Genomic DNA, 539,528 nt, shown 5'->3' with positions numbered 1-539,528 from the left:
TTCTCTGTCACCGACACGGGACGTGGATTCTCCAAGGAAGAAGCCGACTTGATTTTCAAACCATTTAGTCAGATTGACGGAAGCAGCACCCGCCAGCACGGTGGCAGTGGTCTTGGTCTCGTTATTTCACGGCAACTGGCCGAGTTGCACGGTGGTAACATGACGGGCCGAGCTACACCTGGCAAAGGATCGACTTTCACCTTTACAGCACGATTCGGTCTTCCTACAGCTGAAGACCACCCCAACTTGCCTGACAGCCCTCCGCCTACTGGCGCTTACACGCCAAGACCTGAGGTGGTGGATAATGTTCCGAATAGCATCAAACCCCTGCCGCCACCGAAGCATTTGCGCAGCGTCGAGATTGCCAGCCCTGGAGGGACTACCTCCGAATTTACGTCACCTGGAGGTCTTTCGGTTGGCAGCTCTAACCCATCTGTTCGCTCAACAAAGTCGCAAGTTACCGACCGGTCGTCTGCAACATCTGTCACCGGAGGTCTGGCCCGCTTTAGTGAAGCAGCCAAGGCTAGTGGACAAGATTTATCCCAGATGAAGCTGGAGATGCCCTCAGGACGCAGCTCTCCTGGCACTCACCTTCTACCTAGTGTTGGATCACCCGAGGACTTCCGCCCTCCCATGTACTCAATCCTCATCATCTGTCCCCAGTTTCACAGCCGCGAAGCTACTACTCAGCACATCGAGATGACTCTACCGAAGGATGTCCCCCACCAGATCACAGCTTTGGCAAGTGTAAAGGAGGCGCAGACATTGATCAGTGGAGAAGACCCTATCAAGTTTACACACATTGTTATCAATCTCCCGTCGCCCGAGGCCATCATTGGATTAATGGACGATATCACAAAGACGCAGAGCATCGACAAGACGACTATTCTCGTCTTGTCGGATTCTGTGCAACGGCAGGCAGTTATCAAACTGGCTGCCGGCACCAAGTATGCCCAGCTCCTTTCGGACAACCTGGTGACATTTATCTATAAGCCTGTGAAACCATCCAGATTTGCTGTCATTTTCGACCCGAACAAGATGCGCGACCTCAGCATAGATCGCAACCGGTCTACAGCTCAACAAATGGTCGAGAATCAGAAGGCTAGCTACCAGGAGATTGAACGGCGTATGGGCAACAAGGGCTACCAAGTGCTATTGGTTGAGGACAACCCTGTTAACCAAAAGGTTTTGATGAAGTTCCTCAAGAAGATCGGCGTGGATGTCGAGATCGCCGTTGACGGCGCCGAGTGTACCACCATGGTTTTGTCAAAGCCTCACAAGCACTATTCCCTTATCCTGGTATGTGGATTCATTATAAACTCACAACCTCTAGCGACTGCTAACATGTACTTCTCTAGTGTGATCTCCATATGCCCCGAAAGGATGGTTACCAGGCGTGTCGTGAGATTCGTCAGTGGGAAGCTGCCAACCGTTATTCCCCAATGCCAATCATCGCCTTATCGGCCAATGTCATGTCAGACGTTCAGGAAAAATGCGCTGCGGCAGGATTCAGTGATTATGTCGCGAAACCTGTTGACTTTATCGATCTCAGCAGAGCCATGTCCACGTTCTTCTGATTACGACGGAACCCGCTCGGACTATTCTTCCCCGACCGCACATGATGGAAGGCTGTAGTATCTACCGGCTGCTTTGCTTCTTCACACTACTATACGACGGTCCACAACTTCTCCGACAATATTTAATGATATTGGTTGGAAATATGCAACGAACACTTGTCTCAAGTGTCCTTAATCGAGTACGATTCTTGCGGTGGCATTGCAGAGTTAGAAGTGACTCTAGGCTCTGTATATGACTTGATCGCGGTGCTGTTATTCGATCCAGTTTATATGATTCTTTACATCAAAAACGAGTTTCCCGCTTTGGTCGGAAAACTGTTTTCTGCATACTACGGGACATTTTTCTTCTTCAAGGCGTTGGCGACTCTACATGGTTTTCTGTAGGGCTCAAGGCAGTTCAATTAATCGGTGCCCGTGGTCTTTTTTGAGCCTTTTTGTTTATTTTTACTTTTTTCTTTTCGATTCTTTTTCTTCTTGGTCTTCTCTCATCCGAGTTGAAGGGCTTGTGAAGGTCTGGGAGGGGATTCAGAAGACTGGGTGCGGTGTTATGGTGTTTGTTTAATGTGCATTATATTGGTTATCTTGCCACCACCTTCGTGTGTGTGTGTGTTGGGTTGAGGGTAAAGGGACGGGATGAGTCGTAAGGGTATAAACTTGACTTCTTTCTGTTGATATTGTTGACAAAGAAGAGGTGGTTCTTATAGACGTGCACGAGGATGAACTGGATAGACCAAGATTTAAATCTATCCGACCTTGTTTGACAGTTACATGTCAGCTAGACTCTTACACTTTAGCTACTAGCTTTTCGATCGAAAGCCAACATTTGAAATATAAAAAAAAGCTCAAAATTCACCAATCATCTCGATAAACTCGACTTCTTCATTGCCGCTAATAAAGAATACATCCTTCTGGCAAGTAGTGTAAGAACCGCCTACCTCTGTAACACTGCAATCCTCAGCAGACGTAGTGGCCGTGATACCTGAGACGTTACACCCTGTTTGTGTCCTCGTACAAGCTGCGGTGCATTCTGCTTTACCGTTAGAGTCCTGCGTGGGACAATACACAAGACAATCGTTAGCAGTGATGATATCAGTGCACGCCATCTTGGAGCTCTTATCTTCATTTTCGCCATCAGGTTCTTTATCCTCACGAGTCTCAGGGGAAGAACAAGAACGACGGCCTGGTGAAACACTTGGAATAAAACGGAAAGAGAACTTGGGAAGCTCATGAGGCTCAGCAACTTTAGGGTTTTGATATCCAGTCGCTGGGGTAGCAACAGAGGCTGTGCTATATATCTCATATTTAGAAGCTGCAGAGGCATAACCGGCTTGGTCTGTAGATGAAGATGGAGGTGATGGCTTACATGGTCCAGCTATGACAGCTGATCTAGCACCACCAAGTAAGAAAAGAAAAAGAGAATCTCAAAATCAAAGAGTAAATAGAATGTTTTCAACGAAAGACGGTGCCTGTGAAGATATGAATAGAATGAACATGACTATTCTCCTTCTGTTATATATACGAATATCATCAATCAATCATCCATCTGAAATCATTGACTATGCAAAGTTGGAATAAAATTTTGTTCACTAAACATAGAGCCACAGCCATGAGATATCTTCAGCTGTGTAACGATATATCCTCAAGAATGGGAGAGAGAAACGAACCGTTCAACGTCTTACACGACTATGTCGTATCACTGACGAACCAGTCATAAGACTGAGTTTCAACTCATAATATCCACATTTGGAAATAAGGGCATGTTTCATTTCAACGCTGACTGTGCTGCATGATCACTCACAATCTTTGAGCCTTCACCAAATTCACATCATAGAGTCCTACATATTTTGGTGATACAACTCTGACTCTAGCCTTGCTCTCAGCGTAGTCTGTGATGACGGGAAGAACCCTTGACAAAGAGTCTTTTGTTTTCGTGTCAGTAAGGAAAACAAGCCTAATAGTAACTAAGCAATTCTAGTCACATTCGAGATATTCAGGGTCCAAAGCTAATCAAGTCATAGCTTCAAGTGAGGGGCCATTACCCAAGCTCGCATTTGCGGTTGAGTAGAAGAAAAGAGAAATCATTTCTAAAACTTCCTTTTATCTTGTCATCCACTGTTTTCTCTTAGTTAAAACAAATCATCAATATGGCCCAAGTCGCAGAAGGCGTCTGCATGATCTGCGCCATTCAACTATGGGAACACTCTCCTTCCTACTCACCTACAGATACAAATAAAAATACGCTCCCAGATTGTAACCCTTTCAAATGGAGAGAAGACCATATCCTCCTTTCAGGTCCGACCTAGCCAGCGGAGGGAAAGGGCCCACGTCTACCGCCATTCCTGAAGAAAACGCCAATGTCCAGAAGGCTCGTGTATACAGCCGTGGCCAAGCCGCCATCTCTTCAACTGGCCTCAAAGTCAATATTCAGATCGAGAATATTCCTGAGTAGCATCCAGGCTATGATCTAGATGATGGACCACGCTGGTATCTTTGCCTCCACGCTGCCTGCGAGACCCTGGCGAGGAAAGCTACGAATACGCCTGCGAGCGAGATTAAAACTGTGGCCGATCTATGGATGACGCTTGATCGACGATGTGTCAAGGCTCCTGACGAGGGGACTCTTGTCCCGTTGTGTCTTCCTCATGTTCCTAATAACAAACCAGGTGAGCCCATCGAGTTGGGGGCCGAAAGGTATCATATCCCCTGGCAAGCTATTTGTACCGAGGAGTCTGTCCTTGATGATTGGTCACAGGAATGGGTAAGTCTTGAACACAAGATGAACCGCACCACTACTAACACAGAGAACAGTGGAATTATAACCCTCTCGACATACCTCACTTGACAGAAGCACTTGTGTCAAATCTTGAGCGGGTAGAACCCTCGTCAACTCACAAACAATTTAACACCAGTCTCAACAACCTACCTCCCAAGATCAAAGAAACCATCACTTCTTTTCTGATAGAGGGCTGCACATCTCTAGAGTGCACCTATCTCATGCCCCAATCCCGTTGGAAAGACATTATGTTTCAAATTCCCTTCCTACGAGATCTCGAGAAAGACATTATCGAGGCAAAAGAACAAGAAGCCGTATCCGGTTCATTTGAGTGGAATTGGGAAAAGCTTGCCAAGCAAGTCCTGTCCGAGGTTCCCATCTTTGTCTCCGATGACGATGACGATGACGATGACGAGCTGGAGAATCCATGGAGCTACCAAACAGTTGGCTTAACTGTTCCGCTGGGTTTCACCAATAGAAGACGAATATGGCAGATCTTAGTTGACATGTATCCCAACGATGTGAGAATGGTACATTGTTTGAATGAGGAAGACGAAGATCAATATTATGATCAAGACGAAGAGACTTAAAGCGAGAGCTAGCTATAGGACTGGGATCAGCCAGATCTAACTAAGGGGCCTACGTATATGACCATCCAAGTATACGAGAAAAAAACAAAGGTTAGGACAAATCTTAACATGTACAAAAGTAGCTCTATGTCACGCCTGTACAACAGTTAGGCTGAATTCGGCATGTACAAAGCCACAAAGTAGAAACTGGGCACAGCGTTTTTTGCCTCGTGCTCAGCGGCAGTGCCTTTCACAACATTAATTACACAATATTTCGCCAAGATGTGACACCAAACGTCCTGCGCCTCACAAAGTCATGCCAAATCATATCACGGTCCATTTAAAAAGGAATAAAGATGAGGAACAAAAGTGTTATTATGTGATACCATAATAAATGCCATCAAGTCCTCCAGAGATAGCAAAACTTCAATTTCCACAAAAAAAAAAAAAAAAAACCATGCCAGCACAGTCAGTCATTCTATCCATTGCTTTTCCGTAATCCGTTCCAATAAAATAAAATAAAGTCATGCGTCATTAGAGTAAAGTTATGAATATCATCAAAACAATTTGCCCCGCGAGGCGGGCTGGTATCCGCTGTTTTTCGTGAAATCCAAATCATAAGAGAGTGAGGTCATCCGGGTAAGATTATAATCAATACACGCTTCCACGAATGCTGCGATCCTCTTTCTCTGCATGGTCCAAATCATCAAGATGATCGGCGTCGCCATCAAGGGAAGTGTCAGTAGAGGCATCACCAAGTCGGTTGGATCGAACATATGAATCATCCGTGCAGTCTTTATCGCTCGTGTAGGTCAAACGCTCGGGGCCAGCTTTGAGGAGAGGTTTCTGGTGGTTGCATATGGGCGTGTCGTTTTGGTCGCCGGCATTCTTGTTTTGGTGGGCGTTCAAGGAGGCGATTCGGTGTAAGCTGATGTTCTCATCCTCCGACGAGTCGTTGTCCGTCTCGGCAGCGGAGGTGTGGCCCGAGTAGCTACCGCCCCCATCGCGACCGATATGCAGGTAGGGAGACTGGATGTATTCGCTGGAGGAAATGACTGAAGGAGTGTCGTTGATGTCAGAAACAGATTTGCCTTCATGGTTTGAGGAGATGTCGATCTCAGGACCATCATCATCATCATCGGGGATCACAGGGGTGTCACTCTCACCCTTGCTTTCGACGCGGTCGCCTCGAGACTTTTGCTTCCGGTTAATGATTGTTGTGACGATCTCATCCGCACATGCGGACTCTCCATAAGGTGCGGGACCACCATTCTCATGGTCCTTTTTTCGCATCACCTCTAGATCCTCGCGCTTGGCATAGCCACGGCCGTGATCACAGCCATTGGGACATCCACCCCAACGACGTGTCACGACAAAAGTCTTGGTACGTGGCAGCTTGGAGCAATCTTTGTCATCATCTTTTTCTTTCTTGTCTTTTCGCTCTCGTCGTAGATCAGACCATGTTCGTAGTTTGTTCTCAAGAAGGTATTTCTGGTTCTCCTGTTTGCGCATAATAAGGAACTCGCAGTGATTTATATTGCGGAGGTCTTCAAAATATTCAACGGTGAAATGATACCACTTCATGAGAAAGACACGGGACATGAGACCATGAGTGACTGAATAACCTTGTTAGCAAAATGGGCAAAGCAAACAATACATGACCACGCACCTAAAACGCAAACACTGGGGAAATCATCTTCACCGAACTGCCGCCACAAGCTCTCGTTGAAGCCACTAACACGGTCGTAAGCATCAGCAGCACTCTCGCCATTGGGTATGCGGTAGAAAAAGTGGCCGTAGTCAGCCCTCTCCTGCCACATACGCTCCATCTCCGCACTGCATGGCTGGAAGTTGCCAAAGTCCTGCTCGCGTAGTCGAGGTTCTTCGTACACCTTGATGTTATTTCGGCGGAAAGGTGATGGAGAGTCTTCGTCAGAGGTCAGGGTTTCCAGGATTCCCTCTGTGGTCTCTCGAGTTCGGCGGTAGGGAGAGGTGAAGAATTGAAGAGTATCATCAGGTCGAAGAAGGCTTCGGAGTCGGCGTCCGGCATCGTGGGCTTGGCTCCAGCCTTCTGATGTGAGTTTGACTCGGTGATCGGGGACGGTCTGATGGATTTCGCGGTTCTCTGGGTATTGATAAGTATGTTTGTTTGTGGAACAGAAAAGAAAGGGACTGGTGTTGGGAATAACGTACTGTTGCCTTCAGACTGGCCGTGGCGAACCAAGATGATCAACCGTGGTTTTGTCATGATGTTTCAGATATGATGTCAAAATATCGAGGTTGATTGATTTAGTGTGGTAATTATGATGGAAGTCCAAGTTGGTATCTTGAAAGGTCAAAAATATTCGAACGAGGCGTTGGAAGACTTGGTTGTTGAGTATGTCAAGTCTAGGTTTCAAGGTTGTGTCGGTTTAACGGGTGAAGGTCCGAGATAGGACGGGATAGAATGTAGCGGAGTAAGTTAGGCAGTACCTATCTATGTGCTGTTGGTAGGCTTGTAATTGGTAAGCTAGGTGCAGCGGGCAAGAGTCAGTGATTATGAGAAGAAAGAAGAGGATGGAAAGTGTAGAGAAGCAAAGTAGCTCCCTATTAAAAAGAAAGGAACATACGACGTCTTTTTTACTTGATAGATTTCCTTAATGAGGCTTGCTTGTCTAAAGTACAAGGCAAAGAAAGGTATGGTAATCATTGCCCCTCGTTGGCTCACGAGACAAGTCTAGACCGGGAGTGAGGGCAAGTGCAACACAACGCAACCATCAGCCATGTTTCCGACAAAAAACCGCCCCGCCAAAAAGACACTAAGAATATACAGTGCCGGGATATCCCCACCACCGCCTCAGCCCAGAAGACAAAAGATACTTGACTCAGGCAGGGTGTTCTACATCTGAAGCAGGTACCACCCCTCCTTGGGGCCGGAGCCGCCCCGCCATCTGTCGAGACAAGCACAAAAACAGCTTCTCAGTCGCCCTCCAAGCGCAGGCGAATTGTCCAATAGCAATTGGTCTCTCAATGAAACTGATGATCACACAGAATAGCCAAAAACAATCTTAAAAAAGACAACAGCCCATGACGGTCCCTGAGAGAAGAGCTAGTCTCAAACAAATCTCCTTGAATCCCTGCTACCATCAGGGTTTCCAAGGGTGAAGCTCCCCCCATGACACGATCTAGTCCCGCAAACGGGTTTGCTACCTAATCATGGTTAATGCACCTTAAGGTTAAACACGATCTTGTTGAATTGACTCACAAAATCATATGGCGGTCCAAGTCCGCTGATACGATTCAGTGTTTTGATGTGTTGGCCCGTTGGGTTTGCAGACGGCAGAGAATATCCGTTGGTTCGTTCCTTATCTCAAAATCATATGATTTCTACATGTCCCCTTGTCAAGATGTCAAGAATCTGACAATCTGGGAGGGGACTGTCTGTTGGTTCGACCAATCCTAAAGATCTGCAGAGCCAGATACAGTAATTCTGGCCGTTTTGAGCAGACAACGTCAGGACATTCCAGTTCACATCCTTCTCATTCTTATGCATCCATTTTAACCCGTTCTTGTTTTTTCAACTTGTTTATTATCGGGCCTCCCGTCTCGGTAGTTATCATTGCATCTCGTGGTGTTTTTATTCATAATCCTACCTACGGTTAATTACCCTTGCCTATGCACTTTGTCGTGACTGTTGGATCTACAGCTTCACCATGTCAAATCTGTATGCATCTGATCACTTGACAATGACACCAACAGCGTATCTCTACGGCAAGGTGATATGATCTGCAACGGGAAGCGCCATCAATCACCGATTGCGACTCACATACTGTGCTTTGTCTTTGGCTAAATCCATAAACGACCGAGACCCTTTTGAGCTTTGTCTAGCATTTTCCTCTTCTCCATCATGCTTGCAGTGATGATCTTTGTCTTTCGATAACAACCAACAGATGATTCAATTGCCTGTTTGGCACTAAATACAATCACATGTTCATCAGCAGGTTTCCTAATTCCGCCTAACTGGCGCGGCTTACCTTTCAACTGTGCTCTTTTGATGCGCCTGACTGAAAGCTTGATGGAAATTGACTACCGCGCGCTTAACCAATGATACACCCATCACAGGGCTACTGCCGACCAAGGTACCAAGGCAGTACCTTTACGGTATATTCATGTGAATTGTTTTACTAATTCTTACCTCAAAGAACATTCTAAATTCAATTAACTCAGCCTACACGATATTCAACGGCGTCACATATCCGTCCCACAGGTCGTTATAAAGAAAATTAACTTTGTTTCTTGAAGGGTCTTCGTTCCTTCAGGCTAATTCGTGGCAACCCTGCACGCCACCTTCATCTCGTACCTGGAACCGTCCACCACCATCTTTTAATCCTTACAAAACTACCGGATATCAAGTTCCTTCTATCTCTTTTTCACGTGTCAAATCAACTTACCAACACTTACCCATCTGACCGCCCGCGTCATTCTCAACAGATCTCAACGCATTTTCTTATTCTCATCCGACTATCCTTGGTCTACTGCGCTCAACGCCCGTCGACATCTCGTTTTCGCGCGTCCCATCAGCCCATTTCCCCCACGAGCCAACAACCTCATCCCTACCCTCCGCATCTTGGAAGAAAAGAGACGCAAAAATGTCTGCTCTCGGTCCCGAATCCGTGCCAACTTCGGCCGACCCCCGCTCCCAACGTCCAACAAAGAAGCGCGCTCTGACGCCCGTCTCAGCGCAAGCAGCCTCCGTAGAAGCCCTTTTCGCAAAGCCCGACCAAAACATCCGTATCCCCGACCCCTCAACCCCCGGCAGCGGCTCCGCCGTCCTGCGTTCCGCACCTCCGGAAATCGTTACTAACGTTCAGGGCTCCAGTGCTGGAGCCGGCTCGGGCGAGTTCCACGTCTACAAGGCCAGTCGCCGACGCGAGTACGAGCGTCTGCGCGGCATGGATGAGGATCTTCGTCGCGAGAAGGACATCGAAGAGTTTACCAAGGACAAGAGTGACCGCGATCGCAAGGATGAGGAGCGCACACGCAAAAACCGCGAGAAGAGAGATAGGATGAAAGCTCGCAAGGGCAAAAAGGGCAAAGGTCCCGCTGGTGCGACCGACAAGAAACCTAACACGACGCTGTCAAAAGGCGACTCCTCATTCGAGGACAATGATGCTATTATAACCGATGCTGCTGATGTTGATTCTAAGACCCATGCTGGCAAGGATGGCTCGGCATCAGCATCGTCCATGCAACCTGCAGGCCTGGTCATTCACGACGAAGACGACTGATCAGGCTGGAAACAGTCCTGTACCAACAAAACAAGCAAAATGGGGTTGTACATAAATCGGTAAACACGGCTGTGGTAGAGGAGGATAATGCTAAAAACAGTGTCTGGGTCTGTGTCGCTGGAGGAAGATCGCTCTGTGAGAGCCTCGCAAGTAGAAACGGCAACTTTGTATGCCAGGTAATTTATATGATACCCTTTTCTTTCATCTCAGAGTCTCCCAGGCTTTATCATGCTCGGCCCTGGCACTCCTCTTTGTCTTATCTTTCTTGTGTCTATTTTGCTTTTTCGGCTAGTACAGAGGGGGGGTATGGCCGGTCTATTCACAGACATTCATATGAAGCAGCCCGAATTGCACACTTGCCTCCGGACTTTATTCCCACTATCACTCCCGCGTTATATCACATCGTTGACATCCTCCTCATGTACGTCATCTATTTCTTTACTCATCGCCACCGCCGCCGCCGCCAATCTGCGCTGCCTTCTTGGCACTGCAGATATCGTCGACTCGGAGCAGTAGACAGGCAGCCTAGTTAATGTGTTAGTGCGTGTTCCAATACAGAAGCAGGTCGACATGTCATGTAAAACTTACCTCAATAGCGGTCTTGATGCTTTGGAGCTTGATAGCCTGAGGCTCCCAAACTCCGTACTCCTTCATATCAGCAATGGCACCTGTGTCGCCGTTGACACCGTAAGTGCTCTTGCCCTCGGCTTGCTTGGCTCGGAGATCCGTCAACACACGGACGGGGCTCTTGCCGGCGTTTTGGACCAGAGTTCGGGGGATAACCTCGAGAGCATCTGCCACGGCCTTGTAAGGCCACTGCTGAACACCCTCAATGCTCTTGGCGAGCTGACCCAGCCTCACGGAGACGGCCATCTCTGTGGCACCACCACCTGGCGATAACTTGGGGGAGAACATGACGTTTCGTGCGACACCCATGGCGTCCTGGAGGTTTCGCTCGATCTCGTTGAGAACATCCTTGGAGGGACCACGGAGGAGGACAGTGCAGGCCTTGGGGTCCTGGCACTTGGTAAGGAATGTGAAGTACTCGTCGCCAATCTTCTCGATCTCGAAGAGACCGCATCGGGTGCCGACATCGGAATCTTGGAGGTCCTCTACTCGGTTGACAATAGTAGCACCGGTGGCGCGGGCTATTCTGTTGTTATCGGTCTTTCGGACTCGGCGGAGAGCTGTGATGTTGGCCTTCATGAAGTAGTGCTGGGCAAGATCTATGACCAAATTAATAAGCCATCGTGAAGACGTAGGAGAGCATCAAGAATACGTACCAGACACTCCCTTCTCAGTAATGACAAGGTCGGGCTTGACAGCGACAATAGCCTCGCACAGAGCCTTGATCTGTTCCTCCTCAATCTGCAGAATTCGGTTCCAGTCGTCCTCCTTGGTAATCTCAATGTTGGTTTGGGACTCGCCCTTCTTGTACTCCAAGGGGCAGTCGAGGAGGACAATTCGGGGGTTCTCAATGCGCCGGCGCATCTTGGGATGTGTAATATCCTTGTTGAGCATAAGACCATCGAGAACCCTGCTGTCCTCAATCTCGCCGCCGGGAACCTTTTCCACACGGGCATATCGCTTGATGTCAACCTCGGTCTTGCCATTGCCGGCCTCCCACGTCACAGTGCGGACAGCCTTGAGGGCAAGATCACACATCTGGTCCATCCATCGCGAAACGAACTTGGTGCCAATTGAAGAAGAGATGAGCTGGTACATGGCCTTGTCGTCGTTAACGTCGATCGGCAGGGAGATCTCCTCAATAATCTCGAGGGCGTCCTTGAGGGCTCGCTTAAAGGCGGAAATGATGACGACAGGGTGGATGTTGCGGTCGAGCTGGGGAAGAGCTTGGGCGAGGATCTCACCAGCTGTTGAATGTCAGTGATGTGCCCGGTCAGACATTACAGTATCCGTGTCGTCTTACCCAAAATAATGACAGTTGTGGTTCCGTCGCCAACTTCCTCGTCTTGCGTCCGGCTGAGCTCAATCATACTCTTCGCGGCAGGGTGGGAGACCTCGATTTCTCGAAGGATGGCGTGGCCATCGTTTGTGAGGACAATACCGCCCATGGGGTCGAGCAGCATCTTGAGCATGGCCTTGGGACCGAGGCATGATCGAATAATATCAGCAACACTGGCATCGTTGGTTAGGGTCGGACACGCGACTCGAGGAAGGGGACAATGGCATACGTTTTGGCAGCAGCGATGTTGGAGAGCTGAGCCTTGCGGCCAGTTTGCCTCTCACCGCTGTTGGTGTCTGCAACGCAATATCTCGGTCAGCTTTGGATAACATTTTGTTTTGGAAGCTCCCCTCTCCTCTCCCTCTCTTTTTAGGCAGAGGACCCAGGGGTTCGCTCTCGAGGAAGGGAAGTGGGGGTTTTATATTTCAGGATTACTTACTCATAACCACCACCGGAGCCTGCATGATGGGCGATTTTTGATCTGTTTAATTCTCTTTTAACGTCGTAACGTCTGGCCAACTCTGAAGCGGAGAAAAATCGTAGGGTACCGGAATTTTGGAGGTGAGAAGATGCCAGGGATTGGATGTCGGTGTCGGAGGGGCAAGGCAAAAGGCTAAGGTGAAAGAACAGTTGTTGAGGGGCGCACACAGAGACACTGGACCAGAAAAGTTCAGTACGGATGTGGATACCTATCACCGTGTGGTCCTGAGGATTTTTGGCGGGGAGGTAGGAACGAGGCGGCTCCAATCTCCAATCTGCACTCCCCTCGGCCTTGATATTAACCCGCCCCGCCTTCAACAGGCAAGCTACCTCCAAGCTCATACAGTATTGAGGTTTAGGCAGGTACCCTTCAATTTTGAGCAGCTTTTGACCTTTAAAGAATCCTCCGGATTTCAAAGTGGCCAATCACAAGCGCCAGGAGCCTCAGAGCTTCCCCTCTATCACCCATTAAAGCCTGGTACAGTACTCGATTCGTCCACTATAATTGTGGCTGCCTTTGAGTACCTACCTACCTAGGTAACTACCTACACTTACCAACGAGACAATCAAGATAAGACATCGAGTCAAAACATTAGAGCACCATTCAGTATTCACGTCTTTATTAAATGTTCATGTCTTGGCTAAGCACACTATAAAAAGTCATGGCAACAAAAAGAGCAGTACAATCTATTCTGCCTAAATCACAGCCCCCGTCCTGGACGCCTTCAAAGCGCATCTCAGAATTCATAGCACACGTTTCCCCCGTAACATGTCCCTCGCAGGCCTCATCGTACGTCGATTCTCTGCTCGAATCAGATAAACGTATACGCAATGCAACACACAATATTACAGCGTGGCGTATCAGAGGTGACGGTGCTGGCCATCAGCAGTTTAATGACGATGGTGAGACGGGAGCCGGATCCCGTCTTCTGCAGCTTATGCAGTCGATGGATCTCTGGGATTCGATGGTGGTGGTTACACGATGGTATGGCGGTGCCCATCTGGGGTCCAAAAGATTCAGGTTTATCACTGCTGCGGCAAGTGATGCTTTTGCAAGGGCCGGTATGGATGGGGACAAGAAGGAGGAAAAGTCCAAAGGAAAGAAAAAGAAGTAATTCAAAGCAAAAGGTTTAAATTGGCCCAATCGTCAAATCCATTGCTACTGATCCTAGCAATACCGCGTGACTACAATTTGCTGGATCAGCTATAATCTACCTGAATTCTAGCCTCACTACTAACAATAAAGCTCCTATATCACAGGTCGCTACAATGCTCAATCAAGCAGAATCGACCGCTTACATCCTTCCTGTGGCTATCCACTCGGCGAGCTTCGTCTGCATCCCTTTTCCTTGGGGCACCAAAAATTTTTCTGGCTGCTGATAGCATAGGGCAGCCACAAAACTTGACAGAAGGCATGTGACGACAGATATTTGCCCCTTGATCACTCTCATTCGCTCTAAACTTCGTTGCGTAGCCGAGATGCCCCTCGGGCTACAGGTCGACGGACTTCAGGCCCTAGGTTTAGCATCAGGTTTCGTCCCTCGTTCTTCTGCTGCGGTTCAGGGTTGAATCGGACCCATCCTGCCCCTTTCTTGGACGTGGCCTCGACGAGGCAGACATTGCAACCCATGAGCTTCTGCACCCAGTACCAGAATTTATGGTCGTCGATTGCCTGTTGTCGGACATGGTGCCACCAGAGTTCACGACTCTGCGTCTTGTCTACAGCTCTGACCTCTTCCCTTGTCGGCACCGCTTCAATCCAGAGAAAGTCTGGAGGGAATTTCCTTTCAGCCATAACCTGTGGATGGGGTGAGATGGTAAAGGTAGGGATGCCATCTTTGCTGAACCTCCATTCTTGAATGAGCTGGCGTTCTCTTGCATCGGCGTATGCATCCATTTTCAGTCGCCCAAAATCCCCAAGTCTCGTAGGTAGACCCATCTTAGCCTGCTCTTGGCCTTTGGCCTGATGAAAAGTCATGGGTGGGTTCTACTCTTCCTTGATCTTCTCAATACTGACCGCGGGGATGGCGAAAGTGAGGACAGAAGTAGGTGCGGCTCCGAAGTATTCCATTCTGTCGCCTTGGCTAGTTATGAGCGGTTTGGCGATCTTGAACCAAATCCACTTCTGCAGTGAAGGGGGATTTCCGAAAGGGCTTTCAGACGTACATCAGTTTCCTGGACTGACAAATCTGCAAAGGGAACTTACATGTTCGCCTCATACATAGTGATGCTGCCTTCCTCGGTATCAATCTTTGTGGGCTGGGAATACTTGCCGTTGGGCGAAATCCATAGACCATCATCAAGCTCCAGCTTGGTCAACTTGTTATGCTTGTGGTCGTGTCTGAATGAGAGCGAATCGATTTCAAGTGATTTGTATCCGAAACGGCGGCAAGCGGATTCGAGCCAAGACACCAGCCCTTCCCGCTGTTCAGCCCCAGAAGGCTCAACAATCATGGCCCGACCTGGAGTAAGCCTTGGAAACGAAAAGTCGGGTCTGAATGGGTTGAAGTTGGCGCTTCCAGCAATAACTTGAAGTCGCTGGCTAGCTGCTACCCTGAATTTATGTCAACAAGGGCAGTCCAGGCTTTGTAAGAAAAATTGACAAGCTCACACATTAGGCATTCTGTCTTTCTTATGTTTCATTCTCCCCTTTTTGGCGTCCTGTGGTCCAGGAGCTTCAGATCCCTCGACCATCAGTCCGTGGTTAACCATTTCTGTTGGCTGAGCTGGCCCATTCCAATGGTGGTAGAGTCTCGAGTCCATACGACGCTGACGAGCCGTGGTTTTCATTATGCGAGCGACAGTCATCGGATCGTCAGATAGTGTACAAGGAGTACGCTGAAAATTCGACTGGATCATACCATCGGTGGCATTTCCATATGCTACGTTGTTGGCAAAGCCCATGGCGATACCTTTTCGAAGCTTCTCACGAACAGAAAGTGTGCTGAGATGCTCTTCGGAGAGATCATAGTTGGTTTTCTTGGTACGATCGCCTTGTTTTAGGCCTTTCGCGCTCTCTGTATTCTCAAAGTTGTCAACAGGAGGCATGGTGAAGGCGCCGAGCTGATGGACAGCAGAAGGTTGAGTTTCTGACAGAGTTCCTCCAGGGGACTCGACGAGATATATATCTCTGCTCTTCTTTGTGATTGCTAGATCTGGTTGAGGACTCATAGCATGCTTCACCACTTTCTTTCGACGCGCCATATTGAACGAAATTGAATGCAGTTTCTATTGATTGTTCTTTGTTCTTTGAAACCGGTGCGCGAGCTGGTTTCTTCAATAGATGTGCATATGTTATATAAAGAATGTTTATGCAGTAGAACAATGGAGCGGAGACAGGGTTAATGGGGAGAATGTGTTAGGCGGTAGGTGAATGAATTGATGAATAGACCACACAATGGGAAATATCTTGCCTTTACAATAGAGAAGATGCTGCTGCACTGTCACGCCGTTCAGGAATATCCAACAATAAATTTAATTGCTGACTCGATTATTTCCTTAATCCAATATCAAGTGCCAGATAAGTGATTTGCTGTATAGACTTCTCCCTGTTGTTACTGTCATTTTCTCTCTTGGTTTTCGATCCTTTTGTTATCAAACTTTTGGGTAAAACGCAGAAAGCAAACATTTTTTTAGAGAAGAGGCAACGACGCAAATGAATAGGAACCATTACGCATGTTGATTTTATGTTCATAGAGTTTCTGCAACCACGTAGGTGCTACGTCCTTCTTCAAGGGGATTATGAAAACTCGAGATAGTTGACACGGGCGTAACTAATATACATACTGATCACAATCATCAATATTGGTTACAAACGCCAAATATTTAATCCTCATGGCCTATAATTAGTCCTCATTTCACCAAATGCCATGCTATCTACATAAAACGTCGGACTCAGCATAAAGGTAGCCTTTTCCTTCTATTGACTTAGTATTAATGTTACTTTCGTGCAAAATATGTGAGGCTTCAGAAGATTCTCGCATGAGTTTCTTCTTGCCTGTTACCTTCTAGGAGGTAAATGATAACCAAGAGTCCACACAGCACGTAATGCATCATGGGTTCATATCTTGGCATCAAATCTCCGTCGTCGGAAAAAATATCTTTTGTCTCTGTAGCAACAAGTTCATAGAACTGTTAGAATCATTAACAATGTGCTTCAAACACAAAGGCAAAACTATCTATACAAGGGTTGCTATAAGAAAACTGTTATTCTATCTACCTCGTGTATGTTGCACAAGATACTGTACCGGTAGAATGTTTATCAGAATCTTATCTGATGGAACTAGTATGAAGCATCACAGGGTCAGGGTCTTAAGGTCAACGGAGGAGAAAACACTGCCTCTGCAAGGACCAACATGACGTATAGTTTAAATTAATTCCACCTATAGTGCTCTTCTCTCAAAAGTCTGTGGCCAGAGAAGTACGTACAGTGAAAGGTATGGTGAGTTGAAATATGCACGGGTATAGTTGAACTTCTCTACCACGGTATTCACACTTTATCCCACTCTGATCACATAGATTTGAATAAACTGAATAACTCTCCCTCACTATCATCAGTGAGGCATTTATGAATCAAATTTTCTTGTTGCACTTGGGTCTCTGGGTCTTAATGCTTGTCGATCACCATCTTTCTACGTCCAGAGCAAGGTTAATACTACCATTATCCACAGCTTGTCCACTTTATACCGTATCCAGCAATAAACTTATGGGGTATTTTATCAATCGCATCTAATCTCTTACAAGGCCCTTTGTTGATTCCGCCAAGCATGGAAACAATAAAAGGGCTGTGCTAGGTCCCGAAAATCTGGTTATCCCACTCCCTTCATCTCTGTCTTCTTGGTCGGTTTCTAAAATGAAGTTCACTGCATTGGTTGGTTCAGCTCTGCTGGGCTTTGCCTCGGCTGCCAGCAACACTGCTACTCGAAACATCACCTATGATTACATAGTAGCTGGTGCTGGAGCTTCAGGTCTTGTCGTTGCTGAGAAACTCGCTGCTGCTGGTCATAAAGTGCTTTTGGTCGAGAGGGGCGGTCCTTCATACTACTCGACCGGCAACCGGGATGACTTGATGAAGTGGAACGAGACCGTCACCGCATACGACGTCCCCGGCATGGCTTACTACACTGACATTTCGCCAACCATTCAGTGGTGTACAGATATCGCTGCTTCGGCCGGCTGCTTGTTGGGAGGTTCCACCATGCTTAACGCTCTCATGTTTATCAAGCCCCGTGCTGCTGACTTTGAGGCATGGCCTAAGGGGTGGCAGTGGGAGGATGGTGTTTCCGAGGCCGCCAAGAGTGTTTTTGAGCGTATGCCTGGAAGCATTCTCCCCTCTGCTGATGGCAAGCGCTATGATGATGGTGCTTTTGAAGTCATGTCCAAGTTCCTCGAGAACAACGGCTGGGGTGAAGTCAATGCTCTCGACAATGTTGAGGCGAAGGACAAGATCTTCACGCATCCTCCTTGGCTGGTAAGTTTCATCTGCATTTGCTGTCCCTTGGTTTTTTCCATGATTGAAGCTCACACTGTTTAGATCAGCAACGGGCTTCGTGGTGGTCCCGTTCGGGATATTCTCCCTGATGCAGAGGCTCTCGACAACTTCAGCCTTCAGCTTCACGCCAAGGTTCTCCGTGTCGTTCGTAAGGGACCTATCATCACTGGTGTCGAAGTCGAGCATGAGGATGGCTCTCGCGAGATTATCAAGCTGAGCAAGGGTGGTTCTGTCATCCTCTCTTCTGGCACACACTCTACGCCGCGCATTCTCTTCAATTCAGGTATTGGACCCAAGGACCAAATTCGTATTGTTAAGTCCGGCTCTACCAAGATTGAGCTCCCACCTGCTTCTCAGTGGATCGATCTCCCCGTTGGTCAGCGTCTGAGAGATCATCCCATCGTTGTCGTGGATTTCGAAACCAAGGAGAAGCTCCAAGCTCTGTCTCGCACCGCTTTCACTGAACCAAATAATGAGACAGTCGATCTGTTTGCTGAAGGAAGCGGACTTCTCTCTCAATCCGCGCAACGTCTTAACTTTTGGAAGAGCGTTGAAGGCAGTGATGGCATCACTCGTTATGTCCAAGGCACCGTCAACGCCCCCGAAAATAACACAATTTCTGCCAAGGTTTACCTCACTCACGGCATTACATCTCACGGTACCCTCGAGATCACACCCGACGGCAAGACCAACATTACTCAGAAGCCGTTCCTCAACACCAAGGGTGATCGTGATGCTCTCAAGACTTTTATCGATGAACTTTTGAGCTACGCACGCAAGCCCAATAGCAACCTGAGCGTGCCGAGCAATGTTACTGCAGACTCCATCATGGAGGTTTCCTACAGCGGCAACCATCACCTTGGCTCGGCTCACATGGGAGCCAAGAACGACGGTAAGAGCGTCGTTGGCCCTGATACACGGGTCTGGGGGACCAAGAACCTTTTTGTTGTTGATGGAGCCATGCACCCTGAAGTCCCGACAGGGAATACCCAGGCCTCCATCATGGTTGCTGCTGCGCACGCTGCCAACAAGATTTTGGCCGTAACATCTGGAAAACACTAAATGGGGTTTTCTCTCAGTTTTGTGTGAAAGTACAAGGAGTCGGAGGTTTCTTGAATATAATATAGCTCCTCAAGAGAAGCAGTGGTATTCTTCTATTACTCCGATATGACAACTCTTTTGCATTTGGCAATCCAAATGCCTGTAAGTGAAGTGCTCAGGTATTATTTGACCATATGACAAGGAAAAGAAAAAGAAAAAAGTTCGCTGAAGCACGAGTTATCTCATAGCGACTGCCAAGATATGGATGACCCTGTGCTTGTTGATCATGATTCGTAAACATCCACACTGAATGGCTCATTTCAGCTCCATTCCGCCAAAGGCTCTGTCCAATTCTGCACCCTGATCCGTGGTCGCATCCCCGCCCTGGGCATTCTGGTTATCATGACTTTGGGGCACACTTACAGTGCCTTGTTGCTGCACAGGTGTACTCTTTTCAGGCTCAAGGATATGCATCTCGCTGTCTAGCCAGCCTGGCGCGACTCTCCTCTTCTCGGCGAGTTCGCGCGCCTTGATCCTCTCATCAAACTCTCTGAGTTCACGGTCCGCGTCTTCCTGCATCTTGGTCACATAAGCTGAGAGCGCACGGCACGAAGCGATTATGTCCTCAGGATGCGCTGCGTGACCTGAGCCGGAAACCACATATTTGGGTTTGACTTGGCCTGCGGGGTTGTCTGATGCGGCTTCCACACCTAGTGATGAGGGAGGAATGTTGGAAGGCATTGTCTTGTAGTTATATGATAATGTTGTTGCTGTTGGAAGAGACACAAATGGTGATACTGTGAGGGGCACTTGTTCCAACAGGGGATGAGTTCCTAATTGCGTTATTAGCTGAATTCATTGTGAGTTGTCTTGGGTAGGTATACGCTTGTTGTCGTGCATAATTGCCGTCTGTATGTTTCGAATGGTACCGGTCTTATTTGGACACGGTCACAGAGTCCCGATGAGAGCCGCGTTCTTTCAATGAGGTTTCCCCAAGATTTCTTTGGCAAAGTAAATGGAAAAGTCGGTATTGATGAGATGGATAGATGTAAGTGCAAGTGCAAGTCTAACTTGACGTGTGACGCGAGCCTACCACACCACTAAGCTAAGCCAATCAGTGGACTCAGTGGATTTTATATAGAGCTAGCTGTGGCGCGCGATAAGGTCTCTATCGATAAGCCTCGAGTCCGATAAAGCTCTCTCATCTCATAGTGGACATTTTCTTGCGCTGCCTGATGAACCCCTCCAAACAACCCCAAGCTCTTTCTTATATACCAGGAATACTTCACAAAATGCTCCCCACGACAATTCGTACACCCCCTCAGACCGGCGATTATACGCCCCTCGCTGAGTATCAGACTACAACACCAGAAAGTTTCATCGGCGGAACACCTGTTCTTCACTACCACCTCGAGGGCGCAAAGGCATGGATTCCCAAGTCGCAATGCGGTATTCTAGCTTTATTTCCTGCGGATTCGAGTGAGAAGCCAAGTGCCCCCGAAGGCGACAGCATCAACGGTGATGTCGAGGAGCTCGTGGAGCAGACTATAGATGTCTTTGTAAACTCTGAGTAAGTTAATTACATTCTTCACGGCATCTTTCACTAACGTCACTAGGGCCTTGACTTTATTCAGCAACAAAGTTGGAGCTGGCGTCTCAATTCCTTACCCCTCGATATCTATTCACGCGATCAAGCAAATCGGCCCCGAAACAGACGCTGAGCGCACCCAGGCGGTATGGATGCAACTTGAGTTCTCCGATGGCGGCGCCGAGGACGACGATTTCAACACTGTAGATCTCACCATCATTCCTCCCAAATCCGACTCTGAGTCCAGCGCTGCCAAGCAACTGTACGAAGCCATGGCCACCTGCTCCGACCTTCACCCTGACCCCAACGACGATGAGGACGACGAGGACGACTATGATCGCATTGTCTTCGAGGGCAGCGAGGAGCATCAAGCCATTGAAGGTTTCACGGGTGTTATGCGCGGTGCTAGCAATGGCGGACTGCCGCCTCCTATGCCCGGCAGCGGCGGCTGGATCACAGCTGATAACTTGCATGAGTATTTTGATGAGAACGGTAACTGGATCGGTCAGGGCGCCGAGGACCAAGAAGAGGAGTTGGGCGTGGGTGCAGGAAGAGTGCGAGATCGCGATGAGGCTGAGGGAGCCGGCTCAGCTGAGAACCAAGCAGCTGATGATCCTGAGAACAAGCGACCGCGGGTGGAGTAATAAAATACCAGATTGTGGCAGGGCGTTTAGGTATAAAAGGACAAGAATAAATGCGTTATGAGTTACAGTACGACAGCCTCATTCTACCAAAGACGCATCTTCTGAAGAAATGATCACTATAAAACCACGATCTCTTTTTATTATGATTACGTCCGAAGGGTATATATCCAACGAGTTTCTGGACTAAGCTAGGTACCTAATATCAACTAATCCAAGATATTCCATTCAAATCCAATCTAACCCCGAAAAAGCCCTTCGTTCAAATTCGGGAAACCAAATAAAATCATTGACTTACTGATCTTACAAGGCCTGAACCGATCCGACAAAAAAAACCAAACAAAATAAAAAAGGGGCAAAGAAGGCTGCCATCTACATGCGTAGGCATCGCCCCTTTGTCTCTCGCCCTGATGCATCAGGCGAGCTATTAAGAAATCCATCTTTGTCGTACAATCCCACTGACTCAACGCTCTTGCGTTTGCTTTCCCGCTTATTGTCAGCGATCAGCTCGCTCACAGTTCCAAGCTTGGATTTGCTTGACCCTCGGCTCAAATCCCGACTATCTCGTCCCATATTCACATTCACATTCCTGCGCGTCTCTCGAAGTCCACTCGACACAGGCGTCGGTTCCTGATTCTCTTTTCCGTCTTCGATGTCATCTTCTCGAATCTCGACACCCAAGTTGGAACGAGCACTGCGGCTGGCCGGGAGTGGACGGATAGGCATGGGCGTCGCAACTGATCCTGAAGAGTTCTTGTTAGGACTTCCGAGGTTGAGATAGTTCTGGCGACCTGATGTGCTTCCCCTAGGTGTAGCGGGACTTGTGTGCCTTCTCGAGAAGCTGCTTGTCAAGTTCAACACGGGCAGCGTTGGCGAGTCGGGTTCGTTGGTGGATGACCCTAGCGATTGGCCGCTGTACGAACTAACCATGCTGTTCATCCTTCTGAGTTCCATTATGGAGTTGCCGAGTGATCCCATACTTGATACATTTGGCGGAGGGGGAAGAGTCGGCATGTCCTTCTTTGAACGCGAGGTTGAGCGACGAAGTGGCGATCCTGTAGATATGGCACTGGGATCATCCAAGGGTAACTCGTCGCGGTATATAGTGTTCGCCGTCGAAGACATCTGTCGCAAGTGCTGCGAGAACTCCTGTCTGGGCATCGGCGAGACCGGTTTGGGCATCATGATGTGATCAACCTGGGCAATGTGCCTCGGCGGTTCAGGGAGAGATCTTTTCGGGCCTGTTCCCATCAATAGCGACAGCATATCTTTTTCATCAAAGGGTGATGAGTTCATGGTCGATGGGCTCGGCACTGTTGCCACGCTGTGTCTGTTCTCCTGCAACACTGGTCTTACACGCTCAGGGACTTCAGGCTTGGGGCTCTCACTCATTCTGTTACCAAAAGACAAAGTGCTGTCTCCCTCGGTGGTCACAGAAGGTGTGAGAATGCTGGTAAATGAGTTGCTAGCTGGGAACGCCAGAGCTATGCCCTCTTGATCACGGGCGTGGAAGCTATCGCTGCGCTGGAATCGTTCCGGTGGTGGTTGTAGGTATGAGGAAATTGGAGGCCCACCGACAGCTTGTGTGCTCACAAATGAAGGTCGAAGTTGTCCTTGTCCTTGTCCGCGACTCTGAGTATTGAATATGGTTTGCCCACCTGGGATTGAGATGCTCAGATTCCTGCCCCTTCTGTGCGACACCCGCGGTCCAAACAGTGACCCTCTACTGTCCGAGCTGAGCCCTCCTGGAGCTTTCCTCTCTATGAACGGGTCACGCTGATCCTTCTCTTCGGACTCGTTGGCGCTGTATAGTGTTGATAGGGAACTAGATACTTCACTCTCTTGCGAGGCCCGTCTATCAGGGCTATCATCCTTCACAATTTCTTTCGGGGAATCATTGTTTGGAGCAAATGCGTTCTCTTGAGGTTCCCACTGACGTCCCCTGAAGCGGCTTGGACTCGAGAGTCCTCCTGGAAGAACGAGCTCTTGCGCTGCCTCTGCTAATAAGCTGTTGGCGGCACTACCAATGGAGCTAACAGAAACCTGTCGACTCTGCGCATCCATTGGTATTGTGTGGGTGGTAGCTCTTTTACTCGGACTTGGCGGTACTCGACAGATGCGTACTGTTCCAGTTGTGTTGGTGGAGTCGAGAGACGATGCAGTCCTGTGGCTATGAGGAGTCTTTGTAGGTGAGTTCTTGCGAGGTGTGCTTCTCAGTGACGAGATCTTTTGTGGTGACCGTTTTGTCGGTGAGCTCCGGGAGTTCTTGCTGGGTGATCGGCTCGTCCCATCCTTAAGTCGTAGTTCTGTGCTCCGAAGAATGTCTCGGAGATCGGTATCCGTCACCGATGCTCTCACGCGGGCTCTTGACGGAGCTCGCACTGGACTGATCTGTATGTATTCCTCCTGAAGAGGCAAATCTGGTGCTGTCTTGCTCGGCTTCAGAGTCTCGATGCTGTGTCTCTTTTGCACATGGATACCTTCTTCCATCTCCTGCGCTTCTTGTGCCTTTTCCAAATCATCATCTGTCATAAGAGTCGGAATGGTTGGTGCTCTTCCAAGCCATCCATCTCTGCTAAGCAGACTATCTCTGCGACTTCTGCTAACTCTCGGTCCATGAAACTTGTCCTCCTCTATCCAACTACTCGATCGGCCTCGTTTGTTGTTTCCGCCGAAGAAGGTAAAGCTGTTATATGTCGGAAGAGGTGGTAGCACTGGCGGTAGTGAGAGGGATAGACGGCTAAGAGATCTCGAACCATTGTACTTTCGCTTGACGAGGCGCTTGCTGAAGATGGATCGCCGGTGATCCTCGACACTCTCGGATACTTGATATACCGTAGTCACGTCAGTTTGCTCTCGAGCCTTGATACGCCAGGTAAGAAGGAACCCGATGGCAGCAAAAAGGAGGATTGCGCCGCCGATAGAAAAGGCGAGGATCCATCCCAGACCAAGTCCGCCTGCACCGCGCACTTCTCTGTGTAAGAGAGTTGAAGATTCCATGATTGCTTACACTGCCGTAGCTGAGTATCAAAATATCTTCAGCTAACAGCAGTGTTCTGTAAAGTTTCGAGAGTGAAGAATTTTAATCCACGAGGCTTCAAGAGGACAGACAGCGTGAGATATGGTAGAGACCGAATGAAGGAAATAAGACCCTTCATTCGGATTACGCCCACTTTCATCTTAATTAATGAGTTCATACTTGATAATTGTGCTGAGCTTATTTCAAGAGTCTCAGTTCAATATCGCAAGGAATGTGTTGCTGGGCGTTACCCATTCCAACCACTCCAAACCAAGAGACCAGCTTCACAGTTTTGATATATCAGCTTCAATGATCTGGCTTGAGGAGATACGAGAAACTCGCCATCAACCCCGTTTCAATCAGTTATTATCCGATAGATGGACACGAGTATCTCCTACTTGTATAGTTGATCCATACGTCGTCTTGGCTTGAAACCAACCTTCATCTTGTAACTGAGACTATGGGAAATGCGCAATCACTAGGGAGACTTGCTCTCCGGCACAGACGGTGTTACTCATTTATGGTCATTCGTCATTCCTTTATTTGTATCAGGTAGTTTCTCCTTAAGCTCACATGTGCCCAAAGTCTTGTGTGATCATCGTCCCCTTACGAAGTAAAAAACCCTTGCACCCAAATGCTCCTCTTCCAACAATGCATACCATGCGAACACCTGGAACCAGCCAGACAATAGAACGAAATTTTTTTTTTGTCATTTATCTTGTACAACTCCTTAACCTCCTACTCCAGATGACTAAAAATGAGGGCGTCTATGGCCGTGCAGATGAGCACCACGACGTCTTCGTCTTGCCGGAGCCGCTGCTGGAGGAGCTGCAGCTGGGGGTGCAGCAACTGGAGGAGCCGCCGCTGGGACCGGTCCTACTGAAGGTGTAGCAATGGCAGTTGATGTGACGGTGACAACAACTACCTCCTCTTGGACGTCGGTCACATAAACCACTTCCTCTTCCCAGAGAATCTTGCTTACGAGGTTACCGTTGGTGATATACTGTGTGCTATAAAAGCTCTTGGTGTCCGTAACTGGCAGGAGCTCAGGCGCAGGAGTGGTCGTAGGAGCCTGAGCCTCCACAGATGTGGTAGCTTCGATGGCAACCACACCAACGTCTGCAACAGCCTCAATGGTGGGTATCGGTAGGAGGGCAGGGGCAGAGGGAATAGAGATCTCGGAGAAGATGGGGGAAGGTTTCTCTGTGTTGACGGAGCTGGGTCCAGGAGCAGGGGCTTCATAAGCCGACGACACCTTGAAGATCTGACCTGGCAGAGGCGAAGCAGAGTTCTCTGGCCTTTCACCAGGAGCGTATGTCAGAGTGGGTGCAGGGTTGAGACCGGAAGGATCAGGCTTCGCGCCAGAAGAGTGTCCGTTGCTGCCAGGGAGTGCCTTTAGGGGGCCCTTGCAGTCTTCGTTTTCCAAAATGCTAGGGATCTTCATTTCACAGGTCTTGGCCTTCTCTTCACTGACAACGTTGAAGAGAGGGCAATCCTCAATCCTTCCAGTTTCACTGGTACAGGTATTGACAGCCTCCTGAAGGAAGTCTTCCTCCCAACCCATGACAAAATCTCCGTGGTATCCGTAACCTGTGAATGGGTCAGTATGGTACTACTGTGAAACATGGGCTTTCACATACCAGTAGTGTCGCCATTGGCAAAGACAAATCGGCCGTTTCGGTCGGTGAAAGCGGCGGTGTTCCAGATCACCTCATACATGAGGCTAGGTAGTCGAACAGGGTAATCCTTAGGGCATGTGCCAGTCATGACAAGATCAGGGAATGCGACATGGTCCTTGTGGTTTTCACTGTCGACAGCATCGCCACCCTTCCAGCAAGACGGGAACATGAGCTCGAGACGGATTCCATCCTTACAGTTCGCATCGAGGTAGTTCTTGTCGGGCATATAGTGGCGGTACAGAGTGCCTTCGGGGGTCTTGTCGTAGTTAAGGCAGTTGAATCCAAGGGCACGCTCGGCCAAATCACTTTGCGAAGTCTGGCCAAGAGCCTGCCACGATGACTTCTCAGGATCCGGTTTGCTTGGATCGCCAAATGAGTATGTTCGTCGTTCGTTTGAGCCAGACAGCATTCTAAAGTCGGGTGGGAAAGCGGTGATATTGTCTCCAAAAAGGAGATAGTATCTTGATGGTGTCAGCTTCGACTGAGTACAACACGAAAACTTCCAGCAGGGTTACACTTACGCAAGCATACCGCCTACTTGAGGAACAAGTTCGAACTTTCCAGTATCGGAATCTTCGAAGTATAGCGCAGGATGCCAGTAAGAAGACTTGTCCTGTGACACTCGGCATGAAGTACAATCAGCATCAAGGAGCTGTTCAGTAGTAACAGTATCGGCGAATCCTATGCAGTTGTTAGATATGCCATGGTAATGTATTTAATTTCCTGGTGTTATCAAGGCAGTAAAACTCACCAGATGAACCATGAATTGAATGGACATGCTTCGAAACTGTGCCAGGGTCGATGATAGGATCGAGACGTGCAAGTCCAACACGGCCAGGGCACTCCATGCGCCAGAAGGCATGAGCGCTTCCGACGAGGCCCGCGGAAACTGTGATGAGAGATTTGAGCATCATGATGCTTTTGCCTATTCAGGCTTGGAATTCGACCTTGGGAAGGCGTTAATTTAAAGGAGTGGACGATGCGACAAGGCGATCTGTACGATGTTAGAACCCAAATGCAACAATGATGCTAAAAGAATTTGATCGAATAAGGAGAAGTCTGTATCGAGGGAAGGAATTTCCAAGGAAGGTGCCAGTGTTTGTTATTCACAAGCAGAAGGAGTAAGTGGGTGGTTGACGCATCAGACGGAAGGAGGGGCTTAGCCAGTTGGCGACGGGTAGCTGCTGGACATGACGGTTGCCAACACATGAAATTGAGGAATTGTATTTCCGGAAACTCATCGTTTGATAGAAGATTGAGTTGCAGAAAGATTTTTGTTCGCTTCAGAAACCCAAGTCTCAAGTTCAGATGGTGGTCGTCGAGTTCCATCCAAGTGATGGCAGGGTATAAGTGTGCAAGTGTAAGTAGACATACTATTAAACTTACCGTCGTAATAGTAGTAGACTTTCAATCAAGTCAAGGATTGAGTTTCTGTAACCCTTGAAACCTTTTCGATCGATAATTGATCCGAAAAAAGAAACGAAGAAGGGATCAGAGAGAAAATATTGAAACCAAAAGCTGCAATGGCTGGGGATGCCTTTATTGCTCGTTGACAGTCGCACACTCTGGCCAACCCCGCTAAGAATCTGAGACCCTTGGATTCCAACGCGTGGTTTAGATCTTCCAACGTCGAGCGTCACTGGCACGATTCCGGATTAAGCCACGGGTCTTTTTTAAATAAAAGGGGACCTTTTAGAAGTGAGAAAAAGGAAGAATGCCTTGTCCAATAGTGCCGCTTCCGGTTTACCGAGCGCCCAACAACCGTACAGTCGGTCGATGTGTCTCAGCGTGTTAAGTGGTTGACGCTTCGGGAAGTTTCCTGACAGAAATTCAATTTAACTGAACCAGATCGAGTCTCGGTAGTGGCGATAAATGAGGTTGACAATTTAGATGAAAAGCCGTTTTCGATGCAACGCGGTTGGCAAGCCTCGTTGATAAAGTTCCGGAAACCGTTGGAGTCTATATCGACGATCAACGGTCGCAAGCCTCTTGGATCGTGAGGTTTCGGGTTATCGAGTTCGACGGCCTTTAAAATAGAAAACAAAATAGCAGGTTTGAATGATAGAATGAAAGAATGTCGAACGGGCGGGTTCGCAAGGAACTTTGTTGGTGGTTTTGTCAATAATGAGTGTAAGTACAGCAGAACTAGTACGTCAAAACAAGGTACGAATAGTTATAGAAGGCGAGAAAAATGAAGGTGAAGCAGAGCCAGCCCGAACTTCAGAAAAGAATGGATCAATCAGCAATAAAAGCAATCGAAAAGGAATGATGATAGACAGACGAGATGTGGAAAAGATGGAGAATAGGGAATGAACAGAAAGGGTCATCGGGATGTCCATGCCACTAGTAGATCGTGTTAGGCTCGCATTGACAGACAAAAAAGCAGAGACCAATCCTCGTACTGACCTGGCCTACTGGGGCAGTTCATCTTGGCAGTCGAACGTGGTCCGGACCAATTACTCTCCAAGAGGGGAACGTTTTGCTATGTCGCAGCCAAAATTGCATCGGTTCCAAGGGTCAAGCTCCAACCCTCAGGGGTGTTAAAGTGGTGATACTGAGCCAGGAACCCAGAATATTCCGAGTTCCATTGGATGACATGGAAGACTCCAGGCGCCTGTAGGGGCGACTAGTGTGTTGCGAATACCTTGGCTGTGGGACAAGGAACGTGCTGTATGCAGGTACCAGGCACATAGCTTTTTGTCGAGAGAGTTGAGTTGAATAAAGATCTTCAATGTCATCCTGGACGATGCTGGCTTGTGGACTACCGAATCAACATTCGTATGCGCCTTGCAAACGGCGCCAGAAGGTCTGGGCTTCCATCATTTCTCCTGTCAATCACTTTCGGAAACCCAGTTCTCCAGATTGGCATCTACAGATCTGCACTATTAGTTATGAAATTGGTTGACATGCAGTCAAACAATGATTGGATTCCTGCGCCTTTCATAGTCGCGCAAACTCCACCAGCCCGGCTTTGCATAACTTGACATGGTCCCAAATCTCCTTTGTATGGCATTCTACCACAGCTACACTATAAACAGAAGGCTAGGGATTGTTAGTAGATAAATGGGCATTCTCAATGTCTGTGCGGCTGGGCAATGACGCATTTTTCTTTGACCTGCCTTTCAAGGCCCCATGTCTGAGTGGCTGGTCTTTTCTGGTGTCTTGTGTTGAGCAAGGGTCGGGCCAAGCCTCCTTAGACACAACACAAAGGGATAGACAAAGGGGCGCTGTTTGTGACCTTTTTCAAAGGGGTATTGAACGAAACCTCATGACTTTTCTTCACTAGCGGTCGACATGATCGTCAGGAACCGGCTGCACATCTTCATCTTTCTGTTTCGTTAAAGTGTTTCCGGAAAGGTTTCAACTTGATTATCCCCAGACGTTTATTTACAACGCATAAACCGATTAATCATGAGATCCAATAATTCAGGGGTTGCCAAAAGCGGGATGCCTGAAACGGGTTTCACTTCGATTCTGGTCCAATCAGAAATCGTTTGTCCCTCACTGTCACTTGGATCCCCCCTATCAAAGTTCAGTGGCGTTGATGACTTAAACAGTATAGGCACGTAAAAAGAGCTCTATATCAAACAGTTAAGAACTAAGTAAGTAAACAAGGTTTCTCTTGTTCCAAAGCGATACTCTTGGCTTCTTTACTTCCGTATACAAAATGGGAGATTTCGATCATTGCTGTTGAAACCCTGAGAGTTCATGTTTCTCCACGCTCCAGTGCAGATCCAACTCTCAATAATCTCCCTTGCCATGAACTAAGTGCTGACTGACGCAACCAATATCTGTCTAACATTACGATGACGTTGATAACGTTGTATCGAATTCTTTATCTTGTCTTTTCAAGTTAAGACTGAAGCTTGTCATAATGGCCCGTTTCTCCCACAAACCGCACATGCGACAAAACTAAACGGCGGTCCGAACCTGATCCAGACTGGTGTCTCGGACCTTATTGTTTGCTTCTATACTCTGTATTACTCTGTAATTACTGCTATAATACCGGTGACACTCCAATTTAAAAATTGGATCATGAGTACCCTACAGAGTATAGGCACAGCGTTTATATGTTTGAAGAGCACGCGATCCGTTTCATCACGAAACATTGAGACACAATCAAAAGCCGATGCAGTTAGTGACATCTTTTTCCAGTGATACACTTTTCTCAAAAATAATAATGGCCGATTTGTGTACAAGTCAAACGCCAGGCGCACGCTCACTCATCTGATATTGGAGTGGAGTAATCAGGATGGATACAAACACGGAAGTCCACGTTATTTGTTTCTATGTCTACTAAGGTGAAGAAATCTGTGCGCAGTTTCAAATGAGTATAGGGTATGCTCACAGGCAGGATGTAAGTCATTGCTCAGGACATCACATCCTATTCAACGTGATCTAAGGACCTGACTTGTGACTACAAAGAGTCAGAAGTAAACCAGGAAATTTAGTTGGTAAGCTCATCTTTTTCGTGCTCTAAGAACGATACTATTGTTTTAACCAGTCAGAAGAACGTAAATATGATGCAAGGTTATAAAATTTGTCTGCTGCCTAGGTACCCTGTACTCTGTAAAAGAACCAGAACCGAAATTACTAAGCCATGTTGTTAATATCGCTTTAGAAGAGTCGTTTAATCTCGTATATAAAAAGCTCAGAGGTGGCAGCAATAGCAATTTGAACTCATGGAGCTAACGCTGATGTCTTCGATGACAGACATGGCTGATATGTGTACAACATGGGGTCGTCTTTCCACCATGTCTTATCCCCTTTATCGAGTGCCAGTACTACTTCATCAACCCACATAGGAACTTAATTGCCTACAATTTCTATGTAAATTCAAACAGGTCCAATTCATGAATACCTAGAGTATGCAGACATGATTCGAAGTTGAACATATGTTATAATCATGTGATAGAAGAGCCACAGGCCTCTAAAGTACCAAATTTACCTAGCATTACACAGCCACAACCCCACACCCGAATGCGGCCCCTGATGGGGTAGTAGCTCACACTTGCGATGGCAGACAACTCACAACTCACCTTATCATACTATGGTTGACTATCTACAATAACATACCAGCTCTCTTCACGATGGACGACCTCTCAGGCCTCGATTGGTCTTCAAAGCCAACTGGCGGCCAGCCGAAGCCGCCTATAATGAACCCATCCTTTGCTTCAATGCGACCAACACCCTCTCCTTTGGGTTCTGGACGCAACACGCCTCTGTCCACACAGGGTTCTGGTTCCTTGGCTTCCAAGGCAGCACCTGCATCAGCGAAGCCATCGCAGGACAGTTTTAGCAATTTGATGAATTTTGGACCGGCAAAGGCGAAACAGAACCTAACTTTGGCTGAGCGACAGGCGCAACTCGAAGCTGAGAAGCGCCAGAAAGAGGAGGAGAGGAGGAAGCAACAGGAGGCCCAGTTTGGTAATGGTCAATTTTGGGACGCGCTTGGAAGCAGAGGCGCATCGACAAGTCCTGCATTACAACCACCACCTGTATCGAACACAACAAAGTCCGACGACGACGACCTCTTTGCTGCCTTTAACAAGGACACCAAGGTTGACAATGCGAGCCACTACCCACCCCCCGAATCGCATCGATCGACCCCAGCAAACGCAGCTCCATCTGCGCCGCCGATCAACTTGAACGATCCGAACGCGTGGAAGACTAGTGGGGGTGGCTCAAATGGAGGTGGATTTAGAGTCGAAGACGACGATCCATTCGGGTTAAAAGAGTTGAAGCCCGCTGCTGCTCCTGCGGTGCCTACCCAGCAGGCTGATGATGACGACTTCCTGGGCGATCTTGGCCGCCCTGTTGACGAAGTGCGACGCATGCAGGAAGCAAGTCGACCTCGCGCCGAACCTGGAAAGCCCATCGAGGATGAAGATTCAAGCTCATCCGATGACGAGGCTCCGCCAGCACGAGAGCAGTTTGCTGAGCGAAAACCCAGAGTCAATAAGGATCCCTTTGACAGAGCGGTGGCCCAGCTTGTGGACTACGGATTCTCTGCAGATGATGCCCGACGTGCCCTGGTTGAAAGTGGTGATGGCTATAACGCACAAGCCGCAGTCAACTGGCTTTTAGATGAAGCGCACCGAAAATCAAAGGAACAGGCGCAAGGAAAGACCTCTTCGGCCAGCTCTAGTAGGCCAGGAAGCCGACCCCCTAGAAGTGATAGCAGGTCGCCAGCGGCTGGAGAACAGGACCTGGCCAAGACAGCGGCTGCTATGGGCAACAGTCTGTTCAAGACTGCCAACTCACTTTGGAAGACGGGACAGAAGAAGATGCAGCAAGCTGTTGCTGATTTACAGCAAGAAGGCGGCGATCCAAACCAACCTAAGTGGATGCGAGAAGCGCAACAGCAGCAATCCTCAAAGTCGCAAGGAAAGGCTCGCGCAGATGCTACAGACGAAGCCATGATGCTTGAAGCCGGTGGTCGCCCTCAACCTCGCCGCACTAATAGTCGACCTACCGAGCAGCGGGAGACTCCTCAGCCATCAAGGGGGCAATCACCTGCTCATTCTGTCGGCAGCCGTTCGAGCCCTGCTCCTCGATGGCAACAACAAGCACCACCTCCGACATCGGCTTTTGATTCGAAGTCTCGACTTAATCGCCTGGCCGCAGATGATGATAGCCTTTCGACTTATAGAAGTCCTAACAGACGGAACAAGACACCCTCACAAGCCCCTTCACCAGTGCCAACACCAAAGCCAGCTGAACCGGAGCCAGACCTGTTCTTCAACTCACAGGAATTCAAAGCAACCCAGCCTCTACCTACAAGATCAGCCCAGCCATCCCCTCGACCAACGACACAGGCCAAGCGACCTTCCCCTCCTGCCCCAAGACCTACGCCACGACCAGCTCGAGAGATACCCTCCATCAGCCCTGTTGCGTTGCAAACGTCAACACAGCACCGACTCCAAGGCACAGCTCACTTTAAGCGAGGTGACTATGCATCTGCTCACTCATCGTATTCGTCTTCACTATCGGCTGTTCTACCAACACACCCTCTCGCCATCCTCCTTCTGTGCAATCGCGCCTTGACTGCGTTGAAGACCGGAGAACCAAAACAGGCTGTCGAGGATGCTGATACGGCGCTCAAACTTATCGGACCTGGTAATGGCCAAGGAGAAGTGGTGGCTGTCAAGAATGAGAGTGGCGCTGACGAGAACCGAGACTTGAAAGACCTCTATGGTAAGGCGTTGAGCAGGAAAGCTGAGGCCCTCGAGCAGATGGAGAAGTGGGCCGACGCCAGCGCGGTCTGGCAATTGTGTGTCGAGAGCGGTGTTGGCGGATCGAATGCTATCAAGGGTCGACAGCGATGCCAAAACACTTTGGCGCCCAAGCCTAAACCCACACCCAAGCCGGCAGCTGCCAAGCCTCGACCAAGACCTACGGCTACAGCTAGCCTTGCATCTCAAAAGAGCTCTGAAGCTGTTACTCGCCTTCGTGAGGCAAACCAGGCTGCAGCCAAGGAGGACGACGAGAAGTTTGTTCTTTCAGAAAAGGTTGATGCCAAGGTAGCTGCCTGGCGCGATGGAAAGCGAGACAATATACGTGCTCTCATCGCCAGTCTCGACAGCGTGTTGTGGGAGAACAGTGGATGGAAGAAGGTTGGCTTGCATGAGCTGGTCATGGCCAACAAGGTCAAGATTTCTTACATGAAGGCGATTGCAAAGACCCATCCTGACAAGGTAAGCCCCTATATCAATTTTGTAATGATCTATGCTAATATTTGACAGCTTCCTCAAGACGCAAGCACTGAGGTGAGGTTAATTGCGGGACTGGTGTTTAGCACTCTCAACGAGAGCTGGGATAAGTTCAAGGCGGATAACGGGCTATGAGAGATTATGCATGAGATGGAGTTTGTAGAGCGTTCACGATAGAAGCGTTTCTCCATGGGATGAGTATATGAACAGTTTATTTAGGCGGCCATACCGCTGCCGAACACCATGCTATGCCATAACGATGCTAAAATGATGTGCGCTGATACTCCCTTGCCACTTTGAGTTGTTTACTTTTGCCCTGTAACGGTGGGCATCTTATAGACCTAGCATTCTCCTGACGCCCTCTCGGACCTTATTCTCGTATTCCGTGCGGCGCTCTCGCCACATTTTAGCGGCCTCGACATTTGCGGGGGATTCGTCGTTGGGCTCGGCAAGCATGCTCATGACAGAGATGAGGATCTTCTCAACAGATTGAATAGGTGACCATCGCTCCGAAGCGTGCTCGTAGTGGTTGGGATCGTCGCCGGGGGGATGTAGGATGGAAATGCAGACCAGACCACTAGGGTACACTATCAAGAAGTCAGTAAGCGTTGCGTGAGAAGAGTAGTAGAGCCAACGGACCATTTGGGTGCCACACATCGGCAAGGAAGCGCATAGATGGCGGGGCAAGAGGATAGTCCTTGGGGAACTTGAGCTCAGCAGGGAAGACTCCGCCTTCAAAGGGAGTGCCCTCGGGGCCTTGGATGAGGCATTCCCAGTGAAGAAGATCATCTTCTGAGATGGGGCCTGCGGTGATGCCCTCTGGTGGATTATTGGTGAGAGCGCGGTACTCTTGGAGAAGGCGGCGGTGGGCGGTGGACTGCGCCATGATAGAGTAAGGAAGAAATGGTGTGAGAAGATGCCGCGATTTTCGTAAGTTGTTTGTAGGCTTCGTTGGCAGTGCAGAAATGTATTGATGATGTTTAAGCTCCAAGCTCAGTGTTGGGTGTTGACGTTTCGGACAAGGTGGAGGGAAGCTGGGAAGGACGGGTGGGGGGGACCCCGGGATTCCGGGCTGCCCCATGCTTTTGTGCCGGAGGCTTCTTGCCCTTTTAGGAATATCAATAGCAGAGTAGTTTCCAGTTTTTAAGCCTGATCATTAAAAAGAAGTATGTCTGATTATTGGTGGCGATACTGTATATTAGTCTTTAATAGCTATGACTCTAAAAGAGAAGGGGTAAGAGAGATATTTATTTTACCTCATAAGAGAGGCTGGCCACTTTCATTAGATCCTAACAGTCGGTATTATCAACGACAAGGTTACATGCCTTCTCGGGTTGTAACAGCAGGACATGTGAACTGACATAGTATACGTAGTTGCTAATAATAACTGACTTTTTCCTCATAATTGAAAAAAAAAAAAGACAAAACAAAAACAACGACAGCTTATGAAAGCTTCTTGATGGTATCTCCGGTGCGGGGAATCGAACCCCGCTCGCCGCGGATTTCTCAAGATGAAAACGCGGTATGCTAACCGATACACCACACCGGATGCGATTGTTGAAGAGCTTGTGCTTATTTGGCTTTGTATAGTTGCACAGATTTACGCCAACATGACTCTTTGTGCAGTCTGATCGATGATCCATCCACTTTCAGTTGCTTTCGTATAAGTCAACAACTCAAGCGCTGACGAATTCCATTCGAACACCAGCTAATATCTTCTCTTTTAACCTACTGGCCAATGTGACTATTACACAACTGTTTATGTGACGCTACGAAGGATCATAGTTTGTATTGGAGATCCTGTTTCCTCTTCCCAAGGGGTTCTGTTGTTTCTGAACTGACAACTCGACCATCATGTAACTATAAAAAGCGACTCATTGTTGTTATTTTTAAACAAGCTACAGATATCTCAGACAGTCCATTTGGAAACTACGTTACAGACTGACGCAAATTACGATTTCTTTGAACTTGGCTTAGGATAAACAACACAGAAAAACAGAACAGTTAGCTAAGAAGCTAGATTCTTGCCTTGGACGTGGACTATAAATGGTCAAGACACCAAGCCGAAGCTAGTAAAATAACATCCATTGTTGGATTTGTTGTTCAATCGTACAAGAGCTAATTTGTTAGTAATATTCAACTGTCCCAATCTCTCAATCCAATCTCACCAACAACCACACTCAACAACAAAGTAACAACTTAAACAGAAATTCAACTCACAGAAACTCTAGCCAGTCACCATGGGTGCCTTTACTTCTAAACCCCAGAAACCTGACCAGGTCGGTGGTAAGCGAAAACGTTCAGTTGACGATCATACTGATTGCCCTCCTGCCAAGAGAACTCGTCCCGCTCACATTCCAGACGACCAACACATCATGTCCTTTACAAAAAAACGCCGCTCTATAAGCCGAATGGATCATTAGGTATCTACGAGTCACTAAAACTGACTCCCAAGGCAAGACCGGAATGACTGAATGTCGCTGCAACAACCCCAGCGCTGACATCCCCGAGCAGCTCCAGAAGCTTAGATCTGATGCAAAACTCACAGGCGGCAAACTACATGAGATCATCAAGTGCTTTGACAAGCATGTAGATGTTGACAATGAAGGGCGGATTGCTGATGCTGACCATGGTTTTTGGCTTAAAATCGCGCTTAGTTCTGTCAAGGCCGATCTTTTCTTGATGGCTGATCAAATTGACGACGTCGTCGAGCAGTTTTGCTCGACTGTGGCAGAATTAATGACCAGCGGCGAACTAACATGTCACTGAAAGGTATGGATCGAGCTCGGTTCATGAGAAAATACTAGAAAATGGACGGGTAGGCCCGAGTTCTCATGGTAATTTGATCATCAAGTTTTCTATCGAGGATATGTATTCCCAATTAACTCCCCCATTTCCACATTCAAACTGGACATTAAACAATGTGCTTCGCTATATGATCGCTGTAAAAAAGAAGTGAAACCATGTGTACAATATTCAATTATTAATAGTCCCAATCATCATCGTCTCCCCAATCTCCACCAGAATAATCCACCACCGGTTTCTTCGCCCATTTGTCTTCCACCACAGGAGCAGGTTTGGCAGGAGCATGCTGCACCTCGTTTGTTTTGACTTCGACAACACGATTGCCCTGTGCGATCGGGACGATATTGTTATTATTGTAAGCAGACGAAGGCTGTTCAGACTTCGATGGCGCTGCTGGCTGTTTGTTCATTTGTTTATCCTGAGTATCAAGTTGAGCAGTCTTTAGAGCACTGAAATTAGAGGACAAGGGTGTCGTAGTGTTGTTGCACTGGGGAATGCCCATTTCATGATCAGGCTCAGGTCGTGCAACGGTTTGCTGATGCTGAAGACTTGAGTGTGACAAAGCTGGCTCCGTCCCAGCACGAGGTGTCTCTGCAGAGATCCTTGGAGTGACATCCGAGCTCGACTGGGAAGCATTGTGTTGCTGGATCTCTTGAGATTGGCGCCACATGTCTGTCGATTTTCGTTTCACTTGGACGATAGAAGGCTTCAGCACAGCCTGTGGCTGGGCTTGTGCCACTTCGATTGTTGTGATCGAACCGGCGTCAGAGAAATAGCTTTTCTGAGAAGACATGCGACTCAAAGGAGTGGTGGCTGTATCGGAATGGCCTGGACTCGCTGCCAGTGCATGTGGCGACAGACTATCATTAACAGTCGAATCGGGCTGGAGATAATTGGATACAGAGGTCTGGAGCGGCTGAGTGGTTTCAGGTGTTTTGGACCGAGGCACAGGAGCTTGTTGCAAAGGTCGAACTGCACCAGGAGAAGGCTGACGGGGCGGTGCTACTTGTTGATGAGCGACGCTATCAGGCTGGCTCCTCACTGGCGCTTCCTGGACAGGCCGTGAGAAATTTGCCGATAAAGCTGCTGGCTTCTCCACTGGAGGCCCTGTTGTAGGCTGTGTGATTGCGGGATATGCTAGAGGTTCAGGCTGAGGATGCACTGGTGCTGGGCTCGGGGGCGGACCTTGGCTAGGCGCCATAGCCATGTCGTTAAAATGCGCTGGCATTGGCGTCTGTTGAAGCGACAGTCTCTTCTGAAATGATAGCTGTCCTGGTTGGGAAGGCATTTGATTCTGAGGATATGCTATTTGTTCCTGTCGAACAGGCGTCTGGACCTGCTGGGGAGGCGAGCATTTCCTTTGAGGCGGCAAGGGTTCTGCTTGAGGAGTCATCTGCATAGGGTGAAGAGGCATTTGACCAGGTTTAAAGCCCATCTTGTCTGACTCATGAACCGTCTGAAAAGAATGGGATTGTCTTTGAACAGGTCGAGATTGTACCGGCGCCTGCTGAGGGGCCATTTGCACAGGTTGAGGGGGCACCTGGGTCTGCATCTGCACCAGCTGAGGCGGCGGCATGTTTCCCTGAAAACCTGACTGCGGTCCAGTAGAGATAGCTTGCCCAGGTTGCCACACAGCCTGTTGCGAATATTCTCCCCCGCCCCAGCCTGGGCGTCCAACAACTGGTGATATAGGCGAAGAGATGACTGGTGTAGTCGGGCTATGCGAAACAGACTTGGAACCACCTTTCAACCATTTCAACCATTTCTTCCCCTCCTTGCCTTCTTTCGAACCAGCACTCTGTGTTGACTGAGGTTGCATAGACACTGGCCGTGTATTTTGAGGCATTGCAGGATGCGGGCTGGGCTGCCAGCTTCCTTGGTCTTGAGGGATTTGAACATGAGGCTGCACTCGGCCAGGATGAGCCTTTTGGAGAAGGGTTGGCTGCCCTGCGGGAGGCATATGGCCTGTGACGGGACCTTGCTGTGGCATTTGGTTCTGTCCTTTCAGGCTAGGAGGTAAAGGTCCCTGAGAAAGTTGATTTTGAGGAACCGTCTGCCCTACTGGGCTTGATGGACCGTAGGTAGATCGTTTTTGTAGCCTCATTGGTACAGGTTTGGGAGGCAACACAGATGGTGCAGGTTCCTGAGGAGCATTTTGAACCTGAGTGTTTATTTGGCCAGGTTGGGGCGCTCTGCCCTGAGCTTGTGGTGGAAACATTTGTCCCTGAACAAGCTGCCTCTGTGGTACAACACCTTGATGCTGCGGCATCCCCTGAGGTACTCTCGGATTATGCATAGGAACCTGTTGACCCTGAAGATGATGCGCATTCCCCTGAGAAGGCTTCCTTTGCAGTTGTTTCGGATTCTGTGGTGGCATGGGAGCAGCTTGAGGAACTTGACCCTGAGGCATGGGCTGTCCCATATGACTCTGGGGTGCTTGGATTTGCTGCCCTTGGAATTGACCAGGTGGGACATTCCTCGGACCTTCTGCTTGCCAACTAGCTCTTCGACTTCCCATTGGACTCGGCTGTGTCGACGAAGAAAGCGAACCTTTCCTTGTTTCGGACGTTATACTGGCTGTAGATGATCGACTAATAGTTCCGACTGGAACTTCTTCATATTCTTCGATGCGTCCTAGGCCCTGCTGGCCTTGCGGAGGTGGCGTAGGAGCAACGGGACGCTGGCTCTGTAGGGCAGTACTGACCTGAGATGCCTGTGGTAAGGACTGAGAATGCGGTAGTCCCTGCGGCGCTGCGTTGTAACCTTGTACTGTCTGCTGTGCCAGAGGCGATCCGCGCTGGGCACTGACAGGATCTGTACCAACAGAGTTGCGTCTTGGGTCTACACCACGGCCCAGAGACTGCCTACGCAGCACATCTCGGGCAGCAGGATTATAACCCTGGCCCTCGGCATCTTGCACGTTGAAGTAAGACCCCTGAGGATACTGATTTCCTGTAGCAGGAGGGGGTGTTGGCGAGAAGCCCTGCGTAGATGGCGGCGTATTTGACACGGGTGAAGGTGTGTAGTTGGGAATAGAACTAGAGGTCGTAGATGCACGGCGACTGTGTTCCATTGGGGAAGGTGTTTGAGTAGGAAAAGACATGCTGCCATGTCGCGAGTCCGGCGAGACGATGGCAGAGCTGTATGATGAATGCCGTCGATTATCATGAGGCGGAGGCGACGGGTTAACGGGGCCTCGATCTGGCATGAACGTTTTTTGCACGAATGGCTCTTCAGGATATGGAGGATCCTCTCTGCGAAATGTTGGTCGATCGTCAGGATAAGGCAGATTGTCGACTGGATATGGAGGAAATTGAGTTCCAGGTCCTGCTGTTGCAGATCGGGGCAGGCCTTTCGGTGGAACGCCCTCGATCGGGCTCCGATATTGAGCCTGTGTTTGCGTTCCCATCATGTCAGGCATCACACTAGCAGGTCGTTTTGGCATATGCGACCGATTCGCTGTAATAGGTGGCAGTCCTTGATGCCCATTCTGCATCGCAGATTGTGGCCTCTGAGAAGGCAGTGAATCAGGGACAGTGTTGATCCTCTGGACACCCATTCGCGGTTCCTCAAGGTGATGTTGCTGAGCCATAGTCGCTGGAGTCATGGATGGCGGATGTTTTCCTTGTATGGGTGGTACATAAACATGGCCCTGTGATGGTCTCGTAGGACCAGGCTCAGGCTGCCCAGGACCTTTCCCACGTGCAGGCTTCAACACAGAGGGCATGTGAGACAACTCTGGCTCTTGCCCTGGGATATATGGTGCATTGTTCGCGGCCACTGGTGGTAAATTCGCCCGAGAAGACTGATCGAAAGCTGGCTTAAAAGGTATTTGAGGTTGAGATGGTTCATCCAATGGACGCTTAGGCGGCACTTGAGGCGGCGAAAGCACGTTGGGCGTACCAGCGTGGCCTCTATCGGGCGGTCGAATAGGACTCGAATAAGCCATTGGGTCGCCAGGTTGAAAAGTCGATCGTCGCAAAGGCGCCGGATTCGGTGGTATCTCTACACGAGTTTCTGGCTTGTATGATTGGATCATGGGAGGTGCCTCCCCAGCCGGCTTTTTATCAATCTTCAACGGCCGCATGGGTATGCTATAGTTCCTCAGCGATCCAGGCGCAAGTTGTGGTTCATCTTTCTTTTTTTGTGTCGGACTTGCTCGCTCTGGTAACTCAGCTATCGGGATTGCAGTTTCTATAGGCGCCAGAACTGTATTATCTGCCATCTCGATCGGCGGAGGGTGTTTTTCGATGTGTGCTTGAGCTGTATCGCATGTCGGCATCTCAGCAATGATGCCCACAGGATCAGGAGCTGGTGGAGGCTCGTGGCTCGGCATCTCGTGAATTTCTTCAACGACTGTAGGCGGTACCAATACTGGTTTTCCTGCGATAGGGCCTGTGTTTGCAGTACTTTGAGACGGCGTTGTCCTTTCGCTATTCAACGGACTCACACCCTTTGAAGGGCTCTTGTCGACTCTCCCTTCGATGCCCCCCGCAAGAACTCTCCTCGCAGCCTCCTCTTCCTCTTCCGCTAGTGGACTCACATCGGTATACGTCCCTGGCCCGAGGTACATAAAGTTTTCTGGCTGAAAGACCGTGCTCTCCTCTTCGAGAGCTCCGTCCCAGGTCATACTCACCGGTCGCGCCGTAGCCGACATACCATACCCTCCACCGTCCTTCTTGGGGCTCAGCCTGGCTGGCGCCGTGGTGGTACTCCCATGGCGCCGAACCTGTTGCTGCGACTCGAGCCGTTCTTCGGGCGCAAGATCCGGTGCGGGCGAAAAACTATCGATAAAGTCCGGAAACTCATCGCCTTCCTTGGGGAAGTGGTACTGAATGTGTCCCGTAGGTTTGTACTTGTAGAACCAGCGACGGCCATCGTAGTCGGCTTCCCAGCCTTCTGGAAGGCCAGACATTTAGTTCTATTGTTGCTTTTCTTATAAAGAGGTCGGTATTATTGCACCGCGACGGTGGGCATGATTGCTTGGGGCGAGACTCGACTCGGCTCGTCCTCAAAAGTGAGGCTTTGGAAGATGCGATGTGTCCGGGGATGGTTGAGGGCGAGGTTCAGCTGAACAAGACAGCGACCAACCATTGGATACAAATGACCTCAGGCAATGGTGGGTGGCTGTTGGGAGCACAAAGGAGGCGCAACGGGAACAGATCCGCAACAGTATATTTCACAATGAATGGTTCTAGAAGCAGATGAGAAAAAGACACTGGAAACTAATGAATATATAAACATTTCAGGCTCAAGCTCTCATCCCTTGTTCTACAGCCTAACCTGAAAGTTGGTTTCAACTACAGAAGGCCTGATCCTGATGCGCGGAAGCTGAACATTGGTCTCTCCACTTTAGCCGACAAGCTATCGAATCGCTCTGTATTTATTGGACATAGAGCTTGTAGGGCGGACTTGATGGACCCTTTAATTACGCTAACAGCTCTAATTACCACCATGGTTTTGGTTCCCTTTGACCAGGGTGTCAGCCTTGATTGAGGGGTTCTCATCTTCTCTTGGAAGGATTGTAGCATGTTGATCTGAATGAAGCTACACAAGCAAGACGCATTGATATTTAGTTGTACGGCTAATACAACTGCTAGAGTTTCCGAGACGAGAACAACCGATTGAGTTCTAAGATATTCAGATCTTATGCTCGAAAGATTACATCATTGCAGGTACCCCAGGATTACCCCTGTAACGTCCCGCCGAGTCCGTAGATAGGTAGTGATGGGCCATCATGACAATTCTATGTATGCCACGACTTAAGTATCATGACCATGAGCAAAAAACACTTGTTCTATCACGACTTGTCAAGTTTTATGAATTAATGATAAAATTGTGTAAACTTTTCTCGCTCTCTATCTGCTGAGTCGATTTGTTTAACCAACGTCCTGTATGGATTGCTGCAATCTATGCGCAAGAAAATGAAAATTATACACCACTCCAGATGTGCCAATCTGAATATCTATATGCTAAGAGAAGATTTGGATTTTCGTAAGTATCGTAAGAAGCCCTTCTAGACAATATTGCCGGGAGTTTTGCTGCTCCTAGACCCCGTCCTCACTCGGTTGAACACGTGTCGTCGGCTTTCTGTCGAGGTGCGACGGTCAACGCCCGAAGAGCTGGCCAACGATCGTCGTTCTGACTCCTCTTCAGCTCGAGCTCCACGCTCCTTTTCTCGGATTGATGCCAGACGATGCGCTTGGACGTTATCTCGTCGATTGTCGAAAACATCCTGGAAGTCAAAGCTCTGGTCAATGTTACGCATGCGCTCAGCTCCTCCTCGGCGGGTGCTGTAGTTCGAGGGGACATGACTCAGGGGAGGGCCTTCAGAGTGAAGGGGCCGATCGTGGGGAACGGGTTTGTCGTGAAGGTCAACGCCACGACCATGTTCACTACCATGATCAGGCTCCTTGCCATATGGAGGAGGCTGCATACCAGACCAGTACATGGGGTGCTCGCGGCTGCCACCAGGCTCGATGCGGAATGGTGACTGGATTCCGACGTTGACCATCTGTGTCATCAGTTCTGTCACAAATTTGTTGTGACGGTTGAGACGCAACAGTTCGTTCTGGAAGTTTGTCTTGTGGAAGAAGATCATGTTCATCAAGCACGATCGAACGTCGTCGACCTTGACCATCTCGGTAATGATACGAGGTGCATAGTCACGCTTGTTGGCAAGGCAAAACTCGGTCATTCGTTCCTTGAGATCATCAATCATGTGCTGAGGTGTACCGAAACGCATCACCAGAGGAACAACATCGGCGAGACCGTTGGATCGTCGTTGGTTAAGAATGAAGAGGCTGTTGAGAAGCGAGTTGGGGGCCTGCACGATGTGACCCTGCATCTTCTTAAACTCGGTGTAGAGCAGAGAAATCTCAGTCACGTAGAAATCGTCACCCATCATGTTGTCACCGGTAGATCCGTAGACAGTTACACGATCACCAACATCAAAGGGGTGCTTGACGAAGACGAAGATGATGGACTGGAGGAACTCTTGGGCTGTGGCCTGGAGAACCCAAGCCAGACCCAGAACAACGGTACCCGCAGAGCCAAGAGCAGCAGCAGCCGATCCAGAAAGAATCGAGATGAAGACAATGATGGTAATGATGATGATGATGAACACGAAGACCTTGTCGAGTTTCTTAATCACCGAGTCAAGATCCTTGAGCGAAGCAGCAATGGCCTTCTTTTCGAGATGAATTTCGTTGCACACAGCCTCGAATTCGTCAATCGAGATATCACCATTCATATCCTTGTCAAACATCATGAAAGCAGCCTCGGCCTCCTCTTCGCTGCCAAAGATTCGTTCCATATCTTCTTGGTAAACCAGGTCGTTGCCCTCCTTGGCAGCGCAGCGGTAGATGAGCCGAGCGAGGGTATGTGCCGTTTGGGAGGTTCGGAGAAGCTCGTTGACAACTCGGCGAGGGTGGTTGCTATCGATTTTACGACCGATCAAGTCGTTTCCGACTCGGCCAGCTACGTATCCAACCTTGTCAAAGATCTGACGAGCGTTGTCCTGGAGTGTCTGCATGGGAGTCTGCGCACCACTAGCGGAGCCACTGCCGCGCTGAAAGAAGTAGTCAGTCTTTTCGTTGTGAGCTTTGGCATGTTCGTAGAGGTGAACCAGTTGGCCAACATCCGCCTTGTTATTGTCAATTCGAGTCGCATACGTTCGCTGATGGAAAGTGAAAGCAATCCACTGGATGAGGATCTTCTCAACAAAGTTGAGAGCTGCCAATGTAAATAAGGCAATGATGACCTTATTCATAATGCTGACCCAATGAGGCTTCTGGTCTCGGAAGTTATGGTTCATCATGGTCGGCTCAAATGAGATGAGGATGGCGAGGAACCAGAGAAAGACAGCCGTGTGCAAGTCAAGCTGGTATCCGATATCTTTCCACTTGTTGGCGTTGGTAGATCCGAAGAGCTTAGCAATAAGTTTGAGAGTCGGGGGCAAAATACTGCTAATCATACGAGAAACCCAGAGAACTCCCCAGACAATCTCTAGCCAGATACCGAACCACATGAGGTCGACACCATTGACATCCCGTCGCTTACCATTATCTTTGAGAGCGAATTTACCCAGCAAGACAGGAATGAGAAGCAAAGCAGCTCCAGGGACCAGGTATAAACAATATCGGACAAATCGAGGAAACTTTCGGAGGAACATCCAAAATTTGAGCAGAGTAGCATCAGCATCCGGCTGCTTCTCCCTTTGCATGGTCTCAGAGGGTATGGGCGCATTGAAGGCATCTTCGGGCTCAAAGTTATGAGCTCGCTGTTTCAAATGACTGGAATCATCGCGAGCGTCGGCGGAAACAGCACGCTCAATTCGCAAAAGCTCAATGTTGTCGTCCAGTCGGCAGGCATCTGCGCGCTGGCTTATTGGAGACCGGATTGAATTCGAGTCATTGGTGATGACAGGAGCTTGTAGTGTAGGAAATGTGTCGAGTGCTGTTGGAGGAGCCGAATTTCTTTTGTCGGCAGGTGATTTGGGCGAGGTCGTTGGCGCTGGTTCTGATTGCTGAGCGCTGAATTGTGAAGGATTTCTCGAGGGAGGCGGTTGTCTGAGATTGAAGTCTTTCAACTCCTTCTCCTCCCAACCGTTTGGGGGCGGATCTGAACTCATGATGGTCCCTGTTGATGATATTCACTACACGAGGTTGTATCCGAGGGATCAGACAAGGTAGTGAGATAGGAGAGAATTTCAATGCCCAGCAGAGATTATTAGAGAAGCTTTGTTCAACTTGTGGTGGAGAGCGAGTGGTTCATACCCACACTGGGGGTTTGGTGATGTGATAAAACGAGAGACGAGACAATTGGGAAACAGAAATAGTAAGGAAGTGGATCAATCAGATGATGATCCTCGATGACATCGATCTCGCAGATAAAATGGGGTTTCTCGTTTGGTGAGGCGACGCGTGGTCGTTCAGATACACACACAAGGTTGGTTTCCTTGGTGTTTTTGTTGTTTGCCTGTAAAGGAAGAGGTGATATGATGTCGTCACTCACTCTGATCCCAACCTTTGTTTTTACTCTCGCTTGCAACAAAAGAAGGAGAGGTGAAATCTTTACAAAGGTAAAAAAGGAAAAGAAAGAGAAACGAAATAAAGTAGGAGAGAATCTGGGGGGGATTGTTGGAAACCCTGCGGGTGACGGGGATGCTGTCGAGCTTTTAACAGATCGGCCAGAGGTTCAACACTTTCAGTTCAGTAGGCGTGGAGCAATGGAGACAGCCAAGAGGGAGGAGAATGGGTCAGTACAGATAAGGTAGCCTGGGTTGATTTCTTGGCCAAACCAGGTCAGGGAGAGATATGGAATAGTAAATGGCATTTCCATGTGAAGCGGAATTAACTTATCCACTGTTCTTTATGCTGTGTGGTGCTTCGTCGTCTTGTAGTTAACTTTGACCTATGCTCCATCATGGATAGACCTTTTCTTTCCCTCTTTATTATTGCCATCAAACGTTAAAACTGCCCACACCTCCATTACAGAATTCACCGGGCAGCGATAGAAGAAAAGACAATTGCACTGTTCAGCCATTAACTGGGAGTGACAAGTTCGGGTGTGGTTAGCAAGTGGAGCCACCGGAGTCAGAGTCAAGACCTAGCGACCGGCCGCCAAGTGTCGAGTAATGAGTAGGTCCCCCGAAGCCCCCGTATTACCGGAGGGCGTTTAGTGGCGGATACTCTAGGCACTGTTCCATGGATGGTGTCACCATGGAACACCCAAATGGGAAACCCCGAGGGTGCCGCCGATAGAATGGATGGGAATTTAGTCTAATAGAGCACGCCCCAAGCCAAGGCCATAGCACAACTATCACCCCTAAAAAAGAAAACGATGGGATCTCAACTCAACTTACTTCAACTCATCATTAATCTAGACTTGTTCCCGGTTGAGGAGGGTCTTTTCTTTCACAAGCCGATGTAGATCATGATTGCGTTGTCACAATTTATCCGCAAGAACAACAAGTTCTTCCATCTGCAGGGGAACGAAATGGTTGATCTGATCTGACCCCCCCAAACAGGCGCATTGAATTCAACAGGCCAGGGGAAGCTAAAAACATTTGATCGCAAGGAATAAACACGCTGACGTCACGGGCCAAGAAAACGACCGAGATATGCTCATATCCACTTTTGTGAGGCAATCTGTCGTTAGGTAGGTTGTAGATTCGTTCATTCGATCATGGAATCTTGATCAAACTTCGCCCGTCTCGCCCTCGTATTCTCCATGCAAATGTGACAACCATCATGACGACGATTATGATGCTATTTCTTAGTGGCGGCGGAAGAGGGGGAAAAAAAAGACCATTTTTTTATCCGTCTCTTCCCGTTGAGAGAAATTCTTGTCGAGCTTCGATTGGAAGCTTTTCAATAGAAAGGGTGTGCTCCCCTGCATTCCTTGTACCACACCAAAAATGATGGCTTTTCCACCAGGCACAGACAGCACCATCCCGTCTTTTCTTCATCAGCTGTGTGTGTGTGTGTGTGTAGTCTCTTGGCTTGCAGCGTGGGGGCACCCTCACAGTACGGGCATACCGTACAATTACAGAGTATTAGTAGCAGTTAGCACAAAAAACCTTTAGTTTCAGCACAAAAGAGCCTCACTTTAATGCATCATGAAACGAAAGAAAACTGCATCCAGGACCCCTAAAATGTCACCTAAAAATCCTTTGCCCAGGCTTTAGACGAATCATGCTACTTCCGTTTTTACCGAATTTCAGCTGAACAGCCAAGAAATATTATGGAAACCTATGCCCAGCTCAAGGAATTCACTATTATCCGCACACAGCGAAGAGTGTACAGAGACAGTAGCAACAGCCTCGCACAGAAAGCAAAGACCTCAACTCGTTAATCAGAGTGATCAATGCTCAAGCTCAGGGGGTTTTCGTGCTAAGACCAATCCCCCAGTTCGTCTGAACGCCCGCAGCCCAGTTTCTAAGACCGTGACAACATCCCTGTCCTACCGCACGTAGATAAGGACGATGCTAGAACCTCAGAATATCTATCCTACGGGGTTAAAAGACCTGGATTTAAAGCTATAAAATGGTAAAGAGACTGATTCGCGTCTAGGCCACTATAAAGTTATTGGGTTCTCTTAGCCAATTCGCTACTGGAGTCAAGTCTTCAACCATCTCGATGCAATGCACTATCTCTACCCAGGAGTTCCAACTCCTGACACACTAAGCCAGGGGTCAATGTCGTTTCAATTTAGGACGCTTTGCACATTGGTACGATATCTAAAGGGAAAAGGCGGCAGGTAAGATAAGTGCGTACTTGCTGCTGTTCTATTTGGCCTCCAACTCAACAGCCATGTTACTTGGGTGCTACCTCTTTCCCCTATCCATCAGGAATTAAGGGTTTCTAGAATCGCTTGGCGTAGTGTTGGAGGTATGCTTTTGTCATGTTGCAATTTATGGGGTGTTTCTTATCGTCTTCACGATTCCCAAAGGGTCGTGCCGTTGTTTATTTAATGTCATTCAGGTAGTAAGTCCGCTGGCTTATCCCGGATACTGCTGATCAACTGCTTTGACGTGCAGAGTATCTGATATCTCCATTGGTTTGCCCTCATTTTCATCCAAAGTCGGCTGGCCGTCTTCCTAATAATGGCTCCTCCAAGGTCAACACTATCCCTACTATTTTACCCAAATAAAGGGAAGCCACTCGAGCAATCATGAATCTTTAGGATAGGTATCATTGAGAAAGCTAAGAATATTATGCTGGAAAGCAAACGTAACAACACGATAGAGAATCGTCAATATAGACTTCCTCGAGACTTGCCAGCCTGTACAAGACGAAACCACCTCGCGAGGTCTATTGTGTAGCAGGGAACAAGCGCAGGTAGAATTTTTTTTTCATAGAGAAAACGATGAAGTATAGCAGGCGAAGAAAAGCGGTCATCGCTATAGTAATTTGCTTTTACAAAATATTGACTTTGTATTAGTAACTCGAACTCAGCTCTGTTGAGAAGTCACAAATTGCTTTCCATCCATGTCTGTTCATGGCGGATATTGGGTTTCTAATCAAGAAGCTTAATTTCACCAAGGACGTTACATTGCTCCATTCTATATATCACAACTCACTTACCGAGTATCTCGACGCGAGCAAATCTTCGGTGGAGAACTTTCATGCATAATATGTATCAGGCCTTGTTTGCATAGATCTTGTCGATTCGCGCATATGCCGGTTAATAAGCTTGGAGTGTTTTGCCTTCACCATGTTATAAACTTTTGGCCGATAAAATACCCAAGTCTATCTGCATAGTTTTAGACCCAATTTTCAGTTATAGCACGTAGATATTTATTTCTTACTGTCAGTAGGTAGGTCGATTCATTTGTCCTTACCTGTCCAAAATATTCATGGCTCCATGGAATTTCGAATTGCACAGACACCACCGTGGTGATATACTCAACTTTCCAAGGTCCTTTCTCACAATCATGCTTAATTTTCACCCTGGGTTTGTACTCGTTACACTCCCCACTCGGCCAATGTATCCATATTTCCGTTACGCGGCATATATGTTGATACTTGCCTTATTGGTAGTTCCATGATGCTCGCAGCTTCTTTTCATAGTCACGGTTAAGTTACACTTCTCACGGGTGCTGCCGCCAACCGTTAATTCATGGACCAATTCACGATCCAGAAATGTGTCTATTCTTAGCTTCTCCCCACCTCTAATTAAACTAATCATCTGTCATTAAGCAAGCTTAATGCTCCAGTCTTCACCGATTTTAACCCCAACTCGGCCCACGACTGCAAAGGCTGCACGGCTGCCCTGAGCTGCGTGATATTGAATCTTGACTGTCCATGTTCGTCCCTCTGACTCAATTTGAGCCTCCTTCTGGTCCCAGGTCTTGGGTGCGCCGACAATGACGATTCTGTCGACGTGGACGTTTTCCATAGCCTTTAGCCATGAGCTAGCCTTGACTGACTTGGTGTCACGTCCCTCGGCATCAAGAGAAGTCAATGTGTTACCACCAAGGGTGAACTTACGGTGGATGTATTGACCTTGCTCGTAATCAAACGAATCACCGTCATCAACGTAAAGCTCACCCTCTGCGGCGCCAACCTTGGAAGCTGAGACAACAAGCGTGTAGTCGTCGAATCGCATGAGTGCACTTGATCGTCGAGGAGTGTCGCGTCGAGGGATGATGTGTCCACCTCGGAGTAGAATGGGAATCTTCTCTAGTGGTGCGCTCACTGTAAGATGCTTGCCTTTGCTTGTCTTCTGAACATCGTAGGTAAAGTAGTCATAGTAGATTTCATCATCAGGAATCCAAATGTCAACTGATTCCTTGCCCTGCTCCGTGACCGGCTTCACTAGAAGACCGGTTGAACCAACGAAGAACTGATCCTCAACAGCAAAGCCAGCCTCTTCAGTGGGATGCGTCCAGAACATGGGCCGAATAATGGGGCTTCCGTCCTGTGCCGCGCTGTGGAACGCAGTGTACCAAGCGGGCAGGAGAGTGTATCGGAGCCGGATAGCGGCGGTCGAGATCTGAGTGTAAGGCGAGCCTAGGAGATAAGGCTCTCGACGTCGGGCATCGAGGTGCGCATGGGCCCGGAAGAAGGGATACCACACACCAGTCTGGTACCAACGGACAAGTAGGTCTTTCTCAGGGTTGCCGAAGAAGCCTCCAACATCAGCACCGGCGAAAGGGAAACCAGAGATTCCCTGGTTCAAAGTCATGGGGATAGAAGCCGCCAAATGCCCCCAGTCAGCCTGGTTGTCTCCTGTCCACATGGCGCCAAGCTTTTGTGATCCAGCGTAAAAGGCTCGTGTCAGGATGAAAGGTCGTCGAAGCTCTCCCTTCTCACGGTGAAGAAGAGCTTGGAAAGTGGCATTTTGGAAGGTCAGGCCGTTCAGGTTGTGAACATCACGGTGTTCCCATCCTCCATGGTGGATGTTGTCTTTGGGCATGGTCACTTCGGGTCCGTTGAAAACTGAAGGCTCACTCATGTCGTTCCACATCCAGGTGTTACTCATGGTGCCCTTGAACTTGTCGAACTTGAGCATGGTCTTCCACCATTCAATTGCCTTGGGGTTGAAGCAGTCAATCCAGTTGGAAGCTCCAGGCCAGCACCATCCTTCGTACGGCTTTTCCTCCTTGTTGTGGACAGCAAGGTCTTGAGCAAGCATTTCCTCAGAGGCGGCGTAATTGTCAGTCTTCTTGATATGGGGGTCAAGAAGGACAACAAGCTGACGGCCATGGGCATCCAAATGCTCACCCATGTCAATGGGGTCAGGGAACGAGTGAGGTTCCCAGGTAAAGTACTTTCGGTCGTCGGTGTACTCAAGATCCAACCAGATGACGTCGTATGGAATCTTATGCTTGTCCATGTTGCGATCAACGTTCCTGACATCATCACTGGAGATGTAGTTCCATCGGCATTGGTGGTAACCGATAGCAAACTCTTGAGGCATCGCAGTGTAGCCAGTCAACTCTCCGTATGTCTTGGTGAGTTCAGAGGGAGTGGGACCGAGAAGTACGAAGACGTCGAGGAGACCACTCTCGGAAATCCAATGGGTATGAGTGCTTGTCTTTCCACCAGCACCGAGACTCAGCGGGTTCATGCTGCTCTTGTCCTTGGTGATATCGACCCAAGTCTCAGCAACATTGAGCCAGAAAACACCAACAGACGAACCCTTGCGATGAGCCTGCATGAAAGGGATAGCACCGTAGAGTGTCATTGGGCTGTCGAGGATGTATTCGAACACATCGGCGTTGTACATGCGGTAGGGCTCAGCGTAGTTGCCATCTCCACCACGAGTTTGCTTCAATGACAGGGGGCCTGTGTGCTCGGGAATTCCAAATACATGCTCGTATCCATGGAAAGTGATGTCCATGGCCACACTCTCAGGTCCACGAGGCTTAGTATCGGTGTTTCCACCAAAAGACTCGTCCCACCATGTACTCTCATCCTCAGCGGCCTCCTCGCCCTCCTTGTTCTCAATCTTGGGTCGCCAATGCTCCATGTTTAACCAACCGCGGTCGTTGAACTTGACATGCGAGTTACCATCGCGTTGGAAGTCGATCTCAAAAGGCGAGAACTTGATGATAGCCTCTTGCTTGGCATCAGGTCCGTACTTGACGTTGATTTGGGTCTTGTCTTGATGTGCAAGTTGTGCCCCCTTGTCGAGATCCAGACCAGCAACAAGAACCCATTTATCGGCCTCGTTGTATCGTTCTTTGCGAACTGGACTGTCGTCTCGGAGTACAACGTCCTTGTTGCGTCGCTTCTCCTCGTCCATCGTAACTCGGGCGGCACCAGATTTGAGGAAGGAAATTGTAAGGGGGAGGCGGACGGTGTCTCCGTTGGCATTGATGGTCTTGACAACCATGGCCTCCAGCTTTCCATCTTCGAAAGATGTCGAATCGGCCGAAATTTCGTAAGGTGCCTTCCAGTTAGAACCTTGGGCAATAGCGTCGTCGGCATAAGCGCGGTTTCGTTTACAGAAGCCGGATTGGTTGCACTTCTTGAAGTCCTTCTCTTTGACAGCAACTAGAGCGATTGTGAGCTGGGAATCGATCAATCTTTATTATAAAGTCTTACCAGCCGACTGTATGAGGCAGCTCAGAATGCCAAACAGCAGCAACAGCGTCGTCCAGCGAAAGGACGACGCCATATTTGACCTCATGATGTTTAGACGGTCAAGGATCAGACCGCGATCAGAAAGTTAAACAAAGAAACCGAATATATCGTGGGTATATCAAGCAAGAATTCAAATTTGTCTCCTGCCCTATATCGACCGTGAAATCCTCTGTCTAGCAGAAGTGAGTGTTGTTATTGCTGGGGATAGCCTCAGCTTTGATGATGTCGAAGTCAAGCTGTCCCTTAGCTCCCTGGCTCCCAGTGAAACTTCAATCCGAAACGGGATTAGTGTGAGACGCAGGGGAGCGGGTACCAAGATGGCGGGGCAAGCTTCAGTAGAAGACTAGACCTGATAATGAACCAGTTTCTAGGTTTCATTCTTGCTTTCTTTGCCATTGAGTTAGACGTTATTACACTGTACTTGCTGATCGGAAGTTTGTAGTTGTTGTGTTTTGTTGACATATGAGCTTTGTAAGTCATTTTCTAATCGTCCCTTTTGCACTAAAGCTGATTGAGATTGGTTGAAGTTCATTTACATCCATCTATATCTTTATTTGGATATTGATTGACCGTCTGATTTGTCTCTACTTCTTTCTTGGATCAATGTGTCAACATCGACCAATTATCAGTCACGTGTCCGTGTGAATTCCCCAGATCTCGCACCTACCAAGACCCCTCAACGCCAGCTCATCATGGCTGCTGAAGAGCCCCGCCAGCGAAAAGACCCCGCCGTGAGCGGCAACGAGAATAGCAAGCAACAGAGACGGAGGACTGCGGAAAATCTTGCCCCGCCATTTTTTGCTCTGCTCTTCGCCCTCCTCGCCTTTTATATCCTCTTTTCACCGCCTTCTTCAAGCCTTTCTCCTCCAGTCCCCGTTTGCCATTCTACTGTTTCCTCCTCTGTTCCTACATCTCAAGTCATACCAGACAAGAATATCGCCAAAATGTCCTCCTCCGAGCAGACGTAAGCTACCCCGCCACCAAGCTATACACCCATCAAGGTTGATGCTCCTCTATTATGAATTCGTGCTAATATTGCTGTAGCTTCATTGCTATCAAGCCTGACGGTGTCCAGGTAAACATGCCTTGGTGTTGATACGTGGTTGTTCGAACAGAGCTAACTTCATCTACCACAGCGTGGACTCGTTGGCCCCATCATCTCTCGTTTCGAGAACCGAGGGTAAGCATTTGTATCTGCATAAACGTTACTACAGAAACTAACTTTCGGATAGCTTCAAGCTTGCTGCTATCAAGCTTGTCACCCCCGGCAAGGAGCACCTCGAGAAGCACTGTTCGTCACCAAAACTATCTACCTGGCATGTCAATCAACTCTAACATACTCGCAGACGCTGATCTCGCTGGCAAGCCTTTCTTCGCTGGTCTGATTGAGTACATGAACTCTGGCCCCATCTGCGCCATGGTCTGGGAGGGCCGTGACGCCGTCAAGACTGGCCGTTGTATGTTTGACTGTTTCAACAATTTATACGAATACTAATCATATCCCTAGCCATCCTCGGTGCCACCAACCCCCTTGCCTCTTCTCCCGGTACCATCCGTGGTGACTACGCCATCGACGTCGGCCGCAACGTCTGCCACGGTTCCGACTCCGTCGAGAACGCCCAGAAGGAGATTGCTCTCTGGTTCAAGGACGGCGAGGTTGTCTCCTGGAAGTCCGCCCAGTTCAACTGGGTCTACGAGAAGGCTTAAATCTGTCATTGGTATGACACCCTAAATGACGGAATGGAAAAGCACATATAAGTGGGATGACTTCATCTCTGTGGGTATATCAAAATCAAGACAAAATCTTCTCAACCTTGATGGTCTCATTACCATGAGTGACTAAGGCTTGCGCGTGAATACCCCTTTGGCTCTCATGAGCACTCCGGCAAACCATGGCGTAGCCCAGACGCTTCCAATAATTCGGACTGGCAGTAAAGCCTTGGTAATTGCATATGCCAGAGCAACCTCTACTAGGACCTTGTAACGTCCATCTCCACTATGCCAGCGCTCAATTGCTTTTGCAGATTTCGAGTCAGGGTGTGTCGTAGATGTGCTCGATGTTGCCTCACCCTCTTCGTTCTGCCCAAAGCCAAACCAGCCCTTGCGTTTGAAGTACCGCTCAAATCGAGCAACTCCGTCATCCACGTGGCCGTGAAAATAGCCCGTTACGTAGTCGACAGGCACGTAGTTCGTGTAATGAAAAAGTCCGAATAGTCCTAGAACAGGCACAATGGCTGTGATTTCGTGTAGGATCAGAAAAGAGACAATATGCGAAACTGGCGCGTTCCGTAAACCGCCTGTGTATTTCTGCAAACGCCGAGGCAGCTTTGATGTGATGCGGTCAATACGGGAAGCTTGGGTTGACTCGGCGCGGATCGTTGAGTTGAATTGGCGTGGAAGAGCACGAGCCCTGAGGCTGGAACGACAATTGAAGGCTACCAGGTTGCGGCGCATGTTAAGACTAGAATTATTAAGCCTGAAGATGGTAGTGCAGTATTAGAATGGTGAAAATAGAGCCATCATTGTTGATATTTTGCTACGCTTGAGTGGAGCTGCTGACAGATCGAGAAGACTTCGTTCCTCACACTGAAGCTTCAGGGTAGCCCGCTTTAGTAATTTCAGCATGCTCTTTTCCATGGATTTGAATTGTTAGGAATTGAATACGTTCTGAATTATCATCCCATATATTAAGTCAGTGAGTGGTGGTGCCATACCTTTGCTGCCTTTTTGGAACCTGGTTGTATCTCATTGTTACAAGTCAAGTTTGTGCGTACTATTTGACTCACTGCAATCCACGGCCAACTATCACTTCTCTCCCAATAAAGATTATATCATTCGGCAATGGTAATAAAAATCAAGTGTAATATTAAAACTCCTAGACGAAGGATTTGCATGAATATTCGAGAGATAGGAGGCTCTGCTTGAAACAAGAACGTGTGCCTTCAGTAAAATGTTTATCTACGTAACCACGGCCTCTTCGCAAAACATCATCTAAAGTTCAAATGTGAAATTGAACTGCAGCGCACTATCAAATCCGTCAAGAAAATCGAATTGGTGCGTTACAGACTGTTAATCTACTAGCAACTGAATCCTTACCTTCCTATTGACGTACCCGCCGATGTTTTCACAGGTAAACTGAAGGCATCGTGGTCTGTACAAATGAACCATCGAGCTCCAACCACTCCTTCCTCTTAAGAAATTCTTCTGCGTTAACTGACTCTCAACAGTTTCAAGATGGTACGATTTGAGACGTTTGATGACATAATGTGCCGGCTTTGGTAGCTGATGGCATCATCTCTATCTCGTTCCTGCCCTCTTTATTGATCATTAGGTGCGAGGCGCGCAAGCTCTTTCCTAAGACATGGTTGGAGTATTCAACAACCCCAACGAAATGACTAGAATAAGAGCAGAGGGAAGGTGCTTGACCTTTGACTGCCTCAATGTAGAATTTCTAGGCCTCTATAACCTTTCTTGCCCCTCCTCTTGTTTCCATCTTCTCTTCTTCTTCATCTCCTCTCACCACCAACTTCATCTCAACTCAAACTGATCTCTCACTCCACTGTCACAGAGAACCATCAGTGGTCCTACAGATCTTGCACTCATTCCCAACACTACATCCCCTGAACTCACTACATCACCAACATGATCTGTATCAAGTTGGCTGCCGTCGGCGCCCTTCTGGCGACTGCCCAAGCCCAGATTCGTCATCCCGACGAAGATCTCATCCTTGCCGACTGTGGCATTGGTGACAACAAGGATCATCCCAAATGGTCAACATCTCGCCAGGTCAACTGGTACAAAGACATCAAGTGGCCCGAAGATGCCTCCACATTCCCTGCTGCCCCTGATCTGTCCGTCGAAGTCCCCTATGCAAGTGGAAAGTACCCATGGAATCCCAAGGGAACCACAGTCAAGCTTTCCAATGGTGTTGTTTGGACAGCCTACATCAACCCTGCCGTCGCTGATGGAATGCCTGCTGGATCTGCCGTAACTACCAAAGAGGGTGGCCAGGAGCTCAACTGCTATGCCTACCGTGGCCGTCCTGTCAGCGCCGCTCTCAACACGACAGTCACCGACGATGCTGTTTGTCTGTCTGCTTTCGTCTGCAACCGTGATGACAAGGCCCCCCCTCGTCCTAGCGACATGAGCTCTCCCACCTCTACCCTGCAAACATCACCCGCTCCTCCTGCTACCACCTTCATTTCGCAGCCGCCTGCAACACCAAGCCCTACTGATGGTGCTGATCCAGCCCCTCCCACAGATCCCAACACTGGCAAGCTATTTGTGTCCGCTCTCGTCAGTCCTCGTTTCGTCAACTGGCCCAACACCTGGCAAGCCTTCATCGAAAAGTTCTCCTGGGATCGACAGACCGGCAAATGCGTCGCCCAGCCAGTAAAAGGAGACGGATACACCATCAACATTGATTGTGCAGGAATCCAGATCGATTCTGATTCTCATTTGACTCTCCTCATGATCAAAGCCCTTCATGACATTGGCATGAATAGCACCCTTTTCAACCAGAACCCCATTGTGCCAGGAAAGCGCAACTCTACTTCGGATCACTGGGTTGTCATGCCAGAGGCTTTCAGACTTCAGGCCATTGATGTTTCTCATCAAAATGTTGTTGGCTACCTCAGTTACAACACGAGCTATGACAACTTCCTGAGCGGACCGTGTTCATCTTGCGATACCAAGCGGTTCAACGAGCAATTCTTCAACCCCATTCTGGCTGCCATGAAGGGCACTTACCCTCGCTATAACAGCTACAACGTCGAGGCCCAATGCAGCCCCTGGATGGCATGCTTTTAGGGGTGGGGGTTATGACACGTGTTATCGTTCGGCGTGTTTTGCGTTACATGAATTATGAAGGCTAATGTGGTCCACGGTGGACATGGGGGGGTGTAATTTTTGGTGGCTCATGTGGTATTGCCTTTGCCTCGACATGTATTTCAATGGTTCACTGTATTCTACGAGGAGTCAAGCTATTTCATTTGTTAGTTGACCAGTTTCCTGCACAGTTATCCCCTCGCAATGATGGAACAACCGTTATTAAATCAGAAGAATGACTCGCCATGTGAAGCCACCTGTGACATCTCCTCAAATACCTATGATACTATGATGATAGTGATCCCGGCAGCCCTACTTAACTTGTATATTAGAGTGTTGGGTCATTGATAGCGCCTGTGGATACAATTCCATAGACACCTCAGCAGGGCTTTGTCTCAGGGTTTCTGGTGGGATCTGAGCCAGCAAAATGTACTGGGACCGATTCCTATCCATTGTGGTAGATAACTATGGTTCGGGCGGAGCGTTGTGAAGTTAATGGATCTGTGGGCTGAAGATGCGATACGTCGCAGTGACCACAGGTCTCGGAGACCTCTTTGTGGATTCTGACAAACATAACATCTATGCATCAGAACCATCCGTGTAGTAGTCAAACTGCTTCGGTAGTGGTACGTCTTTTCCACCTGGGGTATCTGGATCGACCTCCTTGTTCTTTTTAGCGGCGCCCTCCACTGCGAGTGGTTGCTCTTGTTGGGCCGGTTGTGTCACCTGTGCTGGCCTCGAAAGAATATGCCCCCTCAATAACTTGGTCATCTCTCTCGCCCACTCCCAAGGCCTCTCCTTTCCTCCAGGCAAACTGTTGAAGTACTCCCATCCCATTACACCCCCGAACTTTCCATACCGTCCCCGTAATGTGGTAAGCACCATACTGAGAGGGTTGAACGGCACATAACCGTGGCCATTCTCTGAGTTGGTGAGGAGTCCAATGACGATCTTCTCCGGTGGCCAGCCCTTTTGGACCATGAGATCGTACATGAGTGGGTTGCTGCAGTCTCCCCAGCCGCAGTAGAATTGGGTGTTGTACCAGGCAATGTCGCGACCACGCATAACTTCCAGAGCCTCGTAGTCAAATCCGCTGAGGTTCCTTCTGAAGTCAATCAGAGACATGGCGACGGGGGCGAGAGTGATGATGAAAGCTGGACCAAAGTCGTTGCGAAGGCGATCAATCAACCGCACGATTCCACCCAGTGACATCTCCTCTTCAACATCCAGATCCAAACCATCGAGGGCCCTTTCTCGAATCATGTCTCTCACAGGACCATAGAACCGATCAAACGTGTCCTGGTCAGCATCTAGACGTGCGTAACTACCCTGGCAAGCACCGCCCAACATGCCCATGACCTTGACGCCCGAAGCTTGCAAAACACGCAGCTCTGCCCACATTGTCTGGAAGATAGGATGAGACGGGTGATAATCGTTCAGCGTGATCTTCTCAGGATCCTCGTTTATGTGGATGGCGGCGACAATGACGTGAGTGATGGCGATACCCGGTTGTGTGATGAGGGGCAATGGAGAGATGAGGTTTCCTGAGGAGTCATGATGGGTTTGGTAGTATGTGACTAACCGGGGGAGGGGATTTGCCGAGGGTGGAAGAGGAGGCATGGTGTGTTTCTTTTGCCGGTTGAGGTTGTTAATGAGTGAGGTTGAGCTGGGAGCTTGGGGATTGCGGTGGTTTGAAGTACAGCTGTAAGCTTTGGTGGAGCTGCTGAAGCCTAACCTTCAGTACCTTCTAAGATACAATGGATATCAGCCAGTAAACTGGGCAGCTACAAGACACTTGAACCTGGGGATAAAGATTCCAAATCAATACATTTGGATTACTGATTATAGAAGATAATTATCTAGCTTGATCTGGGTATCATTCTTTGATTGTATTAAAAGTTTTGAACTCGAGCCTGTTCCTTTTCCAAGTCCTTCACCCGCACCTTTTTACCAACACATCGACCAGGATGCCATATAGCAAAGAGCATCACAGCCAATGCAATAGGGGCAAACTCAAGACATGCAAAGTAAATCTCGTTCGAGTATAAATGACCTCCAAGTCCTTCGGCCGTTTCTGCGAGACGAAAGATTGTTCGCAGGTAAACCAAGATGGTAGCCACTGAAAAAGCGGCGCAGAATATACTTAGCTTCTTGCCGCGAGCGCTAATCTCCCTCCGAGCACGGAATAAAAAGGTTGCTGTGAGGATAACAAAGACACTGATGGAGAAGACCTGATAGGCCAGACCTCCAAGAAGAATGTTATTGGCAACGGTGGGATCTTCACGGTTCGACTGTCTCACTCCGATGAGGGCAGCACCTGTAACCTGAACAACCGTAGCAATAACATCAGACGTGATAAAGAACCAAAGAATAAACTTTGGCGGCGCAAGAGAGTATCGACGTCCAAGACGAGGGATCAATGCCGAGAGGATGGTGTAAACGCCTGCAGCGAGGAAAACAGGTGCCGTGACGATGAAGAAGTAGTTGAGGATAAAGTACAGAAGATGGTACGGGTCTTTCTTTGCTGAGAGCGAACGAGCAATATACCCAACGATTTCGAAGAGGAGACCAACGGGGAAAGTGATAAAGTACCAACTTCTAAATCGAATGGTCTGGAAGAGATGGATGATCATGAATAGAGCGAACCAAGCTGCTGCGAAGACGGCAAGGGAGAAAGCAGGCGTGTAGCCATAGATGATGATGGGTGTATCCCACTCGCCATTGGGATTTGGGAAGTTGGGGTCAACGTAGCCATTAATAGGTGGCCGATCTGATGTTGTTAGTGCATATAAAATAAATATTTAATACCAAACATACCCCCTGAGCTGCTCATATTGAAGACAGTGACAAGTCAAAGCTAATACTTGATGATCACAAAAGGGTCTAGTATAGTAATACAACATCAACCAAGCATTAGCAAGGCAGGCAGGGTTGGATCTTTAAATCCTTTGCGAGACCCTTAAAGCAAGGAACGCGACTTGGTTCAATTTACCTTGTGTTTAAGCTTGAATAGGTATTCAGTCCATGGGAGAAACCCCTGATGCTAGTGAAAGTCATGAATCATCATTCTTTGCTCGGACTCGCTAAATGGTATGAAATAGGTTGGCTATTGGGTCAATCTTCAAGGGTCTTTGCGAACTACCCAAACGGCTTTTTGATAATCGTTTAAGATTTAACGAAAAACGGTTTCCACGACGAGTTGGTTTCCCAATTCGGAACACTTCAATTTGTTAAATCAGAAGCGTGATTTGTTTTGCTTGCATCTTCACATGAGAATGTCCAACTAACGCTAACTAAACAATCCAGTGCGCTTTGACCGCTGTCAGAATTCCTTGGCATGTCAAGAATTAAGCGACCGTTGCCGAAAAGACGAATCATATTTAGTTTCTAACGACGACAGTGAAGATTTGAAGATGCTTAGCAAGTCTAATAATGGGCTTCAAGACCCTCTATGAACCGAGACCCGAGCTGTATCTTAGGTAGTCTACGTACCATCTATGATCCCTTCACCAAATCAGCGCCTACAACTTCCTCAAAAATACCCTTCCGAATCTTCTGTAACTCTGTCCTCGCTGTCTCCATCTCTTCCTCTTTCCGCTTCAAATCCTTGGACAGGCAATGTCTCCTCTCCTTCGCCTGACCTAGACAATTATTCAAAGCTGCTGTGCATCGCGCTACTTCTTGACGACCACCTGTGATATCAACCTTTCCCCAGACTTCGCCCAGATTGGATGTGACCTCCATGGTGCGCGGGTTAGCCTCGGGAGGTAGCTCGATCACGTCCGGACCGAGCTGCACCAGCTGATCGACGGCTGTTTTGCTCTGCTGAACGAGGTCCCTTCCTTGATTCAGATATCGTATGTGGTTCATGTCTCCTGATTGAAGAGCCTTGTCTATCTGTTGCAGTCCAGCCGTCATGGTTGCTGTCGCTTGCTCAAGAAGATCCACTGCTTTGTGGTCTAGTTCCAGTGCTGTCTTTGTAGTAACATAAGTAGATAATGCAGCGTCGCTTCGTCGTTCCTTTTCGTCCTCTTCCGGGAACTCAGGCGTCGGGCCTGAAAAGATATCGTCGTAAATATCGTCGAGCTGCTTCTGAAGGTCGAGGTAACCCTGCATACTCTGGTCAAGCTCTCTCTTTTTCTCGAGTTCCTGTTCCAGTTTCGCTTTGACACTGGAGTTGTGCTCCGCTGCGTGATGCGCCTGCTGAAGTGTGTTGTGGTAATTCTGTTCTTCCCTCTCAGCTTGACCCGTAAACGAGGTTTCCTTACCGCTAGCCTTGTATAAAAACTTCATGACATGGCCATCGCGGTATTTTTTATGCGACTCAAGGTCAGCCAGGCGTCTGCGATCTAATCCGTCGAGCTCCCGGTTTGAGTCTGCTAACTGCGACTCAAGGTCTGAGACGATCTTTTGCTGTAGGGCAACATCGGAGCGAATATGTTTTGTCTGCTCCAGTAAATTTAATAGCTCTGATGTTTTTGGAAATGCCTTTCGTATTGACTCCTTGATATCCGCCATTGGAAAGCGAGATCCATTTTGATCACAAGAGTCAAATGCAGGCGGCGGTTGATTGTATTCCATAACTGCTGTCATGGTGGAGTAAAGTGAAGTTGAAATTGAATTGGAGTAGATGAATGAGTTGCTCGGCAAGTCTAGACAACCGTACCATGTGAAGCACTACTAAGTCAGATGGTACTTTGAAGAGTCAGATGATGCCCAACTCAAAGGATATATATAACCAACTGAATGTTGAATAGGTAGGTGTAATGATATAGGCAATCACTTGGGATGGTTGCTTCGGTTTGAGAAATACGAAGCAAGTTTTTAAAATACGGAAACAAGTTGTATATAAATGGGAGCAAGTCCTACATACATAAGCAGCGGCGGCTACAGCGCAATCACAAGTATCAGACGATACAAGGTAAAACATGACATGAATCGAACAGTGCAGAAGGATTCCCTATCACATTCACAAGCAGAACAGGCATAACATAAAAAAAAAACTCAATAAAATTGGAGCAACATCGTCACTTTTTCCTATCCAAGGCAAGCAAAGGTTCAAGAGAACCACAAGTGATCGACAACAACTTTCCAAGCTTGTAAGGCTGATGCTTGTTTGGTTGGTAGCGAATGAGTCGAGGAACAAGAGAAAGAGGGTGTGAAGGCGAACCGTTACTTACGTTGAGCTGCCTTCCGTAATTTGCCGGTCCTTTGCCGCGAAAACGGAGCTCACCTTGCCTGTTTGAGGAGCTCCATCTCCGAAAACGATCACTGACTGAATTGAATTGAACCTCGTCATCGCCAATCATTTTGGTTCAAGGGGAAATAAATGGCTTCGTCAAGAGCCCGTTTGCCTCGTGCAGGCAGACTAGGCGCCTTGTTGCAGCCTTCTAAGCCCCAAGGTACCTCGATATGTCCCTTTTGCTCCATCACATCATCTGCCCGCCCAAGGATACGGACCCGTCGCGATGCCCTCGTAAAACGCTTCGCTTCGACCTCTACGGACTCGACGAATGCACGCCATGAGCTACAACAGCACCTCCTCGATATTCAAAAACTCGCACCTTCGCTGGTAAATATTTCAAGACTACAATTGGCACTTCAAGGTCTGCGACAAATACCAGGTCAGGAAGCTGTGAGGGTTGCAATTTTAGGACTGGGACCCGGTTCCGAGGCGGGACAAAGGGCGAAGGATGTGTTGAGAGTTCTCATGACGGATCCGTTGCAGGACGAGCAGGAATGGGAGCGGCAATTAAAGGACCACAATCCGGAGAACCCTCTAATCGTTCGAATCCGGTCTACCGAAGAGCAACAGAGCACCTTGACAGTTACCAAATCGAGTCTTTTCAGTGAAATCAACGTCTCATCCGCCGAATGGAACAGCCTCAATCTGGAGTTACTGTTAATGGAGACCCATCTTCCTGAATTTGCCAGAGATGAGCAAGCGAGAACTGTCGAAGTGGAGGAATCTGTTCTCGTTCCCAAGGTTGGCATTCCCTCAGCCGAGGATCGAGTAACCCCAGTGACCACCCCCGTGCATCGGGCGATCGTGGTAGGCGATGGCTTCAGGGGAGCTGTCAATGCTACAGCAGTACCGGTTACCCAGGGGGAGGAGTCTGTGTTAAAAGTGGTTGACCTTAAAGGCGTTGACCCAAAGCAGGTCGATGTCCCCTTTGAGATGGTTGACGTCTCTGCTGCTGACAAGGGCGTGTCACTTTTCCGCAAGAGCTCCGGTAACGCCATAGAGTATGAGCGACTCTGGTTCAGAAGCAATCTCCCCGCTTTGACAACATGGCTCAAGTCAAGCATCAGCTCTTCCGACGAAACCACAAAACCCGCGGTTCGAGAATTGATATCCTCTCTACTAAACAACGTATTAGCGAGATGCGAGCTTGAGAACCGCCTTGAAATTAGGCACATTTACCAGGAGACTCCTGTTGGCCAGGAGCCTACCTTTTCTCATACTCTGAACCGGGCAGTAGGCGAATGGTCACAAAAAGCACATGCGGAACTACAAGAAGAGCTTGACCTGGCGTTTACAGGCAGAAGATGGCGTAAGCTAGGATGGTGGCAACTGTTCTTGAGAGTGGATGATGTTGCTATGCTCACAAATGAGATGTTGAACCAACGGTTTCTACCCACAACAGAGCGAGAACTCGTCTATCTCACCGGACAGATCGCCCAAGCCGCAAAGGCCGACCAGAGATACCCTCAACCACACTCGTCCAGTGGCGTCAACCCCGACCTGAAGCAACTTGGCTCGGGAGAGTTGGAACCATTCGTGTCAGTTGACACTCGCCCAGCGTTACCCAAATGGCCTGGCCACATCGCTTTCACACGACGATATCTACAAAATGAGACTGTCCCTGCGCTGCAGGCACTAGCTCAAAGACTTGTTGTGCAATCTCTTGGTACTTCAGGTCTCACCACCTCCCTCGGTGCCCTCCTCTACGTTTCTTCCTTCTCCATTTTCGAAGCTGGGGCTGTCGCAGCACTGGGAGTAGTATGGAGTGCCAGCCGTCTGCAGAAAAAATGGGATGCCGCGCGATCATTTTGGGAGGGCGAAGTCCGTGAAGAGGGACGCAAAGCTTTACGAGGCGTCGAAGAGAGTGTTGCAGCTGTTACCAATGTTAAAAAACCACAAGAGCGGGTGGTTGTTGACCACAAGGGCGATGAGATCAACGAGGTTCGAGAACTCGTGGCTAAGGCTCAAGAAGCTCTTGGACGAATGAAATAAAAAGGGGGACATGTACATTAAAAATGAAGTGAAAGCACCTGAGACGATATAATAGATGGTGACGAGATACCAGGCGTGACAGACAGACGCCTCTTTTTTGTAATCTAGTCAATCTGAAAGAACCCACACTCTGCTACGAGGTCATGCATTCCTCGTCGAGCCTCACAATAAATGCAGCATCTCGTCCTCCATGTCTAGACTGGTATCATACCTGAGCCTGATGCATCACTTCCCCCTCTCCTCATGATTCACTTTTACCAAAAAAACGAAGATGATAAACCCCTCGTTTGAAGCTCATGAAAAATCCAAATAAGCCTGAACGCCAAAACACGCATTTGTCTCTCTATTATTCGCCTCTCCTCTTCCCTTTTCTAGGTTTATCGTCCTCCTCGACCGCCTGCGCGCGCTCGGCTGACAGTTGCGCGACCTCTAGCGAGACCAACACCACGGCCACGAACGTTGCGGCTGCGGAACATGGGCGCGTTGCGGAGCATGTCGGGAACGATGAAGAAACGCACGTGGGAGCCGCGGATGTAGACCTGGTCGAGATGGGAGACGCGGCCGTCGCGGGCGGTGACGGTGATATCCTTGAGTTGGACGTTCATGTTGTCCTCAGCTGCACCATATTAGCGAGTATTCCAACAAACGCCATCCTATAGAGAATACGGCGTAGGAAGGGAGAAGAAGCATACCATCGAGGAGTTTGCCGCGGTAGGTCTGACCAGAGGTGATTTCGAGGGTAACAATGTGGCCCTGCATACTAAAGTTAGCTCTCTCCACAAATGGAATAAAAGTTAACAAGGGGCATACAGACCTGTGCCTCGTTCAGGAGCTTGATGGGAATACCGATTGTGGAAGTCATGATTGCGGCTGCGTTGATATCGAATTTGTCGCGTGTACGAGGCCGAGGCTGAGCTGGAGCTTGGAATATACTGAAAATTGGCGAGGCTTTGGTGGTTGACGAACGAATGGGCGGGTTGAGGTGGAGAAGAGTTGATCCGGCCGGTAGTTAAAGACTGAGAGTAGCACTGTGTTAATGTGCGGCTGGGCGGTTCTTCATTGTTTAAAAGTAGAATCTCTAATTATTCCAATCTCTTGCTCCATAAATACAATAAGAGAATCTTCAATGGCACTTTAAGTTCAAAGTTTATTAGTAAAAAAACCACTATTGATTTACTTTCCCGAGACAAATTAGCAGACCAATAATGACTTTATTTGGAGGTGCACAGTGCATTCGTTATCTACAACCTACCTAGGTATTCTAGAGATATCTTGAGCTTCGCTCCATGAAGTTGTATCCTTCAACTCATACGAGTACTATTCCAAACTCCATGAAAATCACGATACCGCCAGTCGTCTGATATGTAAGCTAACCATATCATCATAGAGCATCCAGCCATTTATTAACCTTCGTCTTATTGCTAACCTGCTTTCGTTTATCCACTTCCGTCTTCTTTCCGTGCTTCTTCTCTTTCTGCTTTTTTGATGTCGTTGATGTCCACCTGAGTTGACCGGGACTTGATATAACCACCACTGCTTCTGTCATACCTGCTTCTGTCTGCAAAGCGCCGCTCATCAACATGCTGTCTTCCGGCAACGGCTTGGCAGCAACGGCCTCATCGTTCGTTTGACCCGATGCGACTGGTAAAGGAGCAGGCGGGCCACTTGTTGTTGGTGTTGGTGTTGCGGTAGAGCATGTTGATAGCTCCGGGACTTGACTGGAATAATTCTGGGCTGCGGCCTCATTGGCGGCCTTGGACTCATAGTGAATGTATCCGCCTCGGACATTGGGAACAAACCAGTCCCTACCAGTAGGTCGTATGGATGATATGTCTTCTAATGATATGTATCGAGCTCGATAGTAGTATAGCCCTGAGTTATGCAGGGACCATTGTGACCACCGCGAACCTTTGTATGATGGCTCAATCTGTTTCATGGTGACCTTTGCGTGCTGCATCTGTTACGCAGGTTACTCAGGATAACGGAATGTGAAATTTGTCGGTCTGTTACCAATTTTGAACAGAATCAAGCACACGATCGACCGGATGCGTCCAACAGATATAAGTCAGGGATAACCCTCCAAGCAGAAGCATGTCGCCAACGATCTGGAAACTCAAAGTTCGCATATCGTCCTGTCCCAACATGTTTCCCTGCCCGACAGCCTCACTCTCGTCGTTAGGTGCCGAGAGGAAAACCGCATGCAGCGGAAACACAAAATTCGACCTCTTGTGTCGCTAGGAACCCGTGGGCCGTCGAGGCAAGCTTGGTGTACACCTGATTGGGTGCTGCATGAGCAAATAATTCATGTAGTTGGTCAAAATATCAAAGGCTTATTTGTGGAAGCTATAAGCGTTGGACAGGTGTCACTGCATCTGCCAATTGAAGAGCTGCACTTTGGCTAGAGCTGCGAGGTTCCTGATCTGGTAAAAAGAGCATGGCCTCAGCCAAGGCCGCCTTGTCAGCTGCCTATCGCGTGCGGCGCGGCTTCAAACCACGAATGGAAAACTGAAAGTATGACGGTAGTAATGAAGTTCTTTGGGCACCAGAGGTTTGTGGTTGAGAGAACTGATATCACGATTTAGAAGTAGAAGGGATCACAATGCTGGTTGGATAGAATGTAACCATCCAATTGATCGCCCGAGGCGCAGATTGGCTTGGAGAAATTGATATGTTTGAACTTACAACCCGCTTATCAGCCGGTCACATTATTATTGCGCTTCGACCGTCTCTTCGGCCGGTCCCTCTTTCTGGGTATCTTTCTCCTGCTTCTGCCTCTTCCTTGCCTCAAGCTTCTCCCGTGTCTGCTGTTTGCGAGCCTGCCTGTTGAGGCTTCCAATCACTCCACCCTCTTTCCCGCATGGCCACTTCGCAAAAGCAGCTGCTTCATCCTCCTCCGTCCATTCTCTAGGCAGGACAGCAAATGTGAGGTATGACGTGTGGGTCTTGAGATCGGTCTCGGGTCTGTGATAGAGATTTCCGTTCATCCAAGGCTTGAAATCATCTTCGGTGACCTTTCCGTTGGGCTTGGATGAGTTTGACTTTGGTGTATCGATGTCCATTGCTGAAGAGTCATCTTCAGTATTTGTTGACTTAAAAGCGACCTTGTGAAATTCCTTGGTCTTTTGGTTGATTTCCTTTAGTCTTTGCATAGCTTCTTTCACGTCTGCTGGTGCCTGAATGTTTCCTCTTTCAGCAGGGAGATTCGCGCCCACTCGCTCACGGACAGTGTTGATTCGTCGGGCAGATATTTCGACCATATCGATATCTGTCCAGCCTAGGAGTCGGAGCTCTTCAATGGTCCGGGTAACCTGCTCTATACATGGTGAGAAGGTGCAGATGTGAACGCTCTTCTTAGGATCAAGGGGCGAGACCCAGTTCTCTTCGTCCTTCAGCTTTTCGGGTCTTTGTCGGGACAAATGGTGAAGGGCTTCCCATGGCGCTGGTAGATCGAGGAAGACTGCCGTAGCCAAGGGAGATTTCCCGTCCACGTTGAAACCCTCTCCATAAACATCGCGGTGTGACAGCTTAACAACACCGTCCAGTCTATGCTCGTGGATCTCTTCTTGCATCTTCTGATATCGCGGCTCATGGTATTCGAAACTGAAGACCTTTCCTTTTCGGTCGTTGCCATCCTTGGGGTACCCGTTGTATACAGCTCGCGCAGAAGCGTGCGTAAAACTACCACTACCGGCGCCTGCTTCGATAATGCGAGTACCGGGAACTGCTCGTATCCTCTGTAGGATGTAGCTGTAATCGGGTGTATAAACAACCTGGGTTCGATGGGGGAGACTGCTCGTCCAAAGTTCGGGGGTCGGTCGAAGAATATGAATAAAGCCACTTGCTGCTACGACAGCCTTTTTCGCAGGCTTAGATTTGACACTAGTAACCTCTTCATCAGGGCCAGTCGTTGTTGGTGTGTCGTCGTCAGTCACTTCACGGCGGCGCTTTCGTCCTCTTGAGCCAGTATCAACATTTGATGCGCGGACTTGAGATCCCCAAGGGATATTGAGTAGCGTCGAGTGAGGAAAAGATCCGAATCGTGTGTTGAGGGTCGCGCCTTCGAGGTAGCCATCAACTGCGCCAGTCGACTCCTCGAGGGTAACGGGTTCAAGGTTGTCGCGTGAGAGAAGAACGATCGCCAGGTCACCAGAAGAAGTGGTGGAACCTGGCTCGAGGAAAGGCGACGGTTGAGCCATTGATGCGATTGCACGTCGGGACGTGTCTATTGAGATCGAGTTGGGTTTTTGGAAGAAATAGGATTTTTAGACGAGGCAGGAAAATATTTCCAAAGATACGGCGCGAGGCTGAACGATTAGCGTTTGCCCCACTGAAAACTTAGTGAGGGGCATCCAGCACCACGCTAAAAAGGATCTATTGACAAGGCCATTGGAGGGTTATCGCGGGGACGTTGGGACTGCTCCCCCTGTAGCTTCCCTGTAGCTCAGGCCCTTGCTTGGAAAACTGATTGATGGCGTCTTTCTCTCCCTTTGACTCGACTGTGACTCAAAGCCTCGTTCTTGTAGACATTTGTCTTGTTCCAAGGTCCCCTTCCTTACAGTACCTTGCATATACACCTCCTTTCCTCCCTCTTACGATACCCTTCTTCTCCTTCTTTTTCTCTCACCTTCTCAATCTTCTCCATTCGTCTTTATCTTTGGCGTCTGGATGAATTTCTTGCGACAACGTCTTCCAATTCGATCTAAAATCTCCACTCCATTATTCTCAGCTCGACAACGACCCCTCCATCGACTGTATTCGTATCTAACCAGCTCCAACACGAGCACAATGGAGTCGCTAAAGCTCTACAACTCGCTCAAGCCCGGCGCCCCGGTACCATTTGTCCCTATTGAGAAGGGCAAGGTCTCGTGGTATGCCTGCGGTCCTACTGTATACGACAAGAGTCACTTGGGTCATGCTCGCAACTATGTCTCGACAGACATTATTCGTCGTATCCTGATGCACTACTTTGGCTTCGAGGTCAATTTTGTCATGAACATTACCGATATTGACGACAAGGTATGATAGAGAGCAAGCTAGGCATCATGCGACTTGTCTAAACCTCGACAGATCATCATCAAGGCCCGACGACAACGGTTGCTCGAACTTGAGAAGAATAAGAGCTACTCCAAGGACGAACTCCGAGACCTTGCTCTAGCTGCTTTCCGAGCTTACGCCAAGAGCAACCTGCCTCTTTTGCTCAAGGACGGGGAGGACATTGATGCGACCAACTACGCCCAGCGAAGGGAAGCAGGATACGGACATGTGCTCGCAGGTAGTACCATTTCTGGTGAGGGAAAGCCTGGAGACGACGAGGCCAAGGTCAAGATGCATCTTAGCAACATGACTTCCGCCGCCGAAGCCATTGCCTCGGGTGAGATCTTCCCTGGCACCGATGAGATTCTCCTTCCCTACCTCGATTCCCTTTACAAAGAGACGATCGACACCAGGGATCAGACCATGTTTACAGATCTGACTCAGAGCATGGAGAAGCTATTTATGGACGACATGGATGCGCTGAACGTCCTCCGACCTGATGTCATCACTCGCGTCACCGAGTACGTTCCTCAGATTGCCGATTTTGTCAAGACAATCGTCGATAAGGGATTTGCGTATGAGGCGGAGGGATCCGTGTACTTCGATATCACTGCTTTCGAGAAGGCCGGAAACACTTATGCACGACTGCGCCCTGACAACCGGAACGACAAGTCCCTTCAAGAAGAGGGTGAAGGATCCCTTTCCAAGGGCCTTAGTGGAAAGAAGAACCCCGGTGACTTTGCTCTGTGGAAAAAGTCCAAGGCTGGTGAGCCCTTCTGGCCCAGCCCTTGGGGAGACGGCCGTCCTGGATGGCACATCGAGTATGTTCAAATCGCCCAATCTTGGTTGAGGAATGAGCTAACTGGTATTTAAAGGTGCTCCGTGATGGCAGGGTCCGTTCTGGGACCCAACATGGATATTCATTCCGGTGGTATTGACCTTGCATTCCCTCATCATGACAATGAGCTGGCACAGAGTGAGGCTTATTTCTGTGAGCACGGCAAGGGCGAACACACGTGGGTAAACTACTTCCTTCACATGGGCCACTTGTCTATCTCTGGCTCCAAGATGTCCAAGTCCCTCAAGAATTTCCAAACCATCCAGGATGCGCTTGCTACAACTTACTCGTCGCGAGGCATGCGAATTGTTTTCCTGATGGGTCGATGGAACGATGGCGTTGAAATCTCACCCGACATGAGATTGCAAGCTGACAACTGGGAGTCAACTATCAGCGTAAGTATGACTCATCCTGCATTTGACAATGACTAACATGGGAAAGAACTTCTTTATCAATGTCAAGGCATTACTTGCCGAGGCTGGTATCACATACGGAGTCAAGTCTCTGTCTCTGAGTGCTGATGGCAAAGCAAGCGAGGGGCTTTTGGGTGAGTTGGAGCAAGCCAAGCAGGAGTTCGAGGGTGCCATGACCAACTCATTCGACACACCAAGGGCCATGTCTGTTATCCTCAAGCTGGTAAACACTGCCAATGTTCACTTGAGAGACAACAAGGACGCCGACCTCGCCACTCTTGAGTCGATTGCTCGATGGATCACCAAGATTGTTGGCATCTTTGGTCTCGACTCAAGTGCTTCACCCCCGTATGAGGGTCTCGGTTGGGCAACAACCATCGCTTCTGATGTCGATCCCAAGACGGCTGTGCAGCCCTACGCTGATGCTTTTACCAAGGTCAAGTCGGACGTTTCTGGCTTATCTCTTGAAAGTGGGGAGATCTCTTCATTGGTTGAGCAAAGTCCTACAACCGAGTTTGAGTCAATCGCAGCCGGCGGCTCACGCGACCCCGAGCAATTGGCCATGCCTTACCTTCGTGCCGTGTCCAAAATTCGAGATGAGCTTCGCCGCATCGTTGGCAGCCAAACTCCCGACACTAAGAAGGCTATCCTCGCCTTGACCGACCGCATTCGTGACGATGACCTTACCAACCTGGGAGTGTACCTTGATGACAGACCCGATGGCCAAGCCTCTTTGATCAAGTTCATCCCAGCCGCTGAACTGATTGCTGCTCGTGAGGAAAAGGTTGCTCAGGCTGCCGAGAAGGCGCGAAAGAAGGAAGAGGCTCGTCTTGCACGTGAGAAGGCAGACCAAGAAGCCCGCGAAAAGGCTAAGGTCAGACCGGAAGGTATGTTCAAGGGCGACGAGAGATACAGCGCCTGGGATGAGCAGGGTATGCCTACAAAGATGAAGGACGGAAGTGATGTGCCCAAGAGTCAACTCAAGGGCTTGAAGAAGCAGTGGGACCGACAGAAGAAAGCGCACGATGATCTGAAGGCCAAGGGATTGTTGTAGAGGCGGTGTCCGTTCGGGTAGGTTATCTAAAAAGAGGAATTTGGAGATGAGAACAAAAGCGTTTCGAGAATTGAGCATTGTGTTGGCTACTTGTGCTTGGGAGTCTCTTGTTATCAATTGGGTGACTCGCAAATTTGAATGCCATGACTGTGAAAGATGAAGGACTGTGTATGTTACGATGAGGATGATCAAAAGGACGCAATACGGCTTGTCTATAGTACATTGTATAGAGTGTTCACGACTAAGTTGAATTCTTCACGTTTGGCTAGGTGGAATCTTTGTAGTTGATCAACTTTTGATCAAGTATTAGGATATCATTAGGGAATTCATAGACTAAAGAACAATTCTGTGCCTTTATTTGGCCTCCTTCTTAGCATCCTTCTTGGCCTCGCCAGCAATCTCCTGGGCCTTTTCGGACTTTTTCTCCAACACCTGTCGCAGCTCATCGATGGTCTCCTTGAAGAGCTTCTCGCCCTCCTCCTTGTGCTTGTCAGCAACCTCGCTCAGCTGCTGGAGCTTCTCCATAACCTCTCCACCGTTGGGGATCTCCTTGATGTACTTCTCAATGTCAACCCAGCCGCCGGTGAGCTCATTGCCCTTGGACTTGGTCTTCTCTGTGGCGTCCTTGACGTACTTCTCCAGATCGCCTAAGTCACCAGAGTCGACAGCGGACTTGGCGCGCTTGAAGAGCTCGGCGGCGTTGCCCTGCTTCAGAGCATCGGCGTTCTTCTCGATGAGCTCCTTGACCTTGGGGTTCTTGTCAAGGTAGGGCTTGGCCTCCTCCAGACCCTTCTTCCAGGCCTTGTCGCCGAGCTTCTTGATCTCCTCGACCTTCTCCTCAATGAGCTTGCGAGCCTTGGATATGGTGCTGGCACTAAAGCCACCAGCAAAGATGTCTTTGACCTGCTTCCAGGTCTCGTCAACCTGCTTCTTGGCCTCGGGGCCATACGTGTCGCCGAGCTCCTTCAGCTGGTCAACGTTGCCGCCAAGCTTCTCCTTGACTTGAGGGTGGTTGTCAATAATGTCGCTGATGGCGTCACCGGCGAGGTTAGCGACCTTCTTTCCGAGATCAGCGATGACATCGAAAGCCTTGGAAGCAGTTTCCATGCTGAGGCCGGACTTGGACAAGTCCTGGAATTGCTTGTAGGCATCCTTGACAAGCTTGTCAGCCTCGTCCTTGTTGTTCTCGCGGACCTTCTCCCAGTCCTGGAAAGCAGCATCGACGTAGGCCCGGCCACCAGGAACCCAGCCGACGTATGAGTAGGCGTACTCCTTGATGTAGTTGACGGCCTGGTCGGCATCGGGTGTCTTTTCTTGGAGCTTCTTGGCGGCGGCATCATACTTCTTTTGAGCCTCGAGGGCGACCTTGTTCACACTTGAAACAGCGCGTCCAGCAGGTGTGTAAGAGTAGATACCGAAGAAGAGAGCTGAGCCGACGAAACCACCAGCAATACCGGATGCGAGATGCACGCTGCTCGATGATGATGATGAGGTGGAGGATGTGGACTGGAAGCGAACTTGGCGACGAGGAGCGCGAGCTGCTCGTGCGGCACGAGGCACGCTTGATCGGATGAGAGGACGAGCAGGAAGCATTTTGTCGGATTGTGTGAGTGTGAATTAGATTAGATGGTTGAGGAGAGTAGAGGAGAGAAGATGATTATTATAGGGAGGGGAAAAGAAATACTCGGGAGCAAAGTAAATAATGTTTGCGGTTAGCTAATAAAATACCTTAGGAATGACGTATTTACACGGTCACGTATCATCACGATGGAAACAAAATGACAGTAGCTAATAGTAGAGCTCAATGGAAGCTCAGCTCTGGAACAAAGCTCCGGAATGTGACGTCAATGACGCTCATATGCGCACACTGCGGGGGGAGACATTCCAGAATTGGCTTTTCCCTTGAATTGTCCAACCACCGTCTTTTATTCTTAAAAAGTCAACGCTAGCAAAATCGAGATGAGATCAAATCCTTGTTGTAGTTCCTTTGAAGATCAGGGGAGAGCTTTCAACGTTTTGACGGGTTTAGCCGTCCCCATGTTATGTCACTATTAATTGACAATACCAAGTTCAATCCCGTTGTCTTGGTTCTAGACCTTTCTACACTTAGTAGTGGCGTTGATTGTTGCTAACTCAATGATCAACGACTCTCGTTACTCTGGTTTCATATTAATCCATAAAACACGGCTACCCTAAAGTTTCACGATACTTATTTTCATACGTACTGAGTGAGTGAATGCACTTTGGTAAAGATCTTAGCGTCGTAATAGTTGATATTGTTTTTATCAGCTAGCCATTTATGTATGTAAACTGAGAACAACACTTGTTTTAAAATATTACCAACCCCTCGTAATTGTAATGGGTAACAGTTAATATGTAACAAAAAACCCCGACAAATAACGCCACAAATCTTCCTTTCTCTCTCAACATTAATCAGATAACTTTTTAGCGACCCTCACAGAACTTCGCCATGCTTTTTCCGGCCTCGAGTACAGCAGCTTGAAGTGGGGCAATCTGGGCCTTTGTCTCGTCCCGAATTGCTTTGACTTTATTCAAGTCTTCTTGGTCTCCAAGAACCGTGCAAAGATCCACAGCATGGTCCAGATATATTGCCAGACGACTAATTTCCACTCTGTTGCGGTGTACAGCATCGTGACGAATATTTTTTACTGAATGCATCACGCTAGCCCAAGAATGCAGCTTTGAATCGTGTATCGACAAGTGATGCATCCACACGTTGAGTTCTCCGGCTTCTGGGCAGTCCCAACCGTTTTCTTCGAGTAGTTTTGGAAGACACTTCTCAGCATAAGTGAAACAGGCATGCTCCAAGAGAGTTTGGATCTTCGAGAGGAGTCGGGTCTGGGGCCCCAGAGGCAGATACACCTCACCCCCCTGAACCTTGGCACGTTTTTGATATACTCTTTTGTGTGTGTTTCTGAGGAGCCTGGTTGGGGGTGAAGAATGACCATAGCTTTCTTGACTGGTACCAAAGGACGAAGGAGGTGAAGAATGGCCATAGCTCCCTTGACTGTTACCCCAGGACGAAGGAGGTGAAGAATGGCCATAGCTCCCTTGACTGGTACCCCAGGACAAAGCTGTAAAAGGAGGCGAAGAAGGACGAGAAGAATAGGGTGAAGGTGATGGAGTGTAGTGCTGACTTTCTGTACGCCAGGACGAATTTGAAAAGGAAGACGGAGAAGGAGGTGAGGTTGAATAAAAGGGGCTCAAGACTCCAGAACAGGAAGATCCGGTTGAAGGTGCATAGTCGTATACAGGACTTGGCATTACATATTGACCAGAAGGGCTTGGTTGGCGACTCTTGGGAGAACGAGGAGCCCTGATTGTGTCTCTAATATCCTGAGGAGAGAAGATGTATGTAAGGGTGCTTTGACCAGGTGTTGTTGTAAGAGAGCCACGGTTGCTTTTGGCATAAAGCTTTAGAAACTCGTCCCATTCCATCCTGGAACCCGTGTTGGCTGTTGTCGTAGGCATATTTTGTGTAGCTTGCCACAGGAGCTTGGGAAAGAAGCTGATAATCTGAATGACTTGTAGGTGATGATGACCGTATAGCTCGGGATAGGAGCGAGAAAAAAGTCGATATCCTGAATGACTTGTGGCTGAATAACTAGTTGTATGGCTTGTGGCAGGAACTCAAGGAGAAGGTCGATAGCCTGAATGACTTGTTGCCAAATGACTGGTAGTTGATGGCTGTGCAGCTCGTGATAGAATCTTGAGCAAGGTGTCGATGATAGAGGTTTGATATGATGTCTAGCAGTAAAAGATGGCTAGGTACGAAGACTGAAGAAATCAGATAATGAGCTTTACCGAAACGTGGTTTGTAAGAAAGATGGTCTAGTTTGAGAAGAACAGGGGACGGCGTCTTCTTTTATAGACGAGAAGAATAGGCTTTGATCAAAAATGTCCCCTTGGCACTAATTAACTTACATTCTATCCATGGTTATTATGTTAAGGTTGACACTCGCCTGCCTGAAGCCTGTACCAACTCACATTAAGTTAGTTACTTGCTTAACGTAGGTAAAATACATGCCGCAATGTATAAACGAAGAGGTAATTACGCGGCTTCTTATATATGTATTGCTCCTAAAAGCTAAACTTTCTATTGGGGTGCGCCAATGAACTCAATAGTGCAGCAACTTTGACTTTATATTGAGGCTCTGCTACATCTATTGGCAAAGTTTGAGAAAAGGACCAGACAACACTGTCGAGGCGTCTTTGAGCATGTAAAGGAGCGAGTCACTTCAAATGTTTTATGTCTAAAATGTTCTGCTTTTAGCCTTTCCACTTTTCGTAAGACTGAGCAAAGCTTACATACTTCAGTCATAAACCAATACTGAGAACAACACATTAAACTTTCCCGAAACTTATACTACTACTCTTCTCTGCATAACGACACGTATGTCGTTAACTGGCTTCTTGACTCCAGTCCCGGGAATCATGGCAGGTAACTTCCAGTTTCCACCAACCGGAGCAATGTTCCAAAGACTCACGACAGCCGAACCCAAAGAGATGATCTCCTTCTCTGCGAATGTACGTCCCTTACACATGGCAACGCCGACACCCCACGGCTTCAACTTTCCATATCGGGCTGTCGACTTTCCTGACTCGGGGTCCGTGTCGAGGAACCGATCAGGGATAAAAGAGTCTGGGTCTTGGTACAGGTCAGGATCCTTGTTCCTGAGAGCCAGGGGCACAGAGATGTATGTGCCTTCGTTCAGGTTGTGCTGAAGATTGCCATCGTTGACACTGACTGATTGAGACACGTGGCGGATCGATGTTGGCTCATTGACTAGGCGATACGTCTCAAAAATACAAGCTTTGAAGAGAGGACAGTTTCTGAACAGACTCTGAAAATCCATAGAAGTAATTTCTGGTCGCTCCCCTCCAGATAGAGTGACATAAGGCGAAATCTCTTGTCTGATTCGCTCAAGCAATCCAGGAGTAGAATAAGCGTAAAGTAAAACCCAGAACAAGACAGGCTGAGTATTGGCATTCAGGCCCCAGAAAGTACCGAGATCAGCAGCAGCACGCTCTTGAAGGGTCCAACCATCTCGGTTATAAACCTTGTTTCGTTCGCGCAGCATTGTGCTGACATCTGAGATATCGGCGCCAAAATCAATCGGTTCTCCTCGTCGTTCTTGCTCAACACGTTTATAAACACCCTCCAGACTATCGATAATTCTAGCTCTCGCTTTGAGACCATCCTGCATCATTTTAAAGGGAGCCCATTTGGGAATTCCAACCATAAGCAGAGGAAACAGCTCATTATCAAAAGCCCAAAAGTCGTCGAGGAGTTGTGGATGGCGGTCGAGAAGATCTTGGCCGTAGATGAGAGGGATGGACATGCAGGCCCCAAAGTCACGGGTCAAGCTTTGCAAGTTCGCTTCGACTTTTCCTGGAACACCTGATTGCTCCGACTGTAGAACCTTTATTCCTGCTGATAGTTCCCAGCGTGCCATATGTTGTGGGTCAGAGGAGAAGGTAATGAGTGATGCACCGCGCTCAGCAACACTAGATCTCTCAACAGCAGCAGTAGATGCAGCATCGTTGAGAAAGGTTCTTTCCAGAGGAGGGACAAGATCTTTCAGAGAAGTATGTAACTTTTCCCTCAACTGAGGAGAATCAGTACTTCCAAAAACAAGCGTACAGAGTGAATACTGGGCTGGCGTGGAGTCGAAAATGTGGTGAGACTGCGTCAAGAGACGCTCTATGCCTGGAAGATCGGCCACAATCTGATGCCCTGAAGTGATACCAAAGAGCGAGCCTCCGTAGCGGCTTACAGCTGAACTGTTTGTCTGGATTAGCAGGCGCGAATGATGAGAGAGTAAGCATTGAGAATAAGTGTCCATTACAAGATTCGTCGGCTAATGCCATCTCCACTGAGGATATAACTGGCAATAGCAAGTTCAATTGGTGCATAGGCTGGTAAATTCTTATACCCCTTGTTTCGGCCACCGTAGGCTTTATTCAGAACAAGAATAATAACAATTGCAAAAAGAATTTTATAGACAAGGGACAAAGACACGAAAGTCGCCGAAACATTCTGGTAAAGTGAAGACAGATCCATCGTAGAATCACAATCCCTGGGCAACAAGGCTGGGATAGAAACTGTTGGGTTGAAAGGTGGGAAAAGAAGATGTCAGCTTTGTCTTTTCTCTGGCGAGATTAATTGGATTGCAATTTACATGATTGGCTCCCGGAAGACGTAATATCCCTACAAATACCAGACGAGTTATGTACGTACTGTCATTTTAGCGTGATGAGAAGCGATCCTTTGGCGTCATGATCGTCACCCCAGGTTCTGAGCGCGTCCCAATGATCACCTGATTTCTGCTGTTACTATCAAATGTGCTCTAGGATGATTTAAACAAATACTCCAGAAACACACATATAAGACCAAATAGATAGACAGTAAATAGCGTGTGATATCTGAGGAGTCCTAGTGCTGTGGTCCTTGGATAACGGAGAGTATAAACACGAATACGAGTCTACCCATGTTTCAGTCATTTTCAGTCTCACATCATGACAAACAGATGCATACATACAATACAATACAGTAGATAGTTGGCGTATTATACAAAACAGAGTTATCAACCTGGCCCTGTCCATATTGCAGCAAACATCTAAACATGCAAACATCATCAACACGAACAATGGCTGGAATATGTCTATCTGTCTTGATGAAGAGCTTGAGAAAAGCCACATGCGTCTAACGAGGTATCTTATCTTCACATGTCTCATACTAACCAATAACTAACAAACTTTGGGTGTCTACCTCCTCACTTGACGTCTCCCTCCTCACTTGACGTCTCTATCCTCACTTATCATCGTCATCAAACAATTCTCACCTTTACAGAAATATTCATATAATCAATTCATTATGGACTCTACTGTACGCACATTCCAAGTCTTCGGCCTGACGTCAAGCCTTGTCCTGGCCGGTGTGAATCTCGGTTCCTCACACCTCACCGTTCCTTTCCTGTACAATCAACCTACATCTATCAACACGCTCTTCTTCAAAGACTTCTACACTCGCGGTGCTCTGACCCTTGTTCCCCTCGCCATATTCTCGGGTGCGTCGTCAGGCATCGTTGCCTATCTCGTTCCCGCTCAACGTACGCTCTGGACTGTTGCAGCTGTAACCACGCTGTCTCAGCTACCGTGGACTGGACTTGGGATGATGGCTACCAACAATCGCCTCAACGACATTGCGGCTAGTAGTGTCGAACAGGAGAAGGCGAGTCAAGAGGAAGTTGTGGATTTGCTGAAGAAGTGGCGATGGATGAACATTGTTAGGGGACTTTTGGCCTTGACTGGAGGCCTGACTGCTGTTTTGGCTCTTCAGAGCGAGTAAGGACAGCCGGATTCTCATAAAACGTGTTGATTATTATCATCATCTATGTGAAACACTTTATTCAAAAACATTATGATTGGGAGCCATATTTAGCTCTCAAATGCTGGTATAAAGCAAATGTCCAATACTCCATGTCCTGTACCTGTAGTCAAATTACGTCCGTGGCAATCATGTAATCTCACCCTATTAAATTCGTCAGCACACCTCAAAGAGGACAACCTCCCCGAGTCTTCACTGCGATTTTAACCTCGTCGGTCAATCATACGCATTCGGTCAAGGCGCAAAATTGAAAGCCTCTGCCGAATCAAGAGACAAGAACGCATCCATGTTCATTGACCCGAAATCAATATCCCAACCAACATCAGCAGCTGTAAAATCTGCCATATCTTCTGGTCTAGCACCCGCCGGTGATGCACCATTCAGCTGACCCGTCGTGTCGAAGCCAAATGGCATAGAAGGAAAGGTAAATGCTGGCTCGCTCCCCATGCCTGCCACATTAGTAGGAGCCGGCGAGCCGGGGAGTGTCGACCTTGGAAGTTGTTGCTGATACTGCTGGGTCTGGTTGACGGGGTCTTTCATTTCAAAGCCGGCAGAGCGAACCATCTGCTCGATTGAGGCAATCGTAATTGGCAGTTGGCCTGCGTTGATTCCGGCTGATCCCATCATAGAACGTAAGCATCTAAGACCTGAATGAATCCAGGGCAAGTTGCGATGTGCGGTTTTCTTCTCCTGGAGCATGTCAAAAGCCAAAGCGTAGCAAGCTCCCTCTATAAAGAAGCCATGGTATTTAATGTCCTGCACTTTGTTAGTCCGGTCACAACTAATCAGAAGGAGTAAACATACACGGCAAAGAATGTTTGTGGCACAAGAGCCTGTCAGGAATCCAACTGAGTTTCTCGCCGCTTCTAAACAGTATTCGCAGGCGCTGTCGAGCCAAGGTGGAGGTAATTGCAACTTATCGGCAGATGTAGCAGACGCTCGATCACGGTTGAGCTTGGCCCTTAATATCAGGAATGGGCGGAATGTCAGTAGTAGGGTGTGATGGTACACTACTTCGGGTCAGCCACAAAGTCAACCAACATCCAAAATGACTTACTGGTTGACACCATAGCTTGACACACGCCAAGCTCTCCAGTGCTAGGATCGCCAACGAGGCCAAACTTCATATCCTTGAGTTGCTGCTCTGCAAACTGATGTAATTCACGACGAATCTCGACAGCTGCATTCCACACAGGCAATAACGAGTCATGCCGTGGACTGTATATACGCTTGACACACTTATCCATGATGCGTGATAACGTAACCAAGGATCTAAGTAGTTTTTGATCTTTCGGCAACGGAATGACTGGGCCAGGGTCAGGAATCGAGCTATGACGACCGAGAACAAGACATTGCCATCTGTGTATCGTCAGATATTGCCTAGATTATGCTGCTGATATTGAGCTTACGTTTCCCAAAAGAATACACTCCAAAAGGTGATGCTTCTTTGATTTGTGTCATCCTCTGTATATCCAGGGCGCATGCACCCATCTTTGTGTAGGCCAGCAGCTACAGCCTTTCTACAGGCAGTGCCAACATGCAAGAAACTTGAGTTTGGTCTTGCTCTCTCTGATTGAAAATGGGCGTTTGCGGTTGTAAGCTTAACTGAACCCAGGGTTTGGGGAAGGGTGACTTATCATCAAAAGGTGTATTTGGACGACTTGCATGTTGACAACTTCGTCCAATTTCGCGGCGCCCTGCTTTGTTTTTTGGAAAATAAATTCTGCAATGGCTTCTTCACCCGTCATAGAGGCCCCTAGGCCAACTGCAAGCATAATAATGATTGTCTCGGGCGCATCATAATCAAAGATTCCCGGCGGCTGAAACAACGCGTCTAAACGACGACGATAATCGTCTTTACTCATGACGGGCAGGCCATGCCAGTAGGTCAAAAGATATCTCTCGAGTAACCGATGGGCTGTCTCGGGATCAATAAGTAGGGCTGAGCCGTCATCGGGGAGTAATGATGGTCGTTGGTTATCTGCCAAATCCCCAAAGAACAATCTTCGGTGGCTGAAAAGGTCTAGACCTGGACCACCCTCCTCGACAATACCAGAGCGCGACGAAGGATCGTTCGGAGATGTTCCTGCTATTTGGTGGTAGATAGAATTGAGGAGAGCGAAATTGGATGAAGGTCCATAATAAAGCTGGAGGAAACATGACGGGGATGCGCGATGTGTTGCAGCAACGGCGTTGTGAGTTATGCCGGTACTGCGCTCACTGTCCATTACTGAGCCAGATGGTCCGATAGAAGCATCATCAGCGCTCGGCGTAGGCGGGACTGTCCCCTCGTCGGATGCTTCTAGTGAAGTGCTTTCCATGGCATCGTGAGACATGATTGTCTCATAGGCGGCAGTTCGCGGTTTGACCTTTCGCGTCCGATTACGGGCCTTTTCGCGATAGACGCAACTGAGATTTCTCATTCGGCAGTTCTGGCAGGGCGTCTCGCCATTGCATTTGATCTTCTTGGCGCGACATTCTTGGCAAGCCTTTGAGATTCTCCATTTTGTCGCGTTCATCGTTTTCGTCGTTAACAAAGAAGCCCAATGAATATAGTTAAAATTAGATACCGAATTTCAGCCTTCATCAGCTGCATGGCATGGATGCATGGATTTTGGTTTGGTTAAACTTGGGAGTTAATTAGGTCAAATTTCGCTTTCATTAGCTGCATAAACCTTAATCCTTTTGGTGCATATACATATCGCGGACGACCCGTTTCGGGAATGCCGACTACTAATTCCCTGCACGTACTGGCAGGGGATAGGAAATGGAGTGATCCGGTTTCAAATCGATGTACACATTATTACTTCATGGAGATGATTTATTATTAGTACCTAGTTCCAGTTATTCTTGATGACGTCTGCAATAACTCCATGATCCTCATCCTGCTTCAGCCCGCTCACAACGACAACAGCTACAATTCCCTCAACGCCACGAACATGAATAGGAATAGCTCCACCGTGGATAGCGTAGTCGCCCTTGTTGAAGTCGGCGATAGCATACTTTTCAGCAAAGGCAGCCTCATCGCCTTTGAGTTTGTTGTGCATAAACCAGGTGCTGCAACCGAATCTGAGGACTGTGTTTCTCTTGCGGCGGACCCATTGCTCGTTGTCAGGCACTGTACCAGGTCCAGTCACAGTTTGAAAGACAACCTGAGAAGTGTTTGCGAGAGCAATTGAAATCACTGTTGGCTTGCCCTCAAGAGCGAAAGGGTAGAGGCGGGCGTATAGAAGATTGCCAAGGTCGAAAGCATCCTCTGTGGTGAATGAAGCCAAAGTGAATGAATCGCTATCAGCCTTGATCTCATCAAGCTGTGAAGCATTATCATCAGTCATTCATTGTCTCATGATACAAGGGAGTCGCTTACGTCAGAAGGCGGCTTTGGAATTAATGTTGCTGTAGGGTTTCGAATGGCTTCTTGGACTTTCTCCAGAGCAGCACTGGTTTGTGTGTTTCGGCTCCAAACTTTTGTCGTCATGTTGAATTGCGTTGTTGATATGTTGGTGTTTGTAAACAGCAAAAAAGCATAGAAACGTGATGGGTCAGCAAGTTTGTTATATATGGCTTAGCTATCTGCATAATTCGGCTGGACCTTCGTATCTTGTGGGGACACCACAACACCGAAATCCCGATGACATACCAACATGCATTGTACTCCACAGAGAAATGATGTCTTCATATTGGATGTTTCTCGTACTCCGTAGTCTACTATGAATAAGGTAGTTCCGGATTGACTCACCTTTTCTTGGCATAAGCTAACCATGTCTACAAACAAAACAGTACTATCCTTGGCATTTTGAAGCATCATGATATAAAGCTACCTTGATGATATTATCTCAACCCGTATGAACGCATTTGGAACAGGTTTCTGCTTCTTAACAAATATTTAAATCAAAACTGCAAACATAGGTTAACAGGACTATATATCAAACACTAACCACCCTTGGAACAGTTGCCGACACTAACAACACTTGCAAGATCCAGGAAAGTCACTATAAAGGAATCCAATAGGAAATGGCAAAGGGTATCGATATTAGGTATATGGCTAAACATTTCTTTCCTAGGTACTTCAATAGTACCTAGGCTGCTAGGCAACATGCAGGTATGTATGCTGTTTGCCAGCTGGTACAGTGATTCCGGCAGTGACAAACCGTGTGTGACAGTGACACCTGCAAATTCAATATGGGGCAGGCATCAGCAATGCCATCACTCAATCATTATTTCCAGCTCATTCTTCAACTACAAATACATTGTTTCCTCTTCTTTCAACACAGCATTTTTCTCATCCAAGACACCCAGCTTATCCACGGCTTTCCCATTCTACATTCGGAACATCGCCACTTCTCAAGTTACCGACCGGCAGGATGGACGACAGATTCGCGGATCCTCCTACTCCTACTCTGGAACAAGGGACTATTTTTCAAAATCCCGCCACCAACACTGGTACTTCTGGCACGACTGGCACGACTGGCACGACTGGCACGACTGGTCGCCCTCAACGTCCAGCCCCTATCCCGAGCGGGCCCGGGTGGCCTGTAGATGAGAACAGCCAAGATGCCAAGTACCTCACACTCATATCAAAGCTTGAAAATGTGAGTCCTTTTTTTGTAATCTAGGTATGTCGGCATAACACACGCTAAGAAATGTCTAGCTGGAGGCTGGGCATCGTCTGATTCTGGACGACATCGCCACGCTATCCCATCGGGTCTCGAAGATTACCGAGATTATCAGCATGTCATACGAGTCCAGACCATCTACTATCGAAAGCCCTAAAGCGAGCTTCTCAAAGAGCCTGAATACGCCCAAAGTACCTAGTGTTAAAGTCGAGAAACTGGAGGCGGAGCCCTCACCTGCTAAGATTATCATCCCCCGAACGACCAAAGTTGCTCACTTCGAGATCCGGTTCGGATCTCCAGATCAAGTTGTCAAAGAGCGTGACCCCAAGTCATCTGACAAACCATCGGCCAACGTCGGGATGACTCTTCCTGAGGAGACTCCTACTAAATCTGCCCCTATACCTCTGTCCGTAGCTAGTGCACGCACTACGTCTCTAGAAGGATCTGAAGAGCAGAACTTGGAGATACTTTCTCAACCAGACTACCAGATTGAAGAGGGTGTCCCTGAACAATCGGGCGAAAGCAATTCATCCTCCCTGTCGTCCGAGGAATCCGGGCTACTCAGGCAAGGGCAAGATGAAGAGGACGAAGCATCCAGGCTAGTTGTCCAGCGATTGGCGAACAATCATACTCTCTTCGGCTACTTTGTCCGCTATCTGAGAACCCCAAACACCAGCTTCACCCGACAGATCGCCACCGAGCCCGACGAAACTGCCCATCTCCTGGCACGTAGCTTCCAAGACGCTGTTAGACTCCCTAACCAAAAGGCACACATCGCTCGTCCTGAGTTCTGTAAGTCAGTCCTAAGAACTGAGAGTGATCGTTTACTGAATAAGATTGCTCAAGTTGAAATCCGTGCAACTGTCAGTAAGATGGGGAGCAGCGCTCGTGTCAACTTGTATATTGAACTCAGTCAGCGGTATCGCAGGACGTATGGCATGGGAAACTAGAGGTAGAGTCGTGCCCCGAGAAGTGAGTACCGGGTCATCGAGACCATGAGAGACGATACAAAGAGGCTACTTGATGTCATCTTAGGTTGGCTTTTAGATAATGTATTCTTATGCCCCCAGGCCAAGAGATCACATTCTCTTAGAGCCCTAATACAGACGCAAGGCCTGTCCATCATTGATGTTACTGAATAGCAACAGAGTTTTTTTACGATCAAGTCTTGCCTTCGCAGTCAATTTTCTTTCAAAATCATGACAGTCGATAGCCGTCTTGGCTGCCTAGGTACCATACAGTAAGACTGTGAACTAACAGGGAGACTCGTCGTTCAAGACAATAAATAGTGGAACCGTTCATGCGTCAACGGCCAATTTCTGCTGTGCAAAAAGACAAGATGCTCCGCTGTCTGTCAACCTGACTTTGTCATCATATAGAAGAGAAGTTAAGCGTATAGATAGGTACACTGCCTTGCCTGATCTGACGCATCAATGTCGTGGCATCGCTATAGTGGGTATAATCATTGATCATTGTAGGTCTATCATGCTTCGTTTATAATTTTACTTTTACCAAACTCCTCTAAAAGAAGACACCTCCAATCAGTCGTCTCCAGATTCAATCGCTCTTCTCAGTGTATACAAAAGCGTCCAGCTCCTGGTATGTCTTCTCTAAATCGTCATTGACGAGGATCTTATCAAACTCGGCTGATCGCGCCCAGGCAAGCTCGTCCTGCGCACGGGTAAGACGCTGTTGAATGCTCTCCTCGGTCTCTGTACCACGGCCTCGGAGTCTCTTCTCAAGCTCCTCGGTGTCAGGGGGGGAGACGAAGACGTAGCGGGCGTCAATGGTGGAGGCCTTGACTTGCTTGACACCCTCCATTTCGATGTCAAGGACGACGACTTTGCCCTTGGCTGTTTGCTCCTCGATGGTCGCCTTGCTCGTTCCGTAAAGGTTGCTACCGAATTGGGCGCTGCGAATCGAGTTGTTAGTGTATGCGCAAGTCTGCATGCGATTGATGAACGTACTGCTCAACGAAGCCATCCTTGGCGATCAAGTCCCGGAAAGCATCCTTGGTGACAAAGTGATAGTGGACACCATCACTCTCGCCCTCACGAGGGTTACGGGTAGTATGCGACACGGACAGAGTAAACTGATCGGGGTGACGGTTGAAGAGCATGTTGATCAGCGTGCCCTTTCCGACACCGCTAGGTCCCGAGATAACGATGGGTCGACGGTCCGAAGGAGAAGCCATTGTGAAGGAGCGTCTAGAGAGGCGAGAGATGAGAACTGCTTATTTGGAAATTGAGCTGCGGAGACTTACTTTGAGACTTGAAAGGCTGGGATTTGCTTGAAAGAAAGGTTTGAGTTGCGCTTCGCAATACCCAAAAACCACCGCATCGTAGGAAAATGCTTAACAATGGCGGGGTTCTAATCTAATGCTGGAGCTGGCGCGCACAGTGGGGGAATTCGTCCAATCACGTGCTGGCATGTGATGGCTGTAGGATAATGCCTGGGGGTGAAGACGATGATGTTGTTCCCTGTTGAGTAGTTCATTGAGTTGTTCATTGAGTTGTTCATTGGGTTGTTCATTGAGTTGTTCATTGAGTTGTTCATTGAGTTGATAAAGCGTGCCAATAGATTGAGTACATAAAGTGTCGTGTTTCATGTAACTCAAATTGCAGACTGCAGTAGTTCACAGATTGGGTGTCTGGGCTACTTAAAGGACGCAAAACAATTCAAGAAATCAAGCATGTTTGTTTAACCATTAGTATATGTATCGACTATTCTATATATCATTCCGACTTCATGCCATAAGCTGTCGTAACACGTCACCCGTTGCCTCAAGCCCGGGGTATTATCCATATTCTGCTTCATCCTCATTAACCTAAATACGCCCACCTCATACATGTCGTAATATCAGCTCCCACGCCTCATCAATCCACGCGATGCTTGTTGTACGAATGTCCTCTTTCAAGCTCAGGTGTCCTCACTTCGCGAATTCGTTCATCTCGAGGCTCAACAGCGTCGACTGTGGTGTCCCAGTGAATGTAGAATAGTCGTCCGCGCCAGTTGACCGTGTTGCCAAAAATAACTGCATAAGCCCAGACAGGAAAGGCAAGACCCTCGCGTCCGATCCAAGCAGCCAAGAATTCCAGAAACGGGCGGCTCTTGATTCCGCCTGTGTTTTTGAAGCCCTTGGCAAAATAAGGGGTGTGTTCGTCAACCTCCATGGTGACACCGGAATGCAGACGTAAGTAACCGATATAGTCTATAAGCATCCACAGAGTAGTTATCGCAAACCAGGCAATTGACATGGTGTTCCAAGTTTTAGGAATGCCGCAGATGTGGCTGAAGAATGGGATAGTTGTCATCGCAAAGGAAATGTAGGTAGCGAACAGAAAGCACTCCGTGAACGGTTCAAGGATTGTTGCCGAAAGGACTGTGTACTTCCTAGCCCTGAGCCAGCGAGATCGTCGTGCTGTGTAGGCCTTGACAGACATGCCTGATACTGGTTGGACGGCAATATCACCCCAGACAAGTCCGTGGCTTCTATACCCGGGGAAATCAGTCGTCCATAGCGCATCGCCGATCAAATGATCTTCGCAGATATTGTGCGAGAAATAATCAACACCTGTTGGAAGGTTTTTGTTTTGATCTAGTTTTGGGTTCAAGATGGCATCCGTCGCTTGATCAAGCTGTGATTTGCGGAACATGTTGCTTTTGCCAACAGCGCATGGCGCTGCACGAAGGGTGTTGATGGCGCAGTAGAACTTGGCATGCGAAGTTGTCATAAACATCTCATCGATGCGCCCACCGCCCTGAGACATGATTTTGGGAAATTCCTCGGCGTCCAAATCACCAGTATGGTGGTCTTCCTCCGATGAAGCATCCAAAAGAGACTGGCCTTCTGCCACTAGTGGCGTGGAAAAGTCCATCAAGTCCACAACAATGGGAAGCTGGTGGACAAATTTGTAGGGTTTTGCAGCGCCGCCGACCCTGTAACCCATGAGCTTGTCGACCATACGTCCCAAAACTCCCTTTGCCATCCAGATATTGCAGTCAATAATCCATACAATGTCACCCTTGGCCTCTCGGTACGCTCGACTGAGATTACGGATCTTGGGGTTGGGACCCATGTTGACAGTTTCGCTTAGTACATGGTCTTCCTTCTCGAGCATGATACGCGCATCGATTGTGGGAAAATCGTCGATGACCTTCTGGAGGATAGGGTACGCGGGATCGGTATCATCTTCGAGGCAGAGGCGGATCGAGAACTTGTCCTGTGGGTAGTCCTGTCGAAAGGACGCAGCGATACAGTCGTACAGTCTAGGTTCTACGCCCTTTACGGGCCGAATAATTGTGACGTGCGGCGCATTCTGGCCAAGCTGAGAGGACAGCGGAGGAGCAGGGCGATTCTTAAAGTTGCAGAGGCTTGGGTCGCGCGTCAGGGTGAGTTTGGACGTAGATGTGTGGTGAATGGAAAACTTACAGCGCACGCACACCAATGATGACAATGGCAACAACAACGCAGCCGAGTAAAAGGAGAGCTCCAGCGAGACACTCTACAAAAGAATACATTGTCATGTTGACGGTGGAGGAGCAAGATTAAACCTTCGAATGGAAAGGAAGGTTTCCTCTGAAAGGGTACTCCTACTCCGTACCTAGGGTTGGAGGTAGGAGTAATTAAACAGAGATCTACCAAGTCTTGTGGAGGTTGGACGGGTATGGAGCCCCGCTAGCATTACATATTAGGTGAGTGACACATTGAACAACTTATTGACTGTGCAAAGCGAGTTTATCGCTACCAGAAGATGGCGAATGGAAGCTTGAAAGTGATGGTTTTTCCTGTTCGTGAAACTGCTCCTGATTTGATGTCAGTTCTCGAACTACCATTGAGGTTTCCATGGTGTTTTTAGAAGGCCACCTGTCTGGAGCTGGCCTCCGCTGGTTATATTTCATGCATCAACTAGTCTAGGTACGAAGATTAATGAGCAACCATTTCGGCAATAATGCTCTGAATATGGCTGATCCGAGCAAAGGAGTTTTACAGCTGCTGAACTCCTGCCCCCGAGGCCTATCCAAAGTGACTGAAAAGAAGAGAAGAATAAAAAAATGGGCTGTTGTGCTGTAGGGTAATCGAGTGACGACAGCGTTTATGGCGCACCTGGGAACCAAGCTCTGTAGCACAAGTTAATGGTCAAGAAGTGCCAGGGCTCTAATATTAGCTTGGCAGTACCTAGCCACACATAACGATTTGATCCAGTCAAAGCTCCAAACCCTGCTTCTGTTTACTTGTAGCTTGTTTCTGGAGAGATAGTGTATGATTTAACTGAACCAATGAGGAACATTTATTTTCAACATCTCCATGCGGCTTAAAAAGGTTCAAGTCCTGATGAAGCTTGTCGCCTACAAGTGGAGAGATTGGTCAGTGAAATCTCCTTGGTGGAGAGCCTGGGTGTTGGCCTTGCGCACGAGGCATCAAAGTGGGGAGCTCCAATTTCAGAAAACCTCGATTTTCTTCCCCCATCAACCTTTCTCTATCATCATCCTCACAAAAAACCAACAAAATCTCTCACAGCTCGTGGAAGCTTCGCACCTCAGGTCGAGCTTCACACTTGAGCAATCAACATTGTTCACCCTTCGAGGTTGAGCATTGTGTTGCTGTGAATGGCCACGAGGATTAATTCCCAGCCAGCATCGTGCCTGGGTCACGTCCTAGATAGGTAGGTTTTCTTGACTTCTTCTTCTTCTTCATTTCCAAGCCTTTTCTTCTATTCGAATGCACGGAGTTCATGGCTTTGTGCTCCGAGTTCCTCAAAGCTTATCATTTAAGTTTTGTTCTGTTGCGGTGATGACACCATGTCAAAATGCTTAGAGAATCCATTCATTTGGTCTCCCATGAAGCTCTGATATTATAGACTACAACGGTATCTGAGCAACGCAACAAATTTGGCTTCTGTTTATCTCTTCCAACTTGAGATCTTAGCTAACATCTGTCGCAAGACCAAGATGACCCCGAGAAATGGCTGAGATACAATTATCAAATACAGAGCCCGTTGGTATCGTGCCGACCACGGATTCCGCCGGCCAACGGCAATCCCAGCAGCGAGGGCCATCATTGCACCAGATCTACGCCCTTCCGGCACCGATCCGCACGTTTCCTCTGCCGGCCTTTTACCCGAACAACCCCATATCCTTCTTCCATGTTGCGTATGTGTGGTTAGGCCAACTGTGGTCTCCACCAAAGGCGGAACCTTCGGTTGTGCACATTGGAACCTGGTCTGCCGCTACATCGTCTGTCCACATTACGGATGATGTCTCTACCCGAGCCTTGTGGGAGCAAGGCTTCTATGGAAAGGGTACTCTAAGTCGTAGTGAGCCAAATTGGCTTAAGCGTGAGCAGGTCCGACAAGGACTTGCTGATGCACATGTCAGCGAAATCATGACAATGCAGAGACGTCAAGAGCGTATGCGCGCCAAGTGGGAGCGAGCACGCCTAGAGCAGGAAGTGATTAGAGAGACTAGACTGAAGGAAGCCGAAGAAGCGAAAGCGAGGGAAATTAAGGCACAAGAAACCAAAACCCAAAAGGCCGAGCAAAAGAAGCTGCGAGCCCAAGAGTCGAAAGACATTGCATCGCTTGGATCTGACAAGCCAACTTCACCCTTCGCCGCCGCTCTTCCAACCTACGAGTCACCTGTCAGCCCTGCCGCACTTCTGTCTTTACCAAACTCATTGGCAGACCTGGTTCAGCCCAAGCCCATCCAGCCTGTCGCACCTGTCATTCCTGTACCAACATTTGCCTCGCCAGTGTGCCCCGAGACCATTCTATCTCTACCAAACTCGGCGTCAGATATCGTCAGTGAGCCTGCTGTTGACAGGGCTGCCGATGAGCTCAATATTCTTGGGATGTCTGGATCCCATATGGCTGGACTTGGTTTGTCTGTGGATACTGTGCGTTCCAACTCGGTCAACGGAGCCGTTACCAATGGCACAGCTTCTGTTATAAGCTCCGCATCTGATGATGAAGACGTCACGAGACCGAAAAACCGCCGCAAGAGCGTCCGGTTTTCTCCTACTGTGGAGTCAACTACGTTTCATTTCGCAGACCCTCCAAGCCCCAAACGTGTAGAGTCCAACGGCAAGCTGAATGGGCTGGGTGATGCCCGCCCTATCTCCCCTGTAGCTCTTAACGGACGAAAAGAAGACGCCCAAACGGATATTGCAAGCAAGCCTATTCTGAAGAATATGGAACACCTCCAGCTTATGCCCGAGGAGGCTTTCTTCCTAAGCTTCGGCTTGGGGGCCTTGCAAGTTACCGACCCTGCTTCTGGCTCTGAGTTGTCATCGTTGGATTTGTTGAGACTCTTCCGACAGCACTCATACTTTCCCCCTCTTGTTGAGGCTGAAGACCCTGCCCTTCAGCCCGACGACAACTTTTTGGTTCACTACGCCGTCTATCACCACTTCAGATCCCTTGGTTGGGTTCCTCGTGGCGGTATCAAGTTTGGTGTTGACTGGATGTTGTACACTCGAGGACCTGTTTTTGACCATGCCGAGTTTGGATTGATAGTCATTCCATCCTACTCTGATGCCCTTTGGAAGGAAAGCGGAAAGCAGAACCCGCAAAAGACCTGGCAATGGCTTCATGGGACTGTGCGCGTCCTTTCACACGTCACCAAGAGTCTTGTGCTCGTTTATGTCGATGTGCCACCTCCATCCAAATTCGAGCAGGCTCTTGAGCAAGGTGTCGCCGAAGCCCTGAAGCTATACAAGGTCAGAGAAGTGATGGTCAAGCGATGGTCAAGCAATCGCAACAGAGGATGATGAGTTTACGCCTAATGAGAAAACGTTGAATGGATGGAAATATGTGCTTGTATCATATCAGTGGATATTGTGATATTTGATGTACAGTAGGCGACCAGGCGTTTATAATTCATTGCACAGCACGATATTATATATCAAGACATTAAAAAACATGATCTTTATCAAATAATCGCAACATACTCGTGATTAAATTTGTGTAAATACCCAAGCTACCTACGAAAACATGCTGTGATCTATCTTGGATAGTTGTCCCGTAGTAACAACTGTACATCATATCATGTCAACCCATTGTTTGTTTTTGATAGAAGTTGTCCTCAGCTCCAAAACGCGGGGCTTTAGCCGACAACCCCACATGAAGCTACTAGACTAGATATAAGGTACCTCGTTCCCTTTTGGCCGAGGTACATAGAGGCAGCCAGGTGCATATCTATGTCATTTGATCTGAACTTGACCTTTTCGTTTCCTGCAATTTTTGCTTTTCTGTCCTCCCCCTAAGTCTCTTGATCGTCGGCGCCTTAAGAATAAGCGATAGAAGGTAGTTGAGAGCACTCACCATGTTCTCTCGTCGACTGGTAACTCAGAGCTGTAAAGCGATCCCCCGTGGATTCTCATTAACTCGAGTACGTGCTCAAAGAGCTAGTAGCTACAGAAAGTTGGCCAACCCGCCTCCCGTCTTCGAAGCCCGAGACTCTTTTGAAGCCAAAGATGGATCTCTTACCATTTCCAGCGCCGACCGCTCTATCTACGTGGTAGAGAAAAAGAAGAAGGGCGGCTGGACAAGTTTAGACGCCATCCTCCTCCGCGACAGTTGTACTTGTGCAGCGTGCGTTGACACAGCCTCGGGTCAAAAGACCTTTGCCACAACATCTATACCATCGGATATTGCCATTGACAAGATTCGCTCGACGGAAGATGGTATCAGCATCTCATTTAAGAATGACATGTACCCAGACCACGAGATGGTACTGCCCTGGCTATCGGTTGATAAAGCAATGGGTTACAAAAGGGTAGAGAAGATGCCTGCTCCAAGGCATGAACTTGTGTATCCAAAGACAGGCCGGACGTTTTGGAACAAGGCCATCATCCAGGAACGTGTTCGCAAGATCGACTATCACGAATTCATGAAAGGCTCCGACGCGTTCTGGCACACCATTCTAGACCTCGCAAATCTTGGTCTCGTGTTCCTCAAAAACGTACCGAAAGATGAGAATTCCATCGTTGACATCACCACGCGCATCGCCAACATCAAGGAGACCTTCTACGGCCGCACGTTTGACGTTCGCGCCAAGCCAGATGCTGAAAACGTAGCCTACACAAGTGGTTACTTGGGCCTTCACCAGGATCTGCTGTACCTTGAGAGCCCGCCTGCTATCCAACTGCTTCATTGTATGGAGAACTCGTGTGAAGGTGGCGAATCGCTTTTCAGTGATGGCCTTTTCGCAGGCAAACTCCTTTACCTACAATCTTCCCCGACGATCAAGAATCTCTCACGCGTGATGATTCCGTATCACTACGAGAAACACGGATACTTTTACCGACAGAGGCGACCGATTTTTGATCTCGGCCCAAATGAAAACCTTGCTAGTGTATACTGGAGCCCGCCTTTCCAGAACCAACACCAGAACGTCTCTGTCGATATGCGACTGTGGCTGGAGCCAGCGAAGCTATTCGATCGACTGATCAATGATCCTGATGCCATGTACGAGATGAAGATGGAACCCGGAGAGTGTGTACTTTTCGATAATACACGGATTATGCATGGACGTAATCAGTTCGATGCCGGTGGTGGATCAAGATGGTTGAGGGGAGCGTATATTTCGAGAGAGGACTTTGTGAGCCGCGCGCTGCATGTGCCCAAGGAACTGGCGACGAAGTATCGAGCCGGTAAGGAGTGGACCCGAGATAATGAAGATGCAGAAGTGAGGGCGTCAGAGCGGTTTGGCAAGGTCTTGGAACAGGTCGATGAAATGGTCGAAGGATTGAAGAAAGACAAGAGCATCGATAGAATGGGACCCCGAGAATTTGAGATGTTGAGAAACTAAAACGAGGATATAGAGCACGCACAGTATAGTGAGACTGTAGACTACGAATTGCTTGAATTAAAATAAAAGCTTAGATGTTCAGAACTAATTTTCTGACTCCCATTCCGAGACGCCTAACCGATTCAAATGCAGGCCATGAATTATGTTTCGTCGATCATCGTTACTCCTCCCCATAAGATGTTTACCACTTCTTGGCTTCAACACCCTCAGGGGGGACGGTCTCGACCTTTCGGTCCTTGACATCATCCCAATCGGTACTGAGACTGGTACCGTTGCTCTCAGTAAAACTCTTCATCATGGCTCGCTGCTGCTCAGGAGTAGCACCCTTGAAAAGCTTCTTGAAGAAGACGTTAACGTCCTTCTCTTCATCGGAGTCAATATCGGCGCCAATACTGTCCCAGTTTTTGTTTTCGGTCTTGGAAGACGCAGGATATTTCGAGGAGGATTCTGGTGAAGCGGGGGCCTTTCCCTTTCCATTGTTATCGATGATTGTTGCTTCACCCTCCTGAACGGCAGAAGTCGCCTCGCCTGAGGCAGCAGCGGTGTCCATAGCTTTCTTGCGAGCTTCTTTGAGGAGCTTGAGCTTTCTGGGATTGAGGTTAGTACATGCTATTGGGGGAGAGAGGTACGGAACATACTCGGTTTCCTCATTGAGTGCGCTGGAGGAGGCTGTATTGTTGTCCCCGTCCTTCTTCAGTTGCTTCCACATCCCAGGACTTTTCTTTTTGAGTGTTAGCTCAACCTTGTTGGGAGTGACTCTGTAGGTTGAAGTATCGGTGTTGATAGGACCCCATGTGTGGAAGCTTAGACATCTCTCGGTGCCATCGGGCCAAACGACAGAATCAAGAGAAACAAAGTCGTCCTTGAATACAACTTGAAGTTTGTCTTTGTTGACTTTCTTGGAGAAAATGGACACTGACATGGTGTCATTGTTCTGGAATTCCTGAATTCGCGGAGGAGAATCATCGACCACGGCAGGATTAGCAGTATTTTGAGTAGCAGAAGGGGTTTTGTTGTCGGTTATTCCCAAATCCGCCAAGCCTGCCAACTCCTTCAACTCAGGCTTGACGCTTGTGGTGAGCTTGCGGGCAGGGTCATCCTCGGGGAGCTTCTCCATAGCAAATAGGATTTGCATACGCAGAGTGCTAGCTATACGCCAGTCTTTCCAATTAGCTGGCTCCGCTGGTTGGAGTGAGGGACCCTTGTTCCTGTTTATTTCATCTGTCGTCGACTCGTCTTGTGCATCTTTCAAGGTCACCTGGTAGAAACCATTCTCGTCACATTTGGCCTTGGCTGGGTCTTCTTTTTCGATAGCAGGGAAGTTTTTGATAAGGCGCATAGCGTAAACACAGCATGCATCGGCGTTGGCATATTGTCCAAGACGGAAGTAGGCAACAGCACGTCGATAGTGGGCTTCGACAAGCAGCGGTCGCTTATTACGGTCATACGCTGAGTGCCAAGCGAGATTGGCGTCGTTGAGTGCTTCATGGAACTTTTTATGGTGAATGAGGGCTTTCGATCGAGCTACGAGCCACTGGGGATTCTTGGAGGTTTCGAGAGCGGCTGTGAGCTTGTCGATGGCTTCGTCCCAGTTGCGCGCTTCGGCGGCGGCGAGACCCTGCTGGGCCAATGTGGTATAAGACATGGTGAGTGCTGGAGGTACACAGGGGTGTATGGGGTTGGAAAAAAGGAAATGGCAGTGCCTTTAAATAAAGAACAAAAACTTTGTAGACATTTGTGTTTAATGTTGCAGCAAGGCAGAAGTCAGAGTAAACCTAAGTTAAACAAAGGCTGAAGCTAGATGGTGGGTTCTGGAAGCTTTGGTGGGGCAAACGGGCGGATGATGCGCTCCTCATATAGCATTTGATTGTAACTGTATATGACTGTAGCTTGTTGTCTGCACTAAAAAGAAGTCCAGAAAATATCCTAAGTTTATGATAAAGACACTAATGCTAATATAACTATTTTATTCTTTGCGTCTCTTGTGATTTCAAAGTCCTGAATGTATTTTGCCACTACAGACATATTCTTACTCGGGTACTGGCGTTTATGCACAAAAACGGAAGTGGCTGCACTACACCAGCTCTATTCAATGTCTGTATACTATTTTACAGTCGGTATTAGACTTTAGAAATCGTGTAAAACCATCAAGTGTAATAATTTACATCCACGTCATCCTCAACACGATGACCTTTATTGACAGAGAGAAACCCGATGCCAACATATCTCGACTCCAAGGTTGACGCATCAAACCGCCTTCTTGCAATACCAACCAGCGACCTTATCCATTGCTCGTGTGTCGACTTCTCGGGCTAGTGGGTAGCAGAAGAATTGACCTTTAAGCTTTAGACTATAAAAAATAAATAGCCTAAGAAGTATAATCTAATTAGCACAAAGTGGCCTAGCTATTTCGTCTCTTATGCTCCTGGCGGCCAACTGTTCTGATACCCTGATATCGAACCACACCACACCACAAACACCACAACCGAACCGTCAAAAAGAAATACCAAGGCTCGCGATGTCCTCTATTGCGTAATCTGGGAATCGAACCCAGGGCTCCCCGAGCTATGCTTCATGGCAACGGAGAATTTTACCACTAAACCAATTACGCGGTTGCTTTCTTGGTTTGCAACGCTTGTATCAACTCTCAAACACCGAGGCCGAGATAAGCCAAATAATAGAGCAAGCAGATGAGAATAGTAGGAAGGAACAGGATCAAACTCGGCAATACTCTCAGGGTATGACGGAGGACGATGTCGCTTTGCCTGATCGTATAGGGTTCGTTGTATCTGTAGGGAAGTAGATGGCCCACCTGGTTCCAGGCGATGGTCCGGTGACTTTCGAACTTGTCGTGCGCTTCCTGGATAATCTTCTGCTCAAGGATATCTAGCTCTGCTCGGCGCACAGCTATCCCCTCGAGAGTAGTGTCAAGTTTGCTGTAAATGTCATGTTTCGAATGAGAAAGTTCTGCAAGGCGAGTCTTGACAGAATCTCGCACCGTCTGAAGTGTGCTCAGAGCATCTGTGTCTGGGACCTCAAGAATAGTACAGAATACAACGGCGTGACTCGACAATAATGCGAGATGGTCGCCATTAATTGGCTGGCGATGAACAGCGAAGTGGCGGATGTCTGAGATTGAATCTAAAAGAGAATTTAGAGAAACCTCGACACCTTTCGAGCAGGCACGACGTTTTAGACCTTCCAACCTCTTTCTTAGTTGCCACACCCAGATATTCAACTCGCCTGCTGCAGGGCAGTCCCACTGCCTGGTAGTCAATATATCAGGCATGTTCTCCTTGGCGAAGTCGAAACATGCGTGTTCCAAGATGGCTTGCATCCGCTTGAGGATAAGGTGTTGTGTGTTGAAAGGTGGATCGGCCTGGTTTACTGCAAGCACTTCTTTGTTCTTCTGGGGATTGACAGGCGATTGAGGAGCTGGGCAATTTATGTGAGTATAAAGCTTCAGAAACTGGATCCATTCGATCTTTCACTCACGCGAAGTGTCTTTGAGTGTCTCCGATTCCCGTTCGTGCAGGTGCGATGTCGATGAGAGCCTCTCGTCAACCCCCGCTGAAGATACATCGCAGACCTTCGATACTTGAACATCTTCCTCTGGCTCAACCGGCTCTTCTGTTTGGGGATCTGGCGATATACCCAGTAAGAAATCGATATTGGTGAAGGCAACGCCCTTTTGTCCCATGTCTAAGGGGTCTTGAAGTAGCTCTTCGACTACTTCAGGATTGTGCTTTTGGCCAGCTACTCTCGGTCTATAGTTATCGGGCTCAGGAGTTGGAGGCGGCGATGGTTCCCCCTTGGAGAAACGAGTTTCCGCCATTTTCTCGGATTCGAAAACTTGGGCTTCCAGTAGCACGCGAACATTCTTCACAACCTCGTCTTTCCCGTACTTTCTAATCACAGTTTGTACGACGGATTGATTTAGTGTGTCATTGATGCGCAGCTGGACCCCTTTGAGCTTTCGAAGTTGTGAGTATTGCTTGCTGAAGATGCCCTTGTAGGCCAAGTAGATTTCTTTTTCTTGGTTTTTGGTAAGAGCCATTTGGGAGGTTGATCTGGGCCCAGGAAGCAAGAGTAAAAAAGAAAGAAGAAAAAACCTGGCTGAATCTGGCCTAAAAAGCTCAAAATGTCTGACCTAAAGTTGGGTAAGGAGAATGGATGGAAGAATAGAGAGGAAATGATGATCTATGAGTGCAGAAGGTACATAAATACTGTCGCAAGGACGAAAGGCTGTTACATGCAGCAACCAGACACTCGATACCAGTGCCAGAACCCCACAGCGAATACCTTCAAGAAAATGTATAAATTATGTAGGTTAGTAGGCAGTGGCCAGCCAGTGTTGGCCAGCTGTGGTCGGTCGGTATATGGCCGCAGGATGCTGCGCCCCAACAGCCCAGCCTTTGATCTGAAACCAACATACCCCAAAGGCTTTAGCACTGATAGAAGCGGCTGCAAAAGGCCAAGAGTTTGAGTTGATTAAGTAAAATTGTATAATAATCTAGGTCGTGAATGTATACCTTGTCATGCTTTATGTATTAGTTAGTCTATGACTTCTCAATACCATTTTCCTCCATGGTCCAGCTAGGCACCAGCTTCTCCTCCGGGAACCTCTTGGCAAACATGCCCAGCGCCTTGATGGTAAAAGTAAACTTGTAGTTGGGATACGAGATCATGCATGATTTATTAAAGACACCCTCGATGGCCTCCTGCAGCCACTCTCCGTTGGGTTGTTGACGATCCATGATCAACTGGATGCCTCTCCTCAGGGGCTCCACATGGGGGTACTCAGCCTCCATCAGGCCGACCAGAGCCCAGGCTGTCTGAACCACAAGGGACCCCGAGGGATGTTCAACATATTTCATAGTTTCGCAGGCCTATGCGTGTTAGTAAAGATCTTCAAAATAATTCTGGCTCGCATACCTTGTAGCTTTCTGACCAGCCGCCATCGGCCCTCTGCTTGGAGATCAAAAAGTCGCAGCCTCGTCTTGAGTTCTCGCCTGTAGCGTATGTCTGACCGATATGCTTCATACTCTCGAGCGCAAACATGCCAGCGTATGTAAAGCAAATACCCCAGCTTCCGTACCAACCACCGTCGGGACGCTGGTTAGACTTGATCCACTCAGCGGCTGTTCGAATTAGAGTCTTGACTTCCTTGGTGCGGTAGTCAGGCCAGTACTTGTTGAATAAAGACAAAGCCGTCACGCAAGCTGTTGTGCATTCGGGGTAGTCGTATTCGATCATAATGCGACCAAAAACCTCGGCGGCATTGAGCATTTCCAGCCACTCTCCTCCTCGTCGCTTTTCATAAGACGACATACCACCGTTGCCATTCTGATATAGCAGCAGGGTATCAACGGCATCGAATAGCCTTCGTTCTTCAAGGACTTCGGGGAGGCCGCCCACTTTTTGCAAAAGGATGATGGCCTTCATTGCTTCGGAGATACAATCACTGACACCATAGCCCTGATCCTTGTTGCTGAATGGCCAGCCACCCTTTCTAGGTTGACGGTAGCAAACATCCTGGTCAACACAGTCCTCTCGGATCTGTTGTCTCTCCAGATAATGCAGCGACTTCATCAACATTGGCTTCCACTTCTCGTCCTTGTGGAGGCCGGCTTCAAAGACGGCTTGGATCAAAAAGGCTGTATCCCAACACTGGACACCGTTAGTGCCGTTGACCAGCATACCCTCATCCTTGACCCAGAGAAACTCTTCAAGTCGCTCAATGTGCCTTTGAACGCCGTAATTGTCCGGGCCGTCACGAGCGTAGCACATGACTGTGTTCATGGTGGCGTTGACAGGCGCTAAGCATGCATAGTCAGTGTTGGCATCCTCCATGTCAACCTGCTTGCTCGACCAGGCCTCGGCCTTTTCTTTCAGAACATTGGGCCGAAGATAAGGGTTCCAGATATTGACAATCAGCCAGTTGGCTGTGTTGAGTAGCCATGACTTGGGGTGATAGTTGTCGACGACACCAATGTCGTTGCGGTGGTTTGTCCACTTGATCTTGGCGTAGTCTTCGACAAAGACCTCCTTCCTTAATGATCGGGTAACATCTGTCTCTTCGCAACTCCATCGCTTGGAGTATAGCCAACCCATCGGGAGAAACACCATTCGAATGTGAATCCACCATCGCCATGGCGCAAAAGGAACCCAATCAGGAAGTAGCCATATTTCTGGTGGCACAGGATTGACAACATCCCAGTCCATCACTCCCAGAACAGCCATCCAGAACTTTGCCCAGTGCGGCGCATACAACGCTCCTCCCATCTTATGGAGAGTGCCTCTGGCCTTGACTAATACAGGATCGTCGGCATCGACTCCAACAAGACGAAGGGCTACATAGTTCATCAAGGTTCCAAAAACGCTGCTTTCGCCTTCGATATGTAAACCCCAACCGCCATCCTCGGGATGCGCTCGCGCAGCTATGTAGTTGTAGATCGCTGTCGCTTTAGAAGAGGGAATCGGTGTCCTGGTGACATACCAGGTGATGACAACGCTGGGCAAGAGAAACATAGGACCGCCATATTCGCAACCCCAGTGACCGCTGGGTAGTTGAAGTTTTTCGAAGAAGTCGAGGCCATTCGTAGCGGCTGTCAAAGGACTATCGGGTTTTGGAAGATCGGGAAGATCCTACAATGACCATATTAGCTTCGGCTTGACAAGAGATCCCAGACAATGAGCACACACCAGGGACTGGTTCAAGTACCACTTCTCAGCATAACTCTGGGGCCATTCTTTTGCAGCATCATCGTCCTCAAGGTAGTGCCAAGTGTGGCGGCTGTCGTCGTCCTTGAGCCTCCATCGTGTCTTGTCCAACTCTGAACCGATGCGCGGCTGCTTGGGGAATGGCTGACCCTGTTTCAACAGTGGTTCGGACTCAGAGTCAGCAGCGCGCTTACGTGACTTTAGCGCGCTAGTGTCATGACCACTAGAGTTGGCGACCATGTTTGGAGAAGGTACAGAGGTTCTCAATGGAACACAAGAGTCAAGTCAATCGATAGAGTAGTGGTGGAGTGATGTTGAAATAAACCCCTTGTCAAAGCCAAATCATGCCAGAAGCACATGCTTTAAACTAAACTGACACGGAACCGGAATTAAACAGTTTGGGTTAGAGGAAAGGGCCGCGGACTGCCGGTAGCACTTGCCCGGTACGGGGCCAGGGACATTAAAATGCCCCGACCTTAGCGGTCAAGCCCCTGAAAGTCAATTCGGGTCCGCGCGGGATTGGTTGCATCTACACAAGACAACCATCCACAAAAGACATCATCTGCGTATTCGGACAATACTTTGTATCTCTTGGAGAGATTCACAGCATTGTTATCACCGATTTTGATCTTTCTGACGTTTAGTGGACATGGACGAAGAACCAGACGTTACTCAAACAATAGGTTGCTATAGCAGAATTTACCCAAAGGCGCCAGACTAACCTCCCATCATCACTGACAGTCAATGACAGTGATACGAATACGATACTTCACAATACGAATGTCGGATCAATCGTGGCTCGTATCGAAGGCATTCTCGAGCAAATCATCGACGCTTTAGCTGCAGGCCAAGAGCTGTCGATTGCATTCTCTACTAGAAAACCTACTCGTCGGGCTTCCAATGCGACTCCGGAGCAAGTTCACTTCCCCGGTCGTAACAAGCAAGAGGCCATCAAGTTTGGTAATATTCTGCAGCACCTCATATTTCTTGACTGACATGAGAAGCGCGCATACTTCTCATCCTTCAGCTTTCACATGATGCTCTTGTATCTGGCACAGTCCTGACCAAGCGGTTAGTTGACTCTGTCCGAACACAGGAGGATACTTACTAATGGCTTAGCCATATCTTCTACCAACACCAAGACCTCTTCGAGAAGCAAAGAGAGGTAGACGAACTTGTTGACGATATCGCGTTCACTCTTGGTATTAGTCGTGGAGACTTGAACATTGTGTGCCCCCTCGGTTGAGTCCTACTAAGCATGACTGCTTACTATAGCAGGTTGCAGCTTCAAAAGGTGTACTAGCTGGGCCGCTGACAATTGGTCTTCATGACGGCAGCACGCTGAACCCTTGTTTAGGAGACCTGGTAGGTCAAACCTGATGTGCTATCATTTACAACAGTCTGATTGGAGTAGGGAGTAGCCATCCCAACTGTGCAGTCAATTTCTGGCGTTGACATCCACAATACCAGATAGATTCTGGTAGTGGAGAAGGATGTAAGACTGCATTTCATTTCTCCAAATGTTTCAAAGCTTATTTTCTGTCAAGGCCGTCTTCAGATCACTCTGCTCCTCTCAATTCTGGAGGATGTCTCTGTCTGGCCCCGGCGTACTTGTCACTGTACGTATTTGTCAGACCTCTTAAGACGTGGACTTATTGGAGCAGGCAAAAGGGTATCCAGACCTGACCACTCGTTCTTTCTTGAACTTTGTAAGCACCAGATATCCACAGCTCCCAATCTTGGGATTGTTCGACTACGACCCCGACGGAGTCAAGATTCGGCGGTGTTACCAATACGGATCCGACAGACTCAGCCATGAAGCCGATCTCGGCACCGAAACACTAGAATGGCTTGGTATCAAGTCAACACATCTCTTTCGGGATTATACTGGTGATTCGGTTGCCGCCACACTCAGTCAGTCTTCGCAGTCGTCCATCACCTCTACCTCATGTCGCAACCCTGTTTCTTATATGAGTACGAGAGAAAGAAACGCAGCAATCTCGACGCTAAAGAAGATCTTCAATCCATCGTACAATGAGACTGAAGTGTCAGAAACGAAGCACGAACTGCAATTGATGTTGGTTCTTGGAGTCAAAGCTGAGATCGAGTGGCTAGATGAGTCTGGGGATCTATTTCCATGGCTCGATGGTGAGATTGGCGAGGCATTGATTAGTGATACATTATGATTTGGGCGCAAGATTGATGAGGCTACCTTTCAGACACGGAAAATGAGTCAACAGATCCGATTTCTGTAATAACTTTAGTTGCAGTAGCATGCCATACTCATGTAAAATGGCCATCAAAACTTGCCTACCCTGCGTCTCGGCCCACCCCCACACTGTGCGAAAATAGCGGGGTATCTGCCCACACAGTCCCCTCATCTTTACAAAATTTTATATTCTCGACATTAAATCATTCAATCGCATCATCATGGCCCCCAAACTCACAGAAGACGAGATCGATGATATCATTTATTTTTCCCGATCTGGAGAGCAGGAGGACCTGACAGATTCTATCAAGACTCTGGCTGAGCGAGAGAACTCCAGCCCTGCTGAGATTGTTGCAGCTGCTCAAGATGCTTCCAACAAGTCTACATGCTTGCATATGGCAACAGGGAACGGTCATCTAGGTATGAGATGAAAATCCACGGGATCTGGAAACTTTAAAGATTACAGAGTCTTAAGTCCAAATCCCCAATAGTAGTGCAAAATCAAACTAACAGTTCCCAGAAATCGTCCGCCAGCTCATCCAATACTTCGAAAACCGACCAAAGGAGCAGAAGCAAGCCTTTTTAGATGAGGCAAATGAAGCTGGAAACACTGGTCTACACTGGGCGGCTCTAGGCGGTCATCTCGACGTCATCAAGTTGCTCCTCGAGCAGGGTGCTTCTCCCGCGCTTGCAAACGAGCAGAACTACGTTCCTCTTGACTTGGCCTACTTCAACCACAAGAACGACGTGGCTGAGTACTTCTTGTCAACTGCTAAGAAGCTCGAGGACGAGAATCAAGAAGAAGGTGGCCTGGAAGCTGCCGTCGGATCTGTCGAGATTGAGGAGGACGGTGACAAGAGTGAGGAGAAGAAGGAGACTTCGTAGAAAGTTCCAAGGAATGATATAGGTTGGAAAAATGGATATGGGTGGGTAGGGTAGGACTCAGACCTCAAGGCTGGGAAAAGAAAAAGGAATTGGGAGTTTAGGACATCTATGAGAACAACGAAAACACTTTCATATTACTTATGACTACAACCCTTGACCAGGACATATGTGGCGGTATACTATCAATCTTTGAAAATAGAAGGGTATTGGCCATAACAATATATCCACAGCAGTACAATAGTAACCGGCCAGGATATACCGTTCTCAGGTAGAAGAGTGGAAAAGTCCTGAATATCAGTACTTGATTAGGTTATGGAAGAGGTTTGGAAAGCGTCTAAAAGACGTTTTGCTCTCACAAGGACATAAGTAACAACAGTAAATCGCTAAAGACAGGGCATATTTCGAACGAAAGACAGGACCGGCTTGTTTCTTTTACTACCTACTTTTTTACCCATATCCAGATCTCGATCCTTGACAAGATTCAAACCATGCTCAACCCAATCCCAAAGTCCTAGCTCTGCATTTACTGACGAGAGGCAAGCTTCAAATAGATCTCTGCTTGGTGCCTAGTACAGTAAAGAGTTGAGAGATCTGCGATGCGAAGACCGCAGCGAAGTCTGTTGCAAGTGTGCGCAGGACAGTAAATTGAACACTGGGGATTCATACGAGTAGTCGAGATATCTAAGAGACAGTCCCATTCCGTAGCACTACAGGTATGTCTCTTGCAGAACATGCCTTGTTGGCCATTAGGGGAAACCATAGCGACACCTTGACAAGGTCCAGAGGCACAGATGGCGTCATGCTGATTGTCAATTTTGTTTTGGCGGATTTGATTTAGGGTTTCGACATCTCCGAATTTCTCCTTACTCCCCTTCTTGGGAACTTCTGGAAGCCTGTCCCTGTCTTTTGACTCTTTTTTGCGTGCTAGGAAGATTCTTTCTTCGTTTTGTATGAGCGTGGTCTTTCGCTCAGCGCACTTCTGGCAATCACCGTCGATTTTGATGACATCGTAGTGTCGCACTAATACTTGTGAGCTTAGTCCAGTCTCTGGATCTGGCTTTTTGAGGGCGACCAGTTCAACTCCGCAACTCTGGAAATCGTCACAAGGGAGCAACCCCGGAGTTTCCAGTCGATGCGGGTTGTCTGCAGTAGAGCAGGAGAACTCAAGTTCCATGAATTTGCACATGATTGCAGAGTCTCTAGTGGTAGGGGATTGAATGATGGTTGATTTGAAAATGGTGATTTACAATGCAAGAAGATGCTTTGGAGTAGGACTGTTGAATTGGTTTGACTTTCTATAATTGGATCAGTGTGATTTTATATAGGCATCTAAAGTTATATCGTCTTTATGGTTCTTGTAACAGAGTGAACAAGGGTTTATCCCTCTCTTCTATTGGAAAACTCTAGTTAGAATATCAAGCATTGTTCATGTCGTGTGAAAAATAAGAGCGCATTATGGCAAACAAAGAGTTTGATAACTTAATAGCTTGAAAACTTGACTAGAGGTCTTTGTCTGTGCAGCGTTTGTTGAAACGTAATAAGAGATATTAAACTTATATCCACAAGAATGCTCAAAGCCTTTGGAGTGTTTAAAATTCAGTTATTGGAGATAATCAGCGCCTGTGGAAGCGAATTAGGAATGGACTGAGCTTGTACAGTCGATTTTGATACTATTGTCATCATTTATTTCTACGCCGCAGTCCAGTTCTCAGTAACTTTTGGTGGGTAGATTGGGTTTTGCTTTCTGTAAGCTGTCAAAATTTTCGACCATATTGAATCAATTCAAATAGAGCTTGTGCTTGGTAGACAAAAATATAGCCTGTTGCTTTTTGTTCAGTCCTTAGCTTCGAGACTAGAAATGTTATCAACTTAATCCACCGCCTTGCTATAGACAAGGCTCGGTAAGATCGTTACCCTATCGAAATCACAGTTCAAGCATTTCCTTGTTATCTAGATCCTAATAGCATAATCACTATCACCTCCATAATGTCTTCAGTAAATCTGTAAAGTGTTAAGATCTAATGTCTGCTGGTTAAATAGCTCGAGAAGGTATTATACAAAAAATAGAATCCATTCTTAGAATCAAATTCAATCCTAGGCCCAACTAACATGTCTTATCAAACGGAAAGCTATGTCGTTGACATGGTTACATTTGTTTCTAGTTATAGAAACAACCAGGCTTATTCTAACGCCTGGTTTTAGTAGCAAATTCCCTTGAAAGCACTGTATTTGCCCTCTTCGGGAGATGTCGTGACATCGTCAGGGTTAACCATAGACTTGAAACAGCCACCACTGTCTTGTCTACGGGTAACACCTTGGCAATCATCATCTTCCCCATTTGACGATCAGAGGCTTCTATTTGGAACTCTTTCTGTGTAATAGTCGATAAGGAATGGCTGGGATCCAGGTTCATTTCCTTTAGAACAACTATAACCTGTATACACAGGGTGGACGTAAGGTAAGGTTTAAGATAACAACCACAAAGACAGGTTTAGTATACAGACTGCTATCATAATGGGCCCAATACATACTGTAACTGTGGGTCTGTTCCGTTGAGCAAAGTTGAAAGAAACGAAGCAAGTCCATTGACGATGCTTTTGCTTTTGTGACCATGCCCTGTCTACATCAGCTGGACCTTGTTGAGGATTTTAATCAGGTGTGACTACCAACCTTTTCTGGTGATATCAGGTGGAAGCATGAATGAGTTTGAGAAATAAAATCCTGCTTAGACTTTAGCCATTGTATTACCGTGTTGGTCGATAGTTATGAAATGGTAAGTATTGGATATGTGGTTGCAATACCCGGGATGTTGACTTTGCATTCAATTTATATGGGCCGCTAGTCAATAGCCAAAACGTCTACACCGTCTTCCTTGTAAGGAATTTGTGTGCCAACAGGTACAAGAGGATTTGATTAAGTTGGATGACGCTGCCACTATAAGAAAGAACCAGCCGGGAGTGGCTTTTGCGACAAATCAGCAACTACGGTGAGCTTGGGTGGATTGATAGGAGAGGCCATCAGGGTTCTCGCCAACTGAAACCCTTTTATTGCTTCCTACCTTGAGAGCATCGAGTTCTACACAAAGCCTCATTCTACATCTCAAGTTACAATAATAAGCTATATTGATCCTACTTAACCATCGTCAATTGTTGTCTCGAAATATGGAACAACCTGCTGAAGACATCCCTCATTGCCATCATCACCATCACCACCTGCAGTACCATACTCACCATCATCACCATGGCCCTCTCCAAGATGTTCCAAGGTCTATGGGACAGCACAACAAATCTCATTACAAGTTTGTTCTTATTAAATGTCCTGGCTTGCTTCATGTATTGACATGAGTCTAGCAACGTTTCTCCCGTAATTTTCCAATGGCCTTGGATTATCGAACTATGTAACCAAATATCAAAAGAGCTTCGACAAAACATAGACTGGATTGGTATCAAACCTCCAGCTTCAAGACCGACAAAGATGTTGGATTATGCCTGTGGTAATGGCGTGGCATCTCGCGTAAGTCCAGTTGTTAGGTCACTATCGAATCAATACTCATTGTGTCAGGCACTCGCACCATTCATGTCCACTGTTAGAGGCCTGGACATATCAGCAGCAATGGCAGAACAGTACAACAAAATGGCCCTCAAAGCAGGATATACTCCAACAAAGATGCACGCCATACAAGGCGACATGATTGAACCAGAATCGACGCCATGCCCAGAACTCGACACGCCTGCATTTTTCAATTTTGATTTAATAGTCATGTGCATGGCTCTCCACCACATTGAGGACCCGGATGATATGATCTTGCAGCTCTCTAAAAGACTGAGCCCAGGTGGACTTTTGCTTATCATTGACTGGGTTTCTCACTCAGACAGTAAAGGTGGCGAAGGGGGGACCTGGAGAATGGATTTCTCGAAACTCAGTGTTAATAGAATGGGATTCGAAGAGGACGAGGTCAAGACTGCATACGATAAAGCTGGACTGGAGGATTGGTCTTGGAAATGGACTTCGACGCCATTACAGGTGCCTAGTGAGATCGGAGGCAAGCAGCAATTATTCTTTGCTAGAGGAAGAAAGCCTAGTACTTGAGAAGGGCAAAAGTATGTACCAAATATATTTCAAAGACACTTTTTCTTATTCATTACCACTACGAATACCATCAGAAGAGGTTATTGTTATGCCCAAGTTATCCATTGCATAAATCATAAATCAGGTGTCACGTCACGTGATGTGGTCATCCTGGCACTAGTCCTTTCTGGCATCTCCACCGTCATCTCCAAGCCCGGAAAGGCGATGATCCTTGTCATGCAAGTTTAACTCTTGCGAAAGCGAATATCCAATCGACTACAGTCTGATAATACCGTTTCTTGCCCTCCTCTGTACTCCAAGTCTGAGCTTGAAGATGAATATGCTAACGTCTGGAACCTGTACCCTTTTTTCCCACCTAAAGACCTTTCACTTTAACACTAATCATTGAAACATTCGCGGAACAATCCCGTGCTAACACTTTAGAATTTTAGGTTACAGTTATGCCCCATGGCGTCCAAGCACGGATTTCTCACAGCTGCTCAAGCCTCAAACCGTGTCGTGATGGGCGAATCATGTACAGCATTCGCCTAAATGAGAAACATCGATCATCTCTATGCAGCAACGTGTCTCGATCACAGAATCAGGACACATTATGACCAAGTCGGAGGAATTTGAGGCTGTGCTTACTTCGGTTGAAAACCCGCTAGGACAACGCCGCTGCGGCTAGCTTCTTTACTATAACAAAAATGTCTTGGAGTTACATCCACTGCGGCACAGTTTTAGCAAGGCTTCATGTAACTACTCCCTGTCGTGGTCTTTTACCCGTCCTCTTAAATCAGACCATGCCTTTGTTGAAGGATTGAATAAGCGAAGGATCAATAAAGCGCGTAAGCGACAAGACTTCTGGCAGGCAACCACCCAGTCTGTTTAGTTTTATTTCGTCATGCCACGTATTGAATAGCGTATCAGCACTCTGCATTTTGGGTATAAACTGAAGCTTTGAGAATCCTCATCCCGTTTCATATTTTTATCTCCAAACTTTATTCCTTTCACATACGATCGCCTTACTCCACGTGCTTTCCAGGTTTATCTGCAGCCACCACCAAACCTCACAATGTAAGACTCTCTACCCCTTTACGTCGCGAACACTCGCCAACATTCCCAGAAATCAATATGAAGATCCAGGCTGTTCTCGCTGCTGTCATGGCCGCCATGGTCGTTGCCGACCAACACCCCGGTGCCGAAAAGTTGTGCGGTCGTCTTGGGCCTATGACATGGGACCCCAATGACCTTCCTGAGGGTGTTGATGTTAGCCAAATCCGCATGTGTGCCGACCATCCTGCGGGAGCTGGTAACTACTGGGGTTGGGGTGAATATCTGCCCAGCTGGGTTCCTCGTAACCCCCTGGCCGATCTCCGTCTATAGGTCATAAGAACGGCAACTTGATATTGAGTATGTGCGCCTTTGATTTGGAAAGATGTCTTGGATGTTTCTACATAGTGAATAATGACAACAAATATCCTTAAATGTTTCCACATTGATACAGTCGTGGCCAGCTGACTAGTATCCAGTTGTCAGCCTTCTATGAACAGCATCCTCAAGAGTCTCAAGATCTTCGTCCTTCAACCCAATCTTTTCATTGTCCGTCTTCTTGTAAAGTGTCCCACCTTCAGACCAAATTCGTCGTAGTGTATATAAAGTAGCACTAGGGTTGCCTTCAGCCCAACCCTTCTTCTCTGCCTGTCTCAACTCGTCAAGAGTGTAGTTTGAAACACTCCAGGACTCGCCTCCAGTCTGCTTCTCAAGCTCTTTCAGAGTCTGCTGCTGTGTCACAACAAAAGATTGAACTTTGAGCGCTTTGTCGAATGACTCTGAGGGGTGACGAAGGGCCGCTACCACAGATTTTCCAACACTGCACCAGGTTAGTTGTGCTGCCTTGAAAAGTAACTTGCAAAACTTACTCAGGCATGGTTGTAAATCCAATTTTGCCTTGTCCATTATCAATCAAAACAGCTTTTTTGGCAACATGATCAAATCCCCCTGCCTCAGGGACTGTGGGCGTGAGGGTAAAGAACATATCAATGTATGGCCCTGTAACCACAAAAGTATATTTGAGGCCATTGGAATTCTCTCGAATATAATTTCGAACCTTGAGCTTAAGCTGATGCGGCTTCTCATCAGCGCTCTGGGGGCCATACTCGACATCTGTGCCGTACTCAGAAGGGAAGAACCATTTCACAGAGTCTGATTCTGTTGCGAGCTTGAAGAGGCTGATTTGGGTTTCGATGACATTTCTTCCCACGGCACTGACGACTGTGTCAACCCCTTGATATGCTTTCTTGACGTCTTCCTCATTATTCACATCTCCGGCGACGATCTTGACAGCCTTTGACTTGAGTTCTTTGATAAGATTCTGTTTCCTGATGACTGTGTCCTCGGAAGTAAAGATGGTGACCTGGTCAAACGCGGGCTCAGCGTTTGCTATAGCATTGGTGATGTATCGGCCGATAGTGCCTGTTGCACCAAAGATAAGGATACTCTTGGGTTTAAAGTTTGCCATTTCGAATGTGGTGTGTAACCCAACCAAGGTTTGACGGTTCCCACGAGTTTTATACTTTAAGGAAAAGGTTGATTTATAAGCTGAGCTTGAAAGTTGCCGGCTTTTGAGGTCAAGGTGGGGTTATCCATAAAGGTAGTCTAAAGCACTATATTCAGCCAGGATGAGCAAATGTTATTGGTAGAGGCCAAGACAAACTCACGATGCTTTTTCAACGTCAATTCCTTTCATGAACCAAATAATGAAATCTTCTATGTCCTATTCTGGAACTTTGTTCTCACAAAAAGAACTGTCTTGGTTTCTTTGCAGAGTCAGAATTGTTTAAATTTCAAGATACAAGACAATGACAAGATTAGTATTGCAAACAACTGATGTTATTTTCCAATAAACCTCTAATAACTGGTAATGAAAACCTTGCTTTCATTGTGATCAACTCAAAGCTCCCATGTTCAGAGCATATTAACAGTTGCTTTTACAAATATTCTCTCAAAACTTACTCGTTTGTCAAATCCGGGTATATAAAGACCTTGCCATTCATCACGATCCATATATTCTATATGCTTGATCACAAACACTGTCTTCTATTACTCGGCCTAGAGAAATACCCACAGACCTCCGAATCTCAGAACACCTCGCAGAGCTATTCGCAGAAGCACTCGCAGATACACCTTTGGACCTCTCAATCCCAGAGTCAACTTAGACCAACCAAGTCCCAGCAATGCCTTCGGACTTTCAACTCAGACAAATGGCCGGATTCCGCCGCAGTGTCCTCTTCAGAGACATAACACAAGGCCTCCACAACCTTCTGGCGAAGAACAGAAAGGGTTGCGCACCAGAATACGATTCTATGCAACGCTACCACATTGTTGAAATGGAGGGCAGGAAACCCAAACTAGGAATGGGCATGAAGTGGGAAACCTGCAGCCAAGAGCCCGGTGTTGTATGCTGCCATGGCGATCTTATGTGCTTCGACCCAAATGAGTGCGCAGTCAGGTATATGGAAAACTTCTGCTGGGGAGAGGATGCCTTCCGCGAGGCTTTGGACGAGTGCAGCCAGGCCCGAAAGGTCTGTGATCTGTACAGGGATTGCATCCCCTCCCAGTATGCAAAAGGGTGCCTGAAAGCGGTTACAAACATATTCAGTGCCTTGTACACTGCCGGGCTAGCCGACGATGAATGGGATCCGACAGTTCATGGAGTTCTGTTCCGGAATTGTTTCGGGGGGTTTCAGATGTTCGCTGATGATCTTTTTCATGAGATCATGGTTGCCAGGGCGAAGGGAAACATGAGAGAATTCTGTCCAGGAAGACGGTTTGTCTGAATAGGAGATGCCTCACTTTTACCATGGGTGCATCGGACGAAAATTTAAAGTCTTCATCATTTCATTCTCGACCTAGATCATATCGAGCGAACTGTCATCGTAGTCTAGAATTCTATTACTTCATAACCTTACGCCGTTCAGTCCCCAATCCAAAAACCTTACAATGAATGTCCCTCGACACGTAAAACAATCCGCAAGTGCTTGAATGCCAACTTCTCCTCTTTGTGGCAAGCCAGCAAGTTTGCCGTCTTGAGCACATTCTTGATCTGTCGTCCATTCAGGTCCAGCCCAGCCAGAGCCTTAATCTCATCCTCCGTAATAGTGTGCGCCGAGTCGCCTTCCATAGTAGCGTGCAAGCTAATGGCACGGCTCAAGAATCCTCGCCAGACAGACTCGCGTGCTGTGGCGTCGAGAGCAGGATACTCGAGTGACATGTGGATTCGGCTCTGGAAGGCTTGATCCATGTCCTTGACACGGTTGGTAGTGAGGAAGAGGATTCCCTCATAGTATTCCAGTGTACGGAGGAAGATGGACACAATGCGGTTGCGCTCAATGTCGTGCGCTGACCGAGCCTCGAGGAAGACATCACATTCGTCGAGAAGGAGAACAGCGTTCCAGTTGGCGACCATCTCGAGAATACGGTTTAGGTTCTCCTCGATATCGTACGCGTCGCTACCGAGATCACCCGCGCTCATGATGTACAGAGGAACCTTCATCTCTTCTGCCACCGATTCGGCAGTCAGTGTCTTACCGATACCGGGGCCACCCGACAGAAGCATGATGATGCCTTTGCCTTTGCCAGAGATGATGTCGTCAAAGACGTCCTTGAACTTGACTTGACTCTGAGCGAAAGCGAGTATAAGCTCCTTCTGATCCTGGGGAAGAACAAGGGAGTCGAAAGCCTGGTCGTTGAACTTGACTTCTGTCACCTCGTCAATGTAGAACTCCATCCATCGCTTATTCTTGAGAGCATAACCTCGCACGATAGGGGATGTCATGATGAGCTGGTCCTCCGTCAAGGCCAAGGAGAAGCCGGCGACAACATCAGGTTTCCCTGCCTCAGAGCTGACATCTGAGTAGTTGTCATTGCCATTACCTTCATCATCACTATCGGCAGAGTCATTCGCAATTTCTTGGCTGTCCCAGATGTATTCTAACCAAACCATATGGTCAGGGTTCAATTTCTCCCAGTTGGCTCCATCAATCACAATACGGGAGTTGACGTTCTCCTGTCGAGACTTGGTTGAGGATATATGCCAGATGGCAGTTCCACTGTACGCCTTGTAGTGATAGCCCGCAAGGCTTTCGAACTTGCGTCCGCGCTGGAGGAGTAGTTCTCGTGCGGCTTCAGGCTTAGAGTGGAATTCGAGAGGGTAGCAGGAGAGGTTGGCGAATGGGACGGTGCCGGTAAAGTCTCTGATCTGCATGCTCACATCCGTCCAGCCCATGCCCTTTCCATCCCAGTCGATGCCTTTGCAGTTCATGCTGTACACCAGGCCGCATTGCGTCTTGACATAGTTTCCCGAGTCGAAGCGAGCAGCGACAGGCTTTCCTCTAACGGAGCCCCAGACCGTGCAGCCAGGGGCAAAGAGTGCCCAGACATGCTCAAATGCGACAGCGCGATTCTTGTAGTAATCTTTCCTGAGCTGGATGATCTCGCCCAGCTCCTCTTCCAAGATTTTGTGCAACAGCGTAACATGCTCCCGGGTAGTGTCATCCCAGCTAGCGTCATCCTTTGCCTCTGTAAATCGCTCCCAACGGTGTACGAAGCAGTGGAAAGGGGCCGAGAACTTTAGACGGGTGACGTCGGTGATGATACCAGGGTAGTCATCAAAGACCTTTCCGAGCACGCGCTTGAGGTAAGGAGACTGAACGACGATACTGTCGATATCAAGGGGCTTGTTGGAATCAGCCTCCTTGGGCTTTACCTTGCGGATGATGACCGCATATTTTTGGGTCTCTTCATTCTCTGCTGCCTCCTCGAGATCGTCTGGGTACTTGTCTGTCCATGATCTGGATCCGTTCTTGTCGAATTTGGCGTAAAGGTCTTTGCTCTCAGTGAGGAGACCGACAATGATCTTTTCTTTCTTTTCTTCTTCTTCTTCAGACTTGGACTCTTCAGTCTTTGTCTCCTCAGTCTTTGTCTCTTCAGTTTTCTTGTCCTCAGTCTTGGATTCTTGTGTTTGGGTATCTTGGGGATTTGTCTCTGATGTTGTCGCCTCATGTTGAGGTTCAGTATCTGTTGGTGTCACAATGACAGTGGATTCGTCTCCGCTGCTCTTGCTTGAGTCCATTGTGTCAACAGTCATGATGGCTCACAGTGTCTTGATCAGACTAAGGATGATTGGTTGCTTTGAAGGGAAAGATATGAATGAGAGGGCAGACGATGACAGAGATGGATGTTGAATGATGATGGTTATTAGTGATAATTAATGGTTATATGGCATCACTATATAGCCTCTTGTTCACGACGTGAAAAGGCCTCCAGGCTCCCATATTCAGTTTGTAGGCCAGGCTGACGGCCTGTTACTCACTCGGCACTGCCTGGACCCGCATTGGAGATCAAAGTCAGCAGTGATTTACTATAGAAATAATTGGGTTGTTATTGTGATAGGCTGAATCAACCCTTCGGCATTCATATGAAGCAATCCTGGTGGAAGACAGTTCAGGCTGCACTGCCTACCTAGGTACTAAAGGAACCTACCCCAGGCACGATGGGAAGGGGACCCATAGGGCTTAGTCTCGGGTGCAGGCATCAGGTAGCTTCAGCACTGCCTCAGTGAGCATTGGCCTCAATCGATAGGGGTGTTAGCGCTGATCATTGGGGCCTCCTTTAGTCCTATAGGATGGATGGAATTTGATGGGGGGGGGGCTTCTCAAAGTCTAATTGATGCAAAGAGACGGTATGTCACGAAACATAGGGCTCTAAGAGCAACCTTATCCTCACACAATACATAAGCACTGCCCTATAGGATGGAATGATAACCTGGAATCCTGCGACCGAAAGAGTCATCGGAAAGGTTGGTTCCACAGATCGTTAACATAAGCTGGGTACACTCAAAGTATGGACGGCAGTAAGACTGGCCAACTGTCATGGCATTTTCAACTATTCACGGTTGAGATGAAATGTAATTAGTACAGTCCTATTGTCGTCGTGAATAGGTAGTGTACAATAGGCAGCTACAAGTTCCCACCAGCAAGAATCCTTTCGGCCGCCTGTTTCGCTGCCTCTTGCGCCAATAGAAACAAGCTCGGTCCAACACTGATCCTCGCAACACCAATCTTGGCCAGATCCTTAGTCGACAGCGCATCTTCTGTTTTATGTGCCAACTTGACCGCGACTCTTCCATCAAGCTCCTTGACCAAAGTCTCGACCCAGGAAGTTCTCAGCCCCCGTCCTGAACCGCCCCAGTAAAAGACGGTTGTGGCGCCCGCCTCGAGATATGCCTTGCCACGTGTGACGGCCTCCTTGATGACTTCTGCTTCTGAGAGGCCTTGGTCAATGTGGAACATGTCGCACCGAGCGTTGAGGACAAAGTCAGCGCAGCCTGCTTCAGTTGCAGTTTTCAGGACTGTCTTGAGGCGCTGCACTTGTTCGTCGATGGGATAAAACGTGTTGTCTTCAGGTCTGACATCCTCTATGTTTGCACCCACGACGCCTGCTTCGACAGCTCTCTTGATGACAGATACAACCTGTGAGCCGTAACCATCTTGTAAGTCGGCCGATAGCGGGATACCAGCTTCCTTGGCAAGTGGGCCAATCTTGGCAATTGCTTCGAGGTTCTGCTCCAGAGTGAGCTCCTCATCCTGAACGCCGTATGTAGCAGCAACAGCCCAAGATGCTGTAGCGAGTGCTTTCACTGGCTTGGAGGTCTCTGTATTCAGAGATTTGACAGTGTTGAAAGAAGCTACATCCCATACGTTGGGGAAAATGATGGGTGACGATGGCTGATGAAGAGCCTTGAGCTGCTTGGCGAGATGGTTGGTCATGACGAATAGCTGACGTCTCATCATAAATTACAACGATTCAAGAGTCTTGAAGTGAATTTATTCATGGCTCCTAAAGACTACATATTTATAAGAAAATGCTGTAGAGTCATAGTCCATCGGCAGTCGTTCCCTAGTGTTGCTTTCAATGTGAAGGGCGCGCGGGGTTAATTGAACTGAAACGGTAAAGGAAGGCGGATAGAGAGCAAGACGAACAATGGATTACCATTTGTCAACCAACAAGTCATGGCTTTTTTTAGGCCACAAACGATTCGGTCTCATATGGCTTCGCAGTGAACAATTCTGCGATAAAAGCACTTTACTCTCATGATACCCTCCCTTGCTTCACTACTTGGTCACCATCAATTAACCCAAATGAACCCATCACAAAATGATGAACAAGGGTAGTCTACCTAGCTTCCCACTTGGGACTCGCCAGTGGAGTTGCGGCGTCTTGTCATTCAATGCAAAATTGCACTTGAGCATATGGCCTTTCGTGTATCGTGCCATTACTATTTAGCCGTACAAAATCTTTTAAATATTCTCTACAAATCTTGACTGGAAAGGTCAATTCTGCATCACCAAAATGCCTCTTCAACTACGACCAGCTGTCCCAAAGGACATCCCTGGCATGTGCAGGGTTTACTACTCAGCCTTTGGTGACACCATCATCGGAAGCCGTGTCTTTAACGCAAACAAACAAGCCTCTGATCAATTCTTCCTCCAGAGCTTCGCAGAGGACATGGCTAATCCTACCTGCCAAGTCCTCGTCGTCACCCACAAGACGTCCCCAGAGTCAAAAGACGAGCAAGTAGTCGCCCTGTCAAAGTGGAATCTCCCTGGAGCGCCGATCCAAGACGTCCCACCAGCCGAGGCATGGCCCGCTGCAGGGGATTTGGCAGTCGAATTCTTTGGCGCAATGACAGAAGGGCATCGCAGATTCATCGGCGACAGACTCCACTATCATCTCGAAGTCATCTGCGTCCACGAGGATTGGCAGGGCAAGGGTGCGGCAAGTCTCCTGCTGCGCTGGGGTACCGAGCGTGCCGATGCCGAGAGTCTGCCATGCTTTCTCGAAGCTACACCAAAGGGAGCGCCGATATATCAAAAGTACGGATTCAAGAGAAAGGCTGATGAAGTGTTTGAGTGGCCATTCGGAAAGTCTGTGGAGACGTACATGGAGCGTGATGCAAAGGTCGAGAAACGGACCATGACGCGGTCCAGGACCAAGGAACTGGCGTAAGAGGGACAGACTGTTGATCACTGCGGCTTTAGTTTTACATTAGTAGGCAGTCACTGTTTCACAGACATATCTACCTACATGCCCATCTTGTATCTGGATGATCAGTCGCGACATTCAAACCTGACACCTTCAAAACACTAGACGACGAAATATGATACACAATGTGCACCTGCGAATGGATCCGATTTGCGTGCGGCCATGAAGAAAAGCGCCGCTACATCTCCTGCACGACCCTCGACGAAATAAGCAACAGCTCCGAATGTCCCTGCGGAAGCGTCGACTTTACAGTTACCAGATCACCAAAACCATGCGAAATGGTCGGGTGTACTTATATCGAATGTATGATCAAAGGATGGGCTTGCTGCAAGTGCAAAAAGGGCCCAAATGAGGGACATGCGTGCAAGCAGGACGTGAAGCCATGGCGATGGGAATATGTTGGATGTGGGCATGATTTCTGTACAAACTGTACACCATGGAGGGACGGAGAGAGGAAGAAGAGCATGGATGGACAGGAGGATACTCATCAAGGACCTCTCAGAAAAAGGTCCAAGAAGATTCGGAAGAGCTTAGATGTTATTACCGGGAGGACTTAGGGATTGGTGGTTTATGATTATTTTTTCTACGATTACTTTCACATCAACAAACAAAGTCGATGATATGTTACGTGCATCTCCGTGGAAGACACTCGGCCGAGAAACCGCTGAATTTAAACATGAACCTGACGATCAATGCGTTAGGTTACATACAAAACGACGTCAACACTCTATCAAATCCGAGAATAGAAATGCCAAGAAAAAGAAGAAGAAAATGATCGGAATCTCCGGAGCTTCATAAACAAGCCTCGGCTGATGAGGTCAGCATGAAAGAACATACATATTTGTGGCTTCTTTTTTTTCTTCTCTATTATGACGTCGTGACGATCACTCTTTTTCCGACCCTTTCGCAATAAGGCAATTGTGCACAAGACAAAAGCTTGATGCTGTCGCTCGGTCACGGAATGGGAATAGGCTGCTACAGACAATCAAGCAATATCTTTTTGTGTCGCGTGACTTGCCCCTTTCTTTTCAATGATGCTGACGATGCGAGTTTCCTTATCTTTTTTTGTTTCTGCATTTTGTTTAAAATTATTTTACTCCCCTTGTCTTTATAAGTTACAAACCACCTTTTTGACGTGGGCTTTTTTGCATGTGAAAGGATTTAATTAATTATCTTAGCGTCGGCGTAAACGTCACCAAACGTTCCAGAACATCAATCAACCAACAGAAACCATCCGCCACAATAATAATTACTACGTACACAGATAAACACCGTCGGATATTTGTGTTACTTCACTTTGAATACATAAACAATACATCTTTTTACCCCCTACACTAACTTCTCTTGTCAATACTTTCCTTCGTCGTGTCTCTCATCCTCCATCACCTGCGCCTCGTCGCATTCACTCTTCACCATGAGCGCCTCCAAAATGTCCTACCTCTCACGCCTGAGCCCTATCCCAGCCTTCCCCGAATACACGGGTCCGTACAAGGTCGGCACTGTCGATGTAGAGATCCCTGTTTCTGAACTTGAAGCGCCCAGCACCGCCCCCGAGGGTTCCGACAAGATCCAAACCGTCCAGTATCGCATGTTCTACCCAGCCGTCTCCGAATCGAATGAGAAGCGTATCAGCTGGCTGCCGAACCCTCAGCGACAGCATTTAGTAGCCTATACAAAGTTCCTGGGTATCGGTCCCATGCTGTCCGAGTTTCTCTCGTAAGTGTCCAAACCACCAAGCTGTGGTGGCCTTACGCTAACGTAGGTATCTCGCAGTTTTCTCCCACGCCATCTTCACTATACCACGATCCCTGCCCACAAGAATGCGAAGCTCCTCGAATCTTCGACCGAAAACAAGCGATGGCCCACCATGATCTTCTCCCACGGCTTGGGAGGTTGCCGAAACTCATATTCCTACGTCGCCGGCTCTCTCGCTTCTCATGGCATCGTCGTGATCTGCCCTGAGCACCGCGATGGCAGCGCTGTTGCCAGTTTCATCCGCGTACCTGAGAAGCACAACGAAACAATCACATCGAATAGCCGAATCCAAGTTCACTACGAGCAGATCTCGCACGATGTCAGCCCCGAAGTCTACCAGACCCGCGAGGCCCAACTCCGAATTCGATGCTGGGAGCTTGGTCTCATTCATCAGGCCATGCTTGCTGTTGACGGCGGCAACAGACTGACCAATTTGAACCGATCAACCCCCAGCCTTGATCAATTTGTTGGCCAATGCAGCATTCATGAGCCTGGCAGCATCATCTTTGCCGGACATAGTTTTGGAGCAGCTACCGTTACACAACTAATGAAGAGTACGTATTACGCCGGGGTTCCTGAAGTTGCTGCTATCAAAAAGCCCATCTTCTCTCCCGCCGAGGGCAGCGACATCAGAAAGCAGATTACCGAGAAGACCCTCACAATGCTACTCGACATGTGGTGCATGCCCTTGATGGCTCCCAACTCAAAGCCTCTATTCGATCTGCCTCTACCTGTCTATGCCGACAAGGCTACTGCCCCAGGTGGTAAGGCCATCTTGGCAGTTGAGTCGGAGCATTTCTTCAAGTGGGGAGACCACCTTAACCTCAAGGCTCGCGTCCTGAGCCCTGATCCCACCGCCAGTGTTGTGACTCCTCAACTGTTCGAGCGGCCTAGCGGAATCAAGATGTCGGAGCCAAACTTCTTCTACGTCATCAACTCTGCGCATCTAAACCAATCCGACTTCGGAATACTGTTCCCTTGGTTGACCCAGAAGATCTTCAAGGCAGAGCAGCCTGAACGAGCACTCCGTCTGAACCTTCGCGCACAGCTCCAAATGCTTCGTGAGAATAACGTTCCTGTCGGTCGCACTTTTGAGGGAGACCTCGTTGATGGAACATCGTTCGACAAGCTTGAAAAGTTCAACCAAGAAAAGGGCGATTCATGCAAGGACGGTATCAATGACGACCAGGCCATCTTCGACACGAGCGGTAATAATCCTGTTGAATTCTGGCGATGGATCGATGTCATTGGCCTCGGTGAATCTAGCGACAAGAAGACGACCGAGAAGAAGGTTGAGGAGGGCGAAGAGAAGATGAAGGGCGAACTTGACCCCAGTGATGAAGTGCCTGGAGCACCACCCTCTATCACCCGAGCTATGAGCGCTACTGCGGCATAAAAAAAAAACGAACAAAAATGAGTTTACGAGCGATTGATATTTGGGCACGACTGCTAGTTTGAGATACCTCTTTTGGCGTAAGGAAAAGCAGATTTGTTTTCAGCAACCTCTTTGGAAATACCACCGATAGATAGATTTTCTTTATCCGCGCACAAATAGAACCTGATACGGTTATTTCTTCTTTGCATGTCCCATCTCAATTACCAGTGTTGACCCCTCATTCTGCCATATCCCTCCCGTCCCACCAAATACACATCGCGAAGACACAGGCTTCCACATGTGTCCCATTATTTCTTCCAGTGCAACACTAACATCTCCTCTCGGGGCGCACGCAACCGTTCGACATGTCCCCTCGGTAACGGAACGGCATTGGCCTCCGGGAATGTTGATGTGACGTTGTTCGTCAATGAGGTTGAACCATTCCGCAATGGCAGCAGGACATGCGACCCTGTCCGGACCGGGTTTCTGCTCTTTGTTAGCTGGCAATGTCTTTTGAGACAAACGAGGGTGTCTTGCAGTAGTGCAGGCGAGTGTCTCGGGTACGTCCTCAGCAGGGGCTTTCAGATACTTCAACGGGTCAATGCCTGTTTCGTCGGAGAGGGAAAGCCATGCGAATTGGTCTATTATGGCGTCTGGTTCGTTTTTGCGGTTCTTGATGACTTCTTTTGCGAAACAGACAGATGCGATGCTGATAAGGGTTGTTGCGAATAGCATTGTATTCCGTTTGTGGTCGGGATGGTAAATGTCTTAGACAATGTCAGAGTAATACGTTCAGTTTGTTCACTTAATGACATTTGTGGGTTGGTCTTTCAATCTCACTGACAATCTGTGGCGAGTAAGGTAAACCACCAATCGTGCTGGACAAATTATGTTCAAGGGAGGCGGCAATGGCTTCTTATATCAACAAACTCACACCACTCTCGCGTCATGTTCTGCCGAGACTCGTCGCTGAGGAAACACAAGGTAAGTCTGGCCCCTTCGCCTATACTTCGCCAGATGAAGCATGGCAAACGTCGCACTTGGTGTTATGGTGAGCTCGGGTTCCGGATGCGGACGTGGGACAAACATATGTGGGCATGTCCTTGACAAAGCTTAGTTCATGGACTACTAGTATGACGACAAACATCTCCTGGATATCACGGGGCTGTCTTTTTTCTTTCTTTCTCCAGATGTTGGATTTTCTAATGTATATACTTTCTAACCTTAAATCCCAAGTTCCTCCCCTAGCTGTATAATTACCAAGAGCGATTGAGAAACGATGTTGGAACTCATATTCCAACTTCCACGATCTACTTTTATGACAAGTACCAACTTGAGTATGTTTATTAAAACTGTTTATATGAATACATGCTTCTATAAAGAAAGAAAAATAATTGAGAGTGTTAAGATATAGGTCTCAATAGGCTCTTGGATTTCACCTTTTTACTTTCAACAGAGAGGGCGTTCGAGGACTTCCAAATATTTATTTAGTACATAATCCTTGGTCCAACATCTTTCTCAAATCACTTCATCATAAAGATTGGTTCTTTAAGTTCAGTTACTCTTCAGTCTTGCCCTTTGCCCACAGTCCCTTGAAGGCAATACATCTTGGTTCAAGCAGATGTGTGTTCAAAACTTCCAAAGCCTTCTCTGGCTTCTCGTCAGAATCAGGACTCATACCACCTCCAAAGACGCCTATTTTAGGGATTTGTCCCCATCCCGGTCCATTCTCGGGATCTCTAACAAATTTTCCCCAGGCCTTCTGCATCTCCCTACTCAACTCATCCTGAAAATCCGTTGAGCCCTCCTCAGGATACGTACCGAAGAGGGTTTGAATTTCAGAAGAGTGGTAAGCACCGCTGCCCTTGAATATCTCCGTGTTTGCAAAGCTGGCATTATACAAGAATCTCCACGTCTTGATGTCAGTTTCAGCAAAGTCCTCTGCAACATAGCGAATCGGGCACTGCATGCCGAGTTCGGTTGCGACCCTGACGACTTGGTCGAAATCGTTGGTGATACCAGGAGATCCGATGGGATAGAAGACTTTGAGAACCGAGACTTGGGCGGAAGTGATGTCTGGCATCCAAGAGCGAAGGGCCTCTTCGATCGTGATGTTCATAAAATCCTCCAGTCGTGCCTCATCAGTGGTCGAGCCCAGCATGACAGGAACTCGCGCCATGATTTTGTTATTGTCCCTGGACTCGAGTCGGATATCACGGGGGAAGTTCGCAAGAGTTGTCCCGTTGTCACTGATGGGCTGAAAATCAAGCTCGGCTCTTTCGATGATATCCTTTAGTTTCGTAGCTGGAACTTCCCGCATACACTCAAGCACCTTTCCAAAATCGTCGTTATCACAGTTTGCTGATTTGATAGCGATATCCCAAGAACCGTTAGGGGTTACGTTGGTATTGGCAGTACCAGACTGGAGTATAGCGGCGCGAAAAGGAAGAGGATCAGGAGGAGCGGTGATGAGACCATCAACGCTTCCTGCGCCGGCACTTTCTCCAAAGATGGTGACTTTTTTGGGATCTCCTCCAAAGGCTTCGATGTGGTCTTGGACCCATTGCAGGGCTAGTCTCTGATCAAGGAAGCTGACAGAAAGTTAGTAACAAGTCCACTGTTGTTTATATCGGCACTCACCCAACATTCCATTCCCCTCCAGGCAAATCATAGGTTGCAGGGAAACCAAAAATGTTAGTGCGGTAGTTTATGGTGACTACCACAATATCCTCATATCCCGCCATCTTGGATCCATCATAGTAAGGTAAAGATCCAGAACCATGACTGAAGCTACCACCATGAATCCCCAATGCAACGGGTCTCGAGCCAGCCTTTGCGCCAGCGGGTGTATAAATGTTGAGATTCAAACAATCTTCATCGACCCCCGCTGGTGGACCAGGTGTGGCGAAAGCCTTGATAGTTCGGTTGCGTTTCACCTCTGGGTAATTGAATTTCATGAGACATGACGGTTTGTACTCAGAAGCATCATAGGGAGTGTCCCATGATTTGGCTGGCTTTGGAGGACTGAAACGAACAGGCTTTTCGCCAAAGGGAATCCCAAGAAACTGGTTAACAATAGTTTTGGAGTCTGGGATGGAAGTTGTGGTGCCGATTACCACGCCATTATGGATCGTTGCTGTTGGACTGTTTGATGTTTGAGAGCGAGGAAGAGCGAGTGATGAGCCCGCAAAGAGAACTATAGCCAGAAGTTTAAGTGAAGCCATGATGAGACTGCGGATGATAACGAAACAAAGCTGAAAGAAATGGCAGGACATGAGGCTCGTTATATAGAGTATCCCAAACCTCGACCACGTCGTCGACAGCCTGACATCTTACCTTAGACTCATTCCGCAGTGGGTATAAACCAGCATCATACCTTGGCTCGGCATCTTCAGTGGAGAAGCAAGGCTGTGTCGTAAAGCCTGACATCACGAACTGTGATCTTCAAGGTCCATTAAGTAGCCAATGACGAGTCAAAACCCATACTCAAGGGCTAAGTAAATTGTCGAGGCGATATTGACCTTACTCTATTGGGTTCTATTCTGCGACTCTGCTTATTGGTTGAGTTTAAATATCCTGGTATTGGCGATGCAAGGGTAGCGCAACATGAGGCTCGAAGTAGTTTAGGCTAGAATCTCAGCTTTGACGTCTAATATGGTGCATTTGCATACCTAGTGACTTGTAAGTCAAAGTCGAGGTGTCTATTATTAACGCATAACTGGGAAGGACGTTATATGAGTGTCTGTATTCAACGATGTCTCGCTTATTGTGGCTTGAGAGTCCATACTGATGACGCACTCGGGCGGTATTGTTGATCTTTGGCTACCCTACACTTCAGGAAACAAACCAGGTCATCAAGATTGCAAACGAAAGAAGCACAACCTCGAAAATCATCAGGAGGGAGAATCGAAATATGGAGAAATCACGCAGGTGTGTATCTTATGATTCACTTAAATTAAGCATTGCTTAACCACGTGACACTGTCATTTAACGTCGCTGCCTGCACGCTCCTCGCAACTAGTAAATAGCCTAACAAAACATCGGTAGCCTCTCGTCGCTTGCACAACCAACAACACTCGCTCACGATGGATGAAAGGATCTATCGACTTAAGAAAGACGGCCTCTGCGATATTCGCGTTTGCAATGCCCTCCAAACATTCTTTAATGCACTCGAACATGTTGCAGCCAGAGATAACATATTTGCATCAATTCTTCAACCAACAATGAGTTTTTAGGAAAGAATTCGCGACCTGAAGAGTGATGTACGAGTCGATGGATCGTCAGAGAGAACAAATAAAAGTACAAAGAACACAGAAACCAACGGACCCCAAGTCGAGAGCCTCCAGAAACGCGGGTTCCACGAACAGGCCAAGGGCCGTCGCTCCTCATCGAGCACTCACGAATCCAAGACAAAGGCCACGAAAAGCGCCAAATATCTCCCTGCACGGAAGCGGGATTTTAAAAACGACACTTTGGTTCTTCAACTCAGGAAAAAATGCGAAGCTCTGCAGAAAGCTAGGCGAAAGCTTGAAAAGGAGAAGCATGATGCTCATTATGCTGCCAGCAAGCTACGCCGAAAGCTCGAGAAGAAAAGAAAGAAGTTGTCTAATGAGCGACTTTTGTTGGAAGGAAAAGATCTAGAAATAGATCTTCTGAGAGAAGACATCAATGCACTCGAGCAAGGACTAAAGTCGAGCAAGGAGGATTCTGATGGATCCTCTGAGGATTGTCAGGAAATCGGCAGTAACTCGCAGTTTTTCGCCGAACCTATCGCTGTGCGCCCGTCTCAAGACCTAAGCCAGGCCACACCGAAAGTAAGTAACGGTGGCTATAAGACCGAGGATCTTTGGAGCCAAGGATATGAAACTACTGCCGACAATTTTTGGAACGGGCCCAAAACAGTGTCCTCCAGCAAATCGGACCCCCTCCAGAGAACTTATGAAATCAACTTCCCGTCCTATCATCCATTTGATCATGTGGGCAGAAAGGATTTACTCTCCCTAAAATCGAACACCACCCGGAGAACTTCTCGCCGCACCACCGAATCTGAGGCCCTAATCGACTCCATTGAGTCTGGATCACGTATGAACAACTCCAGCAACGACGACATGACACCAGGTCGGCGACAACTCCGAAATCTAAAGAAAGTCAATTACGACATCAGGGCACCTGAACACTGGCCGGGCGAGTCCTTTGACTGGGGCGATGACAGACTACTGTGATATCGTTGGCCTTTTGTCTGCTATTTGGGAATGAATAGCACTCCCACCGGATCTGTGAGTTTCTTGAGTTATAGAAAATAGGTGTAGCATTACTGACAAAACATTGTAACCGACAGTTCTATCAAGGCATTTGAGATGCTAGCACACACCTATCTTGCATTCGATGAAGGAGGGATCACAGGCCATCATATCGGCTAGTTATTCAATGTTTCGGGTCGACATGGCATGGCTATTGGGAATTTTATGAGGAAAATTGTCCAGGATCGTTTGGATGCCAAGTCGAGAAACTATACCGTACTTGCATGGATACCCAATTTGAGAAACGAATTCGCTCTACCATCTGAGAACCTGGCTCAAGCATGGATCCCTTCCCTGTATCTGGGACTGTGAATGTTGCTCAGTATTCTCATGGATTATAAGGCCCTCACCCGATATCAACTCGGAATTCTTTGACCTCCGCCATTCTCAATATATGGCTTGAGCAGTGACCGGAACCTTTTAGACTTGTGGTTTGACTTCCAGGCGCAAAAGAGACAGGGATGGCGTAATAAAACATCTTGAGAGGGCTAAGACGAGTCTGAGGATACAGCAAGATAAAAAAGCTGCTGCTGCCAGGAGGTGATTGCGACCCAAGTCGCCTTAGGCGAGTGCATAAGAACCAGGGTCATTCGAATGACAACTATTCATTAACCCATTGTAGCAGGGGGTTGGACATGTTCCACGCGTTGATATGGCGATCTTTAGGATCGCTGACCCATCTGGTAGGGCCGCGACGATTTTTCTTCGTTCATTTTTGCTTTGACAGACTTCCCAACGGAATGTGATAGTACAAGTATTCATCCGACGCGCTCAACAACGCTATAAAGAACAACAAACTTGCAATAAGTGAGTACAAACTTGCAATAAGTGATTACAAAATCACATGCAATCAAATTAAAGGTGAAGGTGTTTGTTTGGTCAATGGCACTCACCGGACGCAAGCCCGGAACCTTCTCCACTTCCGTCCGACACGGCGCCAGCCATTGACCCGGTTACGGAAGCTCGCAATTCAATCCTAGATCATATTTCAAAAACGGCCACCGAGCCTCTTACCAACAGCTTCGATCAAGTCTTCGGCTCGGGCCGTTGTCCTGAAGTGCACAAACGCGATGCTTGTACATGCTTGCCTCGCATCATCTTCAGGGGTCATTTACCACTGAGCTATGAACGTGGAAATGATAGATGTCTTGTGCTGTTTATCGCTAATGAGCCTTGTTAATCCGGCACGTGGGTGGTTGGTTCCTGGTGACCTGGTGGTTTCAAACTTTCATGCAAGCCTGCTGAGGACAGACGTTGAGACGCTGATTGGTCGCTTAGGCCTAGGGGGTAACTACAAGCTCACGAGGTTGTATTGGACCGCGGTATGATTAGATGGATCAGATATTGGGATGGGTGAGTTAATGCGAGAGGCATAAATAGTTTCAGGATGCCTATGCACCGAATCTTGGTTTGTTATTCTCACTCTCGCTCAGCATCTCACCATGAAGTCTTTCGTTTCCGTCGCCCTTTTGCCTCTTGCGGTTCAAGCCGTAAGGATCGTCCAATCCAATGATGATGGCTGGGCTGAGTCGTATATCCGCACCTTCAATGACGCTTTGAACAACGCGGGCTACGATGTTGTTCTTTCGGCCCCTGCTGAGAACAAGTCAGGCAGCAGTAAGTTGACCACGCGTAATTGCACACCTCTATCACATCTGACACTATCCAGGCTCTCGAGATGAGAATCCCAAGGATCGCAAGACGCCTTGCCAGTACGATAGTTGTCCCGCTAACAGCGGTCCTGCTGGTTCCGACCCAAAGCGACCTGACCTTAACTGGGTCAACTCCTTCCCCGTCACTGCTATGAAATACGGTATCGACACCTTTGGTCCCAGCCTGTGGGATGGCGCTGCCCCTGAGCTTGCCGTTGCCGGTCCCAATGTCGGTAGCAACATCTGGCTCCAGGTTCCCTTCTCCGGCACTGTTGGCGCTGCTTGCTACGCCGCCCATGAAGTCGGCATTCCCGCCATTGCCTTCTCTGGAGCTTCCGGCGGCAATACTGCCTTCAACACCAATCCGGTTCCCGAGCGCAGTCTCGTCTATGCCGAGCTTGCTACCATGTTCGTCAAGAAGATTGTCGACTCTGGAAAGCCTTACTTGCCCAAGGACGTCTACCTTAACGTCAACTTCCCCAAGGTTGAGGGCAAATGCACTGATGCGTCCAAGTTCCAGTGGGTGCTGACCCGTATCAACAGTGGCTTGCTGTCCGAGCGTGATACTGAGTGGTGTGGCGAGGACCGTCTTCCTACTGAGACTGAGATCGCTCTCAATAGTGGTTGTTATGCTTCTATTAGTGTTGGAGATGCTGCCGACAAGACCACAGCTGATGCCGCGAGACAGAAGATCGTCTTGGAGAAGATCAAGGACATGCTTGTGTGCATTGACTGAGCGAGCGTGTAAATTTTATAGATATAGCTTGTAGACCTAACTGTTGTATTTAAATTTATTGACTTCCCAAACAATTTTTCATTTCGCAAATTAGCAAAGAAAGTGATGCCGTTGATAAAATGCACGTTGATGTTCGGGATGTTAAAGAGAAGCTTATCGATAAGTATAGGCGCCTGAATTCCTAGGCTCACTTCAGAACCTTTGGAGCAACCTCGACTTTTTGCGCCGCCTCCATATCACGATCAAGGGCCGGTCCGCCAGAGCTCTCAATTCCGACGTATAATGGCACCAATCGACCGTTGCTTGGCCTCAATGGCCAGGCTATCCCTCCTCCAGACTCCTCGGCCGACAATCCCCTCGATACCCAAGTTCCTCGCCCCGGCAGCGGCCCAACAAGTTCGACAGGCCTCAGTGGTCCGAATCAGGAAGACAGCGAAGAAGAAGAAGCCACTCCCTAAGGACTTTAAGAGACATAACCTGAACAAGAGGGAATTTCCTCAGTACTCGTTATGTGAAGCTATGAGGTCAGTGGGGAGCTACGGACTCGGGTCTGAGAGCAGAGACTAACACATCGTAGAATCCTCCGCGCCGTTGAGGTCGGCGAACCCCCCGCTTCGATCAAGTACGAGCTACACATCAACCTCAAAACTGCCCGTAACGGCCCTGTCATCAAGAACAGCGTCCGTCTACCCCACCCTGTCCAAAGCGATTGGCAAATCGCCGTTGTGTGCCCCGAAGGCAGCGAGATCGCTCGTGAAGCCACCGCCGCAGGTGCTGTAGCCGTTGGTCAAGAGACCCTCTTCGAGGCCATCCGGCAAGAAAAGATCAACTTTGACCGACTTATTTGCCACGAAGCCAGCGAGGCTGCCCTCAACAAGGCCGGCCTGGGAAAGATCCTCGGTCCTAAGGGTCTCATGCCTAGCAAGCGTATGCGAACCATTGTCCCCGATGTCGTCAAGTCTATGCGAGACTCTGCCGGTGCTGCCGATTATCGTGAAAGACAGGGTGTTATTCGTCTGGCTATTGGACAATTGGGATACTCGCCCGACCAGCTCAAGAACAATATCAAGGTGTTGCTAGCCAAGATCAAGGCAGAGTGTACCGAGATTTCAGAGGAGGTGCACAAGGAAGTCCATGAGGTTATTCTCAGCACAACACATGGACCAGGTATCAGCTTGAACGGAAACCTGAAGGATGCCGATGAGAAGATTACCCCCGAGGCTTTGTCAAGCATCATGTAAAAAGTAGCTTGCGGGCTTGTATAATTGTATCATGTCATATTAACGAATAGAGCTTTTGGGTGGTCGTGGGTATCATTGGAATTTTATTTGCAGTGAATTCTATCTTCAACCACCTCGGAGAGCCTTAACGGCCTCTGATTGTGCATCTAGCACTCTATATATCGCCAGGCACTTGAGGACTCTGTCCTGACCTTTAACGCCAGCCTTTTTAGCTTCTTTCAGCGCATTGCCCAAGTCTATCAGCAATGTGTTTCTGCAACGTGTCAAACGTTCCTCCATCTTGATCATATATGGTGTGTCGGGGTCCATGGACTCGAGAAGCTTTGTGATTCGGCTACATTCTTGAGCCGAAGTGAGCAATTTCGCAGTTGAACTTCCGTAGTTATCGTCCTCATCTTCACCCTCACTATTTTCATCCCAATCTTCATCGGCTGGCAAACTGTCCAAGGAGAGTCGTTCTTCTAAAGATGTAAGCCGCTCAGATACCTCCATCATCTTTCGGCCCTTTTCGATAGCAGATCGCACACCACGTAGTTCCCCATTGAGAGTATTAGTCTCTTCCCTTCGCTCCGTCACTTTTGTTTTGACCTCCTCAATAGCTCTGCGAAAGCCTAGCAGGGAAACCTTTGCATTTTCGACCTTGTCGTCGCCGCCACGTAGCTCGCTGCCCAGGGAGAGAAACGCCGTGTAATTTGAATTGACGAGTTCGAGCAGCTCAGAGCTAATAGCAGCGCTTCGGTCGCGCAGGTCCGACCTTAGATCCTCGAGTGTTTGGTGACGGTTCGGTAAAGCGGATAGGTAAGCAGCAGGTTGGAAGTCTTCAGCGAGAAAGTCGGCGCGAGGTAGAGCTTCAGGGAATGGGAGAGGAGCATCGTCGTCGATGGATGAAGAGTCGGAACTAGAGAGTGTGAATTGTTTAGATACGGCAAGGCCCGCCATTGATGACGCGAGGGGATCTGATGCGGCAGCCATTGCGAATTGCGGTAGTGGTATCGTCTTTGTCGTCTCTAAGTGTCTAGATGAAGCACTAAAGGTGAGGTGGCATGGTTTGGTGGAGGAGCTTCGAACGGTCGGCGGCGCTAACTCTGATAGGGAGTTATTGATCTTATCGATAAACCCCAGATGATGTACTTGAGATACGTTTCCTACAAGTTGGATGGTCTTGAAACAATTAAAATATCTATACATAATCTATTTCGCTGTATTCTTATCGTCATATCATCCTATACTGATTCTGTAAGCAAGCACAGCTTCTGAGAGGTTTTTTTTTACATTCTAAAGTCGAAGGTGTAAATGCATAGTTGAACACGAACACGAATAACCAGAAGAAACAGTACCCTTGACACAGATCTTTCTCAAGCATTGGACCCCTGAGTTGCCCACGTCCGTGGCTTGAATCTTTTTGAATTTTCCGGTCGTCAGGATGGCCTTATATGGAACCCCTCAGTTCCGTGAACCGAAGCTTCGTTCATTGGCTGTCTCTCGGTTGTTGGTGATCCAGACCTGCTCCGTGCAACAGACGAGCGGCTTAGCTTAGTGGATAATGTGCTCAATACCAGGGATCAAATCATTACGAACACAGTCGAGTTGGCGGTAGAAAGAGTGGCCAAGACAAAAAGATGCCCAAAGAGCGGATTCATATTACGTTAAAAAGCCGAGTTCAAGCATACGTTACCGAGGGTTGCCTCGTGGCCGAAGATCTGAGTGACTATCAAACGCAATCAGCGAGGAAGACATGTTTAAAGAAATGAGGGATTCTTGTAGTTTTTCTTGCCACTTATTAGGTTCCCACTCAAAGGGAGACGGAAACATGAAGGCCTGAAGATCGCTTCAGTGTCATATTACCTTCTCAGGATCTGTAAGAGACATCGAGGCGCTCTTTGCAGGAAGCGATATCGAAATCCATCGAGACAGGCATATGATCGGCCTTTGAATTCCGGCTATAACACATCACACGTGAGCGGGCCGGTATCATAACGGCTACAATGCCTCCAGAACAAATTCGGCGTTCTAACATGAATTCAAGCGAAGTCGGAGGATAAAGATCTTATGATCGGCACTAACTGCAGTAAGACGTCTTGACCGGATCTTATCTGATGGCTGCAAAGTCACCTCGTGCAATTCCGACTTACGCCGGCTTGTTCCAGGTGAACCCCGAGCTTCGGGTTAGTTCAAGAAGTTAAAGGTCCATGTTTTGAGGGGTCTTCAGTGGAGGCAATCCATTCAACAAAGGACAGCTATTGGAGATCGTCAGTGATAATCCCCCTTACTGTTGCATTATGACGAGAATGTTGGTACGCTGCGACGTCACGTCAACTACCATTTGTATCCATCACTTTAGCAATCTCTCCGCTAGTTACTGATGCTCAAAAGAAAGAAAAAAGTTCCCAAGGTTGCCTGTTAGTCATTTGTTTGGGGAGCGTGGTCGACGTCGTTGGGGTCAGTCGCGGTTCATAATCTACCTACCTGGGTGTTGGGTGGGGAGAAACCGAAAGAGGTCAAGGCGCTGCGGAGCTAACAAAGTTATGACTGATTGAATTGTATTTGTGAAACTTGATGCCTAAATAGTTTGATGGCCAGCAATGATGTTACGAGAAAATTGGCACGTCAACTCGGTCGTAATCTGGTAAACCATCCTCTAAATGGATGGTCGTGTTGTCTCCATGTCGTGATGTGTGCCTGGCGTATGGGAATTATGGCCTGGCGTAGTGTTGTCTGCAAAGTTTTTATCAATCAAATCTTATCAATCTGATCAGATCCACTATCGTCTCCTGGAATCGGACCATTGGTTTCCCAACCGTCGGTTGTGGTCGGGGGCACAAAAGCAACGGCGCACCCCGCGATTCATTTCCCTTCTTTGCTACCCTTCTACCTTCTTACTTGGCGCTGTTTTCTGCTTGGTTTTGATTGAAATTTCTGCTGGTACATACGCGCATGGGTCCATCAAGACTTTGTCAATCAGATTCCCAGGCTCTCAGCCGTATCAATCAGCCGAGACTAAAGCCGAGGTCGCACCGAGCTGTCACATTGCAGCTTGCGTCAGACAGACCCCCCAAACTATCTTATCAATCTGTTTATCAATCTTCCACCAATCTTTCATCGTCACCACCGTTGATGAGTTGTTTTGGTCAATTCTGAACAAAACATTCCCAACCCAGTTGCCGACACGTCCTTCGAGTTTTACATCACGAATTCACCTTCTCGGCTCTTCGACCCGAGTTGGCTTAACCGACCGACCGAGATCCGATTCCGCAACGACTACAATATTCATTACTCGTCCACGTCTCCAACATGTCGGCATCATCTCCTCAACAGTCAATTGAGTCTCCAGTGGCAGGAACTCCTACCATCGCCCCTTCACCAGCTGGAACAAGAAATCGTGCTATCTCAGCTGCACCTGGACCTGCGTCACCAGCCACAACCGGGCCCCACAGCCACAGAACGCCACTCTCCATTAAGCCGAATTCGAAACCACCTCCACCCACACAACCTCATCAGCGCACTGCTCTTCCATCTATCAACAAGATGGCCATGTCGTCTGTAATCAGCCCCAGTCCGGCTCCGCCAGAGCCTCCAAAGGTGTCTATGACTTCCAAAGAATGGGTGATCCCTCCTAGACCCAAGCCTGGCAGGAAGCCTGCTACCGATACACCACCAACTAAGCGCAAGGCTCAAAACCGCGCAGCTCAAAGGGCTTTCCGAGAGCGGAGGGCTGCCCGTGTTGGTGAACTTGAGGAACAACTTGATCAGCAACGTGAGGTTCAGGAAAAGCATGAGACGGATCTCAAGGATAAAATTCACGAACTTGAGCTTGATGTTCAGTCCTACCGGTCCCGATGCATGTTGCTTGAAAATATGCTTGAACGGGAAAGACAAGATCGTATCAGGGTTGAGACAGAAGCTGAAACTCTCAAGCGTCGTCTGGATGACGGCATCTTCAACTCAAATTTTCAGTCACGAACTATGAGCGCTCAACACTCTTTTGATGGAATGCACAGTCCTACAAGTCAAGGACCAAGACACAGTTTGCCCGATGGACGACCTGACCGTCAACCAGGTCACTCCTTTTCCATATCACAAATCATCTCCCCCCCAGAAACCCTTGACATGAACTCGTCCCATGATCCCGAGACTACCCTTACCTGCGGCAATTGTTCCCCAAACGGACATTGTGCGTGCGCAGAAGAGGTGATGAGGACAGCCGAAAGCGGTTGCGGCAAATGCAGTCTCTCGTCCACTTGCCAGTGCCTCGACGAAGCGGCTGAAGCCCTCGATCGATCTCAGGAACTCAAGCGTCCCGTCTCACCGTCTGCGGATGTATCGCATGAGAAGAGACATCGATCCAGTCCACATGATACAGTAGAGACTGATTATACAGCCATGTTCTCCCGCAAGCCTGCTCAAGAGACCTTCTCTACCCCCTCTCAACTCCCTTCCATGGATCCTATGCCGTTCAGAGATGGCTGCGGCTTTTGCAAAGATGGAACGTATTGTGTTTGTGCCGATACAGCACTGGCAACTCCCGCCATGACTCCTAATGATATCCTTCCTCTCATCTCTCAGCAGGTTCAAACCCCTCCTCCTGAAGAGACTGATCTCCCTATGCTTGCGATGGAGATGACCGCCGATGGAGCTGTCAAGCTCCCTCGTCGCACGCAGCCCAAGCCAACTGAGCGTCCAAGTGGTTGCGGTCCAAAGGGACCCGGCTCATGTGCTCAGTGCCAGGCTGACCCCAAATCTGGACTCTTCTGTCGTCTCATGGCCGCTAACTTCACCCGTAAGGACGGTAGTTCTGGAGGTTGCTGCGGTGGCAAGGGTGCTGGCGGTGGATGCTGCAAGTCTCAGCCCAAACAACCCCAACAATCCAAACAACCTCAACAACCCGAAAAGATTAACCTCCCAAGTCTCCCTAGTCTGGGCTTGAGCTGTGCCGAGGCATATCAAACACTATCTAGTCATCGCAACTTCTCCAAGGCGGCAGACGATATCGGATCTTGGTTGCCCAAGCTCAAGGCTACTCCACGACCTGGTACCAGGCCAGTTCCTCCTGGCTCAATGATGCCTATTGAGGTTGAAGCAGCAAGTATAATGAGCGTCTTGAAGGATTTTGATGTTCGGTTTGGGAGGGGAATTTAAATGGATCCCAAACCGTTAAAAAGGATGGAAAGTATGTTGAGTACATGAACAAAATGGTGGTTTAGTGAGCGCACATGCTCGTGCGAAAGTTACAGCATGCCTAATATGGCACCGGGTTGGGTTTTGATTGGAGCGTTGATATTATACCCTTATTTGGTGAAGATGTAGGCACTTTACTGTTTAGTTATGCATCCACGAATTTATGCGTCTATCAAGTTTCTAATGCAATGCTTTAGTGTGATGAGATATGAGACATGCCGGCGGATGCATTCAATACCGGATGTCTGGTACGTTACAAAAGCAAGGCTTGCATCATGGGGATAGGCTGGTGAATCGACCAGTCGGAGACGTAGGCGAAGTAAACAAGGCAGTAAAGGATAGATGGCAAATGTGTCTGCTTTTCTGGAAAGCCGCTATCGATCGAGCTAGTCAAAAGGAAACGGTGTCCAGAATGAAAGTGGCGGCTCTGGGGATATCGTTGTGAGGTGTATCTGCTTGATAGGAGGTGGTGATAGTAACGAGTTGACAAGTAGGTCGATGACTACATGGGTGACGACGTGGATGACTAGCTTCAATGAGTTGGTTCACAAGACGCCACAAATGAACCTGTAAATCGCTCTGAGAATAGACCACGCGCTGACGTGCATGAAGAGAGAATCATGCTCGGTTGAAAAAAGACGGGATACCGGGGAAAAGCTGGGGGCTGTAGTCGGATGAAGTCGTCGTGAGATGTCGACAAAGTTGCGGTGGAGCTTTGATGGTGGATCAGCATGGCCAACGCACCGTACTGCACTGCATCGCACCGCACCGGTATACATTATACAGGACAGGATAGGACGATATCGAAGATAATGTACGGTAGTACGAATGAGTTGTTTACTTTATCGTGACAGACGAATGAGAACAGCTGCATTAGAGTGGCAAGTTGGGGTTAGAACCAGCTGAGAATAAGTTCCTGTTAGCGAGTAATAGGCATCAGGCCGAATACGGCTGCATAAGTCGGCATGTCGGTCTGTCTAACAGATATGAATGGGTCAGGACCTTTTCGGTGAAGGTTTCTAAGAGTCTTTTTCAGCGCAAAGAATTGGTCTGGCAGTCAGTGATTGGAAGAGGGTTGCATGTGGAGGTCGGCGCATGATTGGCGTCTAAGGAGAGATGCGTTGGCAGTTGGCACACAGCCCAGCCCAGTTGCTGCAACTCTACAGCAACTGTTGTCTTTGCTTTGCATAGAAAGAACTGGCGTGGTGCAATTAGATTGGTTGATTGATGTGGGTGAGAGGGGAAGGGGGGTCTTTTTGGTACATACATATACATTGCCATTATGTGATGTTTAGTCTGTTAGGAACATGATCGCAATTGTTAAGAGGAAAGTATTGTTAGATGGGTAATAGGTTGAAAGTTTCTGTCTCATGTTTTGTTTCAAACAAGAACATCGTGCGGCGTCTGAATGGACCGTGAGGTTCTATCAACCACTGTAAATATACCCTGTCCACTATTAATGTATGTGCTGTCGGGTAACTTCGTTTCCACAACTACTAACTGTAGAAACGAAACGCTCAATCCGAACACGGGAGGACACGCATGTATGTAATATTTGTTTTCCCTTTCTTTATTATATCACTCATTTTTTGTTTTGGATTTTGGTCTCGATAGAAATCCCTCGCTTGTCCTCGTGGACATAATTCTTGGTCCAGTTTTTTTGGCGAATGGTCTTTGCTTGGTTACATGCAATGACAACTCAGAGCTTAAGAGTTACACCAAAAACCATGATACATACAGCACAATCATATTGTCATTTGCGTCTAGGATTCAAGATTTACAAAATCATCTCGATTTCAAGCAGAGAACATATGTAGGTACACTGCATTCCTCAATACCTGTCTAGGTACGCACAATAAACAAAACTAAGCCCTGCATGTCATTGTTCTACCATTATTGTCCCATCATGACTTGTTAACTCGAGTGGGTGCATTGTTCCACTCTACCACCATGACGGGACATGGAAAACATGTGTTCTTGACAGGTCGTGTAGGCGTGCATAGCAAGGTTGGAGGCTCTTTTCAAGGTCCACAGTTGGCCATGATAGTTCCCGAAGAGAGAGCTTTGGGTCTTTGCTTACCAATGTAGTAGGCAGTCTAGTTTCCATCGCTTGAGGGGTTACTAACTTGGTAGGTAGTAAACAGACGACAGATAACATGTCCAAACTCATATCCGTAGCGCTGAGACTTGCCAACGCACACCTCTGCCCTCCCCCTGTGACCCGGCCCGACCTATGGACCTCGCCCTGCCCTGTCCTGCCCTGCCTCTGCCTTTGCCTTTTTGCCTTGACCTGACAATACAAAACCAAGCCAGGCGCTGACTGACACGTGCGAATCGCACAGGGCTTCAGGTACCGACCCCATAAAGGAGTCGTTGATCCAATTGTGTTTCAATCTCACCCGCATTACCGCCTTCGCTCCCTCCGAAATAAGCTTAGTGCACATCAATCCACATCTGCCAACGCTGTAACTTTACCACTGTAAAAGGCGGTGCTGTATCCACTCCACTACCGTACCCGTACCGCCTGTTCCCGTCCGTTATAGCGAGTAACTTTAGTGGCAGAGTGAATCGGATGGGTCCATTTGGGATACCTCTACCCCATCATATTCGATCATACCCTTATCCCAGCCCAGCCTACCAGCCCAGCCAGCCCGATCTCGTTGTCCAAAGCCAAGCCAAGTTTGTGTTCGTGTTTGTCTGTGCCTGTGCCTGTATCGGTCTTGAGACGTCCGTCTTGTTTCTAGCGACTACGCAGTCGGCATAACCGATAAGTGCCAGCTGTGAGGCCCTTTTTCGTTATTACCGGTCTGTTTCTCTCCATCCATAGTGTATAGTATTGCCGTGCTTTTCCACGATACTTCTCCCCCCACCTCCCACTTCAACTCTTTTCTGACCTCCCACATCTTCTCTCTTCTCTCCTCTCTTCTATTCGCGTACCAAGGACCTGTTCCCTCCCCATACTCTCTGTGTTTTGTTTTGTCTTGTGTTCTCTTAGAACGTGCAACTTCAGCCCGTGATACGATCAATACTTCATACGCTAAAGCACCTCGGAACGATCGCGCCATCATCTTTCCAACCTCCCGCGCCTTGTTACTCTCTATCCAGTCCGATCTTCGCTGGCAGGTCTAGCGCTCACTCTCGAATCCTCGTACAACCATCTTACTTGCGACTCGCATCGGCCGAGATCTGTTCGAGCCATATACTTTTGTTCAAAGGCCCGTGGGCGGCGCCTCAGAGAGCTGCTATAGCTGCGCGATTGCGACGCAGTCTCCTCAAAGCCCGAAATGGTTTCTATGCAAAGATCTCTGTCTTCACCAGTTCGCATTCATTCTGCTCCCAGTACGTCTCCGACGTTGCTACTCCCTAGCCCGTCTCTAGCCTGAACTCGATTCTGGCTCTGCATGCCTTGCAGTTATGCTGATATGATTGGCTTTATAGCTGGTTCCTCTACTGATGCACAAGACTCGGGGTCGCCCCCTCCGTCTGTCGATATCCATGTGCAACCCGCTCGATCACGAAGACGACGCTCGCCGAGCCCTAGCCCAACCCGCGATAACACCCAAAAGCACTTGCGGAACTCTGACAGCAAAGACCATCGGGGTCATGCTCATCAACAGTCACCAGTCATGTCCTCCCGAAAACCAATTGTGGCACAACCAAATATGCCTGGCCAACCATCTCCAAGAAACAGTCCAAGAGTCTCATGCCTGAAGCTTAGCAAGGACGAAAATGACAACGAATCTTCTTCCAAGTTCAAGCCGTTATTGCAAGACGTTTCGCAGTACACAAACCCACACCTGTCGCCTGAATCCGAAAGCACAACTCTCGAGGAGCTGGCTCATCTAGTGCGGCTGTCTAAGTACCAGGAGCGCAAGCGCGCCAACAATCGTCTGCGACTTCAAAGGAATTTGGTCTCTACTGCCCTCAGCGCCCGCTTGACCCGCTGCGGGGAAATAGCTCATCGTAATTTGGTCGACAGTTTCCGTCGTGACGACAAGGAGAACTTCTCTGCCCTTTACAGCGCCATCCATGATGTACGCAACAGCTGCGACGAGCTCCGTCGTTATGCCCTTCTTGACCCCGAGATGGAGGGTCTTGCCAATGGTGGTCTTGGATCTTCTGAAAGTTTGGATACCCCCACTAACTCGGCAGCTCTTGGTCCTCTCAAATCAATAACACCATTTTTACACGACATTTCTGCTTCTGCTCGGGATACGTTTTTGGAATTTCTCACTCAACTCCGTACAAACCCTGATTATTTGGCCACTCGTATATGCTCTCTGTCAAGCTCCGAGTTGAACTCATTCTTGACTTATCATAAAGGTTTGGAACCTGTGGAATCAGTCCTGCCCTTCCACGGTCGTTCTGGAGGAAGAGTCCACGCAAGTGCGCCCAAGAACAGCACTGCTGTGGACATAGAGCGACTATTGTCTTTCCAACGCCACGACCCTCTCTCCATTCTTATCCATACCTGCTTTGCCAATTCCGCTGGACCTGATAGTTCTGAGGACCAACGACGAACCGATATCTGGGCTACGGCTTTGGCGCGACTGATTTCGGAACCCAAATCCACCGGAGAGCACTTTCTGATTTCAGTTCTCAACATTTGGACAGCAATGCGTGACTGGTCCGGAAAATCCAATATGGAATGGTACCTAATGAAGATTCTTGAAGATGGAGCCTTTTTGCTGGACCGGGCCGAGGACCAACATGGTACCCGATTCAACCTCTCTGACTGGAACCATTCGGACGAGGTTGCAGCTAAGGAGTTCTACGAGCGAGCCGTAAACCAATTGTTTGAGCTTGTCGACGACGAGGATGCCACTGGAATACCTGAAGGACTTTTGGAGCTAGGAAATGCCATTCTGAAGAAGCTCGACCACAAGTATGTCGAAAACACCTCTCGCTGGTTAGTCTGGAGGTGCCTGTTTTTCGTCTTCCTTTTGGGCGTCATTATCCACCCGGAATCCTATGGAATGTTGGCTGAGTATCACATCACACCTTATGCGCGTGAGAAGATTCTGAAAAAGGTAGCCATGAAGGCTCATGAGTATGTCTCCAGCATGTGGAGTGGTAAGCCCTCGGCCACCTGTGTCCCAGTGGATGTACCACCAAAGATTAAAGGTCATGTGGAAAGCATCCTCGCGCGTTTCCAGGGATCGCGATCCAAGGCACCGGCTGCCAAGTTACTTCCGGCGAGATCCGTTACATCCCTGAGAGAAACCAAGGAGGTTCACCCCTACTTGGTCATTAGCCCAGCCGATCTTGCAACCTTGATTAATGCCATCTTCCCAGAAAGAAGACCACACTCGGCTTCAGGCAGCTTTAGATCAGGCCCAGCCTCCGTCTCAGGCATGTCTGCCATTTCCCAGCCCATTTCCATGTCAAACCCAAGGAACAGCAACTTCGACACTGTCTCTATCATCAGCACCAGTGTCTCTTCAGTATTCAGTGATTCGACCACAAGGGATGACTACCTAGACGAGCAGACTTCGGTTACACCTCAACGTTACTCTCCTCCAGCAATGGACTCGGAGCTGCAGAGGCGCTTGAACAAATATGAAGATGACGGCTATCGACTGCGCCTGGCACTACACGAGATGACTCAAAACTTGGGTTCTGATATCACTCGTGGTTCATGTCATCCTTGCGCTGAGCGATGGGTTGTACTTTTCATTTCCTCTGATGGAAAGAGCTTGTCTACTAACATGACATTCGATCCTGATGACGAACTAGACGATGAAGAAAACTCGTCTAGTACTGACACTGATGAGGAGGATGCCTCGGACGGACCTGAGCTCGACAAGGACTACCACCAACTCAGAGACTCCATCCTCAAGCTGGTGGAAGACTACGAGATCCCCCGTAGCCTTGAGCCAGAGAACAGCCGGACACAGCTTAGCAATCGTGCTTCCGGTCTCAAGCGGTACAAGTCCAAAACGCGAATCATCACCACTGAGCGGTCAATGTCAATGGCCAGCCGCAATCCATACAGAAAGCACATGGACAAAGATGCAAGCGAGAAGCGACATCCATCAATCCCCGAGTCGGAAACCAAGGATGACAAGTCGGAAGCTGTATTGATTACTATGCTCAAGGCAGCCTCAGCACAATCCAAAGCTCTGGCAGACTTTGTCTCATCTCACCAATATTGGAAGACCCTCAACCAACTCAATGCCCTTGCATCCCCTTCACTACGGGCAAACGGGTTTGCGGTTCTCATCAACATTTTCTCTCGTGGACCAAGAGATTCGATCCGCCGCTCTGCGTCTGCCATTGAGGAGTACGATGCTTGGCTTGTCTGGCTCAAACAGAGCCAAGAACGCCACGAGGGCATTATTGACCGCATGATGAAACGTGTGCGGGCCGTACGCGACAAGATGTGGTATGTGACAGACGTGCGAAACTCAAAAGAGTACGCTCACAGCCGTGATATCTGCCAAGCACTCAAGACTATGGGCATGCCTCGACGTTGGAACTCTTTCCAACGATCTCGTGCCCACATGGCTAGAGGACCAAGCTCGTCTTATCTCTATCGCACTGAATCTCAGATCATGGACCTTCTAGCAGCGTCTGAAGAGCAGGGTGGGCCAAATAAGCTTAGCGATGACCCTGCGGAGGCTACTGCAGCATGGCTTCAAAACCGTGGCATCGAGAACTTTTGCATGGGTGAAGAGAGAATTCACAGATTTTGCTACGAGGTGGACAAGTGTATCTCTAGATTGGTCGGTGAGACCATTCGAGATGCGCCAGTTTTGTGGTCAAGCGAGCTCTACAAGCGCGACAAGCATAACTACGACCGTGCAAGAGCCAGAGAAAAGGAAATGTCGTGGACTGGAGACGACTCTGGCAGCATCATCAGCGAACAAGATCGCAAGTTCAGCCCAACATCAAGCAGACCAAACTCGCTTGCTCGGGATCTGAGATCGCTATCAATGCACAACCCTAGCCAGCAGTCTCTTGACTCGGTGCGACAGAGTATGCCTCGAGCCAGCTCAGCATTGTCGGATATTCTTGATGGACAAGAGTATTTCGATCGAGCTTCGCCTGCACACACCAATGATTCAGCCAGCACCTTCTGGTCACCATTCCAGCCAATCACTTCTCCCAGTTCCGGAGCTTCTCGGGGGTACTCGCCTACAACTAGCATGACGAACCTCTCTACAACCTTTTCTCACTCTCAACATGGTACCGCTCCCTCCAACTCGACTTTCTCGACTGGACGTCCTGGTACTTCTGCCTCATCGAACGAGACAGTATTCCAGCACCAGCGAGTGGATGATGAGAAGACGCGCTTCCTTAACGAACTGAGGCAGTCCCTGACCAGTCTTTTGCTTTCAGACCTCGGCAACCAAGTTTTCTCTCGAGGTTCCGAAACAGATGGCTGGTTTGATACGCTGGGGCAACAGTGTATCGATCGTAAAGATGCTCTTGACCGCCGAGCTCGACGTCGATCTGAGATCAAGGAGAAGCGAAGCTCAGGTCGACCAAGAGTCATTGAGAAGAAGAAGAGCTTTGGTAACCTACGAGGTGCTGGTGATAACAACTCTGAGCGTGCATCAGAGACTTCGGAGGGCGTTCCTCAGAATTCGAATGAAGGATCGAGCACCAACGACTCGACGCCACGTCTTTCCGCAGCTAAGGAGGAAAAGGACAAGACAGAGTTCCCTTTCAAGAAGGCATACAAGCGGCTACTCAACATGTTTTGCGTCCATCCTAACCCTTACGCAAAGCTGAATGCCCTTTATGAGTTGGAGAATCTCATTGTGGCTGCGCTTCAATCAAGCGGTCAGAAGAGGCCCCGATGGAACCGGTCCGATGCTGGATCAAGCGTGGTGACAGAGCACAACACCAATGCTCGCCCTACCCCATTGGAAGGGACGATTGACAATGTCAAAGAACGCCGGTCGCAAGCACTTCAATCTCAACTTGCAACGCCGTTCTTTGGCCCTCGCCAAACCAATTCCGAGACGAGGTCAATCATGTCGGGAGGCAACGTCAATACCGACATCATCACCAAGGAGCTGCAGGCACTGTTCAGAGAGGCATCGATTCGGCCAAAGACCATCTTCCGCGACTTGCAATTCATTGCATCATTTGTTCCGCCTTCTGTGTTGGATAAGCAGGAACGCGGCAAAGCTTTCTGGAACACTGCTCTGGCAGCACTCAAGCTGAAGGCAGAGGTTTGCCGAACCATGGTAGAGATGGCGGACGAAGTGGTTGCAGCACACACACATGTGCGAAAACCTAACGATAATACGATAGCAGATGTGCCACAATCAACAACAGGCACACCACCACCGCCGTCAACAACATACAAACTAGATGATGCGGGTAAGATGTGGACAATCACGGCCAAGGAAGGATTCCCAACAGCGCAGCGCGAGCTTGCGCTGTTTTACCTTTCCAATCCGGAATACGTTGAGCGAACAACGCTCCCTCTCTCCAAGCCACGCGAAGTGTTTAAACAAACTGTCATGGACAAGTATGGCCGCTTGGGTAATGGTGGAGGACGCACAGGGTTCTCGAGTGGCGGAGGCGAAGGCAAGGAGAGCGATGTGAGAAGCGACCCAGGACTGATGTGTGTCGCGGTTCACTGGATGGAAGCGGCTGAGCATGGAGGTGATGAGCTGGCGACGAGCTTCTTGCGACAGAATGAGTTTATGGGTGGTCGTTGAGGAGAGTCAAGTCGAGTTGAGTTACTGCTGGTGTCGCTGAAAGTATTATACCCACGTGTTTTTTTGTTTGGCGCTTGGGCGTCTATAAGATTTCTTTGGATGCTTCATAGAGGAAATTGAGGATATGTTTGATACGATTTGAGATGTAGATGATGTTTATGAGAAGCGATGTATCGATTGGATGGCAGTAGGGGGTTTTGATTGATATCATATGAGCACTTGTATATACATTGGTGTTGGCCTATAAAAGCGCCAGTAATTGTATATAATGATACATCCTGATCTCTTGACTACGCTTCTGACTGTTTGTCTTTTGAGTAAATTCTCAGCAATTTATTGTTTATGTTGACTGGAAATATTTGGACGTATGGTCTGCTATATTGCTAGAAAGAAACTATCATGTCTATACTCTAGAAACAGTAGTAGAATGAATGGTGCTATGAGATGATTGTGATCAGTTAAAAATAGGTTGTCTGGTCTTGGATATGTCGAGAACTGGATGATGGCCTGACTTTGCGGGATATTTTAGTGGGTTCGGTAGTGGCCGGATCATGGTCAGATGTTTCGGAGGCCCCAGATTCTGAGGATTTCTTCACCGTTGGTCGCTTCAAAGAGACGATCTGAATGATGATTTACATCAAGTATGGTCTATCTGATTTGACAGGAAATTTGGAAAGATGCAGTATTCATTATTTCCTATAGCTCAGATTTGCGTCTGAATTGACTCCATTTATTCACTGTTCAAGTCACTGAAAGCAACCGACATCTTCCCCTATGGCCTTTTCATTAGAGTATAAAACAACAAAATAAGAAAAGTTATGTAGTATATTTACCTACTGTGTGATGACCCGAAATTGTTTCTTTTCAAACTCTGAGACTCAAAGTCATATTGGAAACCCAATGCAATGGTACGGACCCCGGCAAGACCCGAAGTGGCAGTGTCGATCTATCATGCACTCAATTATGGCACCACAAAAAACAACACCACCTTTCCTACCATCGGCTGGTCAGCATAGAACATCAACATTCGACCTGAAGAAGGAGGCGGAATTTGACGAAAGTGAAGCTGAAGAAGGAAATATATAATAATGAGTATTCATGCTCTTAATTTAATACTCATCATCACTATCATCCAACAATCACAAGCATCCCTTACAATTACAGCTTCAGCTCAATCAATACCTTTCACAACTTCAACCAATCACATCAATTCATTCAAAATGGCTCCTATTCCCATGATCAAGTCTGCTGCTGCTCCCAAGTACGTTCTTAATTACAATTTACAAAGAAAAAGAATCTAACATTTATTTCTAGGGTTCTTCCAGTTCTTATCGCAGTAGGAAGCATCTCCATCGTCGGCGGCTACGTCCGCTCTCAACTCACCACTCAATCACGCACATTCGATCGTCAATTTAGCCAGTACAACACCAACAAGAGCGAATCCGTGAGAGCAAAGACATTCAACGGCGCTGTGCCTGATCCTCGAACAAGTCTTTTCAACGTCCTTGGCTGGTGAACTCAAGATGAAACTGTCATGGCGTTTATGGGTTGGGTAATCTGGATTTGGATTTGAGGCGTTTTAAATCTGCCTTGAGAAAATAAAGTTACATAATTAATTGAAAGACTATCGAGCATGCGAGCGTTGTGCTAAGCTTAAACAAACTGCCGCTCCGTTTCTACACGGAGAGGCATCCGACTATTGAATTTAGACAGTTGACTAGTGGAAATGAGCTTCTTTTATCAAATTGAGGTCTTGATTGTGCGCCCAATTTTTATACATAATTACATCTGTTTAGAGCCTTTTATCCCTAGAATAATCTTTGTATACTCCATGTACCATCATTTATTGAGATTCATTGTGACAGCTAGACCTGCTTTCCCACGACCTTCATCTTTCAGCTTGGTATCAGCCAGCACATGACCCCTTGCCAAATCCAACTCGACATCCCTGAATCCCTGATACCCCTGCCTCATTAAGCTTAAACATGGTGGTGGTCTAGACGTTCCATTAACTCAGCTCAGTCTTGGCATTTCTCCTTTTGGCTCAGCCCTACAAGCACATTCGGCTGTTGACCCAATTACCTTTCCTCTACCGTTCAATAGCGACGCCGCATTTTACAATTCGGGTTTTTCAAGGGAGACGCCACAGACAGTTCTCAAAGCTACCAATGATCAATGTACAATGACCGCTTGCCCCGTGAGCTAATGCAGTTATGGCACTCGGAGGTTTGAAGAGCCGGTGACGGGGGCGGTGTGCTCGAGGTTGTGCTGGCAGTAGTTTATATGCTGCTACCCTCGCACAAATATCTTGTTTTCATGTAGATGTATACACAAGCCTAAGAGCTGGTTTCAGCAACATGTATCAACCATCATATCTGCAAAACCAAGAGTGGCAGCCTCAGCAGCCTCAGCAGCCCACGTACGAGTACAAGCCTGTCACAGCACAAGAAGTCTACCCTGTCGAAGCAAATCCAGGTCAACCAGACAAGAAACAACGAGAAAGACCCGACTACCGACCCATTCCTCTACGATGGCCCTTTATCAGCGCTCTCATCCTTGTGCTTCTGGCATTGATAGGGTTGGTCATATATGCTGTACGTACCCTGGACGGAGCCGATACCACAACAAGGCTCGAGAACAGATCATTCCAAATCACGAATGACAGTCTCTTCTTTATGAAAAGACAGGACATAGTCAGCCAAGACGCTGTACCAGACGCAACCGCCGCTACTGAAGCAGAACCCGAAACAGCAGCTAATTCCGGCCCTGATGAAACTGGTGTTTCCGGGTCTGAGCCCGCAGACAAGACTTCAGATACCGACGATGGGGAAAGCGGCACTCTGACAACTGCCCTTGTCGAAGAACTCTTCACGACAATGGTAACCAAGCCAGGCTCGCTCGAAGTGACATCCGTCACAGAAACCGTCACGGAGACGGGCGAGATCACACGCACATTGGTGGAAACCATTCCAGGAACTACATATGTCACATCATCCGAAGTACCTGTAGAAGACATTCCCACGTCGGCTGAAGATGGCAGTTTGCCAACCAATGCGTACGTCCCAGTCACTGTGACAGAAGCTGCGCAAACAAAGACAAGCATCACTGTTATGGAAAGCGGCGTGGTTCGCACAACTGTCAAGGAGACCACGCGTACTGGCCCCCCGATTGTATACGCTTCTGTTGGAACGACGACAATTTACTCTGTCCTCACTCTCGACTCGGAGGGAAAGATCGCAGAGCCTCCCGTTACAAAGTATCGAACGAGCCAAGTCGAGGCCACTGTCAAGACGATTGTCGATGCGCCACCGCCAGTAACAATGGTCCAGACACTTCCTGATGGCCAAGTTATTACCTCAGTGTCTACACCACTTGGTACAACACGGGTTACGACCATGCCCCCAACACAGGTTGTCGTCACCGACGTTTCCACGCCTACTGGTGGTACTCGTATCGTTGTCGAGGCTACGACGCATACTCTCACACAATCGGATTATTTTATAGGAAAATTCCTTCCGCCCATCGTTGCCGTGCTTCTCGCTATGGGTATTCGTGCCCTCAATCAAGCTGCTCAACAATACCAACCATTCGCTGCACTCACTAGAGAAGGCGGTGTATTGGGTCGTGAGGCTTTGCTTCTTAGCTTTGATGGTTGGCAGAGTATCTATCTCCCATTCAAACTCCTTTTTAACGGCCAACCCCTTCCCTTCCTGACAGCCTTGGCCCTGTGGTCATCGAGTTTTGTAGCGCCTCTATCCAGTGAAGCCATCGGCCTAAAGATTTATGGCCGCTGTAGCAAAGGGGCTATCGACGGCTGTGCTCTTGAGCTCGGTGTCTCTAACAATGCGGCCTATGCCCTTGTTGGTCTCCTAGGTGCAATCGCCATTCTTCTAGCTTTCACACTCAGTGTTATCAGCCGTCATTGGCGCACTGGTGTGTATGCAAACCCGTGGTGTGCAGTCAACACGGCAGCTCTTGTTGCTCGGAACCCAGACATTCGGTCCATGGGGGCCAGTGACTGGAAAGATCTCAAGAGTTACATTACCGAGAAGAGGTTCGCCATGGGTTGGTTCCGCAACCAAGACGGACGAGACGAATATGGCGTTGTTGTCGTTGGAGATATTGATCGTCCCATCGCAGCCCCCTGCGCCAATACGCCATATACTGAAGGCATGGCCTATCGCCCACAGACACGCCATAGGGCTCCCCAGACTTTTATGGCTTTGAGCTTCTGGTATCGCTTCACGTTTCTTGTGTTTTTGATCTGCCTTCTTGGCTTTGTTGGGTATTACCACTTTGTTGATACCTTTGGCAAACTGCCTGAGAACATGAAGAAGCTTATGGAGAGTCAGGACTTTGGTGTGCGCTTTGTCTACTCAGCCCTTGGTGTTATCGTTATCTTCTGCTGGGAGTTCCTATTTACTAGTGAGTCTACTTTCCACCTTTATTCTTACCTCGTATTAATCTTGTTTAGGTGTTGCTGTCATCACGCCCTACCGCCGTATGGCTGAAGACCCTCAAGTACCGACGCGATCAGTCTTGATGACACCAGCAACCAATCCAGTCTCGGGTGTGTTTGTTGCACTGCGGATTCGAGATCCTCTCCTCTTCTTTACGGCCTTCACCACCGTCCTCGCACAATTTCTCCCAATTTTACTCGCCAACGTTCCGTACAACCGCACCCAAACAAGCGATGCCCACGAGATATGCTCTCGTCTCAGTATTGGTATCTTGCTTGTCATGGTTGTTGCCATGCTGTCCAGTCTGTTGGTCAAATGGCCAGACTTGCCTGTTGATCCCAGTAGTCTAGCAGGGGCACTGTGGTATGTTTCTGATGCGCCGTGGGTTAGGGGTCTAGAGGGTGTCGCAGCAATGAGTGCAAATAAACGTAAGAATGCGGTGCAGAGTCTTGGAGGAAGATGGACATATGGGCCTATTCATACGCCCATGGGAGAGCGTATGTGTATTGAACATGGAACGACAGGATTCAGAGGTTAGTAATATTTGGGAAATTTGCGAGCGCGATTGATAGTAGATGACATCCACGGCATATTAGAATAATAGAACAAAGCATTGTTTTGACGCTCTACAGGGATTATGGTTGACGTCGGGGAGTTAGTGAATGCCAATCAAGAGAGAAAAGCGGGAGATTATGCGCGTATCGGCCAGAGACATTTCTTAATGGCCAGGAGTCGCCCTGAGTAGTGGAGACCCCCGCACGCCATTACAGGGCATGGTGATGTGACGGGGAGTACAAGAAACTTTATTGGATGCTTCCTTGTTTAAGTCTTCCTAGCGATTATACTTATCTCGGGTAGAATGGCGTGCTCAACATGTCACCTTGCTTGTTTTTCTAGTGAGAGGAAGCAAGGACAGACAAAACCCGTACTTGTCCTCGTGCGCACTTGCCCGAGCTACTAAGTAGATAACTGAACTTGGGCAGGTAGGCATGTACTAAGCCAACATTCATAACGCACCTTCCTTCTTTACTGTGGACATTGTGGATAGAGAGAAGCATTTTCCTCTCGCATCTCCATAACTGCCTGCCGTAGTTAGTTTGCTCACATTCAACCAAAATGGTGCAACTCGATATTGTCTGGTATTTATAAACGACGATAGAGACTTTGCGTCGCGATCGAACCAGTCCAGTTGGCACTTACAATCTCAAAGATATACTCACTCTACTCTACTCGGGTTCGGAATGCCAACCCCTCTGAATTATCAACTACTTTACTACATACCTTCCAGTACAGCCTTGAGATGAAAGCCGCATGCGTCCAGTGTCGAGTGCGCAAGGTATTTACAGCGACCTAACCCTCCCTGGTAGTCGACCGGTACTGACTCCCGGAGGTCCGATGTGATGGTACAGTGCCACGATGTCGCACTTGTGAACGACTCAACTTCCAATGCTCCTTCGAGCAGGACGGCTCTGATGGAAGTTATGCCCCTCGTCTTCCGCCAAAATGTCGCGGTACAAAAGCTTGTCAAGAATGTCGAACTATGAAAGTCCGATGCTCTGGAGATACACCGCGATGTACAAATTGTCAGCGGAGGAAGAAGCCCTGTACATATTTATCAAGGGCTGGTTCTACAACAACCGAGGCTTCTTCGTCTCGAGATGACTCTTCGTCAAAGTCAGCTTCTCGAGAAACCACTTCACCTGAACTCCGACGCTCAAGCATCGCCTCTAGCTCGACAGCGAACGCGACCAATTTAACTGTTGTTGAAGGCGTAAATTCGTTGCCAGACGAACTAGTTGTCCCATTGGTCAATCAATATTTCGGCCAGATGTACCCTCTCCCTTCTTTCAGCTTCCTGCACCAGGCCACTGTCACTCAAAGATGCCGCGACAAAACTATTGACCGAGCACTTAAGCTGGCGCTATGTGCCATTACATCCATCTACTTTGACAAGCACCATGGGAAACATGCCAACTGGGCACAGGAAGCCGAGCGTCTTATCCTCGAACGCCTCGAAGAACCCTCTATTTTCAAGATCCAAGCATCACTTCTTCTTATACGCTACCGAGCCGCAGTTGGACAGTTCCCAAGAGCTTTCATCATGGCTGGCCTGGCAGCTAGATGGACTGCAGCATTACGCCTTAACTACGAACATTCCAAGTTGACCCCTGTCGCACAGGAAGTACGAAGACGGACGTTTTGGTCCCTGTACTTATTGGAAGATAGTTTTTGTGTGGGTTTGAAGGAGTTTGAGCTATTCGATCCTGATACCATATATCTTCAATTACCATGTGAAGATATTGACTTCCTCCAAGAGCGATACATTAGCACAGGTTACCTGCAGCCAGGAAAGGGATTCGAGCCCGATGTGTTGGGCCCTCGCGCTGCATTTGTACGGTTAGCATTCATACGAAGAGCTATCATGAGACTCAGTCGAAGAATATCTATGAAGGAAGCCAACCTCTCAGATCTCTTTTCGTCAATGGAACGATTCCAAACCGATCTTCTTCGCCTAAAAACAAAGCTTTCCCCTTATGATCAATACTTGGACTCGGATCCCCAAGGGGCTCGCCGGTCACCTCAATGTGCTGTCATGGTAAGTTTCCCAATAAGAAGGCCAAACTCAACTAACAACCTCAGCACATGAGCTGGCATCAAAGTCACTGTAACCTCTATCGGATATTCCTCACAGAATACCCAGAACCCACCCCTCATGCTACGGTTGAAGGCATTTCCGCATCCGAAAGGGCGCTCATGAAGGGCAAATGTCTATCGCATGCCGAGCAAATTGTCCAACTTCTCTCGGATTTTGTCCAGCACAACAACGACACGGATCTGCTTGACTTTGACGCAGCTATCTGTGCCTATCATTCCGCCAGGTTGATATTATTCGGGGCTTATACTAGTAAGGACAATAAAGGGCCGTCAATGCAGGTGGCTATTAGTAAGGCCCAATTATGCTTGGATGTTATTACACGCTACTTTCGCTTCTCGGAACAGCTGAGGTCTATGGTAAGCCCCGACATTGTACTTGATGGAGCAGTAACTGACTTGAAGAAAGCGACAAGAACTTGAGCGAGTTGTACAGCAACACAAAACATGGGTTGAGTCTTTGGACAATCGTGCTATTGCAGCAACTGAGACTGCCCACAAGTCACCACCCAAACTTTCCAAAGACGCATATATACGCCAGCGCCTTGCCATACACAGTTTACTGGGACAATCTGATTTTGTCGATGACAGCCGTGATGCGGCCCCTGCACCTCCACCTGAACAAGCTTTGAGCTCGAGTGAATCTCCAGAAGATAGTGAAACCGCACCTGAGCCGCCGATGGATGGTGATGGAAGAGAATTGTATCTCCTTAATGATCCTATCATGGATCCAAACATTCTCTTTGGTATTTCATATGGTGCTGGATCGGACATGAGCACGTGGGCTCATAATGCTGCCATAATGCAGGATATAAATGGGTATTTAGCGGATGTCAACGAACAGTATATGTACTAAGAGGCAATTTACAACGAATTGTTTTGTTCTGGTATTTTAAGCTAAATTTTATCAAGTTGAAATGATGTCTTGATGAAATCCCAGGTATATCACGGCTTTAACAGATGGGAAATGGAATCTCCAGTTACCCGTGCAGGTAAATAGTGTCACTATGTCTAGAATCTGTAGAATGTGAACCAGCATGTGTTGTCGTCAGAAAACAAATTCATGTACGGAATCTTATATCGTATGCCATGGTCATATGTAAGCTCATGTAGGAGTCGCGGCTGTAGATTCCTCGTATTTTGCCATGGTCCTTTAGATAAGTAGTAGCTGATACAGGCAATCTTTGATTCCACTCACTCCCATACAACACTTGTCCCGTTGGATGTCTGGAACATTCTTTTTTGGCATGCTCAGGTATGTTAATACTTATCACAAACTCAGTGTCGGTTGATTCTGTGGTAGCCCGTAATATTAGCATGCCAGAACTACTACTCGCCTGTTGAACAGTTGAGTAGGATTTGTTCGGATTTCAGGAGGGCCGTATCATAGTATCATCAGTCCATCTATTGACAGTGATAAGAAAAGTCAACTTTCTAATGAGGAAAACACGATGGCGGAAGGCATGCCGATATGGTTCGCTTTGTACTTGTACTCCAAGAGGGGTCTTGTTATCAGGTCCAAACGATGCTTGTGCACCAGCCCACAGAGGATTAGTGCATCGACTAGACTAGTCTTCCAGCTACCTATTTATTTAGTTGTGGGGGAGGCACAGCAGCTGCAAGAGAGCTATGGCTAGTGTTGGATGAGTTCTCATGATCAGCCCTCAGATGGTTTATGATCTTTGGGATGCCAAATAAACAATTGTAACATATAACAAAAATGATCGACAGGACTGAGTTCATTATTTGAAACACTGTCAGTTTTTGTTGACGTTCAGTCGTGCCATGTCATGATTGGTATATTGTTAGGCATGATGAGAACTTAAATGGAGTGCTGCCCGTGTACAGCCAAAATGGCAATATCTTATCCGAAGACAACAGCCAGTGCTCTTCCAACTATGCGTTCCAGGGCATCCTATATTTCATACGTATAGGTATGCAACGTTATGGCGGTTAAGATAATATTTATCACGGAGTTTTTTAAACCTGGAGTAGGTGTTGTTGATTGAAAGAATGTGAAAGATTGTAAGTGTGACACAAAGATGGACCCCAAGGACCTCGTAAACAGAAGAGAGAGTGTGTGTGTGAGTAGGTAGGGACTCAACCTGTGTCCATCATACAGATGATCAACATGATGTATTGCGGTAGGGATGTTTGTTTTTGCACGGAAGTCGGTCACTAGGTCAGTAAGATGTGGTCTTCAATAAAGGTCGCATTGCTAGCTGAAGAAATTGATGCACCAATTGCTTATTCGCTGCTGAAACGAAGAGTCACGTATAAATGGCTGACTTTTCGAATGAGATCATTTGAATGTGCCTCTTACTACGACTTTGGGGGAGGGGGGATCAAAACGATGATATTCCGGGAGTCGGAGCGGCCGTCGGATAAATGACGCAGTTGTCCATTACGGTTACTCTGCATATGCGTCAGTCAAGACACTAGCCCAAAAAGAGATGTCCGTCTTTTTTGCTTCGGTCGGTCGCCAGTTTTCCAGCAATTCACTTCGGGCCGTCGGTGTCCTAGACCGATTGGTGTTAATTAAGGAAGGACTTTCCGCTAGTTTGTTCAAGGTGTGAGTCAGTAATTCTGTTGTTGACTTGTTTGTTTAAGACTGATGATGCAGACATCTGGATTCACTCTATGCTCAGTTCATTGTGTCTCTTGTTCTCACAAATCGATATCCGTCGGTTGGTGCCCTCTAAATTTGACTCTGGATCCCGGTCAATAACCTTGTATATGGTGGAGACTCTTTGAGGCCCAGGCGCCAGGGTTGAGCGGGACTCAGAAATATGAGGCGTCGCTTCTCGGTCCATTCTCGTTCTCATTGGTATCCCCAGGTTTCCTCTGCCGCGTGGTTGACGTATGGAGGATAAATAATAGTGATAGGGTTATGAATGGTTGGGTTTTTGACACAACAAACGATAGAGCTTGTCGATTATCGTGTGTTGGACATGGACGAGTGTTGGGATACCTCCTGTAGTACTTAGCACAAAGAGTCCATCAACGGCCCTGTGCTGTAATATTACTTAGAATCTGGTCTTATCGGTAATGACTCGTGTGTAGCATATGCTATATTATCATCTCGGGAACATCTTGTCTTGCTTTGGTCGTATTTAACTCTGATCGTTAAATAAATACAGTAACACATAAGCTAGGAGGGCAGAACTCGCTGATAAACTGCATATCCTGGCTTGAAAAATGCAAGGGAAAAAACTCTCCATGGCGGTGACCTCAGCGACCATTGAGACTTGGGCACAGTATTCTGCCAAGCTTGTGGGTAAACTCGGTCCACAAAACGTCGTTCCATCAGTTTTCTATCGGCTCGGCTAATCGAGACCAACCGTGGAATATCGCTCATAAAACGGGTGTAAGAGAGATAAATGAGTTTCAATTGCCCTATGTAAGTAAAAGCTTTAAACTGATCTGTTGTGATGTTGGAATTTGAAAATTACGACTGAACACAATAGGAAAGTGCCTGTCAATTGAACTTGCTTGCTGCCCCACCTGGAGCTGTACCAGATCTCATGTGAGCATGCGACCGAAGGGTGTGTGCACCAGATATATTTCGACCGGGGAATGATCTTGGCTACAACCTTCGTCATTACTGGAGAACCATCTTAACAGTCAAATTGCGAGCATAGACGTCCTTTCTTGGATCGACATGCTCCCAATAAACAAACACCTTTAATAGGCGCATTCAACTGAGTCCACTGCCGTTCGCTGTAACAACACCGTCTTTTAGGAAACATACACCCAACCATATGCCTGTATTGCCCCTTCCGGTCCTGGGCAGAACCTGAGTTAGGTACCTAGGTAGCTAACACCCCCGGTGCCTGCCCCAAGAAACAGGACCACCATCCCTATCGCCTCCACTAGACTTGCTTGCCCACCTTCTGGCTCCCACCATACTCACTCACTAAACATCAGCATCGTCACTACAAATTCTCCCCGAGACAAAACATTCCAGAAACTTCAAACGGATCGTTTCCCCACCCTATGGCCTTTGTCGAGCTCGATGTTGGTCGCGGCGGATTGCTCTGAACTTCGCTACTTAGCTGATATAGGCGGTCCCAGCCCTTGGGCCCCTCCATGCCCTCCAAGTTAAACCAACGTCGCCATGGATCTCGCCTCCGCCTCAAGCGACCATCCGAATAACCTCATTGCCAACCTCGACTCTCCTCTTCCCGCCTCAGCTACCGCCTCCTCTACCCCGGTAGTGTCTCATCAACCCGTCAATCCTTCTCAGCCCACCTCTCATGCCAACTCCCCCGATCGCAAACCCAAGAAGTCGTCCTTAACCTGCACAACCTGTCGCGCTCGCAAAGTTCGATGCAATGGTGCTCGCGACATCTGCTCCAACTGCGAGCGACTAGGCTTTCCTTGTTCCTATGACGACGGTGACGCTGGCGCTTTATCTGGTGCGCTACCTCGCCGTCGAGTCCGGCAAGCTTGCATCAGCTGCCATAGTCGAAAAGCCCGATGCTCCGGTCACATGCCGTCATGCGATCGCTGCCGTTCTCAAGGCATTGAATGTGTATACAGGCCAAGCAAAAGAGCGCGGATTTCTCTTAGAGAAGGTCCAAGTCCACAAAGCCATGAGGGCGATCGAGATGACGGTCACAACGACAGTGACCCTGGATTGACCGATCCAGCTAGCACCGCAACGCCTCAAGGCTTTGCGCCAGAAATGTAAGTTGGCATCGTAGATAATGCTCCCTTGGCTAACAAGCAGGCGTAGTTCCTTCCCAGATGAGTCTTTCGATGCTTTAATAGGCCGGACATTTGTGAAGTTCTTTAATCATGTCCATCATATTCCCATGTTCTCGTTCCTACATCGAGCCTCTCTTGAAGGGCGATATAATTCGGGCAAGGTGGAGAAGGCTCTTCTGCTGGCCTTGATTGGCATAACATCATACCTTACGGATATGGGGCCTGGGATGAAGGACTATGGTGAGAGGTGTATCGACAATGCTGAGGGTCTCATTTTTGCCGATTATACTCGGCCTTCAACCATCAAAGTGCAGGCGCTTGTCCTGATTATCAAGCACCGTATCCTGTCCAAGAAATCTCCAAGCGCTTTCATGCTGTTGAGTATAGCATCTCGATATGCTGCAGCTCTACGTCTGAATCACGAAGCTCCAAACCTTTGTTTCCTTGCTCAAGAGTCTCGCCGCCGACTCATGTGGGCACTGTACTGTATTGATTCAGGTGTCTCAGGCGGTTATCGTGACTACTCGCTTTGGAGCGCTGATAAGATCCATGTAGGATTGCCGTGCAACGAGCGAAATTTTGAATTCGACCTTCCACAACCAACTGAAAGGCTTATTCACGATCCTGACAAGCCTCGCAACCCTCAGGCCGAAGACATTGGGAGTCTGGCTCTCCATATTCGAATACAGCACATGCGACGCCGAATTATGGAGTTTTCAAGACGAGTTATGCTAACCCGCAATACCAAGCCTGATGAACTTCAATCTGGCATATGGGGGCTGCAGAAAGATCTCAGCGAGTTCGCAACACATCTACCAGCTTCTTTTCAATTTTCAGAAAGCTCATTAAGGCTCCGGGCTTATTCTCCGCGAATTTGCATATTTATTATGATTCACGTATGGTGGCATCAATGCCAGATAGATCTGTACCGCCTTGCTCTTGGGGGTCTTCGCGAGGCCCTTCCTCGTGTCATTCTTGCATCTCTGGACGATGCATTCTTGGACCATTGTCAACGACAATGCGTCGAACATGCCATGTCGATGGCCAATATTTTCTCGTCCATGCACAAACTCAATGCAAAGCCTGTGGCCGATTTGGACATGGCCATTTGCGCGTACCAATGTGCCCGCGTATTAACCTATGCATATCACACCAACGCTCTTAAATATGACCTCACTTTGGATGCCGTGATGGAGCGAGCTAGGATTTGCTTACTGACAATCAAATCTTGTTGTGCTGGAAAGACAGCAGAAGGCATCCAAGTGGATTTGGAGAGGCTGATTACTCATGGTATCGCCCTTCGCGTACCGTCAGTTACACCGGATCCGCATGGTCGACTTCCTCTAGACAATGGCTATTCTCAACAATCTCTACGTCAGTCTGGTCTTGTGGATGACTCAAATATGAACGATCCCAGCCAATTTGTCTCGATGACCCCCGTGTCGATGTCCGCCATGACAGATTCAACATTTCCTCCATCACTTGTCGCTGATCCTTGGGTTCCTGAAAGCCAGGTGTCTCCGGACTTACCACACCCGACTACCGAAGTTCATGTTCCCGCGAAGCCTGCTGTAAGCCTTGCAGAGGTAGTTCCACGACAAGATTTCGGCATTTCGGAGATCAGTAACGCATACGACGGGGGTGCGGATGGATTAGGCACAGATCCAGGCTTGGAATATGGAATGGGACTCGATCAAAATCTGTGGATGCCGAATAACGACTGGCTAAGCATTGATGCTCTTCAGGGAGGTGTTGGAGCATGAGGGGGCAAGTTGGTCAGAAGACTGGGACAGCCGAATTTTGGAATACCATGATCCTTGGAGCCATTTCTACACAACTATGCGTCAGAAATCCAGAAATTAGATGTCATGAAACATCTGAGGCCTAGTTTTGCTTCAATGATCTGATGAAAATGATGTCGAAGAATTAATCGTCAAATGACATCGAGATCAACGCAAGTGAAGCCAGGAGAGAAGTGCAGGATATAACTTGATATTTCAGGCAACACCAGAGCTAAGGTGCCTCAAAATAATCTCGTCAAAGTCCTCAAGAGGTGGTGCCCAAACACCAAGGGTCGAATGAGCATTCAACCCCTGGGAGACTTCAGAGGTGGCGATTCCATCGAGCAGATATGGAAACTCAAACTCGCAACTCATCTCAGTTCAGGGGATCTAGCGGGAAATTCATTGGCCGTTGTAGCGTTCGAATCACATTCAATTTGGATCCAGAGGGAATTCGTGGTACAACATGTCTGTTACTTTTGGTATAGGCCTTCTGCATAAACCTGGTGAAAGTATTAATGGACATGCTACGCAACATTGCAGCTTATATCTTTTGAGAGGATAATGGGATTGGTTGTTGTGGACATGGGAGCGGAAATAAATCATCTAATTTAATTATGGACTAGAATTCAATATTCTTGGTTAAAGTTGGAGGTTATGCATGTAAAACAAAGCTTGTCTGAGTTCCAAAGCTTTATCCATTATTTCCAGGCAGAAGATCCAGTTTTGATAGATATAAATGGGTCACCTGATATCGTGATGGGGTCGTGCCTAGATCCGGGGTCTTTTAGCTCGTTGGTGCCTAGCAGCACGTCATGGGTAGCTTGGAGATAATGAAGAGGTGACAGAATAAACAAACAAGCCAGCTGAGCATAACATCTGTCAAAACACGCGACTTTGTGGAGATTAATAGTGAAAATGAGCAGACAGTTGTGATCAACGTAAGTCAATTAATCAATTGATCATAAATCTCAAGGCCAGATTTGATACTAATACATCATAAGCCATTGTTTAGTGCGAATTATTCGATACTTTAACTCAAGCTTTTTTGTCACTCTGCCGGGCAGTCAAGGAAAGTGGGGGGTTTCAGCCTAGTGCCCGTATTACCTTCCCATTCAGCTGAACGTCACTTCATGGGCTTGACCTCAGGGAAAGAAAGACCTTGTCCACGAGATACTTTAAAATGGTAAGGACTTGACCTTACCTTTTCCCTTTCCCTCGCTATCATCTTTCTTCCTTTTCTTCTTTAACACCCACTCAATCTCGGCTTATTACTACCTCTTTGTAACCATATCTCGCGCTACTATAGGTATTTGACCAACGCAAGGATCACCCTAAGATTCGGCGATTGCTCAATTCGGTCAGCTCTTGTTGACGCGCCAAAAATCGTTGGGTATGACATTCCGTCTCATCCCCTGATTGATTTCTTTCCTCGACATGAACAATTGGGGCTAGCTATAGCTACGCGAGTGCTAACATAAATTCAGTTTTCCCACTTTGTGACTTACACACTCGCACTTTCTCATCTTCCCTGGACAATCTTACAGACCAAGCCACACTCAGACAACAAACGCCAAAATGTCTACCAGAAGGAGAGCAGCCGCGAAAGCTCCAGCCGATCCGCCTCTGGATGGCTGCGCAATTGCTGTGAGCGGCAAGTTTGACGACATTGGCCACAGCCATGCCTCTCTCGAAGCCCTCATTCGCAAACATGGCGGAACTTTCACCAGAAGCGTTACAAAGGCCACCACCCATGTTGTTTCCACCGATGATGACTTTAACTCCGGTAGCAACAAGGTCACCACCGCACAGGCTAAGGGTCTTCCCATTATGAACCCATCATGGTTGCTTGACACCGACTCCACAGGCACCAAGGTAAAGATGGAAGACTATCATTGGTCATCTTCCAAGACCAACGGCGCTGCTAAGGCTACTGCCAATGGCGCGTCAAGGAAAAGATCGCCTCCTGTAGACGACGACGACGACGACGAAGAGGACAGCCAACCCAGGAACAAGCGCGCACGAAGCACTAGCGTTGCTCCGTCTAAGGCGAAGCCCAAGGCTACCAAGAAGGGGGCCAAGGCCAAGTCAGATGCTGTGGCCGAGTCTGAAGAGGAAGAGGAAGAGGAGGAGAAGCCAAAGACCAAGGCCAAGGCCAAAGCTCCTGCCAAAGCTCCGGCCAGGAAGGGTACCAAGGGCAAGGCAGCAGTCAAAGCTGAACCTGAACCCGAGCCTGAGTCTGAACCCGAAGACGTGAAGGAAGAAAAGATTGTCGCTGAAGGACAGTTCATCAAGAAGAAGGATATCGCGATTCCGCTTGATGAACATTGTACCCTCCCCACCTACCAGGTTTGGGTTGATCCTGACTCTGGTTTAATCTACGATGCCTCGCTGAACCAGACCAACGCTGGGAATAACAACAATAAGTTTTACCGTATTCAGGTGTTGAAGGATCCCAAATCAGCAACTTTCAAGACCTGGACCCGATGGGGTCGCGTGGGAGAGATGGGCCAAAAGGCCATCCTTGGAAGTGGAAGCCTCGATGACGCTGTCAAAATCTTCCAGAAGAAGTTTAAGGACAAGTCTGGCCTCTCCTGGGACGACCGTGGTGCTGATCCAAAGCCTGGCAAATACGCTTTCGTCGAGCGTAGCTACAACCCTGACTCTGACTCGGACGACAACGAAGATGTCAAAGCTGTTAAGAAGGAGAACGGAGAGGACGAGGACACGGCTCCAGAGCCTGAATGCAAACTTGAGAAGCCCGTTAAGGAGTTGATGGAACTGATCTTCAACCAACAGTATTTCCAACAGGCAATGACTTCCCTCAACTACGATGCCAACAAGTTACCTCTGGGCAAATTGAGTAAGGCAACTATTACCAGAGGCTTCCAACAGCTGAAGAACCTTGCGGCTCTATTCGATAACCCCGATCTTGCTACCACCGAGTATAATATGAGCGTAGCTTCCGCTACTGAGCAGCTTTCCAACACTTTCTATTCGCTCATTCCTCATGCTTTCGGCCGTAACCGGCCGCCCGTTATTAATACCAACCAAATGCTCAAGAAGGAAATAGATCTTCTGGAGAGCTTGTCGGATATGAAGGACGCAGCCGAAATCATGAAGATTGACCGCAAGACGAGGGATACTATCCATCCTCTTGATCGTCAATTCGCGGGTCTTGGCATGGAAGAAATGACCCCCCTTGAACACAACAGCAATGAGTTCACACGTCTCAAGGACTACCTGAACGAGTCTAAAGGTGCAACTCACAACATGACCTACGACGTGAAAGAAATCTTCCGCATTGAGCGTGAAGGCGAGTTCAAGCGATTCGATGACTCTAAGTTTTCCAAGATGTCGTCCGATCGTCGCCTCCTTTGGCACGGTTCCCGAGCGACCAACTTTGGTGGTATTCTTAGTCAGGGTCTCCGAATTGCGCCGCCCGAAGCTCCCTCAACGGGTTACATGTTTGGCAAGGGAATTTACCTTGCCGACATGTCCTCCAAGTCAGCCGGCTACTGTTGTTCTTCCAACTCTGGTGGTGAAGCACTACTTCTTCTTTGTGAAGCAGAGCTCGGCGATCCCATCCAGAAGCTTACCGGAGCAAGCTATGAAGCTGGCCAAACGGCGAAGAAACAAGGCATGCACAGTACTTGGGGTCAGGGCCGAACTGGTCCCAGCAAATGGATCGACGCAGAGGTTGTTCATGAGAACCTCAAGGGCATCAAGATGGTAAGTCTTCTGCTTGTCTACTTTATTCAGCTTTTCCCTATCATTCCGCTTTATATACTGACATTTACTTAGCCCGACCCCAATGTCAAGCCTGGGGACACCAATGTTTCCAATGCAGGACTGTACTACAACGAGTACATTTGCTACGATATCGCCCAGGTCAAGCTCCGCTACTTGCTCCGCGTCAAAATCTAGAGGCGTCGTCCGTGGTGATGAGCATAAGAGACGAAATCAGTAGGTCAGTTTATGCTCTTTAGGCTATACTTCTTAGGCTACTCTTTTGTACCCTAACTTGGGGGCGGCCATTTTTTCTGCTACTTAGGTACTTGCCAGTGCCATCTGGGATGGAGTCATGTAACGGAATAGGCCAGGCGTTCATGGCAGATAGGAATTAATTAGTTCCTGTTTTATATTCTTGATTCTTACACTATTTCAAAGTCCGTTTATGTGAATACCTGAGGTATGTCAATTTTCTCTCATATAATCGTCAAAGGAGTGTATTATCCATCACTCCCATTAGTCTTGGCCTCCTTAGCTTTAGGGGGTACAAAAATCAATGACCTAAACTCATAGCCTAAATTGCATAAAATGATATACTAATTCCGTTCCTTGTGTCTCAACCTCAAGCGCCCAACGTTTCTGATACCCCGAGGGAAGGGACGTCAAATTATGAGATGTTATTTGTTCAGACGAAATAAGTAAGTCAGTTTATGCTAGAATATTCTTTGGTTAGGTATTTATTCTTGTCTCTTAAGGCTGACGTCGCTATACTACGAATTGAAGGACCCCTCAGATAGACAGTCCCATGTCAGTAATACTCGCCCCCAAAAGTGTTGATGTTTCTCCGTCACCCCAACAAGGCCTCTCTGTACTATTGCTCTCAATTCCATTCCGTCGAAGGCAAACCGAACTTAAGAGGGTTGAATCTAAGAGTATTGAGCTCATGATTTCACATAAATCACGGTAAGTTGCATTTGTGTATTGTACCACAATGCCTAGGTGCATGTTGACCTTAGCAGGGTATGCCATTCGAAATTAGATGGCTGACATCAGGTACTAAAGTTGGCGGCCAGGGGTATAAGAGACGAAATTATTAGATCACTTTATGCTACTTAGACTATATGTTTTAGGCTATTTATTTTTATCATCTAAAGCCCCGACGGTCAATTCTTCTGTCACCTATTATTCACAGATATTAGGTATCCTTGTCTTTGAGTGGAGTATACCAGGCGCCTGCCTGTTTGCTGCCTGCTGTATCTCAGCCGTGAATTGGTAGTACCTACTTCTCTGGCGTAATCAATCAATCACTCTCCGTATCACCTGCAAGGCTTTAACACCGGCAACCTAAAAGACGAAATCACTTCGAGTTAATACAGTCCTTTTATTATCGCCTGTATAAGAGTAACTGCTTAGCTTTTTCTGGCATCAACTTAGGTCTGCTTATCTCGACTTACAAAAGGCATTGTCTTTCCGTACGGGCTGTCTGCTGCTTCATCCTTCAAAGAAGCTCTTTGAAATAGAGAGGACGAAATCAGAACCTTTCAATTCCTTAGGTACCTTCTCGACATGACCGACCCGGACACCGCCATGACTGGTATCAGCATGCCTGCGGTTACCATAATAGCCCGCCCTCTCCAAAAGGTCCCTCTCGAGGTCCTTTTGCGGATAACGTCCTTCCTCACAACCCCCGAACTCGGCAACACCCGCCTGACGTGCCGTTCAATCGAGCAAGCTTTATTCACTACATTTACCAATGAGTTCTTCACCCGCAAGCAGTTTATGATCTCCGAGACAAGCCTGCAGGCCTTGATCGACATATCCAAGAGTCGTCTCAGTGGTTATCTTCGGATGGTCCACATCGGGCTTGATCGTTTCGCCCATGCTCTTCAAGTTAGTGGCCAAAACGCTCGAAACATCAGGCAGAAGCAGCTGTACGATGGCCAGTTCTCAATGTTGAGCACAGGTTATCATCGGGATATGCTCGCCGAAGCGTTCAGAAACCTCAGCAACCTTGAAGATGTAGTTATCCGCGACTTCAACTCCAACAGGCGTTCTCGCGACAGCCCTGGCAGGCAATGGACAAGCTATGGGTCAACTACAGCGTTCAGAGAGACTGGACACCGTCCTGGCCAGGGAAGTGACCAGGCTTGGGGTCCTGATCTCTCGACAGCTTACGGAAGCTCGGTTTTTATTTCTGTCCTTTTCGCGTTGGGACAAGCCAACGCAAAGCCAAAGGGGATCGAGTACATGTCGAGAGCTAGGAATCATTTGCGAGACTGTGCCTTCAACATCCCCTCCTATATGGAGCCCTCGGTGATCTCGGTCCTGGAGAATCTCGAAAAGTTGCACATCGACATCGATCTACTCGGAGGAAACGACTTTCCCGTGAATACTGCCGGCCACCCGTCCGATATGATGCTGCGCGGATTTCTCCTAAAGCTGAAAAATATCAAGCACCTGCGTATCAACGAGACTCATCGTAGTGTTAACGGACCTGACATGCTTCTCAAATGGCTTGGGAGTGAGGTTTCTACTTCTGCTCCCGCCTCCCCTTCCGCCTCTGGCCTTGCCCCTGCCTCCGGCCCTGCCCCCGCCTCTGCTCCCTTATCCTCTATTCCTTCGCCAGAATATCCCCAGCTTGAAGCGCTAGATTTTGGCATGATGAACGTGGAAGCACATCATATACTAGCTGTTGCCCGAAAGTTCTCGTCGACGCTCAAGCGATTAGAGTTGCACAAGATTACACTTCGTCGACGCTTGCCCGAGGGTCATACTGGCGCTCCCCCAAAGGTCAACATGTGGAACAAATTTCTCGAAAAGCTCAAGGATATTCCCAATCTTGATCTGCGTCACATCAAAGTGAGCCTACCGCAACAGCAGCATTGGACTTCACGATCACGATGCTTCGTTACTTTTGAGGACACGAGAGACAATGTGAGCCAATATACAGGCCCCGACTGGAAGCATTTTGTCGAGCATGAAATGAGGACCAAAGTGACTGTGCAGTGGCCGCACGAAGACAGTGGTGGCAGTGACGACGACGAAGAAGAAGAAGACGAGAGTGACGGTATTTGGGACCAATATGCGCTTGATCTGTGAAGCGTTGGCTAGCAAATGCACAGATATGTCCGACCTGCTGCCCGATGAGGGTTGGGTATTTTATGCTTCTTAGAGTATAGTTCTTATGGTTCTTAGACTGTTTATTTTTATAATCTAAGACTTAGGATACTCTTTTTCCCCATCCCGTAGACGAACTAGCTTAGTTAATTTATAAAGGCTGAGATGTTAATTTAGGGTTCGTTGAATCAAGTCGTCCAGTATCAGAAACGTTAGGCGCTTGAGACATAAGGGACGAAATTAGTAGCCTTCCGATCATAAACCTCTAAAAGCAACAACCACTGGGGAAACAGACGATTCAAAATTAATGACATCCAATAATCGTCAGTGACTTTTTCCCCCAACCTTTAACGCGGGTTTGGAGATTGAGACCTTCTAAAAATGGCTGAATTGATGGAGGTGTATCCCCACGTCATCACCTTATCATTCGTCAACCGGTTAAGTCATGGATTGATCCCAAGAAGCTTCCCTTGATATTCATGACGTCTAACTTTCTTCCTCATTCAATGCTTTGAAGTAACTACGGCACTACATCAAAATCAAGACGGTTTATACTATTGCAATCATATAAACATGGCGCCTTCAAGATTGTTTCTTCGACCTGTAGCTCGCATGCCTTTTAGGCTTTGTCAACGACGTCTCGCGAGCACAAAGCCGAACCCAAAACATGTCCATTCTGATGGCAACCTTGGCGGTCCTGGAGGTCAACAACCTCCCCCACAAGCCCCAGGCGGTCCAGAAGCCCTCAAGAGGAATTGGTATAATGTCCGTTTTACCAAGGAACTGACTAAAACTGACACTATCAGGCCACCCATCGCTGCTGCAGCTGCTGTACTAGCAGGAGGCTTTTGGATCATGCTTCCTAGGAAAGGAAATCCACCCGAGATGACGCTGCAGTCTTATAAGGACCTGAAGGATCTCGACAGCCCCGGGGGACTGAAGGAGCTCAGTGGACGCAAGCCGAATTCGTTGGGTGGTTTCAGAGCTGACTGAGTGTGCGATGAATCACGGAAGGGAAATGAGCAATTGTATCATAACGTAGGCAATCGCCCAGAGTATCAAATTATCTATGTCGTCCCTCATTCAGAACCTATATACAATAATGGTATTAACAATAACCGAAGCATGTCTCAAGTGCTGATCTGACATCTTACTTCTGTTCAGATGTTTTGTCGCTCTTCTTCTGCAAGAGATAATCTCCTCCAAACAACGCTTTGTACACTCCTTTCAGGCCATTGATCGGCCATCCGGTCTTTGCGGTGGACTTCATCAGCTTCTCGTCGCCCTCAATGTCTACTTTTACTTTATCATATACACTCGGCAAATACGACGCTCCATACTTTGCTCTCAGCGCATCATAAGACTCTCTGTTGTAATGCGACCAGAACTCATCCTCTGTGTAGTACGCATGCGCATAGAGCCACTTCTTTCCTCCGCAGTCTTGCACCTTTTGTTCTAAAGCGCGATTATGTTGAATAGCATCCCGTCGATTCCCTTGCAGAGGGCCCCAAACGCCGAAATTAAGTAAATCCGCCGTACCAGACTTTGCAAACTCGGCATGCAATCCATGCCCCGAGTTTGGCTCTTCACGCCGCACGCGTAGCGGACATATCCAGAGGGGATAGATCTTGAATTGCTTATCCAGCCAGTTCTGGAACTCGGGAACGCTGCTATAAGGCACACCAACGTCTTGCACCATGTAGTAGTCAAGCAGGTTACTGTTGTGGCCTGCTGAGTACATGACGCGTGCTCGGAGAAGGGGATCCAGGATATATCGTGTGACGCGGTTGAATGGCGTGATAAAATAGTCAAAAGCATACTTGGCAACCCAGAATCCGCCTCTGTCGTAGCGGAAAAGATAGTCTTTTAACGGGATGTAATCGGCGACGCACGTAACTGAGCCCATCCGTAGACCGTCTCGGACTTTTTCGACATGTAGATAAAACCACTTGTCCTTCCGTCGGTTCAAGTGTCTCGGCGTTGCACTTATTGGAACCTCGTCCACAAGTCGCCCAGCGCACACCACGGTCGTGTCTTTGGAGTAAACGATACCATCCACGAAATCATTGTCCCATCTCCTGCACTCCTCCTTGATGATTTTCACCGACTCTGAGGGGCCCCTCGCGAGTCTGTATTTTAGTTCAACAAACTCCTTTGCGTCCTTGAGCTGCACCTCCAACAAAGTAACGACTCCGAGAGTTCCGAAGGCCGATGCAGCACCCCAAAACAAATCCTGCTGATCCTCTTTTGATGCCCGCGTAACCGTTCCATCGGCGAGAACAATCTCGATCCAATTGATAGTGGCATCGAAAGCGCCGTAACGAAAAGAGCTACTCTCTCCCGACGTCCCCGAAAAGCCACCTCCAACGGTGATGGCCGGGAACTCCATAACCACGAGAGGGACAAGACCATGGGGCAGGGTCGCATCGACCAGAGACTCCATGGAGACGTTTGGTTCGACAAGGACCGTTTTTGAGTCCTGCTTCACCTCGAGTACATTGTTTAGTCTGCTCGTGTCGACGGTGTTGTCGACGCGGCGATTTGAGTGCCGAGTGCTGTTAGTCGATCCATGGTATAGTCGAAACGGTTCTTGGCGGGCGTGGAAGTGCTTGACTCTGTCTGCAACGCCCGCGACGACAGTTTTATGCGCTTCCATCATGAGATGGAATTCGAGATTGATTTTTTTTTCGATGATCAACAATGAAAAATAAAAGGCCAGAAATAATTTACTGGGCATGAGTCGTTCAAAGTAGTATCGTTTCGGAAATAACGAGGAATGATCCACAATTCCTCTTTCCTGTTTGCTCTGCTTACCTCCAAGTTCTTTACCTATACCTCGATGCGCATATGAGGTACATACAGTATAAGTTGAGTAAGTGTGAGTTGTCGTGAGTTTTAGTATGACGCTGATTCCGACATATCCGAACAAGATGGTTTGATTCGAATCATGGATGAGAGCGCTTACTCTTAAGTCTTACTATATATATACTCTTGACTACTTGGACTCAACTCAACTACTGTGGTCCGAGACTGAGACGCCACGTCAAACACGTCAGCCTTGCTTTGACCCGACTATCATATCGCCAAGTATGTATTTAATCCTAGTCGATCCCAATATGACGTTTGGTGTTTTATTGGCTCAGCTCGAGATGCATGAAATTGCTTTTCTTTCCGAACTGATTTTAATTGGCACACGATTCAAGACAGTCCCGGTTAGTCCAGACAACTTGTTAGACCCTGATCAGTTAGCCTCATATATAAATAAAATAAAATAAAATAAAATCGTAGCCCAAGTTAGTTAGACAAGAACTAGGTTTATAAATCATTCACTTTCAATTATAACCAACTTGTTCCTAGCGCTGCTTGGGCAATTATATCTTTTTATCCTTTGTATACGGCTAATGCGTACAATCAGATTGCCGCCAAAGAGAGCTCTCAACTCGCCAGGCATGGCCTGACTTGTTTAAAGGGTCTGTAACTGCTTTTGCCTTCTTACGGACAAGGTCTTTATCTTCAGCCTCTTTACTCTGTAAAGATACGGCCAATAGAAGAGGTCACTAGGAGAAGGTCTCGTCTTAGCTACAAAGTGGGGACATTTAGATATAAAAATGGAATCTTTATGTTATTTAGGTTCTGTTTATGAAAGAGCTGACGGCCTTCTTCCTCAAGTATCTGTCTTTAGGGATAGGGAAGTATCTTCCGTGCCTGCAATAGTGAGAGGGCTGATGTTGTACGAATCAACATCTTGGTCCGTATCTGCGTCTGAGTCAGTGATTTTGTCGTCATCTGTATCTGTGGAAGGTGCTTCGGTATAATAAGTCACAGTCGGAGAGAGTCTTCCTGACCAGTTCGGATCGGCATATTTCTTCGGGGACTTAGTCCACAAGCCGTTAAGAAAGCGGCGATGGTCCCGTTCTCGCTCCCAAAGTTCTTCTACTCTTGCTCGCACCAAAACCCCACCACTGGAAGCCTCGTCCGAGCAACCTTTCAAAGTACCACTCACTGCCCAGAGCCTGTCGCATCCGGTCCTGGCGCGAGCCAGCACTGTCCACAAATTTAATTGATCTTGCAACGTACATCTTCGACATTTTGCGGTGGTGACACCGAAAAGACCGCTGTTTGCCGACCGGGTTCTCCCAAAAGCCTCAGTCACCTCGACGTGCATGAAATTGTGACCGCACTGATAAATGACACGGCGAGGGCATGGTTCATCTGTGCTGTCTTCAACATCTTCTGGATGTCGTCCTTCCTAGGGGCACAACGGTGAGGCCCCCTCGGCTTCGTATTCCTCTACCATTGCGTGGTAACATGAGCTTCCGATTATATGTCCGCAAGGGAAAATATAGGGAATGTGGCCAGCTATATGATTCGCCTCTCTGAGGTCTTCACAGGGGAGGCGGCATTTGGCACATCGAAAACGGATGCATCCCAGCCGAAGGACATGCCCTTCGTAATGATTCTCGGTGATGTCGAGGTCCTTGAGAACTTTCTTCGCCCAAGACATGGCGTTAGGCTGATTGTATTGATCAGGGAGACCAAGGCCGCGTTTCATGAGTACGGAGAAATACATATCGGACATGTGCGGGAACAGTGCTCTGTGAGAAGCCAGGAGTGCATTGTCGTTGTCTTGAGATTCGTCGATGGTCATTGTTATACAGTGTAATTCACTTTTCGTTTATGATATCTTGCGTAACGTATGCAGTTGGGTATTGTTTGGTGATGATTGATGATTTTGAGTGATGGTGATGCGAGATGATAAGTACCTAGTTAGGAGGTAGGCAGGTATTGAGATTGCCGGAGCTTATCAGTGTTTTCCGTTAGTGGTCGGTTCCTTTCAAGGCATGGGCAACAATCTATTATTTCGGTCATAAGTCAGAAACCGTATCAAAGGCACTTTCCCCAGGCATCAGAACAGCTAGGTGTGTATGAAACACCAATGCTAGGAAGTTCCAAGCCGTATTATGCTGCTTATCTTAATACCTACCTCAGTAGGTCAGACTCTGGGTCTCTTCATGCCAACTTAGAGCACCTACACAGAAGTAGCAGAAAAGTTGGTCTCCTAATCTTTAGGATATAAAAATAAGAGGTAGTCTAAGGGGCATAAAGTGACATGGTAATCTCGTCTCTTATGCCTCCAGTGGTCAATTTTTCTAATACCCTGAAAACAGGTAGGCGCCTGGCACTTCTCATGTTCTGTTCCTGTGAGAAAAACATTAAGAGATATTTATATATCTAAGTACTAACTATAGTGTGCGATATCCCTTGAGTGATGGTTATTCCACATACTCAAAGCCTTGGTACAGCGGTCAAATATGTTCCACCCAGCTTCAGCATATCAACAGCCTCCTTGATCATCTCTTCAACAATCTCCCCGGCCGGCTGAACCTTTGTGATGGCACCAGCAACCTGTCCCATCAGATGCGGAAGATCAAAGTCGTTCCCCTGCTCAAAGTCATACTCGAGTGGCACAACACCCTTATCACACAACTCCCTGATCTTGCCAGGCTGGTCGTGCCACTTCTGAATATACTCGTTCGTCTTCATCCTTAACGGTCGTCCAGAGATAACAAGCGTTCGTTGCGTGTCCTCGTATCCACATGAAACAACCGCCTTCTTATGCTCTTCGCTACAAGAAGCTTCCTCAGATGCGACAAACCGAGTACCAACCCAAACGCCCGCTGCACCTTGCATGAGAGAGCTAGCAAGACTACGGCCGGAGGAGATGCCTCCTGCTGCAAGCACCAACGCAGGTAGTCCCTTGAGAAGAGGAGGGTGGTACTTTGATGCAATGTCGGCAACCGCAGGGATAAGAATTGAGTTTGCGACGTCTCCTGTATGGCCACCTCCCTCGCCGCCTTGAGCGCAAACCATATCAACTCCGAGCTCCAAGGCTTTTGTCTTGACGGCTATGTCAGCGGATAACGGACCAATTGGGTGTCCGACTTACTGCATGCTTGGGATGTCCAACCATATTCATGACCAAAATACCCTTGTCGTGGAATCGCTTGATCACCTCTGGTGGCGGAACTCCAACAGCACTGACAAACAGCTTGGCACCACTGTCGATGATAATGTCAACCAATTCATCCAACTTGCCACCCGTGTAATCGTGGTTAGTCTTTCGAGCATTGCCACCGATCTGAGGAAGTGCGAGGTCAACGCCAAAAGGTAGATCAGGTCGTGAGAAGTTGGCCTTCATCTCGGCTAGGATCTCGCGGAGTTGATTAGGAGTGTATTGGAACCCGCCGATGATACCAAGACCACCAGCATTGGACACGGCTGCTGCAAGTCGACCGCCTGACACTCTGGCCATTCCGGCGAGGACTATGGGGTGTTTGATTCCCAAAAGGGACGTAAGTGGTGTTGTGATTGGACCTGGCGGTGTCATGTTGGCGATGGTTTGTGATTCTGTGTATAACGTAATACGGTGAGATGACCTGGTGAGATAGAATACAATACAAATTTAAGCCAAAATATAAGAGTACATATACAAGATGATGTGCAATGCTTTCTCCCTTCACTAGTCTCTCCTTTAAATCGTGTGGGGTATCGACTCTTTAAGCATCACGAACCGATCTGCCGGTTTGCGGGGGAGGTTTCACCTCATGTCCGAGGCATTTCCGCATTGGGTTATAGATTCGCGTAGCCATGTGCTCCTCTGCACAATAGTACGGCGCTGCACACTTTACCATGCATTGCATTACCCTCGGGAATTGTGCATGTACTATTCTTCATTAAAATACTGCGTCTACTTATCCTATCCATGCCATGCTATCCATAATCCCACGTATCATCGCATCGTCGACTGAAAATCCCATACTTGGCTCAGGTTTGGTATCATACATAAAGTCATCTCATGGCGGTCACCACCGTCAACGCTCTCATTAGTATCATGGCGAGTTTAAGTCCTCTTGTAACGGTGGTGTCGTTAGAAGTGAGGTAGACGCGCTGGGACGAAATCCGTCTTTTCTGGCGACTCTGTATCATCCGAGCCTTGAGGGCTCTTGACACGCTCCGGCTCGCCTCGCTTAGATACGTGTAGCGTATTCCCAACCTCCTTCACGTGTTGGCAGGCAGCCTTGGAGGGCGATGCTTCATAAACGTCGTCCTCTGCTACTTGTGGTTTTGTGTTGGGGAAGTATTGCGGTTCAGATCCTCTTAATGCAAGACCTTTTTCTGCTGCAAGTTTTGCTGCGGCTTGCTTCTTTCTCTCGACGGCTTTGTCCTCTTCTTTTTGTAGCAAATGTTCCTCTCTTTCCAAGTCGTGCAGAGTCGGTGTCTCTTCTATGTCTGTTGTGGCAGAGTATGAGGTTGAACGACGCTCCAATCGGAAATCGTCTTTCGATGTGCAAGATCCTAATGTTGTTCGTGAGACCGTCCTTGAACCAGCTAATCCGCCTGCTGGTCTTTTACCCTTGCTGCTTGTCCTCGCGCTTCGTCCGCTCCTGTCGTCTTTTCTGATCATGTCATATGTTACTTCATCGTCTAGTGGAACGGCGTCTTCCTCGCCCTCGCCATCACTTGGGAATAAGTCTCCTCGTGATCGATACGAGTCTGATGTATCACCCGACCCAGTCGTTCCGCTGCGCTTTCTAGTCACTGGTCGGTCGAGATCGAGGTCGGATCCATCATCTGAATGTAGTAGTGGTTCATCCTCTCCAGCGCCGTGTCGATGTGGGTGGTCTTGTAAATCTGCCGCACTAGGTTTGTATCGCAGAGTACCGCCCACTTTCCATGGTAGTTTACTGAGGAATCCAATTGGTTGAGTCTTGGGAATAACAGTTGGGTCGTCATCCATGCTTGGTTTTCGTCGTCTGTCTCGAGTTCCGTAGCTCATGCCACGTTTCCTGCGTGGCTGTTCTGTCTCTGCTCCATTATGCTTTCGCGAACTGCCGGTCCCAGCCAGCAATCTATCCCAGTCCTCGTTGCCCCATGCTCCAAAGAGACCGCTTTGCTCTTCTTCATACCAATCATCGTAAAAGTCGAAGCTATATTCAGCCCTACCATGCGACAGCTCTCGTTCTCTACGCCGTCGCAAACGTTCTTCGGGGTCACCTAAACAAACAGTTGTACACTGTTCAAACGAGTGCGCAATGGATGAGAAACAAGGGTTGATGTAATTATGCTGAAATGTCCAAATTCCAGCTGCTGCGTTCTCTGTTATCGTCTCGGTATCGTGCGCGATCTGATTCCAACGTTGACGCAGTCGGGGGTCCTCGAGGAATGCCATTATGTAGATGTTGGATATGACGTCGCAACATGGAAACGCCAAGATCGCAGTCGTTATTTCGGACGGTCTAATAGGGTTCGGGGGGGCAGAATGTTGGTTCTGGTTGTTATTTAAATTATTCAGGAGCCATGGTCGCAAGAGTTGAGAAATCTGCGATCAGCTACCAGGAATGTAATATCGTGAGTTCACAAAGCTATGACATGGAAGAGATTAGGTTAAGTTGAGTGCTACTGAACTACGGTTGCTGTGGCACGTGCATCCAAGTGAGACGATTAACAGCTTGAACTTTGTTGGGTGGTTGGTTGAGTCAAGGTACACGAAACACATGCGTTTGATGGCTGGCGGCAAGGTACCCCTATGGGCTCCACCGGACTGGACTTGGATTAATGATTCGATGATTCTGAAGGATAACAAAAAGAATGGAAATTATTACTGAGAGAAGTGCTGCAGTTTTTTCCAGTACTTTCAATCATTAATTTAACTGTCAGCTCAATATGAAGATATCGAATTTAGAGTTACAATGCTAAACTTTGCATAAAAAATAATCGTATTGTATAAGGACAAGACTTCAGCTGTGGTATCAAGTAATGTAACAAAGCGACAAGCAATTAAAAAATGACTCCAGTCATGTTCTAGCCGACTCTTTACTTTCTTGGGATGCGCATATTGGCTAGGACCCTTTCGATAAGCTCCTCTTTTGTAGCTTTGGGATCTGGATGTAGGTTTCTCTAGGTATATAATGTTAGCACACGTCACTTACAAAGGATGTCTGGACTTGACTCACCTTTTCCAACCACAGTCGGCATTCTTCTCGAGACCACGTTTTGGGGTCACCGGTAGGATCTGGCACAGGAGGGAACATTCCTTGACCATCGTTTCCCCAGATAGTGTATGCTGCCGCCATAGAGACGACGCCTCCAAAGACTGGATCATGGTCAGTACCTATATAGCTTACCCTGAAGGTGATGAGCACTTACGGAGGACAACGTTCTAAGTAAATTTTAGTAAAGTTCCATCATAAAAGTAAAGAGTATGCTGTAGGGGATATTATCACTTACCTTGGACTTTAAGAGGTTATCGAGGCGAGTAGACATTGTTGTCTCAGTAAGATTCACCTGTTTTTGAGTAGTTGATATGTGACGGGATGCTTCGATAACAGCAACAGGTGATTGTAAAGTTGAGTATGAAATTCGGGCCTCGATAGGCTTTTAATACAAGACTGAGTAAATGTTAAATTCTAATATCACAGTGAAAGGTGGCCAATTCAATCAATTCAACCACGTTGAGTGAGTTGTCTGTTGCTGCCTCAGAATCTGGTCTGCGCCACGTACTTCCTCTACGCCACACCTCGGTGGATCGGCGCCCTTCACTCCCGAGTTGGCCAGAACTCGAAATGGTCCGTGCACCTGCCCGCCGCCTGCGCACAAAACATTTTCTCAATTCTGTCGAAATACTCTAATCGCAAACCAGTGCCCGTCAAGTTACCTGTTCAAACCATCCCACCTTGAACTACCGCCAAGATGCCTCAAGAGGTCGCTGATATTAAGAAGGTACGGAGATTGGAACACCCCAAGCAGAGAAGGATTTGGGTTTATGAATAACTCGCTGACTCAATTTCTCACAGTTCATCGAGATCTGCCGTCGGAAGGACGCTTCCTGTACGTTTTTGAACGAATAACCAATCACCCATACCAAGCTTCGTGCGAAACCCAAGTCGATTCTAACAATTCATCTCAACAGCCGCCCGGATCAAGAAGAACAAGCAGACCAACAACATCAAGTTCAAGGTCCGCTGCCAGAAGAACCTCTACACCCTGGTTCTCAAGGACAACGACAAGGCCGAGAAGCTCAAGCAGAGCCTCCCCCCCAGTATGCTCTCCCGACGAAACACCCACGATGGAAATACAACTTACTGACAATACCCTCATCAGACCTGCAACTCACCGACGTCTCTAGCAAGAAGAAGTCTGCTTAAATGATGGTGGTTTGAAAAACGGGCAACTCTTGGTAGCGGGAGGATTCACATGCACGAATGGGCGTCTTGGGATACCTTGCATTTCATCATGTGCTCTGGAAGGAGGATACTCGGATGAGTCCAAAAAAATAAAAAGAACCGATTCGAGTCAAGACGTGTTTTGGAATCTCGTGATGATTGTTGTGTTTCTGCTAATGCATAAAGGGCCTGTATCCGAACCGGGACACTTGGGCATCTTCAAACTTTACAGCAATACCGGACTCTATCACCTCTTCGAACCCCGGGGACGCAATGATGACCATATCTTCGGGGCCCTCTTTTTCTACTCTCCATCCTGCCCACATCCTTTGGTTTGGTTCTGTCGAGGATTGGGTCTCAATGATGCGGTACTCCTCCTCGAGCTTCGCCTTGAATTCGGGTTTCACTGATATCTTCCAGAGCTTGACTGGCCCTCGAGCAAGGATATCACCACGGAAGTCATTGTTCCCGCCTGCAGGTGTCAAGTGGTACAAAACTATAGAATCCCTGTCTTGGCTGATGAATCCTTTGAGTTCTTGCATCAGAGACATGTTTTCTTGGCTTTGGATCCATTGATTATGTGCATCAACGGACTCCCAAGGAGCAGTGAGCAACAAGTAAGGCCTCTCGTGTTCGCCAATCCATACTTCGGTTGTATGGTCGTATGGTTTTCCCTCAAGAAGCTTTGGCTGGTGTTGACTGATCCACTGAGCCTGGATTTGCTGCGTTCTCTGGAGGATATCTCGTAACTCCTCTGGATTGTGGTCGACTGAAAGCTGAAGGAAGGCGACTTCCGTGACTTCCGGGGTGCCCTTCATGATGTGGTAACGCAAATGATTATGCTGTCAGACGGCGAAGACGATAAGTTCATGTATTGGCGATGCTGGCGGCTGGGTAATAAGGTTGGTAGATTAGGCATCTCCAGCTTGCGTGAAGCGGGGCTCAATTGGTGATGCACCCATTACGATGCCTGGGGGAGATCAACAGTCAGCAATATATTCCCGCGTCAGCTGTCAAGGAGAACGACAGTACATGAACTCCCCCCACGTGCTGGTAAAGCTGAAAGTTTCTTGAGGCTTGTTATCTTGAAGTTGTACAGAAGTGACTGAACTGCGAAAACGAGGCATCTGACTGTAATTGACAACCTCAGACATTGTGCACGCAATGTAACGATGACTGCTTTGCACGCCCTCAAGCAATGCTACTACTCCTTGCCGGGATTTCCGCCCTCTAGGAATTTGAAAAAGGTCAACGTGTTCCCGTCAGGATCCTTGATAGCAAACTGCCGATAACCCCACGGCTGATCCTGAACAGCCTCTTGTATCACATTGCTCCTCTGAAACTTGATAGTATCGTACATTATGTCTAGCTGCTCAGTGCCTAGAGCAATGTAGGCGGAGCTGGGCTTGAAGGAATCATCCTTCGACTTGAAGAAGTAAATATTCGCCGCAGCTCTGTCGCCCGCAAAAACTGAACAGAAGGTGTACTCGGAAGGATGTCCATCCTCCGGTTTTACTCCACCTAGCTCGAAACCAAGGAAATCGACGTAGAATTCGATAGTCTTTTGTATTGATTGTGATTGAAAGGTTGGAATAATCTTCCAAGCAGAGCCGATTGGTGCCGCCATAGAGTTCCGTTGCGGTTATGTATTCGTATAAAAGATATGCGAATACGAAAAGGGTTTTACCAAAAATCCATTTATTTGCTGCAGAAGAAGGGTCGTTATCTTTAGAACGATGGAATAAGGACACTCTGCATGCACCAGTTGAGGGACTGGATAAGGCCACACCAGTAATCGCTTTTGCTTACTGCAGGCACCAAAGATGACAGGATGTAGTCTTTACCCGTCCGCCTGTCGTCATATTTTAGGCCCGCCGCATTGGAGTGCGACGTAATCGCAACGACTCCAAAAGTAGATACAAGCGATCGAAACTTCGGCAGATAGATAATTTCGAGGCGTGGACTCTTGCGCGGTATGACTGAGTCCATGTTTGGATTTAATTGCTGAAGAGCCTTGACCAACCGGAGCTTCTTCCATTAGAAACAATGTCCCGTCTAGCGTATTGATTCAGCTGGAACGCGGGGGCCAGGGTTGTCATACGCTTGGTAAGTGTTTTTTCTTTTCTTTTGGCTCATCCTATGGCATTGTTTTGAGGTTGTCATCGTCATCTATCACGCGCTTGCAAGTTGGTCACTATTCGTGAGATATATTTCATCCTCAGCTTTGTTTCCGTGACTCAAGAACCCATTCCGAGGCCCGTGGCATTCCTTTGTGAAAAACTCGCTTGATATTGTTTCGCCTGCCCGTTCGATTTTCCACTATTTGGTTGCTGTATCGACAAATCGCGGAGAGCCGGGTGTAAGTGTTGTAGTGGGCTCAATTCTCCAGACACTGTACCAGACCAGTGCCCCTATAAGCCTAGACCTGGTGCTAGACCGCTATTTTGAGTTTCTTCCAATTGGCGTCGCAACATTACACATTCAACTCAGCAACAGTCAGTATTAAGGGGACAGGTGTTGCTGTGCTTGAATAGTATCATCATATCTTTTCAGTTCGAGGTGATTGATTATCATCTACTCCCAAATTATCATCTATAGGACTAAAGATCGACTATAGCAGTTAGATTGTAACCCAACTCCCTAAGCCCTGTCTCGTTAAAAGGCCGTTCCACTTCATCTTGTTTGCTCGTTGGTAGAGCCACGATAGAGCGTCTGCAGGCTGTGCAAGGGAGGCACGCGCATCTGAGCCTTTGCCTATTCTGGATGACGGTCCTTCCCTCTTGCTCCCGCCAGGCCAGCCAGCAAGTGTCTGAGGTGTGTCAAACAGCAAACACATTGATCCAGGGACAAAGACCCATTGGGGAGGAACGAAGGAGTGCGGGGAGCTCAATTACACACACACCAGTAACTTGCAGTTACGTTCTGGACTGCAACTAACGCACCTTCCGTGACGCTACAATCTGAGTTGCTTGGATCACCTTCCTTGCCCATTCATGCTCCTCTTGCTTGCACTTGCACTCACACTTGCATTCGCGTAGTTGGATTCGTCCATGGTATCAGAGCAAGCGTCGTTGCTGGTTTTTACTTTGACTTTTCCTCTTGGCCGACTGACTTATTTTAACTCCTTACACCCCCGCTCTCGAATCCAACAAAGGTTGCTTTCCACCCCCTGACGATAGTAGTCATCAGAACAGCAACCTCTAATTTACCGACCCAAGCAACCAACTTCTTCCTTGCAATCTCTTCTTTAATGTTTCTTCCTTACTGTCGTTAATCTCTTTCCACTCCGTCTTCAATCTTCCTTACAATAAATACATTCCACGATATATCTCGAACCGCGAAACACATACCGCACAGCCATCTATCCACCGTTGGCAGGGACGATCATCACGTATTGAGATTACCATTCGACTAGCCCAGAACGCGCAACATCCCAATTGCACCTTCATGCCTTCTTTGGCCCCAGCCATGGTTAACGGGCTCAATGGCAGCCATGCCAATGGCACCGGCAATGGCCACAGTCATGCATCTGATTCTGGTTCGGAAACATCTGGTGAATCGAGCAATGGCAGCGGCCCTCGTCGCATGAAACTGAACCGCAAAATGTCCAGCCCTATGGCACCTCCTTTCATGGTATCAGCACCAGGAAAGGTCATTGTTTTTGGAGAACACTCTGTTGTTCATGGCAAGGTATGACAGACTCACCTGATAGTCAATTTCGTACTCACATCGCCATTGGCGCATAGGCAGCCATCGCCGCGGCCATTTCTCTGCGGTCATACCTGCACGTTACCACCCTTTCCAAGTCGAAACGAACCGTCTCGCTCCGATTCGCCGATATCGATCTCGTTCACACCTGGAACATCGAAGACCTACCGTGGGAAACGTTTCAACAGCCATCCAAGAAGAAGTCGTACTATTCTCTCGTAACAGAGCTCGACCCCGATCTTGTCGCCGCCATTCAACCACATATCGAAGTTGTTTCCCCCAACCATCCAGAGGAAATCCGAAGAGTGCACCACAGCTCCGTGTCAGCCTTCCTATATCTTTTCTTATCGCTGGGGTCCCCTTCATTCCCTCCTTGTCTTTATACTCTTCGCTCGACAATACCGATCGGTGCTGGCTTGGGCAGTAGCGCATCGGTTTCAGTATGCCTTTCGTCTGCTCTTCTTCTACAGCTACGGACGCTGTCCGGTCCTCACCCTGATCAACCTGCAGATGAGGCTCGACTTCAAGTCGAAAGGATTAATAGATGGGCGTTTGTGTCCGAAATGTGTATTCATGGCAACCCTTCAGGAGTTGACAATACTGTTGCGACACAAGGAAAGGCTGTGGTGTTCCAACGAACAGATTACTCTAAACCACCAAAAGTTCGCCCACTGTGGGACTTTCCCGAACTACCTCTGTTGCTAGTAGACACTCGCCAGGCCAAGTCCACTGCACACGAGGTCGCAAAGGTCGCAAAGCTCAAACAAACCCATCCTAAGCTTGTGAACAGCATTTTAGATGCCATGGACAAGGTCACTGATGCTGCTTCCGAACTAATTGAAGAGAAATCGTTTGATAATGAATCTGTAGAGGACCTTAGTAAGGTTGGTGAGCTGATGACCATCAACCATGGCTTGCTAGTATCGCTAGGTGTTTCCCACCCACGTCTAGAACGAGTACGAGAGTTGGTCGACCACGAGGGCATCGGATGGACCAAGTTGACTGGCGCTGGTGGTGGTGGCTGCTCTATTACCCTTCTCCGCCCCGATGTTCCTGCTGAGAAACTTCAGAAGCTTGAAGGACGACTTGAAGCCGAAAACTACGCCAAGTTCGAGACCACACTTGGAGGTGATGGTATTGGCGTTCTTTGGCCAGCTGTACTCAAGAATGGCACTGAGGAAGACGACGAGGGTGGTATGGAGATTGATTTGGAGAAGTTCCTTGAGGCTGAAGGTACAGAAGGTGTCGAGAAGCTCGTTGGAGTACATGGCGATACCGGAGAAAGAGAAGGCTGGAAGTTTTGGAGAGTGGAAAGCCAGTGAGAAATACTAATAAAGCAAAAAAAGGGCGTGCTCGAAGCTATACAGGCATTCTCTCAAATGTATTACTAAACGGTTATAAGCCACGCGACGCCAGACATGACCGGGAAATTTTAGAAAGCGGTTGGAAAGGAGTCGCTCGATTTGGAGTTTGGTGCCTTTATCTTGGGGCACATATATGGTTATAATCTAGTAATGCACAATGTTCTTTCTATTCACGTTCACTTTCACGTTGCTCACAAGATGCCATCCAATATAGTCCGGTACAGGAAGCGAAAAACAAGTAAGGGGCTAGATAAGATAGTGAGATTCCCAGCTCAGACTACTCCTTTGCACCACTCTTCAAAAGCTGCACCCGGTATTTCCAGTATCCTTCACGTACAGGGTCCCATTTCTCGCCCAAACGGCGCAGGCACAGCTCTGCCTTCTCCCTCTCACCCTCATCGTCATAGAGCTTGGCCAGAAAGTCAAGCGCATGAGAGCTACGCACCTCCTCTGCATCTTCGCCTAGTGCACTAACGAAGCTCTCAGCAAACTCTTGGAGAGAAGATAGGGGACGAGCACCCTTGGCCAGGATGGCAAAGAGATAGTTCCAAGGGGACTGGTTTTGCGGTGCAAGGTTGATCTTTTCTTTGCAGTAGTTGACTTCACGGTCGAGCGTCTCTACTGGAACACGCGGGTCTGCGTCAGTGGGGCCAGATCCAGGCGTGGAAGCTGTCGGGTCTGAAAAAACGAGATAAAAGCGATGCGACCAGGCCGAGTTGTTTCGCACGTCCTCCTCGATGTGGTTTTGTGTGGAAAGAAGCTCGCTCATGGTCCACATGGACAACTTTGAGACGAGATACTGGCGGTACGACCAAACATGGTAGTTCTTAGCATCCGCATCTAGCATGCGGGTGATAAACTGGGTCTCAGAACGAGCAAGTTTTCGGATGGTCTGATCTTCTTCTTCTATAATAGGATAGTAGTAGTCCATGAGGAGCTGACGATGGTTCCAGATCTGATAATTCTTGAGGTTTGCCAAGGCGACCTCATTTAGCCACTCGATCTCATCAGGGATGCTGAGCTTGAGAACGGAAATAATCTTGAAGCGGAACAACCAGACAGTATAATGCGCTGGGTTCATGGAGATGACGTGCTCAGTCAGGCGCAGAGTTCGAGGAGAGCACTCGTCCGCGGCCATAACGGCGCGGAGGTAGGAGACGGCTAAGATGCTTTACAGTCAGTTACTCCTTTAGACCCTATGGGCAGCGTCGGACGTACCCTCGGCATAGTCGTCCGGGTAGGCAATCTGCGCGAGGGCGCCTTCGGGCTCGTTTTGCGGAATGGGGATCACGTCGTCCCACTCAGGATCTTTCGCCAGAGTACCCGTGATCTCGCCGTACAAGTCCCTCTTTAGCGCAGCCATAGCTTTTCTCCTCGTCTTTTCGGCGGTGATGTCCTCGGCGGATATTTCGTGCTGCTTCTCGCGCTTGCTGAGAAACTGGCGGTGTTGGATTTGGAGCGATGTGAGCTTTGCGTGCTTAAGACTGCGTTGCTCAAGCTCGTCGTGCGAATAGGATCCAATGTCTCTGCCTGTGCGGTCTGTTCCCCAGGCGTAGTTGCGAGGGAGTCTGCGGATGGGAAGACCCTCTTTTGTGACGAACTTCCAGAACTCGCGCTCTGTCTTGTTGGAGAAGGGTACGCGGCGGTTGACGGCGGGATGGATAAGGTGAACGTGTGCGTATGTCTTCTTTTCAGCGGGTGTCAGAGACGATAGGCCGACTTGCTGACGACGCTTCTCAACGGGATTGGTTTGGAAGAACCGTTGCTCTGAGCGCTGTGCGATGGTGTCTGGGGGGGATTCTGGAGCAGCTGTGGACAGAGTTAGTAGGGAGGTATCTAGATATAGATATAGTCTTAAACGACTTGCCTTTGGACTCTGGGGCGGAGACCTTGGGGACGACTTTGGTCTTGGGTGGCATTGTCGAGAGTTGGAGAGAGCTCAAGGTTGTGATGGATGGTGGGGTTTGTCACTTGGTACATTTTTGCTTGATGGAGATGGCTGCAGGGGACCATGCTACCCCGCCAAAGTGAAGCTATTGTTCTCGAAGCCATAGCAAAGAACAATACAAAAGCACGTCCTGAGAAATTTTATGATAATGTGCAAACAGAATGGGGTGTCGTTAAAATTCAAATTGATTGTTGATTTAGTCTAATTCATCCGCCTGGGCGGTAGTTCTAGATGAAAGCTATGATCATCTGAAGGCCGCCCTATTGTTCTATGCATGTGCCTTGGTATCCTCGCTTTGATTGTATTTTTCTGATAGCCTAACGCAAACGCCGTCTTTTCGGACCATCATATTCAGGCCAGCGGGCTTCTCTGCTTGCCCATGGGGAATTATAACCTGCATCCTATGCCTTCTTGACGCGGGGCTGTCTAGTAGAGTTGCCTTTGTGTCTGTTCTCCTTAAGAGTACGTTGTTCCTCGAATATTATTTTCAAGGCTTGTGTTGTTGTGATTGTCGATATCGATGCTCGCTCGTCTGCCGCCTGATTCTACAAGGCGCGAAAGTTTTGAGACATGATCAACCACTTCCTGATGCCCCTGGGGGGAAGCTTCGTCATGGCCTCCCAGTTAGGAACCAGAACGAACGTCTCGTTGAACATCTTTTGCGGCGCCTCCCTGCCTTTTCCGTATTGCACTCTGCCCATGACGGTCACGAGGACGCTCATCTTCTCGCCATTCTTTTCCCTCTTGGCGTTGTCGTAGATATTCTCGGGGGCGCCCATGGTGAAGGAAGGGTTGAGGACATGGGCATCGAGAGATTCTATCTCGTAATGCACGTCCTTGCCTTGGACTTCGAGGAGTTTTGAGTAGTCGGCGGGTGTAGGGACGATAGCGCCATTGATAGAGATGTCTGCGGAGATGGGGTATCTCGGAGAGGAGTTGATGTAGAAGGGAAGAAGGTCTGAATGACGGTTGACGGCTTGGTAGTAGTGGGTGGTGAAGGCCTCGGCGGCTGAATCTTTGTTAGTACGCATGAAGTTTTTCGCGAATACAATGACGACTTACCGTCACTCGAGGCCTGTACTTCGTTCGTGGTGTTTGGGAGCGGCATAGTGGTACTGTAGTGTGTATTTGTGAATGAAGAAAAGAGTCAAGGTGGTGAAACAAGAAGCGTGAAGAAGGTCTTTTGTATAATAAGTTTGGCGCAAAGGTTAACCTAATTGTTGCAGGCAGAAGTTAAAGAGGATGCCTGCCTGCCTGCGATGATGGTGATGGAAAAATGGACAGTTATCGGAGAAACCAATGCGCACAGTGCATTTTTTTGGTCGTCTCGCAGCAACGTGATCTCCGCATCTTGTTTAAACTGCAGCAAGAACAGAGCTATTAGAAGTTTCAAAGTGCCATGAGGGCATTCAATCTTCAATCAATACAAGGCTTGCGCCAAGTACAATCTAGATTATCTCGTCAATCTTGCTGGATTCGCCCAGGATGTCGAGCCCTACTGACACCCACTTCGCGATGGAATAGCTCTCAGAGCTCTGCGACAGAGAAGGAGAAGCCATATTACGTGACTACGCCAATTTTCTATGTCAATGCTGGTTAGTCATGTGTTCTCGTAGCTTGATTTATGCTAATTACTAACTGTAGCTCCTCATATTGGTCATCTCTATACCATGGTCTTAACCGACGTCCTTAAACGATGGCAAGTGATCAACGGCAAGGAAGCGTACCTTTGTACTGGAACCGATGAACATGGCATGAAAATTCAACAGGCAGCTTTGAAGGAAGGCATTTCGCCAAAAGAGTTGTGTGATAACAATTCGAACAAATTCAGAGATCTCGCTGAAGTCGCCAATATTTCCCACGACTACTTCATCCGAACCACCGACCAGGAACATAAAGAAGTTGTTCAACAATTCTGGCTTCTCCTCAAAGCCCGTGCCCCTGAAGGATTGGGTTTATACAAGGGAAAGCATGAGGGCTGGTACTGCGTCAGTGATGAGTGCTTCTACCCAGAAGATCTCGTCGAACCCAGCGTTGTACCGCAAACCGGCCGCAAGATCATGGCCAGCACCGAGACAGGTAATGAAGTTGAATGGATTGCTGAACACACGTGGTTTTTCCCTCTTTCAAAATACAAGGATAAGCTGCTTCGCTTCTACGACGAGAACCCTGATTGGATTCAACCAGCTCATCGTATGAATGAAGTACGAAACTGGGTCGAAAACCATCTTGAGGATCTTTCAGTTACTCGCCCTACGTCAAGATTGAACTGGGGAATTAGAGATCCCGATGACCCAAGCAGCACCATCTACGTCTGGGTGGATGCCCTTGTCAATTACCTGACCAAGGCTGGATTTGGCACCAAGTGGCATGTTGACGACGCCGACACAGGTATCTGGCCAGCGGATGTACACGTTGTTGGCAAGGACATTATTCGGTTCCACGCAGTCTACTGGCCTGCCCTGCTCATGGCTGCAGGTCTCCCTCTACCCAAGAAGATTCTCTGCCACAACCACTGGACCATGTCGAATCGCAAGATGTCCAAGTCTCTTGGAAATGTCGTCAACCCATTCTCAGCGGTGCAAAAGTGGGATCTTGACCCTCTGCGATACTTCCTTATGCGAAACGGCAGTCTCAAGGGTGACATGAGCTACTCGAATGAGTCCATCATGGTCATCTATGAAAAAGAACTCCAAGCTAATATCGGCAACTTGTTTAATCGCATTTCTCGCAACAAGAACTTTTCTTGGTCAACTTTAGGGGCAGTTCAGGCTGCTCGAAATGGTGAATTCGACAACATCGAAAGCGCTGTGCTTCGTGGATTCGAAAACGCCGACTTTTTGAGTCTCGAATCAACACTGAAGGAGGCCCCCACAAACATTCGACGTGATATGGATGAGATTAACTTGAGTAATGCGCTTCGGGGCATCTTCGAGCTTCTTCGAGAGGTGATTTTCACTCATTCCGTTTTACGTACAAGCCACTGACTGTTTCTAGGCAAACCGCTTCATCAGTGATACTGAGCCCTGGAAGATGACCAAGAGCGAGGAACCCAATGCCAAGGCTTGCACCAACTGGGTTATATACGAATGCGCCGAGGCTGTGCGAATCGCGGGTATCCTCCTGCAGCCTGTTATGCCCACAAAGGCCGAAGAGCTCCTGGATAATCTTGGTGTCAAACCTGAGAGACGCACTATCGAATTTGCTCGCAAGAGTGCTGATCTCGAATATGGCACGCCGCCCCTTACAACAACCAACACCAAGCCCAATAGCTTCCAGAGTCTGTTCCCTCCCGTTGCGGCAGTTGACTTGCCCGATACCCCAATCAACGCACCAAAGGGCAAGGGCAAGGTCAAGAATCGGCTAGGACGTGTGGCAGGTTCTTTGGCTGAAGAGGCTCGAGAAAGTAAAAATTAGTTAAATTTGTGGAAAGAAATGAGTGATGAACAATGTGTAAAATATGTATAATAGTAAAGAATTATTTCTGTCTGCTGTTCATCTTGTTTGTATATGTGGCTAGCTGTTGGAAACTTTTTGGTGCCCCATCTCGATTTTTCACCAATGGTGTGAAGTGAATATCAACTTCACAACTCACACCAAGCAAACCTCAAGATGAAGATCAACCAAAATACAGGTCGTTTCTATATCTCCTGATCGTTTTGTTACAATAGCTAACGTACAGCAGCCATCTCAACAAGCAAAGCCTTGCTTGTCCCATACGAGGCTCACCATGTGCGGCAATACCACGCATGGATGCAAGATCCAGTAAGTTCTCCTCTCTACAACTACACACGACAAATACTTACACATTTCAGCACATCCAAGAAGCCACCGCTTCCGAACCGATGACTTTGGAGGAGGAGTATGAGAACCAGCAGTCATGGCGCACATCATCCGATAAGCTCACATTTATCGTTTGCGCACCCGTCACACAAGACACATCACTCGTGAAGTCCAGCACAGCTGATGCTGACGCTCTCATGCGTGGAGACATTAACTTCTTTCTCTACCCGTTTGAAAGCGATGATGAGAATGATACTACAGATACTCAAGATTGGGTCACTGGCGAAGTCGACGTCATGATCGCTTCACCCTCGCATCGCGGGCAAGGTCTTGGACAAGCGGCAGTGTGCGCGCTGCTTGTGTATATCCGAAAACATATCGATGGGATACTTGCAGAGTATGGGGCGAAAGAGCTCAAGGGTTTGATGGTGAAGATCAAAGAGGGAAATAAGAGCAGCAGGGCTTTATTTGAGAAGTTGGGGTTTGTGCAGAAAGGCGAGGTGAATTACTTTGGTGAGATTCTGATGACTATTGAATGGGATGAGGTTCTAAAGAGGGATTGGTGGAAGGGAGCTGAAGAGGAGTTTAGAGAGGTGAAGTACGAACTGGTAAACGAATGAAGCATCGCGGAGATGGCAAGAACAGGCCATGAGCCGCAGCTGTCTCGGTGAGGACAATATCACAGTCCGATCCAGGATGAATCGTTCCCAAGGGCACGAAAACAATACAAGCGCTTGATAGAAACAATCAGGATATGATTGTCCAGCTGGATGTTAGTTGAAGATATCATGACCAGACTTGATTGGCAACCTCAAATGTATAACCGCCTATGTTGGTTGTTGGTTGAACTACACAGGCCAACGCGACGACCTGCCTATGTAGCGTTGTATCAAGAAACACATTAACTAACCAAATATGAGATCCGATAAAGTCGATCCTGCGGATTACCACTTCTGGCCCGCATGTTGATTTCTCAGCTTCTTAGCTATGCGCTCGACCCCTGCAGAAAGCTGAAGGAGACGCAACAACCAACAACACAGAACCAACAGGTAGCTAACACCAACCAATAACGTCGTTGTCCATTGTTTCAAAACTGCTGGCCAGATCCTACATGGCCGCTCTCTACATGAACTTTATATTGTCTATAAACTATTTTTGTTTCCGTCTTGTATTCGGCAACCGGTCGTTGAACAACATTTTACAAGCCTCCACTGTTGTTGGCCAGAAATAGAGCCATACTCAAGGCTCGAGGTGTTCTGTGACGGGAATAGAGTAGCGAGGGTTTCCTTCAGGGATAGAATCGCTTTGACGTGATGAATCCTTGACTTCATGTGGATTTGAATAGTGACTGGCGCCTAAATGCATGGAAAGATGGTGTGATGGCAGTGCAGACCTGCATATCTTCTTTTTCTGTCGTGTCTGAGATTCCTCGGGTTTGCTGCCAAGGTGTGGTATCAAAGTAGTGAGTCTTGTGAACTATAAGATGGCTTGGTATCAAACCCATACTGAGTGATCAAACCATTCTCTATTCTCAGTTATTCTCCAGATACCCTCATTTTCTTTTGTTTTACAATCAAATCTCTCTCATAAATCTTCCTAGATCTAAGATACATCATGGCTGGCCCGATTGATACTCCTACAACACGTCCTCATACTACCCCTCGAAGCCCTTTCAAGTCTAGTGATGGACTTGTCCCTGGCAAAGAGAGTTCCAGACAGGTACGAGCACAGTCCTCTACCGATTCAGGAGTCGGGGACGTGTTTGAAGATGCTGCTATAACAATAAATGGTTCACTTTCCCCGAGTACCACTGCTGAGCCGGATGTTTCCAAGAGTTCTTCGTCTCATGATGAGTCTGGAACCATTATGCCAGAAGACCCATTTGATAGTCAGCATAACCGCATATTGTTCGATGCCATCGATGCGCTCCAGTCCTTTGGAGCTGGAGAATTGAGTATTCCTCAGGTATGCACAATGACAAGTAACAAGATGTGCTTTTTTCTAACAAACAATAGCTCATCATTGTCGGCGGCCAGTCTTCTGGCAAGTCGTCTCTCCTGCAAAGCTTGACTGGCATTCCATTTCCCGTTGACAGCGGATGCTGCACTCGTTTCCCTACTCGCATCGTCTCCCGACGTACTGAACCAGATAGTGATGATTCTTTCCGCATCACTATTGATCCTGCTGAAGTCGATGTTCCTGGCTTGGACCCTGGGTCTGATAACATCAGGAATTATGAGTGCAGTGGTAAGATCCTCACGAAAGAGAGATTCGCCAAGGTCATCGAAGAGGTAAAGCTCTTTCTAGTCAATCCGACTTGTATCTAAGACTAATATTGGTAGATCTCCTCGGAATTCATGGGTCTCCGAACGGGTTTGGGAGACGACAGAAAGAACTTTGTAGCAGAGGTCCTCAAGGTTGAACTTTCTGGTCCGCAGCGTTCCTACTTTAGTATTCTCGACCTTCCCGGCACATTTCAAAATGCTTCCACCGTTAACGAGACGGATCAAGCCAAGGTTGAGAATATGGTCAAAGAATACATGGACAGCGAAGACAACATAGTCATGTGAGTTAAACCGTGGCCTGGTCTTAGTACATTGATGCTGACCTTGTACAGCTGTGTTGTCGACGCCCCTACAGACTTTGATCGGCAGGAGATTTTGAGATTGGCCAAGAGACCTATCAAACAGAACCGGTTTGTTGGCGTCTTCACCAAGTGTGATATGGTACAGCGTGAACCTGAAGCGGCAAAGAGAGTAAGTCTTGGCAATTAACAACCCCGCTCACCTTGCTAACATGAGTATAAGATCGTATCAATTGCAACCGGTAACTCTACCCACAGTCTAGGAAGTCTTCGTGACGGCTGGTTCCTCGTCCGGAACCGAGCAGACAAGGACCCGGATTCTTTCGACCTCGGCGCCGCAGAAAAGAAGCTATTCAGTAAAAGCCCCTGGAACTCTGTTTCTCAAAGACGTCTGGGGTCGTCTGCGGCCAAGTCGTATCTAGGAACTCTTTTGAGTTCAAAGATTCGAGAGTGCTTCCCAACCCTTCGCGGCACAATCCAGCACAACCTTGAGGAGAGGCTGCAAGAAAAATCCATGCTAGGAGAACCTCGTCTTAGCCATGCCGCAAGACAGCAGTATGTTGTTGGGACTGTTAGGAAGTACGAGGAGAAGGCACAGATAGCCCTCGATCGTCCTGGCTTTCTTCACCCCAGTATGGAGATCTGCAGAGAGGTCAGCCGTCTGAACGCAGAGTTTGATCAATTTATGCGAACTTGCGGTGGGACTTGGCACTTTGAAGATGTTGATGTTGATCCTCTGGCCTTGATTGAGGAACGTATGGCGCTTCAAGCAGAGGCCAGTGCTGAAGGTCGAGTTCTCCCCCCGCATACTCGCAAAACTCCCAAGACAGGGAACAACGCCTCTCTAAAAAAGGCGTTTCCTGGTCTATCAGAGGTTCGAGATACGGACGATCTCATGAGGACTATCGACGAAAAATTCTCGATGTATCAGGTATCACAGCTTGATGGCGTAATCAACCCAGACATATATCCGGACATGTATCAAGAGCAAGTGAAGAAGTGGACAGCCATCGCAGAGCGTCACCTTCAGCGGGTCGCTTCAACAGTCAGTAGCTGCACAAGTTCTATACTCGATGATGTATGCCCACTCGAGGGAGACACAGGATTTATGTCAAGAGAACTTAGGGCTCTGCTGGAATCGTCCTTTAATCGATCTGAGGCTCAGGCATACGATCGCTGCAAGTCTCAATGCGAGATGGAGACGAAGTGTACACGACTGCAATCAACTGGATCTCGATTTGGAGATGAGATATTGAATTGGAGAAGGTTCAGATTCTTCGAGGCATTCAGCAGTTCTTACACTGGACCTGACAGCAATCTTTCTCTTTGCTTCAACTCGATTCATCCCAGTCTGCAGAAGAACATGGTTGTGGATGTCCACGACGTCCTGAAGGTGTATTACAAGGTATAGGACCTATCTTTTATGAATGTTTGAATACTTACTAACTTGACAAGATTTCTCTGGACGCTTTTATTCGCAACGTCAACATGCACGTCATCCAGTCATTTGTGACTGCTGAAGATGGTCCAGTTTGGGGACTCAGCACCAACCGTATCCTTGGCCTATCCGAGGAAGAGATGAAGATTGTTGGTGGAGAGAACGAGAATACCGCTCGGAGACGAAAGGAGCTTGAGCATGACATCGAGAAGTTGCGTGGCGCTCTGGCTATCGTTGATAGGGCAACACGACAAACGGCCGGCTTGGAGAGAGATTGATACTATAGAATAGATTTGGGTAAGTTTAGTTGGAAGAGCGGCTGCTACATCGAGGCAGGATAATACTTTGAATCATGACACGCTGCCGAAAAAGGTTCATGTTAAAATAGAAGATTAAATGTATTTTTGTTATTTCGTGAAGATAGGAACGCTTGGTCAATGGTGATGACGGCAAGGCCTACAGAAGTACCCCATCTAACCTTTGCAACAATGACTTGGTGTAGGTATTGAAGCATTAACTGATTTATAGTGAACAATGAAATAATCAATTGACCATGAGGACTGGCTGTCTGTGTTATCTAGGTATTTGACGCCCGACTCGATATTCCAGTACAGGGTAAGCTGCCCCACTCTGAACAGCGGCGTCAATTCCGAGGTTAGCTCAAAATTTCGACATTCAACATCACCAACTCTTTGGCCCGTTGTATCAATTCCATCATCAGCAGCAGTCTATCGAGTGCAGCGTGCTGACGAACACAATGAACACAATGTTCTCTTCAATCACGCGCCTCGCGCGCCCGGTCTTGACCAAGTCTCTGGCTCAATCGCCCAGGTACGGCCCTCAACATATCTCTATTAAAAACTATCCCTGACCTCATCAGGACATTCACAACCCTTGTCCCTCTCCGACCTTCCCTAACTCCCATGAACGGCGCAATTCGAAGAACTGTTCTGCCATCAAGCTTCACTCCCTCGACAGCCGCTTCAGCCGATATCGTGCCCTCAAGCGCCATCACAGCACACCCCGCGATGGGCGACATGCAAATCCGCTGCGGACCTCGAAACACCATGAACGGACACACCAGACTCGTGCAGAAGCGCAGACATGGCTTCCTCGTCCGTAAGCGAAGCAAGTCAGGCAGGAGGATTCTCCTCAGGAGGAAGATCAAGGGCCGAAGGAACATTGCCCAGTAGGCCATGTATGCCTGCTGAGACATTTAGGAGGTTGGATGACACGTCAATGAAGCCGCAGCGGCATATGTACGATACGGGAAAGGGGGTAGAGGGCGGCGGTTCTAGGGGATCCAGATGTCTCTCAGCCACCCTCGTGTGATACGAAATCTGTATAAAGACTACCAAGAACAAAAGATCTTGCATTATGGATGGCTTCTCGGCGTGATGCCGAACTTAGATATCGAAAGCTGAAGCTTAAACAGGGGTACATCATGCAAAAAGAATTACGAACAGCCAGTTCCAGACTGCACATGAACGTCATTAAAGCCGGCAATCTGGGGTCGACGTCGAGTTTAGAAGGAGGTCGAGTAAGATCGAAGCTTGGAAAAGCGCCGAGCTGTCAAACTCGATGCACCTGACTCCGGAGGTCTTCTCAAACGAGAAAGAGAGATATGTACTGTAACTATGTTTAGTTCCGATAGATGAATGCAGCACTGGTTTGGGTCTGGCTCACCGGAACTAGTCAACACCATCACGACGCGGGGAAAATAACGTCCAACCCCGCATCGAAAACGGTGACAATCACAGGCTTCTAGCAGGACGAGAAATGTGTATTTGGGTGTTCTGTGTTCCTCGGTTTGTTTTTTCTAGTGTGACCACCTGCAGGTCTTGGGGTTGTCGATCATCAGGTACAAAGTGCTACGTAGGCTGTAAGCAGGAGTAATTAGACTAACTAACTTAGTGACAAGGCGGATGAATCGGATAAGATTGAAATGTTTGTACGATTGGAGCGCATTTAATTAGTTAGTATTCAAGAAGTTATAATCATGTTTTCACTCGACATTAAACAAATAGTTTAGACGCCAAGAGCCTGGTCAACGGTGTACTCATACACAGCCATTATCTCTGTGTCGGATTCAATCCCTTCTAGAGTAAAGATGATGACAATGTACATCGGCCCGCCTTGCATCAAGAGGGCAATGAGATGGTGTGCAGATTGATGAAAGGGGTAGGTTAAATGTCAATCAGCTGAAGCTAGCATTGCTTTTGTTAAAGAAAGAATAAAGATAAAAATAATTCATGTGAAACTACTATGTAACGGTACCTATGCTGTATTGCTTTACCCATCAACGTTGATCGTTTGCGCCGTAACAGCCGGGTTCAAGCGAGATGTATGTTGGTAGTTAATTGATGGGTTAGGTATTCTTTTCATCAACTAGGTATTTATTCCCATTCCCCAGATATCGGCACTTGTCTTTACTCCAGATTTCATATCGCATCGAGTTATATACAGTCCCAATTGAGTCGACTACCCCGTCCAAAACAGGTTTTCTCATAAACCAACCGCAGCCTAACAAAAAGTCCCTTGTCTCTCTGCAATAGACGCTGACACCCCCTGGCTTTTTAGGACTGACGGCTCACGATGCAGCCGTTGCGATAATTAATTGACAATTATCCGCACATTGATGCATACATACTACTTGGCGGTCAGGTCAGGTCAGGCTAGGCTGAAGCATACCTAGTATTGGGTCATTTATTTGTCGATCGTGGTGAAAAGAATGCAAGTGATAACTAGTTACGAGTCGCTTTATGAAAGATGGTTGGTCGAAACTGTCAATATGGCTTGGGCGGCAAATCGTTTGGACTCAACTCTGTAGCATGTACTATAATTGGTCTTTTCATCACAGTCACACCAAAGTGCCGGTCTCAGACTATGGACCAACCACTTTTCTCCTTCACGTCTAAATTGACTTGATCACCAGACTCGAATATTTTTTTCTTTTCTTCTATGCCCCAACTCAACTCGAGAGAGAGTCCCCTTCCCAACATTTTAACAGCCCTTGCCCTTCTCCTCCCAGGATGTAACAGAAGCTGAAAGGGTACCCCTGTAGCTCACCTTTACCCACCATCTTTTTCATCTGCATCGGTGCATCCCATCACGACCCTCACGTGGTCCGAGATCGTCGTTACCCGTATTGGAAGCTCACTCCGGGCCCAACGAGAGATTGGACCAAGGAAAAATAACTTTGAGACCTCTTCAAGCTGTCGGTCATTCGTTACTGGGATGTGTAGTCGATAATGCGGGGTGACAGGCCCTCAACCCAGCACCCACCATCATGGGCACTGACTGACTGTACTACCGGAGCTCATCATTTCGTTTTTGGGTCCTGGCGTCTACTTGACCGACTGAATTTGCCAAGATGGATGGCATGAGAGACAGTGGTTAGGCTGGGCGGGTATTGTGATGAGAGAGAGCGAGAGACTAGTTAGAAGCAAAGAAAAAAGATATATAAGCTGCCACATCCCTCATGAACATGCTGTTCTTGTAAGTCGGGATATCAGGGCCAGCTTCAGTATTCAGTATTCTTTCTGAGGGAGTTGCACCTTGTCACAGCTTGTCTGTCTATCTCTTATACTTACCCTTGGACCACGTTCTTTGTCTGTCAAAATGCATCTCCTATCACTCCTCTCAGTTGTCACCCTTGCGGTAGCCAGCCCTCTGAGCGTTGAAGATTACGCCAAGGCTCTCGATGAAAGAGGTAAAACCACTCTCTGTTCCCATAACAATACCAATACTCACAGACTTAGCTGTTTCTGTCTCTACCAACGACTTTGGCAACTTCAAGTACTACATCCAGCACGGTGCCGCAGCATACTGTAACTCTGAAGCCGCAGCCGGTGCAAAGGTCACCTGCGGAGGAAACGGTTGCCCAACGGTCCAGTCTAATGGTGCCACCATCGTGGCATCTTTCCTGTAAGTCCAACATATCACAAACACGTCACCAACTCCAAACTTACAAATCTCTTTATAGTGGCTCAAAGACTGGCATCGGTGGCTACGTCGCGACCGACTCTGCACGCAAGGAAATCGTCCTCTCGGTTCGCGGTAGCATCAACATTCGCAACTGGCTTACCAACCTCGACTTCGACCAGGATGACTGCAGCTTGACCTCCGGCTGTGGAGTACACGGAGGCTTCCAGAGAGCCTGGAATGAGATCTCGGCCGCAGCAACCGCCGCTGTCGCAAAGGCCCGCAAGGCGAACCCTTCGTTCAAAGTCGTTGCCACAGGTCACTCGCTGGGTGGTGCTGTAGCTACACTAGCAGGTGCGAACCTGCGAGTTGGTGGTACGCCAGTTGACATCTACACCTACGGCTCACCCCGAGTTGGAAACACGCAACTCGCTGCCTTCATCTCTAACCAGGCTGGCGGAGAGTTCCGCGTTACGAACGCCAAGGACCCCGTGCCTCGTCTCCCCCCTCTGGTCTTTGGATACCGACACACATCCCCCGAGTACTGGTTGTCTGGTAGCGGAGGTAACAAGGTTGACTACACCATCAATAATGTCAAGGTCTGTGAGGGTGCTGCCAACCTTCAGTGCAACGGTGGAACACTTGGATTGGATATCGACGCCCATCTCCACTACTTCCAGGAGACCGATGCTTGCTCTGGTTCCGGTATCGCGTGGAGAAGATACAGGAGTGTTAAGCGTGAGAGCATCTCGGAGAGGGACACTATGACCGATGCCGAGCTGGAGAAGAAGCTTAACAACTATGTTGCGATGGATAAGGAGTATGTCAAGACTCACGCCAACCGCTCATCGTAGTATGACATTTACGCAGTAACGATATAATTACCATAATAAAAAACTCTGGATACCATTCTGGTGGAAGCATGACGAGGAAAACGTCATTATCTATGTGAATGTATCATAACCATCCTTACGCCATGCAGTTGATCTTGCTACTGAGACAAAACACTCAGTCATGTACTAGTCTACAAACTCCAAAGCACCGAATGACCTCTGGATTTTTGGCAAAGCACGAAATCAATCATTCAAACCCCTCCACGACCATGCCCTGCGCATTGGGAACACCCACGAGAATGACACCGCGAGGCACGCAGACACTCTTCACCTTCATGCACCCAAAAACATTGACTTCCCGAATGTTAGGGCAAGCTCGGAAGATGGAACCTAGAATAAAATCCGTCACCGCCTCACAGAAACTGATCTCCAATTCTTTCAGCTCGGGGTATTGGGCATTCTCGTTGAAGACCTCTTCGAAAGCCTCTCGAGAAATATGCCGACACGCATGGATGTTGAGATGCCGAAGTTGACGGCCAGAATGAGCCATCAATGCTTTGAAGCCGTCGCTGCAAAGACCAATGTTGTCAGGGTTTTCTCGAGGCCTACTCGCGTCCACTTGCCGACACTTTTGAAGGTCCACAAAGCGCAGTGGAGGATTATCCCAGTTGGTGAACAATTCAACAAATCCAAAGTCAGTCATGGTCTCACAATCAGTGATACGAAACTTGACAAGCGACCGACAGTTGTCATGAATGGCTCGCAACACAGCGTCGTCGATACTGGGGACAATCTTGAGGGACAGAGTCTGAAGGTTGGCGCCGATGCTTCGGATGATTTCGACGTAAGCATCAGACCGTGTCTTGTGCAGTAACTGAAGTCCGAGATGTTCCAAGGATGCCAAGTCCGCAATAGTCTTTACACCATCGTTGGTGAGCTTCTGGTTGCTCTCAACCTTGAGTCGTTTCAAGTTGGGGCAGTGATCTCTCAGCATGGCTATACTGTCATCACCAAAATGGTTATCGGTATAGTATACTTGAACCCCTTTCAATGATTGGCCCTTGGCTTGCATGAACTCATGCCACTTCTCCTCACTCAAAAGGTTCGCCCCGTGAAGATAAAAGGTCTCCAGCGCAGTGTCACGAGTCAATAAATAGTCCATGACCTCGTCCTTGAATTGAATGCCGCATCGAATCTTGAGGTGTCGAAGTTGTGGAGCGACCTGAAAGATCGACATGTAGTCAGACTCGGTGAGTTTTGAACCGTCGTAGATGTGAACAGCTTCGGTGTTTGGTTGCACGAAAAGGGGTAGAGTCTCGGATTTCAGCAGTCGGCGCTTGGAAAACATTCGTGCAACTTTGTCAACAAGATGATCTGGCAAATCTCCGAGACTGTCAGCCAGATCAACATTCTTGGCCAGGGTCTGAACACAAAGAGTAGCCAAGCTCTTGGTGCCAACCTGGCCATCTAAGATTCGACTCTGAATCGCACGACGTCTGCCAACACCACCAACGGCAGCCTGCTTCTTGGCCTTCTTCTTTGGAGCACCTTGTCGTTCCTTGGCTATCTCCCTCCCACAAGGGGAACACAGCAGTCCACCATTAGGTCCTGCGACCGAGTAGGGCGTGACAGTGAATCGTTTGTCGCAAATTTCGCAGTTTTCCATCTGTCCGGGCAGAGGACCACTACCCTCTTCCATAATGGCACGTGCAATCTCGTCGTCCGATTCATCCGTGTTCTTCTTACGCTTCCTGAATGCCTTGCTATCCTTGATCTTGGCGAGCTTCTTCTGTTCCTCTAGCTTCCGCTTTGAAGAGGCTTCATTTTCGTCGCTCCGACCTGCACGACGTCCAGATCTAGCGCCAGTGGCAGAAGATTCACCATTGTCATTCACTTCTTCTTCTACTACTGACTCCTCAGCTGCAGCTTGTCGCCGGCGAGCATCAGCAGTGGATCGAATTTGTGCGGCAGAAATGTTATGCGACTGAGATATGATTAGTATAGTCTTGATTGTATCATGACAGTAAACTCACAGCCAGGAAATCCGTCAGTGCTGATTGACTAATACAAAGTTAGTGTATACGGTTTAGTTGGCCATGATCAGTCTTACGGCCCATAGACAGCTCGAGCAGGTCGACCATTCCCATTCTGTCCATTCTGATTTTGAGCGTTCTGGTTGTTGCTCCTTAATCGCGCCCTGCAGATATGATAAGCTTATCGCCACCTAGAGTAATGACGTTGATGAGGGAAGCATACATGGTTGACGAATAGAGTGATATGCCTTGTAAAATAAAAGATTTGCTCAGGGAAATGTTCCTTGAGCTTTTGCGACAACGACAAGGATCGAAATAACAGTAGAAAAGGAAAAGCTCAGCTTGAAAAGGAGTTGGCGCAAAAAGTGTATTCATGCGACTCGAGCAGGTACAGTGGCGTTCCCGCTGTTGGTCCCCTCGCACGAGATTGACACCGTGTCACGTGAGGAGTTCGCCTTCCCGATGGACTTTTTTGGTGGCAAATCGAGGATCAGGTACGATGCACCCCAATCAGATCGACAATTTAGGCCCCCTTCCCCCTGACACGTGCCTTCGCGTAGCGGGGTGTTCCTTCCCGACACTGTGAACCGTGAATCGTGAATTGATTTTAGTGAACTGGCGTTTGTTGGTTTCTTTGAACGGCTAGGTACGCCCCCGAAAAAGGAGCAGGTGGCGACTTGCCTCAAACTTCCTTCCATCTTACTTTTTCTTCCCTTTCGTCTTTATTTCAGTTTCGTTCATCTGGCCTTGAAAGACTTTTTTTTATTGATATATTTCTGTCAATTGTAATTGTTTGTGCTTCACTGTTTGTTTGCCGTTGCCCGCAGTGACTTCCGTTTGTAACTGCCCACCTACCCATTAACGGCCACTTGCCATCACTGCATTTACACCTGTGCATTTGCAGACTACCTGCCTTCCAACAGGCACAGGTTCCCGCAACTGCCGCCCTTCGCCTTCCATCATCGCAAGGCTTCTCTAGCTTGGGATTTCACTTACTCAACCGAAAGAATTCAACCTCAAAACGTTTCTTTGTTACGTCTTCATCATCGTGGAGCTATCTTTTCTGAACCCTTGCACGGGCTGACATCATGGCTCGCGGCCGCCCTTCGACTCGGGGTACTCCCAAAACCTCTTCGACGACAGATGGTGAGCGTCTCGTTGATCGAATAATTTAACACCACTAATAAGAAGTAGCCTCTCGAGAGCCATCTATTGCTTCTGGCCGAATGACCCGTTCAGCTACAACAAAAAGTCAAACTGCCTCATCTGCATCAACTCCTGCCCCAGAAGTCCAGGCGGCTTCAGGGTCACGACCAAGAGGTCGTCCCAGAAAGAGTGTCGCTGCTGTTGATGCATCCCCTGCTATACAGTCACCCACTCCTGACGTTGTCCCTGCTAGACGACGCGGACGTCCAAGTAAGATTCCTGTAGCCGAAAGCGAGTCTGTATCTTCAGTGCCCACCCCCAAGGATGGCAACTCAGAGAGCGATTATTCAACTCCAGCTTCGAGCAAAGTACCCACCCCGGCGGCAGGAGGCAACATCAAAATTGAGGTTGTGATTCCTGGTCCTGCTACTTCACTTGCTGCCGATCATGAAAGGGAGCTGCGCAACAGTGCCTATTCGATGAAGGCAAGGGGTAAGGGTAAGTCAAGAATGATAGCAGATTCTGACGAAGACGACGACGATCTTTTTGACGATTCCCGGGACGCACAGGTGGCCCGTCGACTCCAGAAAGAAGAGTACAATAAGCCACCAACCATTCCTTCGCCAACTCTTCCCTTCCGCCGCACTGGCAGGCCATCTTTGTCTGCTACTATTCCTGCCCAAACTTCAGGGAAGCGAGAAAGGGCGTTGACTGACACGACCGCCAAAAGAGGCCGCCCACCAAAGAAGCAGAGAGTTGTCCCCGACTCCGACGATCAAGACATCGACATGGATGCTGAAATCGCTGCCGCAGCAGTGCTAGACTCAGAAGAGCTCTCGTCACTGAGCTCATTTGGGGACGAGGAATTTTCCGAGAACGGTGGAAGTGATGAGGACGGAGATGAGTATGTCTCTAGTGACGACGAGCCGCTCAGATCTCGAAAGTCAAAGGGAAAACTCCCTGCACGCACCCGTGTAAGCCTAGAATCTCGCGGAAGTGGTATTGCCACTACAGTACCGCCCTCTCATATGACAACTGCGCTGGATCAAGGCCCCCCAGGTGACGAACCTGGTGCTGTGGAATTGTTTGAGGGGGTCGAAGATTCTGACTCTGATAACATCACATCTGCCATTGACACCGGTACTAGTGATACTGATGGAGATGGTACCAGAGCCAATGTTGCTGCTATCTCTCGGAGTCGACGAGGTTTCAGCTCCATCCCGGGTCGAAGGGGGCGCCTCGTCAAGGAACGAGAGCGTTTGGAAAAGAACCACCCTGAGATCAAAACAATGTGGCAAGATTTGGAGAACACGCCTGTTCTCAAGGCCGGAAAAGCAGCCCAGCCTCAAACCATCTCACGCCAACTCAAGCCGTTTCAGCTTGAAGGGTTAGCTTGGATGATGGAGATGGAAAAGGGAGAGTGGAAGGGTGGATTGCTCGGTGACGAAATGGGTTTGGGCAAGACTATTCAGGCTGTATCTCTGATAATGTCGGATTACCCTGCAAAACGCCCGTCGCTGGTGCTTGTACCCCCCGTTGCTTTGATGCAATGGCAATCGGAGATCAAGTCATACACGGACGGTACCTTGAAGACTTTTGTGTACCATGGTACGAACCAAAAGACCAAAGGAATAACGGTCAATCAACTTAAAAAATTCGACGTGATCATGATGTCGTACAACAGTCTCGAGTCCATCTACCGCAAGCAAGAGAAGGGCTTCAAGCGCAAGGATGGGATTTACAAGGAGAAGAGTGTCATCCATGCCCTCAACTTTCACCGAATCATTTTGGATGAGGCACACTGCATCAAAACGCGAACCACCATGACTGCCAAAGCATGTTTTGCTCTCAAGACCAGCTTCCGTTGGTGCTTGACTGGCACGCCTCTTCAGAATCGAATTGGCGAGTTCTTCTCTCTGATTCGCTTCCTGAACATCGCCCCCTTTGCGTCTTATCTGTGCAAGCAGTGCCCTTGCTCGACGCTTGAATGGTCTATGGACGAACATAGCCGCTGCTCTGGCTGTAAGCATGCAGGCATGCAGCATGTTTCGGTTTTCAACCAAGAGCTTTTGAACCCCATTCAGAAGTACGGCAACCGTGGACCTGGCAAAACGGCTTTCGGACGTTTACGGCTGATGACGGATCGCATCATGCTGCGTCGACTGAAGAAAGACCATACCAATTCTATGGAACTGCCTGTCAAGGAAATTTATGTCGATCGTCAGTTTTTCGGCGAAGTTGAAAATGATTTTGCCAACAGCATCATGACTAATGGTCAGCGCAAGTTCGATACCTATGTTGCACAGGGTGTTCTGCTCAACAACTATGCCAACATCTTTGGTCTCATCATGCAGATGCGACAAGTTGCCGATCATCCTGACTTGCTCTTGAAGAAGAATGCCGAAGGAGGACAGAATATCCTCGTCTGCTGCATTTGCGACGAGCCGGCCGAAGACACGGTGCGCAGTAGGTGCAAACACGACTTTTGCCGGGCCTGTGTCGGTAGCTACGTCCGCTCGACTGATGAACCTGACTGCCCTCGATGCCATATCCCCCTGTCGATTGATCTGGAACAGCCGGAAATTGAACAGGATGAGAACCTTGTCAAGAAGAACTCGATCATCAACCGAATCAAGATGGAGAATTGGACTTCTTCATCCAAGATCGAACTTCTTGTTCACGAGCTACATAAGCTTCGTTCTGACAATGCCTCGCACAAATCAATCATCTTCTCCCAGTTTACCACTATGTTGCAGCTCATTGAATGGCGTCTGCGTCGAGCTGGTATCACTACAGTGATGCTTGACGGTAGCATGACTCCTGCTCAGCGACAGGCTTCCATTGAACATTTCATGAACAATGTGGACGTTGAGTGTTTCCTTGTTTCACTCAAGGCCGGCGGTGTGGCGCTGAACCTAACCGAAGCCTCTCGAGTCTTCATTGTTGATCCGTGAGTTCTTCGATTTCTCCCTTGTGATCTTGACTAACCAATATATAGGTGGTGGAACCCTGCTGCAGAATGGCAGTCTGCCGATCGGTGTCATCGTATCGGTCAGACTCGACCCTGCACGATTACCCGTCTTTGCATTGAAGATTCGGTTGAGAGTCGAATGGTGCTGATTCAAGAGAAGAAGACCAACATGATTCATTCTACTGTCAACGCCGACGACAAGGCTATGGAATCGCTTACCCCAGCGGATATGCAGTTCCTTTTCCGTGGTTCTTAAACGAACCGGATCATTTTGAAAGGTGCATTTGAACTGCGAAGTATTATTTTGCCCTCCACGACTAATCTCTGTCTACCCATACATCCCATGGGTAGAAGCATATATTTACACTATGTGGCATCTCGACCACTAGGGCAACTGGGATCAGATACGGAGTAAGGAGTCAGGCGCCAGCACTATGGACTGTGTAACAGTACGGTATTAGTCCATTTTGGTATTCTTAGCGATGTGCGTAACTGCTAGTTAGTGGACGAATAAATATCTGAGTTAAAAGCATTCTTGTCGTGATTTTGTCCGAAGCAAATCCAGATCATAAGTGCATACACGCGTGAAGGTCAGAACGAATCACTACTATGAGAATTTTCAAGAAGGACATTATGTTAGGATTCAAAATCTGTCTAACAAGTCTATCTAGTTCTTTTCTTTTCTTTTTTTCTAAGTGCTCCCACGTGAACAGGCATGCTGTAACCCAAACCATATGGACAAAAAGATTCTCCAAAGAGAAAACGAAAGAAACGTGTTTGGCTAGACATCAAGGTCTAACGAGATTTCTGACCCTGCGGAGATCACAGCCCGAGAAGGGCCTTGGCACCGGGCTCGCTGCAGACGTAGATGACATCGTGAGCGTTGGAGAAGCCGTTGAACTGAGTGGCAGAGCACTTGGTGTATGCGCCCATATCCTCAAAGTAGAGCCAGTCACCGACGTCAAGTATGGGGTCGAAACGAGTGCTATCAGTGATGCGATCGATACCGTCGCAGGTAGGACCCCAGATGGAGTACTCAAAACCCTCGCCCACAGGAGTGGGCGCGGCGGCGGCGGTCTCGAAGAGGGTCTTGCCAGAAGCGCGGAGGATCTTGGCAGTGGGCTGCTGGTGGTCAAACATGATGTTGGAGAAGTTTCCATAGACACCGTCATTGACATAGAGCATGTAACCCTTTCCGTCGAGAGTAGGATCCTCAACGGTGCGGCGAGCGATGATGTTGCAGGCGATGGTGAAGGCCGTAGCAACATAGTAGCGACCGGGCTCGGCGATGATCTCGACGCCGCTGTGAGGCGGGAAGAATTCATCGAGAGCGCCACGGAGGACGTTGGCCATAGCCTCAAAGGTTTCGCCACAAAAGCCACCACCAACGTCAAGGGTGCGCATGGCGAACCCAAAGTCGCGTGCCTGTTGGAAAACGGTGTGGGCGTCGCGAACGGCCTTGTAGAAGGCGAGAGGGTCGGAGGCACCAGAGCCAACGTGGAAGCTGACGCCAACAACGTTGAGACCAAGGCCCTTGGCCAGGGCCAGTAGACCCTCGGTGGTGTCCATGGCAGCACCAAACTTCATGCTGAAGCGGCACAGGGACTCGCTGTCGTCGGTCATGATGCGGAGGAAGAGCTCGGCTCCTGGGTAGAGCTTGGCGATCTTGTAGAGCTCGTCGGCATTATCAAAAGTCATCTGCTTGACGCCCACAGACTTGACGTATCGGACGTACGAGTTAGTCTTGCAGGGTTGGGCGTAGATGATGCGGTCGGGGCTGAGGCCTGAAGCCAGAACCTGCTCAATCTCGGTCTTGGAGGCGCAATCGAAGCCGGTGCCGAGCTCAGACAGAAGCTTGATGATCTGAGGATCGGGGTTGCACTTGACGGCTGGTGCATGTGTTAGTGGCTGTGGAACAAGACATGTCGCACAAGAAAGGTATATGCTTACCATAGAAGGGCCGGACTCGAGGGAGATTCTTCTTCCAGCGGAGATGCTGGCGGTAGACCTCGCCGAGGTCGGCAACGAAGAATGTATCTTCGTCGCCAGGCTCACACATCTCATGGTCAATGGCCTCCACGCGCTGGTGGAGAGCCTGGCCGATGAGTTGCTTTGGGGTAATCACGTCATATTGCTCAATAGATTCCCGGAAAATGGGTTTCTTTAATGCGATATGAGGGTGATTAACATTGTGGTTGTAAGTGTCGAGGACAGCCGTTGCCATAACCATATCCCAAACAGTTGCAGGGTTTGTTTTGGGAGTTTTTGACGAGGGATTGAGTCCGGAGACTGATTGAGTTGTAGTGTGAGTGTGGTAGTATAGAAAAAGAATCAACCGGTGATTCGGACGATGTTAAGGTGGTCGGGAACGGTAATGAACTGATCCCTCGGTGATTTGGCGAGGCCTCCTCGACTCTTCCTCGGCGAGAGGAAGAACCTCTAAGTACCTCCTATGCGGCAGCTGACGGGTGTCGAAGAACGACGGGGGAGGATAGTCGGGTCTTGGATGATACAAGACAGAGAGATCGAGAAGCTTATCGTCGAGCAGCAATAGCAGCGGGAGGAGGGATCGCGTTGATAATGTGTGAGGGCTTGCAGAGGCTGAAATCTTTGTCACTGACGAAACTCACGGCCGGAGGAGCCGTAGTGAAGATGGTGCCTTTTAAAGACCAAAGGCGGGTCGAGTTTTGGTAAAGGTGTTGAGCAGCTGGGGAGACTTGCTCAAACGAAGACGGTTCTTTTGTTGATACCAACGGGTTGGTACAGTTTTAGCGGTTGTAGAAAGTATAGGATTTGTCGTTGACACAGAGTAGGTACTCGAGGAAGGGGGGGGAGAAGGAAAAAAAGTATGGGGGGGGAGACGGAGCCCTTTTTATCTAGTCTTGTCCAAACACAGAAAAGATGGAGGTTGTTTTTTTTCCTTCGCTTCCTTGCACTTGGAAACAAGTCTGTGCTGATTCTATTTCCAGTGGTTGGTGGGAAAAGGTGGAGGTCCCTGGTTATAGTAAGAGGCAATGCAAGTCAAGTCAAGCGGAAGTCAAGGAAGTCTAGGTCGTTCGGTCGGATGTCGTTGGAGGTGAGAGAAATTTTTACCCTCCACTGTGACGTTTAAGAGGGGCAGTACGTATTTACAGGGGAGTAGACGTGCCTGACTATCAACAGAAGCATGTCTAGTAAGAGTATAGATACTTGTCAGCACTGGTAATTACAGGCAGTAACAATGTTCAAGATTATTTTCTTACTTACGAGTCCAAATTGACATGTGGCATGACATGACCTCGTAAAGACCACCCAATCCAATTCTGCAGATAAATTGGCGGTGATGTTCACATCTCGATTCTTAAGAGCTATCCCTGGTCCAGGTCCTCTAAAACCCCGCGCTAAGCCCAACTCAAACCCCAAGAGGAACGGGACAATGTCCGTAGGCCGCCTTTTGACATTCCATGGCGCTACCTTTCTCACACTTTTCCCATTATGTTGGGAATATAAAAAGAAAAGAAAGAGTGTAGAATTATGTATAAAAGTACATGCGATGTAATTCATATACATGAGGCCTCTATTTCCTTTCTGCATCTTTTACATTCATAGTTAATTCACCAACAAAGTTTGTTGACCGACAGAGTCACCGACGGTTACATACAATGGAGGCGTCATGTCACTTTTCAGAATGCCAACTTCCAAGACAGCTTAGCATAACTGAGTTCCCGATAATTCCCTCAAGAAACAAAAAAAAAACAGTCACCGCACGACTCACCCAAGAAACCTGGGCGGAAACAAGCTCCAGCCTTACGCGGTCAGGCACCATTAGCTACCTCCTAGACTACCCCCTGGACAAAAACCGTGGACAGGCCCAGTCAAAGCTTATTTCACATCGTCATCTTCTCCATCAAAAGGCCCATTAATATTAATGCCTCTCTGTGAATATCATAGGCTTGCTTCTTCGTAAACTATTCAACGAATCGGCTTATACCCGGTCGTAAGAATACCAAAAACAGTATCTGTATATCTGGCAACTAATTCTTGGGTACATAGGAGGCAAATGTTTTTACCAAGATATGTGCTTGTTTATTTTACAATACTTATACACGGATATTTATTAGATCATGGCATTCTAATAATACCATAGGTTTATATGCACGTTAATCTTTAATACATGTACTCTGCTCTTTAGTCCAGTAAATCCATCGCTCAAGGACTCCGGCTCTGATAGAACGAGCTACCTTCTCTTCTATCCATCCCATCACCTCAAATCTCTTCGTCCACATCTCTGCCCAGTCTACGCCAGCCACAAAACGCATCGTGCTTGGTGCTTTCGCTCCGCAGCCTCGAGGGTTCTTACAGCATAGGCAGCCAGTGCAAAAAAGTAGCTTCCAACGGTCGAGATAAATGAAAAGGAAAGGCGAGAGGTTTGTGTATGTTCTTGCGTTGCTCTGTGATCTCCAAGCCATCGAATAGGCAAAAAGATGTATCGTATCTGAACGCGTAACTAGAGGTTGAGAGCCTCGTATTCAAAACAAGTTTTCGCTGCGAAGCAACGTGAGGAGAGTCATTTGTGCTTTGTTCATCTGTGTAGTCTACACTTCATCGTACATGTTGTCATATAGCTGGAGCTGCTTCGTCCATCGTTTTGGCATGCTTCCGCTTCCATCTCTAGTGCCGTCATAAGCTCTTTAATCGTAAATCCTTTACTCGGCGCCCTTGACGTCCATCTCACGAATCTGCCATTCGCCGTCAACCCATGACTGCTTCTCACCAAGGAAAGCCACTCGGCCTTCGTCCTTGGCCAGTCCGTCGACAAGGTAACGCTGCGCGGCCTCGCGAACCTGATCCTTGGTAACATCCAGAAGCTGCTCGCGCTTCTTCTGCTTCATCTCTTCGGTGATGCCTGAGAGGAAACGGCCCATGCCCTCCTGGTTCACAGACTTGGGCGCATCGACTCCTTGGAACACAGAAATCTTGGCCTCCTCCAAATCCCGATCCGTCCACTTCTTGTCAACAGCCCATTGACCAGCATTTCGCATGATGCTTAGCGTGTTCTGGGGGTTGGGATCCCGGTAAGAGTAGAAGCCGAAGAGACCGTCCAAGGCTCGCGAGTAAGCACCGCCACCGTATGCGCCACCCTTCTCACGGATCTCATGATGAAGGTGTTTGTGTGTAAGAAGCTGTGACAGAATTTGAAGAGGCGCACCCTCTGCTGATGTGTATGAAGTGGTCGGTACTGACAACCCACCATAGTAGACCTGGTAAGGTAGAGGGTAGAAGGTCTTGCTGTCCTTGGGAAGCTGTCGCGGTGAAGGATTCTTCAGGTTCAAGGGGTCGTGAGAAAGGTTACCAACAAAGTTCTGCAGCGAAGCCCCGTTTGCTGCAACGCTCTCCGAGCCACAGGTGATTGCAGTACGGAGGTTTCCACCGGCAAGTGCAAGGTTCTGAATTTGCTTTAGCTTGGAGATGACATCCTCAAGCTTGTCTGTCTCAGGGCGGCTAGCGAGAGAAGTCACCAGCTGCACTTGTGAGAGACCAGACACTTGCTGTCGCAACCACGCAGATCGGGTAAGGCCAGACTCTGCGCTTCCCATGGCAAACCTGTGTCCAGTTGATGCGATATCGTTGACAACACCGTCCGCAGAAGCCTGAAGAAGCTGGCGAATTCTGAGTGCAGCTTCAGGGCTGTCAAAGTCGGTTCCCAAAACAAGTTTCTGGATAATGTCAAACATAACAGGAACGTTATGGTCCAGTGCCATGCCAGTGAAGATGATGCCCTCACTGGCAGCATGGAAATCCGTGGGAGATGGTGTGCAGTGGTATCCAACCGAAACGCCGCCGGTCTTGAGCTTGATCAAATCCTCAAGCTGTTCCATGTTCATGTCCTTGGTACCGAGGCGCATGATGCTGTCAGTGAACAGAGGAATTAACTCACGAAGCTCATCTGGCAAGTTCTCCAGCGTGTTGACGGCACGGAAGTATGTCAGGCCGTTAGTGGGTGCCTCATGCCATTGAATCTTGGTTCCGCTGGCGTTCTCGTCTCGAACAACGACGGCCTCTTTGCTTCGGGGGATGTCCTTCACATAGACAGTTGGCAAGCAGCCAAGATCTTCGGTGTTCGTCTTGTTCTGCTCGACCAACAATTCTTGTTCTTGCTTCTCAAAGTGATTTCGTGCCTTCTCCTCGCTTCCGGCCTCCTTGATCGCCGCCTGAATCCTAGTTGATAGTCTCTCCTGCTCCTCCTTCACTAGGTCTTCGCCATAAGTTGTTGAGGGAGCCATAGTGAAAGTCAGGATGTTGTCGTTGAGAAGATACTTATCAATAAGACCCTCCAGGTAGTTGCCCTCAGCCATCTTGGCTTGGAAGCCGTTGATGGTATCGTTCCATGCCAACGAGTCGAAAGGATCAACACCGTTAAACCACTTTGGCTTAAGGCGGTTCAGCATAGAGAAGCCAAAGTTGGCAGTCTTATGCTTGAGTGACAGCTCCAATTGGTGCAGTGAGCCGTCAATTTTTGTCTTGTCGAAACCCTTGTTGCGCGCATCTCGCAGAATCTGCTGGACCTTCTCCTTGAGCTTGGGCACGTCACCCTCCTGGACACCAGTCAAACCAATAGAGAAGATTCCCTTCTTAGCAGAGCTGTCATAACCGGCGTTGGGACTCCAATCGGCTCCCATACCAGCCTCAATAAGGCCACGGTAAAGAGGGGAACCGTAACCATCCATCAAAAGGGTGGAGAGAAGAGCCAGAGAGAATGATTCGAGAACATCAGTAGTGTCGCCCATGATCCATGAGACGGACGTCTTGTACTGACGATCTTGATCAACAAGAGGGTCGAAGGGACCGTAGAGGGTCACCTCCTTAGGGCCGCTGAGCGCGACTGGCTCATGAATCTTCTTGTCGCCTTGGATCTTCTCAAAGGCTTGGAGCTGCGCGTCAACTTGCTTCAGGTGATCGATCAGGGGCATGTCACCGTAGGTAAAGACCTTGGCGTTGCTGGGGTGGTAGTGTTCGGCGTGGAACTTTTGCAGCTGCTCGTATGTGAGGTCAGTGATCTTCTGGGGGTCGCCGCCAGAGTTATTGATATCAGGGAAGATGTGGTCGTGGAATCGAATATAGTATAGATAGCCAGCATCCGACATTTGGCCCTTCATCTCGTTGTACACAACACCCTTGAATACCAGCTTCTTGCTCGCCTCATCCTCGGCTAGGGGGTTCTCCGGGCCAATTCGCCAACCCTCCTGCGTAAAGTCGGACTTCTTGAGCAACGGATGCAACGTTGAGTCCAGATACACGGACATGAGGTTCTTGAAATCCTGTGCGTTGGTTGTTGCGAAGGGGTAGAAGGTGTGGTCCGAGGCTGTAAAGGCGTTCATGAAGTTCGATAGCGTTCGCGGGAGCATCTTGAAGAAGGGGTCTCGAATAGGATATCTATGACTATTAGTCTTGGGTCCTTACATACTTGCACGAACAGGCGACTCGTACTTTTCGCTACCACACAGCGTCGTGTGCTCTAGGATATGAGGAATACCGGTGTCATCGGGAGGATTCGTCTTGAAGCCGATTGAGAAGACATTGTTGCTGTCGTCGCGAGCGATATGGAGATAATCGGCGCCAGTTTTGTCGTGTTGAAGGTGTAGAGCCGTCAATTCGAGCTCCGGGACATGCTTTGATCGAACAAGGGTGAAACCATGGAGCTTCTCGCCAGGTTTTGGGAATTGTGACAGCTCCGTCACGGCCTTGCGAGCGCCAGCAGCGGCGTTGCGAAGCATTATGGCGTAAAAGAACTAAAATAAAATCAAAACAAAAGATAATAATAATACAATAAGCTCGGAATAAATACTGTACAAATCGTGGGGACCCAAAACTTATTTCAAACGAGATAAGTAATGTCGTTAAAGAAGCAACGGAGATTTTGCTGCACGTAATGATCCGAAAAAGTGGAAGGGTCTGCTTTGTAACCAAGCGCTACCTGGAAGGCCCGGCCCAACCCACGTCAGATGCCAAGTCTTCATGCCGTAATTGTGGGTGCTCCAGTGGCACCAGTCAGTGGAAGACCACTGTGCGATAGTGCAAGGCAAAGATTTGATACCATCAGTTGGGTCACTAGCAGATTCTGCCGCCGACCCCACCTATATCTGCTAGTTACTTAGCGATCTCTAGCAGGCACCACAATGGTCCATGGAAAACCTATCCATGCTCCAAGCCTCCATGAGCCCTCCATCCTGTCACATCCTAGCGACTGTCCAGTATCTTCAATGACCAACAAGTCCTGGCTTCTACGCTGTGCGCCTTAAAGATCTACCACAGGTCGCACCGTCGTCGTTGCTCAGCATTGATACATATTGCTATTATCCCACACAAAGATTATCGAGGTACGAAGATATTGCCTCCTCCAACCACTCAACGTGCCTCTCTGCGCTGCAAGTGTATTGCATGGTGGTCAATTCTTGCGTGAGCCCAACTAACATCATTCGTTCGTACCACAGCCGATACCAAACATTGCTTTGCCTTATCCTTTTTCCGTTATCAGCATTTCGACTCTCGACACGGTGACAAGTGCCTCTATCTGCGAACATCGACAATCATCCCGCTTCGATGCCCCCGGCTCTTCCTCACCTCGTGACCCCCGCCTGAACGATTGTCGTCCGTTACCTTGGCCTCCAACTTTGCTCAGTCGGCGATGACTACGGGCCAGTTGGATGCTCATTTAACTAACGGGCACAACGGTCACGCTCATCCACCCGCAACAACCAAGAAAACCAAAGCAAAGAAAAATATGCCCAATGACGAGGCTTCGCGCCTGCTCCATGCGCGTATATCGCAGTTGGAGCAGGATGCGGCGGGAGAGAAGGACCAAGAGTTAGAGATCGGTGCGTCTGACCTCGTTGTGCACAATGGCGGCACGCCAGCGATCAAGAACCGCACATATGCTGATACGTGGACGCTACAGAACGTGAAGTAAAGAGGGCGAATCGAGATCTTCTTCAGCAGGTTTCTAAGATGGACAACATGCAAAAGATCGATCACCTTACCAAAAGATCCAGCGAACTCCTGGCCGATATGCGACGACTGGAGCGTGAGAATCAGAAGAACAAGCGACGTGGAGACAACCTACAGAAGGAGAGAGATGCAAGCCGAACGGAACTTAGTAAGACCGTGGGTTTGAAGGAGAAACTGGAAAAGCTTTGTAGAGAATTGCAGCGTGACAACAACAAGATGAAGGTTTGTTGGTAGGTGCTCCGCAAAGCACAGTGGCTAACCTTATGGACTTCAGAACGAGAACAAAGAACTTCAGACAACTCAGAAGCGTAACAACACACACTGGGACGAGAAGTACGCCACTCTATTATCAAAACTGGAAGGCTACCAAGAAGAAAAGGATACGCCAAAGAAGCAAGTTGTAGACATGGAAGTCGACGAACTGTAAGGTTTTGCGTGCTATTCGGAAACTTGTCCACTAACCTTCGCTCTACAGTTTCCGAGTCCGCTTCAAATCCTTTATCGAGCAATATGAGCTTCGAGAGCTGCATTTCCACTCGCTAATGCGCACCAAAGAACTCGAGGTCCAGTACCACATGGCGCGATATGAGAGAGAAAAGAAGAATGCCGAAGCAGAATCAACCAAAGCTCGACACCTTCAAGGGCAAGTCCAAGCTTTTACCAAGACCGAAACTGAGCTTAGAAATCAACTCAATGTGTACGTCGATAAGTTCAAACAGGTGAGTGGGCACGAGCAGGATAGTTCGGCCTGTTGACTAAGCGCACAGCAGGTAGAGGATACCTTGAACAACAGCAATGACTTGTTTTTATCGTTTCGTAAGGAGATGGAGGACATGTCCAAGAAAGGAAAGCGACTAGAGAAAGAGAACGAGGCTTTGAAGCGCCAAAAAGAAGCGACAGCTGCCAACATCATCCGTATGGCCGAAGAACGGCAGGACTGGAAGAAGAAGACAGAAACCGCCGAGAAGAAGACCGAGAAGCTCAGGAGCATCATCCAGCAGATGCAGCAACAGGGTCGTAAGGTGCCACCCGGCATGATCAACACTGTCGAGAGCGGTTACTCGGATAGTCACGGAGGAAACGAGGGCGACGAAAGCGACTACTCTGACGAAGAGGGCGAAGAAGAAGAACTTAGCGAGTTCGACGACGATACAGAGGAGGAAACACAAGGCAACGATCAAGCGACGCCAGTAGCATACGGTCCTGAGCGTCCTCCTCAGCCAGTTACCTCGGCCGCGACAAACGGGCACTAGGAGGCCACTCAGGAAGAGACTCAAACTGCAGCCAGAACTAGGGATGAACAGTCAGCGATTGACCCCGACACAATGGCTGAGGATCTAGCCTTTATGAACGAGTACATCAGAGGCATGTCACGTGTGGAGCTCGATCAACTTATCGTAGCGATGGTTGACTATTTCGAGGGACAAGCGAATGTTGACTAGTTGGCTATTCGGTTGGGTTACTTGCTAGAGATGCTTTTGTTTCGTTTTTTTGCATGTATGAGAAGTATTGTCGTACGTAGCTTGGCATTATTCAACTTGGGTGTCCTCGCTCTACTTGAAGCATGCGCAGTGAGACATGTCTGAAGTCAGCGATTGTACCATATTAAACTCATGAGACACGACAATTGGGTCAATTAAATGATGGCAGTTATCAACGTCATTCTTTAGAGCACGGTGCTACCAAAACGCATCAATTGTGCTGTATCAGTGTTGTAATTGCTAGGTACCTACAGTGGAATCGGGATGTCGGGGAATATCACTCCCGACGTGCGTTAGGCCAGATCTACGCATCCCACTTTGATAAGCCGCGCAATGGGGGTCGCATAGCTTCCATCTTACAACTACAATCCAAGGTATACGGTTCATCAACAGCACCGCAACCATGGATTTCCTTCAGGTATGTTGACATCTTCAGATACTATACAAAGCGCTCTATATGATGTGCTGTGCTTTTAATAATCGGTGGATGCTAACTTCTCACAGCGTCTCGCGCGCTTCCTCGATCGCCCGCTCTTCCCATGGAAGAAGCTCATCATGGGCTTCTCAGTCGGCCAATACCTCTTCGAATCGTTCCTCACTCTCCGTCAATACCGCGTCCTTCAGAAAACTAGCCCCCCCGCCGTCCTCTCCAAGGAAGTCTCCCAGGAAGTCTTTGACAAGTCGCAGGCCTATGGCCGCGCCAAGGCAAAGTTCGAAATCGTCAATGGTCTCTACTCTCAGGTTCAGAATCTCGCCTTTATGCACTTCGATGTCCTCCCCAAGCTTTGGTCCTGGACTGGTGATCTTCTTCTTAAATGGGCGCCTGCGCGCTTCACCGGCGAGATCAGCCACACCATTGTCTTCGTCTTGACCTTTACTGTTATTAGCCAGCTTCTTCGTCTCCCCTCCTCGATCTACCAGACATTTGTGCTTGAGGAGAAGTTCGGTTTCAACAAGCAGACGCCCAAGCTCTTTATCACTGATTTAGTCAAGACCCAGGCTCTCACCTTGGTCCTCGCGCCTCCTTTCCTCGCCGGTTTCCTCAAGATCATCCAGAAGACGGGCAACCAGTTCTTCTACTACCTGTGGCTCTTCGTCATTGCTCTCCAGGTCTTCATGATCACCATCTACCCTGTAGCTATCTTGCCCCTGTTCAACAAGTTGTCTCCTCTCGAGGACGGCGAGCTCAAGACCAAGGTTGAATCTCTTGCCGCGAGCCTCAAGTTCCCCCTGCACGAGCTCTACGTCATCGATGGAAGCAAACGAAGCGCTCACTCCAACGCCTATTTCTTTGGTCTTCCCTGGAAGAAGCACATTGTGATCTACGATACTCTGATTGAGAAGAGCGAGCCCGATGAGGTCGTCGCCGTTCTTGCCCACGAGTTGGGTCACTGGAAGCTTGGCCATACTACCAGTCTCTTCGGTATCTCTCAGGTGAGCATATGAAATTTCGATGGATCAATTACACAAACTGACAATAGTTTAGGCTCACTCTTTCTACATCTTCCTTCTCTTCTCTGTCTTCATCAACAACCACTCTCTGTACTCATCTTTCGGTTTCCTCAAAGAGCATCCCATTATCATCGGATTCATCCTCTTCTCCGATGCTCTTGCCCCCATGGATCTCGTCATCAATCTGCTTATGCACATTGTCAGCCGCAAGTTCGAGTTCCAGGCCGATGCTTTTGCCAAGGGGCTTGGTTACCCCGAGCAGCTTGCCCGTTCCCTCCTCAAGCTCCAGATCCAGAACCTTAGCACTATGGATGCCGACTGGATGTATGCCAGCTACCACTTCTCTCACCCTCACTTGTCTGAGCGACTCAACGCCCTTGGCTGGAAGGGGTCCGAGGGTGTTACCGAGGGTGTCACTGACAAGTCTCTCGATAACGAGAAAGAGGGTGTCGTCAAGGCTAGTGGACGCGACGAGTTGTAAACCTAGAAAAAAAGGAGCGCAACATTTAGAAGGGATTTCATAATGGCTTTAAATCAAAAGACCGTTTGTGAAAATGGCCGGGAGGAGTTGGTTGTCTAGAAAGGATTGGCCACCCTTGGACACAGTATAGATCCAGACTCAGTGTATAATACAAGAACTAGTTGCTTTTTGTCGCATCGTTTCGCTTCTAATTCTGGCATTGCTACCGATATATTCTTGAGGAACTCAAGTCTACCTGAGCGCCATTTACCTTAATTCATTTTACTCGTAATCTAATCATCGGATTCATCAGAATCGTATGACCCCTCTGAACCTTCCAGTTCCTCATCTTCCTCAGACGATTCTTCTTCCTCGCCATCCTCAGGCTTCAGACCATAGTCATCATGGAAGTAGCTGAGTTCATGTGTCTGGACCTTGTAGCCCATTTCCTTGAACGATGCCTCCATGCCCTGCGGCAAGTTAGTACAAGTCAAAAACCAAATGTGCAGAAAACAAACCTCTTGCATAATCTTGGCGGCAGTGACAACGATGTTGCTTTTGCCAGGTTCGAAACATGGCAGGACAGTCTCACGCAGAGCGGTCTTGATCTCATCAACAGTGACATCTCGCACACGTCGTAGCACTTCCTTGTCCCAATCCTTGGGCAGACCACGCACCACGCCTTGCACAAAGTTTTGCTGAGCAGCACTAGGCATAGTAGATTGCTCATCAGCAAACATGACAACGATCTGGCTGATGGTACCTTCAAGTAGGTGATGATCAATCTTAACGGAACCGTCAGCGATCTTGCTGATGGCCTCCTTGGAGGCTTTGATAGCCTTGTAGGCGTCGGGTGAGCGGTACACGTTGTACGAGATGATACCAGAGTTGATATCCCTGGAGAAGTAAACGCCGTACGCGTAACCAGCACCTCGAACCGCGTTCCAAAGAGGGCCTTCAGCAGCTTCGAGGTAGCCAATAGCAACCATGATGGAGGCAAGGCGGGGATCGGTATATGAGGCCATGCCCTCTGCTGTTGAAACAGAGTAAGAACTCTCAAGGGTGGTCATGGGGACGATGACGGCGCCAACCGAGCCAGGGTTACGACCTTCATCGTTGAGAAGGCTCACGGGCTTAGGAATATCGATCATGTTCTCGGATACCGTCAGAGACTTGGAAAGTGTATCCCAGGTAGTCAAGGGGTCAGGGAGAGTGGCAAGATTGGCCGTGACCAGGAAACGTAGGTTCTGGAAAGTGAAGAGTGAGTCTCGGATCGTGTTGAACCAGCCGACGACCTTTTCGGGCTCCTTCTCAAGAAGCTTCTTGAGTCTCTTCAAGTACACCGCACGAACAAGCACACGCTTAGCCACAGCCAGCGATGACTTCTCCATGTGGAAGGCAGCGCTGACCTCGCTGGCCATGGACTTGCCATCACGTTTAGACTCAGGAATATCAGCCAGAGCCTTGGTGACGCTGGCCTTGAGACGCTGAGGGTCGAAGATAGAGTCGAACATCATGGTACGGATCCATTCGACTGCTGCAGCGTATTTCTCCGGCTCAACCTGGAATTGAATCATGATGCCGTCAGGATCGCCGAGGTATCGAGCGGAGTTGAGTGCGTAACTAATAGTGTCTCTCTCAAGCTCCATAACGACCTGCTCGAAGCCAACCTGCTTACCATCACGCATGATGTGCGTGTTGAAGAAGTTGTCGCTAAAGATGGGCATCAAAGGCTTAAGCTCATTGGGCACCTGAGATGTACCAATGTGAATAGAGATATGGACAAAGTTGGTGGGAACGTCCTCAAATTGAATGAAAAGTGGAAGCTTGCCTTGGGTTGCACCGTCGATGAGCTTCTGTGCAGATCCGCTACCCAGGCCAACTGAACGGGCATGTCCAGAGCGGGCAGTATCCGACTCGATGAAGTGGATAGAATCGGTACCGGGAACGCTCCAACGATCAACGACTTCGGCAGGGATGGGTTCGTCGTTCTTCTTCTTGGCCTCTTCAATACGCTTGGCAAGTTTCTCGAGACCATCAGGGCCCAAGTCTTCCTTACGCTTAGCAATGCGAGCTTCTTCGTCCTTCTTCATCTTAGTAGCGAGCTCGTTGGAAGGCTTGCCGAGAATAGAGATATGGGGGGCATCAGCCATCCACTGGCTAAGGAAATCTCGCCATTGCTTGTCTGACCATTTCTCCAAAACATCGTACTCCTCCAGGTTTTGTAGATCCGCAAGCGTAGATCCATCCCGCTTACCGAAAAGGTAGTCAGTGATGATATTTGTTGCGTAGAAAGACTCGGATGTCTCAGCATGGTACTTGACCTGGCGCCTCTCACGACGAATGCACTCCCTCATATATTCCATGTCGATGGGCTTGGAGGCAACTTCCTTGAGTAGCTCGATGAGTCGCTTTTCGACAAACTCGAGCTTCTCAGTAGCAACACCTGTCGGCTGCAGCCAGATTACCGAGTTAGGTCGAGGGTCCGTCCAGTAAGATACTGAACTCGCAAGCTCCTCCTTCTCAACCATGACATTCTCTAGAATAGAGACAGAAGAGCCGCATAGATATGTGAGGAGAACATTCAGGGCAGAAGAGTTGATAAGGTCGATACAATCGGGACCAAAGAAGCCAACGAGAATCTCACCAACAGACTCGTCCTCCTCGGGGAACTCGGCGGTAACGATCTTGGTTTCGTTAATCTTCGGAGGCGTAGCAGAGTCAATCCAGGGTCTACAAACGGTTAGTCAAGGTATATTTCACAATTTGCAAATGACTTACCTCTGGAATGGGGTATCGAGAGAAGGAATATCATCCTTGATGGATTCTTCAAAATTGTCAAGAATCTGAAGAAGTTCATCCTGGTTGACCTCTCCGACAAGAACCAGACACAGGTTTCGTGGCTGATACATATCTCGGTGGAATTGTCGAATCCGTTCAGGGGTGAGAACCCGGAGGGCATCAGTCATTCCACCGGTCTCGTAGCGGAAACCAACATTCTCGGGGTAGAGAAGACGACGAGCCTTGAGGTCCATGATTTCAGAACTGCGAAATTGAACAGCTTGCATCTCGGAATAGACAACTCCAGCATCGTTGCCTTCGCCGTCGATGTGCCAAACTTCGGTCACAATACCCTCATCTGTGATGGTAGGCAAGATGACATGTTCGAGATAGACGGGAAGGATTTGAGCGAAACCATCCCAGCCGGCGGTTTCGAGCGTGTACGCTGTGTGATCTGTGGCAGTCCAAGCGTTGGTGTGGGAGTAGGCTCGAGAAGACAGCTTGTCGAGCAGGCCCTTGTACTGGTAGCTCTTGGAACCCATGAAGACGAGATGCTCAAGGGTATGAGGAGCACCTGAATCATCAAAGATTTCAGTGGCTAGGGTGAAATAGCCGTTGAGCTTGGGGCCCTTTCGATCGGCAACAACAACTTGCATACCACTGCGTTCTGATACATATTGAGTGATTATGCAGGGAGCATAATCCGTCTTGAAGCTTTGAATCTTTCGGAATTGTGATTGTGTCGACATCCTGAAGTACTTAAGGCCTGCAAGGCTCCAAAGTGAACTTTCCAAGTCAGTATTCGAAGGCAATAGTGTTGACGAGAAATTGTTTGCATGCAGAAGAAATTAATTTTGAGGGTGATGGGGTAAGACATACAAAGCCCATGCAAAAGGAAGGTATAACAAAAACAAAAAGAAAAGGAAAGCACAACTGACTCGACACTTGTGGCTACAAGAGGAAAGCTCGATGTGAGCAAATAAGCGGCAATACTAAGCAGAGCAACTATCACGGCAACGACATATTGTGAAAGGAAAGATTTGGGTGACATCACGACTAAGGAAGCTTTGACGATAATGATTGTTCCAAGTCGGATTCAAAGACAGCCTGAAGCTATAGAAAGCTTGGCATGAGCTACCCCAAACGAATAGAAATGACAAGGATTTCGAGAGACTTCCTGAAGGGGAGTGGGCAAAGTTGCTTTGATATACTTCTTCTCGTATAGAGTTGTTACACCCAACGAAGAGAAAAAGACCCCGCCATGGAAAAGTGACTGAGGAAGAAAGAGGGAACAGGATGAAGAAACAAGGCAAACAAGGCAGAAGTTGACCAGAGTGCGTGACACAAAGTGAATGCAGTCAGCATCCAGATACAACAAGATACTTTTACTCACCTTCGAAGAATTGTTGCGGTTGGTAATGAATGTAGTAGTGTTCCTGCAAATGAGAGCAAGAGAAAGCCCAACGACGAGCTGCGCGAAGAGGGGTCCAATCAATTCAGCTGAGAATGGACCTTCCGTAAAATTACCCCGCTATCAAGGCAGCACAGCGCTTGCTCTCGGTGTAATCAACAACCACAAGGTCAGCTTGACGATGTGTATAGGGAGAAGGACTGGAGAAGAATTGACGAGATTCCTAGTGACAAGGGAGGACATTATATAGGCAAGTATAGTAATAAGCGCACAAACATGATGACAACAAACATGCCTATAACACCACATGTGATGGTCACTGCCTTCCTTACACATGAAAGTATGACCTCTTGGAAGCAACACAAGCACAGGCCAGACGGCTATCTTGCATTCTCAATTCCGGCAGGCACGGTCCTTTATATGCATCCTTCCTATTCATGTTTATAAGAACAATGCAATCCAAAGGTGGGCTTCAAGAACAATGTGGTAGGTACTCACCAAGATGGACTACATTCGTTATTGATTGGCTATACAGCCGCTAAGCGCTTGGGCCATTACGCAAGCCACGCTGTGGGAAAGTGGCAGGTGCGTACCACACATTGGGACAGGGAATGTTGCTGTAGTGCTGTCATGACGGCACTGGAAACTTGCCAGCTTCCATGTGGCTGATCTGTTCCTGCAACTTGCGACAAACACCACCAACAGCTCATGATCGCACTCAAACTAACCATGCGAATATTGATGGTCCACCTTAAAATTTAGTTCAAATGATTGGTTCATCTAGAAGAAACGGACAAACAAATAAAAAACAAAGACAGTATCACCGATATTTCAGAAGCTATCGCACTACGCATACTATACACGTATAGCTTCACCACTCGATCCATTCTCCCAAAGACATCCCGATCAACCTCGAACAATGGCCGCGACAACAGAAAACGCCTCGTGCCAATTGAGCGACGCTCTCGTTGCCTTTTCACTCGAAGGTCGCTTCCCCGACGATGTATCGGTTCTTCCTCCTGTTTCCGAAACCGACCTGCAACCCGCGATCCAGGCTCTGGCAGAAGCCAAGCAAGGGCTGGAGGTAATATGATTCCGTTACAAACGAACAGCCATCAACTATGATGCTCACGACGCCCACAGGCCGAGCTACACACCATCAACCAAGAGACAAAACAAGATGTCGATTCATGGGTACGGAATTCAAAGACCTTACAGGAAGATATTTTCCGCTCAAAAGCGATGGCCAACGAGATTGAACGCCAATCTGAGGCTCCCGATGTATCTGGAGAAGCTGTGCAAGATGCAGAAGAGAAGGCAGAGTTTCTCAACCGAGAAGTTCAGTATAGCCAGCAGCTTCACGGTGTACTGCAAAGTATTAAGAGCGTTCATCAGCTCTTAAGTGAGGTCGAGGTTGCTAAGAATGAACATCGCATCATAGATTCGTTGCGACTCCTCGAGAGTATGTCGCCACAGTTTTCAGCCCGAATGTTACTGACCATTAAACAGAATCATGGGAAGCGATTGATCAAATAGGTGTCAGCAAGTCTTGCCGAGTAATGAAGCTTTTGGACCTGCGGAGTTTCGAGCTTAAATCTGCTATCCATGAGGTTTTCGATCATATTTGGAAGACACTAATCCATGTCGATATCGAGACTCGCCAATTTGCTGTGTACGACGTTATTGAGGGTATGGAAACCAGCGATATACCACAAAGTACCGCCACTAACAAGTCCTAGACGAGCAAGTGAATCTTACTGACGCTGTAATTGGTCTCCAGGCCTACAAAGAGGTCGACGAGCGCATGGAGCAGCTATGGCGAAATGTAGATGCTGCTATCATATCTCCACGCATGGATATCAGGAACGACACTTTTCCTTCGATACAGGCAGACGGGGATGTTCTCAAACTATCTGGCGAAGCATCAAGATCAGTCGATGCCCTTCTTGCTGACCTAGAAACAGCGTTCGCTTTCCTCGCTCGAAAACTGCCCTCTACTCTTCTACCACCACTTGGCAACTTCATGATGGCCGACGTAATACCCAAACTCATAAGAGAATGGTTGATTCCAGCTGTGCCCTCATCGCTCAAGGAAATGGACAACTTCCAGGCCATGATCAAAAGGGCCCAGGCTTTTTGTCAATCCCTCACTGATAATGGATATACCGGTTTTGCGGATCTACAGAATTGGGTTGATAATGCACCGGCAATATGGCTAGGGAAATGCCGAGAGACAACTCTGGATTCTGTTCGATCCAAGTTGCTTGACGGCATTGGCGAGTCCAAGCAGGTCGAAAAGGTTGAGAAGCAGATGGTATCAATCGCAGAAGGTAAAAAGATTACCAAGACACCAGGAGGGGCTGGCGCAACTGCCGAAACGGCTGACTGGGGTGCTAACTGGGGCGATGGATGGGAGGAAGATAACGAACAGGCTAAGGACGAGAGCGAACCTACGGCGAAGAGGCTGGGTTCTACCAAGGCCGATGAAGACGATGGCGCAGATGCGTGGGGTTGGGACGAGGAAGACACCACTGTTGAAGCTCGAGACACAAAGCAAACTGCCGAGAAGGACGATGAGGACGACAGTGCTGCCGCTTGGGGCTGGGGTGATGAAGACCCTGCCCAAGAACCAGAGAAAGCCCCAGCAGCAAGAGGCAAGGTTCCACAGGCTCAAGAAGAAACTCGAGAGCTTGTTTTGAAAGAAACTTATAGCGTTTCGTCCATGCCCGAGCCAGTTCTCGAGCTCATTTACGCTATTCTAGAGGATGGTGCTACATTGACAAGAGACGATGTCGAATATGCGCCAGTTGCAGCCACAGCCCCTGGGCTCTTCGGTTTACCCACGTTCGTCTTGGCCTTGTTCAGGGCCATCTCACCATACTACTACTCTCTCAGCGAAGGGGGCAACATGTAAGAATATTGACAGTCTGTCCAAGGCATTACTGACTCGAAACAGGTTCTTATACAACGACGCTATGTATCTAGCAGAGCGACTCTCTGAGTTTGCTGATGCGTGGAAGAAGCGCGAAGACCTGACTCCCAGAGCCCGGAATATGCTGCGACTCGAAAACGACATCAAGAGCCTACAAAGCTTTGCTAATCGCAGTTACGCCAACGAGATGAACATCCAGAAAACCATCCTTCGCGATTTCCTCGGAGGAGCTCAAAGTCTGATGCAGCAGGATGAAATGGAGTCTTGCGTAGAGTTAGCAACAGGTCGCATTCGCGCGATGGCCTCTATCTGGAAATCCATTCTGGCTCGTTCAGTTTGGACACAGGCTTTAGGTTCTCTGGCTGATGCTGTCGCAACGAAGCTGATCACAGATGTCCTTGAGATGTCATCTATTGGTCAGGACGAGGCCTACAATATTGCCAAGGTCATTGCTACTGCAACAGAACTCGATGACCTCTTCCTGCCCAGCGTTTTAACGGGTACTGCAAGTGCAGATGGTGAGGTTCCTCAAACAGCTCAGTATGCGCCCAGCTGGCTTCGTCTCAAGTACTTGAGCGAAGTACTTCAAAGTAATCTTAACGAGGTCCGATATCTCTGGTTTGAGAGCGAATTGAGCCTTTACTTCTCCGCTTCAGAAGTCATTGACCTCATCGAGGCTAGCTTTGAGGCGAATGCACGAACAAGGGATACGATTCGGGAGATTCAATCCAAGCCTGCTCCTGTGGCTGAACGGTAATAATAGTTTACATAGAAGAATTGGATATCCTGATGATAGGAAGTGTTTATCCCCGTTGAAAATTAAAGAAGCAATAGCGATTTCTACAGCCCAAAGAAAAGGGTACCAAGTCACACTCAAAACCAAACAAATATATCATTCATACATTTATTAATTACCAAATCCAGTGGTGTACGGTATCATTCGTGTTGTTATAATAACGATGTTGTTGGGTTGAGTTTACCCTATACTTCATGTCGACCAAGTCTGAGAAGAAGGAAACTACAAACATGCGAACAGTTCAAGACCAGTTACGTCTCATAGTTACTCCACAGCATAATGAAAGTATCAAGAGTCACAAAAGATATCATTTCCTACTACTCATGAGATACCACACTGTCTCAAAATGCATTACTTCAACAAACTGACCAACATATTAGAAACATCCAACAGTTTCAACGGATTATAACACGAGACGGGATTTAAAGATTTAGGACTTTCACAATGAACATATGACTTCTCATGATGACCTACCTCAACACAACATATCACATACCACAAGTCACTTCCGCCATTCTCATTCTCACTCACTCTATCCTCTATGGTCACACGCAAAGAATGCTGCCTGTACACATCGGCCGAGTCTATCGTACCATGCTGAGCTGATTGACCGGTAACTTGCAGCGAGGCAGACATGTCACACAGCATGAGGCAGCAGCCTAGCCTTTTCTTTTTCTTTTGTTCTCGCTTCACAACGTCATATTCTTGGCCTCGGTCCTCCGAGGTCTTTTGTGTGTGAGAGGGTGTCTCCCATGTTTTAGGCATGACAACAAGCAAGACCTGCATCAAGAAGCGCCAAGGAACCTGCATATATCTTTCTCCCAAGACGTACGGATGCCCGGGGAACCAGTCAACGTTGGTATACCGACGTTGCAGCAGCTGTAGGATGCTTCATCGGAGAGAAGCGGACTGACCGTATGTTGCAGACGGGCACTTGCAGGAGAAGGAAGAGATTGCGCGTTTCTATCCCAGGTCCTTCCCTGTGTCTGTGTTATGCTGTGTTGTGCCAACGCATTGTAAACTTAACTGACCGAAGAGGCAAGGTAAAAATCCCGTCCAACAGTTTCTCGTGAGATGTGATTGATGAGGGAAATTCATGCCAAAATTATTGTGTTGGTCGTTGTTCGATGGCCTTTGAAGGATCTTGTGCGTACCTAGGTTTGATGCCGAGTAAGCATAAAATGAAACACGATGCACAGCCAAGCAGAGAGAGAGAGAGAGAGAGAGAGAGAGAGAGAGAGAGAGAGGGAGGGGTTTGCGTCCATGAATAGTATACTCGCCGCAGCAACTAAACAGAGCAGACGCCGCAAGATGGTCCACGTAGCGAGCATAGCATAGTATACAATAGTGGGCATTGGCAGTTAGCTGGTTGAAACAGCTTCCAGAACAAATGGCATAAGCACCAGAAGAATGTCGCACAGATGCCAAAGGATTCAAGGCAGAATCTCGAGAGGCTCAAGATTATGCCTGTTGGGCTAGCACGGGAATTTCATAGTCGGACGCCCCCGATAAGGCCCCTTCCATCTCCCTCAGAGTCTCTTTAGGGCATCTGGTTTCGTCTCAGCATATGATAGATAGATGAGATGGGGCCCGAGCTCTTGATCGTGGGTCTCTCTATTCTGTCCGGAAGTCTTCCAGAACCTCCGGTGGTGCTATCAAGGTCGGTCATAGCTTCGACCAAGTGTTTTTCCTTCTTTCTTCGATGTTCCGAGCTCCCCGTTGAAGCCCGGGATATCCATGAATATTTCCCATCCTTCCTCGAAACCTGTTGTAGTAACTCGTTTGCTGTCCTGGATGGCCCCCAAGTCAAGGTACTGAGCCACTACCAAAATAGATCTAAGTCCGCTGTCATCTCAACGGAATCATGTACCTACAAGGTCCACCCCCGCACTAGGACCAGCCTCTCGGAACCGAATTTGCCGTTTCAGACTTGCTAGGTAGGGAAAACCCTACTGCCCAATCTCAGCCACGCTTGGTTTGAGCAAGCAGAGCTTCACACGGCGAACAAGACAAGTCAATAAAGTTTTCCTGAGACATGACCATGGAGAAAACGTGACCAAATGGATATGCGAGTGATGCTGTGATCCACCTGTATCGTAAGCTTGTGGGAGATTAATTCAGTGCACTGATCACGTCCTGCCGTCGTCAAACAAACTAGACTAAGTGCCGAATCCTCACATAGAGTGATTGTGTTTCCTTCCGGTTGGCAGATAGGGGTTGATCCTGTGCCGTCCAATTTGTACCGTACTATACTGTAGGGTCAAGTGCAATATTGTACGTGTGTACTGTACATCCGGACTGTCACTGTAAAACAGCCTCCTCTGTGCTAGGCTGCACTAGTGGCGGATCATTCAATGCTTGCGAAACTAGCCTCCAACATTAAATGACACTGATAAACTAACGTGGTCGCTTGATAGTTGACGTGGCATGCAAGTACAGTCAGAGGTGACTGTCTGTGGTGAGACTGAATTGAGCACTCATAAAACCCAACAACATGTGCTCGATTGCATCACAAGGCATGGAGAATGACCACGTAGAATGCCGAGATATGTCGGTGATAACTCACCTGCATCTCGTTTTAAACGGACAAACAAAAGACTAGACTAGTAGGTTATTCGAGTTGATACCGTTTGTCCTCGCACAAGGTGAGCTCAGTACCACCTTGAATCGTGATAACCACTCAGCTTCGATAGGCTCAACGCCGTGGCTCATCAATTTGATCCTCATCTGCATCACTTGGTCTCATGATGCAAAAACAGCGGGCGACATGAGCGAGATTTAGTAGCAGCTCGAAGCACGCACATGCATACAAAGTCACCTCACCTCTAAGAAAGTCGATATATCAACCGTAATTCGAGGTTGTCCTCTTACACGATGCACATACCATACATACCGTGGACACGGCGCCGGACACGCCCTTCCGATCTTGTCTCTGTCCGTCGTGCCGCGCCGCATGCACCTCTCCAGGAACGGGCATGCGAGATGCTGGCTTCACAAACACCCATACTGACCTCCTCGAACTGACGATTCGAAGCAGGGTGACACATTTGCCAGCAAAGTGATCTGTCACAATGTAAGACAACACATGGGACCGGCCCGAGCCAGAACTAACGATTCCGTACATAGCCTTTAATAAAAGGCCTTATACCACTGGCGTACACACGACAACACCCTTTATCAACAACCTGCCAACGCAACCACCTACTCAGCTTGCTGAGCAAATGAGACAAAAGGCACCACTCAGAGGGGCACCCTTGGATCGGTGTTCATCACTACAAGAGACCAAGGTTGCGCTCGTCAGCCTACATACAGCAGTATATTGCCAGCTGATCAGATGGCTGAGTAGGTAGCATGTATGTCGAATGCTGTGCCGTAGGTGCCTAGAAGGCCGTGTAGATTCGGTGAGATCGACAAGATTGAAGGGTGCGGTATCTACAATTGAGGTTCGAATAATACAAGAACGTCTGTAAATATACAATGGTTGTGCCTAAAATGTGGAATATGTAAACTGTGATATTGAAATCTTAATACTGATTGAAGTGTTTTGTGCCGAAGACCGATTTCTTTGCTTCACCATGCATGAACCAACCCCGTTGGCGTTCCAGCGGTAGGTACAATGCTCTTCCAGATAGCAGCCAAGCCTGTCAGACGGTATGATTTATGATAATGCCAGATATGGCTAAAAGCCCAGCAGACAATGACACCTCGCATTGGCACTATACCTTCCTGTGAAGTAATGTAACTGACTGGCCATTGCCTGGTGATGCTCTGCGGCTGTACAACGCATAGTTCTGTACGACAATACCATCAATGTGTCTTCACAGCTGTTGGAAGGAAGGATTTCGACCCAGCATGAATGTGGGCCTGTGTAATGAAGATAATCAAACTGCCTCTAACTAGCTATTAACAGATCAGGCCGCTGATATCCAGCCACACTGGTGCTTGCTGACAGCGCACGCCCCAAATACTAGTTCAACAGTCAGCAGGCAGCCAACACCTAAAAAGATGTCAAAGTCATTCCCGCCAGGGATCTCAAGCCAGGGGCCTATGAGAAGGATTCTAGAAGGCCAAGTATGTACTGTACGTACAGACAACACCCTGACAACCCTAAGGATATGAGGTAGGGGTTCTTGGTCCCTGAGGGTTCGAGACAAGGTATGACCACCAACAGCGGCCGTTGGGTCGTCCGTGGGTGTTGATTCGTGTGTTTCGATGGTTTTCAAGCTCATGAACGCTTAGGCGCATGTCGCAATTAAACGTTTGATTCAACATCACTCAAATTTAATCTGGATGAGACGACAGCGGGTTCCGGCTGGTTAGGGTCCGCAAAATGCTGATGTTTCGAAACCAAGTTGCTAGGAATCACGACACAGAGGAGACCATAAAATTGTGGCGTCTGTTAATTCAAGCCTCTATGTTCATGCTATTTTGCATGTTTCCATGGTTTCTCTGCTTCGCTGAGATGGGATTGCCGCATAGGCCTGCCACGTAATTCAGCTCATCACTGCCCGATGTTGCTGATTGCGTATTCTTCCTGAGTCAAGAAGTGCCTATGTGTAGTTTGCCGATGAGCTATGGGCTCTCGACCATCCAATTCCTGACCCCGTCGAGTGATGCGGACACTAACGAAAAACGGTGCTTTGGGTTTCAATCTAACGCGTTGACGATCTAGGATTAGCCTGCGGGATGAGATTGGCTATGATAATGCTATGTTCGACAGTCGTATCATCAGCGGTATTGTTTGTTCAATGTCGGCATTGGGGTAGCTATGGAAGTGATGCGGCTTGCACCATGATTATTGAGTCGTTACAGAGATACAACTCTCTACCGGTATATCTGTTGACCTTCCTCATGACAATCACAAGAACCCCCTTGCTGCACATCATTGATTTGCAGCGGCAGCTGGCCCAAGCGTTGTATTATCTGCAACAACCCAAAGAGGCGTCGCGCTTGAAATTGTTCACCATCTGGCCCTCTACATCTTGTTCTCCTGGGCGCAAAGCTTTCGGATGACCTTACCGGATGTTTGACCCGTTAGGCTGGGTGGCGTCGTGTCCTGTAGATGACCTGTTTGTTCAAAGTAGACGTGTAGAATGCTGGAAGCAATCTATTTACCGGAAGCCTGCCGTCACGACCCTATCAGCAATGCGTCTTCCCATCAGCTAGGGTCAATCGAGGGAGCAGGCGTAGACCCTGAGCCCCTCTACAAGAGGAATTCACCGAGGTCATGTTGGCAAAATTTGGTTGGTCAACTGCGAAATTCATCTCGCGTAGCAAGGGCATACGGATCGATTCGAGTCATTAGAGGAGTTCAGCGCATTACCTATGTCGCAAGTGTTAGTCCAAGGTTGCCCTGTAGACAAAAGGCTCGCTTGCATGCCTGTCCGAGGTTGTACATACCGTAAGAAAGATATCGATACCAGAATTGATACATGCAAACAAAACAAGTATCGGTTGCCCGATACCGTAAATGTGCCGACGGATTCTACTGCGACCTTGAAAGTTATCCGTCACAATAACCGGTGGTTGACATCCGAATATCTGCACCTCAATAGGAAGGCCGAGTTGATGGATCAATCACAGATTAGCGGCTCAGATGCACGTTATCACATCTTGACCCGTTCTATGCGGCATTGAATGCAGCGGCAGGCGCGCAATGGGCGGGCACTCCCGCAGAATCGATTCCACCGCGTGGTTTGCCATTCATCAGTCAGCGTGGGATGATTTGGCGCATTCCATCACGAGCATCGCTGAGTAGCATTTTCGGCGTCCTTAGAGGTGCCAGCTCTACTGAGCTAAACAAACTAATGCGGCCTTGATGTCCTGCCACAAATAGTTGGTTCTATCCGTGTCAGGCTCGTATGGATAAATCCGGTGAGTTCAACCTCAACTTCTTAATCTCGCCGTGATTGGTTTGCTATCCACCTCTTGATGGTCATAGCTGCAAGCTGCATAGGGTTTGTCTGAGCGACATTGCATTGCTAACCTCCCGCCGAATGACCAGTTACCACCTTGCAAGACTTTTAATCAATGGCAGATTTGCCAGAATGATGAAAGATGAGCGCCTCGCACGAACAATTGGACTCCGAGGCCTGGGATGGTAGCAACTTCACACACTCTATGTTCGTCTACAATAACATTGAGGTTTGATACCACAACCAGTAGGTTGATGCGAGCCAATGCATAGGCTTCTCGCTGTGCCACCTTTTGCTGGCAAATGTACATAGTAGCATCGCATAGGTAACCTGCAGAACATCAGGTGCCCAGCCGCAATGACGCGATAAAATGCACGGTAAGATTGAGCATTATTTCGTGCCTTGCGCCGACAGAGCAAGGTGGTTGTGACGCAGTTACTGCAGTGGCCCAAGGTCTCGACACAGAAGCTTATGGCATACCATAAATGCTTGGCTTGGTGTGGTTGGTCATCATCCCACAAAGGGTTAATGTCTTTTGATGTACTGCTTAAGGAAGCGCACGTGGATGCAGCCCATAGAACAGTGGAAATTGAGGGCGTGTCGCAGAAGTCTTGGAACGGAATAATCGGCATTCTTTGTGCAGAGTGAGAATACGGCGGCGCACCTTGAACCACTCGTAAACCGGCCGTGCCAACGCCCAGAAGGGTATAATACCATGGACAGCACGACCGCTTAGCAGGCCTTGGGCTTGGCGTCTGCTACGTTATCTGTATGTAGCTGTGGGTAATTCTAACACGAGAAGGACGACAGTGCTAGAGCGAACTAAATACGGGGTTCATATCGGTTGCAAGATAGCTTTTAAAAAAAACTCCAGACATAAATCGAATGTCCGAGTGACAGTTTCAACGAGAGATATCGTATTCCTCAACGGACGTAAGGACCCTGGCTATTAAGTGGCAATGCAAAAAGAGGCATTGGTCATGGTCAAATAGCCCAAAACCTGCCCCTCTTTGATTTGATGATGATATGCAAGTCGAGGGCCATAGACAGCTGCTGTGGTACCGCCGGATCGAGTTGTGAGCTTTATCTTCCTGATAGCACCGGCCCAATGCGACATAATAGTATCTGAAGTTGATTTGGTGGAAATAGTGAATAGACACGTCAGGGCATCACCTTCTCGGTTCCGGTCATGATTTGAGAGGTTTAAAAAAAAACTATCACAAAAGTGATGTCGAATGAGGTTGCCGCATGATTGCTCATGCACGTCTGGGAGCTTCAATGTTTGTGGTCCATAATTGAGCCCGCTCGTACCCCCGCGCCTCTCAATGTCATTATCAGGGCCACGATATTCCCCTACGTCACCCGGTAATCGCGTCATATCATCTTTCTGGCCACCCTTATTTTCCCGTTGAGGATATAATTGCAGTCAAAAGGCCGGCGACGGTTCTTGTGAGGCTCTATATCATGCTGCATATACTCTGCAATGAACAACATACAGCTAGACGAATAAGGATAGCCAGGCAAGGTGATGGTGGGCAATCCGCTGGCTGTTCCAATGCTGCTGGTACATATCCGTACACAAGGCTGATCGATATTGCAAATCCTCTCCCGAGACAAAACAATTCAGTCTCCAGGGGCTCAGGGCTCAAGTTGCTAGCAAGTGGTGGCCCCATGTCTCATAATCATGCCCCTTGAGGTCCCTTAGAGGCCGAGCAACCGCAATTGATAGATGCTGCAACCGATTGGCCAGAGCAGCGAGAAGCGACGTCATTACCCTTCCCCACGCAGCCAAGCGAGCAATTAGCGAATTAACAACGAATCACAACTTGGCTGGCGGCTATGGCTGGCCCAGCACACTGGCACTCATATTCCCCCAGTAACTCGGGATACGTGAGCCGCCCAAGAGTGCCCTATCATTGATCCAGATGGGAGCGAGTACTGGCACACCGCATGTGATGCTATGGCATTCTTTACTGGCCTTTTGTCGATTGGATCCAACTGGGATGGATACTGCAGCTCGTGACCACAAAATTCCGTGCCCGGTTGGCAAGAAATGTCGGTGTATGTGCTTTTTGACATGAAATACTGTTCGTGGTTCGTTGTTCTAGAACCCCGCTTCAGAGTTCCAAGACTCAAGTATGGAGTAGGGTTGCTCGATAACGAACCCCAAGTACGGAGTAAGATTTTGGTCCATTGGCTCCTGTGGCCAGGTCAAACAGGGGCCACTTGCGGCGCAGAATCTGCAATTGTCTGTTGTAACAGGATTGAGTGCAAATAGAAGCAGGCAATATGACAAAATTGAGCTCGAAACACGCCTGGCAAGGCTGCAGACCGTATTGTTGTCCGCTCTAAACAAGAAAGCGGGGGGACGGCGTCCGTCAAAAATGGATGGACGACCGGACAGTCAGGTACAGCCAGCATCCATTCTCCGTAAACTACGGCCGAGATAGCTGAAAATTCCCCACAGCGACATTGTCCGCAGCAAACGATCGCTTACTATAAACACACCCTGATGCAGGCTCCACGCTTGTCCGGGGCTCTCGCTTCACCCCTGTCTAGAGCTGGGGCCCTGACCTAAAAATTGGCGGGAGTCGGCGCCAAAGGATCGACGAGATGATGATCTCATTCCGTAGTTGGATGTTCAGGCGTTTGTTTCAAGATGTCTTTTTGCCCAGCATGAGCAAATTGTCAAATAGTATGGCGAGCTGGGAGGGTGTCCCACAGAAATTTGGCGGAATGTGGGCTAGGCATTTCGAGTCCAGGAACTGATATTCTGGGGCAATCAGCCTCTAATGTCTCAGACTCTCCCCTCCCATGACGCTCTGCAACCCGTCTCCTGGGACTGAGGTTCGATTGGGTTTATCCTCATTGGGTATCCTGACTGGCGACCTCCCTGCCTGGCTGTCTCGTACCTGGACACGTTTAGGTGGCTGTGACTACGCCGCTCTCTGATTGTGACCGTATCAAAGAGGACGAGAATAGAACCACGAAAGTAAGAGAGGAGCCGATAGGTGAAAGCAGTAAGGGAGCTGGCCATTTAGCGCTCTACTTGTTATAATTGTCGACGATGGCGTTGATATTGCCAGCCAGCGGTACTTTCCAGTAATTCTATACCTACAATCGGCAAAGGCAAGAATGCCACGTCACCTCGACGATGGCTGTTTGTGAGAATAGACATCACAGTCGGGTTCGGACAGTTGGGGTTTCTTGGAACGACCCTGCAAGCAATGTGACATAAAACGTCCTGCATGCCCTGTTGAACAAACCCTGGCCCCCTTAACCGAATATCTGGGTGCCATCTACCGTGGCTGTGTGGCAATCTGCACTGACGATGAGTTGCGGTCTGTACTCCGCATACAAAATCCAACCGCACGCAGACGAAAGTGAGTAATCTGGTGGTCACTGTTGAGGACCAAAATGTGCCAGCCTCTAGCGAGGGTAGGGCAGGGTTAACAGTGACAGCTTTCCGAGGAGACTTGAGTAGATTGTCCTTGAGAGTGGATATGTTGAATAAGGCGAATGTACTAAGCTGATGAGTACGGGCGCTGAAGTTTGTTGACATTTGGTTTGGCCGTGGACAAGGCTAGCAACCTGTTAGTTACTTGCTTGCTTAGCCGGCCAGGCTTCCTGGTGCCTGGGATATTGAACAAGGGATAATAATCAGATAATAAGCATGTGCCGTACCACACTGTATAGGTAGAAATCAATTGATGCTCTGCTGTGGGGGTGCAGTCCCTTGATAGATGAGATTATCTCCATCAACTATCTAAAAAAGAAGCGATGTAATGCTGACATGAACGCTGGCAAAGAGGATTGAGATGCCAGGAACAAGGCTACCTACCTAGTAACCTAGTAGAGGAATCTGGCTGCACTCTGCAGCTCAGTACTCTGTAGGAGGTAGTGAATTCTAATTCTAGACGTTGAGGCTGGTAATTTTAGCGAAAGGTCGAATCTAGCAACGGCCGGCGCTGTATAATGGACCTAACAGAGTTTTAGAGCCCTGGATTCCAAGGCATTGCTAGGTATCCACAAGATCTGATCGCATCTTGATCACATGAAATCGCGAGCAAGTAAGCAATCCGCGTATGAGACTTTAATATCGGCTATTAAGTCGATCTAAATCATTGCTGTCCTCGTTTCAAATCTTTCGCTTCGAGGCTGTGGCTCCTTTCATCAAGGGGGGCTAATTTACCTCTGGTCTGGTCAGGCTGCGTTGGCTGGAGACTGGAGTCAGAATGGACATTGGCGCTCCACACATCGTGTCAGACTGAGGTCATGGCATCGAGGAGGCTCAAATGCCTAGCATGGCCAACGCAACGCTACGCTGCATGCACTATGAATCTGTCTGCTCTACTGAGGGCCTGAGGCAGAGGGCAATGCGGAGTTGGACACACGCCGTCGAGGCCCGTCAGCCCCTAATGCAACAACGCCAATCTTTGGGGCACTTTTGCTCTGTTGCTTATGCTTGCACTTGCGCCTTGATGAACCAAAGGTGAGGTTTTGCATGTGGCTCTCATGTGGCCTGTAAAGTTAAATGGCTGGCATAAAAATTGAGTCATCGCGCACGTATGTACACTGCACGACACAGGTACCAGGTTTTCATATCTGCCCGCAGACCGAAGGAAGGGCTGCCTGTGATCTGTGGCGACTGATTGGTAGCCCTGCTGGTCTGACCAACACTGGGCACATGGTTAGCCGTGTACCGAAGCGAGATAGGTACCGCTCACGTACATGCGAAAACACCGAAGTACCAGTGGCGGGCAAGTACCGTAGCGTATCGACGGGCGTTGTGACTTTTTTTCTTGGGTCGCGAGATTCCCCTGTCGTAGAATTGTTCTTTCTTCTGCGACTATTCAGGTTTAAAAGCGACGGGTTGCGGTTCCGGCCACTATCGACGGACCAGTCACTGTCAATGACTCCTTGAACCGGAACGGTCTGCTCACCGGCTCGTAAATCATCCCAAGATTATTAGGCTTGGCCCGACAAGTCACTAACCGAGCCTGTCCTCTCTTGTTTTTCTGTCCATTCACAGGAGCCAAGCAAGCTGAGGACCCGTTCGTCGCTGTCGATATTCTTTGACTTTCCGTTTTTCTCCCCTGTTGTGTTCTCTCGTGACCATATTATCAAAGAGTCTCAAACAACTAGGGACAAACAGAAATGCTGCGCCTGTGCCAAGAAGGAAAAAAAGTGCCGACAAAGACACAACAATAATACGAAACTGTCAAACAAACAAATAACCGACCTAGGTTACTTGGCTGAGTGAGGGCAAGACCTGTCACCAAGCTTGTTTGTTAGGCCAAAAGCCAAAGCTTAAAAAAAAAGATGGTGAAGGGCAAAAAATAGTCCAACCCATAGACTTTTTTTTTTACCACCCTGCCCCTCTTGCCCTGTCCGTATCCGGTCTGGTTTCCCATGTTCCCATCGTGATCATTGAATGCTCAATCGTTGTCGTCTTTGAGAAAAAGAGAGAAAAACTTTTTTTCTGTGCTGATGAATCTTTGAAGAGATGCCAAGGAGGGTGAGACGACTTTAATATGCGTCGTTCTTAGCTCGGTGCTTATAATCAAAAGATCACATCACGACCAACCAGACTTATTGCAAGTGTCTATCTATCTGCCAGATATAATCAGACTATCTTAGACGTAAATCTGTCATTTCATCTCCTGGCCAGACAAGCTTGTTAGTCAGGAACGGAGGATGCACATCTTGGATTGTTATGGCATGACCGAGAAATTGGATTTGCACCAGCACGTTGTCCCGTTCTAACTGATCGGCTTGCAGGCAAAAAGGTGTGCAGCTCAGACCTCTCGGATCCGGCGGCGCTCATCTCCATCTTGTTGCTACGAGCCCGTCGGCTCTCCCTTGGGACGATATCCTGGATCAGCATGACTCTTTCATGCACTGGAACATTGACACTTGACAGAGGATGTGCAAATCATGCATGTCCTAGTTAGAGTACTGTAAGACCAGAGGATTTTTGAGTTGCCGAGGCCCTCACACAAAGCATCATCAACGACGATGAAAACGCAATCGCCAGCATGATGATTTATGATGATGATAACATTAAATGGGGTGTACCCACTCTGAATGGTTGGCCATTAGCACAGAGGTCAAAATGGTGTTTGGCATACGAACCTGCATTTTGGATAAATGAGAATTTAGATGTCAGCCAGTGGAGCGGAGCAGTCGGCTTTTCTGTCAGCCTTCATAAATTGGGCCTCAGAAAGGGCAGAAAGGGGGCGGACAGAAGGGGAAAGTGAAAGAAAACGGTGTGAGCCACACTATCTTATCCATGGCCCATCCATGACCGAGCCCCCCGAAGCAAACCACCGCACAACCACAAAGCCACAAACCCTACAAAGGAACAGCTCAAACCCACTGCCGAACGCTAATAAGAGTTGGGCACACTAAACTTACAGCACAACGGTTCCCGGAGTTCCACGTTGGCAGATTGTCAAATCAGCAGGGGGACAGAAATGTCAGAGACGAGAGCCAGGATCCATCGTTATTCTCCAGCGTTCCGGTTCCCCATATCGGACAAAGAGCGGCACCGCATATATCATCTTTCTGATTTCTATCCGTACAGGCATAGTCTAGACATCCTCTGGTGGTTTTCAAGACCTTCGTTTCCTTCCCTTCATATTTCACCCTTTGAATCGATCTCTTGGCTAGACTAGAGATGAAGGAAGACAGGGTAAGCTAACCCAGCGGCAAGCAAGTATCCCATCCCGTCCAGTCCAGTCCAGTCCAGTCCATTGCTCTGTTTTGTTTCGTTATGTTGGCCTATCCCTGGCACGTTGACGCTTGTTCTGGGTTGAAATCTTGGCCTATGTTACGTTTTCCGAGTCTAGTTCTGTATTCACTTTCCGTGTAACCGTCTTGTCCATCATCAACTGGTATGACTCTTCCCCCCTTTCTCGCAGCCCTTGTCTTCCAACTGCTTGGTGGGCTGGCCCGTTCGCCCTGCTCTTGACCGGAGAAGAGGTTCACCGTATCAGTCTATGTATATCACAATAGTCTCGCGTGGTATGTCGGTCAATCTCTTATTCGAGACATTGTCCTGTAACGACATTAGGTTTTGGTCATGTGCACTTTTGGTACATCGAAAACAGCTAGGCAGACCTCGGAGGATTTCATCAGAGTTGATGTTGAGTTAATGTGGTGCATTAGACCCAGTTTCTATAGGTTGCTAAACTCTAGACTACTCTACTTGCCAACTCAGTCTTTTACGAGTACCGTATGTAACAGTCGACAGGTCTGAGCGAGCGAGTGAGTTCAGTGTTGGACCGCATGGCATGGCATCGCATCTGCATAAGGAGGACATGCATTTGCTTTCGCACACGGTCAGGGCCCAACTATTCGCCTCCCCCTTGACCTTGACCATGAAAACTCCACTCTATCAAGTTGCAACGGATGAAAATCATACACCCCTCCCCCTTGTCGCTTCCCCCAGTCTCTCCAGTATCCACCCCGGTCTACCTGCCGTCCACAGTAAAAATTGAGAGGGAAAGGGAAAAAATAATTACAGTAGAAAAAAAGGGCTGTACTACGGATACGCACCCTGGTCTTCAAGCTGTTGGCAGTTCTCAGCCTGTGAGTTGAGTGTGCAGTGAAGTGTAGTGCAGCGTAGCGCAGCAGTACAACCCCCCTAGTCGGGTTTTCGAATCCCAGTCGAGGCCAGAGAGATATCAATCAATCAATCAATGGTCATCCTATGCATACCCTCGCTCAGGCTTCCCTCCTGACTTGAGATTGACAACGGATCAGAGTCGAGTATCCGTAAAAGTGAGGTGTAGACAGGACAGAGGTGTACATATCTGTTACAGGGACCAGCACGAGCACGGGCACTGACTGAGACCTTAGTGGGCTGTTTAGAACTAAGGCTTAGGTACTAAGTGAAGCTCACACAGACGCTCAACCGACCCGACTCGCCAACTCGTTACATACACACAGGGCCTTACAGTGCTGGGCGGGACAGGCATTGCACTGGCTATACTGACACAAGAGAGCAGCTCGTGTAAAGTAAGTGTCATGTAAAGGACGGCCCAAATAAAGAAAGGGAAGATGAAAAACACAACACACACTTCAACCCTCTTGGCTGGCTTGCTCTGAGTGACCACCCCCCTCCCCTCTGCCATAATTTCCCGGCCCCAGGGCAGCAGCCCAAGAATCCAAGCCCAAGGTGCCCAGCACCAGCATCAGCATCAGCACGGGCGAGCAACCAGACAGCACCCAGCGCACAGCAGCGTCGCATAACTACAAGACTCTTCTTCTGCCCACGTCTTCTTTTTCTGCCTCTAGCTCTCTTGACGTTAGCCTTTCCCCCCCTTCCCTCTATCATACAAAGTCTCGCCCGCTCCAACGCGCGCCAAAAAAGTACGCCATCATACTTTGGTCTCTTTTCTCTCCTCCCTTGCAAGTCTACCACCAGGGAATTACCTTTTTTTCTTCCATATTTATCTTTTTTTAAACCTTCTGGTTAACACGCTGGACTGTCAACTTACTATCATCCACAACCACCCGCCCCAAGATACTTATTACTACTGGGACTCCCCCCCTTTCCGTCCCAACTATCTTTTCTACCCCTCCCGCTCCACCACCAACTTTCTCATTGACAACCCAAACCTACTATCTCTTCACCTTTCTCACTTCTTGCCTGCCATAGCAATTTGTTTCTTCAAAGAAATTCTTTTGACCCTCTGCACGACACGGACGAAATACTCTTCTTGTTCAACGATACTCAGATTCATCCAACGAATACTCGAGAACAAACTGCGAATCAATTGCAATTTGCCCATCAACTTGCGACAGATTGCGCTTATCCTACTACTGTCGCGTTCGTTGCCTTGACGTTTTGGGTGACTCAGCCATTGACCTCGAACCTCGACTTTTGTTGCACTTTTACGCCAATAACCCGCGGCCTCTCGGAATTCGCACCATTTCGCTACTCGCATTGCGCCCCGTCGTCTTTGTCATAGCGAATTATTATATTGAATCGGGATTTTCGCTTTTCATCGCTTCGAAATAAAGGACCGACCAAGCGCAGGACGTTGTTGGTGACTTGGTGTTGACATATATTATCCACGCTACCGACGAACGTGTTTGTAGCTTAAGCTACCCCAACCTTGTGGCTCTCGACGAACATCCATTCACTCACTCCGTTCATCACCTGGACTAGTAGCCCTGCGCTGTGCTGCAGCTCTCTGCCTGTCAAAGAGGAACGCCCTGTTTTGCTTGATCCAGCGACCCCAAGGCACCCCAAAAGGAGCCACCTGCATATCCCGCCCTCTGCCAGCTCACCACGCTGCTGCGAACTTGGCACATCATCACGCCTCGGATCGGCCTTGTCAGGACCTACCTAGTCATCCGCCTGTTGCTCGACCTCACTGCACTTTTGTGTTCCACTCAGCAGCACCTCCAGGCTACCTCAGTCGTCCCTGCATCTGCATTTATTACGTGCCATTGTCACTGCCCTGGACCTTCACAACATCCTACCTCACACTGGCTGCACCCCAGGTTGACAGCTACTCCACGAGGGATCGACTTTCCGCAGCATCTTCCCCGCAATTCGTGTGTCTTATCGTTACCTCCAAGCCAGACGTTCCACCATGGCTCCCCATTCTGACTGAGCTTTTATATATGTCGATGCAACCTTCGAATGCTACCCGCCTCACACTTATAGTGTAATCACCACTCAACACGACCATGTCTTTCAACTTTGTCTACGATTCAAAATTCACACCAACAACTCACAACTCATCCGACATGTCCTCATTAACACGCTCTCAACTCGGTCAGGTCCAGACATCCTTTCCGTTACAAACACAACCAGTTCCTATTCCCATGTCAGCCACAAGCGCTTCAACAGGAACCTCAAACTCACAACAAGGCTCACCAATCATGTCGCCCGATACTGCTGTTCTTACCACATACTCCTCCGTCCAGGCCTCACCTGAGCCCATACGAGGTCGAGAGGAGGAGGCTTTCCCTTCTAGTTTCCAGTTGCCTGAATCTGTGCTCTCCAGGAAGACAAGCACCAACTCCCTCGGATACAATGCCATGTCCGAAGTGGCCAACAACAGCAAGGGAGGCCTTATCCGTCGATTCTCGAACCGAGCTCAGCGCTTTGCCGGTAGAAGACGACCATCGTCAGGTGCTCCTGCCAGCCGCGATGGAAGTGTCGGTCCTAGTATCCTCAGACGTCGCAGTGATAGCAATGCTACAGCACCCCAAGAGAACAGCGCCCTGACAGACACAGACGAGGAGTTTGTCCCTGAAGACTCTATTTCTATGGTTTGCCTTGACGGCGCCACTTACACATCATCCGCCAACAGCACCCATGGCTCAATCAGTGCAAGTGCTGGAGCTATGGCTGGCCCAGTGCTCCCTGCCGAGCTACGCAATGGGTGCCCGGTGAAGAAGGTGTCCAGAAAGAGCCGACCAAAGAAGATCAACCTTGCTTACGAGACCGAGTCTAACAAACTCTCATGGGATCCCAGCCGTCCTCAAAAGTCTCTCCACGTCGACGAAATCAGGGAGATCCGAACAGGCACTGATATCCAGCAGTACATCCACGACTATGGACTTTCCGAGCATATCGACTTCTACTTCCCCATATGGTTTACTATTATTTACAATGTTCCTGAAAGCTCCAAGACAAGATTCCTCCACATAGTCACTGACAACCCAAACACCCTATCGTTATGGACAGAATTCCTGGACGCCATGTTGAGGTATCGACAACAACTCATGACATCGTTGATGACATTCAACGACCGTGCTGTCGCTCAGTACTGGCACACCGAGATGGCCAAGGAGTTTGGTGACCAGCCCCGAAGTCCCGACCAGGAGGAGATGAACATCGCTGGTGTAAAGCGTGTTTGCCAAAACCTTCACATCTACAGCTCATCAGCAACTCTCGAAGTTAACTTCCACTTATCCGATTCTCGACGACGACAAAAGCTCAATTTTAAGGAATTCAAGGACTTTGTACGCCGCATGAAGCAACGCAACGATGTACAGCGAATCATTCGAAGTATTGCCGCGAATCCTGAGTTTGGTCTTACTCTGTCTGAGTTCCTTACTTTTCTGCGTGATGTTCAGGGTGAGGATGTCGATTCTAACCGCACTGCTTGGGAGAAAGTCTTTTCTCGATTTTATCGCCAATACCGAAGTACCGAGGTCGACCTTCCCGAGATTGTTGAGATGATGAGTGAAGACGCCTTCGTTGGTTTCTTGGCTTCAGAAGACAACGAGGTCATCCAGCCTGAACCCCAAAACATCGTTTTGGACCGTCCAATGAACGAGTACTACATCTCTAGCTCTCACAACACCTACCTTCTCGGTCGCCAAGTCGCTGGTCAGTCGAGCGTTGAAGGCTACATCTCAGCGCTTGTTCGTGGCTGCCGATGTGTCGAGGTTGATTGCTGGGATGGCTACAATGGCCAGCCTGAAGTTAACCACGGCCGCACGATGACGACCTCGATCAGCTTCAAGGAGGTCATGACCACCATCAACAAGTACGCTTTTGTCAAGTCCAAGTTCCCGCTCTGGATTTCCCTGGAGGTTCACTGTAGCCCAGCCCAACAGGCGACAATGGTCGAGATTATTAAGGAGTCTTTCGGTTCAAGGCTGGTCACGGAAACCTTGGAGACTTTCCCCGACAAGCTTCCTACCCCCTCTGAGCTTATGGAGCGCGTTCTCATCAAGGTCAAGAAGCCCCAAATCAAGGAGGAGCCTGTTGCTGCTGGCAATGACTTCCGTGGTCGACGCCGAGGTAACAGCCTCAACTCGCCCATGATGCGACCTTCTGTTCCCGACAGCACTCCTTTGATGCCTTCCCAGTCCCTTCCCCAGAGCCCCATGCTTACCCCCAGCCACTCATCACGAAGATTGGTCAGCAAGACTCGAGTCAACACCATTACTGAGGGCCAAGTTCAGGGCATGCTGAGCAGCAGCACGAGCGACAACGAGAGTGTTTGTGAGCAGCAGCCTGTCAAGAAGGCTCACAACAAGACCGTCAAGGTTCTTGGTGACCTCGGCGTTTACTGTGCCGGAGTCAAGTTCTCTGGCTTCGACACTGTCGATGCAAAGCAGTACAACCACATCTTCTCTTTCATGGAGTCGAGCTTTGCCAAGCACTCTCGCGCTAAGGAGCAGAAGATGGCTCTTGATATTCACAACATGCGCTACATGATGCGAGTTTACCCCGACCGAACTCGCATCACTTCTAATAACTTTGATCCTCTCAACTACTGGCGCCGCGGTGTTCAGATGGCCGCCCTTAACTGGCAGACTTTCGACCTTGGAATGCAGCTCAACCGTGCCATGTTCGATGGCAAGGACTCGTCTGGCTACGTTCTCAAGCCAGCCGAACTCCGAGACATCCAGGTACTCCCCTACAACTCTGATATTGCCGAGGGCAAGAAAGAGCGTACCGTTGTCTCTTTCACCATCGACGTCATCTCTGCCCAGCAACTTATGCGACCCGCTAACCTCCCCGCGAACCGGTCCATGGACCCCTACGTGGAGGTTGAGGTCTTCCATGCCAACGACAAGCGCGACAAGAAGGAGGCAGATTCTAACCTGGTCTTGGAGCATGACACGCCTCTGAAGTTTCAGACCGAAGTCATCCGCGAAAACGGCTTCAACCCCATGTTTGACAAGCACATCAAATACACGGTTACCACCAAGCACCCCGACCTGATCTTTGTTCGGTGGTCTGTCAAGCTCTCTAATGATGGCGAAAGCTATAACGAGCGCCCAGCCGTCGCCACCTACACCGCTAAACTCACCAACCTCAAGCAGGGTTACCGCACCCTGCCTCTTCTTAACCATGCTGGTGACCAGTACCTTTTCTCAAAGCTCTTTTGCAAGATCAACATCGAATCAGTCGAGAAAAAGTTCATGGAAGCTCCTCGCCGTATCCAGGACGGAAACAAGCTCAACAGGCTTGGCGGCAAGGTTTTTAGCCGCATCAACACCAGCCCCAAAAGTACCATCGAAAAGTCTAGCTCGGAGAAGACGAGCTTTGACAGCTATTGATTTCTGACTGAGTAATATTTATCTCATCTGTACGAATACCTCTTCAACTTTCTTGGATATAATTTTACCATTTCATTTCTCGATTCTATCGATACTGAGCTCGACGAAGCTGGATCTGGGCAGCACACGGGTCTCTATCGGCAAGGATCTACGGCACTGGACTTTTGCAGTCATCTTCTGACTTGATCACACATCCTTGTTTCCATGATCCCAGGAGGATCCTGGCGCGATACGCGATGGACCTGAAGGGATCTGTGACTTGACGATGACGGGAGCCAGCGCCCTTTGTCTTACTTTCTTTTCTTTTTACATCAGAACGGGTTGAAGCGTTGGAATAACCCTTCAAAGTACCATTTGGTACACAACGATTTCCTTTGTTGAAACATGGCGTATGAAAACAAAAACACTTAAAGAAGGACAAATACCCCCTTTAGCGTGGATGGTGTTGGTCATTATCGGGATTCTATGTTTATATTATTACTGTGGCACGGTAGCCGTTTCAATGGGCAGGGACAGGAACGGGAATGAAAAAAAGGAGTCTGCATACACCACGCTTGGCCGTGATTTGGGAGCGTCAGGAAACTAGCATTGCACTGGGAAACCGGATTCACGTATTATAGATCGGCACAAGGCAGGGGAAACCAAACACTTGGGAAACATCTCTATTCTGCTGAAAGCATTTTATTATTGACCCACAACTTTTCATTCTCTGTGACTCTGGTTGAAATGTACTGTGCACCTCGTATCGTCTCAAGTTTCACCAGAGATGACATCTCAGGCCAATTTTTACTGACGGGCAGAATGTGGGCTTGAGGCCTCTTGAATGTCACAACGGGATCGGCGTAGGGAAATCATGATATACCTACTGTACGCACCTGTCACCCCGCAAATTTGGAGATGGACAACGAACGAGCCGCGAGCCTTGATCTTCAAAGCATTTAAAGATAAGGGGTAATAGAGGGGTACTAAGAAATGAACTATTCCTCAAATTGTGACGAACATCTCTCGTCACGCGAATCGTATGCCTGTTTAGTTCGTCTGTATAGCTTCGTCTGGAACCCCTGTTTCACGATTCAGGATTAACAGACTAACCTCCACAACTAAAACTGCCACTATCTCCTATGACGACGCTAGGTTTATCTCATCTTCACCACTACAGCACTATTGGCAACGTTGACATTCTTCATTCCAGGTTCATCTTGTCTTCCCCGCAGGGTCCCCCCCTTCCCAGCGCTGATCCACAAGATCGTCGTTTTGGGGGGGTGTGCGTCGTTGTAAGAGATGGTTGGTGCCATACAAGGGGGGGGATTTCCCATTTGGAATGAGGCCATCCTGATATCTGAATCGGGATAATGACTGTAATCAAACATGTTGTTGTTGATTCTGGGCTTTGTCAGCGGTTAGGCCATGTAGTATTCTGCCCCACTGTGATAGTCTCGAAGTTCCCAGCATGAGATATCACCATGTCGTTTAAACCATTTCGAAACGACGACTTCTTAACGAAAAACACTATGTCATCCGACATAAGCGCCCTGGTCCTTGACAAGGTCCCTGACAACCTTGCCTGTCAGAGAGCCCTTGATCTCGCTAGGGAAGCACTGCCTGTCCCCATACTGAACCACTCTCTGCGGGTGTATCTGCTGGCTCGATTTGTTGCCAAGAAGGAGGACTCTCCCTTTGTCTCTGAGGGGCATATTGGGCTCCTCTTCGTAGCGGCTATTCTCCACGATGCTGGAGCGAGTCACCTTTATAACGGCACGCAGCGCTTCGAGATATGCTCCGCTGATTGCGCGAAAGACCATCTCATCAAACATGGCTACTCGGAGACCGAGGCGCATCAAGTCTGGACGGCCATTGCAGTGCATACATCCCCCGGGATAGCAGAGCGTATCGATCCACTGTCTCGTTTGATTCGACTGGCTGTCCGATCTGACTTTGGGTCCGAAGAGTATAGAAGAAGCATTGGAATTGACGAGTACTGCAAAGAGATAGAGGGGTTCCTGCCGAGGTTAGGCCCCGAGAAAGCCCTGGGTGACGCCGTGGTGAAGCAGGCCAAGAAGATCCCGCAAGTGGACAGCCTCACTTGGCCCAATGACGACAAGTTTCCAGCTGCAAGTTGGCCCGGTATTCTACTACGGGCACACGCCCAGAATCTAGACCACGAGGGAGTAAACCCAGCATTCTGAAAGCAAGGAAGTCTGGCGTGCCAGGCGTTGAAACAGACCCTAGGATTGTCATAATGACTGGCTATAGAGCTGAGATTGGCGGTGAAAACCCTCCGACAGTGCAACATTGACCGGTAAGCGATTATCGAGGGGTTGGTGGTGTCGGTGTTGTAGATCGTGTAAACGTGGACGATCTCCAGTCGGCAGTTGTCACAGATCACACGAGTCACGCTTGGCGAGTGCACTATATACACCCTTGAATACATACGATTGAGGGACATAACTAGCACTGGATATGTCAGATTCGTACACATGATCGGCCAAGTAAGAATCCAGTGATTTTGGAGTTATAAAACATAAATTGTACCAAGAATAAGAGGGTAAAAATATCAAACCAGAGAAGAAAACAGAATGCCCGGCACAAAGAAACTCCACATCTCATGACAGAAACATTAGACATCGAGGAACCTCGCTCATTTCTCATTCGCTTTGCAAAACACAAACCCCTACCACTTTCTAGTCAACGCCTTCGTCCTGGAACTTGGGTGTCCCCGAGCGGCTGATATTGCTGGGAGTTCTGCTGGGGCTGCTCTGTGAGCTTCCCTTACGGAGCATACCGCTCGCACCGCCGCGACCCCAGTTTCCGTTGGTAACGACCTCTAGAGCGCGCGCTTCGGCATCGTCTCGACGTTGGGAGTCAGACGTGAAGCTTGGGCTGAGCTTTCCACCTTCTGTTTTATCAGGGTTATTGGCGTCGAGGAAACCGTCTTCATCGTCGCTTTCTAGGTCTGCTAACTCATCATCCACTGTTCGACCACGAGGGCTGAGACGCTGCATAGGTACATCTTGTGTTGCATCGGCGTATAGGTTGGGATCCCGGCCAAGAACTCGATCAGCTTTGCTCATAGTCTTAGGACCTGCAAGTTTTGGGGTAGGGGAGTAATGTTTTCCTGCGCCTGATGGTCGCTCGGGGATGTCAGGTATATCATTCGGTGAACCCCAGCCAGCATTCACCTCACGAGCTCGCTGTTGTTCTCGCTCAGCTGAGAGTCGATCACGAGCCTCTAGCCAGTTGCTGCTTGCTTCCCATGTCCAACCATCTCCTGTAGTGTTGGAGACAGGGAAGAACCATAGTGCGGGGGTGGGACCAAAGAGGTGCAGCAAGTTGCGCTTCCAGCCAAGATCGAAGACGTTGGGAAGCTTTTCGGAGTCTTGCTCGTCCAGGTACTCCTCGTATCGTCTTTGTCGCTGTTCCCGCTCGCGCTGGGCGTATGAAAGGTGAACAGGATGGGAACCATCAGGGGGGTATGATCGGGGCATCGCTCGTCGCTCCTCGCCTTCCTCGGGACGTGTGATACCGGGTAGAGCATTCGCGTGAAAGTCGACAAATTGACGAGCAGCCTCTGGTACTTCATTGGCGGGGTTGTGGGCAGAGTTGTACGTCTTGCGCAGCGGCGAAAGGTATCGTGTCTTTTCGAGACACTCGATTGTAGTTTGTCCACATCGAGCCAAGTGAATATGCCATGATGTAAAAGCGCCAACCACAAGTCCAATAATTCCACTGATGACACTCAGCATGATGAAGTTGACGGGTAGGAGAGTGTCAATGTATTCCTGATCGTTCAGCGCCTCGTACCAGACCCAACATGCACTCACGGCGAATGACCAGAAGCAGAAAAGAGATGTGTAGATCAAGAAGAGGAGGAAGGACTTGTGGTTGCGCAGCCCGATACATGTCGCCAACCAAGGACAATGGTGGTCCATCTTGAGAACGCATCGTCGACATGTCGAACAGTGGTGCGCACGATCGGGTTTGCGAGCCTGGCACTTTTTACAGAATCGAAACTCGCCGTTACTCTTGACTGTAAAAGAAGTGCCTTGGGGTGTATTTTGTGTCGGTAAAAGGCCATAGCCCATGTCATTTGTCGTCGAGCCTGGGGGTGTAAAGACAGCGGTGGTGTAGCACCAGTTGAGCATGAGATAGAGTGCGACGCCTATTATGGAAGAGCCGGTACCTGTGAAGCTGTTAGACAGAACTCTTAGAGTTATCTTGGTGATCCGAACATACCTATCCAAGCGCTCTTGGTGCTGACGCTACCGATGTTGACAACCACCCATACAGCCCATGATGTCAAGCTGTATACAAAGGCCAAAGGAAAGTACGTCGCAAATGTACAACAGCAACGCTCGGCTTTGCGCGCCCACCTACGAGCCGACGCCATTGCGCTCGCTTGTGTTGTGATTTCTGTGGTATTGGAACCAATCTAGTTATTTCTGCGCTGATCTCTCATTCGATAATTGTTCAGATTTCTATTCGAAACGCCTTGTCATATCGTTCTTGGACCGTAGCGAACACAGGGGTATCTATCGTTTAGTCGATTTCTGGGTGAAGCCGTCGTCGATAGCGGATCGGATGCCGAGGCCAGGTGGATGAATCAACGGGGCACGGTTCGTATCGTGTCGTTTCTATATACCGCAATTAATTCGAGTACGAAATACACAAAATCATTAATCGGTTATGTCAAAGAATAAAAGTGATAAGCTGGCAAATTATCAACTGCTGTCAATAGATTAAAGTAGAGCTTAGGTCATCAGGGGCGATTGGTTCCACATCCAATGTAGTGGCTCCGCTCCGCCTCTGTAACGCGTATACCCGTCTGGCGTTTAGCATCTGCTATAAGAAGAAACTTATACTGATACAAAGATGTTATGAAAGAGCCTGTAGTGTAAGTCGATATATTGCTCGCTTTCATCTTCCAAACTTAAATTAGGCAGCTCGTTATTTTTTTCCCTCGTCACTTGCCATTTCAAGAGTCGAGTTTTCATCACCCCTGGCGGCTGTGCATACCTAGGTACGACAAAGCATCCCTGGTTACTACAAAAGATCGCATCACGGCAGACTTGCATTAAACTTCACCGATATTTACCACAATCGAGTTGTTCACTTCAGCTTCACAAGAAAGAAGGACTAGTCGTGAGGTCCATTGTATCAGTCACTTAGCTACCTGTCCCGAGCCTGTCGCTCAGCTGCCTGTGCTATTACATTTCATGGCCGCTTTGAAGCTGGGCAACATCAAATTCTCCATGCACTAATGCAACAACATTTACCAGTGAATATCTTCATGCTTGTACGGATCTCTCCCCAAAGACTTGGGGTTGACTTTGGGTTCTTCCTGAACTGGCCCCTGTCGGGGCTTGAAGTCCTTGGCCACCTCATATTTGACAGTACCATCGTCGTGTTGCTCGTTCTTGACATCAACCATGCCACCCAGCAGCTGATCCATGTAGGCACGGTAGATGTCAGTCTCACGAATCTTGCACTTGTTACCATTGGACTCGGCATGCTGAGTGATGGAGGTCAGGGAGCCAAAAGTGTTGAGACAGTAGGGGCAGCGGTACTTGGTCTCTGAGTGTGCCTCGGATCGAAGATGTCCCAGAAGAGCTTGGCCCGACTTGAAAGTTTTCATGCAAGTTGCCATGGGACAGTTGAACTTGCCGGTAAACTGACAGCTGTACCGAGCGACGTTGAAGTCGGGATGGTCGGGATTGTGGGCGCTCAAGAGATCGTAAGCCGCCCGAGCGTTGGGCGCGGCGACCTGTTGAAGTTGCTGTTGGGTAGGTCGCTGTGGTGCAGGAGCTTGTGGGAACAGATTCTTCCCTTTGTTCCAGTCGTTCTGTTTGATGTTCTCCTTGTTGCGAAGTTGAGCAACAGAGCTGGAGGCGGCAAGAGTTGGAAACTCCTTCTGCTCGGTCGCAAAAGGACGAGCAGAATTCTCAGTAACCCAGCTAGTGGTTGAAGGCACCTTGGAGCCTGCAGATGGCATGTACTCTGCATAGTTGCTCTTGAGAGGTTCTTTGGTGGCTGCCACAAGAGCGTTTGAAAACTCCATCTTTTTCTCGCGGGTACTCTCAATCATTTTGTTGTTGAGGCATGGGCAGTCCGTCTGAACATGGGCTACGAGGCCACCCACTCGAGCGAAGGGGCCCTTTCCACATCCTGAACAGTGAAGGTTCTGCTCTTTGGGATGAAACTAGATTGAAATCAGCGCAGTGCTCAAGAGATGCAAAGATGTGGAAACGAACCTGCTTGATGTGCGTAGCCTCCGCTTCTTGAGTTTGGAAATCTGCACCGCAGAACTTGCAGTGGATGTGGTCTTTGCCGTCGACTCGCATGATGCGCTTGTGAGTGTGTAGGTCTTCCCAAGTCTTGAAAATCTTGTTGCATGGCTCACACCAGAAATCTCCTTCGAAACGCGTCCCTGACGGCATCTTAAGTAGTTGGACGGGGGTATTTTTGTGGTACAAGATTGTCGGTCACTGCAAGGAGGCGAAAAGGAAGAAGAAAGGTTTCCGTTTGCAGGGACGCACGGAAAGATGCAGTTACAGGATAATGGGTAAGTGATTGTTATCTGCTGAGGGACGGTGATGGTTGGTAAGTGCTTGTCAGTGACGGGTAGTGACAGAAGATGGATGAACGCAAACGAATTTATCGGTGAAGAGATAGAAAATTATCAGGTAACAAACAAGCACACAAGAGGTGAATGAAGTGCACGAGCAGTCAATCATCATCGACCCCTCAGCAAATGGGCGGATTGTGATAAGATTGTCAATGAGCTGCTTGAGGAATCTAGGCAGCGAAGGAAGGCTTGGGAGGCGAACAAACATTCACCGCAAAGCAAAGTAATTTGTCTAGACAAAATGTCCTTGGAATCATGCCTATCTTAGTGAAAAAACAGCCAAGCATCGTTTATTAACATCGGCATTGACCAAGGCAACGTATGTCTGCGAGTTTGTTGCAAACAGCTACCTAGATAGAGCGTATGCGCTTGAAAAACACAAACACAGTACTAGCCAATATGTGGTAATCGAACGTGGCAGTAGTTGTAATGATGAAAAATCATCCATACATCTCTGGATCGATATCATAATCCAGTCCGTCTGGTATATCTCCCTCTCCATCGTCATCATCACCGGACTCATCTTCGTCAGCCTCGTCAGAATCCTCGTTTCCAGATCCCATTTCCTCCAGCAAACGGGCCTCTTCCTCTTGCAAATCTGTAGCGACAGCGGCTGTCTCCTCAGCTGGTGCCTTCTTGGGGCCTGCATTGGGATCTCTGACCCGTACGCTGTAACCTTTGTGCTTATTCTTTTTAGTCGGTTGTCGTCCCCGGAGCTGCGTCAACTCCTCATCTGTAAGCCGTAGATTTGGAAGTGGCAGGTGGAATGTTGCTTGGTTTGACCGGACTGGCGTCTGATCACCTGTCTCTAGCGTCATTGCAAAGTCTTCTCTGGTGAGATGTCGGTCGAATTGGATGGCCACGAGTTTCGTCTTCATGATCGCCTTGACTTTGGCCCAGAGTCCGCCATGGTACCATCCACTGCTGGGATCCCATTCAGGGCGTATAGCAGCGTTTTCGAAGAGCTCCTTGAGAAGAGGGTCGGTGATATCGCAGACTTGCCATACTTTTCCGTCAGTGTGGAAAGTGTCGCCATCAAAGACGTGGCTCTCGGAAAGCTCTTCCAGGAATTCTTTCAGGGGTCCCATTTGGACCTTGCGTAGTGATTTCCACGTTTGACCCCGCTGGGCACGCTTCTGCTTTGGAAGCTTGAACATGAGGGTCTGGTAGATTCGATATTTAGGATCCGTTCGTGGATCAATGCCATACTGAACCACTCCATCTCTCCACGGACCCCCTTTGAACTGGTAAGCGGCGTAGTTCAGATATTTCTTGAGTTCATTCCAGTTCTTAAGCTTGCCCCCAAGGTAATTGAGTAGTGACCGCCGTGTCCAAATAGGTCGTTCCCTAAATGCATCTTCGAGTTCAGCTATGATTTCTACCATACGTGGATCGGTCATGTCAGGATGAAGTTGAGGCTCAGTTGGCGCAGGGTCTTCTGCACCAATGAAGTAGCCGACCTGCTTAACAGCGGTGGTGTTTATTGTGCCACCATCTTCGGTAGCCCGCACATACGGGTTTTGTGAGTATTGATAGTTGAAAGGGAGACTCATGTGTGTGAACATGGGTGGTGGGATAATATCGACATTAGGGCCTTTGTCGACGCCAGGTTGAAACTTGAACTCCTTCATCTTGTCGACTGCATGGAATTAGCATTTTGTTAGAAACTAGGAACAAGAAGACATACCATCTCCGGGAAGAACTTGATCAACGTATCGCTGTGCAAAGTCGGACTTGGACATGTCCCAGTAAAAGTCGTGAAGTCCGCGGAAGCGATGAGTACTGCGAATTACGCCCACTGCATCAACGTGATAATTGCCGACATTGTCTTCCATTTTTCGACGTAGCACCTTGGGATCATCTAGTCGAGCATAAGACGAGACTTTGTCGTTTGTGGGCAATTGATCTTGGGCATCGGAGACTTCTACATCTCCTTCCCAAGGTCCATCAGTTCCTCTTTTCCTTTTCCGTCCCGTTCTCTTCGGAACTGTGATCTTGAGAACGACATCATGACTACGGGCATTATGTGACATGATGGGTTTGAAGAACGGGTCTTCCGGCACCAGATATAGCGGGATCGAATTCCTTCCCGTATCCAAGACCTAGGATCTTATTAGCAAGATGAGTGAGTGATTGGAGTAAGTTTTTCTTGCATGTTGAAGATGGGGAACGCGACCAAACGCCTTGACAGCTCGATCGGGGTTTTCTACAACGGCAGGAAATTCGACAGCGCCGATAACACGCTCGGGTATCAAATACCGAGGAGCTGAATCTGGATGAACAGATTCAGATGCTCTTTCACCATGTTCATCCTCGAACTGGGTGTCATCCAGGCTATCATAGTCATTTTCATCGGATGATATGTCCACTTCCATTGTGGCTACTGTTGATAATTTTGGATCATCCATGTGATGAAGTGAGATGATATTTTGAGTCTGGATCTCTGTAAGTGTAAGTTAAGTTGTATAAGAGTTTGAGATATGTGGAAAAAAACAAACCAGGGTTCAATTAGACACCGACACTAACCTTGTGCGGAGAGAATTGAGATTGCCGGGTCTTAGAATGATGAACAACAAGAAGAGTCAGGTACCTAAGTATCGTATTTGTGTTGACTCCTAGAAATGATATTAGCAATAGTTGCAAAATCGTGTTGCCATTGTTAGTAGTTATTCCACGATATGATGTTGACGCGATTCTTTGGCATATTGATGATGTGGCTGTAATCCTCATAGTGCTAAATACCATGCACACTGTCAGCTATTAGGCTTCTGGGGCGATCTAAACAGTGCGATATACAGAGACGAACAGTTGTTCCTGTGGCTGTGCTTAATACCGCCTTGAAACCTCAACAGAAGATTCGATGTACAAATACTTAAAGGCGGCAACATATTGCATGATGTAGTATAAGTACATTTTCGATCGTTTCAATTACTTTGGGGGTTCATATTGGGGATTCATATTGAGGGTAAGCTTCCAATCACTCCATGTATGATTGTACTATTTTCCAAGCCTTGTAGGTAATATATTGCCAGTAATGCTGCCAGCTCATCACTATTAGCCTATATCTAGTAAGCCAAGAAATCAGTGAAAATAAACAACCCAGGGCGTAGAATTCCTCACTTTTATTCTAGAACAAACTAAAAAGTCGCTTCATATTGAGGTGAAGCATTGCGTTGAGTAAAGGTGTCCTTGCACAGCCCAGTGTAATTTCGGCCGCGTGACTGGTTCAACCTTTACCTCAGTAGTGACATGGACTCAACTAAACTCCCTTGATGCCCACATCTTGGCAGATCCAGAACTTGAAGATTGTCGAGATCTATTTCATGTCAAGGATTTTGAGATGATCGTATCAAGGATCATTGAAATATCTAGATAGACATGCAACTTTGAGAACCACTAGTCGCATGATATCCAATATCTTCTAAATGATTGTCCGCATTGATCCTAGAAATTGCATTCGTACCAACTCTTTTGAGCGTCGGGGTCCATCTACCTAGGGGGGCATCATCCCCTAATGCACCTCTGTAGCGCCTTTCATTTAGTTGGTTTCACCGCCCGTTCCCAGCACCATCCCGGTAAGGGTCAGTCCAGTAAGAGCTCAGCCAGTTAGCATATCCAGAACCAGGCACACCTGGGATATTTGTTAGTGATTCTTTGGCCAATGCACCATTCCACTAACATCACAGCCCGACCCGACCTCCCCTCTCCAATAATCGAAGCGCGTTTCCTTCAACAGGAGCTCCCCCCCGCAAAGAACCTATCTCTTCGCCGGCGCCCAACGATCACTACCTTTACCTACCTACCTCCTACGACAAGTTTCCCATCACTCAACGACGACAACGAGGCTCGACTCAGCAGCCGCCGTGAGAATCTCGACCACGCCGCGTCTTTGTGATTTCTCTTTCCTTCTACCTCAAATCTCGACTTTCGATTCTTTTCCTAAGACAAGACAGCACAGCAGCATCAGCAGAGTACAGTACAGCACAACACGCACAGAACCCCCATCCCAGTTCCAGCATTCGTCCTCCACTCCTGCGCAAGTACCAGCCTGCCTGCACCAGCACCAGCACTGCACTGCAATCAATTGAACCGCACGATAACCCACCATCGTCCAATACCATTCTCAGCCCTGGCTGGTTCAGTGCTTTATCGTCCTCTTCCTGCATGGGAGTAATCGTCGCATTTCGCTCCCTCGAGTAGTCTTTCTTCATTAGGTGCTGTTTCAGCCTCCTCAGCTCGATTCATCCAATCTCGAGCCGCTTCGACTCCTCCAGCTCTCGCACTCGCGGTTCTTCGTCCGGCTCCCGACAGCAACACAACGCTTTCGCCAGACCGGCCCCTCTTCTCTCGCCTAAAAATCGTCTGCTAATAACGATTATCAACATCATTCATCCCTACAACGCTTTGGTGCATTGAATCGGTTGCTTGCGCATCTGCTGTCACCTCTTCGACGTTGCCTCCCCCTGACGTCGTTGCCCCGGTGCCCCACTGCTTCATACAGTTGAGCAGCGGGCGTCTTAAACCGCCCCTCCGCACGACACACTGTTGTCCGACAAGATGAAGCGCTTCAGTCAGAGAGTTGTACGTCTTTCCATTCTTGAGGTTACTCGTCTGTGTTAACATGTATTCAGCTTTCGCGTGGGAAAGATCCAAACAAGTCTTCTAAGAAGAACAAGGATAATAAGGATGGTACCGCGTCTCCCTCATCACGGGAAAACAATCAGTCACCTGTGCTTACGCCCTCATCCTCCACGTCGACTTTGAACGATCCTCGAAACAAGCAGCCGCAAAACAGCTCTAATCATGGAGGCGAACACGGCAACGCCTCGCAGCCCTCCAACTTGTCCAATGTAACTCAGGCTGGTAATGCCCCTGATCGCTTTGCTTCTGGAGGCGCCTCAAGCCCCAACGGTGGAAGTTCCAGCTCTCGACTGCCCCCAACCGTTGTCATCAGCCCTACACCTGGCGTATGTTGATCCTGTTCACCTTCGTTCTACTTTCTCTAATCGTGATTTTGTACAGCATGTCCCTCCCCCAGGAGCCGCCGAGACGATGCCGCACGACTTGGCTCCCCCCAAAGCAGGCCAGAAGTCGCTCTTGATCCATCGAGGAATAGATAACCGTGATGCGATTCCAGAGGGACTCCGGACCCCAAAGAGGCAGCATTCCTCGAGATTCGACATTTCAGCCCACCGCGAGCTTGAGAAGTTGCCCGGTTTTCACGAAGTTCCTCCCAACCGACGACAAGAACTCTTTATGCAAAAGATTGACCAGTGTAACGTCATTTTCGACTTTAACGATGCGAGCGGCGACATGAAGTCGAAGGAAATCAAGAGGCTCGCCCTGCACGAGCTGCTGGATTACGTCGCCAACAATCGACAAGTTATTACTGAGCCCATGTACCCCAAGGTTGTCGACATGTTTGCCAAGAACCTGTTCCGCCCGATCCCGCCCCCAATAAACCCCCAGGGCGAGGCTTTCGACCCTGAAGAGGATGAGCCTGTCCTCGAGGTTGCTTGGCCCCATATCCAGGTCGTTTATGAGTTCTTCCTGCGCTTCATCGAGAGTCAGGATTTCAACACCAACATCGCCAAGGCGTACATCGACCACAGCTTCGTTCTCCAGCTTCTTGAGTTGTTTGATTCCGAGGATCCCCGCGAGCGGGACTTCCTAAAGACCACCCTCCACCGCATCTACGGAAAATTCCTGAACCTCCGATCTTTTATTAGACGATCCATCAACAATGTCTTTTTCCAATTCACCTACGAAACGGAGCGATTCAACGGTATTGCCGAATTGCTCGAAATTCTTGGTTCCATCATCAACGGTTTTGCTCTTCCCCTCAAGGAGGAGCACAAGATCTTCCTGACTAGAGTGCTATTGCCTCTGCATAAACCCAAGAGCCTGAGCATGTACCACCCTCAGCTTGCTTACTGTATTGTGCAATTCCTGGAAAAGGACGCATCTCTAACTGAAGATGTAGGTTGATTCCCTACCCTTATCGGCATAGGCTAATAAATCATTGCAGGTTGTTATTGGACTTCTTCGTTATTGGCCCAAGGTCAACAGCACCAAAGAGGTCATGTTCCTCAACGAAGTCGAAGATATTTTTGAGGTTATGGATCCCGCAGAATTCGCCAAGGTTCAAGAACCTCTGTTCCATCAGCTGGCCAAGTCCGTAGCCAGCCCTCACTTCCAGGTGGCCGAGCGTGCCCTTTATTTCTGGAACAATGAGTATTTCTGTAATCTTGTCAGCGATAATGTGGAGATTATTCTTCCCATCATGTTTGCTCCCCTCTATGAGAACTCAAAGGGTCATTGGAACAGGTATGTTGATTCTCCCCTTCTCAGAAGATGATTCTAACCGAACAGAACAATTCATGGAATGGTTTATAATGCCATGAAGCTCTTTATGGAGATCAACCCTCAATTGTTTGACGACTGCTCCCATGAGTACACGGAACAGCAGAACAGCGCTGCAGCACGCGAAGCCCTTCGCGAGCGCAAATGGGCTGCTCTGAGTGAAAAGGCGAACCAGCAGAGAGAAAGCAACGGCAATGGGGTCGCTGATGCCCCTGCTCAGATCACGCCTATGCCTCGTGTAGACGAGAACGACGCCGCCACCGAGGACAATTCGAAGCGCCTCGATTCGCTTAAGTTGCAAGACGGCCGACCCAGTCTTCATGAGCGAGACAACTCAGTAGGATCTGCTCGAAGCCGGTAATCCAAACCGACAGCTCTATCCAACATACATCAGTGCATCGGGCTTGGATAAAAAGAGCGCAGATCCCTTTCCGAAATCGAAGCACCAAGATGGGATATAGTAGGTTCGAATACCATCATTGCTGTATAGTCGTGTTTGACGGTGGTATTATGATTATGAGGAGGAATTGGTATTTCGCAGTTCAATAATGGACTTAAGAACATGCGTACTCGACATACAGTCACTTTGCTGGGTTGGAATTGGCCAATGTAGACACTACCATTGCTCTACAACGCCTTTGGACCTTTCAACCTTCTTTCTTGGTTTGCACCGCAGCTAGACCACATTCAGGGCTGCCGTGGGGAGGGGAGAATGCGCGCAGACGACATTACAATGCTACCGTCTTTTTCTCTTGTCCACTTCTCGTGCACTCAATATGACAAGCGAAGCCGGATGCTATATTATATCTGTGCCGTGGTTATGGGTGGGATACGGGCATAAAAAACATGGACGTCTACGCTTTCTCGTGTAACTCTTTGGGCGAATTCTTACTTTGTTTTCTTTTACTTCTTCTGGTCTTTTTTCCGCCCCGCTGCAAGGAACCGGACGCTTGGAGAAGCTATAGGTTCTTCACTGGTCATGGTTTACGTTGTGTCCTTGTGTCTTTTGCTGTGTGTGGGGAGAGAAGAGTTAGGTCTGCTTGGTTTTATGGAGACGATGAATGAGCAAGACTAAAATAAAAGTCGTTATTGTCAAATCGTAATTGATTACATTTCGTGTGAAGGAGTGTCCAGTCACTACTTGGGTTTTAAACGTCTACTTGTTATAACAATACTACCCCTAGAATATATCTAGCTGGCTCCTACCATCCCCGTCCTCGATCATAGCCACCCCTTCCTCTCCCACGGAATCCATTACCCCTTCCCCTACCTTGATATCCGTTCTGTGGCGGAGGTGGCTGTGGGGGAACATTCCATCCCATCATCTGCCCCATCATGGCAGGATTGGGAGGAAACCAACCTTGTGTCATGTGTGGAGGAGGAGGCGGTGGTGGCCAGGGGCCCTGATAACCGGTTGGTGGTGGAGGTGGTAGAGGGAAATCCCCCGGTGGAGGAACAGGAGGGAAATGGGATTGAGGTGGCTGTTGAGGAATCGGAGGAGGACGATGCGGTCGATCTTGAACATCTTTGTTGTAGTGTCTCGAAGGAGAACGGGACCGTGATCTGCTGTATGATCGCTGCCTCGAACGATCGTGCTGATTTCCACGGCTTCGACTGCGACTTGGACTGCGACTTCGGCTGTAGCTAGAGGTATGACGTCGGTTCCGACTACGTGACCGGCTTCGACTATGTGTTGGACTGCGACTTCTGGAGTCTCTTGAAACCCGTGGTCGTTTATGCGCAGGTCGTGAAGAGCTTCGTGATCGACCGCGGGAGTAGCTGCGTGATCTTGAACGACCTCGGTCTGCTCCTTTACCACCGTTTCTTTTCCTCTCCTTCATCTTTTCACAAAAGCGACGAGACCAACCATAGTACGTCTCACCTCCAATGATATCTCCCGTAATCTCATCGAGGACAACTCGTTCTCCAAGCTCGTTGAGGTCGTTGGCGGGGTCGTCGTTCCATTTCTGCTCCTTGGAAAACACGCGCTCTACCTCACCCAAAAGATCCTGTACGGCAGTCACAAGAACTTTATCAGCGGGTCCTGGAGCGAGTTGAATTGGTCGAATTTGATCGGGGAACATTGGTTTGGTCGAGTTTGGAGTCAGGTGCGGTAGCCATGTTGTCGCAGGCAGATCGTACCAGGGTACCGAGTGATCGCCGTGAAAGGAAGGGAGAGTGAATGGCGCGTTTTTGGCAAGCTTCAGAGAAACATTCGAGATTTGCGGTTCCTGGACATTTTGTGGAGCAATACCGCTGGCGAGAGCTTCTTCGAGCTTGGTGATCATCTTTGAGTTAACGTAATGTTGTTCGTCCCATAGTCGAATGAGATCCTCGAGCTTCTTCTTGTGTTTCGGGCAATTGTCGAAGGCGGCAGCGCTTGCGATCAGTGCGGGCAATGCGTTGTCCCAGGGTGTCGCAAACTCGCTGTTACCGTTTCGCGTGATGGTTTGGTAAAACACATCATTGATAACGTATAATAGATGAAGTCTGCGTCGTTTCAGACTAGGCCGCGAGCCATCGTTTTGCAAACTCTTTGATAAAGCACCGCAGTACTTGGCAAGCGCAGTGGTGCGCGCGGTAGACGGGGCAACATTTTCGACGATCCAAACCTTGCATTTCTGTTTGACCAAAAAAAGCACGCAAAATTTAGTGACTTCTGCTTGGGTACAGAGGGAACAGCTTTTCAAGCGATGGAGCAGACCTGGACGTTGGGGCGCGAGCACTGGGCGAGGGCGTCTGTTAGGAGCAAGAAGAAAGCTTCAACTGAGGGACGGCTTAGGGAAGTTGGGTCAGCGCGGAATAGCGTGGCGGATAGTGTGGCCTTTGCGATGGCCAGTTCTGGCGTTGCCATTTTGGCGAGACGAGCTTTCTCAACGTTGTTCAAGGATAATCAAATGTTGATGGACAAAGTTATGTTATTAAAGCTATGGTGGAGCTAGAGAAAGAGCCTCCAAATGTGATAACGGCTAATTATCGGCCGTGGCAGCACGTGGCTGTGCAGTTCAGCCACAATACTAAGGTAATGTGCTCAACATTCGATGAGGCTGGTCATGAGCTATGAATACGTCACTCGAATGCATAAAGTTTAAGATGAATACGATTTAATTTCTTGATCTCAATAAGTGCCGCGAATGCAGTGAGAAAAGGAAGACCAATGTTAGAATGGCCTAGAAAGCGATTCTTTCCGTACCACAGCTGCAAGCGAGGTCGGCACAGGGTTCAAGGATCCACTCTAACCGGTCTTGTCCGTACATGTTGCATCCAACTCATGAGCAGAATAAGCCAGCGTATTAAGCAATTTTGTGTTGATGTTCGATATTGCAGCCATCTGGTCGTTTAGACCGTTCTCTGGCAGTTTCCCCAAGACTAATTCATGACGATAAGGCGTTCCATAAGGTAATTGTTGTACACAGCTCCTTCCAAGAGCTTACTCCTCCCGTCCATTGGCTTCCATTAACTTAGGAGAACCTATCGCCCTTTGGACTCCGGTACACCGAACTGCTCTCGTACTTGCTCTTCTCGTTGATTCGTTGATCCTCGGTCGCTGGCGCATGTCTTGTAGGGGCGGGATCTTGAGCAATCTCAGTGCTTGGGGAGTAAGCATGGTCGTCGCGGGGAGGACCACCGCCCTCTTCGGCCTCCAAGTTTTGGATCATCTGAACCTTCTTGCGGTGGGCATCCATCTTGGCTTGACGGTCGGCGTTGATTTGCTTCTTAGCGAAGTAGTAGGCACCGCCACCGGCTATGACAAGGTCAGCTCGAATTCCAGAAGCTGTTTGAGAGTAAAGAGCAGTTCCATACCGACGCAGAGAGAGCCCCAGCCCAGCCTAGAGTAGAGAAGCTTGGTCAGTTTCGAGTTGCTAAGAAATAAAGGAGTGAAGGTAGTCGGCGCAAAGTACGAACCAGAAGGATTTGACCTATTGCAGTTAGTATGAGCCACGCCAGCATGGGAATCATCTCGTAGAAAACTTACAGTGTTCATTTTGACGATAATCGGCGGTCTAGAGAAACGTGGAAATTTCTAAAAGCGAAAATCGGGGTGAGAGATTGAAAGTGGCAGGGTTTGGTAAAGGTGTAAGTGGAATGGCCTGACATGATATATGCGTCGGTTCCTTCGAGGTCTGGACCTTATCGCTTGGCATCCACCTTTTAGATCTTTAGGTTCGATGCAGGTGGAAGGTACGTACCTCTGGACCGCAGCTTCTTTGGTTGTGTCTCGGAGGTTTAGTTCAAGGGAATAAGCATTTGATCTCACAAGGTTCGAAATGATCTTACAAAGAGTTCAAGGTCTATGGAATTTACTCTTATAGACTTCATTATGACGTAAAATATAGTTTGCAATATGAGGGGGGAAACAACATCGATATTGATAGTGACCATGTGTCTGTCAAATAGAAGAATCATGTCTTCTGCCAACCCAGACTAAAAATGCTTGATCTGCCGCCGCTAGAACGGGTTTCACCTCGGAATATCCAAGGGCCTGCGGCAGCCATCGACTTCGGTTTAGTTAGACCGGAAACCATAACTTGAGGTGTGTCTTTTACAGGGGTTTGGACTGGTTTCAAAAGAATTGTTTGCTTGAGAGTTTCTATTGTATTATATTCAATATGATAATGAAGAAATAATTGATCGATTAGATGTGAAACTCTTTAGCTGGTTAGTGATTATATCACTCTAGTGTTCAGCTCTCATGTCAAATTGATTCTTATAGTCAGGTCGCTTTTTATGAAACCTGAGCAGCTGTTTCATGGAGTCGATCTTCAGGTACCAACAACCAGACATCTTTTACTACCTAGGTACCCGATTTCTAGGTCAGATAGAAGTCATCTATCATTACAGAACAGAGCAATACTCCAGAGACAGCTTTCTCTAGAGAATGGTCATGCATTGAATTTTCTATAGACCAGATCATCCGCTGATTGTCTTGGTCAAAGATGATCATTCTCCTTGACCGCGTGGTCAAATCTTCAACTTCAATGCTTTCCCCGCTGTCGCACCCCTGAAGCCTTAGTGGAAATCACTGACCCTGGTAGCTTCACCGTGCATCATTATGGACACGAGAATAAATGCACCGTGATGGCTATGCCCAAATCGCATAGCTCTACAGTGTCCAGACACCCGTTAGATACACTCCATTATGACATAAGGGTGGCTCAGCCAGCTCGAAATTGTGAGAGACCACGCAAGACAACTCGCAGCAAGATCGACACTGAAGCCACGAGCATAATAGGGGATTCTGGAGAAAAAAACAAGACACTTCTCCAAAACATCCCTCGCTTTGTTCGCATTCATTTTGACCACGATACCAACCAGACGAAACTGTTTTGGCCATTGCACGGCCCCTGTCATTAACATCACCCACCCGCTCTTTCATCGATCCCCAACTGTTTCTTGTCACTGCCCGGCGCCGACTTTTGGGAGCTTAAATTTACCATCTCGAGTTTATTTACACCGATCAGCTTTCAGCCTCACTACTTGTACTGCTTCTTTTCCAAACGTCAGGCCTAGATTTGGCTTCAACATACATCCTGTTGATGCCTTCATGAGCGACTGTTAGGCGTGGGTGTAGTGGGTATAATCGCCCTCGACCCTCGCTGTCGAGAGGAAGCTTTGCTTTACCATCATGGAGCCTACCAACGGCGAAGGGCCTGATGGCTCTTCACTTGTACGCAGATCTCAACACATGCTTGAACAAATCTGACAATTACTAGAAGCCTGTGTCGTCTTTGCGAGCGCGATTCGAGAACATGGGCACTACGCCCAACTCCAACGTCAGCAAACCTTCCGATATCCCACCTGCTACCACAACAACTACGTCCGGACCGCCTTCACGACCCATTTCTCCCGCCCCGAAGCCGACCCGACTACGTGAATTCAAGCCTGTACAAGAAACACCAGCTGCCAGCTCTTCAACTCCAGCCATTCCTGCGAGACCAAAGCCGAAGCCTGCAGCGCTGTCTACCAACCAAGATGCCCCTCCCCCGCCGACGTCCGCGAGACCAGTCCCGGCCGCAAAACCACAAACCGTTCAGCTTCAGCAGCCAGCACCGCCTATGCCTCCTGCTGTGACAGTCCTTCCACCTCAATCGCCTCCGAAAAACCGGGTTTCGAATCTTGCCGTTGGAGACCAACCTTCGTTCATAAACCCAGATGCTGTCGCAGCAACACCTGCTACACCCACCGCTGGAGGCCGGTCCTTCAAGATTCCAAGTCGATCACTCAACACCTCACCATCATTTAACGCTCCTGTATCTCCTCGGCCTGGTGGCTCAAGACCACCGTCACCGCCTCCACCTAGACGATCTGGGGAGCTGAGCCGAACTCGTGAGCCTAAAGTGCCGCCACCACCGCCAGCGCCTCGTAATGAGAAGGCGTTGATTCCCGCGCCCAAGATGGGGTCGATTTCTGGCCCGACAGTAGCAAGAATGAATGATATATCGCAAGAGAACTCCCCATTTAACAGCCCACCAAGCAGCTTTGGATCTGGCGAGGAGACACCACCGAAACTGCCAACGCGTCCAAGACCACAGTCACATATTGAGCAGCCCAGTAGACCGAGATCATTGGTTGTCGGTTTTGATCCTCCTCCTGTGCATCATTCAGTCACAATTATGAGGAAGGATCGAGAAGAGGCCAATGGGATGTCTAGAGGCCACATTACTCCTCAAGTAACTGGCGAGCCACGACCAGCGTTACCAGCAAGGCCTGCAAACTTTGAGCCTCCCCCTAGGCCTCCTCCTCTGAACAACAACAATAGTAGCATGCCTCCTCCACCACGACCGCAAAGACCAGCTGCACCAACAGCGGTTCAGGCTATCGACCCTCCGCCTTCCTCTACACCACCAAAGCGAGTTGTCTCGACCCCAACGACACAGCAACCTCAACAGCAACAGCAACTCGCTGCTCCCACACGAGGGCATGGCAGATCAATGACGATAGACAGGGCATCCGACAGAACGCCCGCCGAATTCCGTATCGCCCCAACCACCATTCCACAATCAGCCGTTACTGCTCCGCCCCCTAAATCAATACAATCCACTCCTGTCGTTGCCGCTAGAATTACACCGAATACCGAGGCTATCCATCACGTTGCCACATATCCAGAAGCTTCGAATACCAACCGACGACCACCATTCAGCAAACATGGAACTTATGAGATTTCTACCAAGTACGATGCGAGAAGCTTTGATGTATGTGGTGAACTCGTATGCGCAAGCGGTTACATGACAAGAGTATGGAGTCTAATAGATGGCGAACAAATCATGAGCTTGCAGCACACCGAAGGAGTCAAGGCATCAGCAGTGAGCTTTAAACCCGCTGCGGATCCGCGAGAAGAGGGAAAGCGAATATGGATTGGCACCAACACTGGAGACCTGATGGAGGTCGAAGTTGCCACGCATGCCATAACGCAAAGCAAGCCCAATGTTCATGGCCGATGCGAAGTCATACGAATTCACCGGCATTGGAACGAAATTTGGACTTTGGATGAGTCGGGGACATTACTTGTCTGGGGACCCGACGAGAGTGCTGTTGCAAACATTTCCGGGCACCCTACTCAGAGTTACAAGGTTCCAAAGGGACATACACATTCCATGGTTATTGGTGACGAGCTTTGGCACGCTACAGGAAAGGAAATAAGAGTTTTTGCACCAACAATCGATGGACGAACACAGTTTCAGGTGCTCGTTCGACCTTTGATCGCTGACAATGCAGGCGAGGTTACTTCCGGCACTCTTGTCAAATGCCATCCAGGCAAGGTCTTTTTTGGACATGTCGATGGCAAGGTAACGATTTACAACACCAAGGATTATTCATGCACAACAATGTTGAATATTAGCACATGGAAGATCAACTCGTTAACGAGTGCCGGCAATTACATCTGGGCAGCATACAACACTGGCAAGATTTGCGTCTATGATGTGGAGGAAGCGCCTTGGGTAATCCTTAAAGAGTGGCAGGGACACGAAAATCCCATCATGAAAATGGCAGCTGATCCCTCGTGCTCTTACTTCATGGACCGTCAACAAGTAATCTCGTTGGGGGCAGACAACAAGATCAAGGCATGGGACGGTCTGCTCGAGGATGACTTCCTTGAAGACTCGATGAAATCGAAGGATACTCAATACTGCGATTTTGACGAAATCCGAGCTCTGTTCTTCACCTGGAACGCTGGAGCATCTACACCATCAAGTTTACGGCACTCCCAGGGAGACTCAACGTTCTTCCAGGATCTTGTTCAGTCAAGTGGCTCGCCAGACATTCTTGTGTTTGGTTTCCAGGAACTTGTGGACTTGGAAGACAAGAAATTGACAGCCAAACGATTCCTCAAACCGAAAAAGAAAGAAGCTGGAACCGACCAGGAACGAATGAGTCATCAATATCGAGATTGGCGTGACTTTTTGATGAAGACCCTCGACGACTACATGCCGGCAGACGACTTGTACCACCTCCTTCACACAGCACCCATGGTGGGACTGTTCACGTGCGTCTTTGTTAAATCACATCTACGAGACAGAATTCGGGGACTCCAAGGCGCGGAGGTGAAGCGAGGCATGGGTGGCCTGCACGGCAACAAGGGCTGTGTGGCTGTTCGGTTCAAGGTTGACGATTCTTCGATTTGTCTTGTCAATTGCCATTTAGCTGCTGGGCAATCCCAAGCGAACGCACGGCATAACGATGTTGCTGCTATCCTCGAAGCCAACTTGTTCGCCACTGAACGAGATTCAGCAGCTCGTATTGACAGTTTCGTTGGTGGAGGTGATGGGAGCCTGATCATGGATCATGAGCTTTGTATCCTCAACGGTGATCTAAACTACCGAATCGACACCATGTCTCGTGATACTGTCGTTGCAGCAGTCAAGCAGAACAATTTGGGCAAACTTCTCGATCGAGACCAACTTTTGGTGGCGCGTCGCCGCAACCCAGCCTTCAAGCTTCGAGCTTTCGACGAAATGCCCATCGCATTCGCCCCAACATACAAGTACGATGTGGGGACTGATAATTATGACACCAGTGAGAAGAGACGAAGCCCCGCTTGGTGTGATCGACTGCTGTACAGAGGTCGCGGCCGAATAGAACAGTTTGACTACAGACGTCACGAGGTTCGAGTGAGCGACCACCGACCTGTGACAGGAACCTTTAATCTTTGGGTCAAGAAGGTCAACCCCAGGGGTAGAGCAACGGCATGGATGGAAAGTCAGCAAAGCTTTGAGGATATGCGTGACAAGGAAACCTCTGAGGATAAGTAAGTTGTGATACAACCATGAACACGGCACAGAGCTAACCAATCATAGACTCTGCTTCCTAAGAGATATTTGTGGATTTGACGAAGCAACGAGCAAAAGGCTCATCAAAGAAAGATCCGCAAGGCGTGAAAACCGCAGCCCTGTACGCACTTGAAGCGACTGACCATATCATACCATATCATATACCCAGACGGCACTGGCATGAATCATACAAAACGGAGGAAGCATGAAAGGCGCATGATTGAGTTGGATTAATGCATTAATCGGAGTAGAGGTGAATTGGGGCGGTTTTGAAAGATAACGAATGTGATAGTTAGTATCAGGGAAAAGGGCATGAGGAGCTGTAGACTACTTGTTTTAACTTTGGTATTTCTTGTCTTGTTGATAAGTTGGTACTTTAGACATTGATGCGGACACATAAAAAGATGTGGACATTTATGATAGACGTTTGGTAAACCAGAGAGGCATTTGCAGAATGAAAGAGTTGGGTGCTGGCTATGGATCACAAAGGTGCAAAGCTGACATCTTAGTTTTACGTGGTTTGCAATCGGCCTTTTGTGTGAAGAAATCTCGTAATGATGGTTATAAATTATGTTTTCTTTTGTGTTCCGGGTATGTTCCATGGGATGCATTCTGATGATCAGGGGTTCATTCTCTTCTGCAAAAGACTAATTCATATGAATATAGACAAATTAAACAGTTTAATTACCTGCCGATACCATAGGGTCACTTTGAACCAAATTGATAGATCTTGAGCTTTATCTGAATCAATTGGTGTCCAGGTTAAGTGTCTCATGTGATGAATACGATTACGAGCTTTAAATGCATGTCAGCTTGCATATGAATTCTCGGACCAACTGTCCCTAATTCTGCGAGATGGGAGATAAGATTCCCGTACAATCCGAAGGTCCCTTGAAAAATTAGTGGAATGCCCCTGTATTTGCAAGTATCGGATGCCGATCCGGGACTTGACTGCTTGCTAGGGTAGACTTTGATTGGACAAGGCAAGGTTGGGCTGGCTGCCAAGTCAGTTAGATTGTCGATGGTAAAAGGCGACTATTTATCTTCTCCTGAATCGACAAGACAGTCGATCTTGGAGCTTTCTCTTTCTTCTTTCTGATCATTTTCTCTTGTGCGAGAATTGGAATTGGCAGGAGATTTGGGTCTGATTTGAGGTCCTTGGGCGAATTTATCCAGCAGAAACAGGTCGTCATACTTGACTAATTCCTCAGACGCAGTGAGCGGTGAGACTCAACAATATCAGACTCAACACTCACATTCTATCAGAGACTTGACCAAGACACTCGAAAATGGCAAGCTCGGCAAAAAACACCTCTGGTCCTCGCAAGACACCCATCTCCAGTCCAGGACCCAACAGTCAATCTACACCAAGGCCAGAGTTGACCGAGGAGCAAAAGACAAAGTATGAGGCTCTGCTAGAGCAGGTCAAGGGCTTCACCGAGATTGAATGCGAAAAGCAAGCCGACAAGGAGGACAAATCAGGTCCCATCACCGACCACGAGCGTTCATGGCTCACTCGTGACTGCCTTCTTCGTTATCTCCGGGCCACAAAGTGGACTGTTGATGACTCGGCCAAGCGGCTCAAGGCGACCCTCGCATGGCGTCGCGAGTACGGTCTGGAGGGCTTCACGCCCGAGTACATCTCTCCCGAACAGGAGACGGGCAAGCAGATAATTGTGGGCTACGATCGACAAGGTAGACCGTGTCAATACCTAAACCCGGCGCGGCAAAACACTGACACAAGTCCCCGTCAGCTTCACCACCTGTTTTACATGGTTGAGCGAGTGACGGATCTTATGCCGCCGGGCGTGGAGATGCTGAGTCTTATGATCAATTTCAAGCCTAGCAAGGAGCGCAAAAACACGAGTGTACCTGTATCCGTGGCCAGAGAGGTGTTGCATATTCTGCAGAACCACTACCCTGAGAGGCTGGGCAAGGCTCTCATCATCAACGGTATGTAACCCTCTTCACATTTTCAAGAGCCTCAATTAACAAAAGTCAGTACCTTGGATCGTCTGGGGCTTCTTCAAGATCATCACCCCGTTCATCGACCCCGTGACACGCGAGAAGCTCAAGTTCAACGAGGACATGAAGCAGTACGTTCCTCCGGAGCAGCTATGGAGCCTCGACTGGGGCGGTGATATGGACTTTGAGTACGACCACGAGACTTACTGGCCCGCGCTCAACGAGTTGTGCCGCCAGAAGCGTGAGGATAAATTCCGTCGGTGGGAGGCCGCCGGCAAGGAGATTGGTGAGAGCGAGGATTACCTTTCTGGTGGAACGGACGTGAGCATCAAGGGTATCAAGTTTGAGGGTGCCAAGGATGGTAAGGATGGTGTTAAGGAGGTTGAAGAGAAGTTGGCGGCGGCCAAGTTGGAGGAGCAGCCCGTTGCGGCTTGAGGGGATGGTACAATGTTTGGGCAGTTTGTGTCTTGTTGACGAGTATAACGGGGGACATGGCAGAGTTGCACATAGTGTCGGACATAACGAGGGACATGGTAAAGTTGGGCCTCGTGGTGGAATGATAGAACTGCAATAAGATCAATGCAGTGCGCACGGTAGGCTGGAAGTTGAGCCTCAATTTAAGATGCAACGTCGGTGCCTGTCTGTCACGCGCATTGCCCACTCTGGTCAATTGCATCATCTGAGAATTGCTTGACACAAAGTTCCAAAAGTACATAGTAGGAAAGCATTGCGAGCCATTTCCATGTACAGTCCTAATGTTAGTGATAACTTGATATCTGAGGCTAACGATTCCACTTCTGTTTATTAATGACTCTTCTAATCACATTTTACTTTCTCAAAGCAAGACCTGGCGGAGAGCTTACGTGATAGTACCCAAGATGGCTACCACCAATCAATCTCCAAAGAATTCTCCGATATTGTCTGACATGCACTCTACCACTTGAAAGTGTTGTTCAGTGAATTTTGTCTCCTGTTGCTATGGTACGCACTGGATGGGACTCAAATCAAATTGCATCTAGATGTATACTTGGTTCACGGTATACGATAATAGAGTAACTGCAAGCCAAGTCGGGTACGACATGCAGACACGAAAGTAAATATGCACACAAGTCAGTTGACCAGGCTCGTCGTTGTATTTCAACCAACCCCTCCTTTGTGATCTGGACCTGCAGTACCTAGGTAGGTATGTATGTATGTATCAAGATGCATAACGGCAAGGCTGAATGGATGTCAGTTATCGTATTCGGCATGAAAATGATTGCACTGGACGATTTGTTTACCCTTTTTGAGTACACACCGACTGACAGTGAATCAGAGAGTCATCCTCTATTTTATTTGTCTGCTAGCTACGTTGCTGCCTTCTGCCTGTTAACCTCCAACTGCAACCACTCAGACACTGCTTCGCACAACACATTTGGGCAGAGATAGTGAGCAGCACAGCAAATCATCGGAACAGGAAAGCTGCTGGCCCACCCTTTTGCATCTTACATCCTATTTGCTTATATCCACATTTTCCTTTGGTCTTGGTATATGCACAGCATCAGCCAAGTGTGAGCCAAACAAAGCGATAATAGGTCAACTGTAACACAAACACTAACAGCCCTTCCTAGGGAATCATTGATGCATATGCATATTCACGAAAACAAGATGCGCACTTGGGAAATAATAGTCATGCTAGTGCAGGCAGATACAAGGTGCGTGTCCTTTGTGTGCGTATGTGTGCGCGCATACTACGTGTGTGTGGGCAAGACAAGCGCGCGTGTGGCAACATTACCAACATGAACCAACCATTTCCAACATTACACCCCCTTATGAAGAGGAAGTGTCTGACTGTTACCTAGTGATTTTCGGTTTCCAAAGTCTAATAGTGACTTTTACCCTTCACCTTGCAGCTTTGAGTCACGTAAGGTAGGGGCCTATCAAAGAGCGACCTTATTCTCACACAAGACAAAGGTTTTGACTGTTATAAATGCAGGTTTCCGAATACAAATGCTTGCCATGACCATAAAGTGCAAGACAAGGCGTTCTTTGAAAACAGCCTCAGCCCTAAGACCCAGTCGTGTCTATTCTGCCTGGAACCTTCTCAATCTCACCTTGTTTCCCGATCGCGCCCTGCTTTGCATGCAGCAGAATCATCCCATTACCAACCACAGGCTGAGGCTCTGGTCATCCTCTCGGGCACCTATAAGAAGGAGTCCTGAAGGCTTGGTGTGACCTTGCCAACACAGTCCTGCGCCTTCCATCCAAGTCATCGCAGCAGAGCGTTTTCAAAGTTGTCCAATAACCATCATTGCCATCTACACAGCACTCTACGCTATCAAACGTCTCAGAGACCAAATAGTTTACCACTGATGGACCTTTCAAGCGTGGGCAAGATGGCTGCGCCCTGGTTTAAGTCTATGAACGACACATCGCCGCGAACCAACTCATCAACTGCTCTCCCTAACATCTTGGACAGCGTTCTCAATACTGCGGGCCAAGCATCGCCACTCCTCCAACTCTTTCTTTTCATCTATCGGTTGGTCGGTGCGCAGTTGGGTCTGGACCCTTCCGTGCTCCTGACCTACCTTGGCTGCCTCTGGGGCATATACAAACTGGTCTGTCAGGTCTGGGCCATCGGCGATAACTTCATCAGTGGCTACCTGAGATGCACAGTATGCGTTACCGAAGATGACCAGATATACAACACACTCATGCAGTTTCTTTCCGAGCAACAAGACATCGCTACTAATCGACATCTAGCTGCCCAGACTGTCTACAAAAGTGCTTGGGACGAAGAAGAGGATTCGGCTGACGCGTTGGCAACGACAATGGTCGGAGACAACCAAGATTCACCCAAGTATCTGAACTTTGCCAGTGATGCTGCCAGATGTGTAAGTCTATCGAGCATTCCCCTTCAACAACACTGACAAATATAGAATCCACGATATGTCCCAGCCATGGGTACCACCGGATTCTGGCACAACCGAACATTTTTCAAAGTTTACCGTAGAAAGGAGACTTTGCAGAACACCCATGGATGGGGAGGAGCTGCCAAGGACGTCGAAGAGCTTAAGATTTCCTGCTTCGGACGATCGACTGGTGAGTTTGATAGCCAGTCCGCCAACGTGACCCATCTAACATGTTTCAAGACCCCATCAAGAGCCTCTTGAAGGACGCTAAAACCACTTATTTTCTCGACACTCGATACAAGACGGCCATCTTCCGCCCAAGAATTAGAGAGAACCGTCGAGATTCATGGAGTATGTGGCAACAGGTTGCCAGACGACCCATCAGACCCATGAGCACCGTCATTCTAGAGCATCATGAAAAGCATGAAGTGCTCAGAGACATCAATGAGTATCTTCACCCGGCCACACCCAAGTGGTATGCTTCTCGTGGTATTCCCCTTCGTCGCGGGTATCTCTTCCATGGTCCTCCTGGCACCGGCAAGACCAGTTTCTCTTTTGCATTGGCTGGAGTTTTCGGCATCGATATCTACGTTATCAGCCTCCAGGATCCTACCATTAGTGAGGAGGACTTGGCTGTGTTGTTTACAAGACTCCCTCGACGCTGTATTGTTCTCCTCGAAGACATTGATACGGCTGGCTTGCGTCGTCCCAACGACGAAGAGGAAGGCGAAGAGACATCTGAAGGCACTGGCGGCAAGGACGACGAGAACAAGAAAACGGACAAGCCGGTCAAGAAGAAGAAAACCAAACCTAAAAAGGACGTCGAAACTGACAGCAATACCGACAGCAGCTCTGAGGAGGAGAGAAAGCGTCGTCGGCGCAAGAGACGTCATCGAAGAGACAGGGAGAGTACTGGAAACAAGGGCACTAATAGCATCTTGGCTGTGGAAAGTATTTCACTCTCTGGGCTCTTGAACGCCATTGATGGTGTCGCGTCGCATGAAGGTCGCATTCTCATCATGACAACTAACAAGCCCGAGTCACTTGACGATGCTCTTATTCGGCCAGGGCGTGTCGATGTACAAGTTGGTTTCAAGAACGCGACCAGCGAACAGGCTACAGAACTGTTTTATCGCATGTATGAAGTCTCAAGGAACAAGCCCATGCCTATATCCAAGACCGGAGCAGCGGCGCCGAAAGCTCAGAATGGAAGCCTTCACGGTGTTGTTGATATCAAGGGGCCGGCGACAGATGTTGACGATGACCTCCAGGAAACCTCGAAAGAATTCGGGAACCTCATTCCAGAAGATATGCTCTCGCCGGCTGAGATCCAAGGATTCTTATTGAAGCGAAAGAAGAGCCCAAAGAAGGCGTTGGAGGATGCCAAGAGCTGGATTGAAGCTACCGTGAAGCAGAAAGAGCTCAAGTCCAAGGTCGCAACAGTTCAGTAGAGGCCAAAGGGAAGACAAAGGAGAGTTGGTTTCTGGAGTCACCACATGGGCTTGAGGGTTACACTTTTTGTAGATTGACCAAGGTTCCTAGAGAATCGGTAGTGCTAAGACTAATTAAGATCATGTTTTGTTTTATTAAATTGTTGTAATTCTCAATGTTGATGACAATGATACCTAGTAAGTAATATTGACTGGAATGTCGAGGTGGATGTATTGTCAAGGTGAGCTTCGGTGTGGTTGGGTCAAGTCTCCACATGTACGTGCTACTGTACTCATCTCACCGGCCAGACAAGCCCGCGTTTACACGTGCGACAATCAACCTCGCGACAAGACTACACTAGGACTTTTCCACATTGAGCGCTTGCAAGAGACAACCCGGGATCTATAGTAGCTTCAGTAGCTGCAGTATGAACCAGCGACAGCGACGAAGCCCATCATGAGCAACCTTCAACCCCCCAACGCCGGCCCAGCGTCCACTCCATCACCCAGTGGCAAGGACGGCCTACGATACCCCAGCAATGGAAAGACCATCTACCACAGACCATTAAACAGAACCAAGGCGGCTGAGCTGAGCCAGGCCAGTTTTGCGTATCTGTTTGGCGAGATGGTGACGTATGCGCAGAAACGGGTCAAGGGCATCCAGGAGCTGGAACAACGGTACGCTGGATTCCTCTGTTCCCAAATTCGAAGCTAACAAGTCCACAGTCTCAACCTACAAGGTCATTCTATCGGCCTCAAACTCCTGGACCTCCTCCTCTTCCGTGAACCAGCGCGCACGCAAACCCGCCCTCTAGGCATTATCCAACTGCTACACTTTATCAAGCAGAACATTTGGCAGCACCTCTTCGGTCGACAAGCGGACCGTCTCGAGAAGTCTGCCAACCCCGAAACGCCCGACGAATACCACATCATCGATAACGAGCCCCTCGTGAACCAATACATCAGTGTGCCCAAGGAAATGAGCCAGTTGAACTGCGCAGCGTTTGTGGCGGGCGTTGTGGAGGGTGTTTGTGACGGAGCTGATTTCCCCGCCAGGGTCACGGCGCATACAGTCGGAGAGGGCGACATGTGGCCTGGAAAGACAGTCTTTCTCGTCAAGTTTAGACCGGAGGTTTTGGAGAGGGAAGGCTTCTTGGGCAAGAATTAAGCGGTGAGGATGGAGTTACTGGAGTTATTTACTATTGGTATGGGATTGATTGGTAGAGGGACGATAGCCGTCTTTGTGTGCGGCGATGTGATATCTGGCCATTGAATTTAATACTGAACTATCTCGGTTCGAGTTGTGTTATCTTTGTATGAAGATATGCTATCCCCCAACGCCTTGCTCAAAACACAGTGACCGTAGCCCGTAAATCTTTCTATCGCGGAAGAGCGCTTCCGGCACCTTTTGGCTTCCCACCTGTTCCAATACTGGGGCCCTTATTCATGAGCTCCGAGAGCCCCAGATCCTTCCACGCAGGCTCCTTGGACTTTTGTGTTGCTCGCTGAATACCAAAGGCGGCGTGCTGATCGGGAACAACGTCATCTTCGTCCTCGGGGTTAATAGGCTGATGCATGGGAGGGACGTATATCTCGTCATCGGGGAGTCTGTCCTTGCAAAAGTCCTCAAAGAGGTCTGCGTCGCGGGCGCGGTGCATGTGGACAAATGTGAAGGATGAGTCTTTATTCTGAGGATTATCAGTTAGTGGTATATCTTAGAGATGGTTTCATATAGGTGTACCATTTTGAGTAGGATGAAAGAGAATGAGGTTGTCTTGACTTTGTTTGTTGACGTCGTTCAGGACGACTTGTTTCCACTGGAGCGGAACGGGATGCGGGGTGTGGGGCCGACTCTCACTCACTGTACTACATGTACAAGGGAAAGGGAAGGGCAACTGAAGATGAGCGGAGACGCCAGCAGTTCATATGTTAGTGAGCTTAACTATTCGCCGAGAACGCTATTAACTTGAGTAAAAGTGCATAAGTAGTTCCATTATAAGGCCCTCAAATTACAGCTGTGTGGCTGATCTCGTGATGATGTTATAGAACACCGGCAGGCACTAAAATGTTTCATGGTGGGGGTCCATGATATTTCCTTTCCACTATCAATACTGTGTCTATCTAAGGTTTACTTTTCAGCTAACCACAGGTTACTTTCCCTAAACCTGTATTCGCTCACAAATAACTACAGGGTGCCAGGTATCTAGATCGTCATATCTTTTTATCTACGTCTCACCCTTCATCATGGCCTCTTCAGCCCCTGCAGCACAACCTCCAACAGACCCCGCGCCAAAGCCATCAGTAGTACCACAACTATCCCTTGATATTATCTACAACATCGGTCTTGCTGTAGTTGGAGACCCTTTCGAACAAGCCAGGCTCTATGCGAAGCATGATGGCGATCCAGAATACCTTCCAGACCGCACCACTCTTTACCGCCTGACCTACCTCTCCAAAGCCACCAAAGGTGTCTTGGAGCCTCTTCTTTACCGGCACTTCATTTTCGCCACGCCTCAGGATGTCATGAGCACTTTCATCACCCTGATCCAAAGACCTGAGCTTCGCCAGCATGCTCAGTACATTGCGTCTTTCAGTCCCTTGTCAGGTCCCGGTGTTAGAAAGAGGGAGCTGCCCAAGTGTAAGAAACTCTGGTCTAAGCGGTGTCCCTCTGACAAACCTGCCTTGATGCGTCTCCTCGATGGCGCTGGTCTCCACAACCTCGCTTGGTCGGCTTGTATGCTTGAGAGAACAAAGCAGCGCTTCATGTTTTCTCCCGATTTCAAGCACGATGGTATACTGGAGATCATGTTTGCTGCTATCCTCTTCCTCACACCAAACGTCACTACATTCATGTGGCGTGATATGAACACCAACCCCAAGGCCTTTATCCTGGACCACATCATGCATGAGGCAGTCAAAAGTGGCATTCCCCTAATGCCCAAGCTTCAATACCTAAATACAGAAAAGTCGGCTTTTGTCGAGGCCAAACAAGCACAATTCTTCACCCCCCATGTCAATATATGGGATGACCTGCACACTCTCATTCTCAACGATGTCGACCTGGACGTCGAGTTCATCGAGATGCTGGCCCGGGGTGAATTCAAGAAAGACCGGCCTGTGAAGGAACTTCATGTTCTATGTGTACCTGGATCCGAGAAACCTGGCAGCATGAGCTCGTTCCCGCCTGGATTTGAACTATCGTCAACCACAATTTTGGATGTCGACGACCTTGATAAGAACAAAGAAAGGTTCGAGGCATTCCCCAACCTTGAGCTTCTCAGCATCAGATTCGTTCATCATCAGCACCGCTACGAGAACGGCTCGCTCACTTTGAGAGCCTTCTTGCATGCAGTTGGCTGTCCCAAGGTCTTGAAGTTGGAAGGCCATAAACTGCCGTTCAATGTACTCGACACCGGCGTCACACACGACAGACTTACCCACCTCAAGGTGCGCGAGTATGACCCGCAGTCTAGGTCTAGGACATTACAAAGTGAAAGCCTCTTATCAGGACTCAATTCGTGGTGGGGCGGCAATTCATCCCTGGTGCCTAACCTGACCAGGATTGATTTGGATCACTACAGGTTCCAACGCGAGTATCTCTCTGATGAAGACAAAACAGTCTGGAAGGTTGTTGGAGAGGACGAGTGGGAGGACGACTCGAATAACGGGTTTGACTACGACGACGACGACCAGAGCGATATGGATGAGGAAGAGGTCGTTCGTCATGTCCACGATAATGTCTTTTATAACCCGCTAGAGGATGAGTATTTTGAGGCAGGGTATTCGACCCTTATGGCGGCTTTACAACAGATGGGTATTCAGCAAGTTACGCAAGCCAACCTTCATCATGAATGAGCAATTTAGCGTAGCGCAGACAAATCTACAGTTGGATATTTCCTTTTTGGGCTGCTGAAAGACTCTGAACTTGAATAGCTTGCAGGGGAAAAAAGGAAAGAAAAAACAAAGTATTCGTTAATAACCACGTCTAAATCAGAGGCCAATTTCATGTTCAGGGACGGGCCAGTGTCTGATTACTCCAATTCGCTAGGACTAAAGTTAGCTTGTCTTCGCTTTGCTTCAGCAGATCCTTCGAGCACATTCTTGTACTTCATAGCATTCCGCACAAGCTCTACAATAAGAAGCCCCATATGCTCTGGCCTCCCTGATGATTCAATCTCGATCGGCCTCAACAACCTAATGCCATTCTGCTTTATCTTCTGTAGTAGGACTCAAGATCCGAGGATAAGCGCCCTCCAGGCATCATAAATAACGAGTGTTTGTAATGTCTGCTCATTGGGCTAATCTTCAATCTTCTGATCAGTTTCATTTCTTGTCATTTCCGTAGCTAAGTTTCCTAGCACCCTGAGCTCAACGTGCGGCCATCATTGATGTTGTCACCTCATTCAGCTTGTATCCGGGCTGTAAATTCCACATCCCTACCTAAAAAACGCCGCTCTCGTGGTCCCAACCAGTTTCGACAATGTAGGCTGTCCAACTAGAATTCTTCGCCGCGACCATGGCACGTTGCCCTCCAAGCTTGCACCTTTCCTTGTGCGCCCACTGAGTGACTTGAGCACACTCTTCACCATTCATGTTTAGGACAAAGTGAGAAAGAGGTCCAGATTTGATGGTCACTTGACAAAAGCCAGACGACCCATTCATCACATTGGCTGTTCCTATCGTCCACCAGCCAGTCTTGGAAGCGGTTCCAAGCCAGTTCAACAGGTATGCACAGCTGTTGAGGTCAAGTGTAGAGTTCAGCACCTAGCAGGGTCAGCATCACGTAGACAGTGTTTGGGATCATGTACCTTGCCGCATTCCCAGTTGTAATCGACCGTGAAGTCCCTGACTGCGTTGCTCGGATTGTTTGAGTCAGCAGTAACGAAAGCGAAAAGAGCAGCAAATACCCAGATGAACTTCATTTTCAATGTGTGTGAGGATACTTGGTGGTAACAGAAGTTAATGGCTGATATCGAGTAGTTCTCTTGGACTGGTCATGATGATTTCAGGACCTTTATACAACTGACATTGTGTCACTCAGGCTTGGGCATATGCTAAGACTTGCCTGTTGATTGCTGAATAGGTTCAAAAATCTGTTGTTTCAATCACAATCAAAACAGCGGATCAATTTAGTGAATTAATGGCCAATAATTGGCACAGTGAACAATGGGCCAAAATCATGTCACTGTTTGCGCGTAGCGGTCCAAGATTGTCTGTCTTTGCGTGAAAGAGCTTGTGGTGAATAGTTATTGGCGACGTGATCTACGATTAATGCATTCTCGGGTATATACTACATGCGAGAACCCAGCTCAGCATTATGCACAATACCGGAAAGTTTGTATGTTGCACCCAAAGTCACACTAAATATTGACTTCGTCAAAATACTGAAAACATATACTAAGTTCAAGGTGGACTACCCTATATCTTCAAATAGGAGCGGAATAATGATAAACCGGCAACAGGCGCGGCAATGATGCTTCCTGCCGGGGTAGCTTTCATGTCATAGCGGGGCATCGCGACCTGGGCAGCTCCGACCTTCTTCCGCCTGCCTAGAGGTGAAGCCTGATCCTTTAGTATTGTACGAATTCATCGTCTGCAGCATTCGTGTTGTGGCGAAAGCTTTCCTATTCTTGCATATCAATTGCGTTTCATAGCTTTGCAGTCATTGCTCTCGCAGATCCCCAGCAATCGTTACCCCGCGCTTATGATCTAACGCTGTATTGCAGCTCTCCCACTCTCACACCATCGTGAATCTTGCCCATCATGGCATCCGCTCAAATTCATGCCACGCCGCAGGCGGTGATGGGACATGTCCAGAAGCTCAGCGATAACGACCCTGATTTCCGATTCATGGCCTTGAACGACCTGCTGCAGCTCCTAAACCATGCCAAGCCCGATTTCCTTCAGAATGACTACAACATTGCGGCTCGGACTGTTGATAGTATCATCAAGACGCTCGATGATCAGAATGGAGAAGTCCAGAACCTTGCTGTTAAATGGTATGTGGACGTAGGAGTTTCTCAGAAATTCGCTAACATAACCAGCTTGGGTCCCTTTGTGGGCAAAGTCCCTACCCCCGTTATTGCGCCCATGATAGAGAAGCTGTCATCGCTGAAGCTGAAGAACTCGGTGGATAATGCTGTGCCTTCGATGGCTTTGCGAAACGTTATTATCGCTCTCCCTCGCCCCGTGCCAGGCATCCCTCCGGCCGCAGACGTCCGAGAAGCCTACAGTGCTATCAGCCGCGTACTGATTCCCCGTCTTATTGGCCCCGGACCCAAAACACAGGTTCCCAAGAACCCCAAGATCCCCCTTCCCGCTGTTCCCGAGGGACTCCTACAAAATGAAGGTGACCTCAACGCTGAAGCAGTCGATGTGCTAATCGAGGTTGTTCGATGTTTTGGACCCATGCTTGTACAGGTCGAAGTTGAGGCCATGCAAGAGGTAGTCATCCAACTTTTGGAAAGCGAGAAGGGAACATCGGTCGTCAAGAAGAGGGCCGTAGTAGCGATCTCTATGCTTGCCGTATACCTCTCAGACGAGCATTTGCAGGAAGTTGTCAGACGTATCACGAACGGCCTATCGAAGCAATGCAGCCCTGTAACAAGAAGGTTGTACATATCTATTCTTGGAAGCATGGCAAGATCCATCCCTTCTAGATTTGGACCTCACCTCGCCGATACCGCACCTCTGGTGCTTAAGGCGCTCGGCGAAGAAGAGCTTGATGAGCATCTCGAGGCACTCAGCGATGGAGATGATCTTGGCCAAGACTTCAACGAAGTCCGCGAGGCTGCTCTTGTAGCCCTCGAAGCTTTCTTGGCATCATGCCCACAGGAAATGCGACCATTCACAGACCAAACAATAGAGGCATGCCTACGATTCCTTAAGTACGACCCTAATTACAATGTCGACGACGAGGATGAGGATATGGAAGATGAAGAGGATGATGACGAAACAGACGACGACGACGAATTCGATGACGATGGTTTTGAAGATGACGACGACGACGCCAGCTGGAAGGTTCGACGATGCGCCGCAAAGACTATTTACATCCTTATCTCAACACGCGGAAGTGGCGACCTTCTTGAGAACGGTGTCCTTTATAACCAAACCGCCCCGTCTCTCATTAAGCGTATCGCGGAGAGAGAAGAGAACGTTCGTTTGGAGGTTATTTCGGCACTTTCTCTCCTTGTTCGTAAGACAGGTGAGGGACTTCACACACCCGATCCCTCGCTCGAGGATTTCGAGCCAGAATCCGAATCTCGTATCCCAATTAGCAGAAAGCGAAGACGTCAAAGTAGTGGTGGTGGCGCCACAGCTTCTCAGTTCATGTCGGGTTCTGGCCTTGTTTCACCTGTCCAGGAGAAGATTCCCCTTAGTGGCCCACGAGCTGACTTGGCTCGCCTGACTCCTTCAATTATCAAGGTGATTACCAAACAACTCAAGGGCAAGACGATTCCCACCAAGCAGGCAGTCATTAGTCTTCTCAATGACATAGTGTCTGTTCAGCACGGAGGATTGGCTGAGTATTTGGATCAAGTCATCGGACCTATAATCGACGCCATCCAGCCCAGTGGTTCTACTCATGTTTCGGCCAATCTGTCGTCACACGCCGGTTCATCCTCCGCAACCCCCAGTACGCTAAGGATCACAGCACTGGGCGTGATCAGCGACATCGCCAAGACTCATTCATCTACTATTCTGCAGCCTTATCTCACTAAGATTGTTGATGGCGTTACTTCTGCAGCCAATAACAGATATTACAAGATCTCAAGCGAAGCGATTCGCACTGTCGAGGAGCTCGTCAAGACCATCACTCCACCGCGATCACGAAACGTTGCTTCCAAGTACAAAGCCGAGCTGGACAAGCTTTACACTGTCATTCTGGACCGTTCATCTGCTCAAGATGCTGACGCTGAGGTTCGCCAACGCGCCATTCATGCTCTCGGTGTTTTGATCTCCAGAACTTCAACCTCAGAAGGGTCTTCTCTACTGTCTGAGGACAAGGTCAAGGCCGCTCTGGATATACTCCAAGAACGACTCAAGAATGAGACCACTCGCTTGGCTGCAGTTCGAGCGGTCGAAAATGTCGCCCGATTTGCAAAATCACCCGGCCAACTCGAGAAGCAGTGGATTCAAGATGTTGCTTTGGAGCTCTCTGCACAATTGCGCAAGGCGAACCGTTCTCTCCGTGGCTCAAGTATCATCGCTCTTCGAAATCTCGCGCTGTCACCCGCTACCAATGGTCAGCTCGAGCCAGACACTATTCAGGGAATTGTCGCCGATTTGATGCCGGTCATCACTAACAGTGACACACATCTACTTGGGCCAACACTGATTATCCTCGCCAAGTTGGTGCCTGAACACCCAGAACTCGTGGTCACTAACGAGATGATCACTGCGCTCTCGGATCTCCTTAAGCAGCATTATGCAGGCATTGTCCTTGATCAGCTACTCCTCTTTGTCAGTAGTATTGGAGAGAATGCTGCCGGCCAAGGTCTCATGCAAGGATTGCTCAAGGATGTCAGCGTGGCAGGAGACTCCCCAGTCGTCGGTAAGGTAATAGGAACCTTGCTTGTTACGGGCGGCGAGTCAGTTGGTGTCAAGATGGACAGCTTTGTCACAGAGTTGTACACGAGTGCCAAGAGTGGCGATGAAGCCAGAGTTAGCCTCGCTCTCGCTGTTTTGGGCGAAGCTGGAAAGAGACTCGGAACTAGTTCGACTCTCAAGCCGGATCTCTTTCTGGATCAATTCCACGATGAACCGGACAAGGTGTCACTTTCCGCTGCTGTCGCCCTTGGCCAGGCAGGCTCTGGCAATGTTCCCGAATTTCTGCCCGTCATCTTGAAGACCATGCAAAAGGGCGGCAATACCCAGTACCTCCTCATCCAATCAATCAAGGAGATCCTCCAAGCAATCTCGGCACAGTCTACAGACCTGCGGAACTATGCTCCGACTATCTGGGATGAACTTCTCAAGGCCTCAGATAATGCTGACAACAAGGTCGTTTGTGCCGAGTGTGTCGGAAGACTCGTCACTCTCGACCCTGTTATATTTGTTCCTCGTCTTCAGGTATGTACATAGGAACACTCGTACGTTAACTCTCTAACTGGTACTAGGCTCTTCTGGAGGACAAGTCACTTGGCATTCGAGGAATGGCTGTTCAAGCTGTCCGGTACACTCTACCCGAAAGCGACGAAGTATTGGATGCCATGCTCCGGGATGTCCTCATTTCGATGCTCCTGACTATCCTTCAGGACTCCGATATGGACATTCGTCGATTGGCAATGACAACACTTACCACAGCTGCTCGAACTAAGCCTGACATGATTCTTCCACACTTGGGCAAGCTAATGCCATACGTGTTGCAGGAGTCAGTGATTAAGAAGGAACTTGTGAGAGAAGTCATGATGGGACCTTTCAAGCATACCGTTGATGACGGCCTTGAGGTTCGAAAGGTACGCTCAATTTGGAGCCGTTTATGAACCCCAACTAACTTGCAACAGAGCGCATATGAGACCTTGTATGCTCTAATGGAGACTGCTTTCAGTCGCATTAACAATATCGACTTTTACGACCGTGTTGTGGCAGGTCTCAAGGACGACAATGATATTCGTCAGCTTTGCAACCTCATGGTGACCAAGCTGATTGCCATCGACCCCGACGAGACCACACGCCGACTGAACTCGATTGCAGAGGCCTATCGATCTGTTCTGTCAGTCAAGCTGAAGGATAACGCTGTGAAGCAAGACATAGAGAAACAGGAAGAGGCCAACAAGAGCATCTTGAGAGTGACACTGCTGTTGGGCGAAAAGATGAAGGCCACGACTGGGAACGCTGGCGCTGCTACTAGTAATGCTGGTGCCGCCAGCACCTGGACTGGATACTGGGAATGGGCGAACAAGGAATTCGAGAAGCAGCTCAAGGGACTTCGTGAGGAGAACAGCCAACTTCAGACCCGCATGGTTTAGGGAGAAAGCCATTCGAAAAGAACCAGGCTGACTATGGTAGTCTCTTGGCGAAATGACAGAGCTACAAAGGATTAACCAGTGTGAAAATAGCATAGTGACATTAAAGGCAATTGGTAGAAATAGCGAGGAAAACGAATTGATTGCTAGTCAACTAGTCTAGATAATTGGTAGTGCTGTGCTCTGTAATCGAATCGTTTCGACATATCTGCCCCCTGAATTTGTTTTAAAAGGGTTGTTAATTGCAGAGATGTAGTATACCTTTTAGTGGTATGGATCACCAGCGGCCATACTCGATCCATTGGCCACGAATTGACGCCAATTCCTCTGGTCAAGCAGAAATCTCTGTTGTTTGTTACTCATGCGACTCTCATGATGTTGCTCCCTCAAACTATGGTGCAACACACCCACGATCTACCAACACAAGCACACTAGATTGAACAACCTGAGCATGGGTCGGAACTGACACACTCTAAGACATCCTATCATTTGATTTAACTATTGTGAATATAAGTGCTCGGTAAAAGAAAAGGAACAAGGAATAGAAAAACATCTTGACTACCCTGAAGCTATCCAAAATTGACATTCCACCATTGGTTCTCTACCAAAAGCTTAGATTCATAAAAACTTCCAATTCACTTGAGTTCTTATAAGAATATATCAACGTAGATCGGTTAGCTGTATCTGCCCTGAGGACTTCAAAGCTCATGGGGAGATCTATCACGCGAACCGTGTCTCACTCGCCCAGCAGAGAAAAGCGACCCTTTATCTCAGGTTCATCTCACGACAGGCAATGCTAACAAATAGAACCCGGGGATTCTTCAATTGTGGAATGTTGAACAGGGTATCACAACACAATGACCCTTGTTGAAGAAAAGTCTAGATTAAGGTATGGGGTTTCACGATGAAGTGTGCCATCGTGTCGGACTTGCGGAACAGTTAGACCGCCCGGCTTCTAATTCACAAAACAACTCATCTATAAAATCATGATCGAATTGACGTATCATGGAACATTCCATAGGAGCATCCATCTTCCGAAATGATCCGATATCTGAGGATCCGTTCCGTTCTTGTGAGCTGGTTCATGGAGCATGCTGCAGCAGAAGTGTTCTGACCCTTGAACATTAATGCGGGCATGAGAAATTGGAGAAGGGGAAAACGCGTGGAGAAGTTCGTAAAGAAAATTGTGAATAACTTCTTTTGTCATTCTATGTAGGTAGCGCGTGTAGGTAGAGTACCATGTCCCTGTGAGAAAGTGCAGGGTCTAGAATGTCCGTGTTTGTGGTATTCTAGAGCGAGTGTATCATCAGCCCCTCATGAGTCTGGACTGTTCGAGTCGTATTTGAGCACCGTTACATTGTGTTTCCGACATTTTCCATAACTGTGTTAAGTTTCGTCTGTGCACAACACGGGTCCAGATCTGTAGAGCGAGCAGAGTCATCTCCATCAACGAGACTGTACACTAGTGATCTCCCCAGTTCTTACACCGGCTGACCCCATGTAAAGAAATCATTTCAGGACTAATGTATGCTTTTCTTCTTGAACTTGAATGGGATTCGCTCGTCTTGAACCCCAAAGTCTCCTCACAGTGGCGGTAACTTTGGAGATATCGTACGACCAGAGACAGCAACGACCAGGCCTTTGCGGCTATCTTGGGAAGAGTCCAATCATGTTGTAGAAAGTGTCAAGGGTATCTTAGTGTAACGTTTTGAGTCGATAGGACATTGAGCCCCGCGATTCCCCAAGCGATGACGGTATACCCTTGTCAACTGTGCTGCTGGGGTTGGACATGTCGCCGTAAAATGTCGAGTATGGGCGTAGATGACCCCAATTAATGATGGGGAAATGTCTTTTCTTCTTCTTGTTGTTTTATCTCTCCGTTTTTTTCTTAGAAGATTCTTTGTTGATTATACTCATAAGTTGCCTCATCATAAATCTTGATAACATCATATAATTTATGTAGGGTCCAACTAGTGAAGCTGATTTCCCCAACGCCAAGTCTAGTATTCCCCGAGTCAGCCACAGGGCAAAGGATAGTCTAGACTAGTGATATCATCCCGACCAAAGTGATCGACTACCAAGAAGGAACAGAAGTGCCGATGATCAACGACTGGACCTAGAAGACCGTGGGTAGTTCATGGGCAGGCAGGCAATAGTTGTTGAACTGTCAACGCATGGACCAACGAGGTATTATTTCCATTCGCTCATTTTTGTGACCTCTCGCAGGTTGAATGTAACCGACGACTCTGTTGTTGAATGTAACCAGGAAGAAAAGGCCGCGCTAATGTAGCTTCCATCGCCAAGGCGGGTAGACAAGAGATGGTTGCTGGGCATTTCTGGGCAGTGTATAGTATCTCCAAATTTGAAGCTGTCAATAAATAATCTGTTATATCTTGAAATAATAAACGGAAACTTTACTTCCCGCTTATGCATACCTTTGTAGATAGATTGTAACCTCGGCTTGAGAAGCAGAAACAAAAATGAGGGTGTATTGGCCCCGTATTTCTCAGTACATAAGCTTAACAATAACCATGAGGTGAGCCTTAAAACCCTAAACTGGATAAGCCCAAGATTCTGGGGTCTAGCGTTGGAAGATCGGCAATTAATAGTGGAAGTTGGTGTCGTTTCGAGCTCCCACAAGCCGTGACTCAGTAATTTTGCGGTGCCGGTTTGCCGAGAAGGTCCACACCTCTTCTTTTTTGTTTTCTGTCATGTTGGGTTTTTCGTTTATTCCCATGAGCTAATGGATTTTGGAGTTGACCAATTGTATTTCATGATCTGCAACCATTTGACATAGGTTATGGAGGGAAGCACAACGTCATACTTGGGAGTCTAACATTATTACCTTGGTAGGTGGTATCTAGTGGGTAGCAGAAAAGTTGGCCTCCTAAGTCTTAGGGTATAAAAATAAGTAGTCTAAAGACTATAGCCTAAGTAGCATAAAATGACCTGCTAATTTCGTCTCTTATGCTTCCAGCGGCCAACTTTTCTGGTACCCTGATGGGTATGTATAAACACCATTTCAGTCAACCTTGTCTACCTACCTACCTATATCATCATGGCTGTATTTGTAGGCCATCTTTATCTGCGGATCCGCCATCAACCATCTTCTTCTTCCCCCGCACAACCATCTTCCTCACAGTGAAACAAACAACCATGTCCATGACCATGACCATGTCTGCTCCGTTCTCACCCGCAGTCTCGACTCAATCTTGCTCCCCCGTATTCTATAATCTATCCTGCGGGGAAATGAGACCAGAAGAGAAAAAACAAGGACGTGCACCCCCTCAGTTTTCTGTCACCGGGCATGGTCCGCTTCTTCTTCCCCAAACTTGCCCAACTCCCCACGTTCATTGTTACCCTAGCCGGACTTGTTGTTGCAAGTGTGTAACCGTTACTACATTCTAGTTCTAGTGCTAAGCTATGATGTGCTACATAAGTTTTGTGGCCGTGTAGCTAATGAATGTGATGCATGAATCGGAGATAACAATAATTTACAGCGTACAATCTTGCCCAGTCTCGTGCAGTGCAGTGTTGATCTTTGCATGTAACATTAGTGGCCAGCTGCTGGCAGTTGGCAGGATATAAGGTTCCCTTCCTTCCTCCCCTCCTTCCCCCAATTGACTTTTCCAACCACCTGCCTTCTTCCCTTCCTCTCCCCTGATTCTCTTCCACCATCCTCGAGTATCTCTACAATGGTTCAACAACCGACGGCTGGCGAGTCCGCTGGCCCTGTGGTTAAGGGCGTCGTTCCTACAGCCAAGCAGGCCTTCGCTGATCTCTTCATCTGGAAGCAGCGCGTCGTCATCACAAATGAACATGGTGAAGAGACAACTGAATGGAGGGACCCAGACCCTATCAAGAACCCCATCAGTCTCATGGCTCAACTGTCAGGCAAGGACTGGATCTTCTTCCTTGTAGGCTTCTGCGCCTGGACAGCTGATGCCTTTGACTTTCACGCCTTGTCGATCCAGACCAAGAAGCTGTCTCTTTACTATGACACTAGCAAAACTGCCATCACAACCGCCATCACCCTAACCCTTCTCCTCCGCTCTGTTGGTGCTGCTATGTTTGGTCTCGCTGGTGACAAGTGGGGACGCAAGTGGCCCATGGTCTTCAACATGATCACCCTTGGTATTTTGCAAATTGCCACCATTTACAGTACCACCTTCAACCAGTTCCTTGCTGTGCGAAGTCTTTTTGGTTTGTTCATGGGTGGTGTTTATGGAAATGCTATTGCTATGGCTCTCGAGTCGTGTCCGTAAGTTTACCCCAATCCCAAAAACTTACCATGCCAAGTCTGCCAAGTTTGGAGTCGTTATTATTCCCGTTCTAACATCGTTTAGCTCCAACGCCCGAGGCTTGATGTCCGGCATTCTTCAGCAGGGGTACTCATTCGGCTACGTCTTGGCTGCATGCGCGAACCTTGGCGTTGGAGGTAGTACCGAGAGCTGGAAGACTGTCTTTTGGATCGCTGCTGGAATTTCCATCGCCGTCGGTATTGTCCGTATCTTCTTTCCAGAGTCTCAACAGTTCCTCGAAGCCCGCGCCAAGGGAAAGCAGTCTGCCTCGCCTGGTGCTTTCTGGCAAGATTGCAAAAAGATGCTTCTCGCTGAATGGAAGATGTGTGTTTACTGCTGCTTCCTCATGACCTGGTTCAACTACTACTCCCACACTTCCCAAGACTCATACACTACCTTCATGCTTGAACAGAAGGAATTCGACAACAAGGCTGCTTCTCGTGCTTCTATTCTCATGAAGACTGGTGCTTGCGTTGGTGGTACAATCATTGGCTACTTGAGCCAATTCGTTGGCCGTCGACGTGCCATCTGTTGCTCGGCCTTCATGTCTGCTCTTCTTATCCCAGCCTGGATCCTGCCCACCACTGAAGGAGGTCTAAGTGCGAGTGGTTTCATGATTCAGTTCTTCATCCAAGGCGCGTGGGGTGTCATCCCTATCCATCTCAACGAACTGTCTCCCCCTGCCTTCAGATCCTCATTTCCAGGGGTAACCTATCAAGCGGGCAACGCCTTCAGTAGCCCGAGCGCCCTTAAGTTTTCCAACGGCCCATTTGAACTCAAAAACATGCTAATATGTTGTACAGAAATTGTCAATGCTGTCGCGGAAAAGACATTTGTCACTCTCAAGAATGGCGACAAGGTCGAGGCATACGGACCTGTAATGGGCGTTGCCACAGCTATAATTGCTCTTGGTATCATCTTCACCACTATGTTTGGTCCGGAGAAGCGTGGACGCGCTTTTGAGCATGCGGTAGCTGGTGTCCACAACGACGAGCTTCCCCAACATCGGAAGAAGGATATCGAGACTGCAAGTGTGGAACAGGTTGAGCTGGAAGACAAGAAGAAAGTCAAGGAAGAGGTTTGAAATTGTTATAGCAGCTGTAACACGATAGCAGATTGTCCGTGTTGGGAACTTAGTAGCCAAGCTCTGCCCTTGAGGCGCGATACCCCTTGAATATACTTCTAAATACCTGCAATTTCAGAGCGACCATAGCTTTTATACACTCTCAAAATAACGGATAGTCACCATGATATGTTACGAGAAAAATGTCCAGTAGATGTCAAATATCTAGTCTTGTTACATCTTGTTTCATTGGAGTAAGTTATTAATGGAAAAATCAAACAATAGTTTACCAAGATTGCATACATGTTTCGCGTTCCGGTGAAACTATGTAGTGGGTAGCAGAAAGAATCTCCTTAGTCTTGGGATATAAAAATAAGTAGTCTAAGAACCATACTCTAAGGAACATCAAGTTGACCTACTAATTTCGTCTCTTATGCTTGATGATTGCATACCGGTTGAGCGGCTCGAAAGATACAGCGCCAAGACCTTTCCTCTTTTCGGATGAATCTATAGTGACAATCAAAGAGGATATTGATCATGTCTCATTACAAAGTTGAGTGATTTTAGTGGCATTTATACTTTTGTATAAGCGGGACGGATAAATTACAACCTCATGAGATGGATGGGGTTAGTTGTATGTGGAATGAGCTGGTAAATTAGCCCGCTTGTTACTTTGACATTTTCATATTCTGTATGACCTTCTATTTCAGAGTCGCAACTCTGAGTCGAGAAATTTTAATGGGGGGGCTTCGCAAAGTCTAATCGATGCAATAAGACAGTATATCACAAAACATAGGGCTCTAAGAGCAACCTTATTCTCACATAATATAAAAGCAATACCTGCTTAGCAGCCTACTTATTCTTCCTTTAACATAAAGATAAGATAAGTCTTTAATCTATTAACCTTAAATATAAAAAGACTAAGCTATTAATTAACTTGCCTAAACCCTAATCCCTATACTAACCCCTATCTTAGCTATAAGAATAATATAATTAAGAGGCTAAGCCTATAAGGGCTTTATAGCTCCTATTATTATTAGCTATATATTAAGCTAAAAGATATTATATTGCCTTTATAAGCCAGTAGTAATAATTAAGATATCTTTAATAAGGCAAAAGCTATAATAGATATATTTAATATATTAAGTAATATTTAAAGGATTAAGGTAGCCCTCTTTAGCTATAGTCTCTTGCTTTTATATAGCTAGAAAGATAAGAGATTTAGCCAGGAATATATTAACTGGCTAATAATAGAGAAAAGGTAATTATAAGAGCTAGATATTGGCTTTAAGAGTAAAAAGCCTTAAGATTAAGATTAAAAGGCATTTCTAGATGTATTAAATAATTTAACGTATAATAGATAATTCCTAGAACTGTAGGAGCAGGCCTTATTAGTTAATAAGCTAAGATAAAGGATTAAGTAGGAAAGGGTCAGTTAGGTAATTTTATGGGTTAATTAAAGGAAGGTTTTGTAGGTTCTTATGTAAGGTTTCGGTTACTCTAGATTGAGCAAAATCAAGTAATCGCATTATCTGAGTCGAGAAATAGATAACAGTTCCATTTGTTGTAGAGTTTTCATCTTCACTTTCCTCTTCAAGACGTTTGGCCGTTGCATTGTGGAGTTGTAAGATGGTGAAACGTGGGGGCTCCATGGGGTCTATTTGGGTCTATTCAAGTAGATGACTCAGCATCCCACTTTACAAAAAGATGGGATGAGTTGAACGAGTGGAGAGATTTTACAAGTTGCATTGACCTCTTTAATAAAGCGAGACTCTCATGACCGTCTTGTCGGGATTGGAGGAATTCACTAACTCCTGAAGGATGAAACCATGGTAACAGAAACGACGAAACAAAGTCAATTGTGTAAAAGATGGGAAAGAACAAGATGTATACTGTCGTCTACTGTGAGTTAATGGCAGGCATATGAACATTACCAATACAGAGCCCCGATTTTGATCAAGAGCGACGGTCTGTACGGCATTCGGACCTTGTTGTACAGAATCACTTCTACTAGGATAAACACATCTTATCAATCAGATCAAAAGTTCCCAGTTAAGTACGGATTCATATCCACTCCTAATCAACCCAAGGCATGAGGCTCCACAAGCAATTTTAAGGTCGGACAAGACTACCATGAGAAGTTTGCCGATTTTCGGCCTCGGCCTAAAGTTTGTAAATACTTATTCTCACAAAGTTCGCACTCAGTCATGTCTTGAAGTCCTTCTCAGACAATCCAGACTCACCATAGTCACTCTTTTGCTCTACTAGCCTAGTTGCTACAATCACTCTTTTAAGCCTCAGGAAGGTCATATACAATACTCAAAATGCGTACTTCGACTCTCATTGCCTCGTTGGCGGCTACTGCCTCGGCCTACGATGCTTGGGTAAACGAGCCTGACACTGGCATGGACACTTACCTTGCCAGCACCAACTGGACCCAAGGCAGTCGTCCTCTTCTCAAGGACATCCGCGGTGTTCCCGACTTTGACTTTGCTGCTCGTCAGACCTTGACTGACCAGCAGTACGCCTTTTATCGCACTGCCGCTGCGGGAGAGTGGGCATACCGCAACAACCTCAAGGTTTGGGAAAAGGCCAGACTTCGACCTCACCAACTTGCCAGTGTTCGTGGTCTGAACGAGACACTCGGAGTCACCATTCTCGGCCACAACTTCAGCGCCCCCATCTTCATCTCTCCCGCTGCTCGTGCTGGTTACGGTGACGAGGAGCGCGGTGAGCTGAACTTTGTCGATGCTGCCGCGGACGAGGACATCCTCTACGTCGCTGCTCTCTACGCTAGCAAGTCCATTGAAGAGATTGGTGCTCAACGCAAAAAGCGTGGTAACACCATCTTCCAGCAAATTTATTCTAATGCCAACCTCTCTGTTACATGGGATGCCATGAAGCGCGCTGAGGAGCAGGGCGTCAAGGCTTTTGTTTGGACTATTGATGCTCCTGCTACCTCTGTTCGTCATCGCGCTGCGCGATACGATACCACCAATGCGTATGTAAAATGATACAAACGATGTCGAATACAGCTAACATAGTTCAGTAATGGTGCTACCTCTGTCCTCAGCTGGGACCTTTTCGATGAGATCAAGGCACACACCAAACTCCCCATCATCCTCAAGGGTATCACCACCACCGAGGATGCCCTCCGCGCTGTTGAGGCTGGAGCAGATGGTATCTGGCTCTCTAACCATGGCGGCCGCCAAGTCGACTACTCCCCATCTCCTCTTGAGATCGCCTACGAAATCCGCCGTAATGCCCCTGAAATCTTTACCAAGACTGAGGTCATCGCCGACAGTGGCATCCGCTATGGTAGCGATGTTATCAAGCTGTTGGCTCTTGGTGTCAAGGCTGTTGGTCTTGGACGTCCGTAAGTATCCTCAAGTTGGTGATAAATAATTCAGTGCTAATATCTCATAGTTTCATGTACTCCAACGTTTATGGTGTTGAGGGTCCCAAGAAGCTCATCCAAATTCTCAAGAGTGAAATCCTTGCCGATGCTGCTCAGATCGGAATCACTGATCTTCATAACATTCCTTCCAAGGTGGTGAGTAAATTTGACATGTTTGTGTGAGAGGTCCTTCTGCTAACAACACTGTAAGCTCAACACTCGTGCACTAGAACGCGATGTTTACCTGATGGATGAGAACTGAGAGTTATACAAGAAGATTATACAGTGACAATCAACGTTTACCAGAGATGACTTGAATAAAGTCATGTTGATACGTTTATATGTTTCATGCAATATATGTAGATGCATATATATTTGTTTCAGTTTTATGGTTGAATGATTCGCCTGGAAGTGTATGATTGGCCTTGAAGTATGAGTTTTTCCACAGCAAACCGTCAGCAAGTCGGGAGCGAAATACGCCTGCAAAGTATTCGTCATTATGGATATCCGAAAGACGAGTAGCCAAGCCTTGGATGGCAATGAGGCGATGAGATTCGAAAGTAAAGCACATTTTGGAGTATGCGCTGATAAGGCTCGTCCAGGAGTCCCCAATAGCATGGTTAGGGTCTTGAGTAAGGCTGATTTGGGATGGGCCTGTTGTCGGGTCTCCTCGAGTTTCATCCGGATCATTCCCGTATATAATATCTTATGCCGTGCCATGACACTGCCGAATAAGATTTGGTAGCCACAGAGTGCATGGAATAGTATATCACCGCGCGAAAGGTTCGACATGGACGACAAGTTGCAGCTGAATCTTCAAAAGAGTTGTGATGGTGAATTGTGACCGGGACTTCATGGGGCCATTCTATCTCCATGGTATGCGCTGGCAGGCATGACACCCCCCTCCTGGCTTGTGAGCTTCGGAGGTCAATTTATACATGGAATGCGACGAAGTTGGAGACGTTGAGCCAAAACCGAGATTGCTGGTATCTACCTAAGTAATAAATGGAGTAAGTGCTGAGACATGCAATTAATGAAGCTGACCAATCATCCCAGCTCTCGTATTTGATTGCTTCATACAGGGCAGAACCTCAACGCCTGCCTCATATTATGGAAGGAGCACTCATGGAGGTTGGGAGTTGCAAGTAGAACCTTCCTGTTTCTAGTTTAATCATTACTTCACAGGGGAGCGACAGAGCAACATAACCCACTTCCTACATCTTCTGGACTGACTCTTTGTTCAATAGTTGTATTTGATATAACACTCTAAACTATTGTGTGGTAAAGCTCGTCCACAATTCAACTGATCAGCATCAACCCGTCACTTATACACAGAAGCTACCCAACAACCCATGCATGGAGTCAAAGTTGAATCAGAACAAATGCAAGGTTCCTGGGTCTGTGGACTCATTCACACAGAAAACAGAGCATTGTAAAGTGAGCCTGCACACTTTTTGAACAAGTTGACTGATGTCTGAATAGAAAATCAGAGGTTACATTACACATATCTCTACCCATCAAAGCATTACATCAAATCTCAGCCCTTTGAACCACCATCATAAAGGAGATACAAGGAGATTGAGGACAGTATATATTCTCAATCCAACTCTGCTTTCATAAAACAAGCGACAGAGAAAACAGCAGCAGGAATAATAACCCCGACGTGCGGTAGGCTCATATATTTGTTGTATTCTGCTCGGATATACTGACTGACGCGCTTCAATAGTGAAATACAATGCCTGGGCGCGGAGGAAGAAGAGCAAACAGCGGCTGGAACCGTTATAACCCATACGGCAGGCGGTTGCAGCCTCGTAATCCTGGCGGTGATGGAGGCGGTGCGATCGGAGGAGAAATTCCAACCGGACGTGAGTCCGACATGCGACACTACTTACAGAGACAAGGACACCAGGACTCGGGATATCAGGTCCCGAGATATCATGATCCAAGGTCACAATATTACAGATATCATAATCCACAATATGGTAATATTAATGGCAACGGCCATGGACCGCGGGGATCGTATAGAATACTTCCCACGGCACCACCTTACACTCCCAATACGCTTGTGATGCCCAATTGGTATTACCAACCACAGGTCGACCCCAGAGGGTACCAGCAGGGCAACCCGTACCAGCACCCAAGACCTTTTCCCGCGGGCGTCCTCACCATGGTTGAGAGTGTCACGGTCAAAGAAGATGGCGGAAAGGACATACAGGTATACAACACTTCCAAGGGCAATGGCGAGAAAGAGAAAGAGAAAGACAATTTCTGCGCCAAGCTGGATACCGGCAAAAACACCTGGGCTGCATATACTGACGGGTCTAATGATTCGATTACGGCCTTGAATGGAATGTTTCCACCCGGAACACACAGGAGTGTAATCATCAACTTCCATGACAACTAGTCATTATCTTATCTGGGCATAGCTGTAGTAGTTTGATGGAACGAAATAGAATATGTTTCTTTGTTGCGAATTAAGGATTTTCTTTGTTGCTTCATTTTATCTCCTTTTAGGCAGCTTTAGCTTGCGCGGGGTTGAATGGTTGGTTTCGTTGTTTGCTTTGCCCTGACTCCTCCGACACGGGTACCGACCTCGATCTTTTGAGTCAGCAAAAGTAACACCACGACGAAAATTTATGCGTATCAATACGAGCCCGAGTAATCGATATTTTTCTTAAAGGTGTTTCCAAAGGTGGCGATAATGAACGCCGAAAACGAGCCATGCTGCCTCTCTACCCCTGCTAATCCTACCGTCGATACTGTTGACCGAAACCTAGGCACTCAACTTCAGAGTCCTGGCCTTGTTGAAAGAAGGAAGCCTGGAAGGCCATCAGGGTCCAAGAACAAGGCCAAGGTCATGATTCCACCTACTGAAGGTCTGGGACTCCGAAACAGAAGAGTCTTTGTTCCATGGACCGAAATCGACATCAGTGACAGCAGTGAAGATGACAAGAATGAATTCAAAGACATCCACGACAATGGGAGTGAATGGGAGGACAACAGTTCCGACTTCGAGAGCAAGCATGAGTCCAAATTTATCTCCGAGCAGCGGCAAGCATATCGACAAGGAGTTCAGCATATGACCCGACTGATCCAAGAAAACGGCCCCATTGCCGATAGATTCATCGAATCTCAGCATCAATCCTCTTCTCCCGCTCGTCGACGTACTGCCGTCTGGAACCAGGCCAAGGAGGATGACCTCAATAACTGTTGGGAACAAAGCCTGGAAAGGGTAGCCATAGAGCGTTACTTTGAAGGGGCCCATAATCTATTGGCGGCGTGGAAGATGTCTCTGGAACTCTTCGGGATCAACCCTCTCGCATTGATCTCTATGTATCGTCGCATAAACTTCGACAATACCGCGAGCGACTGCTTTAAGCATCATGGAGAAATGAAACAGAATCCACTCTGGACCCGCGATTTCTGCAGAAAGCTCACACGAATTATGGTTCACCCTCTATTCGCCAACGACAAAGATCATCGCTTCATTCCTATTTTCATCAGGTGGGCTGTGATTTGCAGGGTCGATGATGGTCGCGGCTTCACAGAGATGGAGAAGCAATTACTTGACGACGTCCACTGCGGGAGCTTTGGTCCATCAGATAGGCAAGAGTCCATGGTGGAGCGATTTCAAACCTATCAACAGAAGCGAAAAGATGACAACCGCATCGTCTCGAGACATGCTCAGCTAATGTATCGCATTGTGGAACTTTCCAGGATAATCAAGAGAGAATCACTCGAAAGCTTCGCCCCCGTCAAGACTCGAGATCTGACTGTCATTGTCGATGCCCTTAATAGCCTCGAACGTTACACTACTAACACCACCTGCGAGACATATTTTCTAGTCTATTCCGCCAGCAAAAAAACTCCAGTTCATCCTAGGGGGTTGCACGAGCTTGTGGGGGCGTACAAGACATCGTGGATCAACTTGCAACGGCGAGAAATGCCCGACTATACTCACATTGGGCTGACTACCACACCCAACGATCGAGCCAAGGAATCAGGAGCAGCTATCGAAGGAGTTGGGGAACATAATATGGATCAGAGTCATCGCAGCTCTGTCTTAGCTGTCGATCATGGAGGTAGAACTGCTTCCGAAGCCAACGACCCGCTTCTCAAGTCTGATGGATATCCTTTCCATTATCACCACTCCAGCCGCTCATCATTAAAACTTGAAGACGGTGAAATACTAGAAACAGCCGAAGCCCCCATTCCTCGCCAAGCTGATGCTGTTGATGACCACTTGCACGAATCCCGGAGATCCTTGATAAGAATTGATCAACATTCAGGGCCTCTTGCTCATGAGCCCTTGAAACCGCCAGTTATCGTGGAAACACAGCCTTCCCAAAGCGAGTTTGATTTCTATCAAGAACTTGACGAGTTGCTGGTATCTTGTTCCACGCCCAAAATTAAACATACCAAGCCGAAAGCGCCAGAAGCGCTTATGACACTCCCATGTACCGGGGACCCTCACCGAGACCCTACTGGTTTTTACGATAACAATCGTAAAGACGATACGAAGGGCGAATTCCGCAATGTGGACGAGCTCTCGAATAGATCTCACGGAAACAGAAGAACCAGTAATGAGGTATTCACGCCTGCACGGTCCTCGGGAGCTTCGAACAGACATGAGGAGCCGATGACGCTAACAAGCCGGATTCGTAAGAGAGACTCCAACAAGATTCAGGAGGAAGACTATGCAAAGAGACGAAAGATTCACAAACGTGATTGTAGCCAAGTTCAAAGATCCGATAGAAGAAACAGCGCCAACGAACGTCGAGGTGCCTATCGGCCACAACGATCCCCAGATTCACAGTCACGGCCGCCCATTGGTCCAAGAGCCTGGAAATTGGAACAAAGTTATAGGTGGAAGTGAAACTGGAGGAGTGTTAAGGAAGTGGATGTTGTACAACAAAAGGCGAGAATCTATAATTTCTAATTATGTCAGGTCGTGCTTTGGCAAACGCAAGTAGCTGTGGACATTAGCAAAAGGAATTTCTTTTTCGTTCTATCGTTTCCCCTGGCACGGTTTGTTAGAATAGGCACTGACCTACCTACCTTAGGTAGTTTTCATAAATACTTACCTAAATTTAAAAGCTCACCAAATTCTCTCCTAAAACTACCTACGATATACCAGCATGCCGCATCACATAAAAGGAACCGCTCCAAAACGTCGTTACCTATCTTTAGTCGTTCTCTAGGCTTCGGGATCACCTTCATCTCTTGATCAGAGATATTCCGTGCAGTCATCTGCCTTGTAGCCCCACCCCTCCTCACAGTCTCCTCCAACTCTCTCTCTCTCACAAACACACATCTCACTACATCGTCATCGGCACCAAGCCTCGATTGAAAATATGCCTCCTCCATCACAAGACCCATTCGGGCTCTCGAGGCTTCTTGAAGATTCGAAACGCACAATCTCGCGTATGAAACACGACTTGGAGCTCGTTCACGAGAAACAACGAGACACGGCAATGCTTAACAGTGACCTGCGAGATTACAATAACCAGTTGAGAGGAGAGGTCGCCGATCTTCGAGCTCAGCTAGCCTATGCCACCCAGACTCTGACCGCCCAGATCCGGGAGCAAGTTGACGGCGCCCGATCCGCGGGATCATCTGAGAAGAGACTTCAGGCCGTGGTCGACGAACAGAAAAAAGCGATTCAGAAACTCGTTCAAGAGAAGAACACAAATCTCAAAAGGATCAAAACGCTTGAAAACCAGAATAAGAGCCAGGTGCTTAATCCAAAAGCAGAGCGAAAGAAGACAAAGGCACAGAAGAAGCGCGAGAAACGCGAGGCAGAGCTCGAGAAACGTGAAATCGAACGTGAGAAACGTGAACTACGAGGGCGTATCTCTATCCTTCCTCCTGCTCCAGCTCAAACACCAGCTTCTGCTCATACGCCTATTCTACCAACGAGTGCCAACCTTCATAACACAATCAAAGAGGAAATGATGGTTATTGACGACGATACTGATGAAACGATTCCGGGCCTGGCACTTTTGGAAGACAACAGTCACTCAACTGAAGTGATCGAGCAACTCAAACGCTACATGACCAAGCGTACAGGAAGGAAGAATCTGCCTTCATTTCTCACAAATGGAACCAAGAACAAGTGCTTTTGCATTCACGAAGTCGTAGCCATTGGCTGCAGTGCTTCCGTACAGTTGTTCCCGTCCACAAAGGTCTGCAAGGTCGGTGGCCCGACCTGCAATTTCTTGGTCGAGGTCGTAGAGACGGCCTCCGGAAACAGATTGCGCACCTTTTCCCCTTGGGGAGTCTATACTCCCCATCACTGAGTGCTTGTGAAGTGGGGTGGAGCAGAAAGGGGCACACGGTGATACTCAGGTAGATCAGTTGAGCCGTATTCAGATTAATGTCCTTTTCCATGGGTCAACATGGAAGGGTGATGAAGCATACAAAGGGATTAGCACTATATCAGGAGCTTTAGGCCGTGAAAATAAAACAGTGGTTTAATACCAAACAAAATACATGATTACCTAATTCAATTCACCCGAAGCAGGTGTCAAGAAGGAAGGAGCAAACCCGCCCGCTCCTGCCGTGATTCAGAGAGCCGCGCAAATAATCCTCTAGGCATCCAAGCACGCGATTTTTCTTCACTTTAAAACCAGCACTCACTCCCCCCCGCACTTTCACTTTCCCCTTCCACCTCGAGCACATAACATTCCACAGTTACCTGCATCGCCCTGAAGCACACGTCACGATGCCGAAGGGACCTACTAACCGCAGGTCTAGCTACCGAGCCCGGCCATATGGTAACTGGAGCGTTACCTACAGCCAACCTCCTCGGCAGTCGGAATTTTATCACTTACCCGATGCAAACGATGAAAATCAAGATCCCACTGTCCAGCACCCCGCTGTCCAGAAACCCGTTGCTGAAGCCGACGGATGTGCCCCTGGCGAGAACACGCAGCCCGTCGTCCCGGATACCGCAGAGCAGTTCAACCCTGCTACTGCCACAACCAACGATGTCAATACCTGGGGGAATCAGGAAAACCAGGGGAACCAGCCTCCCCGCGGCCCTCGCTACGGACCTTGGAGGCGCCCGTACTACGATAGCTATCGAACCTCCCGCGACATAACCATGGTGGACAGCATGGTTCTTCAGTCTATCGGGCGAACCGGAAGTCGTGCCCCTCCGGGCCTTGCAATTCATAGTAACAGTCGTGGTGGTGGCGCTCAGTTAGACGTGTTTACCAAGGTGCCCAACACCTCAAAGACCATCGCGTTTCGCGTGGAAAGCGAAGAAACTCTCATTCAGGCCTATCGCCAAGTTAAATCAATGAACCCTTCTGCTTCTGTCGGAGGGTTGATGTTCAGTGTGGCGCCCAAACCAGAATCTCCCTTCACTGAGATTGACAACGTTCGCTGGGGATCACTCACTGGGCGACGTAGCTTCGCTTCCCGATTTACACCTGCCTCCTCGCGAGTTTTTCGAAGTGAGTTTCCATTTTGTCTATCCAAGTTATCAATCACTAACGATCAACAGATGGAAGAAGCTGGACTTTTAATGCTTGAGGGCCTATGTACACTGTGATTTGCGAGGACATGTGTTTATGGAATGATGAAATGGAAGGAAGATAATCGGATTTAGAAGTGGATCATCAAGTCGTTGTTTTGGGATTACGAGCTGTCAGGTCAACGCTCATGGGAAGAATCGAATTATGGGGATACGGATATTTACTTCCCAGGTTCAACAACGCATATCTAGATGTATATGTTTTATACGAATGTTGTGTCTGATGCCTCGTTCAAAGAGCCGGACCACATTTCAAATTAGCCACCTGTCTCTCCTCACTCCTAGATATACCACCTCCGACACATTCTGCTGTGAGCACATTATTGATTTTCATAATCTTGACACATTCATGGATGCAAAATTAAGGTATGAGACGGCACGAGATCATGTATGGTCGGGCTTCTCCTCATGAAATTCCTATGTTATTGTCGAGTGACGCTAGGGCTGCTGTTGGTCCTGTAAACACCGACAGTTCTGTAAGATAACCCCTGTAGCGTTGATAAATTTTCTTTTGTTCATTTACTTGTATTAATTAAGAACAGTTTACGCTTAATTGATGCTTACAGTCTCTTCAGTTTGTTAATCTGTCGTTGCCATGCATAGAGTACACATTGTGGTGGTGACAATGAACAGATGAAGTCAAATTAACTTCCGAGTTTGTGGGGCACCGGCTACCGGATGCAACCTTGTGTCGGTAGATGTTGATCCACAATTATCGGCATTGCTAGCCTGGCCTCAGAGTATTAAGCATGAGAGACGAAATTAGTAGGTCACTTTATGCTCCCTAGGCTATAGTCCTTAAACTACTTCTTTTTATACCCTAAGACTTAGGGGACCACCTTTTCTGCCACCCACTAGCCTGGATGCATGTCTGATAACACAATTAATAAAGCTACAAGATCAAACAATACATCCATCATGGTACCAGAAACGTTGGCCGTTGGAGGGATAAAAGACGAAATTAGTGAGACAATTTGTAATTTCCAGGTAAACTTTACTCCAATTTTTTCAGGGCTTAGCTACCTCGACTGCTTGATTGAAGCTGGAACAATATTCACGACATCGTGTCTTCTGCCTTTTTGGAGTGAATTCTTATTCAACTATCTATGAGACCCGTAGAGGCTCAGGGTCGAATCTATCCGGCCCAATCTTGTAGCTCGTCCCCGACAATGGCCTCTAAGAATGCCAATTTGGACTCCTTCTCAGTCAAAAGCCTCTTCAACGTTGCTATTTCGCTCTTATACATATGAGATTCAGAAGGATGTGTATTCTGAAAAGGTTGTGATTTCCTTCTCTCCTCGACAAGATCTTTTTCCAATCTATCATTCTCCTTCCAAAGATCTCCGAGTCTGCAAGCCATGTCGTCCTGGACATGCGTCAAACCAAAGTTCTCGTCTCGAGTGTCATCAAGTTCCCCCTCAAGGTCATCCATCTCTTTGCGCTGCTGATCCATGACTTGTTGGAGATCTCGATTCTCCTTAGTGAGTTTACTGATCTCTTCCTCTTGGCCTCTTTCCTTATCCTGGAGCTCTGAAACCATAATACGGAGCTTGTAGTTCTCCATGAGGGTTTCGTTGGTTGCGCCTTGGACCGACAATCGATCTATCTGTTTTTTCAAGTCGTTCACTACCTTCGCATTGCTTGCGCAATTGGAGTGTTCAAACTTCAGGGATTTTATCTCTCCTCTGAGACTTAGTATATGCGTTTCCACGCGTTCCTCTAAATACCGGTACTTCTCGTATAGTCGGGCAACGGTGACTTGGTCGTCGACGAGGTCTTGAGACATGGTGTCAATGCCAACACTTCTAGTGAGGCTTGACTGTAAACAATTAGAAAGTTTCTTCAACGACTCTAGATACAGAAATCTAGTTACAGTTTGGCTCTCAATCAGCTCGTTTTTAATTCCGCAGCTGTCGCTGTCATCCATATCCGAGGACATTGTGGTTGCGGGGATGGTTGCAAGTAAGATAGATGTTGGACAAGGAAAGACCACTTACTAGCCCATATAAGTACTAGAATCAAACTGAAAGTGAATACATTTGGAGCAAATACATTAAAAGTGACCTATTTGACAAGCTATGTCAGTGAAGGCAGTTCTACAAACAAAGGCGCCATGGAAAAGAAGACAAGGCCGCCAAACATAGCACATACACCTAGTATTGAGTTCTATGGAACTCATGCAGATTCAATTGTGACGCATGCGATGGCCAACTGCAACAATTATGGCAATAACTTCTCCATATTCATTACATTTATTACCAGGAAATACTTATCGTCAAACTATTATTAGTATGTCTTAGGGGCACGCTTGGTTCCTAGAAATACAAAAGGAAACAAGTTACACCTGGAGTCGCAACCTTGTTGATGACAAAGAGGCGATATAATTCACCTAGTATCACAGTCAACCTAAGAATCAAGTTTAATTCTTACTCCTGGCCTAGCAATATATGCGTTAGGTAGACCGACTTCTGAGCTGTCTTTCTCACAAAGGGGTGGCGGGCCTTCTAGGGCCTAGGTATCTATGTCAGGGGGTCTAGCTGATGCAATTTATTATATCAAAAGCTACCTGATGATCATAGGACTATAGATGCTTTCAAACAACTATATAAAGGATCAATCTTTGTGATGTCACCTAGCAGTACACCAGTATGCATGTACCCGTAGAATAACTCTTGGCGTCATTCCTGACAGATCATGTACAGCTAAAGAAGAACACGCGAGACTTTTCCTTCTCGTCACTTCCTTTCAAGCGCTTCAATAAACAATATGCACAGACTAAGACTGGTTGAATGGTAGTCTCGTGGTAACTCTGAATGCCTTGCATCAAAGACTACTCCCAAACAACTATCTGCATCTAATATTTCACCTATATAAGAGGCTTCTTGCCTGTAATACTGACCTACATCACCCTTCCGACCTACAACAACTCCTACCAAACTGTCACATCATCAAAAATGGCAAAACGACTTCTCAACGACGATAGTGTCGCTCGCAAAAGACACAAACCCACAACCGATTACCACCAACCACAGCTCAGCCCCCGCACCATTGACATGATGCCTCGCCTACACAATCAGAGCATTTACGAAGAAGCGCAGGGCTTCTACGATAAAAGTCAGCGTTATATAGCCAAAGGGGATGCCAAGTTATGCGAAATGTTGCCGACAAGTGACAGGCGAGACATGAAGTATGAGCACTTCACACCCGTTCAGCACGAAACAGTCAACCCTAAGACTTTCGACGAAGCTATCGTGAGGGTTAGAGAACTTGAGAGGGTAAACAGGTCATGGGAGGAGGAGAAGATGGCCTACAAAGAGAAATGCGACAAACAGGCTCAGATGATTCGGGAACTGAAGAAGAAGATCAGCAAATTGAACCGCAGGATTAAACATCACTAGAGCTAAGGATTAATGAGGACATGTGTCTTAGAATTAGGTGATTTAGGCAATAGAATTGTTTTTGTGTGGTAATTTTTCCTCTGCCTTTTGGCTTGCTCTTTGACAACCTCGTCGGCGCTTAGGCAACCATCCTCGAAGCCACACCGAACTTTGACAGTGATGCACAGCTGGTGAGGGACTGCCCACCACATCAGTTCTAGAAGTTTTACCTTCCCTGTTTACTTCACCTGCTGCCACTACAAAAATCTCCACTGACCTCAGTCATTTCCCTACCAAATCTCGACAAACATACTCCTCTCGAAATCGATCACGCTCTGTTACATGCGATCAACCATGTCTTTAAAGCGAAAGAAAATCGACGAGGCTAGAGATGTCTCTAATGAGGTAAGCTTTTGGATGCAAAGACTCCATCACAGGAGAGCAGTTGGCTGACCTAGCATAGTCGGGCAAACGCGACGCCGAGCTTTCTATCTCTTCTCTTCTCCAACAGCAGCGCCAGCAGGCACTTGACACTCTCACTCGCCTTGAACCCCAGCAGAAGCAGCTGGAGCTTTCCCGTGAGAGGGAGATGGAAGATCTGAAGCGCGAGTACCAGCGTCTTTGCTCAGAGAATCAGGAACTACACTCCCGAATCGACTCCTCTCGTCCTGAAAGCGCCAAACCTACAGCATCAGGTGGTGCACCTCTATCAGGCACGTCTATCATCAAAGCCGGGACCGCATTTGGAATTCTGTCTTGCGAATTCGAACAGGTCGCCAAGCATGCTCTCGAATTCGATATCAACGGCATCACTACCAGGGAAATTGGAGTCCTCTGCCAGGTACTTCACGCCGAGTCCTGCCGCAATAACCTTAAGCGCTTCATGCAAGCTCAGGCCTGCGTTACCACGACGCATCACCATTGCCTAAGGAAAGTTGGCAATGGCAGCATGGCAGCGTCGCTCTTAGCTATGCCAACTAATACCACTTGCCCTTGGTGCCAATATTACAGGGTTGATTGTGTTTGGATCGTAAGGAAAATGGGGAAATGGTTCATTGGGAGCGGTACACCTATCTAGTGCCAGATGCAGGTTCAAGAACTATGAAAGCGGTGTATTCTTTGATAGATCAAGGGCATTACGAAGGCTTTCATAAGGAGTCCCTATGTAATCACCACGTTTGTCCCGGGTATAACATGTCGGTACCAAACCACTGTCCCTTTACAAAGATGTAATAATACCCGGAAGATATAAATGCTTCCGTGAATATAAGGAAATGCCCCCTTTGCGGTATGAAGATGAAAGAGTTCTATAACAAAGACCTGTTCTTGTCTTGATATCGGGTTTCCATCATATATATGTTTCTCTCTTGGCTGCTACTAACCTCATGGCCACGCAGCATACAATACCAAAACAGTACACAAACATCACACACAACATCACAACACGTCAAAATGCCCAAATATGTCCCTCCTCGCGGCCAGCGTAGAGACGTTGGGCCCTACGATCGCCTCCCCCGAACCAGAATCGCCAGTCTCTGGGCTACAAACGCAGCAATCAAGGGCATCGAGGCACAACTCGACACAGTCAAAGTCGAAGAGGAATATCGTAAAGTCGAAGAGGAATACCGCAAAGCCGAAAAGGAAAACCGGAAGGCCGATTGCGATTTGATCAACGAAATGGTTGAAGTCATGCTCAAACACGTCAAGAGATTGCTGAATGGATTTGAGGACGGGGGGGAGATCGGGCAGGAGGAACTACTTCTTCAGTTGCAGATGATGAATATCCGCAAGTAATGACTTCGTATATCATGCATGATTCAAATCGGCTTCGAGGTCAAGATGGAACTTGCCGGAGCTGATGGGAGGTATCTTGGAGATTACTAGGACAGTGCAAGGTTGAGGAGGTTCTTGGCAGGTATGCGATTTTTGGTACATATTCGATTCTGCATCATCAATCTATCATTTTGGGTTTTTTTGTTCTACTAATGAGTGTCTTTTGTCTTGCATAACAAAATGGCCAAGAAGTAACAATCACAACATGTTCACTTATTTTGGAGTGTCTTTGTCTTCCATCTTGCCGTTTTTTTGTTCTCCATTGTAGTCTGAATATGAATGCCCTCTATGATCTCCCTTGTTCTAATATGATTCCTTACTTTTCTTCAAATAAAACAAAAGTGCGAACAGCGCGAGCTTCTACTATTTCGTTGTCTCTTTGTTGTCAAGTTTAGGTTTCCATACAATGTCCTGGGGTAGTAGACAGGTTGGTCTTCCTAACTTTTAGGGTATAATGATAAACAGTCTAAGAAGTCTGGTCTAAGTATCAAAAGCTGTGGTTTCGTCTGTAATACGTCTAGCGGCCAATCTATCTCAGAACTTAAGGTGTCCCTCATGGACACTGGAACAGTCAGAACACAACTATTGTTAGAGTCAGAACAGTCACAATATTTGACGTCAGTAATCATACTCTTGAGTATAAGTAGAGCATTATTATTTTCTAATATCTTCATCATCTTCACAAGAAAAGCTTCAGTTCACAATACCATTGCACAGGTTATCAATCCGAAGCCAGAAACTCAACTACTTGAACCTAAACCACACAGTCATCAAGGATTTTTTCAAGATGCCTCGATCATCTAGTTCAGTCGGTTCGTCTTCTCGATATAATCCCTACAGTCGTGAGGGTCGACCGATCCATGAAAGTCAGTATCAGCAGCAATCAGAGGCCTTGCACAATGTCAGTAATCTCTCTCGTATCCGTGCGATTGACGATGACATCGAACGCCTATACCAGGCGAGAGATGTCCTAGTCGAGAGAGTAGGTCCGCTCGACCTCGTTCAATTCCTCTCCAATAGCGAAGCTGAGGATTTCGACGGAGACGGGAGACGCACCCGTCCCACGTGGGCCATGCTTCGTCAGCTCATCCGTCAGAAGAAGAGTGCTCTCAAGAAGGCTCGTATCCTCTTTGAGAAATGCGAGTCACTTGAGAGAAGCACGTCTATGCTCATCACCATGAACTGTGCCAACACTGTGGAGCGCTGTCTCGAAGAGAAAGAAAGGGTTCAGCGGGATCTTCGACTTGCGCAGAGCGAGATACGTATGTTGAGATTTACCACCAAGCTTGACGAGATGAGCAGGGAACAGGATATCACTGAGAAGCGAGAGGAGGAGGAGGATTCAATGAGTCCTTAGATAGTATTGGTGCTCATATGACGATTTGTATTCGAGAAGGGCAATCTTGTTTTGGGAGGGGGGGGTGTTTTTGTTTCCGGTGCCGGTCACCAAGGAATCTTTCGGGGCGTTCGAGGGATTAAATCTACTACAATAGTAGGTAGTCTGTGAAAATCATCTTTGATACTTCAATGTCTACCAATATCGGAAATTCGAGGGTGATGTTTAATCGTAAAGCAGTCAGTCTGAATTTGAAAGTACAATGATACTCAGAATCGTGATATCTAATGCCACTCATCTAAGTCGGTGATATTAACAATGCTTATAAGCACCTCCAAAACTGAGAAGCCAGGAAGCATTTAACGTCATGCAGTGGCTAGCGTATTTCATTTTTACCTTGGGTATCTCCTGTATTTTCAGTAACCAGGTCTATAGATCTTACTTGCCACAGTAATAATATGTATTAAATCGTTCTTGCCTCACCTGATGGCTTCTCTTGAAATGAGCCAACGACTTCAAATGCAACTGTCACAGGCTCAACGAGATCGTGACTCCGTGATTCAAGAACGCAACTGATTGAGATGTATGGTAACCAAATCGTCATACCATCTAGTTATGACGAGCAGAGCATGATCGCTATGCAACTTGTGTTCGGGCGGGAGAACTCAAACTTTCCCCTGCGTCATGTCGAACTCAGGGGGAACCCTTGCTGGGTTTGTTTGAAGGACCTTGAGTAGTTGTTTTCGTCCCCATGCCCTGTACATCCTCCCTTGACATCATGTCCAGCGCACGGATTAGAACAAAACTGCCAAACCATGGTACTAACAGTTCACCACCACCTGCATCATATCTTCAACATAGTGACTGACTGCTGATATTCCAAGGAGGAGTGGTTAGGTAGCCGGCCACTGTATCAGCATGGATACAGGGTAGGCACCGGCCCCACAAACCGTCAGTCAAAGCTACCCCCACCAACTTCCGATTTGTTTACTCTACATCAGCCTTATTTACACTCCGCCTTTTCAGTTGCCATCCACCGACAGAACAACTCAATCAATCGCTCGACAAAACTCAACTCTATCAATTAACAAATATGTCGCTATGGCTGCTGTACAGCCTCCGCGAACAAGATCTGCCCGTTTAGTGGCCGGTTTTACCAATAAAACTACTCATCATGCACCCGCATCAACTACACACGTTCATCATGGGCCTTCTGCTCTATCTATCTTTTTGACCAACCTGAATCTTCTTGACCTTGACCAACACCAGGACTGGCCTGGAATCTGTGCTGAGACCTTTGCGACAGGCGGCACAAGTGCCCAGGGTCTAAAGAAAAGGGTACATTGCGTGGAATGGACTCTGTTTCAGCTCTTCTCTTTATGGGACCCCGAAGAAGCAAAAAAAGTAAGGCGAATGTTCACGTCAAAGAGAAACACGCTAACCCACCCCAGAAACTCAAACCGTTCTTTCCTCCTCTCGATCAAACCCAATCTGTCAACCTCCGTGCCGCCTTGTTAAGAGCTCTCGAAGCAGCCAAGAAAAATGGAGTGCTTGGAAGGGATGCCATCGTACGAAAGACAATGTTGGACGAATGCCGAGGAGAAAGACTGGAAGATGTTCTTGCTGCGTTTTCATCTGCTGTTCTCAAGCACGTTATTGCCCAAGAGGTAGCATCAGGCAGTGAATACAAAGCTCTTGCACTTAACATGGCCGTCGAGGATCGAGGATACAAGAGCGATAACACAGACCTCACCACCATGGTCCTGGCACACAGGGTTGCCATCAGTCGCATATTAAATAGCAAGGTGGCGGCTAGCTCAAGGTTTCACGACTTTGCCGATTTATTGACGGTCAAGGGAAAGGGCATTGCTAGAAGGAGAGAAGCACTGGATGCTCTCGAAGGGGGCACGACCATATCTGATGATGCTAGACGCGAGATGTGGCGCACACTCCGCAACAACTGGTCAGGTAACGAACGATGGATGGAGACTCTGCTCTATGGAGATGCTAGCGTAAAAAAGGATGGCCTTCTTGGAATGCCCTTCGATCGTGTCTGGCGAAGGGTGCAGCAAGGCCGACTTGACGAACTTGAAGAGCACGGTACCGGCCTCTTGGAACAACTCGATAGTCGAGTGCGCGTACAGAGAGAAAGACTCCAGAAGTGGCAAAGGTTTCGCATTGAGATGTCCGCCGACCAACCGGTCCCATCGCCGTCAAAGGTCCAGCAAAAGGAGAAAGGGAACGGCATTGACTTTGGATTCGGCGCCCACGAGGCTTTGCTGCTCGGTAAAGTCAGCCCAAAGAAGGCAGCGTTCGGAAAATCGAGACTCTTGAACGAGTACGATGACCTTGTACGCAATCTAGAACTGGAGCTCCAAAGCACGAAACCGCAAAAGTCGTCAGCTCTTGAATTTTTACAGCGTCCTGCCTTTCAGAAAGGACCAGTGATCAACATGCCAGACCCCGAACCAGAGGAAGAAGAAGAAGTCATCAGTGAATTGGAAGACGAAGACGGGTTCCCCGAATCTCCCATCAAGACCTTCAAGTCGAAGCTAGATTTGTCAAAGCGATTCCCAGTACGACCAAAACTTTCCCATACCAGCGACTCTTTTGCTACAGTCTCTTCAAGTGCTAGAAGCCTTCGCAAACCATCCCAAGACGAGGCTCGCATTCTTCGTGCTTCATCAGTCGAGCGAACCAGCTCCCCTGAGCCAGAGGACGAACCAGTCACAGCATCTCCACGACCTGAGTATGATGTTTCGCCCCAACTTTCACCTCATATATCCCCACAACCATCTCCCCCACCCTCGCCTCTGCCGCTTCAAGAGTCACCAGAGCAGATGCCTACACAACTATCTCCTACCCAAGAGATGGCAGACCAGATCCTCGAGTCAATGGATATGACTTCACCATCGCCCGTCAAACGACCGAGAAAACGACACACACTTTCGCTTGCCGAGCGGACACGTTTGTCCATGGCCCGTGAATCATTTGGTGATCCTGAACCCGATGATTTGGACATCACCCCACCATCCACAGAACCTGTTTCTGCAGAGGATCCTAGTCAAGCACTCCCCGAAGAAGAATTTGATCTCCTTGCTCGAACTCGGAAGAGCATGGCCGGTTTCGATAAGGCGAGACAAAAGGCACAGATGGAAAGGCAACGTTCGTTGAAGAAACCCAAGGCCCCCCCAAAAAAGGAGGGCAGTTACTTTCCCAAGGTCGAGGAGAATACGGCCGTTATTACAGATGAGTTGATGGCGCAGGAGGATATGGAGGCGGTGTTTAGATCACGACCCAAGATCAAGGCCAGCCCGCTGCCGAGTCCAACTAGGGACTGGGACGACGACTACGTGTAATCACGATAACGAAGTCCCTTGTTAATCATACTTTACATGCTCACATCTATAATACAACGATGCTTTTGCCGATATTTTAGACTCGAACATCTACCACCCCTGCTTCTTAAGCTCGATAACCCTGCTGACTGTCGACTTGAATCCGTGCTTGAATCGCGCTCGCCATCTCTGACTTGCAAGCCTCTTTCTCTTTAGACCCTTTCGCTCGTGGAATTTTTGGCTGTGGTATTTGTTCTTGACTTGGTCCTCTCGCACAATCCTGTTGAGAATCTTGAGAGCAACCATAGGAGTAGGACCGCTGGTCTTGGTTATGTAATCCTTGACAAAGACTGTGCGACCGGTAACAGGCTTCGCACGAATTTGGGGACGGGTTATAGGGTTTGAAGCTTCTTCATTGCCGAACGCGCTGGACTTGTTGGCAATGATCTGGGCGATATCCAGTGAGTATGGTTTGGTGGCATCGTAGGCATGGCTGGTGGCCTTTGATTCTGCGGCCTCAGGAGCATCGCGAGGAGGGGCGGGAGGGATACTGCCGGTGAGAGGGTTCGATCGTGTTTCGGAAGCGGCCTTGCCAAGAGCTTCAGACCGGGCTTCGGCAGATGGATCTCTAACGAAAGGATCAGACCGGGCAAGGGGATTGACAGCCGGTGAAGATTCCTCGTCTGTGGTGATCTTGGGTCCTGTTCGGAAGGCGAGAGATGTGGTGAATGCCCTTTTAGCGAGACATGTCGATGGCGTAGCTATTCTCGACAGCATTGCGCTACCAGTTCTGAGCGAAGCAGCCCTGAATGGTGTCAACTTTCGAACAATAGTAGTCAAATAGCTTCACTTACATTTTGCAGACACCAACGTAATCAACCAATTGGCTCTCGTCGATTAAGCTGTTGAACAAGACATCCGATGAAGCAGAAAAGTCGCGATAACTCGGAAAAATGTAGGTGCGATAAGGCGGCAAACTGTGGATCTTAGCGGCCCCACCTTGAAGAACATCTTCAGCCTCGTGCCTACATGCTTCAACACGTTTGCGCGGATCCAGATTGCGCAAAACATCATAACAGAACTATTTCGCGTCGTAGTATTATTCTTACCAATACTACTCGAGAATCGTTAGATAAGGATCCCAATAGTAACGTCGCGCCAATATGGCATACAATCCTTATGGCAGTATGTTTCTTCGCTCCACGCTTCATCACACAGAGCTAACTTTCGCAGACAATCCCTATGGTGCGCCTCCTGCCTATGGAGGTTATCCCGGATCGAACAATGCCCCTCCAGGAATGGCTCCTCCACCTGGTCTAGGTGCGCACGCTCAACAGCACCCCCATTACTCATCTAACATGTTTTTAGGACCTCCTCCAGGCATGTCTTCTGCTCCGGGAATGGCGCCTCCGGGTGTCCAGCAGTCTGGCGCCCAGCAAGCTAATCGTCCAAGCGGCCTTCCACCCAGCTTCCAAGCGCCTGCCAATATGCCCAACATCAACTTCAACGCCCCCGTGATTCGACTCGGTACCTCTCAACAAGGGAAGCCTGGTACACCCACAGGCGGTCGCGATATGTCTGGTCCTGGTGGTGGAAGACCTGGACTCGGTATGGAGAGAGGAATGGATCGCGACCGAGGAGCAAGGGAAGTGCCCCAAGTGCTTGTTCCCCCTACAAACGAAGAAAAGCTCCGGACGATCTTCATACACCAGATTTCTGAAGGCGTGGGCGGTGATGACGGCATTCAACGGTTGTTGGGTGCTGTTGGAAAGCTGCGCAAGTGGGACTCCTCAGCGAGTGTCATAGATGATCATAAAGGGGTTAAGTTCGGTTTCGCTTTATTTGACGATCCATGGTCACTGAGCTCCGCAGTCAAGCTACTCCACGAGGAACAGATCGATGTTCCTGTCAAGCCCCAACCAGTATCCATTGATGGACCTAAGGACGATACATACGAGGGCATAGAAAAGACGAAGCTTCAAGTAACGGTCGACGAGAGTTCGCTGAAGTACCTCGAATCATACGAAGAGGCCCAGGACGATTCTATTAGAACTGAGAAGCTCGAAGCCGCGAGGGCAGCACTAAAGAACGCCGTTCGTGATCTATTCTATCCAAAGACCAACATTGCCAGCGAATATGTCACAATGGGCAACACCGAGTCTGGCGAGAATGTCGAAGTGGTCAATATCCCTTTGGCTCAAGAGGACGAACTGGCCGATATCCCTGCTGAGATGCGAGAGGTGGTTGCCCAAGAGATCGCCTCGTTCAGGGAAAGGAGCAACCAACGAGATTTGGAGCGTCTACGAAAGGAAGAAGAGATGGAAGAGATGGAGCGACGACGAAATGGACCATCACGGACGTCTCGACTTGATTCACCGCCAGCCAGTACCAACAACATTCCTCTTGGTCCAAGAGGTAGTATAGCTAATGCTCCGTCGGGTCCTAAAGGACAGAATGGGCAGAACCGAGTTGCCTTTGTAAACGGAGGCATTTCCAACACAGACCTTTCCATCCACCAAGAGGACGACGATACAGACGCAAGCGATGAGGAGCTTTACCGACGATACAAGTCCAAGAAGGATGAAGAAGATGAAAAAGCGTATCTCGAGGCCGAGAGAAAGTGGTCTAACCGAGAACGATCAAGACAAGCAGCAATAGATCGAGAGCGCGAGCGAGAACGTCAAGATGCGGAGTCATTTGAAAGAAGGAAGGAGGAGCAGCTAGAGAGAGAAAAAGGCTGGGACGATGAGAAAGAAGCCAGTCGAAAGAACCACCCATACTACCGCGATCACAGTGTCTGGGCTCGTAAGAGGGCAGCCGACAGAGCAGATGAGGAGGCACAAGACGAAGCCGACAGAAGAGCAGAGCATGACGAACAGCGCCGCGAAAAGGTCGAAATGGAACGTGCACGCGGTATGGCCGACTCGTTCCTCGACAAGCAAGCTGAAGAATTGGAGGAGGAGCGACATGCTCCCGCCGCAGCAGCAGCACCGCAGCCATTTAAGCTGTCTCTCGGAGCTGCGGCTCAGAAGGCCCAGGCATCCAGAGCAGCTCCTCAACGGCGCACCATTGCAGAGGTGGAGGGTCTCTTGGACGATGAAGAGGCCGATTCTTCTACTAAGCGACAGCTGATTCCTATCCAGTTCGAGCCCTCATCTGCTACGGCGCATATGACGGAGGAGGAGATCTCACAGGCAGTACGATCCCTTGCCCAGGAAATTCCATCAGACAAGGATGGTCTTTGGGGTTGGGCGGTCAAATGGGATTACATGGACAGTTCTGTCATCAAGGACAAGCTACGTCCGTTTGTCGAGAAGAAGATTGTCGAGTATCTCGGTGTTCAAGAGGAGATGCTCGTCGAAGCAGTGGAGGAACATCTTCGCGCTCACGGCACAGCAGCCGCTCTAGTGGAAGAACTAGAAGGTGTACGTATTCCCTTCCCCTTTGATTTTTATACAATGGATCACTAATTGTCACAGGCACTCGATGACGAAGCAGAGGATCTCGTCAAGAAGCTCTGGCGTATGGTTATCTTCTTCACAGAAAGCGAGAAGCGAGGTCTCCCTGCATGAAGAAGCATGGAAATTTCGTAAGGGTTGAACCAACAAAATGTATCATTATTAATTCGAGTTTCTTAATACCACTGAAAGAACGGAGAGGGAGGTGAGAGGCGTTTGCGAGCTGTGGGAATAAAACGATTCAACCTTTTAATCCTTGTTTGAAACCCATGTCTTGTCCGTATTGTATCGTGAGGGGTGATGGATCGTCTGGGGTGTTACCTTTGTTGGAGAGGACCGAGGTGCCGAGGTTCCCCACACTGAGCTTACCATTCACTTGGAGCTTGATCTCATAAAGAGCTTCGAGTCTGTAAATCATTTGAACCGTTACAACAGTTTCCGATAATATCAATTCAAATCATCACAATCATGGCGCAGAATCTTACACCTCCAGAGGTCCCCAATGTGGTCCTCTCATACCCCGAACCTCATATCCTTCTCGTCAGGCTCAATCGGCCAGAGCATCTCAACGCGATGCAGCGACAGATGAGCTTCGACCTCGATCGTCTCTGGAAATGGTACGATAACGAGCCCTTACTACGATGCGCCGTCATCACAGGTACTGGGCGAGCATTCTGTGCGGGAGCAGATCTGAAAGAGTGGAACGTCAAGAATAGCGAAAGCAGTACAAACAACGTTGACAAGTGGGCAGACAACGGTTTCGGAGGTCTGAGTAATCGACGAGGCAAGAAGCCCGTCATCGCGGCAGTCAATGGTCTCTGCCTAGGCGGTGGAATGGAAATGATACTTAACCTCGACATGGTCATTGCTAGCGAGACGGCCAAGTTTGGTCTGCCCGAAGTCAAGCGCGGCGTTGTAGCCATTGCTGGCGCGCTGCCACGATTGATTCGCACCGTGGGACGTCAACGAGCATCCGAGATTGCACTTTTGGGACGCATGTACACCGCAGAACAGTTCCTAAGCTGGGGTGTTGTGAATAAGGTGGTCAAGCTGGAGGATGTTGTCGCAGAGGCGCTGCGATGGGCGGTGGAAATGTCTAACAATTCCCCCGATTCGGTTATCGTGTCGCGCGAGGGGTTGCTGGGTGGGTGGGAAGCAGAAGGTCCCAAGGACAGCACGAACAGGATTGAGTATGGGGTATATAAGACAATGGAAGGCGGTGACAACATGAAGGAGGGTGTCTTGAGTTTTGTCGAGAAGAGGAGCGCTGTCTGGAAGAACAGCAAGCTATAGGCGTGAAGGGGTATTGTTAGTTATGTTGAGAAGCGACCACAATGAATCATGCGGAGAATAATGATCGACAATGTTTTGATGCAGTGAGACATAACATTTCCTAACCGGAAAGCTGTGCATTCGTAAATGCCACCAACGTAAATGGCGCAACATGTCTTGAACGTTCAGATTGAAAGAACGAGTCGGTTTGTCGGTACGCAGAAGAGAGAGAGCCTTTTCATTACCCGTCTCTAGGGACGGCCCTTGAAGTGGATAATACCATCCATAGTAGCGTCTGACATATAGGCTCCGATTGGCATAGGCTCAGGCTTTCCAAGGGCAGGTCTGTAAAGAGAGGGATGCCGATCAGCAAAGCGAAGCTCTCGGGCAGCCACAAATTGATAGATCGACTGGCCAATAACCCGAAAGGGATTTTCAGCTGGACGCAGGTAATAAGCCTCGTCTGCAAAAGCACGATAGTGGAAAGTCCAATTCCACCTTTGTCGGTAGTTGATGACGATCATCGAATTCTGGTTGGTGAATTCGACCCTCCGCATGCAAGGATTAATTCAGTGGAGTTTTGGCACGGGTAAAAGCCCGTCTTGGTTCGATGTAGCTTGTAGCTGAGCTCCTCAATGTCTTGGGGCTGAGATTGTGAACCAGTCAGAGTCAAGCGGGCGCTCTGTAGAGAATCGCCATGACAAAGATCGACGCAAGATATCAAATAGTCCGCCTGTAAACACAGAGAATCTGTCCCCCGGCGCAGTCATCCAAGACACTCTTGCCCGACTCGAGTTACCATGGTATCCCGCCCTAGTAGGACGGTATTCTGCGGAGAAAAGGCCGGAATGAAGTAGTAGTTTTGAACGACGTACAGCTTGTCGATCATCTTTGAACTGAGCCATATTTGCGGTGGTAGCTCGATGAGATCTGAGACAACCCAAAGGCTAATAAGCATGTAGCCATGCTATCATGTCCATATAAAGATGGCTGCTCCCCGACCACCACCACCTTTGGCCTTTTCCTATGTGATGCCACATCTCAACACCAAGTGTCACCAGTAAGCCTGGGGTCGTGGAACCATGGATTACACACACCTTGCCCCTAACTCGGCAACTGAGTCTATAAAAGACCACCCTGCGTCGAGTCATGATTTCCAAAGCAGACCACAAACTCCAATGGGGCCTGTAGTTGCCAATATTGAGCCAGGGCGAAAGCCTCGGAAGCTTATTTTGTGTTTCGACGGAACTGGCAACAAGTTTCACGGCGATGATAGCGACAGTAATATTCTCAAGATCTTTCGAATGCTGGATCGTGAGGCGGACGACCAGTATCACTACTACCAACGTAAGTCCGCTGCTAGGCTGCTATTCCTGGCTAACAAAACGAAGCTGGCATTGGCACATATGTGATTTCTGGGTCGCTCACCCATACTGGCATCAAGGCTCGCTTCAGTTCTTGGTACCAAAAAGCCAAGGACTCAGCGATCGGCTCCTCGTTTGATCAGCATGTCGTAGGAGGCTACCGATTCTTGATGCGATTTTATAACCCCGGCGATGAGATTTACATGTTCGGCTTCAGTCGAGGGGCATACATCGCTCGCTTTTTGGCTGAGATGCTCGATTATATCGGGCTCTTGTCCCACGGCAACGAAGAAATGGTCAAGTTTGCTTGGAAGGCGTTTGCTCAATGGCAAGGTCGTGAGCAAGTACCCGAGGACGACGAAGAAGGTTGCAAGAAAGAGCCCGACAAGAGAACCGAAAGAATAAAGCAGAAGAGAGAAGAAATGTTTCGGTTCATGAAGGGATTCCGAGAGACGTTCTCTCGTCCTGTTGGTCGTATCCGTTTCCTCGGTCTGTTCGACACCGTCAACTCGGTACCCAGTTTTGAAACCGCCTGGATGCAGCGTAGCAAATTTCCCTACACTGCACGAAGTAGTGCTAGAGTTATTCGTCACGCTGTCAGTATTGACGAGCGGCGAGCCAAGTTTCGCCAAGATCTTATGTACCAAGGTCGACCATCGAAGAACGAAAACGAGCATCACCACCTTCACAAAGCCATGAACGACATCCGTGAAGAATTTCACGGGCACGAGGAGAGAGGAAGAACCGGGAATCATCTTTCACCAAACGACAAGCGAAGCGGGAAAAAGAAGGGAGGAGAATTCGCCCCGTATCGAGCTCGTTCTAGGTCATGTCGAAGACCAAGCCAATGTGGAGATCCAGAGACATTCTCCAACCTTTCTGGACTGGCACTTTCCGAAATCAACAACATCGACGATGATGAGGCTCAAGATATCGATGAAGTTTGGTTCTCGGGAGGACACGCTGATGTCGGTGGAGGTTGGGAGATCCACGAAGGTAGTAAGAGCACGAGTCACATCCCTCTTGCGTGGATTGTGAGAGAAGCGCAGAAAGCTGGACTTCCATTTGACAACCAAAAAGTTGCTGAGATGGGATGCTGCGTCAATCACGACTGGGAAGTCGCCACAGGAAGACCACCCATTCCTGATCTTCGAGTTTCGAGCGGCAGCGGAGGCCCAGGTCATGCGCCAGACATGCCCATGGATGAAAAGGAGGACGACCCTAAAGAAAAGTTTCATGGTGTCATGCACGGAGCCTGCACCGCTCGAATCCACGACTCACTAGAGTATGGACAAGGCTTGGGTGCTATAGCTGTCACGGCTTGGAAGATCATGGAGTACATGCCCTTCCGTAGAATGGATCTTCAGTCCGACGGATCATGGAAGCCAATTCGTTGGCCTCTCCCTGGTGGTGAAGTTCGAGATGTTCCCGACGCTGTTCGTGTACACGGAAGTGTCATACGACGCATGAATATGGACGAGAAATATCGTCCCGGAAATCTCATCATCGGAGGTGGTGGTCGGGGCGTTAGAAAAGCTTCTGCGAAACATGGTATCGGTGATTGGGAATGTGTAGCTGATCACGGTGACCCAGTTGGAGAAATTTGGATGAAAAAGAAGAAGGATGACAGATTACACGATTAATCACTTTGTAATGAGGACGGAATGAATAGTGTTCAATTAATATTTTATTTGTTGGTATTCTCTGTAAAATATATCTTATTGATGTCCATGTTCAAGAGCAGGACGTCACGTGCAACATTGCTCTCCTATGTCATGGAGCCACGACATCAAAAGTCGATCCATCACAGCGCTTTTCAATTAATGGCGTGCGCTGAAGAGAAAAAAACAGTCATCAATTCATCGTCATGCCTCTCGTTCTTTTTCTAGGCGTGCTCGAAAATGGCATACCCGATGCCGTCCGGCAATATACTCGCACAATAATCTATACCATTCTCGTCCTTGCATTCCTTACTCTCCTTAAGATCTGGACATCCGGTCGCTACAACCCTACCCAGCGCCTACTCCATGGCAAAGTCGTGATGATGACGGGCGGAACGTCCGGGATAGGTGCCGCTGCAGCGTTAGGTTTTGCATCACAGGGTGCGCAGCTGGTTCTGCTCACACAATCGCCCCCGAACGATCCGTTTCTTGTCGAGTACATCCAGGACCTTCGAGAGAAGACGAATAATCACCTTATTTACGCCGAACAAGTCGATTTGTCGAGTTTCTACAGCATTCGAACGTTTGCGACCAAATGGATCGATAATGCGCCGCCTCGACGATTGGACATAATCTATCTGGGTGCAGCGGTCCTTACACCCCCTGGTGGGAAGAGAAAGGAATCTGAGGAGGGTATCGAGGAGACATGGATGGTCAATTTCTTGGCCAACTTCCATCTGTTGGGTATCTTGAGTCCTGCTCTTCGCGCGCAGCCTATTGACCGAGACGTCCGAGTCATCATCCCGACCTGCTCTTCATACATCGGCTCTCCATCTCTCAAGGATCCCGTGTCGAGAGAGACATGGACACCAGGCACGGCATACGCTCGAAGCAAACTTGCGATGAACGTCTTTGGCCACGCTTTCCAAAAGCACCTCGACTCATACGAACGTCCTGACAAGGCGCCAATGAACACACGAGTAATCTTTGTCGATCCCGGTCTGGCCCGAACCCCAAGTACCCGCCGCTGGCTCACACGTGGATCTCTTTGGGGACTCGCAATCTACACCGCTGGCTATATTTTCCCCTGGTTCCTTCTTAAGTCTCCCAACATGGCTGCTCAGTCCATTCTCTATGCCGCCATGGATCCTGAATTCGCTCGAGGCTCCGGTGGCAAGTTTATCAAGGAGTGTCTGGAAGTCGACTTTGCACGAAAGGAGATTAAGGATGATGAAGTCGCCAAGAAGCTTTGGGAGGAGAGCGACAACCTGATTGAAAAGGTCGAGAAGATAGAGGCTAAAAAGAGAGCTGCTAAAAAGGCAGCCGATGAGAAGAGTGCAAAGGAAAAGACTGAAAAGGAGAAGGAGGCCGAGATTGAAGAGCTAGTAGAGGCTATCAAAAAGGGCAAGGAAAAGGCGGCGGCTAAGGAAAAGACGTCAGGAAAGAAGAAGAAGGGCAAAAATTAGTTAATGACATATACGGACGGGTATAGACAGGTATAGATGGAGTCTGGGTTTCTTGTTATTTAGCTGTACACAATGTATAGCCATTAGTCAACGAACTTATTTTAAGCCATATCATGGAAGCTGCTTATTTTATGGCGAAGAATGGCAATGCCCTCGATATCACAAACATTGACTGCTGGAAGCATAAGAGACGAAATTAGTAGGTTACTGTATGTTCCTTAGACTACTTATTTTTATACCCTAAGGCTTAGGAGGCTACTGTTCCTGCTACCCATTATCTAAAATGCCACGTCAGGTCATAATTCGTGAAAGATCCTTTAGACTCAATACTGAAAGGGTCTGCCCTACAAGGCTGTCTACGTGGGGTCTTGTTCCTGGATTATCATCATTTCCCTGGTATTAAGTGCGGGAAACTAACGAGTCCGAATAAGGTAGTGACATGTTCCCTGAACTGCCGCGTGTGGGAACGGACACGGACTTGACGTACCTGAAGAATCTGAGCCACAATCCGATTTGTCCGATTGAGACCCTGTAAGATTGTATAGTGCAGTAAATAGACAAACATACGCTACTGTAAAGATGGTGATGGGTGACCAATCTATTTTGTCGTCATTGACGACACAGAAAGCCTTGTAGCTTCGCCGCAAAATCACTGCAAATGCCCTGAAACCGAAGCCGAGACCGAAGCTTTCACAGCCACAAGTTGGACTCTCAAGTCCGCTCCATACACAGCATCCAACTCACCATCTCTTGGCTCAGCCTACGGAAACGGTAAATCCAGTAATAATATTTGAGGTGGCATCATCTGCAATGTAATATGACAAAGTACGAGAATGAAGATAAAATAGAATAAAATAGAAACAAAACCAGGAGTCGTGGATGGACCTGATAAATGAGATTCATTTCCCCGCCCATCAAATTAATCTCTTCCACAAACACCAACAACAAACATGGCTTCACGAGCCGATAATGTCACGCTATTAAAAACATGCCAAACATGTTTCCATGCGAAAATTCGATGCGAAAAGTCTCAAGAGTCGGGGAAATGCGATCGATGTTTGAGACTCAACAAGACTTGCGTCTTTAATCCCTCTAGGAGGCGCAAGACTTTGAGGCCTGGGTGAGACAATATGTGAATACAGTCTCAAAATTTGTGCCCAACTAACATGAAATAGTCCATCGAGAAATCTTGAGGCTGTGAGTCCGACGAGGTCGAGATCACCTTCTCTCACTTATGCACCCGCGACGTCAAATGCAGCCGATGCTTCGCCAGGCGTGTCCAATACACCTGGGAGTATTGACACGGAAGCATCACACAATCCTTTCTCCAGAGGATTGATAACACTCGAACAAGGCCAAGATTGTCTTGATATGTTCCGAAGCCAAATGTCGCCTCACTTTCCCTTTGTTATGATCCAAGAATCGGTTACCATTCAAAGCCTGGCCCAGGATAAACCTGCATTATGCGTAGCCGTACTCGCAGCATCGTGCCACGAACATCGCGGGCTTCAACGAGAACTGGGCAGGCTGTTCCATGAGATTGTTCTTGTGCGTATGATGAAGGGGCCTTTTGCGACTCTCGACATGTTACAGGGGCTATTAGTTCATCTGGCGTGGTATGTCGAGTCGATGCTTTGTTTGTCTGTCGCTAATGGACCAGGGCGCATTATCATCATGGGACCATGAAGTACACACAACATCTATCGCTTGCCGCGAGTATCATTTCAGACATGAGGCTCGATAGACCGCGAATAGCAAGTTTATGGGCATTGAGCAGAGAGAATAAACATGCGAGTGGTGAGATGTCGCATGATGAGCAGAGAGCTTTAGCAGGAACTTATTATCTTTCTTCAAGGTATATCAAACATGGTCTTTGAGAACTGTTATCTAATCAGCTACAGTTCTGCAGTATTATTGCAAAAGTCGCATCATTTTAGATACTCACCTTACATCCTCGAGTGTTGTCACAAGCTCCTAGCGGCAGGCTCATTTCCGACTGACAGGCATCTGCCGTATATCATTTATCTTCAAAAGCTCACTGAAGAAGTTGACGATGCTGTCATTGAAGCTTCAGGTACCGTCCGTGGATCAAGACAAGGACATCTCCCCGCAGAGCTTCAAAGGATCCGTGAACGGTATACGTCCACAAAGTCATCTCTTCCATTCCCTCTAAGTGAAAGTCGTGAGTAGTTTCCCCACCTCTCATATGAGTTTAACTAACAATGCAGCCACCATTCTTCTACAACTCCACGTACTTGATCTCATCATCTGTCAGCCCTCACCGGATGGCATCTCTTATGGTCCAAACGGTTTCCAAAGCCTTCAACAGGGTGCAGACCAAAACCGTTTTCTCGACTGGTTGTCGCAAAGCATGTCGGCCGCCAAGTCCCTCATCAGCGTGGTACTCCTCCTACCCCAAGGCGATGAAGACAGTATGCCCAACATAGGCTGGATCATGCTGTACTGCGCAGTTTCACTCGCTGTACGTCTTGACCTTGTTGCCGCACAACCAGAGAATGCACAAGTTGCAGGTCATCTCCGTCGAATTCTCGATATGCCGCATACGCTGCGTCAGATTGTTTTGAGGATGGAGGCTGCTTCGGGGCCTGGCACAGGCGATGCCGTGCCAAGCCCATACTGGGATCTTGCGAGACGCGCGAGGAGGATAGAGATGTGGTATCTTGAACGGTGCGGACCTGTTGAGTCGCCTGAGGTAGGTAGTATATTTGCATCTAGTGAGCCATCACCTGCAAACCCCTTTTCCGGAGTCGACATGGAATTTACCCCATCCTCATTCCAGGATGCAAGTATGGTACCGAGTTTGCAGATTACGGGCGAACCAGAACCTGAACCATGGATGGCAAATCTACTAGAAGACCTCGAGGTTGACTCGGGAATGGAGAGTTTGCTCTTCACGGGCCCATTCGACTTTTTGGGTGAGCGGTGATTGTGTTGGTTATATAGATACACGATAGATACACGGACACGGATAAGGTGAAGCGCGGAGTTGATGGTAATGCGAATAGATTCTTTATGCCCGTCGGTATTCGTGCACTTTCGCAATGTGCGTCCGTGTGCCGTCGGACTAGATGGGAATGTTTCTCACTTTATAGATCCCGATCCTGATTTACTAAACACAAAGTTACAAGCACAAGGACTTAGCTACTCATCTTTGTGAATACCTAATTGCTGCTAGCGTTTCTCTGCCATACATTCATTCATCAGCCAAGACAATCTTACCCCTCGCACAATTGCACTTTCACTCAATGCGTGACCTTACATTACTCTCTCACATGCTGGCCCTGCAGCTCATAAACCGGAGGATGGTTGTACAACTCAGCAGGCCGCCCATGACCATCCATCTCTGACGGGTCCGCAGCCTTATCGTCCTTCTTGGCCTCTGTAAAGTGTGAATCTGTAGGGCTTACACCCATTTCAGAGCCAGAGGCCTTCTTCTTGTTACGGCGCTTCATCCAGAGCCAAGCTAAAACACCGACAAGAAGAGCACCGACACCAACTCCAACACCTATTCCCGCTTTTGCTCCTGTGGTCAAGCCAGAAGAACTAGAAGTATCATCCTCCACCGGTTTGCTCTTGTCAGTCTCACGTGGTTCTTCCTGGGGCAAGGACTTTGCATCTTCCCAGTCTCCGTCATAGTTCCTGTATGTCTGTACAACTGTCTCGTTGGACCAGTAGTATACCCACACTTTACCGTCGGGCTGGTTGTATGCTACCGCCAGACCAGAATTAGGGTCATCAGCGACAGGCCAAGCTTTGCTGGTTTGGTTGGATGCTACCTCCCATGTATCTTTCTTTGCTTCTACTTCGTGAAGTTTCTTGTCGGTGCCAATGTAGAAGATGCTTCGTTTTCGGGATCGGTCTATCGCTGAGCCTATGGCTTCTAGAGAAGCATTCCAAGCTGGCAGAGAAAATAATGGGCTTATTTGGGGGCTGACCGCGGTGATACTTGTAGATTCATTGGTGAATGTGCCTCCCAGCTTTGTCGGAAATGAGTCTGATGCAGGTCAGCAACATTGTTTGAGATGAGATTGTGGAAGTACAGACCTAATCTCCATTGCCCAGCCTTCTCCAAACGAGATGTCTCGATATCTTCGGAACCTTTAGGGAAAGCAACCGTGATATTCTCCTTGTCAATGTGAGCAGATCCAAGCGCCATTCCTGTTGCGTTGTCCTGTGACACGAATCCACCATCTGTCCAGTCAGTAAACTGCGTATAATGCAACATCATGGCGTTGCTGTGTTCGTTATGATAGAAGACACGATACCCGTTGTCGGCTCCTAGAAGGTCGACTGCAAGACCTGATTTGTTGTGGATGGAGCCGACCTCTGCAGTTTCTGAAATGCGATACTCTCCATTGCGAACGAGTTTCCCTGTCTTCATATTGCAAGTATAGTATCCGTTGACGATAGCACCATCTTTAGTCTGCCAGAAGATAGATGCCTAAGTATTTTTAGCCATTGTTTTATTATGGGATGGTAAAACGTACAATGATGGTTTCCTGGCCAAAATCCCACCAGCCCTGTGCTGCCAGTGCAGTACCATTTCGCGGTGTCTCTTTTGCGTCCAGGACGTTAGGTTTGTCAAGTGGGAAGATAGGTGTATCTTTGCTGTTGCAGTTGCTATAATGAATCTTTCCTGTGATAGGATCTTGGGCACCGACTTGAATTGTTCGTTCAGTGGTGTAAGCGTATAGGGCGTGGCTACAACTTAGCTGGACCCATCCTGCTATCAACAGCCATGATATGAAAACAAATTGGTGTTTACAGGCACACATGGTTAGATGTCCCGTGTGAATTTGGAGATTTTGGGGCCATACACATGAACAAGGTAAATATGGGGAAACGGTGAATATATGACAGCACAGAGACTTACTAAGGCAAGGTCTCTGCTCTAGCAGTCCCCATTATGAAAGTTATGGCCCTTTCTAGACTGCGAATGACGATCGTGTATTATCTAAGGGTGGCCAGTGACAATCCAGTACCCAGATGGGACTTTTGCAGGTAAGGCTTGCTGCGCGGTGAGAGATCGTCCATTCTTCTCACGTACGGCTGATGGATACCCATTATTCATTCGTCCCCATGAAAATTGAGGGTTGTCAATTAGTCTTCGGCAACCTATGATCAACGTCCAGGTATGATCTCATTTGTCTCGGGCATTCCGTGTCTAGTAAGATATATGTTGTATCGTAACCTCAATTCGATAGGAAGGATGCCTCGAGATATTGCACTATAAGAACAGCCAAAGAGCCTTGTAGGAAAATGATAGCCAGATCTCATAATATTTCGTCCAGGCTTCATCATGTTCGAGACCTAAATGAGAATATGGTATAGTGTAAGATATGATCAGACTATAAGAACGGATAACAGAGTCATGTCCAGTCCTCATTCAAACAAGAAACTCCCTTTTCACTAAAAAGTCTTGAATACTCAGCAAGTAAGCTTAGGGGTCCAATATTGGATGTAACTTGAGACCAATGTGCTGACGGCTAGCCAAGATCGCCGTTGTGGTGGCCGTATCTGATATTTTCGGATACAACCATAAACGCGGACGGTCCGAGCCTTGTTCGTTAAGCCCTACGATACTGTTAGAATAGAACATGTGAAATCGTCTGACTCTGACAGTAGCTAGTGGGTTGCAGAAAAGTTGGTCTCCTAAGTCTTAGGGTACAAAAATAAGTAGTCTAAGAACTATAGTCTAAGGAGCATAAAATAACCTACAAATTTCGTCTCTTATGCTTCCAGCGGTCAATTTTTCCTATAGTCTGAGTAGGAATGTTGATTTACTGTGTCTTAAAGCTGAATAGCCCTCGACTGTGAGGATGTCCAATAACAGGGCGAAATCATCAGCCCGATTAGATACATGCCATGATAGCTTCAATGGAAAGGACCTGATGGATACCACCTGCTCCAGGTAACATTCTACACTATCTGCCTTCTTTAAGTCGTGAAGTCCTTTGAGTTGCTATCATTATTTCTTACTGCACTTCCTCCAGTGACAAAAACTAGAACAGATTCCAAGTTCTGAAGCCTTGAAATCGCCACTTTTGCCAGCTTCATGATGCCCATATTGTCATACCCTCGACGCTTTTGTTGCCAAGCCTTTCGCTCTACAGGTACGACCAAAAGGAACTTGAGATACCAATATGCTGGGAGATGTTAATCTGTACCCTCCAAAGACAGCATACGAATCCATCAATGAATCCACTGAAGGGAGAGGGGCTGTCCTGCTTAGCAAAAGCAAACTATCAACCCGTCACCACTTTACTATACTAAGGCCCGATGCTGAGCCAAGGAGAAATACCGGACCTGCTATGACCACATTTACTGTGATTGTTCTAATCACAATCCTTTGTCTTAGATATAAGACAATCATCTGTGATTTATTTGCAAACAGAAATGTCATCAATTGGCCGTCGCCCGACCTTGGTTTACTTTGCTGCAAGTAGTCTTTTCTCATCAAAGGCCCAAAAGTTACCCCGTCAGTGCGACGGCTCACACACCATTTGGATAAATTTGAATATGCACCACGACATTATATGCATGCACAGCTTATGTTACTTTTCATGGTTAGGCACTTCTCAGTCCTGCGAATCAACGAGCTATCCCTTAGTTTGGGGTTACACTCAGCTGCAGGCTGGCCCTGTGTTCACCTGCACAACCTACAAATGAGCCATCCGGTGTGCAACTGGCCAACAGAATCACACCTTTGCAACGCGACCTCCTATAGAACATGGTGTCACAACGGTGATAACCCGAGCCTGGTCAACCTCCAAGACTAGGAGCCTGATCGTCCCAGCTTACTCCGCTGCTGGTCATGTACCAATCAAGAACATGGGCACTGAGAATCAACCCCGCGCTCTTTTGAGCCGCAGTCTTCAGTAGGGGCTCAAAATCTGGTGTTCGGCCCAGTGTGATCTCTACTGGAATCCTCAAGGCAGACTGCCTCGAATCGAGAATACGCCTAACGAGCAGTCGCATCAGAAAGACCGTCACTACGTATCGCCGATATAGTCAGAGGTCTGCAGTCATGAGACACAACTCCATCCTTGCGTATAGACTACGGCTGGATGATGTACAGAGATGGCTTCGAAACAGATTCAACGATCAGACGATTGTCGTTGAGGTATGTAGCCGTGCTTCTCATATTCCATAAGATTGAACTGACACAAAAACTAGAAATCGGGAGAGGAGTTTGTGTTTTATCTGCCTCGAACATTAACATCTGTAAGACTTTCTTGTTTCTGTACCTTGATTCGGAGCTTTTCTTGTTACTGATGGTTGCCACAGACGGAACAAAACGAAATTCTTGATCTACAGACTTGATGAATCAGATGGGATGGGTCACAAATGCATTTATTCACATTTATTTACATTTTATTCGAGATTCACTCTGCGCATTCCAGCTTAATCTGTCATGTATGAAAGGGGCCTCTCGGCCGTTGCATAAGGTCTCGCATTGCCTCTTCGCTCCGCCTCGTTACACTCGGGGTCTGCAAAGACATTGTCCATCCCATCGCCACCATTGATTCCCGCAAAAGTGAATATCATTGTTTCAGTACTGATGAGCTACTGTTTCATTGCGGTAAACCCCAAGACAGATGACCAGGCTATGCCCCGCGCTTTGTGATTGTTATTCTCTCGACAAGAAGTTAAAATCATCGTCTGGCCTCTTCGGATTCGGTCGTAAATCTTCTACTCCTATCTTTCCAAGTCTTTCTCATTCCCTCATGTCGTCATCACCGTCATCATCATTGTTGCGTCCCATTACACCGGAGCTCTCCGAATCGGAGCGCTACTTCGATGGGATATGTGATGCATCACACAACTACCCTAATAATTTTGCATGTAGTGCGCGCGGTAAAAAGGCACGCCAAGAAATTGCTGTGACTTGGTATCGAGAGGCGTCGCATGTGTTTCATCCGAGACTGAGCGATCCTCCTTTGAAGATCTACGAGACCTGCGATTGCACTACACCATGCAATTGCCAGTCCCTTGATGCAGAGGTCAAGACTTTGCAGGACCTCAGGTCTCGTCTACAATCTAGCAATAAGTCACCAAAGATAAGATACGTGTAAGTGCATCTCCTATCATATAGGGGTACTCCTAACGTTAACAGTTCTATCAAATCAAAACATTCTAAAGAGCAACTGAGATGCTCAATCCATACGTTCAAGTATCTCTGCACATATCAACAGATCCCACCGTCATTCCTCTCATGTCTATACTCTTTCAGGCGTTCACTCTCAGCTCATGAGTGGTGCAATCTACCTCAATTCAACGATGACAACACTCTTCTATCCAAAGAAAAACATCTCTTGCCTCTTCCGGGACTAAACCGCTCTGGTCGAGAGATAAGATATTCATTTGTTTTGCGATCAGTCGAAAGCTCGGAATCCATTACAACAAAGCCCAAATCCTGGGGTATCCGGCAGCTTGCGGTGTACCACTCATTTGATGTTGTAAGCGGCCAGGCGTTGTGGGTAACGTGTAAGGGAAACTCTTTCAACGAAGAGCTCTTTAGAGAAGCCTTGAATGACACCAGGAACGAGTTGGACTCTATTCCTCAGTGTTTTTCCTTCTCACTGGACACTTTGAGTATGATTCTTGACTGGTGCGACAGCAATTGGATCTTTTACATCAACGAACTCCTCGAGAACGTCAAGCCACAAGTCGACAAGGCTAGGACGCCTGGTATACACGACGAAGCCAGACTGAGCTCTGACGTGAGACACGCCACCGGTCTAAGCAGCAGCACACCCTCCGAGAAATCTCCCGGCTGTACAACCGTACTGTTGCACGATAGCAAACATCGAGTCTGTCATGAAGACCGGGCAAAGAAGTTTGAAGACCGTTTGAAAAAGCTTGAAGGCGAAGACTGGGTAAAGAAGCTTCAGGGTTTCTCTTTTGACGAGGTCGAGGCGCTTCAGCAAGGACTGGAGAAGATACAAGAGGCTCTTCTTGTGCTCAAGCTTAACAAGCAAGTCGTGAGGCAAATCCGAGAACACTACGAATGTGTTATGAACGAGTACAAAATACCTATGCTTGAGAGTATCCAAACGGAGTGCAAGCTTTCGGGCGTTGAGTTGTTCCAGCGGGCCAAAGGCGTCGAAGCGAATCTTGAGGCCAGACAGGTACAGCTCGAAGCATTATTCTTGCTTGTCAAAGAAAGCAAGGAAATGGTGAGTTATTCTAATAGATATCAAGTTCAAGGCTGACTTTTTGCAGTATAACTGCATTCTTCAATACAAAACACTACAAATCAACAAACTCTACGCTGAAAGCGCTAAATTGTCCGCTCTTAAGATGGAGGACATTGCCTTCAAGACCAAGCGAGAGACAAGTTCTATGCACATTATAACATTTGTAACTCTTATTTTTCTTCCGGGTACATTCATGGCTGTGAGTCTCATTCCATCCATCTCTTTGTTTTTGCCATCTAATGGTTGTTTAGTCCTTCTTTCAAAGTGGTATACTCGAGTGGCCCCAACTCAATTCCGATGAGCCATGGGATCTAGGCGGGTCGTGGAAACTCAACACCAAGATATTTGGCCTTTTCTTTGGTATTTCTGCGACTATCACGGCTGTAACTATTATGCTGTGGATGTTTGTTCTGTTCATGCTGCGCAGGTCACTTAGAGATTAGATATTGGGTTGCAGCTCACGCTGCTCGGTGTTTCTTTTCTCTTCTTTTTCTTTTCCTTTTAGTTTTCTCATTCGCACCTTTTTTAGAATATCTACTTTTGTTTATAGTTGATAGATCATACGATTTTGACATATTTGGAGTACTCGGTGGATGACATGTTATTCTTGTATTAGGCAGAAGCTGCCTAATTATGTCAATAAGTATAATGGGAGCCTCGTTTCCTCTCGTCGCATTGCATTTCAAGCCACCATCTTCTTTCTACCCCACGTTGGTTGGGCGTTCAAGGCTTTGAGATGTGCGTGATTTGTAATATTTTACTCGATCATGATGAACGATGAACCCCATGACTTACAGTGGTTCTAGTTCTTGGGGGTCAGCCTCAGGGCAACATCACCTTATTTCTTTGGAGGTGGTGGCTTTGCGTCGAGGCATTTCAACACAGCCATAAATCACTCGCTAATGGTGTGCAACCTTGGTTTGGTAAAACCGAGTTTCTCTCCTTATAAGTCCATTTGGGGGCATCTTGGAGAGCCTTGGAGCCTTATGTTTAACACAGTCCTGTGACACACCCTTTGTAACCAATCTGAAAAGCTGAAGTCCTGGATCCTCCGAGGGAAGGCCCTGTACAAGGCACATCGCACATCGGACCTGCCTTTTTGCCTTATGCAAACCACCCCGTAAGGTTCCCCAGCTTGTGCGCGCTTGCCTGCAGCTATATCTTGGATTATCACTTTCTCCTTCTCTCTCCTCGATTCTATCCATCTTTGGCTCAATTACATCAAGACCAACTTGGTTTTTTTTCTCAAACAATTTAATTCATCCAAACCGTCTCTGGACTTTAAGCCCCTACTATTGAATAAATTAGACGCTCTTTCACAACCTCACAGCCAAAATGGCTTCTCTTCATCCCCAGGATGAACGTCATGAAGAGTTTATCCAATTCGTTCGTCGCGAACTCCAGCCCGGCATTGATGGCGACGGCGAAAAAGTCGAGTTCATCAGCCCTACAAAGACAGCAAAATGGTGGAAGAAAGGAGGCGAATACCGAATAACCCGCGCTATCAACCACAATATCAATGCGAGAGCGGCCACGATTGAAAAAGCCTACCTAACCATCTTTTCTATTCTCGTTTACAGCTCAAAGACGTCTTTGATAAAGGAGTTCATCTCCCATGGCTTTCAGGACCAACAGCTACCTCTGCTCGACACTGAGAGGTTTGGAAACGACCGTGCAATGGTCAAGGACATGGAGGAATTTTACGAGAACCAATGGATGTTCTGTCCCGTTGTTTTCTCGAACACTATGCCAATGGACAAGAGAACTATTCCATGTCGCCAAATTCTACCTATCAAAGACGAAAAGAGAACGACAACCAAAGCGAACCACTCCAAATCTGTCATTCGAGTTGTCACATTACATTCCGAGTGTTATGATAAAGATTGGAGTTCGTCAGTAAGTTGCCTTCACATTCTGTCTACGACTTCACTGATCCATTTTAAGCCGACTGTCGTCTTCAAAGAGTACCTCACCGGTGAAAGGGATGCTTTGCGGGACTCCTGGACCAGAGAGTACAACGCATTTGTCAAAATAGACTCCTGTGACCACATAGTCCAGTACCTCGGTTCTTTTGAGCAGAACCAGCGCTGCTTCATGGTGCTAGAGTACGCGACTGAAGGTAGCCTACTCGAATTATACAGACGAGATGAGCCCCCAGCGACGCCTGAAGAGCGCAGATACTTCTTGTACGGCATGATGGGTCTCATCAAAGCCGTCGATAAGATCCAGAACTTGGGAGGGGGGCCTAGAAATCAACGCACGGGATTGTATGTGGCGCATCCAGACCTTAAGGTCCTCGTACTAACGTTCACAGTGCCCATAGGGATATCAAACCTTCCAATATTCTTGTGTTCTCCGGGAGACAGGGTCTATATTCCGCCGGTTTCACGATGAAGCTTGCTGATTTCGACACTGCAACATCTGAACTGCCCATTGATGAGGCTTCGGTTAGTTTCCACGACAACAATGGAGATAAAACATATTGTAAGTCCTAACGTTCGCTCATTGTGATTTCTACTGACCATGCTGTCTCAGGTGCCCCTGAAGCTTCAAGAGTCTACACTTATGAGAAACAAACTATCAGACCGGTTCCTTTATCATCAGATATATGGTCTCTTGGTTGTGTCTTCGGTGAAGCTCTCGTCTGGATCGCTGGTAAGATGGCCGCCGTCGATAAAGCTGCCAGCGATCGCAGAACTGAAATCCAGACCTATTATTCGCTTCAGATCGATGCTAGCTTAGGAGACTGTTTTCACAATACTCAGACTGCACTTCACTGTGTCTTAGAGTCTCAACAAGCTGCTGTTGAAGCTCTGAATGGACCCACAAATCTTTCAGGAACCGTCTGTACTCTCGTCAAGCAGAAGATGCTTGTACCTAGTAAGGATAGACCTAACCCTAGGTCTTTATGGTACGAATTCAACAGCAAATATGAAGACTTGTTTCCATCTCTTGGCAGAGCAAACAGCGCACCCACGCGTTCACGTTCTCAGACCCTCAGCCCCGAAGTCATTAGCCCAGTATCTACGGGCAGGTCCCCAAGAGGGAGTTTTCAATTCGGCCAACGTACGGCTTCCAACCCGGGTACAGTAAGGCAGACAATCACCGACTCCAGCCACGCTCAAACAGATCTAAGCCCTCTTGGCCTTCATACCCAGGTACCATTTGGGAATGGAGCGCCAATCCAACAGGTTTCCCTTACTACACAAAATCGCGGCGAAATCCAAGAGATGCCCTGTTTCGACAAGTCCCCAAAACTATCGACAAATGGATTCGGTGCCTCACAAGACATAATATACATCCCTCCGCAGATAGGCTCCCCTGGCTATCGCCACTCTATTAACACAGATCCTATAAACAACGTATGGGATCCTCACCGACTGTATCCTAGAAGAGATCAACAAGCTCCTTCGAGTCTATACGAGACTTCAACTGTCGAAGATGTGATCTACCACCGCAATCTCAAGGTTAAGAAGCATCGCATACCTGGTTATGATCAGTTCTGTCGCCGCATGGGCCGGAGACATTTCATCTTTGTCATAGACGACTCTAATTCGATGCGAGGATTAAAAAGTGAAGTACTCAGGACGGTTGAGACTCTGATATGGCTAGTCAGGGACATCGACCTTACATGCCCGGAAATCCGCTTCACCTCGAAACCCAGCAAACGATTTCCGCAAGCAATCGCAGCAATGGCGGGTCGTTTGTACTCCATGGACAAGCTGGCCTCCCTGCTACGGCACTGGGCGAATGCGGACGTCGCCGATATCGAATGTAATATGAGATACGCCCTCGACCAAATATTCAACGATGCCAGTATCGTAGATCCCAAAAAGCCTACTAGTGTTTTGATCTTTACAAATGGGTCGTGGGAGGGTGGTCCCATTGAAGCTCGAGATGTGGAGGGATGCATCACGAATGTCATCGGTAAGATGAGAGAGAAAAACATCAGCAACACTGGTTTTACGTTCCAGTTTGTCAGCTTTGGTGATGATCAGCATGGGTTGGATCGTATGACATATCTCGACGACCATGCCCTCTTTGGGGGCAGCCCAGGAAACAGAGAGTAAGTTTATCTACATACGCTACTTGATGAAGTATCAAGCTGACGCTTTCAGTGACATTGTTGACCACAAGAGGCACACTGATCCTGTCTGGTCTATTCTTATAGGGTCAGTCAGCACGAAGAACGATGAGAGTTCGCAAGGGCCATCGACGGGGAGGCATTCGCCATGTTGATGCTTTCGAGTTTTGCTTGAGTTGGAGATTTATAGGCGCTTAGGTGTTTACGATTGGCAGGTTATCTGGATGAGCGTTAAAGCTCTGGCTTATTGTTTGGATACCCTTGGGAATGTTTGGCTTGATTCTAGTTGCAATTTGTTTGTTGATGACGACTGAACTCTACATGAATTAAGAATGGAGCTATTCTGTGAGAGCCCTAGCGCAAGGTCTTGTTTCCATTCTGGGCTGTCTTTCACCTCGGGATTGGATGAATGCCTCAGCCCAAACATTGCGTGAGCTTTGGGCAGCTTGTTACCCTAAGGCTGATTCTGATTTTATTCATGGCACGGATGTTGAAAGGGAAACTCGTAGTAAAAGCCCTATTTTGTTTTTGCATGTTCAATTACCTGGTATAACCTGGGTCAAGGAAATTGAATCTAATAATTTGTATAAAGAGGTCTGCAGACAACTACTTGTAATATTATGAGGGGAACAGTTCACCCAGTCAATGTTTCTAAATCAATTTAAAGAGATGACAATAAGGTGGGTACGGAAGTGTACGATCTTCAAAATAGATCAGTTTGTCCAAGCGGGACGACCGGGTAAACGACTGATAAAAAGACAGACTTTTTACAGACAATTACTCAAAGACTTTATACTTTCCTCAGAATAACAGCGATGTTGGAATGAGAACAAAAACGCAGCTGAAAGGGCATGCATGAATACTACTTCAGCTGTTTTTATGCAACAATAGTATATGCGAGTATAAGGGGTTACTTTAGAGTGAGACAAAGCTCACAACAGATCAGATTTGAATCAGCATCAATGATTTCATCTAAAGCTATTCAGACAATTAATAGAGCTAACTTTTGTGTTTATAGCAATTGTCAGTGACTCCAAATAAGATACCCAGCCAAGACGTTTCATCCTTGGATTTCCTGGGGGCGGGTCACTAAACCGCATATGCCCAAGCGCGAAAGCTACCCTTCAATTCCTTAGCTCCCCTCCAACTTAACGTCAACACTCGCTCATCCTTCATTATCACCCGTCATCAACCCTCCCAACCACGCATCATGGCCTCCTACATCGACACATCCCTCGCAGAGGCACAGCCCGCACCTGAACTTCTAGGGGAGGTTAAGAAGCCCAAGAAGAAAAAGGTGCTGCTCATGGGAAAATCAGGCTCCGGAAAGAGTAGTATGAGAAGTATCATCTTTAGCAATTACATTGCACGCGACACACGAAGACTGTAAGGCTTCCCCCTCTAGCCCCCGTATTCCCTTTGTAACTCGGACTAAAACTTGCTGTGCGCAGAGGCGCAACCATCGACATCGATCTTTCTCACGTTAAATTCCTCGGCAACCTTACTCTCAACCTCTGGGACTGCGGTGGCCAAGAGGCCTTTATGGAAAACTACCTCTCGCAGCAGCGCGTCCACGTCTTCTCCAACGTTGGTGTGCTCATCTACGTCTTCGACATTGAGTCCCGCGACGTCGACCGCGACCTGGCAACCTACGTGTCCATCCTATCCGCGCTGCTGCAGTACTCACCCTCCGCCAAGATCTATATCCTGATCCACAAGATGGATCTCGTGGTGCCCACCGCCCGCGAGTCCGTGTACGACGAGCGCATCCGCGTCGTGCGGCAAAAGACGTTCGAGTATGGAAACTCGGTAGGCATCGCTGCGAGTTCGATTGAGCTCACACCGTTTGCTACGTCGATTTGGGATCAGAGTTTGTACAAAGCTTGGGCGTCGATTATTCACGATCTGGTACCAAACTTGTCCGTCATCGAGCGGAATCTCGCCAACTTGGGCCTCGCCATCGAAGCGGAGGAACTCTTGCTATTCGAGCGCACGTCCTTCCTCGCCGTGTCATCGTGGACATCATCTGAAGGCCAGCGTAACCCTACCGAAGATCGATTGGAGCGCATGTCCAATATTATGAAGCACTTCAAGCAGAGCATTTCGCGATTCACAGGCACGCCGCGCAACGCCGAGCAATTTATTCGCATGGAGCACAAGGCTGGAAACAGGTTCAGCCTATTTATCCTCAAGTTTACGACAAACACCTATCTCATGGTTGTGCTTCCACCGGGAGAGGCTCGTTTTAATGCTGCTATGCTGAATTGTCAGATTGCGATTGAGCATTTCAGGTTCTTGGATGGACCTGCGATCCAACCTGCCAACGCAACAATTCCAGCTGCTACCTAAGCGTGACTATCACGAATGGTTTGTGATTTGGCGTTAGGTGTTGAGATACCACTTGGAAGTGATGGACTTAGATACGAATCAATTCATTGCACATACTTATTTTCACTTGCTTGTGGTTCTATTTATCACATCTATCAGTCAAAGCTGTCTTGGATGGACCAGTCGGGCATACCCTAAATCACGACCCAAACGCCAACCACCCGTGTACCTAAGTCCACTTGACAACAGCGGTGCCTCCCTTCTTAAACTCGGGCATCTCCCCTAGGACGAGACTGTGATCGGTGTGATCCTTGTTGGGGAATGTCGTGGAGAGCACCCATGATCTAGATCGTGTCTCTGATGAAGCGCCCTGAACAAAACCATAAACATCGCCAACAGTGTGAGTCATGTTGAATCGAGCAGGTAGGCGTGTACCGTCAGGCATCTGAATTCGAATCATTACGGTCGGTTGGGAATCATCAACGGACGGAGCGCTGGAGGACGAAGGAGCCGCGGCTGGTGCGGCGGTAGTAGCGGCGGTAGTAGAGCTAGAGCTCTCTGAAACACCAGGCACAACAGCTCCAAGTCGCTGGCCAGAACCACCGAAAGGTCTGTACTGCTTGGGCTGAGGCTGGTATGGGGTGTCGTGCTGGTGAAGCTTGACGTCGATAGGTTGATCATGCTGCACGTTCATAAGGTGAAGAGGCGCGCGACCGGATCGGATCAACGCCAGATCGGTCTGGTTAGCGGGGTCATCGAATCGTCGAAGATCTCCATCATCAATGCTGAAACCATCCTGCCAGATGTGAAGAACTCGTTCTTGAGATTCGGCAGTGGAGGCGCGGACTGGACCGAGAGGATCGGGAATGCTGCGACTCTCAACACCGTCACCACCTAGAGTCTGTCCTGTTCCTCGGAAACGACTGGGTTCGGAGGGGCCGGCTTCGTTTTCGGCCTCGGGGCGAGCAGCGTTACTGATCTGTTAGCTTATGTCATCCGCGAAGCCTTCCTCACTTACGCTCGTGCCTTGGCAAGAATGTCGCTGATGATCTTCTTTGGGCCAGCTTCTTGCTGGTGGGGGTCTTGAACAGCCAGTCCAGACTTCTCACCACCCGCAAAGAGATTTCCTCGTCCATCATCGTCTTCGGGGTCGGAATCATCATCGTCATCGTCTCCGTGGTCATGCTGGTGGGATGAGCTACCGATAGATCCTAGAGTAGCAATTCCTGTCTTTCTCTGTTGCGACGGGGCGCTCTTTCGTGTTGCTTGGCTGCTACCACGGGCAGCCTCTGGGGCAGGTCGACCGTCGAGGGTTCGAGGGCCCGTGTAGTTGTCTGGAGCGGGAGCGGGAGCGGGAGCTGTTGATGTGTCGCGGTTATCCTCTTCGGCGTCGCGGAACCAGGCGTTACTGGCTTCGGCGAGATCCCAGTTATGGGACTCAAGATATTGTCTGGCCTGGAAGGCATTAGTCGTGATTTGGCATACACTTTGTTTAAACAAACTTCTTCAGGGCTTGCGCCGCTCAGGCCTGCGAATTCGACGATCTGACCTTCATGGTCTGCCATGTTGATGTAATAAGGCGGGGTAATTGGATTGAGTATGTGTAGTTGTTTCCGATGCGATATGGAGGTTGAAGATGGTCCGACGAGATTGAATGAATTGACTGAAAGCAATAATGAAAGTAAATCTCAAAGGGTGATGTTTTTGATGAAAGCAAAAGCAGGCAGGCAGCTTGCTCGTCACCAGCTACCTACACAAGGCACAAGCTCTAGGTTGGTGGCGGTGGGCTCCAGCACCCCACCTTCCTTGCTGTGACACAAGTGATCCACCCACCACCTTCCTCACCCCGGTTCTGCAGACTTACGTAAGGATCTGGGGAACAGTTCAGGCCGAGATCGTCAACAACCTCTTCCAAAGTCGACTACGCCCTCGACCTCGACACCACAGCTACCTAGGTCTACTTCGAACAAACGTCACTTCTTGACTCCGCCATGGCCGACGAACACAACCATCTCGCCGAGTCCGGCGTCACAATGCACTCCGATATCGAATTGTACTCTGCAGGCGATGATCTATCGTCACCTCCCTCATCAAACTCCCCAGTCATCCTCTACAAGCCTCCTACTGTGTGGTCTTTGATGCGTGGGACTGCTATCAACTTGTTGCTGCCATTTATCAACGGTATGATGCTTGGTTTCGGAGAGCTATTTGCTCATGAGGCAGCCTTCAGGCTAGGTTGGGGCGGCACCAAGGTATGATGCCCTAATTTACATCTCAAACCTATCTTAATACTGACAATATTAGGTCTTTCCTTTTTCACGAAGAAGAGCGCACCCCATCGGACCTGGTATCGAACTTCGAGAAAATTACTGCACTCCTCGACCTTCGCTGGACGATATTGCAAGCCTGGAGTAAAGAAGTGCCAGGAGAGCTTTATATGTCTCGAGGAGATTATTGTTACATCTCACGCCCACCACTGAATCATACATGAAAGAGCTAGGAAGGATGAATATCATGTCAAATAATTTGAGACTACATTATAGGTAGACAGGAACATGGACTGTGGCGTTTTGCCGCAGACGTGGTACAAATGTAAATATCTCGCACTTAAATACAGCAATTCCAATTGCGATACCAACTTCAAATTTATTCCAGTTGACTCTAGGCGCTGCTGTCGAATCGTCACTGGTCGAGTGCCCATGACAAGCTCATCCGGAGATCATCGGCGACGGACTATCGCGAACCCGATATTTACCCGCCGGTGCCGGAAACCCTCCAAAAAAAATCCCAGAAACATCATCGGGCGCAGCTCATCTATTCGATCATTCCACTCTAAACGCCGCCGCAATGCTTCCTAGCCGAGGAATTGTGCGCTCTCTGCCTTCGGGCGCTCTCCAGAGACCACTCTGCGGTCAATATGTATGTTGCGTATACAGTCGCTCAACAATGGCTCAGCCACTGACATGTATAGACCTCAAGAACCCTAGGCCGAAAAATTGGAGATGCTAGACAATTTGGTACAGCGCTGAAGAGCGCTCGCACACCCCTTACGGCTGGAACAAGAGTTGGAGCCAAGAATTTTGCGGCACCAATTGTCCTTGGAGGCGTTTCTTCCTCAAGGAACCTTTCCGTCTGGGGGTACAGACTTTGGGGAAAGAAGAAGACAGAAGAGCCCGTTGCTGAAGCCGTCACAACAACACCCGAGGCTCCCACTCCCCCCGAGACTATCGATCCTACGCCCGCCGTAAACGATGCTCCCGTTCTCCAAGCCGAGCCTGTCGCCCAGGCTGTTGAGCCCTCATCCATCACACCCACCGAGTTCGATCTCGAATCAATTGCCGACCTTGCCAACCCCGCCATCCTCAATATGGAAGAGAAGATTGGCTTCCTGAAAGAAATTGGACTTGATTACGGCTGGGGTCCTACATCGGTCATGCAATGGGTTCTCGAGCACGTTCATATTTACACTGGTCTGGGTTGGGGCGGTACTATTGTCGCAACAGCTATCCTGCTGCGTCTCGTCATGTTCTACCCCCAAGTCCGTGCTGTTAAGTTCAGTGCCGCCTTGAACGAGTCAAAGAAGGATCCCCGCTTCCAGGAGGCCATCGACCTCATGAAGAAGGGTTACCAGACCAAGAACAACGAGATGACTCAGAAGGGACAGTTCCTCAACAAGATGGTTCGTGAAACTCACGGCGCATCAATGACAGGCATGTTCTGGCCTTTCCTCCAGATTCCTTTCAGTTTCGGTTTGTTCCGAATCCTTAACGGCATGACACACATTCCTGTGCCCGCGTTGGAAAATTCAGGTTTCCTCTGGTTCACTGATCTCACCGTCGCTGATCCCTTTTACTGTCTTCCTGCCCTTGGTACCGCTTTCTTGGTCTCTTCCATTGTGGTAAGTTCCGCAACATCCACTCGAACCCGACCCTTCTGACATATCTAGATCAATGGCAAGTACCAACCTGCCGCTCAAAGGGCCACTACCAAGAAGCTCATGTGGGTGATGGGTGGTGTCACTTTCGCTTTCACAACCTACCTCGCTGCCGGTGTCAACCTGATGATGACCACTACCGGTGCAGCCGCCCTCGTCACCACCACCCTTCTTAACACCCCATCTATCCGTAACGCACTCGGCCTCCCTGTTCAAAAGGTAGAGGAGCCAGCCTACAAGCCTCCCCGCGCCACCAAGGCCAAGGGCATCGAGGGTCTCCGCGAGCGCCTGTCAGACAACCTCAGCGAGATGCAAAAAAGCGTATCAGATTCTATGGGAAACGTTACCAATCAATATTCCGGGACCGCCGAGGACCGCGCCGAGCAGGCTCGCAAGAACCAGATCCGCAAGCTTGAAGATATGCGCCGGAAGCTTGAGCGCGATGAGTTTGAGAAGAAGTACAAGCGATAAAGCAAGCCAGTGTACCAAATAAGTGTAAACATAGTGAAGAAGACCTGAACACTGTTCCTGTTGGATCAGGATTGTATAATATTAGCATTGGAAGGTAGCGAATGATATACCACGAGATACAAGGAGCTCTTGGATGGCTGACAAGCGCTGGAAAAGAAAAGGTATCAGCATGTATTCATCAATGAAACAACACCATCCCAATTGAACGAATATGACAGAATATGTGTGAAGCATTACGCGTCAACGCATTTAACGACTTGTGTCTCAATTATAAACTAGGCAGACTGCCAAGGTCCTTTTCCCGCCCGCAGCTCTTTTGCCTTTGTAATAAAACCCCCCCACCATAGTTCCTTTGCCTTGACGGCAATCGTCTGGTAATTGATAATGGATAATTTAGAAAAAATGCTGATGCCTTCGAAGAGCGAAAACCTGAAGCACATCCCCTTCACTCCCCTGTCGCGCGCTACCCTCCTCTATAACCCAGGTGTGCCATTGCGTTCCGTCATATTTATTCAGTAATACATGTTAGAAGGGAAGGCATGTGAAGCCTTAAAAAACGGTGCCATCGCTCTCGATGAGGATCGGTGGCTCCTTGGTGTTGGGTCTGTTGATCTCGGCAATCTCGCGGCCACCCTAGTTCGCGTTAGTGCAATTCTTAATCTGAGACAAGGGATGACTTACCCTCCAGCTGCCAGCCTCTAGCACCTGCGCCAGAGTCAACTCGTTTCCGCCCAACTCTGGCTTGAGAGTTTTGTTGACCTCTTCACAAAGCATGTCGAGGAAGCCGACTGTGACACCTCTCCACTCGACAATAACATCATCACCAGGCTCAAACATGGGTGCTACCTCGACACCCTTGGCACCTGTCCGTTGCACCCACTCGTTGTAGTTCTGTAGACCCCTCTCTAGATCATCCTTCTTGACGTTTAAGACACCCATATCGACGAATAACCCACCGTTACGGTACTCGGGTAGACCAGTGAGCAGTTCGGTTCCGGCAAAATGCATCTTGAGGAGCTGCTGCATGGGTTGCATAAGCGAGTAGGTGAGCCACTGCGTGAGCTTGTGGAATGGTAGGATGGACTCCCAGGCAGCGGCGTTGGAGCTGTTGGGGAAAGCGGAAACCTTGGGGGATGCGCCAGGCTGAGGCATGGCCTGGCAAGGCCAAGCGTCGCCGAGCGAAACGCCGTTAATAGCTGTTCGATTTGCGGGCCAAATAGGGGCAAGGCCAGTCATCAATACGTTCCACAGGACGGGCAGGGGAACAATGAGCATGGACGATGCCTGTGTTGAGGGGTGGCCGAGAAGGTGGTCTTTGAAAGATTAGCATAGCAAAGACTGGCAGGCATTTGGCGCAACTTACCGATCAAGCATCCAGGGCGACCTTCGAAACCCCAGAAATCGTCCTTGGCGGCCAAAGCTTCACCAAGGCGGATCAGCATGTCAGTGCGACCTTGAATACCGGCCATCTCGTTGCCAGGTTTCGATTGAAGGCCAGCGGCGAGCTTCTCCACGGTAAGGGTTTTGAGGCCATCCTTATCTACTTGAAATTTGTTGTTGGGGTTTCCAGAGAATAGACCCTAGCAAATTAGCCTTGAAAGTTCTGTCGCGAAAAGAACTACTCACACTCTTGAACATTTCCAAGCTGGCAACTGCAATACCCTCTGATCTTCTGTACACGCGACCATTCTCACTGCTCTTGTAGGTCCAGCAAGTTCCAGCGCCAGCATCCAGAAGTACACTGACGAGGAAAAGATCGATTAGACGTCGGCAGCGCTCTGTGTTATCAACGTTGCTAGGCCAGGTGGAAAGAAGCTGTGCGATACGATCCCGACCACCAACGGCAAAGTGCTGGTATCTACCGTGGGTAGGAATGCTGAAATAAGGAGCGTCGTAATCTCGCTGCATTTTGTTAATCTATTGCTACTACAATGGCGCTTTCTTGCGCTTCATTTCAATCGTACCTTGATAATTCCAGTAACAAAAGTAACCACGTCGGGAAACTTGCTCATATCCACATCAAAATGCTTCAAGTCGTTGCGCAGAGCCTTGTCAGTGACAATCTTGCTTCGCTCTCTCACAGCTCCAAGACTTCGCAGATAACCGGCAGGGTCGAGCTGAGGGTCCGGAGGTCGAGGGAGATCGATCTTTGGTAGTTTGACTGGAGACATTGGGCCATTTGTGCTGGTGGCAGAAGTTCGATTCATGGGGTTGCGGTTGGCGCCAGGGGCAGGGGATCTCAAGCTTGACGAGTGCGAGTTCACGCTCACATTAGATTGAGAAGTATTGATGGCCTGATCGGCCTTTGGCGTCTTGTCTTTGCGGGAAAACAAGCCCATTTTGACAGGCTTTTCGAGGAAAACGGTTATGCAGTTGTTGTACAGATACGCCAAAGGTCAAACGTTTGTTGTAGAATCTGATCTGGGCTGATTGAAAGACCAGATGAGAAAGTATAGGCTTCGGGGAGGTGGGGCCTCTAAGCACAGGATGGACTGGAGGGGGAGGGTCCGTGGGCGCGCGAGCAAACGGAAGAGTGTGATAGAGGGACGAGCGTCGTGCGTCGTGGGTTGGGTGTCGAGGGTCGGAACGAAGCGAGAAATGATTCGATGGCGCAGAATGCGCTGCGCAGGCGTTGACCTCGTGTGTTTGATGCAAGGGAGAACAGTAGCTGAGATGTGACAGGTCTTGCCAGTGCCTGTGATATGAGCCTCTGAAGAAGCAAATTAACAAACAACAAAACAGAGAAAGTAGACGAGAAGGAAGGGGATGGGGGTATGAAGACGGGGCGCGGCGCTTTTGAGGAACACAAGAGTCAAACTAACAAGCCAACTCGATTGAACTGAACTGACTGATTGACCAGGGAGGCCTAGGCATCTCGGAACAGATGAACAGACCAGAAGGCAGTGAAGCGTATGTATCCACAACCATACCAAGACCCTACCCTTACAGGTTGACGAGAGAAAAAAAAAGAGGCGCCAGGGGGTAGACCCTCGACTCCTCTGCGGGGGTTCGGGGCTTTGAAGGCTTGGAGCTAGACCCAACAGCGGCTCAGGCAGAGGACAGCCTGCGAGAGTTGGAGGCGCCCGAGCGTCGTTCGGGGCCCCTGAGTCCGTCGGCGATCGCGCCCAGGAAATCAGGGATCCGCAGGGATGGTCAAGCGCTGGACTGGACTGGCAGACTGGCTCACTGGTACGCTTTGGCGGTTTATTTGGCGGTTGCTGGCCGCTCGTTGGATTTTGACGGTTGCTGAGCCTGTCTAGCTTGCTCATGAGTCAAAGGGTTTTTATGGCGTATCTGTGGTTGCTTGGCTTCGCAGCAGTTTCTTTGGTATGATGTTCCCGGAACCACAATTCCGTTCAAGACTCTTTGTTTTCAAGTCAGACCGGGATAAGTTATGAACGGTTTATTCATCACCCAAGGGTCACGAATTCTTATTCTCGGCAGAGGTCTAAAGTAGTGCAATGGCGTTTCTGGAGGACAGGGTTCCTTTCAGGGTGGTTTCGCGAATAGTAACATTGATGCTGGCAGCCTTGTTGAATAGCCAAAATCAGCGACGCAGACTATTGGAGCCGGCTCGTAGTGATTGACGGCAAGTGTCGATACGGAAATGAGATGGCTGCAACGAGTCATGAAAGGTTCGTGACAGCCTGCTAGTATAGCTCTTGGTACATTGCACGCAAAGAGACGGAGATGTTAGTGAGCGACGGACCAGTCAAGTGCCAGCACTAACACGACCGACCTCGCAGCTGGAAACTGCTTTCCCAAAGAGAACAAGCGTATCGGAAGCACAGCAGAAACGAAATAATATTGTTCGAGTCGAATTCTGGCACAATATTGACCACCAGCGAAGATAGAGGATCGACAAGAAGCGAGGCAATACGTTTGCAAGTGCCGATAGCTGTCATCACAGACGAGACATTCTGGAATGCATGCCCAACAAGGTAGGTCGCTCGTAATACCGCAAACTCCACAATCAATCAATATCAATCAGCCTTCTCGTCCGAGCAGGCAGCCAAGGTGTCAATGACGGTCTTTTTCGAGACTAAATTAAGATAAGGACGCCAATCAGTCAAGATGTCAGGCGAAAAGAGGAAAGTGGTCCTTGGAGAGAAAAAGAAAAGAATGCAACGATAGGGGAAAGTCGCCAAGCATAGTAAATTTTGGATATCGAATGTTGGAGGAGAGAAAAAGTGAAAAAAAAACTGTCGACAATTAATCGAGCAGGTGAACTTGCAAGTGTCGTTACAGGTGAAAATGTTGGTGTTGAGGAAGTAGCCACACAATAACCTTCCTGCCCTCATCTGGCGCATTTACCTTTTTATTGAAAGCAGCACAATGAATACGACATGCAGCAAGCATATCAATGTTTGCACCTTTCATCTAACAACAACCCCAACAAACAACCATACAAGACAATTTGCTTCTTCTCACACTCGCCTAGGTAGGTATTGTAATCTCCACTCGTACTGGCACGGGAACGGAAGGAATAGCACGTGGCAATCAGAGACACGGCGGCCCGTACATACAGAAGCTTGAATAAATAAGACATGAAAATATGCATATATTTATGGTGTTTTCATCTCTTGTGCCATGAAAGAAGTACACAGCAATAGGCATCCATCTCGATCAGATGGCAGATTGTGTGCGGTAAGAGCTTCAAATCAGACAATGACTCGTGCAATGCACTGATACTGCGGCAGTCACAATCCCATCAGCACACTTCCATTATCTGAACTGCTATCAATGTTATGTCCAGATTTCCGAGTCAGCCTCATGCCACCCACAAAATCTTTGTTGTCGCTTTTTAGGCTGTCGAGCCCTGCAATGCCATGCAGGTTGACGGGGTACAATGATACCTCACTGTCACATTGAACCCTGGTATTTCATTATGGTGGCCCGGGGTTACATCCTTGCCTCGAGGGAATATTCAGGAACGAGATTTGTGCATATTTATTCCTCATTCGTGCTGTATATTTCTTCAGCTCTTCAAAAAGCCACTGCGAAAAGAAGCTCGACAGGAAAACGGCACTGACTCGAGCGTCATCATAAACAGCCTTCTGGATGGCCCACTACAGTAGCTCTTGTCGATCCCGTCGTTGCATTCTCCAGGGATCTTTGTGCAGATTCCGGTTGGTGATCTGCCAAGCATGGGCCATGTGAGTGACAACCGAAGGTCATTATTCGCTCCGTCCAACTAACACAAATAGCTTACGGTCGGCCTGCCTCTTTCGCCCTATCATGGATTGTCCCAAAGGAACACCGGAGCGAGCTAGCTAACCCGAGCAGGGAGATAATTTACTTGGTAAATCACCCGAGACTAATCACCAAGTCAGGGGTAAAGCTCAGGTTCGTCTGTCCACTTCCTCCGGATGCTGGTAACGGCTTCTCTTCCATCAAGCTTCTGCTGTCCCATCAAGAGCCTAGCAGACATTGGCTGTCTAACTAGCATGTATCTACAATAGCGCTCCTATTAAGTGTCTGTGCGAGTAAATTCTAATGTTGTGCATCGTCAAGTCACGCCTCACCCGTACGCACGAGCGTGGCTCAATGACGTTACAAGCTCCCAACGGCAATAACAGTATGGTTCTCCTCATACCATTACACGACATTGTACATCCACCAAGATGCTAATCTTCATACGAGCTCAAGCTCAGCATCACCGATCTCATCGTCGCCCACTTACGAGTCCGTATCCCTATTTACTCAAAGCGAAGCAAAAGAACCTTTCCTGGTGTCAACGGAACAATACTGTAGACGCTCGGTACCAAAAACGGCTCCAACCCTTGATTTCATCGGCCCGGATCGTCTTCCCCCGGCGGAACCAAGCCGTTTTGGGGCTTCACCGGGTCTTAATCACAGCCTTTTCCAACTGCCTGACCCCTGTCTTTGTTCCTGGCTAAGCGGAACCTACATGAGGAGACTCTAGGCGATTGGTACCGACAACAAGATTAGGGGATGCACTGCAGCATAGAAGCCCGGGAGAAGGTTGGGTGTGGTGATGACAAACAAAATGCCGTCTTCTTTACATTCCATACCAATGACTATTTTGGACGATCCAAACTACTCGACGTTGAAAGGATAATTCGTCAATTGGTTTTGAGTTCTTCTAGGCCATGCAAGTGAACGGTCTTGGTCTTGGTGCTGCACTCAATCTTGCATATCCATTCCGCGCCATTTTGATCATCTTTACTAACTAGTTCGGACCAGCGGGTTGAACTTGGCCGAAATCCCCAAACTCCAAGATTATCAATGTCGCATGTAGTATTTGCGTTGTTTTTATCCTCTCACAATTCATTTACCAGTTTTCCCGGATCCCATATTTCCCAATAAAAACCCCCCTGTCGCCGGCTTGCTTCCCCGACCATGCACTCATTCGTTCAATTCGTTCTTTTTAACATTACTTTCTCGCTAGACACGTACAAGCACTTTGATCCCACATGGCAACCTTACCCTACTTTGTACTCTCGTTCAGCCTGGCATGCTATTTGGTACCCATTCGTGGCGTCGGGCTTTCTCCATTAGGTTCGACTAGGCTTGACCTAGATACAAATTCGATCTCGCGCCGTGCCTCAGACTATCCAATCTTGCGTAGCATGACTCTTGCGCCCTTTGATCATTAGCTACAAGATATTACGAGTCTACTTTGTCTCGCTTGAATCTGGCATGGGCTATTGAGGGTGTCGTAGTTGAATCAGACATTCAAGACACAAGGCAAGACATGACTGCAAGTTGACACGCAATATCACTTTCTCGATCATTTCAATCCCCTGTCCAATCCCACGTTTTCCACATTTTGGGGACCTCGGTGCCGCAAGAGCGCATGCCCTTGCTATCTGACTACTACATACACCCACCCTTGTCGTCATGTCCATTCCACATGCCTCATGGAAATTTCGTCCGAAATGATGATGCCATGTCTTTTATTCACGCCGTACTGTCTCCGTGGGTTTCAACGATTTCTTGCGTATGTCCAGGGCATAGACAAAGCATGGGTTTGTTTGTTCCTCGGAACGTTTCAGCCATGGCCAGAAACAGGCCTTCCCTCCGATGATCCATCGCTGCGTTGCATTGTGACCAGAGAGCCGGTAACCTAAGCTGTTCTGGTCTGATCAATTAAACTTTTCGCTTGGGTTTCAAAATACGAATTGTCAACATTTCACTCACTGTTCCTAACCTAGAGAGGGTGCTAATGTCTTTCTAGAAAAAAGGCTGAGACAGGAGAGCAATGGTGGCTTGACTCGTTGGTTCCTGAAGATGATGAATTTTAATTACATGCATTTAGTAGAAACTGCCTATTCATGCACTGGCTTGTCTCTGGGGTAGAGGCTGGGGCTGAAACAGACGTTTCTTGTGGCTACGATGGTTACGATAACGTTTAGCTTGGACGAAAAGATGAGGCAAGAACGTGCATACACCTGTTGTTTGCCATAACGGTTTGAGGCTTTCAATGTTGAGAGTTGGTATCGGATATTTGAGTTTAAGACTGAAACAGGACACACGAGTCGCTGAGGAACAGTGAAGCTGACAAATAAAGTTGTTGGTCGTCATGACTGGCCTAAAACTGAACATGTATCTGAATGACGCATGTTGGTTTCTACTATGTGTCGCAGTCATGATGGAGTGGAACTTGGAGGTTCGGGTTCATATTCCTTTCTTCTCTATTGGTAGAAGTCTTGATGTATATTTTGTCTTGGGCCAAATCAAACTAGACATTATGTATAACAGTGCAACAGACTTACCACCATGGTATCAAAGACCTGTCATGTGAAATTATGACAGGTGACAATATCTGAATATCGACATAGTCTCGCGTAGGTCCTGGGAACAACTCAATTAATTGAGCCACTACTTGCCACCTCATAAGATCTATATTGCATCGTGCAATATAGCATCGTGCACCATGATCCCGTTAAATTAAGCTATTTCATATGCATCTCTTATTCCATGGTAGATCATGGCAATACATGCCAAGAAGTGCAAGTTAATGCAACTCTATTGCGGATTCACTAACAATGACAGTTTCTTTCATCGTGTGACGCAACAGTTAACATACTACACGCACCAATCTCGGCATATCAGCCAAACACTACCCACCCTACCTGAAACTTTCAACACAGCTTCTTTGAGCTCAGTGGTAACCCGACAGCTGCATGATCAAGGAGCAAAAAACCGTGACGCGATCCCTTCAACGAACATATCTAGGACAGAGACTGACGGCTAGAGCATGTCGCTCACTACCATTACTAGGAAAGAGGAGAGTTTCGCGAATGTAACAACGATCCAGTCTCGGAGCCCTCGCATGTGCAGCCTTAGCTGTCAATGCCGCTGCCATCGCAACAAACGAGAGTATAACAGTGGCGCGTGGGCGAAACATCTGCTGGGATCCTGGCTTGTCAGATATGAATTCTTAGGTAATACTTGCAAAGCCAGATGTGCGCCGAACCCAGGTATCAGAGTTGAGTATCAACTTCCAACGTGGCTCTGGGCTGGAGTTGTGTCAGTCGAGGTGTGTCAAGACCCAAGGTTGAGTTTGTCATTACGTCCCTACAGGGTGCTCCAATTTAGCCACGACCTTTACGCTATGATAATGCATCCTTCGGTACTACAAAAGCACATTCGCGAGGGCAACAAATATTTTCCTGACGACATCGATAAATATAGCCGGCCTCTATTGGGTGTACGTAAACTTCAAACTGCTCGGTATATAACTAAACTGACACAGTGAAAGTTCGTAATACACCACCGTGGTTGGGAGGCCGTCAGAGTCCTGCTAGAATTATGGGAGAACCTATTACCTCATCAAGGGTTACCGAGGTTTGTCTGTCTAACAATAAACCTGACGAATACTGTTGACATTCGATAGAGCTATCGGCTACGGCCTTAGGAGAGGTATGATGAATCTGAGCCGCAACATGAAGCTATGGGGCTTATACTGGAAAGAGTGTCATCCTATATCGCTGGTTGGGATGAGATTTCCAGAAGTGATATCCATATGGAGGCCATGAACCCGGAAGTAACACGAGAGGGAATGCTGGAGGCGTTACGAGAGCAACCATGGGCCATCGATGAGTTGGACGGGTTTGGTTACCCTCCGATACACTATGCAGTGCTCGAGGGAAACTTGGAGGTACTTGACCTCTTGATCATGGCCAGATCCAACATCAACCAGCACTGTTGCCGTGGACTCACTCCTCTTATGCAATCTGCATTTTATGGCTACGAGAGACAGACAGCAAGACTCTTAGAGTCTGAAGAGTGTCGAATGAATCTGAACCACATGGCTGGTGGGCTCAGTGCGCTGCATCATGCCATAGAAAAAAGGCTTAGTAATTGTCCGCATGTTACTTGAGGCTGGAGCGACGGGTAAGTGCTATGGCAGACCTATTCTGCACACTTTCTCCCGTCGCATCAAAGGCCAAGACGCCGCCAATGAGATATTTCAGGCTCTACTGATACACGGGGTAGATCTTGAAGAAAAGGATGCTTTTGGCTACACTCCAGCCATGTCAGCTGTACTATACAATAACATACTGACACTACGTAGCCTAGTTGGCGCAGGTGCATCGCTGACAGCCATAAGCACAGAAAATTGTGACATCCTCCACGCTGCGGCTCTTTCTTCTAATGTTAACATGATCCTCAACTACATTGAGAAGCAAAATCTGCTGCAACCGAAACAATAAATCAACTCATCGAGAGGAAATTCAGATGCAACCAGACAGACCTTGCGGGTTGGTACAGAGGGCTTAAAGGATATGTAATTGACGGTGGCTGGGATTACCTGCGAGATGTACTGAAGGACGAAGATGACGAGACAAACGAGAAGATTGGCCGAGCGGCTGTTGTGAGAGGCGAAACCATTACAGATCCAGAAATGGAGGAGTTCTTCTAGATAAAGCCAGGTTGTAAAAGAGGCAATAGGCTTGTGAGCATGCGCTCAGCATCTTGGAACTTGATCATTAAATTCTTTCCAACCTATATAGCTATATATGTTCATTGCTTCTCTGGTACATCAATCGCCCTTGACTGTTCGTCCTCCCCTTGACCATAGAGGATATCATCGGAGACATCTTCAATCCTCAAAAAAGACTTGCTTCCCTTGACAAACCAGAACCCCAATGAGATGATAAGCAAAATTCCAAACACAGCGATGGCAAAGTTCATATCCGCAATAGCTGGGTTCGGTGAACCAGGAAAGAAGAAGAATACAGTCGTAATGACTGTATAAATGATGGAAACTGTGTTTAATGCTGGTCCAAATCTGCCCAGTCCAAACTCTCCTCCTGAAGGCAGCTTGTCTCGACCGACAATCATCAAGACAGCGATAGGAATTGCGTAAGAGATCGTGAGTGCGATAGTGCTAACACTCAAAATAGCATCGAGCGTGGTGCTAGAGAAGAGGTACAAGAGTCCGACAAGATTGATGACTACTCCTTGGAGGATCAATGAGCGAGCAGGGACCTCCCAGTACGGGTCAACGTAAGAGAAATAATCTCCAAATGGAAGACCTCCATCACGGGCAAAACTCCAGGTAAGTCTTGAGGACGATGTCATGATCGAGATACCCTGACCAAAACCGTTGAAGATGAATAAAGCGACCAACGCAGCTGCTCCTTTGAGTCCCACAATGTTCTGGACTACTTCAATGAATGGGAAGCCAGAGGGAGGATTCAGAGTGGTGTCGAGATCCTGGATGCAGAACAGGGTAGCAACCAGGAAAATGAAGCCCGAGATAGCACCCATAACAATAGCCATCACCATTGTTCGAGGTCCATTTCGCCGAGGAGCTGGGATCTCTTCCACCATATGGATGACAGAGTCATAGGCTGTCAAGCCATAAGCAGCCTGTACAAGTCCAAGGAACCAAACGACGCCATCTGACCATCCTGTCTGGTTGATCCATGACCCAAAGACGAATCTAGCCGGTTGGTAATCGAGGTCTGATTTCGTTCCAACGAGGATAGGTAGGACGAGACAGAATGTGGCGAAGAGGCCGACGAAGCCAACAGCGACGAAATTGTTGAAGTATGGTAGGAACTTCTCGGAGCGGCAGCCGACATAGTTGACAAATGTAAACAGGATATTAATTCCAGTATACACGAGGAACAATACCCAGCCTTTGCTGCCTCCTGTCCACTCGGGGTCGAACATGAGTTTCATCGACAAAACAAACTCTGCCATGAAAGCAATCTGCGAAGCAGAAAGACACCACCATCCAAAGGTGCTGATGAAAGCTGTCATGTAACTCATAAATCTCCCCGTCGCAGTCCTCCATAATTTCGCAGTCCAGAACGCCTGTCCCAGCGCCGTCGGCATAGCAGAGCACATTTCACCAAGCGACATGGCGATGGCGAGGTTACAGAGACAAACCAGGACAAGACCCCATAGGCAAGTCACGGGTCCGCCATTCTGGATACCTGTCGCGAGACTCTGTGCGCATACAGCCCATGTACCTAGGATACAGAAGGCGAGGGATAGCATGCTCAGCATGCTGAACTTGCGAGAGAGGACTTGTTCATGACCGAGAGCGGCCAGGTCGAGGGCGTCGCGCTCGGCTTGATTCATTTGTGTCGCTTTCTCCATGGTACGCCAGAGCTTGAGTCGATGGTCGGGTGGTTGTAAAGGGAGGAGGTTGTGGGCATTCTCTGGCAGTCAATCAAGATAGAATAGAATGTAGCGTATCTCAAGGTGATTCGATTCGGGTTGGGTATGGCAGTATGCTCCTGTTGAGTAGGGATGTCGGGCACTTTATATCCCTGAGTCCCATCACTAATACGTACTCAAACTTATCTTTTACCCCAGATATTCGCCGTTACATGGGACCGATTTCTGTTGACCACATCCGTGCACTAGTTGGCCGCAATGCTTAAGTGTGCAAAGTATTTGCCGCATGCAGTATAGTGTGGCGGTTGGAGATTTCCATCTACAGCATAGGACAGGCATCCTTGGGGTAGAAGGTCTAAGCTAGTGGAGAGGGTTTGTTATCAGTTCCAGGTTCTGGCTATGCAGAATTACGGATGTTTGATAAGGATGATGGATGGTATGGCATATCGTGCATATGTGAGTCCGCGTCTTTTCGTACACGGGCCGGGTATGAATCTTATGACCGGGTTTAGGTAAAACGTTGAGTAAAGGATGCGATGTATCGGAGAAAAGATATAGATGCATAAGAACTTATCGTGTAACCATCATAGTGGAATGAGAGGGTCAAACAGCGGGCTGTAGCTGAGACCAATCATAACTTTGCCTAGTTAGTCTGAGAATATCGAATTCAACCGAGACTTTGACAATGTAGTTGCCAGACCTGCCACAGTAGTAGGCGACACAGGACACTGATAAACAGTTGAGAAGTATCGTGGCCAAGTTGCAATTTGCATACCCCATGGGGAAGATCTCAGGTAGATCAAAAGGAAGCAATTCATCACGTAATAAATTCTTGGTTCCTCATCGCAATGACACTCTCGGGTCGTTAAAATTGGGCCTTGGTGGTTGATCTGAGTTGCAGGGGTATGTGTGTCGCATCCACATATCCATAAACTTCAAGATGGTGCTTGGACGAATTGGGAAAGTTGGGGCGACAGTAGATAAGAAGTACGGTCAGCCCAATAGTGCGTTTGCTATGAGTTGTTCGAGCAGGTAGGCAAAGACTTGACGATGGACGCTTATGAGACGAAATGGCTGCCGACGTGACGAATAACATTGTCAATTTATTGAGCCTTAAGCTGAACATGCTTTTTGCATTAAGTATTCTCAAACTGTTTGCTAATCCCGAGAAGCCCTTTGTTCAGGGTCAAAGTAATCCCCCCCTGTTTTCTTTTGGCAATCTTTTCCTCGTGCAGTCTACATTCGAGTCAGTCAGCTGTGACAAGAGATGAGCAAGTCAAGAACTCACTGAATTCGGCACACAGCCCCCTTCCTCCACTTCTACCACGTCCTCTCGACGCGGCGTCCCTGTTTCATAGCGATGATATTACAGTTCCCCAACTTTTGGCTTAAGCGATAAGATCGGCAACGTTCATGGGCATCTCATCAATCTGGGTAGAGTAGTACACTAAAAAGGTCAGTGTTGGTTCCAGCGGACATCAAATCAAGGGCACTCACATTCAATGTCTCTCAAGATGCGCACGTCTTCGGTAGTAACGAAGTTGATAGCAACACCCTTGCGACCGAATCGCCCACTACGACCAATGCGGTGGATGTAGTTCTCGCGGTTACTTGGCAGGTCATAGTTGATTACCAGACTGACCTGCTGAACGTCGATACCACGGGCCCACACATCGGTCGAGATGAGAACTCGGCTGTTGCCCTGACGGAAGTCCTGCATAATGCTGTCTCGCTCCTTTTGGGGCATATCGCCGTGCATGCTGCTGACGGTAAAGTTGGCTTCGCGCATCTTGTCGGTGAGCCAGTCAACCTTGCGGCGTGTGTTGCAGAAGATGACGGCTTGCGTGATAGTGAGGGTGTCGTAGAGATCGCATAGGGTATCAAACTTCCAGTCCTCCTTCTCGACGGCGATGAAGTACTGCTTGAGACCTTCGAGGGTCAATTCGTCACGTTTGACGAGAATGCGAACAGGATCGGTCATGAACTTGGTCGTCATGTCGAGGACATCGTAAGGCAGGGTGGCACTGACGACCACGACTTGTGTGGCAGGAGGGAGGTACCGGTAGACATCGTAGATCTGCTCACGGAATCCCTTGTTGAGGAGCTCGTCAGCTTCATCGAGAACCAGCATCTTGATATGCCTAGTGCGCAAGTGTCGTCGTCGAATCATGTCTGCCACACGGCCTGGGGTGCCAGAGACAATGTGCTGGCCGTAGTCGAGCTTGCGGATATCTTCACCAACGTTTGTACCTCCAATACAAGCGTGGCATTGGACGTTCATGTAGTCACCCAGCGCCATGACGACGGACTGGATCTGAGTCGCCAGTTCTCGTGTGGGTGACAAAACTAGGGCCTGTGTCTCGCGCACCGCGGTGTCGATGACCTGCAGCATACTGATAGAAAAGGTAGCGGTCTTTCCTGTACCGGATTGAGCCTGGGCGATGGTGTCACGGCCCTTGCAGACCTGGACGATGGCACGGGATTGAACAGCAGAAGGGGATTCGTATCCGTAAGCGTAGATGCCGCGAAGGAGGTTCTCTGGATATTGTTAGCTCGATCATCATCAATCACAAGCTTGCGACGGACCCTTCAGTGACATAGACTCGAAGGTAGGGTGGACCGTAACCTCCTTGGAGGTTGAGAACTCCATCCTCTCATCGGCCTTGCGATCAATTCCTCCTGCGCTTTCAGCCATGATTTCGTTTTTAATTGTGGTTATTGGGCAAAATGAAGAACAGCACCTCACGACGAAGTAAAGTCAAAGTTTTGGGGTGTAACTTTTAGTTGGAGCAAAGACGTAACGCGCAGCGCCGGGTATACTTCGGGGTGATCAGTCTGGGGGTGCCAGAAAGAAAAAGTAGAGCTCCCATTTAGAGGCAGAATGAGCTGACTAACTTATTTCGTCTTTCGTCAAACTCTAGTCAACTTTTCTACGTTGAAGCGCGCCTGAACGCCACTGAACTCGCGACGAAGCTCCGCAATTTTTAAAGCATCAGGCTCATCTTGACATTCACTCATTCATCGATTGAGGGTCGCCATAGCACTTTTATCGACATTTTGAGAGTTTTTGTACCGCCAGACCCGCCGAAATGCTCGTCCTCGAAGAGCAGCGATACATCCATGAGGATCTAGAGCGTCTTGAGCAAGGTATCGCTGATCGCATTCGCGACGAACCCAGACATGTGAGCAGCTTCAATTCCCTGATAATTCGCCCGCTAACCCTTCAGATCCGTGATCGCCTCAACAGAGACCATGAGATTTCCCAACTACTAGATCAGATTCAAGTCCAGTCAAGCAACCTTGTCGGCATCTACAAGGACGAAAACGGAGTTCGAGCACAAGAGATTCAGCAGATCGGTACAGGCGACCCATTCGCAGAGTTCTACAAGCAGCTCAAAGACGTTCGCGAGCATCACGAGAGATATCCCCATGAGCAAGCAGAAAACTCGGAGCAGCGATACAAGGTCAAGAGATCTGATGGAGAGCCGATGCCTTCAATCGTGGACTCTCTGTTCTCTGGAGAGGAAGCTTACGGACGATTCTTCGACTTGACGACCTCTCACGAAGCCTACCTCAACCTTCCCAATGTCAGACGACTCACATATCTGCAATATCTCGAGACTTTTGACAGCTTTTCTCCAGCACATGGCGGTGTCACGAGAACAAACAAGTTAACAGATCAATACTTCAAGTATGTCGGTCAGCTAGCAGATTACCTCGAGAGCTTCATGCGACGAACACGACCTCTGGAAAATGTGGACAAGGTTCTCGCTTCTTTTGACGAAGAGTTTGAGACAGCATGGGAGAAGGACGAGATCCAGGGCTGGGAGAAGAATGTGTCTTCGACAAACGGTACCGCCAAGGAGGCCAGCACGGCGGATGCGGTATGGTGCGATGACTGTCAGAAGGAATTCAAGAACGAGAATGTCTACAAGAACCATCTTACGGGACGAAAACATATCAAGGCGGTAGAGCAGAGGAAACAGCGTGAAGAGCAAGACTCAGCCCCCACCAATGACGCTGTAAACGGAAGCTCGGCAACGCGACTAAAAGAGCGCGCAGTGGCAGAGCGAGAGCACAGAGTGAAGCGACTTGCCAGCGCAATGAGCACCGAGCGAAGCGATACTAGAGTTAACGTGGAGCGCAAGCAAGGCATGACGGAGAGAGAGCGCGCGCAGGAGCTCGAAAACTATTTCAATTCTGAAGATGCACCTCAGGAGCCACAAGAAGAGGGCGAGGGCGATGATGAGGATGGCGAGGAGCGCATCTACAACCCCCTCAAGCTGCCTCTTGCCTGGGACGGCAAGCCTATCCCCTTTTGGCTATACCGCCTTCACGGTCTGGGTGTCGAGTTTCCCTGCGAGATTTGCGGAAACTTTGTTTACATGGGCCGACGTGCATTTGACAAGCACTTTAACGAAGCGCGACACATTTACGGTCTCAAGTGTCTCGGCATCACCAACACAACGCTGTTCAGGGATATCACTGGCATTGCTGAAGCGCTGCAGCTGTGGGATAAGATTCAGAAGGAGAAGAAAAGAACTACAGTCGACGAGGGAAGCGTGGTGCAGATGGAGGATGGGGAGGGCAATGTCATGCCTGAGAAGGTCTACTACGACTTGCAGAAGCAGGGTTTGTTGTAGATGGATATGTACTATACGGCGCAGGGAACGTTGTTGGGGATATTTATGTCTCACAAAAGGATATACAGACGTAATACTAAATGATACAATCGAATTCTTGAATAGTCTGACTCAAACGTTGCACGACTACCAAGTCTTGTAAAGGGGTACTAGGGATGACTTGATTAGTCATGACATCACATCGCCCCTCCAACTCACGCTCACACCAAGTAAACATCGTCAAAGTTTTATCATTCATCGCCGCCATGTCACAACTCCCAGGACCTATCCCAGCCTTGTACACGGTGTACGTCCTCCGCTCTTCAATTCGCCATGCCTCATTTTACATAGGTTCTACGCCTGCACCTCCCAGGCGCTTAAAGCAACACAATGGTGTCGCTACCGGGGGTGCTGTGAGAACGGCAAAAGACAAGTTACGACCATGGGAAGTGGTAATTGCGGTATCGGGATTCCCGAGCTCCATCGCAGCTCTGAAGTTCGAGTGGGTTCAAATCTGTTATGGAGTAAAGTTTAAACGCTAACTGTTACAGATGGGCTTTGACGAATCCTCATTTAACGTCGAGTATTCCATCAGATGAACGAATCACAATACGAGCACCTAGAAAAAAGGGACAAAGGAAGTCAAAAAGGCCCATTCATAGTGCCATATCTATTGTGTCTAACCTCCATCTACTCACTGGAGTGCCGACTTTTGCACGATGGCCACTTACCCTACACTTCTTTGCAGAAGAAATCAAGAAGAAGTGGGATACCTGGCTTGTATCTAAAGACGCAAAACCTCGAGAAGGTCTCAGGATTGAGACGGATTACAAACCAAAAGGGGATTCAGCGGAACCATGGGGTATTCACGCGCTGCCTCTCAACTACGCACCTCTAAAACCATATGTCGAGAAGGCGCATAGCATCGTTTCATTTGAACGCGAAGGAGATTGTGTGCATTGCCACGAGACGCTACAGTCAAGAAGCGGACTTTACCCGATATGTCCTCACCAAGGATGCGAGGCCATGGGTCATTTGGAATGCTGGGGGAAATATGCCCTGCAAGGCGAAGATGAGGGTGTTGTGGTACCGCTGTCCTGCAGGTGTCCGAGCTGTGACGGCAATATTAATTGGATTGATATGATGAAGGAGTTGACACTTCGTATACGAGGACCGAAAGAGGTAACGAAACTGCTCAAGAAGCCACGGCGTACGAAGAAAGCTATAGCAGCTGAAGCTGAGGCTCAGGAGGACATTTGAGTATCGGTTGGGAGATTGGGTTTATTTTGGCGTTGGTTGATACCCGCTCTTGTTTTAGGTGACATAATAAATCATAGCTGTCAGGCTTGGTATTTTCATTATCTATGTGCAGGTGACCTCTCATGTTGACTGTACCAATAACAATTTGTTTGTGATACAATATAAAGATCGATACAATGTACACTTCACGATTCCCGTGCCGTAAGTTTGAACCATGAGCCAAAGTTAAGCCATCAAATCCGTGGTGTAAATGAAGCCAAAACCAACCTCATCGTATGGAGTGCATTCTAACCTGTCGCTTGCCTATTCTACCCCCGGTTCCCCACGCAAGTTGACTTGCTGACCGGGAAGACCCCAGCGTTTGCGCTGAACGTCATCTCATCATGATTGGCTCGTTAGCGGGCGATTATGAATCACCCCCTGTTCACTGAGAGTTGGATATCAGATTGGATTCGGTTTTTTTTCTGGGCCCGCCTTTTTTCCTTTCTTTTGAAGCCCAGCTTGTGGCCCGTCAGACTTTTAGGGGCCATGCCATTGAGCAGCCACACGGTGAACAAGGAAATGATGCCAGTCAGCGCGTGACTGTTCTCCAATGTCACCATCGTCTGCCGCATTCGGATACATTATCCTCTTCTTCTCCATGACGACGTGGCCCAAAACCCTTGATGTTTTTGTTGTAAGACTGCGATGCTCAATTTAATACGATTGTTTGTTGCTGAACTTGTCAAATTGCGACAGTATGATTCAGTTATCGTGGTAATAACGCGCCTCACAAGGCTGTAGGCATCCTCCCTGACGGCTCGCTTCACCCATCGTCGCATAGCCTGTGTGGAGACAAGAACAAGGCTCTGAACTGTAATATTTCGCAATGATAGTCGTTTCCCAGACCCCTTCAAAAGAATAACATATTTCGCCGATTGAGCTCATATTCTCATCTTTTGTGCCCGACATGTTGCTTTTGTGGACGTTGACGATGTGGTTCTCGGTAGAGGGGGCACCGGCCGGATGTCGTCTCTAGTGGGTCCGCCACATGAGTTTTCGGGTCCTTGTATCAGGACGGCGTTTCTCAGCGCTGTAACTACCAACAATGGTTCGGTGGTCTTGAAAAGAATGGCGTGAATTGTTAAAATTGAGAAAGAAATAAAGCAGTCAATAAAGGCGTAGAAATTCGTTGCTGCTGCCCATTAATGTTTCTGCGATTTGTATTTGTTGGCCCGAACCCACCGGTCCTTCCTCCGTACTGTATGTAAATGAGCGAGGGCGGCGGATACTTTGTACCTGGCGCCATGCGCGTGCTAAACGGAGGTACCCCCAGGGACCTAGGCCTGTACCTCCTGCCGCACCCTTCCCTTCCACACCCCGTCCTTGTTCTTTCTCTTTCCCTTTGTGTGCAAAGGTACCTGCCGAAGCTAACATGGGCGCTGAATACTGAACTGGTCGCTCGCACGCGCCTCCAAGATCTAAAGTTACCTTTAGGATTCCCTCGACCCATTCCCACCTTCCCATCTTCGTTCCCACTCACACCCACTCTTCACCCTCCGCTCCTTCCTCACTTTTGGCTCTTTCATACAACATCGACAATCACGCTTGAAGCTAGATTGCTCGTTCTTTCAACCTACCACAAGTAAAATCCAGTGCCATCACTCTAGCTTTGACACGCACAATATCGACCGTGTCATTCGCATCTTTGGTGTTTTTATATTGACCTTTTCGTTGTGAGTATGTATTTTGTTCTTGATGTTAGTTGGTCATGGTCTCTTGTACTCCCTTGTAACATGATAACTACTATATATAAACTAGACATTAACCTTCCACTGCAGGCTTGAAAGACGACTCCGATCTCACGCCTCTCAGCTGCTTCACCAGTACATGCAAGCTGCTTCTCGTCGCGATTGAGACTTCTTGCCTGCGATGCTGATATTTCATTAACGAACGGACTGCCCGAGTATGAAGTCGATGCACGCCGCGTAACCGTAACGCTCGATCGATACCCCAATACGTTTCTCTATTAGTCGTTTGCTACTCGTCAATCTGTTCATCATCATTCGCGTTCACCATGGTTTCAGTACCAACTGTCGGCGCCGTCGCCCCCTCGGGCACTCATAGCACAAACGGAAGTTCGCGAAGCTCACCCAGTGCCACTACCGCTGGCCTCTCGTCGAAACCCAAGCCGAAAGTCAACTCCAACGGATACCACCCGAACAATCCACAGACTCCTCTTAGCTCTCTTTCAAGTACTGCCTTGGACCTGACTTCTGTTGAACGTCGTGGACAACCTACCGCAGTCAGAGAAAAGGTCAAGGAGAGTCGCCCACATGGTCTTCAAGAGGCACCTACGTATCGACCAACCGAAGAAGACTGGCGAGACCCTTTCGAGTATCTACGGAAAATCACACCCGAAGCGAAGAAGTTTGGCATATGCAAGATTATTCCCCCCGATTCTTGGAACCCAGAGTTTGCAATCGATACCGAGGTACGACAATCTGGCGCATTATAGCGCGTTTTGAGGCTATATATACAAGATGGCTCATGTTTTGGCTCGTGCTAATTATGTAGAAATTCCATTTTAGGACTCGAAAACAAGAGCTGAACTCCGTGGAAGGGAGTACGTGTTTCACCCTTTCTGACCACATCGTTTGGACTTTGGCTAACATGTCGCAGGTACACGTGCTAATCTCACCTATCTCGATGGCCTCTCAAAATTCCACAAGCAACATGGCACGAATCTTCATCGCTTACCATACGTTGACAAGAAACCACTTGATCTTTATAGGTTAAAGAAAGCGGTTGAGTCACGAGGTGGCTTTGAGAAAGTTTGCAAGCACAAGAAATGGGCAGAAATCGGCCGTGATTTGGGATACAGTGGCAAGATCATGTCGTCACTGTCAACGTCCTTGAAAAATTCTTACCAGCGATGGTTATGTCCGTACGAGGAGTACCTCCGGCTGGCGAAACCTGGTGTTCATCAACAGCTGGAGCAGGAATATGGTGGACCATTGACCCCGAGCCCTGGGCAGACCCCGGTCAGACGGTCCAATATCAATACTCCTGTAAGCCTCCGAGGTGATTCACCAGCGCGTAATGCCTCCGACGCTTTACAGGCAACCCTTGGTGGAGTAAAGACCGAAACAGATCGCGACGCTCCCATGGCTGATGCACCACCTCTACCACCAGCGCCTACGTCTGGTGGATTCACTGCTGTCAACTCCGGATTTACCGCGGTGAATTCTGGCTTCACAAGTGTAAATCGCAGCGCAACTAGTGAGCCTAAAAGCTTCACACCTGATCCCAAGCGATTTGAAAGCCCCACTCCGTCCGCAAAGAACACCCCAGACAACCGGGCATCAAGCTTAAAGGCTACAGCGTTAAAGCGTCAGCTTAGTGGTGAAGAGTCCTCCGACTCAGCCAAGAAGGACAATGACCTGGACGATTCTGAGGCGGCTAGCAGCCGTCGCAGTAAGCGACTCAAGAAAGGTAAGTTGGTACAACTGTATTATATTCTCTTGGCGTCAATTCCCATTGTCGCATACATGCTGCGTCTTGACGTTGGCGACCAAGCGCAGGGATTTTAACTGCAATGACCGACCGCGTTTTTCATTGGTTCTATGACTCCCAGACTAACATCGACAGATGCCGTCCCCACTGTGGCTGGATCGCACATGACGCCATTCCGTCCTTCAGTGCCAAGAATTCCACGAGAAGAGCCACTACCACCAGGAGAAGTAAGTTGAATACCATTGTTCAATGTAATGTAGCTGACGTTTCTAGAAATGCGAAACTTGTGGGAGAAATGACAACGTTCTACTGCTTTGCGAATCTTGCGACCATGCCTATCATCCAGGATGTCTCGATCCACCTTTGAAGCGAAAGCCCGATAGCGAATGGAACTGTGCAAGATGTCTTGTTGGAGACGGCCAGTTCGGTTTTGAGGAGGGCGGTTTGTACTCGCTCAAGCAATTTCAACAAAAAGCAAACGACTTTAAGCAGGGTTACTTTGAGAAGAAGATGCCTTTCGATCATGAGCTAAATTGTCACCGACCTGTTACCGAAGAAGACGTGGAGACGGAATTCTGGCGACTGGTTGCTGACCTCGAGGAAACCGTAGAGGTCGAATACGGAGCCGATATCCATTGTACGACTCATGGTTCAGGATTCCCAACTGCAGAAAGAGATCCCAGCAACCCATATGCAACTGATCCCTGGAACCTAAATGTTCTTCCATTCCACGGAGAGAGTTTGTTTAAACACATCAAATCAGACATTTCCGGCATGACAGTTCCGTGGGTTTATGTGGGCATGATATTTTCGACGTTCTGTTGGCATAACGAGGATCATTACGCCTACTCTGCCAATTACCAACACCTTGGTGCCACCAAAACATGGTACGGTATACCGGGTGAGGACGCTGAGAAGTTCGAAACGGCTATGAAGGAGGCTGTGCCAGAGCTCTTTGAGACTCAGCCGGATCTCCTCTTCCAGTTGGTAACACTATTGACTCCCGAGCAATTGAAGAAAGCAGGCGTCCGTGTATACGCTCTTGATCAAAGAGCTGGCCAGCTCGTCGTCACTTTCCCACAAGCTTACCATGCTGGTTTTAACCATGGATTCAATTTCAACGAAGCAGTCAATTTCGCACCTGAAGATTGGGAACCTTATGGACTTGCCGGCGTGGAACGATTGCAACTGTTCCGAAGACAGCCATGCTTTTCTCATGATGAGCTATTGTGGACCGCTGCAGAAAGCACCGCAACTGGCCTTACAATCCAAACGGCGAAATGGTTGGCGCCCGCTCTCGAGCGTATACATAAACGAGAACTTGAGCAACGCGGAGACTTCATCGCAAAGCACGTTGAAGCGGCCCCGCATCGATGTGAAAGTACAGGAGGTGACGAATCATGCTCTTTGAAGATCAAGGTCGAGAATGAGGATCTTCAAGATGAGGATGAACAGTGCTGCTGTTACTGCAAAGCCTTCTCATATCTGTCACGATTCAAGTGTATACAGTCAGGCAAGGTTCTTTGTTTATTGCATGCTGGATATCATGCATGCTGCGACATGCCTGAGCAGGAGCGCTTCCGAGGTGCCGAGCATGTCCTCTTCTTTCGCAAGGAGAGGCAAGACATGGAAATGATACACCAAAAGGTGTTGGAGAAGGCGCAAACTCCTGATTTGTGGGAACAAAAATATGAGAAGCTACTCGAAGAGGAGCCTAAGCCATCGCTCAAATCACTGCGTGCACTTCTTCACGAGGGCGAACGCATTCCACACGATCTTCCTTCACTATCAGTTCTGCAAGACTTTGTCAATCGATGCAACGACTGGGTGGAAGAGGCAACAAACTACATCGTTCGGAAGCAACAGAATCGACGCAAGAACGAAAAGGCTTGGCAGTCGAGCATGCGGAAATCCATCGGCAGCGCGGAACACGACCAAAAGGAGAGAGAGTCGAGGAACGTCAGCAACATTTATCGACTGCTAGAAGAAGCTGAACGAATCGGGTTCGACTGTCCCGAAATACTCCAGCTTCAAGAGCGCTCTGAAGCAATCAAGCAGTTCCAGATGAGCGCATCCCAGGCTTTGAAGAACACATCCAGCTTGTCGGCAGACATGATTGAGAAGCTTCTTGAAGAAGGGCGAACCTTTAATGTGGATACTCCTGAAGTCGACCAGCTATCTAAAGTGTTAGAACAATCTCGCTGGAATGAACGAGCGCGCAACAACCGAGGAGTTTACATGACCCTTAAGGAGGTGCAAGATCTCATCGAAGAGGGCAACCGGCTTGAGATTCCCCCTTATAACGATCACCTGACCTTCTACCGTGACCAAATGGTTGCTGGCCAGCAATGGGAGACAAAGGCCAAGGAGCTTATCGTGGCAGAATTCGTTCACTACCCACAACTGGAATCCCTCTCGGCGCAGGTGCAGTTAAACGCACTTCCTGTTTCGCAGGAGACATTGAGCGCTGTCGACCAAATTCTTCACAAACAGCGCGAGGCGCACCGCCAGATCATTGACTTAACTACACGATGTCGCGATCCCGACTTTCGCCAGAGACCCAAGTACACTGAGGTCGTGGAGATCCAGAAGAAGCTGGAAGAGCTCAATTCGAAACCGAATGGTACTCTTGATCTTGAGAACGAGCGCAAACGACATGAAGATTGGATGCGCAAAGGCAAGAAACTTTTCGGGAAATCCAACGCACCATTGCACATTCTCAAGAGTCACTTGGAGTATGTCCTAGAACGCAACATGGATTGCTTTGACATTGAGCACGACACGCCAAGAATGCCCGGAGAGCCTGTTTCAAGAGAAGTCAGCCCCGAGCCTGGAACGAGCAAATGGGACGACAGTAGATCCAGGCAAGTATTTTGTATTTGCAGGAAAATCGAGGCCGGAATGATGATTGAATGCGAAAGATGCCATGAATGGTAAGTTGTTCTGGTGTTGACAGATGGAATACAACTCTAACATTGCTAGGTATCACTACAAGTGTCTCAAGATTGCTCGTGGCAAGGTCAAGGAGGATGAGAACTACACTTGTCCAATCTGTGACTGGCGCATGAAGATCCCTCGAGATGCATCCCGACCTAAATTAGAGGATCTGTTAGCGCTCTCAGATGAAATGAGAACGTTGCCTTTCCAACCAGAGGAGGAAGAAGTGTTGACGAAAATTATCGACAACGCAGAATCATTTCGACGCCATATAGCTCGCTATTGCAGTCCACTGCTATCTACGGAAGCCGAAGTAGAGACACAGCGATTTTACCTGCGCAAGATTGAAGGCGCTGAAGTTTTGTTGACATACGAGACGAATTTCTTCCGTCAAGAGCTCCACAAGTGGTCTCCTGTGGCCCCTGAACCCCCGCCTATTCAAGAACAGTCCCGAAGCACACGGAAGCCTCGGCCGACAAAGCTTCAGAAGATGCTTGTCGAGTATGGCGTCGATAACCCCGATGACCTTCCAGAGCATGCCAAGGGGAAAGCTAACAGTTTACGTCGAAAAGCAGCCAACGCAGAAGCGGCGGCGGCAGCAGCAGCAGGTTCACAACCGGGTGCCTTTCCACCACCACCCACAGGAGCTGGAGGGTACAGCGGGTCGTCATATTACTCGCGACCTGGTGAGGTTGGAAGCCCTTCTAGCTCTGGACATGCTGAACGCCGAGAGTCTCATTCCTCGAGTCGCACCAGGGATAACTCTATCAACCTCGATAACGGGTTGCATCTTGGACCACTAGGAGTCGGCGGACCACAGTTGGTTGCTGATGTTTCCTCAATGTCCTTGGAGGAGAGACTTCTCCAAGGCCAAGAGGATGGCATCAGCTTCCAAACGGATGCTGAAAAGAGTAAGGCTTTAGAAATCCTTTCAAGAACTGAGCTGGGCCGAAAGCAAGCCGAGAGACTTTGGGGCCCCAACGTCTGGGGTCGTGGACGCGGTTCCATAAGTGACGCTGGCAGACGCTTGTCTAATCCAATAGACGAGGACATGATGAGGCAAGACGAAGGCAACGTGGACCAGATGTTTAAGGAGATGACAAACCAAGATGAAGAAGACGACAAAAGAAACGACAACGGAGACGTTGAAATGACTGCAGCATCATTGGAGAAGGAGAGGAACGGCATGGATGCTTTGCTCGACGGGGCGTGAGCTTCTTTGAGATTAATATAGGTGCAGGGCGTTCTCATTCGGCAAAAAAAAATACCAGAAGGAATGGAGTCATGGGAGGCCAATGCAATTAGGTGTTTGTGAGCTAAAATCCCTTTCTATACTTGATGCATAAGATGCATAAGACGAGCGCGCGGCAGCGGAGCATTAGCTAAGGATTCGAGTCAGTTTGTCGTCGTTGTACGACTTTGTATACCTTGTCAGTTAGCCTGCATGTGAATAATGAACTGTCAATTACTTGCAAAACATTCTGATAAAGTGATTTTTTTTCTCTCCAGGGCGTTGAGCCCGGACGTATCTAATGGGACAATGGCTAATGAACGCTTCTACCCGCCTGTTTTCCAATATTTGATGACAACCTAGACCTGAATATGTTGAAGACACGGTCTCTTTCTTTCTGTGCCCCAAACCGTCCCACAAGGAGAAAACACCCCAAACCTGACCGTAAACGCCAAAAAATGCAGATAATCGAAGGTGATGGTACCCTGGGTAAATGACAGACAGACAAGTACCCTTCCTATACATGGTGAATGTTGCGTTGCTTCATAGGTTTATAGTTATTTTCCATCATGAGCATGTTGAAGAATTGCTTCGGACTTTGTGCAGTCCCTGACCTTTCGTTTCTACCTCTTATCTCTTGTTAATGCCGATGAGGTTGAGAAACTCGTTGCGTGTCTTGGACTTGCGCTCGAAGCAGCCGAGGACGCAGCTGGTAATAGTGCTGGTGGTGGTCTTTTCGACGCCACGCATCACCATGCACAGGTGGCTCGACTCCATGACCACAGCGACACCCTGGGGCTTGAGGATCTCCATGATGGCATGGGCGACTTCCTTGGTCAGACGCTCCTGGATCTGAAGACGGCGAGCAAACATCTCGGCGATTCGGGGGAGCTTGGAAAGGCCGATGACGGTCTCGTTGGGGATGTAACCGATGTGCATCTGTGGGGGGTTAACGTCAGCTCGGAAGGATTGCGGAATTGGCGGGATTTTGCTTACCTTGCCGGTGAATGGTACGAGATGGTGTTCGCAGAGAGACTGTCCCTTGTTAGCAGAGGTTTCTGTCAATTGATGGGCAAAAGACTTACGAAGACTTCAATGTCCTTGACAATGACCATCTCGCTGTGTCCTTCTCTGAACAGAGCGTTGTTGACAATGTCTTCGGCGTTGACTTGATACCCCTTTGTCAGGAATAGAAGCGCCTTTGCGTAGCGCGAAGGTGTATCGAGAAGACCCTCTCGATCGGGATCCTCGCCGACACATTCGAGAAGAGTGCGCACAGCACCTCGCATGCGATCCAGTCGCTCGGCCTGCTGCTCCTCCGTCTCTTCCCGACGCTCTCGCGTTCCACGGCCTAGATAGTGAGTTATGTCAGTAAAAGAAAGCTATGCGCAAATTAATGTTAAGCAGGAAATATGGTAAGAACATACTGGGTCTGCTAAGACCGTCAAAGTCAATCACAGGGCTGGGCGATCTGCTGGCCTTGACAATAGCGCTTCCCTCCTCGGGAACAACAGAAGCGCGACGCTTCTTGGGGATGGGTTCATCGCGGGGGTCTCGGGAAGCTTTAGCCAAGCTGTTGCGACGCTGCGAGAAAGCATTGGGCTTCGCGCCGTTAACCGCAGCTGTCTCGCCGTTCTTCCTCTTGCGCTCCTTGCGCTCGCGACGCTTTCTGCGACGGGCTGAGTCGTCGCTGCTGGAAGACGAGCCAGAAATGCTCGCTGCGTCTTGGGATCGCTTGTGCGAGGGGACGACGCCGTCTTCGGAGGGGGCCATTGTGGCGAGCTTTTTTTTTCTTATCGTGTAGTAGTGGTAGTGGGAGGGGTGAGAAAGGGATTGAAGATGGGATGATGGAGGAGAGGAAAGATGAAGGAGAAGGAAGATTTCTCCAATTCTTAAAGTATAAATAAGAAACCCAATCGCAAAAGAAAACGGACGATTAATACTAGACGAGAAGTAGAGGGAGCAAACAGCTTCTAGTTCAAGGTAAGGTAGCACAATTGAGTCAGGGTCCAAAACATTCAATCCAATGGCCGGATCGGAGAACCGAAAATTTAGAGGGGCCACGGGATTAGGATGGACTATGAACTAATCAAGTTTGCGGGGGTGCTCAGTGCATCATTTCCAGTGAACTTGAGTCGCTAACTAACGGGCAGCTACAGATCCGTTGTTATCCAGTGGAATTATTTCCTATGCGAACGAGACAAGACTGCTTTATCTTATCAGTGGATTGACGTCAATTGTTGGCTACTGCCCAATCGTGATTCTCATTGAACAAACGGTCATCCCACCGTGGGTCCGATCATGTGAGCTAACACGTGACCCAACTCAAGGAGAATCGTCACGGTCTCCGTTCGGTATTGAGAAACGCGTTGCAGCTCGGATCATCACTCCGAAAGCCGTCAGAACGAAACATTCAAGAACCGATTAGACATACGACGCCGAAAATCGGCATATCGAAAATACGTATCCCACCTTCTTACCGAAGCGCCTTCTCGGTACATTATTCTTTCGAAGCTTTCTCGCTGTTTGCGTGCAACACCGTGCATTCTTGACGCTACTTTTCGATTCAAGCATCGCCAAAACTCCATCTCTTTTTACCCAACTTATTCATCTACGCATCTCAAGTGATAAATCATACCGTCGCAATCATGGCTTCCCCCCCTTACGCTACTTCCCCATCAGGAATGTCGCCTCCTTATCCATCACCCGCTCAAATCCCCAACAAGAAGCGCTCGTCAGGTATCGACGCCAACGCGCCTCCTCACAAGCGACGCAAACCATCAACCCTCTCTCAAGCCTCCGTCGCAGCCGCAGCAGCCAACCATCCTCTTCGTCAAACATCGTTCCCCCCCGAAGCTCGATCGCCTTACCCGCGCTCTCCCTCTGTAGACGCTCAGTCTCATGTGAGCGGCAGCGCTGTCAGCACAACGGCCAGTGGAGCGCCCAAGAAAAAACGCGGCCGCAAGGCCAAAAACGCAAAGCAGGATGATGCGAGTGAGGCGACGCCTAGTCTCGTTGGTGGGCGGGCTCCAACTGCTGTGAGCGGACAGGGTGGTGATAAGGAAGATGACGATGAAGATGACGAAAAGGCTGAGATGGCGTTGGAGGATGTTGTTGCGCGAACTCAGGAGCAGAAGCAAGAGGAGATCCGTCTACGAGCTATGCTTGTCGAGGCATTCGACTCTCAGCAGTACAACCGATATGAGCTGTGGCGCGCGGCCAAATTGGCCGATAGTGTCGTCAAACGAGTAAGCGACATATGCGTCTACATCTTAAAACAAGTTGCTAACAGTCACAGGTCGTCAACGCCACAGTCTCCCAATCCGTGCCCCAAAATGTCAGCACAGCCGTCAAAGCGGTAGCCAAGCTATTTGCAGGAGAAATCATCGAAGCTGCGAGGAACGTTCAAGGCGAGTGGATTCACGCTGGAGAGAAACAAAGCGAGCTGCCTACGCCGCCACAGTCTACGAATGACGACCCGGATGCCGCTGAGGAGGAAGTCGATCTCAAGCGCGGTCCGTTACGACCTGATCATCTACGCGAGGCCTGGCGACGCTATCGAGTTTCGGGAGAGAGTCGAGGTGTGGGTGTGCAGCAGCTTTGGCATGCGCAGCAAAACGATGGCGTGGATCGTTTCTCGACACGCACGGGGAAGCGACTCTTCAAGTGAAGTACGATCGAGTATGTACGATGAGAGTTGATCCGTGCGAAGATGACAAGAGGTCGTTTTTACAGGAGACAGGAAGCCCGTCGTGCAAGGATGACATATGTACGATGCTTCACAGGAATGATCCCAGAGGCCATGACAAAAAACGCCTAGACATGGCGGAAATAATGGCTGTGATTGGTAAAGCGGGAGTGCAGGGATGATGATTCTTTTCAGCGCATAATGATACCCCAAAATCCGAGATAGGACATAGAAATACAATAATATAACCAAAAGTATTCGGTATTGGACTTTAGAAATCGTGTAAAACCGTCAAATAACTAAAAGTATACATCTACGGATACGACAATTCCCCATCGGCAGATGGCGCTTTTGAAAGTAAACCCAGCAAGTCACAAGACGCAAAACATTATCCGTATGTATTGGCAAAGTTCATCAACAGACTCCACGTGGTTGGTTCGGGGAGTTGGCGGAAATCCTATACAAAAGCAGTAAGGCTCTGTAGGGCGTAATCTCAACCCCAAATACGAAGTCACGAATGACATTCGAGCAAGCACAGTCATCCCCAATTTCTACCCGCTCTATTGCCGCGTTTAAAGGACTGCCGAGGTGGTGTGTGTGGGATAAAAGGTCAAACCTGAGAGAAGATGCATACTATAGCGTTCGATTCATTAGTGCCATGTCAAGACGGCGGTCATGACTTTTGAGGGAGTGGGCGAGTGTGTCACATCACGATGGGTGCTGGATATGGCTTCATCGAAAGAAATCATGCTGATCGCCGTTTTGGATCATTCTTGGCCGGCGTAATGCGCTTTGAAGACCAGGTTGCCAAGAGGAGACCGCCGGGGGACAAGGGAAAGACGGCACGCACACAGCCACGTTGTTCTCCCAGTTGAAAAGGGAAAGAATAATGTCAATGGAGCCAAGTCTTGGCTGCTGAGGTCTCGACTCTTGAGCGTGACACTCTTCGATAGTGGGTTCCGCACCGCAGGTCCAAGGGCAGGGCAGAGCAGAAGCTACCGGCTTTTGGAGACATGTATTCCTTCTCTGTTGTATGGTGACTTGTTCTGTCTATTGGCCAAGAACCGAATGACATTAGCATCTCGTCAGCCAGGAATCTCAGCAGAATGGTCTTGACGAAGAGAAATGCATCAGTGACAACTTGAGCAAGGAGTTAAGTTAGACGTCAAGTCTTGGCAAAACCATCGCGGTCTAGAACTGCCAATTGACAATTGTGTCCAATCACAACGACTCCTGCTAGTCTCAAGCACCGTGCCTGACCATGCACAACAGCCCTTCATCAGCCTGAATAGTCAATATCGCAGCTTGACCGGCTATAAGAAGCCGAGAGGCTGGCTTGGCAAGTCGGCTGGCCCGAGAGTCCGTGGCGCAGCAAATGCGAGCCCAGCAATGCGTGGAAAAATACGGGGCGCCTAGGCTTCTGGGCATCCCGCAAGCAGAGACAATCTGCCCTGTAAGATCCGGGTCTTTTACAGGGCATTCAAGGGAGGTAGCAGGTTTAGGGCGGAAAACTCGACCAAAGTCCCCACTGCCTGGTCGCCTGTCACTGTTAGCCAACGACGTGCGTTTCATGACTGTTAAATTAAAAATGTCGTCGTAATGATCGGCCAAGGATTATCGTAGAGGATCGAGAATCGAATGGTAGCGCAGTTCCCAGTTCACTCTCGCAGCTGCCCATAAACCCCTTGCTTTGTCTCATTGGCTCACATACCGATAAACTTTCCAACGGGTTGAGTAAGCACGAAGTCGTGATAGGGTTGTCATGGCCGAACCTATGTTTAAATATCATTGGCGCTAGCGTTTCTTGACATCGGCTGGATCTGCACCGTAAAGACATGGGTCTTTGCCAAGAGGTCGGAGCTCGGCCGTCAACGCGCGTCCTGCTTGGCAAATCAATCAAATGGTGACCTTCATCAAGAAGAGCTCAAGTCTCATATGGACTGGCGTTCGCCATCGTTGACGTAGCGTAGACTTTTTGGATCGGCATCCAGATGAACTGTACTTGCCAACATGACTGGAGGAAAGGTGAGTTCTTGAAACCTTCACCTTGAGAATCTTTCTCGACGGTTCGTCCTGTATTGCAATAAGTTACTCTGTCTGACACATTCTCCTGCAGAAGGAGGGCTCAACCAATCCGTCAGCTGTCCGAATTCGTGACAACCAACGACGGTCCCGTGCACGGCACAAGGAGTACGTCGAGGGTTTGCAGAAGAAGCTTCAAGACTATGAGCGTCGGGGTGTCGAGGCCACATTGGAGATGCAGCAGGCAGCTCGGAGCGTTGCTGTCGAAAACTCCCGCCTAAAAATTCTGCTGGGTTATCATGGTATCACTAATGATGACGTCGAAAAGTTTCTGCAAAGCTTCCCTGATCAGTCAGTTTCCGATGCCGCAAAGGCAACCATCTCGCAGTCAACCGCCGGTCAACCACCCATCGCCCTCGCACCCAAGATGCCTCTTCAACCTCTGTCAAGAGCGCCGTCAGATCCTCCGAGGACGTTACCGCCACCGCAAATCCAACAAGAGACCAGCACAAGTACTCGAGATGTTGTAGACGCAGTTGTAGGGATCAAGAGAGACTCTCGGAAAGCTGGACTAGACGGCAGACCAAAGCTCCCCTTGCCGATAGAACAGCGACAACCACTTTTGCAACCTCGTTCTCAACTACCCATACTACCAGCACTGCCATCTCTTGTACTTGGCCAGGGCAGGCCAGAACCCCCTCCTCTGGACAAATTGTCGGTCCTTGCGACAGCCAGCGTGCACCAAGAACCCGATGCCAACAAACACCGTCGCTCACATTCCAATACCGACAGTCTCCGGGTCCCAAGCCCGTCGATAACAGGGCAGAGCTCGCCGGCATCTTCACATACAACCCCCACGAGTCGTTTAAGTTCAACATCGCCGTGAAGATACGAGTGCGGATGGGGTTCGAGTCCGTATTCTCGTAAACCGACGAATACCCCTGACAGCACAATTTATGAAGAAGCTGCTTCTGCAGATATGTGCAGAGAACGTGGCGACAAAATTGGGAGGTTTCGGTGAAGCTATCGGAGAATGGAGTTCTGGGTAACAAGATCGATTGATTGAGAAATGTGAAAAGGCAACTTTGCCTTGCCTCATGGGCGTATGTCCAATACAGTCCGGGCACGGGTTGAGTTGACAAAGGGCGACAGCTAGTCTCAACTCTGAGATTGAGTTATTGAGAAGACGCATAAAGTCAATGTGGGCATTGCTCGATCCAATGAAAGTTGACGACAAACGCGAGGTCAGATGGGCAACACGGAAGCATGTTGCAAGTATTGGCGATACTGTTGCAGATTCGGATGGAGTCCATTCGGTATCTGACGAGAACGTTGAATGTTGCTGGCAAAGCACGAAGAGCCAAACTGGGGAGGGAAGGGGGAGTAGTTGTACTTGCGACCAGATCTGTTGCAGGGTCGAACGCGAAATGATACCAGGATTACGGAAGCGAATCGATCGCACCGGGGGAGGCATACACCTTGCAGAACCGCGTCTTGGGTACTGCACGCCTTGACCTGGATGTGAGATGCTGAGTTATATAGGACGGCTTTCAGGTTGTTCAGGTGGGAGGCCGCTTGGTGGAGACGTGGGATAACAAGGGCAGGTTGACTTTGTGCAGGCGGGGAACATGCTTAGCCGGTCGAGTTGGAGGGTGTCCCCGATGCAATGTGCTGCTGGAAGAATTCAGGGATTCCCAACGCCTCAGAGGTGTAGAGAGGAAGGAGATCTGCAAAAGCTTGGCACAGCAACAAATAGCCATGGCAAAAGAATAAAAAAAAATTGTTATAAGCGCAACAGCATGAGTCCAACGTGTGAGATGAATGACAAAGTACTGGCTCGAAGCCAATTTCTTGTCGCAGAAACAGTTCCTAGAGTCCCTTTAGTCAACCACTGACATGGAAGAGTTACCAAGGCCGAGGGAACCGGGATCCAGTGTTACTCCACAACGGCGTCATGTTGACCCATTGAAATGCAAGGTTGAGAGTGAGATAAGATGATTGATTATTCGTAGTCCCCTAGCCGAGTGGACCAAAGAGAAGGAAGGGCTTTGGACCATGATGATTTCTGTGAGTTCGGTCGGGGAAGCGGCAGCAAAGGCGAAGGCGAAGGCGAAGGTGGGAGACAATCCGAGGGACAATATTGAGTTGAGATTCTTCTTGGCGGCTGAAAGATGAAGGATCGGTTGTGGTGGATGAAACATGGGAGATGGTTTGAGAAATGGAGTTTGTAAAAGTATAGTGAGGCGGTCGAGTAGGATATAAAGGATCCAGGTGGTTCAGGTAGGAACGGGAGCGGCAAGTGGGCACAAGACTCCTTCCTTTATTGAAGAGCCAAGTCGAGTCGTAAGTAGGAAAAGACTGTCTTTGGATTTGATGGACATTCATAAATATGAAATGTCGGTCGAAGATACAAGGCATCTTTAGCTTTAGCTTTGTTCCCTGCTCAGCTCATTTCCATGACGTAGAGAAGAATACCAATCAGAATCCTTCAGTGACAAAAGGCCCCCCCGAACGTCAGGGACCGGGAAGTGGGTGCTCATGCGCCGACCAGGGGTGGGTTACCTCCATGGGTAAGACGCTCAGGCATGATTGGTGGGTTGTTGTCCTTAAATAAGCTTAATCGTGTGGCTTCGGTTGACGTTGACAATTTCCGAGGTATCGGCTGCAGATGAGTCTGATCAGGTCTGAAGAGAGTCTGTTGATGCACCGGGCCTGGGGCCGGTAACCAAGCTGGTCTAGGCAATGGCCGAGTTGACAATAGGTACTAAGCATGCTGGGTGCTCACTTACTTATCTCCCCCCCCAAGACCCATATTGTAACAACCACGTGAACCCAGTAATGAATCGCTCACTGTCAGATGAACAAAGATGAAGCGATCAAATCATTTAATAAAGTTCGCGGGACTCGTCCAACTTTAAAGCTCTAAACGCAGCCTGGGGTTTATTGGCCGCGCGGCCCTGTCGACGCGTTGGTCCCATAATTGGTGGTGGCAGTGCACCCTCTTCAAACGTCACCCATAACCCGAATAGTCTCATTCTTATTTTTTCACTCACAAGTGGCCAAGTCTAGACACCCGAGACACAAGTGAGTTGTTGTGTCTCGTTTATTGGTCAGCTGGCACTATTGCCAAGTCAGGGCATAATTCTGGACCAAGACAGCAGCTCGCCTAAAACATGTTCAATTATCTCCACCTCATAGGACAGAGTAAGGCTTTACTATATACAATTGAGATACGATACTAGGTATGTACTTGTTAAGATATACAAGAAAAGAGCAGCAGGAAAACAGTAAAAAAACAAGGACGAAAACAAAAACAAGAAACTAGCCGCCACTCTTAGTTGACAGACAGGCTATAGGCAGAAGTAGCAAAGACACAGTTGGAACCTATAAACGTTAGTGTCTACCAAACACAGCATAAGACCACACAAACTTACCGACAAAGGGCTCAGTACCAGCCTGGAAGCTAGTAGCAACATAACTACTGGGAACACCCTGGCTCTTAGTAAGATACGTAAGGAAGGGAAGAAGATCGCCCTCGAAGTTGCCCAAATTCTTAGTCGCCACGAAAGAGTACACAGTTGTATCGCCGTTAGGTCCACGGAATAGCTTCCACTGGGACCCGTTGATAGTCAAAGTCGCAAGTGGTGTGGAACCATGATCAGAAATAGGTCCAGCGCCACCATAGCTGCCCACCCAGATCATAATCTCATACTTGTTGTTAGCACCGACTGAAGGCGCAAGCCAGAGGTCATATGCAACATCAGAGACCATGTTAGTTCCTGTGTATCGCCATGTCCATTTTGTAGGAATAGATTTGATCGCCGAGATCTTTTTGTTGATATTCTCGAGGGCCACGTTGGAGTATGACTTGACGTGAATGTTGCCTCCGGCCCAGCTCCATTTAGTGGACCAGGAGAAAGAGCCGCTCTTGTACGAGTTAAATGTTGTACACTGCTCTCCGGATGTTGCTTCGCCGCGACCCCAATTGTTGTGGTAGACGGTATATCCAGCTGTTTGAACGGACCCAAAGGCTTCGCACCAGGTGGTTGCGCGCTTGTCGAGAGTCTTGGAGGGAGTTGCGGGCGAAGCTGATACCACAGCCGCGAGGAGGGATACAATGTTAAGGAACTTCATTCTGAAAAGATAACCTTGAAAATAGGAATGAATAATGAACTGGAAAAAAAGAAAAAAGAAAACTTGACGGAAATGCTCAACTTATACTTTACTTCCTACTATAGAAACGGTGACCCTTTACACCAATGCTCCAACATTTAGCTAAATTACTTATACGTGGTGAAACACTTCCTTGTTCAAAATCGACATATCCGGTAAGTTTCGACTGATATAGAAACCCACCAAGTGCCGACTACCGATTTCATCCCAACATGGTTCCACCAATCACCGCTCAACCTGAGTTCTCCCAGCAATCAGATGCCGTGATGCAGAACATCCTAGTGTTTGCCTTAGTCGATGAATGATGCCATCTCGTAAATACAATTGGGTCATAAAAGAGGAAGGGAAGTATTTAATGCTGGATTGAGACTACTCGGAAGCGCCGGAAGTGCTCGAAAGAGGAAGAGTGTCTATCTTCCGTGCTCTATCTGAACTTGAAGTATCCTGATGCAAATATGTTGATTGACAAATGTTCATGGATGTCTGGAAGACCATGAGGGTACATACAGAGATGGCGTCCCTGGATATAAAAACAAACGTGCTGTCTAGGAGAGTGATTCGCTCACATTTCTTGAACACCTCACATGACAAACATAGGAGCTGCCTAACGACACCGCGGCTAGTGGATAGCAGAAACGGTAGCCTCCTTGGAGTATAAAAATAAGTAACCTAAAGAGTATAGTCTGAGTAGCATAAATTGACCTACTAATCTCGTCTCTTATGTTTACAGCGGTCAACTTTTCTAATATCCCGAGGCAGGGGCAGTTTAAAAATAGCTGACTGACACATTTCATCCTCAGTTACCTAGGCAAATAAAGTCAGGTTTTCTGTGACTCCGAGGCCTTTCAGTCACAAGTCGGTTGGGAATCTTTGCTGCGCTAATACTCTCCTTCATATTCCTTCTAATATCGCTAATACAGAGACAGAACTTTGGGGATGCAACAATGCCAAAAGCTCAAAAGCTGGCAAACAGCATAGAAAGAGATAGAAACACCAATTCCTCGTACCATGATGGCCGTGAAACTTGGTCACTCCTCAGCGAAATGCCGCATGTGTATCCAGATATCCAGCTGCTGTGATCCAGAAGCACCCCTAGTTTGTCATGTCTTTCGCCAGAAGTCTTGCATTGTTTCCTGCTTCTTCTGGTTCAAATTGTCTTGCTCTGGTTCTCGGTCTGGTTCTCGCGCCAGTTTTGGTCTTGAATCTGGATCCAAGACACTCCAGCCCAAATTCTCTGCATGGTTTGCGGGCTTGACATACCTCGCCATGATAAAAGAAACCCTTTTCTCAGGCATGTAGTTATTGTAGAAGTATATCAAGTGTTGTAAACTGTCAGTATTGCCCGCTCAGGTGTCGTCAAGTCCGTCGACTGGGCCCACAATATTGTTTTCCTCTGTACTGTTAGAGATCCTGATGCTTTTGTAAGTCCGTTGCTCCTCTGAGTCCTAGTAGTGGATGCTTTCCAGCTGAACCTCCCTAACCCGTGCCAATTCGACTGGTTAGGACTCGGGAGTTTCGTCCTGGAACTGATTGGCGTGTTGAGAGTTTTCCGTTTCTTGGTCACTCTCTTCAACGAGAGTTTCGTCTTGAATCGGATCAGCGTATTGGGAATTTCCTGTTTCTTCAGTATCAGGCTCTTCAACGGGGGTTGCGGCTGGAAATTGGTTCTCTAGCTGCCAGCAAAGCTGCTTCTCAGCCTGCCTTAGTTCTCGAACTTTGAAGTCGAGGTCCGCCTGTGTCTGGTAGAGTTGGTTCTCGAGAATAGTTATTTGGTGGAACTTGACTCGCAAAGTATCCTCCAAAGCCGCCTTCTCCAAGCTCCAAGCATGGTGCAAAGCCACCCTGTCCATGCTCCAGGTATCTCGATGAAAGGAACGATCTTTACTGGCTTCAACAAACTGTTCTATCATTATTCCAAGATGCTTCTGGGCCTGATGGCACTGTTCCCGGAGATCTTTATTGGTTCTTGTAACCTCTTCGAGTTGCATTTCGAGATGCTTTTGCTGGACCTTCACTAGATTCGTCGGAGCCTCCACGCGCTTCGTCTCTTGATCTTGAGCCTTCCGTTTAGCTTTTTGGCGTTCCTCGTTGAGTTCTTTTCCGAGATGCTGTACTATTTGTCCGGCCTCCTCTAGCTTCGTTTCTAGATCTTGAGCCTTTTTTTTTGCGTTTTGGCGCTCCTCGTTGAGTTGTTTTCCGAAATCCTGTACCTTTTGTTGAGCCTCCACGCGCTCCGTCTCTTGATCTTGAGCCTTCCGTTTAGCTTTTTGGTGTTCCTCGTTGAGTTCTTTTCCGAGATGCTGTACCTTTTGCCGGGCCTCTCCTAGCTTCGTTTCTAGATCTTGAGCCTTTTGTTTTGCGTTTTGGCGTTCCTTGTTGAGTTGGTCTTCGAGATCCTGTGCATTTTCCTGGGCCTCTACTAGCTTCGTCTGAGCCTCCACGCGCTTCGTTTTTAGATCTTGAACCTCCCGTTCAGCGTCTTTGTATTTCTTGTCGAGCTTATTGTAAGATATTCGGAGGTTTTCCTCTGAACGACGAGCCGAGTCAGCATTCATTTGAGCCTTTTGTGCGGCGTTTTGGTATTTCTTTTCGAGCTTATTGTATGCTTGGAGGTTTTCCTCTGAACGACGAGCCGAGTCAGCATTCTTTTCAGCCTCCTGTTTGGCGGCTCGATATTTTTCCTTGAGCTCATTGTAAGATCGGGAGCGTTCCTCTAATCGATCGGTTAGTTGTCTCATTTGCTGATCGTGCTGGTGCTGTCTCTTTATTGCAGTCTGTCTCACGACACGTTTTGGTCCCATGTCTTCGTTGAACTGCTTTATTTGTTGTCTCAGCCAATTCTGTATGGGGGATGGGCCAGTCCCGTTTCCCTGTGGGTTGGGATCTTGTGACATGTTCATGATGATTATGGCGCTGATAGTAACGATTGTGATGATAGTGCTGTTGGTTGAACTGTTTGTTAAAGAGAAGAATGGAAAAGAAGAGTCGGGCTGGAATGGAAGATAGATAGGTAGATAGGTAAGTACCTCGCTACCCACGTGGAGGAAGCAGCTCTTGCCTAGCACCTAGTCCCTCGGCACCCAGATATAGAAGGGGGGCTGAAGTAGAGCTGATGAATACGCTCTTACGAAGTATCGTGCAAATAGACAATAGGTTTCTCTAAAGACAGCCTGAGAACCCAAGAACAGTCTAACAATAACTATATCTAACACAAAATGACAATCTGAAAACGTCCCAGTTCCTCCTTTTTTAGTAGCTCATTATGGATAAAGAAAAGGGGAGACACCAACGAAGGCACAACTGCGCAAAGCAAAAGCACTCTTTCTCTTGTTTTATAAGACTAAAACTCCAAGCCCCTGCCCAATACAAAACTCATTCCGCCCTTCTATGTCAATCATCCTATCCACCACTCCATAACCCTCAAAAAAAAAAAACTCACCTCAATTCGATAATATCAGCCTTGATTCTTCTTTCTTTCAAAAGGTGTTTGATCTCACCATCCATGAGGCCTATCACAAAACAACTGTCAACAAAAAGGTAGTGGTCTTCTTTGGGACGTAAAATCGCAAGATCCCGTGACACAGAAAACTACATCCACCGGCAGGACTTCCTCTCCCATTGATCCAATACAGCCATCTTCAGTGATAAACATCCGACTTCCCGATCGGAGACAGGTTCATCATCGTGTTGGAAAAGAAGCAAATCCTGTTGAAGATCCTGAAGTGGGGAGAGATAGGAAGACTTCTTGTCGAGTCCATACTCGGGACCAAAAACTGAGCCTCCAGATGTCTGAGAGATGATGGATTGGGTCTCTGTCCCATCTATCACCCTTTAAGAGCCAGGAAAAGTCAGTTCCAAGATTCTCGAACCAATCCAGTTCCTGTTCTGGGCATTTTGGCCCTCCACCAAGCGACAGATATCTGTATCTTAGTAGGTATCCCGCCTGATCAAAGACCACGTCGAGGATCTCGAACGCCTCCTCAACGTCGTTGTCATAAAGAGACAATCAAGCGAGTACCAACCATGTCAGCTTTGTTATAGCAAGTCATTTCTCCTGTTATGATTAACTCTCATAAGTGACCACTGATAAACTAGACAAAAAGATAAGACACATCAAGACTGTGGCAAAAAAAGAGTCACAATGGCTTCATCATTCAGCCAAGGCAAAGAAGGCAACATGGTTTGACGGTAGTCAAGCCACTGTGGAAAAACGGTTCCATAGCGTGACGAATTGCTTCCAAACAAAGAAAAGCTCCGTAGCGCCAAGACGTTGGGAATAAAGTCAATTCGGCGATCGGGCAACGAAAGATTGATCTGATAAGATTACGGAATAGGAGGAATGCAAACCTGAGACGTGTGATTTCCGAGATTTGATGCATTCAAGGAATGTGTTTCCTGCATAGAGCTAGTAAGTGGTCTAGTGCTTTGTGGTTCACTTGATGCCGATATCGCCACGATGATGTTGAATTGATGGGAATAACTTTTGTCTCCGGGTCTAGTGTAAAGCTGAATCTAGTTTGGCTCAGCTCTCGTCCGAAGACGATATTCCCGTAACGTAAGATTTACTTTGTGGCCCTCTGTATCATCAAGGTATCAATGTTTACTTTCTACTGTAACCCTAAACCATGTTACAGTGGAGTGAGCTGACTTGTAGAATTTTCATCTGATCGAGACCCGACAATGTGGAATAATGACCCGATTGGAGAAGTACATCCGTGATGAGCTGAAGAACAAGACAAGCCAAGAGAACCGGCCTGTTATCAATCAGTTTGTCCTTTTCCCTTTTGCGGCTCAAGTCCGTGATATCCGATATCCGTGCGTCCGAACGTATCATAAAACTTTTAGATCCGATACTACGTAGCATCTTTTGCACATGAGTGGATGAGAGAGTTGTGTAACTGTCGACGGACAGCTCCGAGGATGTTGATCTTTGCTGCATATGGCATCTGAATTCTTGCATCGGCAAATCCGTTCCTGTGAGACTGAGACACTGAAGGATGAAGTAGAAGGCTAGGCAGCTGTCAATGAACCCTGTAGTATTCTCGGCGCTTGGTTTAGAGAGGGAATGATGGTCGGCTCACTTTTGACTAACGCCAAGAAGTTTGAATCCACTGTTGTTGATCCTAGGTTCGGAGGGTGATGTGACATGGAGTTACAACGCCGTTATACATGCTAACATGTGAAAAGGTATGTTCGATCAGTTACTGTTGAGCGTTGCAATATTATATTTCGAGTTCAACGTTAAAAACTAAACAATAACATGTAATCGAATTCTGGTATTATCTTATAATCTGTTGTACAGTCAGTCTATCTTCTCAACGTCGTCTTTTATGGCAACTTTTCATCCGCCACATCCATCATCAGGTAGTCCCCTAAATGCGCTAATTAAGTCCCTAGCGCTGTAGTGGTCTCATGATCCACCAAAAATTCTTGCCTTTTAGAGTTATCTAATCAATCTCACTATCTGATCCACTCGCCTTTTCTTCCACTTACCTTTTTAAAGGTCGCCATTCCCACACCATTTCTCGAAATGTGACCCTCTACTCTTTTCTCAGTCTCTATGAGATAGTATCCATCATGTCCCTCAAAGAAACAAACGAGGCCAGCCATGAGGCCAAAACGCCCGCCGAGGCCGTGCGCGACATCACGTCGCCTGGTGTTCAGCGCATCAAGGCCATGTCCGAGGTCATCACCATGACGGATCGCATCTTTATCTTTCTAGGTGTCTTCCTCATCTCTTATGCCTACGGTCTCGATGGTACAGTTCGCTACGCCTACCAGCCTTCGGCCCTGAACGAATTCAAGGAGCACTCACTGCAATCCTCCGTCAACACCCTCCGCGCCGTCATCGCTGCTGCTGCTCAGCCTACCGCTGGTAAAATTGCTGATGTTTTTGGCCGTGTCGAACTCATTTGCATCTCCGTCTTTTTCTACACCATCGGTACTGTTGTTGAGGCTGCCTCGCAGGATCTCGATACCTACTCTGCTGGTGCTGTTATTTACCAGATTGGTTATACCATGATTTTGCTGCTGGTCGAAGTAATTATTGGAGATATTACCTCGGTCAGATCTCGTCTGTTCTTCAGTTACATCCCTGCTATGCCCTTCATCATCAACACATGGGTTAGTGGCGATGTCACAGCTGCTGTGCTTGGTGCTACAACCTGGAGATGGGGAATCGGCATGTGGTGCATCATTTACCCCGTCTGCGCCCTTCCTCTCATCATCAGTCTCCTCGTCGTCGGCCGTCGCGCAAAGAAGCAGGGCCATCTTGTTGGTTACCGCTCGTCCTTCCAGCAACTCGGTCTCAAGAGCTTCACCGTCGAACTTTTCTGGCTTCTCGACATTATCGGAGTCATCCTGCTCATTGCCGTCTTCGCTCTACTTCTCGTCCCCTTGACCATCGCTGGTGGTTTCGAGAGCAAGTGGTCTGCCCCCCAAGTCGTTGCCCCTCTTGTTGTCGGCTTTGTCTGCATCCCCGTATTCGTTATCTGGGAACTCCGCGCTCCTCACCCGCTCGTGCCCTTCCACCATATGAAGGACCGCTCCGTCTGGGCTCCCATGGGTATCGCGTGCATGCTCAACTTTGCCTGGACAATGCAAGGCGACTACCTCTACACTGTCCTCCAAGTCTCCTTCAACTTCAGCATCAAGGCGTCCACCCGAGTTCAGTCCCTCTACTCATTCGCAAGTGTCATCACCGGCACGATTCTCGGCCTTATCGTGTACAAGGTGCGCCGCTTCAAGGTTTTCATCGTATCCGGCACATGTCTATTCCTTGTCGCCTTTGGTCTGCTCATCCGCTACCGAGGTGACCCCAGCGACTCGAACCAATCCGGTGTCATTGGCGCTCAGATCCTCCTCGGTATCGCGGGTGGAATGTTCCCCTACCCCGCCCAGGCCTCTCTCCAGGCCTACGTTACACACGAGCGACTTGCTGTCATGACAGGTCTGTACCTGGCCTTGTATCAAGTCGGTTCCGCCATGGGCAACGCTGTGTCGGGCGCCATCTGGACCCAGGTCCTGCCTGTCCGTTTGGCTTCCAGCTTCTCCAGCTTCGGAAACGAGACACTCGCTGTTTACACCTATTCGCAGCCTCTTTCCGCCATCATCGACTTCCCTGTCGGCTCCGACGAGCGCACTGCCATGATTGACGCGTACAAGCATGTGCAGAGGCTACTTACCATTACTGGTATCTGCCTGTGTATCCCTCTTATCGCCTTTTCTCTGTGCTTGCGTAACCCCAAACTCACTGATCAGCAGAACTTGGTTGAGGATGAGAGGCCTGGTGAGACCACCGAGCGCACCAGTGCTAGTGCTTGATTTAGGAAGAAATTGAATGTTTCGGATATTTAAAAGTTGTATATAATGATGTAATTGTAATTGGATAAGCCTGTGGCTATATTGTACATTTGGTTGGTCGCTGTGATTGTGGCTGTTGCTTATCATTGATGAATACGTTGAAGCAAACGTCGATCTCTATCGTCACCACGCCAATTTGAACTTTTCTACCAGCCAAGACCAGGCTCTGGTACATCTACGAAGATTACCGTTGATGCAACCCTCAATCGTCGCCAATCTATATTTAGACCCGTCTTCCCGCCTTTCAACCTGACCCCCAGACAATGCTCATCAGTGACATTCGACAAAGCAATTGTATAACAGCCACCGAATGATGATAAACTCAATGCTCATTAAGCATAATTTAAAGCGTGCAGTACAAACCTGCACCGCGAAAAACTCATCTTCCAATCAATCGTCTACTCGGCTATCAGGCCACTCACTCTCAAAGCCTCACTGCAAGGTACCGACACGGGACAACCAATATATCTGATATGATCTCACTCAGCCGTATTATTCCCAACTGCAGATCTCTTCGGAGCATTTGTCCCCTTTTGTCGGCTCAACTTACTGGTCGTCGCATGTATACCCTCTCACCAAAAAGCAACCATACCGTTCACACCAGCTCTGAGCCAATATAATCCCGCTTGCATCTGCATCCCTCGTATGAGGGAAAAACTCTCCGAAGATAACGTTTTTCTTTTGCTCTCTTAGCACAACATATTCTCTGTGACACGTGTTCATGCTTCAATTGCGATACGAGGACTCTCATCCATATGCAGGAACCAGCCTGCCAGCATAGTCTTTCGCATAAGAGTCAACTAAGGTGGAGATAAACACTCAGAGATTATTGACAATATTCACCACTGTGTGCAGCTGAAGAGTCGAAGGCCTCAATATGTATGCGTTAATGGGTTGTATTGCAGGGTGTTCCCCCTTGTCGTTGCATATACATATGTATAAGTGGCTTACGCCTTGGGAATGTTGGGAGCTGTCACTGCATATCGTAATATGAAGAGTCACTCTTCTTTTCCACACAACTCGAAAGGTAGTTGAGTAGAGAAAAAGAAAGTAGGTATATAACGATGACCATGGCCACTGCAGACTCGATTCATCAACCACGCCTTTCGAGTTAAAGGCATCCGTTCGTTACAGTCACTCGTTTCTGACACTCCTTCACCATGAAGAGTTCATTTGCCTTTGTCGTTGCCTTCCTGGCTGTTAATGTCCTCTCAATACCTAGTTTCCGCAGTGTCTTTGGTCTTGAGAAAAGACAAGCTGGACGATGCGGAACAGGTTTTGGAGGCGTATGCGCTGCTAACGAATGCTGTTCTAGCGCTGGGTAAGTCGTCCTCCTTCATCCCCCGTTATGAGTTTGCATGATCTGATGATGATCAAGTTGGTGTGGAACTGGGTACCTTTACTGCTCCGCTCCGTCGTGTCAAATAGACTATGGCCCTGGCTGTGATGCGAATGTGAGACCTACCGGTCCTGATACTACCAATGTTGCGAGGCCAAAGGTTGGAAGTATTCCGTACGGACAGGCGATCTATCGGTGTAATCGAAACGGTGATATTGCTTTGACGTACGATGATGGTCCGTATACTTATACCGAGGATCTACTTGACCTACTCCAAGTAAGTCCCCAATCCACGCATCACACCCATTCACGAGTATTGTCTGACAGCCACAGCGCTACAATGTCAAAGCAACATTTTACATCACAGGTCGCAATCTCGGCAAAGGCGCTATCAATGATCCCGCAACCCCATGGCCTGGCCTGATCCGCCGCATGGCTCGTGACGGTCACCAGATCGCCAGTCACACATGGTCTCACCAGCGGCTTACCACTCTATCACGCTCCAAGTTCTGGAACCAGATGATCTTCAATGAGATCGCCTTTGCAAATATCCTGGGTTACTTCCCAACGTATATGCGTCCCCCGTACTCAGCCAGCAACGCTACCACAGATGCGTGGCTGGGTGAGCTGGGATATCACGTTACTTACTTTAACTTGGACACTGAGGGTTATCTGCACGACAGCCCAAACACCATTGATACCTCGAAGCAGATCTGGGACACTACCGTAGAGGGAAAGTCCCCTGCGAGCAACAAGTGGCTTCACATCGAACACGATCCCGTGTACCAGAGCGTGTACAACCTCACGGAGTACATGCTCAAATCTCTTGTTCGTAACAACTTCCGCGGCGTAACAGTCGGCGAGTGCCTTCAAGATCCCAAAGAAAACTGGTACCGGCAAGTCAGCCCCTCGTCTGCCTCGTCCACTACTACAGCGGCCACGAGCTCTGCGACGTTCCCGCTGACTACGAACGGACGCTGCGGTTCTCGACACGGCGGGGCAACATGCAGAGGAGAGTTCAACGGCGAGACGTGCTGTTCACAGAACGGGTGGTGCGGGAGTACGGATGCGCACTGCGGGAGAGGATGTCAACCCGTTTTCGGGACGTGCAGTGGGGTTTCGGAGCCGGCGGGACCGGAGCCGACTGCAACGAACCCGGGGCGATGCGGTCCTAGTTTTGGAGGGAAGAGGTGTGATCAGTGGGATCCGTGTTGCTCAAGAGCTGGATGGTGTGGAACTTCAAGTGATTACTGTGGAACTGGATGCCAAAGTGCATTCGGAACATGCAATTAAGTTGCTCACCTACTGTCACTGGTATAACTTGGTTATGGTAGTATCGGCATTGACTATGACGAGAAGGATTGGAATTGTCTCCATCAAAGGATCAAACTTTACTTGGCGATAATAAAGGGTTAAGCTGCGGGAATAATGGCTTGCCAGAGTTTAGGTAATTGGTGGAGGCAACAGGCTAGGGGTTTCAGTAGGCGGGTTTAATTGTAGGTCTGCCTGAACGTCTTAGTCGGGCGATTACCATGGACCAAAGGTAATTTAATTTCAGGGGGCAACCTAATAAAATCTAAACAAGCAGTAATGGCCAATTAATCGAATTATTTAATTCTAGCGAGAGAGCTTGTTTACATTAACGAATTTCCCATGATAAGCGACGATAAGTATGTTTCCCCCTCTCAAACATGTTGGTTTGTTGTTTGTTTGTCTGTATATCCCATTAGAGACGAGATCGTCGATGTAAAAACCTCAGCTGTAAGCGCCAAGGCTTAGCCCCAAGATTCAGCCAGTGCTATCGGCAGTTCATGACATGTTCCAAGACACCCTCCAAAGTATCGATCAGCACAATAACAAGAAACCTCGCATTCCGATACCCCAGTAATTGTAGGGCTGATGCGCATTGGTCAACTGTAACTGTGACTCAATGTGATGGAAGCGACTTCAGTGGTGAAAAAGCAACGAAAACCCCCCTGAACTGCTTCAGGTTCCACTTGATATATGACATATGGCCAAGGAAAAGCGCCGCCAGCGGTGAGGCTAAAGCGATGGATCATGGAAGTGAGCTGTCTCCTGCAGCCTGCCTGGGCTGCCTAGACTAAGAGACTTGGAGAGAGGCTAGAACTATAGTCTTATTTTACCCCGGAACATACTAAACTATTAAAGACCATCTTCTCCCATCCCCTTTTCTTTCGTCTCCCCCATCTTTACCTCAACTCAGTAATAATCAGTCTTCACTCGTTAGACACTACAAACCGTCAAAATGCAGTCCATCGTTATCGCCTCTCTCCTGGCCACCGCCGTCTCGGCCAACGTCAACTTCATGGCCAACCCCATCATGAAGCGTGGTGCTCTCGAGGCTCGCCAGACCGGCCTCCCTTCCCTCGGTGACATCAGCGAGGAGTGCCAGTCTGCCGTTCTCGACATCGCCCAAAGCGTCCCTACTCCCGCCCCTGAGATCGTCTCTGATCTCCTCGAGAACCCCCAGACCGACCCCTGCAGCTTCAGCACCCCCGCCTCTCTCTCCAGCGAGTACGGTGCCTACAGCTCCTCCATCATTGCCTGGTACGCCAAGAACCAGGACGACATCATGTCCGCTGTCAAGGAGTGCCCCGAGCTTGCTGAGCTCGCCAGCCTTGTCCCCGTCTGCGAGGCCTCTGCTACTGCCGTCCCCTCCTCCCTCGTCGCCTCTGCCACCACCGCTGTTGTTCCTCCCGTCGTTTCTTCTGCCGACGAGACTGCCCAGACTCCCGTCGCTACTCCCACCTCTGGCGAGTCCACCCCCGTTGAGACCAACGGTGCTGTCGCTCGTGAGGGTGGCCTCCTCTACGTCGCTGCCGCCGCTGTTGCCGGTGTTGTTGCTGCCCTCTAAATTTGAGATGGTAACAGATGGACTGTTGGATAAGGCATTTAAGATTAATAGTTTTTAATACAAACACATCTCTTTCGTGCCAAATTTGAACATTTATAATGCCTGATCCAACATTAGTGATGTTTGTTAACCGTTTAAGCATAACGCCACAAAATGGTTAGTTCAGCCATGTCTCGTATAAATTGACCGATGGCAGCCACAGCGCTTACCATTGTCTACTCATTCTGAATTGGGCCGATGGTCAACATCTCATGTGTAGGTAATCAAGGAACAAGGCATCACCAGTGCAAAATATCAATCTCGAGCAGTCAAGCTCTTTCTTCCAAACAAGTACTGGTAAAGGAAGGAAGACGAGCATTAGCAACCAAATCGATAAATTGTCATCTTTTTCAACTGATGGAAACAGCTATTAAACTAAATGCTCCTCTTCCTCAGTTTCTCCCTACACGACACCGATCACAGACTCATATTCATCACATGAAACACGTTTTCAAGACCAAGAATCTACCAAACATGAGACAGTAACATAACTACAGCATCAAACCCACTAACGAGTGTATCAAACTCCAAACACGCCAAAACAAAGTAGGCTTCTTATCTACATTCATTCTCATCCGCATCCTCTAGTTTCTCCCAGACTATTCTGTTCTGTGCTGTGCTTCTCATGGCTGACCAGTGTTTCCTACGTCTCCGCCTCCCAGCTACATGGCTCTTTTGACTGGCAAAAAGACTGGCGTCCTGCCTGAGTGAGTCGAGCCAGTTCAGACTCGAGCCCGCTCGCTGTCTAACTTCTGCCTTCCGTCATTGGCAAGATTTATCGATTATCCGTCAAGCTACCAACAAAGGACGGGTCCTTGACACTGCCGCCAGCATCTCCAAGTCCAGCAATCGGTCGGTTGTAGCTGAATCCTTGGAATTGATTCTGCATCGTCTGTGACAGCATGGGGCCGTCGACGTAAGAATCTTGGGGCGCTTCAGATGTAAATTCGGGGTCAAAGTTGGTTGTGTCCAGAGCGTCGGCCTATTCATGTCAGTGAGATTCAGCTCAAGATGGAAAACGGAATACATACCACACTAGGCTTGAATGTGGGCTCGTACTTGCGCTGAAGCAACTTCCTCCAGTCAATAGCATGGAAGAAGGGGTGCGCCTTGATTTCAGCTGAGCCATTAGCTCCCAATCGCTCTTCGGGATTGCGGTTAAGGAGCTTAGTGAGGAGATCCTTGGCAGCTGGGGGGACCACATCCGAGAAGTGAAGAGGCTCTGATAGAATCTTGCGGTACATCTCGTTAGTGTTCTCATCATAAAAGGGTGGCAGACCCGTCAGCATCTCGTAGAGCAAAACGCCAAGAGTCCACCAATCGACTGTCTTGTTGTAACCTTGACCCATCAACAACTCAGGCGCCAGATACTCGGGGGTACCACAGAAAGTGTTGGTTCGGTCCTCATCCTTCATGTCAAGCTTGCAAAGACCAAAATCGCACAGAGCAATGTGACCTTGGTAATCAAGGAGAATGTTCTCGGGCTTGAGATCTCGGTAGATCACACTGAAGCCGTGTAGACATTCCAGAGCACAGAGAAGTTCGGCGGTGTAGAAACGGGATCGGTTGACGTCGAATCGATGCTCCTTTTGCAAGTGGTGGAACAGCTCACCTCCGTTGACAAAGGCGAGGACAAAGTAGAGCTTCTCTGGTGACTGGAAACTGAACTTGAGCGGCACAATGAAGGGGTTGTTGATCTGCGCCAGCACAGACCGTTCGGCTAGTGTGTGGGCGACTTCGGATCGCGAGATGATATGTGCCTTGCGAATTGTCTTGAGGGCATAGATTCGGTTCGTGTCCTTCTTGCGCACCTGCATGACCTTGCCGAAACTGCCCTTACCGACAAGCTTGAGAAGCTCAAAATCCTCAATCTTGAGCTTGCCTGCTCGGGTCTCGACGTAGTCGACGCCAACCTTGATCTTTCCTGTTCCGTACTGCACGTCAACCCATTCAGCACCCTGGTGGCCGTGGCGCGCTGCAAATTCGGCAGCCGCCTTCTCGCGGTCCTTCTTACTGGCCTTGGGGTCCTCCACGAACTGCTGTCTCTCTTCGAATCGGGGGTTGATGCGTACGACACCCAAAAAGATATCCTGGCTTCGACCGGATCCGGGTGGTGCGTTCGGGTTGCGCATGTACAGGTGGATGACGAGTTCTGTCACTCTTGAAACATCGAACTTGTATTGCGTGTTTCCACCAGCCCAAAGGGGGTTCTCGGGGTTTCCATCGACCGAGTTGACAAAGACCTGAACCTTGTCGAAATCGAGGAGGGCGTACGGCATGTACTTGCCAGAAATTCTACCGTGGTTGGTCGGGATACCGTTAAAGCCACCAGCGGACGATTGTGGCCTTCCGTTGGAAAATCCAGCAGCACGTTGTGAAGAGCCGGGTCGAACGGAGCCGGAAATAGCGCTTCCAGAGGACATTGATCCTTGGTGTGATGAAGCAAATGCACTTCGGTGCTGTTCGGGGAGGGAAAATCCTTGACCTTCATGGAGGGTAACGACGAGAATACCAGGCTTGGGCGGCTTGACTACGGGAGACTGCGTCATGGCCTCAGAGGCGGCTATACCCGTCAGTCGTTGACTTTTGTCCCAGTTTGATATACTCACCTATAGCACTTTCGGTCGTGGGTGTGACGGCACCGCTGGCTTGGGCCTCCTTCTCTTTGTCGGTGATGGTTGAGGTAGACGGTGATCGAGAAAAGGGACTCAAGGATTGACCCAGATGGGTTTCCTTTAACTCTGATGAGCGTTAGCTGTTGCGACTGGAAGCTGGAGGTGTCAGATAGATATTGGATGTAAACATACTCTTGGTAAGCTTCCAAGACATGGCTGCGACTGTTGACGAGGTGTTTGCAGAAGAAAAGGTGCTATCGACAAAGTCGATGACTTGTGAGCAGAGAGACAAAGTCTGCACTCGCTGACAAACTCCTGATCAAGCAAAAAGGCAGATGGTAAGAATACGGTAGAGGATTCAAGTGGATGATTTGTAACCCCGCATATAAACGTGGAGAGAGCGTAGACCGGCCGCTTTGTGTCGAAAGTTTGCAGGTCGAAAGGAAGGCGAAAGGAAGATTGCGCGCCAACGATCTGGAAAAGAGTGAGATCGAAGGGAAGATGGAGAGAAGAGTTTTGTTGTCGAGGCAAGTCAGGTATGAGGAGGCGAAGCAACAAGAGCCCGAGACGAGACGAGCCGAGCCCAGATATGGCACCTAGTGGACGTGAACGGGGGGGGGATGGAAAGAAGTCCAGGGGAGCCGTCCGTGGCGGTGGACCTTTTGAGATAGCTTCAGGGGATATGCACTGTGACTAGAGTTTGTGCAGCGCTGTTTGAGTGCTGTAAACACAGTGTCTCAGTCTGCGACACAGGAGCTTCAGACTGTGGGGAATGGCTGGTCTGGGCTGTGCTGTCAGGTTGAGGTAAAGCCACTATGGGCTCTAGCTTTGTTGATCTTAAAGCGAGGATCCAGTCAAATATTCATAAGCATAAGGGGTAAATGAGATGGGACTTTAGTCCATGTAGCAGGACATGCGCTCAAGATCTCGAGTTTGCCCAATCCAAAGCCCAATTGAGGGTGCACTGTAGGTATTGTACATTAGATCGTTCAACTTGTACAGCCACACCTGATGATGTAAAAGACGACGCGTGTCGAACAACCCTGCTTGGCTGAATAGGAATTGCAGGATAAATTGCCGGACTGGAATATCTGAGAATAGAACACTTCTTAACTGTGCATGATTGTCGAGATCGGTAAGGTCCACCTCGAAACTTTTGTTTTAGATGTCACGTCCTTGGGACCAAAGTGTCAAGTACATACAAGCAACATAGATCACAGTCTCGACTACGCCAATGGCAACACGTCTGCAATAGAGTACGAACCAACATAATCTACAAAGAATAAAACATAGTAAATCACGTAAAACGACTTCAATTGAGACGTCCAGTTCTTTACCTACCAATTTGATGATTGAGTTACCCTATAACCCCTTTTCTGGAGCATCCCTGCGATAAGAAGGGATAAGGAGGTAGAGGCCTGAAGTATCAGGCCAAAAACATATGGCATTGGATGGGATGGCCAGCCTGGCAAGAGCCGCAGGACACATTTTGGGGAGCTCAAAATTGAAGAGCTCAAGCTACATTGTCAATCCAAAAATCGAATCACGATTGATGATTAGCGTTTGAATATTTGGCTCTGTTTTCACTCTTGTTACTTTCAGTATTACTTCTCTTTGTGACCACTGTCGTCCCGCATGGTAGACTCCTCCAGGGATTCTTGCCGTTGACCCCACTACCTTACTATCACCGCCCTCGCTGGACAGCTTGCAACTTCAACTCTGCGCAACGCGACAGCGACGACATAAGACAAGATGAAGTTAGACGTCAAGGTCAGTTTGGATATGATTCTGGGTGCGCCTTGTTGATAGCAAGATTATGTTATGCTGTCTCGAGCGCAGCAACCAAATGCCTATAGCTTCACAGCTTCAACCTTGCGATCTGATCTGAGCTGACACGTTTCGCAATACAGCGCCAGCTCTATGCTCGCAGTGAGCGAGTCAAGGGCATTGACTTTCATCCTCACGAGCCATGGATTCTCACAACCCTCTACAGCGGTATGTTCTTCGATTGCAGAGGCCTCGCAACTGGCTAACAGTATAGGCCACGTCTACATCTGGTCCCACGAAACCCAACAGATTGTCAAGACCTTTGAGCTCACAGATGTCCCTGTCCGCGCCGGTCGATTCATCGCCAGGAAAAACTGGATTGTCTGCGGTTCAGATGACTTCCAACTACGAGTCTACAACTACAATACCTCCGAGAAGATCACCTCTTTCGAGGCGCACCCCGATTACATTCGAGCGATTGCCGTCCATCCAACACAGCCATTTGTGTTGACTGCCTCCGATGACATGACCATCAAGCTTTGGGATTGGGAGAAGGGATGGAAGTGCGTGCAGGTTTTTGAGGGCCACGGCCACTATGTCATGGGATTGGCCATCAACCCCAAGGACACAAACACCTTTGCGTCAGCCTGTCTCGACCGAACCGTCAAGATCTGGAGTCTTGGATCCTCCACCCCCAACTTCACCCTCGAGGCCCACGAGACCAAGGGTGTCAACCACGTCGACTACTACCCTCACTCCGACAAGCCCTACCTCCTCACTACTTCCGACGACCGAACCGTCAAGATTTGGGATTACACCACAAAGTCCTTGATCGCTACCCTTGAAGGCCACACTAACAATGTCTCGTTCGCTTGTTACCACCCCGAATTGCCCGTCATCATTTCCGGTTCCGAGGACGGTACGATAAGGATATGGCACGCCAACACCTACCGATTCGAGCAATCTCTCAACTACAGTCTGGAGCGAGCTTGGTGTGTCTCTTATCAAAAGGGCAAGCAGGGCGTTGCTGTTGGTTTCGACGATGGTGCTGTCGTTGTCAAGCTTGGTCGCGAGGAGCCAGCTGTATCGATGGACACATCTGGCAAGCTCATCTGGGCTCGTCACAACGAGGTTGTCTCTTCTATCATTAAGGGAGGAGGTGCGTACCCATATCCATTTGTCGAATCATGCTAACAATTGTAGATGCCTCTATTAAGGATAACGAGCCTATCTCACTCCCCACCAAGGATCTCGGCACCTGCGAAGTTTACCCCCAAACGCTGATTCACTCTCCTAACGGTCGATTCGTCGCTGTCTGCGGTGATGGAGAATACATCATCTATACCGCCCTTGCCTGGCGTAACAAGGCTTTCGGCTCAGCGCTCGACTTTGTCTGGGCTTCCAAGGATAACAGCAACGACTTTGCCATTCGAGAGTCAGCTATGAGCGTCAAGCTCTTCAAGAACTTTGTCGAGAAGAGCGGTGGTCTTGATGTCGGTTTCCAGGCCGAGAGACTCCACGGTGGTGTTCTTCTCGGAGTTACTGGCCAGGGCGGCGTCTCCTTCTTTGACTGGGCTACCGGTGGTCTTGTTCGAAGAATTGAGGTTGAGCCTAAGCAGGTTTACTGGTCCGACAGCGGAGAGCTAGTTACAATTGCTTGCGAGGATACCTTTTACGTGCTACGATTCTCTCGCGAGAACTATGCCGAGGCTGTTCAGTCTGGACAAGTCGAGGAAGATGGCGTTGAGGCTGCCTTTGAGGTTATCACTGATATTAGCGAATCGTATGTCTACCCCTCAAAACCTTTATTTGAACCTGCTGACCAGACAGTGTACGAACTGGAGAGTGGATTGGCGACTGTTTCATCTACACCAACAGCACTAACCGACTTAACTACCTTGTTGGCGACCAGACCTACACCATCTCTCACTTCGACAAGGCCCAGTACATCCTGGGTTACATCCAGCGTGACTCCCGAATCTACCTCGCCGACAAGGATGTCAACGTCACCTCTTTCGGTCTTTCCCTCCCCGTGCTCGAGTACCAGACTCTTGTTCTCCGAGAGGATATGGAGACAGCTGCCGAGTTGCTACCAACCATCCCCGAAGACCAGCTCAACAAGATTGCTCGATTCCTGGAAGGTCAGGGCCACAAGGAGCTTGCATTGGAGGTTGCAACAGATCCCGAGCACAAGTTTGACCTTGCTTTATCGTTGAATGAGCTTGCTATTGCTCTGGAACTTGCTCGCGAGGCTGATGCTGACCACAAGTGGAAGACTGTTGGTGACGCTGCGCTATCAGCTTGGGACGTCGCCCTTGCTGCTGAGTGCTTTACCCACGCTAAGGATCACGGATCCCTGCTGCTTCTGCACTCATCAACAGGCGACCGAGATGGTCTGTCTGCTCTGGCTGCCCAGGCACAAGAGGCTGGCGCCCACAACGTTGCCTTTTCATGCCAATGGCTCCTTGGCAATATTGAGGCTTGCACACAAATTCTTACCAATACCGGTAGACTCGCGGAAGCCGTCCTCTTCAGCCAAACTTACCAGCCCAGCTTGACTGTGCCACTAGTAAACCAGTGGAAGGAGGGTCTGGAGAAGAACAAGAAGGCTCGAGTAGCCAAGCTCATCGGTGTGCCTGGTGAGGACGATGAGCTCTTCCCCGAGTGGGACGAGTGGCTCAAGCTTGAGAAGGAGGGTGGCGCTGCTACAGAAACCGTTAATAGACAGAAGGAGGAGTCTGAACCCGAGGCCGAGGCCGAGGATGACGAGTCTGAGGAGGACGACGAGTAGATGCAGTTGCAGTAGCTATCAGATATGTTGTGCGTGTGTTTTAAACAGAGCAATGGTGCTTAGATGGCTGGTGTAGAAAAGGTTTGGTCATTTTTCGTCAGGGTTGCCATGGCATCAATGAGTATAATGAAAAGAAATTGACATTTACTTGTTATTTATGTTGAAGTATTAAGGCTGTGATGCTGTCTGGTCACCCATGTTGACCAGCATGAGACGGTGGTTAGAGTGAGGCTCAGTGATTATGTTCTCATGTCATGAAGTATGAATCTCAACTAGCTTGGCACACAGGTTTCCGGAGAGATTGCCGTGATTACTTTAGATAGGTATGTATTGCCTGTCCTGGATTGCAGAACTGATGCATCATGAGGCATTTTTTGGCTTGTGATTTGAGAAATAAATACACTTAGTTTCTCATTAAACTCGCGTTTGTTACCTAGGTAGTTTTGAATGCCTCTTTGGGGGTGGAGAGATTACCGAAGACATGGATATTGGGGGATCAGTCACTACGGTGTGTCAACACAGTAAATAAACTACTGTAGTGGATCATTATGGATAATGGCTGTTTCCGTTGTAGGAGTACAGTTTACTCTGCATTCCATTTCATTTACACATCACCCTACAATAACAAGAGAGAATTTGGCTGATAGACCTCTTGGGTGGTGAGACCGGAGGTGATGCGGGACAACTGCGGCGAGTGCCCGGCTTAACCGGAACTTGGGCATGATGACGCAGGGTTGTTGATTATGGAGACATGACGAAAGTCTGTAAAAAGTTCAGTCAGCCAACCTTGATGATTAGAAAGATACTATACGTATCAGTTAGTAGAAGTAAAAATTTGATAGTAGAATGAAGCTCAATCATGGCAGTAGGTAACATTGCTAGGTGGGGCTGCCGATTAGCGTAGTAACTACTGCACAGCTATAGCTCTATGTTTTGGTGAGAAGCATGGTGTAGAGGAATGTTGTCATTGGAGGGGTTAAAATGCTGGGCGAGTTTGAGCGCCGGAGACTTTAACTTGAGGACAATTGATTAAGAACAATTAATTGAATATTAATTAACTATCACAACAGAAACTTTAACAATCACTTAGAAATGAATATTATTCCATATTGATACCCATCTTTATATCATATCATGACAACATCAAACGGTTGACTTGAAGCTTCCATTTGGTGGGATGATGCCCCCACCCCGCCCATGCTTTTGCTCTTTCCCCCTCCACTCATGGAACAGCTTAGGTATGAGGACCTGATCTGAAGCAAAATACAAGACAACATCATTTCCCCTCTTCTTCTTAAACCCTCCTTTCCTCTCTTTCCCTTCTATATTCCCTATCCTCATCCAAATATCGATAAAATGGCTCCCGCAAACACTCTCCCCGCCTGGTCTGACCTCCAGTCGCACCGCGACAGCGTTGGCAAGTCCTTCGTCCTCAAGGAAGCCTTTGCTTCTGACCCTCAGCGCTTCGACCGATTCACCCGCACCTTTACCTCTGGTGGTGTCAGCTCCGAGATCCTCTTCGACTTTTCCAAGAACTTCCTCACCGATGAGACCCTCGACCTCCTCGTCAAGCTCGCTGAGCAGGCTGGCGTTGAGAAGAAGCGCGATGCCATGTTTGCTGGCGAGAAGATTAACTTCACCGAGGACCGTGCCGTCTATCACACTGCCCTGCGAAACGTTGGTGGTTGGGACATGAAGGTTGAGGGTGTTGATGTCATGAACACACAGGGCGGCGTCAACGATGTCCTCCAGCACATGAAGGAGTTTTCTGAGCAGGTTCGCAGCGGAGAGTGGAAGGGATACACTGGCAAGAAGCTCACCACCATTGTCAACATCGGTATTGGTGGCTCTGACCTGTATGTTGCTATACCGTATGCTATAGACCAAGCTAACATTGCATAGTGGCCCTGTCATGGTCACTGAGGCTCTCAAGCACTACGGTGCTGACGACATGAAGCTTCACTTCGTCTCCAACATTGACGGTACACACATCGCCGAAGCTCTCAAGGACTCTGACCCTGAGACCACTCTCTTCCTCATTGCCTCCAAGACCTTTACTACTGCCGAGACCACCACCAACGCCAACACAGCCAAGACATGGTTCCTCGAGAAGACCGACAACAAGGGCGAGATTGCCAAGCACTTTGTGGCTCTCTCTACCAACGAGGAGGAGGTGACCAAGTTTGGCATTGACAGCAAGAACATGTTTGGCTTTGAGAGCTGGGTCGGCGGCCGTTACTCCGTCTGGAGCGCCATTGGTCTGAGCATTGCTCTTTACGTTGGCTTTGACAACTTCCACAAGTTCCTCAGCGGTGCTCACGCCATGGACAAGCACTTCCGCGAGACTCCCCTCAGGGACAACATTCCTATTCTTGGTGGTCTCCTGAGCGTTTGGTACTCTGACTTTTTCCAGGCCCAGACTCACCTTGTTGCTCCGTAAGTTTGTATGCTCAGTAAGGATGCGCAGACATTAATAGTTATCAGTTTTGACCAGTACCTCCACCGATTCCCGGCCTACCTCCAACAGCTCTCCATGGAGTCTAACGGCAAGACTATCACCTCTGATGGATCTTCCGCCAAGTACACCACTGGTAAGTTATTGCATGTTGACTAAGGACCAAGCTAATATGTCAGGTCCCATCCTTTTCGGAGAGCCTTGCACCAACGCTCAGCACTCCTTCTTCCAGCTTGTTCACCAGGGTACCAAGCTGATCCCTACCGACTTCATCCTCGCTGCCAAATCCCACAACCCCGTCAGCGACAACCTTCACCAGAAGATGCTTGCCTCCAACTACTTTGCCCAAGCTGAGGCTCTCATGGTTGGAAAGACTGATGAGCAGGTTCGCGCTGAGGGCGCTCCTGAGGAGCTTGTCCCTCACAAGCGATTCTTGGGTAACCGACCTACAACCTCTATTCTCGTTGGTGGTGCCATTGGCCCTGCCGAGTTGGGTGCTCTGATCGTCTACTACGAGCACCTCACTTTCACTGAGGGTGCTATCTGGGACATCAACAGCTTCGACCAGTGGGGTGTTGAGCTGGGCAAGGTCCTGGCCAAGAAGATCCTCAAGGAACTTGACGAGGCGGGCAACGGCGAGGGTCACGATGCTTCTACTGGCGGTCTCATTGGCGCCTTCAAGAAGTATGGTCAGAACTAAAAGGAGTATGAGTGATGATAATGGATAGCGAGTGGCGCGATGATGGGTAATAATTAAAATAGCATAAACAAGTTTGGTTAAATTTGGTGTTCTGGACCGTCGAAGAGTGATCTAGACTCCGTGGAATGAAGTGTGTATGCACAAGTATTTACTTGTAGAGGAGTTTGTGAGTTCTGTCTTCGGATATTGGCCGCGGTGAGTAAGCCAATAGATCATCTCGTAATCTCCAGATATGTAATTGAAGTTGCATCAAACACTTCCCGATGAACCGAATGCAGACCTGTTGCGCGATTTCTCATTGAACGGATCTCATTAATCGCAACACCTTGATGCAGAGCTTTACGATAACAGACAAACTTTGATGACACGTAAGAACATTTACATCGAGGCTTTTCATTGGGAAGTACGTTAATTAGTTTGTTTCACGAGTGCGTATGCTGGGAACTTGAATTGCCTTTTACCATGGTGGAAACTGAACTACGTCTTACCTTTAGGGTAGTGCCAACAAGGAAGCATGAATTGGATTCTTAAATGTAATGTTTCACAGAGAGGGGAAAACACTGTAGTCATACCTGTGCAGGCTTACAGAGAGAATGTTGACTGCACTCTTACATGTGCTTGGCACTGTCGATGGTATTTCCGTTTTGGGAGTGATACAGAACGGTTGGTGGTGAGACCAAGGCCGAGATTGAGTACAGAAGGTGGAGTTGTTTTGGTTTGCGGGGGAATATGGGGAAGAAGGAGGGGGAGGTGATTGAGGTGATTGTGATATGAAGACATGGAAAGAAACGGTCATTGTGGCATGTTTTTAGTTATATCGCGCAGCACAGAGTGATACTGCAGAGTGGTATTTGAGAGATGGGGTACATGGTGAAGCGGTGGTGGCTTTGGCGGGGGAGAAGATGTGTATATACAACCCCAGATTTTGATCAAGAGGATGAGGTGGGGAAAGGGGGAATCATTATGTGAATCGGAGTAGATTGATCAATAATGGATTCAATTGAGACAAAATGGGCTGTCGAGGTTAATAAGAGTGTTGGTTGATTTGAGTGAGAAGAGATATCATGATTTGGGGAAGGGAAATAACTCGGCTCATGTCGGAATCACGATGATTGTTTACCTAAATACTCTTTTGGTTCAAAAGAATGACGATCACTTAGCTTTTGCTTTGACATTGATCGTCATGAGCAACGTCGAGACTCATCTGCAGTGGTGCACTTGTTATGCAAAGTTACCGTCTGAATAAGCCCCAGCAAGCCGTATTTCGTCAGTCTTTTCTGCAGTACTCGTACACTTTTGCAAGTTCAACTTGGTGACTAGCAAAACAGAAAACTCCACTCACACCAATCCGTCCAATGCGATGCGACACTAAGAGGAGTTTTTGTTTGCATTGCGCTTAGACAATATGAAGTCAGTGTGAGTGGGCCACTGCAGTGTAGTTAGTTCGTTCTACAGTAACTAAAAAGAACAGGTAGGTAACCTCTGACGTCGTGAGGCTTTTCACGATGTTCTTGTCCCTGGGCAGTTTGGCGAGATCGATGACGAGCGAGTCAAGAAGTTATGGTGTTTTCTCTGTATTATCCGGTTTTCCACGGCTCATCGATATGCGTGAGTCAGCACAACACATCAGAGGAGTGAAGCAAAGACAAGCAAACAGATGCTATGCTACATCGGTCAGTCATAATCGGTAAGTTGGTGGCTTGGACCCTTGGAAGAAGCGAACAGGACCCTGCGTGATGAATGAGACAAAGGGCGTAACAGACGGTCAGCCACCAGATGAGATGAACTTTTTTGATGTATTTGCCGGAGAAATACTGGCATGATTCCGAATGTTATTAATTAGGCTGTTGTTGATATTCCGAAAAAGATACCTTTCCCAGATCAACAGGTACAGTAACAAAAACGTAATATCTAGCGCGGTAAACGTGGGAAAATGTTTATTGCAAAAAGAGAGATGAAGCCATCACCAATCGGATAACGGCGCTAATTCATTGCCAAGGTAAGCCGTTCTTGGCTTCAAGTCCCACTGGTAGACGAGGTTGTGATTCGTTCTGTTGGACAGCGTTATCTACGGACTGAGGCTATGCTTTTGTACATACAGTATACGGACGAAAACGGACAGACGGAAGAGTCAGGATCTCGGAGTTGAGGCCCGATGGGGATCAAGTCAGGGATATACGGGGCTGTACGGTTTTTGATCCGATAGAATATACAATCGTCCCTATTATCCTAGAGAGAGAAATAAAATTGAGGGAATTTGCAGTACGAGATTCAATGGCATGACTCCTTCGGAGCGATTACGGTGGTAGAATTAGGAATGGCCGTTTGTTTAGTTGTCCCTGGAACTGTCCAGGCTGAGATGAAAGCCCTGTAACCCGACCCTGAATGCACTGTACAGGAACTGTCCAAGGGTATGACGTCGGTGGTTGCAGATAGGTAGATAGATGCAGATGCATAGCAGATGCACCACTTTGTCAGGTAAGACGAGGGACGGCAGACGACTCAACGCCCGTTCGTCACAGGCTAGGTGATACAACTGATACACATTTACAGATGACTTGTTGCACATGAGATAAGAATTAGACTGCTAGTCTGTGAATAGGAAATTACACGTGCTACACTGCATGCGGTAACTGACATAGGACAAGTCGAAAGCGTCGAGATGCAGTTTCTCCGACTCTCACAAGCGATATACGCGCCTTGCACGGACGAGTTTTATTTTAAAGCCTCAACTTGAGACGTGAGAATTGCCGAATATCTTCACATGCATCGGAATAAAAAGACTCCACACTTGTGCTGGGCTGAGCTGGGCTGGGCTGGGCTGGGCTCAAGTTTCGGGTTTCGACATGTCAGCCATTTTGGAAATACCCTCACTTTGAATTGAAGCCAGCACACCGTCTAAGGATGGAGTACCCACTCTACCAATAATAATTGGTGGAATGAACAGGGCCCTCTATGGATGGGTTGCACATGCAGAGATCCGAGCCGCCTTTTGATTATCGTCAACAAGGGCATCAGGTAGACGAGAGAGTTGAGGTTGAAATGGCGGAGAGGAATGGCCGCGATGCCGACGGCGACGAGTGGCCATGTCTACGTGTTGTCTTGTTCATCACGATGAAGAATAAAACACATGATTGATTGACATACACAGCAAGTCATAATTATGGACATTTGGAAGAAAATTGATAATTAATATGGGCTATGAAATCATGTCAATCGAGATATTGCAATCGAGAACATCGTGAGATGAGAAACAAGGAGGTTGACTAATACAGTTTGAACGAGTGATGTCAACTGCCCCAGGTTTTTTTAGTCTTCTTTTTTTTCTGTCTGGGGCTCCGAAGCTGGTTCCATTTGTTTAATTCCATCATGTCCATCCAACCAGTCCAAGTTGTGTTGCACTGCGCTTTGAAGACCCACGATGGAGGAGCCGACGTCAGAGAGAGGGGGAAAATGTTGTTTTATCCACTCGGCAGAGGTACCTAGGAGTATCTGGATGATTCTCTTGATATCTACTGTGAATTGCAGTGTATCATTTGCAGCAAAAATGGTTAAACATTCGGATATTTGTAGAGGCTCAAAACAATTCTCTCAGTCACAGCACAAGTGATAAAGGTGGCGTGAGATAGGGTCTTTGTCTTGACGTTCCATGGTTCGCTTCAGGCAAGGCGGCCCTGGGCTCTGAGTCTGACTCTCTTCAGTGAGGTGACAACCTGCCCGTGTTACAGTGGGGTCGGGCTGGGCTGTTTTGACCCCTGTAAATCTTTGCAAACTCCCTGTAGTGCCGGATAACCTCCGTTGAACAAACACTGTCCCATCCATGGCTGGCTCGATGCATGAGGCACTGCATTCATTCGTTTAGGTACCGTCCGTTAAACGGTAGTGTCGTAGACTACCAATCATCTGTCAGGAGGCCTGTCGACATGCTCGTTGTCATCATTGATTTGATCCTTGCTTGTGTGTTACGGTTTGGGCTAGTGACCGTAACCAATGGATAGGACCTAAAGTAGCCACGGGCAGATGTAACCAAAATGCCAAGACTGCCCGTACAAATGATGGCATCCATCATCCATGGTACATGCCCGCAGTACTTGACCTCTGTGGTAGGGTCCCCACTTGCCTTGTAGGTGCTTAGGTGTAGTGGACCCCCCCTCTAACAACGAGATGATGGCATCTATGGATCCCGTCCCCTTGACCCGTCATCGTCACGGAAGGACACCACTTTGGACTACAACGAGACTGACATATAAACTCGTCTTTTCCCTCGCTACGGTCACCGTTTCTATCTCTCATCTCATTCAATCTACTCTCTCATACAATACAATATCTTAGTCTCATACCAAGACATATCACATACACTTACACCACATCCTCCCACTTATACACATACATCTTACACATTCATCATGGCCAAGACAGCTGTTCACTTTGGCGCCGGCAACATCGGTATGTTCTATAACTAACAACTCTCTTAATCTCCTGCTAATATCTACAGGCCGTGGCTTTGTCGCCTGCTTCCTCCACAACTCTGGTTACGACGTCATCTTCGCTGATGTCAACGACACCATCGTCAACCTCATCAACGAAACTCCCTCCTACAAGGTCATCGAGGTCGGATCTGAAGGAACCACAGAAAACACAATCACAAACTACAAGGCCATCAACTCCCGAACACACGAGCAGGATCTTATCGAGGCCATCCGCACAGCTGACATTGTCACTTGCTCTGTCGGTCCCAACATCCTCAAGTTCATCGCTCCCGTCATCGCCAAGGGTATCGACGCCCGCTCAACAGACAGTGCTCCTCTACATGTCATCGCCTGCGAGAACGCCATCGGCGCTACAGATACTCTTGCTGAGCATATCAAGGACCCTCGCAACACCGAGCCCTCTCGTCTCGAGGACCACCACTTGAGAGCTCGCTACGCCAACTCTGCCATCGACAGAATCGTTCCCGCCCAGGACCCCAACGCTGGACTCGATGTCACACTGGAGAAGTTCTTCGAGTGGGTCGTTGACCGCACACCCTTCCAAGACGCTGGCATCCCAGACATCCAGGGCATTAACTGGGTTGACAACCTTGCTCCCTTCATCGAGCGTAAGCTCTTCACCGTCAACACTGGCCATGCCACTGCCGCTTACCACGGCTACAACCGAAGAAAGCGCACCGTCTACGATGCCCTTCAGGATAAGGAGATCATGGCTGAGGTCCGCGGTGCTCTCATGGAGACCAAGAACCTGATCGTCGCCAAGCACGAGATCGACGAGGAGGCCCAGGCCGCCTATGTCGAGAAGATCATCAAGCGAATCGGCAACCCCCACTTGGAAGATGCCGTCGAGCGAGTCGGCCGTGCTCCCCTGCGCAAGCTCTCTCGCAAGGAGCGTTTCGTCGGTCCCGCTGCCGAGCTCGCTGAGAACGGACAAAACATCAAGTACCTCCTCGACGCCATCGAGATGGCCTTCCGCTTCCAGGAAGTCACCGACGACGAGGAGTCCAAGGAGCTTGCCAAGATCATGTCCGAGAATGGACCTGAGGATGTTGTCAAGCAGATCTGCGGCATTCAGGATAACGAGAAGATCTTCCCCGAGCTTGTCAACGTTGTGCAACGTGTCCAGGCCGACAGTGCTGATGAATAAGCCGGAAGCTTTTATATCTACCGCATCTCGGTTATTTACTAGATTGACTTTTACAAGGCATGGCGTTTACGAGGTTACGATGCATCATTTCTCAGCATGGCGCAGGATTGGATATTAGGACATGATAAGCATAAGTCCTTTGGTTTATAGATTGATATAGCGCTGAATACATCGGTTGCTCAACTTAAATTCTGAACATTTTTGTGATTATTGACCATGAGTGTGAATCCTTCAAAGCATAGTGCCTACTCTGCTAAGTGTTTATTGACTCAATGGTCCGGTGGCAAGATGAGGCATTTACTCGTCAAACTTCCATCGCATAAATTAGAGTGATCAACATGAGATGATATTAATTTGGTATCTATTATTGAATTGAGTGATCGAGACATAACCTGTCGCACACCCTCCGTGGTAAGATTCGCTATCTTGATGAGGCAAACGGAGATCCGATCCTATCGAGACTAATGGCCCGATTATGACAACCGTGACTATGGCTTATAGTTTAATGACAACAAGGTGCATATCATGATCTGAGATGCAATCATGAGATAGACTCCGATACAACATGAGATTTGAGCCTCATTATTCGGCCCAGTTTTGACCTAATCCAACTCCACCAGCATGATGGAGCCGCTAAAGCAGGGATTGCCAAACCGCCCGATCGGTAGGCCCGTAATCTTCATCATCCTTGACTCTTTAAGATATTATATGGGCTGATTGAGATATCTGTTGGCCGAATATTATTCCGACATCATTCCACGATGTTTCTGTGGCTGGCAGGTCTAGGCTTGGTCACCGCCTCAATCACCATTCCGCTCTCACCCGTCGCGCCACTACCGCTCTCTCATCAAGGCGCAGCGACTTCGGTCGACGATTTGTTCAGGAGAAGTTGTCCCGAGGAAGTCGCCTCCTCAAACCCATACAAGCCCTCTCTTCTCGCATCCTCATTCTCCAATGATGTATTTTCTACAGGGCGTGTGTTTCCCTCCTCGGGCGGGTTTATACGAGGCGCCGTTGAAGCATGGGCTCAGCATCAGCATCTCGTGTTGAGGCCTGAAGAGGTCTGGTTTGAGGTACTTGTACAGATGAATCTCTACATGAGTGTCCATTCCGAGAAAGTCAGAAGTTTATTCGTTGAGCATGAAGTTGGAAAGAAAAAGATCGTCGTCGAGGGGAATTTGTGGGATGATATGGTTGTCGGTTTTAGTGACAAGATTGACAAGCGTGTCAAGACAAAATGGTTGAAGGACTGGATCATGCCTGGCTTCAGCACTTCCACCCCCAAAGACGATGTCACTGCCGCGGTACTCATGGTGGGTCTTATGAAGCAGTTCTTTGACTTTGAAGGATGGCTAGTCTGCGGTATACCCAGTATCACGCTACTCGGCACGGAAGAAGACTGGGTTAAGCTCGAAGCCAAGCTGGACTATCTCAAAGAATTCGGTCCAGATCCCGAATTATTTGCAGAGATGCTGAGGCCAATAATGAAGAGGTTCGTTAGTTCGTGGGATGAAGCACACGCAGAAGAAACAAAATTGTTTTGGGAGCAGATTGTGAGAGTGAAGAAGCAGTGGTCCTGTGGAGAGGGAGCAAACGAGTGGGATGTTAGCGGCTGGATAACGGGGTTTGACTTTTTTGATAGGAATGGACGGAGGAGAGGGTATGATGCATGGAAGGATTATGATGAAGACGACGAGGAGAAGGAAATTGTCAAGGAAGAACCCCATATGGGTATATTTCCTAACGATTGGACCGTCATCATGGATGGACAACAGTACCTTCCTCTGTCTTTGTCAGATGTCTCTACAAGCTACGCAAAAGCACCCGTAACGATGAAGGGTTATCCTCACCCAGGAGTTGACATGGAAGCTTACATACTCGCTGGAAACGTTGGAGTGGAGAGGATCGAAGAAGGAGGCAAAGTAACGGCACAGCCTGTTAGTGGGTGGTTCGCGTATGGACCAGTGAACTCGAATCACACTGTTGGACCGCTCTTTGGGAACGGGGGCGAGCTGGAGAGTATTGCTGTCGGTATTGAGGGCTGTAAAGCTACCAAGAAAGCTACCAAGAAAGAAGAAGAAGTGAAGGATATATAGATCAAATATGGTTTGAGGTATGAAAATAGAGGTCAAGACAAAAAACAAAAGACAGCTTCAGGTATAAGAATGGTTCAACGATAGTAAAGAAGAGAAAATGCCACCCGCAGAACGATAATCCGCAAGAGAAGCGAGTAAACGGCCAGTGAAGAGACTACCAGTTGAGCTTGGGTTTGGGCGCTTTCCACCCCTTGCAGCAGTACCCTGGGATATCTTCTAGTGACTTTCCTAGAATTCCCCACGGAGGATTGCATCCGTTGGAGGTCTTTTTCCATGATTCGTCGTTGAAGAGGTAGAAGTTGCCTTTGAGTCAATCAGTTACAGGATACAGTGAGTAGCGGATTGTATGTAGCATACCATCTTTGCAGGCGCAGATGTGAGGAAGACAGCAGTTACCTTTCTTTGCGATTGTGCTAGAGAAGTGTCAGCAGATATACTTACTGGGAGAGGTGGCGACGAGACAGTAGGAGAATTGGGAGAACGAACTAGTGGTAACACCCTGAATGGGCCTTGTCAGGAACAGGTTTGAGGATGACAGGTTCTGGGGGCGTCGCAACAGCGAGGCCAAGGGAGAAGAGAGACACAAAGATGAATTTCATGTTTGTTGACTTGTCAATTGAGTTGAGCCCAGTCAATTGAGCTGGTTGAGTCGAGTAATGGGTTCATATATCCATCTTAATAGCCTTTATAGATGCGAAAATTAAGTCAGATATGCTATTTCGAGTAACGAACGTCGGAGCTTGTGCACAGCTGAAAGGTCCTTTGATGCGGCGCATAGTGATGTGGTACATCCAAGTATGGAAACTGGAGTTCTTTGTGCACAGACTCCATAAGATAGCGAATGTACCAATGCAATGATGAGTATCATGAACGACTCGAGAGGATTCATTGACTGTTTCTGTTTCTGTGTCTGTTAGAGGTAAGTCTTGTAGGGATGCGTCTCATATCAAACAGAACATATTGGCTAGTCAGTTGTGGTTTCGTAGAACTGAGACCATATAAGAGGACTAGAATGGCCACAACCTGATTAGATGGACTTTTGTACTATACAGTTGGATCAATCTGTAAAAATAGTAACAACCAACATATAGTTGTTACGTCAAACCACCCGAGGGACAAAGAACAGCGAAAGAGCACGTATCCTCAAGAGGTGGCTAGTGCGTAGCAGAAACGTTGGCCTCCTATGTTAGGGTATACAAATAAGTAGTCTGAGAACTATGGCCTAAGGGGTATACCTAAACTGACCTACTAATTTCGTCTCGTATGCTTCCAGCGACCAACTTTTCTGATACCCTGAGGGGTGGCCCTCCTTCTCAGCGGGCTATAATCCAGAATACTTCCTACAGCAATATTGCCTAGAAGAGAACGTGTCAAATTTCCAACAACGCTATTTATTATTGATAGAATCGCTACAACTTGGTTCATACTTTGCTGATCATGTATTTGTGTCCCAACAGCCCCGGTTCAGCTGGTAGTTCACTTTCTCTTCTTCTTTTTGTTCTTGGAGAAACCTTTGTCAAATCCTGTCCCCTTGTTTCGTTTCTTTCCTTTCTTCTTTCGTGCCCTCTTTGCCTGCTTCTCTTGTTGAGCGTCTTCACTCTCGTCATCATCAGTCTCGTCGTCAATAGCCTCTTCTGATGTTTTTCTATCCGATGAATTGTTTCCTGCAGTCTCGAGTTCTGATTGTCTCATCTGTGCCAAGTTCATGGCGGACGCTGGATTCCAGTACTCGGGGCCAATCCTGCTGGTATCGAACCTGTCATCATCAGCGAAATTCCAAACAGAGGTTCAACTAACATACCCCACGGGATACATGAGATAAAAAAATTCGTTTGATCCGTCGCGGAATACATTATGCCACCGGGTAGCTACATCTACCCCATTGAACAAGTGTGCTGCTAGGTCGGCAAGCTCTTTCCCCATATTGTCAAGAGTAACAAAGCAAACGCGATTAGCTTTTTTGAACTCTTCAACATCCAAATCGCGCCAAACTTGAGAAGGCATAAACGTCGCTAATTTGTCGACCATAAATATTCGTATGCATAAGAAGCCTTCCGGTCTGAACCTCATCACAAATATCAACCACATGGGCTGCTGGCTTGAAGAGGACATTCTGAGTGCCGTAGAAATACCATGTAGCGAATGCGTGGATGTTGTTGGTGTTACTGTTGGGAAACTGAAGCAAGGTCATTGACTGGAGCCGTCCACGACTTCCCTATAACGCAACTGCCTTGGAAGTGGTCGCTTTTCCTCACCAAGTTAGGTACTAGGCAGGTACTAAGTCTTCAGATTCGAAACACAAAGGAATATTGTAGCCTAAAGTTAAGACGAGTTTAGGATATTGATATATAGCGTTAGGAGAGTCTTTACCTACATGATCACCCATTCGATGCAAAGACCAACATCTTCCGCATCCACCTCTTGAGGACATGCGTTCTTTAGTTGTGTTTTCCTAGCAGGAGGTTGAGAGGGCGGGGAAGGCAGACACACAATGATCACAGCATAGAGCGTAAGGCCAGAGAGTCAAGTACGATTGACTAAATTAGGTATGGACACAGCATTGTTTGATCCTGTCCATTTGCCCGACTTGGTAGGCTATAATGCACTACGGATTGCTAAGTTCGCCTCACAACCAGTCTCGTATCGTAACCGGCCGTACTTCCAATCTTCTCCTTTCACTTGATGCTCCTCCGTATATTTGAGTGGAATATAGAATTGAGAAAAAGTCCCAGATCACGCCATTCCCATTCTCCTCCTAGTTCATTCTCACTTGAGTCTCATAATCACACCTGCGATCCACTGGTCCTTTCTCCTTAATATACCATTATCCCGAATCCCAGTTTTGTCTGAAGTAAAGGGATTTTTTCGGGTCCAGTCAGGACTTCCGTGATACTTCCTTCACCTGTCCCCTCGAACAGGTCGATGATTATCGACATGGCGTCTTCTCCATCCTCTTCATCGTAGCCGATGTAGTGTGTTTGGTCGTAAAACTTTTGTTTATCGGTACAGTGAGACTCGATAAGGCGTAGAAGCTCCAACATCATCCTTCCATTGTCGTTTGTGGAGAACCTTGCGATCCAGGTGTTTTTATTGCCTGGAACTCTGTAGCAAATATCTATATCGGGGCCACTGCAGTTCCAGTTGATGACATGCCAAGTATCTTCGGTGAAGGCTACACGGGCGCGGCGGACGAGGCGAAGACGACCGCCGTGACGGATAGGAATAGCCTCGAGATGAGCAAGATGACCGCATTCGTCAGGGGGGTAACGGTCAAGAGACCTGGAGGAAGATGAGCCCTCATGGTGCATAGGAGTATCCTCATCGTCGGCAGTGGTACTCGGGTCGTTTGCTGGCATGTTGTAGATGGTGATGTTGTGAGATCAGAGCTGGAAGTGACTACAGGCGAATGTCGCACAAGGCACCATCGGAAATGGAAGTGTATAGTTTTAAGAAGGAAAGAGGTGCATGAGAGGAAGTGATGGAGTACGGATGCACTGAACCGACGAAAGAGATTAGACAATAAGTCGTTTGTTTATTGCTTGAAGTTGTGACGGTTGTTTGCATTAGTGGAGGAAAGAGCGACGGGCAGTTGCACTCCTGGCCACTGCCATCTAGTAGCCTATAGATACCTAACTACTGAGGCAGGCACTATGCAGGTACTATGCAACCATTACATATCTCCCTCTCCAGAAAATGAAGCCTTTTATTTTCCCAAACCAGAAACTGTTGCCGAATTCGTGGGTACTGCACTCTCAAGACCTCAAGCCAGCCCGAGCGAGTGGCATCCGCAGCAACCACTGGGCATGTAAATTGCGTCGAAGCCCATAACCGAAGCCAACCAAGGAATAAAACATTCTTCTCTGAGGCTTGACACCTCCGGGGACATACTCAATCTCTCCCTGCTCATTGGCAAGGATCTTGCAAATTATGATGGACAGGCTGACATCGTCATCCCAGGTGCTCATATAGCCTCGCATGGTGGTTTCTTGGGCAGGACGGATCATGTTGAGTAGCTCAGCGTTGGCGCGGGGGTTGCTGACTCTGGCCAGCCAGTTGTTGCTGCGAGGGATCTTCCATGCGATGTTCTTCTGGGGACCTCGGGGGTCCATGTTGACGACTTTCCACTTGCGTTCAGAATGCATTATGACTGCGTGCTCGACGATGGTGAGAAAGTTGGGCTGAGGGTTGATTTGAATGGGAGGAAGAGGTGGGGAGAGAGGTGGGAAATGGAGATTGGCAAATTCGAGAGGAATTTCTGGAGACATGATGATGTAGATGCTTGTGGTGTTTGTGGTGTTTGTGGTGTTGATGGTGAGGATGCTGCTCTTCAACTAAACGTTACCGAGACAAGGTCGACAGAAGAAGTGAATATGGTGAAGGCTAGAATAAGATCTTGATGCGCTTCTGGCAATTGGAAAACATCTTTATACTCATCACCTTGGCTAAGGAAGCGAGCATCTTGAACTCTCCATGAATCTACCATTGTCGACATTTAGCAGTTATCGAGGTCCATTGGACTAATTGGGCATCGATATTTGTTCATATTTTCCCTGTCAAAATTTATTTTTGAGTATTGCATCCAGTGGTGCTGAATCAAAAGGCTAGCATTTATTGTGGTGTTGAATGGATGCTGATCCATGATCGATGCAGATCTTCAATTGTCCATACCAAGAACAGTACTCGTGATAGCAGCTACGGTCGGAGCTCTCGCATTTCTTTACCACTTCTCCCTCAATTGTGCGTTCTTCTAATAGACCAAGTAGCTATCCATTCATCCCTTTCGTCTAATATACACTCATCATTGTTTTGTCCATAGTATTGCGCATCAATTTTAATTCCCGCCTCTTCAGTGGCAAATTTCCCCAGCTTCTCACGTCAATCCCCCAGACCCAGAAAATTCTCGCCAAAATATTGTAACAAGAGTCTGGAGAAAGAGAAGTAAGGGACCTCTTTTCTCGGTCAAAAACTCGGTCAAAAGTATCCCGCATTGGAGACCCCACGAGATGAAGAATACTGGGTCGCATGTTACATTTAACGACAATGAAGAGACTCGGGTAAATAGATGTAACAGTAGAGAATTAATTTCTTGGCTTCATCAATAATATCGTATGAGTTTAGTAGTATCTTGTTACCATTTACAAACCGGTTCTCTTGGCGAATATCCACAGATACGACAAATTGGCGCATGGTAAACCCTCACTATGGCCGCGTAGACGCGGTTCGCCAAGAAGCCAGGCGGCAAAGTTATCCGTAGGATTGTAATTGATGCTTAAGAGAAGTGGAGAGCCAAGAACAGGGTCCAGATATTTAGTCAAGTGTTGATGGGTTACAGATTAAGGATTGGGTTCTCTGGTTCTGTACTGGCTGACTGTAGCAAGTAAGGCGGTGCGGCTCAAAGGGAGATGAAAGATGGTGGCTAGAGTAAGCGACCGCAAGACCTATTCAAGTAATCCGAGAACATGAGGGAAGGATTCCGTAAAATCGGGAGTTTAATTACGAATGATCGGCGGGAGACATCAATTATGGTACCAAAGACGAAGGATTAATTGCCCAGGTAAGGAATGCATCGAAGGCAAAGAAAGGTCTTGTACTTCGCAGCTGTAGCAGTAGCAGTAATTGGCCATTGCAGGTAATTGTCAAAAACATGGCGAATGATGGTGAATGCCATGGAATGTTTCTAGATCGCCAAGTCAATAACCAGGTCCCTGTGATTGAAGATCTCCCGCTGGCCAAGACTGCTCAAGAACTACTTGCATTTCTAGGAATTCACGTCTATTTGTTCTCATAACATTTCGTAAAACACCAATCGAAAAGAGATATTAAAAACAAGATATTGACCATCACTACAGTGGACTGCAGAGTCTATCAAGACATGTACCTAAATACACCAAACCAAGGCCCGTGAAACGATTCAGAAGTAACGTTGCACCAATGATACTCCCCTTCACTGAAATACCCCCCTGTAATTATAGAGAAAAACTCTGTCAAGGACGTTGCCCGACAGGAAAGAAAATTCTTTAATTCCTTCCCCCACGCGAACAAATTAACCTTAGAATTTGTCAAAAATACCTGTTTTCTTCTCCTTCTTTCCCCGTGGGCCACCGCAAAACAATAGTTCCTTACCATCCTCCATGCTGTGGAACTACTGAACCCCTGCCTGTCCGCTCCATTTACCTTGTGAGGAGAGGATCGTCACTTATAAGTGGTCCCTTCAAGATTTGAGGCCCGGATTTTGTTGACTGTTGGTTAGCGAACCCCGCGGTCCTGTTTTTTTTCGCCATTTTTTTTATAACTGTATCCGTAAACTGTATGAACTGGAGAAAACGTATCTGGGGAGCATATGCGAGATTGTCTAAGGAGAGATCGTCAGTGGAAAAGACAGATGTCAGTGATGGAAACCGAGGCTGATAAAGTTGTTGATATCTCGCACATGCCGAATTTTAGTCAGCCAATGATAGCTCTGCCGTACAAGATCGTCCACTGCACCCTGTGGCTTCTCCAAAAACCATTCCCGAAAAACCATTCTCCAAGCGCTTCTGCCGAAAATTACTTGACGTCACACTCCCTCGGTGTTACTGAATAAAGAGATCCTCCGGTCGTGGATCTCTTACCGGTCTTGGCAGATCCCGGGGATAGATGTGTACTCAGACAAACACAAGTCGGGTACCGGCACAGAACGGAATGACGCAGTGAAGGATGCCCTACGAGGCCGCTGGCTTACAGTGTTATCGACGCTAATAACTACAGCACGCACGACTCAGTGCCCTTGGTCTTCAAGGCTCCGCTTGCTTGCACACGGCGATGGAGACAAGCACAAGATGAGACAGGTGCAGGGGCTCTAGTTGGGTATGGAGATGTTTCTCTTACCAACGGCGAACTTTGTTAACGTTGTTCAGGATGATCATCACTTTAACATGTGGAGATGGACGGGCGAGGACGGATACAGACCTTGATCCTTCTCTATATAAAGGCCCGTCTCCTCTTCCTTCTCTTCAGTCTACTTGTCAATACGCTTCGTGCATAGACTACAGCTCCTGGGAGAGCTGCTTTTTATTTTTGTTTTGTTAGCACCCCCATCTCAAAGCACAGCTGGTCTTGCAACAACCACCCAAAATGCCTCCCACCTTTGCCGGCCTGACGGGCAAAAAACTGTCCCTGGCCATCTCTACAGTCGCAACAACCGGTTTCCTCCTCTTCGGATACGATCAGGGTGTCATGTCTGGAATCATTGACGCTGACCCTTTCCATGATTACTTCCCCGAGACAAAGGACAGCACTATGCAGGGCTTTGTCACTGCCATTTACGAGATTGGATGTCTATTGGGTGCCATGTTCATTCTCTGGATCGGCGATCTTCTCGGTCGTAGGAGGGCTATGATTCTCGGCGGTTGGATCATGATTCTCGGTGTCATCATCCAAGTTACCGCCATCAAGGGTCACTCTGCTCTCGCCCAGCTCATCGTCGGTAGAACCATCACCGGTGTTGGTAACGGCATCAACACTTCTACTATCCCTACCTACCAGGCTGAGTGTTCCACCACCTCCAACAGAGGTCTCCTCATCTGTATCGAAGGTGGTATCATTGCCTTCGGTACCCTTATTGCCTACTGGATCGACTACGGTTGCTCCTATGGTCCTCAGGACCTCACCTGGCGTTTCCCCATTGCCTTCCAGGTTATTTTCGGTCTTGTCGTCTGCCTCGGCATGGTCTGGCTTCCTGAATCGCCACGTTGGTTGCTTACACACGACCGCCACGAAGAAGCTGAAAAGGTCATCGCCGCCATTCGAGGCTTTGAGATCGACAGCGACGAGACCCGTGCTGAGCGCGACAGAGTTGTCGACTCCATCCGTGCCTCTGGTTTCGCTGCTCAGAAGAGCACTCCCGTCAAGGCTCTGTTCACTGGTGGAAAGACACAGCACTTCCGTCGTATGCTTCTCGGCGCTGGCTCCCAATTCATGCAGCAAGTAGGTGGATGCAACGCCGTGATATACTACTTCCCTATTCTGTGTACCGACATTTTTGGCGACAAGAACTTTGCTCTTCTGCTAGGTGGTATCAACATGATTGTCTACGCCATATTTGCGACGTCATCTTGGTTCCTCATTGAGCGTGTTGGTCGTCGCAAGTTGCTGCTTATTGGTACCGCTGGACAGATGCTTTCCATGTTCTTGACCATGGGATTCTTGATTCCTGGTGGCAGCGACCCTGGTAACAATGCGCCTCAAATCTCCAAGGGTGCCATCGCTGGTTTGTTCACATACATTGCTTCCTTTGGTGCTACCTGGCTGCCTCTTCCTTGGCTGTATCCCGCCGAGATCAACCCCCTTAAGACCCGTGGCAAGGCCAACGCTACATCCACTTGCACCAACTGGCTGTTCAACTTTGTCATTGTCATGATTGTTCCCATTATGATCTCCAACATCCACTGGGGAACCTATCTTTTCTTTGGTTGCGCCAACGCCACCTTCTTCCCCATTCTGTACTGGTTCTACCCCGAGGTATGTTACTCTATATTATCGTTTTTACAAAAACAGACACTAATGAACTACAGACTGCCAACCGTTCACTCGAGGAGATCGACATCATCTTCGCCAAGGGCTTCGCCGAGAACATATCGTACGTCAAGGCTGCCAAGGAGCTTCCTTTCCTCACCCACGAGGAGGTCGAGCGTGAGGCCATCCGTCTTGGACTTGTTGATGAGGCTGGTCGTGGTGGAATGATGGAGAAGGCAGGTGAGGAGAGCGGCACTGTCCGCGACGAGTCTGGTTTCAACTCTGAGAAGTCTTGAATGGCTTGAGCTGCTATATGGCTGGGGTTTCTAAGGAAACAGCATTTTTTTATATGAAGATACCCTTGTTTAGACGTCTTTCTCCTGGAAGGATGATAGAGAGTATAGATGTTTGTAAGCATTATAGAGTTGGATAGACTCAACAGAAGCACTACATGCACTTTTACAATCGACTGTTACTGTTTATGCATGTCATCCAAATCTGCACCCTTCAGATATGTGCCAAAGATCTTACAATCCGATCTTCCTCGACATCTTCCTCATATCAGTTCATAGAAACCTGAAAGTCCCAACTGCATAAAACCCGTAGAGACATTAAAGCGGTCCTGTTGATCCTTCCTTGTTGTCGTATTGTATCACTATCCTGACAGGCAACCGTGTAAATTTAAACTGGAGCTGTATCCCGCTATTAATCGGGTCCGCTCCATTACCCCGAAGATCCACATTTTCAGGCCCCGGAGGAATTGTTTTAGTACTTAGGTACCTACCTAGTCATGGCGCGCGTGCTTTACAGTGACACACAACGTGGCATTTGTCTCTACCGCTTTTTTTGCTAGTGATCTGTTGGTTGGTATTCAGTATCTGCGGATGTCCATTTTTGGAAAGCCGGTGCTGATGTGCATAGAACGCGTATCTTGAGTACGACTCATTGATAGTCCGGGGAATGCGTATCACAAGATGACAGTCATATCATGCAATGTTAACTCGACCCGCCCGACGCGAGGTCCTTTTGAGCGTAGGTGTGTGCCCCGTGGGGATATGCACCTTTGAACCTGCAGTTGGGGAAATGAGGTGATGGCGTCGTGGGTTGGAATAAGCTTACTTTGACCAAGATAGCCAGAGGTTTAAACTGGCGACTGAGCCATTTCAACGACATGCAATTATTCCGCCCCAGTCTCGAAGCGCGAGGCTACCATTTGAAGGCAAGCAGCGATACGTTGTATATGCTGAAAGTACATAGAATATGTCTCGTCGTTCTTTACTGAAGACTCCATCATAGTAAGACCGCCATGGCATGGCCTTCTATCAGAGCATTGCTAGCAGATTGAATGAAGAAGAAACGGTCGATGGATACCTGCAAAATGTATTTACAAGCTCATCTCCAATTATTTTCTATCATCCAGTCACACGCATAGACTTTAATTCTCCGTGAAATCCCTGTCGTCAATGGCCCATTGAACTATCGTTTGAAACGTGTGGACAAGATTCTACTGTCTTCGAATTGACGAGTCCGCCAACCTGAGTACCCAGATCAGTCTCATCCAAACTGCCAAGAATCAGACTCGAAGAAAAATTGGCAAAACACTTAATGAGTTGAAGTGTAGGTTACAGAATACTGGCCATTATTTTGATTGTACTGGAGCAGGAATTGCTAACAGTTCGGCCACTGTCATCGCCTACTAACAAAATCTCAAATAAAATCTCCACAACTCACTCACGTCAATAAACATCCATATCATCCATCAGATCTCAAAAATTCGACGTAGATCGATACATGTGGGACATGCGTATGTAGATCTCATCAAAACCCTGGCACAGATGAATGCCAAGCGATCATCAAAGGGTTTTCTGGAGAAGATGGGTCTTGATCGATGATCGCGGACTTGGCGCTGTGGTGTAAGTCAACGTTGCCACAAAATCACATAAGTAAACAATGTTCATTTAGAACATGTAAGTATGAAGAGAAGAGCGAAGACGTGTTATAGTTAACGAAGTCAAGCGGGTAAAGGTTCCCGTAGACGTACAATGACGACCACACAGCCAAGAGCCATTTAGACGATGAATACTAATCAATCCAAACAGTTTAACGAATCACTGGACTTGATGAGCAATATTAGACGCTTAGTTAGACCATGAAAGTAGTTCCCTGTATGAGATAAGCTGAAAGGTCCAGTGCTATAGGAAAATGTGCTGACAGTACTTAAGGGTAGGGCAAAGCGTAGTCAGACAACAAGCCTACTATACTAGTTGGCTGGATTAGCGTAACCATGGGTGAGATTATGTCTTGTGACTACTCCTGACGTGAGAGTACTCTGATCCTTCCGTCAAAGTATATGAAGACTAGTCTGAGGTATGGATGCTTGTGTCTTTGCACAACGGTGCCATAAATACAAGCTCCACCAAGAGGCAGTTGTAGTGAAGTTCATAAGAGAAACCTGTAACTACCCTCACTTGAACACTAAGATAGTAACAGGCTGCTCCGGGTCAAAACGGCGATCGGTATGATTCATGCATCGGAAAAAGTATTACTATTCAATTTGCCTGTGCTTGGCTACCCTCTCTCTACCACCAACTCTGAGTGGAGCAACTGTGCCTTCTACGATAATCACAACGACGGACATGAATGACGCCCCTGGAGATCCCGACCAAACAAACGCCATAGAACAACATAGAGATGAATATTCAGCATGTTATAGAAGGGTACGTTGGCCAAGCTCTTCAGACAACATCGAAAATAACAAGGAACCGAAACAGAGCTTGTGGGGACGGATGGTAGGATTGATATTCCCTGATATTGACCAAGCACAAGCTCGATTTGAGGAATACGAGGCTAAGATATATGGGAGGATCAAACAGTACCGGTCTGATGACGACCAGGTTGGTGGTCCTTGTGGAATTTTGCGGGAGGAAAATGAAAACAAGACTGGGGATATCAAGGCGGACTACTAAGTGAGGACAGCTGGAAACATACTTCGTTGGGTCTTGTCTGCCAATTATTTATCTAGTTGAACAACCTCCAGTCCGCATTTGGGATATTCTCAACAGTAACCATGTAAAGACAAACTAAACACGGAGTTGCTCTAAGAGATTTCTCTTTGGCATGAGTCCGAGATAGTCACTAAGTCCAGTTAATATATCTTAGACCAAAGTTATCATTGCTTTTTTTAATAAAAGAAAACAAAGGACAGCACAGCGGGCTATACCACAACAACGATGCTACGGAAGCTTAGAGTTAGAACACAAGTATAATTATAAATTGGTATACGCTCATAGCATTCTACAAATATTCCCAACCAACTTGGCATGATAATCCAAGATATTCAGAGTCGGTGACCCATGTGAGTTAAATGTAATGTTTTCTCCAATGAATGACTTATCCCAAATTCAAGCCAAGATATCCTCCAAGACCCATAGCCAAGGCAGCCCAACTCAATGATGCGATAGACCCGGCTGAGCAGTCTTGGTCATTGTCGTTGTTAGGCTTCTTGTTGACACTTGACCCGGAATTTCCATCGGCGTCAGCATCAGAATCACCATTGTTAGTGCTGCCACCACCAGTACCAGTGCCACTTCCACTGTCGCTTCCATCTCCACTTCCACCACTATCATGATCGCGAACCTTTCGCTTGCATAGCTTACGATTTGATGACTCAGTCTCTTGTGCGTGGGTAGCAGTCGTCTTTCTCTTCTTGACATCGACAAAGGTGATGGCAGTCATCCAGAGCGAGCTCTCAGATGATGTAAGAGTTCTCGTCTCTGCATCATCGCCTGTGACAGTCTTGGAAGCGCAGATAGCTCGGTCATTACCCGTTTCGCAACCAAACGATGTCACACCGAATTGGACGTCTATGCTGGACGCGTAGCGGGTGTATGTTATGCCTGAAAAGTCATTGTCGCAGGAGTATGTTGAGGCATCAAGCGCTGTTTGGCAGCCGAGGAGGTATTTTGTGCTGCTATCGTCTGAGGTGATGATGGAGGCGTAAATGTCTGTTGCGGAACCAGTCTTTACTGGGGGGATAAAAACGGTTGTGCTGCTGTATTTGGTGGTGCTCTTCTGGGCCTGGGCCATGTATGGAGCTAAGCCGAGAAGAGCGAGAGGAATTGACGACTTCATGGTGTTTGTGTAGAGTTGATCAAGTCTGAGAGTGGTTGATGAGGTTTTGTTGGTGTTTGACAACTTGGTCTGGACATGAAGAGAGGTCAGCTATATAAAAACTACAGACAGAAACTAGGAAATTACAGTTGCTTTGTATTCTCATCCATGGAATCCTTCAACATGCTCTTGACCAATAACACAATGCCATGTTCCCTGTGACGCCACAGCGATACCCCTGCTTGGCAGACTCAGCCTTGCTCGTGGTGACATTCGTCTCGGCAACGAATGGTAATCCTTGGGCATGTTTTTACCCAGCGGAATTGTAGCGCCTGGTCAGGCCCCTTTTGGGACGTTTATGCTTAAACTCCGCCACATCCTTGCTTTTGGTTGACTTTTTGAATTGTTCCTCTTCCTCATAAGGGATCAATTCCCTTATGAGGAAGAGGCAACCCATCTTGGCACACTAAAGGGAGGTCTAGTAAATGAAGAGGTCAGTGTTTCATTGGTAAAGATACAGTGCCTTGGAATCCAATCTTCAATCGTCACGCATCAGTTCACCGCCGAGTTTGACAATATGGATGGAGCTACCTATTCAGCCCTACGTAGCAATCTCGCTAATGACCTTTTGCTCGGAAATGACCCACAGAGGATAAACGAGGCTGTGTCTGAACGACCTGCTCTATTCATCGTCGGCGAATTCTCGATTAAGGTCGAGATTAAGTTTGATCCTTCACAGCAGTTATCTTCTATTGGTGTTGATCATTGAGCAAACGGAGACGATTCATCAATGAGAAAAATGGACAGAGTGACCCGCTTCCTACATCCGAAATGATATTCCGACCCGTTTACTTCCTCAGTGACGTAGCTCAACAATTTCCAACTACTACCTGACTATTACTTCATACACATAACCTAAGATGGCCAGTTCTAAGCGAGTCGCCGAGGTACTCCTTGAGCCTTTGGGTCTCGAGATTACTTCTTTCACAGAGCTGCAAACACTATGGGCTGGATATGGAGACATCTGCGCCCTCACCGCAAGACCGGCCGATTCTAAAGCCGCAGCCGCAGTCCGCCACCTCGCACACGCAAGAGGATCAAACAACACCTTCTTTCTCATCCTTAAACTTATTTCTCCTCCACCTGGGCCAACCGATGAAGGACATCTACGCAAGATTCTGAGTTACGATGTCGAGCAGTATTTCTACGAACACGTTGCTCCGCACTTGGAAGAGGACACAGCCGTGGCGCATTGCTTGACCTCGAGTTGGAAATCGAAACATGAGGGCGGTGAGCTGCAAGATCTTACCGCTACGATTCTTACAGATCTGAGAGTCAAGTTTCCTGTTGAAGGTGGCAAGAGATCCGTTCTTGGACCAAGACAGGTACAGTCTGCGCTGGAGTGGTTGGCCAGGTTCCATAGTAGCTCATGGAAGTCACTGCCCCCGAATCTTGATGACTATCTCCTTCCACCAATGGACGAGTTCAAAAGACGAGAGACTCAGACTGGAGGGACCAAGTTGTGGCTCAACGGCGGGTACACTTATCTCGCCACACGACGCAGCGAGTACAATTCACTTGCTGTCGATACATACTCTGAATGGTCCGAGGCTTTTTGTACGCCCTTGCAAGGGTCAGACAAGTCAATGGCGGAACTAGTAGCCGAATTTTTGACTCCTTCTGGCCGACCATTTGAGACGCTGATCCACGGCGACGTCAAGTCCGAAAACCTCTTCACCACCGAGTCTGGTGAAAAAGTCTGCTTCTTCGACTTTCAGTATGTCGGCCTAGGCCTCGGCGTATGCGATCTCGCCAAGCTATTCACATGTTCTGTCCCGCTGGACATGCTAACTGACAAACCCTCGATACCGCACGAGATGGCCATGGACCATGGTGAGGAGGCTTTGTTGTACTTGTATAATGAGACATTGCTTGGTCGTCGACCTGCTGATAAAGACCCGTTTGACTATGAATGGGATACGTTCGTGAGACACTGGGAGTGTGCTCTTGTCGATTGGTGTAGATTCCAGGCGTCGTGGGGATTCTGGGGGAATACAGAGTGGCTGGAGGCCAGAGTTAGATATATCCTCAAGGATGAGAAATGGAAGGCATGGCTGATGAAAGAGACTTCTGGGACGGGTCGATCTTCGAGCATATAGACTAGACACATGATAGAGAAATACAAGTGTTATTGGTTTTGAGTACGCTTACTACTATTGCCTCGAATTAATTCTCTGTAGACTTTCCGCTTATTGTCTTTTCGGACGAACCGGATATTGACTCATGCCTTTTATGTATCTAGTTAGAATTGTAGAAAGTTCTTCATAGTTCATCTCGAACACTGAGGTTGGTCGCATTGTAACGCGAACTTGTGCTAGAATTGACCCCAAGGATAGGTTGGCGTTTAGATAAGGCTGCTGTATAAGTTTACAGGACCTGCAAGTTAACTTTTTATACATAAATGTTATCGTGTCATTAGTGCAACTAATGTTGTTTTATGTTTTATGAAGGTAGTCTGACTACAACGTCCCGAGGTATCTTGTAACCCTAGAGTTTACCCGTTTCTCCACGTTTCCCCAGATCATGGATTTAGAACATGCGCTTTATCTCCACAGTCGGCTGAGATTTTACATAACAAGGCATTTCGCCTCAGTTTTCCAATAATGGCCACTTACTGTACTCACCTCCATATGCAGTTTCCCAGTTTCGATATGTAGAATTTTATTGAGTATTTGTTATTGATATAATTTGTCTTTATCTTATTTATCCTTGACTTGATAATATCTACCAAGCTAAGCGGGGGAGCTCGGGCCGAGGACCGCGGCTGATATATACGGCTGATTTGATTGGATTCTCTCTGCCTCAGGCATCATGTACCTTTCACCCTTCACCTTCTCCTATCGGTCGTCATCAAATAACAACACATTTCAATCATCTCACCTCAATTCACTCACTTTACACTATAGATTCCTCACAGCGAAACATAACCATCAAAATGTCGTCTCTCACAAGCACACAAAATGGAAAAAGCGCTATTGACCCAAAAGCTCTCCTGGCTGTAAGTTCTGTACACTATCGTCCAGTACAGCACAGATACTCATATTATAGGCTTACCTTCAACAACTCCAATTAAAACCTCTCCGCACAAAAATGTACACTCAAGGCTCTTTATCAGCCTTGACTGAAATTGTAGCATCATACTTTGCTTATGCCCGCCCAGGCTACGGCCCAGCAATCACGTCGCGCGTTCCCAAGATGGCTTTTTACGGGGCTTGTGTCGCCGCGCCGCTATCTCATTTCCTTAACACCATGGTGCAGAAGCAACTCCCCGGCAAGATCCTGCTCCAACAGATTATCACCATGCTTTTTGTACGTCCCTATCTTCTGCTGACATGTATTCACGTAGCTGATTCTGTAGTTTTTCCCTATTCAAAATACTGTCTATCTCGCTTCCATGGCCATCATCGCCGGCGCGAAAACAACCGATCAAATTCGCGGTGCAGTACGCGCTGGGCTAGTTCCCATGACAAAAGGCATGTGCGCTTTGCACCCGATATTGTTGACTTTTGCAAACTTGTTTGTGCCCAAGGAGATGTTTGCGCCGTTCTTTAGCCTGGTGGGTTTCTGTCTGGGAACGTTTTTCAACACCATGGCCAAAAAGAGAATTGCCGCTGCGGCTGCTGCTGAGAAGAAGGATATTTAGACGGAGTTTTGAAGCGGCTGTTTGTTTCCTTGCTGCCGATCTTATAGATATTTGGCATTTCTGTGCGTTTGGTAGAGTTGCATCTTATTATTATACATCTATAGAACGTGCCGTTGTTCTGTTATATCCCGATTTGACTTATCTGCTTCGTACGGGTTTGTATTCATGTCTGATCTACCGTCATGTCTATCATGCTAATCATCTAGTCTAGTCTATCAGGTTTCCCTTGTCTATCATGTTTAGTCTACACCTTTTGTCTAAGTTCTTATAGGCATCCGTCTAAGCCCAACCGATTCTAAAAAGCTCATAATGACTCTCGTCTCCTCTCCCAACACCACTTCGCTTATCCAATTTCTGCCTCTCGAGAATATCAAGTTTCTTCCCACCCTTCCCACACGGTCTTTCATCTGCTGTAAAAGCAGCCTCAACAGTATCCCCAATGCCCGCAAATTTGCCATTAGGTCGTATGGTGACCAGCAACCAGAAAACGCCCCCTTCAGAGAGAAGCTGTGTAGCACAGTCGCGTAGCCAGCGCGCGTGCTCAGGAGCGTATACCACATCTGTTGCGAAAAGCATACTAGCAGGCACATCGAAAGGAGCATCGAGCGAAAAGTCTGCCCAGTCGAGACAGCTTGTTTCAACAGCTGATGCGTCCTCTGGGTAGTTTATGCTTATGTTGGATTGCAGATTCTCGAGAACAGCTGGGTGATAGTCGGTAGCGATGATTTTGGAATCTGTGATGCCCAGCGCTGGAATCAACTTTCCGAGAACAAGACTGACAAGCCCAGTGCCCGCACCAAGCTCGATAATTCGACTATGTTTTGTGAGAGAAAGGTCTGTGAGATTGAATCGCTCTGGAGTCGCGCACAACATGTCCGAGAAGACGATGGAAGCACCCCAACTCTGGAGGCCCACATCTTCAAAGTCCGAGTCATTCGTCCCGGCAAGCCCATCGTTCAACTGCACCGAGATGTGTTTCTTCTCTCCTTGAGTAGAATGTGTGTCGAAAGAAAATTGTCGTAAGAATGGCGAATTTTGATCATCTTCGTCCAAGGCGCTTGCAAAAAGTGATTCGAAGATATATGCTCCCTGGTCCAGAGCACGCTGGCTAATTTCCTCCGAGGTAAAGATCTCCAGGCTTTCGGCACGAGACAAAAAGCCGGTCAACCACCTTTCCGTAAAAGATTTCTCATACGGATCTGCCCGGATAGTAGCTGGTGTTGGAGCAGGTTCATCATCTTCGTTTCCGGATGTGTATCCCGAATCCACCGGTTCAGCAACAACATGCTTTGTTTCATCCAGTTCAATGGAAAATGGGAATGACAGCGGGCAGTATATGGTGGCCAAGTAATGCAGAGCGTTGAAGATATCGGACTCTGTTTGTTTGGCGAGAGTAAAGAGAGGCGGTAAGCTGCTCGACGGCAGCGCTAGCGTACGCGGTGTGCTCATCTTTGTCTTTTAATATGATAGTGGAAAGAATGTGGAGATGTAAAGATCAAGATCGTGGAGAAGACAAGAAGAAGAATGGAAAATTATTCTAGAGCCAGGCAAAAAAGTGGGTGGCAAGTGCCTTTTGTCTTGAATAGGTCTAAGCCCGAGGGGGCCCAGGTTGAAGCTATCATGAAAAAATTTGCTGACAAGTGCCTGAGAGTTAGTCCCATGTGGCCCACTGTTAGGCTTCTAGAGTTTATCTTGGGGGCCTATTGAACTAAAATCTAGCTGAAGAGTGCTGTGGCACAGGGGCAATCAGTGCAAGATAGTGGGTCAAAGACCTAACTTCATCGGGGATTTGGCTCCGATCAGCTGATAAGGTTGGGAATATATTCATGACTCGAACAAAAGACAACTTAATGCATGATTAATACATTGAAAGTCTAAAACAAGGATATCCATAATCTAATGTTATTTTTGTTTGTTTCCTGTTTTCCTTCTAATACGTGTGACCGTCACAGTCCAGGACCTTGAATTATGTGCTATCCATGTCCCAAGTCAAAAAGTCCGTTTGAAAACCTGCAAGGTCAATATCATTGTCCATGGCAAAAGCACTGGTAAAATCAGCATCCATGAGTGAGTTGATCACATCAAATGCTGGCCATTCACTGCCGAAACCAGACAAATCGGTGACCTGAGAATCGAGGGCTGCCATTGTTGAGATATCGAGTTGTGTGTCGTGGACCATCTCATCAAGACTGACATTACTCGGAAGACTCATCTGAGCTGAAAAATCTGTTCGTATTTTCCCGGTTATTAGGTCTCGACTTTCCTCTCCTGGTTTCACGTAACCGCCCTCACTCGATCTCAATATCCCTGTGAACTCGAGAATTGACGCCTTTGCAAGATCTGAATCGGCTCCAAAGTGTAAGAAAGCAGAGAAATCTGTGTATCTGGGTTCATTAGATATATTCGGAGGGTTCGCCTTATGAACGTCGTAGATGCACCGGACATAGACTTTCTGCAACGGGTCAGCAGGCGTTTAATGGTTATAGCTGGTGGTATCTTACCAAAAGAGAAGCTAACTTCCAATACGATGACATCTCTTGGATGATCTTCGCGTTTACTTCCACGTTGGATCTAGCTTGAGCTTTGACTGCTGGCTCGGAACACCATAGGAAAGGTATCTGTATGGCGCAGCTCGAATACGCTGCGTATGCGACGAATATTGGCATGGAGCTCATAGAATAGGCGTTTCTCAGGATACATTTTATCAGAATAGATATTGCTCCTGCATGTTCAAACGCGATTTGGGCTGAAAGCTGTCGTGCTGACGACTGATAAGTATCGCCCTTGGACCATGAGAACAACGGTACAATCGAAGAGTGCAACGCACATAGTGATTGATGATATACAAAATGAGTTAGGTAAATCTTTGTAATTGATTCATGATGTGCATTCGGGATGTCAGAAGTGTCAAGTTTGAAGTGAAGAGGGACGCTTGACCACCAGGCTAAGATCTTGCTCTCCATAGCAAAGATTTGCTGGATACGGGAGCTGAGAATAGTGTCTCTGCATCTGACCGCAGTTGCAACATGAGACCTTTAGAAGTTAGTAAAGGGTAACTCTGAAGATTTTGTATATACCAAAGATGCAAACCACGTATTAACTCGACAAACTCACTCCCAGTCACTACTCCATTTCCGATGGTTGCTACATTAATAGGTGGCGTATCTGCCTCGAAGTTGCAGTCGGGCCAGGGTAACGGCAAATTTTCGAAATCGGCGATTGCTTCAAACCGAAATAGTTTTTCAGAACTGAAGCAGTGCATCAGATAACAGGCCCAGAAACGCCTTCTGTATATTTCGGATCCGAGGTTGGAGTTATATTTAGCGTTTGTGCCGATTATGTGAAGGTGCTGACAGGCATTTCCTTCGTGACATTAGACAATTATATGATGATAGAAAGCTTCAGTTACCTTTGTGAAGAAAACTCATTCTCCATGAGCCTTGGCTATGCCAGAACAAAGCGAGATTGCAGAACGTTACTATATTATCTTGGTGGAATTCTTGGACATCTTCAAACACGAGTGAGCCAGCCTTTGCTGCCCATTTCTCCCTTTGGTTTAGGTGACTAAGTTTGGATCGGCCTTGCTCATCTCGGTAAAAACTAGAGACGCCGTAAGTTGAAAGTGATGACTGTCAATATAAGGAAAACTTACTTGGCTCCAAAAGCACATATGCTGAGAAGCACATGAAGCCGTACAGTTGAGTTTGCAACTGACTTTATAAATGTGGCTTTATGTAGAAGTAAACTGGACTGGTAGACATTTTTAAAGTACAGTTCAACGAGGATATTGACCAGAGAAGGAGGGATCACAGAGCAATTGTCGTCGGGAGTCTCTAGTGTAGCAGTACCAATGGCAGAGGTTGAAGGCTCCGAAAGACTTGGAAGTAGTTCTCTGCTTGCATTTCTAGTACTTTTCCCAACCGCTACTTGTTTTTGAATTCTGTTGGTATTGTAGTGACACGAGCCTTTCAGCCTAGCGCATCTCTTGCAGCTTGGTCGATCTGCGGAGCAGCGAATCTTGGATTTATTGTCAGAACTTTTCAGAATGATCTTCTTTGCAGTCCAGAGAGTACCTTTTGCCTCTGGCATACATCACATGCCTTACTAGGGCGTCCTTGGTGTTTCTTCATGATTGAGGGGCGATTTTGTAGGTGGAAGAGTTGGACATACGAGAGAGTAAGCAAAGAAGGACAGCGTGGGTCTAAAGGAAAATGTATTTCCCGACTTTTAGAATGCAGAATTACGTGATATTGGAAACGTGATTCAGTGTTGAAAACTCTGACTTGACTTCGCAATATAACTACATAGATCCCTCTTACAAGCCTTCCAAGTATATTGTCGTATCTTTTTCCAAGTCCGAGTCAAACTCAGATGGCTATACACCAACCGTCACTTTGGAAAGTGGATTTTACGTCGACAAACTTGATGTAGTTTGCAACATCATAATTGGTCATTTAATAGAGCGCCTCAGTCGACGCGTATGTGGAACAAAGCCAAAATGGTTGGTGAGGCTCTCAAAGAAAGATCACCGAGTGAATATCGGCAGTGGGCGACTAACACAACAGCCAAAGGATTGAGAGACCACCTACTCACTTTCAGCTCTACCGGAAGAGATTAGCGGGATATGCCAAGTCTTTGCTGTAACCAGCAATCAGAAACAAGCATTTGAGTCAGAGGTGCACAGCCATTGGGTCGGAGTGTCATCCGCGGGTACCTTGACGTGACAGGCAGTATTTCCGGGAAACAACGCTTGCCAGCTGTATGACGCAGATTTTCTTTGAGCTCTTTTGAGAGTCGGTAACAGCATTTGTGGTGTTTGCGGCTAAATGACAGCCATGGGCCGGCCAATGCGCCAAGGCTGAAATAAAAACACACATTGATATTGTGGCGTATGTCCGAGCGGTGGTTGATTTCACAAACAAAGAATACGTGACACAATAGTTGGCGTAGGAATACCGAGAAGACACTAGAGTCTCAAAAGATGAAAGAGATCCAGAAAAAAAAACAAGATGATCGTGTGTCACACCGCTCGTGCCTGCGGAGATGCCGTCTCAGCCCTTTACACCATCACTAGCATTGAACAAAGAAGATATCACACCACAACCTTGGTACATTTCCGCTCTTGGAAGCACCTACAGACAATAGAAAATACGACAAACAATCCCAACGTTTGGACCGAGTACCTTGACCTTGTTGGGTCGAGTCGAGGGGAGTCGAGAGTTCTGGATAGCAACGGGCACAAGTATAATTACCTCGTTGTCCCCTCCATATCTTTTGATCCATCTCACAACTCACACCACTCTTTACAATCAACAGAAACCCTCACTTCACTACTTCCATTATCCAAGCAATTCAACTCAACTTCCATTCCACCATGGCTGATCCCAGAACCCTTCGCATATACGACCTCGTCAAGGAGGTCAACGAGGACGCATGGATTGTAAACGATGGGGCCTTGATAACCCGACACCATTCCCAACCACCACAACCCTACTGGGAAGATGATCAAGGTTCCTTCTTCACCATGGAGGAAGCCCCTAGTCCGAGACCACCCACTCAGACAATCTCAGACAACTGTCCCATCACAGACGCTATCAGAATGTCTGACAAGTACTGGGGAATCCTCAAGATTGGCCAAGCCCACCTCAAAGTCAGCGTTGATGTTGGAGCGCAAGAGCACAACACGTTGGAAGCTTTGGCCAAGGGATCTTTCGACTTCATGGTACCCACTGAATACTGCCACGCAGTATACGGCGACTACTATTACATCGTCCACACTATCTTGCCGGGCAAGTCAATTGCCGAGATCTGGCCAAAGACAGAAGATGGAGAAATTCAGAGGAAGTGGACGCGTCAGATAGCAGAGGCCTATGAACAACTGTCCAATTGGAAAGAGTACGATTACGGTCGCGTGTGCGGCGTTGACGGCGGGAACTTGACGCACCATCTATCCGTCAAGGGCAATTGGCATGACAAGAGCATATTCACCCCCGAGGTGGTCCAAAAGAACTACGAGGGCATGGGCCTAGACTGCTCTAAACTTGTCTTTGCTCACAACCACGCGATGCCGATTGCATTCATGATTGATGAGACCAAGGGACTGCTGGGAATCTCCTCATGGGACTCTGCTGGTTTTGTCCCCAGGGATTGGGTGCGTACCGCGGTACGTATCAACGATATTGATCAGTCTGTGGTCATATGTCACGATAACAATTGGCACCCAAGAGATTTCATCCAGTGGAGCTTCAAGATGGAACTTGCACTGGCCGAGAAGGGCTTCCTAGAGTTTTGGGAGGGTCATGGCATCTGGCGTATGCCCGACAACCACCCCACCAAAATCAAAGCATTGGAGGGACGTCGTTAGACTATGGTTTTGTTTTCAAACAGTAGCGGCCCAAGAGCTTTCTTGCAAGGTCAATCTTGTAGGCGCCGAATGAGTTACAACAGGGGTTTTTGCCCAAAGGTTTTCCCCTCGCAAGTTGGAACATGTTTTGTATGTAGTTGACTGTGTAATATTGATCTATATTCTTTTGAAATTGACTTGCTAATTAACTTGTCGTTGTTCAAAAGAAATAGTTTCCAATTGATAGCTGTCTGAATGCATTGGTAACCAAGAATGCGAGTTTGCCATGTTGTTGCCTGTTGTTACTAGCCCACAATAAGGATATGTAGCTCAAATGTCGCATATTTCTCTATTCTCTCGTAACCCATGATGCACGCAGAAACAGAAAACGTACTAAGTAGAACGGCCCCCTGTACTTGTAGCCCTGCGCCTCCCTTCAGCGTGCAACGGGATTTAGAGACCACTGCTTATCATGCCCGTCACCTTGACCCCGTTTTCCCCAAAAACAAAACTAAGCCTTGTCCTACAATAGACGTGGTATGTGCCCCTGGTATTCCTCGTGCCTTTAGATTTGAGGATCATCTCCGTGCGCGATCATCCCGAGAATCAGCGTCTTCCTCTGATTACATTAGCCTGCGTTCTAAAAGTTGTTTTGGTTACCTACGCTCTTGGGTTCCGAGCATCATATGGCGCAATGGCAGTACATGGCCACAAGGTTCGTCCCCGGACAACTCTGCTTGGCAAGTTGAAAACCCAATCATGTTTATGAAGTAGCAGGCAGGGCATCGACCTGGCTCAACCCATATATGATAGTATGGATTTTGTCCGTTCTGGTTCTGTTGGCCCGACATGATGCAAGTACTGGTTGCTGTGTTTAGGTTCTGGGTTTGGAAGAAATGTAGAAAAAGATTTGGTGATATCAGCAGTTTGCAATCAAATAGTTCACAAGTTGGGAAGTGATTGTCTCAATATTGGGCTTTGGAAATTGTACAGCCTCTTATATGCCAAGTCTCTAACACTATCATGCCAATTGAATCGGATCTGCTGAAACTTCCAAAGGTATGAAGAATGAAAGATGGCCATAAAGAAAAACCATACCGAGATGAGAACAAATTGACCCTGCCTTGGTAGTTCTGGCTCGGACGTGGTCAGGAAGCCTTTTGTTCATCATGGCTGAATTCTGGATTTATTAAATGGCTTGGAGGAGGTCATGACCTGGGCGTCTCACTTTTGTCTTTTAATCAGAACTCATATTTTGGCAGCCATTCCACAATCTATAAAGAGTACTTTGGAATCATGAAACCAGACCAATCTTGAATGATGAAGGGGCCTTTGTACGCCTTTCAACTACGCAATAAGGCAAGCGCCATGCTATGCCAATACTTTTAAGCACCCCTGCGATATTGTGAAGATCGGTCAACCAACTACCGAGATCATGGCTGAAAGTAACTGGATGCGAGGGGACCAACAAAGGAACCAATTCAGGGTCTACTTGCATGTATTTCTAAGTACAAAGAGTTGAGCTAAAGGCTGATGATGAAACATTTCCCCTTTGACATGCCCCTGTCAGTCCAAGGAGGAGCTATGTTTCAGGTTCAGCCCAATAGTCGATGATCTAATAGCTTGCAAGAGTGAGAGTCTCATGATCAGTGAGGGGAATGACATATCAAACAGAAACAGTAGAGATAGCACATTTATTCCCACACTTTCAGCTTTAGCAGCTCATTGTTACAAGATGGCCATTGTTTCACGTTGCGACGATAATTCAAGAACGAAAAATATGTATCTCTGCATGTTGATTAATGATCGATTAGACCTGGTCCGTCTAATTGAGTTTGTCCCAACCGTTACGGGGTATCACGAGATGCGGACCATTTCTCTCTGCCCGAACTCACATCACATATTATTAACGCAATGTGTCGTGCAATGCCGGTAGTCATACTAGAGCTCAGATCTACAACCAATTATATAGGTCTTTGCACTGATTTTGACTGAAGTTTTGATATCTGACAAGAATCCCGTGCTTATCCCGGCTTAGTTACCGCATCAATTCTTTCTGGGATCCCCGCTAATCGGCCTGAATGATCTGATGATATTCAACGACACGAGTCAGGACGTGGATAATCCCTGTCAAATTGGCAAGCACGGGTCAGTTTATGTAGGATTCAAATACGCTCTGTCGGGTGTTCACATCTTATTTGCCGCCTCTAGTGGAGCTGTATGTATTTGCGACTCGGCGGGTGGATCAATATGTTATGGCATTGCGGCTCCGAAAACAAGCTGTGTATAAATATCGTACGTTGATTGTGTATCTTTTGAGTAAATTCTGTAACTACTTCATCCCTCACAACAACATCATGGCAGAAATTACCATCACTGGCGCTGGGGGTCGAAAGATCCAAAGTACGGCCAACCCCACTACAAAAACATAGACTCACAGATTGACGATTCGATAGTCCCAACCGGTCTTTTCATCAACAACGAATTCATCCCTTCCACTACTTCCGAGACCCTTACGACTGAGAACCCAACCAACAATAATCCCCTCGGCCAGGTCTCGGCCGCCCAGCCCTCTGACGTCGACGCTGCTGTCTCTTCCTCCAAAGAAGCTCTCAAGACATGGAAGACTACCCGGCCTGCCGAGCGACGTAAATTACTCAACAAATTAGCTGATTTGATCGAACGAGATGCCCAAGAGCTTGCTTCGATCGAGGCTGTTGACGCCGGCTTGTTGTTTAACATGTCCCTCGGTTTCTGCATTGTCCAGGCTGTCGAGACACTTCGATATTTTGCCGGATGGGCAGACAAGATCGATGGACAATCATTAGATTTTGACCAAGGATTAGCGTATACCAAGCGAGAGCCTATTGGTGTTTGTGCTGCCGTGGTGCCATGGAACACTCCCCTGTAATTCCAACTCCACTTGATCATCTGTCGAACCATACTAACATCGACAGTATGATAACAGCATGGAAGCTAGGTCCGGCCCTCGCAGCTGGAAACACTCTTATTATCAAGACTCCCGAACTAGCTCCTCTCTACGGCCAAAAGCTAGCCCAACTCATCCTTGAAGCAGGTTTCCCACCCGGTGTAGTTAACATCATCACCGGTCTAGGCCCTGTGGCAGGCCAAGCTCTCGCCGATCATCATCAAGTCCGCAAGCTTTCCTTTACAGGCAGTGTAGCCGTCGGACGTACTATCCTTGTCAGCGCCGCAAAGTCGAACCTCAAGAGAGTCACACTTGAACTAGGCGGTAAAGGTCCAAGTATCGTATTTAACGATGCCAATTTTGAGAATGCTCTTGCCTTTGCGACGGCGGGAATCACACTTCACAACGGTCAGATCTGTGCGGCCGGAAGTCGAATTTATGTCCATGAAGATATCTATGATCGGTTTGTTTCCGAGTTTGCGGCCAAGACGAGGGAAGCTGTCATGGGCGATCCTCTTCTCGATGAAACGGCCAAGGGACCCGTCATCAGCGCTACACAAAAGGACAGAATTATGGAATATATCGCCAAAGCCAAGAGCGAGGGGGTAGAACTCTTGCACGGATCAACGGACTCCGATAGCAAGGGTAACTTTGTCCCAAACACGGCCTTCATCAATGTCTCGCCCACGGCAACCATCATGCGCGAAGAGGTTTTTGGACCAGTTGCCAGCTTTGCCAAGTTCAAAACAGAAGAGGAAGTCGTCTCGCTCGCTAACGATAACGAGTACGGCTTGGCGGCTGCTGTTTTCACAAATGATATCAGCAGAGCCGTGAGGGTGTCTGATCAAATCGAGGTGGGCATGGTCTTTGTCAATACCTGGGGCAGTATCGGCGCAAACAGTCCATTCGGGGGTATCAAGCAAAGTGGATTTGGCAGGGAGAATGGCGCAGACGCCCTTAATGATTGGACACAAGTCAAGTGTGTCAGGATTAATGTTTTCAATTCATGATGCTTGGCACATGGTAACTAAATAGCTACAGCGATTGTCAGTCAAATGAGAGCAAATACAATCAATTCATTGAATGCCAAATCAGTCGAAAGGTTTAAAACAGTCTACTTGAATTCTGCCATATGACCTGACCTCGGGACGACTCCAACATAGTGTCGGTGCTGTGGACATACAGATTTCCACCCAGAAGCACCTACAACTTGAAAGGGCTCTTTGGTGGGTTCGCGCCAATGGCCAATTCCATGCCAGGATCGATCTTTTCCATCGTTCTCTGATACGCTTCCCTACCCGCGATACGCTCAAGGTACTTGACAATGTTGGGATACTCCTCCAAGCTGTAAGGTGAAAAGTACCTCATTGTAGTCAAGGGGAACACAACCATGATATCAGCGACAGTAAACTCATTTCCGGCAAGCCACTCATTTTCTTTGACCCTTTCGTCCAGCAGCTTCAAAGCTTGGCTATACTTTGCTTTTCCAAACTGCACAACTGGGTTGTCATCTCCGAGCTTGGCGGAACGGATCAGCATGATGCGCCCCAGAGCTGGTCCGAGAGTTCCGGCAGGGAAGTGCCACCAGTAGAGAAAGTCGGCGTATGCTGGGTTGTCTGGGCGTAGGAAGAGAGATCCGTTGGCGTACTTGTTGCTAAGGTACTCGATGCACGCGGCACTCTCTGCGAGCGTGACAGGGCCATCTTGTATCACGGGGGCAGCTCCCATAGGGTGAAGGGCTTTGAACTCTGGCGGTGCGAGGAGAGGGGAGCGTTTGTAGAGTTTGAGATCATAAGGGATGTTGAGTTCTTCACACAACCAGGGGATGCGTTCTGATTGGGAGACTTGGAGATGGTGAACTGTAAGAGACATTTTGATAGATATTGTATGTTGGAGACAGAATTTCTGTTTTTTTGGATGAATTGGTAGTAGAGAGCCATGGCTTCTTCTTCTTCTTCTTATATATTAGTCCACTGGTATCGTCATTATGGAGATGATATTTCCCGTGCCGAGGCATTTACCGGTCTCAGATCCTAATGAACCAATGACCTGGTTTACCGACTCGGTAAATGATGAGATGCTAATACTATCTGGGCTTAGAAGAGCCACCATGATTTGTAATTCAGTCACAACTTCCCTACCCTGCAGTTAGTGAACTAGCAGCAAAGGTCTGTACATCACCAATACTATATTGAACGGACGTCAATGCTTCTATATAATAGAGAAAATATAAACAGGTTCTGTGCATAACATGTTGTCCTACCATTTGCAGTTGCTTCCAAACAAGACAGGCCAACAGGCCGAACATTCCGGGTCTGGTTCTTCACAGTCATTGTGTTTTTCACACTCCGCTTTTTTCACTTCAACTACGCTTTCATATAGAAGATGGTCCTTCCCTTCTGATTCCCCAACCTTACAATCACAAATCTCATTGTCGTTATCATCCTGCTTGTTCTTCTCATACCAAGTCAATGCTTCAGGATCCTCAACGTAAGCCAAGGCAAAAACGCGTTTCCTGGGCTCCCCATTGTATTCTTGGTGCAAAATTGCATCGGTAAAAATCTTTGTCACGATGTAGAACGTGTCGCCTTCATGAAATTCGTCAAGCTGTGCTTTTGATTCGAGACTAGTTTGAACTTTGGGGTGGCGGTCGAGAAATTCCCGTATATCCTTTGAGGGAGTATTGAGACGCCGTTGGAAAGACATTTGGATGAGTTGCCGCATAAGGCGTCTATAAGCAATTGCGTATGCTATAGCAAAGTTCTGGAGCTTGGGGTCAGTGTTAGTAACAGGCAGGGGAATCGCTTATGTACCTTGGTTTGTGGATCAGCATTAGTAGAACAACAATATTCATCAATGAAAATAAGTTTTATACCGGAATAGCATGGCTTGAAGCCTTGGAAGCAGTGGCGTCGCGACAGAAGATAACCCTAATAGTAGGAATCGCAGATAGCACACGGGTGATAGAGATAAAGTTTAACCTGTAATGCTACTCTTGTGTGGAAAATAATGTCTTTTCGGACGGAAACATACATATTTATGCTCATTTTCACATTAGATGCGTATGAGTCAGGCCACCAGAATACGGAAGGATTGTACGCTGTGACGAATTATCGCCTTTGTTGTTCGGCGCTAGAGCACAAGACGAACAGAAAGGATTGTCTCACATAACCGCCTGAACCAATAAACTAAGACAAATTCCAATGACGGAGAGCAATGGACAAGAGTTAAAATTTACAACACCGCCATCCCATCCTTAGCGAATAACCAATTGTCTTTGGTCCCTCTCCGACATACAAATCACAAAACCTTTCAACCCTCTCAAGCATATCCAACCAAAATCTCTGTGCCTCAATCCCATGTCCTTCGCCCGGGTACTTGACAAACTCACATGGCAAACCGTAACATCTCAACGCCCTTCTGAACCCTTCACCTTGAGAAAATGGACATCTCTCATCCTTTTCACCATGCAAAATAAGCATCGGTGGAATGATTGTCTTTCTCTCTCGACGAGAACACTCCATTGCGCTGGAAACCTCCCAGATAGCGCTACCTTGGCGGTTCCGTATGTCATCATGACCGAGAGTCCAGATAGTATGACCTCCTGCGAGCTCGACTTCGAATGTTGAACCAAGATCAGCTGTTAAGGCGAGGCTTTCTGCGTCGCATACTCCTGCTCCTGCAATTGCGGCGTTGAAGCGCCAGCCTAGATCGTGGAGGCCGTTTCGGACACTACATAAGTATGTCAACAAACCACCCTGACTCCAACCCCCAACCATCAGCCTTTTCGGATCCGCGAATCCTTTTCTTATGGCGCTGTCCGTTATGGTTACTACATCGGCATAGTCATATACACCCTGTCCACCAATGCTGTACGAAGCGAATGCCTCGCCTCTTCCGGAAGATCCCCGGTATTGTGGGAGAAGAACACCGTAGCCTTTTGAGAGAAGGTAAGGAGCCCAGTTGAAGCAGGATGTGTCGAAACTGTTGCAGTTACGATCCCTTGGACCACCGTGAATCAAGACGAGTGTTGGAAGTGGTTCTTTTGGCGCGCCATGGGCATTCGACTTTGATGCTGGTGTAAGGTATAGGCCATCTAATTCAACTTGCCCGTCTGATGACTGGCAGGTGAAACTAGAGCAAGATCCAATCGACTGATCTTTGAGGCGGTTTCCGTGGTTGGAGAGCTTAATGTTATCCCTGCCTCGCTGAACAGTGAAGACTTCGTAGGGTGTATTGATGTCCGAGAGACTGGCTGCGAGTGTTGCAGTGCCTGTTTCTGGGTTGATGGAGACATCCCACACCCACATCTCCTTGCCCTCTGCAAAAAGATCTTCTCCACCTAGTTCGCTAATAACGTCGACGAGTCTGACTTGTCGATTGATAATTATTTTATCGCCCGCTATGCGAATATCTCCAGCATCATCATCGTCGCCGCATCCAACTTTAATAAAACTGGGAGAAGAAGCCCCTGGATCAATACTGTATACAGATCTCCCTCCAGAGTCTTTATCAGGCGGAGAACCTGTGATGAAGTAGACTTGACCATCAGGTGCCCATTTCAAGTCGTACGGCTCATTCATAAGCTTGCATAGATGTTGAACTTGGCCACTTTCGATGGTGACAGTGGATATAGAAGTACCAGTCAACATAGCCTCTTCCATATGAGGATTCTCAGTACTCATAAAGACCAAGGCTTTGTCATCTGGACTCCAAGCAATTTCACCAATGTGCCTGTCACCTCCCACAATGACCCTGGTATCATGGGTTTCCACGTCGACAAGTCTTAGACGAGCACGATCCCATTTTGATCCCCAAACTTCGGGCTCCTCTTCTTCATCATCGTCTTTTTTATTTTCATCACATGAAACATAGGCAATTGTCTTTCCATGTGGTGAAATAGAAAATGAATCAACATCCTGCGCATTGACCTCTGCGGTAAGAGGAATGGGATCACCACCGTCCAATCGCATACACCAGATTGCTGAGCTTTCGCCGGGCTTGGCACGATCAGACAGAAATATGATGCTGTCACCACTGGGATGCCAAGCTGGACTTGTATCATTGAAGGACCCCGATGTCAGCTTTCGGGATGAGTTGGGTTCGTTGGTTGATGCAAGCCATAGTGTTGAAGTGTGATTTTTGCCTTTGCGATGACCGCCGACGAGACTGGTTGAGTAGACGAGCTTTTGGCCGTTGGGAGAGAACTTGATGTGTTTTGGGACCTGAATGTCGCAGAGTGTCTCGGCAAAGACTTTGTCAAAGGTTAAGGTGGATTGTGTCATGGTGAGATGAGGGGTATTGCGTGCCTGAAGCCTTTTTACCAGCTTTAGTGGGATGTGTTTTCTGTTGGATTCTTGATAGCTAGTCTAGGTTGTAGTAACTGGGGATGATATAGTTTTTTACTTGCCTGTGATCGATTGTCAGGCAACGAATGTAGCGACATAAAGACAAGTATGACCATCGCTGACTCACCTTATTTTATCTGATTGGCTGTGGCGTATATCATGAATGCAGAAGGAAACCCATATTGATGACTCACTTGCCGTAATTCGAAGCCTTGAATAATCCGCATTGAGATAAAGAGTCTGTAGCATAATGCGTATCTTGGCGAGTTCAAAACAACCAGACTATTCATACCCTGATGGCCTAGGGAGCCAGCCTGGACCAATTATGTTCAGTCCGCGCATTGTCTCTGTCAGCGGGCCACGGACTCCGAAGATAGTTGACTGTAGCTTAGGAATACCGACCTGTTGTTAATGGAACTTATATAACCTGTCAAGTATATAACTCATGAATTCTTTTTCTGTTCTTTCAGAATTGGAGTTTTCACCAACGAAAGCTTTTTAGTTGCATTTATTTCACAATGACCTTGCACAAGTTGCGTGCCAGCTGGAGGCTTGTCACTCAGAATGAGCGACTTGGCCGATCATCACAAGCTGTATCTGTCATCGGTAATACAGCATTCGTCTTTGGCGGGGAGTTAATAGCTCGTCAGCCGGTTGACAGCAAGATTGATGTTATCGACCTGAGACATAGTAAAGGTGTGTTGTCAAGAGTACAATTGACAATGACTAATGCCTCACAGATGGTACTCCCCAAACCCTGTCGACACCTTCTAAAGTCCCGAAACCTCGCGTCGGTAGCCCTAGCACAGCCATCGGCGCCGAAATCTACGTTTTTTCAGGTCGAGGCGGTCTTGATATGAAACCCATTGAGGAAAATGGTGCCGTTTGGTGCTACAAGACAGCCGAGAACGAGTGGGTTGCCATTACCCCAAAGGATATCCATGCAGCATTTCCATCTGGAAGAAGCTATCATTGTATCACATCCGATGGTGTTGGTAAAATCTATCTTCATTCTGGATGCCCCGAGCAGGGTCGACTGAGTGATCTTTGGGTATTTGATGTTGGTAAAAGATCTTGGACCGAGTTACCTGCTGCGCCTGGTCCTGCTCGTGGTGGATCCTCAATTACGTTTCTCGATGGAATGCTGTATCGTATGAATGGCTTTGACGGAAAGATTGAACAGGGTGGCGTACTGGACATCTACAACATTGGAACCACCTCCTGGTCCACGATACCCTACACCCCGGATGGAATTCAAGGCCCAGAAGCAAGAAGTGTCTCAACCCTTCTTCCACTACTCATACAAGACAAGTCTTATTTACTTACCATGTTTGGCGAAAGAGATCCTAGCTCACTAGGTCACGCTGGGGCTGGAAAAATGCTATCGGATGTCTGGGCTTTTGCTATTGAGACAAGTATGTGGCTGAAGGTCGAGACAGGAGATGAACCCTCTGCTAGAGGATGGTTCGATGCTGACATTGTCAAGGGTGAGGATGCAATGGATGGAGTTGTTGTGCATGGTGGCCTTGGAGAGGACAATGAGAGGTTGGGTGACATTTGGTGTTTGCAATCCTTTACATAAAATGTGAACCTATGTCTCAGATTTCAGCACAGAAATGCCAAATCTTGCCGAGTTGACATGCCAAGGTGGGAATGGCTTGCAGTAGCGTCTTACATGTCAGCGGCGTTCGGACTCCGTGATCCGTTTCATCCCTGTCCTACCAATCAATTGAGGTCACTTACAGGTACATCCTCTTCACATATTATCGAATTTTATGGTAGTACAAGAGTCTGTCATTCTTGGCTCGTATTAAACACCTACAGTATCACACGGACTCCGATCCACCCACATGATTTATTGTATAAACATTCTCGACTACGAATCGCGCCATTATATAGTCTTCTCCAGAGATGCCCGTCAAGAGAGCATGTGATGTATGCTTCAAACGAAAGGTGCGTTACTTTACTATTCATGTCTTATCACGTCATGGTACTGATAAGATATCAGATCCAATGTATAAGGACCAACCCTAATCTACCATGCGAATGGTGTTTCGATCACAACCTGGAGTGTGCGCTTCGACGAGAGGCACAGAGGAAGAAACCAGACGACATGTATGTTTTATTAACTATCGAAGACAGTATAGTTAGTCAGTTGACTTATAACGTGGTAGTCAATCAATCTTGAATCATGTACAAGCACTCACTCGTCGAGTTACAGAACTTGAAAATACAGTTGAACAACTTAGTTCGGTAGTGAATGGAACTACACCAGTATTTCAGAGTCAAAACACACCTTTATCGTTACCCGGAACGGTAAATACACAGGCATCTCCCCTTTCGCCGCAGCCTCATCATGCTGGGAGCGCAGCCCAATATCGTGCCTTTCTAGGCCAACACTGGTACTTCAAAGGAGTTCTATTGTTTTCAGAAAAAGGAACTGACTGGATGTCATCCAAGATTGGTCAGAGGCCAAACCTGGGAAAGTTCCGTCTTTTCGGGTCACTCTCTTTCCCGCCTACCACTTTTCAACCACGTGCTGAACTACCTGAACGAGAGGTAGTGAATGAGGTGCTCGAGTCTTGGCTGTCATCAGACTGGCAACGACTGTATCCGGTACTTGACTCATCACTTCTACCGGGGACTATTGAAGCGGCCTACACACTGCCACCGAGTCAAGAGACTGTTCACAGGCAAAGGAAAGCCGAAGCATGTATACTGGCGGCGTTGGCTATTTGTTCGCGAGCGAGCGGATATGAAATCCCAGAACTGCTTGAGGGCGATGCTTACGCCAACGTCGCACACAGCTATCTGGCGCAGGTATCTGATGGTGGCAACTTGGAAACATTGGAAGCTTTGCTTCTACTGGTAAGTATCTTTTAAGCGCTTCGGTTTCTCCCCATTGACTGTTTAGGTACTCTACAAAACCCTTTCCGGCCAATGGGAAGATGCTACCACGCTTCATTCGTCAGCCTGCCGTATCGTTTATGAGCTGAAAGGCCACTGCTTCTATGCCACATTTACAGAACAACCCTCCGAACAACATAAACGAGAGCATGTCCGAGATCTGTTTTGGTTATGTTATGTCTTTGACAAAGACCTTTCGATTCGATTTGTCCGACCTCCTCTTCTTCCCAGTAATTACTGCGACTTGACATTACCAGAGGGACTCGGTAGGATATACGACATCCAGTATCTTAACGAAAAGGCCTTTGTTCACTTTCCTCAAGACCTTCAGCTCACTCAGATCAAAGAGAGGCTGTGCCTTTTTCTTTGTTCTCTCGACAACCCGAATCTGGCTGATAGCACAATCCTTTTTCACTTGCGGCAGCTTGATATTGATCTCGAGACGTGGCGCCTAAACATCCCAGTGGACTTCCGACCTAAATTGTCACTGTCGGCTGATCAACCATTTCAACCGAAAATGTCCCATCTCCAAAGACGGAGACATACGCATCTACAGTTGGAGTACAACTACATGACAATCATTATTCATACCGCCGTACGAAGATGCGGCGCGGCTTATGCCATGAATGAGGGTCTCCCTGATGATTTGCATAATGTTTATCATTCAAGTAGCGACATATCCCTTGAAGCTAGTCGCACGATTTTGCAGACTTTTAAAGACCCGGATATGCTGCTAGAACAACATGCATTCGGGTAAGTTGCTACTGGATACGAACGGCATTTTACTAAACTCTGTATAGACATGTTGCCTTTTACCCGCCCATCGCAGCCTTGGCACTATTCTTGAATATTTTAATTCATCCTCTCGACAAAGAGACACAGATCGACTTGGATATCCTAACATCATCAACCACAATCTTTCAAAACTCATCATCAACTAGAATGACGGGATTGGATCATGAAAGTGTGCAAGAATTGAGCCGATTCGTGTTAGAATTGGTACGCCTTGGCAAAAGCGCTATACTAAAGGCAAAGCAAGAAAGCCAAGCCACGGAGTAAACACTCTGTGACTGAATAAGGATCTTCAGTGTGTATTGCTTTAATTTGAGAGTTTCTACCCAATCATATAGTGACCGGATCGAGTTCCCGGTCCCGCTTATGATAAGCGTCTGTTGTAAGTCGTTTCCCCGCAGATGGACAAGAAGTATTTGGAGGGCGCCTTTACAATGACATGAGAGTGCACGATTATAAAAAGGCTCTTGTCAGTTGGTTAGATCTGAAAGAATCATCTTTCTTCACATCATTCATAATAGTTCTTCAAAATGGCTCCCACTGCTGTTTCACCTGTCACTGATGGCTCAACCACCATGACACCTTCAAAGACATCTCAGTCTCATGGTCATGAACTACAAAACAAGACTCCCCTTCAAGCCATGTCCCACGGGGATGTTGTCTTGCAAGGTATTCCCAAGCATCCAAACTTTGCCTCTCAACGCCAATGGCAACTTGAACATCTCGCTGCTGCCTTTCGTCACTGGCATCGCGAAGGTTACGTTGAGGGTATGAGCGGTCACATCTCGGTCCGCGACCCCGAGTTCACCGATGCCTTCTGGACAAATCCTCTGGGCAGACACTTTGGCTTGTTGAAAGTCAGTGACATGATTCTCGTTAATCTCGACGGCCAAGTCATTGGTGGTAATCGATCACGGCCACCAAACACTGCTGGGTTCCTGATCCATGCATCTATTCACAAAGCGAGACAAGATGTACACGCTATTTGTCACTCACACAGTATCCATGGAAAAGCATGGTCAGTCTTTGGTAAGCGGCTTGAGATGCTTACCCAAGACGCTTGCAAGTTTAGAGGAGACGCGCACAGCGTGTACGATAGCTATGGAGGTGTTGTGTTAGGCAGCGAAGAAGGCGATCGAATCGCTGCTGCCATGGGTGAAAAGGGCAAGGGGTGTATCTTGAGAAACCACGGTATCTTGACTGTTGGTCAGACAGTTGATGAAGCAGCTTGGTTGTATACTTCCATGGAGAATAGTTGTCGTGTTCAGCTACTTGCCGAAGCTGCGGCTGCGAGCGGTATCAAGAAGGTGCTTATCGAAGATGAGGAGGCGGACTTTAACTTTGATGTAGAGAGTGATCCCGAGATTTGTTACTGTGAATTTCAGGTTTACTATGATCTGGAGGATGAATTGTCCAAGTGGGACTTTAAGAATTAGCTAGGCAGCATCCTTCGCCGTACAATACGACACACAATTCACAACATGAAGGGAATATAAAAATTGTCAAAACGAAATCAATTTGTACAAACACCAAACCCTAGAAAAACAGCTTTTTGTTTCCGATGAACTCCTCGCAAAGCCGGCCCCGCCGGTGTCCAAGTACCAATAACCTGCCAATGTCCAAGTACCAATAACACTAGCCATCCCAAACCTGAGCTCACCCAATTGTCTGTCTACTCAACCTTACGGAAAGCAGTGTCAAGCTCAGCTTGTCCAACACCTTCAAGGTTACGTCCAGACCAACCACAGTCCCAAAAAGTGATCCATGCCCAGAGCTTGATCAAGCTATGCACGTAACCGAAAAGAATCTGGAAGATCATCAACGGAAGATCAGAAGGATACTCCAGCAAATGAGGAATGAGCTTGACAGACTTTGTCCAGAGCATCCAAATCAGTAGCAGAATAACGTCCGCAGCCCCGACGCTTGAGCTCTTGACGAGTGTGAAGACGAGCAGGGCATCCCACAGCATGGCAAAGTTGAACAGTGATGCCCAATACACCATGAATGTACTCCAGGGATACCGGTAAACAAAGACGGGATCGCGGAGCATGACGGGGTTGCTGCGGACAGTAGTTCGGGCCCATCGAAGAAGTTGATCCTTGAACTTGGGCCATTCACCGAGCGTTGTCCCGATAGTTGCCTCCTCAGTGTCCTGAAATACGATAAGCCAGTGCTTCTTCATGGCTTCGCGGGTGAGGAAGTTGTCATCATCCGGGCCGAGACCGTCGCCGCCTAGCAGGCCGAAAAAGAACTTTTCATGACAGAAGCGTTCCAAAAGGTCAGCGTTGTTGAGAAATTCAGTGCGGTAGGCAGCTGTGCGACCTGAGATGACAAAGACTCCTCCGTCGATAGCATTAGACGTTCGTAGTTCCCAGTTGTGACGCTCGAGATAGTTGCACGCGATGAAGTTGACAATCGATGGCCAGGACCATTCTCCAGGCGTTGTACGTCGAACGCGCTTCTTGGTAGCGACAACACCAACGTGGGTGTCGTCAAATGGCGCGATAACAGAGGGGATGAAATCGGCTGGCCAGAAAACATGATCGTCAGCAAAAATGGTGATGGGTGTGGTGACATTGGGCATAGCGTGGGTGATTTGTCTACGCTTGCTCGGCTCTGAGAGCGCTGCAACGGAGACTTCTGTGTGTGGTGCATCGAGGCTCAACTTTCGTAGGACATTCTGGCATTCTTCCCGAAGAGGATCGCCAACTGTGACTACCAGAATGCAAGCCGGGTGATTCGCAAGGATGCTCTCCACGCACTCCTTGAAGTCAGGGCCGTGAGGATCGATCGTGGGAAGGATGACAGTGACATCTCCGCGAGTAAAGGCCGGATCGGGGCTCACTTCGCGAGCACGATACATCCATGACCCGAAAAGATGGCCCACCAAGCGAGTGTAACGGAGGACAAAAAGGGTGCAAAAGACTCTCAGATAGGTGTCGGCCAAGAGAAGCCAGGTGCAGGTGAGGGAGACGACGATGGGGATGATGAGAAGAAGTGCTGGGAAGATACGGGCCAGGAGGTGTGATTTGGCCGGGAGGGCAGCCGGCCAGGTGTTGAGAATAGCCATCTTGGCTTACCTGATAGGTGTTTTGACTTCGTAAAGGTAGTTTGAGGATGTCGATGAGTTGAGGTCGATAGTCAGTTGTGGTTGATAAAAGACTTGTCGAATGATTGTTTTGAGTTGATATCGGTAAGAGTTTCTTTGGTTTTATACAAGCATCGAACAATAACATTTCGAGAGTTGTTCGTTGTCTCCGTGTCAACGCGAGAACTACAGCTGCGAACAGCTGCGAGCAGCTGTGAAATATCATTGTTTATTGAACAAGGTGGAAACAAAAGGAATTCTTTGTGGGAACACCAGATGCATTCTGAACATGCAGAGTTGACAGTGGCTGCCAGTGCACTCATTGTTCACGGGTATTCAGTGTATGAACAAAGTTAAAAATTACGTGGTCGGACTTCGCGTTTATCAGTGGCTATCAAAATATGGAAACTTATTATGGCATGTATTTTTATTTCTGGACTATGAATTTCTCCTGTCATTCTTAAAGTCAAAGAATAAGTAAATAATGTTTACTTAGGGGGTTACTCCTATATGACAAGTATATACATAATTCGGTCGTCTGGTCATATGAACTCTAAGAGTCAGGTTGATGAGAAATTAAATATCTTGTTGGGACATATGATACTACTACACTATTGATCTAAAACAGTCCAAACAAACTTCTCTTGGCCTTCTTCTTCTCGGGAGGATAAACAACAATCTTATCCAAATCCGCGCCCTTGACACCCTTGCCATTATCAAGACCACCAACAGTAATAGTATTCTCGCCCTTCTTGAGCGGCAGAAGAAGAGGCGTAGATAGGATGATGCCCTTGTGTGTATCCTTTTGGTACAGAGTGTGCACCTTGTCTTTGTTGCCGTTGACAACGACGCTGCTAATGCGACGGATTGCCCATGTGCCATTGATACGGTCTGGTTGACCCATCGGCTGGTCACCGAAGCCCATGTCATCAATGTCTAGAGAAGTCAGTAACCAAGATTGTATTTGGAGCAGGAATAAATGCGTACTTTGGTGGTAGAATGATACCCATTGTTCTGCACCTTTGCCCTGAACAGTAAACGTGACTGTGCTCTCATTGCCATAAATGCCCGTTGCAATAACATGGTCTGTTCCAAAGGTCTGTCGCATATGTCAGTCACTGTTTTCGCTCTCAGGATGGTTTAACTTACAGCCTCTTGGAGGAATGCATCTCCAGCTAGTTTGGCCTTGCTGGCCGGGTATGTCTTACCCTTGACAGGTTTCCATTCGCCAGTTTTCCTACAAGGTCAGCGCTCGTTTACTCTGTGCTTCAATAGGCATCCTTACACGTTCAGGTCATAGATATCATGCCAGACAACCTCGAGGCTTTTGTTCTCTTCGTCAATCTCGATGGGAAGCCACACATTGCGACTTTCCCAGATTGACGGTAGATCCCACTAAAGAAATCAGCACAAGCTCTGATATAGCTCAACACAAATACGTACCTGGTCAGCCATGTAAAGATATGTCGTCTTTTTTGTTCCGTTTATCCTCCAGGAGAAACCAGACTGCGTGCTAAATGTCCTTGTGTAAGCTGGCGCAACAAAGAATGGCTGCGACCAAGGTCCCTCTAGCTTATCAGCTCTCATGGCAACAACATCTAAACCAATCATCAGTATTCGTTACAACGTCTCAAACTCAACACATACTGTTTGGTCGATAACCAGTCTTGTGGCTCATAAAAGTCCAATAGCTCTTTTCCGTCTGGATAATGGTCGGCGCCTCAAAGTCGTACTTGTCGAAGCGATGCGTAACCTTTTCAATGTCTGTAATATTGCTATTGAACTGACTCAAGTATACGTCTCGTCCTTCGACGCGGTCACCATTGGAGTAAAGAGCGTAGGATTTGCCGGATTTGTAATCTGTAAAAGCGCCAAAGTCCTGAGACCAGTTCCCAAGAGGTGCGATGGCGTGATTGAACTTGTATGGCCCAGCGATGGAATCAGATGTTGCGAGACCTTGAAGGAGAAGGCTATAGTTTCGATCGTCGGCATGCCACCACATCTACTTCCCAGTCAGCACATATCTTCCCGGCGTGGCTCTTTTATGATTACATGGTACTTCTCAGTCTCCTCACTATAGAGAACCTTGGGTCTCTGAATAATGCTCTCTGGTGAAATGTGCTCGTGTCCTTCTTCAGGGGTGAGTGCTAGACCATGAGATTCCCATGTCGCGAGGTCATCAGAGCTGTAGACAGAGATACCACCGCCTTCTTCTCGTTCTTCAGTTTTGTACTCTCCGAACCAGTAAAACTTGCCGCTGGAACGATCGACGCAGAGACCACCTGCATGGGCGTTGAAGAGATTACCCTCGGTATCATGCCAGCGAGCTCCTGGAACGATCCAGGCTGCGCTTGTTAGGGATGCCCAGGTGAGAAGGGAGAGGAGAGACATGTTGAGTGTGTGAGGCTCAGTCAATTGGTGACAGCAAGTGACTCAATTGATTGTTACGCTGAGGATGTTTTATACTTGCCTCGGGGCATGATGACCCGAAATTGCTTCGGCGTCATCTATGAGATCAGGGTTAGAGCCGCTTGTACCTGTCAACTGTTGGTAAAAACGCGGGGATTGCCCCCAATACTAGGGCCTGAACATGTCGATCCCCCGCTGAATTGGTAGACGCTTCAATCAGGCCATTGCTTGGCGGTTGTTTACCCCGGAGAGGCAGGCGGATAAATGGTGACCACCAATCAATCCCTGTAATAGGCATGCTTAAATTATGCTGGGATGATTCATCGGGGAGCTCGGTCCGGAATCTTGGTCAGGAATAAGGTTGAATAGGGTTGTGTGACCGAAACTTAAGATGAAGCTATTTGTCTAGGCTAACCATCCAATTTCTTATAGAAGAATGAACAATCATGCAAACGCCCATCTGCACTCTCAGCATAACTCGGGCAGATACCCCATTCCGTATATCCAATTTTCAAGTAAAATCCTCTGGCCGGTGTTTCTGTCGCAGTATCGAGCATAACCATACTCTTGCCCAGCTTCTCTTTGGCAAACCTCTCAGAAAACTCCATTAGTTTCCTTCCTAGCCCAAGACCTCTTTCCTCTTCTGAAACCAATAGTTTTGCAACCTCGACTTTATGCGCGTGAGTTGCTTTGGGGTGAGACAACAGATGGATAGTACCAATTGCCGAGGAGCCTCGTGCGAGTACGAATAGGCTGATTTGCGGCTTAGGACCAAAGAGCTGAGTTGAAAGAGAAAGCCAGAATTCTTTGGCGTCACTAGAGGACAAAGGCGCGTGGAAACCGAGTGATGATGAAGGAGGGTCGTCGTTGACGCAAGATTGGAGGAGCTTGGTGAGAGGAGGAGTCCATTCTTCCAAGACTTGGAGAGTGTCTATATGGTATAACTCCAAGCCTTGTGGCCAGTTGACTGTAGTTGAGTCGGTCATCGTGTGATTGATTACAGGTGACAAACTTGAAAATTAAGATACCGAATGCATTATCAAGACGAAGGGTTTATACCCATTAGCCGAAAGTGAGTCATTTATTCGTAGTGACTCATTTTGTAAATTAATTAAATACTTATTAACCCCAGCTGAGATACAATAACTCCACCCTTGTTATTATTAAATCTAGAGAGATTATTCCGATATCTTTTACATTCTGAAACCATCGAGGTCTGGTAAGTTAGAAATCAAGAGGTTTATGCACCCTTGCTGACATGAATTGGATGACATACCCGATGGATCATCTTCTCAAAGCTCTTTAAGTAATCCCGTTCTCTTCCAGGATAAGGAGGCGCGCGATTTAGAGGGTTTCGTTGTCCTTGGTACCGAGATCTACTACTTGAAGGATTGTGGAAACAATATACTCGGTACTATCCAAGACGGAGACTTGGAGCCAGACTAAGATGTTTTTTCCTATTTTTTAAAATAGGTATAGGAATTATTTCTTGGAGACACCGTATAAAACCCGTCATAATTATGAAATGCGTCGCTGTAGGCCTCAAAAGGGGGGTGGGATAGTGAGACAAGGTAGTTTTGGGTCCTTATCGGATAGTGGTGAAAACAAAATCAAAAGTACAAAGATAAATCTACCTATGCATAGATAGGTTGAAACCACCTAGCCCCAAACAAGCTAGAGTAAAGCACAACATCTGAAACGGCGGCTGACATCTGTAATATTGCCATCCACTTTTACTCTTTCTCATCTTAACTCTTACTCCTCTTCAGATTTATTATAATAATGCCGCAATACTATCCAGACTTGCTTGACACTGATTCTTTCCGTTTGGCAACCATCTCGCTGGATATTCATCCTTACACGGAAGTCCAAGTACTAAGTGTGACACTCGCGACACATGGACTATCCAGCGTCACAGAGACAACTTACAATGCGCTGTCCTACACCTGGGGATCGCCTCGCCCCTGCGATACAGAGGCCGATTCGGGCACTTCTGTCCTGTTAAACGGGCAGACATTTGAAGTTCAGCCAAATCTTTACGATGCCCTCGTCGAACTCCACGCCTCATGCTCTGAGACCCCCATCTGGATCGACGCCTTGTGTATCAACCAGCTCGACCCCGTTGAGCGATGTTCCCAGGTCTCGGTAATGAACCAGATCTATGGAAAGGCCAACCGTGTCATCGTCTGGCTTGGCAAGCCATTTCCAGAGTTGGAAGCTGGAATAAATGCGGCCGAGAGGATCGGGACCGAGTCAGTTCCTCACACGGTTGGAATGATTCAAAACCAATTTTGGGCTTTTCATTCTGATCTTTCAATCATGTCTGATAAATACGGAATGAAGCCCATCGATGAAGAAGAAGCTGTTGGGCTGGTCACACTATTCATGAGTCACTGGTTTGCGCGAGTGTGGGTAATCCAAGAAGTCTCTCTTACTAATGACGTTGTTATCCTATGCAACGGCAAATTTACTCGCTTTGATTGCGTGGGCTATACAGCAGCATTTCTTCACTACAGCGGATTCCTCCAGCCTTGGCTCGACCTAGTCCCCAAACACAGGCCTGCTATCTACTTTCAGGGCGACATCTACATATTCCATGCTGAGAGAATCCAACTGCTCCGAGAGTGGTGCAAAGGTGATAAGAGTCAGTGGACCCGAACTTTAGAGACGATTGACTTTGAGGCCGGGCTCTCTAGTCGACATGGGAAATCAGCAGAGATAGTGCTACTACGATTCCTTTTTACGCTATTCGGCCTTCAAGCTTCTGACCCTCGGGATGTCGTCTACGGCTTGGGAGGTATCATGAAGCACATGGCTGCCAAAGATGGACTTCTGCTACCATCAGAATTCGAGCCAAACTATGAAATCGATATCAAGGATCTTTTACGGAATGTCGCACGCAAGATTATCGAGGCTACCGATTCCTTGGTCTACATTACTCTTGTCAAATCCCCCGACATGCGAGAGACTCTTGGTCTTCCATCATGGGTCCCGGACTTCCCGGCAGTTGACTTCAACACTCTCTCCGGCGCTCAATTTCGATCTATAGGCACCATCAACTCTTCTAATCATGTGCCTCATGCCCAAAACCCACGACCATTTAGCATCGATGGAAATATCCTCAACGCCTTTGGCTTGCGTCTTGGAAATATCCAAAAACTGGGGGAGATCTACATCGAAGCTATTCGGGGTCGACGTGCTATGGCGGCTGATATTCTTCTCGGCATGGATGAGATTTATCCATATACTGGCCAGCCGGCAGATGAAGTCTTTTGGCGCACTTTGATTCATGATATAGACTTTACGAATCGACCAGCTAAACTTGTCCGACTTGGTGATTTTCAGCGAACCATTTTGGAAGAAATCGTTCACGCATTGCGAGTTCTTCACAAAGACTCTGAGTCGCCATCTGCCGGCGAAACGCTTGTACTCGAGTATCTCCATGGAATGTCTTACTTGAATGACATAGCCGCGAAATATCCTTCGAGCATTTTCCCCAGCCTCAACCTCGTCAAGTCATACCTGGATTTCCTACCAAAAGAGGATGTAGAACTTAATGATGAAGAGGCCGAAATGCTAAAGAAACCGCTTTCAAAACATTCTATGCCGCCCGGAACCATAATGGCGTCGACTTATATGAATCATAGGCCTATACTTACTGATACAGGATACATGGGGATGGGATTTGAGTCTTGTGAAGTTGGAGACGAGGTTTGGATAGTTGCCGGATCGCCTGCGCCGTTGGTACTGAGAAGGACAGACGAAGAGAATGAGTATTTTGTCGTTGGTGAGACTTATGTTCACGGGGCCATGCAGGGAGAAGCAGTAACTGAGGATGCGGTATGGGAGAACATCCGGATGGTTTGAAAGTTTAGACCTAAAGAATTCGACTGTGATTCTGACCAGGATGAAGGGAGTCCGACACCCCGAACTTCTGCAGGAGTAGGAACTTCTTTGGCATTTGTGTCAGAAGCTTTTGTCTTCAGCGACCACTTTCTATAAACGTTCTCGCTACAGCACATGACCTTCAAAACAGAACATTGTCAATTCTTTCTATTTCTAAAAACAGTTGTTTAGTCCTCTAATGGGGGACTCATCAACCCTCCAATCCCCGGCACGGCATGTCGACCCTCAAGAAAGAATCTCATCACCATGTCAGCCGCAATTTTGGAGTCATCATCCTTATCCATAGCCTCGACTGATGCTTCGATAAACTGGGGACCCCACCCACAAGCTTTCGAAAAGGCTTTGCAAGTCTCGATGTTGATGAATCTGTCGAATTCGAAATGGCCTTGATATGTGAGCACGTGATTCGGCTCATATGCTCCTTGAAATGCGCAGTGTTTAGTCTGGCCCATGGAAAGCCAGCTTTGAGGGAGAGAATGGCCTTCTGGTATTTTGACATGATCGCCATGAATAAATTGTAGTCCGAGTTTGCAGTTATCGATGACGGAGGAACGATCTCCTACTGCTTTCAGGAAGTCTTGCTCTAGTTGAACTGTATGGACACCCATTTCCATACCCTTCGGGTCTTTTTCCACGTAGACCCCGTATTCACGGAGTAGGCTTTGACAGATAATTTGGTGGCCGAAGCAGCTGCCGAAAATCTTGACACGAGGTTGTTCGACGTATACTTTGGCGATATAAGCGTCGAGTTGTTTAATCCAGTCCTTGTCTTCGTAGGAGCTGGCGCTGGAACCGGAAATGACGATTGCGTCGAAACAGGTGAGTAATTCTGGGTATATGCCATGATAAACGTCAAAGTAGTCTGCCTCGACAGACAACCCAGGGGCTACACGAGCCGCCGACTGACATAGAAGTTCATGGAAGATATGGCCGTATGAGGGTGCTCGTTGTTTTATCACGCTGGGCACTGGCGCATCGGCATTCAACATGGCGATGCGCAGGGTAAGTGGTGAGACAGCCATAACGATTGTACGGTGATAGTATTATCTTGGAGACGTATAAAGAAGGAAAAAAGATCTCTCTAGTTGATGCGGTTTTGAAGCAGTTTACAGAAGATTGACTAATAAAAATGGAGTACCGGCAATAATTACCTAAATAGTCAATAAAGACACTATCAGCTGATGCTGTCACGCGCCCTTTGACATACACCGGTATATTAGTAGTGTCAGAGAGAAATATGGAGATTTATCTGGCAAGATACTGGACGATAGGAGAATCTATATCGATGGGCAAATTGTATGTGTTTCAACACGGTGTCGGGAATAAGATGACCCCGGGACTTGTCTCACATAATCCCCGAGTTGAGTCAAGATCCCTTAAATGGGATTGTAGGGCAAGTTCGCATGAACTTCCGTCACCAAAGTGAGCCACACGATAACGTTACATGTTCGCTCTCAATACCCCAGCCATGTTTCACAATCCCGTAAGCCAGGTTGTGCTAAGAGGCAATAGGCATGCCTCTATCATGAATAGCCGCCAAACAAACAAGGCATATTATACGAGGTCAAGAGTGATTGCGAGGCTGTCTGTGGTGGTGGAAAGAAGAATGATGATCTTCACATTGGTGCTGTATGACGATGTCTACAATAATTGCGCGATACGCAGATCGGCATTTATTGTAAGCGCAAAGAAGCAGATCCGGTAAGATTCCGTTACAGGAGATGAGTCTTGCAATTGCCGAAAGATATCCCAGCCATTGGTCAGTAATACAAGGGGGTAAGGTGAGGCTAATTTAGATGACGGGAGGACTAGCGAGGTAAACCTTGCAACCATGCGGATGAAGATGAACAGGCAACCAGCGTTTCTTGGTGGGCGGAATTCGTCTTGTTGACTCGGTAATTGTACATTGAACGAGACATGATTCAACCGCACTTCTACAACGCGGTGAAACATGAATACAAGTACATCTTAGTTTGATCAAGCCCAAAAGAAATAAATGAACTTTCGAATTTAAACTACACCTATCCATAAGTGATTGTAAACATGGCTGTGTTGTTTACTTGTTAGTCGTGTCTCTGCTACCCTGTAGCTCTTCCATATTGGCCTCCACACAACAGACAGATCAGCGGGTTTTAGTGCAAGCCATTCCGCTGTGAGAACAGGGAACAGAGGACCGAGGACAGCCGATCAGTCGAGTTAGTTCAGTTAGTTCATTTAGTGAGCTGATTTATGCTGAGCAATCAATCCATCAGCTTAGCCTCTTCAGCTCTCTCTATCCGATCCACGTGTACCTCAGCGGACAAGATTGAGATTGGATACTGTCAGTGTTATTCCATGCGCCACGTGGAGAAATCTTGAACTGAAAAGAGGCTCTGCCCCACTGATCGACACTCGATTAGTGTCTTAGTGTTACCCCTAAGCATTAGAAACCACTGAAACGTCGTCAGAAAATGGCTGTTTTGGATGTAGCATAACTACCTATCCATCACAATGGAAACAAACCCCGGAGAGCCCGGTCGAAGCAAACTGTAAACAAGACCATTATAACATGACCATTCACATTCATACTCGACGGGCTGGAGAAACAGTTCTGTGTTAATCTAACCAAGTTAGCGTTGCCGTTCAGTGTCCGCTAAGTATTCTCTAGGCCAGGGGTTTCTCCATTTCTTCTCTGCTTCTTCTTCTCTTGTTCCGCTCCTGATGTACCGCCTGTCACACTATCCCTATAGACCCTCTGTGAACGGCATTAAATAGTGATGAACTAGCTGGACAAGTGCATGAAAAGCCTTCCCTTTTGGAACACATCGTATTTTCCTAGGTTAGCGTCAAATGTTGGCCTGCATGATACAACAAATGAACTGATATCACTATACATCTGCGGAATTAACTAGGTAGTATAACCTAACATATTGCTGCCTGTCTGTACCTCTTGAGTCAAAACAATGCTCCACGAGTCTCTTTTTCTTCTTCACTTCCATGCGTGCACATTGGAAAAATGTCGAGTGTCGATTATCTACAGGCGTGGGTAGCAATGATAATGTCGGGAATCTGGATGCCGAATCGGACTCGAGTTATAACACTGCCAAGTAAATTACTGAGGTTTGGATAAAGATATGACAAAGTAAAAAATATAAAGAATCCGGCCTATCTTTCGCTTAAGATACATTATCTACGTCATTCTGCAAAATGTTTCAGTTATCGGCATTACGGTTACCCCAGCCATACTATCCAATCTTAAACACATCTCACTGAAACTAGGTGGCTGATACATGCCGACCACATATTTAAAGTTAATAAAAAACAGCTGGTAGTACACTATCTATCAAATATAGCAACTGTATCAAACCTTCTTGTATAACAGATTCTACATCCATCACTGCGGCGTACACGTCCGGATCTGCAGTTCTTCCCGAGCTCATGGTAGCCTTCCGTCCAGCCGACTTTGGCACTTGCTGACTTCACCGTCATGCCAAGATGAACCCATCATCTTACCCGACCCCGGTACGAGTCAGAACCCGTAGAGGGTTAAGTTGGAACCCTGTCTGTGCATGTCTGATCGCAAGCCTAAGTATGCTTTAGCGTCTTAAAACGCACTTCGGCATATATAGCGGCTAGGGCGATCTAGAGTGAGTATGGATCAGGCACGACCCAACCAGAAACCGCGGATCCTTCTTTTAGTTCACTTTGAACGAGACCAGATCGGTTTCCAACGATAAAAGTCTTGTTGTGCTGGTGCCATGCCGTCGTCCCTGTATATGGTGTGCTTTCCCCCCCTGGTGATGTAAAAAGGAGCCTTTCTCCCACACCTATCACATCTCGAATCTCTGTCATATCTAATTTTTCCTTTTTTGGTCTCGTCTAGCCCACCACCATGAGTCTCTTTCGTGGTTTCCTTGCTTTTGTCTTAGCATCCTCTCCTTTGATATTGGCTCGCAGTTCTGACAGTTCTGCTGTCTTGACCACGTTACCAAAGTGTGCTGTAAATTTTATCAAATCTGCTGTGTCGATGCATACTAACTAGCAGCTTAAAGCTAAAATGCATGGCAGTCTCTGTCTCTAATTCAACATGTGATCTTCTCGACACACAATGCATATGTAGAAACGAAACACTTCAACCCGAGATAGAAAAATGTGTATTGGCGGATTGCACCGTCAGGGAATCATTAAGTGAGTCATGAATTTGGCAAGCGATGAATTTTGCTTACACCCAATAGGTACTAAGAATGTCTCCATGACACTATGTGGTGCACCTATCCGAAATCGCCAACAAGAAATCCTCGCCGTCAACGATGTAATGGGTGCCACATCAGGTATCTTTGTCTTGCAACGATTCGCAACGAAACTAGTGTACAAGCTCCCTTGGGGCCTTGATGATCTTTTCATTGGCTTGTCTATGCTTATGGCCATCCCCTGCATGGTCATCAACTCGCACGGTTTAACACCAAACGGCATGGGCCGCGACATCTGGACAGTCACTCCCGACCAGGTTACCAGCTTCGGTCGAAACTTTTACATGATGGCCATGTTCTATTTTACGTTGCAGACCTTCCTTAAGCTGGCCATGGTTTTCTTCTACCTCCGCATCTTTCCAACACGAGGCGTTAGGAAGACGTTGTGGGCTACTGTCGTATTCAATTGCGTATTTGGTGTGTCATTTATACTGATAGCTGCCTTTCAATGCCAACCCATCAGCTACTTCTGGACAAAATGGGAACATAAAACTGAAGACACCGGAACATGCCTTGACATCAATGCTATCACATGGTCCAGTGGAGCTATCAATATCGCCCTAGATGTCTGGATTTTGAGCATTCCACTCTCACAGCTCAAGAGGATGAATTTGGATTGGAAGAAAAAGATTGGTGTCGGAATCATGTTCAGCGTTGGTATCTTGTGAGCGTACCCCTTCTCTGTTTTCATGTACCACATCTAACCTGTCAAAGTGTCACCATTGTTAGTATTCTCCGTCTCAGTGCCACCATTAAAATGCGTGCAGGAGCAGGCGCGAACAATGCAACATGGGAATACACCGAGTTCGACCAGTGGTCCACCATCGAGGTCAACGTCGGAATTATCTGCGCCTGCATGCCTAGTCTACGAGTTCTTCTAGTCCGCCTCTTCCCCAAGATACTTGGCAACTCAACACAGCAACAATACTGCAAGTACGGCAGCAACAACTATGGAGGCCCAAGCAAGCCCGGAACGAACAATCGAAGCCGCTCTCGATCCCAGCCACTGGGCACAACCTCACAGGTTGATAAGACGGCATTTCGTTTACACGTCTATCCTATTGGTATCACGTGCGACCGAACTTATGAAATAGAATTTGGTCATAAAGACAATGATGAGATGGAGTTATTTCATATGAAGGACATGGACTTGGACCGGACAGGTGCAAGGTTCTAGTGCTTGAACTCAGTCTATTACATAGACTACGATGGAAAGATAGAATGATTATAGACTAATGCCTTCATTGAATAAAAGTAATCAAACAAAACATATCACTCATTATATGTATTTCAAAGTATCCGTGAGTCTATGAATTTCCAAGGCTAAAACAGCGTATTAAACAGTATAACTAACTACTATGATCTGAAAGTGTGCTAAGAAGCTGTCGAATGGAAATTCCATTATTTGCAGTTCGCGCCATTTGATCAAATAAAGCCATCGACTTGATTTCTAGCATCCCACATTTCAAATCCAAAAACTGCATTCTGTTACGTGCCAACGATGTGAACTCAGTGACAACATCAGGTCGCGTGCTTTGTGCCATGCCCAGATAATAGTTTGCGGAACCAATCAAGAAACAAGCAATATGAGATGCAGTATGTCGATAAGACATCTCGTCGAGTATCTCGTCCATGATTTCGCGAACCTGGTTCTGACCTGGTATAATATCAGGCACGGTATACCTGAAGTTGCGTCGTCTGAGGATCCTGTTCACTTCATCAACAAGCTCACGACGGGCGGTAGATATTCCTGGAACGCTTTCGTCCGTGAGAGGTCCGGATAAGAGATCGAACCGTGGAAGCTGGGCACCAATATCAAGAGCCCATCCATGCTCAGGATCACGAAACCTTAGCTGTCCCAATACGCCGCCGTCCTCAGGAACGACATCGACTATTGTTCTTTTTACCCATCGTGAAATCTCTCCGGAAATGGCTACGAAACCAGGATCAGAGGCGTCATCAAATTTTGTCATGTCCATGTGGTTGCCGTGAATTCCGATGGGGATGTAACCCGGAAGAATAGCTGATTCACGGGGGACGACCTGACAGAGTGAGTAGATGAATAGAGGGAGATGATACTGGTAACTTACTGGTCCAACGCCCGGTAGGGGAAGTTCCTCAAAGAAACAGGTAATGTTGATCTGAGGGAGCTCATCTTTAGCTCTGGCCTGAATCATGGTATGAAAGCCCATTTGCACCCTTGCCAGCACCTCTGAGTTACTCCTGAGAACATCCAGTATTGCAGGGTTGGTCTGCTTGAGAAGACCAATAGACTTAGCCATGGCCCCAGCCCAATGGGCAAGACCAGAACCGTGATGTGGAGTACCCAGGAATATGATACCTCTAGTGCATAATAGAACCTGTTTCAGATGCTGTTCTGGACTCGTTTGGGCCATGGATAGCGCCTTAAAATTTAGTCGTTGATCCTGACAATCTGAGTAAAAGTCTGACTTACATCTTCGCAGACAAGACCTCCCAGGCTGTGACAAACAAATATGATTGGTCGGTTGTTCTTGCGCAGTCAGTCAGTTAATATTCACAGCAGATATGCAAGCACAGCACGTACAGTATCTTCGTTCTCTCTCAAGGTAGCAACAGCAGTCAAGAGGTTCATAGAATGGTTCCCAATCGTGCTCTCTGACACCACGCTTTTCCAATTCGTGACATAAGCGTCGTATCCAAAAGTGAGGATTCGAGCGTTGGGAACCTTTGTTGGTAACAGCATCTCAGGCCAGGGCTTGTCGGCTGTCTTGGCTCGCCATGTCTTCTCCCGGTGCCCGGTAAGGCCATGTACGAATATGATGCTGTATTGGTCAATCTCGATATTCTTGCAGTGTTCATGCCTCAATTGGATGAGACAAAGAGTTTAAGAATTCTCTTACTCAATGATGTTATCTTGACCATCATGGAGAAGCTTGATACCCGAAGGAAATATCTTTTTCGATGGATTTGCGGCCTTGTGGTCAGCCGATGGATCCGGAGTGACTCTTCCCTTACGAGAGAACTTTCGCAGTAATTGTTCCATGGAGGTAGTGATGCCTATGGTGCGTATTTGTGTCCTATTGAGATATGCGTCAGAGGTATTAGTTGGAGGATGATGTTGGATACTTATATTTAAACTGAATAAACAGGGTGGTAGTGGGAATTCACAGCTAACCCTCAGCTGACAGCAGATAAATCTGGAAAAACAACCTTGGACGGCAATTGAAGCCGATTAAACAGCCTTGGACGTCATGAGGTTACTTCGTTCAGTGAGGTGCCTTGAACTTTAGCCTTGGGCTGGGACGCCTCATCAAGTCTGGAATAGTGGCTTAGTGAGAAGTAGGTGTGCCACGTCCCGGGACCCAATCAACAACTACGTGCATCAATACTGAGGCTGGAAAGGCTTCCTATAGTATTTTGTTTAATTGGAACGTGATGATCAGCTGATATGAGTTCCATGTATTCAGCCACGATTCGAATAACTTAAGTCGATAGTTCCATTCAACCTTGTCACAAATTTATCAGCTATAACTATAGTTTGGAATGTTTAGCTTATTAGAGGCATGGCGTTTTATTCTTATAGTTTCCCCCTCTAAATAACACTAATACTGAAGTCTAATTAATGTAGACAGTAAGAGAAAAAGAACAAGAAATACATTCCTTGCTTAGTTATCCCGGTCTAGATGTGACACTGATCCCTGAGTTATATACCAGAGATCCACCACTATCATGAACACACCCACTCGCAGATCATAAGATGTAATGCCACAAGGATTATAAGTGGAGGTAATTGTACGGAACAGGGCCCAAGTACGACATCACATGTGCTTTAATGGCACAGCAGACATATTGCAAGTCAGATCATAACGGATCAAGCATATATGACACGAAGACGTAATCAACATATGATAAATATTGCTAAGAGGGACAACCCCGCTCGCCTATTTGACTCTCACGTCAAAACTTTACTCTTGCATTCTTCAAAGACAAAAATCAGCGTGAAAGACAAGATGACAACCAGCCTAAATGACAAATTGAGTTCAATCGACAACGGCGAAGTTCGTCTGGTGAGTGTATTAGTGATGTCAATCGGCGGTCGAGTTTTAGTAACATGCCTGCTTCAGGAGGCGGACGTTGATGCAGACAACGACTCCGCAATCGGAGTTGTGAGTATATGCGGTCCTTATGCAGAATGGTAACCATTAACTGTATGAGACGGACGATGAACTATCGACTGCATCTCTACGCTCCAGTATTCGAGATTATCACATGATCAATGGACGTGGATATCATCGCGATGAGAGTAAGTGATGGCATCATGCATAGATGAATTGTTACTGATTTGAATACAGAATACTATCTTCCTAGTGATGAGGTATGATATCAGAATTCCAAAAGCATGAACAATACTAACGGGCTACAGCACGAGTCAGAAAGACTAGGTAGACATGGGCCAGTTTCCGTAAAGATATAGCAGGACTGATGAAATACTGCCAGATCTCCAGAACCATCAGCTGTTACTCACCTTTGGCGGGAAAAGATATTTTTCACCAAATGCCGAGACTGCCAAGCTGGTGCTCGATGTTGGAACGGGCACTGGAACGTGGGCTGTCGAGTTTGGTACGTCTGAATACATGATCTCTCGGAGAAGAGATAGACTGACTGAGATACAAGCCGATGAACATCCTCATTCCGAGGTAAGATACTTCTGAAAAAGATAGTACAGATGACTAAAACCAAATAGGTTTTTGGTATTGATATCGCTGCTATCCAGCCAGCTTTGTGGGTTTCGGTCTCGATTAGCAGGTAATTCTCTAACATGGCCCAGTGTTCCTCCTAACTGCACTTTTGAGATCGACGATGCTGAACAAGAATGGACTTGGAGTAGACCATTTGATTTCATCTTTGTGCGTCTCATGTCCGGTAGTATAGCTGACTGGGACAAGTTCACCGGCCAGTGCTTCCAGTGAGTACCACTTGATTACACCGTTTGCTTGCCTCTAAGCCATTTGTAGAAACTTGGAACCCGGAGGTTGGCTAGAAGTTATTGATCCTGCTTTTCCTGCCAAGTCTGACGACGAAACATTAGAACCCAACTCCCCGTTGCACAAATGGGATGAGCTGACTGTCAAAGGAGCTAAAGCACTAGGACGTCCCTTTAGTGAAGCCGTCAACCACGAAGACCGTCTGAAAAGGCACGGATTCATCAACGTTACTCGCAAGGCGTTCAAGTGGCCTACCAACACTTGGCCAAAAGATCCAAAACACAAAGAGATTGGGCTTTGGACGCTGGCGAATATCGAAAGAAACTTGGAGTCTATCAGCTCATTCTTGCTGAGGCAAGGGCTTAACATGAGTCGGGAAGAGATTGTGGTGTTTATTTCACAAGTCAGGGCCGAGATGCGAAACACAAAGGTACATGCATACTGGGAGGTGTAAGTGCCACTTTATTCCTGATGCTACGAATACTAAAAAACGCAGTTTCGTGGTCACTGGTCAAAAGCCAAACTGATAGGATAAAGCGCACGTCGATGCTACAGAACGGTCTGATTGTTATAAAGAACGCCTGGTAATTGCAAGTCGCTCGTTCTCTGTAATGAAAAAGGTTATCGTTGGTACTGAAATGAATGCCAAAGGAGTAGAATAACCCTATTTAAGTGTCCTACCCCATGCAATACATCAAGGCGCCTGCCTGGAATCCCCAATTGGGAGGCTTGACCTTTGCATTAATCGACTGCGGTTGACTACTACCACCTGGATAATGCTTCAGTGACGCCAAGCACTCTCTTCACGACGCTACGCCAACTTCATTTGACTGATGATAATGGTCGCGAGACTGTCTATTGACCCCAGCGCACGATATGTCGGCATCCGTCATCTATCAGTGCTTGTCATCTTTTCAAACCTTGACACGTACACGGTTGATTCTCTTTCTCTCTTGCCACCGACTCTCAAGGTGCTGTCTCAATTACGGGCCACCTTTTCCATAAAAGAACAGGATTCTCTTGGTAAGCAGATCCCGTACATCATCCAGTGCTACCACCAACAAGCGTTAGATCCCAAGTCAACGCGCTTATCACTTAGTAGTATGTTATTTTAAATGATATATGATGTGATCCTATAGCAGCATAAGAAATAATCGTCTGGCTGTTGAAATCATTCATTTTGTGCCCTTCCCTTCGGCAGTCTTAATAACTTCAAGAAGCCCCTGAATATTCTGAGACCACCCAGTTTCCATCTGACCATCAAGTATTTGGGCCGACGAGACTTCACATCCATAGAATTCGGCATTCACATCTTTCTTCTCCTTGATAACAGTTCCATCAACAGTCAACCCGCCATACACACCACGCGACTTTGTGTATGTCCAGACAGGCTTTACTTCACCGACATTGACATTTCCACCCAAAGGTCCTGCAGCAAGTGCGACTGCACCACCAAGATTGACTTCGGATTTCTTATACGCATCAACGGCTTCGGCAGTGTTGAGAATGCACAGGCAATCGTAGACGTCGATGCCATATACAAGACCAACACTGCCGCTGCGAACGGAAAATGCAGACGGGGAAGACCAGGTTCCATCTGGTAGTCGGGCTATCACAACGCCTGATCCACCTGCACCGGCAAAGTACATGCCTGCTCGGAAGCCTGTGAAGATTGCGAGGCCTTTCGCGTTTTTAACGACATTTGAGGGTATCTTTCCCTTATCTGACATGGATTAGTTACCAGTTATAACTAGCAGAAAGCCCTAGAGTATTTACCGAGAAAGGCTTGGAGAATTTTGGCACTCTTTTCGCACTCTACGACGAACTCTGATGTTTTGAAAAGGCCCATATTGGTCAGTGCAGTTATAATGGTAGGAATGAAGAGAGGTTGATTATTTTGTTATTGGTTGTTTTTAATTTCTAGATAAATCTCACTTTATGATCAATGTCATGCTTTATATGAACATCATCCTACAAGTCGTACAGGCCCAACTGTATACTCAGAATATTTCAAAGCGTATATTTGGCGTACTGAATCATATTGAACACAGCCACTCATTCTTTATCAGGCTCTCAATTTCTCGAATCTTAGAATGAAAGATACGCTTGCACAGCCGCCTGTATAGGGTATCAACTCACGTAAGCCGAGCGTACGTGATCGCAAAGGCGTATCCGGCGTATTGATCTAGAAACAGCCAATCAAAATTCTCAATCAGCTGGAATCAGGCTTGCGGAGGTTCCATCGAGAATGATTGGTGAGCAAAGTCGAATGGGCAGCTAATAGAAACTAACTCTCTCTAGTTTACAACCAATCTCTCGGGCCAAGACCGGGAGGCCCGGATCAAACGGGTACGAGAGTCATGGAAGGGAGGGTAGACCCTGTCAAGACCAACACTAGATGTTGTTCAGGCTAGTCCCCGTTACGATCTAGCTGTATAAAGTGTTGTACTCGAACAGAGTTTGCTGGACTACGTTCTCAAACTCAGCTAGCATCCCACAGTACAGAGTATCGCCTCTTTCTTTGAGAATCTGGGTGGAGTTGAACGAGATGCACTCCAATTTTTGGCATTGGCTATCTAAGATCCGCCGAGATGAAGCAAGGTGGATAAGATAAGTCTCGGTCCCAATGTCTCGGTTCGGTAGATTTGAGCGAGATCAACCCCTAGCTAGTATCAAACAAAGATATTCAAATGAAGATTAACGAAAATATTTTTCGTTTCATTACACATTAAAAGAAAATCTATATAAAATTTTAACCTAGCAGGATTGCCTTGTTACTATTTGTGGTATATCCTCCAACACTCTGTTGCAAATATTCTTGTACTCTGTAGATGATAATCTCTAGACAACGCTATAATTGCGCTGATGTAGACGATTGGTCGAACTGGCCTCGCTGACAGCATTGTCGTTGTTGTGATCTTCGTTTGTCGAATCGCTGTCGTCCAGCTTCTGCTCGCCTGAATGTGTGATCTTGGTGACGACAGTCTTCTTGATACCATCAATCTTCTCTCTCTCGTTGAGCTCATACTCGTCATCGTCTCCGAGCTCAATATGTGTGCGGTGGTGAGCACTTGCAAGGGTGTTACCAAATCGTGTGCCGTGGGCTCGGGAAGCCCCTGTCGTTCGCGATCGAGAGCTGTAGTCGTTGCCACCACCACGGGGATCGTTGTTGCTGGCTCGAACGACCTTTCCGATAAGATCGGCCATGTTCATCTCGATGTGAAGCTTGAGGAGGTAGACAAGGGGATGGAATTGAATGTAGCTGGTAATGGTAAGCAAATGCGGTCTGCTTTTCAAATAGATTTGACTTACACGAAACCGTTGGGGAGAGACATCATGCAAATAAGAAGAATATCCAGAGCAATGGAAATGCCACAGAGAAACATGTTCATCTGATAGAGGCGAGTGTACTTTTGAAGACCGTTTGCGACAAGGCGTTGCTTAACGATGTAGATGAAATAAACGTTGAGAATAGCATCCATGATAGCAAAGATGACCTTTTCACATCTATCCCAGACCTCGTTGAGGTGAATATACCGCTCGCTAATCTGAAGTCGGGCGGGTACCCAGATGCAAAAGACGCTGATGTTGACTGCGAGGAGAATAAGGAAGCAAAGCCATTTGAGCTTGGTACCGTTGGATCGAACGACCATCAATAGGGAGACTCGGTTGATGATAATCTGGATAAGACATTGGACCTGTGTTGACCACCAGACAACTACGAGATGTTAATGAGCCAGTACTTGACTCTGAGGACTGGGTATCTTACTGATGAAGAAAAAGAACTGCATGCTCGGTTCAATGGTGCCCCGAAGATAAAACCAACACATGATTCCCAGCAAAAAACTCGAAATGATCTCGGCCCAGAGCAGAGCAACGTAACTCGTGATCTTCTTTCTTCGCTGCCATGATGCTTGCGTCTGTCGGACTGCTTTGGCAACGTTGAAAACCGTGATACCAAGGGACAAGCCCCAGGCAATGGAGGCGATGTTCATATCGATATCATTGGGAAGGTCGTCGACGTAGTGATCTGGCACAAGAAAGCCTCTATGGTCGCCCGTCATCTTGTCGTGCGTGCTATCCTGGTTTCAGGGTTGTACTGAGTAACAAACTAATAAAAAGGAAACAAAAACGATGTATGAAAAAGGAATGTAGGATGGACCAGGAACAAGATCGAAGCATGGAGGCGGAGTGCGTCGGGGATATAACAGGCAAGGGGATGGAGCCTTTCTGCAGAACATTGGGCATTGATTCTTCACCTTGACCATACTTTGACTAGCATGACCCCTGTTTCTTCTCCCATCTGTTTTTACCCAGTGCTAATGCAAAGTCATGACCCTTAGCCTCAAACTGCCGATCACTTGCTAAAGGAACTCGTGGGAATCCCAATTTGCCTAGTTGTTCTCGAACCCATGCGTGGCTTTACGAAACGGTGTTCTCAACACAAAGAGGTCTAGCGGAATGATACTACCAACTTGGTTACCGTCAACGATAGTTAGCCCGGGTTGCGTCTCCCCCTCATCCACTTGGTTTTCAGCCACAATGGGGAATTCCAAGGCTAGGTCATAGACCAGATGAGATGGACAAACGACTAGTAAACTCTATTCGGAGCCAACACTGAGTCGCGTTGATCCCAGCTGAAAGATTTTCCCCTTCTTTTACGACTGGTTCTACTGTCAAGATCATGTCTGTGAGGGAAAAGGTGTTGACAGCTGTCTTTTGAGGGGCAGAGGGGCCCTTGGAGGGTCGTGATGCTGTCAAGTATTGAGAATATCCTCATTGTGGGTTTCAGTAGTCTAACGTTTCGATGAAAATCTTTAGAAACCTTCCTTGGCTGCGTACATGTTGAAGGTTCATATGCGCTATCAAATTCTGAACAAATTCAACAGCCTTGCCAACGTCTGTTTCAACACGGTACCATTCAGACGGGCAACTAGTAATCAAAACGCCTCAATACTTGGTAAACCGATTTTACCACGTCAAGGCGATGACTGTTGATCCTCTGATCCCCTCACCTTCGGTGCCTTATTGTAGAATTGACCGAGTCAGTTCCCCAGCAGGGTAACTCTTGTATTGAAGCCCGGTCTGATGAGTGCTCCCGGGCCCCTTTTCTTTGATCTGCTGCTTGGCTAGGTCTAGGATCCGAGGTTTAGTGTGTCTTGGTACGAATCGGTCATTTATGACCTAGATCTCTACCCCGATTTTTCCACGGCAGATCCCATCAGGTAAAGTTCAAGGTCTCAGACATCGGAGTCAGTCATAACAATTGACTAGAAAATAACAAAGCATGAATCAAGTATTTTGTCCGCCGCAAATTCAATTTGGCAGTTGTCTTGCTCTAGAAAGAATGTTAATTCTGAAACACGGACGGCTGGCTACCGGCATAATCCCTCAAAGACAACGCTAACAATTGAGAGGCTGATAGTTGTCGTCCCTTAGCCTCTGAAGGAGATTTGTCGCCACAGTAATAAACCGGGCAGCTCTAACGTTACACAGTAGCTTGGGTTGGGGCTGCCCCTGCAATTGTGAGATTGATGCCTAACCCAACACAGCATTCATATCACAAGTACAACGTAATGAAGTGAACGACACAGTGCCGACTCTGCCATTGCAATCCCATCATGGTTTACTCACAGTGAGGAAATACCGTAGAACTTCCCAGCGAGGAAAGCATCCATAAGCCATGTGACTGGGGAGACACGTTCAAAACCTTATCCCCAGATGTAACAGCACAGACAGTACGGCTCTCCAGGCTCGCTCGGATTCAATATGCATGAACGCCATGAGCTGATCTTCAACGCCTAGAAGTCCTACGTTGTCACTGCAAAGCCATGGCGCTCTTGGTGTTGAGAGGAGCCCTGACCGCTGGACCGAGTAATGGAGCACTGAAAATCATGACTCGGTATAATAGTGTGCTCTCCCGATACCCGTATCAGTCTAACCGCTGTCGAGTTAGTATGTGGAAATTCTTGTCTACCGTAAAGCCTCAAAGTCGACCTCTGCCCTCAAAATATTCGATAGATAAGAGGAAAACATGAAACAAAAGGTCGCAGAGTCAATCGAAGTGACATGACACCCATTCAAATGGTTCCAGAAAACATTCCTTCCAACATGCAAGGCAAAAACGTGGTAGTTTCTTGCATCTTTGCCCTTGGAGACTTTGTGCATACAAGGTTTAAGCCAGGTCCCTACTAGTGTGTAGTCCTTCGTGAAAGAGGGCGCCAGTCGGGATCGCCCATGAAGCATCAACGAATCTCCCTCCGAGGCTACTGAGGAGATCCCTGTCGCGCTTGGTCTTCCGTGCTGCCCCGGACCCAAATAATGGCGATCTCTCGTACCGACATCTCGGGAGAGTGATTTGCCGGGTGATGCGACCATAGATCTTGGTTTGCACAGATGAAATGCGTTGCAAACGTTGATCACGTCCAAGCAACAACGTATACGGTACTGGGGTTCAATTGCTTGATTGCTCCCTAATATTGGAATATCCCGCCTGTAAAAACATGTCACTCGCTTAAGAGTTTTCAAGCCAGTGACATTCTAGTGCATTAGAACCGCCAGTTTAAAAACGGTGGCGACCTCAATCCTTCCTAGCAAACCTCTTCTTTTACTACGTAGGGGCTTTCTCTCCCATCCCAAAACCCTGGATTCCATTAGGTACCAACAATCGGTTCCCTGCATCGTTGGTCTCATCTAGCCTAGTAGATGTCCTGCGACTTGCCAAGAACTGTTCTATCTTCAGTCTAGTCTTTTCCCAGAGGAATCGCCCCTCACACAGCCTCATGTGGAACCCCTTTAAATGAGACGGCGGGTCTATAAGCAGGTTTATCTATTTCTGAAAGGATGGGCAATTTCACAACTCAAGATCAGCATTCGGAGGACAGACGATAACGATAATCGAGTCGGTGCCTTTGTTATCTTGACACTAACATCGTCAGAACTTAACATGGTTCCGATAGATCTCGGAAGCTGTGGAGTTTGTAGACACTTTGGTTTGCTTCGGTAAATTTTGCCATGAGTAGCGTTTTTGACCAAGCCTTGTTTACTTGGCAAATTTGCATGACTATTTCATGAAGAAACAAGTTAAATTCGGATATTTTAGAGTGTCATAGCACGCGTTCAGCACAGTGGCTTGTCTTTGTTGTGCCTATAGGCCATCGTCTGCATTAGCCACTGTATTTAAACTCTGTACATCTGCCTCTACGTATTCATGTCCGCGCGAATGGCTGTTGTTCCCCTCACGACGCCACCACTGAAGAAAATAGAGGTGCGTCCCAGAGCCCTACGGGTTTCGATCCTGGTGATCTAGCTTGGAGGCGTTCAGCCAAAATTGCACGGGACCCTTGGAACTTGATGTAGATTCCCGCGCTGAGTCATGGATATAATCAGCAGATCAAATTAATCCCATTATCAGCTTTGGGACGATCATTCGGCAATATGATGCCGACAAGGTCAGGAACACAAGAACCAGGGTAAGGAAGTGTGTCACACCGAGAGAGGGATCGCCAGGAGGCTGTTAAATAGTCTCTCCAGTCAACATCAGTCATTGTGCTGCAGCAACGCCATTTCTAGAGTCCAACTAGCCAACTAACCTGTAGGATACAATGTTTGTTTTACCTAGGTTGATGATGGCATTGGTGTTGTTGAACATGTTTGCTACTCATCTGGCTAGTTTGTAGCCCAGAGAATAGCTTTCTCTTGGGCAACAATCAAGCACGCCAAGCACAATCACAATTTCCTCGCATAGGGGAACAGCAACTACTCATTTGGCATGGATCTGGCCGGAGAAACTGTGGTGGCGTTGTGTAGTATTGAACAGCCAAGAGGGGTTGGGTTCACAGGGTTGAATGTACCCTGCATCACACCGTCAGTGGTCCTGCATGATGATTTCGACATGAACAGCAATCCATTCCTCCGAACAAAACAGTATGAGACAACCCCTCATCTGGAGTGCATCCGCATTGGGGTGACCTCTACAGAATTATACATGGCTCTTGTAATCAAACACATCCGGACGCTTTGTAGAGCTAACCAAGATACCTAGAAAGCTGTTATGTGTCTCTAATGTTGCATTCTTCTTGGCATTTCGATATTGAATGTGTCTCAAACATGATGTTGAACTCAGTCGGAACTTGACTCCTCTACCTCGTACTTTTTTCTCCAGGTTACCGTTCCACCCTTTGGATCCATTATGACTGCGTAGTGAGTTTCCTCATTCTTGATCTCATCGTCCTCCAGAAACTTGATGACATCGCGCTGGGTCACAACATCCCTTTCTTGCTTGTACCTCCTTTGGCATGCAGAGGTTCTTTCCCTCCACAGACCTTCCAAATGCCTCTTTCTATCCACAGATAGACCTACTAGGTCTGCCATACCGAGTGCGTCATCTGTCTGTTCCAACTCAGCGGCAGCTTCGCGGAGAAGCGAAGGATCATCTTCATGCTTCATATCATGGTTACAAGCAGTCAAAAACTTGTCCGAATCGCGTATGTTTGCTGCTTTGTGGTCCTTTTCTACTAAGAATACGCGTTCTGGTTGACAGAGGATGAGGTATGCCGCGCTTGATTTAGACGTAGAGAGCCTGCTTAAAATCCTTTGTACGTACTCATCTGAAACACCTTGTGCCGCCGTGTCCGTAAAGTCTCTGGATGTTTCGGTCTTAATATCGGCTTCTGCAGATTCATCCAGTAGGATATCTCTCAAGGCGCTCGATATAGATTGTCTGTGGCCAAGAACTACCATGGCCTGATTCCACCTAAAAGACAATCTTTGCCGGATAGTATCTCTTGCATGACATGGTCGAAAATTCAAGCTCATGCTCAGGCCTTTCCTGACACCTGTCAGTACCCCAACATAACCAAGATAAGTGATGGTTGTTGCGATAACGGGCCCTTCAGCATGACGAACAAAATTAAGCTCAACAACGATATGTCGAAGACTTTCCATACCCCAGTCCAGGGTACGAAAATGCAGCATTCGAGTTCTTCCCTTTGAAATTGGCGAGTCAAAGGTACGAACACCCCCGCTTGTGCATCCTAGCAAAAGATCCAGGAGAACGTTGAAGGCGACAAGGATGTGCATAGGCATACCCATGACTTTTGAAATACCAGCCAACTCGGCCGTTTCTTCCTTGGAATAGACGCGACGCAGAATGTATCGCGATACAGTAGCAAGGTGATTTCCTATGGATGAGCCCGCCAAATCCATGAGTAGTATCCAATAAAGCCCACTCAAATTACATGAGTCAATAGATTGTTGGAAATGAGGAATGATATGGTTGTAGCGATCTTCCGGTGGCTGAGAAAGATTGACAGTAAACTTTGGAATATTTGAAGCTTCCGACATGGCGAATAATTCGATGTATTTGGAATGATGTTGTTGAAGGGTTGAAAAAGAAAAGGAAAATATAAGACTCATGTTATTATGGTTACCTATTCTAGGACTTGAGTATGACGTAGCACGTGATTCTGATACAATTCTTCAATTATTTATTTCTATTAATCTTGTCGGCAGTTGGTCTGCGGATACACAGTTTTAGTGTTGATAAAGAAAAGGTCACGTCCCAGCATATCTAGTTCCATCATCCAGCCTGTTGCATTCTGAAGTACTTGATATTCCAGCGTATAGGGCAAATTGGCGGCAAACGAACGGTCCCGAACCCTGCGGTCACACCAATCAGCCCATCGAAGTGAAAACTTTGTCAGTAAATCCATCATCAATAGCCAACGATTTCCACAGCCTGTGCCACATGACGGATCAGTGCACCAGAGAATACCCTTTGTGCTTTCGTTCAGGATTGGATGAATAGGGCGCTCATCCGTATAAAATGTAATGTTCGAAAGCCAGCCCATCCCCATCCTGTGCGCGCCTCTGCTGAATAATTCAATTGAAACATTAAGGACGAGATAATTGTTCGTATAGGTCCAAAAGTAACGCGCTCCACAATGGAGGCAATCGTAACCGTGGTGGTTATTGCACCCGGTAGACTGGCAGTGGCGAACAGGGGGACCGAAGGCTGTGAAGCAATTGCATTTGTCCGATTGCAGAGACGATACGATAGAGTCGAGCTGAGTTGGACCGTGCTGACAAAGCTCATATTGATGTGTTTCTTTTAGTTGTTTCAGTAGCCGCGATTTCAAGGTCGACATTCCGGGGTATTGTTGAGGAGCAATCTTTAACAGTGGAAATGATCTGGAGTACCGCACACAGCCGCGGTCGTACTCGATATATGGGAGAAACCCTTCGAAAGATGGTAGTTCTTCGGAGTTTATCTTGTCGGGAAAGTGGTCTTGGTGCGAGCAAACAATTTCAACCTTTTTCCCGTCATCTAACCCGACCTTGCCCGAGACTTTGACATGCTTGCAAAGGTTAAACGTACCCAGAAGCCCCACACAGATATTGCGCGCTCTTCCCCCCTGAGGGAAAAGAAGTTCTGGGTGGTCAGTCTTACATCCAGTACAGTAGACACGTTGCCAGAGTTTCTCCATTCTTTCTTCCAGTTTACCTGAGTCGAAAAGGTTGCCACATGGTATGCATAAGGATCTTCGTAGGAAAATCCGCTTGATTTTCCGTAGCTGGTCGCATACAGATATGGTAGTCCAGCAAGCCACATCCTGACGCTGTAGAATTTCCCACTTGAAACATTCGAACTCAAAGTCGTCGGTCAGGTTACGTAGGATCTGGCAGGCTTGGCGGGCCATATAAAGAGAACTGTGTGGTAGAAAAAGCATGATATGGATCAGCAGCTCGGGTGGGAGTTGAAGTAGTCGAGACTTTGAGTTTTGTTGACATCCTGGCTTCTGAGGCTTTAGGGGCGCCAAGAGACCTGCATCTTCTAGTACCGGTGCATCGAAATGGGACACATTCTCTTCATCGGCTTTCAAGACGGGGATGTGATAAGTGCCCCGTCTGAAACGGTATCGGTGTACCAAACGTTCAGTCCACGATGACGAGAAATGTGGTTCCAGTATAAGGTGAAACATTCTGGTTATCTTATGAATAGGATGGGTTGGGTCAAGATGAGGGAAAAGCAAAAGAAAGGCACAAAGGTTATTGAAATGAATGAATTGGTCGAAAGTGCCTTCCGGTTTTGTCTTTATATCTACACCAACTCGGCCGGGAACATTAAGGCTCCGTTGGCCGAGTCATGATGGGGCAGTCCAACATGCCAATCGCCTACCTCTTTGGAGGGCACAAACCAGCATCGGAAACAAGATACGCTTCCTTTCCGCTCACTCTACTCCTGCTCCAACTTCATGCCTTGCGCGCGGGCCGCAAGCCTATACGACTATGATTCACTGTTGAAATGTTGCCCTTCTCGCATCTGTTTGGCACTGCGAGCAGACCGTCATTATTGTTGCCTGTGCGAACTCGGCAGGCAAAAGGACGCTGTTTTTGTTTCCTGATCGTTCATGCAAGCTTCATTTTCCCCATCTGTCCCTCTTCACCAACTCACCTTCAATCCTCCACCATGGCTCAACCCTCGCCTGAAGAGGAGATTCTTTCTCTCTCGTCTTTGAGTATATCGCATGAGACTCAGGAGAAGCAGAAACGAAGCACGCCACGCAGTTATGCATCATCTTGTTTTATTACATTTCTAAATCTCTCTCTAGGAAGATGCCCTCGAAGAAAACAGCGAACCATCCACCATGGGGACCAGACATACCGAGTTAGCGCCATTAAAGTCCTCAATGTACCCTAATCTTCACAATTACGTCGCCGAGAGCCTTGGCGACCTTGAATACTCTTTCCGTGGCCACGATACCAAGGTCGACATCAAGCGGGAGTACGACACCGCAACCATGGGAAAATTCACCTGTCGTAGGGACAAATGCCACAACCATCACTGGTACGGCAATTGCATTGCTATCAATATCCGCGAGTATCAAGACAAATCGTACAACGTCCTCGTGTACCACCAGCTCTGCATGAAATGCAGGAAGTCGACCCGAGCCGATCTTGACCGACCTTTATACAAGGATAGAGTCGCGTACCATCTCAAGAAATGGAATGGCATCAGTGCCGAGCAGCGCGAACTTGAAGTATCTTCCAATGGAACGCACAAAGAGAAACTATGCCAGGGTTGTATCGAAGGGCACTGCACAAAGAGAAAATTGGATGACGAAGAATCTGATTAACGACCTAGGATTACCTATCAATATGTCGACGTTGTGAACACTGGGTCAGGACGGGAATGGCTATTAGAGCTAAGATCTATCTGGGCGCCGCATGTAATTCTGATCAACATTATGAACTACGATTGATTGTACCAAATCTTACAGTATCCTTGACTCTCCGTGACCTTTCATGTAACACGCTTTAAATCCAGACAGGAAATGAGTGGTCCACCACCGATAACATGGGAAATTATTGGCCAGTGGCCTTGGCATCAGTTCAATAACATATTGAGATGCCGGGTATTGGCTAGATTGAGCTTTTTACATGATATTTTTGGCCAAGTTGAGTGCATACTCCTACCACGCTAAAGAGAGAAGCGCATGTGGCCCTACAACAAAGAGTTTTAGCAGACACCTAACTAGTGCTACTCCCGCATAGCCATTCCGGCTTCACAAGTACATTGCCACACTTGAATGTCTCTGGTTTCCAAGCGCATGATTCGGTAAGAAGCACTTTATACTCAGATTCATTATCAGACGGGTTCCTCCAAGTAGCCCAAGTGTCACCCCCACAACCATTCCAGATATACTCAAATCCATCAGACAAAATGAAGGGTCGGCCACAGGGATTTGATGAGTCTGGAAGGGTCTGGTAGCTACACCAAGGGGCGCGTGTCTGGTCCATGACGAAAGCAATGCGGAATCTATCATCCCCGTTTTCGGCTCCACCGATGTAGATGGGAAAACGAGGCGCTTCATCCGGGCTGGGTGTAGAGGTTGGCTTGATCGTAGATCGTTCCGTAGTAGTGACCGTAGGTTCTGTGGTGGTAATTGTAGTTGCAGTCTGTGATTGTGTTGTCGTGGTAACTTCGATGCTACAAAACCATCAGCACACGCAGATTAATCGCCGGTTGTCCTACCTCGACGACGTAGTCACCTCTCCAATGTTATTATCCGACTTAGAGTCCTTTTTGGAAGCCAACGTCCCGCCAATAGCACCTCCAATTATGCCTCCCGTCACGATGATGCTCAGCACGAGGATCGCAAGCCAATACCTTTTGTACCAAGGATCAGTATAAGATCTCGTTGGTCCTGTGTCAGAAGGTTGCTGCTCCTCCCCGGCGAGGTCGCTTGGAGACTTGAGATCTGCTGGTTTGACTTCAAGATCGGCAGGGTACTGTCGAGGGTCTACTTCCAGCGTAGAATGTGGTCCACGAATATCGACTTCGAGTGTAGAGAATGCTGGCTTCATGTCGGCCTTTTTGGCTTCGGTGGTGACTCCTTCGCTTAGACTGTATTCTCGATGAAAAAAACGAAAAACAGAATGGCGAAGGTTTCTCTCGACAAGACATTGGACACTCTTACAAATAGTTAAGGGGGCATGCTTCAGCCGTACAATGTACACATGTTGAAAGTAGATATAGTCGCATGGTGGCTTGTAGCACAGTCAATAGTTCCCTGCAAGACTTGAATGTGATCAGTTGATAGATAAAAAAGGACGTGGCAATTAAATCAGGCTGTAGGTATCTCTCTTCTTTTACTTTGTATCTGTGTCTCCAGTATCGAACCAGGCATTAAACTTTCGACAAAACTTGTATCCTCAATCGTGTCCATCATGTGGCTGGGTAGATAGTCGTAGTCTCTGTTTAATGACTTTGAGAGGAGATCTATCAGGAACGATCTGAACACTTCCCGTTCTATCTCAGTTCTTCGGAAAGAAAAAGACATCATCTTGGCCGACACATCCAGGCTCAGCTCGGCTGGGCTGACCAACTCGTCTGAGGAAGAAGAGGCTTGTATTGGCTCAAACAAGGCTAAGAATGGTGGCTACATTTGTTCAACAAGCGAAGTTACATCGCGCGCGTGGATCACATCTATTGGTCGATGCAAGGTATGTCTCCATACAGCCCGCAGGGGTTACAAATGTGAATTTCCACTTTTATCTTGTAACTATATATTTTATTATTAAAATAGTAATTCTAATAATAATACTATAGGATAAAGATTACTATTAGATAACAATAGACTTAAAAAAGAGGAAAAAGTAATATTTTAAATTTTATTTAAGATAATACAGAGAAATATTTATGTATATAAGTATCTTCAGTGGCAATGTACTGCACATTTGTAACCCCTGCGGGCTGTACTGTCCAAGCACATGTTGAAGAATCCTCGTAGCCTATCCATCTAATTGAAGAGGAAGAATTTATTTTACGCAGTCATTTGAGGAATAGGTAGTACCAGGGGCCTGATCAGTAGAGTCGTGCTACCCCAACTTGGTATCTTATGCGCCTGACTCTTCTGCTGACGGCTGACACTGGAGTTCATAAGAGACACAACTCACACTCAACCTTTGGGTCAGTTCCAATGCTTTACCTCTCATCACCACATATCTCAACTTTTACCGGTGCAATGGAAACTTCTCTTGGCGTCCAGGATTGGAAAGAAATTGAGGCCCTTATCCAGAAGGCATTGGGGGCTCGTGAGACATATCGAACCGGCACTAGAGATGCACGCACCATGGCTGCAGCTTGGAGGCCCATCATGCGACTGCTGGCAAAGTTTCCCGAGGGCACATTTGCCAGGAACAATCACCAGGAAATCGCTGATATCGACCCATACGGTAAAGAAGTCCTCACTGCATTCACCGAGGGCATGTGGGCATTCAGTTTAGGCCCCGTGCTTGACGATCTGGACTGTCCCCAAACTGCCACCGATCTCTACTCGTATTTTGGCCAGGACTTGTATCAAATTTGGTACCGTTCTGAACCGAAAGACCACAGCAACTGGGCCGCTCTGTTTCGCGAAGTAACGAACAACGTTGCCGACTACAATCTCATTACAGCAGATACCAAGGCGCGTCCGGGTTTGGGCAATTCGCCACGAGCAGCTATGGCAGCTCATGCCTGGGTCATTACGAATTCTATGTGTGGCAGTGGTGATGTTGGACATGCAATTGCGAGCGAAGCAAGACAGCTTTGGGAGATTAGATGTGGCCCTTTTGTCGTGTCGCATAATTAGCTATGCGGGAGTGGTCCTTTGGTTACTGTTTGTTTAAGTTTGGTGTGGCTTTCTCAACTTTTCTATACGGCATCTTCGATGTTAGAACTTCCCTTTATATGGCTTTCAAGTTGATTGGAACGTTGTATCTCAATTGTACGAAAACAATGAATCACACACAAATTAATTCATTATTATTAAGCTCTGAATCTCTTTCTTAGTGTTAATCTGTTCTCTTAAATCTACCTATATCTCAATCTCCTTCATGGGATAGGTCTGATTGGAAACATCCCTGTACAGGTCATGAATGTTGGCCTGAAATTGGCCTTGCAATCGACGAGCCAAAGATGTCATTATGCTTCTGCTCAATAGCTCGGGTGTCTTGTCCTTGTTCTTCCAATTGTGACTAACAAAGACACCCTGACACTCGCATTGCCCGTTGGCGGAAAACTCATTCCCGTTGGCATGGTTGCATGGTATGTTCACAACATCGTGTGTCCTGTTAAACTCGTAGCGGATGTAGTGCGAAAAGGCACTTTGTTCATGAGCCCACTTGAAGTTCCAATGCTCACAGCCTGGAATACTTCGCGGACAGTCTTCCCATCTCCTGTACATGTCCTGTGTCCGCTGGCTTGCTTGCGAAATAACGAAGCCGGTGTTAAGAATGAGGTTCCCTTGGGGGTCGTAGTCCCCTTCCCAGTCGAGATCGTAGGCCATGGCGACAAGAGATTCTTCTGTAAATTCCCAAAGATTCATAAGCCATTCGAGTGGCAAGTCAAGGTGGGTAAAAACTGCGTCTGAGTCGAGAGAGACGACAATGTCATGCGTCTTGAGTGCATCTTTGACGATGGCTGGTTTAACCCAGGTACCATGGCGGTCAGGATAATCTGCGGCTCGCACTAGGCGGTAATCATATCCGTGGATCATAGCTGTATAAGGATAAGAAGGTCAGCAAGCTGTCATATCATGGGTTCTTTTTACCATACCATATATATAGTGATTGAGATGACCTGCTGTTCGACCAGGAAGAGATGGATAGTGCAAAGGGCAGTCATTCAGCATTGTGTTCTCGTTCTTTGCATCGAGGCGTGTATCCGTATCGATGAGGACGACTCTTTTGCTAAGCGGTTTCATCCATCGCATCTGGTTCTCTGGTATCTCGAACCGGTCTCCTTTGTCAGTGACAAATACTCGTTCCTCGATAGGATGTATCAGAGGTTTCCATAGTTCTGCGAGTAATGACGGAAGGGCTGCATCGTTTGTATTTGTATTGTTGACTTTCTTATGACAGTTTGTCTTGAATACATCTGGTATCTGAGGTCGTAGGGGCTCGTTCCTATTTGGGTGTTGTCAGTCAAAGTAGACGTCTGGAGGGTGAGAGAGTCTACATTTGAGGATATGATGAGAGGAGAAAGTAGGAGCACAGAATGAATGTACAGAAGCCGAATACAGAACCAATCCACAAAGAACGCTTAGAGCTTTGTGAAACCCCCATTCTTCCTGTCCCGAGCAAGGTCAAGGCTAGAAGATTATTTGGAGAACGACAAAGCAGAAACCGAAAAAGTAGGGAATTATCATAAAAAATGTCTCCGTCGCCTGACGGTAGGTATATCAAAGACAAAGCGTTCAGTCAATAAGTTACGATAGGGGCAGGGCGAGGGTCTTCCCAAAGCCTTGTTGCAGCACAACTCATTCACTCGTACTAAAAGAAATTCATGATACGATTCAGCGAGTCGTGGCGGGTCATCATCAACTCCTGATGGGGCGCAAAAGATTGGAATTGCTGTGTTAGACCTTATTGGGCAATCGCCGACTACAAGGGAGAAGTTCTGGATCTTCATAAAGAAGGGATTCATGATCTAGATTAGGACTAATATGGTGGAACGCCTAATATCAGTCACTAGGAAACCAACAACCAACAACCTCTCGGTGTCTCGCTTATTGTCGAAAGATTTGCAACTCGTATTTTTTGTTCCTGACCACAGTTTTCACAAGCTCGCTGGGAATGCTTAATCTTTAGTAGTATACTGTTGTTACTACCAAAATGGTCATTAATAACACACTTTTTGGACTTGAAGGAATTTTTGTTCTTCTGAGAATTTAAATCTTTGGTTTGGAGGATTTGCTGTTAACAGGTCTGTGCTTGTCTGTGCGAGGTTGATACGTTGCCTGTTGGGGCTTAGACAGGGCGACGCGGCATTAAAGCTTATTTTTATGACCACTGGTAACAGCATAGTTTGATGATTTAGAGCTAGTAAGCCTTTTTCTCTAAATGGCAGACGCCGGCTTTATACGACTAAGCCAATTGAAACAGAGTCGCAAGCAGAGGGACTCCCAAGAACAGCAAATCAACAGCCCTTACATTAGCGCCACCATCTTCTTTCTCGTCGTCAAACACATCACTTCTGCTATTGTCTGTCGCTGTACTCCATCCCCAAACGTTTTTATCAGTCCTGGTAGCCTCCTCAATGACAGTGCCTGTGTACCACTCTGTCATTACATCAGCCGTGTATCCATTTTCCATACAGTAAGAGGCATAATATGATCTCATAGATGACGCATCTTGTGACTCGACTCCCGCTGAGCAACTTGCTTGGGCACAAGTGTCGATGTGTTCACTGACGAGTTTCACTTTATCGCCATTAGTTGCGCAGTAGCAATCTTGCTTATACGGTGTATCGCAGTCCAGCACACCGCCGACGTCGGTGTTTGCGTTGTTGGGGCGGAAGAGACATGGTTTGATGCATTGGTTTACATCTTGAGGGATTTGATCGAATATCCTGACACGTTGGGATAAAGTTTGAGTAACGAGCATGAGTAAAAAAGTGAGTCTCAACGCCATGATGAGATAATTCGACAATTATGATATCAATATGCTTTATGTTTTGGTTGGGTGTAGGATTGTCTGTATCCAGACTCGCGATCCGAAATTGGGATAGACGGGCAACCAATACGCACAGCAAACAGCCTACCCTTGAACTCTGGGGTGCCTTTTACTTTATCAACTCATTCTATCTCTTTATTACGATAAACTTTGTATTGCATAGACAAGCATTAGTGTTGCGAGCGGCTACATGGCCAATCATAAGGTCACTCTCTCATCCAAATTGTAGATCTCTGTTTCATCCAGGGCCAATTGGTCAGTATCACACATATCACCAACAGAATAGTTTTAAAAACTCATCTGCCAAAGGGGATAACGAGAGCGTAATAGTTTCTGTCCTGGGTCTAGAGAACATGCTATAAGTGGACGCTTCAAGGTAGAACCGAGACAAATTAACCCCACAACGCTAGCCTGACACCAAACTCAAGACCGAGAATTTTCGTACTTGTTCTCGGTCTTGAAGCCTGATATTATTGGTTGAAATATGTCGTTCGGTCTTTGACCTTGGACCGCTGTTCAATCTAACTTGCACAAGTAAACATATCGATTGCGTCAATCTTAGGTGCCAGCTCGGTCTTTGACTTGGCATCCAATTGCACTTATCAACATGTTTGTAACACGGAGGTTCGAGGTCATCATCATCTTGTATAAATTACAAGACCATCGCCTGAATCTCTAATCATATCCAAGTCATGCAACCCTCATCACTGATTCAACCCGCACCAGCAATGAAACTTGTTACCTTTTTTGTACTCTTCGGAGCGACTCAGGCACTTCTCGTTCCCTCACCACCGGGCCCGTATCATGTTGCCGTCAATAACTTCGAGCTTGTAGATCCGACTCGCATCGACCACTTTGCACCAGAGCCCAATACCAAACGACGCATCATGGTATCTGCATACCTGCCCATCGAGGCTCACCACCGATGCAAATCTCAAGTTGTGCCGTATATACCACCTCTGACAGCAAGTGTCTTTGGTAAACTTGGCACCACCCTCGGCATTCCAGAAGGCACTATTGAGAGTTTTAACATGGAAGTCTGTAACATGTCCACCATCAAACCAAAAAAGGTTCACCGTTCCAAGAAGGAATTTCCTGTGGCTATCTTTTCACCGGGTGCTCAAGGAACAAGACTTGTGTATGGCGCGATGGCCAGATCATTGGCAAGTTTAGGATACATCATCTTCACTCTTGACCATACATATGAGACTTTGGTCGTTGAATTTCCCAATGGAGGTACTGCTTATGCGACAACAAGTAACACTTCAGAGCTTGTCATGTTGGAGGTCAGTCTATGATGCCGATGCCGATTAACCTACCTACTAATATGTCTAGGCTCGAACCAAGGACGTGTCTTTTCTCACATCGCAACTTTCTAACAAGACCCTTACCAATAGCATATTTGCCAACTTTACTGGTACTTTCAACCCAGGAAAAGTCGCAGTATACGGACACTCTTTTGGCGGGTCGACTGCAGCTGTCACTGTCCAACGCGACCATCGCGTCGTTGGCGGACTCAATCTCGATGGTCCAATCTACGGATCTGTCAACCACCAAGGATTCAAGAACAAGCCGTTTATACTTGTAGGTGTTGAAAATAAGAACAGTCCTCAGTGGGGTGAGTTCTACAACAAGATCGACGCTTCCAAGATGGTCTTGAAGGTCTTAAAGGCTCAGCACTATGCTTTCACAGACGTGCCTTTGTTGCTGGAAAAGATCAAGATACCTGCCAAGTCTCAGCAAATTGTGGGTGAGGTATTTGGTACTTTGGATGGAAGAATGGTTGAGAAAGCTACAAACCAAATCATTGTTGGGTTGATGGATTTGTTATTCATGAACGATACCAAGGCGATTAACAAGGTTGGTGATAATGTCGATATTCAGATACTTCGAAGTAATATTTTAGCATAGATAAGTCAACATTATGTCCTCATTGGAATAGTTATCGTTGATATATTGTTACTATGAAACCCCATGTAAATATGATTCTATTTACTCCACAGCCTATAGCTTGACTATGCATTTATGAGCTTTGGGTGCAATCAAAAAGTGGTTTTCCATCGCCATCATATCGTCAGTCATCTCCATGCCAAGTTTCGCCCCACGGCACTCTCGGAAGAATAGTGCAGCTCCAAGCCTCAGTTCCATGTAAGCCAAGTGCATGCCAATACAAATTCGAGAGCCAGCTCCGAACGGCGATAGCGCTGATTTTTGGACAGGTGTCACTTTGGACTTGTCCATGAATCGATAACCGTCAAATCTTGTCGCCACGTCAGTACATGCTTTTGTGTGTTTACGGGAATAATACCTTAGTGCGTCAGGCCAGATGTTCTCATCACGATGAACAGTATATGCCTGTGTGCTGACAACAGTACCTCCTGGAAGATAATTGCCAGCAAAAGTAGCACCCTTGCTAGGCACAACACGCGGAAGCGCACCAGGTGCTGCACCATATAGTCTAAGTGTCTCTTCGATAATGCTGTTCAAGATTGGCGCATTCTTGAGTTCGTCAAATGTCAACTGATCACTAAGCGAGCAAACCTCATCCTCTAGCTGAATTTGTAGCTGGGGTTGCTTAAGGATAGCCCAGACAAGGTATGTCAAAGTGACAGCTGTCGTATCCGATCCAGCAATGATGAGGTTACCTGCTTCTGCCTGTACACCTGACGCTGTGAGTGTTGTCTTTTCTTGCCCATCAGCTTCAGCCATCATCTGACTAAACAGATTGGCCCTGCTTAGTCCGTCTCCGGCACTCTGCATATTTCTGACGGCTACAGTGCCGTGATCGTAAACGACGTTGTCGGCATTCAGTAGCGTCTTCAGATCCTGGGAAGGGATGAATTTCAGAAAAGGGTAGATCCACGAAAGCTCAGTTCGGATGCCACTGTTTATCATGGCCAACTGTATTGAATCTATGTATTTCGTTTGCTAGTATAATTAGTAAATATTCTTTACAGATCGCTGGCACTTGCTTACCTTGCCTTGTTCCAGCATGTGGAATGACTCTCCAAAAGACAGGTGAGCGATCACATCTGTGGCCATAAGTGTCCACCACTTGAACACATCAGCACCGGCTCCAAGAGCATCCTGTTTAATCTTTTGAACTGCAAGACTAGTTTTTTGCCTGATCTCAGGCTCCCAATTGGCAAGCAAAGAGCCATTACTGAAAGCGCGAGCAAAGAGTCTTCGGCGGGCTGAATGCTGATGAGGATCACGCATGGCAAAGATTCCGGGTTCGCGACCGGGGGTTATGCCATCATACCAAGCTGACTTGAGGAATCCTGCGCCAATCTTGTGTACTGCAGCGACAGCTTCTGCGTTGCTCACAGATACCTCATGGGGGGAGAGGCGGACGACAGGACCGTATCTCTGGTGAAGTGAATGAACATAGTGTATCCTGTTACCAGTGACAATGTGGTATTTGAGTACGAGGTGAGTGAAATGGGTGTACCAAGGGCCGGCCAAGCGGCGTAAGGGTGATGTAAGTGATATTGCCAGAGTGTAACTTGCGATGACAAAGAGAAAGACACCTGCGAGCAAAGGTGCCCCAGGAGTAGTAATGATAGTTATCTTAGAATGAATACTATGATCTCTATTGAGATGTCAAATTGCATATGATTGAAACTTGAGCCTGTTTATGAAAGAGTGTCTTTATGTATATTTTAATGGATCTTTAGGATTTAGAAGTTTAAAGGAACTGTATAGAAGACAATAGGGCTTACTATCTTAAAAGTTAAAATAAGGGATTTTATTTACTATATATACCTTAATATAGCTATATTAACTTAAATATATCTCTATATAGTATTTTATTATCTTATAAAGATTTATTTAATTACTATAGTTTTTATATTTAAGGCTATTACTTTATATAAATAAAAGATATTAAAAATACCTTATAAAGTACTTTATAAAGCTATATAATATATTACTTTAACTTTTTATACTTAATTATATTAATCTCTTTAAATCCTCTTATATAATATATTATATTTTACTTAAAAAGTAATAAATACTATAGTAATATATATATAAGGCTTAATAGCTTTATAAAGGCTAATTTCTACTTATTTTATAGCTAATAGCTTATTAAAATTAAGGTTATTAACTTTACTAATAATAGCCTTTAAATAATTTTATTAGCCTTTATATAAAGTAATATAATAATAATACTAATTAAATAATTTTAATTAATACTATTAATATATATTAATACTTATAATATAGTTATTAAAAGTTAATAAAGAAATATTATATTAATAGCTTATAATAGCCTCTTTATAATTAAATTATATATTAAGTTTTATATTATAATTAAATATAAAGAAAAGGTTATTAAAGGGATTTTATTATTAATATATAATAAGTTAATTAAAGGTATTATACCTTATACTTTTAAAAGTAAAATTAAAGTTATATTAAATACTATATACTTATTATATATTAATATAATTAAAGATCTTATTTTTACCTTTACTATAGATTTTATTTTTATTAAATAGTAGCTTATTTTTTCCTTTTATATTATAAAGAATATATATAGGCCTTAAGAGTTTAATAAAGCTATTTATAAGATAATATAATTATAAGACTTTTTTAAATAAGTAAATATTATATTTCTTATAAAGATTAAAATTCCTATTAATTTTATATTCTTTTATTTTAAGAAATAAGATAATTTTATAATAAACTAGACTTAAGTAGCTACTTATAAGTATTAATAAATAGTATTATTTAGCTTAAAAAGAAAAAGGGAATTTTAAATAATTACTTTTTTTTCTTTTTTATATAGAGATAAAATAAGCTATTTAAATTCTTTATTAAATTAAAGTATAAATATAGCTTAAGCTTATAATATATCTTTTTTTTATACCCTTTAATATTACTTTAAATAAAGAATTTTTTAAAATTAATTTAAATAAAGTTTAAATAAAGTTTTAATTAAATTTCTTTTAATATTTTAATATTAAGAATTATTTTTTAAAATTACTTAATAAAACTTTAAAATAAATCCTAATAAATATTACTTTATATTTTTAAATTTTTATTATATTATTTTATATAAATATTATTAAATCTATATATTTTAATTATTATCCTAGAGATATTTTTATTTATATTTTATTATATATTTTAATTAATTTTATTATTTTTTTATTTATTTTTATTAAAGTTTTTAAATAATTCCTTATTATTTCTTTTTATATTTATTATTTTATTTTATTAAATTCTTTTATATTCTTATTTATATATTCTTTATACTTATAAATATTTAGCTATTATTATTTTTTTATTTTTTTATTATAATTAATTTTATATTTTTTATATATTTATTTTATTTTACTTTTTTCTTTTTTATTATCTTATTATATTTATATTTATATTTATTAATATTTATATTATATTAATATAAACCCTTATTAATTTATTTTAGATTTTATTATTATTATAATTATTATTATTAATCTTTTTAATAATTTTTTTATTTTCTTTAATAATAAAAAGAATAGCTTTATTAAATATTATATTATTAATATATATATTATTAATATAAATAATAATAATAAAAAGTTTTAAGTCTTTATAGCTTTTATTATATTTTATATTTAATATATTATTAAATTATATAAATCTAAGATTTCTAGATTTTATTTATTAAGTAATAGCTATACTTATAAGTAATATTTAAAAATAAAAGAAATATATTCTTAAGAAGATTTACTTTATATTTTTAATTTTACTTTATAAGCTTAATTATATTATTTATAGTTTTTTATTAAAAATAATATATATATTATTATTTTTAATATAAAGAAAAAATACCTTTAAGTTATTAAAGAATTTTATTATTATATTAATTAATTTAAAGATTTACTTATTATTATTTATATTAATTAGACTTTTATTTAGCCTATTTACTTTCTTTTTAATACTTATTAAACCTTTAAATCTAATTTAATTTTATTTATTTTTAGCTTTTAAGCTATTATTATATTACTTTTTAACTTTAATTTAATTATCTTTTTTATTTATAATAATATTATTACTTTTTAATAATAAACTTAAGCTAATTTCTAAGCTTTAGCTTAAATAGGCTATATTTTTATTTATAAGTAATATAATTAAAATACTTAAATTATTTCTATATTTATTATTAATATTATTACTTTTATTAAAATTATTTATACTTTTTATAGGTTTTATTATTAGTCTTATTTTTATTATTATTAATATAATAAACTTATTAAATTAAAAAAATTTAATTATTTTTATTTTCTTTATAATAATAATTAGTTTTTAATTAATAATATTTATTATTATACCCTTTAAAGTAATTTAAGTTTAATTATTATTATATTAATTAAGTCTATATTATATCTAGGTTATATTTAAATTATTTTATTTTTAATTTTATATAATTTATTTTTAATTTTTATTATTTATATTATTATTATAGCTAATATATTATTATAATTTTTTATTATTTTAAATAATATTTTAGCCTATTTAAGGCTATTTAAATAAAATATACTTTTATATTTTACTTTATATTTATTTAATATTTATATATTTAATATATTTTCTAATAGCTATTATTATAATTTAATATAGCTTTTCTATTTAATTAATATATTATAATATTAATTTTATTTTAATATATTCTTAGCTATTAAAATAGCTTTAATTTTATATTCTTTTTAAAGTTTTAATTTCTTTTTTTAAAGAATTAATTATAATAATAATTTTATATTTATTTATATTTATAAGAATAAAGGTTTTAAAGCTATTTATTCTATTAAGTTAATATAAAAGTTTAAATAAATCCTTAGTAAAATATTAAAGTAAATATTAAATTTATTTAAGACTTTAATTATATTATATTTAGCTATTATTTAATTAAATTTCTTATTTAATTAATTTATTTTAATATTATATAAATTAAATTAAATTTAGTTTTTAATTTAAAATCTTTTAGCTAGATATTAATATTAATTATAAAAATCTTATATTTATTATTAATAGTATATAATAATAGCTTATATTATTTTTAACCTTTTATAGAGTTAAATAATAAATAAAATAGCTTATCCTTTAAGGTTTATAGCTAATAGTTAAAGTTATTTAGCCTATTATATAGTATTAAAGTTAAATCTATATAGTAGTTTATTTAAATTATAGCTTATTATTATAAATAGTTTATTATTTAAGGCTTATTATATTATTAGGAAATATTTTAATTAATTAAATTAATTAAAGGATATTATTATATATAAAATAGCTTAAATTTCTTAATTAGCTTATTTAATTTTACTATTAATTTAAAAATAATAAAAAGTAAATAAAAGCTATTTTATTCTTATTAATTAATACAATTTTCTTTAAATATTATTTAATTAATTTAATTCTCTATTAATTATAATTTATTTTAAAAAGCTATAAAACCTTTATTAATAGTATTTAAACTATATAATATAAGCTTTTATTAAAATACTTAATAATACCTCTAATTAAATATACTTTAATAGTCTATTTATTATATTTATATAAAATATTAAGTTAATTTCTATTTAGCTTTATAATCTTATTATAAAGTTAATTAAGATTTATATAAAATATCTATTAATAATAAATAATAAATATAATAAGTCTTATTATTTTTATTTACTTTTATATACTTTAATATAATAGTAATTCTTATAAAATTACTTAATAGCTTATAATATACTATTTTAATAGTAATTATAAGTAATTATTTTAAAAGTTATATTTTTTTATAGGTATTTTATAATAAGGCTATTATAAATATTATAAATAATTATTATTATAAATAGCTTATATAAAAATAGCTATATTTATTTTTAATATAAAAGTATTTCTTATAAATTAATAAAGTAATTTTAAATCTATTTAGCTATTTTTATAATCTTTAAAAACTTCTATTTTTTAAGTTTAATAGCTTATAATTAAGCCTTATATATATAATATTATTACTTTTTAATTTTATAGAGATTATAAATATATATTAATAAAGATTATAAATCCTTATAATAATTTTATTTAAATAATATTAATATTATCTTTATTTATAGCTAGCTTATTTTATATAAATATTTTTTTTATTAATTCTTAGTAAATTAATTATAATTATTAAAATATTAATTTATTATAAGATTTAGCCTTTATATAGTATTATATTTAAGTAATCCTAATTTCTTTAAAAAAGTATATTAAATTTAAAAATTAACTTTTTTAATTAATATTAAAAATAAAAGTTAAATTAAAATAATAAGTTAATTTAATATATTTATTATTTTAAGATTTTATAAGCTTTTATAAAATATTTAAAGTTCTTATAATTTATATAAATTATAAAAAAATAATAAAATTTATAAAGCTTTATAAACTAAGCTATTAAATATAAAATAATAGCTAATAACTCTTTATTATAAATTATATAATTATATTATATTAAATTAAATATTATTAAATAGTAAGTTATTAAATATAAAATTCTTTAGCTATTTTTTTAAAATAAATATTTACTTAAGGCTATATTAAAATAATTTATTTTTATAATTATATTTTTATTTAGCCTTTATTATATTAAAATAAAGCCTATAATAAATATTTCCTTAAGCTATTAAAATATATTTTAAATAGCCTTTATTTATTTAAATTTTATATTCTTTTTTATTAAATAATTTAATAGTATTATAATAATAATAAACTTATTAATAAAATTATAATAAAAGTTAATAAATCTTAAAAAACTTTATAATTTTTATAGGTATATTAAAGGCTTTTAATCTTAAATAGTAATAACTTTTTTTAAATTAAATTTAATTTTAATTTCTATTTAAATAATATATCCTAGGTATTTAATTATATTTATTATAAAATTATATTTCTATAGATTTAAATTAAGCCTTATTTATTATAAATATTTTAATATCTTATAAACTTTCTATATATAGTTTTTTTATAATCTTTTATTATAAATAAGAATATTATTAAAATATATTATAATATAAATACCTAGGGATATATTTAAAGTATTATTAATATATTTCTAGAATATAATTAAGGTATTTATTAGATTAAATAGGGTTATTAATTATTTAAAAAGCCTAAAGTATATTTATAATATTATAAGGTATTTTTAATTTAAAGTAATTTATATTTTATAAAATACTATATAAATATCTAGCTTTATAAGCTATTTTATTTCTAATAATAATTATAATATCTCTTTAATAAGGGATAAAGAGTATTAATCTTATTATATAACCTTATTAAATACTTTATAGTTTATATAAAATTATTATTCTCTCTTTAGTTTTTTTATTAATAAAATAAATATTATAATTAATAATAAATTAGCTTTAATTTATTTTTTATTTATAAAATCTATAACTTATTTATAGAGTTTAAATAAATAGTCTTTTAATATATTATATAATAGTCTTTATAATAAGTTTAAAGGCTTTTTATTTAATTTAAGCTTAAGTTAAATATAATAATTTTATATATTTTAAGATAATAATAAGGTAAATACCTTTTTAAGATTAAATAAATCCTTTTAATTTAATAATTCTAAGGATAATTAAATCTAGTTTTTCTTTAAATAAAGCTTTAATATATATTTTATAAGTATTATAAAATAAAGAATCTTAATTATTTTATTAAGGCTAATAATAATAAAGATTTCTAGTTATTATATACTTTTTATTTATTATTTTATAAATATTATAAAAATAAATCTTATAATAAGTATAATTAATCTTAATATTATTTTTAATTTAATACTTTAAATTATTATATTATTTATATTATTAATTATAATTTTATATTTTTTAATATAAATTATAATATTATAATATATTAATTATAAAAGTCTTAATATTATTTCTTAAAATAAGTTTAAAATAATATAAAAAGCTATTAAGAATTATTAATTATTTAAATTTATTATAATTTATATAATATATATAATTTATAATATTATTATTTATATTAAATAATCTTATAATTATATTTCTATAGCTATTTTAATTTTATAAAAATATATAAATCTAATTAAATTTAATTTAAAATATTATATTAATTATTTATTTATAGCTTTATAATAATTATAATTACTATTAACTTATATATTAATAAATAAATATAAATTTAAAAAAGTAAAAATTATAAATAAAAAACTATTTATAATTATATTTATTTTTTAAAATTAAATTTTTATTTTAATTTAATATATATTTATTAAGCTATTATAATTAATTATTAATCTTTATATAAGATTATATTTAAAGGTTTTTAATTTCTTTAATTATTCTTTAATTAAATATTATTATTATTTTAATTTTTAATTTAAAGTATTTAAACTTATATTTAATTAGCTAATTATTATATTAAGCCTAAATAATATAAAGCTAATATATAGCCTTAAGAAATAAAATAAAGATATAATTTTAATATATATTATTATTAAAGTATTTTTATTAAGACTTATTAAGCTTTAAGCTTAATATTTATATTATATTTAATATAAAGGTTTTATTTATTATAAGTAATCTTAATAAAAGCTAAATTAATTTTTAATATAATAATATTATTATTCTTATTAACTTTAAATTAAAATAATATTTAAGTTAAAATATAATAATTAAAGAAATTTTCTTTAAGCTTATATAATTCTAGCTTAATAATAATAGCTTAATATTAAAATATTACTTTATTATAATTATTATAAAAAATACTTTAATTAATTAAATAATTATATAATTATTTATTTAAAATATAATATAATTTTATAAGTTTAATATTATTATTTTAATTTAATTTTTTTATTATTATAAGCTTTTAATTAAAATAAATATAAAACTTAATAAATTCCTTATTAAAGCCTTATTAAATATATTTAAGTTTAACTTATATAATTTCTTATTAATATTAATTATTATATATATTTTTTAAATAATTAAAAAACTTCTAGGGATTATAATATTAAGAAAGTTTATTTTTAAAAAGGGTATTACTTTTTATTATACTTTTTCCTTTAAGTTAAAGAAAATATAAAACTATTAATCTTTATAGTCTTTAATCTTATAAATTAAAATATTAATTATATATTTAATTACTATTTTTTATATAAATAATATATTTCTATTTTTATTAAAAGTATAAATTATAAGTAATTATTTTTATTAATAACTCTTATTAATTTAAAGTATTATTAAAATTATTAAATTTATATATTAAAATATTAATATTAATAAATATAATAATAAAAAAGCTTTAAAGTATATTTCTAGGTTATTTATATTATTATAAAAAGCTTTTTATTAATTTTATATTAATTTTACTATAAAGGCTTAAATATTATTAAATAGCTTTTTATATTTAAATTTAATTTAATTAAGTATTATATTTAATATTACCTTTAGTTATTATTTTTTCTTTATATTAAAATTTAAAAGTATTTTAATTAAAAGGTTTTCTTAGCCTTAAATTAAAAGAAGCTAAATAATTATAATAGACTAGACTTAAATAGCTATTTATAAGTATTAATAAATAGTATTATTTAACTTAAAGGGAAAAAGGGATTTTTAAATAATTATTTCTTTTTCCTCTTTATATAGAGATAAAATAAGCTATTTAAATTCCTTATTAAACTAGGGTATAGGTATAGCTTAAGCCTATAATAAATTTAAAAATAAATAATACTATTTATTTTATAAAGAGATTAATTAAGTAAATTAAATTAATTAAAGTAAAAAGTAATACTTTTAAATATATTAAATAAAGAGAAAGGGTTAAAAAGAAAGCTCTATAGCCTTTTAAGAAGAAGAAAAGTATTAAAGAGGAAATTAAATATAAAAATATTATAATTTAAAAGGTAAAAGAGGAAAGAAATAAAAGTAATATTAAGAGTATTACTTTAATTATATTTAAGGTATTTCTTAATAGTATAGAAAAAAATTAAAATAATATAGAAAAAGAAGTATATAAAGAGGAAAAAGAAAAGGCAATAAAGGCTATATTTTACTTAAAGTAAAGTATAAGGTTATTATAGAGATTTAAGCTATAGTATATATATATAATACTTTCTTTTAACTTTAAGTCTAATTATAATTAAGATTATTATTTAACTCTTTATTAAGTAATATAGTATTAATATTATAAGTAGCTAAATAGGCTTATATTTAATTAATCCCTTCTATAGGTATTAAAAGAAGTCTAATTACTAGTTATTAACTATTAAATATATACTTTTTTAAATAGCCTTATAGAAATAAGTATATAGAGAGTTTTAAGTTATTAGAGTTATTTTAAGGAAAGACTTATTCCTTAAAAAGCTAATTATAAATTATAATTATATCTTTAAGTAAATATATATAAATATTAATTTAATTATTAGTAAAAAGCTCTATAACTATTTATAGTTAAGTAAATAGAATAAAAATAATATAATCTATTACCCCTTAAGTCTTTAGCTAATAATATAAGATAAAAGATTAACTAGAAATAATATATAACTTATTATACTATTTATAAATTTAATATATATTCTAAAGATATATAAACTTAAAGAGCTTTATATATATTAATAATATATAATATATTATAGGCTTAAGCTATATTTATACCTTAGTTTAATAAGGAATTTAAGTAGCTTATTTTATCTTTATATAAAAAGGAAAGAGAAATAACTATTTAAAAATCCCTTTTTCTTTTTAAATTAAATAATACTATTTATTAATACCTATAAATAGCTAATTAAATCTAATCTATTATAATTATTTAGCTTTTTTTAATTTAAAGCTAAAAAAACCTTTTAATTAAAATATCCCTAGACTTTAATATAAAGGAAAAATAATAACTAAAGGTAATATTAAATATAATACTTAATTAAACTAAATTTAAATATAAAATACTATTTAATAATATTTAAGCCTTTATAATTAAATTAATATAAAATTAATAAAAAGCTTTTTATAATAATATAAATAACTTAAAGGTATACTTTAAAGCCTTTTTATTATTATATTTATTAATATTAATACTTTAATATATAAACTTAATAATTTTAATAATACTTTAAATTAATAAGAGTTATTAATAAAAATAATTACTTATAATTTATACTTTTAATAAAAATAGAAATATATTATTTATATAAAAAATAGTAATTAAATATATAATTAATATTTTAATTTATAAGATTAAAGACTATAAAGATTAATAGTTTTATATTTTCTTTAACTTAAAAGAAAAAGTATAATAAAAAGTAATACCCTTTTTAAAAATAAACTTTTTTAATATTATAATCCTTAGAAGTTTTTTAATTATTTAAAAAATATATATAATAATTAATATTAATAAGAAATTATATAAATTAAACTTAAATATATTTAATAAAACTTTAATAAGGAATTTATTAAGTTTTATATTTATTTTAATTAAAAGCTTATAATAATAAAAAAATTAAATTAAAATAATAATATTAAACTTATAAAATTATATTATATTTTAAATAAATAATTATATAATTATTTAATTAATTAAAGTATTTTTTATAATAATTATAATAAAGTAATATTTTAATATTAAGCTATTATTATTAAGCTAGAATTATATAAGCTTAAAGAAAATTTCTTTAATTATTATATTTTAACTTAAATATTATTTTAATTTAAAGTTAATAAGAATAATAATATTATTATATTAAAAATTAATTTAGCTTTTATTAAGATTACTTATAATAAATAAAACCTTTATATTAAATATAATATAAATATTAAGCTTAAAGCTTAATAAGTCTTAATAAAAATACTTTAATAATAATATATATTAAAATTATATCTTTATTTTATTTCTTAAGGCTATATATTAGCTTTATATTATTTAGGCTTAATATAATAACTAATTAATTAAATATAAATCTAAGTATTTTAAACTAAAGATTAAAATAATAATAATATTTAATTAAAGAATAATTAAGGAAATTAAAAACCCTTAAATATAATCTTATATAAAAATTAATAATTAATTATAATAGCTTAATAAATATATATTAAACTAAAATATAAATTTAATTCTAAGAGATAAATATAATTATAAATAGTCTTTTATTTATAATAATTACTTTTTTAAATTTATATTTATTTATTAATATATAAGTTAATAGTAATTATAATTATTATAAAACTATAAATAAATAATTAATATAATACTTTAAATTAAATTTAATTAAATTTATATATCTTTATAAAATTAAAATAGCTATAGAAATATAATTATAAGGTTATTTAATATAAATAATAATATTATAAATTATATATATTATATAAATTATAATAAACTTAAATAATTAGTAATTCTTTATAGCTTTTTATATTATTTTAAATTTATTTTAAAAAATAATATTAAGATATTTATAATTAATATATTATAATATTATAATTTATATTAAAAAGTATAAAATTATAATTAATATTATAAATAATATAGTAATTTAAAGTATAAAAATAAAAATAATATTAAGATTAATTATATTTATTATAAAATCTATTTTTATAGTACTTATAAAATAATAAGTAAAAGATATATAATAATTAAAAACCTTTATTACTATTAGCCTTAATAAAATAATTAAGATTTTTTATTTTATAATATTTATAGAATATATATTAAGGCTTTACTTAAAGAAAAATTAAATTTAATTACCTTTAGAATTATTAAATTATAAAGACTTATTTAATTTTAAAAAGGTATTTACCTTATTATTATCTTAAAATATATAAGATTATTATATTTAATTTAAGCCTAAATTAAATAAAAAGCCTTTAAATTTATTATAAAGATTATTATATAATATATTAAAAGACTATTTATTTAAATTCTATAAATAAATTATAAACCTTATAAATAAAAAATAAATAAAGGCTAATTTATTATTAGCTATAATATTTATCTTATTAATAAAGAAATTAAAAAAAGTATAGTAATTTTATATAAATTATAAAATATTTAATAAAATTATATAATAAAATTAATACTTTTTATTTCTTATTAAAGAAATATTATAATTATTATTAGAAATAAAATAGCTTATAAAGCTAAATATTTATATAATATTTTATAAAATATAAATTACTTTAAATTAAAAATACTTTATAATATTTTAAATATACTTTAAGCTTTTTAAATAGCTAATAACCTTATTTAATTTAATAAATACTTTAATTATATTTTAAAAATATATTAATAATACCTTAAGTATATCCCTAGGTATTTTTATTATAATATATCTTAATAATATTCTTATTTATAATAAAAGGTTATAAAAAGACTATATATAAAAAGTTTATAAGATATTAAAATACTTATAATAAGTAAAGCTTAATTTAAATTTATAAAAATATAAATTTATAAAAATATAATTTTATAATAAATATAATTAAATACTTAAGATATATTATTTAAATAGAAATTAAAATTAAATTTAACCTAGAAAAGGTTATTATTATTTAAAACTAAAAGCCTTTAATATACCTATAAAAATTATAAAGTTTCTTAGGATTTATTAACTTTTATTATAACTTTATTAATAATTTTATTATTATTATAGTATTATTAAATTATTTAATAAAAAAAAATATAAAATTTAAATAAATAAAGGCTATTTAAAATATATTTTAATAGCTTAAGGAAATATTTATTATAAGCCTTATTTTAATATAATAAAGGCTAAATAAAAATATAATTATAAAAGTAAATTATTTTAATATAGCTTTAAGTAAATATTTATTTTAAAAGAATAGCTAAAGAATCTTATATTTAATAGCTTATTACTTAATAATATTTAATTTAATATAATATAATTATATAATTTATAATAAAAAACTATTAGCTATTATTTTATATTTAATAATTTAATTTATAAAGCTTTATAGATTTTATTATTTTTTTATAATTTATATAAATTATAAGAACTTTAAATATTTTATAAAAGCTTATAAAATCTTAAAATAATAAATATATTAAATTAACTTATTATTTTAATTTAATATTTACTTTTAATATTAATTAAAAAAGCTAGCTTTTAAACTTTATATATTTTTTTAAAAAGATTAAAATTACTTAAATATAATATTATATAAAGGCTAAGTCTTATAATTAATTAATATCTTAATAATTATAATTAAATTATTAAAAATTAATAAAAAAAAAATACTTATATAGAATAAGCTAGCTATAAATAAAAATAATATTAATATTATTTAAGTAAAGCTATTATAAGAATTTATAATCTTTATTAATATATACTTATAATCTCTATAAAATTAAAGAATAATAATATTATATATATATAAGGCTTAATTATAAGCTATTAAAGATAAAAAATAAAAGTTTTTAAAAATTATAAAAATAATTAAATAAATTTAAAATTACTTTATTAATTTATAAGAAATACTTTTATATTAAAAATAAATATAACTATCTTTATATAAGCTATTTATAATAATAATTATTTATAATATTTATAATAGCTTTATTATAAAATACTTAGGAAAAAATATAATTTTTAAAATAATTATTTATAATTACTATTAAAATAGTATATTATAAGCTATTAAGTAATTTTATAAGAATTATTATTATATTAAAATATATAAAAGTAAATAGAAATAATAAAGCTTATTATATTTATTACTTATTATTAATAAATACTTTATATAAATCTTAATTAACTTTATAATAAAATTATTAAATTAAATAAAAGCTAATTTAATATTTTATATAATTATAATAAATAAATTATTAAAATATATTTAATTAAAAGTATTATTAAGTATTTTAATAAAAGCTTATATTATATAATTTATATATTATTAATAAAAGTTTTATAGCTTTTTAAAATAAATTATAATTAATAAAAAATTAAATTAATTAAGTAAATTTTAAAAAAAACTTTATTAATTAATAAAAATAAAATAGCTTTTATTTATTTCTTATTATTTTTAAATTAATAGTAAAATTAAATAAGCTAATTAAGAAATTTAAGTTATTTTATATATAATAATATTCTTTAAATAGTTTAATTAGCTAAAATATTTCTTAGTAATATAATAAGCCTTATATAATAAACTATTTATAATAATAAGCTATAGCTTAAATAAATTATTATATAGATTTAATTTTAATACTATATAATAAATTAAATACTTTTAATTATTAGCTATAAACCTTAAAGGATAAGCTACCTTTTTTATTATTTAACTTTATAAAAGGTTAAAAATAATATAAGCTATTATTATATACTATTAATAATAAATATAAGATTTTTATAATTAATATTAATATCTAGTTAAAAGATTTTAAATTAAAAATTAAATTTAGCTTAATTTATATAATATTAAAATAAATTAATTAAATAAAAAACTTAATTAAATAATAGCTAAATATAATATAATAAAAGTTTTAAATAAATTTAGTATTTACTTTAATATCTTATTAAGGATTTATTTAAATTCTTTTATTAATTTAATAAAATAAATAGCTTTAAATCTTTTATTTTTATAAATATAAATAAATATAAAACTATTACTATAATTAATTCTTTAAAAAAAGAAATTAAAACTTTAAAAAGAATATAAAATTAAAGCTATTTTAATAGCTAAGAATACATTAAAATAAGGATAATATTATAATATATTAATTAAATAAAAAGGCTATAATAAATTATAATAATAGCTATTAAAGAATATATTAAATATATAAATATTAAATAAATATAAAGTAAAATATAAAAGTATATTTTATTTAAATAGCCTTAAATAGGCTAAAATATTATTTAAAATAATAAAGAATTATAATAATATATTAATTATAATAATAATATAAATAATAAAGATTAAAAATAAATTATATAAAATTAAAAATAAAATATCCTAAGTATAACCTAAGTATAATATAAACTTAATTAATATAATAATAGTTAAATTTAAATTATTTTAAAAAATATTATAATAAATATTATTAATTAAAAACTAATTATTATTATAAAAGAAATAAAAAGAATTAAATTCTTTTAATTTAATAGATTTATTATATTAATAATAGTAAAAATAAAACTAATAATAAGATTTATAAAGAATATAAATAACTTTAATAAAAGTAATAATATTAATAATAAAAGTAAAAATAATTTAAGTATTTTAATTATATTATTTATAAATAAAGGTATAGCTTATTTAAGCTAAGGCTTAAAAATTAGCCTAGGTTTATTATTAGAAAATAATAATATTATTATAAATAGAAAAAATAATTAAATTAAAATTAAAAAGTAATAAAATAATAGCTTAAAAGTTAAAAATAAATAAAGTTAAATTAAACCTAGGGATTTAATAAATATTAAGAAAATAATAAGTAAATTAAATAAGAGTTTAATTAATATAAATAATAATAAGTAAATCCTTAAATTAATTAATATAATAATAAAACTTCTTAGTAATTTAAAAATATTTTTTCTTTATATTAAAAATAATAATATATATATTATTCTTAATAAAAGACTATAAATAGTATAATTAAGCTTATAAAGTAAAATTAAAAATATAAAGTAAATCTTCCTAAGAATATATCTCTTTTATTTTTAAATACTACTTATAAATATAGCTATTACCTAATAAATAAAGTTTAAAGATTTTAGATTTATATAATTTAATAATATATTAAATATAAAGTATAATAAAGGCTATAAGAATTTAAAACTCTTTATTATTACTATTTTTATTAATAATATATATATTAATAATATAATATTTAATAAGGCTATTCTTTTTATTATTAAAAGGAATAAAGAAATTATTAAAAAGATTAATAATAATAATTATAATAATAATAAAATTTAAAATAAATTAATAAAGATTTATATTAATATAATATAAATATTAATAAGTATAAATATAAATATAAAAAAATAATAAAAAAGAAAATAATAAAATAAAATAAATATATAAAGAAATATAAAGCTAATTATAATAAAAAAATAAAATAAATAATAATTAAATACTTATAAGTATAAAGAATATATAAATAAAAATATAAATAAATTTAATAAAATAAAATAATAAATATAAATAGAAATAATAAGGAATTATTTAAAAACCTTAATAAAAATAAATAGAAAAATAATAAAGTTAATTAAAATATATAATAAAATATAAATAAAAATATCTTTAGGATAATAATTAAAATATATAGATTTAATAATATTTATAAAAATTAATATAATAAAAATTTAAAAATATAAAGTAATATTTATTAGGATTTATTTTAAAGTTTTATTAAATAATTTTAGAAAATAATTTTTAATATTAAAATATAAAAAAAATTTAATTAGAATTTTACTTAGATTTTATTTAAATTAAATTTAAAAAATTCCTTATTTAAAGTAATATTAAAGGATATAAAAAGGAAATATATTATAAGCTTAAGCTATATTTATACCTTAGTTTAATAAGGAATTTAAATAGCTTATTTTATTTTTATATAAAAAAAAAGAAAAAGTAATTATTTAAAAATCCTTTTTTCTTTTTAAACTAAATAATATTATTTATTAATACTTATAAATAGCTATTTAAGTCTAGTTTATTATATAAAAATAAAGAATAATAATTCTATTTAAAATAAAATCTATTAAAAAGTAGCCTTAAGAAGTAATTTTATTAAAGTATTTCTATATATAGTTAATATATATATATAAGTTAATCTAGAAATATATATATATTAATACTTTACTTTACTTTTATTTAATTAATATTATTAACTTTTAATCCTTTTATTATATATACTTTTACTATAAATCTAATAATCTTAAAATTAAATTAATTATATATTACCTTATAAATAATAATATACTTATAAAAAGTATAAATATATATTAGCTATAAAGAGGGTTTTATTTTTATAGTCTAATTAAATAAGTAAAAGTATAATACTTTATTCTTTAAGTATTTAAAGATATTAATTAAATATACTATATAATATATTAGCTAATATATTAATATAAAGCTATATAATATAATATAAGTAAATATTAATTAATATATATACTTTAATACCTTAAGCCTTTAACTTATTATAAGTATTAATTAATTATATATAATTAAGGCTAGGTATTATCTATTTAATTTAGTAATTTTATAATATATTTTATTATTTAATTATATTCTATAGTAAAAAGCTTTAAAAGGCTTTATAAATCTTATTTTAATTAAAAGAAATATTATTTTAATATATATAAGTATAAAGATATATATAATTAAATATTTAAAGCTTAATATTAAGTAACGTATTATTCTTAAAGAATTTATATAATTTAATTAATTATATTACTTTTTACTTAGTAATTTAATATTATAAGATATTAAGTTCTTATTATATTTATTATATATCTATAAGTATAATTATAAAGCCCTTTTTTTATAGTTAATATAGAATATTTTTATTTTAAAAAATATTATTAAAGTAAAGTTTTTTTATTTAAATATATAAAGCTTTTATATTTTCTTTATATATTTAATTAATACTTAATAATAATTAATTTAATTATTAAGTTTTAAAGTATTAATATAATATTAATTAAAATATAAAGATATTAAGTTTTATAGAAATATATATTAAAAGCTTATTTATAGCTATTTAATTAATATCTTTTTATTATTTAATTTAAATATAAAATAATATTAAATCTTTAAAAAGGCAATTAATATTACTTATTATAAAGGCTAATAAAGGCTTATAGAGTATTATAAAGGCTTATAAAGAATAAAAAAAGAAAATTTTAAAGTATATATAGCTATTTAAAGGATTTTTTTAATACTATAAGATTATATAATATCTTTATAATTTTTTTCCTTAAAAGTAAAATAAAGTAAATTAAACTTTTCTATTAAGCTATATATAATATTTTATAATACCTTATATATTATTATAAATACTATTATATATTAAAAATATATATATTAATTTTATTATAAATTATAAAATTATAGCTTAAAGTCCTTTAAAGGAGACTATATAAAGTAATTTTATTATTTATATCTTTACTTTTTACTTTTTTTATTTTTAAAGCTTTTTTTTAATTTATTAATAGCTTTCTTAAAGAATTAAGTAATTATAAGGTATAAAGTATAATTAAAGGCTTTAATTAGCTTTATAGTAATATTCTTTATAGAATTATTTAAATTTAAAAAGATTAAAATAATATTATTACTATTATTATTAGATTTAATATTATATTTATATTTATCTTTTCTAAGTATAAACTCTATATAATAGTTAATATTAAGGTTAAGTAAATAATAAATAATATATATTTTTAAAAAAGGAATATAATAAGCTTAAATAGTTTTAATTATAATTTAAATATTTATTAGGCTTAAGTAAATAAATAAAGCAGTTTATAATTATATTATTTTTAGCTTTATATTTATTATAGCTCTTTAAAGTATTATAAGGGATTTTATATAAATAGTAAAGTAAAGTATTAGTATTTTATTAAGAAAATTAAATAATATAGGGTTTTATATTATCCTATTTATACTTATTAAAGTAAAGTTTATTAGGCTTAATAATATATTATAGAAATTAATATAATATAATAAATATATAAATTATATAATATATACTAAGTATTTATTTTTTTAAATAGCCTTAATATCCTTATAAGAATAAGCTATTAAAATAAAATAAAAACCTTAAATTATAAGGTCTAGATATAAATAGGGTTATAAAGCCTTAAAATTAAATATAGTAATAGAAATATTAAATATTACCTTAAGGAAATATATAAAATAGTTTTATAAGTCTTTTTATAAAGCTTTCTTTATAGTTATAAAGTTTAAATCCTTTTTATAAATTAATATATAAGGCTTTACTTTAAGTACTTTATTAAGGCTATACTCTTTATTAAAATAATATTTTTTATCTTTAAGTTATTATTTATTTAAAGATATAAATTTTTATAGAGCTATTTTCTTTATATTCTCTTTTACTTTATAGACTATATTATAATATTTCTAGAGAGTAATAAGTTTATTATTAAATATATTTTCTTTAAATTCCTTATTTTAAGCCTTTTTAATTAAATTAGCTTTCTTTATAGTCTCTTTAGCTTTCTTTATAATAGCCTTTTTAACTTCCTTTATAATAGCCTTTTTAATTTTCTTTATAAGTTCTTTAATCTCTTTTATAACTTTAGCTTTAGCTTTAGCTTTTACTATAGCTATAGTAATAATATTTTTAGCTTTTTTTATAATAATCTCTTTAGCCTTCTTTATAGCTATATTATTAATAGTTCTTTTCTTTTTAATAGCTATTATATAGTCTTTTTACTATATAATAGTTTCTTTCTTTATTAATATAATAAATATATAAAGGTATATATATATTTATATAAATAAGATTAATATAATAAATATTATTAATACTAGGAAAATAAGAGATTAATAAATATATATATAGGAAAATAAAAAATATATAAAAATAAAGCACTTAATTATATAAAAGTAATAAAGGTAATATAAAATTAATTAAAAGTATATAAAGAAAGTAAAATAGGTTTATATAAAGTAAAAAAAGCCTATATAAAGCCTATAGCTAAAGTATAAAGTCTAATAAAAAAAAGTATTTATAAAAAGAAAAAAATAATATTAAATAAAAAATTTAAGCTATATAATTTTAAATAAATTAATATTAAGCTATTTAAAGCTATTATAAATATATAAATATAATAAAAAAAAGAAATTTTTATTTTATAAAGTATATTAATTTTAAAAATAAAAAATAAAGCTAAAGCTATAATATAAAGATATTATTAATATACTAATATATAACCCTTTTAACCTTTATTTTCTTATATAATCTACTTATATAATTAATTAAATTAATATATAAAAAATTAAAAAATTAGAAATATAATTAATAAAGCCCTATAAGAGGGGTTAGCCTATTATAAATCGACTTTTAAGATAGTAAGCCCTATCGTCTTCAGGCCCCACAGCGGCTGTAGTGACCTCCACATCCCGACATGCCCCATTCAAACACGATCCAAGCAAATTGGAATAGTAATCAACATTGATTTTCAGTTCTTAAGAAACTCATACATATTCTTTATCACGACGCACTAATACTGATCCCATAACTTTATAATCCTCAATATATTTCAATTTCTACACACAATCTTTCTATCTTACAAGTTCCATCCATCATGAGAGGAAATCATCTTGGCGGAATGGGATGATGACCCAACCTCGTCAAGTCACATTTAAAGCACATCAGTTGTCTCATCTCCCTCCTTCTTCGAAAGAGGCTTGTCCAATCCAAGTCTTTGGCGAGTGCTGTAAGTAGCAATGGAGCCGTTAGGATCAGCCTCAGTGATGAGTTCCTTGCGGCGAGTGTCGACCAGGAGGCGAATGAGATCAGGGCGCATGTAGTGGCCAGCAAAGTCAGCGAGGACCTTGGTCAGATGACACTCGTTGAGGTCGATGTCAACAAAGAGAAGACCATCAAAGTCCTTCTCGGGCTTGACAACAAGGCTACCGTCGGGTCGGTAGATACGGGCATGACCGTTGTAAACCGAGGGGTCAGTCTCGGGCTCAACACCCTCAGGAGTGTTGATCTTCAGACCCTCAACCGAGAGACGCTGGAAGGGAGCAAGAGTCCACGTGCCAGTCTCGATAGCATACTCAGGAGTAACCAGGTCAGAGGCTGGATCGGCATAGTTGGTGGCAGGGTCGGGGTGAACCTGGCGCTCCTTGCCAGGGTAGACAGGCCATGCGGCAACGTGAACCTGCTCACCAGCAGAGACGTTGAGAGACTTGAGGAAGGGGTTCATGTTCTCCCAGCAGTTGAGCTGACCGACGCGGCCAATCTCAGTCTCACTGACAGACATGAAGGTGTCACCGGATCCATCACCATAAACGAGCTTCTCAACATGAGTGGGCTTGATCTTGCGGCGGTGGTTGATGACGGCGCCATCAGGACCGATCAGAACCTGGGAGAGGTAAAGAGTGGCGTGATCAATCTCGGAGAATCCCAGAGAGACAAAGATCTGGTTATCACGAGCAGCGCGTCGGATACGGCGCATCTCCTCAGAGTCGACAGCCATGGAGTTCTCACGGTACCTCTTGAGCATAGGGAGAGACTGGAGGTAGGTAACCTTCCACATCCAGTAAGGATATCCTGGAATCCCTGTTGGGTATTAGATATTGTAAATTCATCAAAAGTGAGAAAACTTACAAACTTCGGGAAAGGCAACAAACTTGCATCCAGCCTCACCAGCCTCGTTGATGAAGTCAATGGTCTTGCGAACGCCGCCCTCGAGGTCGAACCACTAAACATCGTCAGTAAATGCATCGCTGTTGTAATGGTGAGAGACTCACTCCAGGCTCGGAGGTGACAGCGGCGGCCTTGTAATTGGTGATAGCCATGATGAAGGTTGATAAAGAGATTTGTTGGGATTGTTTGATTGTAGTGTTTCTGTGTGATGATGAAAGTGATATTGATGATTTGGATGCGGCAGAGCTAGATATTTATACCAGAATACACAGACAAGAATTTGGTATAACGCACTGACTGTCGAACTGATATTAGTACGACAACCAGCGTGGTAGTCCGAGACGCCGAAAGGCTCCGATATCTTCATCAAGATTCATGATCAGTGCACATAGAACATGATAAACCACGTACTGTATAGAAAACGCACGTATAGTAGCAACGGCACAATCGCACGGTTGCACACAGGCTGCGAGCTGGACCAATGGCATAGTTGCATCATGAGTCTTCCTAGATCTGCCGGCAATGATCGATGGGATCTTAGTCAGGGCCTACGTAGCTGCTAGGGCCCGTTATGGTGTAAAGCGGCATGTTCGGGATATGATGGCATGATAGCCCACATTATAGACTGTGATATGTAGGGTGAAAGTTGCAAGTTGCCGCTGCGGCATGTTGCGGGCCGCAGAATTATCTGTGGTGCGGCGGAGCGGCCATCTATCATGACAACATATTGTAAACCTCCACAAAACAATACTTTGCGCATCAATGCATGGATGAGCAGTTTGAGTTGCACAATATCCACTAAGCAAGTTAATTTCTCTTGTCATAAGACAAGATGGTGTTCCGATAATGCCCGTATTGATCTATTCGACAGATTGACTGACACATGCATGAGAAATCCATGATATTCGTATCCGTATACAAATAGTAATGATAAATGTTAATTTGCAACAAGTCTCGAAAATAGCAATCATTCGGATGTGTCTCTTTCATCACTGCGTGTTTTCATGTTGACTCAACCGTCGTGAATCAAGTTATCTGAAGCTGCGTGAAACATAAAGTTCAGCGACACGTCCTGCAGATATCTCCTTGGTACCTAAATAACAGACAACTGGTAGAAGAAGGACAATTCATTTCTGCTGAGTTATACGTCCTAGACCTTTGAAATATTAACCGCTGCAGTTACCAGAGATAACATTAGTAGGTTACTTTATACTCCTTAGTCTATGGCTCTTAGGTTACTTATTTTCATATCCTAAGTCTTAGTGTGTTCTACTTGCTGAGATTAAACAGGTAGAGAATTAATTCTTCATAGCTAATTTTCCTAGCTTAAAGTCATTGATGAACTAATTTAAACTGTCCCCGTACAGATTGGTCCTGAAAACTGCAGTTCGAAAGTGTGCTGATGCGGCGGGGGACTGTCGCGACTTGGTTCATCACTTTTGGTAGGTTCTTCACATTTGGTCGGTTTCTAACCACAAATTCCGCGCGTCATCAACCCAATAACGATCAAGAAAAGCGTTGCGATAGCTTCAGGAACAATTACACACAACAGTATCACAACCGTTGAAAAGCTAGCTCCCGGGTGTAACGCGTACACGAGTCTTAATTTGACCGTAATGATGAAGAAGATGCGTAGGCCAGCGCAGAGTGTACCGAATGTTGCAGCAACAAGGAGCTACTAAGTCAATTTTCGTGTTCAAAAGGAACTCTGCTGGGACTGACCTTTTGAGGGGGCTTTCCGAAACCGAAACTCTGCCCCTTCATACTGATGACCATCTGGATAATAGCTGCCAGCCATGCTATTCCCCAGCATCCACAAGCAATGCTGATTTTCGTTCGACTGCTTAGCGTAGGGAGCTGGATATTGACCATCAAGATTATACCGGCAATTATAAGGAGGGCGGTTACAATGACCTTGATCTTCGCAGACTTGTTGAGTGATTCGAGATGGTGATTGCTGTAGTCAACCTATTAGCGAATGCATCCTGAAACGAGCAGATAGTTGCACGTACGCTTCCCACCAAAGACCACAACAGGCGAGCAGGAGAATACCTGGGCAGCTGTTGACAACAGACAGGCCATGCCGGGTTCCGGTAAGCTGCATCGCGCCGCCGATGACGTGCATCAGACACAAGAGCGTGACAAGCCCCCAACCGAGATATCCATGCTTGCCATGACGCTTGACGATGAATGCACTCGGGACGAGTAGCAGGCCGTAGATGATCGGTTCTCCGATCAGGTAGGCTTGCAGCGACATTTTGATTAATGTGTAGTTGTATGGATGATGAGTAATCTTGGCTAATGTTTTTTTTTTTTTTTTGGTTAGGTATTCGTCTAGCTTTATATCTTCTGCAGCAGTATGAATAGAGTTTGTTGAATGTCGGTGCTTCTGTCATGTGTTGTAACAAGATGGAACAGTTCAAATAGAAACATCATATTTGAGGTAACTACCTACCTACCTAGTCGGTACTAAGTAATGTCATAGATTGGTGTTGTAATAATCCGCTATCCATCAACATCGATCCTTCCTAAGCATGCATCCATTCTACCGAAAATCAGCTCTGATTCAGACCCCCTAACCCCCTCCCTCCTCACTCGGGCAGCATCAGGGTACCAGAAAAGTTAGCCGTTGAAAGCATAAGAGACAAAATTAGCGGGTCACTTTATGCTACTTAGGCTATAGTCCTTAGACTACTTATTTTTATACCCTAAGACTTAGGAGGCTAACCTTTCTGCTACCCACTAGGGCAGGTAGGTTTGGCTCAGAGTTTCTCAATGAAACTTATTTAATGTTTGATTGTAAACAAGGTGTAGAACGAGTGGGACTGAGCATCTGTTAAAACATGTCTCGGATAAAATTTAGAATGACGAATCAAATACTTGAAACCCCCAGTAGTGACACGTGGAGAAAACGCAATCATTTAAAGGTGGTGAATTTAGATAACAAACATGTCAACCCCAAAGGCTAATATCGCATATTTGTATCCACCTAGTCGCTCAAAACCAAGTATCCCAGCAGCATTACTTTCCGAGGGTTCATTCTCCGACAAGGTAGTCTCAAGTGACGCGGTTCCTGTTGAAGCGGTGCGCTCAAGTGACACGGTGCTCACATCGGAGGAGGGAGTACTTGTAGTTCCGTGAGTAGAGCCTGAGCTATACTCTTCCTTAGATATCTCTGTCCCGATCAAAAATGGTCGAGACGATGAATCCGAACCTCCGCATATTTTATGAACAAGCTCAAGCTGATTGTTCCAGTAGTCGGTGCCAGGATCAGACGAAAGCAACCATGATGGACTCCTAGTCATTGCAGTAATGACCTTGCCATAGCAAGGATGACAAAGCTCGTCATAGGGCCTCTGTTCGCCGTCTTCGATCTCGGAGAACCCTTCCATGATTTCTTGCCGTTACGTTAGTCATATCCTATGTAGAGAGGTCTTGATTTCGTTGCTCACCCTGACAATATCGATCTGTTTTGGGGTCCTTGACACAAGTCTCGTTCCAAGAAGCCCAAAGGCTACCACCCAAGCCTGTATGCGATACTTTGTCTAGAAGCAGGTAATTGTCCTCGCCATTATCGCACGCATCGGTAACTGTGTCATACCAGCTTTGAAGGGAATTGTAGCAGGTGTCGGTGCAAACAGAGTCAGCGAGCTCGACTTTTTTCTTTGTCCACAGGGATTAGTCGTCAGACATGACCCCAGACAAGAACTTGTCACAGTATATCTCCTTTTCCAACGCTTTGTTGCAGGCTTTGTTGGTGAGGGTACTGTCGTCGGATCTTCTCAAGTCGGGGATGGTCCCGGCCAAGGCACTCGTCGAGAGCCTCAGCGCCATAAATATGTTGAACAGCATTTTGTCTGCTCAACAGATGGGTGTGCGATAGTAATGTCGGGTAAGGAGTACGACCGACTCAAAAAAGAAAAGCTCCCGTCCTCATATGTACTCTACAGATGCTTTTAAATAAGTGGAAAAGAACGGGGCGTCGGAAGTAATGATTTTTTCCCGGCAACGAGTCATCGGTTAAAATGTAATGGAGTAGCTAATTGCCATCAGTCAAATATAATCGTGAAATAATGGCATAAGCAAGAGTCCAAGAGTCCGAAAGAGAGGTCTTTTGCGCACGCTAGGGATGCCAAGTCGGCTCAATGAAGATATTCCCGACTAATGCCCCTGCCTAGCGTCACGGGGACCCTTAATTCACGTAACATGTTGTTGGTTCTTAGCTTTTAGGTGTTGGTTGTCGGTTGCTAAGGCTGCATAGTTTAATTACAACCATTAGCGATCACTAAATAAAGTGACATTACATACAATGTGGGACGATTGTTGGTTATCGGCTACCGATTGAAGGAAAAGTCTGCTTACAGGCTCCAACAACTGTGATGCGAGTAGTTGCCATTGATTAGAGGCCGATGGTTAAACGGAGAATTGGGTTAGGCACGTCTGATCGGTATTTCTATGTTATATTGGCAACCGATCTGGATGTATTTAATCTACGGCGCTTTGAAGGGAATGAAAACACTGCCAAGATAATAGCATGAAACTCTGTTTGCAAATAAATCCAGCGTGGCTTATTGATGTAAAGAGCTTAGAATGTTATATCAAGATAGGCATTTTATAATAACTGCAACAGGGCAGATAAAAGAAAAGTTACAGATAACACTAAGAAGAGTTAACAGTCTTGATTTAAATAACAACTAAGCTTATAAAGATATTGTAATAATGATACACATCTATACTGTATTTCTGTATGCAAATGAGTTATCGTGGTTTAAGTCCAGGGTGAGAGTCGTGATGGAGTGCAGTACATGATCAGTAAATCCAGACTCCAAATCCAATAAGATCAGGCCGCGTGGCCTAATGGCTAAGGCGCTAGATTTCGGTCTTCAGCAACTGATCCCTCTAGAGATTCCAGGTTCGACTCCTGGCGTGGTCGATTTATATCGTTGATTTATCTTTTGCCGGTCTATTAAAATCTTCTCTCTTTTTTCTCTCCCCCCACCACTGACATGATATTCTGCGTACCTTGATAAAATCCACTTTGTCGAAGGAGGAAAAGTGGTCGCGTCGGTGTTAACGCGTAACGCGTGATGGGTACCTCCGTGATCTCGCGAATTTATTTATGCATCTCGTTATGTCCCTAAATACTACAGTCACAGGCAATATTCTGCAGCGCCATCATTTATGAGTATGTTATTGACATAATTTGTCGTCTATTCATTATACCATCTATTTAACCAGCATTCCTGAAACCATTCCGTAATCCATAACCTAAGGCATTTCATGTTTACACCTTCTAAGTAGTGAAAGGGTTGAAGTCATTGCCGAGACGGTCAGCCTCAGACCTAATCTTCTTGTTCTTCCTGGTGAGAAACCACTTGATGGTGGATGCAAGCACGATACCGAGACTAGCAAACACGATCTGAAGAATCATGGCCATAGTGTATCGAGGTTGGTCCTTGTCAGGGAAGAAGTAAGGCGAGATGACATTACCCAAGTGCCCAAAGATGTTGACGATGGCACCGGCAGCAGCTCGCTTCTCGGGTGTCTGACTCATGGTGGAGACAGCCCAGGTGTACTGCAAAGTGTTGGCAGAGAAGCAACCAGCGGCGTAGAGGAACGTCATAGCGTAGCGGACGGCCGCGTTTCCAGTTGCGACAGTCACAATAAAACCAGCGACGGAGCATGTGAGAGGGATCACAATGTGAAGACCTCGTTCCTGGCGACGATCGGAATCCCATGATACATAAAAGGTGCAGAGTGTACCGAAGATGTAGGGAGGAGCAGTCATGAGGAGAGATGTGACACTGTTACCAAAGCCTATCAACTGTTAGCATTATAATCGATTAAAAACAAGAAGATCAGACATACCAAGTCCTCGAACAATAGTGGGGAAGAAGTTGTTGAATCCATAGGACGAGGTGATAAAGATGTTCATGAAGAGGAACATGTAAAGCTTGACATCGATGACAGCAAGCTTGAGACCAACCCAGACAGTTGACTTCTCGTGAATCTCGACTCGGTCGTCGAGGATACGGGCAGCAGCGACCTTGCGCATGTCCTCAGTCATGTATCGCGTAGCACCACCAGTAGGAGATTCAGGATAGTTGGGCAGAACGAAGTAAGCAGTGATGGCAAAGAATCCACTCATAGCACCTTCGAGGATGAAAAGCCACTTCCAACCTGCCAGGCCCATGGGACCATCGAGACCACTAAAGACACCAGCTGCGATGAGGCCAGAAAAGGCCTGGGCGAGGACGAGACCGGAGTATAGAAGAGCGACACGGAGGGCGAATTCGCGACGAGTGTACCAGCAGGACATGAGGAAGACAGCCTGAGAGTGGTTAGATGATGAATGTGGAGTGGTGGAAATAAGAACTTACACCAGGGAACAAAGGCGCCTCAACAATACCGAGAACAAACTGCACAGCCCAAAGACCACCAGCACTCGTGCAGAGCACAGTCATAGCAGAAATGGCCGACCAGATGAAAGCAGCCACGGGGAGGTAGATGGAAGGTCGAACACGGGTAATCAACATGTTGGATGGCAGCTGGGCAAGCATGTATCCGACAGTGAGAATCGCAACGGCAGTCTGGTAATCGCCATCCTTGAGGTTGAGATCCTCATTGAAGGTGTTGAGTCTGGCCTGAGCAATGTTGGTGCGGTTGAGGTAGTTGAACATGTAGAGAATCCAAAGCTGAGGAAGCATCCACATGTCGAGCTTGCGGACAATCTTCTTCTCGAGCTCTGCGGCGTTGGGAAGCCCGAGAGCTGCGACATTGGACAGGTTGGGAACTACCTCGGGCTTTTCCTGGCCGTAGGAGGGTGTGTTTTCCAGAGGACCTCCAATGTCCTTGGCGTCCTCACCCTCGTGAGCTTGCGGTTTGTGGTCTGACATGACTGCAGCTTTTGTCACGAGAGATGCAAAAAAGAAGAGACTAAGGGGAGAGAGGAGAGGGACAGAAAGAAAACTGTCTGTCGTTCGAATCTCAACGCCGATGTCCTCCGTCTTTATACCTCTGCACTCACATCCTCACCTCCTTGCTCCTCATCAAAACCATGACGAAAACTCCACTGTCAGAGCATGGTAGTATTGCCTCAAGACTGCGGGGAACCCTTACTCGCATGTTGCAGAATGGAGCATTATGTCCTGGAAGAGAAGGTCCCGGACGTCTTGGCTTTGCGTAAAGGGAAAAAGTAATAGCCACGCGAAGTAGGCGAATTGTGATAGAGAGCCAAGCCAACAAGACGAGGAAGAAGAAAGGCGAGAAGACGGGGGAAAAGGCCAAGACATATGGTCATGGCTTATATTGTGGGGGAATGCTGGGGGGTAGCATGGTAGGATGGAACAGGTATGCACCATTTGCAGCGGAGAAGATGGCGAATGCGTTGTTTTTTAGGGAAGATGATTGGGGTGATTGGGGTAGTTGACTAATAAAAAAGTAATGTTTTCGTATTAACCAAACAGTCACTTGAGCCTTGTGTTTTCTTATTGAAACCTCTGTTTTTCTCTGTACCAGAGCCTCTAGATTCCCTCTCGCGCGAGACTCTCTCCCCCAGGCTAAGCCTTTTAGCTATGCCAATCCCCCAGATTCTCTTGATGCACCTTGGCTCGTAACAAGGCTTGTCTCTCTTGGCGAGCGATTTTCCCTTCGTCTCACTCTTCTTTCTCTGCAATGATGATGAAAACATCCATCGGCGACCAATTTAACTGCCGACCAAGAAACAAGCCAAGACCCCAAATCTCTGGGGGGAGGTTCAGGTAAGCCAACCCCCTCATCACTCATCTCCAATCAGAACCTGGCCATTATAGGTACATGCAGACAACTCGGGGAAGCCGTAAGGGTTTACATGCAAAGTGGGTATCGTTTATGTACATGCAATGTTACTATTTGTAACAAAATGCCTCTCTTGGCAGACTTGCATGCGGGGATATTGCAAGTCTAGAAGACTTGGAAAAGGGTTATTTTTCAACTCCGCGGTAGGCTGGGGCAGCAAAGGATGTACAATGACAAACTGGGCATGGTGGGAAAAAGTTGGAGTCTTGGCTGTGGAAATTCATGATTCAGGTGGTAACGAGAGCGTGGGGGAACCCCAACCTAATGTTTCCAAGGGGTAATGATCCCCACTTTGAGGGGAAGAGCGGACAAGAAGTTGGAAGGATGGAGGTAATTTGGTAGCATGTTGACCTATGTGATGATGTCGATAGACGTATAATGATGTAGGTAATGGGCAATACCCTATAGATGATGTTGGTACTGTTGGGACAGTTAAAAGTTTCGTTTTGACAAGTCCAGGCCAAAAATAAACACATCTTTTCTATCTACTATCAAGATGTCCAAACATCTAAGGGATAATGCAAAAAAACATGTTTGACCGCCTCCAAAACACATAGATCCTATCTCACTTACTCCATTTTCGTATCTCATACCCAACAGATTCTCAAATAAGCTCAGATTTAACCTTAGTAACCCTCAGACCGAATCCTTCTCGAAACAGGTGTCACCCCAACCAAGCCAGGATGCATGCTTGTCCAGGGTGGCATCACAGCGTCTATCATCAGGCCATATTGTGTCGCTACCGGTTTGTGGAGACGATCAATCGACGGAGCGCGACAAAAAAGAAAGACCGAGACAGGGATGATTATGATGTAAAATCTGACATCTGTTTATTTGTTATGCTATCAACAAATTGTAATTATAGATTGTTACATCAGATCTGGGGACAAACCGTTACGGAGTCGAGTCGGGATGCCAAGCGGGGATGCCAAGTAGAGATGCCGTGCTTAAACCGATCATGTGAGGAGACTAAACGGAGAGAAGAGCGGTGTCAGGGCCTTGTTTCCATTATACAGTAATCGACTCCCCCGGTCTGATGATGAAAGAATTTTACGGAACTGATTTCGGCGATCTGGACGAGATTTGTTGTTATCCTAATTAGGGTACTCCGAATACTGATCAATTGGCCAATCGGAGTCTAACTGTTCCGCTAGTGGAAGATGGTTGTTGTCTTGGTGAGTGATACCATTGACACATCTCAGCATCACTTATACTACATAACATTGCACAACCTTGCACAAAGCATTAATCCTTCATTACTCGACTCAATAATTATCAACCTAAATCTCCCTTTATCATCATCAGTACGTATTCTTGGTAGCCAGACCCCAAAAGTAAGCTGCCCAAGCTCCAAGAATAAGCACAACAACAGCTCCAAAATTGATAACCCCCAACTTGTGACTCCATTGACTTTGTCCCTCCTTCTCAGCCTCTTCTCTCTTGGCATTGATGATGTGCCCATTCTCTACTCTCTTGCTGCGACTCCACTGCAAATGTCCCATAATATCACTGGCGAAACCCAATGCTAGGATGATCAATGCCACCACCACGGAACCAACAGCCAATGTCGCGTAAAGAATCGTGACATTGTCGTAGCTGTTATTATCACGATCTTGAATGACACCCGCAATCACGCCCACGATGATGGTCATGCTGTTATTTATCGCAATCTTGATCGCGTAGCCTGACCCGAAAACTTCCTGGTACCACATGCTCGTGCGGATGCTGTCGATGATCACCGTAGGTCCAAACGACGAAGCGACGGCAAAGATACCAAAACTCGCGGCAGTCCCGGGTACGGTCGGTCCCCAAGCTGCAAGACACATGGACAAGAGCATACCGCACCCACAGACAAGCATAAGCGTCAATCGCTGTCCAAACATGTCGACAAAGATACCAATCAATGGTACAAAGAAGAATCCCAAGTATTGCGACATGGACGCGTACCAGCCTGCTTTGACGGCTGAGATCTTGAAGCGCTGCTCAGCCAATTCTGTGCTGTTGGATGCAAAGATGCTAGCCGTGGATGTCTGGAATAGCGAAAATAGGCAAACCATCCAAAATGACCAGGGCAGCGATAGCATCTTGCCAATCTCAAACTTCTTGTTGTTCTCCGTCAACTTCTCTCCTGTAGCAGGATCTCTAGTACCTGCGTATCTCTTTTCGCACCAGCGCGTGAACCACCAGAAGAAGAGGGTGGCGACGTTGGTGAACAGGTTCATAAAGACGGCCATCCAATAAGCCCAGCTGAAGTCGCCGAGATTCTGGGCTATCACGTTTGCTGTGGCCTTTCCTACAAAGGAACCGATTTTACCAATGCCGAGTTCGAAGGCCAGCGTTGATGCGAAGCCGGAAGAGGGAGGGAACCATGAGGAAAAGATCTTGTACTGGGCGACCTGAGTTGCGACATCGCCGAGAGCTTGGATAACGGCACCTCCAATCATGAATTTGTAGCTTCGGACTGTTGTGGCTGCTGCGACGAGGATTGCTCCCAGACTGAAGATGGCGTTCCCCCAGAGCATGGTGCCTGAGACAAGGTTAGTACTGGAAAGTGATGATGGTAGTTAAGGCACATACTTGCACCACCGTAGCGATCTGTGAGAATACCACTAACAAGGATGAGAGCAGTCTTGATAAAGTTCTCACTTGTGTCGAGGACCGCGTATTGGGTGTTTGAAATATGAAGCTCCTGGTAAAGGTTAGGCAAAGGCCAATTGCTTCAAGTATGTCAACTTACCTTTTTCAAGGTACTCTTCAAAGCACCTGTGACACCACTACTCCAATGTCCACCAAAGCCAATCATACTGACGATGACGACAGAGAGTATCTTCATACTCAGGGGTACAGGTTTCTTGCCATGATCCTCACTGCCGTTGTCGTTGTCTGATTGTTCAGATGCTGGAGAGACATTGGTTATGTCCTTTGCTTCCTTTGAAGGCTCCATCTTGTGAAGGAAAAGTGATTGAGATGAGAGATGAGACGAAAGAAAGATTATCAGATGGCGATGATGCTTCTTTATCAGATCAAATCGGGTGGAACCGTTTCCAGAATTTTAACAAGGTTTGTCAAGTTCGAGTCCAGACCCGCTAGGTTGATTGTATCCCCACTTGGTGTGAACATGTCAGGCGAGCTGAAATGAGTTATGAGAAGGATACAAGGACTGTTAGGGTGGTAATGCGTAAAGAGTCAATATGCATATCTATATCAGCTCAAGTGACTGAGCAAAACACATGTGGTATATCTAGAGATACTAGAGTATCTAACATGGTTCCTGAAATCTTTCAATCATGATGATGGATATTTGAGATACTAAATTAGCCAAAAACTGTTAACAAAGAGACTTGCTTAACATGATCTGATAAGAAACGGCTCCAATAATTGAACTTATTCAGCCAGTCGGTTTCACGCCATGACTTGCTTAAACAAGTTAGTCCCCGAGATTCGGAGCCATACTCATGGTAATGCTCTCACTGTGAGACGCTACGGTCCACCTCAAAAAGGGTCAAACTCTGACAATCCCCCTTCTCACTGTGAAAAAAACAAAAACCAGCGATTATCAGCCAAGATTATCTCGCTTTATCTTGATCTTGCTAGCCGAGATGGCGTGTTTTTGCAAGCATCTTGATCAACTGATTGATAACTTTGACCCGTCCTCCACCACACGTTTCGCTTCCAATCTGAACAAGCACCTCGAAGGGATCCGCTCCATCCTCGCCAAGAATAAATCCCTCTCCAAGGAGGTTCGGTACCAGGTTATTCCGAGCAATCAACGCACAGCCAAGATTCTTTCGCTTCAGTCAATCACTTTCGACAGGGTTAGGAAACTACACGAGATTCTTCAGAATGACACCAAAGGGTTTTGGACTTCCAAAGATGATTCCCTGCTACAGGAGCTGAGGAGACGAGTTGCATGCGTGACAATATTTTTGAGATCAAAAATTAATGACGATGCTTGGATCGCCGAGGATGTTGCTGCTGTTGTCAAGGGGAGGACACTATCTGAGCTGAGATATGCGGGAAACAAGTATATCAAGATTGCCAGAAAGCTCGGGGGAGTCGGATCAATTCTTTGGCTTCCTTTAGAAGTACCCGCATCAACGTAAGTAGTCTACGGGCGGAGTTAACTAAACATATTGACATAAACAGATACGAGAGGTACTTGAATATGGATGATAGTGAAGCATTCGTTCATCTGCAGAACCTCGGGTCCGAGGCTCCCGATTTGACCCATTTCGTGCAGAGTATAATTACAGAGCAACTTAACGGTACATGACTTCTAAACCATGCAGGACTAAACTAATAGATAGTAGATTCTTCACTCAATATGTCCTTCCGTAACCTTCTTTCAGAATACGGAGACTGCTTTCTACCATCTGAACAAGGTCTCCTTCTCCTTCACACACTAGGAGGAATTGACGTGCCGATCGACCTTTTAAAAAGTGTCAAGATACCAATGCGACGCTGGACAGACGAAGGAGAGATACAGAGTATCAGTGCCGTCGACTTTGGGTTTAGTTCGGATCTAGTGACTGTGCTATCTAGCGATAATGTCGTGTCACAACTCGAACAAAGGCCCGAGATAAGTCAACAATCCTTGGAGGACGGTGCAGTAACCCTGTCACTTCAACCCCAAGCAAAGGAAACGATTGCCAATCGTTTATCCTCACAAACAGTAGAAGACTGGGAAACGACAGCTCTTCGACTGATATGTTTCGCCTGTCCTCCTTGCTATGAAGGAAAAGTCAATTGGTACATCCATCTATCAACCCACTTTCAAAACATGGCTAACAAACCAGGTCACTCCCAACAAAGAAAACAATCTGGACTCTCCTTGACAAGTTGACCTCCCAAAAAAGGATCCCAACATCACTTAGAACATGCGTCATCGAAGCCCTTCTTTACTTCTGCGAACGCGACCTCTTCAGTATCCGTCTCGCCGCCATTCAACGCGCAAAGACCCTCGTGCGCAGAAACATGCCCTTTTATTATCAAGCATCCGTCACCCTCTTCGACAGCATAATATCCGGCAAGGACGGCGACTTTGAGCGCTCGAACGCTATTATCAATGAGTTTCTGTCATCCGAGCAGTGCGAGACCAACACGAGATCTGACAACGCTTTGAGAGGAAGACTGCACATTTCAAGTATCGAGAATAAAATACATCGGTATGATGCAGAAGTCGCTGCGACGATATACAACTGGAAGGGTATCCATCCACTATCCACGTTTGAGATTGAGGTTACGAGGAGGTTGCAGGGTGTTGCGGCCAAGTTCTTTCATTCTATTGGCGATTTCAAGACGACGAGGGCTTCTTTGGAACAGCATTTGTGGTTGAACTCGACAATGCCGATACGACACAACACGAAACTACTCATCGTTACAAGATTGGCAGAGATTCACTGCGAGCTTCATGAGTATGACAAAGCTCTTCAGATTATACAAGTAGAACTTCAAACCATTTCCGTGAAAGACGGTCGGCCTTTTCGACGTTTAGCCATGGCCATGGCAGAAGCATACATTTGTCTAGGACAATTTGATGGTGCTACCTCAGTTCTCGAAGAGCTCATCGCTGTCGAACCGCCTCAGTTGGACGATTTAAACGATCAAGTCCTCAAAATGAGACGTATAATCCTCTCAGCGCGAATCCAGCACGAACGCGGCGATTTTGTTAATGCTTTGATGTTCTGGAATCAGGCTGGCCAACAAATGCAGGCTCTTTCTACTTTTAGCTCGAGACATGGATGGATAGCAGCCATCATTCAATTATCTATGGCTCATGCACAAATAGCCATGGGTGATAGCGAGGGAGGGAGAAAATCATGGGACGCCGCTGTTGAAGTCGCCATGAGGGAGCGATTCGAATTTGTGTTTCCAGTTCTTGCAACGATTTGGTTGCAAAAGATTGTGGGGGAGATTTATCAGGCAAAAGGATGGCCTTTGAGGATCATGATGCCGGGTGGGAAGTCTGATCTTACGTGGCTGTGATGCGAGTGTGTACTAAGCAGCTCTTTTTGTGAACTAATGTAATAATAGTCTGTTGATTTTGTGAAGCTGACATGCGTCAAAGGAAGATGCTGGGGTCATGATTGGTAGTTTTTAAATTGCATGGTCTAGACAATCAGCGCTATTGCTGACAGGATTTGAACAGTACTGTAGGTAGCCATCTGACAGCATTTCGTGCTAAGCATGCAATTATCACACTTGCCCTTTATGAAAGACCCCAAGTCCCAATATGACCTGGAAAGCACATCTAATACAGAAATGAACATTTAGCTGCGCCTATCACGAACAGACCATGTACTGATGCGGCGTGGAAACACAACAAGGCTGACATGAGCACATAACTGCCTGACTTGTCTAGTGCTGACCCAAATCTTTTTACATATAACGTCGTGTGTCGAAGATCAAGAGCCCAGCTAAGAAACTAAAATATTCCAACCATCAACCAATCTATCAAAATGGCCGAGAAACCAGTCATTGCCATCGTGCAAGGTGCTTGGCACCGCGCAATCCACTATGAGGCATTCGCCAAATTACTGACTACCAAAGGCTTCACTGTCCTCCAGCCTGATAACGTCTCAGCTGGAAAGGATGATGATATCAAGGGCAAAACGCATATGGATGACGTGGAAGCCATCAGAAAAGCACTCCAACCCTCTCTCGACGAGGGAAAGCGGATTGTTCTGATATGCCATAGCTACGGCGGTATTCCGGGATCTGCTGCTGTTGAAGGATACCAACTCCACGAGCGAGAGGCAAAAGGTTTATCTGGAGGAATCATGCATGTAGTTTACGTTGCGTCTTTTGCACTTCCTATCAAGGGGCTTTCTCTTCTAGCTGCTGTTGGAGGAACATTCGGTCCTTTCTTGGACAGAACTGTACGACCCTTCCACCAACATTCTAAGACATTTGATACTGACACAACCTTTCCTTCTAGGACGATGCTTTGTATCTGAACGAGGGAGCAAAGGATACCTTTTACAACGATCTCCCCCCTGAAGAAGCAGACAAGGCACTATCAGCATGCGCTCTCCAGAGCACGGCAAGTCTTGAGACTCCATCGGATTTTGTCGCGACTGATATCACGGTGTCAAGGACGTATGTTGTTTGTGAGGAGGATCATTGCATCCCTAAGCAAGGACAGCTGGCTATGGCGGGGGCTATGGGAGGCAGCGTTGTCATGGAGACTATCAAGTCTGGACATGTACCGTTTCTAAGTGAAGACGCCATGTTGAAGGTGGTTGACATTGTCGAGAAAGTTGCTCAATAAGCTGTGCGCTATTTCATGTGGAATGAATGAAGGGACAGCCACTGACACTAGATAGCAGCAAACAATAATTAGCTGTATTGCTATAAGTCACCTGCTAGAGAGCCCTCGAACAGCTTCAATTAACAATTTATGCCATTGGGCATCGTTCACTTGCTAATGATGATTGATGTATCTTCTTAATATCCCATAATGTACTGCATCGTATGCCTTGCATTATTGCCGTACCGGGTGAGGCTCGACTGCATCTACGCAGCTATGTTATCGATTGAGATAATTGAGTATCTGGGGCAACATGACGAATGGTTGTTTTTTTGATGCAAAGGCGAAGGTAGAGTTGCACTTCTTCTGCTGCCTCTTCAAATATCATGAATACATTTAGCATCGTATCAAGGATTTATTACGTCAACGTTGAGCGATATTACCAAGAATTACGGCCAGATCATTGTGGGGATACTGGAGGAGAAGCTTCAAGCGACCAGTGCCCGTCTTATTCCCACCTGAGTGATTTGCTTGACAGGTCGGGATGACTCTCGGCACCAATGACCGGCATCTTACACTTGGCCGAAGCTAACTTATTCTAGCAGGTCGATCCGCTGCTAAACGATTACGTTTCACTACAGAACTAACAGACACTTCCAGCGCAATGTATGGCTGATTTTTGTCTGTAACTTTCAGAAGATGGACGCGCCGAAAGTCCAAATCGATCTATTTCCAGATTCATCTTGATGCATCTCCACCCTTGACAACTCCCCCAACCTTATTTATATCTATTGATATCCCCTTTTTTGTCACTCGACAGATATCAGTAAACATTTTCGATCATCATGGCTTCTTCAAAGGTATTCACCAATGGCCGATTCCTCAGCAATACTCATGGCTCTCACCAAGAATGCATGATCACCCAAGACTCCAACATCGCATACATCGGCCCAGAGAATGATCCAGCAGTTCAAAAGGCAAAATCCAATGGCGCTGAAATCTTGAACCTCGACAACAGAGTTGTCCTCCCTGGTTTCATTGACAGCCACGTCCATCTGTTATTCTTTGGTCTCTCACAGCAAAAGCTCGACCTTGGAGGATGCAAATCCCTTGAAGAAATCCGACAGAGACTATCCGCCTTCGCGGCATGCAACCCTGGCCTGCCACACATTCTGTGCCGAGGATGGCTTCAGTCTGCGACTGGAGGAATTGCACTGGCGAGCATGATCGATGACATCGACCCAAGGCCCATTTTCATCGATTCGAATGATCTTCACTCGGTCTGGTGTAACAATGCCGCTTTGAAGACGCTACCCATTGAAGAAATGAAAGCAAAGGTGCCAGAATTCATCACATGTGACAAAGACGGAAACCCAACTGGCCTTCTGGCAGAAGCCGCCGTTACAGCCTTTATCTGGCCTTTTCTTATCAAATCCCTTTCCATGGATGAAAAGATAGAGGCATTTGAGATAGCAATTGAGGCTTACTCCGCAGAGGGATACACTGGAGTTATCGACATGGCCATGGATGCGATAGCATGGGAAGCCTTGCAAGTACTACGAGAAACCAAGGGTATCAATCTTCATATCGCTGCGCACTGGTTTGTTCCCTACGAGGCAGACCGGACTCTTCTCGATGCACAAATTCAAGAAGCTATCGACATGCATAATAAATTCCACCCTTCAAGGTCCCCAGAATTTTGCATCGTGGGTGTCAAAATCATTGGAGACGGTACAGTAGACGGCTGTACAGCCGCTCTATCATACCCCTATGGAGAATCTGTTGATCTCATTGAGCCACTATGGCCAGCTGAGGCTTTGAAGAGAACACTGCATCAGATTAAAAAAGCTGGTATGCAGTGCGCCATACACGCCATAGGGGATACGGCCATCTACCAAGCCATCGAGGCAATAGCGAGCACCAACAACCCTACCGCTCGTCATAGGATCGAGCACTTGGAAATGGCCACTCCAAAAGACGCCCTTCGACTTGGTGGTCTCGGCATAACAGCCTCGGTACAGCCTGTGCACAGCGACCCTGCAATCCTCGAAGGGTACTCCAAGCTTGTCAAGCCATCAGCGTGGGAAAACGCATTTCCTTATAAAGAGTGTCTTGACGGACACGCAAATATGGCAATTGGCACCGACGCACCTACAGCCCGACACTTGTCATTTCCAAACTTGTATAACGCAACTACGAGAAAGTCTGCGCTGGAGCCTGAGATGGACAAGGTTACGAATGGCAAGAGTGCGCTCACTTTGGCGCAGGCTATGAAGGCTGCAACATATGGAGCCGCGTATTCAAGGTTTGCAGAGACTTGGACAGGAAGTTTGAAAGAGGGATTGAGAGCAGATTTCATGGTTTTGCCAGGTATCCCGGAAGTTCAAGGTCTCTTGGATATCAAGATCGACGAGACGTGGTTTGGAGGAAAGAAGGTTTATGACAAGACGGGCAAAGGAGGTCAATTGGGCAATTCCCATTTGTAAATTCGTCTAGACAATCGGTTTCGTGCCTACAACTGTTCAATACTAAAGTCTAATATTCTTTATTCCATTTGAACTGCCATAATTCGAATATCGATCGGCGTCAAACTAGGGTCTGTAGCATCCCCAGCGCCAGTGAAAGCAACAAGGTGGAAGACTTCGGGTAGGATTGAGATCCAGGCGTAACAGTCTCAGTTGCTGTAGTCAACGTGTGAATTGTTGTTGAGTCCGTAGATGCCTCTATATAGGAGAGGAGGATGGTATCAAGTATTGCCGAAGTTGCGAGGGTAGTCTCTTCGAGGCACTCGTCGCTGCAGAGCAGAGTACAAGTATTCATCTTCACTAGAGATAGAGGCCAGGAGAAAATTCAGAACTGAAGGATCTGGACAAGAGAAAAGAGGTTTGATTTTGTGTGTACGACCCCCGAGATTTAGACAATGGTGTGGCACAGACTATTGACTCGTTAGTTTGGTCTTGACACTGACTATTGCTTTTTTAAATAATAATATGGAGAAGATAATCGGCGAACCCTCAATATTTGGGTAAAGGATGAGATCTTATGGCAATCTGCAGTACGATGTTTCTCTCTCTGCCTCGGACAATTGAGAGCCATCGAAAATGCTTTGCATCTAAGCCTGACACTGCGTTACGACGCTCAATGGGAACAGCTTCGCTTTCGAATTACTCCATTCATATGAAATGCTTGCAATTGAATTTTTGTTCTTTAGAAAAACATGATTGGTTTTTTAATTATTTAGTTAGACTTCCATCAAACTAGACGCCCTCTTAATAGTAGTTGGGCCCATAAGGATGTCCCAATGGGTTCAAACCCCTCAAACTCATCGATGTACCATTACCCTGATAATCACCCTTTTGCGTGGTAAAGTCTTCGATAACTCCCAGGTTCTTAATCCTTCCAAGCAAAGCCTCAACGACACGGTATCCCGCACCAGCACTGTATCCAGGAAGCTCATGTCCGGCGAGCTGAACCTCGTAGTAGGTCAAGCCACGCTCATACCCCCACTGTCCAACAATGCCCGCCTCGCTGAGACGTCCACCATTGTACTCCGGGTGGAAGGGTACGTAGAACTGCTTGTCTTGAGGATACTTCTGGTATCCCTGCTTTCCGTTCCAGGTGACATTTTGCAGAGCAAAGAGTGTTCCGTTGGGAGGAAGAATGAAATCCAAACGACCTACACCGATGATGGTGTTGTTGGTGTGCTCAATAACGCGCTTGAGGACACCGTTTTGGGCAGGAGCGAGAGATGTGTCGCTGCGAGTGGAATTGGGGTTGCCGAACCCAAAGACATTGTTACGAGTGCATTGGTACCAAGTACTGTCTACAGGAGCGTGGAGTGCTTTCTTGACGTCAGTGCGGTTGAAGTAGACTTCAGCACCGGGGGGAGAATAGTCGCCCTATTTATAATTAGTAAGATGTTTGCATTAGCAAGGGAAGAGACTTACCGAGTTGACAATTCCGAGTTGGCTGTAAGTGGTAGGGCAGGTATCAGTGATGTGGTAGATGTTGAAGCAAGGGTTCTGGTCAAGAGCAGCAGCGTAACCCCAGTCAAACATATCACAGGTGTAGTTCTTGGTGTCCAGATAAGGATCAGGCAGGACGGGAAACTTTCCCTCGGGCGGGGGGAAAGTTCCGTACTTCTCAAGGTACTTGTCAAATCCGCAGTGCTGATGTGTCCAGCGGAGCGCATTCATTGTCGTCTCATTGAGGTAGAACAACTTCTCCCAGTACTCAATGAAGGGAAGGATGACAGCTTGCTGCTGAAGTGTGCCATCGCCAATGATTGGGTCGTTAATAGCAACACCGCCCAGCTTGTAGTAGTCATCATCAGCAGCTGTGATGAAGGCATCGGCAATGTAAGGGACATAGTAGCCAGCATAAGACTCGCCAGTGATGTAGGTTGTGGCACCCTTGAGATCGAAGGTGTCGATAAAGTTGCGCCAGAAACCAATAAATTGAAGGCCGAGTTCTACCTCGTTAGTGATGTTGGGCTTGCCTTGACTGTAGCCTACACCAACGGGTTGTTCAATCCAGATGACGTTGGTCCTGATTAAGTCAGTACAAGTCAAAGCCTGTTGGGATTCAAAACTTACAGGTTGGTCCAGCTGTATGAGTTGGCTACAGGAGCAAGAGTGCCTTGCTGCCACAAGAAAGGACCATTCTCAGTCAAAAGACCGCTAAGCGAACTACATCCAGGACCGCCGTTCAACCTATATAATTAATTTTGTTTCATGACCAAGATTCAATTGACTAACCAGATCAGAACTTCTTCTCCAGCATCGGGATTGGTACTGGGAAAGAACCAAAAGAATAACTCCCTGTCCTCGTCAGGGTCTTGAGAAATGGGCAAAAGTCCAGCATAAGACTCTCCAACATCAAAATCCACTTCAGGAATGGCAGATCCGTTTACTGCAAACTTTTCCGAATTCTTGTTCAAGAACTTGGACTTGGCTCTCTTTTCAAAAGACGGCTTTGGAGGGACAGGTGCGCGCTTCTGGTCGTAATGACGAGGGTGAGGACGGTTGAAGGCTTTGATGGCGCCCTGGTTGAAACCAGCCTCGACAAAAGAGCCGAGCGCCAGAAAACTGCCGGTGATGAGACTGAACCGCATTTTGAACAATCACGAGATAGTGTGGTTATGCAATAAGAAAAGGCCAAGGCTGGGGTCTTATATAAGAAAACATGCACGAGATAGTGGTAATAGCCATTCAAGAGACAATACTCGCGTCATTTGAGACTGATGTCACAACACGGAATACGGCATTTCACATCTCAACTGTTGGACCAGGCATCACCGAAAGGAAAAACGGTTCGAACGGCATCTTGCATTACCCATGTACCATGACCATGGGTTGGACTGCCCCAAGAGGAACAGCGCATGGGGGACAAGCCTCAAAAGTTCCGGCTCGATCTTTACGACAAGTATTGGGTCAAGAGAATTGGAGAAATGCCAAGAGACCTTCCTCTTCTAGAGAGCTGATCTCCAATTGTTCTGTCAATGCTTTTGTTTCTTGACCAGTCAATCGGTCAGATTCGTTGTTATCGCTTCGGGATCTTTTGTTCGCTTATTGTGAGAGTCAGACCAGCCAGACCAGACTAAGACTAGCTTACTATAGCATTTGGAGGTGTCGATCTTGATTACGGCAGTTGACCCCTCATCGCGACACCTTTCGACACGTACTGACCCTTGATTGTTGTCGTCATCGTTTCTTTATACACTACAAAAGGACAAGGGAAATGCTTCCAACCGAGGATCTTTTGACTTGGGTCTTTTCTTGTTATCACTTTTCGATGAATACTGCTCTGTAGACGATACGTAGATTAGCAGGACTAGGTACTCTTGTGATTGCCGTAAGATCTGCAGGTATCCTTGGAAAACAGGGTAGTCGTACACCGATTGTACCAGGTATAGTACATTCCTGGCCGACCGCCGTTAATACCGGCGAGCCGCAGATTTGATCGATTGTCATGAAGAGTGTCCTACCAGCGAAAGCCTAAGCCTCACGATGGATTGTGACTACCTACGCGTCTCGGGTCACCCAACTAAACTAAGCTAGATCATGGATAAAGCTTCGAGAACGCCACACCTTTCAATCGAGGGTGTTTTTAGCGGCCGCCATAATCATCTAAAATGAACGAGCTTGACTTTCACCTGACCCAGTAAGTGCAAAATCTTCAAGGGTTTCGGAGAAGTCGGCTGGAATGTTGTCATGCAAGTTTTGCGTAACGTTTCGCAAGATGTTTGTGCCACTTGTACGTTTGAGTTAAGGTTAATCAAGCCGTTGTACAGAGTAGATGAACGGCAAAACCCAGCCATTTCATTTTACTGAAAGTGCTGACGGGGTTTACCATGTCACCCACGTGTTGAACCTTCGCGAAGTTCCTTTATGCTGATTACATTGAGCCAGGGCTGGAGTGTCATGATAGGCGGAAAGTTTCATTATATTCAATCGCATTGAACCGTGATATATAGGTAATTTATTAGAGTTTATTAATGATAAGGTTTTGAGTTCTTGGTTGCTTCAACTTGTGAGACCTACCCTTGACCTAATCTATCCCAAGCAGCTCAACCGTCAAGGAATTAAGCAAACAGGCTACAAAAGTTTTTCTCATTTTAGTCAAAACTTTTCAAGGTTATTATCTTTCTTAACATTTCGATTGGATGTTTCACGTCTATTAAGGTGAAGTACACAACCAACAGTCATCAGATGTACCATAGAATAGTTAAACTGAAACATCAACATCTGCAAGCAACAATGAATCCTGCGTTTGCACAATACTCTGACGATTACGGCGGAGTAAATGCTAATTTGTATCAAGCAACTGGATCTCTCTCCATTAACTCTCAATTAAATACACAAGCACAATTACTAACTGACTGTCACAACAAGCCGCGACAGTCAACCTAGTAACCATTACCGGAAAAGCAAACATGAACATCATTCAAGTATTTCCAACAGATATATATAAGAAACCATACATTCTTTGCGATCAAATGTAGTCCCAGTCGTGGTACGTCCACTCGATAAGTCTTAATGAGATACTGATGAGAGACCTTTCAAAGGCATTGACTTCTTATGTTAGGAAAGCTTGTAGATTTTGATACAAGGTTTAAAGACAAAAGGCTGCACTGTAGAAGACGGTAGGTCTCAAGCCAGGTAGTAACCTACTCCTCGCTTCAGCACTTGACGACATTGTTCGTCGCGGCAAGGGACGTGAACTGATGATGCACCTCTTATCAGGGAGCAGTTCGATGATCGGGTCAGATAGCTTGACGAAGAAACGGTTCTCCAGCCTTATATCCGGGCGGTGCCATCCAACCAAGTTCAAACCGATAGCACAATTGAACCAGCTGAAGCATTCGTGACAGCTTCCTCAACTCTTAGTCGAGATGTCACCATGTTTATCGATTCTCCAGAAAAGGTTGATGTGACAGACACAGGCTCCGTACACGTCTGGCTGAAGCTGGCAATCTTCAAGTGCTACAGAAAGTCTAGCGAACTTAGAAAAGATGAGGTTTATTTCTCATGGGGATGAGGAGATGATAAAAACCACGGGATTTTGCACAGAACCCCCGAATTTGGTTCTGGTCTCACAGGTATGATGCGGGATTTCCCATCTGACACGTCTGATTTGCATCAAGGCAAAGTCAGTGAAGCTGTTTGCGGAACTGTTATTTGCCAGGAAACAGATAATAGCCCGTCTGATTGTTATGATAAGCTTATACAAGCCATGAGAGAGACTTGTCCAGTCTGGCAAAGTCATTGGCTCATGATGTTGGCAACGCTGCCTTCAACGAGCTTATCAGACGGCTCCCCGGCTTCAGTCAATACTCAAAAATGACATTTGATCGAAAACGTTGCCATGGTTGTCGCAGCGTTCCTTGATCGGCTCCGAAATCATGAGGACAAAGTGGCGGAGCACAACTATGGTTTCAATAAGTAGTTTCTCCGTAACTATCAACATCCTGATGTGTTTATCATTCTTTCTTTTGATGCAAGAAGTGGTGGAGATTTTAGTGTGTTTGCTCGAGCTGTCATCAGTCCAGATACGGATTCGATTAAGGTACATAGACATACACTTCTTTACCCATGCATCTCAGTCAAGCATTGACATATTGCCGGTTTGGCCAGGATTTCTAGGCGCGAAGGATGGATGGATGAATGAATGCCCTGCAGCATCATCTGCCTAAACTGATGGAACCCTGTAACTGCCGGAAAGCGGCCCGACAAAGCACTGTAATGCGGGGAATCTGCAGTGGACGAGTCACCTACAGCTCCAGGGTGTCAGGTAACTTACAGGGCATTGTGGTATCTCTCAATCATTCATGCAAGTGACCTAAGATATTCCAATTTCAACCGCCGCAACTGAAGGCATTCACAAACAACACTACAATGTCATCTGATTCTGTTACCCCCGACCTGATGCCTTCATCTGAAATTGTATACCCATTACATGAATTCGACGACTCTCCCATTAATCGGTATATGCAACACTGGACTCTGCGATTTGATGCAGTCCTCGACACAACGAAGCTATGCGCAGCTCTCACAAATCTCCTCAGTCGGGGCGATTGGAGAAAGTTAGGCGGTCGCTTACAATTTAACGATATGGGAAAGCTTGAGATTCATGCACCAAGGGAATACACCCACGAGCGACCGGCATTTCAATTTTCTGAAGAGACTTTCCCAGTAAAAACCACCGATCATCCTGTCGCAAAGAACCTCCCCAGGGCAAGAGGCAAGGCCGAACTGTTCCCAGGCATCACAGGCCAATTCAAAACCTTGACAGTTGGTCCTGAATGGGGACTTGACTTTGATGAACACGTTCGCCGCCAGGAGCCAGTCATCGGCATCCATATGGCTCTCTTCAACGATGCGACATTGATCAGTATTCGCTGGTCTCATGTCGTTTGCGACTTTATGGGGATCAAAGGTCTGGTTCTGGCCTGGTCAATGGATCTAGATGGACGCTACGACGAGATTCCACCTTTCATGGGTGCATTCAACGATCCTCTAAAAGATATTGGATCGGCTCCGCCTAAAGAACCTTATGCTCTGTCAAGTATGAAGCTGAGCCCTGAAGCCTTCAAGAAGACATACGACAAATACTTGGAGCACGTCGAAGCATACCCAGTGTCGGTGCGACGCATGCTTGTGCTGCCAGAATCCGCCGTCCACAAGATCAAGATGGATTTCATTGGCGGCCAAGGCTCGGATACCCTCAAAGTGATTCCAAAGGGAGCCCTCTACAATGGGCAGTTTGTAAGCGACGCTGATATTCTGTCTGTTTGGGCGGCGCGACTCTGCTGCAGCATCCTTCCTGCGGCGGACCGGCCCGTCCATGTGATGGGAATGTACGAGGCGAGACATTGCCTACCGGAAACATTTCCCCAACGCAAGGACAAGCCCGATTCTAGCCCTGTCTTCATTGCCAATGCAACCTTTTCGACCTCGACCAACACCACTCTACAGGCGCTTCGACATCAGCCGCTAGCGAGAACCGCGCTGTTGGTTAGAGAGTCTGTGGCGACCCTGACCAAGGAGCCGCAAGTACACGCACAACTACATCTTCTGCGGGAGTCGTACGAGAAAGATAGTGAGAACCCGGCAATTTTTGCCGCCGAGAACTCATTTATCCTAGTCGTTTCCAACTTCAGCAAGATGGGCTTTTTCGACTCGATCGACTTTTCTTCTGCGGTTATTACCCCCGCCGCAGCTGGACATGGAAAGTCTCCTGGGAGAATCTCCTGGCACCAGTGGACTACACTGGAGCACAACACACACATACGCAACATGTTCCAGGTGGGCGGCAAAGATGGCCAAGGAAATACATGGATGATGGGCATTCTGCCGCCTGAAACCTGGGCTCTGGCAGAGCAGCATTTAGCCGGCCTGTCGGATAGGCCCTTGCCAAGCAAGCTTTAGGATTTGATTCCTGGAAAACAAAATATGCGGCTCATCGAATACTGGCCAATAGATGCTACGAAACTCATTAGCTTGGGGACCTAGTGCAACATAGGGATCCTACGGAGATGATGCAAGATGTTTTGAGTCACCATTGGCAGGTTAAATGTCACAATCTCACCTGCATACATCATAGACTTCTCTAAAGTCCCGTCTTTTATATGTGCTCTTCTAGTATAATCGCGAGCACTTGGTCACCTACATACTGGAGGCCAAGGGTTCTATTATGCTGCACCTAACCACAAGGAGGTGTTCATGCCGATTTTGCCTAGAACAGGACAACGGCCCGCTCAACTACCATATTATCTGAGGATGATCCAGGTACGAGCTATTCTCGGTGCTGAGTTTTCGAATACCGGATCATTCAGCCTATTGTCCTTTTGGTCGGATGATAATGGTGAATCCTCAGACTCGAAAGCTAGGAGAGGTTTCGTTCGAAATCCTTCAAAGAGGGGAAGACCTTGGTTTGCCGAGAGGATGTGTGACCAGATGGAAAGGTTTATATAATGCACCGCCATTGAAACGACTATGTACATCGAGGCTCTTGATAAATCTTTTGATATTACCAAATCTAAAACCATCCAACTATTGTGTCAACCATGAGCCCTCCAACCCCAATTGCCATCATTGGAGTCGGCTGTAGGCTCCCGGGCGGAGCAAACAACTTGGATAGTTTATGGAAACTCTTATCGGAGAGCCGAAATGGACAGACAGAGATCCCCAAGGATCGATGGAATGCGGATGCGTGGTTTGACGCGTACCCAGATGCAAAGCAGTCAATGGTGACCAAGCATGGGTACTTCCTACAAGATGACATATCTCAGTTTGATGCCAAATTCTTCGGAATCTCCAGCGGGGAGGCAAATTCTATGGACCCTCAGCAGCGCCTATTTCTCATGACGACTTATGAGGCCCTCGAAGATGCAGGTATACCCGTTGAAACACTGCGTGGCTCGAACACTGGTGTGTATGCAAGCATATTTGAGAGGAGTTATGACCGGATGGGGCATAAAGATCTATCCACAATCGGAAGAACACATTTAAACGGAACGGGAGAGTCCAGTGAGTGAATGCAGATATCAGTGATGATGATGCTTGGCAGCTTACATCACGTTAGTTCTCTCGAACCGGGTATCGTACTGCTTCGACCTGCGGGGTCCCTGTATGACGATCGATACCGGATGCGTATTACACCTTAGGACCGAGTTTCCGGGAAAGCAATGTGCTAACTATGCATAGTCTGGCAGTCTTGTTGGCTTACATCAGGCATGTCAGAGTCTTCGGTTAGGCGAGTCGGAGCTCGCCTTGGTGGGTGGCTCTCAGCTCGTTATTCAACCAGACCTTTTAAGTATAAGTGAGTACCGATAACGCCTCTGGACCACAACTGAGAAATTTCCATGTCAAACATGAATGTATCACTGATAACTACGCAGTGAGTGGTATGGGAATGCTCAACCCAGATGGAAAGTCGTATGCATTTGACTCGAGAGGCGCTGGATATGGCCGCGGCGAAGGCGTCGCCACTATCGTCCTGAAACGATTGGATAATGCACTCAAAGACGGGTAAGCCTTGATCACTTGAAGTTGCTTGGCATGCTAACAAGATTGGTAGTGACCGAATACACGCCATCATTGCCAATTCAGGTATGAACCAAGACGGCAAAACTCCTGGCCTCAACACGCCAAGTGGCGAAGCACAAGCAGCACTCTCCCGACGTGTGTACCAAGAGGCTGGGCTAAACCCGGCCAATACTTCATTCGTTGAGGCTCATGGCACTGTAAGTGTTGCAAATGGTAGAATGAGATCCATGCTGACAGGAACGAATAGGGAACACAGGCAGGCGACCGCGAGGAAATAGGATCTATATCCAAGGTCTTTTGCGAAGAGCCTGGTAGAACAGATGACCTATACGTTGGATCAGTCAAAACAAACATTGGCCACCTGGAGGCCGCGTCTGGTATTGCCGGCCTCTTGAAATCTATACTCATCCTCAAGCATGGTCAAATTCCCGCCACCCTCAACTTTATCAAGCCAAAACCTTCGCTGAAGCTATATGAGAAGAAGATAAAGGTACATCCTTTTATGTCATCAGAATAAGTATGAGACACTCTAACATGTATGATCGCAGATCCCTAGTGAGCTCACGGAGCTGCCAACATCGCAAGACGGCCCTGCTCGTGTGTCACTCAACTCCTTTGGATATGGAGGAACCAATTGTCACGTTATCCTTCAGGCTCCAGATTCAAAAAAATTCAATGGGGTTGCCAATGGCACATCTAACGGAATGACTAATGGTACTAAAACCGACGACGCTACTCCAAAGCTGTTCGTTCTTAGTGCATCAACCGAAAAGGCATTATCGTCAACCTTGGAGAACATCAAGAAGTGGGCAGACAATCATGAGCTAGATTCGAATACCCTGCGCGATCTCTCGTACACTTTGGGCGTCCACAGATCTGCCCTCGCATTCCGCCGAGCTATCGTCGCTTCAACATCTGCGGAGCTTTTGCAGGAACTAGACCAAACAATTTTACCAAAGAGAGCGACTACCCATGCTCCACTCACCTTTGTTTTCTCTGGACAAGGTGCTCAATGGTATGCTATGGGTCGTGAGCTCATCAGCTCTTCACCATGTTTCCGGCAGTCGATGATGGCTATGGATCACACGATACGAGAGCAAGGCAGCACTTGGAGTCTCATTGAAGAGCTTTCCAGAGAGGAGAATGAGTCACGGATCTCCGAGGCCGAGATCTCCCAGCCCGCAACCACAGCCATCCAGATTGCGCTTGTCGACTTGCTGGAGAGTATCTCAATAAAGTCTAGCCGGGTTGTTGGACACAGCTCTGGTGAGGTTGCCGCTGCCTATGCTGCTGGTGCTTTGAGCAGAGAGAATGCCATTATTGTGTAAGTCAATTACGCACCCGAGGTGGCGATGTATCTAATGTTAAACAGTGCTTACTACCGTGGTGTTGCCTCCCTGAAAGCCAAGGCAGTAGCGGAGGTGCCTGGCTCCATGATGGCAGTCGCCCTTGGAGAGACGGAAGCACAGCAATACATTGACAAGGTCACAACTGGAACTGTCAATGTCGCTTGTGTAAACAGTCCAGCAAGTAGTACAATCTCGGGAGACTTGACCGCCATCGAAGAGCTCAAGTCACTACTTGACGCTGAGGGGATCTTTGCACGTACCCTCAAGGTTGATACCGCATATCACTCACATCATATGCGACGAGTCGCGCATGACTATCAGGAATCAATGAGTACTATTGAGTCTACTGAAGTGCGCAATGGTGTCACATTCTACTCAAGCGTTACGGGAGCAATAAAGTCTACAGACTTTGGCGCCGAGTACTGGACAGCAAACCTGATCTCCCAAGTCAAGTTTAGTCAAGCTTTGGCTTTGTTGAGGGACGATCAAGTGAGAAAAGAAGTGGGCATGGACACTAGCGTCTTCATTGAAGTTGGACCTCATTCAGCTTTGGCAGGCCCGGCTCGTCAAACACTGGCACAGGTAGGAAGCGAAAGGTTTAAGTTCGAATATCTGTCTGCCCTCGTACGCCACAAAAACGCTCTGCAGACGGTTCTATCACTTGCCGGGAAGATCTTCGAGCTCGGCCTCAAGGTAGACCTTGGATCCGTGATCAGGATTACCGATGAAGCAGAGCCTGAGGTCATTAGGGACTTGGAAAAATACCCTTGGGATCTAGCTCCGTTCTGGTACGAATCTCGGCTGAGCAAATCCCATCGCTTTCGAAAGTTCCCACAGCACGATCTACTCGGCCTGTTGGATCCAGCGAGCACTATTCACGAGCCTCGCTGGAGATATCACATCAATTTGGATGACTTACCATGGCTCCGGGACCACGTAGTCGAGGGCTTCACGCTTTACCCTGGAGCGGGCTACTTGACCATGGCCATCGAAGCGATGAAGCAGCTCGTGCAGCTAAGAGATGCCCAGCGGTCCATCTCGAGGTTCATGCTTCGTGAAGTGGCCATTTCGAAATCCATTGTCCTAAATGAATCGGATAATGAGGGAAGTTCTGGCGAAGTCGAAGTGCAACTGACGATGTCCAATTCTCGTCAGTATGAAGGCAGTCGCTGGGAGACTTTCCGAATCTGGTCATATGACAATGCCAACGAATCATGGACCGAGCACTGCTCCGGTGAAATTACGGTCGACTACGAGGACACTGAGGATGACGAGGTGAATGGCACCAGAGAAGCGGATTTGCGGAATGAAGAATCGATGCAACTTCTGAACGACGCTCGACAGAGTTGCGATCTGGACATGACCAAGACTGAGTTCTACGAGTTTGCTAAACTTACTGGTAACCAATGGGATGGCGCATTCAGTCCGATCGATTCACTCAAGTATGGCAACAAACAAGGTCTTCTCGACATCATTATCCCAGACGTGGCGTCCCTGATGCCATATCGTTCTTTCAAACCTCACGTTATCCACCCAATCACTCTCGATGCTGTTCATCAACTCAGTGGGATACTGTTCAAGAAGTTTGTGTCCAATGCTCCCTGTGTGCCCACCAAGATTACCCTGCTGGAGATCGACGCCAAGATTTCTGCACGAGCAGGCGATAGTCTTACTGCCGCTATGCAGATCGAGCCCGATGGCCTCAAGGCGTGTACTGGGCAGTCTTGGGTGTTTCAACAAGAGACCAATGGCCAGCTTAGACCAGTCATCAAGCTCCTGGTCAACCTCAGGGCCATCGGCGAAGCGCATCAGGATGAGAACCGGCCTTTTGTTCAAGACAAGGTGAACCGACTGGAGTGGAACCTGGACGCAGACTTCATGGAAGAAACATCATTCTCTCACTTTCTCTCTACGACGCTTGGCTTGGATGAGAACATGATATACAACTACGACGGCAGCAAAGTATCTGCTATCGAAGCCAAAGAGAGCTTCCGTGCAGCCGACCAGGCCGCTTCCATCTGGATTCGAGATGCACTGAGCTACTTTGAGGCCAACAAAATTGAGATTTCAAGCCCTCACCTTGTCAAGTACTTCAAATGGATGAACAAGTGGGTCAACTCTGACTATTACAACGACATCATGTCAGGGTTGCGCTTTGAGGACGAGGTCAGCATCCTGGAGCGAATTGATGCTCTCACTAACGCACCCGAGCTACAACTGCTGGCACGTGTCGGCAGAGCCCTTCCTGGAATCCTAAGCGGTGCTGTTGAGCCATTAAGCATTATGCTGGAGGGCAACCTCCTCATACGTGCTTATGAGGGCGGAACCTTCAGCGGTGACTACGAAGCTGCAGTTGCATACCTTCAACTTCTCACATTCAAGAATCCCCGTCTCCGCTTTTTAGAAATTGGTGCCGGAACTGGAGGCTGCACGAAGAGGCTCCTCGGTGGGATCGCCGATAAGAACAGTGCCGGTGGCCTACCCATTGAACAGTACACCTACACAGACATATCAAGTGGCTTCTTTGAGGAGGCTCGCAGCACATTCGTGGACTGGGAGGCTTACATGGACTTTAAGACGCTTGATGTGGAGGGAGATCCTCTCAAGCAGGGCTACCAGCCCGAGACATACGATGTTGTCGTGGCATCAAATGTTTTACATGCAACGAAGCAGATGGACGTCACAATGAAACACGTTAGAAAGCTGCTAAAGCCTGGTGGAAGCTTGATCCTTGTTGAGAACTCACCCAAAGGTGCAGTCATTGGTCTTATCTTCGGCACGCTATCTGGATGGTGGGCTCACGAGGATGAGTTCCGAGAGGACACCGCGCTGATGTATCGAGAGCAATGGGATACAATTCTGTCAAGGAACGGCTTTGGTGGAATCCATGTTGCTCGCAACAGTATGATGGTTTCCAAAGCTGTGCCCGTGTTGACCAATGGACAGTCGGCGCGAAACGAACAGCTTGTGCTCATCAATGATATGTCGGGCGATAGAATTGATGCGATTTCCAAGAACATCAAATATACCTTGGCCAATACTGAGGTCAAGGAGAGTGGGTGGGATCTATTGGAAATAAATGAGGAGACTGTCTACCTGGTCATTGATCGCGCCGAGACACCTCTGCTTCTCGACCCGCAACCTCAGTTATTCACGGCACTCAACGCGCTCCTTTCCGCAAAGGCCAGGATTCTCTGGGTCGTTACCCAAGATAGCCCTGACACCGTACCCGCGGCATACAAGGGCGTGGTAACTGCTGTTGCAAGAGTACTCCGTCGTGAAAGTGGCAATACTGGGTTTGTTACCCTTGACATACGTGACCCTGCTCTCGATCCAGACGTGACTGGACGAGTAGTGGCCGAAATGTTACAAAAATGCTTCTGGCCCGACGCTCAAGATCAAAAGTCTCTGGAGCCTGAGTTCGCGTACGAGGATGGTCGAGTGTCAATTCCCAGGATATTGCCAGACAACACGTTCTTGAAGTGGGCTCGTAGCAGCTGGGAAGCCTCCACCATGGTTGAGACAGAGACTACTCGTCATCAGGGTGATCGGGCTCTGAAGCTCGAGTTTGCTACTCCTGGGTTACTGAGCTCACTCCGATTCGTGGACAGTGACTTGTCATCCGATCTAAGAGCTGATCAGATCGAAGTTAAGTCCAATGCCTATGGGGTCAATTACAAGGATTTGTGTGTGGCCTTGGGACAAACAGGTTCAGACACACAAATGGTTGGCGAGTTCGCTGGTGTTGTAACATCTGTTGGCAGTGATATGAGGGACATGTACGAGGTTGGAGACAGGGTTATGGGCTTTGGTGCCCAGTCGTACAGCAATCTATCGCGCGTCAACGGATACCTTGCCCAGAAGACGCCAAGCTCAATGAGCAACAGTACTGCAGCATCAATCGCTTATGCACACGTGGCGGCGTACCAATGCATCAAGAACCTGGCCCGCCTCGAACAAGACCAGTCTATTCTCATTCACTCTGCATCGGGAGCTGTTGGTCAAGCTGCAATCCAACTTGCCCAGTTTATTGGAGCCGCGATCTTTTGTACTGTTGGGAATCGCGAGAAGCGGCAATTCCTGGTTGACGTTTACGGGATCTCGGAAGACCACATCTTCTCCACTCAATCCGGATCGTTGAAACAGAGCATCATGCATATCACCAATGGTGAGGGCGTGGACGTTGTGCTCAACACCTCGACGGGAGAGATGCTAAGAGACAGCCTAGACTGCGTCAAAAGTCTGGGCGTGTTTATTGAACTTGGGAAGAGTGAGATCCAGAAGGCTTCTCAATTGAGCATGGCCGCGTTCCAAAAGTCAATCACATTCAACACCTTTGATTTGATGACTTTAGCTATGCGAAAGCCCAAACAGATACACCAAATGCTAGGTGAAATCGTTGAGCTTATTGGGTCAGACACGCTTCGTCCAGCACAACCTATCAATACATATCCTATTGAGAAACTGGAGGATGCCTTTCGCCTGATCAGTGCGAGGAAACACATTGGCAAAGTTGTTCTCTTGGCCCAGCCTTCATCAACAGTCAAATGTCTACCAGCGAAGCCAACACCACTTAGACTCCGGAGAGATGGAACCTACATCGTGGCGGGAGGTCTTGGTGATCTACCTTCAAGAATCTGTCACTTCTTCGCTGCTCGTGGAGCTGGACATATTGTTTCTCTTTCTAGGCGCACCATCGACGAAGAGACGAGACGTAAACATACGGCAGCAGTGGAAGTACATGGTGCCAAGCTTCACCTACTGAGATGCGATATCACCAATGAGGAGCAGATGAGAGAAGCGTTCTCATTTTGCAGTTCGCTACCCCCTATCAGAGGCGTGGTGCAGGGAGCCTTAGCATTGCGGGTAAGTTGCTATACTCAATGCCAAACAGTAAAATTCTGACTGTCTAGGATCGAACCTTTTCTCAAATGACTGTCGACGAATGGAAGCTACCACTACAGCCAAAGATATTTGGAACCATCAGTCTTGACAAGTACTTCGCCAGCCCGGACTTGGATTTCTTCGTGGCACTCTCGTCAATTGTATCTGTCATTGGCAAATCTGGTCAATCCAATTACGCAGCCGGCAATGGCTTCCAAGATGCTTTTGCACGCGCCCATGCCAACCACCCACATACTCAGTATGTGTCTCTCAACATCGGCGCTGTCTCGATTGATGCCCACGGTGCTTTGGAGGCATCTGAAAACGAGACTGCAATCAGCACAATTAGGGCAAGTCTCCGTCAAAACAGTGTCATGGATATCTCTTTTGATGAGTTCTTTTCCAACTTCGAATATATCGCGACCGAGGCTGCTCGTAAGGATGGGTTGCACCAATCAATTCAAGCAGTAACACGCCAATCAATGGTTGAGGCTAACGATGAGTATTTACTCGACAATCCCGTTTTCAGCCAGCTACCCCTCGCACTGGAGAAGAAGGACAGTGGCGCTGCCAAGACTGACAAGATTGACTTTGCGGAGGCATTGGCCAATGTCAAGACTATGTCAGAGGCGGAACAGCTGATCCAAGATGCTTCACTCGCCAAGTTTGCAGTCTTCCTAGACCGACCTGTGGAGGAGATCCGGGTGGGACAGTCTTTGGCTACCCTCGGACTGGATTCCCTTGTCAGCATCGAGCTGAAGAATTGGATGGTTCGCACATTCCAGGTCAATTTGCAAACATCGGAGTTGAGCGGTGCCGGTAGCATCACCGCTCTCACTTCCACAGTCGCTTCACGATCAAAGCTCATTCCCGATGAGATACGTCAATCACAGCCGAAAGAGGCTGTTCCTGTCGCGGAAGAGACATCTCTTTCGAAACGCGAAAAGGTGAAGACCAACCATGACTTTTATTGTTGCCGAACATGCAACGACTTGCCCAGATACCCGCTCGTCGATCTAGACGAAGCTGTCAAGGACCTTCTCAATAGCGTCGGCCACTTTGCTCATACTCGAGAAGAATACGAAGAGCTTAGTCGCAAAGCTCATGGTCTAGCGACACCAGGGAGTCTTGGTCGCAGACTCTACAACAAGCTACGTGTCAAGGCTGATGATCCCAACGTGGAGAGCTGGATTGCGGACCTACTTCTCAAAGCCCTGCATCTCAAACGTCGCTACCCGCTAGCACCTTTTGGAAACTTCATGGGCACACATTTTGACAGTCCAACACCTCACACCCAGGCAGAACGTGCAGCTACTCTCACTGCAGCCTTGTGTGAGTTCAAGGCCGACCGTGATGCAGGCAGACTGGAGCCCGATTTCCTTGGTACCAGGGCTAACTGTGGACATTCATTATCCTGGTTGTTCAACGCCGTGAGAGAGCCAAATGTCGACTGTGACAAGATGATGAAGTACCCGGACAACGAGTACGTTGCAGTGTTGCGAAAAGGACATCTTTTCAAGGTCCCCCTCAATTTAGATGGCACAAGTGCTTCATACAGCATGCTCAAGGCAACGTATCAAGCTATCATTGACTTGGACTTGAATGGCAACTCTTGGGCTGGAATGTTGACGACTGATAACCGTGATTCATGGGGATTGGTAAGTAATTTTGCGAAGTTCAACTTACAATAGAACTGACATACTTTAGAATCGACAAAGGCTGCTCGCTTTAGACAGCAAGAATGCAGCCTATTTCGAGACTATTGAGGCTTCTGTATTCGTCATGTGTCTTGACGACAATAGCCCTGTCACACGAGCAGACCGGGTTCGCTATGGTTACATAGGCGACTCATTCAACCGATGGCACGATAAATGCACTCAAATTATAGTGACTGCGAATGGACGCTCGGCGACCATCTTCGAGCACTCTATGATCGACCTCATGACGGTCTCTCAGCTTTCACAGAGACTGCAGAATGCCATCAACACACTTGATCCTGAGGCGCGCGCAGCAAGTAACGGTAGCACTACTGTTGACCCGTCTGCTCTCAAGGAAATCTCGTTGGTGACGACAGAAGATATTGATAGTCACATTGGGACGCTTCGTCAGGACTACCTCGCCATCACATCCACAAAACAATACGTCCCACATTTCATCAATGGTTTTGGCAAAGCAGTCCTGCTCGACAACTCTGCACCCATCAAGGCGACTGTTGACCTGACAATCCAATTGGCCAGTCGGTTGTACTTTGGCTACTTGCCAGCCAGTTGGGAGACGGTATCAACAGCACACTTCCATCTCGGCCGTCCCGAGATCGTTCAGGTAGTTCTCAAGTCTGTCATGGATTTCTGCGATGCAGCTCTTGACGATTCCGTACCGCGTACCGAGGCTCGCACCAAACTCCTGCAGGCCGCCCGCGAATGCAATGCCCAAATCGCCAAAGGAACAGAGGGTCGCAACTACTTCAGGCTGATGGATGTGATTGAGGTCATGTCGCAAGATCAAAATGATGAAGAGATCCCAGAGCTGTTCTCTGATCCTGTCTGGAAGAGGGGATACCCACAACTGATTATGCAAACCATGGTGGAAAAGAAGTTGTCAGAAGACCCAGGCTTCACCATGCCACATCCAGAGTCTGTGTGGATGAGCTATACTGTTTTTGATGATTCGTAAGTCTTGTTGGTTCTGGATGGTAACTCTGGTAGTACATACTAATAGTCGATAGGGTTGAGGTGTGTTTTGTCAGTCCTGTGGACAGTGCAGATCGATTTGGGATGGCTTTAGATCGAGCAGCAGAGATTGTCAAGGCTATCATTTCTGCACAAGATGCCTAGGGGAACACGTACAGCTAATTATTTTATAAGGGAACCAGTTTAGTACTGAACTAAGTACATTTCGTAATTAAGTGACGAATAGACCCGGGGTTAAATCTTCCGTTTTCTTTTAAATCTCCCCATAACCGATCGAGATCTCATCTGTTCTTCTGATCCCGCCACCATCATTCTGGGTCTTTGTGTCGCGTAAGATACTCTCGTCACTGGCGTTAGCATTGTACACAATGACCGTTTGATGGCACGACCCAGCAGGCGGTTCTGTTCGTGTCCCAGTTCCGTATTTCTTGCCACTGTGGTTTCCGTACATGGGAAGTTTATAGCTACTGTTACTGCCAGAGCTGTCGCCTTTACTACCATATCGGAAGCGTACATAGAGAGGTCGCAGAACTGGGATGGACGAGCACATTATTGTGGCGGTACTCTCAGTGGCAGACCATATGAGCATGTCCACGGTGTCATCTATATATAGTTAGTGGGTAGGCGATGATGGTAGAACCAGTACACTTACAGATGTACTCGTTGGCATTTAGTCCATCAAGGGCGACTGTTCGGACGATACCACATATCCCAGCACTAATTTGTTAGAATTGAATGTCGTCTTTTGGATGAACGTTTCTTACACGACGCCAAGGCTCAACCCACACGCAACTGTTATCTTCTCTTTGCGCTTCATGTTTAACTCCCAGATGACGAACCAGGGAAGAATGGCAAAGCAAAAGTCGGCAACGACGAACCAAGCTATTGCGTGTCAGTACCCCAGCACTACAACAGAGAATGTTACTTACATCCAACTGTCAATCCGACCTTGGAAAAGTCTATCCAGCATGTTCCCGGGATCCTCTTATCCCATGTACTCTCGACTGGGTCGCACTGCACCACAACTACCACACTTGCAAACAGCGTGATACCGACCGTGCCTGCAAGTAATGTCCATATAAAATGCTTCTGGAATCTGTTTCGGACGATACGTAGAAGAAAGATGCCCACTGCGCACTTCCCGACACCAATCAGTAAAATGCCAGCTACCTGACTGTATATCTCTAGTTCGACAGCCTTGAAATATGCATCAAGGTTGCCGATGTCGTTGAATCTTCGGCCGACGCCGTATTTTATTCCAGCGGTGACGAAAGCGGAGTAGATTATCTGCAGGACCTGTGAAAGTGTTAGTGTTCGGTTTCGTGTTGGGTTAATTGGACAGTACCAATGCAATCATAACAAGGTAGTCGTCAGGACCAACTGAATGGAGGATATGGGAACGTGTATAGATACGAAGAGCAACGAAGACTAGACAGATGACCACTTGCACCCAGAGTACAGTATTGAGCATGGGGCCTAGGCCTCCATAGTAGCTGGCCATGGTTGTGAATGAAAGAATGAATAAATGAAGAATGTACAGTAGAACAGTCTTGTCAGTCTTTGGATCTAACAGCTGGAAGATGTAACCTTGTCAACTTTTGTAAACGAACTACATCGCCCCTGATCGGCGTAGAGAGATCAACATGTCAGAGACTTTCAACTAGTATTAACGACATCGTCAGAGAAAAAGAAAATAATGAGACATTGGTGTCCACTAGCGTGTCTTAACCCAATAAGTAAAAGTGACAGGTTCTTTATTTGGGTCAAAACCAAGAATTGCAATACTCTTGGTGATCCTGAAGGTATTGGAGGCTTGAGCATTGAGCCGTTCATGAGTAGATATCTGCCGGAACTTGTAAAGACGGGTATAGATCTGGATATCATACGAGGAATATTCTCTTGCAGCCCACAACGCTTTGACAAAGAGCTTTGGCAAGGTCTGATATTGTGTACTGTCTCTTTTCTTCACTCTTGTCTCTTGTCTCCCCAGACCCGCTTCTAGGCGAGAGCTCGCTTATGCAGTTTGGTCAGGTTAATTGGGTTCAACAGGAAAAAGCAATTATGGACCAACGGAAACATGCGGGATAGAGGGGAAGTTCCGCTGTCACAACTGACAGTTGCATGATCCTGGAAGTTTTGTCTTTGTCTTCATTCAAGGCATGTGGCGTTGCACTTGTTTGGTTCTTCTTTGTGATAGAGCATATAGCAGCAATCTCGATATAGTTCAGCATTGATTGCAATGCGGAAGAAACATGGACTTTCAAGTTTTTGTGTCTTGATCTGCAAGAGAAGCTGTTATAGATTATGAATGGTTACCTTTACAATTATAAGAAGCGTTGAACTAGCTGATAACTATTTTGAGATCGTCGTCCCACCTTCCGGGATCCTCCAGCCGCATCTCAGCCGTTAAGGCTAACAACCCACACTAGGGGGTTCCACAAGAAATGACCGGTTCCCTCTTTTCTCACCAGAATCTCTATTATTTATAGAATTTATAATTAAATCTATAAAAATATTATTAAGTAATACTAAAATAAATAATAGACTTTAATAGCTATTATTTACTATTATATTATTATATAATTATATATCTTTTTTTTAATATTTTTAAATTAATTTTAAAAAGCTAATAAAAATGGGTATATTTTATTTTTTAAATAAATAGCTATAGAAAATACTTATAAAAATAAAAAACTTAATATTATATAATATAAAGCTTTTTTTATCTTATAATATATATCTTATATTTTATATATTTTAATTTATTAGTATAAATTTAAGGTAAAGTTATCTATAGACCGGACATTTCTTGTGGAACCCTGAGGCCACACTACCTGTTGTTAGTCTAGCAGTCTTATTGGGGCTCGGACTGTGATTCTTGTAACCGGTGTTCCCGTGGATCATGATCCTAGTAAGTAACCTTATTATGCAGTGACTCGACCAACAACATGGGCTGGCAATTTTAAATGGCAGTGAAAAGATGATACATCAGAGAGACGCTTCGCAGCGGGAAATGCTCCGGCAACCGTTATCCATTGCTGTTCATTTCTCTTCTCGGTCGGTTGTTATCTTGAATGATATGTAGGATCTAGAGCAAGTCACTTGCATGAAAGTCATGTTTGACTTAGCTTAGCAAGTCAAATGAATCACGCCGTTATCTACTGTACAGTGAAGGCGGGGAAGTAATATCTGGTATAACTTGTATAAATCAAACAACAATTACTGCTGGTTTCTGCCAATAACATTCTTCTGCTTTAATCACTTCTCTAACTCATGCACCGAAAATGGGCTCTATAGGTTATTCAACTGACTCCATCATCGCTGCCCTTGACGGCGTCCATCCAGATCAATTCTGCGGCGATGAAGTAGAGCGTCTGCGAGTTCGCGCGGCTGCTCGCCGTCTTTTAGCAAGAGTGGAATCACCATACGAACGAGCCTGGGGTTTCTGCTTTGAGCATCCTGCTGTCTTTGCTGCTTTACAGACTTGCATCGACCTGGGTATCTGGAAAATCTGGACTGAAGTTGGCGGTGGCAAGAAGACTATCGGTGATCTGGTTGCCATGTCAGGGAGGGATATTGAGGTCAATCTGCTGCGTGAGTGTCTTCATCTGTAGTCATCTTAGTCTAACATGCTTTAGGACGTCTTTTTCGACTACTGGCAGCCTTTAATGTTGTCGAAGAAACAGACCAAGACACATTCAAGCCAACGCCATTCTCCTATGCCATAGGCGATGAGTTCACCAAAGTCCGAGCATCACTCGAGGCAGCGTAAGTAGTGTTCTACTATTCCCTTTACCCCGTGATTGACCATATACAGAACTCAGCATTATATCTCAGCTGGCCAAAGCCTCCCCAAATACCTTGCCAAAATTGGTTATAAAGAGCCCACATCAGCTGAAGACAGCAACTATGTAGCAAGTGACCCAGATGGTCTTAACTTCTTTAGTCGACTTCGAAAAAGTCCAGAATATTATGCAGCTTTCACGGGACACATGGAGGCCTGGACAGCGTGGAAGACGCCATGGACCAAGATCTACGACCCAAGCAAACTGATGGATGGCGCCGATCTGAGTAAACCTCTAGTTGTGGATGTTGGCGGTAACACAGGAATTGATATCTCTCATGTTCTCAAAGCGAGACCTGATCTACCTGCCGGGGCACTGGTTCTGCAGGACCTTCCAGAGATTATTCAAAAGGTTGATGTTGATGAAAAGATTACAGCTCAGGTTCATAACTTTTTTAAACCTCAGCCAGTAATGGGTAAGCTTCATCCGGCCTAATGGGATACATGATTAACAAGTTACAGGGAGTCGCTTATATTTTATGCACGCCGTTTTCCATGACTGGCCTGATGCCGAAGCTACACAAATCCTTCAACACACTAGGAATGCCATGACCAAAGGCTACTCAAAGCTTTTCATCTATGACATCGTTCTGCCGCCAAAGGGAGCTAGCATTAGCCAGGCTACCATGGATGTTCAGATGATGTCTCTCCTCTCATCTTCGGAACGGACCAAGAGTCAGTGGGAAAATTTGTTGGAAGCGGCTGGATTTCATATTGTCAAGTTTTGGCCTGATCCACAACAATATGAGATGTTGATTGAGGCTGAGATTGCTTAGTCGGTGACACTGAATTATCAAAAACTCTTGGAGAGAAGGGGAGGATGTTTTATGCGCTTGCACATTTGTTCCTGCCAGTGACAATCATTCAATTAATCCCCATATACATAACGAAATAACATGAATATACCGAGCGGTACTACGTTGAAAAAGACTAACAGTAAACCACACCCATATCACGCATCGGCCTCGTCCTCCATGCCTTCACGTAGAATCTTGACCTGCTTCCTAATCTCAACCCAAAGCTCCAGTTTGTTCAGATCATCCGCATCCCGTATCTCTCCAGATGCTTGATCGTCGGCCACCAAGACCCAAGCATCGTCACAGCTCAATTTGGTTTGCTTTTCCTTAGACCGCCCAGCGATGGCCAAAAGCGCAGCCACAAACGCCTCCTGAATATATGCAAAGCTGAACTTGTCTGTAATCTCAGCAATGGCCTTGCATAGCTCATCAGGGAAGTCAATATCCTTGTTTGGTTTGAGCTTCTTCTGCCAAAAGTGGCAGTATGCTTCTCGCTGTTCAAGGTTTGGGTCGGGAAAATAATACTTGCGATCAAACCGAGATGGACGTTTCTACGTACTTGGTTAGTGGTTATCTCCGGAGACACGGAAACTCTTACCGAAATTCCAGGGTCCAGCAATTCCAAGTGGTTGGTGCTAGCAATGATGAATATGCCATCATTCTCTTTGAGGCCATCGACCTCGTTCAAGAAGTAGCTCCTTACTAAGGGTGTAACAAGTGAATCAATGTCTTCAAACACCAAGTAGCAGGGCGCAAACTCCCTAGCCTTTTCAAAGATGACATGAAGAGAGTACTGGGGTCCCATCCACGATTCTAAACTGCGTACGTAGACAGTGGGAACGGATGGTGTTCTGTCCGCCAGCATATGCATAGTGGCTTTGATACTGATAGTCTTACCATTGCCGGGTGGGCCGTGATAGATGAGTCCTCGTTTCCACGGCACGCCAAGATTCTTGTACGTCTTCTTGGATTCAAAGAAAGAGATGTGGTCGTTGATGAGCAGTTCCTTCATGTCTGGATCCAAGATGACAGCGTCCCATGTCGATTTCTGAGCGCTCTTCCAGAGCTCTCTATCTTTTTCGAATCCGCCTTGGTCAAATACCCACACTTCATCATGGAGATCACTTTGCCAGGAACCGGTGGCAAGTACAAGCTGTTCGGCTTTGTGAATGTTGGATGTCAGGATGTAGTAGTTCCTCAGCTGCGGATACGCCTCAGCGCCATCACGACCGTCGACCAAGTAGATAACAAATTCTTCCCCTTGCCATTGGTAGAGGAACTTGCCAAAAATGACCATCTCGGCCAGCTGTCCTTTATTGCCATCCATTCGACGAGATGGCGGCAGGTAGACGGTCACTTCAAGTGACGAAGGGACTTCGCCCTTGTCGTTTATGGCATTGAAGGTGGCGTGTCCGGCAGAAGCATACTCTAGCAGATTGCACCGCATTTCTTGGGCCACAATAAGGTCAAGCCCAGGGTACTGCTTCTTCAGAGCCGAAGTAAAGACCGAATCGGTGTTGATTCGTTTAGCGGTGGAGTGTTCAAAGTATGAACTAGTGGCCTCATCGCCCGGACCCTTTGACGCGGCAGAAGTCATTCTTGGATCGTTTTGTTTGCCGTTTCGGCGGTAGAAATGATACGCAGGATTAGAAGAGGTCATTGTTGGTGATAGAAGCCCTGGATGGGCTAATTAGATCGACGATCTATGTTGCTGTTAAAGGTTTGCTCTGCGTATTCAATCACGATAGCGGATTGAAGCGAAGATGAATTAATACATAGATATAGTTGCCTAGAGATAAAGAGGGGAAGCCTGCATGATGATGTTGTGTCTAGTTGCTGACGCGACTGCAATTGGATAGTCGCTTTTGATACTGTATTCGTGTACAGATACCCTAACTAGAAATGGCCGAAGCATGGAACCCCTGTTGTTGATTGCTCGTATGTTGGACGACTCCGAGATATCCGGGGATATTGGTTGCATCGAGTTGTTTCAACAGCGTTCAAATAATTGAAAACAAAATAGCAAATAAAGGGCTTCAGTTGTTGTGCAAGGCGATTGCCCAACAATGATATTTATAACCTTGAGCATTATATCGCTCACGGGTTCCATTTGAAACACACTTTTGCAGAGGTTCCAGAACAATATGAGACATAAAAAGTCGGCTCCAGAAATGTCATTTGTTCTGGAAATCATAATTGATAATTAATTGAGAACGGAAGTTTGAACCAAATCATAAGGCAAAAAGGGATAAGAACATCAACATAACATTCCAAAGTCCATCATTCTCATAGTACCTCACATGTATCCATCCTATCCAGTCCTTAGATATTATCACCAAGTGATCGATGCAATCTTATTCACATAGTCAGCATTCCTCTGCAATATCAAGTTCTCGGCAATCCATCTTCCAGCATCTTCCCTCGAGACAGTGTATCCAATTTCTTGACTCTGTCGTCCCGTCTTGGGGTCTTCAACTCCCACTCGGACAGGAGTCTCGCTCTTGCCGTTAACTAACAAACTGGCTCGTACAATGCAAAAGTCTTCGCCACTTCCAGCCAACTTCTCTTCCATGGCGATTTTGTCCTCGTGAGGCGCTTTCAAAGCGTAGCAGTATATCAAGAACAAGGCCATGGGATAATCCCGGCCAAAGCGAGACGTGCCAGTTGTGCTGAGGGCAACGATGAGTGGCTTTCCATTAGCGCCTTTGCTTCGGAGTTGCGCGACACATTCGAGAACAACATTCATGCCGACTTGGCAGACTTTGGGGTCATCGAGAGTCATCTTCCAGAGGTCAGGTTTGGCACCGATTGAGAAGAGGATCTCGTCCACAAGGTTGCCATCCTTGTTGAGTAAACAACTGCTCACGGCCTTGGAGTCATAAACATTTCCCTCGACAATATCAAGGAGATTGGCATGTTCTGCGCTGAGGGTTTCCAGTTTAGCAGGGACTCGGCACAAGGCGATGCAATGGTGGCCAGCGGCCAAGGTTTCTTTGAGTGCTGATAGACCTATGCCAGTACTAGCACCGAAGAACGCGACAGTCTTTGATGAATTCGCCATGGTCTGAGTTGTGATGTTGCGAAATTGAAAGGATATTTAATGATAGAATGCTGAAAGTATCTGCTATCTAGAGACGAGCTTATCAGTACCATTCATCGATGCAATATCAAGCAAAAGATGGCGCCATATGTGCCTTGTCTCGGAGGGTTATTCCACCGAATCTCACCATTAGATACAGCAAGCTCATAGAATATTCATGCGAGGCGGTGGCGTATGACAGAGTATTGTTGGTTGTTGTACGCAGTTTATTGTTTGTTCGGAGCCTGTCTCATGTTTGCCAGCTCGGTGCTTAGTAATTTAAAAGGAGCCGATGATTTGCCGTTGAAAGGAAACAATCCAGAAACCTGCCATTTTAGGTCAGTTGACTTATGCCTTAATCAGTATAATATATCTATATAAGCATATCTATATAAAAGATATATTATTACCTGCTAATTTCTTATATATACTTAGTTATCTATAGCTTATTATATTAAGCCTAGTTAATTAAAGGGGGAATTAAGTAATTAATAAATTAAAAAAGTAATTAAAATAAAGAGATTATAATATTATTAAACTATAATTTATAAAGATTAGCCTTATAATTACTTATATTTAAACCTATTACTATAAATATATAAACCTTAGTTTAAAATATAATTTAAAATTTTAATATCTTAGTATAAGTTTAATAATAAAATTTTAAAGTAATTTTATTTTTTATTTTATACTTTATAGAGCTTAAGTTTTCTTAAGGTTTTTCTTATAAATTTAAAACTAAAGAATCTATATAAATTAAAAACCTAATATATTAAACTTAAATATTTTTTAATAATTAACTTTCCTAATAAAATAATTAATATAATTTAAACTCTATAATAAAAAGGTAATAAAAAAAGCTTTTATATATATAATAGCTTTTTCCTCCTATAACCTATTAAATACCTTTAAACTTATTTAAATACTAAAGCAGTTAATTAATCCCTAGTCTATCTATAGCTATATTATATAGCTAATTAATCTGCAGAATTTATATAATACTATATCTCTTATTCCTAGAAAAAAAAGCCTCTATAGTAATATTTATAATTATTTTAATAGCTATTTCCTTAGTAAAAAGAATATTATTAATACTATTTTATTTAATAATAATAATAAAGGCTTAAAGTAGTTAAAATATAAGGCTAAATACCTCTAAGAAACCTAATATAATAATAATAATTATAGCCTTATTAAATTAATTGCCTTTAGCTATAAGCTCTTTTTACTCTTTATAATATATTTTTAGACTTATAAGCTAAGCTAAATAATAATAAGGCTTAAGTAAAAGCTTAAATACTTAAGGGATTTTAAAAAGAGGCTTATAAAAGGTTTTAATATTTATAATAATAAGGCTATTTTCCTTAAGAAAATTAAGTTTAATTATAAGTATAAGGATTAATATTAATACTTTAAGTTATAAGTAGCTTAGGCTAATAAAATCTTTAATAATTCTATTAAATTAATTAAAAATAAGATTATAAAGAATATTATTAAAGTAATTAAAATAATAAAGGTATTTATATTAAAAGCCTTATAAATAATAGAAGTTATATATAGAGTTAATAGGGTTAATAAGGCTAATTAAAGGTTAATAAGGGATTATATTAAGGATAAAGAAAATTAAAATATAAGCTAACCTAGAGGTAAAAGCTAACTCTATAGGAATTAATATAGTTATATAATATATTACCTTAAAATTCTATTATTAAACTTATACTAAGATATTAAAATTTTAAACTATATTTTAAACTAAGGGAATTTTAAAGTAATATATTATATAATTATATTAATTCCTATAAAGCTTTTACCTCTAGGTTAGCCTATATTTTAACTTTTTTTATCTTTAATATAATTCCCTATTAACCTTTAATTAGCCTTATTAACCCTATTAACCCTATATATAGCTTTCCTTATAAGGCCTTTAATATAAATACCTTTATTACTTTAATTACTTTAATAATATTCTTTATAATCTTATTTTTAATTAATTTAATAAAATTATTAAAGATCTTATTAACTTAGGCTATTTATAACTTAAAGTATTAATATTAATCCTTATACTTATAATTAAATTTAACTTTTTTAAAGAAAATAGTTTTATTATTATAAATATAAAGACTTTTTATAAGCCTTTTTTTAAAATTTCTTAAATACTTAAGCTTTTATTTAAGCCTTATTATTATTTAGCCTAGCTTATAGATTTAAAAATATATTATAAAGAGTAAAAAGAGCTTATAATTAAAAGTAATTAATTTAATAAGGCTATAATTATTATTATTATATTAAGTTTCTTAGAGATACTTAACTTTATATTTTAATTATTTTAAGCCTTTATTATTATTATTAAGTAAAATAATATTAATAATATCCTTTTTATTAAAAAAATAACTATTAAAATAGTTATAAATATTATTATAAAGGCTATTTCTTCTAGGAATAAAAGGTATAATACTATGTAAATTCTATAGATTAATTAGCTATATAATATAGCTAGTAGTAAATAGACTAGGGATTAATTAATTACTTTAATATTTAAATAAGTAATTATTTAAAAGTATTTAATAAGTTATAAGAAAAAGAAAATATTATATATATAAAAGCTTTTTTTATTATCTTCTTATTATAGAGTTTAAGTTATATTAATTATAGTTTTATTAAGAAAGTTAATTATTAAGAGATATTTAAATTTAATATATTAGATTGTTAATTTATATAAATCCTTTAGTTTTAAATTTATAAGAAAAACCTTAAAAAGACTTAAGCTTTATAAAGTATAAAGTAAAAAATAAAAATAAATATATAAAAATATAATTCTCTTTAAAAGAGTTAATATTATTATTATAATAGCCTTTAAATTAATCTTAAGCCTTTATTATTAATAGGCTTAAAGATAATAATAATAATAATAATACTATTAGTATTAATAATAATAAAAAAGAAATTCTTAATAAAAATAATTATATTATTATATTATTAGCCTTATTTATTTTTTACTTTAATAGTTAATTACCTTTAAGTTAATATACTTTATAGAAATATTAAATAAGCTCTTTTTAAAGTTAAAGAAAAAAGCTATATATTAATATTATAAACTTAAATAGTAAATTATAATAAAGTTAAAAATAAATAACCTTTTTATTTAAATATTATATTAAAATAAAGAAAAATAGCCTTCTTATAATTAAAAATCTTATAATAATAAGGTATATATATATAAAGCTTAATAAGTTACTTAAAGAAAGGTTTTTATTAATTAAATTTAATTAACTTTAAGTATAATACTATATATAGAAATTAATTAAAAACTATAAGGTATTCTTTTTAATATTAATATATAATAATACCTTATATAATAAGACCTTAAGTTAAATAAAAATATTATTAAAGAATTAAATATATTTTATAGAGAAATATAATACTATAGTATTATCTCTTAAGTTATAGGAATTATATTATTATAAGCTATTTAAAAAGGTATTTAATATTATAAAGAAAGTAAATAAAATATATTATAAGGTAATTAATTATATTAGCCTTATTTAATTATAAAAAGCTTTATTAAAAAGTAATAATCTATTTAAAGAGAAATCTTATAGCTAAGTATTAAAAAAAGATTATTATAAATAAGAGAGAATACTTTTAATATTATTAATAGCTAGTTAATAGCCTTTTTAAAGCTTACTTATAGGCTATTTTATAAGGCTATATAACTCTTTTAACTTTTTATTATTAATAAGGGAAAAAAGGCTATATTATATTACTCTTATTAATAATAGGATTTTACTAATAAATTATATCCTTAAGAATTTTATTAATTTATAATATATTATATAGTAATTAATTAATACTAATAATCTTTAATATATAATAAAGGATATTTAAATATAATTCTTAAAAATATTAATAGAGAGAAAGTCTTTAATTAAATAATTTATTAATTAGCTAATATTTAATTCTACTAAGATTATATAATATAACTTTTTAAATTCTTTATATAAATAGT

General features: G+C 46.3%; 207 protein-coding genes across 207 annotated transcripts in view; 110 read left to right on the top strand and 97 right to left on the bottom strand.

The window, feature by feature from the left end:
* The window catches only part of FSST1_011632 (putative histidine kinase HHK2p), a gene marked incomplete at both ends in the record, with an annotated part of 6,056 nt that extends 4,479 nt beyond the window's left edge, over positions 1-1,577 (top strand). The window contains 2 exons of the mRNA XM_083234782.1: positions 1-1,299; positions 1,359-1,577. The exon at positions 1-1,299 is cut by the window's left edge and continues 4,479 nt beyond it. Coding sequence (XP_083081328.1) covers positions 1-1,299; positions 1,359-1,577 — 1,518 coding nt within the window. The remainder of the gene's footprint in view (positions 1,300-1,358) is intronic.
* A 2,144-nt stretch (positions 1,578-3,721) lies between these two features.
* On the top strand, positions 3,722-4,940 carry FSST1_011631 (uncharacterized protein; the record flags this gene model as incomplete). Its single annotated transcript, XM_083234781.1, has 3 exons — positions 3,722-3,827; positions 4,046-4,335; positions 4,386-4,940. 3 exons carry the CDS (start codon positions 3,722-3,724, stop codon positions 4,938-4,940), a joined length of 951 nt encoding a protein of 316 aa, XP_083081327.1.
* A 630-nt stretch (positions 4,941-5,570) lies between these two features.
* On the bottom strand, positions 5,571-7,167 carry FSST1_011630 (acid phosphatase DET1; the record flags this gene model as incomplete). The annotated part of the gene is made up of 3 exons (XM_083234780.1): positions 5,571-6,535; positions 6,589-7,044; positions 7,113-7,167. 3 exons carry the CDS (start codon positions 7,165-7,167, stop codon positions 5,571-5,573), a joined length of 1,476 nt encoding a protein of 491 aa, XP_083081326.1.
* A 2,380-nt stretch (positions 7,168-9,547) lies between these two features.
* Positions 9,548-10,186, top strand: FSST1_011629 (PRKRIP1 family protein; the record flags this gene model as incomplete). Its single annotated transcript, XM_083234779.1, has 1 exon — positions 9,548-10,186. The coding sequence occupies one exon, from the start codon at positions 9,548-9,550 to the stop codon at positions 10,184-10,186; it is 639 nt and encodes a 212-aa protein (XP_083081325.1).
* Positions 10,187-10,624: 438 nt separating this feature from the next.
* On the bottom strand, positions 10,625-12,616 carry FSST1_011628 (chaperonin-containing T-complex subunit CCT3; the record flags this gene model as incomplete). The annotated part of the gene is made up of 6 exons (XM_083234778.1): positions 10,625-10,711; positions 10,775-11,412; positions 11,470-12,060; positions 12,117-12,325; positions 12,382-12,448; positions 12,592-12,616. The coding sequence occupies 6 exons, from the start codon at positions 12,614-12,616 to the stop codon at positions 10,625-10,627; spliced, it is 1,617 nt and encodes a 538-aa protein (XP_083081324.1).
* Positions 12,617-13,294: 678 nt separating this feature from the next.
* FSST1_011627 (ribosomal protein S5 domain 2-type protein) lies at positions 13,295-13,747 on the top strand (the record flags this gene model as incomplete). Its single annotated transcript, XM_083234777.1, has 1 exon — positions 13,295-13,747. The coding sequence occupies one exon, from the start codon at positions 13,295-13,297 to the stop codon at positions 13,745-13,747; it is 453 nt and encodes a 150-aa protein (XP_083081323.1).
* Positions 13,748-14,088: 341 nt separating this feature from the next.
* Positions 14,089-15,836, bottom strand: FSST1_011626 (uncharacterized protein; the record flags this gene model as incomplete). The annotated part of the gene is made up of 4 exons (XM_083234776.1): positions 14,089-14,595; positions 14,650-14,785; positions 14,839-15,186; positions 15,244-15,836. 4 exons carry the CDS (start codon positions 15,834-15,836, stop codon positions 14,089-14,091), a joined length of 1,584 nt encoding a protein of 527 aa, XP_083081322.1.
* Positions 15,837-17,484: 1,648 nt separating this feature from the next.
* FSST1_011625 (uncharacterized protein) lies at positions 17,485-19,185 on the top strand (the record flags this gene model as incomplete). Its single annotated transcript, XM_083234775.1, has 2 exons — positions 17,485-18,102; positions 18,166-19,185. 2 exons carry the CDS (start codon positions 17,485-17,487, stop codon positions 19,183-19,185), a joined length of 1,638 nt encoding a protein of 545 aa, XP_083081321.1.
* A 294-nt stretch (positions 19,186-19,479) lies between these two features.
* FSST1_011624 (uncharacterized protein) lies at positions 19,480-20,064 on the bottom strand (the record flags this gene model as incomplete). The annotated part of the gene is made up of 2 exons (XM_083234774.1): positions 19,480-19,997; positions 20,049-20,064. 2 exons carry the CDS (start codon positions 20,062-20,064, stop codon positions 19,480-19,482), a joined length of 534 nt encoding a protein of 177 aa, XP_083081320.1.
* Positions 20,065-20,456: 392 nt separating this feature from the next.
* On the top strand, positions 20,457-21,396 carry FSST1_011623 (regulator of volume decrease after cellular swelling-domain-containing protein; the record flags this gene model as incomplete). The annotated part of the gene is made up of 2 exons (XM_083234773.1): positions 20,457-20,734; positions 20,781-21,396. 2 exons carry the CDS (start codon positions 20,457-20,459, stop codon positions 21,394-21,396), a joined length of 894 nt encoding a protein of 297 aa, XP_083081319.1.
* A 369-nt stretch (positions 21,397-21,765) lies between these two features.
* On the bottom strand, positions 21,766-24,393 carry FSST1_011622 (uncharacterized protein; the record flags this gene model as incomplete). The annotated part of the gene is made up of 1 exon (XM_083234772.1): positions 21,766-24,393. The coding sequence occupies one exon, from the start codon at positions 24,391-24,393 to the stop codon at positions 21,766-21,768; it is 2,628 nt and encodes an 875-aa protein (XP_083081318.1).
* A 770-nt stretch (positions 24,394-25,163) lies between these two features.
* On the bottom strand, positions 25,164-27,005 carry FSST1_011621 (DUF1996 domain-containing protein; the record flags this gene model as incomplete). The annotated part of the gene is made up of 4 exons (XM_083234771.1): positions 25,164-26,002; positions 26,053-26,552; positions 26,613-26,772; positions 26,843-27,005. 4 exons carry the CDS (start codon positions 27,003-27,005, stop codon positions 25,164-25,166), a joined length of 1,662 nt encoding a protein of 553 aa, XP_083081317.1.
* A 4,176-nt stretch (positions 27,006-31,181) lies between these two features.
* FSST1_011620 (auxilin-like protein SWA2) lies at positions 31,182-33,938 on the top strand (the record flags this gene model as incomplete). Its single annotated transcript, XM_083234770.1, has 2 exons — positions 31,182-33,788; positions 33,837-33,938. The coding sequence occupies 2 exons, from the start codon at positions 31,182-31,184 to the stop codon at positions 33,936-33,938; spliced, it is 2,709 nt and encodes a 902-aa protein (XP_083081316.1).
* A 198-nt stretch (positions 33,939-34,136) lies between these two features.
* FSST1_011619 (E2 ubiquitin-conjugating protein UBC7) lies at positions 34,137-34,689 on the bottom strand (the record flags this gene model as incomplete). The annotated part of the gene is made up of 2 exons (XM_083234769.1): positions 34,137-34,390; positions 34,443-34,689. The coding sequence occupies 2 exons, from the start codon at positions 34,687-34,689 to the stop codon at positions 34,137-34,139; spliced, it is 501 nt and encodes a 166-aa protein (XP_083081315.1).
* A 1,354-nt stretch (positions 34,690-36,043) lies between these two features.
* FSST1_011618 (uncharacterized protein) lies at positions 36,044-36,572 on the top strand (the record flags this gene model as incomplete). The annotated part of the gene is made up of 2 exons (XM_083234768.1): positions 36,044-36,180; positions 36,227-36,572. The coding sequence occupies 2 exons, from the start codon at positions 36,044-36,046 to the stop codon at positions 36,570-36,572; spliced, it is 483 nt and encodes a 160-aa protein (XP_083081314.1).
* Positions 36,573-36,786: 214 nt separating this feature from the next.
* FSST1_011617 (uncharacterized protein) lies at positions 36,787-41,523 on the bottom strand (the record flags this gene model as incomplete). The annotated part of the gene is made up of 1 exon (XM_083234767.1): positions 36,787-41,523. The coding sequence occupies one exon, from the start codon at positions 41,521-41,523 to the stop codon at positions 36,787-36,789; it is 4,737 nt and encodes a 1,578-aa protein (XP_083081313.1).
* A 1,101-nt stretch (positions 41,524-42,624) lies between these two features.
* FSST1_011616 (Mechanosensitive ion channel-domain-containing protein) lies at positions 42,625-45,240 on the bottom strand (the record flags this gene model as incomplete). Its single annotated transcript, XM_083234766.1, has 1 exon — positions 42,625-45,240. One exon carries the CDS (start codon positions 45,238-45,240, stop codon positions 42,625-42,627), a length of 2,616 nt encoding a protein of 871 aa, XP_083081312.1.
* A 4,067-nt stretch (positions 45,241-49,307) lies between these two features.
* On the bottom strand, positions 49,308-52,250 carry FSST1_011615 (glucan 1,3-alpha-glucosidase ROT2; the record flags this gene model as incomplete). Its single annotated transcript, XM_083234765.1, has 2 exons — positions 49,308-52,114; positions 52,166-52,250. The coding sequence occupies 2 exons, from the start codon at positions 52,248-52,250 to the stop codon at positions 49,308-49,310; spliced, it is 2,892 nt and encodes a 963-aa protein (XP_083081311.1).
* A 646-nt stretch (positions 52,251-52,896) lies between these two features.
* FSST1_011614 (nucleoside diphosphate kinase) lies at positions 52,897-53,911 on the top strand (the record flags this gene model as incomplete). The annotated part of the gene is made up of 6 exons (XM_083234764.1): positions 52,897-53,168; positions 53,249-53,279; positions 53,341-53,384; positions 53,437-53,495; positions 53,551-53,661; positions 53,712-53,911. 6 exons carry the CDS (start codon positions 52,897-52,899, stop codon positions 53,909-53,911), a joined length of 717 nt encoding a protein of 238 aa, XP_083081310.1.
* Positions 53,912-54,043: 132 nt separating this feature from the next.
* FSST1_011613 (uncharacterized protein) lies at positions 54,044-54,658 on the bottom strand (the record flags this gene model as incomplete). The annotated part of the gene is made up of 1 exon (XM_083234761.1): positions 54,044-54,658. One exon carries the CDS (start codon positions 54,656-54,658, stop codon positions 54,044-54,046), a length of 615 nt encoding a protein of 204 aa, XP_083081309.1.
* Positions 54,659-55,846: 1,188 nt separating this feature from the next.
* Positions 55,847-57,013, top strand: FSST1_011612 (uncharacterized protein; the record flags this gene model as incomplete). Its single annotated transcript, XM_083234760.1, has 1 exon — positions 55,847-57,013. One exon carries the CDS (start codon positions 55,847-55,849, stop codon positions 57,011-57,013), a length of 1,167 nt encoding a protein of 388 aa, XP_083081308.1.
* A 597-nt stretch (positions 57,014-57,610) lies between these two features.
* On the bottom strand, positions 57,611-58,651 carry FSST1_011611 (glycoside hydrolase family 18 protein; the record flags this gene model as incomplete). The annotated part of the gene is made up of 1 exon (XM_083234759.1): positions 57,611-58,651. One exon carries the CDS (start codon positions 58,649-58,651, stop codon positions 57,611-57,613), a length of 1,041 nt encoding a protein of 346 aa, XP_083081307.1.
* A 272-nt stretch (positions 58,652-58,923) lies between these two features.
* Positions 58,924-59,864, bottom strand: FSST1_011610 (RTA1 domain-containing protein; the record flags this gene model as incomplete). The annotated part of the gene is made up of 2 exons (XM_083234758.1): positions 58,924-59,801; positions 59,849-59,864. 2 exons carry the CDS (start codon positions 59,862-59,864, stop codon positions 58,924-58,926), a joined length of 894 nt encoding a protein of 297 aa, XP_083081306.1.
* Positions 59,865-60,526: 662 nt separating this feature from the next.
* On the bottom strand, positions 60,527-61,624 carry FSST1_011609 (uncharacterized protein; the record flags this gene model as incomplete). The annotated part of the gene is made up of 1 exon (XM_083234757.1): positions 60,527-61,624. The coding sequence occupies one exon, from the start codon at positions 61,622-61,624 to the stop codon at positions 60,527-60,529; it is 1,098 nt and encodes a 365-aa protein (XP_083081305.1).
* Positions 61,625-62,360: 736 nt separating this feature from the next.
* On the top strand, positions 62,361-64,268 carry FSST1_011608 (uncharacterized protein; the record flags this gene model as incomplete). Its single annotated transcript, XM_083234756.1, has 1 exon — positions 62,361-64,268. The coding sequence occupies one exon, from the start codon at positions 62,361-62,363 to the stop codon at positions 64,266-64,268; it is 1,908 nt and encodes a 635-aa protein (XP_083081304.1).
* A 377-nt stretch (positions 64,269-64,645) lies between these two features.
* FSST1_011607 (uncharacterized protein) lies at positions 64,646-65,130 on the bottom strand (the record flags this gene model as incomplete). The annotated part of the gene is made up of 3 exons (XM_083234755.1): positions 64,646-64,884; positions 64,961-65,021; positions 65,083-65,130. 3 exons carry the CDS (start codon positions 65,128-65,130, stop codon positions 64,646-64,648), a joined length of 348 nt encoding a protein of 115 aa, XP_083081303.1.
* A 519-nt stretch (positions 65,131-65,649) lies between these two features.
* FSST1_011606 (uncharacterized protein) lies at positions 65,650-66,204 on the bottom strand (the record flags this gene model as incomplete). The annotated part of the gene is made up of 1 exon (XM_083234754.1): positions 65,650-66,204. One exon carries the CDS (start codon positions 66,202-66,204, stop codon positions 65,650-65,652), a length of 555 nt encoding a protein of 184 aa, XP_083081302.1.
* A 772-nt stretch (positions 66,205-66,976) lies between these two features.
* On the bottom strand, positions 66,977-68,464 carry FSST1_011605 (tRNA 1-methyladenosine methyltransferase subunit GCD14; the record flags this gene model as incomplete). Its single annotated transcript, XM_083234753.1, has 1 exon — positions 66,977-68,464. One exon carries the CDS (start codon positions 68,462-68,464, stop codon positions 66,977-66,979), a length of 1,488 nt encoding a protein of 495 aa, XP_083081301.1.
* A 589-nt stretch (positions 68,465-69,053) lies between these two features.
* FSST1_011604 (cysteine--tRNA ligase) lies at positions 69,054-71,607 on the top strand (the record flags this gene model as incomplete). The annotated part of the gene is made up of 4 exons (XM_083234752.1): positions 69,054-69,284; positions 69,336-70,123; positions 70,178-70,535; positions 70,582-71,607. 4 exons carry the CDS (start codon positions 69,054-69,056, stop codon positions 71,605-71,607), a joined length of 2,403 nt encoding a protein of 800 aa, XP_083081300.1.
* A 354-nt stretch (positions 71,608-71,961) lies between these two features.
* Positions 71,962-73,200, bottom strand: FSST1_011603 (uncharacterized protein; the record flags this gene model as incomplete). The annotated part of the gene is made up of 1 exon (XM_083234750.1): positions 71,962-73,200. One exon carries the CDS (start codon positions 73,198-73,200, stop codon positions 71,962-71,964), a length of 1,239 nt encoding a protein of 412 aa, XP_083081299.1.
* Positions 73,201-74,052: 852 nt separating this feature from the next.
* Positions 74,053-75,099, bottom strand: FSST1_011602 (uncharacterized protein; the record flags this gene model as incomplete). The annotated part of the gene is made up of 1 exon (XM_083234749.1): positions 74,053-75,099. One exon carries the CDS (start codon positions 75,097-75,099, stop codon positions 74,053-74,055), a length of 1,047 nt encoding a protein of 348 aa, XP_083081298.1.
* Positions 75,100-75,989: 890 nt separating this feature from the next.
* On the bottom strand, positions 75,990-77,692 carry FSST1_011601 (cytochrome P450; the record flags this gene model as incomplete). The annotated part of the gene is made up of 2 exons (XM_083234748.1): positions 75,990-77,412; positions 77,478-77,692. 2 exons carry the CDS (start codon positions 77,690-77,692, stop codon positions 75,990-75,992), a joined length of 1,638 nt encoding a protein of 545 aa, XP_083081297.1.
* An 813-nt stretch (positions 77,693-78,505) lies between these two features.
* FSST1_011600 (anthrone oxygenase family protein) lies at positions 78,506-78,979 on the top strand (the record flags this gene model as incomplete). The annotated part of the gene is made up of 1 exon (XM_083234747.1): positions 78,506-78,979. The coding sequence occupies one exon, from the start codon at positions 78,506-78,508 to the stop codon at positions 78,977-78,979; it is 474 nt and encodes a 157-aa protein (XP_083081296.1).
* Positions 78,980-79,252: 273 nt separating this feature from the next.
* On the bottom strand, positions 79,253-81,537 carry FSST1_011599 (uncharacterized protein; the record flags this gene model as incomplete). The annotated part of the gene is made up of 5 exons (XM_083234746.1): positions 79,253-79,774; positions 79,823-80,028; positions 80,076-80,377; positions 80,428-80,587; positions 80,652-81,537. The coding sequence occupies 5 exons, from the start codon at positions 81,535-81,537 to the stop codon at positions 79,253-79,255; spliced, it is 2,076 nt and encodes a 691-aa protein (XP_083081295.1).
* A 315-nt stretch (positions 81,538-81,852) lies between these two features.
* Positions 81,853-82,496, bottom strand: FSST1_011598 (uncharacterized protein; the record flags this gene model as incomplete). Its single annotated transcript, XM_083234745.1, has 2 exons — positions 81,853-82,329; positions 82,386-82,496. 2 exons carry the CDS (start codon positions 82,494-82,496, stop codon positions 81,853-81,855), a joined length of 588 nt encoding a protein of 195 aa, XP_083081294.1.
* An 886-nt stretch (positions 82,497-83,382) lies between these two features.
* On the top strand, positions 83,383-84,584 carry FSST1_011597 (uncharacterized protein; the record flags this gene model as incomplete). The annotated part of the gene is made up of 2 exons (XM_083223741.1): positions 83,383-83,610; positions 83,670-84,584. 2 exons carry the CDS (start codon positions 83,383-83,385, stop codon positions 84,582-84,584), a joined length of 1,143 nt encoding a protein of 380 aa, XP_083081293.1.
* Positions 84,585-85,191: 607 nt separating this feature from the next.
* Positions 85,192-85,828, bottom strand: FSST1_011596 (guanylate kinase; the record flags this gene model as incomplete). Its single annotated transcript, XM_083234744.1, has 2 exons — positions 85,192-85,546; positions 85,602-85,828. The coding sequence occupies 2 exons, from the start codon at positions 85,826-85,828 to the stop codon at positions 85,192-85,194; spliced, it is 582 nt and encodes a 193-aa protein (XP_083081292.1).
* Positions 85,829-86,510: 682 nt separating this feature from the next.
* Positions 86,511-88,161, bottom strand: FSST1_011595 (uncharacterized protein; the record flags this gene model as incomplete). Its single annotated transcript, XM_083223740.1, has 2 exons — positions 86,511-88,008; positions 88,067-88,161. The coding sequence occupies 2 exons, from the start codon at positions 88,159-88,161 to the stop codon at positions 86,511-86,513; spliced, it is 1,593 nt and encodes a 530-aa protein (XP_083081291.1).
* Positions 88,162-89,599: 1,438 nt separating this feature from the next.
* Positions 89,600-91,402, top strand: FSST1_011594 (tRNA-intron endonuclease family protein; the record flags this gene model as incomplete). Its single annotated transcript, XM_083234743.1, has 1 exon — positions 89,600-91,402. One exon carries the CDS (start codon positions 89,600-89,602, stop codon positions 91,400-91,402), a length of 1,803 nt encoding a protein of 600 aa, XP_083081290.1.
* Positions 91,403-91,956: 554 nt separating this feature from the next.
* On the top strand, positions 91,957-93,444 carry FSST1_011593 (uncharacterized protein; the record flags this gene model as incomplete). The annotated part of the gene is made up of 1 exon (XM_083234741.1): positions 91,957-93,444. One exon carries the CDS (start codon positions 91,957-91,959, stop codon positions 93,442-93,444), a length of 1,488 nt encoding a protein of 495 aa, XP_083081289.1.
* A 181-nt stretch (positions 93,445-93,625) lies between these two features.
* On the bottom strand, positions 93,626-95,089 carry FSST1_011592 (co-chaperone SGT1; the record flags this gene model as incomplete). The annotated part of the gene is made up of 2 exons (XM_083234740.1): positions 93,626-94,031; positions 94,083-95,089. 2 exons carry the CDS (start codon positions 95,087-95,089, stop codon positions 93,626-93,628), a joined length of 1,413 nt encoding a protein of 470 aa, XP_083081288.1.
* A 1,002-nt stretch (positions 95,090-96,091) lies between these two features.
* FSST1_011591 (uncharacterized protein) lies at positions 96,092-97,501 on the bottom strand (the record flags this gene model as incomplete). Its single annotated transcript, XM_083234739.1, has 2 exons — positions 96,092-96,879; positions 96,940-97,501. 2 exons carry the CDS (start codon positions 97,499-97,501, stop codon positions 96,092-96,094), a joined length of 1,350 nt encoding a protein of 449 aa, XP_083081287.1.
* Positions 97,502-98,003: 502 nt separating this feature from the next.
* Positions 98,004-100,407, bottom strand: FSST1_011590 (lanosterol synthase ERG7; the record flags this gene model as incomplete). Its single annotated transcript, XM_083234738.1, has 3 exons — positions 98,004-98,333; positions 98,380-100,092; positions 100,150-100,407. 3 exons carry the CDS (start codon positions 100,405-100,407, stop codon positions 98,004-98,006), a joined length of 2,301 nt encoding a protein of 766 aa, XP_083081286.1.
* Positions 100,408-100,816: 409 nt separating this feature from the next.
* FSST1_011589 (DNA topoisomerase (ATP-hydrolyzing)) lies at positions 100,817-102,353 on the top strand (the record flags this gene model as incomplete). The annotated part of the gene is made up of 8 exons (XM_083234737.1): positions 100,817-100,850; positions 100,909-101,127; positions 101,172-101,238; positions 101,287-101,395; positions 101,446-101,532; positions 101,642-101,662; positions 101,715-101,786; positions 101,832-102,353. The coding sequence occupies 8 exons, from the start codon at positions 100,817-100,819 to the stop codon at positions 102,351-102,353; spliced, it is 1,131 nt and encodes a 376-aa protein (XP_083081285.1).
* Positions 102,354-102,597: 244 nt separating this feature from the next.
* FSST1_011588 (ankyrin repeat-containing domain protein) lies at positions 102,598-103,261 on the top strand (the record flags this gene model as incomplete). Its single annotated transcript, XM_083234736.1, has 2 exons — positions 102,598-102,796; positions 102,897-103,261. The coding sequence occupies 2 exons, from the start codon at positions 102,598-102,600 to the stop codon at positions 103,259-103,261; spliced, it is 564 nt and encodes a 187-aa protein (XP_083081284.1).
* A 523-nt stretch (positions 103,262-103,784) lies between these two features.
* Positions 103,785-104,447, bottom strand: FSST1_011587 (uncharacterized protein; the record flags this gene model as incomplete). Its single annotated transcript, XM_083234735.1, has 1 exon — positions 103,785-104,447. One exon carries the CDS (start codon positions 104,445-104,447, stop codon positions 103,785-103,787), a length of 663 nt encoding a protein of 220 aa, XP_083081283.1.
* Positions 104,448-106,422: 1,975 nt separating this feature from the next.
* Positions 106,423-107,350, top strand: FSST1_011586 (S-adenosyl-L-methionine-dependent methyltransferase; the record flags this gene model as incomplete). Its single annotated transcript, XM_083234734.1, has 3 exons — positions 106,423-106,559; positions 106,612-106,774; positions 106,823-107,350. 3 exons carry the CDS (start codon positions 106,423-106,425, stop codon positions 107,348-107,350), a joined length of 828 nt encoding a protein of 275 aa, XP_083081282.1.
* A 1,113-nt stretch (positions 107,351-108,463) lies between these two features.
* On the top strand, positions 108,464-108,715 carry FSST1_011585 (uncharacterized protein; the record flags this gene model as incomplete). Its single annotated transcript, XM_083234733.1, has 1 exon — positions 108,464-108,715. One exon carries the CDS (start codon positions 108,464-108,466, stop codon positions 108,713-108,715), a length of 252 nt encoding a protein of 83 aa, XP_083081281.1.
* Positions 108,716-108,850: 135 nt separating this feature from the next.
* Positions 108,851-109,850, bottom strand: FSST1_011584 (aromatic alcohol reductase; the record flags this gene model as incomplete). The annotated part of the gene is made up of 2 exons (XM_083234732.1): positions 108,851-109,202; positions 109,252-109,850. The coding sequence occupies 2 exons, from the start codon at positions 109,848-109,850 to the stop codon at positions 108,851-108,853; spliced, it is 951 nt and encodes a 316-aa protein (XP_083081280.1).
* A 715-nt stretch (positions 109,851-110,565) lies between these two features.
* On the top strand, positions 110,566-111,168 carry FSST1_011583 (uncharacterized protein; the record flags this gene model as incomplete). Its single annotated transcript, XM_083234730.1, has 1 exon — positions 110,566-111,168. One exon carries the CDS (start codon positions 110,566-110,568, stop codon positions 111,166-111,168), a length of 603 nt encoding a protein of 200 aa, XP_083081279.1.
* A 158-nt stretch (positions 111,169-111,326) lies between these two features.
* On the bottom strand, positions 111,327-113,477 carry FSST1_011582 (P-loop containing nucleoside triphosphate hydrolase protein; the record flags this gene model as incomplete). Its single annotated transcript, XM_083234729.1, has 1 exon — positions 111,327-113,477. The coding sequence occupies one exon, from the start codon at positions 113,475-113,477 to the stop codon at positions 111,327-111,329; it is 2,151 nt and encodes a 716-aa protein (XP_083081278.1).
* An 871-nt stretch (positions 113,478-114,348) lies between these two features.
* Positions 114,349-115,158, bottom strand: FSST1_011581 (phosphoenolpyruvate phosphomutase-domain-containing protein; the record flags this gene model as incomplete). Its single annotated transcript, XM_083234728.1, has 1 exon — positions 114,349-115,158. One exon carries the CDS (start codon positions 115,156-115,158, stop codon positions 114,349-114,351), a length of 810 nt encoding a protein of 269 aa, XP_083081277.1.
* A 583-nt stretch (positions 115,159-115,741) lies between these two features.
* Positions 115,742-116,398, top strand: FSST1_011580 (acyl-CoA N-acyltransferase; the record flags this gene model as incomplete). The annotated part of the gene is made up of 1 exon (XM_083234727.1): positions 115,742-116,398. One exon carries the CDS (start codon positions 115,742-115,744, stop codon positions 116,396-116,398), a length of 657 nt encoding a protein of 218 aa, XP_083081276.1.
* Positions 116,399-117,848: 1,450 nt separating this feature from the next.
* FSST1_011579 (platelet-activating factor acetylhydrolase) lies at positions 117,849-119,585 on the top strand (the record flags this gene model as incomplete). The annotated part of the gene is made up of 2 exons (XM_083234726.1): positions 117,849-118,150; positions 118,208-119,585. 2 exons carry the CDS (start codon positions 117,849-117,851, stop codon positions 119,583-119,585), a joined length of 1,680 nt encoding a protein of 559 aa, XP_083081275.1.
* A 171-nt stretch (positions 119,586-119,756) lies between these two features.
* On the bottom strand, positions 119,757-120,299 carry FSST1_011578 (uncharacterized protein; the record flags this gene model as incomplete). Its single annotated transcript, XM_083234725.1, has 1 exon — positions 119,757-120,299. One exon carries the CDS (start codon positions 120,297-120,299, stop codon positions 119,757-119,759), a length of 543 nt encoding a protein of 180 aa, XP_083081274.1.
* An 823-nt stretch (positions 120,300-121,122) lies between these two features.
* On the bottom strand, positions 121,123-122,788 carry FSST1_011577 (Alpha/Beta hydrolase protein; the record flags this gene model as incomplete). The annotated part of the gene is made up of 2 exons (XM_083234724.1): positions 121,123-122,155; positions 122,205-122,788. 2 exons carry the CDS (start codon positions 122,786-122,788, stop codon positions 121,123-121,125), a joined length of 1,617 nt encoding a protein of 538 aa, XP_083081273.1.
* An 861-nt stretch (positions 122,789-123,649) lies between these two features.
* Positions 123,650-124,786, top strand: FSST1_011576 (uncharacterized protein; the record flags this gene model as incomplete). Its single annotated transcript, XM_083234723.1, has 2 exons — positions 123,650-123,700; positions 123,800-124,786. 2 exons carry the CDS (start codon positions 123,650-123,652, stop codon positions 124,784-124,786), a joined length of 1,038 nt encoding a protein of 345 aa, XP_083081272.1.
* A 1,520-nt stretch (positions 124,787-126,306) lies between these two features.
* On the top strand, positions 126,307-128,493 carry FSST1_011575 (mitochondrial 54S ribosomal protein uL1m; the record flags this gene model as incomplete). The annotated part of the gene is made up of 4 exons (XM_083234722.1): positions 126,307-126,481; positions 126,534-127,239; positions 127,438-127,776; positions 127,830-128,493. 4 exons carry the CDS (start codon positions 126,307-126,309, stop codon positions 128,491-128,493), a joined length of 1,884 nt encoding a protein of 627 aa, XP_083081271.1.
* Positions 128,494-128,598: 105 nt separating this feature from the next.
* FSST1_011574 (oligomeric golgi complex component, COG2-domain-containing protein) lies at positions 128,599-129,465 on the bottom strand (the record flags this gene model as incomplete). Its single annotated transcript, XM_083234721.1, has 1 exon — positions 128,599-129,465. One exon carries the CDS (start codon positions 129,463-129,465, stop codon positions 128,599-128,601), a length of 867 nt encoding a protein of 288 aa, XP_083081270.1.
* A 2,319-nt stretch (positions 129,466-131,784) lies between these two features.
* Positions 131,785-133,629, top strand: FSST1_011573 (uncharacterized protein; the record flags this gene model as incomplete). Its single annotated transcript, XM_083234719.1, has 1 exon — positions 131,785-133,629. One exon carries the CDS (start codon positions 131,785-131,787, stop codon positions 133,627-133,629), a length of 1,845 nt encoding a protein of 614 aa, XP_083081269.1.
* A 3,323-nt stretch (positions 133,630-136,952) lies between these two features.
* Positions 136,953-142,346, top strand: FSST1_011572 (uncharacterized protein; the record flags this gene model as incomplete). Its single annotated transcript, XM_083234718.1, has 2 exons — positions 136,953-137,007; positions 137,107-142,346. 2 exons carry the CDS (start codon positions 136,953-136,955, stop codon positions 142,344-142,346), a joined length of 5,295 nt encoding a protein of 1,764 aa, XP_083081268.1.
* A 1,220-nt stretch (positions 142,347-143,566) lies between these two features.
* FSST1_011571 (uncharacterized protein) lies at positions 143,567-143,862 on the top strand (the record flags this gene model as incomplete). The annotated part of the gene is made up of 2 exons (XM_083234717.1): positions 143,567-143,607; positions 143,661-143,862. The coding sequence occupies 2 exons, from the start codon at positions 143,567-143,569 to the stop codon at positions 143,860-143,862; spliced, it is 243 nt and encodes an 80-aa protein (XP_083081267.1).
* An 841-nt stretch (positions 143,863-144,703) lies between these two features.
* FSST1_011570 (uncharacterized protein) lies at positions 144,704-147,344 on the top strand (the record flags this gene model as incomplete). Its single annotated transcript, XM_083234716.1, has 2 exons — positions 144,704-146,771; positions 146,821-147,344. The coding sequence occupies 2 exons, from the start codon at positions 144,704-144,706 to the stop codon at positions 147,342-147,344; spliced, it is 2,592 nt and encodes an 863-aa protein (XP_083081266.1).
* A 965-nt stretch (positions 147,345-148,309) lies between these two features.
* FSST1_011569 (fungal specific transcription factor domain-containing protein) lies at positions 148,310-150,314 on the top strand (the record flags this gene model as incomplete). The annotated part of the gene is made up of 4 exons (XM_083234715.1): positions 148,310-148,380; positions 148,427-149,402; positions 149,447-149,818; positions 149,868-150,314. The coding sequence occupies 4 exons, from the start codon at positions 148,310-148,312 to the stop codon at positions 150,312-150,314; spliced, it is 1,866 nt and encodes a 621-aa protein (XP_083081265.1).
* Positions 150,315-153,575: 3,261 nt separating this feature from the next.
* On the top strand, positions 153,576-155,931 carry FSST1_011568 (transcription factor domain-containing protein; the record flags this gene model as incomplete). The annotated part of the gene is made up of 2 exons (XM_083234714.1): positions 153,576-154,147; positions 154,191-155,931. 2 exons carry the CDS (start codon positions 153,576-153,578, stop codon positions 155,929-155,931), a joined length of 2,313 nt encoding a protein of 770 aa, XP_083081264.1.
* A 1,596-nt stretch (positions 155,932-157,527) lies between these two features.
* Positions 157,528-159,876, top strand: FSST1_011567 (poly polymerase catalytic domain-containing protein; the record flags this gene model as incomplete). Its single annotated transcript, XM_083234713.1, has 2 exons — positions 157,528-159,681; positions 159,754-159,876. 2 exons carry the CDS (start codon positions 157,528-157,530, stop codon positions 159,874-159,876), a joined length of 2,277 nt encoding a protein of 758 aa, XP_083081263.1.
* Positions 159,877-161,247: 1,371 nt separating this feature from the next.
* Positions 161,248-162,780, top strand: FSST1_011566 (F-box protein; the record flags this gene model as incomplete). The annotated part of the gene is made up of 1 exon (XM_083234712.1): positions 161,248-162,780. The coding sequence occupies one exon, from the start codon at positions 161,248-161,250 to the stop codon at positions 162,778-162,780; it is 1,533 nt and encodes a 510-aa protein (XP_083081262.1).
* A 591-nt stretch (positions 162,781-163,371) lies between these two features.
* On the top strand, positions 163,372-163,791 carry FSST1_011565 (uncharacterized protein; the record flags this gene model as incomplete). The annotated part of the gene is made up of 2 exons (XM_083234711.1): positions 163,372-163,556; positions 163,605-163,791. The coding sequence occupies 2 exons, from the start codon at positions 163,372-163,374 to the stop codon at positions 163,789-163,791; spliced, it is 372 nt and encodes a 123-aa protein (XP_083081261.1).
* Positions 163,792-163,948: 157 nt separating this feature from the next.
* On the bottom strand, positions 163,949-165,454 carry FSST1_011564 (uncharacterized protein; the record flags this gene model as incomplete). The annotated part of the gene is made up of 1 exon (XM_083234710.1): positions 163,949-165,454. One exon carries the CDS (start codon positions 165,452-165,454, stop codon positions 163,949-163,951), a length of 1,506 nt encoding a protein of 501 aa, XP_083081260.1.
* A 1,008-nt stretch (positions 165,455-166,462) lies between these two features.
* Positions 166,463-166,963, bottom strand: FSST1_011563 (uncharacterized protein; the record flags this gene model as incomplete). The annotated part of the gene is made up of 1 exon (XM_083234708.1): positions 166,463-166,963. The coding sequence occupies one exon, from the start codon at positions 166,961-166,963 to the stop codon at positions 166,463-166,465; it is 501 nt and encodes a 166-aa protein (XP_083081259.1).
* An 84-nt stretch (positions 166,964-167,047) lies between these two features.
* Positions 167,048-167,446, bottom strand: FSST1_011562 (uncharacterized protein; the record flags this gene model as incomplete). The annotated part of the gene is made up of 1 exon (XM_083234707.1): positions 167,048-167,446. The coding sequence occupies one exon, from the start codon at positions 167,444-167,446 to the stop codon at positions 167,048-167,050; it is 399 nt and encodes a 132-aa protein (XP_083081258.1).
* Positions 167,447-168,084: 638 nt separating this feature from the next.
* FSST1_011561 (2-nitropropane dioxygenase) lies at positions 168,085-169,186 on the bottom strand (the record flags this gene model as incomplete). Its single annotated transcript, XM_083234706.1, has 2 exons — positions 168,085-168,696; positions 168,746-169,186. 2 exons carry the CDS (start codon positions 169,184-169,186, stop codon positions 168,085-168,087), a joined length of 1,053 nt encoding a protein of 350 aa, XP_083081257.1.
* A 540-nt stretch (positions 169,187-169,726) lies between these two features.
* FSST1_011560 (uncharacterized protein) lies at positions 169,727-171,028 on the bottom strand (the record flags this gene model as incomplete). The annotated part of the gene is made up of 1 exon (XM_083234705.1): positions 169,727-171,028. One exon carries the CDS (start codon positions 171,026-171,028, stop codon positions 169,727-169,729), a length of 1,302 nt encoding a protein of 433 aa, XP_083081256.1.
* A 644-nt stretch (positions 171,029-171,672) lies between these two features.
* FSST1_011559 (uncharacterized protein) lies at positions 171,673-172,122 on the bottom strand (the record flags this gene model as incomplete). The annotated part of the gene is made up of 4 exons (XM_083234704.1): positions 171,673-171,756; positions 171,813-171,952; positions 172,006-172,018; positions 172,087-172,122. 4 exons carry the CDS (start codon positions 172,120-172,122, stop codon positions 171,673-171,675), a joined length of 273 nt encoding a protein of 90 aa, XP_083081255.1.
* A 426-nt stretch (positions 172,123-172,548) lies between these two features.
* On the top strand, positions 172,549-173,003 carry FSST1_011558 (60S ribosomal protein eL38; the record flags this gene model as incomplete). The annotated part of the gene is made up of 4 exons (XM_083234703.1): positions 172,549-172,578; positions 172,653-172,686; positions 172,769-172,897; positions 172,960-173,003. 4 exons carry the CDS (start codon positions 172,549-172,551, stop codon positions 173,001-173,003), a joined length of 237 nt encoding a protein of 78 aa, XP_083081254.1.
* Positions 173,004-173,194: 191 nt separating this feature from the next.
* On the bottom strand, positions 173,195-173,839 carry FSST1_011557 (uncharacterized protein; the record flags this gene model as incomplete). The annotated part of the gene is made up of 1 exon (XM_083234702.1): positions 173,195-173,839. The coding sequence occupies one exon, from the start codon at positions 173,837-173,839 to the stop codon at positions 173,195-173,197; it is 645 nt and encodes a 214-aa protein (XP_083081253.1).
* Positions 173,840-174,225: 386 nt separating this feature from the next.
* On the bottom strand, positions 174,226-174,648 carry FSST1_011556 (Glyoxalase/Bleomycin resistance protein/Dihydroxybiphenyl dioxygenase; the record flags this gene model as incomplete). The annotated part of the gene is made up of 1 exon (XM_083234701.1): positions 174,226-174,648. The coding sequence occupies one exon, from the start codon at positions 174,646-174,648 to the stop codon at positions 174,226-174,228; it is 423 nt and encodes a 140-aa protein (XP_083081252.1).
* Positions 174,649-176,468: 1,820 nt separating this feature from the next.
* On the top strand, positions 176,469-178,051 carry FSST1_011555 (mevalonate kinase; the record flags this gene model as incomplete). Its single annotated transcript, XM_083234700.1, has 2 exons — positions 176,469-176,711; positions 176,768-178,051. 2 exons carry the CDS (start codon positions 176,469-176,471, stop codon positions 178,049-178,051), a joined length of 1,527 nt encoding a protein of 508 aa, XP_083081251.1.
* Positions 178,052-178,370: 319 nt separating this feature from the next.
* Positions 178,371-180,073, bottom strand: FSST1_011554 (bifunctional protein farnesyltransferase/protein geranylgeranyltransferase; the record flags this gene model as incomplete). Its single annotated transcript, XM_083234699.1, has 3 exons — positions 178,371-179,254; positions 179,312-179,902; positions 179,983-180,073. 3 exons carry the CDS (start codon positions 180,071-180,073, stop codon positions 178,371-178,373), a joined length of 1,566 nt encoding a protein of 521 aa, XP_083081250.1.
* Positions 180,074-180,586: 513 nt separating this feature from the next.
* Positions 180,587-181,149, bottom strand: FSST1_011553 (uncharacterized protein; the record flags this gene model as incomplete). The annotated part of the gene is made up of 2 exons (XM_083234697.1): positions 180,587-181,050; positions 181,104-181,149. 2 exons carry the CDS (start codon positions 181,147-181,149, stop codon positions 180,587-180,589), a joined length of 510 nt encoding a protein of 169 aa, XP_083081249.1.
* Positions 181,150-181,440: 291 nt separating this feature from the next.
* On the top strand, positions 181,441-183,458 carry FSST1_011552 (methionine--tRNA ligase MSM1; the record flags this gene model as incomplete). Its single annotated transcript, XM_083234696.1, has 3 exons — positions 181,441-181,636; positions 181,686-182,989; positions 183,039-183,458. The coding sequence occupies 3 exons, from the start codon at positions 181,441-181,443 to the stop codon at positions 183,456-183,458; spliced, it is 1,920 nt and encodes a 639-aa protein (XP_083081248.1).
* Positions 183,459-183,653: 195 nt separating this feature from the next.
* Positions 183,654-184,444, top strand: FSST1_011551 (GNAT domain-containing protein; the record flags this gene model as incomplete). The annotated part of the gene is made up of 3 exons (XM_083234695.1): positions 183,654-183,675; positions 183,727-183,806; positions 183,857-184,444. 3 exons carry the CDS (start codon positions 183,654-183,656, stop codon positions 184,442-184,444), a joined length of 690 nt encoding a protein of 229 aa, XP_083081247.1.
* A 994-nt stretch (positions 184,445-185,438) lies between these two features.
* On the top strand, positions 185,439-188,124 carry FSST1_011550 (P-loop containing nucleoside triphosphate hydrolase protein; the record flags this gene model as incomplete). Its single annotated transcript, XM_083234694.1, has 6 exons — positions 185,439-185,789; positions 185,840-186,115; positions 186,167-186,390; positions 186,442-186,580; positions 186,632-187,813; positions 187,864-188,124. The coding sequence occupies 6 exons, from the start codon at positions 185,439-185,441 to the stop codon at positions 188,122-188,124; spliced, it is 2,433 nt and encodes an 810-aa protein (XP_083081246.1).
* A 479-nt stretch (positions 188,125-188,603) lies between these two features.
* FSST1_011549 (bL34 family ribosomal protein) lies at positions 188,604-189,039 on the top strand (the record flags this gene model as incomplete). The annotated part of the gene is made up of 2 exons (XM_083234693.1): positions 188,604-188,677; positions 188,727-189,039. 2 exons carry the CDS (start codon positions 188,604-188,606, stop codon positions 189,037-189,039), a joined length of 387 nt encoding a protein of 128 aa, XP_083081245.1.
* A 2,428-nt stretch (positions 189,040-191,467) lies between these two features.
* FSST1_011548 (Alpha/Beta hydrolase protein) lies at positions 191,468-192,624 on the top strand (the record flags this gene model as incomplete). The annotated part of the gene is made up of 3 exons (XM_083234692.1): positions 191,468-191,558; positions 191,602-191,773; positions 191,832-192,624. The coding sequence occupies 3 exons, from the start codon at positions 191,468-191,470 to the stop codon at positions 192,622-192,624; spliced, it is 1,056 nt and encodes a 351-aa protein (XP_083081244.1).
* Positions 192,625-192,850: 226 nt separating this feature from the next.
* FSST1_011547 (uncharacterized protein) lies at positions 192,851-195,011 on the bottom strand (the record flags this gene model as incomplete). The annotated part of the gene is made up of 4 exons (XM_083234691.1): positions 192,851-194,587; positions 194,637-194,664; positions 194,714-194,800; positions 194,860-195,011. 4 exons carry the CDS (start codon positions 195,009-195,011, stop codon positions 192,851-192,853), a joined length of 2,004 nt encoding a protein of 667 aa, XP_083081243.1.
* Positions 195,012-195,724: 713 nt separating this feature from the next.
* Positions 195,725-199,009, top strand: FSST1_011546 (SNF2 family N-terminal domain-containing protein; the record flags this gene model as incomplete). Its single annotated transcript, XM_083234690.1, has 3 exons — positions 195,725-195,782; positions 195,831-198,732; positions 198,781-199,009. The coding sequence occupies 3 exons, from the start codon at positions 195,725-195,727 to the stop codon at positions 199,007-199,009; spliced, it is 3,189 nt and encodes a 1,062-aa protein (XP_083081242.1).
* A 566-nt stretch (positions 199,010-199,575) lies between these two features.
* FSST1_011545 (pyridoxal-dependent decarboxylase) lies at positions 199,576-200,983 on the bottom strand (the record flags this gene model as incomplete). Its single annotated transcript, XM_083234689.1, has 2 exons — positions 199,576-200,642; positions 200,704-200,983. 2 exons carry the CDS (start codon positions 200,981-200,983, stop codon positions 199,576-199,578), a joined length of 1,347 nt encoding a protein of 448 aa, XP_083081241.1.
* A 2,455-nt stretch (positions 200,984-203,438) lies between these two features.
* FSST1_011544 (pitrilysin family metalloprotease) lies at positions 203,439-206,507 on the bottom strand (the record flags this gene model as incomplete). The annotated part of the gene is made up of 2 exons (XM_083234688.1): positions 203,439-206,166; positions 206,221-206,507. 2 exons carry the CDS (start codon positions 206,505-206,507, stop codon positions 203,439-203,441), a joined length of 3,015 nt encoding a protein of 1,004 aa, XP_083081240.1.
* Positions 206,508-207,418: 911 nt separating this feature from the next.
* FSST1_011543 (myosin-like coiled-coil protein-domain-containing protein) lies at positions 207,419-208,991 on the top strand (the record flags this gene model as incomplete). The annotated part of the gene is made up of 5 exons (XM_083234686.1): positions 207,419-207,608; positions 207,689-207,960; positions 208,013-208,161; positions 208,214-208,457; positions 208,509-208,991. The coding sequence occupies 5 exons, from the start codon at positions 207,419-207,421 to the stop codon at positions 208,989-208,991; spliced, it is 1,338 nt and encodes a 445-aa protein (XP_083081239.1).
* A 631-nt stretch (positions 208,992-209,622) lies between these two features.
* On the top strand, positions 209,623-211,152 carry FSST1_011542 (zinc metalloprotease; the record flags this gene model as incomplete). The annotated part of the gene is made up of 3 exons (XM_083234685.1): positions 209,623-209,637; positions 209,724-210,653; positions 210,706-211,152. The coding sequence occupies 3 exons, from the start codon at positions 209,623-209,625 to the stop codon at positions 211,150-211,152; spliced, it is 1,392 nt and encodes a 463-aa protein (XP_083081238.1).
* Positions 211,153-211,424: 272 nt separating this feature from the next.
* On the bottom strand, positions 211,425-214,661 carry FSST1_011541 (Metalloenzyme, LuxS/M16 peptidase-like protein; the record flags this gene model as incomplete). The annotated part of the gene is made up of 3 exons (XM_083234684.1): positions 211,425-211,601; positions 211,650-213,864; positions 213,913-214,661. 3 exons carry the CDS (start codon positions 214,659-214,661, stop codon positions 211,425-211,427), a joined length of 3,141 nt encoding a protein of 1,046 aa, XP_083081237.1.
* A 1,581-nt stretch (positions 214,662-216,242) lies between these two features.
* On the top strand, positions 216,243-219,012 carry FSST1_011540 (uncharacterized protein; the record flags this gene model as incomplete). The annotated part of the gene is made up of 5 exons (XM_083234683.1): positions 216,243-216,407; positions 216,467-216,785; positions 216,833-217,012; positions 217,063-218,233; positions 218,280-219,012. The coding sequence occupies 5 exons, from the start codon at positions 216,243-216,245 to the stop codon at positions 219,010-219,012; spliced, it is 2,568 nt and encodes an 855-aa protein (XP_083081236.1).
* Positions 219,013-234,671: 15,659 nt separating this feature from the next.
* On the top strand, positions 234,672-238,010 carry FSST1_011539 (uncharacterized protein; the record flags this gene model as incomplete). The annotated part of the gene is made up of 1 exon (XM_083234682.1): positions 234,672-238,010. The coding sequence occupies one exon, from the start codon at positions 234,672-234,674 to the stop codon at positions 238,008-238,010; it is 3,339 nt and encodes a 1,112-aa protein (XP_083081235.1).
* Positions 238,011-239,521: 1,511 nt separating this feature from the next.
* Positions 239,522-240,196, top strand: FSST1_011538 (uncharacterized protein; the record flags this gene model as incomplete). Its single annotated transcript, XM_083234681.1, has 1 exon — positions 239,522-240,196. One exon carries the CDS (start codon positions 239,522-239,524, stop codon positions 240,194-240,196), a length of 675 nt encoding a protein of 224 aa, XP_083081234.1.
* A 495-nt stretch (positions 240,197-240,691) lies between these two features.
* On the bottom strand, positions 240,692-242,397 carry FSST1_011537 (Palmitoyltransferase PFA3; the record flags this gene model as incomplete). Its single annotated transcript, XM_083234680.1, has 2 exons — positions 240,692-242,190; positions 242,244-242,397. 2 exons carry the CDS (start codon positions 242,395-242,397, stop codon positions 240,692-240,694), a joined length of 1,653 nt encoding a protein of 550 aa, XP_083081233.1.
* Positions 242,398-243,279: 882 nt separating this feature from the next.
* On the bottom strand, positions 243,280-244,444 carry FSST1_011536 (uncharacterized protein; the record flags this gene model as incomplete). Its single annotated transcript, XM_083234679.1, has 2 exons — positions 243,280-244,206; positions 244,259-244,444. 2 exons carry the CDS (start codon positions 244,442-244,444, stop codon positions 243,280-243,282), a joined length of 1,113 nt encoding a protein of 370 aa, XP_083081232.1.
* Positions 244,445-245,072: 628 nt separating this feature from the next.
* Positions 245,073-247,007, bottom strand: FSST1_011535 (transcription factor TFIIIC subunit TFC1; the record flags this gene model as incomplete). Its single annotated transcript, XM_083234678.1, has 3 exons — positions 245,073-246,271; positions 246,320-246,734; positions 246,786-247,007. 3 exons carry the CDS (start codon positions 247,005-247,007, stop codon positions 245,073-245,075), a joined length of 1,836 nt encoding a protein of 611 aa, XP_083081231.1.
* Positions 247,008-249,189: 2,182 nt separating this feature from the next.
* Positions 249,190-251,356, top strand: FSST1_011534 (protein phosphatase 2A regulatory subunit RTS1; the record flags this gene model as incomplete). Its single annotated transcript, XM_083234677.1, has 5 exons — positions 249,190-249,213; positions 249,264-249,599; positions 249,655-250,611; positions 250,661-250,959; positions 251,005-251,356. 5 exons carry the CDS (start codon positions 249,190-249,192, stop codon positions 251,354-251,356), a joined length of 1,968 nt encoding a protein of 655 aa, XP_083081230.1.
* An 841-nt stretch (positions 251,357-252,197) lies between these two features.
* FSST1_011533 (RNA polymerase II-binding domain-containing protein) lies at positions 252,198-253,849 on the bottom strand (the record flags this gene model as incomplete). The annotated part of the gene is made up of 2 exons (XM_083234675.1): positions 252,198-253,616; positions 253,700-253,849. The coding sequence occupies 2 exons, from the start codon at positions 253,847-253,849 to the stop codon at positions 252,198-252,200; spliced, it is 1,569 nt and encodes a 522-aa protein (XP_083081229.1).
* Positions 253,850-254,456: 607 nt separating this feature from the next.
* On the bottom strand, positions 254,457-254,980 carry FSST1_011532 (DUF4748 domain-containing protein; the record flags this gene model as incomplete). Its single annotated transcript, XM_083234674.1, has 4 exons — positions 254,457-254,740; positions 254,800-254,825; positions 254,902-254,915; positions 254,972-254,980. 4 exons carry the CDS (start codon positions 254,978-254,980, stop codon positions 254,457-254,459), a joined length of 333 nt encoding a protein of 110 aa, XP_083081228.1.
* Positions 254,981-256,621: 1,641 nt separating this feature from the next.
* FSST1_011531 (Endonuclease/exonuclease/phosphatase) lies at positions 256,622-260,397 on the top strand (the record flags this gene model as incomplete). The annotated part of the gene is made up of 3 exons (XM_083234673.1): positions 256,622-256,663; positions 256,710-260,242; positions 260,292-260,397. 3 exons carry the CDS (start codon positions 256,622-256,624, stop codon positions 260,395-260,397), a joined length of 3,681 nt encoding a protein of 1,226 aa, XP_083081227.1.
* Positions 260,398-261,553: 1,156 nt separating this feature from the next.
* FSST1_011530 (CRAL-TRIO domain-containing protein) lies at positions 261,554-262,664 on the top strand (the record flags this gene model as incomplete). The annotated part of the gene is made up of 2 exons (XM_083234672.1): positions 261,554-262,217; positions 262,267-262,664. 2 exons carry the CDS (start codon positions 261,554-261,556, stop codon positions 262,662-262,664), a joined length of 1,062 nt encoding a protein of 353 aa, XP_083081226.1.
* Positions 262,665-264,580: 1,916 nt separating this feature from the next.
* On the top strand, positions 264,581-266,571 carry FSST1_011529 (BCS1 N terminal-domain-containing protein; the record flags this gene model as incomplete). Its single annotated transcript, XM_083234671.1, has 3 exons — positions 264,581-265,102; positions 265,148-265,310; positions 265,361-266,571. 3 exons carry the CDS (start codon positions 264,581-264,583, stop codon positions 266,569-266,571), a joined length of 1,896 nt encoding a protein of 631 aa, XP_083081225.1.
* Positions 266,572-267,007: 436 nt separating this feature from the next.
* FSST1_011528 (TRAPP subunit TRS31) lies at positions 267,008-267,718 on the top strand (the record flags this gene model as incomplete). Its single annotated transcript, XM_083234670.1, has 2 exons — positions 267,008-267,228; positions 267,277-267,718. 2 exons carry the CDS (start codon positions 267,008-267,010, stop codon positions 267,716-267,718), a joined length of 663 nt encoding a protein of 220 aa, XP_083081224.1.
* A 211-nt stretch (positions 267,719-267,929) lies between these two features.
* FSST1_011527 (Apc13p protein-domain-containing protein) lies at positions 267,930-268,294 on the bottom strand (the record flags this gene model as incomplete). The annotated part of the gene is made up of 2 exons (XM_083234669.1): positions 267,930-268,238; positions 268,292-268,294. 2 exons carry the CDS (start codon positions 268,292-268,294, stop codon positions 267,930-267,932), a joined length of 312 nt encoding a protein of 103 aa, XP_083081223.1.
* A 500-nt stretch (positions 268,295-268,794) lies between these two features.
* Positions 268,795-270,405, top strand: FSST1_011526 (uncharacterized protein; the record flags this gene model as incomplete). The annotated part of the gene is made up of 1 exon (XM_083234668.1): positions 268,795-270,405. One exon carries the CDS (start codon positions 268,795-268,797, stop codon positions 270,403-270,405), a length of 1,611 nt encoding a protein of 536 aa, XP_083081222.1.
* A 585-nt stretch (positions 270,406-270,990) lies between these two features.
* FSST1_011525 (uncharacterized protein) lies at positions 270,991-271,472 on the bottom strand (the record flags this gene model as incomplete). The annotated part of the gene is made up of 2 exons (XM_083234667.1): positions 270,991-271,314; positions 271,359-271,472. 2 exons carry the CDS (start codon positions 271,470-271,472, stop codon positions 270,991-270,993), a joined length of 438 nt encoding a protein of 145 aa, XP_083081221.1.
* Positions 271,473-272,313: 841 nt separating this feature from the next.
* On the top strand, positions 272,314-276,521 carry FSST1_011524 (armadillo-type protein; the record flags this gene model as incomplete). The annotated part of the gene is made up of 4 exons (XM_083234666.1): positions 272,314-272,549; positions 272,595-275,622; positions 275,670-276,008; positions 276,057-276,521. 4 exons carry the CDS (start codon positions 272,314-272,316, stop codon positions 276,519-276,521), a joined length of 4,068 nt encoding a protein of 1,355 aa, XP_083081220.1.
* Positions 276,522-280,213: 3,692 nt separating this feature from the next.
* Positions 280,214-281,903, top strand: FSST1_011523 (major facilitator superfamily domain-containing protein; the record flags this gene model as incomplete). The annotated part of the gene is made up of 2 exons (XM_083234664.1): positions 280,214-280,779; positions 280,865-281,903. The coding sequence occupies 2 exons, from the start codon at positions 280,214-280,216 to the stop codon at positions 281,901-281,903; spliced, it is 1,605 nt and encodes a 534-aa protein (XP_083081219.1).
* Positions 281,904-284,206: 2,303 nt separating this feature from the next.
* Positions 284,207-285,541, top strand: FSST1_011522 (uncharacterized protein; the record flags this gene model as incomplete). The annotated part of the gene is made up of 4 exons (XM_083234663.1): positions 284,207-284,883; positions 284,932-285,258; positions 285,309-285,435; positions 285,491-285,541. The coding sequence occupies 4 exons, from the start codon at positions 284,207-284,209 to the stop codon at positions 285,539-285,541; spliced, it is 1,182 nt and encodes a 393-aa protein (XP_083081218.1).
* Positions 285,542-287,014: 1,473 nt separating this feature from the next.
* Positions 287,015-287,683, top strand: FSST1_011521 (uncharacterized protein; the record flags this gene model as incomplete). The annotated part of the gene is made up of 1 exon (XM_083234662.1): positions 287,015-287,683. One exon carries the CDS (start codon positions 287,015-287,017, stop codon positions 287,681-287,683), a length of 669 nt encoding a protein of 222 aa, XP_083081217.1.
* A 297-nt stretch (positions 287,684-287,980) lies between these two features.
* On the top strand, positions 287,981-290,155 carry FSST1_011520 (uncharacterized protein; the record flags this gene model as incomplete). The annotated part of the gene is made up of 1 exon (XM_083234661.1): positions 287,981-290,155. The coding sequence occupies one exon, from the start codon at positions 287,981-287,983 to the stop codon at positions 290,153-290,155; it is 2,175 nt and encodes a 724-aa protein (XP_083081216.1).
* A 478-nt stretch (positions 290,156-290,633) lies between these two features.
* On the top strand, positions 290,634-291,578 carry FSST1_011519 (uncharacterized protein; the record flags this gene model as incomplete). Its single annotated transcript, XM_083234660.1, has 1 exon — positions 290,634-291,578. The coding sequence occupies one exon, from the start codon at positions 290,634-290,636 to the stop codon at positions 291,576-291,578; it is 945 nt and encodes a 314-aa protein (XP_083081215.1).
* A 425-nt stretch (positions 291,579-292,003) lies between these two features.
* Positions 292,004-292,818, top strand: FSST1_011518 (uncharacterized protein; the record flags this gene model as incomplete). Its single annotated transcript, XM_083234659.1, has 2 exons — positions 292,004-292,739; positions 292,790-292,818. The coding sequence occupies 2 exons, from the start codon at positions 292,004-292,006 to the stop codon at positions 292,816-292,818; spliced, it is 765 nt and encodes a 254-aa protein (XP_083081214.1).
* A 1,136-nt stretch (positions 292,819-293,954) lies between these two features.
* FSST1_011517 (uncharacterized protein) lies at positions 293,955-294,758 on the bottom strand (the record flags this gene model as incomplete). The annotated part of the gene is made up of 2 exons (XM_083234658.1): positions 293,955-294,638; positions 294,693-294,758. 2 exons carry the CDS (start codon positions 294,756-294,758, stop codon positions 293,955-293,957), a joined length of 750 nt encoding a protein of 249 aa, XP_083081213.1.
* A 1,015-nt stretch (positions 294,759-295,773) lies between these two features.
* Positions 295,774-296,217, top strand: FSST1_011516 (uncharacterized protein; the record flags this gene model as incomplete). Its single annotated transcript, XM_083234657.1, has 1 exon — positions 295,774-296,217. The coding sequence occupies one exon, from the start codon at positions 295,774-295,776 to the stop codon at positions 296,215-296,217; it is 444 nt and encodes a 147-aa protein (XP_083081212.1).
* Positions 296,218-296,550: 333 nt separating this feature from the next.
* FSST1_011515 (uncharacterized protein) lies at positions 296,551-297,274 on the top strand (the record flags this gene model as incomplete). Its single annotated transcript, XM_083234656.1, has 2 exons — positions 296,551-296,601; positions 296,660-297,274. The coding sequence occupies 2 exons, from the start codon at positions 296,551-296,553 to the stop codon at positions 297,272-297,274; spliced, it is 666 nt and encodes a 221-aa protein (XP_083081211.1).
* A 374-nt stretch (positions 297,275-297,648) lies between these two features.
* FSST1_011514 (uncharacterized protein) lies at positions 297,649-297,990 on the top strand (the record flags this gene model as incomplete). The annotated part of the gene is made up of 1 exon (XM_083234655.1): positions 297,649-297,990. The coding sequence occupies one exon, from the start codon at positions 297,649-297,651 to the stop codon at positions 297,988-297,990; it is 342 nt and encodes a 113-aa protein (XP_083081210.1).
* An 826-nt stretch (positions 297,991-298,816) lies between these two features.
* FSST1_011513 (uncharacterized protein) lies at positions 298,817-299,386 on the top strand (the record flags this gene model as incomplete). Its single annotated transcript, XM_083234652.1, has 1 exon — positions 298,817-299,386. One exon carries the CDS (start codon positions 298,817-298,819, stop codon positions 299,384-299,386), a length of 570 nt encoding a protein of 189 aa, XP_083081209.1.
* A 1,080-nt stretch (positions 299,387-300,466) lies between these two features.
* On the top strand, positions 300,467-302,724 carry FSST1_011512 (HAUS augmin-like complex subunit 6 N-terminus-domain-containing protein; the record flags this gene model as incomplete). Its single annotated transcript, XM_083234651.1, has 2 exons — positions 300,467-300,769; positions 300,817-302,724. The coding sequence occupies 2 exons, from the start codon at positions 300,467-300,469 to the stop codon at positions 302,722-302,724; spliced, it is 2,211 nt and encodes a 736-aa protein (XP_083081208.1).
* A 90-nt stretch (positions 302,725-302,814) lies between these two features.
* On the bottom strand, positions 302,815-303,480 carry FSST1_011511 (mitochondrial 37S ribosomal protein bS21m; the record flags this gene model as incomplete). The annotated part of the gene is made up of 1 exon (XM_083234650.1): positions 302,815-303,480. The coding sequence occupies one exon, from the start codon at positions 303,478-303,480 to the stop codon at positions 302,815-302,817; it is 666 nt and encodes a 221-aa protein (XP_083081207.1).
* A 386-nt stretch (positions 303,481-303,866) lies between these two features.
* On the top strand, positions 303,867-306,275 carry FSST1_011510 (uncharacterized protein; the record flags this gene model as incomplete). Its single annotated transcript, XM_083234649.1, has 4 exons — positions 303,867-303,888; positions 303,937-304,023; positions 304,072-306,128; positions 306,183-306,275. The coding sequence occupies 4 exons, from the start codon at positions 303,867-303,869 to the stop codon at positions 306,273-306,275; spliced, it is 2,259 nt and encodes a 752-aa protein (XP_083081206.1).
* Positions 306,276-306,629: 354 nt separating this feature from the next.
* FSST1_011509 (ClpP/crotonase-like domain-containing protein) lies at positions 306,630-307,454 on the top strand (the record flags this gene model as incomplete). Its single annotated transcript, XM_083234648.1, has 1 exon — positions 306,630-307,454. One exon carries the CDS (start codon positions 306,630-306,632, stop codon positions 307,452-307,454), a length of 825 nt encoding a protein of 274 aa, XP_083081205.1.
* A 1,061-nt stretch (positions 307,455-308,515) lies between these two features.
* FSST1_011508 (T6SS phospholipase effector Tle1-like catalytic domain-containing protein) lies at positions 308,516-310,440 on the top strand (the record flags this gene model as incomplete). The annotated part of the gene is made up of 2 exons (XM_083234647.1): positions 308,516-308,780; positions 308,825-310,440. 2 exons carry the CDS (start codon positions 308,516-308,518, stop codon positions 310,438-310,440), a joined length of 1,881 nt encoding a protein of 626 aa, XP_083081204.1.
* A 224-nt stretch (positions 310,441-310,664) lies between these two features.
* Positions 310,665-311,924, top strand: FSST1_011507 (putative oxidoreductase; the record flags this gene model as incomplete). Its single annotated transcript, XM_083234646.1, has 1 exon — positions 310,665-311,924. One exon carries the CDS (start codon positions 310,665-310,667, stop codon positions 311,922-311,924), a length of 1,260 nt encoding a protein of 419 aa, XP_083081203.1.
* Positions 311,925-312,874: 950 nt separating this feature from the next.
* Positions 312,875-314,871, top strand: FSST1_011506 (Zn(II)2Cys6 transcription factor; the record flags this gene model as incomplete). The annotated part of the gene is made up of 5 exons (XM_083234645.1): positions 312,875-313,044; positions 313,100-313,540; positions 313,585-313,779; positions 313,826-314,106; positions 314,153-314,871. 5 exons carry the CDS (start codon positions 312,875-312,877, stop codon positions 314,869-314,871), a joined length of 1,806 nt encoding a protein of 601 aa, XP_083081202.1.
* Positions 314,872-315,205: 334 nt separating this feature from the next.
* On the bottom strand, positions 315,206-316,720 carry FSST1_011505 (uncharacterized protein; the record flags this gene model as incomplete). The annotated part of the gene is made up of 3 exons (XM_083234644.1): positions 315,206-315,939; positions 315,990-316,386; positions 316,433-316,720. 3 exons carry the CDS (start codon positions 316,718-316,720, stop codon positions 315,206-315,208), a joined length of 1,419 nt encoding a protein of 472 aa, XP_083081201.1.
* A 2,252-nt stretch (positions 316,721-318,972) lies between these two features.
* Positions 318,973-319,268, top strand: FSST1_011504 (uncharacterized protein; the record flags this gene model as incomplete). Its single annotated transcript, XM_083223739.1, has 3 exons — positions 318,973-319,068; positions 319,122-319,169; positions 319,233-319,268. 3 exons carry the CDS (start codon positions 318,973-318,975, stop codon positions 319,266-319,268), a joined length of 180 nt encoding a protein of 59 aa, XP_083081200.1.
* A 404-nt stretch (positions 319,269-319,672) lies between these two features.
* On the top strand, positions 319,673-321,588 carry FSST1_011503 (uncharacterized protein; the record flags this gene model as incomplete). Its single annotated transcript, XM_083234643.1, has 4 exons — positions 319,673-320,016; positions 320,062-321,124; positions 321,171-321,344; positions 321,397-321,588. The coding sequence occupies 4 exons, from the start codon at positions 319,673-319,675 to the stop codon at positions 321,586-321,588; spliced, it is 1,773 nt and encodes a 590-aa protein (XP_083081199.1).
* Positions 321,589-322,480: 892 nt separating this feature from the next.
* On the top strand, positions 322,481-325,384 carry FSST1_011502 (kinase-like domain-containing protein; the record flags this gene model as incomplete). Its single annotated transcript, XM_083234641.1, has 5 exons — positions 322,481-323,041; positions 323,090-323,412; positions 323,460-323,629; positions 323,681-325,211; positions 325,264-325,384. 5 exons carry the CDS (start codon positions 322,481-322,483, stop codon positions 325,382-325,384), a joined length of 2,706 nt encoding a protein of 901 aa, XP_083081198.1.
* Positions 325,385-326,439: 1,055 nt separating this feature from the next.
* On the top strand, positions 326,440-327,578 carry FSST1_011501 (Rag GTPase GTR1; the record flags this gene model as incomplete). The annotated part of the gene is made up of 2 exons (XM_083234640.1): positions 326,440-326,615; positions 326,681-327,578. The coding sequence occupies 2 exons, from the start codon at positions 326,440-326,442 to the stop codon at positions 327,576-327,578; spliced, it is 1,074 nt and encodes a 357-aa protein (XP_083081197.1).
* Positions 327,579-327,786: 208 nt separating this feature from the next.
* FSST1_011500 (protein phosphatase regulator SHP1) lies at positions 327,787-329,122 on the bottom strand (the record flags this gene model as incomplete). Its single annotated transcript, XM_083234639.1, has 3 exons — positions 327,787-328,531; positions 328,576-329,012; positions 329,060-329,122. 3 exons carry the CDS (start codon positions 329,120-329,122, stop codon positions 327,787-327,789), a joined length of 1,245 nt encoding a protein of 414 aa, XP_083081196.1.
* Positions 329,123-329,548: 426 nt separating this feature from the next.
* FSST1_011499 (outer membrane protein TOM13-domain-containing protein) lies at positions 329,549-329,972 on the top strand (the record flags this gene model as incomplete). Its single annotated transcript, XM_083234638.1, has 2 exons — positions 329,549-329,809; positions 329,862-329,972. The coding sequence occupies 2 exons, from the start codon at positions 329,549-329,551 to the stop codon at positions 329,970-329,972; spliced, it is 372 nt and encodes a 123-aa protein (XP_083081195.1).
* Positions 329,973-330,404: 432 nt separating this feature from the next.
* FSST1_011498 (membrane insertase OXA1) lies at positions 330,405-331,962 on the top strand (the record flags this gene model as incomplete). Its single annotated transcript, XM_083234637.1, has 3 exons — positions 330,405-330,476; positions 330,529-331,455; positions 331,504-331,962. 3 exons carry the CDS (start codon positions 330,405-330,407, stop codon positions 331,960-331,962), a joined length of 1,458 nt encoding a protein of 485 aa, XP_083081194.1.
* A 549-nt stretch (positions 331,963-332,511) lies between these two features.
* Positions 332,512-334,301, bottom strand: FSST1_011497 (URC4/urg3 family protein; the record flags this gene model as incomplete). The annotated part of the gene is made up of 5 exons (XM_083234636.1): positions 332,512-332,595; positions 332,644-333,275; positions 333,326-333,542; positions 333,589-333,864; positions 333,927-334,301. The coding sequence occupies 5 exons, from the start codon at positions 334,299-334,301 to the stop codon at positions 332,512-332,514; spliced, it is 1,584 nt and encodes a 527-aa protein (XP_083081193.1).
* A 6,091-nt stretch (positions 334,302-340,392) lies between these two features.
* On the top strand, positions 340,393-340,967 carry FSST1_011496 (uncharacterized protein; the record flags this gene model as incomplete). The annotated part of the gene is made up of 4 exons (XM_083234635.1): positions 340,393-340,409; positions 340,513-340,639; positions 340,691-340,776; positions 340,826-340,967. 4 exons carry the CDS (start codon positions 340,393-340,395, stop codon positions 340,965-340,967), a joined length of 372 nt encoding a protein of 123 aa, XP_083081192.1.
* Positions 340,968-341,107: 140 nt separating this feature from the next.
* Positions 341,108-341,854, top strand: FSST1_011495 (ankyrin repeat-containing domain protein; the record flags this gene model as incomplete). The annotated part of the gene is made up of 2 exons (XM_083234634.1): positions 341,108-341,246; positions 341,685-341,854. 2 exons carry the CDS (start codon positions 341,108-341,110, stop codon positions 341,852-341,854), a joined length of 309 nt encoding a protein of 102 aa, XP_083081191.1.
* Positions 341,855-341,955: 101 nt separating this feature from the next.
* On the bottom strand, positions 341,956-343,545 carry FSST1_011494 (amino acid/polyamine transporter I; the record flags this gene model as incomplete). Its single annotated transcript, XM_083234633.1, has 1 exon — positions 341,956-343,545. One exon carries the CDS (start codon positions 343,543-343,545, stop codon positions 341,956-341,958), a length of 1,590 nt encoding a protein of 529 aa, XP_083081190.1.
* Positions 343,546-344,954: 1,409 nt separating this feature from the next.
* Positions 344,955-346,261, bottom strand: FSST1_011493 (ATP-dependent RNA helicase eIF4A; the record flags this gene model as incomplete). The annotated part of the gene is made up of 3 exons (XM_083234632.1): positions 344,955-345,013; positions 345,064-346,104; positions 346,153-346,261. 3 exons carry the CDS (start codon positions 346,259-346,261, stop codon positions 344,955-344,957), a joined length of 1,209 nt encoding a protein of 402 aa, XP_083081189.1.
* Positions 346,262-346,655: 394 nt separating this feature from the next.
* On the top strand, positions 346,656-348,209 carry FSST1_011492 (SF3a splicing factor complex subunit PRP9; the record flags this gene model as incomplete). Its single annotated transcript, XM_083234630.1, has 2 exons — positions 346,656-346,748; positions 346,794-348,209. The coding sequence occupies 2 exons, from the start codon at positions 346,656-346,658 to the stop codon at positions 348,207-348,209; spliced, it is 1,509 nt and encodes a 502-aa protein (XP_083081188.1).
* A 245-nt stretch (positions 348,210-348,454) lies between these two features.
* On the top strand, positions 348,455-349,448 carry FSST1_011491 (endonuclease; the record flags this gene model as incomplete). Its single annotated transcript, XM_083234629.1, has 2 exons — positions 348,455-348,690; positions 348,740-349,448. 2 exons carry the CDS (start codon positions 348,455-348,457, stop codon positions 349,446-349,448), a joined length of 945 nt encoding a protein of 314 aa, XP_083081187.1.
* Positions 349,449-351,504: 2,056 nt separating this feature from the next.
* FSST1_011490 (PLU-1-like protein-domain-containing protein) lies at positions 351,505-357,093 on the top strand (the record flags this gene model as incomplete). The annotated part of the gene is made up of 6 exons (XM_083234628.1): positions 351,505-351,921; positions 352,005-352,053; positions 352,110-352,922; positions 353,079-353,170; positions 353,217-355,876; positions 355,926-357,093. The coding sequence occupies 6 exons, from the start codon at positions 351,505-351,507 to the stop codon at positions 357,091-357,093; spliced, it is 5,199 nt and encodes a 1,732-aa protein (XP_083081186.1).
* A 648-nt stretch (positions 357,094-357,741) lies between these two features.
* Positions 357,742-358,884, bottom strand: FSST1_011489 (GTP cyclohydrolase I; the record flags this gene model as incomplete). The annotated part of the gene is made up of 4 exons (XM_083234627.1): positions 357,742-358,050; positions 358,108-358,146; positions 358,197-358,462; positions 358,539-358,884. 4 exons carry the CDS (start codon positions 358,882-358,884, stop codon positions 357,742-357,744), a joined length of 960 nt encoding a protein of 319 aa, XP_083081185.1.
* An 875-nt stretch (positions 358,885-359,759) lies between these two features.
* Positions 359,760-360,781, top strand: FSST1_011488 (TATA-binding protein-associated factor TAF11; the record flags this gene model as incomplete). Its single annotated transcript, XM_083234626.1, has 2 exons — positions 359,760-360,359; positions 360,410-360,781. The coding sequence occupies 2 exons, from the start codon at positions 359,760-359,762 to the stop codon at positions 360,779-360,781; spliced, it is 972 nt and encodes a 323-aa protein (XP_083081184.1).
* Positions 360,782-362,809: 2,028 nt separating this feature from the next.
* Positions 362,810-363,707, top strand: FSST1_011487 (bZIP transcription factor; the record flags this gene model as incomplete). The annotated part of the gene is made up of 2 exons (XM_083234625.1): positions 362,810-362,824; positions 362,916-363,707. 2 exons carry the CDS (start codon positions 362,810-362,812, stop codon positions 363,705-363,707), a joined length of 807 nt encoding a protein of 268 aa, XP_083081183.1.
* A 2,448-nt stretch (positions 363,708-366,155) lies between these two features.
* FSST1_011486 (concanavalin A-like lectin/glucanase domain-containing protein) lies at positions 366,156-366,955 on the bottom strand (the record flags this gene model as incomplete). Its single annotated transcript, XM_083234624.1, has 2 exons — positions 366,156-366,205; positions 366,256-366,955. 2 exons carry the CDS (start codon positions 366,953-366,955, stop codon positions 366,156-366,158), a joined length of 750 nt encoding a protein of 249 aa, XP_083081182.1.
* Positions 366,956-368,439: 1,484 nt separating this feature from the next.
* Positions 368,440-369,894, bottom strand: FSST1_011485 (uncharacterized protein; the record flags this gene model as incomplete). The annotated part of the gene is made up of 2 exons (XM_083234623.1): positions 368,440-368,470; positions 368,522-369,894. 2 exons carry the CDS (start codon positions 369,892-369,894, stop codon positions 368,440-368,442), a joined length of 1,404 nt encoding a protein of 467 aa, XP_083081181.1.
* A 2,677-nt stretch (positions 369,895-372,571) lies between these two features.
* Positions 372,572-374,317, top strand: FSST1_011484 (major facilitator superfamily domain-containing protein; the record flags this gene model as incomplete). Its single annotated transcript, XM_083234622.1, has 1 exon — positions 372,572-374,317. One exon carries the CDS (start codon positions 372,572-372,574, stop codon positions 374,315-374,317), a length of 1,746 nt encoding a protein of 581 aa, XP_083081180.1.
* Positions 374,318-375,516: 1,199 nt separating this feature from the next.
* Positions 375,517-376,988, top strand: FSST1_011483 (uncharacterized protein; the record flags this gene model as incomplete). Its single annotated transcript, XM_083234621.1, has 3 exons — positions 375,517-375,677; positions 375,735-375,972; positions 376,023-376,988. 3 exons carry the CDS (start codon positions 375,517-375,519, stop codon positions 376,986-376,988), a joined length of 1,365 nt encoding a protein of 454 aa, XP_083081179.1.
* Positions 376,989-377,961: 973 nt separating this feature from the next.
* Positions 377,962-378,570, top strand: FSST1_011482 (uncharacterized protein; the record flags this gene model as incomplete). Its single annotated transcript, XM_083234619.1, has 1 exon — positions 377,962-378,570. One exon carries the CDS (start codon positions 377,962-377,964, stop codon positions 378,568-378,570), a length of 609 nt encoding a protein of 202 aa, XP_083081178.1.
* Positions 378,571-379,384: 814 nt separating this feature from the next.
* Positions 379,385-381,438, bottom strand: FSST1_011481 (kinase-like domain-containing protein; the record flags this gene model as incomplete). Its single annotated transcript, XM_083234618.1, has 4 exons — positions 379,385-379,591; positions 379,641-381,172; positions 381,219-381,350; positions 381,417-381,438. 4 exons carry the CDS (start codon positions 381,436-381,438, stop codon positions 379,385-379,387), a joined length of 1,893 nt encoding a protein of 630 aa, XP_083081177.1.
* A 1,538-nt stretch (positions 381,439-382,976) lies between these two features.
* On the top strand, positions 382,977-385,782 carry FSST1_011480 (coatomer subunit beta'; the record flags this gene model as incomplete). The annotated part of the gene is made up of 5 exons (XM_083234617.1): positions 382,977-382,994; positions 383,135-383,219; positions 383,266-384,150; positions 384,195-384,774; positions 384,822-385,782. The coding sequence occupies 5 exons, from the start codon at positions 382,977-382,979 to the stop codon at positions 385,780-385,782; spliced, it is 2,529 nt and encodes an 842-aa protein (XP_083081176.1).
* Positions 385,783-387,138: 1,356 nt separating this feature from the next.
* Positions 387,139-388,937, top strand: FSST1_011479 (glucose-6-phosphate isomerase; the record flags this gene model as incomplete). Its single annotated transcript, XM_083234616.1, has 4 exons — positions 387,139-387,638; positions 387,685-388,218; positions 388,267-388,373; positions 388,417-388,937. 4 exons carry the CDS (start codon positions 387,139-387,141, stop codon positions 388,935-388,937), a joined length of 1,662 nt encoding a protein of 553 aa, XP_083081175.1.
* Positions 388,938-393,343: 4,406 nt separating this feature from the next.
* Positions 393,344-394,574, top strand: FSST1_011478 (mannitol dehydrogenase C-terminal domain-containing protein; the record flags this gene model as incomplete). Its single annotated transcript, XM_083234615.1, has 2 exons — positions 393,344-393,383; positions 393,433-394,574. 2 exons carry the CDS (start codon positions 393,344-393,346, stop codon positions 394,572-394,574), a joined length of 1,182 nt encoding a protein of 393 aa, XP_083081174.1.
* A 761-nt stretch (positions 394,575-395,335) lies between these two features.
* FSST1_011477 (DUF4419 domain-containing protein) lies at positions 395,336-396,670 on the top strand (the record flags this gene model as incomplete). The annotated part of the gene is made up of 1 exon (XM_083234614.1): positions 395,336-396,670. The coding sequence occupies one exon, from the start codon at positions 395,336-395,338 to the stop codon at positions 396,668-396,670; it is 1,335 nt and encodes a 444-aa protein (XP_083081173.1).
* A 154-nt stretch (positions 396,671-396,824) lies between these two features.
* FSST1_011476 (uncharacterized protein) lies at positions 396,825-397,269 on the bottom strand (the record flags this gene model as incomplete). The annotated part of the gene is made up of 3 exons (XM_083234613.1): positions 396,825-396,973; positions 397,028-397,083; positions 397,157-397,269. The coding sequence occupies 3 exons, from the start codon at positions 397,267-397,269 to the stop codon at positions 396,825-396,827; spliced, it is 318 nt and encodes a 105-aa protein (XP_083081172.1).
* An 877-nt stretch (positions 397,270-398,146) lies between these two features.
* On the bottom strand, positions 398,147-398,782 carry FSST1_011475 (uncharacterized protein; the record flags this gene model as incomplete). Its single annotated transcript, XM_083234612.1, has 2 exons — positions 398,147-398,426; positions 398,472-398,782. The coding sequence occupies 2 exons, from the start codon at positions 398,780-398,782 to the stop codon at positions 398,147-398,149; spliced, it is 591 nt and encodes a 196-aa protein (XP_083081171.1).
* A 701-nt stretch (positions 398,783-399,483) lies between these two features.
* Positions 399,484-400,026, bottom strand: FSST1_011474 (uncharacterized protein; the record flags this gene model as incomplete). The annotated part of the gene is made up of 1 exon (XM_083234611.1): positions 399,484-400,026. The coding sequence occupies one exon, from the start codon at positions 400,024-400,026 to the stop codon at positions 399,484-399,486; it is 543 nt and encodes a 180-aa protein (XP_083081170.1).
* Positions 400,027-400,430: 404 nt separating this feature from the next.
* On the bottom strand, positions 400,431-400,935 carry FSST1_011473 (uncharacterized protein; the record flags this gene model as incomplete). The annotated part of the gene is made up of 2 exons (XM_083234610.1): positions 400,431-400,467; positions 400,559-400,935. 2 exons carry the CDS (start codon positions 400,933-400,935, stop codon positions 400,431-400,433), a joined length of 414 nt encoding a protein of 137 aa, XP_083081169.1.
* Positions 400,936-403,783: 2,848 nt separating this feature from the next.
* Positions 403,784-405,459, top strand: FSST1_011472 (general substrate transporter; the record flags this gene model as incomplete). The annotated part of the gene is made up of 2 exons (XM_083234608.1): positions 403,784-405,169; positions 405,223-405,459. The coding sequence occupies 2 exons, from the start codon at positions 403,784-403,786 to the stop codon at positions 405,457-405,459; spliced, it is 1,623 nt and encodes a 540-aa protein (XP_083081168.1).
* Positions 405,460-408,553: 3,094 nt separating this feature from the next.
* Positions 408,554-409,294, bottom strand: FSST1_011471 (uncharacterized protein; the record flags this gene model as incomplete). The annotated part of the gene is made up of 1 exon (XM_083234607.1): positions 408,554-409,294. The coding sequence occupies one exon, from the start codon at positions 409,292-409,294 to the stop codon at positions 408,554-408,556; it is 741 nt and encodes a 246-aa protein (XP_083081167.1).
* Positions 409,295-410,193: 899 nt separating this feature from the next.
* Positions 410,194-411,432, top strand: FSST1_011470 (Ecdysteroid kinase-domain-containing protein; the record flags this gene model as incomplete). Its single annotated transcript, XM_083234606.1, has 1 exon — positions 410,194-411,432. The coding sequence occupies one exon, from the start codon at positions 410,194-410,196 to the stop codon at positions 411,430-411,432; it is 1,239 nt and encodes a 412-aa protein (XP_083081166.1).
* Positions 411,433-412,268: 836 nt separating this feature from the next.
* On the top strand, positions 412,269-412,976 carry FSST1_011469 (uncharacterized protein; the record flags this gene model as incomplete). Its single annotated transcript, XM_083234605.1, has 3 exons — positions 412,269-412,331; positions 412,382-412,642; positions 412,692-412,976. The coding sequence occupies 3 exons, from the start codon at positions 412,269-412,271 to the stop codon at positions 412,974-412,976; spliced, it is 609 nt and encodes a 202-aa protein (XP_083081165.1).
* Positions 412,977-413,255: 279 nt separating this feature from the next.
* On the bottom strand, positions 413,256-414,425 carry FSST1_011468 (putative methyltransferase-domain-containing protein; the record flags this gene model as incomplete). The annotated part of the gene is made up of 1 exon (XM_083234604.1): positions 413,256-414,425. The coding sequence occupies one exon, from the start codon at positions 414,423-414,425 to the stop codon at positions 413,256-413,258; it is 1,170 nt and encodes a 389-aa protein (XP_083081164.1).
* A 517-nt stretch (positions 414,426-414,942) lies between these two features.
* FSST1_011467 (uncharacterized protein) lies at positions 414,943-417,106 on the bottom strand (the record flags this gene model as incomplete). The annotated part of the gene is made up of 5 exons (XM_083234603.1): positions 414,943-415,428; positions 415,478-416,009; positions 416,054-416,224; positions 416,629-416,993; positions 417,068-417,106. The coding sequence occupies 5 exons, from the start codon at positions 417,104-417,106 to the stop codon at positions 414,943-414,945; spliced, it is 1,593 nt and encodes a 530-aa protein (XP_083081163.1).
* A 1,244-nt stretch (positions 417,107-418,350) lies between these two features.
* On the top strand, positions 418,351-419,340 carry FSST1_011466 (uncharacterized protein; the record flags this gene model as incomplete). Its single annotated transcript, XM_083234602.1, has 1 exon — positions 418,351-419,340. The coding sequence occupies one exon, from the start codon at positions 418,351-418,353 to the stop codon at positions 419,338-419,340; it is 990 nt and encodes a 329-aa protein (XP_083081162.1).
* Positions 419,341-421,676: 2,336 nt separating this feature from the next.
* FSST1_011465 (aldehyde dehydrogenase family-domain-containing protein) lies at positions 421,677-423,258 on the top strand (the record flags this gene model as incomplete). The annotated part of the gene is made up of 3 exons (XM_083234601.1): positions 421,677-421,722; positions 421,776-422,226; positions 422,277-423,258. 3 exons carry the CDS (start codon positions 421,677-421,679, stop codon positions 423,256-423,258), a joined length of 1,479 nt encoding a protein of 492 aa, XP_083081161.1.
* Positions 423,259-423,451: 193 nt separating this feature from the next.
* FSST1_011464 (glutathione S-transferase) lies at positions 423,452-424,120 on the bottom strand (the record flags this gene model as incomplete). The annotated part of the gene is made up of 1 exon (XM_083234600.1): positions 423,452-424,120. The coding sequence occupies one exon, from the start codon at positions 424,118-424,120 to the stop codon at positions 423,452-423,454; it is 669 nt and encodes a 222-aa protein (XP_083081160.1).
* Positions 424,121-424,507: 387 nt separating this feature from the next.
* Positions 424,508-424,954, bottom strand: FSST1_011463 (uncharacterized protein; the record flags this gene model as incomplete). Its single annotated transcript, XM_083234599.1, has 1 exon — positions 424,508-424,954. One exon carries the CDS (start codon positions 424,952-424,954, stop codon positions 424,508-424,510), a length of 447 nt encoding a protein of 148 aa, XP_083081159.1.
* Positions 424,955-425,475: 521 nt separating this feature from the next.
* Positions 425,476-427,533, bottom strand: FSST1_011462 (Alpha/Beta hydrolase protein; the record flags this gene model as incomplete). The annotated part of the gene is made up of 1 exon (XM_083234597.1): positions 425,476-427,533. The coding sequence occupies one exon, from the start codon at positions 427,531-427,533 to the stop codon at positions 425,476-425,478; it is 2,058 nt and encodes a 685-aa protein (XP_083081158.1).
* A 581-nt stretch (positions 427,534-428,114) lies between these two features.
* FSST1_011461 (uncharacterized protein) lies at positions 428,115-429,178 on the top strand (the record flags this gene model as incomplete). The annotated part of the gene is made up of 2 exons (XM_083234596.1): positions 428,115-428,286; positions 428,337-429,178. 2 exons carry the CDS (start codon positions 428,115-428,117, stop codon positions 429,176-429,178), a joined length of 1,014 nt encoding a protein of 337 aa, XP_083081157.1.
* A 329-nt stretch (positions 429,179-429,507) lies between these two features.
* FSST1_011460 (Zn(II)2Cys6 transcription factor) lies at positions 429,508-431,562 on the top strand (the record flags this gene model as incomplete). Its single annotated transcript, XM_083234595.1, has 5 exons — positions 429,508-429,549; positions 429,605-429,711; positions 429,771-430,464; positions 430,511-431,256; positions 431,304-431,562. The coding sequence occupies 5 exons, from the start codon at positions 429,508-429,510 to the stop codon at positions 431,560-431,562; spliced, it is 1,848 nt and encodes a 615-aa protein (XP_083081156.1).
* Positions 431,563-431,825: 263 nt separating this feature from the next.
* Positions 431,826-432,731, top strand: FSST1_011459 (class II aldolase/adducin N-terminal; the record flags this gene model as incomplete). Its single annotated transcript, XM_083234594.1, has 1 exon — positions 431,826-432,731. One exon carries the CDS (start codon positions 431,826-431,828, stop codon positions 432,729-432,731), a length of 906 nt encoding a protein of 301 aa, XP_083081155.1.
* Positions 432,732-432,967: 236 nt separating this feature from the next.
* Positions 432,968-434,365, bottom strand: FSST1_011458 (nucleotide-diphospho-sugar transferase; the record flags this gene model as incomplete). Its single annotated transcript, XM_083234593.1, has 1 exon — positions 432,968-434,365. One exon carries the CDS (start codon positions 434,363-434,365, stop codon positions 432,968-432,970), a length of 1,398 nt encoding a protein of 465 aa, XP_083081154.1.
* Positions 434,366-435,002: 637 nt separating this feature from the next.
* On the bottom strand, positions 435,003-436,774 carry FSST1_011457 (glycosyl hydrolase; the record flags this gene model as incomplete). Its single annotated transcript, XM_083234592.1, has 7 exons — positions 435,003-435,319; positions 435,371-435,482; positions 435,533-435,620; positions 435,669-435,778; positions 435,827-435,981; positions 436,031-436,385; positions 436,436-436,774. 7 exons carry the CDS (start codon positions 436,772-436,774, stop codon positions 435,003-435,005), a joined length of 1,476 nt encoding a protein of 491 aa, XP_083081153.1.
* A 428-nt stretch (positions 436,775-437,202) lies between these two features.
* FSST1_011456 (acyl-CoA N-acyltransferase) lies at positions 437,203-437,778 on the bottom strand (the record flags this gene model as incomplete). The annotated part of the gene is made up of 1 exon (XM_083234591.1): positions 437,203-437,778. The coding sequence occupies one exon, from the start codon at positions 437,776-437,778 to the stop codon at positions 437,203-437,205; it is 576 nt and encodes a 191-aa protein (XP_083081152.1).
* Positions 437,779-438,574: 796 nt separating this feature from the next.
* On the top strand, positions 438,575-440,659 carry FSST1_011455 (heterokaryon incompatibility protein-domain-containing protein; the record flags this gene model as incomplete). Its single annotated transcript, XM_083234590.1, has 1 exon — positions 438,575-440,659. One exon carries the CDS (start codon positions 438,575-438,577, stop codon positions 440,657-440,659), a length of 2,085 nt encoding a protein of 694 aa, XP_083081151.1.
* Positions 440,660-440,865: 206 nt separating this feature from the next.
* FSST1_011454 (type 1 glutamine amidotransferase) lies at positions 440,866-441,720 on the bottom strand (the record flags this gene model as incomplete). The annotated part of the gene is made up of 1 exon (XM_083234589.1): positions 440,866-441,720. One exon carries the CDS (start codon positions 441,718-441,720, stop codon positions 440,866-440,868), a length of 855 nt encoding a protein of 284 aa, XP_083081150.1.
* Positions 441,721-444,569: 2,849 nt separating this feature from the next.
* FSST1_011453 (CFEM domain-containing protein) lies at positions 444,570-446,104 on the top strand (the record flags this gene model as incomplete). The annotated part of the gene is made up of 4 exons (XM_083234588.1): positions 444,570-444,677; positions 444,730-444,865; positions 444,913-445,591; positions 445,642-446,104. 4 exons carry the CDS (start codon positions 444,570-444,572, stop codon positions 446,102-446,104), a joined length of 1,386 nt encoding a protein of 461 aa, XP_083081149.1.
* A 172-nt stretch (positions 446,105-446,276) lies between these two features.
* FSST1_011452 (esterase/lipase family protein) lies at positions 446,277-447,952 on the bottom strand (the record flags this gene model as incomplete). Its single annotated transcript, XM_083234586.1, has 5 exons — positions 446,277-446,969; positions 447,018-447,332; positions 447,383-447,439; positions 447,494-447,731; positions 447,810-447,952. 5 exons carry the CDS (start codon positions 447,950-447,952, stop codon positions 446,277-446,279), a joined length of 1,446 nt encoding a protein of 481 aa, XP_083081148.1.
* Positions 447,953-448,919: 967 nt separating this feature from the next.
* Positions 448,920-450,421, top strand: FSST1_011451 (S-adenosyl-L-methionine-dependent methyltransferase; the record flags this gene model as incomplete). Its single annotated transcript, XM_083234585.1, has 11 exons — positions 448,920-448,976; positions 449,034-449,075; positions 449,125-449,212; positions 449,262-449,284; positions 449,333-449,351; positions 449,407-449,529; positions 449,584-449,606; positions 449,654-449,691; positions 449,738-449,875; positions 449,925-450,344; positions 450,391-450,421. 11 exons carry the CDS (start codon positions 448,920-448,922, stop codon positions 450,419-450,421), a joined length of 1,002 nt encoding a protein of 333 aa, XP_083081147.1.
* A 648-nt stretch (positions 450,422-451,069) lies between these two features.
* On the bottom strand, positions 451,070-451,743 carry FSST1_011450 (lipid-binding SYLF domain-containing protein; the record flags this gene model as incomplete). Its single annotated transcript, XM_083234584.1, has 2 exons — positions 451,070-451,617; positions 451,671-451,743. The coding sequence occupies 2 exons, from the start codon at positions 451,741-451,743 to the stop codon at positions 451,070-451,072; spliced, it is 621 nt and encodes a 206-aa protein (XP_083081146.1).
* A 992-nt stretch (positions 451,744-452,735) lies between these two features.
* FSST1_011449 (uncharacterized protein) lies at positions 452,736-453,958 on the bottom strand (the record flags this gene model as incomplete). Its single annotated transcript, XM_083234583.1, has 3 exons — positions 452,736-453,156; positions 453,207-453,612; positions 453,664-453,958. The coding sequence occupies 3 exons, from the start codon at positions 453,956-453,958 to the stop codon at positions 452,736-452,738; spliced, it is 1,122 nt and encodes a 373-aa protein (XP_083081145.1).
* Positions 453,959-458,015: 4,057 nt separating this feature from the next.
* On the bottom strand, positions 458,016-459,239 carry FSST1_011448 (beta subunit of N-acylethanolamine-hydrolyzing acid amidase-domain-containing protein; the record flags this gene model as incomplete). The annotated part of the gene is made up of 1 exon (XM_083234582.1): positions 458,016-459,239. The coding sequence occupies one exon, from the start codon at positions 459,237-459,239 to the stop codon at positions 458,016-458,018; it is 1,224 nt and encodes a 407-aa protein (XP_083081144.1).
* Positions 459,240-461,364: 2,125 nt separating this feature from the next.
* FSST1_011447 (3CxxC-type zinc finger protein) lies at positions 461,365-462,031 on the top strand (the record flags this gene model as incomplete). Its single annotated transcript, XM_083234581.1, has 2 exons — positions 461,365-461,461; positions 461,511-462,031. 2 exons carry the CDS (start codon positions 461,365-461,367, stop codon positions 462,029-462,031), a joined length of 618 nt encoding a protein of 205 aa, XP_083081143.1.
* A 734-nt stretch (positions 462,032-462,765) lies between these two features.
* Positions 462,766-463,262, bottom strand: FSST1_011446 (uncharacterized protein; the record flags this gene model as incomplete). The annotated part of the gene is made up of 2 exons (XM_083234580.1): positions 462,766-462,885; positions 462,948-463,262. The coding sequence occupies 2 exons, from the start codon at positions 463,260-463,262 to the stop codon at positions 462,766-462,768; spliced, it is 435 nt and encodes a 144-aa protein (XP_083081142.1).
* Positions 463,263-464,422: 1,160 nt separating this feature from the next.
* Positions 464,423-465,031, top strand: FSST1_011445 (uncharacterized protein; the record flags this gene model as incomplete). The annotated part of the gene is made up of 1 exon (XM_083234579.1): positions 464,423-465,031. The coding sequence occupies one exon, from the start codon at positions 464,423-464,425 to the stop codon at positions 465,029-465,031; it is 609 nt and encodes a 202-aa protein (XP_083081141.1).
* Positions 465,032-465,256: 225 nt separating this feature from the next.
* Positions 465,257-466,505, bottom strand: FSST1_011444 (uncharacterized protein; the record flags this gene model as incomplete). The annotated part of the gene is made up of 3 exons (XM_083234578.1): positions 465,257-465,939; positions 465,997-466,346; positions 466,399-466,505. 3 exons carry the CDS (start codon positions 466,503-466,505, stop codon positions 465,257-465,259), a joined length of 1,140 nt encoding a protein of 379 aa, XP_083081140.1.
* An 801-nt stretch (positions 466,506-467,306) lies between these two features.
* FSST1_011443 (uncharacterized protein) lies at positions 467,307-467,852 on the bottom strand (the record flags this gene model as incomplete). Its single annotated transcript, XM_083234577.1, has 1 exon — positions 467,307-467,852. One exon carries the CDS (start codon positions 467,850-467,852, stop codon positions 467,307-467,309), a length of 546 nt encoding a protein of 181 aa, XP_083081139.1.
* A 770-nt stretch (positions 467,853-468,622) lies between these two features.
* Positions 468,623-469,805, top strand: FSST1_011442 (Alpha/Beta hydrolase protein; the record flags this gene model as incomplete). Its single annotated transcript, XM_083234575.1, has 2 exons — positions 468,623-469,180; positions 469,230-469,805. 2 exons carry the CDS (start codon positions 468,623-468,625, stop codon positions 469,803-469,805), a joined length of 1,134 nt encoding a protein of 377 aa, XP_083081138.1.
* A 93-nt stretch (positions 469,806-469,898) lies between these two features.
* On the bottom strand, positions 469,899-471,113 carry FSST1_011441 (cytochrome P450; the record flags this gene model as incomplete). Its single annotated transcript, XM_083234574.1, has 3 exons — positions 469,899-470,154; positions 470,203-470,822; positions 470,871-471,113. 3 exons carry the CDS (start codon positions 471,111-471,113, stop codon positions 469,899-469,901), a joined length of 1,119 nt encoding a protein of 372 aa, XP_083081137.1.
* Positions 471,114-491,232: 20,119 nt separating this feature from the next.
* Positions 491,233-492,397, bottom strand: FSST1_011440 (carbon-nitrogen hydrolase; the record flags this gene model as incomplete). The annotated part of the gene is made up of 3 exons (XM_083234573.1): positions 491,233-492,158; positions 492,207-492,300; positions 492,350-492,397. The coding sequence occupies 3 exons, from the start codon at positions 492,395-492,397 to the stop codon at positions 491,233-491,235; spliced, it is 1,068 nt and encodes a 355-aa protein (XP_083081136.1).
* Positions 492,398-493,713: 1,316 nt separating this feature from the next.
* Positions 493,714-494,502, bottom strand: FSST1_011439 (uncharacterized protein; the record flags this gene model as incomplete). The annotated part of the gene is made up of 3 exons (XM_083234572.1): positions 493,714-493,920; positions 493,968-494,202; positions 494,258-494,502. The coding sequence occupies 3 exons, from the start codon at positions 494,500-494,502 to the stop codon at positions 493,714-493,716; spliced, it is 687 nt and encodes a 228-aa protein (XP_083081135.1).
* Positions 494,503-495,181: 679 nt separating this feature from the next.
* Positions 495,182-496,097, bottom strand: FSST1_011438 (uncharacterized protein; the record flags this gene model as incomplete). The annotated part of the gene is made up of 3 exons (XM_083234571.1): positions 495,182-495,642; positions 495,698-495,835; positions 495,962-496,097. The coding sequence occupies 3 exons, from the start codon at positions 496,095-496,097 to the stop codon at positions 495,182-495,184; spliced, it is 735 nt and encodes a 244-aa protein (XP_083081134.1).
* Positions 496,098-497,538: 1,441 nt separating this feature from the next.
* FSST1_011437 (major facilitator superfamily domain-containing protein) lies at positions 497,539-499,141 on the bottom strand (the record flags this gene model as incomplete). Its single annotated transcript, XM_083234570.1, has 3 exons — positions 497,539-498,062; positions 498,114-498,576; positions 498,626-499,141. 3 exons carry the CDS (start codon positions 499,139-499,141, stop codon positions 497,539-497,541), a joined length of 1,503 nt encoding a protein of 500 aa, XP_083081133.1.
* A 2,241-nt stretch (positions 499,142-501,382) lies between these two features.
* FSST1_011436 (major facilitator superfamily domain-containing protein) lies at positions 501,383-503,025 on the bottom strand (the record flags this gene model as incomplete). Its single annotated transcript, XM_083234569.1, has 3 exons — positions 501,383-502,608; positions 502,659-502,770; positions 502,819-503,025. 3 exons carry the CDS (start codon positions 503,023-503,025, stop codon positions 501,383-501,385), a joined length of 1,545 nt encoding a protein of 514 aa, XP_083081132.1.
* Positions 503,026-503,680: 655 nt separating this feature from the next.
* On the top strand, positions 503,681-506,066 carry FSST1_011435 (tetratricopeptide repeat protein; the record flags this gene model as incomplete). The annotated part of the gene is made up of 4 exons (XM_083234568.1): positions 503,681-504,180; positions 504,228-504,346; positions 504,392-504,830; positions 504,878-506,066. The coding sequence occupies 4 exons, from the start codon at positions 503,681-503,683 to the stop codon at positions 506,064-506,066; spliced, it is 2,247 nt and encodes a 748-aa protein (XP_083081131.1).
* Positions 506,067-506,539: 473 nt separating this feature from the next.
* On the top strand, positions 506,540-507,351 carry FSST1_011434 (Alpha/Beta hydrolase protein; the record flags this gene model as incomplete). The annotated part of the gene is made up of 2 exons (XM_083234567.1): positions 506,540-506,959; positions 507,019-507,351. 2 exons carry the CDS (start codon positions 506,540-506,542, stop codon positions 507,349-507,351), a joined length of 753 nt encoding a protein of 250 aa, XP_083081130.1.
* An 824-nt stretch (positions 507,352-508,175) lies between these two features.
* On the top strand, positions 508,176-509,816 carry FSST1_011433 (amidohydrolase family-domain-containing protein; the record flags this gene model as incomplete). The annotated part of the gene is made up of 1 exon (XM_083234566.1): positions 508,176-509,816. One exon carries the CDS (start codon positions 508,176-508,178, stop codon positions 509,814-509,816), a length of 1,641 nt encoding a protein of 546 aa, XP_083081129.1.
* A 783-nt stretch (positions 509,817-510,599) lies between these two features.
* Positions 510,600-512,443, bottom strand: FSST1_011432 (Alpha/Beta hydrolase protein; the record flags this gene model as incomplete). The annotated part of the gene is made up of 4 exons (XM_083234564.1): positions 510,600-511,229; positions 511,278-511,878; positions 511,926-512,042; positions 512,088-512,443. 4 exons carry the CDS (start codon positions 512,441-512,443, stop codon positions 510,600-510,602), a joined length of 1,704 nt encoding a protein of 567 aa, XP_083081128.1.
* A 3,283-nt stretch (positions 512,444-515,726) lies between these two features.
* On the top strand, positions 515,727-517,259 carry FSST1_011431 (uncharacterized protein; the record flags this gene model as incomplete). Its single annotated transcript, XM_083234563.1, has 1 exon — positions 515,727-517,259. One exon carries the CDS (start codon positions 515,727-515,729, stop codon positions 517,257-517,259), a length of 1,533 nt encoding a protein of 510 aa, XP_083081127.1.
* Positions 517,260-517,897: 638 nt separating this feature from the next.
* Positions 517,898-527,946, top strand: FSST1_011430 (type I polyketide synthase; the record flags this gene model as incomplete). Its single annotated transcript, XM_083234562.1, has 11 exons — positions 517,898-518,360; positions 518,416-518,483; positions 518,538-518,652; positions 518,732-518,861; positions 518,911-519,076; positions 519,127-519,369; positions 519,428-520,203; positions 520,252-525,094; positions 525,142-526,770; positions 526,820-527,781; positions 527,838-527,946. 11 exons carry the CDS (start codon positions 517,898-517,900, stop codon positions 527,944-527,946), a joined length of 9,504 nt encoding a protein of 3,167 aa, XP_083081126.1.
* A 109-nt stretch (positions 527,947-528,055) lies between these two features.
* Positions 528,056-529,303, bottom strand: FSST1_011429 (uncharacterized protein; the record flags this gene model as incomplete). Its single annotated transcript, XM_083234561.1, has 5 exons — positions 528,056-528,405; positions 528,455-528,519; positions 528,567-528,684; positions 528,732-529,098; positions 529,148-529,303. The coding sequence occupies 5 exons, from the start codon at positions 529,301-529,303 to the stop codon at positions 528,056-528,058; spliced, it is 1,056 nt and encodes a 351-aa protein (XP_083081125.1).
* Positions 529,304-531,086: 1,783 nt separating this feature from the next.
* Positions 531,087-532,422, top strand: FSST1_011428 (O-methyltransferase-domain-containing protein; the record flags this gene model as incomplete). The annotated part of the gene is made up of 4 exons (XM_083234560.1): positions 531,087-531,396; positions 531,441-531,570; positions 531,620-532,062; positions 532,109-532,422. 4 exons carry the CDS (start codon positions 531,087-531,089, stop codon positions 532,420-532,422), a joined length of 1,197 nt encoding a protein of 398 aa, XP_083081124.1.
* Positions 532,423-532,598: 176 nt separating this feature from the next.
* Positions 532,599-534,103, bottom strand: FSST1_011427 (P-loop containing nucleoside triphosphate hydrolase protein; the record flags this gene model as incomplete). The annotated part of the gene is made up of 2 exons (XM_083234559.1): positions 532,599-532,994; positions 533,042-534,103. 2 exons carry the CDS (start codon positions 534,101-534,103, stop codon positions 532,599-532,601), a joined length of 1,458 nt encoding a protein of 485 aa, XP_083081123.1.
* Positions 534,104-534,775: 672 nt separating this feature from the next.
* On the bottom strand, positions 534,776-535,504 carry FSST1_011426 (uncharacterized protein; the record flags this gene model as incomplete). The annotated part of the gene is made up of 1 exon (XM_083234558.1): positions 534,776-535,504. One exon carries the CDS (start codon positions 535,502-535,504, stop codon positions 534,776-534,778), a length of 729 nt encoding a protein of 242 aa, XP_083081122.1.
* Between the last annotated feature and the right edge of the window lie 4,024 nt (positions 535,505-539,528).

This window comes from Fusarium sambucinum, chromosome III (assembly GCF_050947815.1).
Source record: "Fusarium sambucinum isolate potato_lamoka chromosome III, whole genome shotgun sequence".
Lineage (NCBI taxonomy): Eukaryota > Fungi > Ascomycota > Sordariomycetes > Hypocreales > Nectriaceae > Fusarium > Fusarium sambucinum.
The sequence above is the reverse complement of the archived record's forward strand: the minus strand, read 5'-3'. Positions and strand labels throughout refer to the sequence as shown.